The sequence below is a fragment of the Mastigoproctus giganteus genome, chromosome 13 (assembly GCF_048544385.1).
Source record: "Mastigoproctus giganteus isolate SK-2022 chromosome 13, ASM4854438v1, whole genome shotgun sequence".
Lineage (NCBI taxonomy): Eukaryota > Metazoa > Arthropoda > Arachnida > Uropygi > Thelyphonidae > Mastigoproctus > Mastigoproctus giganteus.
The window spans coordinates 66,122,122-66,698,837 of record NC_143587.1 but is presented as its reverse complement, the minus strand read 5'-3'; the positions used below and the strand labels follow the sequence as shown (position 1 = coordinate 66,698,837).

The window sequence follows — 576,716 nt, the reverse complement described above, 5'->3', positions numbered from 1 at the left end:
GGCAATCCGATCTTGTACAGCGCCTGACTCTTTCCATCTCTTATGCAGATTTTGTTTTTCTTGGAAGGTTTTGTTCAGTGCAGGTATCCACCAAGCTCTTGAACGGGAAGTGATGCAGACAGTCTTTGTCGCTCCGTAGTTGGCAATGGTCCGGATCCACCTGGTCATGAGGTCCACAGCAAGTGGAGATCGCAATTGTTGAGAGCTTCCCAAGGGATGGAGAATGTGGCTTCGAGATCTCGTGGTGGATCAATGAATTTGGGTGATGTTATTTCTTTTTTCTTTTTTGGGCCTTGAATATCGAAGTTAGGTGCGGTTAAGTGCAGGAGTATGGCGTGATCGGATTGAAAGAGATTGTGAGGGTTGTCTTCGAGGTCTCTTGGTGCCGAAGAGAATACCAAATCTAGGATATTGGATCCTCTCGTGGGGTGGCAGTTGAGAAGGCTGATACCCAGTGAATCCATACTGCTAACGAGTGTCCTACTAAGATGTACGAGAGTGGGTGGAAGATTGAAATCTCCACAAACAATGTGCTTAGCAGAGGCGTGGAGGTGATTCATTAGCCAATGGATTACATATTCAATGATATCACTGTTTGGGCCTGGTGGAATATATACTGTTGCTATGTCTATCAGGTCAGGTAGGTGTTAAGCTTGAGGGACACCATGGCAGCTTCAAATGCAAGGGATTGGGTTACCACAGAATGTACCAATGAAAAGAGGGTGGTATTGTAGTGTTGCGACTCCTCCTCCTCTACGATCCACTCTAGAGGAGCAGAGAATCTGGTAACCAGCCTGAGGTGCACAGGCAACGGAGTCCTGCTCATTCCCAAGCCACGTTTCAGCAATACAGAGGATATCTAGGGTTTTCGAGAGTAGAAGCTGTTCGACAGTGTCTAGCTTGTTACAGATACTTCTTGCATTTTGAAAGACAATTCGAATGGTGGTAGCCATAGCAATCGGAGTTCGTACGGGTGACAAGTCTCGTTTTGGGTCCTCATTGGTCTACTGTGCGTTGCGATATGTACAGGGATATTAGAGACAGGTTTGCAGCCTTGGGGATTTAACGGTTGGTAGTTGGATTGATTGATATATGGACATTTTTTTTCCTATAGTAGGTTTGTTCTCAGTAGATTCATTTGAATTCTTCTGCGTTTCTTTGACTTGGCAGCTTAGTAGTTTTAATTGCGATTGCATTTGTTGATAATTTTGGTGGTTTATCGCGGTTTTTGGCGTCTGGTCTAGGAAGGGTTTGACGAGAGTTCCAGGGGGCCATAGCCTTGGATCCAACGCGAAGCTCATCATCTCTGGGTGGCAGGTAAGGATGAATGGCAGGGATGTGCCTAAAACACAACAACAACCAACCAACTAGTCGTAATTAGCAAACAAGAATATTTAAAGATGGTCAAAATGGAACCCACTATATTACTACAAAGAGATGAATCTCTTATCCATTGAAAATGGTTTCTTAAAAGATGAAGTCAATCTTAACAGTTCTTCGGATGCACAGTCTGTCTTGCGTGGTATAATATACGGGCAGCCTATCACAGCGTGGGGTTTAGGAATGGCCTTCTTTAATAGTTCTCTATGCCTTGGTTTGAATGCATGTCTTCAATTAACCTACATCTAGGCACAACAAAAGACCTTGGCCCGAGTTGCAACCCGGAGGCATATTTTAAAAAAAATAAAAAGCATAGCCTAACTGAAAAGGTAGATAAATATTGTACTACTGCAATACATATATTGATACCATAATATTAAATATGCAGGTCCGCTAGAAGTCAGTATAGCTTCCAGCATCTCTAGTTCATTGAATAAAACAAAGAAAACCATAGCATTGAAGACAGATCCAAACCGTTGTCAATAGTGCTTCTCTGCATGAAAGCAAAGTTGTGCGGGGAAGCAACATTTCCAAGGGAGTGGGAGCAGTAATATTTGACCTCGCTTCGTCGTAACCTGCTGAGCATACATTTTTGCGCATACTCAGCATTTGGCAGATATCGATCTTCCAAGAAAAACAGATAGGAATTAAGGCGACCAAAAGATGAATAAAAAATAATGAAAGAAAAGAATTGGAAGCAATTATCTAAATGTTAAAAGCAAGCGAGCATCTCTGAAAATGGAGTATTCGATAATGTTTTTGCAATGTCCACAAAGCTAAACGTTTCTGATCCGGGAGCATCAATAAAGATATCAGCTGCCGGATATCAGGTACGCTTTGTTAACGTTTACAATATCACTAACTTGCAAAAATTTTATCGACTTCTGAGGTCATAAAGCTATGGAAGTCTTTCATGCGTTATTTAGGTGTTGATGTGTTACCAGCAGACAGGAAATCTTTAGGCAATCATTTAATTTAGGCTTCTTAAGAGCAAAAAGGGAAGATAATATCACGTCGATGTAAGATTCAATAAAGCCAGAAGAACCAACATTTTTGTGGGGGATGGATGAACGAAGAAGAAAAAATGGCAAAATATTGCGAACTTTCATTGAATAGGTCAGCGCATTACAGTAGGCAAGAGCTTCTGTATGCAGTTGAGGACTTGGGAAACCGTGTGATTGGAGATAGACCAACGTCTTGGCGCAGACACCTCTCTATCGACAGCGCCACCACCAGACACGGCCGTTATCGACCTAGTACAGCATTCTTTTCGTGGAATGCGCCGCGTTTCCTAGTTAATGATCAGCGAACTGCTGGAGAAGCTGGTTGGTAAGCAGAGTCTGGGATACGTCAATACGTATCGACAACTTTCCCGGACACTCTCGACCACACATCTGTCAAATCGATGGATAGCAGTTAATTGTGGGGGGGGGGAGAATAACGTAACGATGGGAGGGAGCAGGCTGTGTCTATGATGCTTACTTCATCCAAAGAGCGTAGCTCCTGGAGAACTTTAGCCTAGAAATAGCCATCAAAGCGAACTCCCCCCACCCCCTCCCAGCTTCCTTGCAATTCGTTTTCGACTCTTGGTGGCCTCCCTAGAAATAGAAGGGAAAAAAAAGATCGAAACAAAAGATTCTTTGTGATCTAATTAGTACTAGAAATCGAAGGAAAGTTGGCGAGTTTTCTCTAAGTGATACTGAGTATTGCGTGCACACACGAGATAGTAATTTCTGGGAAAATATAGGGAAGAAGACTAAGAGGGGCAGTTGCAATCTTGGAGCTTGATTTCCCGAGATGAAGAATCCATTATCTATTTATTGTTTTAGTAAAATTCTAAAAATATAAAACAGTGTACTCTTTTGAAGAATTAAATCTTACAAATTGCATCTGCTCTGACTTCTTGAAATACGTGCTACATTATAAAAAGTATTGGCAGACCATGGAATCGACTACATGAGATTGACTATAATAATGATGTTGAAATCATTAGTAGACATAAACTGGACTGCAGATTGCCTCTTATTTATGTTCACGCAAAATACTACGTTGGATGGAGTTAGTAACATTAGAAAGCTGGCAAGTATTTCGCTGCCACATTGTAGTGGTCAATGTTAGATGGATTTTGAAGACTATAAGTTCTCGCGGATTACACTGAATAGAACACCATACGAAAAGTAAAATGCACAAAGAAGGAAGGCAAAAAGAGATGAGAAAGTTGAATAAAGAAGCAACCAAGGGGATATTTTGAGAGAAAGAAGGGTGAAATATGGTGTCAAACAATCTCACAGCTGCAGCAAAAATCACTCAAGAGTCCCAAAGCAGAGGAGAGGCTGTTAGCGTGTTTGCCATTAGCAGAGCGTTAGAATAGAAGGATTTTCGTGGTTGCTGGGAGCACAAATCCATGATCACTAAACTCAATGCTCAGCGACAATTGCAATAGTGCGGTGATTGCAGAAACTGGATGTTGGAGGAGCAGTAATTCGTTTTCTGGAGTGATGAGCCACAGTATACGCTCTTTCGATTTTATAGAGGGTTCTGGATCATGAGTCACCTGGAGTGGAAAGGACCATGATTATAACCACTGCGCTACATGCGAAGACCTGTATTTTATCTGTAGACATTTTGTTCACTGGCCGATTTGCTTTACAGTTTGAAAAACCCAGACAAAACTCCCCAGGGAACCGTACTTCTTTTGCCTATTCTATTCAGTCGAGACTAATTGCAGCCTCAACTGAAGACGACTTTAAAAATTCCTCCAGTCGTTGAAAATAGAACCGAGTCCTCTCCAAACGAGGGACATTAACTTAATTTGAAGACCAGTAGTGTACTTGCTAGCTAGCTGCTTTAATACATCAGTAATACCTACAGGATAACCTTCCTCTATAATCTTTCACGTAGAATTAAAAGGGAAATTGTTGGGCCCAAGCCTTACATATTTTTGGTTACTGAGCAGTAAACATAAAAGAGTAGGTATCTTTAAACACTAGTACAATAAATGGCCATCCCCGCTACTCAGACAGAGTGTGGAATATATGATACCCTTATCTCATCTTCTTCAAGAATGTTGTCGAGAAGTTCTGATGACACTGAATAAGAGATAGAGGGTCGTCGTCATCAGCAATATTTCACACGACAATATCGCGTTCCTTCTGCGAGTAAAAGGCAAGCATTATGTGAACGTCATTTGAGCAAAATTCTATTACTCGAGATATTTGCCAACGTCCACAGGTAGTTCATTATTTTGAGACTAAATTCGGCTCACTGCTTATCTGATGAAACAGAAATAAAAGCCTTCTTTTTAATGCATTTCTTTTTTCTATTCCAGCAATACTACAGGGCTACAATACAAGGGGCGTCCAGAAGTACTTAAATTACCCAGTTAATGCAATGTCTTATCGCTCACAGCAGAACACACTTTTCTTTCACAACGAGTAGCGCCACGCTATCGCGCTATTTTCAAACAGCATCGCCAAAAAGTTATGCCAGTTATGTAAACGAACCGTCTACTATCTAAGAGGGACCAGTAAGCCCTAAAACAGACTGTCATTAGTAGAGATCTTTTAAGTGAATGACAGATTAAGCTTTTGGAGGTTCCATTTCTTTGGAAATGAGTACAATACTAGGGCAACGCGAAGAGATTCCTTGTAAGGGCTGCTTGTCAGTTCAAGAACGGACTGAATGCTCCTTTTGCTCTTTTGTTCATTGAAAAAACAGCAGCAGGTGTTGGAGAAATGTCTTCTTTAGGTGTACGCACATCAAATTTAGGTTTTTTGCTGGCACACGCAACATATATAGGCCTAGATATATCTTGTTGAGACTGCGGTGAGAAACTCATTCCACTCACAGAGGTTTGAGAACTTTGAGCATCAGTGTGAAGAAAGCTGCATTCTTGAATAAAAGATCCTTCTGTTAGATTTCCGGGTACAACAGATGGAAAGAAATTGTTATCTTGAATTAATTGACTGACAGCAGTTAGAGTATCTTTGAAAATACGTTTCCTTCATTGGACAACCAGTCCATTCTAGGAAACAGTATGTGGTCCATTCCAGACAACAAAACGCTATCTTGTATTCAGCATTCTGACGTAGAGTAGTCAAAAGATAACAAAGCATGAAATTCTGCAGTAATTCGAGGAAATTCTAATCTATTGGTATTAATCAATTATAAATATTCAGAGATCACCGAGAAAGTATCGCGAGAATTGAAAGCCTTGAAATAAGATAAAATAAAGTGTCTGTGCCGAGAACGCATAGCGGAAGTTAAGTGAAACTTCTTTAGGCGAACATTTATCACTTGGCCGAGGATCCCGAATTGGCTGTATGAATGCGTCAGGCGACCAATATGCATGAATAGGAGCCTCTGAGATATGACACGTTCCGTTACCAAATCTAGTTTCGGCAAGTGCTGTGGCATTGGATGATATTTAAAACCATTTGACTTCAATAGAGCCGGAATCACTTTGTTCTTGAGAGAGCCACGACAGCTGTTACAGGCTGACATTTGACTTGCATCTTCATTTGGAAATGCTGTTTGAAAAAGAGCGTGATCTCGAGCTGCTACCATCTTCACACTGTTCTTGAAGCAAACACACGGAACAGACTGAACAGAAATCATTATCCAGGAAAGTAAAGTACTTTACATTTAAACTGCCTGGAGCGCGCCTAAAGAAGTTTCTCTTCAAAATCATCAGAGTTAGTTCATATTTTATAGATCTCGCAACAGCATTAGAAAACTCGTTGTTGCATTTTTCAAATTACATCGAAGGTACTCATGGTACAACAATTTATAAACTACAAATTACGAATAGATAAGTTTTCTAGTAAATACAAATTTATTTATACACATTTTCTTTCCTTTCTAAGTTAATTTTTATAATTAAATTAGAGAAAAAAAGAAAACGTGTATGAATAAATTTGTATTTACTGCAAAGTTATCTAAAAAATCGAATTAGCTTTTATTATTTTTATTAAGAATAAAAACTTTATACATTAAAATTATATAAAATAAATGAGAGCATACCTTTAATTAAATTAACATTGCGCATTACGTGAACAGCAAGAATCAATTTTTAAGAGCCAATAAATATATTTCGTGACAAACCACATGAATTATTTCAGACACCAAAAATAAATTAATATTTTTATTAATTTAATATTATTTTTACAATTTATATTTTTAATATTTTTTATAATTTTAATTATTAATTAAAATTATTATTAATTTAAATTAATAATTGAAAGTAATTATTTTAATTATTGATTAAAATTATAAATTGTTAAGTATAATTTTATATATAAATTAATATTTTTAATTTAATATTAATATTAATTAATTGCTGAAAATAACAAAATAAAACAGCTCGGAAGTATCTGAAGTTATAATTTGAAATTAACCCACCTCGGGATAATAAAAAAATCCTTAAAAAAAAATCGTGGTCAGAGTAATCAGCCAGAAACAAGTACCAGATATATTGGTCCATTACAACATCCATTAAAAACAGTATCCAGAAATAACAGCAACTGGGATTTGTCAGATCAGGTTACTATAGGAGCTCCATTTCATGAAAAAGGTTAGTGTACCTAATAAAATGGCCACTCAGTATATATTTTATCTTTTTTGTCGTGAAAACAAAAATTACACTTTGATCGGTGTGGTGTACTTTGTTTCCACCATTATGACAATATTTTATTAATATAGCTTATGGGCCTAGTAATTTAACTCTTCTTTTCTCTACATTAGCGATAAATGGGGTGGAGTTATTTTCTTTGGGCATGTTCTTGTTTTAATAGAGTCTGGCCATTCTGCTCTAATCTCGGACAATAAACATTATCGCTCTAGCCTTACTATACGTCAATGCTTAACCCATTTCAGTGTAATAAAATATCATTTCGCAGCCACCAAAACTTTATGAAACTATTCATTAGCGTCTTATATCCACCGAATGTAAATTTAGATGCTCTTTAACTGCTTAATCAAAATTGCTGAGGAGGCGAAACCTTAGAAGAATTGTATCATGTACGACGTCCTAAATTTTGTATGAAACTTAATACTGACAGCACAAAAGCAGTTATTAATCCATCTTCATTGTTCTTTCAATATTTTTGCAAAACAGAGGGTGCTATGGTCATTCCAGTTTTATATTACACGTGTACAGATAAGGATGTTCTATTTAAAGCCATCCTCTGTATCTCAGTCTCTCTAGTTTTCTATCTAACAGTCTTCCTTTTCATTCTCCCTATAAGGAAATAAAACAGTAAGTTTGGTGCTATCTAATTTGCTTTCGCCTGCATCTTTTATCCAAAAAATTAGGTAATGAAAGAATGAAGATTCTTTTAATTAAAAGTATCGTTGGTGTTCCTGAAGAATGAGGGATTCTGGGAGTATATCTAGTCCTCTTCCAAGGATACGCTTATGGTAAAACCTTAGGTATTTTAAGCGAGCGTTAAAAAAACTTTAAACTTCGTATCCTTGCGGTTAGCACGGTGGTAACGATCACCATCATTCGAGATATAAAACGAAATCGTTTTTCCCAACCGAAAACTCGGATTTTTTATCCAACAAATAAGCAACCCGACCGACGAATACACACAATATAACGACGCCTCATGGCCTTAGTTTCTTTGCGTGTACACAGAAGCGCATGCACTAATCACGATCTATTTTCAAAGCGCATTTCTTTAACTTCTGAACAACGTACAATAGAATCCAATTCAACTATTAGCTGCATATAATTGAACAGCCACATAATTTCATGCTGAAAATACCCCAAGGACCCTAACGTTTATACCATTTCTAAGCTCCCATTATGAAGCATTAAATGATGACAAAGGATATGTCTCAGTGCTTGATGCCATCACTAAACGGCTTTGTGGAAGAGGTCTCAGAGAGATAATCCAAAATTTCCCATAAGATATTATGGGATGATGGTGGAAACAAATTGCCCGAAGTTTCTCACTTGAGACCTTTAGGATAGAAAATCGGAGTTAGTCTGTAAACACATTTCCACTTGGAACGTGATGGAAATAGTAACTGGAGAGAGGGGAAGAAGGAAATATAGGAAGGAAAGGGAGGCGAGAAAGAGAGGGAGAATAAGAAAGAGAAGAGACTGGATAACACGCATTGAATATTAGAATTATTACGTTTCTAAATAGCTAGCCATTTTTGGCAACTATAATTACATCTTGCTGCGCTAGATTTCTTTATTTACATCTTGATTCTGCTATCAACAGACATTAACAGATTGAAAGGAAAAAGGCATAGAGCAAGTCCTACAAGGAAAATATTGACTACAAAACAGTAACCAGTGTTTGTGATCGGATTGGACCATCAGCGTTTTTTTAACTCTTTGAATCAATAGTTAAAAAATTTATCTTTTCCAGGCTTTTCTTCTGATTCCAGAATACAATTAGAAACGCCTTTTCGATTTCTCTATATGGCCTTCGCCCTAGAGATAAGTCTTACTCGTGCGAGCGAGAGAGAGAGAGAGAGAAAACAGTGACGCTATCCATCGAACTGCCCGCGATGCATTTCGCCTCTGCGGTACCTGACAGATGAATCATGTTCTCATCTTAGATCAAGGATCAACCACCTGATTGGGATTCTCCATGGAAATCCAAAACGTGCATTTCCATGGAGGATCCATGGTGGGGGAAATCAAAACATACCTTAAGATATTAGCGAAACAACAACAACAAAAAAACATGGATAAAGGAATAAAGATTATTTTCAAGATTCAGCCAAGAAAGTGATTCTTGATGGATATTCATTTGGAGATCTGCTGAATATAAGAATTTCCTTATAATCCGAGATATACCAGGAATTATTATTATAAAACTGCTTTCCTATTTACCCATTTCTTGATATTTTTCCTGATCTGGTATTTCAAGGTGTGAGGTCTAGGTCAGCATACACTCTTAAGATGGCAAACGGTTTCCCAGCAATCCTATTTAGCCATCTCAGGAGCCAGTATTCCACGCTTACGAAAGCCTCGATGCTGCTCTCATGGGCCCATGACCAGATAGTTTAGGCATACCATGGAATTGCTGTAACACATTTAAGAATGTATTGGATCATTAGGTAAGGGCTTTTGTGGCTTGCGAAGTTTTTTATAGTGTTCCAGAGTGCTGCGTAAGTCATTGTTACATATCCAAAGTGAGGTACGAAGGTTAATTCTTTATCCCACTTAAGCCCGAGATCGACTTGTCAGGGGATTTTTGCACTCTGGTACTATTAACAAAAATTGTAATTTCGTTTTTCTTCTTTTTGTTGGTGAAGGCTATCTGCACAGTTTTCTTTTCATTTGGTTCCAAACCACTGTAAATATTCTGGTCCATTCCCAAAGCAGTGCTGATTGATGTTTAAGATTGCCCATTCCATTATCTTTTGCAGAGAGCATCCGTTGGCGATAGGCCTAAGATCTTTACTGGAGTTAAGGTTGTTTATTTTCAGAACTGGTTTCACACAATACATTTTCCGTGTTTTCGAAATAATCCCCTCTTATTTTTCGTTGGAAGGAGTGATGGAGTGGGTCAATTATGTATGCATTTATATTCTGGTCAGCAACTTGTCTTCGAAGAACTTCGATCGTAAGTGCACAGTGGTCAGAGGAAAATCCCATAGAACTGTCTCTTAAATCTCATGTGTTGTAATATATTAAATCCAGGCACTGCAGCCCTCTTGAAGTGGGTGTTGTTGATTGTTTCATTCCTATTGCTTCTACTGTAATATCCATCTCTGCTTTTGCGTCTTTATTCTTTGGGTTGGGCATATTCAGATCACCCATGATGGTTGTGTCTTAATTTATGTCTACATTCGAGAACAGGGAGGTTAGAAATTAATTTCTTGTTTCTCTTGTATGTTCACATGTAGATAAGTTATATTTGTGTCTTCGGTTTTCAACAAAGAATGTGGCAGTTTCAGCTTCAAAGTTTTCCAAATGAGAGTTTGGTTCTTTTAAAATCAAGGAGTCAGTTTATATGGAACGATTACTCCTTTTGATCTCACTCCCTCTTGCAATTGACACATAGTCCAAACTGTCTACCAGAGCATTTAGGTGTTTATGTTTTTAGAGCCAGATCTCCATCAGGCATATGAATGCATATTCTGAGTTTAATAGAAGGCTCTGTAAGGTTTTTTTCGAGTCTGGTGAGGTAGTCATTAATTTCTATTGCGTTGTTAAGGTGTTCACTGCTCTAGTGGAGGGATGTGTCAATTGGTCGCGGTATCGTTTAGCTAGGATGTCACTAGTCCTTATGCTTCTGTTCAGTAGTTTGGCTTCACAATTAATGGGCACAAGATAGCGCAGGAGGCGTATGCAGGATATCTTGTTCGTACATATCGCACCTCAACGTCGACACCAATTCCTTCAAGGCGCATTTCTCTGATGACTCTCGTAGTAATAAAATGGGGTTAATATGTGAGACAAATACTTTCCCTCTCGTTTGAACGGTGGTGATGTACCTTTCAGCACGACACGGAACGCCATTTGTCCGCTTGGCATCTCATTGCTGATTGGCACTATACTGAAGATTTTCTTTTTTAGGGAACCTTTGATAGGCAGCTTTCGTAGTTATTTAACTAGGGAAGCAGCTCCAGGAGAAGGTACCATAACAAGAAGAACTGACGAAGGTCGACCAAGGGACAGTCAACCAGAACAGACCGCTGTCTGCTTCTAACAGCAAGACGGAGCCCAACGATGTCCTGGCATCAACTGTCTCTTGCGGTTGGTGCGGCCACAGGTGAAAACATTTCCAACTGGACTGTGTTAAGAAGGCTCAAATCAAGTGGACTCTAAGCAATGAAGTGGTTTGAATTCCATTAACCACAAGCCCTCGCAGAGTTGGTCGAAACTGGAAATGAACATGTGACTTGGAGTCCTGACAAACGGGGTACAGTTCTGTTCTCTGATGAGTCCCTATTTAGCCCACAAACAGATTCTAGAAGTTATTTCATCGAGGAATGCGGTACCATTCCTGCAACGTCAGAGAAAGGGACTCTTACGATAGAGATGGTGTTCTCGTGTGGGGCGAAATAATGATCAACTTCCACACCCATCTTCATGTTTTTCATAGGGTACCATAACTGGACAGAGGTACCGAGAATAGATCCTTGAACCCTATGTACCGCACTTTAGGATTGCGGCTTACCCAGATTTACATTTCATGCACAACAACGCCACTGCACATAAAGCTCAAGTGGTGGAGGAATATCTTGAAACTGACGGTATCCAACGACTACCGTGGCCAGCACGATCCTCAGACTTAAATCCGTTTGAGCATGTGTAGGACACCCTTGGGCGTCGCATTGCACACCGACAGCCAACTCCTAGGTCACTTGGTGAGCTAAGATTTGCGTTGGTGGAAAAATGGGATTTGTTGCCACAGAATCTTATAGATACCCTTATATCGAGAGTGGTTCGCCGCTGTCAGGCCTTTTAGCCTTTGGAGGAGATCATACGATGTACTGATGTCATGTGACCATATTTTCGAGCATCTTTTATCGACTTCTGTAATGTGACCTTTCTAGTAATTTTTATACAATCCCTATAAATGTCCCTTATACCTGTCCGAACCTCCTCGCTGTCTTCTCATTTCGTCGTTATTCTATGGACACCATAGTTTTGTTCCGCTTCATCGCAAGCTGCAAGAGTTACATTACGTTTTCTACGTATTCTGTTAATTTTATCGCACAGTGTATATTCAGCTACATAGATATTATATAGGTGAATGCAGTTTCTGTTTATTTATACTCAGTAATCACTGAATTGATACAACCTACTAATACCGTTTGGGTCACCACTCGCATGGATAACAGTTGCTATTCACCTAGGCATTAACATCCCTTGAGTGTCTAAACACGTCCATAGGAATCTGCAGCTATGCTGCCTAGACAGCGTCCAAATAGATGACGGCTGCGTGTTCATACGCCTCACTTCCCATCCCAAAACATCCCGCATGTGTTCAATTGGATTGAAATCAGGCGAATTTGGAGGCCAATCACGATGAGGGACATCTTTACTGTATGTCTCGAACCACTCGTGCAGTGTGGGCTCGATGACATGGAGCATTATCGTTATGAGTTGTTGTTGTAGTAGGGTTTTAGGAGCATCATCGTCTAAGGCCATATTGCTCCGTTATGCTATCTGTAAATTGCGCGTGTTCTGTGGTCGATTTGCTGTTTGCTGGACGAAAAATCATGCTACTCTCGCTTGAGACCGACTAACTCAGCCACACTGTGAAAAATGCACACAAATTCCTCTCGTCGTCGACTGTATCGAACTCGGGTCTTTTCCACTCGGTGTGCGTCTATCGGCGTGTTGCATCAGGTATTTGGATTCATCCTACAGGCACACTCGTTTCGAGTCGTCCAGTGTCCAACCAGCGGGTTGTTGACGCCATAGCATTGTCTGTCGAAGATCGTAGGAATGCGTGTCAAGAGCGATGGAATAGCATTGGAGAATTTATGCAGAGGTGCGTAGAAATTGTTGCATCTCACCACTTCTCAGAAGATGACCACCTTCCCTCTCTTGGATGAGCTCGGTTCACTGTTTTCAATCTCATATGGTTGCCACTGCAGTTCTGCCTTGTGCAGTGCGAACATCACTACAATGGATGAGTTGGACATGGAAGAATTGTTTTGACGAAATTAGAAATTGACCATACTTGTGGGATTCATCGTCAGAGCATTATAAAGATCTCCAATTATCGTCCCTATAATTCCCTGACTGGAATTATAGGGGCGATAACCCCAAAGACAAAATCGATAATTAGCATTTTATAATGGAAATGGTTTATTTTCGTCTTATATCTGAGAACAAGTCATAATAATCATTATTCATTTTTAAAAGTTTTCTTTCTAATTTTAAGAATTGGCAGGAAGTGATTTATCGTGGATTCGATGTAAATCAATATTTAAAATAAATACGTATAAACCTATATTGATGGAATAAAAGAAAGATATTTAAAATGCCACAACCTTGCTTGTATTTTATGAGAATAATACATTGTAGTCATTTTAATGGAAAATTTATAGATACAGCTCATATCGAATGCAATTTAAATGATGAAATGGCAAGCTAAAAAAAAAAAAAAGCCATGTTTAACAGTCCTGCAGGTTATGAGGAAAAATTCATCATCGTGGCTTGACCCAAACAGTGATAAAATTTGAATTATAACCGAGCAAATTTTGAAAATATGGTTTAAGTTTTTAATCTGAATAATTTTACAATTTAAGGGTTAAGTTCATCTTGTTCATCTTCGAAAGAGATAACTTGAAGAATCCAATTGTTTTTTTTTTATATATATATAAACAAACGTGTGGTCCTTAAATAAATCCAAAACTAGAAGAAATTGGAGTAATTAAAGCATATTTATAAAAACACCTTCAATTATATTTTATAAAATCATTCCTTGTTTTAAATAAATATATATATGTACGTTATATCGTATAAGAATTTGTGTGGCTATGCACACTCAGACCTGTTTGCAGTTCTTAAGATGTGGGCTGACCATATTACCTTAGGGATTCTTTTTGTCTTCTGTCTTCCTTTTGGGCTCTTTAAAAGTTTGCTTTAAATAACTGTCTACCTTAAGCAGTTTCCATTTGTCGAATTTCAGTAATACAGACAAAGAGCTTTTCTTCAGCATTACGCTAGCTGATCAAGGTCAACTGTTAGCGTATTCCGGCCTACATGCACTGAGTTATGCTCTTAAACGTTTCAAGCCCTAGAGCTGTTTTTGTCAAGCTAAAGATCATGGCTAATTACTGACTGTGTCACTAGGAAGTGAATCGGAAGGGCTGCTTGGCATATTCAGTTTTTCTGTTCTCCTTTCCACATGACTATGGAAATTTTTGTGGGGGTGGACAAATGGAATCAGCAAAGCAGCCAACTGATTAAAGACCCGCACACTTCTTCAAGCAAGATTGATAGATCTGTTGAAAAAGTCAGTATCATTGATTCCGATGGGAAGCCTACCACCTATGACAAAACTAAAGCAGATCTTTTTGCGACCTTTTTCTCCTCGTTTTTTGAGAAAACTGCAGCTACGGTTGCTTCAACTTATCAATTTCAAGTTATTAAGGATGATACACTCAATAATCTCTCGGTGGACACAGCAAAGATTTTTCAACTGGCCCGGATGAGATACCACTTATCTTGTGGAAGAAATGCTTTCCACAACTTAAATATATAATATTGCATATATTCAATCTTTCCGTTAAGACTAGTATTCACCCCACGCACTTCAAAACAGTCAATGTTATTCCTATCCCAAAGAGCATCTGGACATTATCATTCACAACCGATTAATGGAATATTTTCAACACTTCATCAGCGATCAGCGACAGCCAACATGGCTTCACAAGGGGCCGCTCAGCTACCACTAACTTCACTATTTGGCATCAGGTTCTAGACACTGTCGATCGCGAACAGCTTGATGTGATTTCACAGACCTTTTGACAGTGTCCCGCGCAATCAACTGGCTAAAAAACTAAGCCACTATGGAATACTTGAATGTCTACTATCCTGGTTGATGAGTTATATTTCATATCTCAAGGGAATTTTTTCCGTCGAGAGGAGTACCACAGGGATCATCTCTTGGGCCTCTTTTATTCACCATCTTTGTCAATGATCTACCACAATTTGTTGAGAGAGGTGATATTAAGATCTTAATGGTCGCTGACGATGTGAAACTATATCCACGTATCAAGATGATGCATTTAACCTTCAGGCTGCTCTCAACTCTTTCACTAATTGGGTTGGAATGGTCTGGATGTTAATCCTAGGAAATGCAGCTCTATATCCTTTGCAGTTTCAAGGAAAACTATGATTTCAGTTAACCAATATTACATCAAGGAGATGCCAATTTCCAGAGTTGCCGAAGTTAACGATCTGGAAGTTACTTTTACTGCTGGATGTTGGTTTGATAAACATGTTAGAAATATATTAAACCAAGCGAAAAAAAATTGGCTTAATTAAACGGCGGACGTACAGATTTCAAGATCCTCAGTTCTCTGTGCTCCTGTTCAAAACAACTGTACTCCCTATACTGGAGTTTGCTTCTCCTATATGGAACCCACACTGTGAATACTTGATACAGCAAATAGAATCGCTGCAGATGAAATTCATCCACTATCTTTCCAGACGTAATCCCATGTTTTATCACCGAATATTCTATCCGAATCTCTTTTCCTACTTCAAGCTTCAATCTTTAGAAACTCGGCGAACTGTTCTCAATCTAAAACCGTTGTACCATATCTTCGCTGGCTCAACGTACCTGCCGGATATTCTATGCCATAATGATTTTCAGGCTCCAGCAGTGGCTACTGGACAGAAGACTACCTTCCACATCGATTAGAGATATCCAGGAACTCCTTCTTCAAAAGGACATTGGCACTCATGAAGAAGTTTGATCTGGATATGGCCGTGAACAGGAAAGAGTTTCACAGAACTATTTGGAAGTAGGTTGGCTGGTTGACAGATAAGTTGTGGGTTAAAGTTGTCCTCATTAATTCGTCTGTATGAGATGATGTCTTTTGCAGCAGCCCGCTCTCTGCGATTTTCTTCTTGTCACTGGACTTGATGTTATAAATACCTTTTTTATTTCCTTGAATTGGACTGTTCCCGTTTGAAGAACTCTCATTGTACAAAGTATGTTATTCTTTTATTTATTTTTATGTTTTGTACAATCTTTGTTCTGTTATCTCTTTTCTGCTCTGTTATACTCTTTAACTGGGCGCATGCCTGTTGTGTATATTATACGTTAAATAAATAAATAAAAATAAGAACAAGATCCTAAAGTACGATATTTATTCAGCCTAAGAACAGTAAAGGCCAAAATAATTGCGTTGGATTTGCTATGGAAAATGAAAAACGGTTGTTGCCACAAATAATGTCAATCGTTTATTCAATGGTACATCGGGTCGGAGTTGTTAGTACTGCAGCTTCAATACCACCACTCCCTTTAGCTACTGTGCATACAAAAGTTGCTTGTATACAATACTTTCCCTCACTACAGAAATGCATGAAGATATCGAATTCCTTTGTGTGCATTTCCTAGACTCTACACGTAAAGGATAAGTGCTCTTTTAAGACAGTATGTTTACGACAGAAAATGACAATAAGCCTCCACGAGACGTCTTTGAGACTACGGTTATCGTAGATTGGTCGATAAGGTTTCAGATACAGTGCTTCCAAGTAAACGATTTGTTTTCTCACAATAAAATCCCAGCTTATTTTCGCTTTGTTGAACGTTAAGATATGTTACTGCAGCAGAGGGAGACTGCAATTATCTTTCCTCTCAATGGTTGGCTTCTAGGAGGCTTTTGTGACGGCGCGAGGCAAGGAAGGGTGCTTTATGTCATCTGAAACTTCAAACTGGAGTTCTGTGTACTTCAGAAACAGCTGGGAGACAGTGGGCTAATGTGGTTTACTTCTAGGTGTCACTTATTATCATCTTGGCGCATAACCTCTCCAAAGCAGAGAAGAATTTCAGTGGTTAGTGATGGCAAGTGAGACCATTGTTCATTTCTGTTCCCTCTCCCATTTAACCTATTTCTTTAAGAAGCATTTTTCACATCTTAAAATCGCAACAAACATATTTTATTCTTAAATTCACTATTTTAATTTATGAACATAGAATAGAGGTCAACGACACATCGCCAAAGGATGCTAGTATCAGCGAAAACAACTATTAGTCACCCGCAGTGGAAAGGGTAACTCTAGATAATTGAAATTCGAGATTTAATGATATTTTGAAACCCAATAAACATCAAAGGAGATATATTGGAAGACACAGCGATGATGTTAATGATATTTACACCGGAGTGCTTTAAGGAACTTTAGAATTTCACTGTGTGGGGGATGCGCTACCTCTCAAGGGGATTTCTTTGAAGAGGGACGCAATGGAAAGTAAAATGTTTGAAGTCAAAGTAAAGTGAAGCCGGCAAATGAAGTCTTTTTGTTATTAGAGTACAAAACAACATTTGGCGCAATACCTAAAGGCTTCCTCAAATGTATTTCATCAATGGCTAATACTTTATTTATTTTAAAAACTGAGCTTTGCATTCTTTTATAAAACTCAATATTCTCAATTGAATATTGAAGTTCATAACCCAAATCCAAATCCGTTATTTGATAAGCGTAAACCATGGTGGGGACTTCCGGAGTTGGTGAGACTTCTTCCCAATAGAATATCCCCCCTGGAGCAAATAACATTAAAGGAATTTGACTACTCCTATAGCAGGTCTATTTTTGGAATGAGATTTTCCCCTTTGGAAAGTGAAGGCTTATAAATGGAAGTCCTGCGTTATTATTTCCGCTCTTTTGTTTGCTTTATAGAGTTTCCTTTGAACTATGAATAAGAATCTCCATCACTTTACTCATCCACCTTCTCGTCAGTCAACAATGAAACAGTAAATATGTACACATGTGATCAAAACAGATGCTAATAAGGTAGTCGCAGGAGACCCTTTGGCACGAACTGCAGATGGCATATGAAAATTCTCTAATATCTGACGTTATCAGTAACTTCTACTACACTTCAGGTTTGTTGTGATGGTAGAATAGAGTATTTAAAGTCATAATTATGAGCACATAACGTCATGGTTCAATTTTAATAAGAGCTATCACAGACATATCAAACGATGATTTGATCTAAACAAATTGGTATTCTTTAAGTGAATTCTTCTTAACCGTAAGCGATCTCACGTCCCCCACTCCTCCTCCTCCTCCCCGAGTGGGTCTCAAAAGTTCTGCCATTGCCTATTGTAATTCATATAATATTTTAAAAGCGAAAGAGGGTTTTATGGTTTAAATGTACATCCTGACTTCGTAATTAATGTGACTCATGGGTTTTACAGAAGAGGAAACTTAAGAAATACTCTAATAACCTAAAATCTTCAGTCACATGAGAGCCAGAAGCAATTTAAAAAATGTCTGAAGTTATTCTAAGTGAGCACATTAAGAGATTAAAAAAAAATCGCTTCTAATATGCTAGTTGATTACTGTACCGACGATATGCCTCAGCAAATACCTCAAAAAGGCCTAATGGTATCCCACTTGGAATGCCTTTTTTTCTCTTCTTATGTATGCTTTTTTTTACTTCTTCTTTTATGGAGAAATAATTGACTGTGGAAGAAATTGAGAGTTAAGAAAAGATTCCGAAAGAGAGACAGAGAGAGAGAGAGAGAGTATTTTTCTCCCTTTGGCCATTCCCGGCTTTTAGGACAGGTAAAGAGGATAATGAAGATAACAAAGAACCAAAATCTTAGAAAGAAATGCCGAAAATAATAGTCTTAATATTACAGTATGTTTCCTTCCACATGTTCGCTGTTCCTCCGATGTCATCCATCAAAGTAGAAATTACAAAGAATACGTAAATCTTTTTATCGATTTCTTTCCAAAAATATCTCCGCATCCCCTTATGGATAATTTATGTACAAACTTAAGTATATATTTCAGGTTGAGGCAGCCGATTCCGAAGGTATTGACTGACTCACAAGGCTAAAATTGTCTTTAGAAATGTGCAAGCGGTGCTACCGCATGAGACCTAGAGCTTGAATTAATGCTCAAATACGCCAAATGATACTCATGCACCCGTATTACAGAAGAATAAAACCGCCTCATTCTTAAATCAAATTAAAATCGACTAATGGCAAAGAACCTTGTCCTTTTGGGCAACCCTTTGTTCATATCGCAAAGGGTTAATTCTATTTCACCACTATCTAGAAACGGTCAAGATCTTTGAATTGAGTATTTAAATTCTCCACGAGGTATAGAACTTTAAATAATGTGTAATTTAACTTCCAGGATATGTAATCCCTTTAATAATTGTGCGTTCCTCACAAGGCTCTTTGAGACCTTTCTAGGATGGAGATTCAGTTGACATACTAAAGCCTCATGACCTCAGTTGTTCCACCAACGTTTCCAGCGTTGGTGGAATAGCTGAAATAGCCATGGAAAATAGTCTCCTCTAATCTTGAATCTTCATCAACTCAGTCATGTAGTCCAGCAACACTGTTGACAGAATATAAACTCTTGTAACTGCAGGTAGCAGCTTTCATATTTTCACATTAATGAAGGAAAATTACAGCCAGTGGTGTCTGCTCTTTTGCTTGAAAAAACCCAGTATATTTCTAAACCCCACGCTATTAGATTCCTCATAAAACAGTCTCTGTAGAATCTTCTACAGTCTAATACGTGGTTTGTCCTCGTGTTAGTTTTATTCTCGATATCGCGTGGTTCCCCTTTCCTAATTCGTATCATTAGAGTATCATTTTCCTCGTGAACCACGAATATGGCTTTAATGAATTCGTATGGCATAAAAATGCTATTCTTAACTTAACTTCCTTCCGCTTAAAGAAATAACATTTAGGCTGTAGCTATTGTGCAATTTTAGAATCCGTATTGCTTTTAATGGCACGATCTCATCTTACGCAAGTGAATTGAAGATGTTGGATATATTTTAAAGAACTGCTTTTGCAATGGTTTGTTTTAATGATCCCTTTTTTTCAATGAAAAGATTCTCGAAAACGTGGCTGTATTTTATTTCTCATTCAAACTTCTGTATAAATCAGCACAACTACATTTTTAGTTCTCTTCCTTTCTGTCTGTGTGCATATTTATCTGTCTTTCTATCTTTTCAGCAATTTTGCTTATACTTTCTTTTTCTTTCGGTCCTGGATTTTCCGATGTCTTTTTTTTTATATTGTGATGTAAGGACTACTGAAAATTCTATATCCCTTTTTCCCCTTTGATATCGGCAACCTCATAAAGAAGGATAGAATACATTCACAGAGCAATCGTACAAGGAGAAATCATTTGTCACTGACAAATACCGAAAAATATATACCTTGAAGCTTCTCCTTCAGAAGCATCCTTCTATTCTCCCATTACTTTTGAGATCTTCAAAACCTGTTTGACTGTACTGCAATACTTCTATTTATTAAGTAAAATTATAATTGCTCTCTCTATCAAGATAAATATTCGCTGGAATAAATTTATGTATAAGATGAAATATATACATATAAAAATGGCTTTTCTGAATGTTTTCTTTCGAATATTAAAAGCTCTTTTCATTCTAGAGAAAACTTAGTTCTGGAACTTAATCGACAAGCCTCATAGTAACAGGCTACTCCAATTAGATTCAAAAGAAGCGCTCGCAGATTCATATTTGAATACTGAAGATGGCCATTGAGCTATATCATAACTTGAAAGAATCAATAGGTGTTTATATCAACGTATAAGTATAAATTTTAAAAATAAATAACAAAATATCCACACTAGGAAATGGAAAGATGTTTTTATCCAACTCTAGAAATTTCCTGAATGTGTTAAACTGATTTTATAAGTAGCTACTTCCTAATACTGTCAAGATTTACAAAGTTTAATTCTGAAGTCGATTGCTAACTGAGAAGGAATGAGATTGAATTTGAACCCCAAGGCGAAAGGATATAACCACTGGAGGCTGAGATTCTGTATATTGCTTCGAACTGGACGGAAGCAAAAGATCTTCAAAAGGAAATAATTATATCGCTTCTCACATTGAGAAACTGGAGTTGCCAATGCAGTTAAAAAACTACACGACTAAAATTGTAGTTTGCATGGGAGCCGAGATCAATATCTCAGCCAACAAAATGTTTTAGGGGAAGAGAGAAAGAGAAATTCTAAGAAAAATCTAGCAAATTAAAAGTCAAGAAGCATAGCAATTCAAATATACACCGTCCTCCAACGTGTAATGCAACTCTAACTGAAAAACACCTTGTTAACAAAAAAACAAAAAGCTTTAAGACATCGGTAACCACTTCGGAACATTTTCAACAAGTTTTAGTATATGGAGACTGGAATCTTGTTTAATTTCCCTCACTCCAACTCGCAACTGTTGTTCTAAAACGTCCATTAACTAATGGCAAAGAATCTTGTCCTTTTGATTCAAATCAAATTCATTTCAGCTCAAAGTCCAGATTGAAATCTGGACACATGATTCCATGGAAAACAACCACTGAACCAAGTTCAATTCATGTTAAATGTCCCTATCAACACGCTACCACCGCCGAACTTCACTGTTGGTGTATGGTGTAAAAAACATGAGGAAATCCTTCTTTGGACATATACCACATCCAGGCGCGCGTTCAGCTGATGACTGGACTTTTCAGCTAATGTTTCTGTTCTACTGCATCAGAATAGGCTGCGATGTGTGTGTGAGCTAGGAGGCAGATCTGATCTACGAGCAGCTACTCCTCATGACGGATAAACATTTAAGTTAGGACATGTGAGAAAATGTAACTACAACTCTAAATCAAGGATCGCGCTTTGTCTCCTTGATTCTAGATAATACAAAGAAATGGAATGAGATACCATAAGAGTTCTATGAATGTTATCTGTTATTGTAAGAAGACTCACGAGGCCCACAACAACCCTCCTATGACGAGTCCATGAGATTAACAGTTGGTGACCATTGTATGAGATGGAATCGAAACCCTTTCTCTGTATTTGAACACGTGCAATACACCTTGTAAAACTAAAACCTTAAAAATCGTTTTAGATAGCATGTGAAGATTCTCTAAAAATCCTACCGCTACTTAATTATTTTCCTGTAACCCCTGGTCACACTAAAATCTGGTGCAAAACAGGGCAATCACAGGTATCGTACAGTTTTCTAAGCGCTGATTACTTTATTAAACACACAGTTGTCTATTAGGAGCTTTCAGATAATGGTGTTGTGTCAAGCCGCGTGAAGTAGTTGAGTCCCACTAACTGCTGTGAAATATGAAAACTTGGAGCGAACCTACCGATGCTTGACTACAACACGTCTGTGTGATAGAGGAATACATTGTCTCTTCATTTCACGACAGACCGTAGCACCAGAGCGAATTCTACAAGTTAAACAATTAACTCTCATCTAATGGATTTCGCGCAATGTGCAAATACCATCATAAGTTTGTAAACAACTTGGCATGCGTGAAATTTCTAATTCTCCTCTACACCGTACAGTTTAATGAATGGCCAGATTGGATTGGGTATTACTCAACATAACTAGTCGATAGCAGAATCCGGTCTCGCTCTCTCACACACGTTTTAATGATACGGGTACAATTCAATCTACGCGACTTTCAGATTGAGCCGGGATGAAAAGCACTAAGCCATTTTTCAAACGAAGAGAGGTAACGCTTATTTGCTCTTTGGACAATTTCCATTGAGGATAAGTGGAAAGAAGAGAATTAAATGCACACGAAATTCTAAGGACTGTCAAAGTTTTCCTATGGTCGTTTTGGATGTCGTAATTTAATGCTCGCATTTTGAATTATACTTGTTTTGTTAGAAACGACCAATACTGACAAAGAAACGAGACAGAATTCTCGGGGGTAGGGAAGGGGATAGACGCTCTCACGCAAATGACTATTACACTTGCTTTAACATCAAAATGAGTAAAGCCAATTAAGTAGACACAATTGTATGTCGTCACACTAAAATGTAATTTGGTTGATTTCGAATATGAAAATTATGGGACTAACATTCACAGGCGTTGTAATCAATATTTTAATTTCCTACAACAATAATGAGCGTAGCATCTGCTTGTAATTGAACTCTTCGAAATTAATTAAACCTCATCCGTACAAATAAAGGATGCAGGAAAGAGAGAGAGCGAGACATAGAGAGAGAAAGACGGAGAGTGGAAGACGATTCTTTCTGTTTGTGTTGTTCTATTTCGAGGAGATGTACTTAGTGCTTATATCAGCTGCAGCTGTCCCGATTCCAGAGTGTTATACGTCTAATTGTCAGTTTTCGAAAGAATAAAAAAAACAACCTTTCCTTCTATGTAATTAGAGCCATCTTTAAATTACTGAATACTGGATGTACGAGGTGCAAGGAACTTATCCTTTGTTTTCAATGGAAATTGTACCAATTTGAGAGTTTATCTTCTTTCATTGCAAGTATTTTCAGTTAGATAACTGTTCGTTTAGAGCGTAATTAGCCGGCCTGAAGAGTGGACAAAAAAATACATCAACCAACACTAAAAGAACATAGTTCTCTAATTATAGATTCTAATTATAGTTTCTGCTTTTCTTATCCTTTCAAAGAAATTGTTTTCAGTTTTATTTGATCAACTACCCAAGGTTTTTTTTTTTTAATTTGCGATTTAGTTTACCTTATTGGTTTTTTAAAAAATGTATTTTAGATTCCGCTGTTCCACTTTTAGCTAATTTTTGTTGACATTTCAAAAGCTCGTATTGGAATTCTATCCGAACACAGCTCATATTATTCATTAATCGCTCCTCCAAAATGTTTGTTAATTAAAATTGATAAACAAAGAGATTTGAGATTTTATTAAAGGTTTATTCATAATTTAATATTACCAGAAACCATAAATGAGGAAGATTAAAAAATAGTTCTTTAGAAGGTTTTATGGGCACCGCCTCAGATGTGGAAACAGTGTTCATGGTAAGGCAGATTTGGGATTTGTATAGAGTCAGTCAATGGCTGTTTAGAAGAAGAGTAATACGAAGATCAAAAAGCAAAATCCAGCTATCTTTTTATGCAGAGGAGGAAATTATTGGGATATGCTTATACCAAGAGAGATTAGACGTCGGGGTGATCTAAAGATATATGATCTTGTCTAGAATTCTTATTGTCAGCAAAAATAATCATGGATGCAATATGCTATCATCAGAAAGGCTGTGGATAGGATTTATAGTCAGTGGAAGAAGGTCATTAATACGCAAGAGTGGGAGAAAAAACTGATCCTTGAAGGACAACAACATTAGTGGAGAAGTTAGAAGACAGAGTGCCCTCTAGCATCAATCACAGTGAGCGATCACTTTGGAAAGAGTAATTACAATAGGACAATGATTTTAGGGAGGGATTTGTCTACCTTTTTAAAAACTGGCATGACGTCAGCAAACTTCCAAGCGGAAGAAAAAACACCAGTGAAATAAGACCCTGTAAAAAAGGCAGCGCAAAACAGCTGCAGGGATAGTGGAGAAACGCCATCAGCATTTCTCCACTTTGGAAAAATGTTGATGGCATTTCATGGAGCTTTCTCGGCATCAAGGCTGTTTAGAATTACTGTAACATCTGTCTGTGAGAAAACCACGTTGAATATCACAATTAACTATCTCTTAACAACAATTAAGTTAGCCTCAGAAAGCACTACATCCTGCCATGTTAGAAACCCAGTGAAGTAAAATTTAATTTGAAAAGATAGAGTGCAAAACGCCATCTGTCCGCTTAAAATAAACTTCCTTTGTTGTTAAACTCCCTCAGCTGCTTTTGTCACTAGCCAGCAGGAAGATCTGTTCTAAACCGGTCTCTCTATGACATCTCACATTATCGTTCATGAAGATGAATTGTAATCGCAGCAATTTAGGGTCCTACTAGTAGGTGGATCTCGTCACTGTTCCTCATAACACTGAGGGTTCCTCATTCCTAACAGCGAAATCCTCTCTGTGATTTGAAAGCGTCTTCACCACTTCGCTCTATGCGTGGTTTCATCAAGATCATCTTAGCGGGGAGGGTGTTTATTTCCCAAGGCATAGAGTCAGAAAACTATCTTTAATTGAGAATTTAATTCACGGTCGTCCTTGTTCTGCTGCTCTAGAGTGCACTGAAGTCACTGCCAAAGTCTGTACACAGTGTTCCTGTTCCTTTGACCTCTGGGTGATCTACGACCGACCAGCCACTAGAATTCTACAGTGTTTTGTATTTGAGATCAAGAGATGGATGTCACCTTTTAGGTCAATGCAATCTGAATTAAAAAGGTCATATGACTTTTTCATTCATTTGGAGACACCAACTTTAAATCTTCATATTAAAGTGAAATGTTCGAATTGATTCTGTTATTTTTAAATTTTCTTTTAAACTTCAAAAACAATTATAAATATGAGTTTTGCCTTTATAGAGAGGGCTTTCGGAGGTTGATCAGACCTTTTTTTTAGTTCATATATTTCAATTCAAGATGGCGTAGCCAGATTTTTTCTTTTTCTATTTCTCAGGAAGAAATAGAAATTTAAACGAAAATAAAAGAGAAAGATACAATTATTAATAATCTGTCACGTAGAAAACAAGAGATTTAATCATTAAATTTAAGTCTTCGCGTTAAAGTGGAATTTCCGAATTGCTTCTTTTATTTTGAAGTTTTCTTTTAAAATACATTCGATTGCAAAAGTTCGAGTAATGCGAAAATATTCTTATTTTTTTATATATCTTTCTTACTCTGCTCTACGGTAAATTTCTATTCCAGCATTTCATTTTCTTAACCTTTTTTTCCCTCTCTTAAATTCCCTTTCTGCAATTAAAGAAAAAAAAATAAAGAAAAAAAATGAAAACCTTATTGTAAATAGATGCATTTTTAATAGTGGAAAAATGTGTTTCTTTCCATGTAAAGAGATTTTGTTCTCTACTAGAAATTAACTGTCTCTAAAAAAATAAAAAGCATAATCTCGTGGAGATGAAATATTTCGGAATTAATGTTCTTATTCAGAACTGTTAAATTTTCATACACAAATGATTATAAAAACGTGTTTCCCTTGTTTCTTCTGGAGAACTTAAAGATCTTCTTTCATTTCCTTTCCCACTCAGCAGTTTTTTTTATTAGATATACAATTAATTAATTTCCAAGTGGTAAAAACTAAAATTAAATATTTTAGACACTAATTGAAAATTACAGACTCAAAAGATTACCACCGTTTTTAATGCAGATGTCATCCCTAATCTTTTTGCGTTGTCAAGAGATGAAGGAAAATTTCTTCTTCGCTACCCAATAAATGGAGAGGAAATATTTCTCTGGGGTACTTATATTTAATTAAGATTAAGTGCGTTTCCTTATTTAAGCAGCCACTCATTTCGGATCAAAGGCTGTTTTGTGTCCACCGATGTTTTTGTTGTATTAAGAAAGTGCAGATTTCTGATATTCTGATTCAAGGATCAAACTGATAGAGAAAAACACTATAATTGTATCCATTTCATCTTGTTCATCCCACATATACCTTTGTAAGTTCTTTCATTGCGTAAAATAGCTTCTTTCAACAGGTTTTTGTTTTGATTAGTATTATTCTTTGCAGTTTGAGTGTCATGAGGTTACACGAAGTGAAGAAGGTCTGGTTTAGAATCCAGTCCAGACAGGAAAAAAAATTTATGATCTTCTTCCACGTGGTGGCCAAAAGTTAACCAAGAACTACAATAACTAGCCCCTAAAGTTATACTCTTACTGTATTTATAGCGATCATTTAGTAAATAATCATTTCGAAAGTTTAAATGAATTTAAACTTTTACTTCTATTAACTTTAAAACAAATTTGAAATGTTTACGTACCTGCCTATCTCTATTTACAATTCCGCCTGCGCTGGAGACAAGTCATGTGGTCTAATGAGTCCCGGTTAACGCTTCTCACCAGCAATTACGCAAAAAATGGAGGAAACCACAAAACCAAAATGGGCTAATCTATTGTGTGTGGGTAGGATGGTTTTTAATCCACTCTATTAGAGGATACTTGCCCAATCCGCACATCTCAGTTCCATTGAGCATCTCTGGGATGAACTAGAAAAGAAAAAGCACATTCCTCTGCCCACGTAACTCTAGAAACTAAAGATATTACTTTTTTACATGAATGGTCCAGAATTCCTAGTGTCTCTTTTCATCATATGGCCAGGCAGAAACCATGAAAACGCCCTAATCGTAAGAACTGTGCAAGAAACTCTTTGATTGCCAAATCTGTGGATTATTTGAATAAAACTGAAAGTTTTATTCAAATAATCCACATTCCATACAATTTAAGTAATAATATTGTTAAAATTCAAGGTGCTAAGTTTCTGTAACTGATTTCAAAGAAAGCATTGATTAAAAAAAAGTCTGAGGTTACGAGAACTTTTTCTAGGGCACTATACAGGATCGCATCGTACGCACAGCGATCTGGTGTTACGACTTTTATCGGATTAGGTCAGGCACATGTTAAATATGCAGTACCTCCATAAAATTATTTGAACTACTTATGTGGCAAATAAATGAAAATGAAGACACGCTGAAAGACAATAAAACAGCACTTTTCAGTTCTAAGCATTAAACGATCTTGCAAGAAGAACGTTCTGCGGAAGGGCATATATAAAAACTACAGCCGAATTTTATGGAACCTTAATAAATATCCACATCTTAAATGATGTCTGGCTGTTATATTTTGGATTTACGCCAAAGCCTTGTCTAAATTCGCTGGAGAGCGAACAACAGCTGTGTAGGCCGTATATGTGATGATTGCCAATAGAAACGTGGCTCCATTTTCTACAGCCATAACAATAGAGAGTCCATAAAATGCGTCCATGGTTTGATATTCGCTCAATTGTTCATTGCTTCTCAAGTAACACGATAACCTGAAGCGTGTTGGAGAATATGGACAATCTGTCATCTTGATAGTGCCGAAAAACTGTCTATAGTCATTGACCACTTTATGAAAACCAAATCTCGAGAGCAACAGAGGCCCTTCCACTTGTCATACACGAAACAAGAGGCTTTAATCATTAATTTAAACCCTTCGGGCTGAGATGGAATGTCCGAGTCCCATAAATGTGCTCAGTTTTAATCTTTTAAAAACTGTTTTTAATAATCTCTCTCTCTCTTATAAAGAAAATCACATTACAGTAAAAGCGTTAATAGTGCTTTTGAAATGAGGTAATTATTTGAAATTAATTATTAAAAATTAAACTGTTAAAATATTTAATTCAATTAATATCTAATTTAATAAATATTCATTATTTCAAAATGTTAAGCAGAATCAACAGGAAAGCGTAGTATACATTTATTACTTCTCATTTGATTTTTTTTTAATCTTAGATTTTATGTTGTGATTATTATAAATTCATTTTTTTATAAATACTCGCACGTATGAAAATAAAAGCTGTTTAATTAGTAGTTCAATACCAAGGCAACTCGTGTTGAAGAATAACGCATTTCTCAGCAAACGTGCGTCTATTATCTTACCTATATAATGAATAATTGTCAAATAACAGAAAAAGATAACCTAAACTTTAAATCTACAAATACTTTTAAAATGTACGCTATGAGACGAATGAATTTTAAGGGATCAGAACCAGAACAAATCAGAAAAATGAGGGATCATGAGAGCTTCCAGATGGAGAAGTGTCCTGTTGCATTAGCTTTCTGCTTTTTAATATTTTAAAGTTCGAGCACTATTTATAAATTAATAAAAAATCTTGCATTTTTTAAGTTGTTTATAATAAATACGCCTATTTTCTTAAAAAGTAGTTTGTAATAAATTAAAATTGATTAGACACTTTTTTTTATAATACAGGATTTACATTTAAATAAAGGATGGTACTTTAAAATAAAAGTTAAATATTAATTAATATAAATAATTTTACATTGCTTTAATCCGAATAGTGAAGATAAAAATATTGTTTTAAAATAATAAAAAAGTATTTAGAATAACATAACTGTTTATTTTACTTTTTGTTAAGAAAGTTTTTTATTAGATATTTTCATTTTTCTTCTTAAACGTTTACTTCTTTGTAATATTGATATTTGTTCTTATTCTTCCGGATTTTGATTTAATATTGATTATTAAATCAAAATCCGGAATATTGATTATTGTTTTTGTGGAAGGCGCTGCTTCGATAGTAGCATTCTTGCAAAATTATAACGGATAACTATTCATATTTTGAAGCATTTTGAAGCTTTCTCTGAAGCTCAGAACGTAATTTTCAACAGTAATTTAAAAAGAAAGGCAATTTATATTTAAATGCAGTATAGAAGAACGACGGTGATGCCCTCTAGCGAGAAGTAAAAGGTATTGGGATGGAAAGTCTGAAATCGCTATGCAATTGTTATGAATGTTGCCAGAGACTGATTATATATTCAATGAGGAGGCCATTTCATCAGACAAAATGACAACTTGCGAAGTTCCATTTCAGAACTTTCACTCGTGAATCATTTTATTTTAGCAATTATTGGTCACAAAGGTTCGAAATTAGGAGAATTGTTAGGAGGAACAACGAATCCAATAGCCGAACAAATAGTCTCCAAACTTTGCATTTAACAAATAAACCAGGAGGATCCGAAGTCCATTTCAAGAAACAGATTAATGAACATTCGTCCACCGCTTCATACTTCCAACAGTTATAGAAACAAAATGCTCCGAGAAATGTCTGCTGAGTTGGTAAGGTGTGCAAATGGAGGAAGACGAAGAAACGGGTAAGTAATATATATGAAAGATGCAGGGATGCTAATTACTTCACATTCACAGCAGTAATAATTGCCGACGAATGAACATAATTAGCATCATGCCTTCCAAATGTGAACTAGAGCGAAGATTCCTTCACACACACACTATCATGAATTAAACATTTAATTCCATAAACTTATGAAAAATCTCTGCATGCGTAAAATCTCTTTTTCGATGCCGTCGGACTTTTTCTTTTTTATTATTCAAACCATTTCTAATTAAAGAAGATCCAAGAAAAGCTGGTGGCACAGCTCTTAACTCTAATAATCGCCTTTGTTATTAGCACTACAAAGAACTGATGAATTTTTACGACTTCTGGAAGGAAATTTCGCATTCAGTGGATGCACGGTTTGTTTTTTTTTTTATTTTAAATTATCATTAAAAAACGCTAATAAACTGAAGTAGAATTTGATCTCCTTATTATTTTCTCATTTATCTAATGTTATTTTCTTATTGCTGTATAGGAAGGTAATGTTTCGTTTTTTCCTCAGTGAGAAGTACATAAATTCCTTTTAGTCTGCTGAGGAAAAATATTGGTTCTTCCTTTTAGAAAGATACTTGGAAAAATCAGTAATGGTTCTTCTGTGCACATATTATGATGTCATTTGGTTTTTCATTCTGCATAAAGAATTCGGCTTGAAGACGGAGGGTCTGCTGTTTGCCAAATTCTTCGAAACTTTTCTAATTATGGACAATCCAAAGAAGGATTTTAGCATCTAGAATCTCTGTCATTAACTAAATATTGAAACTAGTATCAATATAACGTAGAAGGGAATCCACAAACTATTCGTAATGACGTATTGAGTTCCTCTTGGTGTGGTGAAGATTTCTCCTCGTTGTAAGGGAAGGACGTTTTGCTGGACGAAGAACCCGAGTTTGCAGGAGTGAGGGACTTAGCTTCCCTCAGTGGAGGTCGACTATCTCAACCACAGAGTGAAAAAAAACCCCATAAAAGTTCATGGGATTCCAACTCGCGCCTTTCCACCTGGTATGGAGAAGGTGGTGATTACAACCACTATGCTACCAGCGAAGACAACCAAATTATATTGTTCATTCCTTCCAATGAGGGGAAGCAGGGGTAATGTTTGAAGATCACTTTTTCATAGCCAGTCGATATTCGAGATGGGACAATCAAGGTGTGAATGTTAAATGTTTGGTTGTTCCAAGTCCAACAGAAATTGTTTATTTGTTTGATTTGATGATTTGTCGACTGATTTTTTTTGGTTTAAGTCCAATAGCGAACACTATTGATCTGTTTGATTTGATGATTTCTTGGATGGGCTAAGTCCAACGGAGATTGTTGATTGTTTGACTCGATGATTAATTGATCTTTCAAGTCCAACAAAGGTGATAACCGTCATGTACATTTCAGTATCAATGGTTATTTTCCCGATGGAAGGAAAACAAATGATGATCCAAGATCAGGTCGGCCATGAAACGTTCGAAATACTAGTATGGTCAAGAAATTCTGCAATCTGTTTTTCTCCTTCTTCTCAAACAATGAAAGTCCATTGCACAGACAGTAGCATCATCCAAACGGCCGTGATATAGCTGATGGGTATTTTATAAATTACTTTTCTGCTTTAATCCTTCAGCAAAAGCTATCAATGGAGTATTAATCTACAGGAAGGCTCCTTTGAAGGAAAAACTACGCCAATGATTCTTGAGTACCTTCTGTACTTTTGATAATCATTCCTGGAACTTTTGAGGCGTCAATTGTAAACGCAATCACTTGGAAGTCCCTATTCCTAACCAGATCCAGTTACCATACAAGCTTTATACATCAAATGGTGTATACCCCATCGTTGTATTTAAGGAGATTGTTTCTAAAGAGTAATTAGATGGATGGATAGCCAATTAAGAAACAGTTTCCCACTTGATAAGTAGTACATAACTCGCTAGAGAAAATTTAAATTAAATTCAAATATAATCCGCGTATTGATTTAAACACGTACTCTTTGAAGAAGTGATGAATCTGTCAGGCTTTCTTTATCTTAATCTTTTCTTTCGGTTTTCTTAAGAAAATGCTCTTTAATTGAAATTTTCTTTAGTAACATTTTCAGTAAACGCTTAGAAATAAACCAGAAAGCGTGTGACAATGTCCAAAAGCAAAGCCGCATAAACTCAAGTGAATCCTTGAGTTTTCTTTCAAAGACGGGGTAGGTTTTGTTCACCTGTTTACGGTACCGAGATGTCACCATTAAATTGGAAAGCCGTTATTTCATTTATAGCGATTATTCAGGATGAGAAGTTCCATATTGAAAAGGAGACGTGTAGTTGAAAATTTCAGTCGTGTACACGGCGCAAAGAGGCATTTTCAAAGAAAACGGCTTTGAATACGACTCAGAACACGTACTTAACAAACGTACAATACGAAATCTCCTTACGCCTCCAATTTAAGAAGACAACCCATTGAAATCCATCTAGCCGTACTTTCAGCGAGAAGACTGATACGACAGAAGCTACTATTCTCGCTTTATCTGTTCAAAAATTCATCTTCGTCAGTGTCACTTGTAAAGGATAGCTCTTGTCTCTGATGCTCAGCTCTTCTTTCAACAGAATTTTAAACAACTTCCCCCCAGTCGGCGGGAGAGCCCACCTTGTCACTCGACAACCGTTCGACTCTTGTCGTCGATTCCAAATAGAGAGGTATCCGTATACGCACGTGCGTATCGCGTACCTCCCCCTCCACCTCCCCCCGTCGAAAACAATGGCCGCGTGCCCCTAATGAGACTGACGAATATCTTTTCCTGTTTATTTAGATGTCTTGTGTTCGTCGCACGTAAGGGGATACGATTATCTCCCGCAATTTATCATTCACGCATACTTCATCATACCCTCTGACGTCTGTCTGTGCGGATGACAGTTCTTATCTGATGCCCGAGTACGGGTTGAAAAAAAGTATAAAACTTAGAGCGGTTTTTTTTTTTTTTTGTTGTTGTTGTTGTTAGTAGCGTTCTAAAAGGTTGTTTAAAACATCGCCGGCGAGAGCGTGGATTGTGGGCCATTGTTGTTATTTGGGACACAGATAACTGGCACCGCTTTTCGCTTCCGCCACCGTAAAAATTCGTACGTTCTTGCGCAGTTAATTTAGCGCGTGCAAGTGTAAAGCAAATGTGGCTCATTGTGGCACTTGTACCGAAATCTTTGTACTTCGGTGTGGTACTGAATAAGGATGTTCCGCTGCTGGGGTCAGCTCTACTTGGAGGTCGTTAATTAGGAAATGCGCAATGCTCTTGAAATCGTTATAGCTCGAAAAATAATTAATTGCGCAGCACTAAATTTAAGGTGGATATGGGTAATGGGAGATTGGTAGCAACATCGGCGGAACTTACAGTAATCCGGTGGCTGCGTCGGATTAGAGAAGTTTATGAGATAGAGTACGCAAGAACATTGCCTCGTTTAACGGTCACGTGGGCATGAACCATGTTCAACTGAAATTACGCTTTGATTTCTTTATGTACCTTTCCACAATTAATGAATGAGAAGTACTGCATGACTTCATGAACGCGTTTATCCATCGATTATTTCATGTCAGAACCTCGTTCGCTTCCTGTCTACCATTCCGTTCTTCTACGCATCCATTTTCTCTCTCTCTCCCTCCCTCGTGCGCTTTCTTATTAAGCTCTCTCTCTCTCTCTCTCTCTCTGTGTCTTTCGCTATGTCTAATTCTCCCTCTCTCTTTTTTCACATCTGATTCTCTTTCTCTTTGATCTCTTCCACTCACTAATTCTTTCTTTCTCTCTGTCTTTCTCTCTCGCTAACTCTCTCTCTCTCTGTCTTTTCTATATCTAATTTTCTCTTTCTCTCTCTCTCTTTCTCTCTGTCTGTCTTTCTCTATGTCTAATTTTCTCTCTCTTTCTTCATCTGATTCTCTTTCTAATTTTTGCTCTCTTCCCCTCACTCTAATTCTTTCTCTTTCTCTCTCTACTTCTTTCTCTCCTCCTCCTGCTCTCTTTCTCTCACTAATCCTTTTTCTCTTCTCCTCTTTAAGATCGATCTCTTTAAGTACTCTCTTCTCCTCACTCCAATTCTTTCTTTCTTTCTCTAATTCTCTCTCTCTCTCTAATTCTCCCTCTCTCCTCTTTCTTTCTGTCTATCTTCCTCTCTCTCGTTCTCCAAGTCTTTTTCTTTCTGTCTACTTTCCTCTCTCTCTCTCTCTATTTAATTCTCCCTCTCCTCTTTCTTTCTATCTATCTTCCTCTCTCTCGTTCTCCAAATTCTCTCTCTCTCTCTCTCTCTCTCTCTCTCTCTCTCTCTCTGTCTATCTAATTCTCTCTCGCTTTCTTTCTATCTATCTTCCTCTTTCTCGTTCTCCAAATTCTTTCTTTCTTTCTCACTCTCTCTCTAATTCTCGCTCGCTCTCTCTCGTTCTCCAAATTCCTTCTCTCTCTCTCTCTCTCTGTCTATCTAATTCTCCCGCTCTCTCTTTCTTTCTATCTATCTTCCTCTCCCTCGTTCTCCAAATTCTTTCTTTCTCTCTCTTTAATTCTCCCTCTCTCTCTCTTTAATTCTCCCTCTCTCTCCCTCTCTTTAATTCTCCCTCTCTCTCTCTCTCGTTCACTAAACTCCTTCTCTCTCTCTCTCTCTCTCGTTCTCCAAACTCCTTCTCTCTCTCTCGTTCTCCAAACTCCTTCTCTCTCTCTCGTTCTCCAAACTCCTTCTCTCTCTCTCTCTCTCGTCCCCATGTATCTTTTTCTCTCTCAGTTTCTTCCTCTCTATCTCTCTCTCTCTCTCTCTCTCTCTCTATATATATATATATATATATATATATATATATATATATATATACACACACACACAATTCTCTCTTTCTCTCTCTCTCTCTCTCTCTCTCCATGTATATCTGTCTCGCTTTAATTGTTTCTCTCTTTCTTTCCCCTTTATCTTATCCTCTTCCCCTCTCCCTTCCTCTCTCTCATTCTTGATTTCACTTTTCCTCAATCTCCTTTTCTAAATAACCGCAAATTCACACGACACCTAAAATTTTCTTAAGACCACCGTCTAAGACTGGATAAAGGTGCGCCATACTTATTTCTAGTCGAGATAAGTGAAGGAGAAAATAAATGAATACGCGTGCTCAGCGGCTCTGACAAATAAAGCCAAATGTCCATCGCCTTCCAGTTAGTTGAGAAAGAGCGCAGCAAACAGAGAATCCTAACCCCATACAGAAGCTTATGGGCTCTAGCATGTAGGGGAGACAAAAGCGAAGGGCCAAGAAACGTGACCGGCCATAAGTCATGAAGGTACGACAGAAAACAACTGGCACATTGACACGAGTATTGGCAAGTGTGTACAGATCTCGGGACCGTCATGCGTCGTCAAACAAAATATAGCGTCTTACTCCATTTCTTACAAACAGATGGGAGTTTTATTTATTTGGACCCGAGATTTCTTTTAAGGAATGTCACCTAAATTTATTGCTCACTCCATTCGCTCTCTCTATGAAAAGGTCGCGTACGTACCGACGAAAGCTTTTTTTTTCCAAAAATATAAAAAGGTCAAAGGACATAAAAATATTCCTGGTACGGTATTTATCCAAACATGGTTTATTGTTTGGTACACCAACTAATTTGCTCGTATTAGAAGGATCAATTCAGCATATCCACAGAGGTTTATTTCTTATTTATGACTTCGAGAGAAATCTAACTTCGTTACAGAAGTTGAAAGCTGTCTACTTGCTGTTGCATGTTTAGAATATTTCCTTTGTTTGCAAAAAAAAAGGGCCTCTGGAACCATTGGGGCATGTAACTCCTTTTTATGTTTGCATCTCATGGAAAGTTACTCTGTTCGTATCGCTCTACCATATTGATTTTAAGTTAAAGTCGTTCTTCTGTAAGCTTGCTTTCCTGCGGGTCCCAAGTCAGGTGCAAAATTCTTTTCTTCTGTCTTTTATTTTCCCGTTATGTTAAAAAAAAAAAAAAAAACAGTTAGAGACGTACAAAAGAAGTGTTGTAGTGGCTCGGTCGTGTTTTTATTCCCTTGCGATGTATTTCGCCAATTCGTGAATGTTACACATCCATTTTATCGATAGATGATCTGTGGAAGTCATAAAAATGGCTTTGGCAGATAATAATTCTATTTTATGGCTGTTTTGATAATACTAAGCCAATTTGAATCAGAAAGAAAGAATAAGGGCTCTAAGGCGTACTTGACATATCGAGTAATGTTAATAAAATAGTCAAGTGAAGCGTGTGACGTCATTTGGACGAATTCTACACGTCACTCATGTGTTAGGGGCAATGTCAAGATGTCCCAAGTCATGGGACAACTGGCATCGCTCAAAGATAGCAACTTTTTTTTAACCACTGAAGAACAAAATACTTCGTTGGATGTTTCTTACCATAATCTGCTCTAAATTCGCATTGTACGCTTGGTGCATTCAAACTAAAAGCACCTGTAAAGGTCGCCATTTTAATTTTTCATACTGCAGCGCCCTTGGTGGTAGGAGCAGCAAACAAAGCATGGCATAATTTTAAAATAATAATAATAATTAATTATTATTATTATTATTATATACAGCGTAATTGGAAATATGTAATAACATAAATCCTAAATTACTGAACAAATATGGTAAGAGAGAATTTTTTTTTATTATAAACAAAATGTTAAATTTGGGGTTTTAAAAGCAGAGCAAATTTAATTTTAATAATTAAAATAATTTCATTTTATGTACTAATATTGAAATTTTTTTTGAAGATAGATGACCTTAACAAGTTATAATGAAGTAAAACTTGTGGATGATTAATACATGCATTATTATTATTAGTAGTAGTAATAGTAGTATTGTTGTTGTTGTTAATTATATATTCAATATTATAACAAGTATTGTTTATTTTTAATATCAATTAAAGGTCTCATTTTAATTTTGTTTTGAACAGAAAAATAAAAATATATGTATATATATAGTATATTTTTTTTTTTGCATATTTTTCTTTTACTTCTGTTTACCCTGCCTCTATTTCCCCCTGTCTCATTGTTACTAACTTTATCCTCTGCAGTACTTCCCTTTTTCCTTCATATCAATTGAAATGTGGATTATTAAATACATTTTAAGGCACAACCGTTCCATAATTCTGAAAAGTAATTTTTTATGTACTTAAGAGAGTATTCTGTACAGCGTTTTGTGGTATGTACTATACATATATTGTTTGGATAAGAACGCTTAGTTTATCATTGCATGTCTCCTAGACAGCCTCTCAGAGGAGAGGATGGAAGTCAGCAATTGGAAGATTTGTTATTACGCTAATTGCTGGCAGCGTGCCAAATCAAGAAAATTCCAAGATATTTATCGAAGACTGTGGGAGCGAAGTGCACAATTAAATGCAAATTTAAGATACAGTGTTTTCTACATTTGGTAATTATAGACGCTTTAATGCTTATTGAATTATGATGTCAGCAGTTTGAACACCGACTTAGACTTATTTTAATGCCTACTTATTATATTAAGTGCCTTTCAAATAAAACATGTATTACCCTTTTCTCTTTACGGTGCTTTTATAGTCTAAAAAGCGTACATTTTTATTTTCGATGTTTGTCTTAATGGACTGCAGCGCCACCTTACGGACATAAATCAATTTTATTTGTAACAATAAATATAGTATATATATATGAGTACATATATTGCATTTATAGTTTTTACTATAAATATACGCATACAAGTAATATAGATATATTAAAGAATATTTAGAATCCCTTTAGAATCCTTGCGAATCCCTGATAAAAAGGGGGACTTTTTTTCAGGGATTCGCGATGGTTTTAATTCTCAAGATAGAACAAACTTGTTTTTCAATGAGTTGCCCTAGTATTGCACTACTTTGAAACAAATGTCCTTCAATGGGTAACTGGTCTTTTGTTTAAAAAATTATCCTGCTGTAACAGCCTGTTTTAGGACTAACTGGTCTCACATTTGATAGGAAGTGGTCTCTAGTGACAATATGCAGAATAAATGGTATGCTAAGCTGCTATGCGGTATACGAAAACACTTTTTTAAAGGTTGAAAGTAGTACAATACCAGGGAAACTCGTTACAAAGGAAAGGTTGTTCTGCTGTGGGAATTAAAACCATTCCGTTATCCATTCAGTTTAAATCCAGCTGGCCGCAAAAACAGATGAAAGGATAAGAATATCGTTATAAATATTTATAGATGTAAATAAGTTCTGTTATTTGTTCTTACTAAATATTAAAATACGCCTTTCTAAAGCTGCACAAACACTAGATATACCTGTCTAAAATCGGGAAATTTTTAAAATTGGGAACCTCTCAATTCTTAGTTTATCATTGCATGTCTCCTAGACAACCTCTCAGATTTTAAAGTTTAAAGTATATTGTGTGTGTATGTATTCTTCGGGTGGTTTATCCAATCATTTTTTAGGAACTGCAGAATTAATAGTGTCAACAGGACCACTTTATGAAGAGGGAGTGGCATTTGTTTCTTTCATTCAAGTGCTTAAACGTCTTTACACGGTTCTGACCTGAAATGGCTGTGCCCCTTCAGTGTAAATTCTAATCAGCGCAAGATGTTGCTGTTGTTTGATTTTGAGCCAAATCCACTGAGGCAAATCAACTGCAGTGTAATTTTACTACTAACACTACTGTACACAAGACATATAATTTTTTTTTTTTGTATTTATAGCGAAGGCATAATAATCTGAGATATAATCAATATAAACGAAACATTAATCCTTATTTAACAGATCAGAGTGAAAAAGCGAAAGAGAATATCAAGAAATCTACTTGTACATGCTATAGGAACTCGACCCAGTCTAGACGAAGTAGGAATTCGATAAAGAATGAACGAATTCAATTAGCATGAATGAAGCAAATAGAAATAATTACTGCAGGGCATTTTGATTATTATGAAATGGAATCATGAACCAGAGATGAGACACAAAGCATCGGTTATACCTCATATAGTTACCGGTTTGCAAGCACATGACTGTCTCACTTTCGTGTTTGCTTTCCAAACATTTACCATAAGGGGAAATGAGTTTGCAAAGTTCATTTATTTTTAGTACGTTAACTGCAAGAATCTAATTAAGCAGATGTTCGTAAAATTTATTTACAAGTACGATTTAATTGCATTCTTCTGTCTTTCGCAAAGGGCAAATTTTATTTCAATTCTAAAAACATTCCGACAATGACAGACGCCTCGTAATTACTTTACGAAGGGGGAAAATGAATGCTTTTTAAGTAACGTATTGTTCAATGGAAATATTCTTGCCTGGAGGGTTTGGAAAACATGCGCTTTCCTTCTCACTGTTTCGTACTTTTTAGGTGGCAATTAGGGTAGCAGACAACTCTTTATAAAAGCGACTTACTGATATTAACTGCTCTCTTTAACTAGGAAATATATTTAGAATATTTAAATGCATTTTAATAAAATGCAATTTAACCCAAAACACAGAAAGAATAATCGATTTTCCCCCTTTAATATATGTAGAATGTTGGCGCCTGTTCAACTGAGAAGTTCAGGATGTTTTGATTTGGTTGTTTTAAAATGGATCTCCTTTATCTATTCCTTTTTCAGTTTAATTACATCTGTCCTTTTATTTTCGTTTTATGTTAGCTGTGATATTTAACATAAAAAATATGGCGAATACGCTATTTTCATTTATCTATCTTCATCTTCGTATTTATCTTTAATAAATACGAAGATTCCTATTTCAAATGACGTCACCTAATTATGTGATCACTCAGTGGCATTTAACATTTATAAAAAATAAAGGTATTTGGTTAAAATTTCATTTAAACTAGTAAAATTAAGAAAAATAAAGTAAATTTTAAAAATAAAGATAAATTTATTTATTTAAGTCTTTTCATATAAAAATTCGTAATAATAAATGTGATAGAGTAGCATTTCGCATTAAATATTCGTTATATTGCGCAGACAAATAGAGGGCTCGAAAAATCTTTCACAGTGGCAGATTTGCATTGTAACCAATGGAAACCAATTTTTTGAAGCCATACCCATTTCCTGATTCAACTCTAGTCAATGCACTTACATTCTGGCACCGTTCTACATAAGATACAACACACTTTGTTCATCTAAAAGTAACATACTACAACAAAGTCACTATTCGAAATAATTCAATACACCACTTGTCAATGGAATATCTGCGGTGATCTTATGCTCGATTATTTTATGTAATATCATTTGTATTTTTACCTGCCTCTCCATGTGCTGTATTTTGCAATAAATGTTCCAAAATATTTATAAGGATGGTATTTTAATGGACATGCAAGGAGAGTTCACAAAATATTGTTGTCTTTGCCTGTAGAAGAGCCGTTCTATCGAAGACCACTTTACATCAGAGGGACCTCAATGAAGCACATATGGGTCAGGAACGAGGTATGCAGTTAGTTCCATTAGTGGATCCAAATATGATGAACTTGATAAAGAGTTTTGTGAAAGATGAATTGGAAAGGATTTCCTTATTTAAATGAGAAATTCCCAAAGATCAGTAAGGGTGGGAATCTTTGTGGTACCTCAAATCAAAAGAGCTTCTGGAAGATTGAAAGCATTGAAAATCACAGCCGGCTTCCGGTTGGCTTTGTGGAAACTGTTTTGGTAACCACAGGTCCCTAGAATACAAAAGGTGGAGTTCAGAAGCTTCTCGATACAGATAAAGAAATGAGATGTCTATGAAACTCCATTTCTTACATTCTCATTTATACTTCATTCTCGAAAACCCTGGCACAGTAAGTGGTGAGAAGGGAAAAGGATTCCATCAAGATATTAAGTCAATGGAAAATCACTACCAGTATTTCTGGAACGAAATATTGGATGTTGTACCACGACATTCGAGATAAATGGTACCAAAGAAAATCACAAGAACAACATTTTTAAATTGCATATATCTTTTCTTACATTAGTGTGCTATATTATTTTAACTGTGTGTTTTCTTCTTCTTTAAAACAAAGTTGGTTTATAAAGAAATGTTTTAATAGAAGTAATCCTAAAGCTACTAAGCTTTTATGCTAACAGAGATGTATTGTTCGTGATTCAGAGTAAGAGAATTTGAGATGAAATGAAGGCTCAGTGTTAAAGAATAAAAAAAAAAACGCATGGGCTGATTATTAATTTTCAAGAAATGCAAACTAATTTAGAAGTATAAATTATTCTGTAACCAAGTTCCATGAATGAGATTAGGAATTCTAAGTAAGTCAGCTTATGAGAACTCTTCGGTTAAGAATGCCAACAGAAAGAGCAAGAAACTCGTTTTGCTTATGTTGACACACTAGAAGGAAAGTGATCGATCATATTGGTCCTCTTGATATGAATGGGAAAGTATTGACGATAGCGTATAGGTTGCTGATAAACTGAATAATATTGTGCATCATGTGAAGAAGTTTATAGAGATATATCAGAAGTATTTTTTCATTATATTTAAAAGAGTTAGATTAAAAGACCATATCCTTCGATTTTGGAGATTTGAAAATGTCTCTCCTATTCATAAAGGTGTTTAAAAGTTAAATAAATAATACAGGATCATCTAGATCGGGATGGAGAGACATTCACAGCATGGATTTGTTAAGAGACGATCATATGAGCAGTCTGATTAACTGCTATGACCTTTACACAAAGAAAGTGGACGAAAATTTTGAAATTATATAAAATACTTAGATTTCAGTAAAGCTTTTGTTACTGTTCTCATGATCGACTACTGTACAAACTGGAGAAAGGAATGTGTCATTAGATTCTGGTTGCTACTATTGACATTACACAACAAAAGCGAAATATGGTCTAAGTCACTGATACGCCTAAGTTCACAACGTTTAATGTTTTCTTATTTTTCCATAACATCCTGGCAACATCAAAGATTCCAGGTAATCCGCTATAATGGAGTTTTACTATATCTATAAAAGTTAGAATAGTTTTGGAATGGTTTTTAAGAATACGCTGTCAGAAACTAAAGAAACTAAATTGCTATAAGAAATTGTATATCTTAGGATATTATATGAAATACTCAATTAAAAAAAGATTAAAAACAGTTTAAAAACCACTGCGGCTACTGCAGCCGAATGATCAAACACGAGGGTACAGTAGTACACTTGTTTCAGTTGATCATGGCTCAACCTCGGTGACTGACTGATAAATACGGCGATGATCTTTTCTCTATCTTGTGAATTCTTGTGGCTATTTTTGAGAATAAAATTATATATTTATTAAAAGAAATTAAAAATTCAATGTTATAATTATAATTTCAATGTAAAGAGAGAGATAGAGTTCGTATTTTCATTCGACACCTGTGCAGAGAAAGAAGACTTCCATTATTAGTTGAAATGGTTAATTGTTGGAGGAATAACTCGTTGCTTGGTAATTCATAAATATTGATTTACATTCTTACTGGTACTTTTTTGCTTTTCTAAGTCTAATAGGGACAATTGGATAGTCGAGTTATTATCCCACATAAATACAAAATAGCCATCAGTTAGGGGAAGCAATAAGCGCATGTCTGAAATGATCTATCAAAAAAATTATAAAAAAAAAAAAACTCATGATTTTAGAACTTTCTTTCTATCTGGTGTTAGAAACTCTTGAGCTTCTTCCCCATCCCAGCGGTAAACTGACAGATTGCTGTTTTCTTAACAATTTCACGGATCAAACAAAAATACAGATAGGGACGCTTCCTTGAGACCGTAAACTTGTTTTATGCAACTTTACTGTCTCGTGGCTGGCTTTATGGAACGCTGCTCACGACGATTGCACAAGACACGAGACCATTCGCAGAAAGGTAACAAAATCCCAAGTTTCTAATTAAAGATTATGCTTAACATGGCTGCATTTCTTGCTTGCTGGCGCGTGTTGTGCGTAAACACTCTTCTTAGCATTGTAATCTACTCGTAATCTCTCAATAGTAGTCGGGAGCCTCCAGTTTTCTTTGCCTTGCATTTTGCGTAACTTTCTTCTAAGAAAGGTAATTTAAACGTTTTTGTGCACTCTTTCTCTTATTCCATTCCTCACCCTCCCCCGGTATTTAGACTCTAGTAAGACTGAGTTAACCTAGTATATCATAGCATTAGTTACCTTGATAATAACTCAAAATATTAGTTAATATAATAATGGTTAAATGAGGCAAAGAAGCGGTTTTTTTTTTTTTGTATCTTCCAAAAAAAATCCTATCATTCAAACGTTCTCGTCGCCAAAGGCCTATTCAATTTGCTTTGAACTTTACCAAACTCTCCGCCTCAACAACGGTGGAAAGTAATTCATTACAATAATCTAAAACACGCTGCCCAAAAGTAAACTTCATGAGATCCAGCCTTCTGTTACTCCCTGAAATTTTGTATTTCTGTCCAATGGTTCTTCTGCTAGTGAATATACACCTGTATATATGCCACTTTTAGATCAACCCCCAAAAATGTCCAGTTGTCAAGCATTTCAGTCCACACTTTCTAAGCCGTTCTTCATTATGGACATCGATTAGCTCCCCTTACCCTCTCTAGAAGTTCTATGTCTTTCGTCAAGTGGGCCTATGGACCCTGTCTTTTTCGTCCTGAACCACCTTTTAACTCCCCCCCCCCAATCTTGTATATAACTCCTGGATTTCTGTTCTCCAGGTGCAGAACCTTACATTTATACACCATATACCGATGAGCCAAAACATTATGACCACCTACCTAATATGATGTTGGTCCTCCACGTGCAGCCAAAACAGCTTGCACCTGGCGAGGCATGGACGCTACATGATTTCTAAATGTGTCTTGTGGTATCTGGTACCAACACGTAACCAGTAGATCCTTTAACTCCTGTAAGGTCTGTGGTTGAGACGCCGCAGATCAGAGTTGCTGTTCCAACACGAACCACAGATGCTCGATGGGATTGATGTCTGGGGAATTTGGAGGCCAGGGCAATACCTGCAAGTCTTCCTCATGTTCCGTGAACCAGTCTCGAACAATCCGGGCGGTGTGCCATTGCGCATTATCCTGCTGAAAGACGACACCGCCAGAGGGGAAGACCGTTGCTATCAAATGGTGTACCTGGTCAGCAATGATGTTTAGGTATATTTGGGTCTAACGGCTCCTGGGATTTCTCCCATCTCCATGTATGTACACTGTATCGGACAAACCGAATTTAATTATTCGGGTGGCCTAAATATAATAGTTTTTTTTTTTTTTTTGGATATGCTCTGACCCTACAACTGGATTAGCCGACCGGGCTAGCCGAGTGGGTAAAGTACCTGCCCGGCAACCTAAAGGTCGCGGGTTCGATTCTCGCCTCGGGCTTGGATCAAAGTACTGCAAAAACCTTGGGAGGTGCAATATGGCCACACAAGCCGATGCGCCAACAACTACCAAATCAAAAAAAAAAAAAAAAAAACAACTGGATTAGTTAACAACACTGACGTGACGTTTGTGCTCGACATATGTCAAGGACAAAAACTATTGATTCTAGCAGGTCTATTTTTAAATTTCTTTTAAATAAATATTGTTAACGTTCCTTAAAGTCGTTGAATGGCGTGCGCTACTGAGGTCAAGAATGATCAGAATTTTCTTTAAAAATACACAAAATTCTATCGTGTTGCAATTAGCCTCGTTGACGTTATCTGAAGAAAAATTCTTAGACATCAGTCATCTTGGTGATCTGATTGAGGCGTATAAGGCTTTCTATGGTTTCAACAAGCTGAATGGGATTCTGACTCTTGCTCAGATTTTTATTGTTACAAATATGTTACAAATTTACAATTTGCAAATATATTCTAAATACACTTAGATATATCATCATTTCATTTTTTTTTTATTTCTGTATTTAAATTCTTAGTTTATTTTTATATTTTATTTAAATTCTATCTAAATTCAAAATAACGAAAGAAGCTACTTTCCTTCATCGTTTTGAAGAAGTGCTAAAGATTTAAAAATGGAAGCGTCATTTCCTAAGGGAATGAACGTTTAAAATAGCAAAAATTCTCTTTTCTTTTTATCTCAAATTGCATTTAAGCCAGCAAACATCGCCACTTATATCTGTTTAATTACTGTTACACATACTACTGTAAATCATTCGAGTGCTTTTGTATTCCAGCACACCCATTTGATTCACCAAAGAAGGCTCGTTTAGTAGAGCCACTGAACCAATCTTAAAACACATTCAGTTTTTTTTTTTTTTTTTTTTTTGTTTCTTTAGCGATTTTCATAGAAAGGATTAATTCTCCAAATAGTAATTGCCAAACAGAAATGAAAAACCGGATGTAGCTAATAAAAGCTTATTAAAAACGAGCTCGTGGAAAAGTTCTTCATAAAAATCTATTTATTAAACGTCAGCTCGTTTATTCGGAAATATAAAGTTAAGTATTATAGCGAATTTATAAAATAGGAAATAAACCGTGAGAAGGAATAACACTTTCTTCGTATTAATCTTCTTTCTCACACAGTTATTACTGGCAAACTTTTCTAATTATAGAATTTTCATTAATTCTTTTAGTTATATCAGCAGCATCATACAAAGAAAGAATTATTGGTTTCCTGAGAACCGATTCTCTTGATAGCCTCGAACCAGCCACATAGATGGCAATTGCTATTACTCTCTCTCTTTCATTACATTCTTGGCAGAAAAAAAGTGCTTTTCGTTTATTTTGATGTAGAAACACACACACAAAAAAACAGTAGAAGTTTAGTATTCTCTTCGAATATTATCTATCTATTATTCGTTTATTTTTATAATGGTGAATATTTATAAAATGCGCTTCACTTCTGCTACTTTTAACTATCTTTTTCATTTGAATTCGGTACAGCTATTTCTAAAAGCAGTGGGATATAATGAACACTATTTACTGTATACGTAAATTATTTACTATAAATTAAAGATAAAACTAAACACTTCTCGCCAGTAAATATTGAGCACAATTATTTGTTTACAACATAATTATAGAAGATATCGAATTAACAATCTTGCAATAATAAAGTTTCTAAGCCTATTTGGAAGTTCGAAACATCATAATTATGTAGTATTATTGAGTTAATTAAGGCGTATTTTGCAAATTATAACTTAGAAACAATAAACGAGTTATTTTGTTTAATATTTATGGTAAGAAGAGTTCAGTTTTAAATTTAAATTACACCACTTTCATTTCTCCAAACCAGACACAATAATTAATCTATGGCAAAATGTCAACGCGTGTAATATGTCCTTACAATTACGAAAGAAGTGTAGATTAGAGTTCTCTGCTTAAATGTTAAGCAACTGCAATTAAGACTTTTTCGTAAACTACAACTCTGCTGGAGTTTTCACATGCGATTGTGCCTCAAGGTGTATCGAGATTAGTAAGCTTATTTATCTTGGCATATGTTGTTCATCTCTAACTTTAATAAGCACGAGACAATTTTATATATGGTCTATACACCAAGTGTTCAATTAATTAGGTACACAGAATTCTTTTCATGAAATGAAGCGCTTTTTCAATAATAGTTTCACGTTTAAATATTATATAAATGCGATTCCATCATATACACTGAGTGATCACTGAATTATGACCGCCCCTATGAAATCTGAATGCGACCCGTTGACCACATGAGGTACGAGAGTGCGGTGTTAGTCGACTTACGTAGCATAGATAAGGTGCCAGTGGTTCAGTAGGTAGTAAAATTCCGAGCGTGATGGGTAAAAGGAAGGATTTATAGGACTTTGATAAAAGGCAGATTGTGGGTGCTCGACGAGCTGGTGCCTCGATTTTCCAAACTGGTGGGGTGTTCGAGAGCCGCCGTAGTTAAAGTGTACCAGGACTGGCGTCAAAATGGTCAAACAACTACCCGACGGCAAACCTGCAAAGGTCAGCGAAAGATTGATGTTGGAGGTGAGCGCCGGGTCCGACGACTCGAACAGGCGCAGCACTTTTAAAGAGTTGACCACCCAATACAACATGGGCCAACCCGGAACAATATCTGGCATGACCATGCGTCGCACGTTCGGGCTATATACCAGCAGACGACCCCTACAGCATCCTCTCCTAACCAAGGTTTATCGGTGTAAAAGACTCGCCTGGTGCAAAGAGCATGCAAGTTGGACGTTAGAAGATTGGACGAAGGTGTGCTGGTCGGATGAGTCACGTTATTTACTCCACACCGTCAATGGTCGTGTACGGATTTGGCGTCAACAACACGAGGCTCTTCATCCATCATGCATGGTATCAAAAGTGCAGGCCGGTGAAGGCGGTTGTATGGCGTTGGGCATGTTTCACTGGCAGCAACTTGGACCCCTGGTGCATGTGGACCAACGTATCATATCACTGGTCTCCGCTATCGTCAACTGCTTGCTGATTGTGTACACTCCGCTATGTTACATTTTTTTTTCCCTAATGGCGACGGTGTCTTCCAAGATGACAATGCGCCGAGCCATCGGGTACTTGTTGTGCAGGAAAGGTTCAAGGAACACAGTTCTGACTTCCAGAATATCGATTGGCCTCCGAATTCCACCGATATCAATCCCACAGAGCACTTGTAGGACACTATGGAAAGGCATATCAGGCGTCTGGATACACCAATCATCTCCATACCTGCATTGCTGATCGCATTACACACAGCTTGGTTGGCCATACCTCCCGAACGCTTCCGACATCTTGTCGAATGAATGCGACGTCGGATAGCTGCTGTACTGAGGGCAAAAGGAGGACCTACGAAGTATTAGGTAGGTGGTCATAATTCAGTGATCACTCAGTGTATAAAGCAGGTGGGTAGATATGCAGAAATAGACGAGCCGGTTTGAGTATCTCAGAAACTAAAACCTCCCAGGGTTTTCGCCGTCTCGTGTAGTACAGGAGATATAGGCACCTTTCTCCCCACACAGCGTAGAAAATGCAGAGTTCGAATCCCGTCGATGGCGCTTTCAATTTTTATGGGCTTTTTCACATAGTGGCTGAGTTATTCGGTCTCAGACGAAAGTTTCATGGTTCTTTTTCACACACACTGTGGTTTTCGCTAGGATAGCCCGCCAGGTGGCCGGTAGTACAAGTTGATGGTAAATTGTGCTCTCTAAAGTAACTTAAATTTAGTAAAAAATCTAGATTATTACCCAATATGATAGATATCATCTTATAGTGGACGCCAAATGCTTTCCAATCATATGGGTCATGGAGGCACTGGACTTATAGCAGATAAGTAACTTTTAATTTTAATTTGCGTTTGAACAATTTTGTTAAAGCCGAAGCAAACTACCATTGTCTTGACCGGCTGAAGGTCACTGGTGTGAAGGTAGCTTTTTGGTCGCTATATTGCCTTCGGCAGTAGTTGCCCGCCCGCGACCACCTGTAGTTAACCCAATTGACTTAAACGTTATTGTTTCTTCCTACAACTCTACTGCAGAACAGTAAACTGACTACCCTTCCCATATTAATGCTTGTTTTGTCATCTGCTGCTTATAGCTCTGCATAATGGCTGGAAAAGTAAAAGTAAATGCACATCGTAGAGCTTCACTGCGTTCCTGCAGGCAAACGCACCAGTGCTCGGGGGAAGAAAACTCGGAGGGGGTTCCCTCCTCGATCGCGATGACTAAAAACAAAATTCGGACCGCGAAACAACAGGCTGCCGCGGCAAATGAACACGGCGTACCTGCCGCGCACAACTCTCCCGGCGGCGACGATGCTGATTTTAATGGGGTGAACAGCGATTGCGATCCTGCAGCATCCACGAAGAGACTTCCTACCCTCAAGAAAAAGGTTCTCAAAAGACCAGACGCATCTGGTTCACTCCCACCTAAACAATGGGAGGATGAAGAGGAATGGGATGATATGCCGAATTTATTCAGCAAAGATTTTCCCAACCTGAAAATCATACACAAACTGAGGCGCAAAATGGAATACTGTCTCAGTAGCAAAAACAGCAACGTCACCAGGGCCGTATCATTACAAATTTCGCGCTGCTGGGGCTCTTTAGAGAAGAAGTTATATGAGGTCATTATAGAAAATGAACAGCTGAAGGCCACCAATGCCCAACTCCAACAAACTAATAAAATTCTATCTAAAGTAACAAAAAATCCAACTATAGCAGCTCTGAATACCGGGCTACCTTCCAACCAAGCTTCTGATGAAGATACTCGGCACCAGTTGTCCTATGCTGCCACGCTCAAACTACCTCAGATCCCCACCACACAGAAAAAGCATATGCTGATTATAAAAGCTAGAGAAGGGTGCGACATCCCAGATAGCGATGGAGTGAAGGACACCGTCCTAAAGAAGATAAAACCAAAATTAGACAATCTCCAAATCAAAAACATTCGCAAAATTCGCGACAAAGGGATAATATTGGAAGCAGCCACTAAGTCAGATCTAGAACAGATCAAGTCTTGCGGCACAGCTGAAGGTCTAACTCTTACCTTTGAAACCCCTAAACTCAGGGGACCAAGTTTAATTGTGTTTGATGTAGATGGCTCAATCCAGAAAGTTGACCTACTGGAGGAAGTATATAACAGAAATCTCTTTGAATCCATGAGCAAAGAAGAAGCCATTAAGGAGATGAAAATTCAATTTTCCACCAATACACGGACTCGCGGTCGACTTAATTGGGTTATAGAAGTGTCCCCCAGGATAAGGAGATTCCTACACAGCCAGGATAGAATTTTTCTGGGCTGGTCATCCCACAGATTCAGAGATTTTGTACCAGTCCAGAAATGCTACAAATGTCTTGGTTATGGGCACACCTCTGCTAAGTGTCTTAAAAAACAACCAATATGTGGGCATTGTGCTGAGGCAGGGCATCTCTACAAGAACTGTCCCAACAAAGCCTCACCTCCTAAATGCTCAAATTGCAAAGCAATTAACAAACCCTATGATCACTCTGTGCGGGATGGAGCGTGCCTTGTATATAGCAGAGCAGCAGATATAGTACGCAATAAGACCAACTATGGAAAATAGGATGCTCAACCCCCCCTCTCCCAGACTTCGTATAGCTCAAATCAATGGCCAAAAATCCATCTCAGTGGCAACACAGCTTCATCCCCTAATGGACGAGTTGAATCTAGACATTCTTCTCCTTCAGGAACCATACTGCGTCCGTGGAAGGGTCTCTGGTTACCCCCTGGCTTTCAGGAAAATCCAGACGACAAACCAATTGTGCCTCGCTGCTATCATCGTCCGCAATCCAGACTTAGTAGTAACACAGATAGAATCACTCTGCACTCCCCACCTAGCGGGGGCTACAATAGAAGGCAGCTTCGGCCGTATTGCGGTCCTAACAGCATACTTCCAATTTGGTACAGATATCCTCCCGCACATAGCTCGACTAGAACAAGCTCTTGACCTCCTAGAGAACACTGATGTCATCATAGCCGCAGATTCGAATGCCCGGTCAACACAATGGTTCAACACCTCTACCGATGCAAGAGGAGATATGTTAGATGAATTCATTGCCTCACGCAGCCTTGAAATCATCAACAGACCAGGACAACCAACCACCTACTCTTCGGGAACTGGAGAGTCTAACCTGGACATCACACTAACTACTTCTTCTCTTCGCAATAGACTCCTCCATTGGCAGGTGCATGACACAGCCACTACTAGCGACCATCGCCTCATCACTTACAGTGTCACCGATTCTGCCCTCCCTCGTCAAGTGCCTATCCAGGATATTGTAAGATTCTCTACTAAAACAGCGAACTGGGACCAGTTTGACAATGTAATTCAAGATGCTCTTCATGACCCAGCTAGCAACTTCTACCAATCAATGAACAGTGCGCAGAAAACAGACTTTGTGCAGAGTCTGCTCCTCAAAGCTTCAGAGGCTTCCATGAAAAAATGTTCCAGGAAACCAAGATCTGTTCCATGGTGGTCGCAGGAACTCACTAACCTGCGCATTTCTCTGAAGCGCGCTCGGAAAGAATACCAACGCAAGAGAAGGACTGAACCTGCTCACATTGCAGAACAGTATAGAGACCGATTCAAAGCAGCCCGCCGTGAATATACTAACAAAATTTACCATGCCAAGCAAAGCTCCTGGCGTTCCCTTGTCGAGACTGAGGGGAACCGGAATCCTTGGGGTTTAGTCCACAAACTCGTGAGGAATAAGCTGGGATCCACGGACGTCATACACTCTGTCCGCTCTGATGACTCGTCTGAGACTACACACTGGGAAGATACAATCAACCGGATTCTGGATGAACTAATATATCAGGACAACACCAACTCTGACACTGACATCCACAGGACGATAGCAGTACAAAATTCCAGCTTCCAGCCAGACAACATGGAGGAACCATTCACGGAGGAAGAAGTCGATGCAGCAATTAAAAAAATCAAAAAAGGTAAAGCTCCTGGTCTGGATTTTATTGAAGGCGAGACTGTGCAACGTCTCTGGGCCATAGCTCCAATGATACTTCTTCAGCTCTTCAACACCTGTCTGAATGAGGGTAACTTTCCATCACGTTGGAAGCATGCTAACCTGAGGCTCTTACCTAAGGATCCCACAGGTACCTCCAAGGCATATCGCCCGATTGCGCTGCTTCCCATTCTCGGCAAGGTTTTTGAGAGACTGCTGCTCTCCCGCTTCCAACCCCGATATGAAGCCAGTGGTTTGGCATCCTCGCTTCAATTTGGATTCAAACAAGGGTGCTCCACAATTGATGCTTTATCTAAAACCCTCAAAGTTGCAGAACAGTCAGATGCAACTTATGTACTGGCAATCTTCATTGACTTCAAAGGAGCTTTTGACACAGTGTGGTGGCCGGGCGTTCTTCAGAGGGCCAGAGTCTCTAACTGCACTTGGAATTTCTACCACTGCCTCAAAAGCTACTTCTCTAACCGCAAGGTCAGCATCAAAACAAAATATCACTGCATCACCCGACATCTAACCCGAGGCTGTCCCCAGGGCTCCATCCTGGGGCCAGCTGTCTGGAATATGATACTCGACGACTGGCTCCTGAGGGACTACCCACACACTACTCAGCTTTCTTATGCCGACGACATGGTTATTATCATTGAGGGCCCCACCCGCGCCACCATAGAAACCCAGGCTACGGTTGTTCTCGCTGCTCTGTCCGTATGGGCCACGGAAAATAAACTCTCAGTCTCCACTGAGAAGAGCAAAACCCTCCTATTAAAAGGCAAACTGGACTTCTCCAGACCTCCTACCATACGTTTTAATGGCCGCCCACTGAAAAACTACCGATTGGTGAAGTACCTAGGAGTAATTTTGGACGACAGGAGAACTTTCATTCCTCATATCCAAGCTATCAAAGAAAAGATAAAAAATTACATCAGTATGTTAGCACGCTTTACCCGCAAGGACTGGGGTCTTAAAGGACCAACTCTACGCCTTTTATACTCAGCAGTATTTATACCAATTGTCACATATGGAGCTGCAGTATGGTACCACCGAATGACTTTAGTGCATGCTCAACGTAAAATTCAGCAAATTCAACGACTTATGCTACTACAAATGACCCGCGCATGTAGAACGACATCAACTGCCGCCCTACAGATACTAACAGGCCGCCTCCCCTTGGACCTCCACGTCGCTTTTATCGGACTTTCTCATGCCATCAAGAAGAATAAGGAAGCTGAATTCCTCACTATTCAAACCCGTACCGATACCGACATCAAACAGGAACATAAACGTGTGTGGCTACAATTCATAAACTTATGGCAAACCCGCTGGAATAACTCCACAACTGGTGCAACCACTAAACTTTTCCTTCCTGTGGTAACCTACATCAACAAGCAACGTTCCACTTGGTTCTTCCCTAACGTCTATGCTTCCTTCCTATTAACTGGCCACGGGTCCTTCAAGAGACGCCTTCTAGAGTTCGGCCTAGTCGAGGATGCCCTCTGTACCTGCGGAGAACCTGAAGACTGGGATCACGTGATGCACTCATGCAACGTATACTTAGATCTAAGAAACCAACTACTCCTAGACCTCCACACTACATCACTTCGTCCAGAAACCAAGTTATTGGAATCTAATGATGCCTTCCGTGCACTGACCAGTTATGCCAACGAGGTCTTTCGTCGTCGCTGGCATCACCTGCAACTCCCGAACACTACTCCTGGATAACCTCCTCTAGACAGCAACTGATACCCAGCACCGGAAACTTCCAGACATGAAACTGCAAATGGCGGACAGCCCTGTCGACGCCGCTCCGTGATTCTCCATTGTGACGATCCTGGACTCTTTAATTTGAACTTTACCTGTTCTCTTTTTCCTACCCACAGTCTTTCTCCAGGACTCTCACAACTGCACCTAGCACTCTTCCTGCTCCGTTTCGCCTGGGAGGATGCCTACGCTCTGTCATCCTCGCTATCTTGTCTGTCTTCCACTTTCCTGTCTCTTCTCCGCTCTTTCCTTGGCCCTCCCCACTCTCGCTCCTGCAAGAGTGTGGACGGCCCGTCAGATGTCTTTTACTCCCTGGTCCGGCTCCTCGTGCCAGTGGACGGATGCTGGGAGGCTCCTTCCTGGTGATCGCGCCTCCCAGTAACGAAGAGGCCAGTCAAACAACACAAACAACACACTACTCACACATAACCCACACTGACTGGCTTTGCTATGTTAACAGAGTATTTAACGCGGATTTGTGGGAAACCACGGGAACCGCATAACAAAAAACACTATGTCCACTATGTCCACTATGTGGTTTTCGCTAAGACTGTCGGAGGCGTATCGAGGTTGGTCCAGTAATTAAATGACGTCCAGCCAACGGCGATACTGTGGTAGAAAACTAGCTCCTTGATGTGAGAGGCTAACAAGACTTGTGCAGAAAGTGTATAGTCAGTAGAACAGTGGAAACCCAAGAAGCACTCCCGAACTTCCAACTCGTCGTATCTTATCACGGTTGAATATCGCAGCGACAACTGAACTGGCTTTCATTCTTATCAGCCAAAAAAGAAGAAACCCTTTATTTATTTATTATTATTATTTTTTATACTGATCACATAAGTTATCCTTGTACAGCTACTGTAGCTGAAGCACTGTATAGTATGTTTGTTGTCATGCGCTGATTGGAGAATGGCAATATGTCGGATGCGCAGAAACGAAAAGTTCTTTTAACCACAGCGCATAAGAAATATGTCGGATGCGCAGAAACGAAAAGTTCTTTTAAGCACTGCGCATAGGAAAGCCATTGCTCTTTGAATAGCTCTTCTTTTGTTATCAATTTACAATAATATATAAATAATGAATTATTGCCTTTTCTTTATTATTTTATTAAATAACAGAAGATCCGTTAAACACATTACAATTTTTATATTAAAAAACCGATGAAATTAGCAGAGTATTACAAAACGTTTAGTGAATATTATTCTGAGTTATGAATTATATGTTAAAAAAATTAGTGCAGTGAAGCGAAACACAATTACGTTTATAAATTATAAATTAGTTTAAGTAAATAAACAAAATTATTTATTTACTTCGAAACGCAAACAGACTGTGAGATAGTTCTTAGAAAATCTGGAAGATAGTTTAATCATTAAATTATACCTGTTTAAACGGAAAATTGCTCTAATACAGATGTTTTATAAATTAAATTAAAATTAAAAATGAAACCTCTCAAGATAATTATTAAACGCTTTGAAAAATAATCTATTATCATTCGTATTATATTTTTTATAATACGTTTAGTTATAAATTACTAGTTATTATAAAAGACTTCTTTGAAAACAAAAAAAAAATATAGAGAATTAAAGTTTACGTGTTATATATTATCTTAAAGTTGCTTTGTTGAGTTGATCTAATTTTCGAATTTCGTTTATTAAAGTGTCGGGGGTCAGGGCTCACCGTTAACTATCAGGATTGCTGCCTAGTCAAACCGATTCGTACGATACCGAAGAGCCTTCGGCGTGGTCACTTTCTTCTGTACTGTTCTTGTGAACGGTATCTTGTTCAAGTTTTATCTGTGCAAGCTAAGGGAGACAGAAAAAAAAAAGCTAAGGACGGAAATAAAAGTGCTGGTCAATAGCGAATACTGTGCCAGAGGCGGGAGGAGCATACGGACATTGTCATGGATTCCAAAGCGAAAGAAGGGTGAGGTAGCGGGTGTCGGGTGGATTCTATTATGCCCGCACAAAGGTCCTACAGAGGGCACCAGAGTGAAATGCCTATCCAAGGAATTCTCTTGAAAAGCAAATCATCTCCGGCAAGCCGAGGCACTAACGGAAGATTATCCGACACACTGTACGGAAGATCAAAGCCAACCGTATCTGTTTTCTTAACGACTCCTGCCGGAGATCTCTCGCTCTCGTTTCTCTGTGCACGCTGGCTGCACCGACCCCGAATGGCTATCGACCGTCGGCACGGCTACTGGATTCGCTAGATGTCCGTTCTTCTCTGCCGCACCGTGACCCAGATGCGACGTAAAATATAAGAGACTGGTGACAGAGATGTCTCCGTCCCTCCCTCCCCCATGGGTTTTCTCTTTTTGCACCCTTCACGTCTGAACTCCTGGAGATAAAAGTGTTGGGACTACTGGACTTTAGTATGATGATGGAGTGACTTAGAAAATGGAACATGAAGTCCACTGGTGATGTATGAACACCTCGCTGCCCCTCTCTACGTGATCTTGAACGGCCGCGAGCTATTACAGAGTCCTACTATGGATGTGTGTGTCCTGTTTCTTCATTTTCATCTCATTCGTTTTGAAACTGGAAGTAGATGCGAACTAGGGAATGTCAGAAGCATTTATCTCTTCTTCTTATTCTCTTTCTCTAAGGACGTTTTAATGCTATTTAAGTAATAATAATGTCTTAAATCCTTAAACAGGTTAGAATGTAATTAATCAACACTTAAAACATTGTTCGTGTCTTAAATAGACTACCGCTGTTCCCTTAGCTCAAACTGTTTGAGTTAAGGGAACAGTAGTTTTTTCTTTGCTTCATTCATGAAATTATTTATGCTTGTTTATGCTTGTTATTTAACCAGCTGGATTTAACAGCTAGTTAAATCCAGCTTCCTTTATATTTTCACTTTTTAATGCACCCAGAACTCATATAATCTCTCTCTTAGTTTCCATTTAACTGGAAGAGTGTGAATCGCCTTTTGTTTTGTCTGTTTCTTCAAATTTGCCGGAGTATTACTCACAAGTAATGAAGATGGAAGAGAGATAGATAGATAGAGAGAGAAGAAACACAGATTCTTCTTGGAAGCCTGCTTTAATGAGTTTCATTAAAGCGGTGCGATCAACTATATTAATTACTATTGCTGTAGGTTATGGAGTGTAAAAATGGAAGGGGGGTCTCTCCGATTGATATAATATCTTACTCCGGTTTAATTTCCCTTTTCTTTATTAAATTATTTATTAACTCTGGGTAAACAGCAACATACTTTAGCGCACTAATGAATTTTGGAGTTTAAGTAGGGTTTTTTCCAGTCGTTACTTCTTTTAACGCTGATATTTGATTCTTATTTGAAACATTCTTCGTTATGTCTTGAACAAAACATAATCTATCTCTTAATTATTAATTATCTATTTTAAAACAGCAATCTTCATCTCTTAATTATGCCACTAAAACACATCTCAAATATTAATATATCTCTTAATTATATCTCTTTAATATTAATAAAGAAATGCGTCATTACATATCTTGGATATTAATTATATTTCTTAACTAGCTTTCCGATTGCTAAAGTATGTAATTTAGTAGAGAGGGCAGGTCAATAAATAAAATTAATTTTCTTTTTTTTTCACCTACTTAAGTACCTCTTGTTTACTTATTATTGCGTGTCTTATCTATTTTTTTTTTTTTTTTTTTTTGTTTTCGCGATATAAAGTTGGCAATATTGGCAGCGACAGAATTTTTTTTTTCAAAATAGCAGCAGATCTTTATAATTCAAATGCGACGCATTGTTCAACAGTTCACATTCATACGAAGTGTCTTTCAGGTTTTCTCAAAGGAAGAATGAAGAAGGATGTAAATTTTGAGGTATAAGGCGTGTAACCATGGTAACAGTTCTTTAACATCGACAAATATGTAATTCGTGCAGATTATCCTCCATTGATTGTTGGCTATCCTTGAAATGGGGCTTGCTATAGATTCAAATATCACACGCCTTCTCCGTTAAAGTTTCCTTTCTTACACAAACTGACTGAGCGCTCATGTTGACCTGAACGTTGACCATATTCATTCAATCCGAATGTTCGCAGATACGAATATTTCTCGGTCGTTTAATCGGAAGCCGTAACGCTATAATCTGTTAATGAGGTGAAAAAGACAATTAAGTTGCACGTGGTTAGTGATGTGGTGAATCGCATTAAGTGAAATAATTGGAAGAAGCTCTGTTCTTAAGAAGAGAAAAAATTTAAAATAAATAATTGATGGAAACGTAAGTAGGGATTATGGTGGCAACGAGGAGGATGGTTAGAAAGAAAGCAGTCCTTCAATGGCCGATGGTTTTTCAGGCACGAGTGAGTCGAAGATAAATAGTAAGCACATGTGTACAATACGGGGAAAAGAGAGAAGCCGAATAATAAAGAGAGAGGTGAGGAATGGTAGCTGTCTTTGTAGCCATCTGAAAGAAAGATTAATAGAGGATTGTGAACAGAAAGAGCGGAGAAATGAATGGAAAAGGATAAAATAAAAATGCTCGGCGATGTCCAGTGTTGCCAAAGAAATCAATAAGGAATGCAACAACCATTAGATGGAGAGTGCGCCGCTCTTTCTTTTCCTCAAAGAGACCTTTCACTCGATAATTTGATAGCATGAATACACGTGTAGGTGTTGTTTGCGACAGAAGTTAATCGGCCCTCTTCACACCGAACTTCGAAGACATTTCGGAGTTAATCAATAATTCCTACTTGACGAAGAAGTTCGCATTTCTTTGGCCTTTCATTCTCTCTCTCCTTCTGCCAATTTCTCATTATCCTCCAGTTCTGTTTGTTGGCTAACACTTCTTTTGGCTAACACCTTTTAGCTTTCATAAACACATCTTTTTTTAAGTTTTTTATTAATGCTCTCTCCCAGTTAATTTTCGTATTGATTTTCATTCACTTTTCTCTATTCTTCCATATTCTCTTTCTCTATTTTTTCTTATCTTTCTCTCTCACTCCCTTCCTCTCTTTCTTCTTTCTTTCTCTTTTTTCTTATCTTTCTCTCTCTCACACTCTCTTCTTTCTTCTTTCTTTTTCTTTTTTCTTATCTTTCTCTCTCTGTCACTCTCTTCTTCTTTCTATCTTTCTTTCTTTCTTTTTTCTTATCTTTCTCTCTCTCTCTCACTCTCTTCTTCTTTCTTTCTTTCTTATCCTTCTCTCTCACTCCCTTCCTCTGTTTTTATTCTTTCTCTCTTTCTCCTTTCTCTCTCACTCTCTTCTTCTTTCTATCTTCTTCCTCATTCTCACTTTTTTACTCTCTCTCTCTCTTTTCATTCTCTCTCTCTTGCTATCTTCCTCACTCTCTCCTTTTTATTCGCTCTCTCTTTTCCTTCTCTCTCTGTCTTCCTCATTCTCTCTTTCTCTCATTTTCTCTTCTGTCTCTCTCTTTTCTTCTTTCTCATTCTCTCATTTTTCTCTCTGTCTCTCCCTCCCTCTTTATCATTTTCCTTCTCTCTCTCTCTCTCTCTCTCTCTCTCTCTCTCTCTATGTTCCTTCTTTCTCTCTTTTTCTCATTCTCTCTCTCTCTCTCTCTCTCTCTATCTCTCATTCTCTCTCCTCTTTCTCTCATTTTCCGTCTCTCTTTTTCTTCTTTATCATACTGTCATGTTCCTTTCTCTCTTTCTCTCTCTCTCCTTTATTTCTCATTCTCTCATTTTCCTTCTTTTCCTCTCCTCTTTCTCTCATTTTCTTTCTCTCTTTCCTTCTTTATCATACTCTCATGTTCCTTCTTTCTCTCATTTTCTCTCTCCCCCTTTCCCTCTCTCTCTCTCTCTCATTTTCCTTCTCTATCTCTCTCGCCTTTCTTTCTCTCATTCTCCTTCTCTCTCTCTTTCTCATTCTCTCATTTTCCTTCTCTTTCTCTCCTCTTTCTCTCATTTCCTCTCTCTCTCTCTCTCTCTCTCTCTCTACTACTGTATCAACATTGCACACTCAACTCACGCCAACCGTGGGTGACTGACCAAAATCGTTTTTGTGCATTTCATTTGTTTTATCGGTTCTTGTTGGGTAAACACATTCGAAACGGGCAACAAACAGAAATGAAATAGTGCCGGGGTCACGTGATGAATGTACGGTTTGTCAGCGTTGTTTGTTCGGTGCCGTGGATACCCCCCGACAATATTTCAACGGATTTACAGCAAAGAGCCAAGAAGAGACGTGTTGTCATATTTGGTATCCGTCATCAATTTCAATCCATCACCCAACTCCATACAATTCTTTAAAGGTGTTCGCTGTTAAATAGAAATCCTGTCTGAACGGACCGGCTACAGCGTTTTCTGGTGGTTCTTGCATACACTTCCCGCATTTATAATAGTGAAAAGGATAAAAATATTCACACTACACTTATTTTCCTCTGACCACGCTTTTTTGCTCACGAGTTACAAACTTAGAGCAACACTCTTCGGGGTTGCCAACTGCGCCTGTGGAAAAAAGCTGTTTATCTTGGAGACGCCGGTGGTGAACATTGTGAACATCTTGCCGTAACTTCGCTTTGTATCAGCTTTCTACGTGTCCACTAATTGAAAGGCCAATTTGGATTTATGTTTGCTGAACAGACCTCTGGAAGTGCACCATCTCAAAATGTTTAACACTGGACAACAAAGTTTCAGCTTGTGATTTTTTCATCCTCCCGAATTCCATAGATTTTGATGAGCCTAATCTAAATTTAAATTAGATACTGCCCGTTACCATAGATTTAGAAAGGAATGCAGATAACCCTTATTGAAATTTTAACAAATAATTACAACGGATGGCGTAAAATCAATTATTTTCGCTTTCTTTTTCTTTTTCTTTTATAGGGATCTGATCAATGTCCAGCAATAGCCTGCCAGCATATTGGACTTCCACCTTCCTTGGTGGAAATCTCCCTGGTGGCAATACCTTGATATAAACGATCATCACTAACGTGTCCAAGGATGTCTGGGAAAAAGTCTAACTGGGATTGGGGGAAAAGTATTTTGGAGACAACCGAGAATGTTCACAAAGTTTCTTGAGCAATTTAAAAGCTTCCAGTTCTAAAAGGATTTAATATCCTTTTACAATTCACATCTTTCAGAAACTCTCTGATCCAAAGACCGACGAATACACCTTCTTTGATTTTGGCATCACTACTGTCTGGAAAGTTTCGTTTTAAATATTGAAAGCCGAGAAAATGAAGTAGGGAAAAGCAGTAGGCGGCTCAAAGTCGTTCATTTAGTTCTTCACTTCATACTAATGTGAGAAGAGGTCAGTGAGTGAGCCAAGCTGAGCCACTTGGCTTACAGATGACATTTTTCTCTCCAGATACAAGATTTGTGCTAAAGGGATCAAATCTTAGTTTCGTAATGAATGATTTCTGCTCGACTGTCCTACTCATACAAAGAGCAAAAACATTTCATATAGCCAGATTATAGTCCTGAAATGATCCCGATAACTTTGAAACTCCTACAGACGTACCATTTGTATTTATCATGCTGTACTTTTCTTAAAAGAAGTTCTTCTATGTTTTCATACCATTCTTTAATACCATTATAAAATACAATTCGGCCAATTAGTACAGATGGATCCATTGTGAAGTATCATAGACTTAATTTCGAAGATTCACTGTAAAGCCTTCATTATTTTGATGGTTTATGTTCTCTTTCAAGGGCATCAAGAAATCCATCAACATCATTACAGCAGCAAAGTGAATCTTTCATAGCAAAACATGAGAAAAAGCTTTATGTTGCTTACAAAATACAGACACAAGTGCATCGTTTTCAGTAAATTCCATTTCTTCATCCTTGATCCCAAAATCTCTTCCTGTGTGCTTTAGATAGATTTAAATCATTCATAAATTCACTTTGCGTTTCAATATGAGGCTTGTCTGTGTATAAACGTTCGTACTCTGATTCAGATTGTTTCCATTGGGTCATCTGGGTTTATCTCTTCTAATGACCAAATTTCTGGAAGAACAGGAACAGGCAATTTGTCGCTGTGAATAACCGGTCTAATGGCTGATGAAATATTTCGATATTCAATATTTTTCTGTCCATCTCTTGTTCTCTTTGCATATCATCATCATCAGCAATTCAGTCTTGTGACTGGCCAGTTCCTCTGATGAGCTGTCGCCATCTTCGTCTCTCCTGTGCCATTTGTTTTAGTTTCTCAAAATTTCGAAGTCCTGCGTCATCCAGCAACGTCCCGATGAAGGTCTCTTTGGGTCTACCCCTAAGGCGCATTCCCTCCATAGTCCCGTCTATTGCATCCAGAAGCAAACCACCATGTCTAATCAGGTGGCACATTTCAGTCTAGACGATCTTATTCTACCTAAAATTTTCCTTTGTTCTTGGACACGTTTTAATACTTCCACATTTGACACTTTTTTCAGTCCATATAATTTTTCCAACCTGAGCCACCATTACATCTCGAGGGCCTCAAGTTTCTTTTTGTCTCTCTTTGTTAGAATCCACCTTGTGACATCTTCAGTGTAATCAAGAGCAGTTTATTCTTGAAAGATTGTTTTGTCATTGAAATTCTGGATTAAATCTCAGTTTGACATGAAATGTCCTGTGCAGTTATCTGCCTCAGATACCTAAAGTGCTCAATATGACTCTTCATACGAAATTTGATAGCTTTCAGCAGAATCTTGGATGCATAGTTAATAAGACTTATAGTTCTGTAGTCTTAGTATACTGTCGATAATATCTTCTTGGGTATAGGGATTATGATTGATGAGCAGAAATCCTCCGGCCAACGCTCATCCCTGAATATCATCTTTATCAGTTCAAATAAAGCTTTCTTCAGATTTTCTCCACTGTATTTTAAAAGCTTTGCAGGTATGTTGTCAACTCATAGTGCTTTGTTATTGCTAAGGGACTTTAAGGCTGTGTTGAATTCATCCTCAGATATTTCCTCCTCCATGTCTTGTTCTTCTACTACCATATTCCTCCATGTGTGCGTGCTCGAATCGTCATAAAGTTCTTCAACAAATCTCCTCCATCTTTCCTTTTGTTCTTCGAAGTTCTTTTGCATATAGGTTGGTTAAATAAAAATTTAATGTTCTGAAACATAAATGTACTTTCATTTATAAATATCTGTAGGAAATATGACAAAGTCTCTCTCTCTCTCTCTCTCTCTCTCTCTCTCTCTCTCTCTACACACCCAAGATCTAAAGAAGACACTATCATTCGAAGCCTTCTGGTTAAATTTATAAATCTCATTACGTTTTCATCACTCCATCTGGAAGAATGATGAACTCCTGCATAACACCATTCACTTCTCCCTTTTCCATTTTATTTATATTTTTGATATTTTATTTGTGTTTTCCCTTGATTATATCTGCAACTTACCTTTCCACCCATGGAAAGCTGATATCAACTGCATCAATGATTTCTGCTAAGGCTAAAAAGTAATCCGCGAGTGTTTGATTCTCGTGGATATTGCCAGGGAAACATGATTACTTCTTTCTGTGCAAAATACCGATTTATGTGTCTGCTATCAGGATTTTCTTATCGGTCTCAAAGGCTTTTCTATCGATGTGTTGTGTACTTAAGAGAATGAAAGTCACTTACTAGCAAAATACCGAAAAGAAACTTGGGAAATAGCAGAGAGGGTTGTGTCGGCAGTAAATTTAAATAAGATAGAGAAAAAAACCAGAGATGCCTTCATTTATTGGTAAAAAGCAAAGCTGGAAAACAAATATAACAAAAATAGAAATGAAATAAAAAGCTGTTGGCTCATTCATAAAATCTGAATCTTTTTGGGGTTGAAGTTGTTCACATTTATTACTTGCATCCAATCCTAAATTACATTTTCAGTAATTTTTATAACAGAAGAAAAATCCCTATTGTAGATGGACTGCAATATCCTACCCGCATCTCTTTCATCCCCTGTTCTTGAACTAACCTATCACTAATCTTTTACAAAACAGCACCAATTCTACCCGACGGTCCATGTAATTTCACTCTTCTGATAAACTCTACCTAATAATATGGTTTTCCCACCTGTCCACAAGAATTGCAGACTATTTAAACAATCCCATATAGTACCATATATGTCCCGTGTCTAATCTAAACTTTACTACAGATCCAACAGGTTAAATAATAAATAAATTATAACTATTGTGTTTAGGTATCTTCTACAAAATTTCCACTCTTCTCCCACAGTTATTCTACGGAATACTTCCTCATAACAGGAAATATCCTCACAATTTTAACACGCATTCTTCAGGACAATTTAGAGCAACGAACAGAAACATGACTGCTATGCCAGGTTAATAAAGAGGTCCAAAAAGGTTAAGTCTTGTCCACCATACTTCTAGCAGTGGCAGCTGAGCCTCTCTTAGCACAAAACTGTAAACACTTATGCAGATGACATCAAGTTTTCTGTTACATCAAAAGACCAGAAATGGGATTCAGAACCTCTGATTCGTATTTCTGGTGTATTATTTCTCTCTACAATAAAGAATGTGTATTTAAAATCAGAGAGTGTGCAATAAAGAAAGAGATATCAAGATAAAAGAAGTTTTAAAATGCCTGGACTGTACTAGCTTGTACCTAAATGAAAATAAGACAGAACAAACGATATTTACTAACAAGGGAAGACAAAATCAAATAGCAATATGTGTGTAATGGCTGAACTCTAAAACTCCCTCATCCCATTGAGTCCCAGGAATGAAATGGACTCAGATGCACTCAAGGCCAAAACTTCTTTCTACCTGCAGAGTATACTAACAAATGCATCTTGTCCATCCGATATGGTGTCATGATAAATATCAAATTTGGTAATTGACCACTGAAAGCATCATCAACGTCTTTCTGAGCTTGGAATACCGATTCTTGGATTACTAAATACAAATAAGTATTTTACTATCTCAAGAGATATTCTATATATCTCTCAATCTACAGGTTATTGAAAACAAATGGTGATCACAAGAGATATCTCGCTCTTTTTCCACTGTTTTCCACTTATGAAATCACTCGGTGCTTTAAAAATTATCTTAAAATTAATATCATTGTGTTCTGTTTGTTTTGTAACTTTCAGAACTTTCATAATCATGTTGTTACTTTTAATTTAAATCCAATATCAAAGAAAAATACTTGAAACTCTTGCGAGCAGGACGAAACCATCTGGAGAACTATATTCATTTCTATTCTGCAACAGCCTATTATAGAACATATTGAACCAAACTATATTGCCCCTTGTGGGTAGCATTCTTGCATCACTTTGGTGTCAACCCAAATATGAATCGTTACAGGGGTTGTTGATCGTTTCTAATTGCTTTTGGCCTGTGTAATTGTTTAAATTGATGACAGTGGGTGTTGGAATCTGCAATACCTTTTCTAAATCTGAGAGCTTCCTTTCAACCAACACGTGTTTGATGAAACTTGTAAAATCCGTTCAGTTTCCGTATTACTTCTCAACGTCTTCAAAGTGTTGGTAGTTTCACAGGTGTCTAAATCGTAAATCTTCAATGCATGGTAATCCCCCAGTAGCAAATCACTTTAAATCTCTTCCATTAAATCAAATTACATCATCGCCAAGAGGCGACTATTCTTATTTCCAAGTGGTTGGCCAGATGTTTTATCAGAGAGTCTTCTTTTTCTTTTTTTTCTGGTTGAGAAGGAAGAATAAGAGAAGCGAAAGAGATACAGAGGGAGGAGAAGGAATGGGCTACGTGACAAACGCAATACATTTGTAAAAGCGGCATCTATTGTTTCTGCCATCACACAAATCAAAGCCATTAAATCACTATCCAGCGCATCCAATGTTCAGGTAATCACGTTCTTGCGCTTTATAAATCCACCCCTCTTAAACGAACAACCAGACAAACCACGTCTTGGAAATAAAAGGTTTTCCCATCTCTCTCTCTCTCTGTTGTTTTCCGTTAGCTAGATGGAATCTTCAATTTGTTAAGAAAACAAATGTGCGTCTTGGCTTTTTCAATATATTTATGGCATAATTCTGCTAAAATAAACGAAAAAAGAAATGATTTAAGTTTGAGTCAGCTGCATAATCCATAATTGGAGAATATACGATTATTTTGTAGTGCCACTTATAGCAGGATTTGTTTTCTCCAATTTTGTAGAATGGTTGGAGGAAAAATTCACTTAAGTGAAATAAATGCCCCAAATGCTACTTAATGATCATGCCGGCTTAAAACGATATCAGCATTAAGTGGAGACTTAAATTATTTATTTAGTGTACCTGTACTTGAAAAAAAGCGCTTCTTCTGTTAAAAAAATAACCTCGGTGATTCCTAACATTAATTTTTGGAGTTACTTCCTAAAACATTATGACAGGCGCATGAATTTGAAATTAATTTGTTGTTTTGTTTGTTTAGAATGTTAAATAGAAATACATAATTTAATTAAAACTATTACAGAATATGCTGGAAGCATTCAGTTTGCTTCTGTAAAAGCTCACTCTCTCTCTCTGCAACTCTGATGCTCATCAATTGCGCAAAAGCAGGTTTAGATGAAAGATGATGTTCAAAATTAAAAATAGCATTTATCAATGCGGTGCTCACCGCAATAATAAATGCTGCAATCTTCCTTAGATTCCACTGATGATGCAATCAAACTGTCTTCTTCCACCCCTCTAAAAACATCTTATTCCATATCCAACAACATCATATGCTCAGTTGCCATAGTTACTTTATCACAGCCATCGCTCAATGGGATGCTCAGTTTATACCGAATAAACTGAGCATCGTGGAAACATTCCGAATATTCTAGAAAATCCTGAAGATGGCTTGTATTGCGTGTTGCCACACCAAGACGATTTTTTTTTCTTTCCAGTTCTAATAACTCAAAAAAGCGCCATTCATGAAAACTTCAGAGTTTTTCCAGCTCTCTATTGACGTGGATAATTACCACTTTACCAAGGATAAAAAGATGCCGCATTCTATTATAATTTCTTCTAAGTGTGCCCAAGTTTTTTCACGAATACAATGGACGCAGTGAATAGAAAACATTTTACATATTTACCATAGAAGCGTCTGAATAGGGAATGTTAGTAGTTAGCCGAAAGTATTGGCTGGGATTCCAAGCGTATGTTTAAATATTTTGTAATAGCGTTTGTAGATTATAGGCGTTACAAATATTTGCCCAAAAAATCTCCACATTGAACAACAACAAAGGACCTATTGGCGTGTAATCGTAAATTTATTGCTATGGAGATGTAGCGTGCCATATTCAGAATCACAAAGTTGAACCTAGCAATTCTCCCTCTCTCGATCTACTGACTGTATGGGAGGGAAATGAGCAGATTCTATACGTATGTGAAGAAATTCAGTTTTTCTGCTTACAGAGCGCGCGAAATTCCTAAAATAACTTCCGCATCGTTTGTCACAGTCTCTAAAGCACGGCCGTTATTGGACTAACATTTCGGATGGGGAAGGGGGGGGAGCAGGACCGCTTCACAGGCCACGCTTGTATATGTGGTCACATCCAGACGAGATTTACGATTCTCACTACTGAGATTACATGGTTTAGAATAAATCACCCGTTCGCCTTGTATGCTACCATTTTGTCTGGTCACTTAGATTTATGTCTTTCCTTCGGAGGAGACTGAGTTATACCAAACGGGATGCTTTGTACCACGGACGTTAGAAGGATTCGAGTTGCTACTGGAATTCTTATCACGTTCGGCCATTTGCTGTCTGTATACGCCAGGCGAGAATTTGTATATTTCATTGGTGCGACTTTTTCCTTCTCATACACTCTCAAGCCAATGACGTCATAAATTCAAAACAATCCTTCCATTTCTCTCCCGAAATGCGCACCACACGAAGTCATATCTATAAAGTGAACGTTGACGTATGGAAATAGTCTGAAAACAGAAACCGCTATGCTCGTGACTCTTTCTCTATTTTCTGCTGGCTATCTAGGACAATTAATGGTGTCAGTGGAAAATTTTATTCTTTTCGCTGCGTCCGATTATATTTTATAATAATAAATTACTATCTCGGTTAATTATCCTTAATTACCGCTAGTTTCATTTACATAAACACGCAGGAAATAATCATTAAGGTCTGTATGGCGCTTTTATTCATTATTTAGATTTATTTTTATATTATGCAGTAAGTTTTCGTATTTAGAAAGAGATAAACATTTAAAGAAAGCAGGAAAAATCACCGTTTCTCAATAACAAAGGTTTATTTCTATTCTAGCAAATATGTTCTTTTTAACATAAATTATATTAATATATTTACTTTATAGACTGAAGCCCAGAGGAGAAGAATTAAGAAATAAAATTAAAGATTAACTTCGTTGAAGAATTCCGGCTGGGTATAGTGAAAGTTTCAACAAGAGACAGACTCAATAATAGAGCTGATGATATCACAAACAAAAAGAGATCCATGGAATTGTTATCTGGAAGAGAGGGACTTTTATCTGAAACGTTAATATAAAAAATTAACAGAAGCGAACCGAGCGATGAATCTTGAGGGACAAGATTCTTGACTTGAGGTTTATGGTTTCACCGTGTGAAACCATAAACTAAACTGGGCGGTTCAACAAGTAATGCACAAGGGCGGTTTAATAAGTAATGCACAGTTACACATTCGCGTGCATATGGAAGATGGAGAAATTTATGATGTACCTTTGTTGTACTACCAATTACCCATTAACGCACCTAATATCATTTTTCTGGTGTTTTTAGATCTAAAAATATGGACGGACAAAATGTCAGCCGTTTCCGGCAATGGTGTGTGATGGAGTTCCTTTTCAAATCGGTGATCAGTCAGCCACATCTATCCATCAAACTCCAGGTAGTAGTCTATGGGGAGCAGACAATTGATTGAAGTAATGTCCAAAAGTGGCTCCAATGATTTCGGGAAGGTGATTTTGACATCAAGGGACGGAAAACGATTGACCCACAAACCAAACGACAATCCATGAAATGGGCACACCTGACTTAACCTGTAGACAAAAAGCCAAACTTTCCAAATCATTGACAAAACTTATGGTCACCTTCTTCTAGGGTAAAAATGGCATCGTTTTTATCGATTTCTTGGAAAGTGGAAGAACCATCAACAAAGAAATATACTGTTTATCCCTGGAAAAGCTTAATCGTGCTTTGTAAACCAAAAGACCTGAACTGAATTGGCAGAACATCAAGTTTCACCAGGATAAAGCAAGGTCGCCACAGCACAGACGACACACTCAAAGACTGGGGTCCTCACCAGCCCTGACATCGCCCCATAAGATGTTTTATGTGGATTGAAGGCATACTTGCGTGGTGTTTGAGAGTGATATCGGACATCGTATTTTTGTGGATTAGTGCAGGCTTGAACTGGCGATCAAATGAACTCCTCTCCTACAGCGAGAAACACTAACTACATCATTACCGATGCACTTTTAAACTTGCCATTTCCTCCTTTAACTGCCATATTTTATTACTGATTTAAATTCCGAAACATTTCACAGTCAAAATAAGAGTAAGATCATTAGAAAGAAAGTTCCAGTTACAAAAACGATCTAAGAAGGCGAAGGCCTGAGGAAATACTTCGAGTCTATCGATCAAAACACCCATGAATAAAAACAAATAACAAATTCGTTAAATTATAATAAGTAGACAATGGCCCTTGAAATTTTAGGAGGCTCAAACATTTCCAATTTCTCATAATCGCTGCGCATGTAATGGGAATAACATTATTTCTCTTAAGTTTTTTTTTTTAAATATTTTAAAAGCAACTAATGGATATTTCCAGACAGATTTATTCAAAAACTGAGCTTGCGTGTGTGTTCCTAGTTATTTTAACAAGTTTGTATTTGTTTTGAAGTGTGGGGAATATTTATTTTTTCTCCAAACTTCTTTCTCTTATTTCTAAAAAAAAACTTCTGCGCTAAATTCGGTTAAAGACCTAAGAAGGATTTCTTGCGTACGCTTCACCAGCCCTTTTCCAACGCCTTGTGTTTCTGAGTTAAAAAGGATGTGAAATTCCCACGCTATTCTTCAAGAGAAGATGGAGAATACTTTTTAAAAGTACGAAAACAGAGTGTAAGAATACGGGAGATAGATTTTGAACAAATTAGAACATGGGAGTTTTAAAATGTTGCTCGATATGCATTCTAAAATACACAACCTCTCTCTGCCTACCTGAATTAATAAATTATTTTACGAATGTAAAGAAGCGTTCTATGGAAAAATAGGAAGGCAAAATTTTTCAACGTATTCACATGCGCAGAAAACATTAGCAATCTCGGTTGAAATTAGTATGAGTCACGGTAAGCCATTTCGGAGTCTCAAAGACATATGATTATCAGTTTCCAGTTGCCAGCAACTTTTCGGTGAGTGATACAAGAAAACCCGAACTTTCTGTAGTCAACATTGGATACTGTAACACGGAAGGCGAAGAGTTATACAACGGATAAAGCACGTTCCTGTAGACTAAGAAAAGGGGCGGACAAGAATCAGTGAAGCACGAAGAGGTTGGTTAAATTATCCCCGAAAACGCAAAGAGCTTTTATGGACTTCTATCACACCGTGGTAGTCGGTCTCGATCGAGGGTAGAAAGGCACGAGCTACTATCGAGTAACACCCAACCTATAATGGTTTAATCAGTGTCAGTCAATGGATAGAAACATCCTCTAATTGGTCTAAGTCACCATCATCCTATAATTAGTAGCTGATCTAGCAACCCATGGTTTCTTACTAGAGTTCAACTAGTAGTTTTCTAACATAATTTCAATTTACACTTCACTGAGCTGCCTTTGCATTAGGAACACCTAATAGGGGGCCACCTTTATTCCGTATTACAACCCGTGCACATCTTGGAATGTACTCCACAAGGTGTTGTAGGGTGTCCTGTGTAGTGCCACCCATGCGTTGCACAATGTGTTCAGTAATGTCCGCACACTGAATGTGGATAGCACCGAATGTCCTTAATCAATCGGTCCCAAAAATGCTCGATCGGGTTGAGATTGCTGAGTTGGGCAGCCATAGGGGGACAGATCATTGTCATGAAACCAGGTAGGGCCTTATAACATGGTGCATTGTCTTGTTGATCGACACCAGAGTTATTTGAATACACTATTATGATGACAGTGTATGAGCCTGATTTTTGGCACTCCTACCTGCGCCCTTCTTTTTCGGGCAAGAGTGCCTTCCTCTGTCGTCTTCAGGCGCTCACTCCTGTCTCTCTCTCTCCATCACCAGTTTACACCACAGAACGAGAGCACTTAACCATGTGGTTGTTATCGACTGCCACCTACTTCAGACCTGGCAGGACAGGTGGGCTGCTGCGGACAAGGGCCCTCATCACTAAGAAATTTATACTTGATGTGAATGTTGTATTTCCTAAGTCTCCAAATTGGTTCTCTCCTGGTCTTTATACCACCTACCTCATTACCGGGGACACGGATCAATAAACCACAAACTAACATCCATGGGAATCATAGACAATCCGTACTGTGCATGTAGTGAAATAGAAGACTGGAACCATCTGGTACATACCTGTCAACGTTATGAGGACCTCCGCAGCATCCTGTTTACATGTATACAAGACATTCCTCAAAGAAATGAACACTTATTCATCACGGAAGAAAACTACTACTACGAATTTTACCAAGTTTGCGCAAGCATTCTTCACAAGACGGAACACCCTATTGCCAACGCAGAATAGGAACTCTCCTAACATCTGATTTGAGACCTCATCTCTAATAAATTAACTGTCCTACCAGACCTGGGTATGATTAAGTGGCTCTCGGCCACCTGAATCGCCAATAGCGACTTACACGGAGCTCTTTTGCTGTATGTCTAATCTCTCCTCTTCTACAGGGTCCCCCTTTCACCTGATGGAGCTTATTGCTCCATTGATTACCTGGAGGATGCCTTTGCCTACATCCTCCAAATTTCTAGATACATACTCCCTTCTTGCGTACATTCTGTACTCCCCTGATTCTACCTTTTTTTTTGTCTCCGTCCAGGAAGTTCAGGCGACTCTGGCGGTCTCAAGCCAGAGAATAATGGGCAGCCTAGCTACCTTCTAGCGGTATGTGAGGACAACGTGAGGTCCCACCAGGGACCCTGCGGCCAAATTCCAGGAGACACAACAGTACTACACATTCAACACTCTACACTTTTCTGGCATTTACTGTAGTGCTGTATTTCTTCACAGCGTACATATGGCGCAGATGTGGGAAACCGCAGGCGGTGCCTGACCGTAACACTATGTGTTGGCACCTACACGTCTTTCTCCCACAATCTGTCAACGTTCGAAGCCTGAAAGATCTCGACACAGATCCATTCTGCCTCTTAGACACTCAAAACCTACTACAGGGTCTTCTACAAGCAGCTTTGTTGCCTTTTCAATTTAGAGTCGCTTGAACCTTGTAAAGGTTTTCTTGATCCCGACCTCCTTCAACATCTTCCTCTTCACTTTCCAGCTGCGGGCGCACGACAACAGCTTACGTTTCACATTCTCAGGTCTCAACTTGAAATACTTCAAAAGATCTTTCTTATCCACACAGCTTCCCTTGTCAATGAACCAAAGCTGGATTTGACTGTAAACTTCAAAGAATTCTTACAGCCAGCTCACAGACTTCTGCAGACCAAAACCTCCTCAGACAAACTCGAACCAGAAGCGTTCGTTCTCGATGCTCAGCAACTACCAGCCGTTCCCGACTTTGAGCCTTCACCCGCTTAACAGATTATTAATTCCTACACAAGAAGGTGTTGCTAGTACAAAGCCAACTCAATGTATATTGCTAAGGACATCAGTGGTAGGTTTCTCTTCCTTTAATGAATTCTTTAATCAAATATCTATTTTATGTTATATTCATATACAAATTTAAAAAAAAACTTTACGCCTATTGAGGGTAGTAAAATAACAATTATTCGTTTATGTATTACTTATAGAAATCCATTTTATATTAAAATGCGGTTATAAAATGTCTGATTTCCTTTCTAGACAAAATAAATTCTTCTGAATTTATATAAACGCTCCACACAATGGATGAATAAGCAGTCATCCATGTAGGAATAAAAAATGTACGAAAAAAAAAAGCAAAAAGGTTTGTTAGAAAATCTCACTGCTATTCCCAGAGCTACAGTAAGAGCTAAATCCTATTTTGTCAATAAACTCCAATAGGAAGCCTACCAAATTACACTACCTAAGTTAGCAAAAAAACATGGAAATAAGAAATAAAAAAAAGCACAAGTCAGTCTCTCTATTTGCCATAAAAGGGCGCATGTTTCGTTGTGAGAAAGAGTTATTTACTTTCGAAACAACTCAAGAGAAAGAATGAATGAAATAAGGAAAAAAACTATTGGAATAACAATTGAATTTGTTCCATCGACAAGAGAGCAATGGAAGCAGGAATGCTTTAGTAAATAACTGCAGCAAACGGCTTACACACTCCAGATATATTTGAGAATAGAAAACAAGGGAATTATAGCGTGTTGTGGGTGAAGAAAGAACGATGAGATAAAGCCCACGTGTAGTTTTTAACGTTACCAATACAAATAGGGAAGATGTAATTAAAGGCTCGACTTCTGCTGCGATGGTTTGCATATCTTAACATCCACCAGTTTGGCGATAACGTTACTGTCATGGGAGAACAGGGGAAGTGCACAATACATCAGTCGCCCGAACACAGAAATGAGATACTGCAGTTCACTTGCCATTAGAGATGACTGCAGCATTCATCACACCTATTATGCTGACTTGACAAGCACACTTTGCAACTGGACAATTCCTTCCTCTTCGGGTGCCACATTTCCGAAGGATTCTACGATTATTCCTACAATTTGCCTGTGGAAACTTCAAACAGACAAAGTCTCCTTTGGATATCAATATTCTCCCTGTCCTAAATTCAGTACACGACAGCTGAATTTGAAACTGAGCAGGTTTGTTATATTCGGGTGCATATTAAGGTGTGGAGATTTAGCAAATCTAATCCCCCTTCCAGCAATCGCAGTGGTATGCTAATTTTCGGTATTTAATATCACTAACAAATTACTGCAAAGCAGCGATTTATCGGATGAGTTCTAATTTGCATGTAAAGCTAGATTATGTCAGCTAGGCAGGATTCGGTCTGCAAGATATCGACTATAATCACTAAGCCTAAAGGCTAAACGTACAGATGAAAACACCTAAGCAACGTCTAAATATATGAAACAGTATCCCTTCTCTTCCTCTCAACATCCTTGTTTTATCCAGGAAAAAACTAATTAAAACAACAGAAGTGAAAAATAAGCTTGGAACTTCTGTAACTTAACAGAGAAAACTTTCATCGCTCTTAAACCGAAGATTAAGTTGCCTTTAAGAATCATCAAATATAGAATTACACGTGAGAATATGAAGGGATTATTTGTAGGATTTTGTTTTCAATTTGGCTCTGTTAACGTACATGAATTAACATAATTCTTTCCTAAAAATTCTTCAGAAAACCACGTTGTGTCTGTCACTTTTAAAAGCTAACTGCTTTTCTAAAATCCTTGCCCGACTTCAAAGATACCCAATTATAAGAAAATGGCTGCTTTGTTAACGTTATGAATTATTCAAAATTAAATACCAGTTCTTAAGAAGGCAGCGAATATTAATATTAAGAAACAAAACCGCTTTTTCCACGTGACCAGAGGGTACTCTGAACTCGAGTACAACATTCTCCTCAGCATCCCTGCGTAACATCAACCAGGAATTTAAAGCATCATCAGGAGTTTATCAAACCAAGTACGGAGCTTCAAAGCTTCCATTCTCATGGGAGGGCGGCGACGCATAAGCCAAACCTCAACAATCGCAATCAGCGCTTCACCTTGCATGATGAAATTTACACTATAGGTGGTACATAGAGCTATGGAATTTGGCTCCATGGAATGACGAATCTGATGGGCTGGTATGAGGGTGGAATGACTGGAGAACTGCTAACAATGAAATTTTAAAGAGGTGGTGTTAGGGTGTGACTGTTTCTCATGATATGGACTGGTCGCTGTTCTGCAGAAGGAATGAAGGACTATATCCACTGCAGTCTACCGTTCGTGAGCTGAAATCCTGCTCTGGAATGTCATAGCGGCCAAAGGGAGACCATTACGTTATTGAAATGAGTGGCAGTGACATCGGTGTGAAATCGAAGTGTGTCCGCATACTTTTTGGAGGGCAGTATACTATATATAATGTACAGTGTACAGAGCAAGTAAGGTAAATATGTTCGTGACCAGAAGAGATAAATTAATTACTGTTATCCAGCGAGAAAGTCATGCAATGAAAAATTATTCCTGTCAGCAAGATGAAAAGGCAAAGAGCAATGGAGGTTTATGTTTATTTTATGAAAATACACTTTCAGTCTGTAACAGAAAGTTTTGGAATCTAAGAGAGAGAGTGAGAGATGAACCGTAAACTCTTAAGCACTATCTCCATTTAGCAGAACGGCGAGTTGTTTGCAGGCAGGCAGGCAATTAAATTAATACAGGCACTGAAGATAAAAAGAAATGGCCAACTGACGTGCAGAGAGAGAGAGAGAAAGATGGTATATAATTTAGTGGCCATTGTTTTGCTGAGTGGGAAGATGTGCAATTATGATTACACTTCGCAGATTAAATAAACTTCCCGTTCCTAAAATGGCATGAATGCCATTTTAGGAACGAGAGAGATCATGAATGTGTTAATATAAGACGGGTGGTAAAATTATTAAGACATAAACAAGATGAGCAATTACAGGAAGCTGAAAAGGAGATGACACACTTTTGGAATAGAAACTGAAGGCTACGTGGATTATTTCAGGAATCCGGCGCAGTATGCGACATTTTAGACCCGATTCGATTCAAAATTCGTCCGTTTTGAAGGGAATACGTGGATAGCAGAGTCAATAGTAGCAAAGTTATCCGATGCTAAAGGTGCAGAGGATCCCAGCACTGATTAAAGATTGACCAGTTAAAGTAATATAAATAATATTCATACCATCCTTCGGGAAGATCGCACTCACCAGATTTATCCCCTCACTTTGTTCGAGTCCTAATTACCTTCATTTATCCAATGGATTCCTTCCTCAGCAAGTGCTACCATGAGTCCAAGCTCCTACACGCGAAATGAAAAGGATAGATATTTCTATTTTTTGTTCATATTTCATCTACTTCCATTAAAACTGTCATTATTAAGTACCTCAAGTCAGATGCAATTCAATATTCGACAGAAAATTGGAAACCGAATCAATTAAACGGAAACATTGGTTCCCATGACGAAGACCTGATTGGTTGTTAATAGCAAGAAGCCTTGTTTACATTCCAGTAAACTTCCCGCATCTCCCATTGACGGCTCTTTCTTGGATCCCCGGTGGTGCTCGAGTTTACTAAAACGCGAATATCTTCCTGCAGACTCTAATTGTCCCGAGACACTTCACACCCTTCCTTGTGCAGTCTCACGTGCCCCCAATCTACATTCGGAGGTCTCTCAAATAATTATTAAAGTTTACCCTCTTCCATCGCAACATCCCACTATAATTTCCATTGACGTGTGAGACTAGCGGGTACTTATTATTCATAAGACACGAGAAGACGTTGGGAGTTTCTTTTTAGAAATTCTCCTCCAGGCACACACTGAATTCAGCTGCGCCAAGATTAATCGGGTCTTCCCAACTCCCATTTCGTAGACTTCAGGGAAATTTTAAAGATTATTTATTCGCTTTTAATCTTTGCTTCAAACTTTTGGTGGGAGCTGCTTCTGGTTTCTTCTTTTAAAATGGTTTATTACATATCGGAGGAAACAAAATTTAAAAATTAATGCATAAAAACTAAGAAGAATAAAAGTTGGGATTTCTCTTACTAAATTAACTTTTGCACAGAGGATATCTGAGGCACAAGACAACCAGAAATCTCTAATTTATGAGTTCACGCCGAACAAATAAAAACTTCTTTTTTCTTTTCACCAACGAGAACTTATCTTTCTAAAGAGTACTTCTATTGTGTGCGCAACTCTTCTTTTTATTATTATCTATTAAAGTTATCTACCAAAATATTTGCTTACAGAATGAAAAATCGCTAGCAAAATCGGATTACGAATTGCTTAATAAAATAAATACACAAACGATCGTTATTGACTATCGTAAAGATCAGTAGAAAGATTAGACAGAAAAGTATAACAACACCAGACTCGGCAGCATATGCTAGGGGCTTACATCTGAATAGTTTATAAAAGGGAGGGGGAGTGTACGAGTACTTTGCTAGCCGATAACTTCAGGTTTACCTGGATCATAATTCCAAATCCCTTCCTTCCTCTACTGTTTTCAAATTTAACCCCATCCACCAAGCGTATAAGTCATTTTGGGATTGCTGTTCCCCAAGTGTAAGACCTTGAAATTTTGCTGCATTGATACATGGTTTCCGCTCATCTGATCTATCAAAGTTCTGAAGGAGTGATGGTTCACTCTAGTCCTTAATTACTCTCCTAATCTTCACATCTGAAAATTTTGACATCATACCCCTTCGTTAGTGTCATTTAAGAAAATCAAAAGCAGGAGTGGTCCTAGAACTGACCACTAAGGGACCTCCTCAAGGACTTTAGTTCATTCTGAAGATAGCCATTAATCATAGCCCTATTTCGCGTCCTGCATCCATCCAGTAAACCATTTAATGATTTTACATGTGATCTTAATGTGTTTCAGCTTATACAGCAATCAGACAGAAAAACAGAGTCGAATGCTTTGCTAAAATCCGAATAAACAATCTAAGTTAATTTCTGTGCCCAATTCACGAGGGCAACTATCATAATAACTTATCGGGATAATTAAACAAGATTTTTCCTTTACAAAATCGTGCTCTGTTCTTTTGAGGGCTTCATTTTTAACGGTCACTGTATCCAGACAGCAAATATACCAGAACCTCAAGCAAATATACCGGAACCTCAATACGAGACAATTGCTTAAAAGCAATTGTCTTGTATACCTCCATGATCCATCTTTACCAAGATATTAGTATTCTCAAGAGTTCTGTTGGTAACAGTCGTATCTTCAGATGCTCGTTTTGTTTAATAATTCACCTTTATTGTAATGTTTAGTTTGTTTTTTTTCCCAGAGATCGCCAATAGGCGAATTGCAGGGTCTCTTACGATAGCTAGAACGTTCTTCAGGCGTCTGAGTTATGATCTAGGGAAAGAAGAAAGATTAAGTGCCACAATCATTGATCTTTCCCCTATGAGCTATTATGGACATCGTATTGCTGTTAGATATAGCGAGTCTTTAAACTGTCGTGTTTGCCCCAATAGGTTACTTAGATCGCTTGCCAATGAGACCCTAGGAATGGGAACGACTCCAATAAAAAGATATAACGTCAAAAAAACAACCTTTAGTATGCTCTAGTGACCAATACTACAGTTGCTAAATAACATTTTCCACTTCCATTAGGTCTATACATTTGAATAGCACTTGCTGAGGAGGAAATGGATCATCTGAGATGAGCACGAATATTAAGATTGCTCCTGTAATCTTTCCCTATAACCATATTTGTCTAACTAAATACACATTTAGGGAGCTAAGGCGTAAACAATGTTATTCCAGTAGAATTTATATCGTAGAAGGCAGAGGAAGAGGTTATTAAGAAAGACGTAAATGCCCAGTGCACAAACACTGGGGGAAAAAAGTCGAATCATTTTTCCAGTGGACTTGACATTAGATATTTATAGAAAAAAGAAAAATCCTTCCACGCATACTCATAAATTGTCATGGTCAACCAACAGGTCTGCTAGACATTTATTTCAGGTATGGGATTTAAGAGTAATGGAGTCAGGATCGAATTTGAAACTACTCCGAGTTCGACACCAAACACAACCTCCGTGAATTGGATATTTTCGTTCAAGAAGAACAAAACGCATTATTCGGATTAACTCTTTAAACACTACCTCTCCTCTAATAGCACGTCTGACAACAACAGCTTTGACCATACATTATTAAGTAGCAAAATACAAATAACAATCTCTTTTGGGAGAAAAAAACTATTGCGTCACATTCGTGGGACTGCTCGCTCCTGACTCCAACCCTATCGTATCGTAAAATCTTTTCTAACCCCCCCCCCCTCTTTCTTGAGTTTTATTTTTGAGTAACCCCTTTATACATTTATAGGTTTACAAACCTTATTCTTCATTTCAAGCCTAATTCTCTCCGTTCTACAACCGATTTTGATTGGAACAAATAGAGTTCAAGAGTTCAATCTGGTGAAAAAAAAAGAAAAAGCTGTAGATGAAGACCATATCGCGAAAGTGGAAGCCAATTTGTTCATAAATATGTGTCAGTAAATCTTAAACTTTCTTCAGATACCACCAACAGTAAAATGGTATTGCGATTATTAGTGGGATCGCTTAAAACTTATGACCACTGGTCTCCAAGGAGAAGTTTGCTTCAAACGATTCCTCGAATGTTTATACGAAATGGGACTTTGTAATCACCAAAGAATCGTCAGACGTGAGCCAACTTGTTACACGAACAACGCCAAATGTCTGCAGATGTATCGATCCAAACGTCCACTCCTGATAATCAAGTCAATTTGACCGATGAAACAATCCTCAGAAATCGGTAAGACGTCATCTTCCAGTGACAGCAAATCTGAGATATTTCGCCTGTTAGGAACGTGTTGTGGTGACTAGCGATACCGAAACATCACACGCAGTGATAGAAGAAGACTCGGAGAAGCTAGAAAACTTATTAAATCGCCACTGTTATCTTTATGATCTATGCCGGTAATTTGTAGCAGCTGAGTAGATTGGGCGCTGCCAGTCCAGCCATAACATGGCTACCTACTGGTTCAGCAACGCCAGATACACAACGTCCGGTTACACTATCACGTGACGATTATCTGGGTGCAGATTTTGCCGATAACAAACGAAGCACGCGCTGATAACCAACACAGTAACTGCGCCAGACAGTAATAATGGGAAGGAAAAGTCTTATCAATAGTGTAGAGTTGGTACGAGAGGATTTTATGTAATTTCTAGTAATGGATCTAACGTAGAGAGAGAGAAAAAGACAGAATTTAAAGTGATAGTTGTTCATCTTCAACCCCCCTTTCCCCTTTCGTCTCAAAAAGTTTCCTAAATAGAATTAACAGTCCCTATAAAATTGAATTTTCGCTACTCCAACAAAATACCGCATTTTTCTCTCATCATATTTGTTAATTATGTGATATTAAATATGTTTATTTTATAATGTTTAGGAAAATTATTCATAAATAATTATAATGGCTAATAGTATATAAGGGTGGAAAAGAATTCGAGTCCTCGATGACGTTAAAAACTTTTATGGGCCTTTTTCGCAACATGGCCAAGTTATTCGGTCTCAAGCGAGTGTAGCATAGTTTTTTCTCCCGGAAACTGTGGTTTTTCGAAAACTTTTTGATTTATTTATCTGTTTGTTCCTTATCTTTTGGGCACCAGTGTGTTTGTTACTTCTACATCGCGCAACAATTAAAAATATTCATAATATAAGGATGGATTATTATCGTGGAACAGGTAACACATTAACCTACTGCACGATATCCATCCATACATTAATAATCCAAGATAATAATGCATCCCTATTCCAATAACATGACGGGAAGTGAACACCGGTTTATCTAAACGGAATTACGAGTTCTAATTCAAAGTCAAACAGAAGCTAAGGAGCTGCGAAGCAATGGCGTGCCTTGTGTGGTTACTCCGAGAGCCATTTGTACAGCGCAGGACCACCGCAACTATTGAAGAGGAGAGATGGGACATCTATCTGGAAAGACGTCAAGCGAAGAAGAGACAATATAACATTTGTCAAGTGGGTTTGTCCCCATTGATTTCACATGTTTCATTATGGAAAAGTTACCAGCGCGGGCACAAACGCTGCCAACCATGAGGGCATTTTCGATGCTGTCTCTGTCATGGGAAATTGTTGAAGACAAACAATTTTCAAAATTCACAGCCTCCAGCAAACACCAGGAAAGAAGTGACATCGTAGTGAAGTCAATCCTCTCTGGAATACAAAACTACAGCTTTTAAATATTAACGAAATATAAGTCAACTTTGTAGACTACTTAAAAGCATTTCTCTTAAGTACGCTATAAAACTGATAAACTACGAATTTCTGAGTTTAAAAGTATTTCGCAATAAATTTATTAATGAAATTACGAGTTGAGAAACTGTGTTAATAGATATGGAATATATTACATTATTTCAGAATGGAATGGAAAAACTAATAGATACAATAATAATATTCGAACTACTGAAATCCTTTTATCATAAGTTTCTTAAATATTACATAAATCAATACACTGTATATGACCAAAAGTATTCGGACACCTCTTCCACGAATATGGAGTACTGCGTCAGAAGTTCCTGCGTGCATGCGCGTTGACCCAAACCAATAATATAAATCTCTTGGGTCTGCCTATTCAAAAGAAGGCAATATGGCTTAAGAATTGTAACTAGATTGTTCCACACCAAAAAAGAGTCTTCTTTCAAAGTGACTCAGGCGGCTGCTTTGCAGGAGGACGGGAGATGAATTCCAGCTGGCACCTATCAGAAGTTGATGGACTATGCCCAGAAAATTGAGGCCACCATACAAGTCAAAGGTATCCCTACTAAATATTAGAATTAGAAGTCTTGTTTTAAACTAGCTATATACGTGTTCTACACTTTTGGTAATGAAGTGTATAACAAGAACGTAGGCTCATAAACATAAATAAACTCAGACTGATCTCTGACACCAATTTCATAGATGGTGTCCCTCTTGAAAGCACTTCGGGAATGCTTCTTTTGAAATACAGCAAGGTCCCCATTGAGTCCAGTGATATTCCCATGTTTTATGATGATGTTCCCAGAGACGCACTTGCAACCATTTTAATTACAAGGCACGATCTGATGCAATTGGTACTGCAGGGATTGACAAAGTTCCGCAGTTTATCATTAAATGTTTGAGCCCATACCTAATTGATCATCCTAATTGATTTTTAACACCATATTAAAAGGAGAATTTTTATCTTCAACATGGAATATGTATTCTGTTAGGCCACTCCCAAAAGTTTCCCAGCCAACTGAAACCAAGCACTTTAGACCCATCTCACACTTCCAGGTCGAGGAGCTTAAGCAAGGCTGAGGCCTTGCTTAAGCTCCTCGACCTGGAAGTGTTATTGTAACGGCTATATTATAATCGCCTCGACCGGCAATTATAATATAGCCGTTACAATAGCCTTTCACCATTGTTATTGGTGTACTTTGACGGCAAGACATTACACTAAAACCATTCTAAGACTTCTGCTCCTGCCTTTTCTACGCTCCATCTCATACGCTATTTTCCAGTAGGACAATGCCCGCCCACATACGGCTCTTATATCCCAAGAGTGGATGCATCATGTGGACTGCTGCTTTGGCCTGTACGCTCACCAGATCTGTTGCCCATCAAAGTTTGGGATATGATGGAATGTTCACTGACATGTTCTCTCTCAGCCCTCTTCCACTGGTTCCCAGCTCAGAGCACAAGTGCAAGAAGCATGGCTCATTGTTCACCAAGTTGACATCCACCACCTTTTGACATCCCACCCTACGTTTGGCGCTAGTATCGCTGTTCACCAATATTTCATACCGTAATGTTGTAAATAAACTGGAGAAAGGACAGATGATAAATCCTTTCGAATTCAACTGCCTTACGCCTGACAATCTTAATTAAAGCGCTATGTCTTCGACTTACTTAGTTTACTACTTTTAATAGATTTCTTTGGGGGGGGGGACCCAAGCGTATTTCAAACACACACATACAAATCAACAGGCCAGAACAGCATTTAGTGCTCTGATACATGTAGGACATGTAATTGGCACGAAATAGAGATTTTCACTTAATCTGCAGCACGTGCGAAAGCAAATTAAGCTTGGCAGATCTGTCCCTTGTCCATAACAATTGTTTGTTCATTATTTCGAGATAAGGAAAAGTGACAACGCAAAGACAATTGTCTTAATTATACCGCGTCATTGCAAGTCCAAAATAAAACCCGATTGAGACCTTCCAGCTTCCGTTTGAACCAAGAGCTCCTTCGGATTCCCAGTAGATACAATAACTGCCACCATTTTTAAAGCATCCAGTTGCGTCGATTCCATTTTCTCTGTCGGAATTTATTACCAAGTTAAGCCTTGTTAACAAAACAGAATTACGAACAGTTCAGAATGGGATCACGGTTCTAATCACTGTTGGATGTTTCATCAGGTACTGTTTATAATAAAAGCGGGTACATTCCGTCCTGATAAACAGTCTTAAAAAGCAAAATATTTCAAATGTACACTCTTTAATGTTCAATAAATATGGCTGAAAGAAAGATCAATGTATAAAGTTAAAAAAAAATTGTAAAATTTATTATTTATGTTCCTTAATGGTTTTTCTAAAATAATCAAAAGAGAATCGTTTCTAATGATCGCAAAATTATTTATTAAGACCACGAGGGATCACTATATCTTGTGTTTGAGTTGGGCTTGAGTGTTCTATAATCAGTTTGCCTATTTCTCTAGATAAAGACACTATTTTCTGTGGGTTAGATAGCAGAAAAACAAACTCTCAGCCAAACCATTACGGCCACCTGTCTCTACGAGTGGACTCATCCCAAGGCACCTAGTTTACAGAATGTTTCATGGACATCACTGGGTCCCCTCATTGAGCACATCGTCACCGCCAGATCCTACCTCGACATTGTTTCAGATCAAATTTTGCCCAACCGTGTATCCGGATGGCACTGGACTCTTCCAAAAGGACAACGCCCCGTGTCACAAGGCCGGCATCGGACAGAAATGGTTCAAGGATCATGTCCATGCTCCCCTAGCCGCCAAATTTCACCCCGTCATCAATCCCCTAGAAAAATTTGTGGGATGCGATGGAACTCACCATTCCCCAGTGCCTCCCTCCATTTCCAAACTTCGGGATGTCCTATAAAAGATGAGTTAACTACAAAGAAATTGAAAAGTAGAGAGAAAGATGCTAGCGAAGGAGAGCTGCCAGCCTCGCGCTATAAAACACCATGGCGTTTTATAACCTTTGATTATTTGATTAAACCTGTGGGGAAGGATGCATTTGGATGCGCCGCACCAGGGCCGTCGATCCTAGGGGCCCCAATCGAGGAAGCCATCAAAGTCTCAAAATAAAAAAGACGCCCCTTAACCCCTTTTGCATCCGGGTCTCCAAGTACCTTTGCACGGCTCTGATTATTACTGTGGTTTAAGGCTCATGAGGTAGCCACTTTAGAGCTTGCATTTTTCTTTTCCATCTGTTTGTTTTTCAGCATCGCTGCCTCCCACTTAAATACGAATCAGACAAAACTAAAGCAGCCGATCTATTTGTCCGACTGCCACCAAGTTGCCGCACGGGCGATGAACGCAAAACGATCCCTCGCATTTTTCACCCAATCAAATCGTTTTACGCACCGTACGACGCAGGCATTATCTTCTGTCATCTTCATGTTCGCTCGCAGCGCTGTGCCGTAGACGCGCGTGCAGGGGGCTGCCCGGGGTAATAAATTGCATTTTAAAATCGTAATGAAGAATAAGTGTTTCTATGACTGTCAGCCATCGGACTATGAGAGATAGCGGCTGTTCTAGTAATTTATTATATTTCTCTGTAGCAACCGCCAATCAATAAGGGGGGAGGGGAGGGATAAAAAAAAAAAAGAGTAACAGTGCGTTCATGTTATTTCTACCTTATAACTGTTCCCGGGCACAATTAATCAAGTTTATGCGTGTGTGCGTCCGTGTGTTCGTTGAGAAAGCGAAGGTTGAGAAAGTTCGTTGAGAAACCTCAGGCAAAATTGTTCTATCTGAATTGTAAACACAGTTCAATTAAAGAAAGTTACTCGCACGATGGACAATAAAAGGCACCACCGATCGTTTGAAATGATTGCAATCTAGTCAAAACTTCCGGGATAAATTCTATAATTTATTGGCAATGTTTCCTTCATTATTACAATATTTCTATTCCATACTTCAGCTTTTACTGGTTGACCAATGTAGCTCTTTCAACAAATGTACATCCTCCCCACGGTTTCATTGTTTATTTTTCTTTCTTTATTTTTAATATTTTAGTATTTCATTTTAATTTGGTTTAGAATTTAATTCGTTTGGCTAGCTTTTCTTTAAAAAAAGGGAAATCAACTTGCTTTCATTATTTATTTACTTATACTAGCAGCGACCCCTAAAGAGCGTCATTTCTAAATTATGGTGTTGACATGCGTGGAGGTTGGTCATCCCCATGAGAAGATATATATGGTGTGGGTGTGTATGCCCTTTGCGGAATCTTGTTAGTACAACCTCTTCGTGTCTGTTTTGTCTGAAACTAGAATTCCCCAATGTTGGTTCCTCTTTGATTTGGAGGTATTTGTTGTTCAGGTTTTGGACCACTGAAATGTAAAATATTTTTTATGCGCTTTAAATAAATATATGGTACTTGGTAATTCGCTGGTGTTGTACTGTTTGGTTGCTTGATCTTCATTCTCATTACCTGTCCTTTTTAAAGGTTGCCTACAAGGTCAACGGCCGCCACAAATAAAGATTAACCAAACAACAATAAAATTCTCCACCCAGATCGAATATCTAGGAGTGATACTGGACACCAAACTGACTTTCCAGGAGCACCTAAATATATATCCGAAAAAAGATAATTTATTCTTCGTTTATTCTACAAAGGTGTATACATCCCAATCATCACTTACGCTGCAGAAGTGTGGTTTTACAAGGCCACACTTGATGCTAACAAAAGAATCATAGACTCAACAGAAAGAGTCATTCTGCTATCCATCACACACGCCTGTAGCACAGTCAGTACCCACGCCCTGCAGGTACTTGCAAGCGTGCTCCGACTCGATTTGGAAATAATCCGACATGGACTTCTATATCACCTCAAAAAGAACACACCCAAAACCTGCCTGGGATTCACAACGGACCCAACCGTAAACCCAACAATGGAAAAGAACAGGCTCCACGTGCACCTGCTGCAGGCGTGACAGAATAGATGGTGAAATCTCCCCCACCGGTGATATTACAAGGAAGTTTATACCGGACGTAATCCATGTATATCCTAGGATGCCCGGTTAGTTCTCCCCTGGTTTACAACCAACGTATCTGTTCACAGGCCATGGGGCCATAAACGCAAAATTGTCGAAACCTTGAGATTCAGGAGGACCCTTCACGTACCTGCGGAGGGATTGAGAGTTGGCAGCATCTTATATATGACTGCCAGCTCTATGACAACCTATGCAGCATCCTGATCACCAAACTAACCTACTCACTTAGAGGACAAGAACAGCGCCTGCTGGACACCAGGGAGGATTACCTAGCCTTCGCAGAACTCGCACAAAAACTATTCGCAAGGAGGAGAACTTTCCACTAGATACAACCCAACTCGACTTCCAGATCAAATCCAGAAAATCCGGACAACGACAACCTCGAGGCGTAACAAAACATAGACAAAACAACTGATAATCATGAACATCAGAAACCACCTTGATGCATTAGCATTAGCATTAGTAGAGGCATTTGATGCAAGAAAGCAAGCTTATGCAGCATCAGCCAAAAAAAAAAAAAAAAACCCACTTCCACTTCACCCCTCTGTTCGTTCGAAATACCTGTCCAGTATTTAGGCTATCAACTTCCACGACAAGGGATGGAAGTCTGTTCCACCAACCAACCACCCGCTGGCTAAAGGCAAATTTCCGCACGTCTATCCTACATCTGTCTTTACTCAATTTGAATGTATGCCCTCTCAGGTGATTATTCTGAGCTAGAGGAAGAATCCCATCAGCATTGAGCATGCTCAAACCATTCAAGGCTTTATACACCTCTATCAGATCACCACGCTGGTGCCTAGTCTCCAGACACTGTAATTTGCAAAACTTAAGCCTTTCTTCGTAAGAGCACCCCTTTGTTCCATTCACTAATCTTGTTGCCCTTCTCTGTACTCGTTCCAGCAGCTCTACATCCTTCTTGAAATGAGGCCTCCAGACCTGTATACAGTACTCTAGGTGTGGCCTGACCATTGCCTTATACAAGGGAATAATCACCTCCTTATCCCTGCTGGAAAAATTCCTGTATATCATTGACAATACTCCATGAGCTACTCTTGCAGCCCGTCTGCACTGCTCAGAGAACTTCATATCTGCCTGCACAACCACCCCCAAGTCCCTTTCATTCTCTACCACTGTCAGTGTTGTACCATAGAGTTGATACGTTGCTCTGGGGTTGCTGTTTCCCATGTGTAGTACTTTACATTTGTCAATGTTAAACTTCATTTGCCACCTCTCAGCCCATCTGCTCAACCTTTCCAGATCCTGTTGCAGCAGCATAGTGTCAGTAGTGTCCTTGACAACTCTGCCAACCTTTGTATCGTCTGCAAACTTGGACATTAAGCTTGATATACCATCATCAATATCATTTATAAATACAGAAAACAATAATGGACCCAACACCGAGCCCTGAGGGACTCTACTAATAACATTAGTCCACGATGAGCAGTGTCCATTGATTACCACTCTCTGTCTTCTCCCCCCTCAACCACCCCTTTATCCATAGCAGCAATTTGCCTCCAATGTCACACTGCTCCAATTTGTGTAGCAGTCTTCCATGTGCAACAGTATCAAAAGCCTTTCTAAGATCCAAGTATATAATATCAAAGCTATTCCCTGCATCCAGTTCTTTTGTAACTGCATCATAGTATCCAATCAAATTGGTCAGGCAAGACTTCCCCTTAACAAAACCATGCTGTGTCCGAGCTATAACTGAAGTCTTGTCTAAATGATCCTGCAAACCGCAATGGAACACAAGGGCTCCCATACAGGACTTCATACCCAGGAGTTGATCCAACCACACCGGACTAGACCATCACAACCTGAACGTGACAACCTGAATATGACAACCACAAAGATGCCACAGGACTATGACACCGGACTAGACCACCACGACGTGAATGTGACAACCACAAGGACGTCAACATGGCAAACGCCATATGGCGACCTGAGCTGGGCACTCTTCTGCCTGACTCACTTTGCACTCGTTCCCTCTGGGAGGGGGGAGTCCTGGCCTCCCCTCCCTCATTTTTTCCTCTGGTGAGGCATGTGCCTGCCTCACTGAACTACTGGGGTCGCCTACTCTATCGTCCCCATACTTCTGCCTTATTCCCCCAGTCTTCAGACTTCCCCCTCTATCTTTATGCAAGCGTAAGCCCCACACACCCAAATTTAAACTTGTCTAAATTAACTTTCGCCCACACTCAACCTTTACAATTTGAGCGACACTCCCTCCCCTACGCAATTGAAATAATATATATATATATTTTTTAGGCCCTAGCCACTGAAATCTCAGGAAACTAGGTGGCAGGAGGACCTGCCAGAGTAAATAGAAAGTACTGGGTACCTGGTCTGCCTTCACGGGGCGAAAGTGGGGCAACGTTGGGTCTCAGCAGAGGCCCAGCGGCTAAATGGCTAGAGGAACAACGGTACATGACATTACACATCTACAATATCCGCACACTTTTAAATCTCTGGTCTTTCCAGTAAACTGGCACACCCACAACGTATGAAACGGGGAGATGGAAGAAACCCCTGGTGCCGCTTGACATCAATACACTTTACCTGTGATATCAGAAGGCCCTGGGATCCAGCAAAATTTCGCTGAATGATTTTTACTTCAGAGTCTGTTTTCGAACCATCTGTGTACATTAGCAGCTTTGAGAATTGTTGAGGGCAAGGCTTTTATTTAGTTGTTTCATTTTCCAGGGATTTATTTCTTCATTGCTGAAAATAGTATCACATTGAGAGGGATTTATAGGCCAGGACGGATCGGGTACATTGGTCCCTAGAAGTATATTGTAAAACTGGAAGTTCCAGGTGTGCAATAAATATTTTAGTCGAACACCAATGGGTCTATTTTCAGTCTGTTTGCTATTGTAGATTACTGTTATCCAGTATGGGACGTGGTTTTGGAGCATTATAGCCCTAGTTGCTGATGCGCCATTAAACCCAACCAACCTATTGTAGAACGCCGTGCATTCAAGGTTGAAAAGCAACGGTCGAATGGGATGAGATGGAAGACTTTGAATTTTTGGTGCATAATTGAGTAGCAGCATTTTTCTTTAAGATGAAGTGAAGGTTCAAGTGCCTCTACATAAACACTTTGACAGGGGATATTCTAAATGCTCCTAGAGCAGTGCGGTGGGCACTGTGTTGGATGGTATTCAATTTTCGTAAGACTCAGGTCAAGTTCAATTCTACGGCTGTCAGTATGTTGAGATCCAAGCTTTAGTGGTGGATATGCAACGCAATCTATTGTTGCTCCTTTTAGCCCTGGGAGGGACTTTCTTCTCCCAAGTTACCGGCCCCGCCACGTGGAGGCAGGAGCGGTGCCAACCAGTGACCAATCGATCAGGAGAGCAATACGTTGCTAGCGAAGGTAGCTGTAACGTTACTAGCGATCAGCAGTAATGTTGCGATAGGAGGAGGGCTTATGAAAGACGCCAATACGCGCCCTAAGATAAAAACACTTGGATAATCGCCTGGCACTCGGGGGTCTAAATTCTGATGATTATATCAAAGTTGTCGACTTTGAATTTTAAAAAATAGATGCGTTGTTTTTTTTTGTTTGATATTCTGCACAATCCCCAACGAACCTTCGCTAAAATAAACTGAAAATTTTACCAACCAAATGCAAGTTTTAAGATGCAGTACAAGACGAAGACAGTTGAATTTAACAATAGCCATCAGTCGGCGCCACCTAACGACATACTGTAGAAACGTGATTCCCATATTGTCCCGCGTGTCCCATGCTGTATTTACCGCGTGTGACGTGCGATTTCATTCTCTTGGATGACACTGCGATTCAGAATTCAACATGTGATTTTGAAATTTTTTCTTTAGAGATTGTTGGTATCCGGGCGAACTTTCACTAACTTTGTTATTAAGAAAGAAACATTTGTATTTGGATCGCACACTATGAGTCAAATGTTCAATAAGACCATTTGAAAAACATAATATGAAAATAGAATTTGGACAATCAAAAATTTGATGCAGCTTTTTGTAACGGATGTTTATATAGTTCTGATATACAGCCTCCTCAACCGGTAGCTTAGAAATCTTAAGAATAAAGTATATTTGAGACCTGTGGATGGATTCTCGAGATTCCAGTTCACCAGATAGTGAATTTGAACTATGGAGGGCTGTTTGAAAAGTAAGTTACAGATAGTGTTTGAGAAGACTTAAATGAAGATGAATTACATGCACTACATTTCGACATATTTATTCATTATGGACGAATTTCTCAGAAATTTCCAAGAAACAGGCTTGGAGTAAATTCTTTCTGCAGGACTGTCCTTTTGGAAGGAAGAAATCGGATAAATATATGCGCTTGTTCGTGTGTCCACGTTTCAACATGGACAAACGAACAATCTGGAAGCCATTTTGGTTTAAGCCCAAATGTCAGCAAAGGTATACAGCGATTTCTTGATTAGTGACGAGATGGGACCTCAGAAGACCGCATGAAAGGCAGTACTTTAAGTTAAGGTCAACTTGTTAATCATATTCTATATCAGGGTTGTTTGAATGAAGATTACCGGGATTGCGCTCATTGGGAACTCAAGTTGCATTATTTCTTGAAAAATACACTAAAACAGACTATTGATCAATTACAAAATAGTTGAAGCAATCTTAGAATACGCGAAGGGAAGGTTAGATCTTCGATTCTCAGTACTTTTCCCCAATAAAATTCGTCTGATGGTATTTTTACAGCTACATATTCCCCCTAATGACATTCAAATCCTTCATCCGTTGATTTCAATCATTTCTGAAAGAAATTCAATAATGTTTCTAAAAAGCACCGAGCTAAATTTGGAGCACTTCAAATCGCTGAGATCAGTTTTCATTTTTTTTTAACGTAATGGAGGAAAGATGACTTGTAAATAATAGATCGAGTACATCCTTATAGAAAAAAATATATATTCGGCCAAGAACTGCTTTTGCAATTACTGCACGCGTATATATTCCACTTAAATGAGCACTCAGATCCTAACGATGCTAATAATGGTGTTATTAAGCGCAGGATAAATAATGAATGAATAAATTCCTAAGTGCCTATAGATAATTTCGGCTAGTTTAAAACACGGTCTTCGAAGAATTAACTAAAAATGCGATGACTAAAAGAATACAAACGAAAATCCTTAATAGAATGAAAGTAGAATATTAATAAATGACAAAGACATTTGGATTCTTTCGATAAACCATAAAAATTAATAATAAAGCGAAACAAAAGGCTAATTTTAAGTGCTAGAATTGGAAAAAAAAAAAAAAGATCATTGCCGCTAGATGGAGCTGTCTACAGCGTGTATCAGGTAGGATTTCATGCAGGTGAATTTATACATTACATTGCATTTTGTTTTCGTGATTTTATAGCTGGGGATGACTTTAAAGAGATCAAATTTCTCTAGCAATACCAGTTTATCGCGGAATTTAAGACGAGGTGGGGGGGAGGGAAGGAGAATTTCTAAAGATTCATCGAGTTATCGCATCTGGTGAAAGATTTCATTCGTACGGGGCGCGATGTATTTACAGGCTCAGTATGAAAACCACGCCAGCTGCTGGAACCCCTTCCTTGAATGCAGTTTGGGCATTTATAAGCTGCCTTTTCGAAGCTACTGTTATTTGCTACCATTTATGGAATGTATGTAGACGCACGTCTGCTTGACTCCCGAATAAAAAAGAAGAATGATTTTCTTAGCCCTTTTAAAGGCAGGATGTCGAAGTTGTTTATGCACTGAAGCAAAAACCATTTTTCTTCTGGTAAATAGATCGCCTTGATTGCTGTGCCTTCTAGCGAAGTACGGGAGGGTTTAAGGAACGGTGTGTGTGTTCGAAGGAGAATGGGGAGGGACGGAAGACCGAAAGGAGAAGAGCACGAGATAATGTGCAAATGACGAAGCCGAGTTCCAGTCACGAATAGATTTTGATTTAAGTCGTCAGTTTAAGAACGAACGTGGAGCGGCACTAATGCGTAACAATGGGGGTACAGTTCACATTCGAAATGCGAGTCAAATGGGGAAATAAGAGACAGTGGAACCATTTCATTAAGTAGGAAGTTACAACCGACACTGATTTATCATTCAATTGGTTTACAAGTTGACTTAATTTTCAGTTCCTTTTCCAAATGTCCAACCAATCGATAAAGCAAACAAATACACCTGATTAGCTAACATTCGCCCGCCTTTGTCAGAAATTTCCCCATCTGTGGCACTTTTTATGTCTTGATTATCCTGCTAGTTTTATAAAGAACGTACAATGTAGGGAATAAACAGTTTTCCAGTTCTTACCTGACTCCTTTGGGCTGTTCGTTTTCTCTGAAAAATAGTCTTACTAAGAATTTCCAAACAGAATGAACTTTTTTATACTTCAAAGTTTCTTTAAATTTCTACAAAACTGTAATATAAATAATCTTTCAATAAATGCTGTTGCAAAGTATGAATAACTACCGGCCACACACGAATAGTTTTCTCCTCCGCTTTGGATTGTGACTCTTCAAAACCGCAAATAAAGCCATAGAGGTCACAGTTGTGGTTTTATCTGTTAACAGAACTGGCACAAAATGAACTGAAGATTAAAGTGTGTAACCAGAAAAACAGGTTTATCTGTAAAATGAAATGGTGACTCTGAGTGTTTGAAAGCAAACAGCCTGCAGTTGATTCATATTATGTACTGTCCTTTTAAATTAATTAATTATTACTGATATTACAATTTCTGAAGTGTATAATCAAAATGTGAGATGTTAAATTAAATGCTATAGAAGTAAAAATATAAAGAAAACCATGAATAATTAATTTAGTTCCGTTAAATTAATAGGTATGAAAATATTTTCATATCCGTTTGTTTTATTTAATTTATTTTACCAGCTTCGATAAACCTTCGTATTATCTCGTACGTTAGGAAATATTTTTTAAATAATATAATTGATAAAAAGGGAGACCGTTTCAAACGCAGGTAAATTGCAATATTTGAAAAAGTAAAATTGAAATATAACGCTTCTCTGAGTTAAGTTTTGCAGTCAACCGTCAGGGGGCGCTGTGGTCTCTCCAGTACCAGTGACAGAGCTCAAATAATCGAATGGGATAACCGATTAAATCAGTTATTCGATTAAAAGCGATATTTGTTACTCATTTGCCTGAGCTCTATCACCATTATTGGAGAGACCACAGCGCCCTCTGTCGGCTGAGTGCAAAAGTTAACGCGATATTTTTTAAACGTTTATTATATGAAATAATTATTTAAAAAAACCCCGTTCACTACATACCACATCCTTAACACGATAGTTATGTCCACCATTACTTGGCATATATATACTTTTTTGTGATTTTAAAGTAGCCTACGCAATTGTTTCTTAAACTTTAGACAAATTTCTATAGAAATTTTAGAGAAAATACATTTTATAATGTACAAAATTGTTTTATGAAGAGAGTAACTAAAAGTTCATACAATTTTAACATTTTTTTTTTTTTTTTGCAATTCCAAATTTATATTTTAACCAATATCGCTACACTTTGTGAGACTTAAAAACCATCGATATGCTGTATAGCTCTCGAGCTTTCTGAAGCAAAAGTGAACGTGTAAAATTTGGTTTCAGTCTCCTTTATGGGGTCCGAGTAGACAAAGAATACTCTTTATTCAACTCTAAATACGTATATAAAATTGAATTACTCTTTGAGAGTTATAAAATGGTGGCAGACTTTCGTTGGGTGCCGCTAGGGGCGCCATGTGCAAGTGAAATTGTCACGAAATATGCATTTATTAATTATTTGAATTATTAGTTATTAGCTGAATAAAGAATACTCTTTATTCAACTCTAAATACGTATATAAAATTGAATTACTCTTTGAGAGTTATAAAATGGTGGCATTTATTAATTATTTGAATTATAATTATTAGTTGAATAAAGAATACACTTTATTCAACTCTAAATACGTATATAAAATTGAATTAATCTTTGAGAGTTATAAAATGGTGGCAGACTTTCGTTGTTTGCCGCTAGGGGCGCCATGTGCAAGCTACTTCCTTGCGAGTGAAATTGTCACGAAATATGCATTTATTAATTATTTAATGAATTAATTAAAATTTTATTATATAAACTAATGGCGTTAAATGTAAAATTAAATTACTTTAAATTAAAATTTGCTCCAGCTTTCGCGGTCTAACTACCGTTTCCAATTCATTAAATAGCTTGCCAAGTGAAATTCAACTTTTCTGAGAACTTTTCTGGCTAATATAAACAATCGCATTCCATTAAAGATTTTTTTCCCTTCTATCGAAAAAAAAACAAAAAAAAAAAAACGATAGAAATACTGGTCGTAGTTTCTTACGGGAATATAGTGTTGGATCTCCATTTTTCTTCATCTTATGTCTTTTTATTCAAAGGTTTTAAGCTTGCTTATGTTTAGCATTTGTCATTTCTGAAAGCGCAGCAATGCCTTAACCCTGTACCTTTTCGGCTTAAACGAAGTAGACACAAAGCAATTGTTTTCAGTTGAAATAACGCTGCACAGAAAACGTTTAAAAGCTAAAAAGCTCAGTGTGGGTGCCTTCAAACAACCTGTGCTGCTTTCTTTATAAGAAAAATGGAACAGCCACAAGTGATAGTGTCATGAATGAATATACCAAGGCCGCAAGATGGCAGATACACGCAAGAGTGGCGCTGTTCGCAAATTGAAAGTGGTAACTAAATTACAAAAATCGATGAAACAGCCGATAGAAGGGTAAAAAAAAAAGAATTAAAAAATTACGTGTCCAAAGTGCGAAAAACAATTCTTCGAAACCATCAGTTTCACTGAAGATTTTCTTACAAGAATTATGCAAAGATTTCTTGAGTGCTTGTGAGGAAGAAACTGAAAGCTTTACTTAATGCCTGACAAGTCATTTTTACAAAATATAAACAGAATGTAAAACTTTTGAAAAGTTGCAATATCGGGAATCAATCAGCTTATAACTACACTGGTTGCTGATTGGTCAAGTTACAATATAACAGAGCCAAACAGTTAACTTAAACGTGTATGCACTCCTCTATAAAAGTTTAGAATAACGTTTCATTTATCTAAATTTTCAAAGTTTTTATTACAATAGGACAACTTGTTTACCAATTTTTAATAAAATATTTTCTATTATGTATAAATATATACAAAAAAAAACTGGAATAATATTTAAGAATTTTCTAGAATATACGAAGATATTTCAGAAAGGGCTAGAAGATTCCTGAATGTGATGGAACACTGCAAAAGATTCCTGATTCCTGAATATGGTAAAATGTTTCAGATGAATCTAGAGTGTTTTTGCAATAATATAAACTGAGGAGTAAGAGTTTTGTGTAAGGTTTTGTGTTTGGTGTAAGTTTTGTGTATTTCGTAATAAACATGGAAATAAATTAAAAACTGAGCGTTGACAAAAGAAGTGCTATTATAACTGTAAAGAAATTTATTTCATGGGAAGTATTAGCAAAAAAAAAAAAAAAAAAAAAAAGAAAGAAAGAAAGAAACTAGGTGTTTCTTTTAAAGGAGTGCAAACTACCATTCAATGATTCAAGGAGACTGGCGGTTTAAAGAAAAAACCGCAATCAGGACGATCGTAGGAAGCACAAGTAAGACCATAACACTGATTTCTAAACGCAGTCGAGGTGAAATCCGAGTTGAGTCCAATAGGAACATAGAAACCTCTATGTCTACATGCACTGTAAAACTCTTTGTCTTGAACAAGCAAGGCTTCATGATAGTGTAGTAGTCCAAAAGCCCTAATATAAAACGGAAAATCGAAAGAAATTATTAGTTTGAGCTAAGAGTCATCAACTTTGGACAACGGAAGAGTGGTAAAACGTACTGTGGACAGATGAATCGATATTTGAAATTTTTGGATCCAAGCGTACAGTTTATGTGAGACGATCAACTGAACTAAAAATGGTGTCCCATTGTTTAGTGCCAAACACGGTGGTGATTCGATCATGATTTGGTGTTGCTTCTGTTCTTCGGAAGTAGGTTGTATCGTTAGAATTTAAGGAATTTTAAGAAAAAAAAAAGCTATAAAAAACATTCTTGAACATAATGTAATATCCTCCGAACTTTGACTTTGGGGGAAAAAAATATATAACAACAAGACAATGATCCGAAGCACAGCTCTAAGCTGTGCCGAGACCTTCTAGCAACCAAACAATATGAGGGGGTATTACAAATTATGGCGCGGTCATTCCAATCGCCTAACTTAAACACAATAGAGCTTTTATGGGATCATCCAGACCGTCAAGTCCATGAAGTCCGTCCATCTTCATGAAAAATTTATACCAAACCTTGCAGATCGCTGGAATAATGTTAGTCAAGATGCAGTTATAAAATTAATAGTCAAAATGACACGTCTGAGTAAAGCAGTGAGAAAATCTCGTGCAGGATATTTTGATGAAAAATCAGTATACAGTACGTGTAAATTTTAACAATTTCACTATATTTTTGCTGTAAAACTTTCAATGCTTAATAAAATACTTTGTATTTTGTTGTTTTTATATTAAACTTTACATTGTCATAGCTAATATCAAGAAAACTAAAATGTTGTTGTAGGGCTTTAGGAGTAACGCCGTATTGCTCTGTATATATTGTCTGTTCTGGGGTCGATTTTCTGTTTGCTGGATAAACTATGTTACCCTCGCCTGAGACCTTCTAACTCAGTCCCGTTGTGAAAAAGGCCATAAAAATTCCTCCTGTCATCGACGGGATCCGAACTCAGGTCTTTTCCATCCGGTAGAGGGAAGACTGCAATCCTACCAACTGTGCTACCCACGCGGGCACGAAAACTGTTGTCATACGCTGTGATTTCAAACTTTTAGACGGGAGTGTATATTGTCTTTTCATAAATCTTTTTTTAAATAAACCTTTATTTATTCACGAATGTTTCTTTTAATGTTTTGAGTCTTATGGCGATTTTTTTCCTAACTTAGCAGTTAATGAACATACTGCAGCTGTTTTGAATGATATACAATCAGCCTAGTCCCGATAATAAATAAATAAAAAAGTCGCGTGTTTGTTTTGTAACCAACTGGAAATTATTTGCATTTTAAGTAGTATTAATTTTATCAGTACATTTCTCTCATTTGATTAACGGATATTTATGCAATTTTGTTTTATTTATTTTCTTAAATCTACTTATTATCATTTAATTTATTCAGTTAATCCATTGGGGTAATTTCTAATACATTTAATATATTCCATCAACGGTGAAAAATCGAGAAAAAAAAAGTTTTTTCCTAAATCTTTCTTTGAAAAATACTCACGGGTTGCCTTAACTGAAATTCGTTTTGAAATGTTATTTATAGTAAGAGTACTTCAGGTAAATTCTTCTTGGCAGACATAAATAAATCGAATTCTCGCCTGACATCCGTACAGAGTTGCCGTGTAACCAAACACCGCTCGATGCCGTCATATAATGCGGACAAATTATGCCGTAGAATTTCCTCCCCGTCGACCCCCCCGAAACATTAGTCTGTAAATGTCTATAAATATTAAATCGAACACCTAAATCGTATTCCAAATGTGTTTTGGCACTTCCATTTATAAGCAGGTTGTGAAGTGATTTACTTAATCTACGATCAAGTGAACAACAGTAAAACCTCACCTTTAATGTATTTAAATATATACACGGATATGCAAAAGTGAAGGAACGAAACATTTTCGGACAATGTTTAAAATTGGAATGTTCAGATGAAATGCAAAAGAACGACAGGAGATATACGTTTCTTTGAAATGCGACCATAAAACTTTCATAAAAATGCTGTAATATAAAGTAGATCGCTTCAACAACCTCTAATCCACTTCTCCTGTTTCCAAAAACTTGTCCACAACTCAAGAAATTGTTGTTGACGTTTCTAAAGCTTTCGATCGGATTTCGCAAAAATATCTTGCAAGCATGCATCTACCTTGTGGTCTGCATTAAGATTTTTTCAGTTGTGATTGTGAATTACATTGTCTTCTACTCAACTATTGTTGGAGTCCCCTCAAAGTTCCATTCTTTCTTCCACTATTTTCGTCCTGTGTATTAATGAACATCTTTCACTGAAAACTTTCCCATAGGCGTCTTGATGGTAATACACTGCATACCACTCTCGAGTTCGATAAACCCTGCTCAAGAAGCCAAACTTCTTGAATAACCACCACCGGTTTCTTAAATGCTGATCTCCTGGTAATTCTCCAGCTGTGAGGGAAAAAAATTTAATTAACTACAATCCTTCTAAACCCAGTCTTGTTCTTTTTTTCTCCCAAAAACAATCTGTCGCTCCCATTCGCAACTTCAACAAGTCTCAAATTTCTAGACATGAACGCTTCTTTACCGGGGATAACCTCTAACCTTTCTTGGCGTAAGCATATCACAAATATTGATTCTCTGTACCGTAAAAACCTAGGCTTTCCGCTTTCGCTCTCGACGTTACTTTTATTCTAAGTAGCTGCTGACTTTTTATCTGCACAAATCACAAATCAGTCCCACTACGGAACATTATTCAAAAATCTGGGATGATGCCCCAAGAACCTCTCTAAACTCTTCGATTCTGTCCAAAAGAGAGCAATTAAGTTAATTAATAATTCTTCTCTTACAAACTCATTCCATTTCCTATCACACGCTCGTAAGTTCAATTTTCTTCTGTATATCTTTTCTAGATAGTTTCGTGGGCAAATATCCTTCTCAATCTGGAATTCCATCTCTTTCTTCGAAACTACTCCTAACGCACGTGCCTCAACCAGTCAATATCCATTGGCTGTTCAACTCCAAACTCAATTAACTTTTCTTCTTCATTTCTTCCTCCCATTTTTCTTCTTTGGAACAAATTTCCTTCTTACGTATTTTTAAAAATTATAATCTGCAGAAATTGAAGTCCAGCGTAAAAAAGTGTCTTTTGTTTTCTCAACAGTCAACTCATAAAAGGTACACCAGTCCTACAGATTCCAATAAACGTAATAAAATGGCTATATCAGGTGACTCTTCCAGGAATACTGTTTTGTGGTTTATTGAGATTTAATTCCATAAAACAGATTAATAACATAAATTATGATAGTCAGATGCTTAATGTGGGATTTGTCCACTATATCATTAGGATTTGAAGATTATTCCAAAGTAAAAGAAATACCACCATAAGCACAGGAGAACGATTGATCTTTATTGAAAGGTCGATATTGAATTGTTTTGGTTAATATAACCAGTATTTCAGTATTATTTGAACTAGACCACTAAGATCGCTGGGAGGGCCACCTAAGGTGAGGGTCAAGAGTCACTGAACTCAGTTACAGTGACTCTTGATCTTCGTCTAGAGCACGCACATTTTGATTTTTTTTTTTAGTTTATTCTGACAACCGGAAGCTTTTAATTCAATCAGATAGAAAAGAATTTGTTCCAAAGATAAATCAGGAGACTAGAGATTATTTCCGAACTTGTGAAGTTTTTCCACTCAGCTGGTCTGAAATTAAATAAAGTGAGGTCAGTACAAATCACTTGAGCAAAAAGAAAAACACCGCGCAGTTAACATCCAAGTTCACATTGGAAAGACCTAATAAAGTAAAGAATTAGGGCTGGCATTGGACTACAAATTAACTTTCCGCGGTCATTTTAACGACATGAATCAAAGTACTCTAGTACTAGGAGAATTTGGAGCTTGTCGAATTCCGGAACCAACAGTTACTTGGGAAGTATGTTCTGAAATGCAAGAATCCCATAATCATAATTGCATTCGGTCCTCCTCACCACCATCACATCACTAATGGGTTTTTCAATTAAAGGTTGTTTGATGAGATTGTTGTTGAGTTCTGAATTAGATGATTTAACCATCTCTAAATCAATAATTTTTGTTATCCTTGAGACAAAAACCATAGAAATTAGTCATCTTTAGAAATATTAAAACTCTAAAACATCTAATCATAATGAATACTGATTCACCGGACCTCGGATCTATCATCTCTTTTCTTTTTTTGGTAGAAGAAACCAAAATGCATCTAGGGACAAGCTTCTCAACCTCAAATGCGCCAAAATTTTTCCTAAAAATATTATCAAATTTTGTAACAGCCTTGAAATCGATCCCACGCAGATTCTGCACGGACCTAAATATATACACTGGTGTTTACAGAAAGTGCATCATCCAGGAATTACACATTTCTAACCCGTTTTCGCGATGGTATGTTACATTAATAACTAGCATCACAAATAGAAATATAAACAAAAGATATTTATTAATAGTCAATGCAAAGCTAAGCAATATTTGACAGCTTCTCTCAAAATATTCCAAAATGAGCATTTGCAACCTTTATACAACAGTTTTGGTAAACACTATAATTATGGCTGAAATGTTATCAGAATTTGCTTCAGTTTATCATTTTAAATGGAAAACAAAATGAGAAGTTCACCAGGTGCAAACTGATATTTAGTTGAACCGCCTCTGACCCTGATGACAGCAGCACACCATCAAGGCATTGACAAGATCAATTTCTGAAGATAATCAACTGATAGTTCGTGGTTCCAAACACGAATTATGAAGTTCACGAAGGGTCTTTGGTTTCTTTCTGACAACTGCAGATTCCACAATGCCAACAGTTCTCTATAGGATTCAGGTCCGGGCTGTTTTCTGCCCGGAGCTGAGAGCTGTAATGGACCGTTATTCCAACCATTTTTTCACCTGTAGCAAATGTAAACACATTACTGTCGAACCTCTAATGCAGAAATTAAACCAAAGTAACTACAGAAGTGCCTACTTACACTTTTCTCCCGATGAACAGGAGCAGAGTCGTCCTGAAAGATGCAGTTACTTGGAAGGTTGAAATGGTCTCTAATGGTTGGCAGCAATTTTCCCTCCAATATAGCCAGGTATCCATTGGCATTTACAGAATCTTTTATAAACTGCAGGTAACCTACTCCGTGATACGAAATGCATACCCATATCATCATTTGGCTGGTAGGGATTTTTCACTGTAGACACCATACAGTCTGGATGGTATTCTTCACCACGTCTACGGCGAATCGTTTCTCTCCCAGAGCCGGGCAGGTTGAATTTCTTCTCATCCGAGAAAATAACTGACTTCCACTGCTCGGGGGTTCATTTGACATGCTCCTTACACCAAATTAATCGGGCCTTTTTCATTCTTTGTGTGAGGAGCTTCTTCTTAGGACGACGGGCTACAAGTCCATTTTTGAAGAGGCTTCTTCTGACTGTTACTTCACCTGCTATCACTCCTGTATGTTCTTCCCACTCTCTTTTCAGCTCAAACGAAGAAGCTTTACGGTTTCTAAGGCATAAACGCGGTCCTGTTTTGGCGTAGAGACTCGTTTGCATCGGGTTCCTTTTTTTCCTATCAGCAGAACCAGTATTCTTGAGTTTAGAAAGAAATCTACTCACTGTCGACTGATCACAAGACACTCTATAAGCAATATGACAGGAAGAACATCCTTCCTCACGTAAAGCAACAATAGCACTCTTTCTTCGTGGCGTCAACTGCACGTAACTCGCCATCCTGACACAAGCAAGGAATGACTGCGACTCTTGCAGAGCGTGTTTATATAGCTGAAAGTAACAGCTGATGCAATATTACGTCATTACCTACGCGTGTCAATCTTATCTTAAGCAATCTGTTAGAAATATTGCCATATACTTACGTTATTCGAACGACAATTGCAATTTTAAGGGGTGATGCACTTTCTTTGAACACCAGTGTAGCTCTTACACTTGAAGAAATCTTTACATACATATAATTGTAGGTAAATAATTGCAATCCCTTAAATTAATCCCTCTTTTGCACTACCTTGCATAAAAGCTTTTTATGGGGAACCGATGAAATCAGGTGTTACACTACCTTAGGCATGCATATACCTATCATCATCAGTTTGACAAATAACTATCTTAGGAGAAAAATCTCCAAAAGAAGAGTCAACATAAGATCTCAGAAAAACCTGTGTCAACCCTCTCAACACTGCTCTTCTCTTTGAGTTCTTTCTGACCACTGACAATTTTATTTGCAGACTGTATCGCCTGCACTGACTCTCTCCTCCTTTTGAACACAGAAATGGTAGATGATCTTGATTTACCGGTTCAAATTCAGTATTCGAATACTCACAGCTCACTGAGACCATGAGTATGGTGATCCTATGATGGACACTGAATTTTAATTTCATTCACCTTTTTCTTTTTGGGATATAAAATGATGTTCATTATATAGAAGTTAATAGTATTAAAATGTAAAAAGCTAATGTAAATAATATGTGAACCTTGTACTAAATTTATAAAATGTGACTAATGTATACCCTCCAGCCAGTGATGCTGTACATTTGTTAATGAAAACAAGCTGTAGTTGTTTGAGTTTTACTCGCCCATGAGAGCATAATGCAATTTTAGCGCTGGATTAAGAATACATTATATCCGGGGATCCCAACCCTTGAAATTAGATCCTTAACAATTCGAATGAGACATAACCATCATCGTATTCATCATATACTAATAAAACTTTTATTAGTATTTAAATACCGAGAGAGTAGTTTTCAACATGCATCAAAAATAAGCAGTTTTAACTGTATCAAAGATCCTTGTTTCTTTATTCGGGTGTTATCAGCCAACGTGTTTTAACTGTAGGATGTTTGGGAGAATAAGGAGTAACAGAGAGAGACACACACACATAGGACTGGAGGCATTTATTGGTAATTGTTTCTGCCAAGATACAGCAGATAATTGGGTTATAAACATACACACACACAACAGCATGGCTAGGCTGTTTCACAAGCATTCGCGCGCGCAAGCGCACATGACAGGCAGTGAAGGACGGTTTAAGTGGTAGGTATCCAAACCTGGAACCTTCGGCATACTTTGATGGATCATACAACAATATTCAACTTGTACATTAGCATGTAATTTCTGGAACATACCACGAGCAGAAGTATGAGGTCTGTAATCGGGCAACGATGGTCTTTGGTAAAGAGCATGACTAGAATTGACAATATTATAAGTAAAGGCAGCCAAATAAATCATGTATATACATTATTTACAACAGATGGTGGGGAGGGGAAGTCTTTTGTATGCCCAGATTCTGAAGGTTGACAACATGCTTATTTTTTGGTTTCTTTATCCATTGATCCCAATCAAAGTAGCTTACCATAGCAGGAATCTTGACGACAATACAATTCATTGATAGCAATGACATCTAGACTAAAATTACAAGGTTTCTGCCTTTGAAAAATAAACAAACATAGGATATATTAAATTCATTTTCTTCAGTTTATCTTAAGGTACTAAATATTGCGAACGAAAATATTTTAAGGACTAAAACGTAATAAGCAACACAAAAAATAATAACAGAAAAAAAATTGTGTTTTCAGCACAAAATACAAAATAAACATAGGTTTGTTCCTCGGGAAAAAAAAACTAAGGGTAAACACAACAAATGGTCCCTAACTATCAAGACGTAACTAAATCACTTCTTGACCCTTGTATTCATTTTTAAGTACTAATAAAAATAACTCAAACAGATGATTGGAGCTTTCATCTGGAATGTACAGAGTGCTCATGGAATAGATTGGCCTCACACAATACACAAAATGGATTTTATTTTCAGTTTTTGATTTTCGTTAGATTTGTGCATTGGAATAAAAATTCTATATTTTTTGATATGAAGATGTAAATGTAGATCAAAGATGTAGTCTGCAATAAGTATTCTTATTCGTGGTAACAATTTTGAAATAGGTAGGAATAGAGTGTTTATTCTTTGACCTGTTGCTACGATACTTCATCTAAATCTCGTTATGACCTCACTGTGGTTTACCCTTTGACCTGATTCGTTTTCCCCCAACTTTTAACTAGTCATATAAACAATGGTTGTTTTAAAAAAAAGTAAGCTCAAATTTACACTAGAGTTTTATCCTAAACATTGATAATTATAAGTTATCTTCGGATTCTATCCTTTAATACAGGAAACCGTATTTACAATTACTTTTATGATCTCGATGCTTCTATAAAAGCTTACTATCCATACATAGCAGAGGAGGATTTGATTGAAAACCCAAATCAAGTAACGAATAAAGATTTTGACCAATATACGTAATCCGCGCAAAGGTTAAAAGAATCGAGAGAAGACTTATCTGGATGGGCGACTTGAATACACACTTTTAATACCTTGTTGAGGTGTACTGGTGTTGTTCGTGAAAATCCGTCAAATCCTACTTGTACCCTTCTCTGAAATTCTGCTTTTCATACAGAAAAACCACCTTCTGAATGCCTATAGCATAAAGAAGTGGGGAGAAAAAGTTTAAGGTGGATATTACGAATAAATCCTGAAGATAAATGTAGAAGCACGTTTTATTTATTTATTTTTTTTTGCATCAAAATAAATGGAAAATGCTATAACAAAAATAAATAGATCTCTTTAAAGACTTGAAAGTAATCATCCCCCTTTAAAAATATCGTGAATACAGTTTAATAGAGTTATAGATATCCTCAGTTCTCCCGATAAACTTCGTCTAAAACGTTCATCGCAGTCGATTTAAGTCTGTAAGGCGTTAAAATCCCCATTTCTATCCCGTCAGAATAGCTTGCTTTCGTGTCCATAGTGTGGTTTCAAACCTAGACTCTGCTAAAGATAAAATAAAAATGAGCTTGTTCTCCTTATGCCTTCACGTGAAAGTTATACGAAAATAAATTTACAGTATCAAAAAAGGTATACGGGAACCAAATAAAGGTATTTCCCCACAGCATGGATTTACTTTATATGCTTTTCATTCATTCGGTTACTGTGAAAACATACAAGAAAGAACGATATAAAAATATTGAGTGGTTGCTACGGGACGTCTTATTCAAGAGCTATCTAATACACTAGAAAAACCAATGCATATGTTTCTAATTATATAGGCGCTCAGTGTTATTTCAGCGTTCGGATTGTATCTGCATATATAAGATCTAATTAGTTTAATAAAGTTTCGGATTTAATTTGATTAGGACGTTAAAAGTTTAATTCGGGTAACTTCGTAAACGATCATAAATTAACGATTTCTTTATGCGTAAAAAGAAACATCCGTTTTATACCTAGAAAAATGCGAATTTGGCTAGATATAATTAACATCAAAAATAACGTAATTTTATAGGCCATCGATAGGGACAGATCAAAAGGTTAAAAGCCATTGTGATTATTAATAACAAAAAGGACATCCTAATTAAAAAGAACGGCAACTGAGAACTACATAACCAAGTCCCTTGATGGGAATTTGTCAAAGTGAAACACCATTGGGTAGAGGAATGGAATACGTTCTTACCACGTCCTTGATTCCAGAAAAAAAGAGAAGATAATTGAATATTTACACCATACGCGGATGGATGGATGGTTGGAGTCAAAGTGCAGTACTTTCAATTCTCCAATGGTTTTCTTTGAAGTACCTCCTAATTGTTTTTAATCCTTTTAATTTAAATAATCATAAGTTTGCAAAAGTCTCTCAGCAATTAGTTACTTCTAATCAACCACGTATTTCCCACTGGAGTGAACTCGCATTTGTTACCATTATACCCTAACCTGGTGCGATTTTAGAATTTCCTACATCCCTTACAGACAGTGCAGACAATCACATCTTTGATACTACATTTCTATGTCCCTCCCACCCATGACAGAAAAGGAAAGGCGAAATTTTCAAAAACTAAAACTAAAATTACAGTTAGGACAATAGATCCATCTCTGTAAGTGTTTGTTTCCTTAGACCGTGTGTAACGCCACACTTTACCAACGGTACAGATCTTATTCTTACATTATTTTTGGGCCTGAAATACGAGTATTTGTTGAAAATTAATTATCCCTGCAAATATTCCTTTCTAACACAAATTACAACATTGTGCGCCTTCTAATTGCACGTGTATTCAATGTTACTGTCATTAGGAGTCTAAATCAGTTGAAGAGCGAGAACTATTTAAAACTATTAGCGAATGGGTGATTTCATCCTTTCATAATAAAGTCAATTTTAATGAGAAAAAAATACATTTTGAAAATTAAAAAAATTCAGAACGAAATTTTATTTTATTTTTTTAACAAGACAGCCGAACAGAGAGTGCAAACCTTTGCCTTATAATCTTAGTATTTTACTTAGCAACAAACAACTGATTAAGATCATTTAAAGTATTTTGAGCAATGGTTAAAGGAATTCACGCTGCATTAATCAGCAACCTTTCTTGTATTTTTATTTAAATACGCTGACGTTTCGATGGAATTCACATACCTCTTTCATCAGTGTGCTTGGCAGCAGTCACTCTAATAAAATAGAATTTTAATTCTTTTTTTTTTTTACGTATGGATGCAAAGGTTTGTCAGTCTCTCTCCAAAAGAGGAAAACTGTGGAAAATTACGCCTCATTAATTATTTTCTAATTAATATGCAGGACCAGGAACTGTGAAAGAAACTTGTTTTCTAAACAGTTTCTTTATCATTTTAATTTTTTCCACTTCACGATAATTGCCACTCATGCACACGCGCCCAAATACGAGGGATGGTTGGGAACAAATATTGAAACACGTTAACAGGAAGATGTCTGGAGCAGAGGGCTAGTATTAATAGCGATCGAACGATATGTGATTTTGAAGTGGGTGTCACCGAAAAGTGACGATGAGCTACTACCCTTTGAATTACGGTTCATATTGGGCATTTATACCCGATATCAGGTTCAGATATTCCTAAGTAGTGACAAACTCTTAAACGTTTTGTGACCTGTCATTACCTTATAAAAATACGTTTGAAAATAATTTAAAAAACGATTAACTTCAAGTTTCTAACTGGCTTGGAAAAATTCATTAGTTTTGTATTCGATTTTTCACCTCGCTGAAAACTGTAGAAGTTAAAAAAAACTATTAGCTAAATTAACTTTAGGCTTTACAATATTAATCAAACATGAAATGCTTTAAAAAAACAACAACACAAATTTCCTTTGATTCGTATACAATCGAAATTCCTCTGAAAATAATAATTAATAAATTATTGTGTATGTTTTGCGTGGTGGCGCTGCCTTCACTCTGCTTAACATACTATTGTTGCGAGATACCCATTATATGACTGAACTCAACAAGAAGGTATAGACAAAGGGAGCTGCAACTAATTATAAAAAAAAGAAGAGTTTGGAGAAAAAAACTCTTCCAAAACGTCTCCGTGGTTCATAATAAAAGCTTAATATGTATAAACCCTGTAGGGATAAACTGTTCTTATTACAATCCACTGACGTTCCGCGCGAATAAAATAATTGCCGATGAAGACATGCCAATTGTCCAGAAACACTTGAATAAGGCACTGTTGATCACCCAGCCAACCATACCCATGGAGGCCTCGGCATATAGCACCAGATATCCTTGCAAGTCTCTCAGATCTACTGGTAATGGAAACACCATCCATATTGTAATGAGTATGTATATATGCGTGTTGGTATGGTGTTTGGTTTTTTCTTGGTCCTGAGCTTCGTTGGTGATACAGACCAAAACAGATCCTTTCTCTTTACACCAGCAGTCCCGGATGCGAGCAATTTCACAAGATTCCGGAGGCACATGTGGCAGGAATTCAGTATGAAGAGAGGAAGCTTTAGTGACTGTCCGCCACTGCTCTTGGTTGAAGTTCCTTTTGAAGGCATCTTTAGAGATTGTAGTCCATATTAAGTACCTTAAATCCAGAAACTGGGTTGCTCGTGAGGTCAAACCAAGTGTCCTGCCATCTCATCTGGAACAACACCTTCTACCAGAAGGTGATTGGAAAGTCCTGTTACCGTTGGAGATCCCTGGGGATTAAATGTGCTTAATACGGGGGGATTGGTGGCTGAACGAAGGACGGTTGAAACAATAGGATAGGGAACATAGCGAGCATCTGGGGTGGGACTGTACTGGTCTACACCACTGGCAGCTGTTCTCCCTGGAGGTGGCGGTGGATGGTCACCCCGGATATATGAAATCTGTAAAAGAGAAAGTCGATATCAGTAATGACTCCATTTCAGTTAAACTATAAAGTATTAAAAAAAAGTATAAATTTTAAAATTGGTAAAGTATTTTTATAAATAAATTATTAATTATTGTTATTAACTATCATTGATAATTATTAATTTACTTACTTATCAATAATAAGTGAGTAAAAATAATTTAAGATGATTAACCAAACTTCCTCGACCACGTTTTATGATCTGTACATGAATGCAAATTAAGCAGCAAAAAATCTTAAATAGTTCCTTATAATGGCTCACAGATAACATTTTATAATGCTTCTCTGTACATGCGCAGTTTATACCCATACCAACCAGCTGTCGTTACATTTATTAACTTGCCATTTTGTGTTTACTAAAGTATTTTTCAAAAACCATTTATTTAATCACCCTCGGTTTGGCCGCATGAATTGCTATCTGAACGTAGCCAGCTGCAGTATTTATGCTATTATTAAAATCCTTTTCAACAGGTTCAGTTTGATTTCCTTGTAAATTATGCCTTAAGTAAAATTCGGCCTCTTCTAATGTTAAGATCAAGTCACTTAGATGAAGAAACGAATCAGTTTAAACACATTTTGCATTCGTGAAATTAATTTGAATGCACTTCATTTATACGTATTAAGCGAAAAGCTGCTTCCTCCTTGGGCAAGAACGCAACGCCTATCCTTTTATGTCCTTTCTATGTGCTTCCTGAATCCTGCGCGAGCAGCTACGTAATGAAGCGTGACGTATTGCAAACTGAGTGAGTGGAATTTAATCAAATATTTCTGCCTAAATTGTACAATTCGGAAGCAAATTGATGGAAGGATTTAGATTTACTACAATAACTTATCGAACTCGAGGGATAGATGATGGATCAATCACACCAGTAAATTGAGATCGCGTTTTAAACTGCTCCCTTTGTGCAGATAAATCTAATGAACATTTTGCGTAACGTAATCAATACCAAGACACGAATATTAGAATATTTAGTTAGTTTGAGAACAATCTAACTTTGAATACTTGAAATGGTGATTTACTTTTGATATGAAAATTAAACGAATTTTGTAACGTCCAGGAATCGCTTATTTATTTCAAGTACCACAAGTTCGTAAGCCAAAGCTTTAGAGTTTTAACTTTAACGGGTGACAGCGCTTGGGCTTAAGCCCTTTAGAATCGACTCCATTTGTCCACGTAGTCAGCCAAAAATAACTAAATATTGTTTTTAATGGGAGTCGTTATCCGATTAAAAATTATATGTTACTTTTAGTGACTACGCAGACGTTTCTAAAGAGTCTAATCCTAAGTGCTGTCACCATCACAGAGAGGGAACAGCGTCCCCAGGCGATGTAAATCGTAACGCACAGTATCGTTTTTAAACAACTATTTCAATTTATTAATAAACTAAAATAGTACACTGCTTCTTAAGTATATCTTAGTTTTCACTCCTTTTTTTTTTTAAACCCTGTTGTCGTCTGTTGGCCTCAGTGAATCTTGGTTTTTCTTTTTTCTGTTTCTTACCCGAAAATCTTTCTGTTCACCCAAAACTCCGTGCTTTCAAAGGTAATTTTTGAAATTTTATCAATAATAAAAAGAAAATTTTTAATGAATAAGAACATATTCACTCAAAGTGACAATTATCTTGTTTACGTTATCACGCGGTGGTGAAAAAGAGTTCTTAAATATGCAAAATTTTTGACGTCGACCTGTTAATCTAATACACAAGAAAATACAATAACAAAGATTTATTAGGGGTTATCAGAGGAAAAGGAAAATATTCAAATAAATAATTAATTTATGACCAAGGAAAATAAATTTAACTAGCATTGGCTAGATTGAGTTTTATGGTCCAACAAAGCTCGCTTTTATCTACACGTGCTGTTAATATGCACAACTGTGTTGTGTGGGCCTAAAAAACCCTCACTCAATAACAGAAAATCATTAACTTAGTAAAATGATAACAGCATGATGAGGTTTCACATCCACTTTCATAATTGGACTTTTTTGAAGAAGAAGAAATTGTTAATGGACACTTGGTGACTTTACCAGTGCGTGCACGGGCAGAAATACGTGGATGTCAGAAAGTGCAGGATTGTCATTAAAGACTTGAGACAGAAGGGGGTGTTGGACGAGGTGACTTTCAACAGAATGCAGCAAGAGAGTTACCGAAGAGTTACTGCATTATTAAAAGAATAATTGGTGGAAGAAACATCGACAGAACTTTGAAACAAAGTGGTCGTCGTGAAGTCCAGATTTGAACTGTGCTGAATACTGTGGGATCATATAAAAGGTCGTGTCTACAGACATGACCCAAAAATGTCGTGCAAATGGACATTTGGATCTTTGATTAATTATGGATCATCTCTGAATCATTATTTCGGACATAATGAGTGTGTTCCGAGATCAGCAAACCTACACTAATCATAATTTCATTACTTGAATCAATCAGAGCTGTTATTGATTCAGAGGAAAGCATTTGGGGTAATCTTTATATATCGTGTAATTTGAGACTCGCATAGCAAAACTTTATTATTATGTTTCCTTGTATGCAGATTAATATGTTTACGCTAAAACAGCGATTTATTTTTAGGTTAAGTTACTTTATGACTACCCTGTGTAAACTTGATAGATTTCTCCAAGGATTTATATACAAAAATATAAGAATATTTTTATTATAATTATTAGAATATTATAATAGTTATCATAAATGTTGATGATTAATAGATTTATTCTGCCATTGAATGAAGCGGACGTTTACGGTTCAATTACACTGGTACTTGCAAAACTGAAAAATATTGCTAAATTCCAAGCACTTATATAGGCGGTGGTGTAATTATTATGCCATCAGGTCCGTGGAGTTAGAGGACTACGGTTATTGTGATTCAGCTGTTAAAGAGCAGCACGTATTTTACAAAATCTCGCGGGGAGACAGAATTTGTAGATAGGCCTCTGTATACCGGTAGAATTGCAGATATTCTAATACTGAGCAGAAACTGATGAGTTAATGAAGAATGTCATCACTGGACACTGCGTTAGTTGTCTGACGGCACCAGGGGTTCTCCCATCTCCGCTACATCACCGGACATTGAACTAAGGAAGAAATGGTGACTTCCGGTCCTTTGATAATGTCACTCTTAATGCCAGCCGGAGTATTGTATACTGTCTGTTAAACGCATAGTCAAATTATCTGTAGATAAATCCCAATACTGTAAAGTAATCTCCGTTGGAGTCCCGAAAGGGGCAGTACTATCTGGCCTTCACTGCCCTTATTGTTTCTGGTAATCCAAAAGTTAAATATCCTGGTATATGCTGACGATCTAAAGGTACTCACGCCAATTAAGGCAAACCAAGACCCTCACCAAATCTCAGAAGAGCTAACCTCCACTCTCTCCTCAATATGTATCTACCTCAAACAATTTAGTCTGCGTATCAATCCCGAGAAGACAGAAATCATGGTCTTCTCGTTAAAGCAACAACCAACAAAAATCTATCCAACCCTCAATGGAGCCCCCATCCTGCTTGTCCAACATCACATCGACCTAGGAATCAGATTTGACCCAAAGCTTCTTTTCGGCCAGCAAGTACACATACTCCTCACAAAAGCCTCCAGACAGAGATGGATTTGCAAGCAGCATCTACACCATGTAACAGAAAATCCACCATGATCAGATACATTTCAACACTAGTGTATCCACCACTTCTCTATGCTGCAGAGATTTGGGCGTCTGCACTTCTCTCTACCACCAAACCAGTTTTCTCATCCGAGTATTGGCTTCTCAACTGGGCGTGCTACAAACTTAGCCTGCCTCCCCAGCTCCGGACCACCGCTATGACCAACGCACTTAACATCCCAAAGCTCATTGTCGCTAGCTCATTAATGAAAGGAGGCTCATCACAAGAGTCAAACTCATGACCGGTCTCATATCCTCCCCCTCCTTCTGAAACAACTGTGCATGGAGGATCCCAGTGGCTCGTCTACGAGTAACTCCCCTCTGCAAAGACTCCTTCATCTGTCGGACCAGTTCTTCCTCAGCAGATGCTGTCTCGAGTCCAGGACTTAGATGTCGACTTCAACGAGTTCTGTCGAGATCAATAATATAGGAAAAGAATACTCAGTGGGGTGGCTAAGGCTACTACTATTATAATCTGAGTCTTGAGCAATGTACATTCTTAACCCAACCAATCATGTACGTATTTATGCACTTAAATATATATCCTATAGTATGTATTTTGAAACAAATGATTGTACACTCACTTAATGTTCTATATATGTAGTATACTCAAGTCATTTTTCCATTTTCCTCTACTTCATTTCACTTATTTATTATTCTATTATTTTTTTGTGTATTTTTGGCTTTTTGAGGCAATTATGTCTCTGTAATACATTGTTAACCCCTGGCCATTGTGCCGTGACGGGGTGTTGCAACTACTATTATGGAAATTATCATTCTATGCGTTGCAATAAAGATTCTTCTTCTCCATTTTTCATTCTTTTTGAGAAGTGTGCGTCCGAGTGCCTCAGGGATTCAAGAAAAACCTAGTCGCACCACCAGATCTCAGGCGATTGGACTATGGTTAACCCAACACTCATGAATAATTCCAAGATTTTTCATGTAAATCGACCAGGAAACACAAAATGAAAGCTCTAATTGCTAATCATGATTTTTGGAATACTTAAAAAACAAAATTATGACAAAATGAACAAAAAATTATAAATTAATAAAAAAATAACCAATAATATTTTATTCTAATTCAAAAATTATTTATTATTAATGAATAGAAAGAGTTTAGTTTAATTTAGTGATGAAAATTCAAAATATCATTTTAATACAAATAAATTATTCAAGCTCTTCAAACCATTCAAACCAAAAATAAAGGCAAATAATAACAGGTTATCTCAATCAAACCCAATCGACTCTTTCTATCTCTCTTCACTTATTTATTCTTCCTCCCCACACACAAAAAGCCTATCTGAATATTTAACTAACAGCCAGAAATCTTCTTAATTAAAAGAGACAAAGATTTCGAAACTTTGACAGTTTTCCAAAATGTCATTACCTCCAATTAACAGTCTTTTCTTAGAATGGCGAGAATTATTCTAGATTTTTTAAGTGTATTAGCAGAATGAGGGGGGGGGGGGTAGCAACAACTAATTGAATGGCTAATTATTATTTTATCCGTGTCCCTGTAAATTAAGAGTTACCAAATGAAATATCGTCAGAGTAATTATGCAAAAAGGATGCCGTTAATAAGACATAAAATATCTAGAATAAATATTATTATTTAATAAAAATCTTGACGTTTCTAAGGTTCAAATATGTTTAATTAACAACTAAATATTTTTAATTTTGGTGGGAATAAATTCGTTTTTGCTTTTTTTATTCAGTTAATGAATAATAAACGATTTTTCTGCGATAAATATTTTAGAATTGAAATGACAATAATATCCGTTATTCAAAACGTAAAGGTATCATAATAATATCGGATATCTTAAACGGTTAGGCAAATATCCGTATTTTATAGATAAAACCAGTTATTATAATCTTCAGGGCAGTCTTATTGAGAATGTGCAATTTCCCCTTAAAACTCCATGGCTTCGTGATTCTACTGATGGAAGCAGGGGATAAAAAAAAAAAAAAAGAAGACAGGAAAAATAAATTTGGTATGCCTACTTCGAAGAACGGATGTGGCTGCCCAATGCGTAGCTGTTTAGCAAGTGATGTATGCTAGTTATTAGAGCCACGGTGTCATCCAGCCCACATAGGAAAACCCATAAAGTAAATATACACCGTGCACTAACGACAGCGCCAGCTGCCTCAGTACCTTTTCTCCCATCTTCTGATTATAGACGTTCCTTCTCAGAGCATCAGCGTAATAATCATCTTGGGAGGTGTAGATGGCCTTATTGGGCACCAAATGGTTCCGGTCTAGCGTAGAGTGACCTGACACTGCAAAAGAGAAGGAAGATACTTTAGAAAGACAGATTGTAACAACAGGTGATCGCTGAAACGCTACATGAAGACATTTAATACTTAATCCATACCGTAATTTAAACCTGAACCCTCAGAACTCTTACAATTCGTTATATTTATGACTCGAAATCAAATATTTCTGAACAAAATACGCTGGAAATTGTTTTAAAGGCGATTCCAGACAGTAAATACACATACATACACGCATGACGTCTTAGCGCACTAAAGAATCCAGTTAAAGGAGTTAATGTACGGTGTTCCCTCAATATTTCTTGTAAGTAATGGACAAGGACAGTGTCGTAAACCATTATGTCCATTCATTAACTGGTTGTTATAGTTCTGCTTCGGAGTTAATTGGCCCATCATCAGTGCCAACGTCTAACAATGGCATTTACTTTGGTTCCCTCAGTTGTTATGAGGGACACTGAAAACTTTATCGTTCTTACGAGTCTCAAAGGTCTTGAGAATCAAGAAAAGACACATACCATCCGAAAACCTCTAAAAACAGCTTCCTTGCTAGAGCCTTTTGTTTGCTCACATTTCGTTCGAATTACTGCATTTTTATAGACCACTAATGTACCTCCCAGTGTCGCATTCAACAATTTTATAATATGCTTATAATATTTAGATGGTATAAGACAACTTAAAACCCTTATTTTTCTTGTGGTTTTGATTCTTTTGATATAGTGGTATTTTCATAGGAATCATGCCCAATCTCCAATTCTTTGATTGTAATAATGTCCACGATTTGGGCCGAAATGTATCAGCAGGTATTGTAATAAAATCAATTCTACCAGATTTAAAAGTAACAAAAGGGAAACATAACAGAAGAATTTTTACAAAATCTTGTGGGCTGGTCGGGGAGTACTGCAGCTAAGGTATTCCAAGAGCGGGCAGATAACACAGACAGGTTGCAGTGGTAAGATCATCGACGAGTGCCCACGCCTCATCGATAGGTAGAAAACGGTGGAACTGCCATGGGCTTTAACCAAGGTACGATCAGCGATGTTTCTAAGACCACGATCCAAAGAACTCTTCTCGGTATAGGCCACCAGAGTAGAATAGCGATCAAGGTACTCATGCCTACGGCCACCTATCGCCAACGATGCCTAAAGTTTGCATGGCATCATGGAACCATTGACGACTGGAAAAAAGTTGCCCTGTCCGATGAATCATGTTTCCTGTTATGCCGTGCGGACGGTATATGGAGAGTACGGCAACAAACTACGGAGAGGAATCATTGATATCTTGGTCCAACAGAAACAGGCAGGTGGCTGCAGTTTGGCATGGCAGAGCTAGTCCTAAGAATTTCTTGGAGTCCTCATACTCCCATATACCACACTCTGAATGCTAAAAACTACCTATCCACCACGGAACATTGCATTAGGGACGCGATCCTGGCGACATGGTACAACGTACCTCCAGCAATTCAGAGAATTTAAGGAGTCCATGCCTCTCTATGTGACAGCAGTACTAGCGGCATGAGGACATATCCACTATTAGGCATGTGGTCATAATGTTTGGAATGGACAGTGTGTGTTCCTAGACAAGGTTCCTATACTGTGTATAAGTAGCAATGATGTAGAATAAATATAACTTTGTAAAAAAATACAACACCTACAAAATAATTTACAAAATATTGTAAAAATGCCAAATAATGCAGATAAATGCCAAAAAATGCCAAATAACCCATATTTGTCGGCTTATAAAACGCACTTTTTTTATATAAATACCTTAAAAAATCGACCTGAGTCTTAGAAGCCGAAAGTGGCACTACAACACATGCGCAAAACCGAGAGGCACTGAAGATCATTTATTGTATGAGAGTGACACAAGTGAAGAGGATAAAGACGATGTTGAGGATAATGATGATCAAGTCAGTAATGAATCTGAAGTTGAATAATACTAAAATAATAAGAGTAATAATCCTATACTTTTCTTTATTGGCTTTTGAGCTTTATTTTTTATTGAATTTTAAATTTCCATTGTATTAACAATCATTTTTTTTTTCCAAAAGTTATTTTTGTTAAATTTAATTTCCAAAATTAGGATGCGTCTTATAAGCCGGAAAATACGTTAATACTATAAATTATGACAAATCACAGATTTCATAAACGAATACCATCCAAATTAATAATTCATAAAAAACAAGGTCACATACAAAAACCAAAATTCTTTACATATAAAAAAATTTGATCTAAAAATAGATTAATATAATAATTAACAGAATCTATCATATATACTTTTAATTTATAGATAATTAAATCTACTTTATTAAACTTTAAAATATTAATAAGTAATATTTCAGAAAATGCAATTTTAAATTCTCTTGCATATCAGGCTTTACTATAATAATATTCTAGGTATTTCTGCATAAGTGTAAATGATCTCCGATGTGATGGCAAATGTAACTTACGATCCCTACCCTATTGGGAAATCATGAAGAATAACACCCTGATGATTTTGAAGGGGTCTTGGGTGCTACAAGGGAAAGTCACGTGATGTTTTATATTAGTTTTGCTTAGTTGACATAGGGAACCTGGAGATCCCTGAGATTCATTGAATATAACTTCGTGAAGTTATCTCCCAGTCCAAAAATGCATGATTTATGATTTTTTTAATTTATTACTTTGTAGATCATTTCATTTTTAAAATCAAAATTATTTCATAATTAGGTTGCATTTTATCTATAGTTTTTCGAGTATACGTTTTCATTTTCTTAAATCAACAAGATTATTTAAAATATACCAACTTTCTATAATTAATTTACAACAATAAATTCAATATCAAGGTTGTATTACGATTTTTGTACTATCATAATACCTATTTTAGGGCTATTGAGTTAAAATATAGAATCATTATGGATCGTAAAACAAAACAGAAGAGAACAGACAGAATGAAGAAATCTGAAGAACTGATATGTGCAAGTCGTCTATTTGCGAGTTTTCTGAAAGATTCTTTTTCTTCTTCTTGCACAAGACTAGAAATATCCAACTTTGTTGTGCATGGGCATATGACCTGCGGCTCTTTTGAACTATCTTTCTGTTGTGGCTGATGTAGCCCCTGAGTCCAATATTTCGAGTTCATTTGCAGTTACTCTTTCGGATTCAAACTTTCGGTAGCAGTCGTTGCATCGTTTTGTTCATCTGTTTCCATGCTCTTATGTCCTTTGGCTTTCTGCTCTGAATATCAACACGAACCGATTGCAATGTACAGTAACTAACTGACTAGGACTCGAAACTTATTTTTGTGTAATAATAAAACAGAAAAAAGTTTCTATGCATAAGTCAAAAATCTTAGACAACTGAGTACTAGATTATCCAGTCCTACAGCTCTCAGGATTAAACCTGAATGGAATTATATTATATTTTATTATTATTAAGTTGATTCGGTTAATGTGGCGATAAGAGATGTCCCTGTTCCTGTTTGTTAAACTACGTATTATTAATAAGAGCTGAAGAAATATTTCTAAATTTTGAAATACAAAAGAGGGTTCAGGTAAAACAGCAAACAGCATGATGAATAATTCTCAGAAAAGTATGTTGTTGTGTTAGTCTATAGAATCCCACTGCTGGGAAAATGTCTCCTCCGACTTTCTCCATTCTTCTCGGTTCAATGCCAGCTCTCCATTCTTCTCGGTTCAATGCCAGCTCTCCATTCTTCTCGGTTCAATGCAATGTAGGCCCATAAGGGATGTTAACTCATCTCTCCACCTGGTTTTCTGTCCTATATTTCTTTTTCCTTCTCTTGGTAACCAAACAGTTGTGAGCTTATCCCACGAGTCCTCTTGTTTCCTGTCGAGATGTCCTGCCCACTTCCATTTTAAGGACTTGGATGCCTTCATGGATGCCATCGTTGATTTTAATTTTTTGTCTGATAGAAGTAGATTTTATTCTGTCTGTCTTTTTTGGCAATACTTCTTTCTATTGCTCGTTGGCACGGTCTAAGTTTATTTACTTGTTTTGCTGTCAAAGACCATGCATAAGTTAGAGTGCAAAGACTGCATATGTTAGAGTGAGTAGTAATACTATCCTCCAGAAGGTATGCGGCCACACGTCGGTTTAATATTCATGTCACCACTCACTCTATTAGCGTGTCCGTTCCCCTTTGGCTGTTATGATACACCCAACCAACTACAGACTGCAGCGGGTGTAGTTCTCTGTTCCTGTATTCATGAACAGCGATCAGTTGCGATACCGATGTGGGACATGCAAATCTGGCTCTCACCCGACGTTCCAATTAATCTCATAGGTGGTTATAGGGTTCAGATCACTGGCCGTTCCAACTTTTGCACCTTCATGTCCATAAAAAATTCTCGAACAACATCGAAGGTATGGAATTGGGCATTATTGTGATGACAAAAAGACGGGTCTCTACCAAAGAACTGCCATATCGGAAGGATCATGGAACTTCCAATATTTTAAAGTAGATGTCAGCGTTCATGGTCTCTACACTACAACTAAAGATCCTAGGCCATACCATAAGAAGTAATGTAACACCATAACTCCACCCCATTCAAAAGTTCATTGTTGGCACAGTTAACTCCGACAGCAGAAGTTCTCTGGACATCCTCCAACACCCGCCCATCTGGTCAGAACTGAGTGTAGCAAGATTTGTCGCTCCAAGAAACAATTTTCACACCCTATGGACTAATTACGGTGTTGGTTGCTCCATGAAAACAGAAATCGCAGTTGGTGAACCCCTGGTGCCTTAGACTCCTACTTGTCGGACTAGATTTCCGTATAACCTTTCCAAGTATTCTCTGATCACGTGGGGCAAACTTCCGTAGTCTTCCTATGCGTTGCTGGACCGTAGCGGTTCCATCACGCTTTAATTTCATGATGATATCTCCAACAATCGACTGCAGCCCACAAATCCCCAACATTAAGGAACAAACTAATTTTATAATACTGCTCTAAATTTGTTACTGTTTACCTTACCTGTTTCAGGATACCTGTATGGAGAATACTGTGGTACCGACCCATCCGGAATATATGTTCCATCTCCCTGGTCAATAAGATAGGTACTGGAAGCTGGCTTCCCTTGATCTTCCTGAAAATAGATGCCAAATATCGTTTAAGATATAAGCTATTTCAATGTGATGCATTTTTAAACACAATTTTAGTATTTTGATTGCGTTCTTTCATTAAATTTATATCTGAAGAAGAAATCGTAATACTATTCTCAAAACGTTTATTTCCAACTTCACTTGTATTATTGACCCTTTAATTAAACAACAGCAATTAAAATTCATGGAACGTTGATATGTATTATCTACACTTACTGAATATTCTTCTGTACTCCGTCCTTCTGAATATGCTTCGCTTTTTTCGGAAGTTGAGCTTAACGTTTCTCCATTCACGGTTTCATTATAACTACTCGGCGCGTACATTTCGATGGTGGCAGCTTTACTACTGGATTGATCGCTTTCTACGGGAACAAAATATTGATTTTTACAATCTATTACTAGAAAATTTCAGTTTAATTTTGCCCATTTAAATTACTTAACTTGCTAACTTCAATGTACTTACTTTGGCATAACTTAGCCAGCCTGTTCAACACTGGCAGCATGCGAAAAATGAAAAAAAATACGACATAGTTGAAAGAAATTACTTGGCAGTTCTTATTAAATTATTTATAAATAATAAAAATAGGGCGTATTATATAAATTATAAATTCTTTTTTCATTTTATTTAATATTCATTTATCTTGGGATTATGAAAATGTTATTTATGACAGTCATTATATTTAATGCCAACAGTTATTAGTAGAAGAAAGCTAATTAAGAAGTATCTAAACTGAATAGATTTCTCTAATAATTGTGCCACATGGGGGCGCTGATTCGAAGAACGTCTCTTGAAAATTTGATGCAGACCTGGGTGCGTTTACCGCCCACGATCAGCGTTTGAAATCAGGGTGTTTCCGTGGTTTAAATTTTAGCGCGTAGTTTAGTGAGAAGAGTGATAATTCGTGCAATGGCTGAAGACGTAGGCATTTCTTATGGCACATTTCTAGACATTTAAGTGACAGTTTAGGAATGAGGCGCCAGGTTCGTTCTAAAACGGCAGTCTTTAGCTAAATCGTAAAGCTTATTCGTTATTTTCTTTCTATGTTCGGATCGTATAGGGGCATCCATTGGCATATGGCTCAATAGCGACCAATAGGATCGTTTTGGAGTTCGCAAGTCATATCCGTCCATAGTGTAACCTCCAAATTCCTTAATCCATCTACTTTTCTAAATTCAAGCCCATGAAGTGTATAACTTATTTTTGGGTTACCATTCCCCAAGTATAAGACTGTTTTTCTGGCCATCCTTGAAGCCTAAGTCGTCGCAAAGAGGTGCTGATCATTAACTACTCTTCCGATCTAGACATCACGCCTTGGATCCCTTCGTCGATGACATTTAAGATACTCTTGAACAACAGTGGTCCCAGTACTGATCTTTGAGGGACCTCACTTCTTACGTTAATTCAATCTGAAGAATAACTATTAATTATAACCTTCTGCTTATTGTCCTGCAGCCACCCTGTGATCCCAACATGTTCCAGCTCATACAGCAACGTCTAGTGTAGATCTGAGCCAATTGCTTTTTAAAATCCAAACAAACAATGTCGAAATAATTTTCTACATCCAGCTGATGAGTGACACTGTCAAAATAGCAAACTAGGTTGACTAACGTGATTTTCCCTTTACAAAACCCTGCTGGTCCCTTCAGAATTCCACCTCTATCTAAATAGCCCTGTATTGCACCTCTTGATCATTGCCTCCATGATTTTGCCTACCACTGAAGTCCGACAGACCGGTCGGTAGTTACCTACTTTATCTCTGAACGGCGTTTATGTATTTTCAATATGTTGTCACATCAATTGAAGTTCTTTGGTTGGTTATTGCAGAGTTTTAGGCGCATCAGCAACTTAGGCCATATTCAGCCGTGCATAATGTGTTAGTAAATGCATATGTTCTAGGGTCGATTTACTGTTTTCTGGACGAAAAACCCGAGTTTCCGGGAGAAAAACCATGTTACCCTCTTCTGAGACCGACTAACTGGGCCACGTTGTGAAGAAGCCCATAAAAAATCCTCTCGTCATTGACGGGATTCGCGCTCAGGTCTTTTCCAGATGGACCTAAATTCCTTAACATGGAAGCAAACTAACCTGGTGACTATTTAATTATGTCTTAAGTTGCACAACACAAAATTTAATAGCAACAAAATCTAACAACAAAACACTTCATTGGGATATTTACATTTAAGTCTTTGAATCATCTAGCTTTCCCCCTTCTATTCCATTATTTCTTTCCAGACTACTTTGTCCAATTAGGGTGTTTGTTTCGACACATTTATCGTCAAGAAACTGGAAGATTTTGTTTTTGTGGTGGTGGAAGAAATAATCAGAGTTTTAGGAAATAAAAAAAAAAAAAAAAGGAATCAACCACTTTAAACGGAAAGGCTTGAAAAGAGCCCAACCGACATCGCTGGTTGCTGCATTTTCAGTTAATTGTGATTTAAGAATCAATATGTGTTGCAGGCCGGCAAAGTGGAAAACTACCATTCAGTGGATTCATTAAATCTGTCTTTGCCACATACCTCACGCACACCGACCACACACTTGCGTCAATAAATAATTAGGAAGGATGTGAGGCGCTAGTAATTAAAACAACGGATAATACTATCTACTGCAGGTATCTAAGTGAGGGAGTTTTTTGTTGGTCATAGCATTAATCAGTCTTTCCCCTCGCCGCTAAAGGAACAAATGTATGTTTATCTTCGTTCTGTCAGGTCTTTTCGGTCCCCCCCAACCAAGTAACAGGCATTAATTTATGGCAGATAAGAAAGACAGACTTACCTTCTTCTATTCTCTTCTTCCTCCTTTTCCGCACGAAGCAGATAACAAGTATAATGTTAAGAATGAGCAGACAACTCCCTACAACAGACACCGTGATAATAATGAGTCGAGGGATGTCACCTTTTTCCGATAGGACTTCAGTTAACGCACGTTCTGTTTCCGTAGCGGGAGCCTCACCTGCAGAACAACAAACGAGCAATTTGTTTTCATATTTTATTTTATTTTTTTATTTTTTGGGCTCTTAAGTATTACATTCCTCTTTCTTTATAGTCCTAAACACTGCACTTTTCTTTTTTTATATATAATAATAAGTCATGTTAAGGAATGCGTATTGATTTTTATTTTATTTATTGCGTTCAAAGGCAGTAAAAATACGAACATAAAAGGGTACATCAATTTTGATAAGCGAAATATAACCAAGAAGTATCCTTATATTATTTCTTGAATTAATATGAACTGATGATATATATATACACTGACTTTACAAAAGTATAGGAACCTTCCCCTTGATCTCAAAGAGTTGATATATCTAGATAACTCAGTGGAATGTTGATGATTTCATCGGGATTTAGGAAATTAGGTTGAGAAATTTTACACTTATTATGGAACGTCTCAAGCGACCACTCTTTCTCTTGTACCCCAATAGCCATCTTCTACTGTTTAAAAAAACCTATGATTAGTTTTGCTGATACATTCCACTTTCTATATTAACAATTCCTGCACTGCACAAACGGACTTCATAAAGCACCAATTCTTAAAATACTTAACTTCAGCTCTATCTTCAACAACACCCAAACAGGAATAAACATCTTTACTCTATTCTTCCTCTATTCAAGCTTCGCTAACTACAGCCTTTCAGAATTTCTCCAGACCTCTTGAAACAGCTGCTAACTCTGTATAAATCCACCCTAATATGGAATATTGTTTCCACATCTGGGATGGTACTTAGTGGACTTTTCTTAAACTCCTAGACTCTCAAAAAGAGAGCAACAAAGACAATAAACGACCTCTCACTTTCTCTCTTTCCCACAGACTCACTCCACCCTCCATCGTCCATGAAATCACTTTTTATCACATGCCTTTTTCTGGATATTTTCATCCCAAACTGATACCCCAGCTGGTCAACAACCATTCACACTAACTTTTCTTCTTCCTCATTTATCCCTTTTACTTCTATTCTTTAGACCACCCTTGCTTCGTATTCATTAAAAGTACAATCTACATCAATAACTTCCAATACTTTTCGCGATTGGATTCACCATAAAAAGGGAAGAAAGAAAGAAATGTTTTACCCAATCTACAGTCCATGAAACAGCAAGATCAATAAAAGAACTGATGATCCTACAAAAATAGTTATGTTCCCTTTCGTGTGGGTCTTAAAATATGCCCAATGGTGAAAATGTATCCTTATCGTCCAGAGTAGAAAGAAAAAGCTAGAAAGAAAGATAGAAAAATCCTCTAGATAACTTAAACTCTAAATAGACATTTTTTTGGATAATCTCATCTTTTGCATCACAGCCTTAGTCACTATTGCACCAGTAAATTCCAAACTCCAACCTCATCTTTAATGGAAATTGAGAAAAGTACGGTATTTGATGAATGTTAAGAAGAAAAATCATTTTTCTTAAGGTGGATTTAACTGATTGAACTTTGGAATATTACTAAACGTTTAAAATTGACAGATATTAATTATTTAACCAACAAACTACTAATGGCAACTAGTTCTATAACCTTAACACTGGATAATATTAAATATATAAAAATAACTTCATTATTGAAATGAATAGGAGAATTTTTTCTTTGAAAAATAAATAACACAAAAGAGAGTTCTTGACAGAGAAAAGATTCAGAGCAAAATATACTTCTCAACTGAAAATAGTTCCCTCAGGAGGGAGGAATTTCATGCAGTTCAAACAAGAGAAAGAACTTGAAAGATCACAGTTCAAAACATAATAAAAAAATGTTAAAATAAAAACTCATACCAGGACATTTCGAAAATGTTCATTTTCAATGTTTATTGTACACTGCCCTACCATTAATATCCGGACATCCCTCCATAGATGGGGAAACAGGAAACAGGTTATCACAGAACCTGCTATAAATATGCACACTGGGCTTCGAACAGACAGTTGCAAAAGTGGACATGCAAGATGACACACGTTCAACAGAATTGATCACCTCAGCAAATGCTAGACGCCGATTAACAATGGTGTAAGGAGCCCGAATCCTGGACTGTAGAGCAGTGGAAAACAGTCCTATGGACAGACGAGTCGAGGTTCGCACTCTACCAGTCTGATGGTTTCCTGGGTGTGGCGAATTCCAAGGAAACAGTTCCTTCTTGATTGTATCGTCCCAACAATGAAGTTTGGTGGAGGCAGTGTCATGGTATGGAGCTCCTTTCATGGTTTGGCTTGTGCCCATTAGTCGTTATCGATAAAACCACAAATGCTGTCCAGGACCACCTGGACAATTATGCAGTTCCAACATTATGGCAATACTTCAGGGAAGGCCCATTACCTGTATCAGCAAGACAACGCGCCATGACATACTGCCCGGGTTGTAACAGAGTGGTTTGAGGACATGAGGGTGTAAAAGTTGGATTGGCCAGCCCACAGTCTTGATCTGAACCCTTTCGAGCATCTTTGGGATGTAATGGATCGTCGAGTACGTGCAGGTGTCCGGCAGTTGTAATTGTACTTATTACAACTGCGTTTTTGTCAAAAGGCAGTTGTTGTAATAAGTACAATTACGTTCCTATTAACAGTGAGGGAGATCAACAAATGAACTAAATATTTTTTGCTTTGAGTGCGTTGACCCTGAATAAAATTATCTACATAAGATTTTCAAGCGACTCTCAGGCAATATTACTTACGTAATGTGGTTGCTTTGATAATGTCCTTATTGTATGCGCTTTCGCCCAGGGAATTGAACGCCATTATACTGAAAATGTACTCAGTACCAAGTTCCAGACCGGTTACTGTGAAGGTAGTGGTGTTGACAGGATACGCATCAGCGTACAGGTAAGTCAGCGAATCCGTCTTCTTGTACCGAATACGGTAGGACTGTTCCATGCCTCCATCGAATCCTGGAACCCACCTCAGGATAACGGAATTGTGGGTAACGTTAACAACTTTTAACACAATTGGCGGATCAGGGTGAGCTGGAAAAGAAGAAAACGACAAGTTTATACAGTCGAAGGAACTGCCAAGAATCTTCAGCATCAATTTATGTACGCTAAATTTATCACACAATTTATGTACACTAAATGTAAACTACACACCATATTCCTCACAAAATATCTTTATTTTAATGTAACACGTGCACTAAATAAATATGCATCCTCGCAAAAACGTGTTTCTATAGCAACTTTTACTGGCTGTAGAACAGATATCATATTATATAACAATTCCAATTCATCTTGAGTGAAGTTTAAACTTTAAATAAATTCCAAAATCAATAAGGCACTTTCTTATATAATCTCCAACTTCGTAAAAATACTCCAGTACAGCCAATAAACAGATAAACTATTCCACCTGGTTTTTGAGTCGATGATTAACGATTTTTATTTTCCAAATTATTCAACAACATTTTTCTGTAGTATTTCATCATTTTTAGTAACAGATTTTCTAAACATTTTTACAACTTTTAGAATCTTGATGATTAATGTATTGATACTAGAATGCAACGTATCATTTTGAAATGGAGCATCAATTATTATCTCCATACCTGCATCATTCTCAATCTCTTCATCCCAACCATCGTCATCGATTGAGTATATGTTTACACTAGCTTCCTCCTCTTCTTCTGAATCAGCTTCTAAGTCTTTTCTATATAGAATCTGTACAATGGCCAGATGCATTCCATGAGCTAAGTACAACTGACGAATAACGTGCGAACGGTGGCCAAATTTCTGCATTACAGATGCATCATCTGTTGTATTGCCAACAAAGTCTTCATAAAGAAGTCCGAACGTGTCCAACTTAGCTTTAAGAATTTCTCGACATTTTCCGACTGACATCGTTCCATGAACTCTAGCAAGGCCAAGATTCCAAAAGCTTTTTGATGTCCACTCGTCTAAAGTTACGCTAGATCTGGCTGTGCTGCGCCTGAAAAGACAATATTTCTTCTGTAACTTTTTTACGAATTTTTTCTGCATAATTTATGACCATTTTTCTAACCTTATTTGGAGATGAATTTGAGATGTTTCAATAGCCTCTAGGTTTAAGTAAGCTGCGAAAATCATAAGTAATAGATTGCATGGTACCGTCGCTACCAACGAGAAATAACAGCTGGCAAAGATTCATTAATTTCTTTTTCTTTTTCAAAATATGCGGTTATTTTTCCATCAGCGTCAGTATCTGATTTTTTAACAAAATTTCTCTGTTTCAGAATTATCTTGGGCTCCTTTTAATAAATTTATTTTGTGTGTGGTTTTTAGATGTAAATGCAGCCCACTTGTACTGCCACCAGCTGCTTTGATCTACTTTCCACACTCCTTAATTTGATATATTCCAGCATCATTAACACGTTCAAAGTATTTTCAAGGATTCGTTCATTTCATTTTTCATTTTATTCATTCATTTGCTATGAATGAATATTTTTAAGCAAAAGGAACAAACGTGGAACGAACCTTCTTCAGTCTAGAACTCTAGAGCAAACCCAGACTGGGCGACACTACGTACTTTTCATACGACTAAAAACAATAGAGAAAGCGCCCCTTCTCCCACCAGGCATTTATAAGTTTCCAGGAATCCTCAAATGAACAAATTTTCCCATTGAATTTCCGAAAGTTGGCAGATGTTATCTTATAAAAGATTTAATGATCGTATTTGTGCGCGACTTAAGGCCCTGAAGATTAGTAAACTCGGCCAAGGTTAGAAATCCCATGGTGAGAGGGTATGTGACGAGAACAAGGCGATGGCAATAATTATTAAGAATTAATTAAATTAATCCCTAATTAAAACCATTCCACTGAAATTCTCTGCCTGCCGTAATCACTTTTACAATCTCTCTTATACGCGCCTGGACCTCATGAGTGATATTTGGAACACTGTAGTGGTATCTCTGGTTGGAAACACTTTTGGTCATTGGAAGGTCTCCTGTCAAAACACGCGGTCTTCGGCTTTGCGATTCAACTTTCGTATCTCCCCTTTTGTCTTCTGTTTCTGAATATCTCAACAGTGGTCCATGGGAACTTGAGGGTCTTTGGAATCCATCTAACACCAAGCAATAAAATATTGTACCTTCTCGGAGCCATATAGAGTTCAATGGACACCACATTCATGTAAGTGACAGTCAATATTTCACATACCGCGTAATTGGTGTTCCAGTACTTCTGATTAGTGTATCAAGAATCTGTTATTCCATCGTTCAAGGTCCTCTGTGAAAAATGTTGGATTTAATAAAGGTCTACTGTATCTAACTAAGGTGTAGAATCTCCAAAGTGTTTAAATCATTCTTAACTAAATACTCAAGTCATTTAGAAAGAACTCTTACTAATCCTTGTATAAGAAGTTCGTATTTTAGTTTTAACGGGAATTAAACTATTTGAATTTCGCGTAAGAATGTGGAGGAGTGTTTTGAAATTGTTATCCATCCGCTGATCACAAGAAAGGTAGCAACAAACTTAACACATTAATTAAATAAATGAATACAGAAGAAGTCCTGGAAGGGATGAAAATAAATCAACCATAACAGTTCCGAAAATATCCTTTAAAATCTGAAACTCAGTCCTATAATAAATACATCATTATAATGATAATAATAAATTCTCTCTTTAAACACCATACCACAATTTGAAAACCTTTATAAATAGCGATTCGTTCAGTAAATGATTGAGTTTCCTACTTACTTGTAATCTCCAGGGTAATTCTGGCGCTGTCGAAACCGAGTTCATTCCGGGCCACACATTCGTAAGCGCCATAGTCCTGAGACTTGACATCTTTAACGTGCAGCAGGCTTTTCCACTGGATCAAGTCCAATTTCGTCGTTTCAACTTGGTACTTCTCCGACTTGGCTTCAGAACTGAGAGTAACCCCTTCTCTCTGCCACGTGAATATGACGTCGGGTGCACCTTGAGCGATACAAGTGATCTTACCAGTATCTCCGTTGTCGCTAGCGGATTTAGCGTATTGTGGTGATCGGTCAATGATCGGTTTATCTACAGGAAGACACGTGATTGACACATCAGTTTAAGCTTAGTTTCCACACTGTGAAACAGCCTCTCTTTAGAAAGAAAAGCTGTTTTTTTTTTCCTCACAAAATTGAATTTATATAAAAAGTAGTTTTATTAAATAAAGATGTTAGACCTTAATTAATTTAAATGAGGTCTCCTTATCAACACAGTTTAAAATTAATATCACTAACTGATTAAGCATTACAATCTATATTACTAAAAACCTCTGTGTCCGGATGGACAGTTTCAATAATATTGTTAATACACGATAATTAGTAAACTGTGTTTAATGATTCTCTTTTTAAAATAACTTAAAATAAGTTATTTCATGACTATTAAAGAAAATGCAATATTAATTACGTTTTACAATGAGGTTGGTTACTCCAATATCCTTCTCTCCAATTCCGTTGTCAGCTACACATTCAAATTTTCCAGAATCTTCTTTGGACACGTTAAAGATGGTGAGAAAAGAACGTCCTTTCTCAACTGTATACCGAGTTCGCTCCATATCGAAATCTTCTCTTCGCCACGTGATGATGTCGTCTGTCATAGGATAACCATCAGCGGAACATTCAAAATAGGCATTGCTCTCTTCGTCTACCACAGCCAGTTCGGATGACTTCAGTATTTTGGCAGAATCTGCAAAGGGTAAATGATATAATCAGTTGATGTTGTAACGAGAGAAATTACACGATTAAGTACATATTGTACACACAAACATACAACAGCAAACAACAAATTGGCTGCCAGATAAATGAGGCTAGTGTAACGGGTTTAAGAAAATTTTTTGTTCATAATTGGGATAATACTGCAATTAGGCCTAACAAAGAAGCCAACCGTGACAGCGCAATTTCCAATTGAGTTGTATTTTGTCAGGTTTTACAACCACTTTAGCGTACCATTACTCACTCACCTTCCTTCACTGCCATAATATTCTATAAAGAGCCTCGGCACTATTTATCTATGATAATTAATTCATTTTCTGTTTAAAAACCTACTTGTCTTACAAGTATTCTCGGCTTCTCTGACTACTACTACTACCAAATCCACGAAAATTTCATTAAGATCAACTTTGGAAATTTTCATCATGCACGTGATAAAAACAAATCTGGCTAAAAGTGATTAAAACTTTACCAAAGATTAATGTGCCCTCTTTATTTGCACCCTATTCATAAAGAATATATGGAAATTAATCACTGCTAGTGACGCCAGGGAATTGAAAAACGATTGTGTTTCAGCAGCTACTTAGAGCGATCTATCTCCCTTGGAGTGGTGGGAAAAATTTTTTGACGTTAACTGGGAAATAATCGATTCCAAGACTGTCTTTACAGAAGGTGACGTTTTTTTATCGCCTTAGACAAGGAAAAAATCGTACATTATTGTCTTAAAGGAGTGGTGCCCATGCCTTCTGGCAGATTAAAAGCGAGCTTCCTTATTTTATTTTTTTCTTTTCCTCTTTCTCTCTCTCTCAATGTCGACGAATTGCAAAATATTGAAAAGACATGATGTATCACTAAAATGAGGGCAACATTTTTTTTTCATCATAATACAAAAGATGCTTCCAAGAAAACACCTAAGAATGTTGTTCTACTCTTATTTTTCGTTTTCAAGTCACGTTTGCTAACTCTTCTCTTTTTTCTAAGCAAATCATAAAAAGGCTGCAAAACGATGCACTGTCTGCTTTCAAATGAGCGACTTTCTTCATGCATGAGTTTATTATTCGGTGTAAATGGTTTTTAGAATTTCAAGAGCAACGTAACGCGTCTAAAGAAATAGATGAACAAACGTTTCAAGACTATTCTTCTTCAGGCAGTTATTAAAATGTACAAAAAGGCAGATTAATAAAAAAAATGAAAGGAGATTAAAGTCATTTATAAAATAACAAACCATAGAAAAAAGGTGTCTATATAAATTTCCATTTGATATGCACTGAGAAAGACACCTTTAGGAAGTCTTCAACTATTTTGATAAACTTAACGAATATAAACTTTTTTTATATTTAAATATCAATAATAATCTAATTTAAATCGAATCTTGCATACTGTCATGACAATTATTCCAATACCTAACTCGGTCTTGAACGAAGATAAAAAAAACAAACTCTGAAGTTTGTTTTATTTAACGCTAATTCAATCACTTACATTTAATACGAAGAGTGACCAGAAACTCTGTTGTTCCAAGTTCATTAGTGGCTTGGCATTTATACTGGCCGCTGTCCTCTTTGGTAGCGTTAGTAATGTTGAGTACAGGTCCGTTGGCAGTAATGCGAGGATTGTTTCCTCCAATAGTGGACGTCCAATCAGGAATCAGCACTCCTTCTTTACTCCATGTGTAGGTAATGAGATTGGGATTACCTCGAGCAGTTAGATTGATCACCGATGAATCTCCTTCTAATACGTCAAATGATTCAGAATTTTCTGGAAACTCGGGTTTATCTGAAATTGATAATAATGTCTATGGTTATCACGACTTTGGGAAAACTAGATAACTAGTATCGTTATTTAAATATGTTGGTGTGAATGTTTTAAGTCAAGAGATATAAACAGCAAAATTGTATTTAGCAAAACAAAGCAGTTTTAAAAATACAAAAATTAAATGAAGAGCAAAATGAACATATCACGGAAATAATGAAATATCTTAAATATAAATCGAGGATAAACATTACAAGATTGTTTAACTTGTTAAAAAGTGAGTGGTACAGAAAAGAAAATGCTTCTGAATTGTCCTGAATGTCGACTTCGATACAGTCTACTGGCAAATGTCTTCTTTCAGGTATTTAAGAGAGACATCAGAGATAAAGCAGTTTCAAACTCTTTCTGATACCAAATAAATTTTACTTTCCACAATTGATTCCGAAGAAGTAGTTTCCAGAAAGTAATCCTAGATAATCCGCAGTGCCAGTCAGTGGTTTCAAAATAATCTTCCCCAAAGCCGAAATGTCACAGATAGATGAAGATGTATCATCTCGTGAAACCCAGTTGCCATTCTACTATGATTCATTCCATATAGTTCATAATTGAACATTAGCACTAAAATGTCCCATAATTCCCTAGTTGTTATCAGTCGCACTTATACTTTCCCACCATATATCCACCCTTTAAGAACTGCAAAGTTGAACTGTATCAATTAGATGCATAGGGCCACTTACAGAATGGAAAATAACACACTTACACATAACTTTCAGGGTAATAGCATCATGGACACTCTGCTGAAGAATGTGATTGGTGGCTTGACAAAGATAGGTGGCGTCATCATCATCCACCGTGATATTTAGCTGTAAAAAATTCCTGCTCGACTTTCCCCCATAGGGGGCGTTGAAAGTACCATCTGGATTACCAGGTAGCATAAAACCATCTTTCCACCAGCTTATACTTGATTCAGGATTGCTACTTGCCGATTCACACATTAGCGTCACCTATCAGGAAAAAAGGGATATTGGCATTAATAAAATATATAACAATTTAATAATATAATATTAAAAAAATAATATAACCATTTTAGAGTAGTAGAAAGACTAGGTCATACCTTTTGACCCGCTCGTGGTCTCTTGGGCTTGATCTTTATCGTAACATTAGCTGGAGGATCTGTAACATATTAAATATATTTGTATATAAAAAAATATATATATATACATATTACTATAAAAATATAACTATTTATTCACTAATAACTGTATGGTATTATATATAGACACCATATTATAATTCTTTTGATATTTAATAACTTTAATTTTTTCCAAAAGTACTTTAGATTATTAGCCGAATATATCTCTTCATCCACAGGACTCCATATAATTGATATTGATCTCATTCCACTCTGGAATAATTCTGGTTGCCTGTTAGAGAGCTGATGACAATGAGTTTCAGTGAGTGACGTATTAAGCACAGTAGAATCACTGATTGCATCACGAGAAAAAATTTTTGAACTGGCAAATCTCAAATCTGCATCCACTGATTTATGCTTTCGTGTATCTAATAGCATGTTGGGCCACCTTTCACCATGATAACCACTTGTACCCAGCATGGCATCAACTCCATGAGTAATGCAGAAAGTGTTATATTTCGGTGATGGCTTTCCTAGGATAGCTTCCTCAGATAAAGTCACACTTCTATCTGCACTAATTTTTCTCTTCTTGTATGTTCTTTTATTCACAAGTGCATTGCTAGATTGCTGACTTTCAACCTGGTATGTGTTCAAATCTGGCTCCTGATTTTTTAATTCCCCATTATGTATTTCAGCTTCTTTCTGACTTTGTGCACTCTAGCCGAATAATTATATAATTTATTTATTCTACTTTCAAATTATTTTTAACGATAAAGATAAATGTCTGCATTCAAATTGCGTTATAAATAAAGGCGCCAGTATGATTCCAATGTTTTTTATGTTTGTTTTTTTTTTTTTTTGAGAATATCCCTTTTCTATCGATCTGTTATTGCTGTGTGTCTGCTCTCACAATCTTCATCCCTCTATCTCTTCTTAATCAGTTATATCTAGTACTGAGAGGTGAGGCTGCAGTGTTGCTGAAGGGATTTTATCTCGTAAAGTTTTTCTGATCCTACTTAATAACAAAACTGCTCGATTCATCTCACCTAGCTGCCTAAGTCCTCGCTACGTTTTCTTGTTTATCGACACTTGAAAATATCTGCCCTAACATTCATTTCAAGTAAGATATATCCTCGAAGATCCAGTCTCCACAGTGGCAAAAGAACTGCAATGACAGATGTAATAAAGAGAGACTTTCAGGGATAATTCAAAAATCGCATATTTAGAAGGATATTGAACGACAATTTATTTTAGGATTGCAGAGACAGGAAATGGACCAGCTGGGATTTGTTTGTTAAAACTAAAGTGGGGGATAAATCGCAGAGGTAGCATCAGCTCGCATTATGGCTATGTGACTGAAATGGTGAAACTACTGAAGTGTATTATCAAATAAGATGTTTATTGAAGCTGATTTTCGGAGAATAAAATCCTTCTACAATGACTGTATGAATGGATTCCGAAATCTTTGAAAACAGGACAAATCCTTTCATGTAATATTTAAAGGTATGATGTCGATTTTTTTATTCTTCCAAAAAAATAAACAACCAGCTATATGTATTATGTTTGTCATCTGCGTGTTTTCTGTGATCGGTTTACTTTTGTTCTTGGGAGGATGAAGAGCGAAATACAGAGGAAAATATGGAACATTCGCTCCACAATATAGTGTAAAAAACTTCATAAAAGTTCCTTCATCAAGAATTTGGAATCCTTCCACGTAGTCAGTGATGCAAAACTCGTCCAAAAACTCATCCAAAAATTAAATATTAATTCGGAACTGTTTTAAGGAAGCATTTAAATTAAATTGCAATTTGTTCATAGGGTACTATTATTTTGTTAATTTTACTTAAAAGTATTTAAGGGCAAAATCCTCCTGCTACGAGGTAGAATGACTAATATGTAGGTTAGTGCAAATGCATCATTTTAACATAGCTATCTACCAAAATAGTTAAATTAATTAATTAAATTGGCATCGTTTTGGTTATATCTCATATTGTGACTGCCTTCCCAACGAGTTGCCAGGGTATTGTACTACCTGGAATAAATAACACTTCACCAGTGGAGAAGACTATTGTTATTTATTCTCAGCGGATACCACCACCCAGACAGCACCGTTTCAAAGCTTGTTGGCTTCTCTTCGGTGGATGGGCTATTGCAACACCAGGGTACCTGCTTCCCTTCGGTGGATAGGCTCTTGCAACACCAGGGTACCTGCCCACCCACCGAAGAGAATCCAACAAGCTTTGAAACGGTGCCGTCTGGGTGGTGGTATCCGCTGAGAATAAATAACAATAGTCTTCTCCACTGGTGAAGTGTTATTTATTCGAGGTAGTACAATACCCTGGCAACTCGTTGTGAAGGCAGTCACAATATGAGATATAACCAAAACGATGCCAATTTAATTAATAAATTTAACTATTTTGGTAGATAGCTATGTTAAAATGATGCATTTGCACTAACCTACATATTTGTTAATTTTATTAAAACGTGTTTTATTATACAAAAATAGGATGAAGCAAACAAATGCAAATTATAATAAAAAATAATTTTTGATCGAAGAAACAAAAAGTGGACACGAAATTGAGCCGATTCTCCAGAGCTGTGACCGTTCACTAATACTCGTTAGGATGGTCAAGCACATTCCTTCCGAAAGAGACATAATCTAAAATTTTCAACGGCCAATATCGAATCATTCTGAACAATATACAGTATCTGCTAAGGAGGCAAAAATATTTGTTTAATTGTCCTTCTGATGACACAGTTATAAATATATGCAAGTCGTGAATCAAATTTCGTTATTTAAGTGTCAATTGCACGAGACATTAAGTGACCCCCATTGCTTATCGCTTCGACAGGTTGCTAAAATTGCAATTAAATGATTATAATCTGACTGCAGTTCAGTTGGTAGCAAAGCGACTTTCAGATAACTACTTGAAAAGGAGCCACTTTGCCGATATCTTATAATTGTTGTAAAGGCATATTTACATTAGGGAACAAGCCTCCACTAGTCATTAGGGTTAACTAGACCACGGCAGACACGTTCACCATCTTGTTAATAACAGGCGTCATGAATTTATTAATAAATTATAATTCGAGCAATATTCAAAATCATTAGTCAACTTAACTCCCATCTGCCTGACCACCTGTGTCTGATATATCATTCTTCGCAGAATAAAATTTATTGCTCATTAAAATATTCACGATAGTCGTTGCAAGGAATAAATATTTTGCCATTGAAACCTCAAACGAATTAATAACACATAGACACCAACCTCAAAATGATTTAATTTCAGTTATCAGTATGCAATTAAACGTTGGTGTACAGGTTTTTTTGAACATGTCTTATTTAAAACTTAGATTTGATAAAATATCTTGTATATAATCCATAATTGTATATAACCATAAATAAATTTATAAGGATATAGTTAAGTACAAACCTTCTTTGAATTAATCAAAAAGATTTCCTTATATGATCATCCCGAACCAAGAACAAGGTATAGTCGCCTTTCATAGTCACCTCACCTTCCCTTCTCCATTGAATATATATCCTGGTGAAACCTCTCCTCATGTGCTCCTTATTAATATCGCTAATATTTAGTCTGATCCATGTGAGAGTGAAAGTAATGGAAATTGAGTGGCATTCTGCATTCCATTTTCTCTAATTTTCAATCAACTTATCAACTAGTTCTTTATGATTTTCACTTTTATCAAGAAAGCCATTCTCTGCAAGGAGAAATGACTGCTGGAAATTTCACTCAGCATCTGTTTAACTTGTGGGACCAATAAATATGCCACCTTTCCTTTTCCATCAGGCAATTTTAGAAACATGGGCTGTAAATTGATTGAAGATGTCACTTTCAATGACTTCAACAAACTGTTTCACCAGTCCTAGCTGGAATGGTAGAAGAAAGAAAGACTTGTTTCTTAGAACTAAAGGATTGTTTACTACTTATATACACCACGCTGCAACTCAATTCTGGCAGACCATTCTCTTCTCCTATAGTGTGAATTCATTGACCTGCTGTCGCAAAAGCGGAAAAAGCGAGGGAACTTATTGAAATCACCTTGCAAACCCAGACTGAACTCTTTCTTTCCTTTTGCAGCATGAGATAATATTCGAGCTCCCCAGCCTACCTACTTGAAACAGCCCACCATTTCTTCGCTAAATAAAAATTAACAAAAAGCAGAAAATCATGAAGAAAGGCTTTTAAGATGGATTTTGACTGATTGCAATACGAGTACGGTAATTGGCTGGGTATAAAGATTTTTATATATCTTAAAAGTTCTTTCTTCTTAAAAATTCAAACTATTATTCTTTAATTTTTATTACATAATTTCAGAGCAGATATATAATTCTCCTTCTAGAATATAATGAATTAAATCTAAAAAGGGATGCTCAATAGAGCAGCCTAATTATCTATTACATACTTTCACATAACTAAAGAATAAAATCATATTCGAATTTTTTGGACCACCTACTTGAAACGTCAGTGATACACAAAAAGTGTCTGTCACCTCGCGCACCTCGAATGAATGTGTGAAAATCTACGTGAGGGCCTCAGGGCATGCCACACCACAAAAGGAATGGGAAACGACTTGCAGGTCTCATGAAGGTTTGTGTGTTAAATATTTAAAATAAATACACGTATCACGCTGTTGATGATCAACTGTACGATTTTTTTTTTCGTAAAAACGGAACTAATCTGTAGATATAAAATTATTTTATATCCAATATAAATTGGATATAAAATCACTTCTTTACAAACGCCTTTGACAGCGAGGCAATGTTTTTTTTACTTGCCATCGACGGATGCATCAATCAAGATAGAATTCATTAAACCAAGTGAAGGTATTCTCGTGACTCTCTGAGGATCACACACACACACACATACACGTGACTACTTAAATATGAATATTGGATGGCGCAGGAGAGAAGCATGAACACAGAGTAGGAGCCACAAGCCCTCTCTCCAAATCAATAATGCACGCTGGAAGCCCCTGCAATGTCACCGTTCCCAGGCGGACTGTAATAACGCTGCCTGTATAGGAAAGACACAAGCTGCTCTCTCAGAATGCGAGTTTCTTTTTCTTTTCTCTCTTTTTTTTTAAAGTTCCGTGTTGTTTCAGGTAGCAAACAAGTCTGGTGGTTATACTGTGTATACAGTTCAGGAAAGTGAGTTTCTCATTAAGATGTAAAAGGAGAAGGTGCTCTAAATGAGGCTCTGCAAGACAGATTATGATGTGTCTGGAGGTGAGAAAGAGCGGCGCCAACACCCCCTGTAATTAGTGCCAGAAGACGAGATTGCTAAACGCGCGGGATGACAGGAACAAGAAAAGCAACAGAACTTACAGTGTACGGTTAATCTTGTGACTGCAATCAGTGGCTTTGGCGTCGCAGAGTTGGTGGCTTCGCAGCGGTACTCAACCCCGTTGTCACTGTCCTCGGTCAGTACGGCCAACTCACTGGACACTACATTGCCGGTGGTGGTGGTCTGGATCGAACTGGTCACCTGCAAAGAAACGCACAGTTCTTAGTGGAATGTTTTTAAAGTAGTTTCGGAACACCTATTAGAAAACTGATTTTTCCCTGATGGAGGAGAAAAGTTTAAAGTTAGTAAGACAGTAAAAATTAAAAGAAATGGTGAAAATAAAAGAACAAAGATCGAAGTGGAAGATATAAATAAAATAAGTTAAGAAGGGAAAGAAGCAAAGAGGAAGGGTGGAGAGAAATTAACAAAATAAATAAAACGTGAGACGAAGAAAGAGAAATAAAAGTAGAGAGAGAGAGAAAATCAAAAATAAGAGATGGAAAGATAAACTATAAGAAATAGATAAAGGGAAAAAGGAACCGGTAAGAAAATTAAACAATGAGAAAATACAGAAATGAAGAATAATAAAAGAAAATAAAAATGATGGACGACATTTGCATCAATTTACAGAAATTAATTTATTTATATATTTGAATATATGTAAATAAATCTTTAAAATAATTGTAGTATATCTTTTTGTTATCATCTGTGTGATATTACAGGCTCGTTCACACCATGACAGAAAAATTATGAGCGTAACTGCCAGTTTTTTAAATGTTCCATAAATTCAGATGGGCGTATGCGTTTGAACACTTTAAAATCTCAAACTCAAGTGCTTCGTCTTGCCTTCCGATACCAAAGACTTCATAACCATTGGGTCACGATTATATACTCAACAGATTCTGACATTCTTCATCTTTGATTCCATTTATGGAAATGCTATTAAATGATGATGATATTCTTACTTCTTTAGATGGAGTCAAAGGTGAAGAATGTCAAAATCTGTTGCAAATGAAAAGAATCATTAATTTGAGGACTTAAGAAACTTTTCAAAAACGAAAAGTCTGTCGGTGAAGTGGGAAGCAAAACAAGAATAGAAAGTTAAATTACAAAAAGCCGAAGGGATTCCTTGATACTCTTATTAAATCTGCTAATTCTGACGAGGAATTCGAAAAATATCTTCACACTCTTCAAGAGAGACTTTCTGATAACAAGGAAGATATGATATTAGAGAGAGTGCGCATACATCCATTCTATTATATTATAACTATTAATAGAAGATAGCACTAGTTTTGCCTTTGCACATTTAAGTTGAAAGAAGGTGTCACATATGAACAAGAAAATCATAGGGTCAATGAATATTCAATGTACCTATCTGTAGCGTTATTTGCATTGATATTGATTAATCACTAAGAACCTCTCTATTAGCAATGAATATATCTCGTTCATACGCTGAATGCTTAATACACAATGATGGCATTTTCTTAATAGCTTGGATTAATATTGGATAGAAAGAAAGCAAAGCGTCCATGAGAATGAGTAATGAGATACAATTTCCCGTATCATCTTAATAATAAATAATGAATATCTTCAGTTTAATGGAAATTTCCGGGTGGTGTTAATTTTAAATTCATCCTAGCGATAAGAATGCTGCAGGCGATGCATATTATCTTAATTAATTAATTACCACAGAAAGGATAGTAAATGACTCGCGAGGAACATGCAGTCCGTAATGAACCTTTCGTATTTACAAAACTCAAAAATATTTTCGGTGTAGCACCTTGCTTAGCTGAATGATGTTACAAAAGGAGAATAAACGGGTCAATGCCCTTTTGAATAAATGCAGCATATAATCCCAATTACTACTGCATCATGCAACATATATTAACAGGTATCTTATTTCATAAGTTATTTATTTAAAAAATCATTTTATAAAAAAGGTTTTCGAGTTAATCTGCATTTAATATCTGAAAATCTTAAGAAAAATAATAACTTTTCATTATATTATATAATTAATTTAAATAATTCAATAACATTTATCGTATAAAAATTCCAGTTGTAAGTATCTGATGTATCAAGTGTTCTAGGATAAAAATAAAATTTCTCCTAAATTCATAAAATTCTTTAAAAAATCTTCATTATGGTATTTTGATTTTCATAAACATTTAATGACTGTTTTCACTAAAAAATTAATTTAAATTATTTTAAGTAATAAAAGAATTTATATTCTTAATTGTTCGGTTATGAAATACAAATTTATTAAAACACCCTTTCTTTTTTCTATAGTAGAGATCCTAAGAGAAACTACAATATATATTACTTTCAAGTGAATTGGGTTCTCAAAAACAATGGATCTCAGTTAGAAGAAACAACAAAGACAAAAAAATATTTTACGCTTTTTATCGTAACGTTTTGTAATGAGGATGATTTTTTTCACACTTGCAAAGCAAGTGAACTTGTTTCGAAGTGTACGCTATCCCACTACATTGAATTTTCGTTTGTAGAAATTGAAATGGATGAAAATACCTCTTTGTCTCCTTTGAACCACTTAAGAACTGGAAGAGGATTTCCTCCGTGAATCACACACGTCACGCGCTGCACAGTACCGGCTCTGATGGAAGCACCTTCGGTGTAGCCAAAGATATTTGGGGGATCAGGAGGATCTGAAGTAACAAAAAAGAGACATTAAGTGATGAGATTAGTAGAAAACATTAATCAGAAGCACATGATATAAAAAATGTGCTCACGTATAATTGCCATAAAATATATAAATAAATTTATTAATAATTAGCATATTAATTATTCTATAATTAACATTAATTTAGGTTGAAGTACTTCTTTGGGGATGCATAGTGGAAATGAACTAACCTATCGAGAGAAATTTATGGAAAGATCCCTAACTTTTCCTCTCGTCTATCCCTTCTATTTTTGTTTTCTTGGAACAACCTTCACAATTTTTCCCGAATATTACAGTCTGCAGAAATACAAGTCTAATGTCAACCAGTATTCTCTTTTCTAAACCTTCAACCCATGCACTTTACTAAGTTTTATAAGTCTCTAATTCCTTTCGTGTTTGGAGTTTTCATAAAAAAAGCAATAAATAAACAATAAATAAGCTCTGAAATTTTTAAAATAACCGCTGTTGTTCCAGTAGACTGGGGAAATTTTTGGCTATAGAATTCAAATTAAGCCTAAACAGAGTCAATCTGTTTAGGCTTAAGTCAATCTTGGGAACAACATGAAAACTAAATCTTTTTGGAACTTTTGTTTTCATTATTTTCATTTCCACATAGTCTGGATATAGTTTAAACTTCAATTAAGAATTTCCCGTCTACAGATCTCCAAAGTGAAGCGCTTTAATTATAACCACTCTGTACGTAGCGCAGAATTCAAAAAATATTGCATAATTTTCATATTCTACCAAAAATTAGATATTTTAAATTAAAGAATTGTTTATTTTTTTCAAAAAACCAATAACGCTATGACAAGCATTAATATTAATGAATTCATCACTATATCAAGTATTTTTAAGTTATTTGGATTTATGTTTGGAATCTGTCTGAAGTCTTCCTTTCACCAGAGAGAATTCTATAATGATGTATTGATCAATACTGTTTTCCTTTTTCTTCTTGGGCATATTCAGATGTCGTACTGCTCTGGATTTTCATGGAAAATATATTGTCTGTTACTAAGCCCACCGATCTAATTATTTTGTTTCATTACAAGTTCGGTATAACGCACTTTAGAGCGGGCATGATACTCTCGAAAAGACTATACTTATCTTCATCTCCCTCGTCTCTGTGGCCTTTGATAAATCCCACAATGTCTTGCATTCAATAAGCTTGGCTACGAATCTCATATCATTATATATGAATAAAAGAAAATTCTCAAGAAGTAAAGTTGTAGAGATACGGAATATTAAATTATTTTACCTCACTGAAAAAGGTTTCTCATCTGCAGATCTACTCTCAAATTCATTATTTTTCCCAGCTCGGTTTGTTTATATTTTTGCATTCCCAAAATTAGTCAGTGAAATTAAGTTTCCTCGTAATTTGATTTTGCAGTTATTCAACGGAAGAAATATAGTTCAGGTAATCAGAAATATCTTTGAAAGTTTTATAACAGAATGTACGCCTCTCTTCGATTAAATAAAAAATATGTTTTTCAGCAACCAAACATTCGTTGTCAGCGGAACAAATTTGTTCTCACTGTCTAGTGATATAAGTCCACGTCTAGACAGTCTTCTTACCTATTTCTTGCGGTCAAAATCCCAGAAGTTGGACACGGTACCTTAAGTCGATTTTGGAAGACTTAGTTCTGCGAACAACAGTCCTCAACAGAGAGTTTTAAAGTTAAAATTAATTATTTGACAACTGAATTTCTCTTCATAAAATCAACGATTCAGTTTGAATTTAAAAAGCCCTATGGGAATATATAACTATAATCCTTTTCTAGGGTGATTCTTTTCTAGAGAAAGCTATCTAAATATTTATTCCGAGGAAGAATTTGGTATTATACGTGGCATTTAGATTGGAAGATAACAATCGATATGCAGGGTAGCTGGGATTAGACCGGAGCATCTCCAAGCAGACAAAGAAGGAAAGAGAGAAAGAGAGAGATTCTAAACAACAGAAAACGGTAACAGAATCAGCTGCTAGTAATAGGATTTAAAATATATCCGAGGAGATTCGAAAGTGTAGAAAGAAAAAGAAGAAAAAAAGAGAACCGTTTTGTTTCTATGCCAACTGAAGAGGTGTCACTTTCACGAAGATTACAAAGCAAAAGTAATTTTTTTTCTCTCTCCTGGCTGTTTCCTATTCACTTAGCTCTGAATACGCTTCTTAAAATTGGAAGAAACACAACATGTAAAAATGCTACAGAGAAAGATTCCTCTCTGTTTAAGGATGGGTGTAGGACTGTTTGGGATTGTCGTTCGGGTAACACAGGCCGCGAGGCAGCAGTGCTTTTTTGTCTTTTAATTGCATTTTTGTTTTCTTTTATGCGGTCGGTTTGTTTGTATGATTTTTCTCGTTTAAGTAAATTCAGAGATAAGAGTTTTCTTAAATTATCCTAGAATTGAAAAAAACAAACTAGAAACGAAATTTAAAAAAAAAAAAATGAAACAAGAAAGAAGAGAGTAAAAAGAAAAATAGGGAATAATTAATAAAGTATGCTTTTCTGAGTCTTAAATTACATTAGAACGTCATGGGGAACAGCAGGTCCCAGATTTTTGAACATTCCGGTTATTTTTTGAAGGTTAATTGGATTGGTCCGGATTGGTCAGGTGGGTAACGTAGCTGCCTCCAATATGTGTGTTGCGAATGTCCAATCTTTTTCTAATATTAGGTATAAAGAGTATGATACTGTTTCAGCAATGAATCACCTATTATTCTGCTGCAATAAGATCTAGATAAATTAGGCAGATGGTCGGAGATGTGGCAATTGAAGTTTGATAACTGTATAGGTAGCAGTAATCCAAGATTAGCTTACCAACTGTGTGGTACCACACTGAGAGTAGTGGAGAATAATAAAGTTCCAGGAGTAATTGTGCAGTCAGATATGAAGTTCTCTGAGCACTGCACACGGATCTGGAAGTCTCATTGGAAGAAAAATGTGGATCTGTTGGAGCGGACGCAGAGAAGAACAACAAGATTAGTGAAGAGAACAAGATAATGCTCTTATCAGGAAAGGCTTCAGTTCTACAAATTGCAGTGTCTGGAAACTAGACATCTGCAAGGAGATCTGATTGAGGTTTTTAAGGCTCTGACTGGATTGAGCAAGCTGATGCTGATGGTATTTTTCTTCTTGCTCAGACAACACACGAGGGGACATAAATTCAAACTGAGGAAGGATGGTTGCAGGATAGCAGTGCGGCTATTTGCCTTCAGCCAGCTGGTGGTTGATTGTTTGAACAAACTTTCACCTAGTGTTGTTGAAGTGGGTAGTTTGAATAATTTCAAGGAAGAAGTAGACAAATTGTTAGAGGAGATGGGCAGGTGATATGGGAAGGATTGGCTTTTCTATTTTTTGGTCGATGCTGTGTAAGCTTGCTCTCTTGCATCACTTTCCACTACTAATACTTTAAAAACTAAATGCACACTACTGTATTATTAAGCACTTTTAAGTCCAGCCAGCCTAATTTCCCTGTGCCCTTCTACGATCGGTTACCCTCTGAGAAATATTCAAAAAGTTCTTCATTCAATCAAATGTATACAATTTTACAAAAAGCGAACTCTAAACTGCTTCTGAATATTGTCAGTCACGTTTCGAAATTCTTTGTGGAATTCTATTTTCGGGCTTAAGGGTGATCTCTAATCGAATTTGTGCTACAACATCGACATAGGTCTGTTGAGGGGCTAGTTAGTGTTATACATTACGATTTTAAAAACTAAAAGTCTTATATTTTAGTTTCGAACCGCGTAATATGTGATAGCTAAGTAACTCTTCACCGAACTTGTATCATGTTGTGACACAAATCAAGTTAGAGATCACCCTGAAGGCAATCTAGCAAAGAATTCCAAAACACAGCTAACGGACTTAATATTTGGAACTGGTTTATAGTTTGTTTTCTTGTGAAATTCTATACTTTTCACCAAGCAAGCTGTAATGTGCTCCAAGGAGTAAATATCTAATATCCCACGTTCTTTTTTAATTATATTAAAAGAAAGAAGAGTTAAAAGTACGAGAAACTTGGAGAATGCAGAGAGAGAGAGAGAGAGAGAGAGAGAGAGAGAGAGAGAGAGAGAGAGAGAGAGAGAGAGAGAGAGAGAGCGAGCAAAAATAGACAGATAAGCAGACAGTAAAGTAAAAAACAAGCAAATATCGATTAATATATTAATAAAAAAAAGCAAAATCATCAAAGGTATAGACGAATACAAAAACATTAATAAATGAATCAGCATATAGACAGTTATTAAATTGATTAGCACTAATATTGACAGAGCGAAATAAATAATTGAATAAACACAGAGATTCAGAGAATCAACAAAAAGAGATCGATATAGACACCAAACAAATTGCTCAACATTGGAATGAAACTGAAGTAGAAGTAGCTGGAGAAGTACATAGACTTAAAAAAATAAATTGATTGATTATCACTGGCATTGACAGAGCAAGCGAATAAATAAATTGAAGAAGAAATCGAAGACAGGAAACCAATAAAATAGATTAAAACAGGAATGACTGACAGATAGACGAAAGTATTATCGACAACATCAGCTCAGAACACAAAAACATCGAGACAAATAAATATAGGATTTATTTAAACAGTTATCTTGATCTATTTAAATATATCTTCATTAACCTTCTACTTTTGAATACACCCAGATTGTTCTGAACAATTTTCTGTTTATCTTTGGAGCAATAAAGATGGATTTGCAAGAAAATACATTTAATGCCCAGTTCTGGAAAATGGTAAATACAAAAAGCATTTTAGTATTTTTTTTAATGTTTATATGATTTCGAAAAGAACACTAGATACTGTTTTAAGGTGCAGATGGACTGGATCGATACTAGTTGATCTTTCTCATCCATAATGGAGTAAGACTCCCGATTTTATTCTTAGATCTTTAAGAAGTAAATTTTCGCCTCTGCGTACAAAGAATAGCGAATGTAGTATAAAGCTAGGGACCGGGAAAAAATCACATTGCTTCTGTTTGCAGTTATAAGATAAAAAATAATCAAGAAATGAGACAAAACACGTCTTCAAACGCATAAAATAACACTTCACAAAAGAGCTTGGCATGATCCTTTAAGTAAAAATAATGACAGATAAAGAGTGTTGTCCCTTGTTATCAGAAATATTCTACTTCAACTGACTTAAATTGCTTTGAGAGGTTCAAATGTAATTGTTTCAAAGCAAAAAGGATTTAATTAATATGCATGTTAATGTATGTTGCATAAAGTCTGGATAAATTTGTTGAAACAACGCCAATCGGAAAACACGAAGGAAACAGCGTGCATCTAGATACAAGCAATGTCACCTTAGGCCGTCATCTACTAATTCAATTATTATGGCAATAATTATGCGCATGGGCTTCTGTGCCAGTGTTTGAACCACATTTAAACTTTGTTAGATAGTACTGACTATCTAAGCACGCTTCTAAGCATCAATCTTTCTCTTTCTGAGAATTATAGAGGAATCTAGATCGTTATTGTAACACTATTCCATTTTGGGGTGTTAAAACAGACAGTCAGTCGTAACTTTTAGAAATGATTGCTATGGCAGCCACCAGAGCTCGGAGGGCTTTTTTTTTTTTGTTCAATTTGAAATCTTGATAATCTTCTAAAGTTGAGTGTTTCTGACTGCAGAGCTCGTAGTACACGTTCTCCAAAAGCTCTCTGGACCAATGATTCCTTATTAATGACGTACGTGACAGGCTGGGATATATTGACAATAGTTACGATGAGATACAGTGGAGTATTGGATTGTCAGAGCCAATATCTAGGAAGTCTGTAAATCCTGGTATTATTTCCAGCAATAACGGAACGCTAATGATAGCGTCAGCAGTTAAGTGGGACTTCGTTGTACCTACTGATGATGTGGAGTTCGATGTAATATTTTCTATCGATCTCACTACCTTGACCACTGCTTGCAGCGAAGTGTTCAAGATAAAAGATAAACGAACGCTTGATTGGTCATTATCTGCAGTTCCTCCTCCTCACCTCTTTCGACACACGTTAATGGGCTGTTTTACTTAAAGGATCGTGCCAAGTGAATATTCAATAAATTCGTGGAACTGTGTTCTTAATTATTCATTTGAAACAAAATGTATATATTGTCTATAATGGATGGTATGGTCATAAGACTGTGCATAGGTTTCACACAAACTACAATATGCATCTCAAATAACTTGCTTGTGGGTTTAGTTTTTAAAAATAGGTTATCTTTGTTCAACCTAACATTAATACTGATATAAACAAATATATATCATTCAAAAAGGCAGTACTTTGGAACGTAACTTGTTTATGTTTAGGTAAGAGTAACTAATATTTTAATATCTTAGTATATCGTAATGTTTAAACTAGTTTTTTATAACATTTTGATTTCATAATATTTATATAACAACTTTGAATATAAAAATAAGGGTCGCTTGAATATATATAGATTTTAATAGCTAAATAGAGAAAAACCAATAAAATTTTAAAAATTATAATTAAAATTTTATTTTTCAAATATTTTTATAAAAATTATATCATGATAACTCCAACAGAGATGTCTCTCTCTCTCATATATATATATATATATATATATTTGAAGCAAAATACAGTAGAATTTTAATACGAATAATAAATGCAGTTTTATTTATTTTTTTCTCCTTCTATTAGTATCCTTTATAGCAATATCCCAGTACAAATATTCCTAACATAAATCATCTTTGCTATTTTCACAAAGCTGTACATGTGATAATATATAAACCACGCTTTCAACTCACGTGTTGGAGAAGTCATAAGAGAATTTGATGATTGTAAAATCTGGAATTCGTAAACTGAATGTGGAATGAGGAGAATCTAACTGTGGATTTTCGAAAGAGAATTTTAATTGAAATGCGTTACTCGTAGTGGAAAGATATGGTAATGCTCAATAATGATAATAGTATATATTTTAATGACCATCGGGATCACCAGGTAATGGTTTTGGCGACCAAATGGAAAACAAAATGGATAATACGTTTCTGTTTTGAAGCATCATCAGAATAACAATTCACGTGGCCAAAAAAAAAAAAAAAAAAAAAATTAATTAAATGTAGCATATATTTGTTTACCGCTCAGATTGACTGATACATTTCTTTTTTTCAATTTCTGTTTAGGAAACAAATGAATTTTAAACATTGCAGTGTGCTTTATTTCATCAATAACACTGAATAATTATTTTTACAAATAAACTTCATCTGTTCCATTTACCTACATAATAAAAACCATCTCATTTTTTACAATTTTTTTGAAAAATCCTACTTTATAATACTGAAGTGTTCGTGTTTGTTCTGCGTTAGTAAACGAATACATTTTCTGTTTATTTAAGGAACACTTTCTGTTTGGAAACGTGTCAAGTGTTAGCTATTATTATAAAAAGCAAATTGTTAGAACAAAATATAATAAAAAATGAATTTATGTTAATTTTATTTTTTATTAGAATGCAGATACCCAACTTATTTTTCTAATGTGGCTATTACATTCCAAATTCAGAGTTCACAGATCCTGGAAGCAACTAGCAACGTATCGACGTTATTTGAAATTCTCTACCTTAAGAAGAAAATTTAAATTATTATTAAAACGAGATTATAAGTCCTACTTGAACTTTATTCAAAATACTGCCGTCACTAATAACAATCTGGCCCTTTCTGGCCTTACCTAAAATCTGTTAGAATTCCTTCTGCCAATACTCGCTTTGGTCCAAATCCTACAGTGTCAGAATTCGCTTCTTATATGAAACCCTATATAAGTCGATGCCAATCATGTATCCCTCAAACAACTCCAGTTATCTCTCTACTGAACTCCAGTGGTAGTTTGGTTGAATTTTAAATTTCTTATCATCTGATTCTTCTGGCTTTAAACAAGTTCAGTTCAAATTACTTACTATACTGGTCCTTATAAATTACCTATAGCTTTCTGGAAACGCACATATATTTCTCTTAGCCCTCAGTTACATCATCTTATTCAAGTTCAAATAGTAACTTATCAGTAATTTTCAAGAACTCATTATTATATTTTTACATATATTCTATTACTGACTGTTGAATTCTTGAAAATATCATGTAATGCTTATTCGAGTTTTTATTTTGTTATTTTTGACTCTTTTTTATATATTCTATAATTTAATTTATAATAAAAATTTTGTATTCTTTATATTAATTAAAATACATAATTTTTACTTAATTAAATTAAAATAATTTATTTAAAATTATTTCTCTAAAAGTTATTAATTTATTTATACACCCGTATATTTGTTATCTAGAAAAAATATATTAAAAAAATTTATACACTCATTTCACAAATTGCTGATTTCAACATGAATTGTGTTTACTAAATTTAAGATTTAGGCTTTTTACATAACAGAGGAGGATTCATTTAATAGTGAATTGAACTATCTCAATAAAATCTAGACTAATAACAGAATGGTAAAAAGCGATGTCAATAAGTTACCGTGATTAGTATGTTGGGTTTCTTTTGATTGACTCTATGAAGTTGAAGTAAAAGAACAGGAGTTTTCATGATCGTGCAATTTACCTGCGCAAACGGTAATGTTGATGTAATCAAGTCACTTTATAGCCTCTTTGCAGTGACACTGTCTTAATTAAGTTCGCATGTCGCACACAAAAAGCTAAGGTAGGAAGTACAATAAAGTCAACACTTACACAGGATACTTAGGACGACTGTCTCTACTATCGTATCACCAAGAGCTTGATTAACAGCGTAACAAGAGAACATCTTCATTTCCTATGGAGAGAATAAACTGTTAGTGAGTACATGATCGCAAAGAACACCACAACATAGGAGAAACTGGACGAATAACACAGAATGGTTACGGAAAAAAAAGTTAGAGTGATGTTGTGAATAGGTTAAGTTACACATACACAGATGTTTAATTACAAAGTTAAAAACTACAAAGTGAAGTGTCAAAAGTAAACTGACACCTCTCCTTTGAACTTTTCAAACGTATTAAAGTTAAGCTTGGCATTTTGGGTATAATTTTCTTTTTAAATTCGTAGCATTATCCTCCTGGAACACTTTTCGAGTATAAGTCCAATGCTCAGGCCAGCGAATGTGGGTCATATGTCCTGCCTTTAACCTTTGATCTTTGAATAACCGTAGCATCTGTACGTTGCCAAAGCACCGCTAATTATCCTCACACAAAAGAAGGCAATGATAAAATGATTACCAGATTGAGAACACTTGGTCAAAAAACTAAATCTACAGGGAAAAACAAATCAGTCCAATCATAACGGATTCTGATTGTCTTTTTTTTAATTAATTTCTCTTTTAGCCACATTTCGCTTAACTTAGAAACCTTGCAATGCTATTCATTAAGGGGTCAAACTGCACCTTAATTTCTTTTGAATGTTTTATCAGCGAGAATTAATTTAAATTGTGACAGAAATCTCATTTTGCATGAAGTCATTAGTTATGGGACAGTAATCTATCTTTTGACTCTTTCAATGTCCCCAGTCATCGATTACCATTCACAGTGCAAAGTTCGAATGCGTGACAGCCTCTAAAATGAAGTATTTTCCACAGGCGCACACAGTCTGGGGGACTCAAATATTCACGTCATTAACTAAACTAAAAGATGACAAGAGAAAATGGCGAACCGCCAGTAATCTCATCTGTATTTTGCTCTCTTCAATGATGGATGTGTTCCTTTAATTTGTCTAAAAGTGACGTTCAATTTAATTTATCCATTTCAAGTGAAGGGATCGTTTGAAACCCAGTGAGTCGAGCAACCACACAAATAAATTCGTTCTGTCAGATTTCTGGCTACAATCGATTTATTCGACATTCGTCTCACAATACGCACCGAACTTAGTTGCTTACACGATTAGATTTCTCAACTTTCATACATCTTTCCACTCCAAGTAATTTGCTCCATAACAGACTAGTGAGAGAAAGCAACTGTCCTTTACATTACATCGAGCACTTAGAGTGGCCTGTAGCTATCAGATTTGGGACATATTATTCCGAACTTAGATCGCTAATCAATAGCCACATTACAGATTAAAGGAGACCACACAGCGCGGTATCGAACCACTCGGTTGCCGTTACCTGCGAATATACTTTAACGTTTACAACAGCAGGAAAGACCTCAGAAGTATAATAAACTGAAGTTACAGAAGTATCATAAATACTGTTATAAAATAAAGTATATAAAGTACAAGATCTTCCAAAAGAAGTGTAGAAAATTTATATTGTTAATTTTCTATACTGTTTACTTTCTAAAGTAAGTACACTGGTGTTCAAAAGATAAATTATAAGCATAAAATTGCAGATGTCATATCAAAATATGCTCTAATTCTATAAAATCTTTTGTGAAATAATAGTCTCTTCCTGCGGCATTCCAGATATACTCAATCGTAGTCCCGTTTTTAAGTCTAGATGAAGTCTGGATTTAAGGAATTCGTCGGCCGACTGAACCCTACGTCGAAGAGCACAATTATTCTAGAAAATGAATTTGAGGTGTCTGTAAAACCTCAGAGATGACTCAAAGACTCACTTCTATATCTGTCAAGTTCTCATCTCCTTATGACACCTCGCTGTTAGGGTTAACAGTCATCCTGAAATTCTGTAACTCTTGGGAGACCTTGAACGTATCTTCGAAGTGCCGTTCTCTCCCTTGATGCCGTTGCCATACTCTGAAATCGCAATTCTTAGCTCACAATCGATTCAGTCTCTCTCGCCTTAGACTGATACTGTCCAGCGCCATTCGAACCACTTCAAATTATCCAAAAGTATATGTTTCATTCTAAAGAAAGAGAAACAGATGTGTTGTTCCATACTCTGTCGCATTAGAAACGTTTTATGCTGTTGAGGTCCTCATGTAAATAGCATTATGACCAGCTATTTGAGTTGCAATGGTGGAAAGCTTGTTCTTTAAAAAGTTTAACCATAAGAGAACTCTATTAGATTATCCGTTCATCATGAAATTGTGATTCTGAATCTTCACTCTGAAGAAAAAACTTTTTCTTTAATGAATACTTTAAAATGTACATTTTATGGTATATATATATATATATATATATATATGTATATTTTTTTCTCGGAATGACAGCCTAAAAGTCATCCTCCGTTCTGAAAACGAAAGATTTCGAACAAAGAAAGTTGGAATTATTACATTAACAATTAATGATTTTTAAAAATTACTTTTAATCCCTTAATGTGTTTACATATTGAGGCTTCATATTATATTTAGACAGACATGTTTGCTATTAATATTAAAAAGTACTGTTAATACAGATTTTTAACATTCTAATTTGAATCTCTTTCACAAACTATCATTAAGAATTTGAGAATGTCATTTACAAGTCTAAAAAGTTTTATTTCAAGAGTGTAAAATATAAAATAGGATATATAATCTTTTGGCAAGTTTAGAATTAGAGAAATATATTGAAGATAAATTGGAGTTTTCTTTTATTCTTCTGAAAAATATATACATATAAGCGGGATACACCTAGAAGCAAAAATATTTTTTTTTCATCAGTAGAATGAGTCAAGAAATAAACGGTTCCACAGCTCATTCAATTCGTCCGCGCAGGTAATTTATCTTTAAAGAGAATTTTATTGTTATTGATTTGTTATTCATTAATTGAATTAAGTTTCAGTTAAAATAAAGATTTGACAACTATAATTTAACTTTTCTCTTAAATTTACTTTATATTTTCTTTAATTTAAGAATCATGAAATAGAAATTTATTGTTAATGATTTGTTTTTCATTAATTTATTGTTAGCTATAAAGTATTTAAGGGCAAAGGCCTCATGCTACGAGGTACAATGACTAATGTGAGAATAAATAACATAACAATAGTCTTCTCCACTGGTGAAGTGTTATTTATTCGAGGTGGTACAATACCGTGGCAACTCGTTGTGAAGGCAGTCACAATATGAGATATAACCAAAACGATGCCAATTTAATTAATTAATTTAACTACTTTGGTAGATAGCTATGTTAAAATGATGCATTTGCACTAACCTACATATTTATTGTTAACGCGAAATGCGATAGATTATGAATATTGGTAAAAAAAAATTCTCGCGTATTTTCATTTCGGTTAGCTCGTAAAGTGCTGTATGCAAATAAATTACTGCAATGACAATCAGTACGTACTGGCCACAATACAGCTTTAATACAGAACTCAGTACTGCATATCCTTAAACCGAATGCTGACAATAATTTCCATTCTATTGTCAGAAGAATGAAAACTTGTATAAGTTACATTAAATTCGATGTTATTTAAATTAGGTCTACCGTGTCAAATGCGAAAGGCCTATCGGATTTTCGATATTCTTCAAATTCCAGAAAACTTTCAGTGAAATATGGGAGTCTCCTCCTAGCTATAATACAATAACTTACCAGTGCATGAGTAGCGGAGACGTTCAGAAGGAGGTAATAAAATTCGGAATCAGAGAGTTTGGAAGAGGCCGACATTTGAGACAGATCGCCTGTCTCCTTCTATGTGACCAGGCATTATTCAATAAAATAAATACATTCCACTGAGGTAGCTAGTGGAAAGTGGAAAGGCTGCAATAGCTTATGACAATAGAAAAGTGTAGTGAGGAGACCGGATGTGTTCCAACTATGAAGCTTGTATTTTCGTTTTATTTTCAGTAAGCTGTCATTCATGAACAAGGATGCATGTGCACTTTCAAATGAACGCTCAGATGTGCTTCGTCAGTGTTTTCGCAGTCGCTCAAAGACAAGTGTGCATCCTTGCTTGAAGATGAGAGCTCTCGTGGAAACGGCCCAACATCCAGACAGTTAGAAGGGGGAAAAAATCATTCGATGTTTCCTCCAAGAAGAGGCTTAATAATGTTTTATAGCTGAAATAGTAGTGAATCCATTGATTTTTTTTTCTTTTTCGTAGTTGGAATTGACGTTTTGACCACCAGTTAGATAAATTTGAAATCTTCCAGCTAAGTGGTGGCTTGCGTATTTCTACCACTGAACAAATACTAAGCTATGCAGAATAAAAGGCTCTGTAGAAAATAGTAATTTATTTTAAATTCCTAATTAACTAAAACTAGCTAAAAGCCATAAACTTTTCAAGAAGAAGTCGGCTTTCGATTTCATAGCAAAACCCCGTTTCAGCGAATACCGTTTTAACAAAACTTTCACAATAACCGAAATATTTCTAACACCTATGATTTCCCTTATTATTAATGCTTTTTCAGTCTCGTTTTACTGAAATAGTTTTGACGAGAAATTCACTACAACCAATTATTTTCATAGTCCACGATAAATTGAACTGGTTTACAACGAACGAAACGATTTATATCATAATTATGGATGGTATTGTGTTGTTGTAGCCTATATTGTAAAAATGGCTAGATTAGGATTCGCTTGGGGAAAAATATGTAAATTTTAAAAGATATAGCAAAAGAATTCAGTATCGCATCCTTTAGTATGTTTTCCACATTTTTGAATGATTAAGTTAAAATCCATTCGACCCTTCAAGTACATGAAGACAGGAAGCAGTGAGTTCCAGACACGTAGCCATTTTTGTTTAACTGTTTGGCATTGAAGTGGTTCAAGCCTTTAAATTGTATCATTTCAATAACAAATTACTCAGTCTACCACGTAATATAACATTGTAGTATCTATCAATTCATTGCCTAACAATTAACAATCACGTAGACCCTCTTCAAGTAATTAAAGCGGAAATTACTGTTTATATTTTAGAAGAGCGAAAGAATTTATTTGAACAAATAAAGACTGATTTAATATAATTTTAATTAAGCGATATTTATTAGAACGAAATTTCCATACAATAAGTAATTCATGAACTACCCCTAGAAGTTCGTTGTGTCAGTATTTTACTGTACACTGAACATTATAATCCTTACAAGATGGCTGCCATGGCATGATCTCTCTGGATGAGAGATCTTTTACTGAGAGGTCTTTATGTGATTGTTTGTCATCGACACATTGAAAACGGCTATTATATCTATTAAGAGGAAGATCTTTATTTAAAAAGATTTAAAAATTAAATTTCATTTTGTCTGCTTAATTTATGAGATAGTTTTCTAACCAAGAATTAATAAATGGAAATTTATTAAACACCTTTTTTTCTTTTTTAAGCATAAAATATATTTAATAAGAATGAAAAACGTCTGATTGAATTTTTAGAATCGCAATCTGCCATTATAGTCAGAATTGTTGCATATACAGTGAAACTTCCATTTAACGGACAGCCATGGGGAACGAAAATGTGTCCGTTAGAGAGAAGTGTCCGCTAACAAGAAGCCTGAGGGAGAAAAAAAAAAAGAAAGAAAGAAAAATCGTTAAACGTTTAATGTAAAATTAAATTAAATTATATACAGATTTTGCACAATATTTTTGTAAATAATATGCATACAATTGTGCTATGCATATTATGACTTTATCTTAAGAAAAATACATACAGTAATCACTTATTTTCTTCTGCACCTTCTTCCGGCTGATAATTTTGTTTTCAACATTTGTTTGGAGCGAAGAAACCTTCAGCGGCGGAAAACATTTTTAAACGATTGATTTGTATGAGCGCTTCTTCTATTTTCATCGGTGGTTCGTCGTTAATATGTTCTTCGACAGAATGACCTCCTTCCATTTCTTCATCCTCATGAGGAACTTCTTGAAAAATATGGATGATAATGTCGTTGATATCTATAGTACCATCTTCTGTAGTGAGGTTCGAGTCTATATCTTTGTAGCCAGGGTCACTTATAGTTGAAGTGTCGTACATTATCAATAGATGTTGAAGTTCTTGGTGCTCCACATTGCTGTTCACAACTTCAATTTTTGTGTTTGAGAAGCCAGACTTTACAAAACAGTTCACAACAGTTTGTTTTCTAATTGCGTTTACTGAAGAGGAAATCCATTGAATCGCATCTACAATGCTCAATCGCATCTAGGATGCTGAGTTTCTTTGCAAGGTCACTCGCACATGTTACATCGTTCATGTTTGCAATGAGATGTCTTAAAACACGTTTTCTGTAGTGAAATTAAAATTTTTTTTTTATTATCCCTTGATCCAAGGGCTGACACTCTGCAGATGTGTTTGGTGGCAGAAAAACGATTTGAATGTCGGACAATTCAATGTGCGGGTGAGATGCAGCATTATCCATGAAAAGAATAATTTTTCTGTTTTGACGAATCATGTTTTGGTTAAAGTGACTTATCCATTCGCTCATGATATCTTGTGTCATCCACACTTTTTTATTAGACTTCCAATCAACATTCAAAAGATTCAACTTTATGCCCTTGAAACAACGAGGATTTTGTGGTTTTCCTATAACAAGAGGTTGTTCAAAGTCTCCCAGCATATGTGTACACAATAGTACAGTCAAGCGTTCCTTAGAAATTTTTCCGCCCTGGCACTTTTCGTTTTTTAGACTCATTGTTTTTTCAGGAAGAGCTTTAAAAAACAACCCTGTTTCGTCACAGTTGTAAATATCCTTAGCTTCAAAATCACGACATAAATCTTCCAATTTGACGGTCCACTCTGTTACAACCCCAGTATCAACAGATCCACCTTCACCACTTACGGTTTTCCAAGAAATTTTATGCCGAGTTTTGAACTTGTCTAGCCATCCCACAGAAGCTTTAAACCCATTTACTCCCATAGATTTCACAACCTCCAAAGCCTTTTCCCTAATAATAGGCCCATTAATGGGAATTTTTTTAGCACGTTCGCGACAAAACCACTCATACGTAACATTGTCAATTTGAAGTCCAACAGTTTTCGGGAATGATTTTTGAACCTGATCATTTCCGTGTTGCCAAAATTGTTTGAGCAGTTCATTTTTTTTTCTTAAGGATGTCGCTTACCTGCGTCTTCCCGATTTTGAATTTTGCAGCGAGATTGCGAACACTATTTTTTTGCCGATCATACGCATTAATGAGTTCGACTTTATCTTTTAAAGTTAAATGTTTACGAGAAGACATTGTGCACTTCACACGACACTGAACAAAACTGAAAACTGAAAAGACGAAAGGCCGACAACCCCCCCCCCCATCTGCACACACTGAATTCATCAGAAGTTTTACACGTGCCTTAAAATTCTTGAAAAAGGGTTTAGAACCGCGACGTAAACCTTGATAAAATTCAGAGAATCGGAAATAGAAAATAAACACACGATTGAGGCAATACGTGGAAGAAAAGTTCCTAGAAAAAGGGCCGTGAGCTCTCCCGCAGTCCGTTATGGGGAGATCAAATTAAGTGCTAATTTAAACGAAACAGTGCAGATTGCCTGTCCGCGTCCGTTACAGAGAATGTCCGCTAGACAGAAGCTGCAAACACGTTAAAACCAATGGAGGTGAGTTGGGGAATTTGAAAATGTCCGTTGTAGAGAGATGTCCGTTAACGAGAGGTGTCCGTTAGGAGAAGTTAGTATTAGTAACGGCCGTATGGTGCAAGAAAGCCTATGGCTTATGCTGCACCAGCCAAAAAAAAAAAAAAAAAAAAATCCGAACAAAACAATGATAAAAACAAAAATTAAATAAATAAATAATAATAATTAATAAATAAATAAAAATAATAAAATGAAATTAAAAATTAAATAAAAAGGAAATTAATCCTATCATCCTATGCGCTTCCCTTACCCGAAAGTACTATCCAGATGACCTTTGAATTTCCCCAAACTGTCGGCCTCTACCACCCATGAAGGCAACTCATTCCAGTAATTTATAACTCGCTGGCTAAAATAAAACTTCCTGCAGTCCAATCTAAACATTTCCCCGCGTAACTTGAATTTATGTCCCCTAGTTCTAGCATCATTTATAATCTTGAAAATTTTGTCCTCAAGTTTCACTGTATTGGTATGGTTTTTTACTATTTTGTACTATTTTATTATTATACTAACTCTGCAGCAAAAAAAAAATAAAACAGATTTGAAAACAGAAACAAAGTTCAATGCAGGACCAAAGATTAAAACAGATTTCATATCTATACACGCTGAGAACGTTCTTTTAACAACTACAATCACGTGACATCGATGACCCACCTAAGCGAAATGTGTCCACATGACCTGCAAGTTAAATAACAATGACATGACGTCATAAGTTTCCGTAGCACCGTCTCTAACAAGCTATAATTACTTGGACCCACTCACCTGACCGGTGATATTTACAGTGACATCCGAAGTCGTTATCCATCCTCCTTTGGGATCAACAGTGACAGTATTAGAAGAGCGAACTGGTCTAGCATCCACGACCCATGAGACTTCAGCTGGTGGATTGCTTCTCTCGGTTGTACATACCATTGTCACGGTGTCACCAGCTTTGGCCTCTTTGGGACCAGAAATTCTCACCTTGGCCGGGGAAACTACACATAAAAATTACATGTGGTTAGTAACAGTAATCAGCTAATGCCAGCTTTTCTATCTTTGCTAAATATTTGAAAATAAATATCTAACAGGCCATCAAAAAGAACTCCCTAACTATAAAAGTAAATGTTCTGAATTTATAGTTTGCTTTGCGCCCTATATACTAAACGCCCTTTAAGAACGGATATGAAAACAATGCAACATACTTACACTGAACTGTGAGTTTTATGGCAACACTCGTTGGCTGGGGGCTGACAACACTGGATGCTTCACATTTGTACACGGCATTATTGTCAGTTGCCACTGCCACGAGAGTAAGGGTATTTGTTGATTCCCTTCCGGTTGTCGTATAGGAAAAGTCAACCTGTTCCCCATTCTTAAACCATACGAGTTGAGCTAGGGGATTACCTCCTCTTGACACACAAGACAGGATCACTGTGTCGCCTACTCGTATTGTCTCCCCTTCTCGATACCCCTCTATTAGAGGAGGGCCTGGAGGAACTAGAAAAAGAAAAAAAAAAAAAAAAAAAAGACAGAAAATGATGAGAGTCAGAATAGATATAGGAAGAAAATTACGCCTTAAATCACAAAGGTATCGCTGTTTGCGCATGACCAATCAGACTAATTGGATTCCTAAACGCAAATACCACAGTCACTCACACGTCATCCAAACCATCTTCAATAGGACGATAAATAGGAAAATAAATGAGAACAGAAAACGTACTGGGGTGCAGAAATCCAGCCAAAAAAAAAATTAACATAATAAAGAATTTTATTTAAATGACTAAAGCACTTTTATTATGCTAATGCGGTTCATTTTAATGCTATATTTTCTTATATTAATGCTGTAGAGCGCTTCAAAGAAAAGTAAATAAGCCTATTATAAATTTATAACCAATAAAATTGTAGCTTAAAATAAGAAAAACAATATTTTTAATACTTCCAGTAATATTTTTAAAGTTTTGATTCCAACTTTTTAATTTAAGTTTGCCAATTTCAACTTTTTAAGAAAGTTGAAAATTTTGGCTTTTTAAAGGCTAATTAAAACGAACCAAATTCTGTTAGAATCGTAACGTTCACTTCATGAATGGCACTTTTGAAACAACATTACAAAATCGCTACGTAATCGCATAAATCGATACAAAAACAATACAACATCACTACGATTTAAACAAAATGCAATTCGACTTCATTTTTTTCCCTCCATTTTTAATTCTGCGCTGTCGCTTTTAAGTGGTCGAGGTGTTACAAATGCCAAAAAGGAAGGCTAACACAATTTGAACAATACAGTTGATTTAAGCTCATTTTATACGTCGTCAAAAAATGCCTTTTGGTAGCACAGAAAGGCATAAAAAAAAAAAGAGGCAATCGATTCCTGTTAGAATAATTTGCGTGTTTTTGATGCAAAAAATTTGCGTCTCTTAAAGATTCTAGTCAGTATTAAGTCTCGAAGACCACGAGAAACCATTATACATCCCTGCAGCTCTTTCTCCATCTGTTTCAAATTACATTTCATTTTGCCTGCAGGTCGCGCTGTCATTTCCTCACTTAGACGTCAGCCAGCACCGAGAGAAATTTCCTACATTTCGTTACCTGAGTTTTAAAGCATTCCTTACAGCGCAGCAGGAGTGTCTTTATGTTGCATGCGCTCTTGTTTTACCTAACTCGCTGTCATCAACTTATGTTTTATATACTTCGAGGAAATAAACGACAGGCTGGGTTGGTGCCGGGTGTAAAACAATGGAAGGGAAGGGTGGAAGGAGAAGAGGGCGCGCGCGCTCTTGGAAAGAACTCTTTCCTCCCTCCCCATCTTCAAAGTGTTTTAATGAAGCATGATGAAGTCAGGCTTCATTTAGCATTTAAAGTGCATCATTGCCCCGCTTGCTACAATACTTTTATTTGGTTTATTAAATTTCTTAGCTGTACGTAGCAAATCACCGGACACTATTTCAAGGACCTCTGCCAAGAACGCTGGAAAAAAGGACCTCACATAAAAGAATCTAAATGATAGTTTATGTTGTACGTTAACTTAGACTGCAAAAGCTTATGACAACAGGAATGTCAGAAGTGCACGTTAAAAGTTCGGAGACTTAATTTGTGAAGCAGTTTACATTGGAAGAGCTGCAGAATTACTGGGAAATTTCTTACTTCAAGAGAGTGGATTACTCTACGTCGGGGGTTTTGGTTAATTATAATAATCCGCTGGCTAATATAGTAATCCACAGTCTATTAGACTGTGGATAATTAGGCTATGCGCTGTCGTAAATTTATCATATGAATACGCGAGCAGAAATAATCCACAGAATAACTATAAACAGTCCACGGGCTAATATAGTAATCGCAGTTTATTAAATTATGAAATATGGAGTTAACATTAAAACTAACTCCATATCTTAATAATTTTTTTGGTTAATGCACTGCATGGCTTCGGTCCCGGTATTTCAATCATAAAAAAATTATACTCGCACATGTACGGGAATGTACGTGTAGAGTAAGTTCAGTACTGGATTGCCCTGTTCTGAAACTGTTATAGTGGTAATAAGCCCTTGTGTTAGAGCTATTATATCCCCCCTTACAAGATTCTCAAAATTTAAAATTAGTAACGCTAATCAAGCTTTTGAAAAAATAAGTACCACCACTATTTCCAGTGAAGACATTTTAGCGTCCTTTGGCGTGGTGTCTTTATATACAAATGTACACTTACCATTCACTTTACAAGCCTTACGAGAATATCTAATGATAGATAATACTTTAATCAACCGCACCTCACTCTCCATCAACAATATCTTAGAACTTACTTCGTTTTTACTGGATGCTAGGCACTTCAGGTTCCATAACCAAATATTTCAACAAACATTCGGCCTACCCATGGGTCTAGGAATTTCGGCCCTAGTTCATGTCCAGAAAATACCCGTTTCAATTAATTCAACATTATTTCCATCGCCAAAAACAACTCCAATAATTCACCCAAACATAACACGAAAGGGAGCACGCGCATCATTCTCCCTTATCACAGTAGTTTCGCCGGACAATTCCATCGGATATTCGCGGGCACTGACATTACTCTGATATTTTCTTCATAAAACAAACTCGGGTCATTATTCAACACATATAAAGAAACATATAAATACCCGATAGGCGACACGAATAATAACATATATTTAATTAAATGCCAGCAAAACTACAATGCCTGCTACATCGGAAGCACCACTACCAAGTTTGGTTCCACAAAAACCTCTAACACAAGGGCTTATTACCACTATAACAGTTTCAGAACAGGGCAATTCAGTACTGAACTTACTCTACACGTATATTCCCACAACCACACCCCTCTACTTGATTCAGCTATTACCATTATAAAATTAAAAACTAGTTACAAAATTCTTCAATATGAAGCCCTCGTTATAGAATGGTTCCTCCGTCACTCTCAATTAAACATCATAAATGCGAAACTACCCTCCAACCTTTCCCCGGTCTGGAATCTCACACACCTAAGATTCCCACATATCGCAAAGAGCATCACGGGAACATAGAAATTCTTTTAAATACAATACGCGTTCTCTCTTCGCTTAATATTACCAACTGACGACGTTAAAAAACGAAAGTCAACCGTTATGACTTTTGGCCCACCGGTTTTCACATATTTTAGAGTTCTTAATTCAATTAATTCTTCAATGACAACCAAGGACGAAGTCGTGCACTTCCACTTCCTTGCGCATATTTTAAATTCCACTTTAATTTTTAATTAGTTAATCCCGTATCCTCCTAATTAACCCATGTAAACTCTAAATTATTTAAACCCCAAAATTATTCTTCCAACCCTCCTCAAGTAAACACTGCAGATCATCTAAGGTGAATACCATATAATTAAGCTTTGCTACTGAACTTAGTCCAATCATAGCGGTATTTAAGATATTCTATAACTTATCTAATGTCGAGGTATCTTATAATAGCATAAACATCCTATATGTCCTCCAAGCCTACCTTTGGATATCTAATAGGATTCTGCAGTTTATACCAGAATTTCCATCTAACAAAAACTGATTATAATACATAATAACCTGCATCAAGATCTGAATATCGCTAAGGATGTTCCACAGGGTGGAGCTACATTTGCTTTCCTCTTCGTGGTTGCCTTGGATCTATTTCTTTCCACGTCGACAGTTCCCATGCTACGCTCATGACATGGAGTTTCCCCTGGCAACAAAGAACCAGAAACAACTACAAGAGATGATCCTACAAGGTGCTAAGTAAAACCATCAGCTTAAAGCTCAACTTTCTGAAATCAGCCCAGTTGCCTTTTAAAAAAATGAAATCCATGAATGGAGTTCTGTTCATCGGGAGGTTCCAGAATAAAGTCCCTCAAACACTCCTCGATTTAAAGTTTATCTGGGATGAGGGGTCGTTCTTCCCCCAACACTTTACTCGCTGCAAAGCAAAGACGTATGCATCATTATGGGCCATTAGACAGGAGCTTGCGAGATGTTATGACCCAGATGTGATCGTGCGTAATGCTACATTCAAGCACATTTCATTCTAAAACCACTCTATGCATCAAGATATTTGGTTCTCTGTGCCTGGCGCCCACTTGAAGAGATATGGATCCATCGATAAATGAATTCAGTCTGAAGAAAGCCCTTCATCATCTCGCATGTTACTCTTCATACCAACTTGGGCACAGTCCCAAGGAAACATTGGGTCTTGATCAAGAACTTGCGTATCATTGCGTATTGTGACCTATAATGGGAGAAGGAAAAAAATTGAAGTGATCCCCATTGAGAAACAGCTTGAGCAGCCTAATGGGTTTAGACCGAATGTTTCCAAGGAATACGCTGATCTTTAACGCACACTGAAATAACAAAGACTGATGCACAGAGACTCCGTACGGACAAAACTCAATGCAGGCAAATCAAAGAGGAGATCTACTCCTCTTTAGAGCTTAAACTCTTGCTGGCAAGAGCTTGTGTTAACTTGCGCTCAATATCTTATTGAATGTCATTTGATTATATATTAAATTTAATACTGTTTTTCACAACTTCCTCCTGTGCTAGGAAAGCTAATTGTATTTACAGTGATGTAAACGAAAAACGAAAGGAAACATTATGTAAAATCACTGAAATCTTTAATGAACGTGAGGTACTTATATGAACCATCATTTCATCCCAGAAGCTTAAAGAAATTCGCCTACAGCGCTGAATTTCCGAGATTCTCGTGTCCAAGAAGAGCAGACATCTGTTTTTAGTGGTGTCGTGAACGGCGACAGTGGTGTCTTTGCAGTGTAAACGTGGTCTCACAAAACAACTGCCGATCTACATTAAGAAACTAAGAGCACCCGCTTACAGGAATGGACTAATATTTCCAGCGACAATTACACATCTTGTGGAATCAGTATCAAAGAGAATCGCTGCTAACTGCGAGTCAATTAGCTATTAATTAAATTCTTTAATTGGTAAGATGCTCTAGTTGAAAGTAAATAAATATCTGCTTACTGTAATCTGCTTAATATGCGAATAACCTGTCAAAAATATTCCATACTTTGATAAACAAATAGCTACCAATCGAAGTCTCTTGTTTTTCTGGCCAGGCGTGCATTCATCCTTTTCAGACATTGTGTATTCTTTAGTAAAAATAATCCTTTAACAATGCGCTTTGATCTGATTAAGGAATATGGATTTTCAAAAGCGATCTTCACAACCAGAACTCTTTTCTCGAAAGAAAAGGCAAAAGCGCCGTTTTAAAAGTATTCAGCAAATTGCATTTGGGAGCCGGAGAGTGGGGGAAGTGAAGCTGTAATGTTCACCAGCTGTGCTTGTGACCCCAGATCTTCCATGTAGGTCGTCCGACACAATCTCTCCGACACTTCTTGGCTATCTAGGTAAGGAAGAGTGATATTTCTTTTCCCTCCTCCTCCCCTGAGATGAGCGTTTTGTCACTGTCTTACGCCAAACGCTGTTATTGACACCAGCATCTTCCAGACACCTTTTTCTTCCGCCATGCAGTCTTCATTTTCGGACTTCTTTTGCTCTCCCTGCGAAGCCCAGCGAGACGTGTGGACACGGAAAAGAAAAGAGAAAAAATTGTTCGGAAGGTCGCTGCTCTTCGTCCTTTTTCACGAGAAGGGGGTGGCGAAAGAAACGAACGGATTATTAACGCCGCCAAGGCGTGGACAATTTCATCTTTTTTATTTTTATTTTTTTCCATTGGATTCTTCGGCTGACACAAATTGGCTTTTCTTGCGGTTTTCGCTGATGGAAGTGCACAGATCCGTTTTTGTACGGTTGTGTGAGGCGTGCCGCTGCCAGAAGGTCATCTTTTGCCAAACCCAAAATACATTTTAATTACTTATCCACAAGTGGATCTCTTCCTCTTCCACGAATAAAATCATTCATGAGAACAGCTTTGGGTTACTAAGCTGATTTTCCTTGTAAATGTGAACTATAACTGTAATTGGCTCTTCCTTGTTAAGCCTAAATTAATTCTTGCTATTTAAACTCCTCTACGAGAGGGCGCTATCTGAAAATGACGTAATTAAAACTGAATTCTAAAATCTCAAAATGGCAGCCACTTACCTCGGTTGTGAACCAGCTTAGAAACTGATAAAGGGATGGATTATTAAATAATATCTAAGAAAAAGGAATTAGGTGAGCGAATTATTGCTTCTTATCAGCTATTCTCCCTTAGACTAAAAGGAAACTGGTGAATGGTCCAGTAAGAAAATAAAGACAACGAACAAACGAAGCTATATACATGAAGAATTTCATAAGGCATTCATCGCAAGCAGTATTCCTGACACAAACAAGGTTCAATTAGCCTTTCCCCGTATAAAGCAATTAGTGCTTGGACCGCTAAGGAAAGAATCATGTTATCTTATTAAAGCCACGCATATTCGGAGAGAAAATTAATTTCTACATACTTACACAGTACGCTCAACACCACGCTACTTCTTAAGGGAGACAACAGGGCAGGATGGACAGCTTCACACGTATAGGTGGCGCCATTGTCGTCTGGATTAGTCGAAATGGTTATTACACTAATTGCATTTTTCCTACTGTTGTCCGCCTCTTCTTCACTGTATTCCACATTATCTACGTTAATGAAACAGGATGGACTTAGTAAACAAGTTGGTCGTATTAAAATAATTAATTAATTAAGAATCTGTTAAGCAGTTAAGTGGGCACTACTGGATGACTGTGGAGGCAGCCTTTTCCTCAAGTGCACTGATTCTCTCTTTCTCTCTCTCTGTGTCTGGCTGCTTTGGATCATAGCCAAGGGAAGTCAGGCTATTAGGCGTTCGTGTTTATAAATTACGAGTATTCTATAGCAGTGTCATTAAATTTTTAAAAATCTTATTTAATAATATGGCTTATTTAAAAATACTTGAGTTTCAATTTTAAAATAACATAATAAAAACAGGTATTTATTTTATTTAATTTTTATATTAACAAGTTAATAAAAATTTTCATTTAAAAAGTATATAAATTGTTTCGTTTAAAGTTGTTATGACGTATTGTAAAAAATTAATGTTAAAATGTTTTCTACCAATATAACGTTTGCTGAAAAATCTAGTTCAATTTTATGTGACTTTCATTATTAAAAAGAAAGCAAATAAACAAAACAAAAAAAATAATTCAATTATAAACCTAAGAAAGCAAATAAGCCTAAAATTAAAAATTATACTCAAATCAATGATACTAATCATTAGTTACTATGGGCATGAAATAAATTATCTACCTACCTAGGAAGGAAATGAGGTAGAGGTAATCCTTTTTGATTTTTTTTTTTTCAATGTAATTCCCCCTGTACTTCAATACATTTGTCCCATTTTGTTGGCAATGGAGATATACCGGACCAATAAAATTCTTTGTCTTGCCCATCAAAGAACGCAAAAACAGCAGACTTCAGTTCATTATCATCAGCGAAGCGACGTCCACGCACGATTTTCTTGAGGTGTGAAATAGGAAATGGTCGCTGGGGGAAAGATTCGGACTTTAAGGTGAATTGGTAAGTTATGTAAAGTCACAGTCTCTCAAAGCAACAGCATGTGACCTGTGCACTGTTGCGTTGTCGTGAACCAGCAGCACACCTCTGGAAAGTTTTCCACTGCCTTTTTTCTTTATGACATCCCTCAGGTTGTACAGTAGAGATGCATACGACTCCCCAGTGACTGTCTGCTTGTGTTTCAAGTAGCGAATGCACAAAATTCCCTCAGTATCCCCAAAACTGGTGGCCACGATCTTCTGGAAATGAAAGTTTCAGGATCCTTCCATAAAGCCCCTAAATTCTCCTCACAACACCGTACTCTTAATTGTTTTTGCACATGGGTCAGAAATCTGGGGATCCACCTTTCACTGACCTTAGTCATCCCCAAATATTCATGGAGGATGGTTATAACTGTTCACTCAGATATGTCACATTCCCTAGAGATTTGGGACACCTTAAACATCTGTCACAGCCTCTTGAGGCTTTCAAAACAAATCGATGCAGGCTGTTCACAAATTTAGCTAAAAATAGCTGATACATTCGCATCTCCTGTGGATGTTAGACGATGTCCAGCTTGTCTGAACCGGTTCCAGTGTCCTTAAAAAAAAAACATTTTAATATAGGCGTATTCGTAGTGCTTGGCACCGATATGTTAAAACAGTATCACACATGTGTACAGCGTAATGCGCTGGAGAAAGAAAGGAATGAACCAATGGTGATACAGAGATATATTATCGATATCGAGTTTTTTTATAGAATAAATGCTGTAAATAAACATATACAAAGTAGAATTCTAAATATGTTTCTAAAACTATACTTTTCATGATATTTTCGTAACTATTCTGATATAATAAATTCGTAAGAATATTAAAAACCTTAGGTAGTACTAGTTTCATGTATTAATTATATTAAAAATCATAAAAGATGCATCTAATGAGATAATAAATAAACGCTTTTCCTCAACTTCACAAATAAAGACCATGACTACCTTTATTACAAACTGTTTACGAATCACCATAACTGTTTCCATCTCCAGGTGTTAGTATTTGTTCATAACCAGTAGCCCGTAAACTCACAATACCGAAATGCAACGAGTGCTGTGGAATGCAGCATTCGGCCAAGTTATTGGCTGTCAGTGCAGTGCAATCGAGCAAATCACAGGTAAATGTGACACGAAGTCTTCGCACAAGAGGAAACCGATATTGAAGTTGAAGTTTGCAGCCTACTAATTTACCAGTTGAGCAGCATCGAGTAGGCAGAAGTGTTGCTGCCCTATATGTCGGTTTGTGATATTTACAGATAACTGGCTCGGCAGGTCTTCACTCTCGATGTTCTGTCCCTTAATAATTAAACGGCTCACTTGTCTCTCACCAAGACGTCTTATACAAGTAAACCCAGTGTTCAATTACGCCTCCAAGAAGCAATTAGGTAGCATACGTTCCACACGGTCCGTTCATTTGTGACGAAGTCGCTGGTGATTGGCACTTAACTCTACTAACCTTATAACAGGACGCACCACATGTTCCGAGGTAGAGGGGCTTCAACGAACTACTCATTGGTTCCTAATAAAAGACACAGATGGCGCTCTTAAAGTTGCGGACTGTTTGGATTAGTGCCATCTGTGTGGTCATCTTTATTAGATATCATATAATTGTATAATTAAAACAACTGGGGTCTTAAGATACTCACCTGGCCTTAACTCAATATTTTTCCGGTACCATTTCACCTGGGCCGCTGGCTTGCCTCCTCCTACGATACACTTCAGATTTAATGTTTCTTGTTGATGTATCTCTATCGTGCTAGCATTGGGATGCTCAACAATCAGGATTGTCTTCGGAGGTACTGCAACGATTTAAATAATGGTAAGTCCTCAATCCATCAGGATAACAACAAAAGAACTGAAAGGTCCACAGCTAACTAAAAGGTCAAATAATAATCAATCGCAAACAGTATAGTTCGATGTATTTTACTAACGTTCAATTTTCCTTAAAGAACGGAAACCACAATTTTCTAAGGGCAGTTCATTTAAACAGAGTTTTAACTTCCTTGATCAACCGAAAAATAAAGCAGCCGATCGAAATATGAAATATTTACACGCTTTAATAGAAGTTAGAAGGAGTTAAAACAAGATTTAATAAAATTTTTAATTAATTTACAGAGTGATTATCCTCTCGCTTTTCAATGCTTCACTTTCTCTGCGTCGGGTATCATGTGTCTTCTTTGTGGACCACGCCGAGCTAATCCCATCCCTGTAGAACTGCAAAGATACACAGACAATGAAATAGGGACGCGTAAGCCCCTGCCACAAGCACCGTAACCTAAGACCCAGCCATTCACTAAGATAATGTCTGTAAAGATCTTGCCAGAAACAGTGGAGTGACCGATCTATTAATGCTTGGAATCTAAGTAGGCTTTTGTTGTACATTTGGTGAGTTCGACGGACGCACTCTTTCTATCACAGGATCGCAAGCGGCTCGCTTGTAATGGAGGAAAAAGGAAATGAAACTTTGAACCAGGCAAGGCTATTAATTATCTGTTATAGTTTCGTCGTTCATGCCGACTGCTGCATTGTGAAGCTTACCTGAAACTATTCCACATTATGGCCATTGGATAAATGTGCGTCTGCCAGAGATTACAGTCAGAAAAATGGCCACATTACCAACAGAGCCTCGTCTAAGATGTTAATTCTTTAGTCATACATCAAGCTTTGCTCATTGTGCTTTACCTCTCATAAGTAAGTTCTTGGCAATTCACCGCGTTAAAGGACTTTGATTACTTCTTGGACTGAAAATGAACATTTGTGTCAAACCTGGAAACAAAATCCCTTGTGATTCTCAGCAGAGAAAAGATAGTAAACCGAACGTTTCATCATTTGTTAATCAATCCTCGAAACCCGTTTGGCTTTTGTAACAAGAGTTTTTACCTTTATTTTCCTTTAATAATAAGGAATGGCATTTAGAAAACTGTGAAAAACCAGAATGTTTTAGTAATATTTAGCAGAAAAAACAGCCCGAGAAGAGGATACATCAGTTTGGCTTAACTAATAATATAACTAAAGATACTCCGTTGATTTTAAAATAATTATTAAAAATTTAACCAGATTAAAATTCGCCTGGTTTACAGAATAATTTATTATGTTTTTTTTTTTTATTTATGCTTTATTTCAAATATTTAGCAATAGAACCAAATAATAATTATAATATTAAAAGCGGTAATATTGAAAGCATAAATCAACAAACACCACACATTGAAAGCAGTTACTATGGCAACCAGTTATGGTAGCGCCACCTATCGATGTCTTTTCTGTTTGTGTTCCACGATTTTAAAATGCAGGATTCATCAAGGCTTGTACTTGATGAAAATTCGCCTCCTTTAGGTACAGGTAATGCCCTCATTAGGAAATATATGAAAGCGTTATTGAAAAGTGATTATTGGTACTGTTGTTCGTTTTATGAACAATCTACAAACATTTACAAGAGAAACTTAATGGAACATTCATTATAGATGGTAATTAGAGTTAAAGCAATATATTTTGTGTCAGAAAAATAGCCTATTGCCAGCGTATTCTTAAGATTTAAATGAATATTAAACATCTTCCATCTCTCCGTGAGACCAGGATGATAAATTTAGTGTGGCGAACCAGAAGCATTCTTGTATTAACGAATGAACATCAATGTAATCTACCACCCACTGCGTTCCATTAACAAGATATCAGAAAATCCCTCACAGCTGACGGTCTTGCTATGTACATTAACAGCTGGCTAGACCTAAGATGAGAAGAGTAAGCTCTGCTTCGGTCGCATTTTGTGTATTACGTATCATCTAGAAATGAAAAGAAACATTATCAGACATCCCCCTCTCTCCTGAATCTTATTTTGAGGCGTTCATGAGAAGGTCGCTAGCTGTCGCTGATAGGTTACTCATATTTACCTCATGTGGCTTAAACAACCGCATACATTCTACAGTATTCTGGATCTTCCACGGGTTGGATCAACTTTTGAGCGAACAGGTTAATAGGAAGGTTCCTAATGGAAAATACCATTGTTCAATCTAAGAAACATTTTAATGGGCAACGTAGCGTCTTCCCACCTATAGACCGATCGAGGGAGAAGTTAGTTGTCGTTCATTTCCTATGTTTTTTTTTTTTTTTTTACAAAAAAAACCATGAATATCCGGTTCCAGAAAATCTTAAGACATCTTTCTTTATATTCTGAGAAAGCCATGCCTTAAGAAGGGAAGAACAAGCAGTTTCTATGGCAACAGCGTGCCAAGACTTAAGATGTTGAGTGTTCTGAAAATAGGATCAACTGTTCTGTTAAGCATTTCTAAAAAATAAAATAAGCTTTTAATGTAAACTTACATAATACCGTGAGATGGGCATCTGCCCATATGGGCAAATTGTCTGGAGCAGGACCAACCTAAAAAAAAAGAAAGAGCTACAGTTTTGTATATAATTCGTATAGTTTATATTTCTATATTTCAGTGATTATACTTTAGTTTTTTTTGCGCCAATACTCAGTACTATTAAAATGTGATACTTAACACTGAGTCAGGCATGGGATGGATACTCACTTGACATTGATAATCTGCATCATCTTCTATTTGAGCGGAATCTACCCGAAGGTTGTGAACACCATCCTCCTCATTACCTATCATCGAATACCGCGGATACCCTGGAACATCTCTATTAAATCCTATAATATTAAAGAAAAAAAAGATTTAATTATTGACATATAAATATTAAATCAATATTTATTTATTTATTTATTTGAAAATTATCATAATTACGATTGCTCCCATAATGATTAAGAATATTAACACATTAGACTTAATAATTAATAACAATAATAATTACGATGCTTGATATGTTTCTTTGTGAGCAGAACCAAAAACAGAACTGAGCCATACCGTTGAGGTCAGACTGCCCTGCGAGTATTTTTATTAACTTTTTAAAAAATTACTTTTGTGTTTGAATGACTGTTAAGGTTTCATGTTTTAGAGTTTCCAACTATGTCAAAGTTATTATTATTTCTGCTAGTGTACTGGTGTTGATTACTTGCACAATTAGCGTCAAGGCAGCTAAGGCCACGGGGCATCGGTGTATAATTTGCGTGTATCCTAATGTATGTTTTGAAAACACTTTTTTCACTAAGCTAAAATATTATAACTGTGACTGAATTATTAATATTATTAATAATTCAATCATAGGAGAGATTCTCGAGATTGCATCCTAGATGTCAGTTCAGTACAGCTATTACAGCATGTGTCTCTTATTTTGAGGCAAACCATTTTTTCTAATTATCAAAAGCACGAAAAAACATACAAAAATATTTTAAAGGAGGATTTTGTCACGAAAAATTACGTTTTGGAGTCCATCCGAAAGATATATTTCCGTGAGAGAAAATTATGACGAAATTAAGCATTTGGCCACAATCCTCGTTGTATCTGCTAATGTACTTTTCGTGTCCCTACTGGGGATTTCTAGATAATTATGTTGTGTTTTGTTTACCTAAGTTTAGTGAGAACACGTGATCTCTCGCTTTTATTTATAAAACTTCCATTACTAGCTCTTACACGGTACTTTCGAAAAAAGTGGATTCTTTGTATAAGCAGAGTACCAACATCTGTGAACGACTTCTGATTTGATCGCGCAATGAAGACATTAATAAACTCCAAACATATAATGAGATATACGACAAGGACCAACATGTTTGGCTTCAGTAACTTAGTATTCAAGGATTAACAGTAAAGTTTGATACAGTAAAGAAACGAACAAAAAGAGAAAAAAAGAATGATATAGGGAGAGAAAACAGAGACGATAGAAAGGGGAGACAAAGGTAAAAAGTAGAAAGGGACGGAACGACAGAGAGAAAGAATAAGAGAAGGTAGGAGCAGAAAGAAAGAAAGAAGGAAAGGAGAGAGGATAAACAAGAGCAGGAAAGAAAGGAAAACACAGAGAGGGGGATAGAAAGAAGAACAGAACGACGGAAAAAAAGAATAAAAGAAAGGAGAGGGAGAGAGAGAGAGAGAGAGAAGGACGCGATAAGGGGTAAAAAATAGATAAGAAAATGGGAAATAAAAGGTAAGAGAGAGAGAGAGAGAGAGAGAGAGAGAGAGGGGAAAGAAAGAAAGAGAGGGAGAAAATGACAAGAGGATAGAAAGAATGCGAAATAAACAAAAAGAGAGAGAGAGAACATAACAGAAACAATGAGAAAACAGTTTAAGAGATTAGTAGAGAACGAAGTAAGAATGAGAAAAAGAGGAGGACAGAAAAGAGGAAGAGAGAGAAGGAAAGAAGAGAGGAAGAGAGAGAAGGAAAGAAGAGAGGAATAAAAAGAACAGAACGACAGAAAGAAAAAAAGAATAAAATAAAGAAAAAAGACAGGAAGAGAGATAAGAAAGGAGAGAAAGGACAACAAGACAGAGAGAAAGAGACGCGAGAAGATGTAAAATTAGCGAAGAAAATGGGAAAGAAAAGGATAGAAGGACAGTAAACAGAGAGGGGGGGGGAATTACAAAAAGATAGAAAGAATGCGAATTAAACAACAAAAGAAAAAGAGAGAGAGAATAGAGACGAGGAGAAAATAGTTTAAGAGATTAGTAGAGAAAGAAGAAAGAATCAGAAAAATAAGAGGACAGAAAGAAAGAGAAAGACCATGAAAGATAAGAGGAGATAGAAAAGAGGAAGTGAAGAAAATAAAAAATGAATGCAACCAAATATCCATTGTTCAAGTACACAAAAAACACAGAATTAAAGCGCGCGTCTTCCTTTGCCTACCCACCTAACAAATCCGCATTGTTCCGTTTATCTATTCGTAAGCTTTGATTGGATTGGAGAAAAATTGCATCGAATCTTCTGATCAATATCTTAATTCGTTCGTGGGAGATTGGAGAAGAAGTAACAATCGTTTTGTCCCAATGTGTCGGTTCTGATTATTTTCGCTGCGAATAGAGTCTCGTGGGATTTTATCAGCGCAGTGAATCGCTTAAAACGGATTGTCTGGGCGATGAGAGTCTATCTGATTCTAACAATACCATGTGTCCTGCAAGTGGTCTCTTATTACATGACTAAGCGAACTCGAGCTAAGGGTCTGCCTCTAATTAATGCTTAGGACACGACACAACACCTAGAGACAATTAGGAGCCCTTTCTACTACCAATCACTGCTTTCCAGAGAGCTAAAGGCATTTTATTAATTAACAACAGAGTTTCGAACCATAATTCTGAGGATGAGTGAGATGACGTAATAATCGATGAGGATGATGAAATCATTTCAGAAGACGATGAATTTTATTCCATCGTTTTATATTGCTTTAAACTTTTCCAGAATTTGTTTTTGTTCTGATCGAGCAGCTGCATCTATTGATTCTTTGAGCAGCGCATTATGTGCGGCAAGTTTCAGAAGCTTTTAATTAGGTTCAATTTAAACACATTAAATGAAGGAGACTTTTTGATTAATGATTCAATCCAAAATTATGGTCAACAGTTAAGTAAGGAACTCGCAGACCCTAAAAAAATGATGGATATTTAAATAATGAGCGATATAATTAGCAGTTTGGCCATCAAATAGATGGAAGGAGATGGCTACAACAGAACGATGTTAATAAGATGTTGGAGCAATACGATGACATCCAAAGCACAGTCATCAGTTGCAGAGACTTTAGAGGATCGATAAATCATGCACAAGAATTCTTTAAAGAAAGGGTTATTTCCTTCCCTTGGCTTCTGGTGTGCCAAAACTCCCGAGAATAAAAAGGATAAAAAGAAAAAGCATTACAGAAATGGTTGACTCCGCAAGTACTAATTTGATAAATTAACACTTGACAGTTATTCGCAAACATCAATTTTCTCTTCTGTGAATAATTATTTGTTTAAATTGCTCGTAGTTTAGAATTTGGCATTAAACAAAGCCTTTTAAGCGATTTATAGAAAAGACAGATCGCTATTCTTTTACGTTTACTCTATAGCAGTAAAAACCACTTGATTCCCGGATTTCCTTTTTGTTTTGACACATTATTCCTGATTTAGTACTCCAGCCACCAGAGGGATCAAATAACCAAACAAAATCGACAACTCCAGCCACCAGGGGGATCAAATACTCCCACAAAATGGACACTCATAAACGAAAAAGACTTCTGCATTTTCATGCACTTCTTAATAAGCTTCTTTTAACGTACGCGGCCATGAGATTGGTATATCATGTCTGTAAAAGAACTGAAGTTTCAAGAGGAAAAAGAAAGCCGATATATTCTTCTAAGAGTAGCGATAAATGAATTATTTTTATTAGCAGAAATTCTATTTATGTTTTCCCTCTAAAGCAGAACTTCTGGATTGTGCTGTATTACTATTTATAACTTATAAATTCCTCATTTATCGCATACAATCATAAAATATATACTTTAGATAATTATAGTGTTACTAAGTATTCATTAGAAGGGAAATAAACAAGGCTACCACCCACATCTAAAAGGGTAAATGACGAAAGGACGTCTTTAGTAAATTATATATAGTTGGTCAGACTTTAATATCGATCCTATACGCATTCAACCTACCCATTAAATTGCCAATATAATCCAGGTAATCAAAGTAGCAGAAATAAATACTGTCCAAGCGCATCTAACGCCTCTTCACCTTATTATTATGAGCACCGCGTCAGAGGATATCATCTTGAATGCATTTCGCTTTTCGCAGGAGCACCTTCAGTTCTATAGCTTATGTTTAGAATAAGCAATGCTACAGCCAAGCTTAGAATGTGAAATTCTATAATCGTCTCTCTCGCTTACTAGGCTTAGCATTTCAATGTTGAACAGTGAACTAGAATATATGCTAAAGCCATGCTCCCAGAGGAGCCATTAACTTCGATTGTTGCCCCTGCGCGTGGAATGCCTTTAGATGACGAGCGCGAGAAACTGTGCAAGTCTAAACACGCACATTTTTCTTTTCAACGCAGATCACAGCTGACAGATGTCCTCAGCTTTTGAGATCGCATTGCTAAAAGCAGTTTCGGAGATTCGTGTTACAATCAGGCGCATAAATAAGTCGGCAGTTATTGCAATAGCGACGAAAGTGTTGAGAATAATGTTTACTTTACACGGGGATTCCAAGTGTCGGTGAATAGCAGAGTTCGCCTGTTTGAACACTGTTAATTCATCATTTATTGTTCGAGTGGCAAGTTTTAGCATGCTTAGTCGAACTCATTTGACGTGTCTTCAGGCGCATATACACCTCATAAAGTTCTTCCATTCAGAGTCTCGTCTGAAGTATTCAAAGAAAGCAGGAAAAAAACTTACCTTTTTTTTACAATGTGCGCCTTCAATAGAAACCTGTTTATTTTTTAGCATGTTTCTATACTTTAAAAAAAAAGCCCTTTGAAGAAACTATTTTGTTATTTCTTTCTGAGAATCGCTTTTCAGGTGAAATTTCTATTAATTTTTTTTAAATAAAGCAATGGATAAATTCGCCTGAAACAAGAGTAAGTAAATAGGCTCTCCCGTTCAGTAATGAATCAAATAATGGAGACTAATCGAAACAACAAAAAAGTGCAAAATATATCGCGTGTAGTGATTGACTGGAGTTCTCGCTGCATTCTGATTGGCTAGAGATTTTTAAAAAATAATAATAAGTATTATTATAACCAGTATTATTATTATATTTAAAAAAATAATCTTTTATACAAATAATGATTTATTTTAAATAAATGTAAATTTTTAAAGAAAATAAGGCATTTAAAGTTTTATTTTATAAAATATAAATTTAATTAAACACCACTTATATTTTCACTTCACTTTTATTATTAATTCTGCAAAAAAATAAAATCAGATTTTTTGTCTGATACAAAACTAGTTCATGATTACGTATTTAGGGAATGATTTATTATTTATTTATGATGAGTTATTTATTATTTCCAAAACAGATGAATAACGTCCTGGGAAACTTTGAGTGGATGATGGGAAAGATAAAAGTGGCAGGTTATTGAAGTTCCTCAGAGAAAAACAACATTACATAAAACGACACTGATTATAATCTAATCAAGAGACCTAACAGTTAAAACTAAAAGGGGTGCCGAACACTAATTATGGGCACCAATGTCAAAATACTCATAAAAGAAAAGAAAAACAGTAATCTTTGAAATAATTTTAATGATATTGATTATCTAAATTTTAAGCTGGAATTTCTAGCCAATAGCAAATAACGAATTATTAAAATTAAAAATTATAGATAAGTTCAGAGAGAACGGGAGATAGGCGAAAATATACTCAGGCCACGTTTTAAAGAAATTGTTCAACGATTGATCAGATCCTCACTCGATAGCAGCTGGCCCAATTACAGTTAAAACAATGTCGAGAAGCATTCAGAAAGCAAGAAGCAACTCGAGTCCAAAGTAATTTTTCAATATATTCAAATATTGCGCAACCGTGTCTCATGTATGAAGAATTCGGCTGGAAACGACAGCTGTACAGCCTAGAAAAAGGGAAAGAATGGCAGATCATTTTAGTTCTATACTGGCATAACCTAAACGATAATAGAACTCGTTCATTTAAAACGAGTTCTATTATCTGTATCCGACTATAAGAATCAATACGTTAAAACAAAATACTATAAAATAAGGAAGGAATGCTGTAGAATCAATCTTAAAAACAGAACTCGAGACAGGACAAACTCCTAGTGAACTGAGCCAATACACTGGAGATAAAATAATCGTGTTTTGACAACGTTCCAATAAAGTAGTTAAATCCGGAGAAAGACCACAGCTACCCCAGTGGCAGCGGAAAAAGTTTAGAACCTACCATACCGAACCTAGATGTAATAAAATCCATATCTTAACTCTTCGGTCTCGCCATACCCACGGGAGGTGAGGATCTTAGAGTTAAGGAGTCCCGAAGGTCTATACATTACGTATGACTGTGAAAGATCAAATGGGGATTAGGAGATCTCGGGAGAGACCAGAATTTGAAGTTACCTCTGGCGCAGAATATTGGCCTTAAAAAGAACATTGGTGGATTTCAGACAGGTATTTGACTCTGTGCACAAACAAATCACGATAAACATTAGATCTAAAAGCAATAGTTGTAAAAGACTAGATAGCTAAAAGCGAGTTTAAGATAGAGAGGGTGTGGCCCTCATGGGTTAGCATGGTGATTAGACATCGTGGTCTAGATTCTATTCCATTTGACGATCGAAGTTGAAAGATACTTCCAGTTGGAATACGAGGAAGTTCGTGTACTTTTATTCACATTATGATCCAACAGTCGGTTACCGGCGAGGGTTGGACGGTTTCTTCTATCGGAAACTTTTATCTAGTAATAGACTTGGGAAATATGCATACAAAACGGATTTTATGGACAATGGGCCAATCAGATAATGGTGTAGTTCCAGGTTTCCGACTCTAGCAAATTCCTTATCTTTCCTTCTCCCTTAGCTGTACTTAGTCCCAGAGTTGTGTGTGTTATATATAAATTAACAGTTTTAATTATTTATAATATTAATTAAATAATAAACTATTTATCAAAATATGTTATATTCAATTATGAAGACTTTTTTATGGCCAACAGTATTTAAATTGTTTAAATGTGAATTCTGATCGGCCAGAAATTTAAATGTTTTTAATGCTGATAGCGGCACAAACTTTTCCTTCACAACGAGTTGTCCTGGTATTGTACTACTTTCAAACAAACTGATGTAGTGTTAGAAACATGTTTTAAGTAGTTTGATACCGGGGCAACTCGTTGTGAACGCCAAGTTTGTTTTCTCTGAGCATTAAGACTAACTAAGCAACTGAAATCAGGCTGGCTGCAAAACCCAAATCTCTCTCTTTGACACACACAAAGAAAAATGAAGCTTTCGAAATCAGAAATTTGTTTTCTATGCAGTTGAGGCCATTTTTTTTTTGTGCCCTTTCATGTGTTATTTGCTTTGTTATCGATACTTTTTTCAGACGTACAGACATACATTAATCAGATAATCGTTCTTTGCAGCAGAAATATAATCCCGAGAGATGATTATTGTCATTTCTTATTGGGGACAAAGGACGAAGTATATTTTATTTATTATTATTATTTATTTATTTTTTTTTTTTGCAGTACCTTCCTTTATTCTGCGCAACAAATTTAATTTATCGGATTTGCTTACTATTTCACCGAGCTTCTGCGTAAGATTCTTTCATCTGTTTCCATTCCACCGAAAGAATTCTTAATGAAGGTCTGGACAACCAATCTCAGATTTTAATGACTTAACCTTGAAGTTCTGATTCGAAATTCAAATCAAGAATTTGCAAACAACAAATTCCTGTTTCGAATCAAGAAAAACACAAAAGACGCTACTGAACCGTTGAATATTCAAGAAAAAATCGAATGAAGCAAGGACCAGACACGAGTTCATAAATAATCAGCATACTGAATATTTTACGCGTATAACCAGTTACTACAATCCTCTACTTCTATAGATATGGTAAATATGTTGTGCAGGAAACGGCATATAATCAGCTGCTTGCAATTTATCTGCTCCACTAATTTCAGGAATGTTTGTTGTTGTTGTTTTTTTTTTTTTTGGTTTTTAGGAGCATTAGCAACTAAGGCCATATTGCTCCGATTTCAGGAATGACAGAAGGTTATGATTATTTAGGTGTGGTAAGAACACCTACCCAAATAGTGTTCTTATGTTGTCGGCTGATATTCCCACCATAGAATCGTGTTTTATATTTGAATGTTTAAAATATAAATCTGGCATTGTTTCATTTTTAAAGTTAATTATTAATAAATACTTCGTATTGATGTTCCCAGCTATTTTCCTTCATCAGAGTAGAGTTCACAGACTCGGAAGCTTACCCTGATGAAGAATTGAGCAGATTGCTCGAAACGTAGAAGGTGTGTAGCTTATTTATCGGCGTGTGTGTACACTGTATGTAAAAACAGTCCCGCCCGCTTTTCTTTTAGGAAATTTTAACTCTGTCTGCACTAGGTTGAATGACATGATTTTGTAAGTTTAATCTGTAATCAGTACAAGAGTAATAATAAACATACAAATGGTATTACTTTCAGAGAGAAAAAATTGAAATGCAAATCTGGTCTAAGAATGTTTCTCAACGATGTGTTAAAGGTAATTTCAATACACTTAAGAATTTTTCTCTCGCAGCTATTAAATTACACTTATCTCGGTGTTCTTTAAGAAATTTCAGTAAGTTTTCAAAAAAAAAATTGTCAATTCGATTTTCACTTGTGAGAAATGTAATTTTCAGTTGATTCTCTGTTAAGAATACTAATCAGGTGGAGTAGTTAAATATGGTTTGTTTGAAAAGTCAGTTACTTTTCAGTATTCCCAGTGGATCGACGCGATGACATGAAGTACTGCTAATGTTTCTGAATGTTGTAGGGTCGCTTCTAGGCATAAAATGAATTAATAGAATCAAACTTCGTAGCAGAGAGAATTAAAAGTGAGAACATCTGTGGATTTAAGTTTATTTTTTATTATCATTCTTAGCTGCCTTTTTTTTTTCTTAGATAAATCTTCCATTTTTTGGTATTTCGCTAATGGTTAACATAAGTTGATCTGCTATTATATTAACTAATTAATTCCTAGAAAATGCCATAAGTTAATCGAAGTCAATTTACCTCTAATTTTAAATTAACTATTTTAAATGGTTAATTAAAAGCCTTAGAAGTTTCTTAACGATGCAGTTAAATAGTCTGATTTATTACTACGTTAAATTTTTATTAACTATTTCATTTAATATATTTTAATTTCAGATGCTGAAGATTTAAATTAAAATTACATAAAAAATTATCTATCAAAGACTATAAGGAAATATAGTAAAGGATTTTCTTGGTTAATATTTTAATAAATTACGAAGCTTTGGGTCTCGTGCAGTGTGCTGAAAAATTAAGTTGAAAATATGTTTCAATCTCCGGTTCGTTTTAATTATTTTTATTTTTTTTTACAAAGAATGCCCTGCCACGACTAAAAATGCTAATAGACATGTTTGCTGGGTGTATCATGTCATCACAGACAATGGCTTGAAGCCTATTGTATGCAAATATCTATTGTTTCAAGGGGGCATAGCATCCTATTGTGTAGGCCACTCAACATTGATGGGTACTGTAGTGATAAAGCAACGATGTATGCTACCAGTGATGAATTCTTATTACGTAGAATAATGTTTAGCATATTTAAATATCTAATTTCCATCCTTGTCTTTAATTTATGCTCAACATCGTGTAAAAGCCAGTCAAATACAGGGATTACATCCCAAAAAAAAAGACTAAACACTAAAATTTCTAAGATGAGCTACTTATAATATTTACCTAACTGGATATACGTCACTTTTTGTATAGTTTTTGCGCATCATTTGCATACTTTAATTAATCCCATAAAAGCACAGAGGAAGTCAAATAATAAAAATCAACAACGTCTTAATTTTTCGGTTCACCTTGTACCCGAAGATGGAATAAGCAAGGACTGCTTCTAAGTGTAATTATGCGCAATTAGGTAATGTTAATCATCTTCTCAACGGTTCAAAAGAATACTAGAAAGTAAAAACTTAATCTTTCAACAGTGACAGCTACTTGAGAAATAACTGAGAGACGGTACAAACTTAAAAACCCCAAAGGAAACGATGTACTTAACTTCTTATTAACACATTTTTACTGCAAACAGATGAACGTTTTCTTATAAATGTTACGTGCATTTACTTAATTCAAAAAAAGCGAGTTTTTTTTCCCGAAATGAGTGCCATAAGTTAATGATATAAAATCTAACCAAACAGTCCCGAAAAGGAGAAGTCATTTTGAACTCATCTCAACTATTAACGTTTTTACTGTTTTTTTCTTTTCATGAATTCTTTACTTTTCATGATAAATCATAAAACAGTTTCCTGGGGTTATTATTAATAGTAACGCTTCGTTAAAGAGAGAGAGAGAGAGAGAGAGAGAGTTTTAATTTAGATATTTTTCCTTTTCATCAATTTTCCTTATTTTTTTATCGTAAAGATAAAACGAGTTTTAAGATTATCCAAACTAGTTTTAAAATTATTCAAGCGAGTTTTAAGATTATCCTGCGCAGCTCTTACAGACAACGTACAAACAAGTAAATAAAAATTTCCGATGGTAAATGCTAATGGTAAACAGTTGGCAACTTGGTTTAATCCTGATCTCCATACAACTTATCTTTAGACTGTACACGGTTCCTTTTCTGCAAAGTTAAGGGAAATTTGGAAGAATCACTGAGCGTACTCTATGTACTTGTGGACTCCCGGAAGATTGAAATCATCTTTTACATGAATGCGTTGAGTACTTGTGACGTGAGGGGATAATTAATCGAAGAGGCTCCTAATCTCCATTCCCTTACCCCTGAATGTGAATAACTGTTAGAAGGATCTTGTTGCAGTTGGAGCCAGATATTGGATGACAGTTAAAAAGAGCTTGAAAAGGGCATGATGTGCTTCATTAGAACGGAATATTATTAGGGCAGACAGTGTGGAGGCAGGTTGAGTGGTACCTTTCTGTTTATAGTTTGGAGTCTATACTGTGGACACAATGGTTTCTACAGAACCTCACGATACATCCTTCAGATGCATCTTCTACTAACAGGTGACTCACAGCAGTTGTTGAGGAGACCGCTGTCGCTTTCTCGGCAGGCTTGTTTCGGAGAAGTTGGGACTCCAGTGGAGGGTTAGACTACCACAACGAGCCTGTTGGATTCCATTGTGGTTGTTTCCTCGACGGATGACCTGTGATGTTATTGTGGTTTTAGGAACTGTACGTGGAGATTGATTGAGGTATTCCTCCTTGCTCTTAACTGCTGTACTTTGGGACTGTTCATGTTTCAGCTAATTCATGTTTTAGACTTCTACTTACTGGATTGGACTTCTACTCATTTTGAATCTTTATGGTGGAACTGCAAGTGTCAATTGGATCATTGGAGATCATTGCAACCTTATGTTGGGACTTTATAGTGTCAAATACGTTCATGGTATTTGCATTGTGACATGGACATTATATTGAGAACGAACTGACCTCCACGAGAGAAACTGAAATAGTTGTACATCAACATTGTTCAGTGATACAGCATTGCAAATAGATTGTAGGGTTGCCGGGAAAGCTGGTTGGGACCGCACAGTACAATAAATAGAAATAAATATACAAGTTTTGATATAATGAGCGTTTTTTTTAAAGGTTTTATAGTTAATTTTTAAGAAAGATTTTTCATTGTTCTCTTTTCATGTTGTTTATTAGAGTGAAAATGTTTTTTTGGTCTACTTCTAAATAAACAGTTGCAATATTTCAAAGCTTCGTCAGCCATTTTTTTTTTTTTTTTTTGAAACTTTGTGTTCAGAATGCATCGTTATAAGCACACATACCGGCTTTTTCTCTCTCTCCTCTCCACCTTTTTTTTCTTTTTAGCTCTTCCAGTCTACAGATATCAAGATCGCAACAGATAACCATGAGGGGGACATATAGGATAACGAAGGACAGCTGAGACATTAATAGCATTTCATACACACACGTACAAAGATGAGATAAAGTAACTTTGTTAGAAGATGCTTTCCTGGTATTGCAAACGTCACGAAGCTCAGACCGGAAATCAGCATGCTTCATGCTTATAACAAGAAAATCATTAATTGCACTCCCACTTTATTTATGAGATATAAGTGGGCGGAAGGAAGGAAGGAATAAAAACTAATGTACACGTATATAATAAAAATGTGCTTGGGGAGGAAAAATCAGATAAAATCGAACTCAAATACTTCATCAGTAAGTTACTATGAAAATACACATTAAATAAAACCTGCCAAAGGAAAACTTAAAATATTTTTAAATTAAAAATAATAAAACACTTAAAATAATTTTTTCATATGTTTTCCTGTGTGTTTATATTTACTTCGAACTATTTTTAATTTTTATATCTTCTGGTACTGCTATCTTTAAAAAATAAATGGTGTATAAATAAAATCCTGTTTGCTAATTAAAAAACAAAACAAAACAAAGTCAAAGTATATCAATTTTTTAATGAAATTTAAACGATATTTTTTTATAAAAAAATTTAATTGCTAAATATGAGGTAATACTTCCGGAAACTGTGGATTGTTATATTTTGATCTATTATACATTATCAAAACCATTTTTGGATTTTGATAATGTATAATAGATCAAAATTTTCACGATATTGACGCTGAGTTTTGTATCTACAAAGAAAAATCATATATATTATTCGAAAAAGTACCAACCAGGTTCGATTCAGGACTTTAACCAGAACATAATAAGTTAATTTTTAAATACAAATTTAAGTAATTAATGTATTTGCACAAATTCTGATTTAAAATGTTTCCCACATTGTAAATCAGAATGTTAAAAGCAAAACAATAACAATTGAATAAAACAGTTTTATGTATTCTTTTTATTACTCTTGACCATATTTAATCAAATCCGACTATTTTGAATAAGTCGTAGTAGTATACTAAATGTGTATTTAGCTTTAGCTCATTTCTAACAAGCATTCTCAAATATCTTTGAATACGGACGACTTTTCAAAAACATTTATTACTAAATTAAATCAAGACAATGATTTAAGTAAATTAAATCATTAAATCACTCATAAAGCTTCAGATCTTTAGGATATTAACCAGAATACAACACAAAGATATATTTGTGTTGAATACAACACAACACAGAATACAACACAAAGATATATTTATTAAAAATGAAACCCGGCAATCATAAAATAAAAACCAATGAAAGGTAAGTATAAAAACACTAATAAAAATATGTTTAAATTTCAGCCTAATAATATACCACAAGAGTGATAGGTTAATGATCGTGAGCAACGTAGAAGAGGGGAGGGGGGCGATCTCTGTAACCATTTACTAGACTGTCAACGGAGCATGTTTTTCAGAATGCACGTTCTCTCTGAGCCATAGAGAGGGGACTAAGCATTCGTAAGTTATTGTTTTACTTATTTATTTGGAGAAGGGTAGATTCAAGAGAGACGCCGCGTTGGTAATGATGTTGTCAACATCCATCCCCTCCACTAATCACAGCCAAATTGCGATAATAAGCCCCCCATCCCACTTCCCTCTATCCCACTCAGAAAATGTCTGGCAACGCTCATGTGGCCTGAGAGAATCAGGTGTTATGTTTAACTTAAATAGTTAAAGCTTTTTTTTTTAAACAAGAGCTGGGTTTCTATTACGGCAAGAAAGGAAAAAAAAATGTAAATTACGTAGAAGACGCACAGCTTTGTGTTGCTTTTATTTCTTGTGATAATCGTAAACCAAACTACAAGTACCATCAGAGGTTTTTTTTTAAAGCAAGTTACCACAAGAAGTTAAAGCATGTTTATCCCTTTTTTGTGCTCATTGAGTGTGAGGGAAAGCAAAGAAAGCCCATTCGGAGATATGGGTCGCGTTAAAGTGACGCTTAGTAGCAGGGGATATGTGAGGAGAAGAGTAAGGGATAATTACACAATCGGACTCCGTTCTAGACACACACACACACACACACATTAGTGATCCCTACTATCGTTAAACAAATGAATGCTCGTAAAAACTCCACAGTGGATCGTTTACAAGCCACCACCACTACACCAGGAAAGCGCATTGGGTGATAACAGCAATGTTTGCTACTGTGTAAAACTAAGACCAAAAAACTGTTTGGAAAAGTTCGTTCTATAGAAACTCTATTAGAAGTAAAAGCAGGAAAGGTGTTAGGAGGACCAGAGAAATGCGAAGAGAAAACCTTTATTTATTTTTTTAATCAGTTTGGTAGTCACCCCATAAAGGCTAGGAGGGTTCAAACTTTTGTTATATTACATTATCTGTTAATTAGGTTATAATATAATATAATTCTGCTTAAGAGATGAAGTGTCCTTATTGGTTAATACGAATAAACAACTCTCCACTAATCTCTGTCTGGTGAAAGTCACAATTATCATTGGATTGCAGGTGCCGTGTGACGCTAAGAATTACATCTAGTTCTTGAACCACTGACGGCTACACGCACGTAATAATTAATAAGGTCAGCGATGTCAATTTTGGCAATAATGGAATCAAGTTGGATGTCAATCGGAAAACGCCTAGAAGTTCCAGGGTCTGTCAAGCACATGAGTACGAGGATCGCCAAATAACAAACGTTCATATCCTTATCTACGTTAATTAGATATTGGAACATGGTATCTGCGTTTCTTAATGGAGAGAACAAAACTATGCAAGATAGTGACGATACCAAAAACGTTCGAAAGTCCCTTGGGCGGGTGAAAACTTCATTTAGAGATATGAAACAATAATTTCGTTGTTTAGTACTAAGCAGTTGGTTTTAGTAATTGTTTATTTCAAACGTTCCATTAAAATCCAAACCTTGGCCTTCCTTGATGCACGACCTCAAGTGGGATTTCACATCTCCATATACGAAAGTGTAGGCTGCGTTCACGGACGCAGGCTACACTTGAAAGATTTCAATACCCGTTATGCATAGCGCGAAGAAAGATCAAAGAAATTAGCTAAGTATACACCACCATAATTGTGTTAGTCACTCGAGTGTGTACGTAAGCAGCAGAAAGAGTCCTTTTATGGGTACATCAGCGTCGTGCACTTTTCTCCAAAAGTGCCCGTACTCCAGATGGATTTATGTAGTTGCCTTTGATGCCGAAATAAGAAAATACTAGCTTTGATATGCCGTATGACTAAATGAATGCCCTCTTCCTTACAAGCAGTCACTAGCCATTAGGCTTCGTAACAATCCTATGAGAGGTCTTTCAAAGTCCCTTTTCTCTCGCTAATATTTCCTGTTTTCTCGCTGAAAGATAAAGTGTCAGCATTTAGGACAGCGCGTCCTACAGGAACAGTTATTGTTCGATAGCAAATCCTAGCAGTTCCTCGTCTTCGTAGATGGCTCTGGCAGTCCCTGCATCACCATTAGCGATGGAAACAGCCTCTTTCTGCTTATTTAAATTTACTACGAGCTCTAGAAAGACGTATTATTAATAGGCAGCATCGCAACGCTAGTGAAATGTGCGCTGCAAATAATTGATGTAATAGAAAATATCAAATCCATGTCCAGGTTTGTCACACGAGATATTTTGGTCACATTCTAGAATCCTGCTTGTATATCTTCTTATCGCTATCTTGGTATATCGAAAGCAGCGAAAGTTGTTGAGTTTATACGCACGTGTTTTGAGATATTAAGCGTCCATAACCTTTGTCCTCACCATCGATGCATAGAAAGCATACCAAACCGATGATGTTTGCAAAAATCATTTTCTTTAGACAGTTCAGGAGTGAATGATGTCAATTTAAGTCATTAGCATTAATTATGTTTTAATTACCAAACGTTGGATGAGACCCAAACCAGCTTTCATCTTTGAAGGAATGGAGAACAGTTACCAATCCGTTGCGCATGAGGAGAAGAAAGAACCAGGAAATGGTGCAAATCCCCTTGGGGGATCGTTGTTGTTCGCCTGCGTGTTAGAAGAATGTGCATTATTCACCTAACATCCCTTGGTTGTAATGACAAGTAAAGAACATCTGCCTACGGGTATCTCCATTGTGTAGCTGCACAGAGTAACATAGCCTGACAGGAATAAACGAGACCCATCTCTGAACATATTTATCCTAATGTAGCAGAAAAAAGAAAAAAAAAAAAAAAAAACAATTTTCACCTATAGCGAAGGAGACTGCTGTTTCTTAAGAAATTGCAGAGAGCGCCACGTTGAACACCTTTCCTAAAATGCAAACGGGAAGTATGAAGAAGTCGGGAATTATAAAAATGTCAGTCGACTTTCATCGAGGAACTTTTGTTTTTCGTTCCATTTGAGAAGATCACACCTCTTGGCGTGAAGGAAAAATAATTTGTGTTCATTATAAAACTAAAATAACGATCGTTTATTTAAAAAAATTAAAAAATATGCTAAAATTATTTTAATTATAAATATTACGAATTAAATATTAATGCGATGTTCTGTTATAACGTACTACTGCCAAAAGTTTGGTGCAACCGTTCCTGAGATTAATCCTGAGATTATTACAAAGCACTGCATGTTTGGTAATAATCTCAGGAGTCATGGCACCTAATAGCTGTTACTCTTTCTCTCTCTCTCTTTCACGAGAGAGAGAGGGGAAGTAGCATTTTACTTTTCCACATTTGTCTTTTCTGCTTAATAATCTGATTCAATGAATTTCTATTCAGGAAGTTTTGTTTGGCTGCGGCGACTATTTCCTTCGCCCACTAAGTCAAGCAACCCAATATCTCAGTGTGTAAGGAGTGCAAGGGAAGCTCTGGCAATCAATAGTCTGATCGATACTTTCTTGGCATCTGCGTTTAGCTTGCAATTCAGTAACACAAAACAATATTACAAAAACAGAACAGCTAAACATCGAGAAGGGAATCATTTATCTTTAGATGTACGTTAGATTAGGGACCACCAAGTCGAAACCAGAAACAATATAACAAAAGAGATGGATAGCTAAATATGGAAACGAAAGAATAGACTGCATTTTGGTTACTTGGAGGGTCGTCAGATTTATATTTAAAATAGCAAACAATGCGACAGTAATCAAGAGATAGATTTTGGCCTCCTTTGAAAATCATCAAACTTAGTTTTAAACAATAATCTCAAACAGTAGGTCTCTAATTAGTAACCTGATACACATTTAGTCTTTAAATTATTGTGTGTCAATGCAGGCAGGCAGAGAGATCGTTCTACAGCAATTAAACCCCTAAATACCATGGATGGATTGAGGATTGGGAAGCCAGAATAGATTGAGGATTGTTGGTGCAGAGATCGGGCTTTAATAAATTAAATTTATTCATTAATAAGACTTTATTACTCTACTTCAGGTCTTTTCTATTATGAAAACTGTCAACAGAGCAAATTCGATTGTAAAGATCAATAGATACATGCAGTCGTTAAGAAAAAAAAACTACCTTTAGGACAATTTATCATAGTTTATCACTGTGGGAACATAAGTCCATTACTTTTACTCAAAGAAATCAGAAAGAAGGGTCTAAAAACTCGTATTATCGCTGCCTCTAAAGAAATTTAGCGTCAACAACTTTGCGTGCAAAATCATGATAACAGTTTACTTTTTTCTTCGGGTTTTTACAGCCATTCATTATTACTAACCTTTTAAATTTAGTGATAACAATTAATCGATAGTATCAGAATGGCTAAATGATGTAAGAAGTGTCCCTTTTCTACATCCGCCATAAAAGGGAGGAAAAAACCACAAATTTTTCCAATCACTTAAACTGTTTCCTAAAAACCGAACTGTTTATATCCAGCCTTCTGTTTAAAATTTGTTACTCCCTAAAGCTTCATATCTGTGACCTCTAATTCTTGTTTCTACTGGTGGTTAAATATACCTCCTTTTTTCATTTTATTGGTCTTCTTCAGTACCCTGTAACCTCGGTCACTTTCCCTTCTGAGATATCTTTAGGTGCCAGGCTTTTCAGTGGGCAAGTTCTAAGTCTTTCTTTATACGGACATCAATTAGAATACCTCACCGATTCTTGAACTCTTAGAAGCTCTGTCTTCCTTCAAGTGTGGTCTTAAGACTTGAACACAATATTCTAAATATCCTAAATGCAGCTCAACCATCTCAGGAATTTTAAAGCAATGGTTCGCGTCCTTAATAACCATTCCTACCTTTAGATCAACAGAAAACTTGGAAAACTTCCCCTGCATTCCGTCATTAAGGAAGAAATGAAACAGAAGTGGTCCCAACACTGATCCCTGAGGGACTCCACTTGCTACACTAGTCCACTCTGACGCACGACTATTTATAACTACTTTCTCTCCTACCTTTTAGCCGATCCTGGATCCAACGAAGTATCCAGGACTGGCTAAATTGTCATTAATCCCAATGTGCTCCAACAAAATAAACTTTAGCAAGTCCTGGATCCAACGAAGAATCTTGTCATTAATCCCAATTTGCTCCAACAAAATAAAATCATCAGCGCAATTCTCATATACTTCTACATTTATCAGGTCGCTACGTCTTCAACCACGATGGCACTGAAATAGCCTCATATTTAAAATGAAATCGGTGTTCTTACAGTAATGTGACAGTTAAAACAACCCACGGGTACAAAGAACTTCTTTGGACATTTATAAGACCAGGCATAAGCTACTCTCAATAAACAAAGAAATTTCTAGAATTGCCAGTGAAGTCACATCCAAGCAATTAGCATTTTCCTACCTTCTCTTCCACAATGAATTAGATAAGCAGCACAATGTGACACATTAACTTGACCTCTCTATCTTGCTCCAAAGCCTATCGATAGCTCCCGGAGACTAATAAAAATGTACTTCGAGCCAAGAAACAACGCTTGAAGAGAAAATGCAGACCGAAGATAATAAAATTTATTTGATTCCAACGACATAGCCGCAGGGTTATCCTTGTGGGATTTATTACAGCTTTCATCTTGCCAGGGAGTTTTTAAAACCCCAAGAGTGATGTGCATGCAGAGAAATTTGCTTGCATTGTGTTCCTGGGGAAATGGCTGCATGCATGCAATTTGTTCTCTCCACCAGAATTTCGTGTTTCCACCTCTCAGCTGACAGCAATAAGTGGGCCTGAAAACATCTGCGAAAAAAATAGAAAAGAATGGAGCACTCTGAGATAATTATGATTAAACATGCACTTATCTATTCTTTCTTCTTACAATTGTAATGCTAATGTGGGAGGGTTGCCTTAATTTCGCGTAAGGTGTGTTAAGAGAGTACCGACCTCTAATTTATTACATAAATGTGGATGGATACCAGAAATTCTGGAAATACTCCGTTCTGGTTTGGATAGGATACACTTATACAAAAAAAGTACACTAGCGGACAAAATAAAATGCATAGCAAGTTAATTCAACTTATTGGAGAACGAAATGAGAGGCACGATTGATTTTTGGATCCCAATCTAAATGATCTTTACCACTCTTTTTTTAACAAACTCTGACATCAACTTACTGTTGAATGCGTTAACTAATTAAAGGTTTGTTACCTTAATTATTAAGTAACCTAAGATAGCAGGGAGTTGTTGTGGTAGGGTTTTAGGAGCATTGGCAACTAAGGTCATATTGCTCCCTATATACTGTTTGTAAATTGCGTGGTTCTGAGGTCGATTTAGTGTTTGCTGGATGAAAAACCCGAATTTCAGGAGGAAAAAATCATGCTATCCTCTCCTTAGACCTACTAACTCAGCCACGTTGTGAAAAAGGCCCATCAAAATTCCTCACATCATCGACGGGACTCGAACTGAGGTCTTTTCCACCTGGTGTGGGGAGGACAGCGATTCTACCTACTGTGCTACCCACGATAAAAATCACAACTCAACTTGTACACAAAATATGAATGTTCGACATTATTTCGAGAGTCAATATTTACAAGATTATCCACTTATCGCGAAACATGTGTATTGAGCTAGCAGCAAAGCACACCATATTTTCTAATATGGAATGAATTGTCTTTGTACAGGTGGCAGAAGGCTATTTCATTATGAGAGAGATCGCATTTGGAGAGCTGTACAGCATTAATTAGTGCGGTGCGTAAAGTGGGTTTTTCCACAGAAGAACGGATGTTTATCTTGGAACTTTACTTTGCATCCAAATCATTTTTGCATATTCAATAAATATCGAAACAATTTGAAATAAATATCGAAGACGGGATTCGAACCCGGGCCTTTTCCACCCGGTGTGGGAAGTTGGTGACAATACCACTGTGCTACCCGCGCAGACTATTAGATTTCACAGAAGAATATTAACGATGCGTTTATCATTAAATAAAATAAATTTTTACAACGTACACCGAACTTTTTTATATGGCCTATTGATTTTAAATTTCTCTCGATGTTATTAACTCGAGCTAACGATTAAGCCTAACTTGCATATCAAAATTTTCATAATGAAATGGGTATTTCGAGACTGACAGCCAAACTATTAAAATTTTTCCAGTTTTTGATTTTCAAAAGTTGGTAGGTCTGCTTCGGACTTTGAACGTTTCCAATTAAACAATATTTCCACACCTAGAGCAGAGCTGCATTCATTATTCGATGAAAATTCAGACACCTTTTTCTGTTGTTCTCTAAATGTATAATGCTCTGGAAACAGAATGTTTGTGTGACAGACTGATTGGTAACTGACTGCTCGACAGTGCTCCAGATTAGTAATTAAAGTGATCACAAGTGCTAGTGACGTAATGGCAAGAAGATCGTGAACAGAGCATGGATAGGGTGTGCCATGTACCTGTTTTTTACAATCAACTTCTTCCATCGTATTTGACTGACTTGTCAAGAGTGAAGAAGAACTTTCTAATCGCTAATCTGTCACCATCAGTTGTGTCATTGATGCTAATAGTTTTTTTTACCTTTTTGCTGTCAGATCCTTCAATATCTTAATATAGTTGTTAACTCGATCACGTGGCTACGTAGCTGTAGAAAAAAGAAGCATCCCTTATGGCCTAGAGAGACTAAATGGCTTCAGCGTCTTTGTTCTTTTACTCGGGCAACTTATAAATTTCTAATTTGGGAATTTCGTGTCACCTGCCAGCCCCATTCTCTTGGTTACAAATTGACTTAGACTTCTGCAGCGGTGACAAAAAATCGAAAGTTTGATGGTTGTCCCAATTAATTTATCATCTTATGCGTTTAAAAATCCTTTAGTTAAGTTAGGCCTAGTTATCGGCCTTCTGTTGAACTTGTCATTTCTCCCAAACTGCAACCCCCCTCCTTCATCTCTAGTTCATTTACTGCCTATAAAAGATGTGACACTTGCCTGGGCTGTAGTCGCAAGGGGTTTGATGTGAAAGCAAGTTTGATTACTTTCTTAAGATCTCCCTGGTACTTGGGGAAGCAGCTGATAGCTGTTCTATTAGAAAACAGAAGAAATAGTGATCTGGCGCTGGAAGAAGGCGCAGGATGTTAGATTAGGACAGTAGGGGGGAATGGTGGGAGGAAGGCAAGTGTGTCGTTAAAGATAGGGAAGCTGTCCACGATCACACATTAATGCATGTTGACAACAGGTCACCGCGAACCTCATCATGGCTGATAATCCCCTACGATCATGAGTGGAACTTGCAGTCAATAATCGAAACTCCCACTGTACAAATAGTTATGGGGAACAAATCAATGTAGTAACATCCCAGCGGGGGGTGGCGACAAGCTATGTAAGAAACGAGCGATTGGATCGACCCGTTTGGCGTCCCCAATATCATTCCAAACACAGTACTTCTAATTTGGTGGACATGTTCCTTTACAAGCTCCAATCAATAAAATCAAATTGCAATCACACTTCGCTCATGGACAGTCAGTGATTTCATGGGTCCTTCAGTGTGTGTGTGTGTGTGTGTGTGTGTGTGGTAGATGCAAGTGTTGAGTCACACAGAACTGCAGGTATTGATCAGAGCCAAGTTTCATCTCAAAGTACCCTCGGGGAGTTCATAAAACAGACACAGTGAAGACAGAAACCGCCGAAGCATGCTACCATCGCACAAAGAATTGGCTCTAGCATGACGTTATTTTCACCCCTGGTCTGATCAATAACCTTCGACAGTTTCGCCTCCTGAACCTTTACTTTGAAATTAAACCTACGCCTGTAAATTGAGACCTCTTCACGGTGACACTCTTGTACTGAAATGTTTTGAAATGTATTTTCCACGCACGCCGTTCATGGGACAATGGTACGCCTTGCTAATTGGGGAGGTGTTGCGTGTCTAGTCCTTTATGGCGGTTACTAACTTGGTTAAAGGAAGAAAGAAAAATGAAGTCAATTCCAAGACTTGTTTTCAATGTCGAGAATGACATAGTATATTAGATATTCGTTTATATGTAGGATTTCATTTGTTTAGTGCGACTATTGTGATATAAGTTATTGCTATTCGTTATCAGATTGTAATGAAACAATTATTAATTATCCCAGTGTCCGTACATCCCCCTTCATCTCAGTTAGGAACTTGCGTAATCTTGGTATACAATTCCTACATCATATGTAAAATTTTGTTATACTTTCATCCTTTATCCAGTTACTGATGTCGAGAATGACATAGTGATTGTGCAGTAACGTCGGTTACGTGTAAATTGTTATGAAATATTAATAAATGAGTATATTTGAATGCTTTTTATTGCAATCATTATTCAAATAACTTTTCAAATCTGGTATTTGAATTGAAAGTTATCAAATCGTTTCTGTAATTAACGGTCGCTGTAGCCGAGTGGTCAGACACGCGGGTGCATAAGTACACGTGCCTTGAATGACCGGGGTTCAAGCCCGTGACTACTAAATACGGTGCTGTTTCTTATATTCTCTCTATCCTGTGAACTCCTTTGGTCGTCCAGAAGTATAAACAGAAAATTTATTTTATAATTGTCATCAAATCCGTTGTTGGTGGCACTGAAAGCATTGTTAACAAATCCACTGTTGGGATTTAAATAGTTACCAAATACAGTGTTGTAATTAAAGCAATTGTTACCAAATACCTTGTTGGGATTAAAACGATTGTTATCAAATCCATTGTTAGCACCCAGTGCATTTTTGCTAATCCCATTGTTGACATTCAACGGACTGTTATCAAATCCATTGTTGGTATTCGAACAGTTAATATTAAAATAATTGTTACCAAATCCAATTTTATTATCACGATGATTACGAAAACAAAATACAGTATTTGAATTGCAGACGATGGTAGTAACAATCATTGCGAGGAATTAGTTCTTCCGTCCCTTGTCCCAGTTTGAGGTTAAAATGTTAATAAATTAAGCAGAATTTACACGACATCAAACGAAACGTTAGGATTAACAGCCAGTTCAGTTTTAGTAACGCCAGTCGAAATAAAAAAAGAAATAAAAGTTGAGCAGTGAAGCTGCAACTGTGTTGTTCTTTTCCAGTCGTTACAGGATGAAATATATTCATCATTCCGTGGAATAAACCAGCAACTGAAACGGAGTAGAAACTTGGGACCTTTTTTTATGGCTTTGGAAATTTGCACTGACCGGTTGTATTAAGAATGGATCGGGTGAGGGTGAAGCGATTTCTTGCGTGTATATGCCCCACTCTGTTTGTCTCTCTCTCTCTCCTTCTCTCCACCCCCCACATACACACACATATAGACACGCACGCACGCGCACATACAGACGTGTGAGAGAGAGAGATTGGTCGATGTGCGATTTGTCCTGCTTCAGCAAGTTACCGACGGACCGTAAAGGTGCTACCCGGGGTTTCGTCTTCTTTGGAGAGTGTGTTAGGTGACACTACCATTCATCTTGCGAACAGACTGTACTGTTATCTCAGTGACGTGGCAACACACACCCAGTAGGCAGGTAGGCGCTGGAAAGGTGGAAAAAAAACAACATAAAGAGGGCAAAAGAATCTACCAATACCCTTTGCAGATGGGAAAAATAAAATAATCATAAAATCCAAGAAACAGAGCGCCGACCTGCAAGCCACACATCATTGCAGCGTCTTCCGCTTTATTGAGGTGAATCGATGATTTTCAGCTTGAGGAGCGAAAGAGAAGTACCTTGTCTCAAAAGGAGACAGGAGAGCGATGAAAGTTTTCAGTGGCATCCTTTTAGAAGTGGAAAAGAGGACCGCTGCTACCGATAAAGTAACAAGTTCGGATGGAAATAAATTGGTTCAAGAGAACATTTTGTTGGCAATGAGTACTGAAAGATTAAGTGGGAGAACGCACCCAAGTCAGCTCCGAATAAATATAACAGATGCAAAATATATCCAATCTCTTTTATTAATTTTGAAGAGAAAATTGTAAAGACAAAGACAATAGATTTAAGTTTACTTGGTTTAATTTATTCAATTTATTCCTGTATACATTTAAATATTTTATTATTTCCCCGCGTTAATAATATGCTTAATTCCTTGCTGTTTAGATGGTTTAACTTTTGATGGTAATTGTGTTGCGAATGTTAAATGCTAGGGGTCAATATTAAACAATCTACTTCAGGGTCCCTAGGAACAAACTGTTCATCGGCCCGGAATACTTTCAACCAGTTCCTTTTAGCAGGCAGAAGAAGTTCATGTCCATTTCTCCTTCAGTGCAATCGCCAATTCAACTTCAGAAGAGATGTCTTGGTCGCGCCCTGGTCTTGCATTCCAGTTCTCCCTAAAGGCGCCCAATTTATGTCTGGATTCTGAAATGGCTACGCCAATGATTGGACTTCGTTTTCTAAATCGTGGCTGCTGTACGCACTGAATTGCCAAACAAAAAAAATGGATAATCTTTTGTAAATGAAATTTATCAATTTTCACTGAAAAGTGGGCACATATTTCATGTGCCCACTTTTCTTTTTAACAATATACCCAAATTCATACTCCCATATTAAATCCTGCGCACAAAAGACAAACTATTCTTATAAAGACTGTGAAACCTTCTCTGCTTTCCTCTCCCATTAGTATTTTTTTGAGCTTCTGCAATGCGACTGTGCTCTTCGCTTCGCGTGTCTCTTCAAACGTCGCAAGAAATGTCTGCTTAGGAATATTCACGACAACACTCATTAAGGCTAAATTTTCCCACCTTTATTTCTTCCACTGAGTTCACCATATCGTGGAGGAACAATTTTCTCTATTCTCTTTCAGCCATGTTTTACAATCTCAAGCATAAATAAACATATTTATTTAAGGTATAAAAATTTTCCCAAATCGTACTAGTGCGATTTGCTCAATCCATCTGTGCTATTCGGTATATTGATTCTTCCAACACAAAAGCGTAAAATATATCGCTAAAGAGCAGAGCATAACGTAAATTGAATTCGTTAACTATTTGTAGTGATAACCACTTTTACGCTTCTTTAGAAAACATAATTATCATTACACAGCAAAGCAACTGATCCTTAAGGGAATTGCTTTAGAATAGCGTCAATGTGGCTGTTTTTCTTTTCAAGATGGTAATCGCTTCTCCCACGGACTACGTGGAAATACATCATTTATCATCTATTTCCATTACTGTAAATACAGAACAAAAATTAAAAAATAAATAAAATTTAAAATTGGCATTAACCGTCCTCAATCGTGCACACAGGGAAACCCTATATGATGGTAAACACACACTTTGCAATGTTCTAGCAGCTCTACATTGATGGATTTACCAAAAACAACAATACAGAAAAATAATACGACTATATGAATTGATATGGCAGTAAAAATTGAATTCAACCAATTATATGATTTTTTTCTTGAATTCAACGTTTTTTTTAATAAATCCAGTGATAAAATTCAAGCGGTCATTATTAAATCCATTGTTGGGATTTAAGCGATTATTATCAAATCCATTGTTGAGATTTAAGCAATTATTGTCAAATCCATTGTTGGAATTCAAATGATTGTTATCAAATCCACTGTTGGAATTCAAATGATTGTTATCAAATCCACTGTTGGAATTCAAATGATTGTTATCAAATCCACTGTTGGAATTCAAATGAATACAAAAATCCATCGTTGGAATTAAAATGATTATCAAATCCATTGCTGGAATTTAAACGATTGCTGACACAGTGATTACTGAAACAAATGTATTCTTGAGATCCAAATTTTATTTACATGATTTTACACAAGGTTTATTCTTTCGTCGTATAAACTGAAGAAAGAAAGAATATTTAATCCCTTTCTTTGAGGAATTAACTAACAAGTCAATACAGCTAATGCGACAACAGATGGTCGTAAAGATATACCAGCATCGTTATAAAGGTGGAAGGTTGTTTTGGTTTTCATCCGTGGCTAATGGTTGAGATACCCCGAATCATTTTTGTTCCCATCAGAATGTTTCTCTAAATATCGTTCGGTATATTTTTTTTTCCAGCAGCGCTCTCTCTATCCATTCATGCTATTCCACGCTAGGAAACATTCCAGATGGCATCAATCAATCTGTGTATAGACAGAAAGATTTATATATAGATAGATTAGAAAGGTGTATAGATAAATAGATATCAGTGTAATACATAACCGTGTATTGTCAATAGCTTCAGCCCAAAGAAAAGCAGAACATTCAGTTATTCTGAATGTTTTTCTTTACAATAGAACAAGCAAATGGAAGTGGTTTATCCAGTGGAAGAAAATAGCTTAGAAACTTCTTTAGATTACACAGAACGATTGGCTTATTTTGATTCTACTTTCTTTACTCAGAGTCGAGAAAGAGGGCATTTTGGGCACAGCTGAAGTCCACTTTTGAAGTCATTCGGATGAATCAAACTAAAATAATGTTCAATCTACCTAAAAATATCATTACATCATTTCAATGTCTTTAAGGTTTATCGTATCATTTTCCGTTGGGTTTTATCCAATGAAATTTATGATAAAAGGTGCTTTCCACTGAAATAAAAAAGAACATATCTCTGACTTTCATAAAATTGCTGTATTTGAGATCTTTTTATCTATCTGTCAGTCAATGTGAAATATTGATCTGTGTGCCTCTCTCTTATCTGCTTTGGAATATACAAATCCAACGTACCTAACTAATATACATCGATCGAATATTATAAGAAATGACAGCATTAACATAGAAAGCCATCCCGGAATCATTCTCAGTTCTCGTTGGATATATTCACCACCGAATGTTCTTTAAACATATAGGATAAATTCACTGCATCAAAAATGTTTCCATAGGATATAATGTAGAAATAAACTTGAGGAAATTTTGCTAAAACACATTATATACTACCAAACACTGATAATTCTCACCAAACATATGCCTATACAGACCAGAACTGGTCCATGCGAGCACCAATCATGTAAATATATACACTGCCCTACCATTTATATCTGAACACCTCTCCGTTGATCTACCAAACCTGCGAAGCTAACAGAACTTAACATGAGAGCTGCGCAAAGAAACTTCTCGAAAAGCAGGTCGACGTTGTCGCAGCACACATAGCCTTCATTGAGACGATCGGGGAACACAAAAGACATTTCAGCATCGATATGGTATCAGGACGCTACATGATATGGGTTAGTGTCTTGCAGAGATCCACAAACTATTACTCATACTATCTGGCATTAGAAATTCAGAGAGATTGGCTCTCTGAATTTCTAATGCCAGACAGCATCTAGCTTTGGATAAGCTCCGCCGTTATTGGACCATAGGAGAGGTGTGCTTTCTACTGAAGAATCATGGTACATGGTCCACCAGACTGATGGCCATGTCTGGATGTGGTGGTTGCCTGGAGAAAGTTACTTGCCAGATGATATCTTTCCTACAATGAATGTAGATGTCCGGGACAAGTTTGGCTAAGGTAACGTGATGGTCTAGGGCTGTTTATCATAGTTTGGCCTGGAACCATTTGTTGGTTTAAAGAAAACTATAAATTCTGAAGTCTATCTAGATGTCCGGAATAATAATTAGTTACCTACATTGTGACAGCACGTCGGGGAAGGCTCATGCCTATATCGGAAGGATAATGCTCCATGTCATATTGCTCGCGTTTAAGGGGTGGTTTAAGGATATCCGCGTCCAAAACATTGGATTGTCCAGACCAGAGCCCTGATCTCGATCCTACAGAGAACCTCCGGGATGAATTGAATCGTCGAGTGCGTGCGAGGAGAGACCGCCCAATAAAAGAGCTGAACTGGTCGCCGCTTTGAAAGCCCAGTGGGGGGAAATATCGCAGGACATTTACAAAAAATTGGTGAAGAGTGTTCCACTAAGAGTAAAGGCTGTCAAAGACTAAAGATTTCAGTACACTTTATAGTTTTCTTGTAAATAAAGGCTATTTTTAGATATTCAGGCGTCCTGATATTAAGAGATTTTAACGTGGTAGTCTAATGGTTATAGATCGTCAACATGTTTTAGAAAAGAGATTCAAGGGAAGAACCTTGTGAGACACTGCTGATGGGAGTGTAGGAAGTGGAGTTTCTCTGTTTAATCGTATCAATATTCGGTCTGAAATGATTTGGGTATGTTCGAATTAGCAATGAACGGTTAAATAGAAATAGAAGGTCAGTCAAACTGTACATGACTAATATTTTTTTTTTTTAATAAAATTAATAAGACGTACTGGACCGTTTAGTTGATCCTGTACGTCATTTATACGTATTTAAATTGGGTTGAGAGCTGATGGAACGCTTCAGTTGCTAAATACGGTAGACACAAAGAGATCGAAAAATTTATCAGCTACATTACACCGTCCTGTGATGTGGGTGCCTTAATCAGTTTCTAATAAGCGAATGATATAGATAGATTTGGTACAGATCGATCTATATCATTAGAAATTGGTTTTTCACAAACTCCAAAAGGTTTTTTTTTCTTTGATGATTGCATTCTTTCGAATGGAATTTATCAATTTCTTGTAAGCTACCTGGAGGAGATTGTTTGTACTTTTAACTATCTAATGACTGTGCTCTAATCTCATTTTGAGATTAAAGAACAGCTCTAATCCAATAGCTAATCTCATTTTGAGCTTTGTGGGTAAGATTTTCCAAGATTAAGTTCATTGCCTTCCAGCCGGTCTTTCTGAATTGCTCCTTAAATCGGTAGAATTTTATTGTGCCGTTGTTGCTTGTGGATACTGCTATCAACAGTGGGTGGGCCATACTGAAAGAGCGGAGTTTCTTGCCTGATAAAGATTTGTGAACGCAAAGAGAATATCAAGATAGTAATTGGCTCTGGATAGCAGATTAGACATTTGAGATAATCCGAGACTATTCAAAGTTAAACAGTTGTCTGGTGACACTGAAATTGGAGTTGAATCATATGGTTTCATTGTGCACATTGAAATCGCTTGTCTAGTGATTGTATTTCGGTTAACAGACTGTTAATGAAATCTTCGACACTGTGTACATTATGGTCTTTAAAAATAAGTTATAGTAATGGCAGTCCAATATATGTTACAATTTAGATTCTGTTATAATTAGATTGCAAATTTTCGTGGACGCATTTCCCAGATAGTTTAATATGCACCTGTGGGAAGCCTCTTCTTTACCACAGTACGAGTAAAAATTTTATTTGTTTGACTTGTTTGTTTATATCAAGTAGAAGTACATGCTTCTCCCTGAGATGGCAGGATGTACCAGTCAGTGAGCACCTCCGAAACATAAGTGCACTGAGAGGGCGAGCCCTCGATAACACTAAGGAATTCTTTTACAATACTGATAACATTTAGAAATTGCAACGTTGCAGTAATACTTAAACAATGATCACTTAATGAACAGAATTGAAAAACAAAAAGGTTATTTAAATATATGTGTATATGAGTGCACATCGGCAATGCCCAACAGGGTAGGACCTTGGAAATCACTTGTACAGAGTTATTGCACATCATTTGTACGTCGTCCGTGTTCTACGATGGGCGTCCGAATTCACATCATGCTGGCTGAACAGGAGGCGGTTTGGTGTAGAATTGATTTCCAATAGACAATCTTCACACATATCCATTCACAATTGATCCAGAATTAGTTGAAGGAGTACGTTGCATGGGAATAGCGCTGTAGGGAGTTCAACCGAATTCCATCTAGGAAAAATGCTTTTTAAGGATCTATGTGAAAGAGATTGGTAGGATTTCCACCATTGAGAGTACCTCCATCCTATGCGTGACGAGATTCGCTACAAAGAGAATACCGATCTTTATAATCTTTGTGGAGTACATCCCATGGGAGTTTTGAAATGGTGAAAGGCCTACCTAAAGAACGATTTAACCAACTGAGGATCCAGTATTCGACTCCTAAAAGACAGTTCAGCTGAGTCATGGGGAAAATCTCATACCAGAGAGCCACATACAGCTGCTGTGAACTCTCGTTTGTGGCACAGTTGATATAGGTCACCGTTTACCACACACCTAGTGGAAAAGACCCGAGTTCGACTCTCGTCAATGATGCGAGTAGGAATTTTTATGGTCCTTGTTCATATGTGGCTGAGTCAGCCGGTCTGATGTGAGGACAGCATGGCTTTTTCTCCTGGAAACTTGGGTTTTTCGTCCAGAAAACAGCAAATCGACTACAGAACCCACGCAACTTACAGGCTTTATAAATGCCCCAATATGGCCCAAGTCGCTGATACGCCTAAAAATTGTACAACGGCAAATTACTGCAGATGTCCAGTTTCTAAAATACGCAGCAACTTTTTTCCAGGTTTGGAACTTAACCTCACCACAGTTATATTTTAAATGTATTTTATTATAAAAAACTGTGTTTAAATAAATTTGAAAATACTAACAATTGAAGGAAGCTTAAGATAAATACAATAAATATAAATTAGTATATCATTCAAATTTTTTTTTATAAAAATGTACGTTTCTAATTTATTATTATGGTGCATTATTAGGGATTCAAGCAGTTACTGACAACTGATACATGTTTTTTTAACTATTGTTCTATAAAAAAAAAGTCAAGGGAATCCATTCGTTCAACAGGATAATCGCAACTGTTCTTCTCTAAAAGAAGTCCAGGGGAATCTATTCGTCCAACAGGATGGTGGCGAAATGGTCAGTGCTTCTGAATGAGTAGAGGTGGAAAGATTATCAGTCTCTTTAATTAATGGTGGTCTGTGTCCAAGGTCTTTAGCATTTGGGTGTCGCTGACAACTACCCTGTCACCGGCTACTCACTGCAGCTAATCGGCTGAAGCCAGCTCAGTCTGATATAACTGATCGTCATCAAAAGTACATACAGTAGTTGATACTAGGAAGATCAATACGTGATAACGTACACCTGATCGCAGACCTGGTCTCCCCTGCGAACAGCCAACATTAACTCCAACTTGAACTTCAGCTACGATCGAAGAATGGCATTTAGACAGCATGGAGTTCTGTACCTCTTTCAAGTCCTATAATATTTGGATAAATTTCCTGCCTCTTACAGTCCCCTTAAAAATTAATGGTCAACATGTTTATTTTATCATAACCGAGTTCTGTACCGAACTGGGACCGTTGACCATTCTTATCTCTACGTTATCTTTAAAGAAAAGTATAAAAAACAATTGGAGGGTGGGAGAAGCAATGCTAGAATATCAGTTGCTCATTGTTATAGTTAGCTGTTGTCAGTATATTGATCAAACATGACAAGTTTTCGATTTTTGAGAGATGAAGACCATCTTTAATTATTTTTATAACAAACGATCCATGGTCAATATCTGTCCGAATCCATGCTAACTTTGTAGACATCTTTTACTCTTTTATAAGATAAAACATTTTAATGGTTTACTGGAAGTTTTTTTCTGAAATCCGAGTTCGTAGTCGACGCAGAAGTTGTTTTGAAAAAGAGGTGCGAAATAAAAATGGTGGGTTTAGAAAATTACGCGCGAGATGGCGTTACTGTGGTGTTAGTAAATGCTGACACCTCTTTAGAGCACAGCTTGCGTAATAATTAGATGCAGTTACGTACACATAGCAGGAAGGATTGTCGTGTTTAAAGCTGAACACAATGAAATGAGACCTTCAGTAACACTCTAGGGAATCCATTCCATCAGGATGGTGAAGGAAAAGTCGGTGCTTAGGAATGAGAAGGAGTTGTTAATGCAAGTAGAAAGACTATCAGTCTCTTTGCTTAATGTTGGTCTGTGTCCAAGGTCTTTAGCATCTGGGGTGCATTAGCGACACGCGACTTCATGCTCCGCTAGTTTGACATTTCAGCAACGTTGATCTTAAGCCTAATGCAGGAAACCCCGAGATGATGTCAGTCTATATTTATTTCTTTGAACGTGCAGAAAATAGTACGTGCTATTACCTTTTCCTAGAGTGCCAGTCACGCCAATTAAACGTGGATATTTATTATTTAAAGGTCAGCTAATGCCATCTGATAGACATCGCTGCAAATCTATCTATCAGCCTTCATTAGACATATGGGTTATTAACCCTTCTAACTAGATTAAACTGAAGCAGTTTATAAACCCAGGTGTCGGAACACATCCTGTTGTCACTTCACTATAGTGAGATGGAAAGGAGATTTGAATCTTCACTACATTTAATCGTGCGTCCGTATAAATCGTCAGGCGTTCGCTAGATGGCGCTACGATGTCGCGAAAGCTGTATAAAAGCATGTACGAAAGCATGCAAGCAGATTGCTTAATCAGTATTGAGAGCTTTAGAAATAACTGGTGGAACAGTGGCATAAAGATATTTATGCGTAATTCCATTCAAATTTCCCGCGCGCTGTCTGAGTGCCTTCTGATCAGCAAAAAAACAAGCAACTTTTAACAAAAATTAATATAGGATGACAGCAAAGGATTTCTTTCCCTTTTGCTGTCATCTTGTATTAAAGAGGGATAATTGGACTCGCTTTTTCTGAGTAAATGGAAAGCCAAAAATTCGTTCGGTTAATAATAATTATATTTCCTAATAATTACTATTCATAATAATGATTAAATGAATGATTAAAGAATCTTACCGATTATATATGGAAATGTTTATTTATTTATTTACTTTTGACTTAAGTTTATTTTGATATAAATAAGAAATAATGTTGCGTGTTATGCAGTCTGGACGCCATCTATCGGAGAAAATAATTTCATGTAATCTCGATTCAGGATAATTAGGATAAGGGACTCCTGACAATACTTGGTACACCTAAAATGCGCAAAAAGTTACAATAAATGAATAAAAAAATGAATAAATGTGTTGCTTGCTTACTATATTAACTACAATTAATAGGGGAACTTAAATTTAAGCATTCATAATAAACAAAAAATATTGACTTCAGCTGTTCACTTGTTTCAATGCTGTGCATCAGATTTTAAATGTGGTGTTTCTCTTATTTAAGCTCAAAAAAATTTACATAAAATTTTGAAATCATTTGACAGGTAAACTGATTCTTTCGAACATTAATTGTAATATATGAAAGAAAGTACAATTAATAATAAAAATGTAGATGTCGCCGATATTCACCTAATTAATTATTCCTAATTAATAAGTTAAATCGAAGTTCCTTAATTACTTACTTGCTCATCACTCTAATCCACGACTCTGTCAATACACGCCAGATTGTTTCTAGGGTTGACTTTGAAATATTACCATGTCCTTCATCAGACTTGTCCTCTTTTCAAAACTGAATCTTTCTTGCCAAGGAAGTTATTTCACTAATGAGGCAGCCATGTCTACTGCAAAACGGTTCTCGATTCAATAGCAAGGTATTCTCCTAGTAGAATACCTTCGATTATAGGTGATTCAGCAGGGGGAGGAAGATTTTTTGCGTAATGCACAAAAATAAACATTTCTGAAGACATCTTCAGGGTTATGTACCCACTCTCTCTAGAGTTCGTTGATCAGCATGCCTTAATTTTCTTCAGATCTTTTTAAAACTGTTGTTTCCTCCCCCATATTCTATCTTTTCGCAAAATCGGCCACTATGGCAATTTATTCCTACAAATCACTGACATACTAACTGATAATCCATAAGCCCATTACCATGAACTCATCTAGCTTAATTTACCATGGCATTCCATCTCAGTTGCAGCGGTACATGTGCTGAAACATTCAGCTTATAGCCGTGATCACCATACGACTACCACATATTCAAACGCCTGAAGAAGATACTCAGAGGCATTTCTGTTCATTCCATTCAGGGCATTTCTGATTGGACGATAATTATCAATTTTTGACAAAGTACGATGAAACACAAGATGCATTCTGTATTTATTCCCATGAGGGGGAAAGTAAATGTAAGTATCTAGATAAAATATAAATTAATTATTTCCTGAAGGTAGTTGTCATGTGAATTTTTGTTACTAAAATAAAAAAAAAAAAAAATGTAAGTTTTGTAACATCTACAAAAATAGTCCCTTTAGCCTCAAGTATGTTATAGCTATTTGAGCTTTGTAAAAACTTTCGTAACCTAGAAGTCCCCCTTATAAAGAGTGTGTCTGGATTTGAACTCCAGAAGTAGTCACTTAAAGCAGAATCTTTAATTAGTAATAATAATTAGCTAATAACTATCGTTGATTTTAAAATATATACGTATAATAATCGCTAGACCCTAAAAATGTGTTCAGTGGAAAGAGACAGACAGAAAGACAGACAGAGAGAGAGAGAGATAATCATAAGTATGTCAAAACGCATCTAAATAATTGTTATTTTCTCTTTAATGCTTATTTCCTGTCTATTGTAAGATGAATTCGTTACTCATCTGTCTACCAGTTCTACAAGGCGACAGAAAGATAGAATAAAACTATTGAACTAACTGATGTCCACGTTTCGAAGCCCGTTAGTGTCAACAGGTTAAAACACCGCCAATAACATAGCGTGTTCTTGACTATAAGGTGTGCTTTTTCCTTTCAAGTATAAGGCTTGCCGAGAATCCCTTAGGCCACGGGCCATCGGCCTTCTAGCACGACACAAGTCACCCTGTCAGGTAAAAAGCCTAAGGCTTTCCAATGTGTTTGTATGTACAGACACATTGGAAGGCCTTACCTCTACCTTACGTCTTTAACAGAAGATAAAAATCAGGTGCTTCTGAAAAAATGCCCTTTGTAAATCACTTGATGCACGGGCCTCGGAGACATGTCATTTTAGCAGGTCGGCTTTCACTTTTTCCCAGGCGCTGAATGCCAATGATATCGTGGGAGCTTCCTCCACATTTTACAACCTTCCTTCAATACGGCCGACTAAACTAGTAATTAAATGGAGTCTCAGATCTAAGGCGAACTCTGAATGGAGGTCCTTTGTGACCTATATGACCTTTTCGTAGTAGAGAATCTTCATCTCAATGGTCGTTAGATGGAAATCCATTGGTGGAAATCCAATTGCTCCGCTGTCATTTAAATAGAAAATTATAATAATAGTAAAAAAATGAAAAAAAGATTTTAAATCGTTCAAAGAGAAGTACAAATAAATGGACCAGTAGATAATAACAGTCATAATGATAATTCTGAATGTATTAACTTCTTTTCAAGGCTAAAATATAGGTTCTTTTATAATTCTGAACTTAGCGAATATAAATTTGTTTGAGTTCTCTAAACAGGTTTGCTAACTGGCTGCGCGCCACCTAGTGTTAATCTGAGTCATCTTTAAATGAATTTCACACTCTTTAAGTAATATTTTTCGTTGTTTGATCACATATTTACGATGATATGAAGGAATAACATGGCATATTACTCCTAGAGTCTGTTATCTTAAGCATTGTAAAATGAAGGTTTATAGATTAAACTGGTATTTCTTTTTTGCTTTTACAAGTTGGGTGAATGACTGATTTGGAATTTTGATTTAAACCCTTCCGAAATTAAATGAAGGAAATTTTTTTTTTTTTGCCAAGATTGCGTGGTAGATAAAGTATTTCTTGTGGAAAGTTCAGTTCAAAGAAAGTTCTTGATTACGAAAATAAATAAATAAATAATAATAAATTAACTGGTTTTTTTGAGAAAAATAATTTCTTGTAGATTTATTTCATGGATAGAGTGAGATAGCTGTGTTCAGGATTTGTAAGTTCTTTATAATAAATCGCCCTCGAGCTATTTTCGTATCTTATTCGTTATCATCAGTCGTTTCCGTCAAGTTTAGATGGTTTCTTGGAGGTTGAATTTTCATCGGGTGTGTAATAATCATTTATCGTAGGTTCAACTAAGTGTTATTAACGAGGTGATCAAACTGCAGAATTTTTTTTCCATCCAAATACCATTTGTCTATAGTATATAACTCTATATTCTTCATTCGTGTCTATTTAGTACAAAGTTTAACTACTTTAGTGTTTTAGACTAATGATACTACTGTAGAACCTCCATTTGTTCCACATCATTTGACAGGAAATTACGCAAATATGATGTCTTTCGACTAACGATTTCCTTCTTTATGGTAATAAATTTTGTTCCATAAATCAAAAAAAAAAAAAGTTCAGATATTGAGGAAAAAAATTATCACTAACAAAGAAATTGCAAATAAAGTCCCAGCAAAAACAAATTTCTTTAAATTAAAATGCCAGACATCGATATACAGCTACGTCAACAATACGTATTTCCTTATACGTATGCGACAGGAAGTACGTACTACCTTAGCAACAACTGCGTATTTCCTTAACAACCAATTCTATCTTTCGAGAGGAGACATCAGGCTTGAAGCATCATTTTATCTACTATGTAATTATTTTTAAAAAATTAGAATAATTGCGTGTATTCTTTGTTAAACAGCATTTCGGTTTTTCTCAAGTATTCTTGCTATTATGTGATCAAAACTCTGCTCTCTCTCTCTTTCCTCTCCTTTTTTTCTTTCTTTTTTTGGCGACGAATGCTGAATATTCCATTTCTTCTCGGCATAGCATTGCACAAGAGAACTTATGAACCGAAGCAAGCCAAGCCGTAATCGATCTGGACGTTATAGTTACGGAAGCTCGCTAGCGTCTATTGGTGTTATCGCTTCCTTTTCCGAGGCTACTGATTTAGTCATACGGGTTGATTAGGAGGTTACGAATAAACATCGACCCCTCGTTTATATTTTTCTCTCTATAGACAATACTACCGCACTTAACCACACTAACTTAAAAGTTCTTGTACCTTGTACTAAAATTTTCTTAAAGCCAATAAAATTGTTAATGTTGGCAAAAGAGTGCGAACTGACAAAAGAAGCTTATTCTTGATAATCATAATAATAATAAGCGAAAACCTGCAAAATAAGTTCGTTCGAAAACTTTGGTAAACAAATTTAGCATAAATATATGGATGCTTGTGCAGTGTTTTACCATATTTCGATTTTTCTGTGTTTATTACCACGCGTATTGCGTTTGCATCATTATCGATGGCTTATTTGAAGAAGAAATAGAATTTTAGTTGTTATGTTTGGATTATTGTGATCCTCCCTACCAACATCTTATACAATTATTATAATTTTAACTTTTTGGGACAGTTTTAATGCCTAGATATTGATTTATTTGTTTGCTTTTAGAATTTAAGATTCGTATCATACCATAACTTCCCAATATGGAAATTTTCGAGAAGCAGCGCATATTAAAAACTTTCCGAAGTCTAGTTTAAACTAAATACAAAGATACCAATCATTCCAAAAGATTTTAAAGAAAATGTGGGAATTTGCCTTTCGAAAAATTTTAGAAGTTCATTACTAGAATAACAATTAAAAGCAAATAAATGAACATAATTTGCATATTCGTTTCTTAATAACTGCAATCAATCGAAAGTTTTTCTCTCTAATGTAATTGCAAAGAAGTAACTAATAATTAAAAGCGTTGTTTTTACGATAAAATTTTCATCGATGGCAGTATAAAGCAATGAATGAAATAAAAGAATGGAAGATCTCTGGTATTGCCCGAAGACAAAACAACTGTTTTCTGCAATTGAAAGGCGAAAAGATTGCCTACTAAACATACGAAACCATAATAATTGCTTCAATTACGATCTTGTAAGTGACGAACATTTAAAACGAAGAAGCCCATTTAAATTAATGAATTTCATCACACATTTATACCCTGCGGACATAAGAAAACTTTAGCTACTTCACAAGAAAATACCGTCAAACAGATGCAAATTTTAACAAAAGCTACAAACGAAATTAAATGGAAACATGAGATCAGAAATTCATCTTAACCTGAAACCGTGTCTTTTACGACTACCCATTACGTAGAAATATATAGCCAACGATATGAATTTTATTTTGTGCCACTATGTTCGTCAATTGCTCAGACCACCGGGAATCAGTTAAGCTAGTGAGTTAGCCTTTGGAAAATAGAATTACCCAGCGTCAGAACCAACTTTATTTATCCTCCATGCTCAAGTTGATTTCGTGCAGTTAATAGACAGAAATGATGAAGCTGTGTAACCTCGACGTCATCTAACTAACAATAATAAATAACACTGCAGAATACGGCCTTTAGGTCCAGCGAATGTTCTAAGTTTGCTGTTTCCGCCACAACTTTATGTATGACCCTACTAAAAGCTGCACTAAAGGCCTTGTTTGGCACGGTCGAAGCAGCAATAAATCCTGACTGTTCATATCTGGAGGAAGAAAAGGAAGAAGGGAAAGAAAAAAAGATAATACTCTCACAACACCCTTAGTACTTTGCCCAGAAATAAAGATCTTGAAAGAGATTTCATCCTCCATCGTGTTTATTAAAAATAATAACAATATGTTTACATATATTTAGAATAACAGCAACGCTTATTGGTTATGTAATAATTTTTACTGCTTCTATGCCTAATTAATCCTAATTTCAACTCACATACGATACCGATTTATGACTCATGGACTCACACCTCACCTTAGAATTAAATGTGAATTTATTGTATAACCTCGTAGTACTGTACTAGGTCCTTGGCCTAAATTCAGTTACATTAAAATTTTAATTAATTAATATTCTAAGAAGTTAAAGAAAGGCACCCTGTCTATCCAACACAACTACAATTATAACCAAGCAGTCAGCTGTATAGCATTGATTTAGCTGTTTCTTACTAGTCCATCCAATTGGAACAACTTGATGGATCTCTACTGTCCACTCTTGGTGGTCTTTGATCAATGGGTTTTGGCTGCCATGGTAACCTAAGCTGTGTATTACCGTATACTGCAGATAGGCGACTGGATGCAAGTCAAGCTGATCGCGCTCCACATATACTTAATATTGCGCCATTTCAGTTCAACTGATTATTTGCATATTTCAACAACTACTCGACCTTAGTAAATTAAAGTCTGTGAATTTTATTTAAACTTAAATGTTCCAAACTATTTTATATATAAATTTTAGATAATAAAACGTGAAAGTGCACAAGACAAAGATTTTTATTTAAACATTGATTTTTGTCTTTTTATACGTATTTTCTAATTTTTTTTGTAAAATAAGTGTACCCGATATATAACTAATAAAAATCTCGAATTAGTAATTAACAAACATAACTGCAAACATCTTTTTGTAGTACGAAGTGATGAAAAACTGGTTATAGACAGATCGGAAAGCAACGTTCTTTTCTATCGATCCAGACAATATCGGGCAGTGTTCCATATTGCAGAAATATTAAAGGGAGTTCACGCAAGGATCTTAGATTTCAAATAATTCCTGCCTTCCATAATAACAGCAATTACATTAATATTATTGAATTTCCGTTATTCGTTGGGAAAATTCACTTCATTGGAAGAGGGGGGACAAAAAGCCAACGCGTGATGCCAAATTTGGACTAAAAGAAAGTCAGCTGCCATTCTACGCAAAGGGAATGGGGGACTGAGAGAGAGAGAGAGAGAGAGAGAGAGAGAGAGAGAGAGAGAGAGAGAGAGAGAGAGAGAGAGTAGTTTCGAGCGAAATGATAATGGCTTGCGAAAAGACTTGTGAGAAGGTATTACTGTAATGGACGTGTATGGGGAAGTCTCTTCTTTTAGTGTCCTTTTATTTATTTTGTTGTTGTTGTTCTTTTAACGAACACTAGCCGTTCTTCCTAGTAGCACGAGCCATTGAAACTGTAGATGTCATATTACTTTCCTTAGTTTCTCTCTCTATCTCTTGACAGCATCGTTTTAAATTTCCACGGCCTTCATCACATTTGAGAAACATTGAAAAAATACCAAGATGGAAAAAATTTTAACACTTAAGATAATGTTTCCTGCTGTTTGCAATGAAAAAAAAAATTACGCCTCCTTTTAAATGTAATCGTACTAATAGATTCTTTTAGCTCCTTGCGCTTATTAATTAAGAAAATACAAAATAGTATTCGGAGAATTAAATTGGTGTCGCCATAGAATGAATGCATTTTTTTTTAACTTTTAGTATAGTTTAAGTTTTGTTTTTGATAGTTTTTTTTGGGTGCTGCTACTACAAGAAGAGAATAATTATGATCCAAGCTCTCTTTCATCATCACAATATGAAATGCTTATAATCGGGAAGAAAAACTAACACTTCACTTACTTTTCAGAAAAGTAAGACGCTATAAATTCTTAGAAACAAGAAAACGTAGAAGATAATATTTATTTCTGTTAATATACATGGCGTGACTTAAATACAGTTGACTCTGTAAAATGTGGTACTCGAAAATCCGGGGCAAAAATATTAAGGTAGCAATCTGGAATTCGTATCAGCGACTTCAATTCCATCTAAGAATCCATAGAAAAAAGAATGACTTTTCTTTCTTTTATTTTTGCGGCCAGCAGGATTTAAACTTCGTGGATAATGAAATGGTCTTAATTCTCACAATCGAACAAAATTTGCCTTTGCAACGAGTTGCTCTGGTATTGCACTGCTTTCAAACAGATGGTCTATAAATAATTGGCTATGGCATTTGTTTAATAGACTAGACTGCTATGACAGCCTGTTTCAAGCCTAACTGGTCCCTCATCTGATAGCGGAAGTGGTATCTAATAACATCACACAGACAAAATAGGTGTAAAGAATTGTTACATGTTTCGCATTTTTACGAAATTAGTTTTCGCAGTTGAAATACTTAAAATCTACTTTCATAGATAGCTTTGGCTATCTATAAAAGTAGTGCAATATCAGGGCAACTCGTTACAAAGACAAATTTGTTTTGTTGCGAGAATTCAGACTATTAGTTCACCAATAGTCTGAATTCACCAATATATCGACGCAGACAGTGTCCATGGTATTTAAACAGTAGCTACTCTCGGACAAAACAAGTCCTGTCAGAATAAGAACTCCACAATTGGAATCGTAGATGTTTGGCCCGAATTATATACAAAAATCTGAGGATAACGACTACCAGGACCTTAAAACCGGCCAGAAACCATATTTTCACTACACCGCATCAGAAAACAGAAACCGAGAATAATAAACGGTTTACGCAGCTTCATGTCAACTCGCAAAACTCTTGTTTCTGAGTGTGTCCTCTTGAAGTCCAAAGTAGACGAGTGGTCAAACACAAGAGTGCTGTAATGCACGTATGTTTGAGTGGAACGTGAAGTCAGTATGACTGCTAAATACGATTAACGATTCTATCCATTGTCAAAATGATTAGTATAACTCCTCTGACATAGTGATCGTGCTCGAGTATAAACAAGAACATTTTTTATCTAAACATTTTTCCAAGTTCAACCCATAATTATCCAAAATGGCAATGGATTATTTAAATAAATGAATGTGAGATAACGCAGTTTAATTATTTAAAAATTTTACAGACTGCGTTTTTTTTTTTTTTGTTTTCTATATATACATGGTTGTCTCCTCGAGCAAAAGAGCACAGCAATTATTGCTATATTTACGTTTCGTGTTTCGCTTTATGAAATGCGATCTAAGAGTATAGTAAACATTTCGTGTTTCTATCTTGTTCGTATATTTATTTATTCCCTTTTTTTTGTACTGTCAACCTTATCATCTGGTTTACGAGGGGATATCAAAAAGTTCGTACCCTTACCTAGAAATAATAGCCCTACAAAGGTGAAACTTCACAGGAACTTTAACCCTTTTCTATGTACTTTCCACGTATAGTAACACATTTCTTCCCTCTATGGATCAGTTGTTTAATGCCTTGATCATAGAAGTTCGCACTTTTTCCCTGAAACCACAATTCCACTTCATTGATGACTTCCTGATACGAATCAAAGGGGCGTCCACGCATGCTTTGACATGTCTTTAGTCTCCGGATCATACTGGTACACCCAGCATTCGTCATTTGTCACCAACCGATCAAAAAAGTTCTCAACATCCGCATTACACAAATCCATCAATTGGCGAGAACATTGCTGCGTTCAACATTGGTTCTCTAAAGGCATCTGCAATCTTGGAACCCATCGTGCGGAGACCTTAGACATGTGCAGATGGTTGTGTAAAATGCTGTGGGCAGACCCATAAACTAATTCCCACTGTATTTGCGATGAAATGAATTGTCACACGTCTGTCATTCAGCACCAGCTGCTCAACCTTTGCAACCATCTCACTGTCTGTGGATGTTGATGGCCTTTCTTTCTTCTTTTGACTCGTCAAAGACACTTGTACGACCGCACTGGAACTCCAGTTTCCACTTTTTTGCAGTGTCATAGGATGGATAATTCTGACCATACACAGCTTTCATTTCTTCGTCAATTTGAACTTTCTTGTCCTGCATTTGCAGGACAAGAAAGCTCAAACTTGATCGCTGCTCGATACTCCACTTTGTCAACCACGGCGTCCTTCCTCAAATTCCGGGCTCCACCTTTGGTGTACGATCTCCTAAGGTAATGAAATTTCAGATGTTAGTTATTGAATATGTAGACAACTTATATTAAAAACGGCATCTTCCTACTGATGTTTTTTCTAGGTCAGGGTAAGATCCTTTCGATACCCCCTCGTATGTTATTTAAATTGAAAATGAAGTTTACTGTCTCTTTTTACTGGGTTCCTCCCCCTCAAACCCCTATTTTCTATGGGACTTTAGTCTTGACAAACGCTATACTTTTCAAGAACGTATCCTCCATGGCTGGTGAATCATTACTGTAATGCAATAACATCACCAGGGACACCTATATACACACCCAGAAGAATTCAAGCCAAGTGGGATTTCCATTAAAAGTTTATATACGTGCTACGCTCCCAGATATTTTGTTAGGGTACTGTATAAAAAAGTTGTTTCTACCGGGCTGATACTGCGTGGTAAACATACAGGCTGCCAAAACGGGGAGGGGGGCAGCTACAGCTTTATTTTTGAACTGTTCTCCCCATCCCCCAAAAAAGGATTAAAAGTCCTGAAAGTGGAAATATATTTTATAAAAATTGTAATTAAATAAAAAATAACTGAAGTTGCCTACTGAGTACAATTTAAGTGGCAGTGAGTTGTATATATTTATCATACGGGCCCCCGGTCCCAGGAATCTTGTAATGCTATTAGGGAGAGTCTTATCTTTATGGATAAGACTCTCCCGAATAGGTTTTACGTTACAGATTTAAAGCTTAAACTCTTTATGCTTCCGTTACGAGAACAAGGCTGGATATACTTATCTCACTCGCCTAGAGCCGGCCCTGAAAACAAACGTAGAGATGGAAGAAGGAGGAAATAGCAGGACACATTCGTTACTTTGTTAACTTATGAAATGTGAAACAGGAAATGAATAAATAAGAAATGCAAATAAAATGAAAGAGACACTTCTAAATGTGTGACAAACAAACAAAGAACTCCATACAGTGTGGAAGAACCAAAGATTAAATATTAGAAAAGATGAAATAGGAGAGGCCATGAAGAGAATGTAAAATGAGAAGAGCGGTCAGGAGTGGTGATGGGAATGAAAGAAAGCTCTCGCTAAGGAGAGGATAAAGTGAGTCTGAAAACGGGTTCAGCGAAATATAAGAAGATACGGTATCAGAGTATTGGAAGAAATGTATTCTAATACCATTCTACATGCAGAATAAAGATAGAAAGGTCTCATTTTGGAGGTTCAGAAATGATAGAGATATCAAACTAACAGAGCGCTTATTGGAGGAATACGAGACAGGATATTGAGACAGGCAGACCAACAGTACTCATTTACAATATTCAGTCCGCTTTTGATGCAACGAAAGGGAACTGTAGATGCCATATATTACGAGATGCTGTAGGTTCAAAATAAAAATACAAGGCCTCGCGATCGAGAATTTGAATTTGATGAAAAGCTATTGGAAATTATATTGTTATATTTTCCGACAGAATGAAATAAAAATTAATTTATTCAAAACAAAAAAAGAGTAAAAAAGGAACGACTTTTATGAGATAACCGAGAAAATTCTGTTTCAATACATCTGCCGCATTGACAATTCATTCCTCCAACCAGAGCATGACAATTTAATCACTCGTAGCCGCAATTTCAGCTACGAGTGATTAATAAATAAATAATAATTGCTGGATTTCTAATGGTCCGATATAATGAAATTTGGAGAAGATTGATTAATTGTTCTAAAAGATCGGAATATAAAATTTCATGAGAATTTGTCCACCGGGAGTCGAGTTGTTACATGCGGACGGACAGACATATTAACGACAATAGACGCTTTATGTATATATGCTAACGTGCCTAATAATATGAAATAATAAATATAAAAAATATTATTTTATACAATAAATATATAAATATAATTACTGATTAATAAATAATTAAATTAAATAATAAATATAAGATTTGTATCTATATAATCTTATAAATACCAATTCTTACAATAATAATGCATAAAATGTAATATCATCGATTACAAAATCTTCAGAAAAGTGGGAATCTCATAGAGATCCTACTAATATTAAAAATTCCTTGTAAAAATATAATAAGACGACCGCTATACATCCCTCAAGTGTTCAATTAGATTGAGGTCATACAGTATACATATCAAGATGGGTGATACTTTCACTGTTTTCCTCGAACCACTTGCTCACAGTTGCGACCCGATGGCAATGCGCATTATTGTCTTGGAAGACCCCGTTTCTGTCCGGCAAAAAAAAAAAAAAATTACAAGGTGCACATGAGCTCCTAAGAGCTCCCAATAGACCTCACCAGTTCCACACACACTGATACAATATCGGGCTCGTTTTACAGAGATTCTGTATTCCATCACAGAGGCATTAGGTGGAGATAGGCATACTCCTAGGAGCCACCATAGACAGGAAATACATACATATACCAATGAGCCAAAACATTATGACCACCTACTTTATATGATGTTGGTTCTCCACGTGCAGCCAAAACAGCTGGTACCCGGCGAGGCATGGACGCTACAAGATTTCTAAATGTGTCTTGTTGTATCTAGTATCAACACTTAACCAGCAGATCCTTTAACTCCTGTAAGGTCCATGGTTGAAACGCCGCTGATCGGAGTTGCTGTTCCAACATAAATCACAGATGCTCGATGGAATTGATGTCTGGGGAATTTGGAGGCCAGGGCAATACCTGGAAGTCTTCCTCACGTTCCGCGGACCAGTCTCGAACAATCCGGGCGATGTGCCATTGCGCATTATCCTGATGAAAGACGGCACCACCAGAGGGGAAGACCATTGCCATGGAAGGGTGTACCTCGTCAGCAATAATGTTTAGGTAGGTGGTAGACGTCAGAGTGCCCAGCATATGGATGACTGGACCAAGGATATCCCAGCAGAACATCGCCCAAAGCATGACACCGCAACCACCTGCTTGTGTTCGTCTCACGGTGCATCCAGGTGCTATCACTTCCCCAGGTAAACGACGCACACGTTCCTGGTCATCCACATGGTGCAACAGGAAACGTGATTCATTGGACAAGACGACGTTCTTCCAATCACTAACCATGGCTGACCGTGAGCATCCCACCAGCCGTGCCGTTTCGGATATTCTCTGACCAAGTCGTCTGGCCATTACAATTTGGCCTTTGTTAAACTCGCTTAAGTCCACTGTCTTTCCCACCTGGAGAACAAGAGTAACACTGATTAACGGAGCTCAGTATCAGGTGTTTTTTATGCGATGTCCCAACCCGCGCACGAGCCGTAGTTCACCTGCAATTTGCTTCGATTTGCATAACGACTAACTGGTCATAATGTTTTGGTTCAGCGGTGTACATACACACCTCACCAGAGAAACGTTGGTTCATACGCACTAGAGGTCCTAGTTCTTTCCAGAAAAACATGCCCCACATTAAGCAGCCATATTAAGATGCCAATAAACATAAATAAATATGTACGAAACGAAAAATTTAGTTCAAAATAAGTTTTAAAAAAATGTAATCCGTGTTCAGTTTAAAATAGAAATGTAACAAGGCCCCTAGCGTCGAAATCATGCGTTTTGAAATCGGTTTCAATTCTCTCCATATTGTTTTGATTTTAGGGTTGTGTTCCTTGTCATTACCGTGTTATTTAAGACTCAGAATCCCAACTGGTGTCAAGCTCTTATATTGATTACTAATAAACGTATTTCTTTCTCGGTAGGTTGCACGTACTGTACACGCGCGAATCTCTGTAGACGCCTTAAGAAAGTTACTATAAGTGTTTTCCTTCCCTCTCTTTCAAGGGAGGGGTGGATGAATCACAAAGTCGTGTTTTATGAAATCATAATAAATCGTATTAATTCTCAGGGCACTTAATGTTTGCGAATACGACTCTTTTTTTTTTTGGGCCCAGTACTCCCACTCACGTGCACTCAAATTGGCTTCTTAACCTCCCTGTGGAATTGAAACACTTAGGATGTTTTTAACTTATTTTCGATTTCTACACTGGTTTCTTCCTTTTCCTGCGTCCCGTACGCCAAAGGGGAAATTACGGGTAGCCGACCTGCTTTCAAAACAGGAGTAGTTTCCACAGAGACGATACCCTTTGCGCTTTAATACGAAAAGCAATTCATTTTACTGTTGAAATGATATGGCTAATTCCTATGGCTACACAGGACGCAAGAAAATGCGAGTTTGTATTAAGTTTGGTTTTTTTTTTCCTTGGCTGGGGCGACGACAACATTACAGCAGCACGTTCCGTAACAAATACGTTGTTTCTAAGTGATTTCCGCTTTGCCGATTAGCTCGCCTTCCAGCTGGAGACTCTCTTTTACCAAATTTCCTCTTTTCTGTGATATAGACCATTAAACCAGAAAGAAGCAGCGCCTTCCCTCCGATTTTGTTACTTTCTTTATAGGAGTAGACAGTTTGAATGAGTGAAGATTTATGGCAGTTGCAAGACAGAGAAGGGGAGAAGTGATTTTATCTTTTTACACCGTGACATAGATGCAAAAGGAGTCTGTGTTAAGTACAGGCCGAAAAGTGTGCTACAATATAAAAACGGTCATCCATTTTCGTGTTGTTCCATTAGTTCCAAATATATCCGCTCGAGGACGCTAATGTAGTCGTTTTTTAAATAGGAAATCTATAATATATCAACAACCGTAAAAATGCTTCAACAATACTCACGCTTATTTAATAATTAATTTATTCGTAGTGTCAGAAATCTATATTATTCAGAACTGAAAATTTCTAATTTTGCATTTCCATATAAAGATTACTTTAACGATGGAAATGCAACTTGTGACAACTCAGCGTTGTTATGGGCCTATATGAGAGTTTAAAGAACAGGGTGGATGCCCTCGAAAGATCATTTGTTAAGGGAAAGTCTTGTCTGACAAATTTGATTGGATATTATGATATGGTTACAAAGGAACTGGATGCAAAAAACAATTTTGATATCATATATTTGGATTTCAGGAAAGCTTTTGACACTGTTGCGCATGGAAGACTATTGTACAAATTGGAGCAGAATGGTATTAAGGGTAAGTTGCTACAATGGATAAAAGGATGGTTAAGTGGGAGAAGACAGAGGGTGGTAATCAATGGGTGCTGCTCTTCGTGGACTAATGTTATTAGTGGAGTCGGCGTTGGGTCCACTGTTGTTTTGTATATTTATCAATGATATTGATGAAGGTATATCAGGCTTAATGTCGAAGTTTGCAGATGATACAAAGGTTGGCAGGGTTGTTAATGACAGTAATGGCAGTGTGCTACTGCAACAGGATCTAGATAATTTGGGCAAATGGGCTAAGAAGTGGCAACTGAAGTTTAACCTTGACAAATGCAAAGTACTGCATATGGGTAGAAGTAACCCCAGAGAAACGTACCAACTGTGTGGTACTACACTTAAGGTGGTAGAAAATGAAAAAGACCTGGGAGTAATTGTGCAGGCAGATATGAAGTTTTCTGAGCAATGCAGACAGGCTGCCAGGGCAGGTCATGGGGTTTTGTTAATGATATATAGGAATTTTGCTAGCAGGGAAAAGGAGGTGATTGTCCCTCTGTATAAGGCAATGGTCAGGCCACGCCTTGAGTACTGCGTACAGGTCTGGAGGCCTCATTTTAGGAAGGATGTAGATTTCTTTGAGCGTGTACAGAGAAGGGCAACAAGATTGGTGAGGGGAATGAAGGGATCCTCTTATCAAGAGAGGCTTAAGTGCTGCAAATTGCAGTGGCTGGAGACTAGGCACCTGCGCGGGGATCTGATTGAGGTGTATAAAGCCTTGAATGGATTGAGCACGCTGAATTCTGATGGGATCCTTCCACTTGTTCAGATTACGAACCTAAGGGGGCATAAATTCAAATTAAGAAAAGACAGATGTAGAATAGATGTGCGGACATTTGCCTTTAGCCAGCGGATGGTTAATTGCTGGAACAAACTTCCATCTGTCGTTGTGCAAGTTGATAGCTCAAATAAATTCAAGGAGGAACTGGACAGGTATTTGGAGGGAATGGTGTGATGATTTTTTTTGGCTGATGCTGCATAAGCTCATACACTTGCTTTCTTGCATCACATGCCACTACTACTACTACTACTTACCAAGAACAAAACCATCTTTACTCCATTGGACCTGACCTGCCTGGTTTCCCACTTGACATTCCAGTACTGCACTTTGACCTTCCACCACTTCCGCAGGTTTTGGACGGACCCGGAAATACTGCTGATGGCCAATGGCTACAATAAAAATAAATAAATAAATAAATAAATAAATAAATGTAGTTTTTTTTTATGTATTAAAATAACAGTAACAAAACCACGATTCTAAATGGCTATAACAAGAGCAGACATCAGTTTAAATATAGTGAACTACATGTGCGCCATCTCGTGATAATTAAAATTTAAACGCGGTGATTTATTATCATGAATTAAGTTTTTTTTTTAAATTGTTTTAAACTAAACCTAATCGTTGATGGCTCACTTTCACTAACCAGTACTAGGGGGGGGAGAAGGATTATTATTTATACCGAAATGTTATAATACTCGTACGTACAATATATATAAGCAAGATTTATACGAGCTTAAGAGCTATTCTGGAAGCGTGTTATTATTTGTTCTCCAGAGAGATTTAATTTGCTCTTTACATCTGTTTGTGGAAATTACTGGAGTGCATTATCTCATATTTTTTACCCTCTGGATTTCTTTCCCCCCCTTACAGTTTCGTACCCGTAATTATTATTCATTGCAAGCTAATTAAACTTCCATCTCTTATAATAAAATGCCCTTCTGCCCATTCTACCTGACAGTGGGAAGAAGTGATTACTTTTCTGCTAGAGACGCACCTTCTGAATTTCTTTTTATTTCCTCTCCTTTTTTTTTTAATCTGCATAACATTTGCTTGTTTTAGGGAGCGAAAGGAACAAATTGCATAAAAATGCAAAGGCAAAACTTTGCTTCGCAACATGCTACAATCCCTTGAGCTGGAAAAAAAAAAAACATGACATAAAAGAAAGCTGAAACATCAAAATATTGCACCGATAGAAGCCCCTAGGATCATTCCTCCTTACTATTACCATCTCTTTCTCTTTTCGTTTTCTCCTTTTTCTTCACTGGTTTATGTAAGTAGTTTTCATGAACTCTTCTCCCCCCCCCCCTTTTCGTCCCTGAAAGTATTTGGTTCGGAAATGCAGTCTATTTTTGTGAACACACACACTACTATAAAAGCATATTTGGTAAACGCATCAAGGTAGAAGCAAGTTATGATATTTTTTATTGGATAGCAGATTACTATAAACATAAAAAATAAACTTTGATCTCAGTTATTCAGCAAAATCTCTGTCGTCTTTTTATTTTCAGAAAATGCAAGTAAATAAACTCTGTGAGTTCAATCAAGCCCAGATTTACTGCATAGGCAAACGTACCAAGTTCTGGTGATGCCAAATAAATTGTTTGCATGATTTTATCTCTATAAACCAATAGAGAGGTGGTACAGAGCAGCATCATGTTAGAAAGAAGTTGCATATATGTTATAAATTGGGACTGTGTCATTCTTAAATGCTCACAATAAACATGTTTTTGCTAACACATAAAATTTTATTTTTCCTTAATCTTCTTGAACGTTTCAGTTAAAATTGCTATCTTTATCATATTGTCATTAAATATGAAAATTTATATGGAGAAATAAAAGCTGCTGTTCTTTTAACGTAAAAATAACGAGAGATTGCAAAAAAGTTTTAATTTTGAAAACTTATATTATTATTGAAATAGTTTAAAGTAAATTTAATAAATAATAATTAAAATTATTTATTAGAAAGTATATTATAATAATATGTTAGAAAATATTAATCTTCTTAATTGAGCAACAATACGCATGCGTTAAACGATATTGACAATTGGATGGAATTATTTCTTTATTATTCTGAACCCTGCATTAGCTTATTAAAGCAACAGTAATGAAATTTATAATTTCTTTAATAAATGTTTAATAAAAGTAAACAAGAATTACAATTAAAATAGCTCGATTAAATATATTTAGTTTAATTTTTAAATGTTGTACCAAATATGTATCAGAGAAGATTGTTTTAACGTGAAGGAATTAAAACCAAACTCATCAGTCAGACGTTTCGATAATCCAAAAATTCCAAAAAGAAAACAACTTTAAACTTTGTTAATAACAATGAAGTTTGTGGTTGCTTCAACCCTGACTTCTGACCTAAATTTTTAGGAGATAGTCAGCGTCGATTGGGGTCTTTTTTTTTTTACTTGACGATGACCTTTTGGCCTACTCCTATCCCTTAAATACGATCTTTTGTGTGTAGTATCTAAATATTGCCATGCACATGGCGTTAATTTAGACGAACAGCTGTAGCTTGCATGTAATTTATCCTTCTGTACACCAAAAACTGATAGAGCATCGGATTATTCAGTCTTTGACCTCTGTATCGCAATACCGTAAAGGCGTTGATACATACGCACTTTTAGAGGTCAACATATATACAATAAGTGAACTGTTTCGAAGGCTTGGTACTTGCCTTCATAAGTATCAAATTTCTTCCTTCTTGGGTCTAATTAGCGTTATGTGAACGGTTTGATAGTGCCAAGAAGCAAAAAGAAGTCTGATGTAGCTGACAAATAACATCTTTAAGTTTGTTGGTGATGAGAAAGATAGCAATACCCTTCATGCCTTATCATGTGGAAACATTTCGAAAAAAGTAATGAGTTTAGAATTATAATTGCAAGTTGATATACAGTTTGATGGCATAAACGCTAGTCATTATAGATATGTAATTGAAACTGACTGGCCATATGTAACATAGTAGACACGAATTCTACTCCGATTTACATCAGTAATGTATTTATAGTTTCAAAACAATTAATGACTTTGGTAATTAAATAAACAAACCGGGATATTCAGGTAAATTCGATCTCGATATGTAAACATTCAGCATAAAATACAGAATATGCTGTGATACACTGGTGTTCGGATATGTCCTTTCAAGCTTAGTTTGGTAGGTTTTTGATGTAGCTATGTTTTTTCTTTTTTTTTTTTTTTGGCCTTAAACCTATATTAGATGAGTCAAACTTATCAAAGTAAGATGTAATAACCTGTTACAACCACTGCTTATAAGTGGATTTGAATTTTAAGAGATTAATACCCCTTAATAACTCAATATATTTTGACTTACTTCAGAGAAGAAAGGCTTTGTTATTTTAAGAAGTGATATTCATTTAAATAATGCTAAAGCTTTAACATTCTCTTCAATTTATTAATTTCTCAATCATGTAAAATATTTATTTGGAGAAATAAACACTATATCGTATGATGTTGTTGTAGTAGGATTTTAGGATAATCAGCGACCTGGCCATATTGTCGATATAGTAAATCGCGTGTGTACTGTGGTCGATTTTCTGTTTGCTGGATGAAAAACCAGAGTTTCCGGGAGAAAACACCACGCTACCCTCGTCTGAGACAGACTAACTCAGCCACGTTGCGAAAAAAGGCCCATAAAAATTCCTCTCTTCATCGATGGGACTCGAACTTTGGTCTTTTCCATCCACTGTAAGCAGGACGGCCATCCTATCAACTGTGCTACCACGAGGGCTAAACTATAAGTATTGTGATGAGAATACCATGATTAGCACAACACGTATTGAATTCACTGGACCATCTAGTGATCTTTTAGAGCAAATCTGTTGAGTGAATAGATCCCTGTGCCTCTGAATTTGGAGACAGCATTCGAAACTTTGCTGCTAACCCTCAAGCTTTGGAGGTATCTTTAGAAGAAACCTCCAGACTGAACTTTTTTTAATTAATGTATTTATAGTTTCAGCAGTGAAAAAACTGCCATAATGCCAAGTCCATCACCGCGTGGGATCTCCTAGAGAGTCAAAGGGGGAACTCGACAGCTAGAGGATGCTCATAATTTGTAGTTTCCCTACTGAGTTTCAAAATAAAGCAGGGGAAATTTCAAATAACTTTCACTTGGATTTGTAAGCATTTAAAATCAAACAGAGAATGCAAAAATTCTAGTTTATAGTCTTATAGATGCACTGGTGTCCGATAGTTCTCCCCAACAGAGTTTTTGAAATAACTGTGTTTTTTAGTCATAACACTTATATTAGATAAGAAGCCAAAAGTTATTTAGGTAAACGGCTCTTTTCGAGTAGCTTTTCAGAGATCTGTTTTCAACTAAAATATCCTAATTGGATATTTTTTTTTTTCTAATAGGAACCTTCTTTCAGAAATTCGACAACTTTTTTTTTTAATCTTGAGAAAAATCAAGGTTTTTATTGCCCCATACTTTTACTTTGCCTCGATCTATGAAACTATATTGTGTCTTTGAAATAACGACCTTTTCTGGTGGAGAAACAGCAGGGAAGAGGAAAAATAAATTGAACCGAGCGAACGTAACCGCTTTTTCTCTGATTGACGCAACTCGTACGGTTTGCAGCAGATGGGTCGTTTTGAACATCGTCTTTGGCAGACATGATTTTTGATCCTGTTTTCTCAGCTTCGGACCATTTCTCGGGGGTTCTAATAAAGACAAGAAATGGCAAAGCAAAATAAATAAAAGAAAAAAAAAAAGAAACCTAACTAATAGGAAGGTTGGGAGATAAAAAAAAATAATAAAAAAAGAAATGAAATGTTGTGATAAATTACGGATTTCATCAATCAGGAGAAAGCACCACAAAATGGGATTGTGGCTGCAGTTGTACGCGTAACAGCTCAATAAATACAACACAACCATTCCTGTATCTGTCGCACAGACCAGCAATGTTTTGTTTGATAGCCCCGAAAAGAATTAGTAATATTTCTCGTTCAAGACACTAAAAGTAATAACTTTCATCGTTTATCCGTCGCTATTAAACACTTTGATTCCTCGGTTGGTGAAAACATTCAAGGCGCATTTTTGTAGGTCATAAAACCGTCAAAGTTTTTACTATAAAATAAAAGAAATTCCACTCTGTTTTCTACCTATTTTAAGATGCGTACCTGAATTTTCGCAGTTTTATGTTTGTTTTCAATGTTCCAGAAACGACCACCAGAGGGAGGTCGAATCTTTAGCTTTAAAATAAGATAAATTAATTAAATTTAAAATTAATATTAGCTAAATAATAATTTGTGATGTATTATTAAACAAATGAATTAAATTTTTAAAATTAAGTTATTTATTAAATTACTTTATATATATAATAATTTATAAGGCACCTTGAAAAATTTTGTAGAATCGATTCATGAGGTTAATTTGTTACAATAACTTGTTCATTGTTCTTGTATTTGATTGTGCTTGGTATTTTAAATATTTGATTGTGCTTGGTATTTTGAATATTTGATTGTGCTTGGTATTTTGAATATTTGAGTTTTTGGTATTTTCGAAAGGGGTAGTTAATTTAGATGGGGAAGCGCCGATTTAGAAATATTTGGGGAAGAATCTTTTTGTGTCCCCAGTTGAAAAGATTTGTCGGCAAGATTGATTTACCTGTAATGTTTGGAAATGAGTAAAGAGTACTCAATTCCCAACATCCCAGAATTTAAACCGAGCGAATATATTCTCTAATTTTAATAAGTGGATAGAAAAGGAGCGGTTACTATAATCCATTGAAGATGAATGAAGCCAAGCTGTCTAGGAACAGAGGGATGCTGTCACTTGGGGATCACCTTCTTGTTGGCATTTACGTGCGAGAAAGATGGGGAAGACAATTAAACAGAATTGCTTCTGCAATCCAGGAGCAGAAGAAGATGACTGAAAATAATGTCGCATCATCTACATATATTCATTAGTCAAGGGATCGCTTTGAGAAAACTTAGAGGGATGGAAACAGGCATATTCCTATACTGTAACGATGATGGCAGGGTTTATAATGTAGATTACCTGTGGTCCCCCAGACCATTGAATGCGGATTACGACAGAGTAGTCCGGATTCTCCTTTCTCGATTAACTGTGGCAACGATATGCTAACTCAACTGCATTAGGTTTGCATACTCCAAGAAAGTGATTTTATTATTCGTTGTCTTGACGATCATGTCGATGAACGTTAAGGGAAAGCATGAAAATAACTAAATATTTCTTCTAAATTATTAATAACAGATTGTTTTTATCTCTGAGCACAGATTTTTTTATATTATAACAGATATTTTAGTAGAAAAGTAATTTTTTAAAATAAATGATAAATTTTCTCAAAGTTCCGAAATAAATTATTAGTAAACTGTCAATAATAAATTTAAATGCACTGCTCGACAAAGTTAACAGAAAAAGTAGAAACATGGTCTAACTCACGCAGCTTGCGATGAAGAGGGACAAAATTTGATATGGCGTGTACCATAGAGTAACGGTGGAATGAGGAGGCAGCGAGAAACTTCGGACAGGGAGAGACATTTATAGGAATTGTATAAGAATTACCAAAAAGATCATATTACAGAAATCGATACAAGATGCTCGAAAATAAGGTCACATAACATCAGTACTGCGTATAATTCCTTCAACGGTTAAACAGGCCTGCCAGCGGGAAACCATACTCGATATAAGGGTATCTATAGAATTCTGTGGTAACAAATCCTATTCTTCCACCAGTGTAGACCTTAGCTCACCAAGTGACCGAGGAGTTGGCTGTCGGCGAATAATGCGACGCCAAAAAGGCTTCCCACACATGTTCGATCGGATTTAAGTCTGATAACCGTGCGGGCCACGGCAGTCGTTGGATATCTTCAGTTTCAAGATGTTCTTCCACCATTTCAGCTCTATGTGCAGTGGCGTTGTCGTGCATGAAAAGAAAATCTTGGCCAATCGCACCCCTAAAAGGTCGCACCGCATGACACTTAAGCCAATACCGCCTCTGCTTCCACCATTAGTGTCCTCTTTCTGATGTTGGAGGGATGGTACCGGATTCCTCGATGTCTCCACATTAAATAACGTCTAGAATCTGTTTGTAGGCTAAAAGTCGTCGCACATAAGGTTCGAGGATCTGTTCTCGGTATCTCTGCGGTATTATAGTACTTCTATCAAAAACATGAAGAGGGGTGTGGCCGTTGATGATTATTCCGCCTTACACGACAACACCACCTCCACCGTAAGTGTCCCTTTCTCCGATGTTGAAGGGATGGTATCGCATTCCTCGTTGCCTCCAGATGAAATAACATCTAGAATCTGTTTGTAGGCTAAAACGGGACTCATCAGAGAACAGAACTGTACCCCATTTGTCAGGGCTCCAAGTTCATAGCACCAATTTCGACGAGCTCTACGGTAATTTGGGGTTAAGGTGACAGAAATCACTGACTTCCTTGCGTAGAGTCCACTTGAATTGAGCTTTCTTAGCACAGTCCTGTTGGAAATGTTTTTACTGTGGCTGCAGCAACCTCAAGAGACAGTTGGTGACAAGACATCGTGGAGTTCTGTCTTGCTGTTAGAGCCATAGTGATGTGTTCTGGTGATCTTGACTAATTCTTCCTATAATGGTTCCTGTTTTCTGAAACTGCTTCCACAGTGCCGAGACAACACTGCACAACACATTAAACCAATGTGCCACCTCCACTTACAACTGCCCAGCTTCAAGTCGTCCAACGCCCACCATCTCAAAGAATCATCTAAAAGATGATGACTTGTCATTCTGAGTACTGTAGATGTGGATATCTCACTGAGCAAGCCACAAAATGGAAATGAAGTGATGTGGTCGCAACTCGTATGTTTATAGGCTTTGTTTGTTTGTTATTTGGTTTTTAGGAGCATTAGCAACTAAGGCCATATTGCTCCGGGGATATGCAGTGGTCATTCGCCGACCTTTCCGCATCCTCCGTATTTGGTGGTTACGGGCTCGAACCCCGTCTAATCAAGAAGCGTGTGCATGCACTGCTGCTCCTGCCCATCTGGCCACGGAGGCGCCATGTTTATAGGCATGAATAATTTGCGTAATGTGCGGCTCTGTAAGGTGGTAGATCGATTTCTATTAGATACTCGGAATTTGCATGCTAGGATGCCTATTATATCAAATAATCGCCTTCGTCAACACTGTGCACAATAAAATATTCATGAAAAACATTTTGTTCTTTTAATTTTGTCTGGCAGTACATACCCAAAATTATATTATAAACCCATATTATTATTATTATTATTTCTCCCTGATGGGAGTTTCACCCCATGTCGAGTACTGGTACCAAGTACACAGGGTGGTTATTATCTCTGGCTTTTGGTCGAGAAGCTCTCTGACTATCCTACAGGATTGCAACTTTCTGACATTCCTTGTATGAGTTCTCTGGAAGACTCTATTATGAGTCTTTGGCACTATACCGGTGGTTGATCAGGACAGTCGTTACTTGTTGCATACGCCACATCTCTTTGATCTTCTGTCTTAAGTCTGTGTATTTCCTGATCTTTTCCGCGTGGGTTTTCTTGTGGTTGCCAGTGTTGGGTACCACTATGGCAATGAGATAGATAGCCTTTTCCATCTTTTCGACAAGATTCTTCTCTGGTCCTAAATTCGCTGTCCTGAATATCCGGGATTCATTCCAACCACTTGGTATGTTGTCTCGACCTGTACATTGTCGTATCGGCCTGTAGCTTGGGTATATCACAGTATGTTCGTGTGATAAACGTATCGATTTCGATGCTCCACTTCATGTGTTGGCATTTTTTCCTTTACTGGATGGTCACTAACGCAGGAAGTTCTTGCTCTTCTCTTGTGGTAGCCATACGGGGGACCCCGCCACTTTCCCCGCTATCTTCTTCGGAAGACTGTCTCCGACTTTTCGAGCAGACCCCTCTGCCTAAAGCCTGAATGTGAGTGACTTTACCCTGTGCCACACTCGATGCAGTATGATATCATCGTCATCATCTATGAATGTGGACCTATTTAGCTTCAGCTTACCTCCAGTGATAGTGTTAGTTCTTGGGACACCAGATGACGCCATCTGCTTCAGCCGTCACTTCGATTTTGGGGGAAGGTAGGTCTGCTGAAGCGACTTTTGCGATGTTTTTTTTTTTATTTATTTATTCTTATTGTTGTAATTTTTTATTATTATTATTATTATACCGATCTCCCGGCGTGATGGAGATACGTTTGAATCCCAAAACGGTACTCGAATCCTAGTACATCAGGCTCGTTGTGCAGTGTCCTAACCACTGGGCCATCGCACTTATTATTATTATTGTTATTTTATAGATCTAATTATAAAAAAGTAAAATATGTATAAAACAAATTTTATATAATTTGTTTTGTATATAATTTATTTTATTTTTTTACGCAGTAAGTTTCCCAAGTTCGGTGAACTCTTTTTCTGACTGAACTTCAGTTGTTACCAGTTATTATTATTTATTTTTTTTTCAAGGTTTATACTGTAGCTTTTAAGCTTCAATACCCTTCTTTACAAATAACTCCGAAATGGAAAAGCCGAAGCTAGTAAGTGAACACAGACACAAGAACCTCTTGAAAGATTCTAAGGAAAGGATTCTCAGTACGAACATTGCAATAAAAATAATTAAAAAAACTAACAAAGGAACACTCTCGCCATTCTAACCACGTATTTTTTTTCCCTTAGCTACCTTGTTGAATACACAGCTCCTGTAGTTATTTTTTCATTTGATTTTTTTCCCTCCAGTCTCTCATTGTCATTTTCTGTCCTTGTTTGCCTTTTAGAATTTTTTTTCCTCGTGTGACTGCATGGACAATGCTCGGCATATACAGAACTTCAACAACACCGCTCATTTCTTCGAGTCATCGAGAATTAAAAAGAATTTCTCGTTGGTTATAAAGAGCTAAAATATCATACTAGAAAAAGAATATCTAAGGAAGGTTTCTTAAGACATCTATTCTTTCTTAGAAAGCAGGCTCTAGACCCATTCGCGTTATTATTCTCGCAACAGACATTAAAACCAGCATTACGTATCCTTTCTAACCTTCCTCAAAACAATCTTTGCTGCTTCAATGTAAACAATGAATTGTGATTACGGTTGAAAAGGAAAATCCAAGGAAGCAGCTTAGTGATAGGGACCAAAGAGAGAGAGAGTTTAATAGCGGATGTTGTAATATTGTTAGAAATGTCTCTTTTGTTACTGTAGCTCAACCGAAATTAGGTTATTCCTTCCGAATCAAAATAAAAGGCTCACGCACTTCATCTTCTTAATAAATTCTATAAAGCAAGAAGCACTTGGAATATTTGTTTTCATTTCTTTGCAATAAGCAACTGAGGAGTTTTAAACAAATTACTTTTTCTTCGTGAATGTACAGTAGTTGCCAAGATAAAGAATAATGAAAGTGAGCTAAACATTTATAGTGGTCGTTGAAAACTAGAAATAAAAAAAAAAAATAAAAAAAAAAAACAGTGTATGATTGAGTAAAAGTTCATCCATCTCGAACTTAATTTATTATTTCGTGTTTTTATAATAATATTTGTCATTCCTAGCATTATATTAACATAATACTCACCACTGCTTATAACATTCTATTCCTGTGCAAAATGAACAAGATTCAACAAGTTTAAACAAGTTACTTCGTGTTTTGAGACGTGTTAACATTCACCGACAGTTATTTATTCCATTTATCCCACCTCGTTTCAAAAGAAAAAAATACGAACATTTGCAGATAAAGATTAATCTCACTTTCTCATATAAAATGGTAACACGTGACAATTTTCATAACAGACTTTATATAATAAAGCTAATATAGAAATTTAAACCAAATGGTGGTGCCATATTCAAGGCTGGAAGACCAGTCTCGTAAAGAACAATTCAACAACCAAATAAATTGAGTACACTCACGCGAAAACAAACTCGCCAAACACCTGTGCATGGGTTTTTTTTTTTTTTTTTTTGTTTTGTTTTGTTTTTGGTCCCCCGAATGGAAGTGGTTGTGTGCAACGATGAAAGGAGATGAAACTACCCTAACGAGTCTGGCTCAGCAGTGAATTATTGACGCTTACTCAGAATAAAAACACAAAACACTACAGGTTGGCATGGGCAAGACGCTCGTGGGAGCCTACGCCTGAGATACGAGTGCGAAGCTACAACCATAGCCTTCCTTCTTTCATAATTAATTGCTGCTTTATATTTAATTCTCTCTCTCTCTCTCTCTCTCTCTCTCTCTCTCTCTCTCTCATATATCTATTTCTACTGAATTTTCGTGTTCGCAAGCTCTATCAGTTCATCCTACTACAGCACTGATGGATTTCTTTTGCAACATTCTTCGGGATGTAATGATAATGGTAGTAATCCATTATCCAGAAGATCTTTTTTCTTTACTCATTCGGTAACTCTGATAAACGAAAATGAATACTTCGTTCAGATTCTAATTCGATTTGAAAAATAGCGTAGTGATTCAGAATTGCAAGGTGATGGCAAGAAAAATAGAGAAGCTGATAAAATAAATAGATAAAAGGATTTTTTTTCTTTTTCTAAATGGAAAAAGAAAGTTATATTTTCGAAACTTTAGCTGCATTTGATTTTGAGAGAACTCTCATTTTTTTTTATTTCTTTTTATCGGCTTTAAAAATTTAATTCAATTTTTATAAGACTTTTTAGATCTTTTTAACCTAAAAAAATCAAAATTTAATTGGATGAAAACTGTGGTCAAAATTTCTATTTTCTCTTTTTTAGCAATAAAAAATTGTATTTTAAAAATTGCTTTCTAAATCAAAAAATCTGCTTCAAAATCAAAAAAAAAAAAAAAAAAAACAATACAAAAAAGAAAAGTTCGCTTTGTTCTAAATAAAAAAAAAATTGCTTCAAAATCAAAATCGATTTTTTAATAAAAAAAAATTGGAAATAGTTTTTGATTCAATTATTTTTATTTTAATTTTCAAAAGTCAGATTATTCTGGGAGGAAATGCCAAAAATTTTGTAAGATTAAATAAAAGTTGTATAATTAGACAGCGAGATGCGTTCCCGAAGGTTGGAATTAAACGTCTAGACAAATACAGATCAGCCAGCATAATAAAGGATTGATTATCGATACACATTTCCTTAAATACAATGAGAAAATCATCCTCGTGTTGATCTGTGAACTGTTCATTTTAACAGAGCATTTCCCGCTGTCAACCATTCTTAGAAAGATTGAAACCTCTTCGAGCGGGGGGAAAAAATCCATTTCTTCCTCATCTTTCCCATTTTTTAAAATCTGAAATAGAGAAGCGTATCCCCTCTTCATCCCCTTTTTCGTTCCTTGGCAACGATTCTTTTTACACTTATGCGCCAGCCAGTGTCAAAGAGCAGATCAATAGAAGCAAAACGGGTTAGAGCAAGGCAGGATGGCACAAGTTAAGTTCAAAGGCAGAAGGAAGCCTGCTTGATCAAACAACAGAGATTACTCTGGCGGCGAGCTTGTCTGCTCGTTAATGATCGCGAAATATTCACTTTTTCAGGTAAAATCCTCTAAAGGCAGGGCCCATAGTCGCTTCATCAGAATGCATTAGAGGATGTGTAGTAAAAGTTATTTGCTTTCCAAGAAAACTGACTCCACAATGCACTACCGTAGATTAAAGACATTGAAGAATATTCCGACACCGGAACTAAATCCCCTAATCTCGACCCAGTTTTCTCCCCTAACGGAAAAAACGACAATGAATGGAAATGCTAACGCTGTTGAAGATTTTCAAAAATATCTTAATAGTGACGCATTATTTGCATTTCCTTCTAATGATTAAATATGTCTAATTGCCCAACATTAAGTTCTAAAGCGATAGATATTCTTGATGAACATCCTTTAATCAAATACTCGAAATTCGAATAAATTTCAAATCTCGAGTGTAATCAGAGAAAGCATCCACGAGTGGCTCGTATGGGTGTAAGTGGCTATCTCTGTAACATCTCCATCATACTAAATGTAAATTCTAACACCATTTTGTTTTTTGCTTTGAAGTTTTACAAGCCCTTCAGATTATCTGCGTGCTAATTTTATTATTGCCTCCAGCTACAGCAGCATATCGAAGAGAAGGATGCGGTAAGAAAATTAAGTAGGCAATTAAATTATTAGGTTTACCTAGAATTAGGTACTTGATCTAAATTGAGTTTAATCTGAAAAAAGCGTCACGATTGCTAATTAAAAATTAATTTTAGCCTCCAAAATGTACATTTTAAAATTTTTGAATATAAAACAATATTTCTTCTATTATATTTAAAACTCTAAGTTAGAAGCGATGCCCATATTTTCTTTCTTAGTAAAGATTAGCACCATCAGATCTGTCTTATAATGGTTCGCGATGTTCTGAAATATGTTAATGTTTTCTTGCAAATGCTATTTAAAAATTTATTTAAGTCTCCAAAAGGTATATTTTTAATTTTTTGAATATAAAACGTTATTTCTATTATTATATTTAATATTTAAAGCCCTAACACAAAAGAGATACCCCACATTTTCCTATTTTCTTTTTAAGTAAAAACTAACACTATTAGATCTGTCTTATGATGGTAGCAAGGTTCTGAAAATTTTAATGTTTTTTTTTTTTTTTTTTGAAAATGATTTTAATGATTGCTAATCAAAAACTAATTTTAGTCTCCAAATGGTAGATTTTAAAATTTTTGAATATAAAACAATATTTATACTATTATATTTAATATTTAAAACCTTTACGCAAAAGAGATGCTCCATATTTTCTTATTAAGTAACTGTTAAAACCATTACATCCGTCTTATGATGGCAAGGTTCTGATATATTTTAATGTTTTTTTTTTTTTTTTTTTTTTTTGAGAATGGTTTTAACGATTGCTAATCAAAAACTAATTTTAGTCTCCAAAAGGAAGATTTTTAAATTTTTGAATATAAAACTATATTTCTCCTATTATATTTAAAACTCTAAAGCAAAAGCGATACACATATTTTCTTATTTTCTTTCTAAGTAAAGATTAGCACCATCACATCTCTCTTATGCTGGTTCTCAAGGTTCTGAAATATGTTAATATGTTTTTTGCGAATGGTTTTAAGTGTTGTGTATTGAGAATGACTTTAAGTGTTAAAAATTGCCTTACATTAAGATCGCAAACACATTTTCAAGTTATGTATGGCAACACTTTTTTAAGCTGTAAGTATTTGAAGAAATAAAGGCATTAGCAAGTTCGTTTGGATGAAACAAAGAAAAAAGTTTCAAGTGCAAAAACTAAAAATTAAGAGGCATTAAGATGGCAGCTTACACACCACTGGAGAAAGCCATTACAGTAACATATAAACAGGACATTAAGATGCCATACTTTGCATTCTTGGTACTGTAATGACAATATTACTACACGATTCTTTTGTAATAAAGAAAAACCTACTCGTAACGTTCATGTAAAACGTCAAAATCTACAATGTACATCAGTGAACAATTCCGACTAAAAATTCCAACTTAATAACCGTTACAGTGACATCTAGCGGTGGAAGTAATAAACAGGGCTATTTTTAAAACGTCAACAAATCCTAGTGAATTTTCAAAATTCTGTCAAGACAGTTAAGACATGATAAAGAGAAAATTTACAAAAGATACTATTTTCCCGAGATCAGTACGTTATAATTAAGAAACTTATAATTAAGCCAATATTAAAGACTGTATCTTGGACTCCGAATTATTAATAAGGCAGAATTTCGAATTATCGTAACTAATAGGCTTTGCACTGGAGTTAATTTACATCTGATTGCCCACTATAACAGTCCAATTAGGACAAACTCTAAATTATGACAATCTAAAATGAAATTAGCGTTATAGCAAATGGTTTCCTGAATCAATATTCATTAATAACAATCGTACACTACAGATTGAGATGGGTTTGGTCGTCTGTTTGATAAGACGTTGATATCCTAATGATGGGGTATTTAAGTAGTTACCATAAGGGATGATAGTGGGCAAATGAAGTTAAATGTGGTTGATGTGTTACTACAAACGAATTATATTTCACCGTTCGTCTTTTGTGCTTTGAGTTTAAGGACCCAATGAAGATAATTTATTTTTGTTTTAATTTATTTCTTGGTAAAAGTTATCTTCCTTTTACCGTTTAATATTTTGATCGTTGCAAAGTGACTTGCATCTAAATTTATTTCTGATCACTAATTGTGCAGTCGTCAGGCTCTCTTATTGACTTTTAGTGTATTTGTTGAGCTTTTCTTACGACAAGTAATGAACCACTGTACGTCTTGTAACCTAAACACTTAAATAAGATAGATCACCTGATGATGACACCTGTAGTAAGTAATAGCAGGCAATTCTAAAAGGGCCGCAACAGGGAGGAGATGAAGTATACAGCACGGAGTAAATAGCGTATGCTTTGTGTTAGAGTGGGTGGAGTGAAACCACATAACTATAGGGTGTAGGCAAACAGCGGCCAGAAAGGTATTCAAACCACAATTCTTTGTTTCGTAAGGGTGGCGTGGAACGCATTGCCCTAGTTACTTGACCTTGGGAGGAGTGATACATCACAAATGGTTGGATTCAAATGTCTTTCCCCATTTTTTTGTATCAGTATGTGTACAATGGCGAAAAAAGGTGCTTTTTTTATGTATCCTTTGCTTCTTCACCCCATTAGTCTTCCAAAAATAAACAGAAAAGTTAAATTCGCTGAATTCTCGACTAAATCGCTTTACCAAAGAATCCTCGACAGAGTCTAAATTTGAGCCAACAAATTCCCATTGCTCGCGTTTAATACAACACCCTGCATTACTAGTAATGATATTAAGTTTACGACAAAAGAGTGAGCGCAAATATTTACATAGCCAGCTGTGGACATCCTTCGAAGTAATTGTAACAACGAAGTCTTGTTGAAGTACACTGTCACTCTGCCTCCAGTGAATTTTATGAAGCATTTTCCAATCATCTCGAGACTTTTGTAACAAACTAAACGTTATTTGCATGACCGCCAGCGCACCAGAAAAGATATCGCGAAGGTGTTCCTATTTTCACATTTAAAAAAATAATAATAAAATGAAATGAAAAAAAAAAAAAAAAAAAGTACGAACACATTAAGGTCTTTAAAGTTACCAAATGGTGTTTATTCAGAAAATAACAAAAGAGCGATGCAGGAAAAAAATCTAATTTGCTTCGAGTACAATTGGAGATTTGTGCACCCATTAAACCCAACCTTTTGAATATAGCCCTTGATCCCACCTTTTCTTTTCACCTTTGGTAATTCGTATTTTAAAGAGTTAGGCATCTGTTGGTCGGGAAGTATAATCCGGACAACTAAACACTGCAGAGAAGCGCTTTTCCAAATTGCCTGCTAATATATACATCGCAAACAGCGATCCCTCTCCTACCAGGACCTGTAGAAATTGTTAAGTTTTCTTTACAACCATAATTCCTTTGTTTAAAGATACATCAACTGACGCTCAGGTGTTGAGGTCAGTTGAACTCCTTTTCCAATAGGAAGTATTATGCAAATAAGTATAATTAGTTGCATAACAAGCAACGTCATTTAGAATAATTAGATGGTTTCTCATTAGTAAACGTGTTCCGTTAAAAGTGGGTCGCATGTCTAACCTGTCAATACTTGTATATACACGCTTGGAGAAGGAAAATACTGTCTTGTACTCCTCCTTATCTACTACTTCAAGATGGCGTTAAAGTTAATTTTTCTTTTGTGGATCCACGTCTATCATTGTAATTGATAGACAACAGGAAGTGCAATTTTGGCTTTTCTATGGACGAGCCAAATTGAACTTGAACAATGTGTTAGCGAGACACCATCACAGAGATGCGTGTTCTATGGACCGTGGTGTCAGAAAATTTTTCCGGTTTACAATGCAAATGAATTCCCAATTTCGCTTCCAAACAGGGTAACGTATTTGCCAGGATGCCACAGGGCCCGGTGATGATTGTAAATGAACGGCTAGCTTAATGAAAAAGTAGTTGGCTGGGGAAGAGTTTGGACAAGTTTCCTTGTACTTATGTTGCTTTTAATTGGTTCCTTCCATCCATTGCGAATATACGGGCATTTTGCTCGATGGAAAAATAAAAACCATGCAATCGCCGGGGACTAACTTATCTACTGTATGAAAAGGGAACCGTAAAAGTTGCTGGAGTTTGGAAAGCGTATGAATACGCATATAAGTTTCTCCTGTCCCCGATTTTTCGGTCCCTGCCATCCTGTGATCCATCTAAGGATTTTTCCTGTGCTTCCAACATATTTCAGCTTATATAGTAACCTCTTAAGTGGAATACAAGTAAACAATGTTGAAAAGCTAGTCGATGGAGGACGATTTTGATCTTATAGGATTGTTATGAAAGGACAGAATTGGTTGCGGTTTTGCAACTCTGGTCAAAAAAAAAAAAAAAAAAAAAGCAGAATTATAATGGCGAGAATACCCCACGCTTGAAAATGTACTGAAATTGTTGAGCTTAAAGCCATCCGCAGACGTCGAATCTCAAATGAATAATGAATCCTTTAGGATTTAGTGAGGGATTTTGCCCATTACTGACGTCAAACAATTTCCGGTGAACCCTTTAAAACTCTTCATTGAGTTGCTAAGTCCGGACAGAAGAGAAAGATGTGGGCTTCTAGGTGTAGCCGCCCACAAAACGGGTGTAGCTACTGGTTGAACAAGATAGGAACTGGTTGCTGTCTCAGCTACAGAACAAATGCTGTCTATCTAGTTAGCATTTTGAGCACGCCATTGCAACCGGGAACATAATGTGCCCTGTAGCACAATGCTTAGTGTGTAAGGGTGGGGAAAACCCCAGCGCTCGTGCCGTCTAACATGTCCCACTCCTAGCATGGCGGAATCTGTATAAATGATGCCCGCAGTGAGATGGACAAAACAACGGTGCCACCGGAAGAAGGAGGATCCCTACTTTGTTGAAATCAATACGAACGTCAAAGTACAGGTGGGAAACTCCTAGCCACGTGCTGGGTGTCAAAGTACGCGAACAGAATTTGTGGGTGAGCCACCCGAATAAGCGATTACTAGGAGAGGAGTCGCAATGACCACCCATACTACTGAATAGTGCCATTCCATCTCCCTCCCCTTTAACCCCCGCCGGTAAGAAACACCTGTCTTGTTCTATATTCATCTCAAAAGTTGAGAGTCAACGCAGCGGATTCCATTCTCTGTACGTGGACAGACTAGACACGTCGAGAACCTTTTCAAATTACAAAGGAAACTTTCTTTTATCGTGTCATTTTAAAGATTTTAATTAAGATATTTTTCCTGATTGAAGACTGCTGAGAAATATCTGATAAAAATATCTTTAAAAAAATCATGAACGATTGATTGTGGTGTGGATTTGAACACCTCATGACATAATCAAATTGTCTGTACATGCTGATCTCGTTTTGTGATGAGATATTAATTAAAATAAGCTTATTTTGTTTGAAAACACTCTTTCGTGTGAGTTAAGAATCCCTGTCTTATGTTTATGATGTTTTATATTTATGTGGCCACTACATCCGTACATATAATTCCAATTTAATGATCGAGAGTTCCCTGTAGAGCGGAAAATAAAAATGTTTGGCCATTTTTATTATAATGGTTGTTATGGATTGGAGTATTATTACCCTGACATTATTATGATCATTATGTTTTATAATAAAAAAAATAGATTCTTTCATTCTTTTAATGTAATGATAATAAAGATCGCATCCAAAATATTAATAAAAAAGTATAAAAATTAATTTTAAAGATAATTAGTACTAGCAAAGCTTCCATAGCATCTTTAGGTGGAAAAAAAACCTTCTGGTCTTCATTTCTTTTGCATATGGCGCCTAAGTATTTATCCAAACCTCTTTATAAATTTACATAAGCTTTCTAGCTCGAAAAAGATTAGGTGGGAGTTTCTTCCAGTAGCTAATTAGTCTGTATAAAAGCAAAATTTCTTACGTCGAGTCTGTAATTATCCTTTCTTAGTTTTAATCTGTGTCCCCTTGTTTATGTCCGCTTGATAAAGACAAATGACATCCCCCTGTACTGAGTTTACTAAATCTTATTAAAGTCTTAAATACCTGCCATCGTGTAGGATACTCGGGTTGTCAAGTTCCTCAATTGACAACCCAAGTAGATACATGGTGACCTGGCTAATTTCAGTTAAGTTCACAAGTCTTGAAACGCAGTTTCCAAAAATAGAATGCCCTGGGCGATCACAGATGTTTATAATCTCGCGTGGTTTAGATAGTGAGGCGTTGCTAGGTTAGGTGTGTGCTTAGCCAAAGCAACTAAGGCCACTAGGCGTCAGTACATAGTATCTGTAATTACGTGCGCTGGAAGATCAAGATAAGAGAACGAAATAATGGAAAGAAAGCGGTAAGAATGAAAATATCGAAAGGAAATGAGAGAGAGAAATATAGAGACAAGATAATTGGACTGATGTTCTTTGTAGCGACTAGCAAACAGAGCTAAGGCACGAGATGTTGGGACAATTAATGGTGGCTTGGCCTTACGGGAGAACTGCTCCCCAGCATCCTCTCCTGCACTTCGTTGTCACAGTACGGAAGATGCAGCAGCGGTAATCTGTAACTCAGGCACTTCTTTCTTTCTTCCGTGTCATCACTCGAGATGAATCAATCAGCGAGCCGCCGACACTTTGCCATTGGATGTTCGTGTGTCAGCCCACAAGATGAGCCAGCACAGAACGCTAGTTGGCCTATTTCATATCAGTTTTAATTAACCTGTTTGTTTTCACTCGCGGTCTAATAAAAATCTAAATGTTCCTGTAAAAGTGCTTCTCTGTATACCACGCATCGTTAATTTTAGTATGCATATTAGTGGGAAATAGTTCTTAAGGTGAAAACTGCATGCACTAGACACGAATTAACCTTTAGTAAATGGGTTAAAAGGAGTGTAATTTTCGCTCTATCAACTAAGTATTCCTTACACTATCTGCGCTCTATAGGGAATGAATTATGTCCAATTTTACTTGTATTTACTCTGAATAGTTTCATTTAAACAGGTTGATTATTTAATTCGCGGAATGGACCTATCTTGATCTTAATCTTCGTCCCTGAGGTCTGCAGGTGCCACTTGTAGAAGCAGTCTTGGAAATCATTTCTTTGTAAGAACTGAAACCGGTCGTGGTGGGTTTCTGAGCTGCCTTATCTGAGACAAGCTGGCCCTTCTGAGCAATCTTAAACTTATAAAATAAAAAGAAATCAGACGGAGCAAGATCAAGCCTGTATGGAGGTTTGGCAGTATTTTTGCACCCGTTGACTGGAGAGCATTTTAAATAACAACAGCGTTGCAGTCTGGCATTGTTGTGATGAAAGAACCAGTGTTGATCAGGAAACTAAGGACGCTTGTCACAAATCGCACGGTGTAGATTTTTCCACAAGGTTTCAGCATAAACTTCTTTATTAATGGTTATATCGCGTGGCACAAAGTGTGTAATGAGAAACTCTCCAATCTAGAACGACTACCTCCGTTTGTTTCGCATCAGAAAGCCGACCTTCAGCGATTACCCAGTGTTCAATCAGAACGTCCTGGCCCATGGCAATTTTCCCTGTAGTGGTGGAAGTCCTCAGGTATCCAGGAAATCATCAGCGACAGGGTTTCGACCTTCTTTAATGCGCCTGCGCCACCTGAAAATCTCAGTTTTCTTCAAACACTCGTCTCCGTCCACTTTGCAACTGCCATACTCCATTAGAGAACTTTCAATTGTGTTAGCGTATCTTTGGGCATATCCTCTTCTTCCATCTACCGGCAATTAGCTGAAACTTCAGTGGTTGCACGGTGGCGCTACCATTCGGAAAATTAAATGGTAAGCCTACGTAGTTCTTTATGGATTTCCTATCACTATTTTAAACGAGCCCAGCAAAGGAAGATAATTATTTGCAAACATCAATATTGAAAACGCTATTCGCTAATTATGCGTTGAAAGATTATTGAGATAACCATATAAACACTCTCCAGATAGAAATTTAGTTCACTGTTGGCACGACTGCAATTAGAATGTGTAGATGGGTAAATGTAGGTAATTGTCCTTCCTCTGGGTAGCTTGTAGTTAATTAGTTACCAGCAGATCCATTCGGTAAGAGACGTCAAACATGCAAGTTAATGAAGATAAAGCGTTTATGATAATGTGCTTGCTCATTCCCACTGCTTTTGAGGGTTCGCTTGATCACTACGCAACCACGGAAAATATTAGGATCACTGGTGCCCTTGGATTGGAAGTCAAACTTTTCAATTCTCTTATTATGGATTTAAGATTAGAAAATAAGGTCTCTTACCAGCGCAGAGATAAAATACTCGGCATTAGAAAGAAAATACTTAAATTCTTTAATTATAAGTGCACTTTAGGCTTAACAAAATAATTATTCGACATGTAAAAATGACACCATTTTGGCTTTGCGCTTCAACTAATCATCCCTAAGCGCTGCACATCAACCTGACACGTGTATGAGTAGGGTGGGAGTGTACACATGTCGATCGTGGCTTTTATCAGGTAAAAACAAAAAGGCAATTAGAAATGAGTGGAGACAGAACTGCTAACTTCAGGCGATAATTAATAAACATACGTCCATTTGTATCACGGATGAAGCCCGTCTCAGCTGAACCCTCCTCCTCTCCCCCCCGCATATTTTTGTCCTTAGTGATAAGTGTAAATCATTCGGAGTTTAATTATGTGTATTGAACGATGCTTGTAATTACCAGCAAAAATATCTAAGGCTGCATCTGCTGATAGAAAGAATAAAACATAAAATGCGCTTTGAACAAATTACACTTTGTTTTTGTCTTACTGATTCTGGGTCCATCTGTACGTACACGTGCCGGTGAAATTGTTTGTAGTTATTTAATGAATGCAAGTATTTGCGCAAACTAATTAGAGAAATTAATCTTTGAAAAGAGCCTTCAAAGAATGAGTCCCCTCCATTGAAATATGAAAAACATCTTCCGTTGAAATTGCCCATAACCGGAAGTGAAGTCACGGCCTGTGAGTTGGAACTTTCGAAAGTTAATACTTTTTTTTACGAATAATCATTATATTTATATGACTTCCGAATAAATCCGGAAATAGCCGAATTTTTGTAGTTGGTAATACCAATAAAGCAAAAGTGAATTCTGTTCTAAACACAATGATCGCAGTTATGAGTCTCCATTTCGAATCTACAATGTAAGAGGAGTAATGATGCTAACAGAGGTACATTTGGCACAACAGTAAAGATGGATTCAGTTTAATGAGGGAAAGAGTCGAACAATTCCAACTTCCTGGTTTCTGTCATTGGAGACAAATAAGAATGGCGATAAAAGAGAGAATGAATGAGATCCCGGTGAATATTCTGTGAAGAATAGGTACTGGGGAATTAGCCGATGTCAAAAGATGCAGGGTTAAAAGAGGAAAAGATAAAAACAAATCCATTTTGAGTAGGAAACAGATCAAGATGGAAAGCAGATAGGTTGTTGCCCGTCTTACGGATCAATAGCTCGTGAAATAATGCTAAGTGAACGCTGTCTAAAAGCCGGTGCGCTGGGTAATGAAGCAGGGATGGCCAACAGCACAACGTCTCCATCGCTGGCCGACTTTCAGTGCATTTAGCCACGTTCGAACTGTGCCGGTCTTGCACTCCAACGTGCGAACAATAAGCCAGCTGCTTTTTATTGCGTTCCGTTTTCCACGAATAACACCTTCTGCAAAGTGGAAATGAGAAGGAATCTAAAATTAGGCTTCGGAAAGACGTGATGTGCATCCTTTAAAACTTGCTAGGGGATTAGAAGAAACGGGTAAAGGAAAAAAAAGACAGGGATCACTTAAGGAATATGCAGATGTGTGGGTAGTCGGCTCATTTCTCTCTGGTCACGATGCAGCGCAATGGGGGAACAAATGCCACATGTCAAAGTACACTATTTAATGTTCCGAAGAGGAAATTTTGTGAACAACTAGTGCATCGAAAAGCGAAATACGCGCACAGAATTTTTCCAAATGTAAATGTATAAACAGAAACATTTTAAGACTTGCGTACCAGTTTGAAAGTAAAGGAGATTTATATCGAGTTATGGTATATCAATCATTGAAGTGTGGTCTTTACTTTTATAGTTTAGTTTCATTTTGCCTGTAAAATAGAAAATAAAGTTAGTTTTTAACAAATAGATATTTATTTAAAGTATACCCAGTATAAAATAAAATAAAATAAAATATTTCAGTAGCTTATCGCTACTGAAATATTTTATTTTATTTTATTTTATACTGGGTATACTTTAAATAAATATCTATTTGTTAAACTATGGACCCCACTCCAGGCCCATTTGTCACTAAAGTTAGTTTTTCCTTTTTCCAATTCTTCTAGATGTGTACTTGTAATTAAACTTAAAGTAAGTACCTGTGTCCTGATGGCGACTTTTAGCGAAATGTTTAATATGTCCATGCCCAATTTATTCTCTAGGATGTTACTAATAATTTCCTGTTTTTTTGTGAATTTTAAAATAACTTTTTTTTTTTAAACTTTAGCTAATAATATTGCGAGAATCTATTGTTTTTTTTAACTTTTACAACATTTTTTTTTAATAATCTATTATTGATTTATTATTACGCAGTTTGTTAGCAACATAATTGTGAATTAGCTCATTTTTAAAGCCTTCTTTCATTTGGTACGTATTAGACTGCAGCGCCACCAGTGATAAACTCGACTTGTAGCTACATTAATCAATACACACCGCAATCGAATACAGAAGAGTTAAACAAACAGAACCGAGAGAAATGGTTCATAGTGACATTTATCATATTTCCAGGGTGACACACTCCGGGTTCTTAGCGCATTTCGCGAAAGCGCAAATTTTTACTGCACTACCGGTGGCGTTAATACGTGGGTGTAAAATGTGGAAGGGGTGGGCGGTAAAATAAAACGTTAACTTCGAGCAGCCGAAAAGAATGAAAATGTATTGAGATACACCAAATTGTACGTTTAAGTGTCTCCAAAATGTGCTTTCCTACCACTGCATCGTGTATAGCAGCGCCTTGTTTTGCGACGATTCGTTTTCCCCTCACTGATATTCAGCAGTTGTTTAGCAATAAAAAGCTGCTGGAAGTATTGAAAACCTAAGAGAGAGGGAAAATTTTTTTTCTTTGTTAGAGCATTGGCTTCTGTGGCCATAATGCACCTCCCAAGGTTTTTTTGCACTACTCTGAACTAAGACCGAGGCGGTATTCGAACCCGCGACCTTTGGGTTGCCAGGCAGGTACTTTACCCACCCGGCTAGCTCGGTCGGCAGAGAGGGAAAGAGAATGACACAAATCCAGATAGACTGAAATTCTATCGAGGAGAGAGAGAGAGGGGGGATGGGATCTGGATGGATTGAAAATTTACGGGGGGAAGAGAGAGAGGGGGAGGGGATCTGGATGGATTGAAAATTTACGGGGGGAAGAGAGAGAGAGAGGGGGGATCTGGATGGATTGAAAATTTACGGGGGGGGAGAGAGAGAGAGAGAGAACGTTAAATAAATAGACTAATCTAGATGGACTGAAAATCTATGGAGGGCGAAGAAAGAGAAAAGGACAAAGACAGAAGATACAGAGAGAGAGAGAGAGAGAGAGAGAGAGGTACAGAGACAAAAGATACAGAGAGAAAAAGAGAAAGGACGATAGACAGACAGCGACTTTTCATACAGAGAGAAAGAGAGAAGAACAGACAAAAAATGCAGAGAGAGAAAAGTACAGAAGAGACAAAAGATACAGAGAGAGAGAGAGGGGGGGGATCTGGATGGATTGAAAATTTACGGGGGTAAGAGAGAGAGAGAGAGAACGTTAAATAAATCGACTAATCTAGATGGACTGAAAATCTACAGAGGGCGAAGAAAGAGAAAAGGACAAAGACAGAAAAGAGAGAGAGAGGTACAGAGACAAAAGATACAGAGAGAGAGAGAGAGAGGTACAGAGACAAAAGATACTGAGAGAGAGAGAGAGAGAGAGAGAGAGAGAGAGAGGGGTACAGAGAGAAAAGATACAGAGAGAGAAAGAGAAAGGACGATAGACAGACAGACTTTTCATACAGAGAGAAAGAGAGAAGGACAGACAAAAAATGCAGAGAAAGAAAAGTACAGAAGAGATAAAAGATACAGAGAGAGAGAGAGAGAGAGAGAGAGAGAGAGAGAAAGAGAAAAGACGATAGACAGACAGAGAAAGAGAAGAGGACAGACAGATAGAAAGAAAGAGAGAGAGAGAGAAAGAGAAAAGACGATAGACAGACAGAGAAAGAGAAGAGGACAGACAGATAGAAAGAAAGAGAGAGAGAAAAAACAGACAGACCGATTTAAAATCTATGATGAGAGAACGAGGGAGAGGACAGATATTCAAAGAGAGAGAGAGAGAGGACAGATATTCAGAGAGAGAGAAATACAATACTTAATTAGGAGAGTATTAAGATATAAAGTGCGTGACTTATTGAGGTCAATTATTGGAAAGGCGAGTTTTACAAAATACGAAAAAAAAAAGTGAAGGCTACACGAAACGGTGTTGCTAACAGAGCCGGGTGAAAAACGGGTCGAAATTATTTTATTTAAGTCCAGCTTTGCACTAATCATTGGTAAATGGACGCGGAGAACTTCAATTACACAGCCTTCGATGGAGTTCGGCATTAAATGCACGATTACCGCTTTTAATGAGTCCTTTCTTTTGTTTCAAATTCCTTTTTTTTTTTCAGCTGTTCTTTTCGCTTCTGTCCGCTCGACTTAACTCCGTAGCCGGCGATCGCTGATGACCGATTGTCGTGACCAGGTTTCAAGAAACCAGTTTAACTCGGTCTAAGAATGAATGAATGCTTTAATACAACCGCATTGGCCTCCTCGTCTTTATTTGCGCGTTGCGTGAGTCTGCCATCTTGCCATTCGGCCGCGTGTCACGTGATCGGCCCATGAATGGAGACGTGCGTATTCAAATACGAATTCATTTCTCAGTAGATTATCCCCATTTACGGATACAACTATCGAGTTCGTTTGACCTCCATCGAATTCCACACAACCCCTCGGCTCAAGTTTCCAATGTCTCAATGATATTTCTCTCGACTGCCATTTGATCGCTCCTTAAGAGAGAGAGAGAGAGAGAGAGGCAGTACTTTATTTGGTGAATACGGTAATTGCCTCATCGTCCCATCACACTAAATATAATTTGTGTAGAGCGAACAGCAACAGGCCATTATAAGCACAACGGAAGTCTGCCTAATTGTATGCATTGTGGTGTACAATTTGTTGCAACCGGAGAAATCAGCATCCACGCTTAAATCTATTTGTGAATAATTACATTTAGACTATCTCGTTTGAAGCGCTTGAAACGTAGCTAAGTACCTCATCTCCAGCAAGCGAGACTTAACATAAAAACACATTACCGGGCATTATTAATTGTAGTATATCTTTTAAGGAACTAATAGAGAGCCGGTGTAGTTTTGTTACTCTCAGTCTCTCTCCTCTTATAGACTGGAAGAGCGAGATTTTTCAGCCATCATCATCCCTTTGCCAGAGTAGCAGTTTGGAAAACCACTTTTTTTTTTTTTTTTCTCGTGCAACGTTTGTATGTGCGTGTGTGACAGCGGCGTATAATTGGAGCTGGTTCATTAACCGTTGCAAGACGCAGTCAAGACTTTCCAGAAAATAAAATCAAGTGGCAGGCCTCGGGCAAAGAAGAAGGCTGACGAAGTAAGAGAGGGGGGGGGGCGATTATGAAAAGAAAGAACGCAAATGTTCGCTCATCCATTTATAACACGCCTTCCGAAGTAACATTTTAAGGCATTTCATCATAATAAAAACTCACTTCAAATAAGCACTTTCTTAATAAATGCTTGGGTGTTTCGTATTCTTATATACAAGCCACGCTACCATCTACCGAATATCATTACATCTCAATAAAGGGGGAAAAAAAGATCTTCCATAAAAATGTACTTTCTTTTTACTAGTGACATTTTGTTTTGTTACTAGCTTTTCAACAACCTAGACTCATTTTGTCACCTACTAGTGATAAGACTAGGACTGCTAATTAGTGCCTTCCATTACCTACTATTTAACCAGTAGAGACCAGAGAGTAGACGAGCAACAAGTGAATTTTGTTGCATGAAATGCTACATTTATAACTAATAATATGAGGTTATTATTCGTTAATGTCATATCAATGCCCTTCTTGCTGTTGACCACCAAAGAGATCGTCAAATATTCTTAAAGTCAGCATATCGAAAATATCTATATAAAGTTCCTTAAACCAGGACAACTGATTTTTTGAATGGTTATGTTAATGAATTGAGTGCAAATGAGACCCTGGATAGAAAGGGGTCCAGATGGAGGCTTTAAATATTAAGAAAGAACTGTGAGTTTCTAAGCAGCATTATTTGCACTCTAATCGGTATAAGTTTTATATAACAGAAGGAAGTTATGATTACTTACTATTCCTTTCTTTTTTTCAGGAAATTATCAACCCCAATCTATTCAGCATGAATTATTTCTATCTATGAAAGCATGTTCAACGATCAATCACTTCCTCCAAACAATATTTAGATTTAATTTCTGGTTTTATTATTGATTTATTTTATTTAAGCTATCTCAATTATTTATTGGTGTTTGAAAATTTTTTAAAAATTCTGATTTGACTTTTAAAGAAAAATGATTTTTAAAGTTTGTAATTACACTGTAGGGTTAGTATTTTATTTTAAACCAAATTATTATAATAATCGATATAATAATTTCAATATAAATAACCATCAATAATAATAATCGATATAAAAACATTATTTTTATTCTTTAGTGTTTAATTATGGTTGAGTGCTCAGTTTGCTCTGCTAATGAAAACTAAATTCTGAAATACTAGAAAAATAAGAAAAAATGTTTACAAATATGTTCCAGGTATCTCTAAAATGTTTGCATATGAACATTCACTACTGTTATGGCAGCCACACACGGCGCTCAATTAACAATAAATCACTTTTTTTTTTGTTTTTGGTAATATAGCGCGAATTCAAACATGTCACTGTTCAGCTTCGAACAAGCACGCTACCTCATGGAAGCAATTACAACGTAGAACACATTAAAAATACGGATTTATTCCAATTTCTGCTTAAATACGCTACCATATAATACATATTTATGCGCATGTTTCTACATGCGTGCACACGTGTTCAGGCAGCCATCCAAACGAAAACTGTTGAAAGAAGCATTCAAAAGTTCAGTGACAACGATTCTACTTCAAAGACCTTGTAAAATAATGCGGCGCTGAGTCAAATATATTTCTTTAAAAGCCTCACTGGAAGATTTACGGAAAATTCAAAGCTTACATCTAATAAACGGCTTTCCACGAGTTTTATCCTTTATATCAAACGTCTTCATCTCCCAAGACGGTAAATTCAGCTACATGGTTGCGACCATCTTCTTCGTTTGTCTTTGAGCTTCTCCAAATAGCCCCGTTCCGCTTCACCAAGTGCAGGCAAATAGTGTGCAGATTTTGCTCTTCTCCTTTGGAAGTTGTTCACATCTCTGTGAACATCAGTGACTTAAACATGAAGGGAATGACAGAGGATGTTTTCGTAACAATAAGTTGAAAGCGAAGAAAAGGAACGAACATTTATGGATAAAATAGTTGTATTGTGATGTGTTTCAATTTGCGAATATACAAAATAAATTTTTGATTTTTTCAAAATATTTTTCTCGGCATCACTTATCAAGCGATTCCTTTAAGTACTACGCTATGACATTTACAGATCCCGCACTGTTTTATATATAGAAATTAAGGAAAAGGTTTCGAGATTGATTTATATTTTTTAATGCGAAATTAAGTATCTAGCTAGTAATTAAAATAAAACAATTTAAATTTCATTTTCCAAATGTTTTATTAAAATAATTGTATAAACCCTTTTGTATTGTACAGAATTGTATACAGAGGGGAGGATGAATCGTGCTGTGATAATTATCCATGACGTCATTATCACGTGATTATCAATGGCCTGTCACATTTACTCCATTTCCGGACCATTTTATATGTTGAAACAAGAAAAGGTGTTTTAATAAATTTTTATATTAGAACTGAAAAAAAAAAAAATTAAACGACTATTAATTATAAAAAGCAGACTTAAATTAGATTTTACATGTTCTTTTATTAATATATTTGCATAAATTCTTCCTTCTTTTACAAATTTTAATAGATATGTGAAAAATCAGGTTGAATTTATCATTTACAGTAATTAAAAGAAAACAATTTTAATTTAATTTTCCGAATTCTTTTATTAAAATAATTGCTTAAATTCTTTTTTATTGTAGAGAATTGTATGGACAGGGAAGAATAAATCAAGGTATGATAATTATCCATGACGTCACTACACGTGATTACTAATGGCCTATTACATTAATTCGTTATTTCAGGCCCTTTTATATGCTGAACATGGAAAGGTGTTTTAATAAATTTTAATATTAGAACTAAAAAATTAATTAAATAAAGATTAATTAAAAAACAGACTTCAATTTTATTTCTCAAGTTATTTTATTAAGATATTTTTATAAATCCTTTATACTTTTGCACATTTGTATAAGTATGAGAAGATGAATCAGGCTGGATTTGCCAATTACAGAAACCAAAACCCAACATAATGCAGTATGTCATATACATAATGTACAGTATATGACAAATCCAGCCTGAACCAACATAATTAATTTAAAAAATTAAGAACAATTAAGAGAAAAAAAATGTTTAATTTCATTTTCCAAATTCTTTTATAAAAATATTTGTATGAATCCTTTTTATTGTACAGGATTGTATAGACAGGGAAGGATGAATCGCGGTGTGATAATTATCCATGACGTTTTATCACGTGATTGCTAATGGCCTATCACATTAATGCTCTATTCCAGACCATTTTATATGTTGAAACAAGAAAAGGTGTTTTAATGAATTTCAATATTACAATTTTAAAAACATTATTGAAAACTATTTATTATAAAAGAGTAGATTTAAATTTCATTTTAAAAGTTCTTTTATTTAGATGTTTGTATAAATCCTTTCTTCTTTTACACATTTGTATAGATATGAGAAGATGAATCAGGCTGGATTTGTCATATACATATACGATCATAGAACTCTATTATGTTGGTTCAGTCTGGATTTGTCATATACTGTACATTATGTATATGACATACTGCATTATGTTGGTTTCTATAATCGTGAAATCGATTTTCTGTTCATCGAGGAAAAGCTAATTCTAAACTCAATCACAATTCACTTGATACACTGAAGGATGATGGCAAAAACTTCCCAAAGGAAGGCTCACTTTGTATCAGTCAATTCTCCAAACAACAAACAGATTTGATACTTCAAAATTACATTCTCTCAGATATATAATACATGGCTTCTCTTAATAGCATAGTCACATCATTCAACAACACAACAACAACAATTACATGCCACGCATGTATCCATTACTTGCACTACTATTAGTGTTTCTGACGACCATTAATATTTACGTAAAGCGCCGCCTACCGGAAACATATTCTTTTCAAGTCTTCGTTTGCTCTTTAAAAAGAAGAAAAATGAAAAAAAAAAAAAAAAAAAAACTATTAGCCCAGAGCAAAACCAAAAGGTTTTTTTTTTTTTAAAAGAGGTATCGTTGAACCCTTACCCTCGTTGATTGCAGATTGATATGCAGTTCCCTAAAGGCACATTCTCTTCTTGATGAGGCGCCCTATCCAATGGCCTTCGCATGTTTCTAAAAGTGAAGGTCATAGGAAGAATATAAAAGTTGCATATACGGGAACAGAGCAGTATACAGCGCAAGATGATAATGAATAAATCAATAGTGAAAGAAACTATTTTAATGGCTAAACGACTTTTGCAAATAATTTCCTATACGCTATCACAACAAGAGATAATGTTTAACCTAATCTTATTAACTGAAGATGATTAACAAAAACTGCGAAAATCACGTGTGCAAAAAATATTTAGTGCTAAGCTGTAAACAAAAATCTACCTATTAATTTATACTAACTCAGCAAAAGGCGCCCTCTATCGATAAAAATGAAAATTATACATATAATTTCCAAAATCAGGCCGTGTTTAGAAATTATTCAACAGTGTTGACTGTAATACTGTTGTTTTTTTTTTTTTTTAGTTCTTTTGTCAATTGTGTAGTTAATTCTTAGAATAGTTACCGTTAAACCAAATAGTGATTTTTTTTGTGTGTTACTAGTTTAATTTAACGTTCGTATAGCAATAATACTATCCAGCATCTCAACTCTTCTCTTTTGCTGTTAGAAAATCAACTAGAAGTGGTTAAGTGGATAACTGTGGCTTGGCCTGTTCAAGCTACTCAGAAATAAATGGCTCATCTGAGAAAAATGTGCATTAATGATTAGACAGGAGGACAACGTAATTGCTCGAGAGACCCTTAATGTCATATAAAAATGCCAGATTCGAGAAGATTAAACATTACGTTTTTTTATTGCTCGGTTAAATTTCCTCCGAAAACCTGTTTTTAATAAAAAGTCTGCGTACGTTGGAAAGAACACACAGATCATTTCGTGGTGAGTCATGCATAGAGCACAAGTAGAAAGGGGAGGTTAAAATAGTCAAATAAAAATAGGACACATGTGTTAAGAAGGTCGTGCTCTTATTATGTTTTTGCTACTGTTTTGTTAGGCTCAAAACTCACTTTGCATACCATTCAGTGTTTTACTAAGCAAATACCTCGCAAACATTTGTGGTGATTTTTTCACAATAACTTTAATGAAGTGGACGTCTGAAACAAAAAAGATTCAATGTTTATGTATAAAATTCAGCGCTTCTATTATGTGGGTGGATGGCTAGCTGAAGAAAGAGAAAAACAAAAGCTTTCTTTTGAAAAATTTGACATTAGTTTTAATACAACTGTACCTGAAGAAATTCCATATTTTTACTCGAAATCTCCAGTAAGATGTTAACTTAATTTGCCAAGAAGTTATTAATACGATTTTTAAATCTGAAAACGGTAAAAAATGACATTTAGACAATTTAGACATTTTAAGATAATTATATTTTTTTATAACTGACTGTATACAGTACTTATATCGATGTTTGAAGTTCTTCTACAGTCTTTTTCCTCTCGCTTCGTCTAATCGATATTTATCTGAATAAAAATTGATATCGAACGAAGATATATGTTTTTCCACAAACAGAATGATAAGTATAGAGGCCTTCCCTGAGAGATAAGCTAAAGCTGCTATTCCTAAGACAGTTGTTACAATAAGTCATTTATTTCGGCAAAGCTTATTTCTTTCTAATGCAGTTATGATGTGTCACTTTCATTTCTTTGAATACACCGACGCGCGAGCGCCGAACAATTCCCTCAACCCTCCCCCAACCCACCCCCTACAAAGAGCCGATATTGGATGCCACAGTTGAGCGAAATCCATCCTTATCATTTATCTCCTGGTTTTGAAACAGCAGATGTGATCAAGTGACAGATAGGCAACCCGGCTCTTCAGTCATATTTCGAAGTCTGGTGTGGTGGTGGTGGTGGTGGTGGTAGACTCACACTGAGATCAGGGCCGACAGTTGCATTAAAATGAAATATAAACAAACTGAGAGCACTCTTCCCTCCCTCCCCTACTGTCAGCCGGGTTTAGACATCTACAGATGGACAGCGGCGCTCGAGAGAATAAGATAGGCAGCAGCACTGAAGAAATGAAGATCCTTCTAATTCTTCCCAAAGTCGAAACACAGCGTTGTTGTGGAGGAAGAGGAAAGAGAGCAGCGATGTGTAACCCACTAGCGCCAGTCAGTTGTGAAGAAGATGCAACAGAGAGCTACGATAAAAAAGATACAGCTCCTCAGAGAGAGAGAGAGAGAGAGAAGAAAAAGGAAAGAGAAGGGAAAACAGTGAAGGGAGAAGGGGAAGGAAAGAAAAAAGAATGAAGGAGAGGAGAGTAAGAGAGAACAGAGAGGAAGAAAAGAAAGAAGAGGGGGAGAAGAAAATAAAGTGAACGGATTATGAGAGAACAGTGAGGAATAGAAGAAAGAGAAGGGAAAAACAGAACAGGAGGGAAGAGAGAGAGAGAGAGAGAGAGAGAGAGAGAGAGAGAGAGAGAGAGAGAGAGAGAGAGAGAGAGAGAGGAAGGAAGGAAGGAAAGAAAGAGAAGGGAAAACAGAAGAGAAAAGAAAGAGAAAGGAGTATGAGAGAACGGTGAGGGATAGAAAGAAAGAGAAGGGAAAACAGAAGAAAGAAAGAGAGAGAGAGAGCGAGAGAAGAAGGAAAGGAAGAAAGAAAGAAAGAAAGTGCAAGAAGGGAAAACAGAAGAGATAGAGAGAGGAAGAAACGAAAGAAAGAGAAGACGAAACGAAAGAGCGAGAGAAAGGCAGGAAAGAAAAGAAAGGAAAGGAAGGAAGTGAGGGGGGGGAGAAAGACAGAAAGAAAGAAAGAAAGAAGGGAAATAATGAATAAATGATAAGAGAGAAAAATAATAAAAAAGAAAGAAAGAAAATATACGAGCAAAAGCATGAAAAAGAGAAAGGAAAAAGCATGCGACAAACAGAGTGAAAAGAAAAATAGAATTAACGAAAGACTGAAAGGGAAGAGACGAAGATAAAAATTCAGATAGAGGAAGACAATGTAAAGAGAGAGAGAGAGAGATTAAAAATGAGAGAGAACTAAAGAAAGATGGAAAGAAAAGAAGAAGAGAAAATAAGAAACGGAAGACAATGTAAAGAATTAGAGTGAGAGACAGTAACTGAAAGCATACTTAATAAACAGGAATAAAGCGCATGGCTCGATGAGTTTGCAGATTAAGCGCTGCTGTCGTTCTCCTTCACGATTCGGACCGCCAATCGCAATTTTCTTGCGGTCAGTGCGCGCGTAACCCTCTCCTAATGACCCACCCATTCATCGGGACTTCTGAATTAGAATGACGTCAAAGCAGTCGGTCGCCCACTTTCCAATGAGATTTTGCCAATATGAAACATTTAATAAATGGAGTGTGTTTTTTAATCTTCCTGCAAAGCGTTTCGAAAATACGTTTAAAAGGTTCGTAATTAAATCTCGTAGTAACGTTTACGCGAAATCAAATATTGCGGCTCGAGAGCGGCATTAACGATCAAAGTCGACTGATAGAAGCGCCATAATTACTCGACGTTGCCTCCCTGCCCGCGCGGCATTATGGGTAAGCAAGTGGCCACGAGAGAAATAGCGTCGCTATTGACAAGAAGAGGAAGAAGAGCGTGTCCTTTGGCAGCCTCCGTAGCTAAAAGCATCAGATTTCAATAAGCAGTAACAGCGAAGTGCACACAAATCTGCGCAGGGTAGCTTCTATAATTACGACCCCCAGTAATCCTCTGGCTTCATTAAGAAAGTTTGCTTTCTTAGGCACAGACATCCCATTAGGGATGAACATTACACGAAGATCCGATTGGTGCAGAATAGCGGCAGACCATGGCCAGCACGTAGAGTGCACTTGCAAGAGCAAAATGTACGAAAATCAATTTAGCCAACAGCAGAAGGAATGTTGCACAAAACTTTCTTCTGTTCTCTTATCGCTGTCTTTAACAACCTCTGACAAGCAGATTTGCGCCCCTTTCCACAATTCCATCGTGCATTGGTCTTCCTCCACCTCAGAGAATCCCAAGCGGTCTATAACCATTATTAAACAAACTAGAAAGATTTCTTTGAAAGCAAAAAGGCAATGACTCACGCGCGAACCGAGAACATTTCGTTGCTGCGCATCCGCCATATTGCCCATTCATTCCTCCAACCAGCGTACTGCAACAAACAATATTCAGTGCTTCAGCTCAATACGCGGTACATGGATAGCCTATATGTGCAAAAAAATGCACAAAAAATAATAATTAACGGATTTCAATTGGTTTGATCTCAATAAACTTTGGTGAGGCTACATATATCGTTATAACACAGCGAAATATAAAATTTCATGAAAATCCATCCACTGGGAGTCGAGTTATTACGTGCGGACGGACAGACGCGTTGATGACAATAGGCGCATTACGCATATATGTTAATACGCAAACCGTACAGTACTCATTGCTGGTTCAAAGTGTGTTCCCGCATAAAGCCTAAAGGAAAACAAATTTTTCTTTTTTTTTTTTGAATTGACAGTAATCTTATGGCAGGAAAGAATATAAAGTTCAATCAATCGAATATGCTGCTGGAGTTCGTACAAAATAAAGACAGCATTCCCAAACAGAAAAACAAGAAAGAAAGAAAAAAATCTATAAAATTGGATTTCTAGAAGAAATGTATGAGAAAATTCTCGAGCTTTTCACAAAATAACAAAGATACCTATTGGTTATAGATCATGGGATCTGTCTTTTATCTGACATTCAGTCCATACAGCCAGTGAGGATATTTACCCTCTTCTATCGATAGCCTTTACGTCTTTGCAAAGATTATTCTTCAAAAATGCTGACACATCCTCGATTTTCCAGCTGGTGTCAATTGGTTACCACTATATTTACGTTATTTCACTAAAGTAAACAGAAGTACCACGATTTCAATAACTGGACGCATGCGCCTTAAGAAGAAAACTGTTTAATTTCACTAAATACTCTGGCATTTTTATATACTTCAAAACTGGGTGTGGAAAAAATATATATTGATACTGTTTAACATCCGGGAAATTAAAATTATGCGATTTGGCACTGTTCCAGCTTACAAACGCCTCGAGTGCCAGAAACCAACTACAATGGGTGTATTCTGTTTCATTATTTCACTGGGGATATCTCGTACCCTGCCGCGTTTTGTTTAGTCTTAAAACATCGAGGTACACCAGCACCAGGCTGGCTTCAGTGCAGCGTTTTGACAGCGATTGATTCAATTCCAAACTTTATCAAATTACCACGAGTGGTGCGATCCGAGCATTAGACCTTCCCCTTCCGTAGTGCGTGCTTTATTTCTTGAGTTAGCGTCTGCCAAAATCCTTCCGGGTTTCAATCGTTTTTCACCTCTTAACTTTTAAACTGCGTCGATAGATGGCGCTAAGAGTTTCACTGAACGCTATGTGTAAGCCAATAAAGCTATTTAATCGTTTATTTATTTATGTGTTTTTTTTTAAAAGGCTTAACAATGTAGCCAATAGAATTGCTGTGTTACTACGCGTAGTAATATAGTCCGATGAGAAAACGGATGTAAAAATGCGTATACTTAAATATTTCTATAGATTTATAAAAGAATAAGATATCTAAGTATTTAAATCACAGAAAATTACCCCTCCCCCCATATACACCGTCGAATTTTTTTTTTTTTTTTTTTAAACTGATATCCCACAGATGTTGAACCCTTCGATATTTGAACAAAGCAAACGTTTTGGCCCAACAACCTATTCATTTATGCGAATTTATCTTAACACTTATGTATGATGGCGTTCTCTACAAGGATCCCCATCCATCATAAGTTTATCGCTCCCGTCATACAAATAATTACTCCTTTTTTATTTTCTCGCCTTGTGTTCACCTGCTGCAGTGTGATGAGATTATCTTTTCTTTCACTGCAGAAAGACAACCTTAAGAAGGGAGGTTAATGAGGCTCAACAAGTTAGATAAAACTATGACCAACCTAACTGACCTTTGGAAGGAGTTCGTCGTGTGTGTTGACTGAATTATCCTTTTACTGAAGGAGGATCGTAAATAAAATTGTTCATCGAAGTATAGTTTATATTTCTCTATGTGATCTGTTAGACATCCGGGAGATTTCCAAATTTTGCTTTTGTAATTCTTTTAGTGTTTTTTTAACCTCTACCTTTCCTCCCAATCATCCTTAGTCTTTGATAAACATTAAAATCAAATCAAGATTTACAATAACGCTCACTTTTGCTTGAAAACTTTGAAAATGCACAAGTTGGATTAATATATCTGTCTGTCCGTCCGCAAGTAACAAGTCGACTTCCAGTGGACGGATTTTCACAAAGCTTTATATTTGGGCCTTTCAAGATTTGTTGAGCCAATCCAAATTTCTTTAAAATCAGACCAGCAGAAATCTGACAATTATTATTATTTTTGATTCCCCATCCTCATATAATAACTCGACTCCCATTGGATGGATTTTTATTAAATTTTATGTTTTGATTCTTTTAGAAAAAAATTGTTGTGCCTTCCCAAATTTCACTGAATTCAAACCAATCCGACAATCTATTCTTTCTTTGTCCGTCCATCCGCACGTAATAACTCGACTTCTAATAACTGGATTTTTATGAAATTTTATATTTCGCCCTTTTAGAGCTATATGAAGAGCTTTTAAAAATTTTATTAAAATTGGATCAATAGAAATCTGGTAATTATTATTTCTTTTTCCGTCCGTCGGTCCGTCGCATGTAATAAACAGACTATCAGTGGATGGCGTTTCTTGAAATAAAAAATAGTTTTTAAATTCTAAAAGTAAATCGTTTTTAGAATTTAAAAAATTATAAAAATGATTTATTTACTAATTAAAATAAACTGGAAGTTTATTATTCAGCATATACAAAATGCAGTACTAAATAATAAACTTCCAGTATATTTTATGGTAGCGACATCTAGCGACAAAAAGAAAATTTCACTTATGTCACAATTTATCCGAATTATTTTTAACTCCGATTTCTTTTTTCTTTAAAGAAATACGTTAAATAAAAAAATTAGTTACTTTTTTCTTCGTTTGCACCTGTAAAAATACAACGGTTACACATGAGTGTGCAGTCAGTCTGGGAATATTTGGGAAAAAAAAATAATAATAAATAAATTGGTAAAACAATCTTTTTTTAAAAAAAATTCCTCCAAATTAGGAGGACATTGCTCAATTTTGCTACAGCCTACGACGATAGACACGCTTCCAAACAAATTTGGCAATTATATCGAATATTTCATTTCATATCCTAAAAGGAAACAATCTATTTCTTCCCAGATGGAGAAACCCAGAAGAATTATAATACGATCAGGATAAACACAATTGTTAAATGTAATTAATGAGAGATACAATAACAAATGACAGATTATTTTTGTCATTTTTAAAAATCTAATGATTTATCAACCCAACTGTACTCTCAAAGGAGCTCCAACTGAATTGAATTTTCCACAATCGAGGTCATTTGTGATATCTCCAGGCTGACGAATTATAAACTACTGTTAATGGACTTTATTTGCATGAGTAGGTTTACAAGCTATTCAAACACATCACCGAAAGCCACACAAGTGGAGAAAATTCAGTAGCCGGGATGGAAGAATAAATAGATTTAATGTATTCGACATACATAAAAGATATTCGGATCTAATAGGCAACCTGAAGAGAGGTTGGTTCGTAAAAGGCGGCCATCATGAAGAGCAAACGAGATGTTTAACTGGACTGGAATAACAGGAGGACAGCTCATTAGTGTTTTACGGCGGCTGAGGCACAGGCGAGAGTTACCCACACGTACACATCCGCTTCTCCACACAGCACGAAGTTTGCCGTCGCTCTGACAGATGCATACACACACACCCCAGGTCTTCCTTTTGCAGGAACGGATGGAGAGAGCTATGACCTCGCCTCATTTACTAACCTGGTCCTGTAGGAATTCTTATCACTTCTATGCTATGAATGGAACTTCCGTCAAAGACGTGAGGGCTTCCTCTTTTTTTTTTACCCCCTACCCTTCCCCAGGTATCGAAGAAGGAAACCAAGTTCGTTGAATAAAAACTGTTTGGGAAGAAACAAAAGATAAGAAGACAAAAGATTACACGAGGAACATTTTTTGTTTTTTTATCCAGGAGACAAAAATACCTCTTGGGACCAGAGTTGGTATTTTCTTGATGATGTCTTGTTTGACGAACAGTACACATTCGTTGTCGAGGAATATTCGTTAAGAGGATTCATTAGCAGGTGGTATAGCAAGTGTGGAAATTGGGTGAGTATTGGGGATTTTCTTTTGCGATTGCCAAAAATAGTGTAGTCATGGAGAGGCCCTTAAAGACTGATTTCCCGATGAATCTTTGAATACGCCTTAATGGCCGTCAAGATTTCCTTTAGATAAACAAATAAATAAACAAGTAATTCATCCTGAGGTCGTTTTCTTGTTTTCGGGATGAAAAACCCCATCTTTTGGTAGGATTTCCTGTTTTAGGGATGAAAAACCCACATTTCCGACAGAAATCGTCATCCAAATTGTTAAACACTGCATTCAATTAAAATCCGATGTTTGAAAAAACACCGAAAACATAAAAATTCGAAAAACGTGTGACTAAGGAAGAAACACAAATTAATAACCAAAGTACATCTAGGCCTCCTTTGGCTCCAAAGTGGAATTTGAATTTATAAACAATATCTTTCAATATAGCTTACAATACGGTTGTTAAAATCTTGGTAAAGACGTTACACCTCCAATGCTTGTTTGAAAAAAGATCTCAACAAGTTCCACCGAAGAAAGGGAGCTTGCAAGATAATATAAAATTTTTCGAATGCCTTTTCTGGCGTTCCATACAGCACGAAAATATCTTTCCTGAGAGAGAGAGGCAGTTGATGACCCCCCCCCCCTTCTCGTAGTAGGCCTCAGCGATACCAGTTTCATTCCATTACGTTCGTTTCTTGTAGTCACATCCTTTCAAACTTGAACGAACATTTCCCAGTTTCTGAATACGAAGGAATATGTTGTTGATCAATTTTAAAGCCGTTAGGGAGTTTCTTCAAAGAGCGTCGTACCTGTTGTAGATATGCGCGTGGATGTTCTTAAGGTAAATTCTGTGTGGTATAACTGACGTCACGTCCGTTCTGCACCTTCGTAAGTTTCTTGGTTTTATGAAGGCTCCATTTCATCATTTGCATAATCGAATTCTGGGACACCAAAGATCCTCAAGGGCTGATCAGTACTTTGAAAGCTTTTCCCAGATTGGGTTTTCGTTTCGAGGCCCACCTGCTAAGGGGAAGGGTGTTCTGTTGACAGACTTCTGTGGGTCTTTCCTTCCACCACAGATTGTGCGATAGGCGGAGACTGAGTTATGTCTATCTATCTAGAATAAGGATTCTCTCTCTCGCCAATCTGCCTTTTATTTTCTTTGTACATTTTCTGTGTTTAAAGGGACGGACACCAAGAGAAATGGCAATTTTTTTTCATTGTCGGGCCACTCACGTATAATATGTATTATCAAATGCGAGTCTTGACAGAGTGCTTATTTTCGTTGGTGTGAATTAAGGTGGGTGCCTGAAGGACCTTCTATTCAGAAGAGCTCATAACGATAAGGAGGAGTGTTCGATAATTATAGGTTGTTCAAGTGAAGGGATGCCACCAGTGTGCGTGGACAACCAGTGAAAAAGGGTGTAAAGGTGACAGTTGTGCGGCTTTAACGTTTGCCCGCCTAGTTGGCGAAGATCTGTGTAATGATTGTGTCCCAACTATCCTCAAAATACTGCCCTTAATGGAGCAGTTTCTCCACGTGCATTTTGTTTCTAACTACTCATCTTTGTATATGTTATTATTTCGCACCAGGTTGAAAAAGAAAATAACGTTGTTTTTTATGTCTTGTAAAAACGTGTTCAATGGTGTTAGAAGTGCTCAAAGAAAAGTTGAGGGATCCGTCTTCGTATTATTTCCTGTTTCTCTTGTTGAAGTCAGAAGAAATAAATGAAAGTAGAAGTTTGTGGTAAATGTAGCTTGTAGATGAAATTCAAAAAAGGGTGCAAGATCTGGAAAAGTCAATGGCAGTTCAACGTTCCAGTGTGGGAGCTTCCATCTGTCCAGTTTACCTCGTTTTGATCGATTAATTAATCGATCTTGTTGTTGTAGTAGGGTTTAGGAGCATCAGTGACTAAGGCCATATTCAGACTCTGTAAATTGCGTATGTTCTGAGGTAGATTTTCTGTTAAACCGAGTTTCCGGAGTAAAAACCATGCTATCCTCGCCTGAGACCGACTAATTTGAGCCACGAAAAAGACCCAGAAAAATTCCTCACATCATCGACGAGACTCGAACTCAGTTCTTTTCCACCCGGTGTTAATCGATCTTGAAAATATCCACGCATACACCTCAAAGAAACTAATTGTATTAGGTTTTTTTTTTTTTGGTTGAAGTCATTAAAAGAATTGACATCACCCAATCTGTTGGCTATGAAGCATGACAGGCATATCATCTTTGGTCAATGGAACACCAAAGGAGTAGGAGTTTTAATTCTGATTCTAGGGAGATTAATACCGAACTCATCGTATACTTTGCAGGTCTAGGGGAGGGTCGATGGATCCTAGAAAGGATTGCTTAGAGGTTCTCATTGGACAACTCAATTAGCCGTCTCGACTGCGTAGAGGGAATTTTTACGTGTTCGAATCTTGAGGTTGGGATACATGGGTTCGCATGGCAATTTTAACTCAAAGTTTCCCTAATTAAAGAACTCCTTAATTTTGGCTACGCAGGGTGGTCTCCAAAATGGGGACCACCCTGAGTAACAGTTTATTTTCCATCGTGGTTTTGCCTGTCATTTCTATCTGTAGGGTTTTTCCGGAGTCATTTTACAAATGGAAGAAACAATCAGTCCGCTTGTTTAGTGCCAAAATGCTTTCTCGCAACTCCTTGCTCCTTAAGAAAGAAGAAAAGAAAAATAAATAAATAAGCTTGTTGCGTGCAGATTCTAAAGGAATGGGGGGGTCGGTGGAGGGTCGTTTCCGCTCGGAAAATCGCCCTGTACTTTGCGAATAGTAGCGCGCGGCCTTAAGAGAAATTTGTTCAGTTATTAGCGATTGTTAATATGTGTTGGGAGCGCTGTTTAATACCCCGGTGACCTTCGTCCCCGAGTGTCTTTCCTAATGACGATTCCTGATGAAAAGGGTTTCTTTCCATCGTCATTACGCCAGGGTTTACCTCCCCGCTGCCACTGGCTCGGTCCGCAAAAAAAGAAATAAAAAAAGTGGGCACGGAGTTCGTCATTGTGTCATTTCGGTCTGAGGGAGGCACATCCTGTTTATGAATGGGCCATCGAGGGAGGGGAGACGCTGAGGGGTGTTTTCTGAAGAAAGTCGGAGCGTACCTGAGAAGGATGCCATCTCACGCATGTCGAGCGAGCTCCACGAGGTGCGTGATGGCCACTTCCTGTTACTCTGGCTCCCAGACTAATTATCATAGAGGCGATTGGCGAATGCGTGTGTGTGCTCGCCGAGCGTAAAATGGGTGGAAAGGGGCAAAACATTTGGCGCTTTTTTCACCTTCTGTCAGGTGGCTAAGGTGAATTTTATCCACGTGATTTACAGAGTGTGACAGCACGAGCCCGGCCACGGTATTAGCGTGACAACTAAACGGATGGCGAGTTCAAGAAACACCAAAAAACACAATTGAATACATAAAGAGCACGGAGGAAATCTCGGAGACAACGAAGGGAAAAAAAAAACACTTAATGGCTCTGACGTCGCAAATAAAATATTTGTCCCGCTTACTCCCCTCTCTCTCTATTTTCTTTTTCTGTCTCGTTCGTTCTATCTTTCTTTCTTCCACCCTATTCTTCATTACCTTTCTTTCTTTCTTGCGTTCTTTTTCGCTTGATCTTTCTCCACTCTCTTTATCTCTTGCTTGTTCTCTCTCTCTCTTAATTCTTGCTTGTTCTCTCTCTCTCTCTCTTAATTCTTGCTTGTTCTCTCTCTCTCTCTCTCTCTCTTTCTCTCTCTCTCTCTGTTATCATGACAGAAGGGATTAGTTACCTTCATCTTCTGCCTTTCTTTCTCTCTGATATTTGTTCGCTGCTTTTCTCTATCACTTGATCTCTCTCTCTCTTGCTTGTCTCCTGTCTTTCTCTCTCTCTCTCCCTTGCTTGTCCTCTCTCTTTCTCTCTCTCTGTCCTTCATTTTTCTTTCTCTGATGCTTCTTCGCTCTTCCCTCTGTCGTTTTCGGTCCCTTGTTCTTTCATACTTTTTCGTTCTTCTCTCGTTTCTTTTTTGCCCCCTTTTTCTCTCGTCCGTCTCTTTTCTCTCTATCTCGCCCCTCTCTCTCTCACTCTTTCTCTCTCTCTATCATCGTTCTTTCTTATCGTGACAGAAGGGATAAGTCTATTTTTTTCTCCCCCTTCTCTGTCTCTTTCATTCTTTCTTAATGTTCTTTCTCTGTCGCTCTTTTGCTCTTCTCTTTGTTGCTTGTTCTATCCTCTCATTCATGCTCATTCTTTCTCATTTTTCTTTTTCTCTGTCACTTTTTCCTCTACTGTCTCTTCTTCTCTCTTCTCGTTCATTCTGTCTCTTCTTATCTTTGTCTCTATTAGAGTTTCACTGCTTTCTCAATCTCTTGCCTCTCTCTCTCTCTCTCTCTCTCTCTCTCTCTCTCGATATACAAATACAGAAAGACAAAAAACTGCTGATTGTTCATAAAATGTACAGCAGCGAAAGAAAAAAAAAATCCCTGAAATCCCCATTTGCCTGTCCCCTCCCCTAAACGCCCTCCTGCACTACTTTCATGTTCCCAGTGTTGCTGTCGAAGATAATTATCCTCTTTGTGTGTTCTCTGGCGAGTTCGGCTAATTTCGTGCGGGTCATCGGTTGTCATTTCGGTCCACAAGACAAGAACAACTCGAAGATCCCAGAAAGAGAAGTTGGGAGATGAGTTTCTGGGAAAAAGAGCTCGTTTTAATTGCGCTATTACCTCGGACTAAAAATGACGTTGCGCGCATTAGCCAGGAAAGATTCACGTAGTGTTAATGACAATTAGATTACCCACAGTGGGATATGATGGACAGAAGGGGTTAGTCTCTTTAATGAATCCTATTGTCCGCAACAAATATAACTCGCAACACTGTTAAGAGATGGCAGCACACATTCGTTTGTGTATTATATAAACCAAGGAAGGCGGAATACATTAAAAATGATGCTGGAGGCATTCCAATTTGGGCAAAGAGAAAAGTGGAATGAATGGAGGGATACGCTAATGCACGCAGCTCCGTGGCCTTTGCAAAGTACCTTCATTAACGAAATTTCCGGGTAGTTGAGTGGTTGTTTCCCCACTTCGAAGCTATCTTCTTGACGACGAACGAAGAATAAAGGGTAAGGGGGCGTTAGGGGGGATGAAAGAACTCTCTCCTTCGGCGTGTTTCTCACTACTTACGTACGCTTTATTTCCAAAGCGAGAAGAATGGACCACTTCTCGGCACATAAAGGCGTACTCAGCCGCTCGTGCTTTTAGAAAACGGAAGCTTGTCCCAAAACTACACATTCGATCGTGTTTGCCGACATCGACAAATGTACCAACCTGGCCGTAAACATAACAGCGAACAAAACGCTCTCTCTTTGCCGCTTCGACCGAAGTAAACACACAAGAAAATGCCGCTTTTATAAAAGTCTTTGCCGAGTGTACGCGTGTTTCTTAGAAGGCGTGCACGCTGGAAGACTCCTACGTGCCATCTGAGTCTTCTCCGTTCTGGGTTTTTTCCCCGACTTCACGTTTCTATTGATGGGCATTGTATCTGCGCACGTGAATGGCCGGATATTAACTAAAACAGCAAATGCGACATGAATGGGAGTAACACGAATGGACGTTATCCAATAGGGTTGTTTATTTATGCAAAAAGGATTCCCGTGTTGTTGTTATCTCTTTTAAATTCACTTTACGTCTCCCCGAACAAAAAAGTGAACTTATTCATCGAAAGATCAAAGCGACATCTAGTGATTATATACTGTCACCAAACTCGAAAGTCAGTAGTAGTCGTAAGCACGAATTGGTTGATGGAAAGAGAATACTGTAGAAGAAGGACCGCCCTAACCATACTGCTAGTATCGTAAAGGAGGGGGGGCGTAGACTTCCCATTCGCTACAACCCCTACTCGCCGCCAAGTAGTGGCTCGCAAACCATGGTGTTCCTTTTTTCACAATACCATAAGACTGGTCCACTCACACTACTTTTAAATTCATGAGTACGCTCTGTCTTTCCATCTCAAAATGATCAAAGCCCGAAGTAAAAAGAAGAGTCGACAACAGCATTTTTCCCTGAATTCTTAAAACCAAATACGACTCCAAACACATTGAAAGAAATAACATGGAGTCTCCTAATCAAGCTCTCAAAGGAAGAAAAAACATTCGCAACACCTTACCTTCCTCAGAGCATCAAAATACACCCACATCTATGAAAGATCCAAGGGACAAGTCCCTCTCCAAGATCTAAAAGTCAGAGTGACAAAAACGCCTTTGATGCTTGGACTGAGTTATCTTTAACGAAGATCTGTTCAGCGAACGTGTATCCGGAGAACTTCAGGAAATGCACAAAATATGGTTTAAACCCTTTAGGTCACTAGGGAGATCCATATTAAAATGATTAAAAAATTATAAACAAACAAGGCGTCTATTGGTCTCGATAGATTTGTTTTGCTTAGGCTTCGTCTCCGATACATTCATTACCTTCTTCTCCACACATTTAACAAAATTATCTGGACAGCCACCCGGTAAATCTGGAAGCACCATGAAGTTAAATCCATTCAGAAAAAATATCACTCACAGTCGATCAAACACTACAGGCCAATCTCAAAATCTCCAAAAAAAATATTTTTCAAATATCTAAAACTGTAGATCAGCTTGGATATAAACCCCAAGAGTCAAATGTCAACTGGAAATGTTCTTCAGGACTGAAAGAACCTTTAGCAACAACAAAGCGCAACTTTATGTCTTCTTTCAAGATATAAAATTAGCTTTTGACCTTCTCAAAAAGGAGACAGAAGAACGAGATCGATCTACTGATAGCCCTCAAAGTTTATAAGGCAAAGTTCGGGCGCTGTTTGGCAGAAAACCTAACTTGAGCAGCAGCACTTCAAAGGAGACAACATCTAAAAGCCAAGCAGCACTCTGGGCAATTCGACAGGAATTAAAACCTATATCCAAAGCTGATTAAGTTGTTTCCCAGTCGCTCTCTATGCTCCAGAAATCTGGTTATCTGAGCCCCCAACCTCCAGCATTTCCTTGGAACTGAATAATGAATTTTGAAATAAATCAATAAATGTGTAAGGAATCCACCTAATATCTTCAGAACTATCCTGCACTCCACGCTAGAAACAACCATGACAACGAAAGATGCAGTCATGCGTACCAAACTTATTATGCGAACGGAACTTGGGGAAACCTAGCATTAGTCGATAAGATAGAAAATAGAGAGCCATCTACCATCAGAAGCAATGAGCGGTCAGACAGAGAACTGGCAGTCCAATTGCAAAAATCAGAAAGCAGGCCATAAGATGAAAACGTGCTCAGAAGTAATTTTTCCAAAGAAGTAACATGTAGAAATATCAACAAATGATTGAGTCTTGCCAAACTTTTCCATCCAAATTTGTTCAAAGATGAATAAAACAGGCAAGATATCGCCAGTGGATCAACACCGATGGAATCCATTTTGGCAAACTATTAGATGCATGGTTTCCAGTTAGCGGAAGAGTCCAAGCTGGATTTAGTCATAGGCCATGGCTTGGGGCCCTCGCTACTCGAGGGCAGGCTTCCCTGTTTCTTTATGTGAAGCGAAGAATGTATGATTGCATATTTTTGGGTCTCTTTAATTCTTTGGTTAGGGCCTCATCATGTCTCTATCCGGCCCTGGTAAAAGTTGGAGTTTGATGGAATTCTCCATTACTTTGGAAAGAGGCTGGATATGAACAAATTCTGAAGCAGACGGAAAGACATCGTAGTCTGCAGCATCTGAGACGCAAGACATTAACACTAGCAATCGAATACGCATGCGCAAATGTTCTATAAATATATGCGCTTATTTTTATGGCACTGCCGATAAAAGAAAAAACGACAATTAACCCATGCACATCAAAAATTGTCGTTTAAACAAGTTGAACTTTGGTCCTTTGCTTACCACAAGTATGTAAATAATGAAAAATAAAAATAGTTAGCTTTTTTTTGTATATCATTTAATTAATTGGTAATAGGCAAGAAATTAAGCGTGAACGAGAGATAGCCAAGATACTGATGCAAATAAACCTTTTTGGTGTTAATTAACTTTGTTTTTGTTCCCAAATAAGTACTTTAATGAGTTTGAACGTTTCTTAGCGCTCTTTTAAATGGTATTCTTATCATCAGAACATGAGTGGCCCTGAATAACCATTAACCTAAAAGTCAACAAGGTCCTTATGTTTATTTCGCCATGTAAATTTAAGCAAAATTTATTCATCCCATCTTGGCACACAACTCGCCCTAAAAACTTAAAACACGCAGTTTCCTTCATAAGAGTGTTTAGAGAAAGAACGAATTGTTATTATAGCTGTTGAAAGGAGAGGGTGGCGGGAAAGGGGGATGCACACGAGCCTCACTTGACAACATGGCTGTCTTCTCGTTGTGTAGAAGATTCAAAGCACTTAGATAATGTGGTTTGCGGTGTTCCTGTATTTTTGCTGGTAGATAAAACTCAAAACTTCCTATCTTCTCTATGATAATCGCACACTTTGATGCTATAAATCATTCTATTTATTATCTAAAACTGCATGAATTATACATATTTTTAATATCACCATCAAAGTGTAATCAAAAAGTTAAACTTTGGACTTTTTTTTTTTTTTTTTCCGTCTGATGATCATCCATCAAATTAATCGACGAGACATTTCACAGGACAGAAAGAAAAAAAAAAAAAAAAAACGCTTAAAATAAACTATTTTAGATGCGAAGTTACGAAATCTGAAAATCTAAATTTACAGCGTGTAGATCTCGAGCAGCCGGTAGATCGCGAAGCTTTCATTTCAAGTCCCTGCTTAGTTGTACTTCAGAAATTAATTCTTAAGGTAATTTGTACTAACCTATATTAATCTACTGTGCTGTTTGTGTACATAATGGATGCCATCTTTGTATACATAATCTTGTAATGTAATGGACGCCATCTTGTAATAATTAAATTGATCACAAACCCAGCTGGTTTCGTGCCAGCTAAACGTCACAAAAAAGCATACATAACTCAGAGTTGTTACGCTGTGTAGAGTGTGTGTGTGTCACGTGTTTATTTGTAGAGCGTTTAACTTTGAAGGGTTCGTGCAGCAGAACAACGCCACACTTCTAGAAATATTAAACAGTATGGTGACACGCACTTTATGAGATCTCCAGCAATGAAAAGAATCAAGTTACAGACACCAGCCTGATACAATGTTTGCAAAAAATGCAACAGTTGCGCAGGGGTGGAGCAGCGATGCGCAATTAAATTTTTGGTGAAAGAAAACCAGCTTACAGTGCATTTGGGAAAGTTGCACTATCGAAAACACATGATTACGTAGTATTACCTCTGGACCTGGAGGTGGCGAGATGTGGGTTGATGTACTACCTGGCAAAGGGAACACCGACCACGTTTGACACTTTTACACTGGACCCTACAAACAACCACCGAATGGAAAAACAGAAAATCATGGAACACCTGAAAGAAACTTGGCAGAGGAGATGGCAAGAGACGACCAAGGGTGAAGTCACACGGAAATTTATACCCTACGTAGACAAGACCTATCCAAAAGCCCCCAAATGGTTCTACCCAGGACTGAACACCACCTTCCTCCTGACGGGCCATGGGAACTTTAACGCAAACTGAATTCATTCGGACTGACCGAGGACCCAACTTGCACCTGTGGCAATATGGAGACGTGGCAACATATCATGCACAAATGTGAATGCTATGAGGAACAAAGATCAGTACTCATCACCAGTATAAAATTTGTACCAAAAGACAATGAGCATCACCTCCTGGATTCGGAAGACGAGTACACCGCGTTCAGCCGCTACGCCCAGGACATCTTTAACAGAAGGAGAACAGAAATCGCTATCCGCAACAATATGGAAACATCTGAATAGAAGAACTCCATTGAAACTAACCAAGGAGGAGACATTCAAGACTACAGCATGAACATACCGCATGACTACAACCGATCAGAAGAAATTACCAACAAAGATAACTCTCCATTCATGACCTGGTGCAAATGGCCAGGACTGATGCTCTCAACGAATATGACTACCTGAATTGACATCAAAGCAGTACTACAAACTGACCAGAGTCATCACTCCTCTTCCTGATCCCATAAGATGAACACGAGACAAGTGAGACTGAACCAAGACTGTGACCCACCTGAAGCAACACTGAACTGAACATCCAAAAACCATGACTGTGACTGCAGCTACGCTGTTGCCTCGCCTTTTGGCGATCTGGGTTGGACACCTAGTCTGGCCCACTTTCTCTCCATATCCTGGCGGTGGGAGGGGCCGGGACCGTCCCCTCCCCCGTCTCCCCCGTTTACTTCTCCTGGTGCGGCATGGGCATGCCACACTGATATCTGGGGTCGTCTACCCTATTGGCCTCATACTTCTGTCTTTCCCCTCCAGTCTTCAGTCTTTCCCCCACTCTCTCTCTCTATACATCACAGTGTACGCCCCACACGACAAAAACTTAAACTTCCAAATTATAACAGCCAAATCGTGCATCAATTCCGAAACTTAACCTCATTAGCGAACCACCCCCTAAAATCGCGTTATTATTATTATTTTTATTTATTATTACTATTTTTTTTTTTTTTTTTTTTTTAGGCCCTAGCCACTGAAATCTCAGGAAATTAGGTGGCAGGGCCTGCCAGAGTAAATAATTATGCTGGGTGTACCTGGTCTGCCTCCACGGGGCTGAGTGTGGGCAACGTTGGGCCCCAGCAGGGGTCTAGCGGCTAAATGGCCAGAGGAACAACGATACACAACACAATACTTCCAAATCCCATACACTTTTAAATCTCTGGCCTTAACAGTGATCTGTTACACCCACAAAGAAAACCACGCGGAGATGGGGGAAACCCCTGGTGCCGTTTGACACGAACACACTTTACACTTTACACTTTTACAGTATACTATATTCATGGAATCATGTGGCCGTTCTTTTACATTTGAATACACTACCCTCCAAAAAACATCCAGACACATATCAATTTCACATTGACATCACTACCACTAACTTCAATAGCCTGTCGGTTCTTTTTGGACACTGTGACACACTCCATATTCCTGGACAGGCTTTCTCCAGCTGGTATACTCCTCCATCCTCCTGTAGAATAGTGCCCCGCCGAGCTACCGATGTGGGGCATGTTTCTGTGGCCCTCGCCCAACGTTCCAGTTCATCCCATACTGGTTCCATAGAACCAAAGTTGGCACTCTGCGCCGGGCTAGTCCAATTTTTTATATTCATGTTCATGAACCATTCTGAAACAGCACTTATGAAAACTGAAACTGTGTAGCTCCGTACGTAGTGTCTTCGCACAAACGACCTCAGTCCCTGTTGATTGATAGTTTCAGGGATGTCTGAAGACATTGTCATATTGCCTTTCGAGTACCCTCAAGTCAAGTGGGTGAGCTCCCGTGATCTTCCTGTATGTTGTTAAACGGTGGTGGTACCGTCACGCCTTCATTTCCAGTATATCTATATATAGCGCGTAGAGCTGACTGATTAGACATCTAAGAGGTGTCTAATTAGTCAGCTCAGCTCTACGCGCCATGACCAGAACGACTAACTTGTGTGGCCCATGCGTCTTCCTTAAGTATCGGTCTTCTGAGTTACTTATTTATCAAGGAAGGTCCAATTTTCTATGAAAGGCTGTTGGATACCTTTTGGAGGATAGTACACACATGCTATACCAATACAACTATGCAGCCAAGAGGTTATACAAAATGCCAATTATGGCTTTCTATTAGTCATACAAATGAAAAGAAATTAAATATAAAATACTTTATTAAAATAAAGAATTCAGGAATTGTTTATTACATATGAAAATAATGACATCCACATCTCAAATACAAACAAAAGATACAAGCTAGGCAAACTAGGGCAATTTCGTAAGTTCATAACTGTTCACTTATTGCCGAGTCAATTCCGAAAAGATCCTTGGCATTGACACCAATAAACAGAGATATCCCCCAAAATAGGGAAGTGCTTTGATCTGCTCAACGACTAGCTAATCTCCTGAGACCAAGCCTAGTGGAACGATCATCGATTAGTTCCTTCGCTGGCAGATTTAACTTGGGTTTGAACCACAACGAGTAGATTGGTTTAAAGTCAACGCGAATTTGTATCTAGGCAAAGTGCTGTCTGAAAAATTTGAGCAGACTGGAATCTATTTACAATACGAAAGCGATTCAGGTGTAACGCAAGGGATGGTGTAGTCCTGAGGGTATGCAGGGGGGGGGTCCTCTTGTAGTGAAAATCTCATGTGTGGGGAACTGATGTGAACTGTAATCGTTTAAACTGTGGAGCACAGTTTTCTTACACAGATTGCAAGGCCAGGTTATGCGCCATCTCTGTGGTTCTGATTTGATTGGTAACCTGTGCTGGACTCCACGTGAAAATATGCTCCGTTCATTTTACTGATTCCTTCCAATGTCTTGAGATGTTCAAGGCATTAGAAGGAATCCTCCCTAAGATATCTAGCTACCAAGCTTTGTAGTCCGCACATTCTAAGCGTTCTTCAAACGGACATCGATTAGCATCCCCTTACCAGTCTGGTTGCCCTTTATTTAACCATTTCTAGAAATTCTGTCTTTCTTCAAATATATCCTCCAAACCTGAACACAATATTCTAAATGCAGTCTCACCATCGTCTTAAACAGAGGGACAATGGCATCCTGTTTCTTACTTGCACAGACAAACACAATGCGCCTACCTAACCACCTGTTCCCCATTTCCTATATACTCGTCACCAAGTTTGATATATCACTTAATTCAAGCAGTCAAACTCCTTCACTGATCTCTCGAGGTTAGAATGGTCTTTCTGCATGGAAAATTTCATGTGTGACTGAATCATGACGATCCAAACCATTTTGAAGCAAAATTGCCTTGTTCTGGTCATTGACCACCCATCCTTTAAATCTACCTTTAAATCATCAGTAAACCTTTACAACTTCCTCTGCACTCCATCGTCAGTATTATTAAGTAAGATAAGAAACAGAAGTGGTCCCAACACTGATCCCTGAGATCTCCACTAGCTACATCGGTCCATCCTGAGGAATGTACCTTTATGAATATCCTGTGTCTCCTATCTTTTAGCCGCTCTTGATTCAGCGAAGAATCTTACTAATAATCCCAATCTGCTCCAATTTACATAACTTTTATGGGAACTTTATCAAAATCTTTAATGAAGTCAAGGTAAAAAATGTAAATTTTCTTATTTCAAGCGATTTTACAACTTCGTTCATAATAATTAAATAGATTGGTCAGCAAGGCTTTCCCTCGTGAATCCATGCTGTAATCCATTAAGGATACCATCTCTATCTAGATGGTCTCGTATTGCATATCCTGTTCCTTAACCACAGATTCCATGAGGTCTAAGGTTAAGGATACAATGACAATTTATTGCCTTTCTTTGTTCCGTGGAGAGAGATTAGATAGTCTTCAGTCCAGGAGGATCTTCCAGGAGTCTAATGATAACCTTTTAACATCCCAAACGAGATGATGCACCCATACGCAGCCCTTTTTTAATATACCAGGATATCATTGATTCCTTCTAGTTCGAATGGTGTTTCAACTACAAGGTGTGGCAAATATGAAACACCATTTTAACTAGAAGGAATATCGCTGAACCTACTTAGCAATGTTTGTTATTGGTAAAGTTAATTTGATGTTGGAATTGCAAAGAAATAAAGCACTATTCGTGAATTCAAAGTTCGCTGTAAAAATTAATGTTGCATTGACGATTAGTAATGCCACCTATCGGAACTTAATTGAAAAGCACGTATACTAACGAATATTGTTATTTTGAAGCTTTTAGCTTCTAAAAGTTACTAAACTTTTTGACATCATTAAAAGATTTTCTCACAAGCAAGGAGACAGTGGAAATACTGGCAACAGCTGACGATATGGCTAATTTATAAAGGAGACGCCACATTACCTAAGTGTCTTAAGTGGTAAATAAGTAAGGACTTCATCAGTGTAGTAAGGCTAGTAATGAGACAGGGTAAGTGAGATGTTATGGCCAACATCTTAAGAAGATTAAGTTGATAAACACATCATTAACTAGCAAGTGAGCAGCAGAAGAGACAAGGCATTAAGCAACAATGCATCTGCGTAGAGAATAAAATGAGATTTCTCAATAATTGTTTCAATAAAAGCTTGTGCAGATGTATACAAACGATTGTTGAAAAAGTGTATCTGAGAAAAGGACTGCAAAACATACTCGAAACGTATACATTATAACTTTTTTTTAAAAAAATCTCAAATATATCGCTTTTTATTATTTATTTTTTTATCTATTGCGCCATCTTTTTAAGTAATAATTATAAAATATAACGGAATAAATCTAATTTTAAAGAGAAAAACAAATGGATGGTATTGGAGACTGCAAGAACTGTACAGTTAGATACAGATTAGTCATCTGTGAGCGGTGAGAAGTGCTACTGTATCTATGGCAGGGACCTATTACTTGCTCTTCTTATTTGGACACTTAAGCAAGCGGCAAATCGACCCGTCCTGTACCAAATGCAATTCGTTTCTTGAGGTACATGACAGCAGTTTAGTGTGATAAAAGGAAATCAATTCTTGGACTTGGAAGAGACACAGCCGGTGATGTCATACTAGTAATGGCTGCTGTCAGAGCGGCCAAAATCTCCACTGTTTTTATCTCCCCCCCCCTTTTCTTTCTTTCTGAAAAATAGATGAATGGAACCAAGTACTTCAAGATTATTGCATATCCAAAAGAAGGATGAATCTGATTCTCTTTCATGTATAACGAATGGAGAAAGCAAGTAGTGTTTCCTACCAGACTATTTACTCTCGGAAGAAATATTCGACGAAAAATAATATGCGGATGAAATCAGATACGCTTCAACAAAATGGGATATTTCGTGGCGTGTATTTTCTTTTCATATTTTTTGCCTTTTGTTTTGTAGCTTCAGTCACGTAATGGAATTGAAGCAGTCTTTCCAAATTATTTGTTCTTATAGTTCGATATTAGGATGGGTCCTGAGGAAAAATTAAATTGCATGCCCTTTTGAAGTCATTCGAGATTAATGTGGAACATCTGAAGAGGTTCTGATGCCTTTTAGTATCAAAAATAGTGAGATTTTGTAGTTTTTAATATTAGAATTTGATATTTGTTTATTTTCGTCCGGGGCTGTTTTTATTACGTTGTTTTAAATAAATAGCCTAACTCCTCTTTCTGTATGCAGGGTTATTTTGATGGTATTCCTTCTTTTCTTGTAACCTATCATAACTAGGTTACCGCTAAGATGCATCTCGATAAAAAACATTTCTTTGAATAAAAGCTATTTCCTGAATCGTAAGCAAAATCAACATTCGGCAGATTTTAAATTCTCTCTCTCTTGTCTGTGTGTCTTTTCTTTTTCTATGCAAGGCTAATAGACCCTGGCAATCCCAGAGGCCACTTGAGATGAATCCCGTAACTCTCTTTTCTTCTAATTGAATCTATTTCCACACTTCCACTTAGCCAATCGCTCTGTACATCCGGATGTTCATTTAGGGTCCTCTTTATTTGAAATATCTCTGGAGGCCTGTGGCTTCTTTAATTCATTCTTTCTCTATATTTTTTCCCTTCCAAAATTCTACCTCGTTATTAACAGTAATTACTTGGGCACACGTGTTTGAATAGTTTTGTTATCTAGGGCAGTGCCTGGTGTTGTACAAACAAAACCCTTCCAACGTTCATAACCAGAACAAAACACATCTGTGTTTTCTTCTGGTGTATGTTTAATATTTACAGCAGAAGGAGACTAAGTATGTTGCTGAAAAGTTGCAAGGTTCTTCTTAATGATAAATAAGACTGCGAAGAGCTCCTTCAAGTTGTTGATGATCCCTCTTTGCTCGATTCGATCGTAATAGGTGACGAGTCGTGATCGTCCGAATGCCATCCACAAAGGGACAAAGCGTGGGATGACGATCAACATGCTCTCCAAGACATAAAGATTTCCTTTTCAGAAATCAAAGTGAAGTTGATCACTTTCTTTGATAGTAAAGAAAGCAATCTGTGAATAATTCCACGAATTCCTGGGTTCCACCAGGTAAGATAGGGAATGAGGAGTATTATGCAAAAGTTTTGGATCGTTTCGTTAAAAGAATTCACCGATGACAACTGATTGTTTTGATTAAAGCAAAGTGTAGACAAATAAAAGTTCGTTCAACAGAAGATGGATGAAAATCAAATCGTGTGATGAACTATTTTGTAATTGGAATCAAATTCAGTAGTCTAATTCAAGGTAGAAGGAAATGGGATGTCAATATGCAAAGTTTTAGATTTAAAAAAAAAATAATAATATAATTAATTAAGAAGAAAAATTGGAAAAAATTTAAATAAGTTAACGTAGAGAGACGAAATAAATAAATAATAAATTCTGAAAAAAATATAACTAAAATATTTAAAAGAAAATGAAGGATTTTTTTATTGAGATAAAAGGAGACGAAAATTAAATAAGAAAATTCTGGAGGGTTAAAAATATTAAGAGAGATTTCTTTTAACTGAATACCCTTAATTTAATTCACCCCTCGATGAATTCGATAGCAGATGAATACCCTCGTTATTAGTAAGCAGTTAATGTGATGAGTCAGAACTTCCAGACCCGCTAAAATTCTATCAAAAGGGGATAATATTAACTTGGACTAATCAGTTGGGGCTTTGATCGCGAACTATTTCCATTAAGGAACTTATGAACGTGTTAATTTTAAGCGCAATTAAAATGAAAGCTTATTAATACGAGGGAATCCCCATTACTGACTCTTTTCTCGAAATTCTGCATTGATCCCTTCCTATTTACTTTAATGTGTCAATAAACTTAGCGGCGGAGCCTTTTGAGGATTTAAACACACACACGCGCGCGCGCGCACTGTTTGTATGTGTGTGTATCCGTACACTGTAATCGTCATCTTTGGCATTGCTTCCGTAGCTGGAGCTTATTTAAGTTTCAAATGACTGGGCAACGCCATTACCTCTAATTACGACTTGTAGCGATAATGTAACACGTGCATCTGACAGAGTTTAAGGGTGCTGCCGCACAGACCTGTTGAATAGTTTTGCGCAGATGTGCGGCGGCTCCACTAATTATTATTTAAAAATGACATCACTGTCTTCGCGCGACCGTGCTGCCTTTCGAGCAATAATCAAATTAAAGGAAAACACAGACGAATGCTGGCGCAGCATCCGCCTACGCTCACAGTCATAAGGATCCGGATGTGATGAGAACTGCAATGGAATATGGGCGCTATTAGCGGCGCTCATCTTTTCTTCCCTGCTCTGTATATCTCATTTCAGGTATCGTTTGATTCGTCATCTCTCTCTCTCTCTCTCTAAAAATATTCCTTCATATCTTCCTTCTATCTTTCCTTTTTGTCTGTTTTCTCATTTCTCTATTCGTCTTTTTACTTATTTCTTGTCATGTCTTTCGTTTAACTCTTTTCTTTTTCATACCCCTTCTCTCTCTCTCTCTCTCTCTCTCTCTCTCTCTCTCTCTCTCTCTCTCTCTCTCTCTCTCTCTCTCTCCTTTTTTTCCCTCTTACTTCCTTTATTTTCCGTCTTATCTCCAGGTGATGGTAGATGGCGCCCTGTCTTCTAACTTCTCCACAAATTCTGGTGTCCCCCAAGGTTCAGTTCTTTCCCCCACTCATTTTGTCTTGTATATTAAAATGACCTTCTTCTATTGTTTGGAAATCCATAGTTTTGCCGATGATAGCACATTGTATTCCACCTTCCAGTTTGAGAAACCTTGCCCTGCTCAATCAGCTTCGACTTCTCGAATATCCGCTACCAATTCCTTAAATGCCGATCTTCAGGTAATTCTCCAATGGGGAAAAGAAAACTTAGTTGATTTCAACCCTTCTAAAACTCAGTCTTCTTATATCTCGGAAAAAGGATTCTTCTGCTCGTATGTTTATCTTTAGTGACACTCCGATTTCTAGGCAAACTGATATATCTCTTTTGGGGATTACCCTCACTTCTAATCTCTCTCTCTTGGCATAAGCACATCACAAATATTGCTTTCTCTGCATCTAAAAAAACTTGGTTTTCTCTTTCGCTCTCGGCGTTACTTTTCTTCCAAACAGCTGTCCACTCTGTACAAATCGCAAATCCGCCCTACCATGGAATATTGTTCCCACATCTGGGGTGGTGCCCCCAAAACCTCTCTTAGGCTTCTAGATTCCATTCAGAAGAGGGCAGTTAGGTTAATTAATGACTCCTCTCTAACAGAGTCTCTCCATTCTCTGTCTCATAGACGTTCTGTTTTTGCTGCATGCCTTTTGTTTAGATACACTGGTCTGCAAAACTTAAGGACCAGTCAGGTTTTCACCTGTTGCTTCTCATAGGAGTGGCCTGGATATGGAAAAAACATACAAAAGGAACCTCGTGAGGTACAGAAATGATGAAGGAAACACCGACACAACAACGGAAACAAAACGGTACAGAGGGACTTTATTCAAAAATGGCAACATAGCACTGGCTGCCATGATACGGATGCATCACTGCCAAAGATGGAACAAAGGGAAGAGGTGGTCCTCAGTAGGAGATATGGCCATCCCTAATGTCAATGCAGGCTTTGCACTGCCTGTCCATACTTAGAGCAACGTTGTTGGTAAGTTCTTGCGGTAACATCGTCCATTCCTCTGTCAGCGCCATCTTCAGCTGGTGAACATTTTCTGGTGGGTGTGGACGTGCCGCTAGGCGTGTCCCCAGAGCGTCACTTTCCAAAAGCATAGCAACAGCTGCAGTGCGATGGGTTGTGGGGTTATAAACCAATGGCACCTCAGAACAGACGCAATGGGGAAGGATTACCTCAGTACAGTAGCGTGCACCGGTTACAGTACCACCTTCCAGTATCTGGAGTTGTGTACATCCATCAAAGATAACGCTTCCCCAGATGAGAACACCTCGACCGCCACATCGATCCCTTTCAGTGATGTTTGCGATGTGATACTGTGTGCCAACCTCTCGTCAGATTAGCTGACGTCCAGAATCGCTGCTGAGACTGAATCCACTCTGATCAGTAAAGAGCACCTTAAGTAAAGATTTTGTGGTTGTAACCTTTAGAAATAGTGTTAGTCCCTAAATTTTGCACACCAGTGTATTTCCATGGGCACTGTTCTTCTGAATTGGCTTCTATAATTCCCGCTCTCTCTTTCAAAATAGCCCGAACACGTGCCACTAACATCCATTTACCGTCCAACTTCAAACTCACAGAACCAACTTTTCATCTTCCTCGTTTATTCATTCAACTGCCGTTTTCTGTAACAACCTTCCTTCGTACCTATTTCTTGAAAATTATAATCTACAGAAATTCAAGTCAGATGTCAATGCTATAGGTTCTAATACCTCTCGTGCTTTGGGGCGGGGGATTCATGAAAAAAATATATCTTCCTTCTTTCTTTCCTTTGTCTGTTTTTATCCCTATCTTTCGTTTTACTAGTTTTCATCCATCTTTCCTTTTTGTCTTTTCAATATTGCATTCTCTCTCTCTCTGTCTCTCTCTAGCTTTCCATTTTCCCTCTTTTTATTCCCTATTCATTCTTTACATTGCTTGGACATTTTATTTCTTAAAAAAACTCAGCTATTTTCATTTTGTAAATTCTTTCTGTATTTGTCTCCTCTCATCACACATTATTCACCCCTTGTTTCCACACCTTTCCTTATCGGTCCACCTCATCTCTAGTTTTATAATCTTCTTCCATCCATCTTACTCTTATAAAACACCCCTTCCACCCCTCATACCTCGCCCGTAGTCCGCTCGATCGTCGACCTTTGAACAATTCCACATCACATCCATTTCACATATTTCGCTTATTCTCTGAAGTCCCATCACCTCCCTCCCAACATCTCTCTCTTTACTCCACTCCTACGAACATCTCTTCGTTGGCTCGTTCTCATAATTGTCCTTAATTCCCCAAGAAACGAACAGTACCAATATTTTTAATTATCATCAGGAAATAATCGAACTTCCTCTTAAGTAAGTTCCATTAACCACTAAATGAAGAATGAAAATAGAGAGATCCGAAGATGAAATCGAATAAACGGATGGAAAAAACGCAATAATTCCATATGAAAGAAATAGAATGGTGGTGGTGCGGCAGACAATAGACACCTTCGGAAATCAATATCAGGAAAAGGGATAAACTAGAGAAAAAAAATCCTTCTTATTCCATCAGAATCATTTTTTTTTTTTTCCCCCTGGTAGAATCCGCCTTTGCTGTTTTAAATTGATCCGTTGTAGAAAAAGCGGCATCTACGAGGAAGAAATATGGCAAGCAGACAGGAGAAAGTAGCTCAAACTGTTCCGACAAAACAATCGGCCTTTGCAATCTTCCTCCGAAAAGAAGACATCCCCTGTAGGGAGCCTCCCCCCCAAATATATTGGATGCGAACTATATATCGATAAACGCAAGCATCCCTCTCCATTCCCATTTCGAAGAATATTAAGTTGTGTATGAATTAGATTACGTTCGAAAGAAATATTTTTCCTGGGGAGGAGGGGGGGACAGTCACTTATTGTGTGTTCTAAGATCGGTTTGTTCGTTAGGGAAAAAAATACTAAGGAAAAACTCTTTACATCGAGGTCACATAACTCAAAAGTTAAAACAAAACGAAAACTCAATCACAATGAGATTCTTCTGAGCGCCCTCTAGCAGAAAAATCAAAACTCAATCACGCCGAAAACATGTGCGCCCTCTAGCGGACAAATTAAAAACCAACAGAAAATTCGGTGTGCACCCTCTAGCGGACAAATAAAAAACCAACATAAAAATCGGTGTGCACCCTCTACCGGACGGCTAAGAAACCAACAGAAAAATCAAAACTCAATCACAATGAGAATCTTCCGTGCGCCCTCTAGCGGACAATTAAAAAACTAACAAAAAATCGGATAAATTCTTTTTTTAAAAAAAAAAAAAAGTCTAAAATAACAAACTTGCATGCACATTACAGAAAGAAAGAAAAAAAAAAGCGATGTCTTTCTGTCGACGGGGTTGATTACATAATGATGAACTAAAGTCTGATGTTCCGGGTCACTGCTTGCTGTTCGGAAAATGGGAAAAACTCGGAGGAGGAGGAAACTTTACTTAGCAGAGGAAGTTAAAAGAGTCACTCGGATGAGAGTACTTAAATCTGCATCATCCGCGCGTGCTCACTTTCTTATAGGTTATCGTAGGTGCGGATTATCGCTGATCAGTGTGCATGCCATTACGCAGCACCAAAGCCACAATTGTTAAGTCCAATAGGATCCATTAAAAGATAAAAAAATAAATAAAATAAAAATAGGAGCCATTAGCCAACTGTGTGGTAACAAGACCGTCTTTATATCCTAATTCGAAAACTCCCTGATAATCAACTGAACGGCTCTAACACCTCTTGTTCGTTGACAAGAAGTGAAAACACACGTCGGTTGCGTCAACGACGCAATAACTAGAATAATAAGCGACACCGCGGGCCGCAACTTTTCAACAATCAATAAAACCGTCTCTAATCTGGGTGATGCCTTCTTCCATTTCCAACAACTCATTAGATGGAAACAAGCATTTCCAACTGTACAATAATGGCGAAGATAAGTTTAAAACACTAACAGGAGGTGTATATCCGGCTTTTGGATCTTACGGGGAGGGAAAAGAAACAGGAATAGGGATTGAGGGTGGGAAGAGAAATGGAGAAAATGGCATTAGAAGGAAGATCTAGTTTTCTTTGTCGCTCTCCGGGATCACTTCTTTGTGGAATGTGTTAATTAATGTGGTAGACGCTGAGCACCGTGAATATAATTAATCATCGGATGGAGCCTTCGAAGAGTGAATGCATGTGTGGGTCTTAATATTCACTTTTCACTGCGGCCTATCTCGTAACTGCGCATGACTGAAGCGATTCAATTAAATGTCTGTTTTAATGACACCTTAGATTTCCGGAATTTGTAACATCGACCCTTGCTTCACTGCTGTTAAGACAAGAACGGTGAGGATTGGGGGGGGGGGGGCATTTAAAGTGGAAAACGCGCGTTGCCATAGCAACTGCCGTACCATTGTTGCAACGAGAAGTGACAACAATGAAGAGGCGCCTCGATGTGGCAACGCGGATCATTGCTGTAACGTCAAAGTGCCCTAACAATGTTCGCGAGCGCGCATTACCATAACGGCGTTCCAGATTATTGTTGTAACGCGACGCGCTAACAATGATGCGTTGCCTTAGCAACGAGGTTCCCGTTGCTTTCAGTGGTTGGGTTTAGGAGTATTGGCAACTAAGGCCATGTTACTCCGTGTATACTATACAGTCTGTGAATTGTGTGCTCTAAGGTCGATTTTCTGTTAGGTTTCCGGGAGGAAAAACCATGCTGCCCTCTCCTGAGACCGACTAACTCAGCCACGTTGTGGAAAAAACCTATAAAAATTCCTCTCTTCATCGACGGGATTCGAACTCAGGTCCTACCTACGGCGATCCCACCAACTGTGCCACCCACGAGGGCGTTTCTTTAAGTGTATGGCCTAATAGCAGAATGTACAGGATCATACTAGTTAAGACTGGGGTGACCAGATAATAATCGGTATCAATATACACTCACGCCTAAAAGATTGGAATCACGTTTCATTTTTATTAATTTTCAAAGTTTATATTAAAATAGGACCGATTTTCTTACCAAATTTTATTAAATATATTTTCTGTTATGTATAGAAATCAAAAGACTTAAATAATATTTAAGAAATATCTAGAATATTCTAGAATATTCCAGAAAGGTGTAGTAGGTGGTAGATGACTTTATCATCAACCGGTGAAATACCACCACTTTGCTTATTGGAGGCTTGAAGTGGTGAAACCCATGTTTAGTCTCTAGAGCAAAGTTTCCGGCATCCCCCTTTCCCCATACTTCTCCTTCAACCCATGCACGGTACTAAGTACTATAAGGTTTTTGAGACCTTTCATGTTTGGGATTTTCATAAAAAAAAAAAGAAGATCGCTGAATGTGGTAGAACGTTGTATAATAGATGAGTCTAGATTATTCTAGAAAGTGGGAGTATTGTTTCAATATTATAGAAAATTGTAGATGATCCTAGAATGTTTTGCAATAATATACATTGAGTAAGAGCTGTAACTTATAAAATCGAACACCAGTCATTCAGAAAGAGCTTTTGGTGTGAGTTATTCGGGATAAACATGGCAAGAAATAAGGAACTGAGTGTTGAAAAAAGAAGTGCTATTATATCTCTGTATAAACAAAGTTATTCCATGAGAAGTATTAGCAGAATAAACTTAGTGTTTCATTTAATGGAGTGCAAACTACCATTAGACGATTCCAGGAGACTGGCAGTTCAAAGGACGATCTGGACGTCCGCGTATGAAAACGGAGCACTATAAAACTGATTTTTAAACGGATTCGATGACTTACAGCACTTGAAAACCGAGCTGAGTTCAATAGGAACAAAGAAACTTCCGTGTCTACATCTATTTTAAAACTTCGTCTTAAACAAGGAGGACTGAACGTGTAGCACTCCAAAAACCATTATAAAAATCAGAAAATCTAAAGAAAGGGTTGGCTTGGACTGAGCCATCGACATTGGACAACTGAGGAGTGGCAAAAACGTACAGTGGATGGATGAATCCAAATTTTATATTTTTTGGATCAAAGCGTACAGTTTATTTGCAACTTTCAACTGAAATAAAAATGGTACCACATTGTTCAGTGCGTACAATGATGGTTCCATTATGATATGGAGTTGCTTCTATTTTTCTGGAGTGGGTGGCATCGTCAGAATTGAAGGAATTGTAAGAAGAAAAAAAAAAAGGTTATGAAAACATTCCTGGACATAATGCAATATCCTATGGACTTCGACTTTGTGGAAGAAATTTTATTCTACAACATGACAATGATCCGAAGCAGAGCACTAAGCTGTGCAGGGACTTTCTAGCAACTAAACAACAGGGGGCGAGGGATATTGCAGATTATGGTAAGGCTATCCAAATCGCCTGACTTATACTAAATAGAACTTTTATAGGATTATGTAGACTGTAAAGTGTGCCCATCTTCACAAAATTTATGGGAAGCCTTGCAGATCGCTTCGAATAATGTCAGTCAAGACTCCATTAAAAAAATTAATTTCCAGTATAAACGAAAAACTACGTTTTAATACAATTCCAATAATGGCAGTACAAACAAATAATAAAATACAAACAAATATTCCTGAACAAATTATAGCTACTTTAAATTCATTTCGAATGACAACGCATTATAATAATCTAACTAGTATCCATATGACAAGGTAGCATTCTAAACACATACTTTAATTAATGTGGTATTAATATATATATATATCAAAAAAATAAATTTTTCAAGAAAATATAAATAGTTTTTAGTGTGATTTATAGCAAATTATAAATTACAAAATCTTTTATACAAAATTTTTATAGATTTTTCTCAAATATAATTTGAGAACTCGATATAATAGAGTGGCCAGTTATAATAATTTAGAATAATAATTTATGAATAATCTGACAATATTCTTTCTGAATTTAATTATATCAAAAAGCTGGATATTTTTTCCCCATTTCCGAGGTCTACTCTTGAAATACAAACTTTGAATCCACATAATTGCCCTCTTTCAAGTCTTCTGAAATGAAAATTTTTTAGCAAAGAAAACTGACTAAAAAATAAGTTTTCCTTTAATTTATTTTTAAATTGCTTATCAGTAATATTTTTACACATATTTGGTACTTCCTCGCAAACTAGATTACATCTTCTAGAGAACAAAATTCTCAAAATCGCGATGTTCGAAGAACTAGCAATAAAAATTACATCGAGTTAGATCAATGGAGATTGCAAGTCAGATTATCTGTCCACTGTCCTCGTGGAATTCTCTCTTTTAGCCCACAGGAGGGTGCACTCAAAACCTAAGCCACGACAAACCGCTTATAGACAGAAGAGAAGGATGGGAAATGTATGTCCAGCGGTCATCCTTGTTTTCTTAGAATCAGCTGCCTTTTATAAAAGTCATTTATGGTAGATGTAGTTTGAGATTGAAAATGAATTCCTGCGAATAGAGTTGATAAAACTTCTGACCATTACGTTCAAATTTTCTAAAAACTGGGACATTTATGCATCCCCAATAAAGACCGAATGTCTACAAAATTTTATATTTTTGCACCTTATCAAGTGAATATGAATTATTTCGTAAATCAGAAATTTAATAGGAAAAAAGAAATGGAGGATATTTAAGACCAGATGGCTGACCTTTTTATATACTGAGTGAGTATAGGATTTTTCTACGATCTATTGGTATGGTGATAAGTTCCACTTTCGCTTGAGTTCAGATAGAGTCCGGCTTTTACCTGAAACGAATTTCAGATTATCTTTTTCCTGCCCCCTAAACATTTCTCAAGAGTGAGATCAGTTACAGGAATAGTAAATTTTATCCGCGCCTGTTCTCTACTGCGTTCAGACTCTTATCCAATAGATATAAAGCAATAAAACACGTGACTTGCATGAAATGGACGAAATAAAGATTTCTGTTGAATCCCAAAGTTCTGTTTTTCTACGATAAAGGACGTTCTATTGAATTGCAAATGTTGACGTAAAGGAAGATCCGGTGAAGGAAAGCCGAGCCTCCGGAAAGAAGGTTAAAAAAAAAAAAGAAAGAAAAAAGGAAAAGAATTCGGACGAAGATTTGCAATCACAAAACGGGAATGATATCCACAGAGAGAGAGAGAGAGAGAGAGAGAGAGAGAGAGAGAGAGAGAGAGCAAAGAGAGAAAGTATAGATCAACAGTAGATGTATGGCATCAATACTCGTATGCATCTCTAAGATCTACAAGTTCTGCTGTAATTAGTGGCGCCATCACACTGAGACGGATGACGTCGTGACAGACAAAAAATAACTTTACGTTTATTTGAAAATACCAAGAAATTTCTCTAAAATTCGTGTTGGAAGGCCCATAATAAGAAGAAAATAGACCAATTTATTAAGTTAATATAGAAATTGGGCATGAATAACTTCATATTTCAAAAGAGGAAAAATCCACGGACCATAACTGAATGTCCTTCACACATTTCATTAGATATACACCAGAAAAATAACCAAAAATTCAAATCCGCTTCAGCTAACCATTTAAACAGCGCATCTTAAAGATCTCAAAAACAATAGTAGTTGGCCTTTCTCGCAAGGCCTTCATAATCATAAGTAGTTGGATCTTCCGTGGGTATTCAAGACATAATGGGCAGCACCAACCCATTAGCTGATAGCAACCTTAAAAAAAAAAAATCCCACTAGTTTTATTGTTTTTTAGATTATTCCGCAACCCAATTTAGTAGGCTTAACATTAATAACATCGCACGCATGCTCAGTTGTAACCATAGCTGAAGCATTCTGGCAGGTTGAATAAGAATTTCTTAGAGAGGAAAAAACACAGGACTGACGTTCCCAGGAAAATGGAGACGTCTGGTTTCCGGTTGAATAAGAAGAGTAAGTAAGTGGAGAGGCCTCAAGTCGCTCGTGGCAGGTGCGAAATGTCCGCAAGCAAGGAACGCTATGCTGACGGTAATAAATCCTGTTAGGTATCCTGGCCAATAGCGTACACTGGAAGAGTGGGCGGATGGGGAAAGACATGCGTGTTGATTTTGTCGGCAACAAATTATGAAAATTCTACTCGCATAATAATATAGTCTTGAGTAGCCGCTAAGAAGCTGTTTTTTATCACCCTCCCATTACTAACATCCTTGAAATTGAATGAACTTCTGTAATGGCTTCGTAGGCAGCTGCTGTTTGCTTGAAGAGGTAGGCAGAGTAGGGATCTGCAGTGTATTACGATGAACGTTCACTTTCTCTTAAAATAGAGAGCGAAAGATAAATATTCTCCACGTTTTGTTAATCTGCAACGCTAACATAAATGTCAAATAGGCCGAGCCAACTATCATATCCTTTTTAAAACTAATAGGTCTAGTCTATGGGGGAAAAAATGGATTGTTATAATTCTTAACTTTGCAGCAATTAACTGTCATTTTTGAAACTGGCTGTATGATATATCATTCGTTTTTTTTTTTTTATGTGCGGCTCAAACAGATATCAAAATAATTATCTTGTGAAATATCTTCTCCCTCTTAAAGCGGGAGAGAGAGAGAGAAGCTCCCACAATGGACCCGATGCCGATGATTGATCGAAGAAAACGGTTTTTGCTGATAAGGCAATAATCTTTACACTCAAAAGTGTGAGCGCATATTTCACCCAATTAATTGCTGTGTGTTAAAATGGCTCTGTTCCCATCCGAGTTTGCCAAAATGCAACATCCACAGCGGTTGTAAATGTAAGATGGATGTCGGTGAAAACAGCCATCCATGAAACAACCAAGTCTGATGTAATTTACTGTTCAAACATCAGTTATCTGATTTTTTTCCCCTTCGGTTCTTTAGTCCTATTTTTTTTTTTTTTTTTTTTCCCCTTTCTTTTCTACGTTCTGGCGGACGTTGCTATCAACTATAGATGGTCGATAACGACAAGCAGCGACTGCCTTGTCCAACTTGCTGCAGTTCCTTACTGCCTCCGTGATGAGCAGGACAGAAAAGAAGACGGTACGTATGTGTTTTGTGTGTGTGTGTGTGTGTGTGTGTGTGTGTGTGTGTGTGTGTGTGTGTGTGTGTGTGTGTGTGTGTGTGTGTGCGCGAGAGAGAGAGAGAGCTGATCCTAGGTCAATTGTAGGAGGAGTGTTACTTCCCTTTGGTGTCAAAAGGTTAGCGTTCCCTTGGGACTAATCCATTTTCCTCACTGCAAGTGTCAGTGTAATTATGATAGTAAGTAATCAGTCCGCTTGTCCCACTGATTAGGCCTAACAGAAACAGAATTCCTCTAGATATCGCGCTAATGGAATATTTCCGAAAAGTGCACACTCTAACGAATTCCACATTTTGTTTACATCTGCCCAATCATTTCACAAATTGGGAACCACTTAAGTGGTCGTCCATTTTCAAAAAAGAAAAAAAAATATATATATATCTGTCTTTTGGCGTATGACGTTTCAGTCGCATTTCACAAGTCCTTCTTCAGTAGGAAGAAATATTAATATTCAGAAATTACATTAAACGGCGACAGTTATTAATGAGAGACTTCGGTTTGTAAAACATAGCAAATTGTACCAAAAATGTAATTAAAACGAAAATATTTTTTTCTAAAAAAAGTATTTTCTCCATTCACACAATGATTATTCTTATGCGTACTTTCCCAAAATGCATACAATTTAACATCATTCAAGTGTGCTGGAACCAGCTATGATGCTTATGTAAAGTAAACCAATCAGTTTTTTTTTTTTTTTTTAACTGAACGAAATCAGGGGACCTCACACATATGTGCTCCTTCCGTGATATTTTTAACAACAAAACAAATAATTTCTACGTCTTCGTCACACTTAGGTGAATGAGACTTTTAACATCAGCAAAAACAAAAAGAGCAAACGTGACGCATGCGCTGTATATAGTTGCAGAGCAACCTCAAACAGTTCATGAACTCTTTCTTGCTAGAGCGATCGAGAGCTGTCCAAAAAACGCGACACAGTATTCGAACAGCATTTATAGCGTTGCGTGATACATCAGTTTGCACGTTCTTGATTTTCTTGTTCGTTACACAGCAATTAACGAACAAGTTACAAAACTAAAAACTTCAATAAATTTCAGTTTTAATTTGATAGTCGAAATAAAAATAAAGGTTTGAAGGGATTCGTCCATTTCGGAATTCATTAACTGCTCTCTAACTTTAAATAGAAGTACACGTGACGTAATCTGATTGTTAGAATATGCTAGACAGCGAATAGTTACTTCAAAAATTATGTGATTGTTTCGGCAACAATCAGCACGTGCTAATTCTTGCTCAAAACAGTGGAAAGTTACTTCAAAAGTTACGTGATTGTTTCGCAACAATCAACACGTGCTAATTGTTGCTCAAAACAGTGAAAAGTTACTTCAAAAATTAAAAATGCGATTTTTGGGCAAAACAATTAGCGGATAACTCACTAACTATTACATTTTTAAGTATAAAAATGCATTCATAATAGCCAGTAGGTACCAAAAATAGCGCATACACTAAAAAAGCTATTAGGAGCAATACTCATGGTTGTTAATGGCCATTTCAAAGCAATCAATAAAGAAAAATGCTTTTACATCTTAACTCTTCCAATAAATGAAAAATTGAATTTGCGAGAATTCATCTAAGTCGATGAAAAACAGAGATATTACAGCATGTCTTGCATAATATGTAAGAGATTGTCAGTAGTATACTTTGCTATCTGCATATGATGGATCGTTATTGCTATACCAGGAGAGTTCTCTGTCATTGTGCGACTTCTTATAGCGCCTAAGATATTTGAAGCTTGACTATAGTCAGTGGATAGGATTATTCGCGAAGCATCACTGCAGGCAGGTGTAAGCGAAGGAATGAATTTTCCCTAAACAAGGGGCCCTTGTTAAATTAACATCAGTCTGAAAAATGACCGACAGGACACTGATTGATAGCTCTTGGCAAAACATCCAGTCCTGGGTATCTAAGAAAACGAAGGCTATCGGGGTAGAATTTTTTTTATTTAATTTTCTTCGTTATTTTGAGAAGAAAAGAGTGTCGCGCTTAATCCGGACATCAGAAAGTGGTTATTTTCTTAGAACTTAATGGGGTTTTTGATTTACTTATTTCGAAAATGAAAATAACCTACTCTTCGGTTACCAAAGACAAGGAAAGAAAAAAAAATTAAAAAACAAACTTTTTAAGACACAGCTCGAGTTTTTCGTCCGTATGCTGTCAGGGATATAGAATGCAAATAACTGCAAATGAGTCTCCAATATCTTAAGGATCGAGAGTGTAGTGACTTGAAGTTATGCAGACATATTGATTAGTTTTTTCCTTTTTTTTTATTATCTTTCGTATGCACTTAAATGTTGGAAGGAAAATGATGCTCAAAAAAAAAAAAAAAGAAAAGAAAGAAAAAGCTTGATAAAGTACTGGTAAAAAATGCGCACTTATTTTAACAAGAGGTGCCAATAAAGATTATTATCAACAGGGCCAATAGAACACTAAACGAAATAGTAAGAGAAGGCTGTCATCATGGTTATGTGTTTTTATTAATGAAAAAAAAAACGATAAAGGAACATTTTTGAAATAACTATTTTTTCTAATGCGCTAGTTCATGTGCGTATGCGTGTGAGCAGTCATTAAAATGGGCTTTACTTTTATTTAATACTATTAGGTGTTTTTACATAAATAAAATGCATAGTATATAGTATAAACTTAAGTTAAATTTTACGTTAACTATAACGGTTAACGTAAGCCCTCAACTGTGTTTGTCTTTATCCTCCATGTTTTTTTTTTATCTCTCTTTCCTTCCCCCTCCTCCTCCTTCACTGCACGCATCCCGATGCCATCATCTATCCATTTCTCCTTTGGTCCTCCTCTCTTTCCTTTTCCCATTAATTTCCATTTCTTCAATTTGGTTTCCCATGTAATCTATATCTCTCTTTTTTTGTGTGCCCATACCATCTTAATCTATTTCCCTTTAATTTATCCTGAATGGTTGCTATTCTCAAGCTTTGCTCTCACGCATCCATTCCTGATCCTGTCTTTTGTGGCCACCCACACATCCATCTCAGCATTCTCATTTCTGTAGTATTCATTTTCTGTAAACGGTTCTTTAAGAATGGCCAGCCCTCACTCATTTGTTTTCAATCTCACTGGCATCTTCTTATTACATAACACTCCCCTCGATCACCCTACAACCATTCTGTCCCTAACTTCGTTCCCTCTCCTTCTTTACTCTCTATCACTGATGCTAAATATTTAAACTCTTTCAGTCTTTTGGTTTTTACCTCCGCCTACCTGGATTGATTCATTTTGTTCCTATTCCACTCTCCCAACCCAACCCCACTCTGAAACATTCAGTGTACTCTGCCTTGGCCACTTTTCACTAACTACCCTTTCTTTTCCATGTTCTTCCATTTGCTTACTGTTCGTCCCACTTCCTCTTTGTTCCTGTCCATCAAGACTTATGACATCTGCATCATGGTTCACAATGTTCTTCCTACACTTCTACTGTTCCTTCATCTAACACCAAAAGGAACACGTAAAGAGGTTAGCAATGATCCTTGGTGTAGTCCCTCTCTGATATCAAAGTAGCTGGATTCTCCTACGGATGTTCTGACCCTCGTCTGGCTACCTTTATTTAGAGTATGTTAGGGTGGTAATGAACACCCTAACATACTCTTCTCTGGTATTCCATTCTTCCTCTCTACGATACACCATGGGGTCAAGAAATGCCATGAGATTAAATTAATATAAAATAAATACTATAAGATATTTCACGCATTTATATAAGTTTAATATTATTATATAAAAATAAACTGATTATTTTATTTGATTGAACTAAACCTGTTATGTAACTTACTTAAAATAGATGTTTCATAAGTAAAGGTTTGTTTCCATTAAACTTTATTTATTTAGGCGAGCCCAGATTGCAAGGAGGGAGGGGAGGGAAACAATGAAAGGAGCGCACACATCGTACATATATCATCGTCACTTAGACTTCAACACCCTTACAACCTTCTAGCAGGTAATCTAAATTTAATACAAGCCTGGGAGGAAATTTACACAAGCGACACATACGTACTTGCGCAAGTGCACGTGTACATCTTTAAGAGACACCTGACGAGAAGAAAAACCAGTTTATAGGAGAGCAGAAGGAGAGAAGAATAACGAGCTGTACAACAAAGTTCATCACTCCTGGGAATTCGACAAAAATTGACCACACTTTGATATCTCAACAATATTTTTTTTTCCACCGGAAATTGTCTGCTGGAATATCATCAGATCGATAAAACATCATTAAATTCTATTAAAAGGAGAAATTTCATGAAATAATTGGGAAATTAAACCGATGAATTTAATGACGTTTCCACTAGATGGTTCTCTTACTATCTGATCTACTATGGCGTAAAACTGATTATTTTCCATCTTTTTTTTTAATTATCTTCATTTCCGATAGATATCTCGCTCTTAACAGTTGATCTACTATCGTTGTTCAGAACAGTATGTTTACTGAAGTTACAAACTACAAATGACACAGCAGAACGCACATTGCCAACGACCAAAGTTTCAGATAATCATCTACAACATCTGTTGGCCAAGCTCATTACTGTTTCCAATGTGGACGTTTCGATCTATTACCCCGTTCTTATAGTGGCGCTGTCATTTAATTCCAATTAGTGTTATTTAGCGAAATGTTATCACAACTACAGTACTTAATATGCGATTAGTTTAAAGGTTTACCGTATTAATTAGTGTTAATGAAGAGGTGTACGAAAGCCACACAACAAGTTCGGGAAATAGTCGATGTTTATTCCTAGAATCAGTGGGCGTACAGTTATGCTGTGAATGTGCCTTTACAGGGGGGTTGGGGAAAGCTTTTATTTTCGATCACCAGTGCGGTTGCTCTAGCTATAAGTGCGTACGTACATCGGCACTGTACGTCCACGCACTGAGTCAGCGTTTGCAGCTGTCACAGTCAACTGATGAAGGTCACCTGCCCGCAGGCCCGATGCCTGCAGCTGGACCAGCAGTACCTGGACCGACCACATTAAAAAAAACACTCCTCTTATTCGCGGAGCAGGTGAAACCAGCACAGGGAGGGATCGACGATTGAAAGAGGGGGAGAGAGAGAGAGAGAAGACTCTAGTCCCGGGGTTGGAGACAAAAGGTGAATGGACGCTAGCCAAGTAAGGGTAAACCGAGTCGCCACCTCGTGGGAGACGCCTTAATAACGCCACTTTCCGCTGGCTACCAAACCCGCTGCAGAGAATCGTAATGAGAAGTGAACTCGGTCCCCGGGAACGACCAGAATGATTCCAATCACACTGACACGATTTAGTGTCGACGCTCCGTACATGCTTTATCGAACCTTACAGTTTCTCACGACTCTCCCTCTTGTTCGGGGCCATCAGTTAGCTCGAGGTTAATTCGTACATTTATCGGATTACCCGTGGACGTGGACAAGTTCGAAACATCGCATCACCATCAAGTTTAACCTGACAGACAATCGTTGCAGGTATTTAGACATGGATAATCTTTCCGTGGTGCGCACTTTTAGTCCATTTTCGTGTTTCTTTCTTGCTCCCAGAAACTGAACACTGATTAAGGTTAAAAGTGCTCAGTTTGGAAATAGGACAATCCGTTAGAAACGGTGGTGTTCTTGAACCCTTCTTGAAACCTGAGAGAAATAGTTAGGAAGGACGTACAAACATAGCCTCCACAATAAATATCATAATTCGCATTAGTTGCTGGGTAGCACCAACAACATATATGAAAATTGCGGTTGACAATTATTGAATCTGTATTTAAACTAAACTTAGATATACTTTTATTATTTTACTATTATCAACGTTACAATTAAAAACAGAAAAATATTTTCCGAAATAAAAATTAAAATTATAGTTTAATTTCTTTTTTATATAAAAATATATCAGAAGAAAAGTTTTTATGCTTTAACGAAATGTGAGATACAGTTGCTTGTGCATTAGCAAATTCCCTTGATTTTTTTTTTTTTTTTTGGTTATTGCTAAAGATAAAGTCAACAATCACATTTTTTTCCTTCTTTATCTTCTAATAAATGACATACTTCTACAATTCTGTGCATTGTTTAAACATCAAAACAATCTATCAGAACAAAAATAATTTGATTTGATATTTTTTTTACATTTTTACATGTTTTAATGAGGTACATGTTTTCCATTATTACCACCAGAGGGATAAATGTGCCGAGATAATTGAACGACTTGTACTTGGTCCTTAGGGTTTTGCTGTAAAGCTCACAAGTTGATATTTGACAATAGGCCTTTGGAGAAAGCGAAAGCAAGAAATCACTCGCTATCTTAGTGCTGGCAAGGTGTATTGTAAAGGAATGCATTACTCCCCAGAGATTCCGTCTTATGTTTCGGCGATTCTTTCTTGTTCTCGCACTAACTTTTCTTTTAAAATAATAGGATTTCCGGTGGCTGTAATTAACGTTCGGAGGAAATAGGACATAAATCAGTGTCTGTGACATTTCCTACCACTTGTGAACATATCTGAGAAGCAGCTACGAAAAGAAGAATGACGGAACGCTAAACGGGGTAGCTCTCGGAACTAAGGTGTCCCAAACATGATTGATTGCGGGTCTTTCTCTGGGGCTTCATCGATACCTCGGTCAATAAAACATTTATTTGGGGAGTATCCGGCAAAAGAGTTGCTTTAACTCCGCCCCGCTGTCGTACCCACCGAAGCAATCTGTTCTCCGATTTCATTATTCCGAGAGAGGTAACAAGACGATGGGTTAAACTTAGATTAAAGATGGTGGATTAAAGGAAAGGTCCTTTTTTTGACTTCTGGAGTTCGTTGCACATCGAGTACAATGGCGACCTCTTACGGATGAAGTAGTCACTGATATTCCACTAAAGGGACCCGAGTATCGAACATTTGTGTCTATTTAGGAGCGGATAAAGACCCGATGTCTCTTGGATCGATAGTCCCGCATGCTCCTGCTTGAAAATTCTTTGCTTAGGTTAATAAAATGCCGCTAGTGAAGCAATTGCATCTCTGATTTTATTAAAAAATTAATACTTCCGTTAATTTTAAATAAATAACTTTAATAATATTTCTATTAAAATTATTAGTTATTGGGCTAATTTCAATTAATTGTTCGCTTTTTGTTTTGTTGTTGTGCTAATGAATGTATTTTTATGAATTTTTTTTATGCCCGGGGGAATTTGAACTGCCTAAGTTTAAGCTGGCAAACTAAATATAAAAGTTTCAATGCTCACTGCAGAATTAACTTTGCCTTTACCACGAGTTGCCTTTATATTGCACTTCTTTAATGTGATATTCAAGCGTTTTACGTATAAGCACCCTTTGGGTGCTTACACGTAAAACGCTGGTAACCGCTTACCTGAAACCAGCAGCAACATGCAGATGAAGCTTCTCACTAGCTATGAACAAAACAGAAAGCAGATGACCAGTGCAGAACTTTACTCCCTCGCATACCGAGAAGTTGCACTGGTCAACTGCTTTCTATGTGTTCATGGCACATTAAAATGGTAAGAATTTCTTGATTTTTTTTTTTTTTTTTTTTTTGGTACTCCAGTATCAAGACAACTCGTAGTAAAGTAAAGTTTACTCTATAACAAAATCATCAGTTATATAAAAAAATTCTGCCCCTCCATATGGCTGGAGAGTTTAGGAAGCAGTTGAGCATTTAAATTTGAAGGCAAGCACTTAGGAGGCATGCCTTCAGATCCGCTTACTAAAGACACGCTATTTTTAATAATCTCAAAAGCCGCAGAAAGTTCAAATCGGAAGAACAAGGAAGCCAACAGTTGAGAAAATTTTGACACAGCCACAGGCAATCTGCCTTAAACAAGTTTCTGATGGGTGTGGCGTATTGAGATGGGCCGCTGAGAAGAAAGTGTACTCCGAGCATTGGTATTATGTAATAAAGGAATCCCCACATCGAACTATTACTTTGAGTGCAGAAAAGTTTCTGAATTGCGATTAGATATGTTTTGGCACATATTTTGAACTTCTCAAAAGTCATCTCGTCATAGAAGTGAAAATACAGTACATTTATCAGACCATAAAATGTTCTTTGGGCATTCAATATTGACCTCAAGACTTGCCAGTCAAAAAAAAAAAAAAAAGAAAAAAAAAGCGCTCTTCCGGATCTGTTCGAAACAGCTGTTGAAAGCGATGAATTTTGTATGACTATTACTCAAAATTTCCCTGTTGAATTGTAACGTTCGTGCGTCCACCTATCGTGCAGCTGCCATCCATTTTTTTTTTCTTTTTTACCTTTTTATTCTCTTAATGCAGCATTGGAGACTTCTTTTGAATACTTCCAAATCTAACTTACAGTAACCCCATCTCTTCAAATTTACGATCGTATTCCACAGTCTATGAAAAACAAGGGCCCACGCTGAAGCAACACCAATCGTATTCTTTGTGCTGACAACCCACTTCTTCCATTAGGAACATTTCAAACATCACAGGCATTCTTGCATAACCACAGAGTAGGTTAGAATATATACAATGCTAACTAATCGCGCTTCACAAGTATATATTTTTTCTTTATTTGTTCAATTACGATCTGATTGAGAAACATTCCTCAAAGAGATATTTCTTTGGCTTTCTTTCCAGTAAAATCCTCCTTGTATCTTTAGCGGTTTAAGAAATTGAGTTGACAAGTCACAAATACACCAACAGGAATAAGTCAGTCAGTTTAATTTTTATCTAATATAATCTGATCATTCTGCGAGAATTCAAACTTAAGTTTCGAATCAGTAGGTGTTATTACTTTTTATTAAAAATTAAAAATAAAAGCCAGAATTATTTAATTTTTATTTAATTATAAATTTATTATATTACATTAATTTATTTTTATATAAATATATATTTTATTCTTTGCATAATGAAAAGAGAAAATATTATATAACAGCTAATTAAAATTGTATTAGCTATTAGTATTAGCAATGGCCACATGGTGCAAGGAAGCCTATGGCTTATGCTGCACCAGCCAAAAAAAATAATAAATAATAATAATAAATAATAATAAAAATAAAATAATATAAAAATAAAATAATATAAATTGTCTTCATTAATATTGAATAAAATCATAAATTGAATAAAACTGTCTTCATTAATATATTAGATTTAACTATAATGAAATTAATTAAAATTATAATAACGTATAATAAACTAAAATCAAACTGTACAGTAAAATTTTTATAATATAATAATTTTATTATATAGGTTGATTTCAATTTAAATTATTGATATTTAATTTATATTATTGATAAAAATAAAATTATTATATTTTTATTATACCAACATAATAAATTACAAATAAAATATATATTAAATAAAGGCTAAAGTTTATTGTCTATACTAATGATAATAAAATTAATAATAAATGATAATAAAATTAATAATAAATGATAATAAAATTAATAATAAATGATAATAAGTTATAATAAAACTTCAAAAGAAGATGGCTAAAGATTTAAATTAGTTATGAACTAATTTCTGTTAATATGTTCCCTTAATATTTGATTAATTTTCTGTCACATTAACCTACAGCAAATGAGGTTTGAGATTTTTAGGTGCATAATTCTGCAATAAGAAAGTTGCAGAGCCGAAGTGTTGCCTTTTATAAAGGGCGTTAGCACATGTTTATGTTGCTAGCTTATTTATAGGCAGTCATAAAGCTGGATGAAGCATTGTACGCCCAGAAGCCATTATGAAGATCTACAGACTTGGCCAATTTATTACAAACATCTGCGATACTAAAGTCAGAAACAGTACAACGAATCACAGCCATTGCAACACACGTCTTCCCTTGTTTTAACACAAGACAGTCAAAGAATTAATCCGTTCATCTTAAATATAACGTCCAGAACCGGGTAATCATAATAATAAAAGCTAAAATTATATATTTTCTTCTAATTCACTTTTCCGACAACTTTATGTAAAAATTATGTTTCTATTTATTTTATTTTTTTTTCTCCCTTTCTTGTTTGTCACCTTGACCTTTGTCATCTGTCGCTCACGGTCGTAAAATTTCAGAGCGCAGACATCGTTTTAGTCTCTAACTTAAACCACTCCCCTTTTTGAATGATTTTATTTAAATTAAAACTGCGGGTTTCTCGTTTGGAACCTTGGCAACAATACAAAACGTCACATGACGTAACAATGATCACCCCGAACAAAATTGTTAAAATCACGAACAGTAATAAACTTGATGAAATAATGAGTCCATTGTTGACGACATCGCTATTGTTGAGAGAAAAAACAACAATTGATTATTAAACAATCATGCTTTCGTACTGGACTATATTATCATTATTGTACTACGACTACTGTTTGAGGTCATCGAAGAGTATGTCTACTAGGCATGCGCAGTACATCGTTACTAATTATGAACTGAACTACAGGATACAAGCGAGTATTTATAGCGCATGCGTGATGCTTACTTTTGAATGAGGTGGGGGGGGGGGTAAAAAAACAGGCTGATTAATCGCTATTTCAAAAGAACACATAAAAATGGGACAAAATTCGAATGTGCTGTCTCAGCACTTCGGCCCGAACTTTTAGACTGAGTTTTTGAGAGAATTTCCTCCTCGGGCCACATTTCCTAGATAAGACTGTAAACATGATGGATATTCAGATGTCACCCCGAGAAGGTTTTTAAGTATAATGTTATGACAAACGGTTGAGCTGGAGCTCGTGCATACATTTCGAAGGCATTAAATGTTCACAACGTAGGAAGTTGGGTCCGTTGCACGAAATAGCGAACGCGGCTTCCAATCGCATCCGAAGTTTCGTGTTATCATTTTCTCATTATTCAAGCGGAGCATTTAATAAGATACTCCGGGGCTTCTTTACACCCTCTTTTATTAGCTGGGTTACACTCGAACTTCTGATATTACTGGAATAAATTAAGCCTATTGGCTCCTCTATTTTATCTAAATTGCGGGGGTTGTGCATCTTTATGTCCTTAAAAGAATTACCTTCGAATTCACCGGTGAATAAACAAGCAGTTGAAGGCATTTCCCCCCTTTCCGCTTATTTACTGCACTTAAGAAACTCACGTGGGACGCTAAGCTATTCATCCTTTAGCAGACATCTCCGTCAATGCTCTACGAAAGTGTATTACTTCTCATCAGCCTTTTCTTCTGCTTTTAAAAGCATATAAAATGGCCTTCGAAAGTGAAAAGGACTGGAGAATATGGCTGGTTTGAAGATTCTCTCACCAGTGGATGTTAGATCAATATGGATGGATCTAAGAGAGACGGAGGGCGGTACTTTATGGAGCAAAGACATGGACAATGGAAGATATTAGAAAACTGGAGGTTTTGAGATTTGGGTATGGAGGAGGATGAGGAGGATGGAAAAGGATAAGATGGGTTTATTAGATGAGAAATTGGACATCTTCACTTAACAGTGAGCTAGACCAAAGTTTTTCAAACTGTAATCTGAGGATCCTTGGAAATCCAGGGATTCACCAGGAAATCCGCAATTATGTCCGAAATTTTTTATTCTTTACAAAGCTAAAATTTTTAAGAAAAATAGAAAATAGTTGGAATAGTTAATAGTTAAAAAAAAGTTGTTGTAGTTAATAGTTGGAATAGTTAATAATTAGAAAATACTTGTGATAGTTAATAGCTGAAATAGGTGCATAAGTTAATAGTTAGAAAATAGTTGTGATAGTTAATAGTTAGAAAATAGTTGTGATAGTTAATAGTTAGAAAATAGTTAGTAGTTGGAATAGATGGATAAGTTAATAGTTAGGGAATAGGTGGATAAATTAATAGTTAGGGAATAGTTGTGGTAGTTATTAGTAACAAAATAATTGGAATAGTTAGAAAAGCTAGAAAATTTTTAAGAAACTATAAGCGAGCACAGAAACAGTTTTAGTAAGTTTGAATGTTCGTGGAAACTTTTTTTAAAACTGAAGGGGGGGGGCTTATTTGACTAGGGTTCGAGAACTGTTGTGCTGGACGATATGACCTGCAAAGGACACTGGGAATTCTAACAAAGAAGTAGGTTGAAATGGATTTACTGTGAAAAACCAGAGACTGCTGTCTTCCAGCGATTGGTAAGCATCTTCGCTTCTATTTTTCTGGCTTTCCGGCATCCACAAGGGTTGCGAAGCGAGGGCGCATGGCAGGTTCCCTGTGTTTTCACATACAGCAACATTTCCCTGCGTATAACCGGTGCTCTTCTTTTCAAAAGTCGTAAATAATTCCACAACGTTCTGGATGGAAATGGCATGCAGTTTACAGAGAACTTAATCTTGACGTTGGTTAAAAGTGGCAGTTTTATAGTGCGCGAGAATGGCAATAAATGTAGCAGGAGTGAAGTGGTTGGCGACGACTCACCTAGAATCTGAAATAAATCTTGACAAACAACGAAATTCTCATTACCAGCAGGCAACTGTAGGCAGTGGGGTGATTAGTGGGGGATACAAACGGGGGGAAGGGGGGCAACGATGATATCGCGGGAGGCGCGTTATTAATAAAGCCTCGTGTATCCGCCATGGTTTTACGGCCTACTATGCCACTCTATATTTTGCTTATATGCCACCCAAGTGAGCTTCAATAAAAATGTAGCGAATGTAAAAGCTGGTCATGCGTCCTTTGATGCCGTGCTCGAGATCTATGTAAATGAGCCGAGGTGAATGGCAGAAGAAAGTAATGGGCTGATACAAAGACCTCTGTGAGTGGCTGCTCCAACTGGCGGCGAAACACAATTGCCTTCGCCACCATAAATTTCCACTAAATTGCCAAAATTTCGTCTTCTTTGTGCCGCTTGATGGAATAACCGTTTTGACAAAAGACCTCGCGCAGTCGCACCTTGTGGGTTTAATGGGGTGCGAAGTTAGACAACAGGGATTCGAGAGAACTATTTCCCGTTTTGTAGCTATTGCGAAAGCTGTGGAAGAACCTCACAGAGTAAGTGGTGAGGTCTGTTTTTCTTTTCTTTTTTTGCCCTTCTCAAGTTTGTACAACATTAGTGGCTCCCTACAATGCAGTTACAACGGGGGGGAATAGAAATTCCTCTTCCGTCAAAGACGCTCGTGTACTGTGATACTACGTAACCTTTGATCCCATGTCAGTCCATCCTTTCCGTCTTATCTATCACCCCGCTGTACGTCTATCTTCTATAACAGGGGGTTGCACCATCACTTTGGGTGGCGGCGGGCTGGGTGATTTCATCGGTTCTGTTCTGCTTGTAGAATAAACTGGGGATGACGAGGGACACTGGCAGGCCACAGAGATTCAATAGTGGACACACACACACACACGCACGCTCTCTCTCTCTCTCTGAGCTATTGGATGACTAGCTTTAATAGAGGCGATATGTCTTTTGACTGTGTTTACTAAATATACTGTATGTTCCTAGGCTGATTTAAATGTTGTGCAGGTGGAAAACGAAATAAAATCGCTCCTCCCCTGAGATCGGCTAACTAGAGCCCCGATTAAAGAGACTTTAAAGAATTTTTCCAATCGCAGTTGGAATCGAACCCGGTCATCTCCAGATGACTGTAGTAGACGATATATCCTTCCCAATAAATGCGTATTCTGAATTCCAAGGATAACACCAGTCAAAGTCCATTCTGTCCTGATTGGTAATTTTTAGATCCTTTGAGAAACTAAAATCAATAGGCAAGAAACAGAAAAGATTAGGAAGCATTTTCAAATGTGGAACAGTCAGTTGCAGTCGTTTCAAAAGTTGCGCCGGCTCTCTGAATTCTGGGTGCAAAATTATTTAGGAACCTGGTATGTGGTGTGAAAAATCATTATTTTGCCACTGGCAGACGTCATTAAACAAATTCACAAATAAGGGATGATCTAGTGAAGGCTGGTTGTTCGGTGGGGAGGGGACTTGGTGCATGCCTACTTTGGTCAAAATAAGCTCACATTTAGTACCACAGAAAGTGGTGCTAAATGTGATTTATCGTAGATTATCTATTGTGATCTCTATTGTTAACCAAATTTTCGGCTCACTGACCGATCTGCACTTTGTACGGGCTGGAAAACCATGATAACCCAAGGGAGAAACCCTTGGTTATCATGGTTTTTGTTCTCTGAGAACATTTTTCACAACTGTACATTCAGATTGCTTTTCATTAGGAACATCCCGAACCGTGACTCATGAGCAAAGTCTTCCACTACCGCTGCCAGGTGGCGCACTCTCTCTATAAAAGGGCAGAGTCTGGCACTACAGAATTCCACGCAAAGAATGAGCCGGGTACTTGACCAAACGGGCGAGAGTAGGATGGAAAGTGCTGTCCAGCAGAACAGGCGTATCCCAGTGAAGCAATTGACAACGTAATACAACCCGGTGATGCCACGGTTGGCTTATGTCAGCCGACAGCAGGTCACAAGCAATTACGCTTGCAGTAAGCACAGTAACAGAATCATTGGACAACGAATGACTATAAATGGGTAGCCTGGTCCAAAGAATTGAGTTCACAACTGCACCATAAAGACCACAGGTGTGGTATACTCAACATGAAACTCTAGAAGGGGAGTTGTGCAGGCTGGCAGGAAAATGTTTGGATGACAAACCCTGCGCTCTTTGTTACCTATTGATCAGCGCCTCACTGAAAACTCGCATAGATTCGTCACTTATGACCTTGCATCTGTTTATGGTAGCCATCTTCCTAGCCCACCAACGCATCTTTCAACCAGACACCACTGTGTCACAAATCTGCAGTGGTGTTGGTCTGATTCGACCGAAACCGATCTCACACCAAGTGACCTTTAATAATACGTCGTGAAACGAGCTGTTCAGAGTCTGGATCCAGTTCCATCGAATACTCGGAAACTGTGGACCGACTTAGGTTACCATACACGGATATTGACTCCGTGAGGTGTTGAATATCCTCCAACGCCTCGTGGATCAATACTACGAAGTATCCAGGCCATGCTGCAAGCAAAACGTAACTTAATCAAGCACTAAGTGCTCCTAATGCAATGGTATCTTAGTATATATACTTCTAGTTTTCACTCTCTTTCGATTGTAATTTGTTCTGTCTCTCACATTTGTCTGTATTTATTTAATTTTGTCTCTATCTTTTGTTTTCTTTCTGTCTTTCTATTTATTGTAGTTTGATTTTCTACATTATTTCTTTATAATTGTCTCTCTCTCTCTCTCTCTCTCTCTCTCTCTCTCTCTCTCTCTCTCCATCTCTCTCTCTCTCTCTCTCTCTCTCTCTCTCTCTCTCTCTCTCTCTCCCTCGCTAGCTAATCTTCTTTCTACACGTTACCAACTTCATGTATATATATAACTCATTACCTGAAGGCAAAGAGATCTCTTTGAACTTTCTTATTGTTCTCAAAAGCTTGCAGTACCTTTCCTTGCTAATGACAACGAGATGATTGCCTTCACTACATCCAAAACTGCAGACCACTAATTGTGCTCTTAACAGAGATAACTCTAAGAGGTCCAGTATAGCGGGCACTAAGACCAATTTCGCCAATAATAAATTGAAAAGGATTCACAACATACTCTAACAACGCCATCGGTGAAGTCCATAGCTGGATGAACGCATTTGTATAGCGCTAATACTTTCTGTCTATTCACGTAACAAGCGTGTTGAGAACAATCGCTTATTCACTCATCGTGCTGATGAGAAGGCGAATGACAATCTCCTTCGTCTGATGCAGATTAGATGGATTAAGTCAGCTTCGGCCGAGATGCAGGGATGTCCCTTAAAATGGGCGGGGATTCTGTTGCAAGGGGCAATGACTCCGTGCTATTACAAGAACCTGTTTCCCTTCCTTCGCATGGCACTTGTATCGGCAGGAAATACAAGGTAGAGAACTCGAGAAGAAGACGAAACGAAGGATAACATGTTGATCGTCTGCACGGATGTTTTTATATTTATCAAACCTCATTCGGTTACATGCAACTCTTCACCGTGCTCTTTTCCATTTAAAAAAAGCTCCCGGCACTCTCCTGTCAGATAACAACAAACAATCTCGAATGCCAAAAATGCCAGTAACCGCTTTCGCTCTGATGGAACATGCGGATGAAACGTTGTACGATAGAGCTAATCAAGGACCTGGTATCGATTGGAACTTTCTCATCAGGAGACCTCCGCCATTATTAGCGAATCTCGGGGGATCAAAATATAAGCTCTTGAACTTAGCAGCTTCAAGATTTGTTCGTGTGCGGCTAAAGAAATTGCAAACATAGTTTCGAATTCAATTTATAAGCACTTTTAGGTCAATAAACTTCAATCTGAATATACAAGTAGTAATATGGCTAATGCCATCTGTTGTTGATTTAAAAAAGGGACTGTTTTCTTATTAAAGAACTATTGTTAGAATGGGTCACGTAACATAAAGAGTACCCACTGATTTATTTATTTTTTTTTTTTGGCTTACACTAAAGCCTTCTCTCTTGACCAGCGATGCAGTCAATTATGTTATCCTTATAAAGGCTGTACATGCTACTTTCACCTATACTGAGTGGCCACTTTATTAGGTACACATACCTAATAGTGAATACTCAATTACTTTCCAGTTTTGCAAATTGGATGTGGTTGAGGGATGTCTACTGTGAAGTGCTCCTTCGACTTCATCCCACAGGTGCTCAACGCCTGCTTTATATCACATTACACAAAACAAGAGATGGTGTTAGCGAGGAAGCGCTCCATTTCATGAAAAGGACCTCGGGGGGTGTGTACAATGAGAGACAATGAAGAAGAAACAAGATAAAAAGATTTTTAGAGAGAGCCAAAGAGAGTTGGATAAGTGTACAGACAGACAGATTGAGAGAAACATGCCTGCAGTTTACAAACTATTTGATGGAGGCAGTGATGAGTATTTAGCGATCGAAATAATCTCGCTAATGACAGGATTCGCTATTGCGCGCCTTGCCAAACAGAAATAGAAAGCTAATTCAGTTAGCCGGCTAAATGACATCATTAAACAGTTAACGTGACCTTTCCATTACCCTAGCAACTCTTCAGGAAGTTCTATGTAACCACAAAACGAGCTGCTTCAACCCCAAAACACATGCTGATAGTTACAGGAGGTTGACCATGCATCGACACAACTCTACACACACACACACGACTCAAGGGAAGTTATTTATTCGCACTCCGATATCCTCTCCTAGCAACAGACGCAAATCGTAATTAAAACAGAGTAACATTACCGCAATGTCCCAGTTAATCGTTTAAAACACGAAGAAAAATCATAATATACTAATACTGTATAAGAAAAACCAGGTAGTGCTAACTTAACCCTTAAACATTCTATTTTGAATAACAGTTTAAACAACAATAACAGTTTAAACCACATTATATATCTATGTATCTATAATAATCAATAATATAATCATTGCAGACATTTTTTATTCAATTTCTTTTAATTTTTGAGTCAATTTTACTTTTTCATATTAATTTTGTTTATTATCCGGGGGAAAAAATAAATAGATAGATAAAATAATTCAACGATGGTTTCAATAATTTTAATTACCTATATAACTTTGATACTAACAAAATTAAAAAAAAAATAGAATTTAAAATTAAAAGTATATTTAGTGAAATAAATGGAAAAATAATGAATATAAATAAAGTTAGATGATTTGGGGATATCGTATATATTCCGATATATATATATATATATATAAGAATAAAAATAAATATTTTCAATACGTTAAAAAAAAATATGGAGAATCTATTTTATAAACTCTTGGTGACAAATGAAATTTTATGCTTTTTTTTTCTTTTTTTAGTGAGCTAATATAAAAATTTCATAACTAAAAAAAATCGTTTAACTGTTTCACATTTTGACAAAATCTTTTGGACATCTCAACTAGACAATATTTTAATTGCATAAACCCGTACGAACCTTCAATGATTTGGTATATTTAAATGTTTACTGTCTGTAGCATGAGAACGATTTCCTAGAGGGTTGTTTCCTGGGCGAAAACTGTAATTTATATTGATGTTGAATCCCGGAGTGCCTGGGCATTTAAAGTGGAGCCCCATGACCACCATTACATGCTCGTGTTCCTTAAGGAACCTTCACTGATCCCACTCAAATGCAGGCATCCTCCCATCAGAACACACAACCAAGCAAACCATCAACAGAAGTGTTCCTCCCACTAAGTCATCGACCACGCGAAAGCCAACGCAGCATGCTTACAAATTTCTGATATTAACACTTAAACGCAATCCGGGTGCTGCTACAGCCTCCATTTATCGTGAACATAATGGGCCTTGCTGGGATTTTCTTGTACACTCCTACAACAGAGACAATGCCGACCATGGCATAGATAAGAGATGAAGCAATACCGGAAGTACATTAAAAAAAAGATAAATAGCAAATGGTGGTGCGCCACACATAAAGGAAACCACTGTGAGGAGAGCACCACAACAAACGGAAGCAGAGGCACTCCGCATCTAAATTTTAATAGCCTCTTGCATCTTCATTTACCTCACTCCTTAATCCTCCTGCATCGTGATATCATCAGCAAAACAAAGTTTCGCTCGTTGCATTTTCCAATTTATAATTTTCTATAAAAATTATTAATGGTGTCTTTTTGACTATCCTAGTTCTACAAATAATCTTAAAATTTTACTAAAATAATTACATTATTCATACTATTTTATTATTCCTTTAATTAACTAATATATTTATAAATAAAATATAAATTAATCATATCACTCAGCAATTATATCTTAATAATTTATATTACAAAGGCATAGGTTTTAATTTCAGAAAAGGAAATTACGATGCCTTAAGGTACTACATGGCCTCTATTAACTGGGTAGATATCGCGCAGAGAATGAATCCATTTGAACTGTGGTATGCTTTCAAAACATTAATCACAGATGCCATGAATGCGTATATACCATTAAAAAAATACTCCACGAGAAGGGTTCCAAGTTGGATGAATAGTGAAGTTGCCACATTATTTGAGCAGAAAAAGGTGGCATGGAAAGGTTACAGAGCAATAAAAAGTACTGAATCCTATAACAGCTACAAGGTGATGTGTAATAGAGCCACAGAAAAGGTTCGACAGGCAAAGGCAGTTTATGAGAAATCACTAGCAAACAGAGCAAAGAGGGGGGATAAGGAATTCTTCACATATATGAATGCCAAGAAGAGCAGGATAAACCAGATCGGACCTTTACGTAAGGAAAAGGGGATAGTATTAAATACACCAGCTGGCGTTGCTGAGGAACTCGACAGTTATTTTGCATCGATATTTAAAAATGAAAAACCTTTTGTGGCAATGGGAAATTGTGGGAGCGAAGTTGAAAAATATGTAATTAATGATAATGAAATTTGTTCAATTGTCTAATGAAAAAAACTTTCGAGCCTACAGACCAGTAAGGCTCCTGGAGTTGATGGAATATACCCTATAATCTTAAGAGAGGCGGAAAGTGATCATTGAAACACTGAGGCTAATTATGCGAGCATCACTAGACTCTGGGGAGATTCCGTTGGATTGGAAAAGTGCCAATGCATCTCCCATGCATAAAGGTGGCTCTAAGAGTGAAGTGGGAAATTATCGACCTGACAGTCTGACTTCAGTAGTAGGGAAAATCATGGAGGCAATGATCAGGGTGGAATTCAGGATCATTTGGATAGAGTTGGGATTCTCTAGGACACTCAGCATGGTTTTGTAAAGGGAGAATCATGTTTAACAAATCTGGTTCGCTATTTTGAAAGGGTCACTCACGAGCTGGATTTAGGGAATTATTTCGACATTGTTTATTTAGATTTCAGCAAAGCTTATGACTCAGTCCCACATGAGCAGTTGCTTTATAAGCTGGAACAGGTTGGAATCATTGGGAAAACCCTCAGATGGAAAGTAGGATGGCTTCAGGGCAGGTGGCACAGGGTTGTAATAAATGACTATTCCTCAGATTGGGTTGATGTAAGAAGTGGGGTTCCCCAATAATCAGTATTAGGACCAGTGTTGTTTTTAATTTTCATAAACGACATCGATGAAGGGATAGAGGGCGTGATGTCTAAATTTGCAGATGATGTTAAAATTGATAGAGTAGTTAATAATCACTGTCAAGCCGAGCTTCTTCAGAGAGACATAGATAGACTTCAGGAATGGTCAAAAAAATAGCAGCTAAGCTTTAATCCAGCAAAGTGTAAGGTATTACACCAGGGAAACAGTAATCCCAAAAAAACTTATTCACTTGATGGAGTTCAACTAAACCCACTATTGGAGGAAAGCGACTTGGGTATTACGGTCAGACATGAAATTCTCTGAGCATTGTAAACAGGCTGCAAGGAAGGCCCATGGTGTCCTATCGAACGTTTGCAAGTAGAGATAGGGACGTGATAATCCCATTATATAAGGCTTATGTTAGACCACACTTGGAATACTGTGTTCAAGTATGAAGACCGCACCTAAAGAAAAACATCGAGCTTCTTGAATGGGTGCAAAGACGGGTAACTCGCCTGGTAAGATCGGCAAAAGGGCGTCCTTATGAAGAAAGCCTTCGAATATGTGGGTTGCAGAGTTTGGAAACTAGACACCTTAGAGGAGATTTGATTGAGGTGTTTAAGGCTCTGAAAGGCATCAGTAAAATGAATGAGGACAAAATTTTCAAGATTATAAATGAAGCTAGAACTAGTGGACATAAGTTCAAGTTATGGGGGGAAATGTTTAGATTGGACTGCAGGAAGTTTTATTTTAGCCAGCGAGTTATAAATTACTGGAATAAGTTGCCTACATGGGTGGTAGAGGCTGACAGTTTGGGGAAATTCAAAGGTTATCTGGATAGTACCTTCGGGTGAGGGAAGCGCATAGGATAATAGGTTTAATTTCCTTTTTTTTTATTAGTTTTTTTTATCATTGTTTTATTCGGTTTTTTTTTTTTTTTTTGGTTGGTGCAGCATAGGCCATAGGCTTTCTTGTACCATGCGGCCATTACTAATATTAATACTAATTGATGTAGAATCATCAATAATTTATATTGATGTCGTATGAAAAGCAAATTATTACCGATGTACCTACAAACTGTTGATAACCGAATCCAAATTGATAACTAAACTACAAACAATTATACCTTAATTAAATTTTATTGAAATGTCTTGTAGATTCTTTGTTTTTAATAAATTCAATATTTTAATGACTTCAACAAATTATTTACTTTAAACAATATATTATTAAAAGAGGTTCGCTACGGAAACTATTTCTCAAGGGGTTCACGAAGACAAAAAGATTGGGAATCATTGTCCTAAGGGATTGTATGAAATGCAGATTTTAACGAGACAAACATATTAAGACAAATGATAGCGAATTATTTAAGTTGTAGCATTAATTGAAGATGTATCTTAAAATGCAACTGGTGTGACTCGTGCTGGCTTTAGTTACATAATTCATGTCGTGTTTATAGATTAATTAAACAGCCCAAGTTGCTCTCTCACATCCACTCCACTAACATATCTTTCTCATTATCATAAAGTATAATTCGGATAATTTATGTAAAGTCGCACCAGGAAGGCACTGCGAAAAGTAACAGAACCACCTTAGTAACAATATGAATTACGTGCGTTTAATCAGCTTCTTAATTTCATGTCGACACTTGTTAAAACTCCACTTAGGAAAGATAATTCACTGGAGTATAATCATAGCAAATGTACAAATCAAGAAATTTTGAATCTATTCTGCAGTCAGGATTGATATTTTGTATTTAATTTCGATAAAGTTCCTTAGTTTCTGCCGCTAATTACTGCGTCTATGGAAACATAATCTCTGAATACCGTGGAGAAAGCCATGTTATAATAAATTAAACTTAAATTAATTTTACTGTATTTAAGTATTTCAAAATCAAGGTGTGTTAATCAAACTGTAATTTTCATGGTTGTGTCAAAAATATAGACATTTTTAAGCAGTCACTGCAGGACGCAATGCCAATATAAAGAATGATTGGTTAATGAAGATTTGATTTAATGAATACAGATTGGTTTGAGCATGCGCTCTCGGTCAGTTTGTGGAAGTAGAGAAAGATATAGGATATGTATATTCTTCGTGCTTGGCATTAGAAAGTTATTGCTTAATAGATATTCCCCCGGAACTTAATTGAATGACCCAGTCCATTTTGAACCAAAGAGATTATTTAACAGCACTCCCGATTGCCATCACGTATCCGTATTACACTTTCAAATAAACTTTCGTACGGCACAGAATGGTGCTGTTTATTTGAATATTAAAATAAACAGCACCACACTTCGGCATCATTCAAACAACGTTTCTCTGTTGAGACAGAGAAGTGCTGTTTGAAGTATCGCAAGACAAAGATAACTCGTTGGTAAGGTGGAACTGCAGAATTTAGGTGGTCTGAAGAGCCCTAAAAAGAAGTTCGTGGTGGGGGGTGGGGGTACCGCATCAGCAATAGTTGCGTTGTTCAGGGACCCAGCGAATTTGGAGCCCCGAAGCAACTGCGCCTCAGTAAATCCGGCCTTGTGTGGACCATGAGCCATATAAGAGATATGCATGTGCCATTTACAAAAAAATATCCAGTATTCCGTTCGTGTTTGAATACTCCGAGTCTAAACTGGAAAAGAACATGCTCATATATAAACTATCATTTATATTTATATTTTAATAATAATAAAGCTTTTAAGCACTTTTATTAAAAATGTATGCTGCCTACCTTCTCCGTATTGGAAAAGAAATGTTAAGTGTGGCTAGAGTTCCAGGAATTATTTTATATGTTAGTTAAACTGACCTAAGCAATTATTTCAGGCGCCTAAATTATGTCTTCAGCGAAGTTTTGATACTTCGGAAACACCTGGCTTCTATTTCCAAGTATCAGTATTTCGCTGAAATGGGCATATTTGGGCTTTTGGAGGAAATCCAGAAAGCTCTGGGAAGGGAACTGATTCTATATCAATAAATGAATTCCAGAATTGCTATGATAGGTGAAGACGAAGACTCCTTAAGAAGTAGCTTAACGTAAATATCATAACATCTTGAAGATCACGAATTCCTTGGGAAATATATACCTTAGAATACCTTGAAATATCTTAGGCTATACTTTTTTTTTTTTTTTTAAAGAGTGATTCCCGAATATGGGAAACCAGCATCCTGAAATGCCGCAAATGTTCCAAAATGGGATTGATTGAGAAAGAACCTTCTCAAAAGATTCTAAAATAGTCTCCAAGCAATGTGACAATGGTTGGGGCTGGCGAAGGTTAGAGGGATTTTAACTAAAATTGATTTCTTGTTTATATACGATGACAGTCATATACAGCAGGAGGAACTATAATAACAATTATTTACATCAGTCAGATATACCACTTACTTTTTGACAATGGACCACATATTTTCTGCTGTCGTGTAGATTCAAGCATATACTGTGTACAGCTCTGTATATTGAAAGAAGGTCGTTCGACTAAGTCTGTCAGTAATATGATTACTATACCAGTTGTGTATTTTTTATACAATCAGCGTAGTTACTTGCCACTTCTTGTACTATTTCCCCTAACATGAGCCCAAATAATATTGCAATAAAGTAAGGAAAGCGTAAACGTTAGCGTACCACGTACTACGATATGACAGGTTATGAAAAGAAAGACAGACAAACTCATGTTGGCTGCAGAGCTTTTCTGAGATATCTTTGAGGATGGATTCAAGAAGCTTGATGACTGTTTCTTTTATTTTGCAAGGGAAAATAAAGAAACTTTGCCCTTTTACGAGGAACGGCATCTAGTCAACACCGAAGTGATCAAATTCTTCTAGATCCTGCTTTTTTTTTTTTCCTTTTAAATTTCTGTTCATGGTCAAACTCAAGCTACGGCCATTTCGGAAGGAGGCAGGAGAGGATGCTGAAGGGGAAGTTAGCTGTTGATGTCGATTCTTGTAAACATTCATTGCCTTTGTTTCTTCGAGAAACGGGTTAAGACTGATGTGTTTTCTAGCTACAAGTGCAGTCATAGGAAATCGAAAGCCGCCAAAAGAAAATCGCTGTTGTCGTTAAAGCAGTGTGCCGTGCAGCGATGGAACATTAATCATCGCATGCACGTGATGACAAATCGTACTTTATTACGAAACGAGCTGTTAAATTCGGGTTGTAAAAGGATTCTCGAAGTAAAGCATTCGTTCGTCTACTCAAGAGACGTTCTGCAGACCCGGCTGGAATTCAGTTACGTCGCCACCGATTTGCGCTTTATTTTAACATCTTGAGACCCACATGTATGTTCAGAGGTGTAACTGGAACTATCCATATCCTTCTCATGATCTTGAACATCTACGGGAATTAATTCTATCAGTAACCGCCAGATGGCGCATCGTGGATTTTGTTTTAACCAGCTACCGCCAGATGACGCGTCATACACTGTTTGCTATGCCCACTGATATAACTCTAAACAAGTATGCACTTTATTAAAGCAAGCAAACAAAAAATAATCGATTCATCAAATTCCAGTCTGCACCACGACGTGTTGACAGCTTTAGCTGAGATCTGTCTTTCTCATATAATGGTCGGTATATGTTTCGAAAGATTTGGTAGAATGCATATTTCAGGGAATGGAATTACACTTTGATAGTCTCGATTAATTAATCTTCTAATGATAAATAAGAATCGACCAGTATATTTTGACTTATTTCGGTAAACAAGTAGATGTCCTTCTATCTCTCACCGTTAATAAAACAAATGGGTTCTCCTGTGTCATAATTCGGTCACCTATTTTTTTTCCTGATAATGGAGAATTTCGTCCACAGCGTGAAATGAGTACGGCAGGAAGCGCGCATGCGTAAATTCCACCAGACAATGTGTGCATTTTACAGATAACGGAGAAAAGATTTAGAAATGACAAAAAAATACAATTTTAACGATGGTTAAAAACCGTAGCACCAAGCCATCACACTAAAATCTAATTTTGTATTTAAAAAGAGATAGGATTACCAAAATGGAATCTTTGTTTTGCATTAATTCAAACCGCAGCTGAATCCAAACTCCTTGAAATAAAACTTTCTTATCAATAACATCTAATGTACGATTCAAATTAATATAAATCAACCCAGTTTCAGTGAATGTCATAAAATATACGTTATTAGAATATAACGTATTTTTAATTTTTAAAAGAGCGACACGTAGTGACTATTTCCGTAAGTTATTTTCCAATAATTTTCTCATATTTAATACATTTTCATTCTTCACAGGGCGACCTCAAGTGGCTATTTCCATAAGTTAGTTTCCAATAATTTTCTCATATTTAATACATTTTCATTCTTCACAGGGCGACCTCAAGTGGCTATTTGCGTAAGTTAGTTTCCAATAATTTTCTTCGACTTGTTTTTGCCAGAGAAATAGTTTTAAATGTAGTGGTTTATGAATATTTCTTATCCATGCTTTAGACTGTTATTTAGTTTTGGAGCTGGACTAATGAAAAACTTTATCGTATCTACTTCATATTCGAAAAAAAAAAAGAAAGATTAAATAAATAAAATAAAGTAATACAATTCAATACAGGTTGAACATATTTATCATGGCTTAGGAGATTAACATATTGATACTACATCAAAGGTTTACAATATCACAGAGCCAAAAAGAAACTTGTAAATATCTTCTTATTAATAAAGCAATCTTTCTTGTGCTAGCTGCTTTCGGTTCATTTGATCCCCGATAGCTTCATCAACACAGTAGGGGGAGAATAACCATAGAAATAATTCTTTACTTTTTTATGCAGTTCTTTTAACAGATAAAAGCCCGCTACTCAGAGAATGAAACAAAAGAAAACACACACAAAATTCGGAAGGGTAGGGTAAGAAGGAATATTGGGTCGATTTTTCCTTCCTAGATATCGGCTTCGTTTGATCAACTACCAGAAATATCTTTTGGGTTTTGTACCTCCACCAAAGGTGTAGCCTGCTACTTTTTTTACACTTGCCACTGTTTGATCTTTTTAGTAATCGATACTGCGGTAAGGTTGCATTAAGAAACCAATAGAAGATGTTGTCAGCGAGTCAGGTAAGAAATGAAAACACACACACTCAAAGATCAAATATAGGAAACTGTAGCGAGAGAGACATTCAATTGACTGAAAATTAGAAGAGATAGTCAAATACTGTCTTCATTACTGAAGCCGGAATCGGAAGAGGTTTTTTTTTTTGAAAGATTCCATTTCCATTCAGGGCGAATTAGATTTAAAATCGTGACAGCGAGGCATATGATGGAATATTATCATTTGAAGTCACCAAACTGTACGTGATCCGTTAAGAAATTAGCAAGGCAAATTAGAACAGCGGGGAAGAGTTTTGTTTGTTTACTATTTTATTCTGATTTATTATGCTCGAATAATTAAATTTTATAATTATGGAAAGGAAGTTTGTTAATTAAAAAATAATTAAAATTGTCATTAAAATTTAGGATAATTCAATTCCACCATAACCGTTTTAAAGTCGATTCAAAAGGGGTAGGGTTGGAATTCGGTGGACTGCCTGCCTGCTATAAAACCTTGTTTATGAACCACGTGGTTCATATAAATAATAAGCTATAGGTTGAGATGCTGATATGCAAAAAGAAAGAAGGTAAAAGCTTACATCCAGAAAACAAGGTGGAACTTCCAAGGATTATTAAATGAAGAGTATCTAAGGTATGTCGTTAAGAGCGTCGCAATATAGATTTGAACCAAAAAGATGAACCAAAATAGTTTGTCTATTTTGTCTTTTCTAGTTTGTCTTTTCTCTGACTTGAAAACAAATTCGTTTATCTTTATTTTAAGCCAGCTTAACTTTATTTTCATTTATCGCACACTTGCAGCTCTCTTATGGCCAAACTTACAAAGAATCAGTTCAAAAACTTCGATAATGAGATCATTCGCTAGAAGTTGGAAAATCGCAGGTTGGTAAACCTAAGTATTTGTGACTCAGTAAATAAGCTAGTTATACATTATATTGTTAAAGCAACCTAATTTGGGAGACGTAAACCAAATCTACCAGCCACGAGTCAGGAATAAGACCGGGTAGACCGCAAAAAATGGAAGGAGAGGAGACAGGAGGGTGCCCAGAAGGGTCACGTCAGCGATCCACAATGCACCATGTCATACTGCACTGCGTGTAGTGACTAGATTTGAAGATGTGTGAGTTCTAAAGGTTCACTAGCCTGCACAGAGCCACGACGTTAACTACACAAGCACCTTTTGGATGAAACTGGAACTTCGGGTACGGCCAGGCTTGCAATCAGTGGCTGAACTGACTGCTGTGTTGAAAGAAGAATGGACCAAAATACAGCATTCCTGTTATAAAAAATGGTTCGGAGTGTATCGACAACAATATAGTGTGTACTGAAGTGTCCGATTACTTTTGGCAATATGGTGTATATCTTCCTAAAGAAAAAAAAAATGAAACAATCGTAATATAGAGAAATTTTCCGTTAGGTTTTTAGTTGAGAAGTAAAAGTTTAATATTTTAAATTCAGAAAATACATATTTCTCTCCACGAGACATTTACGTGACTCATCGGGACAATCCCACCTCCATTTCTAATTCAAACATAAATTAAAATCCTTATTTCTTATACGCCATTTCTCCAGTTGTTGACGGACAGTATGGATCGTCATACACCACTGCGTTCTTGTCTTTTGCCAACACTGGAAAGTTCGTATAACACATTTGGGTGTAATAAATACAATTTTCACCAAGCACTACACTTAAAGGGCCGACAACACAATGGGTTCTACTGAATGTGTCAAATGCGCATTTTCTTTTGACAACTTCTTTCGAGCGACTTCAGCGTATGGAAGGCAAAAAGGCTCACTTGAAGAGACGAAGGCTGGAAAACCGACAAGAATGTGCTACCGTTGATGTAAATATCCTACATGTCTCTGTTTTAGTAGCTCCGAACAACGACATAGCCGGTTTGGCATGGGGCCAAAAGTAACACTCTTGAGGCTACTGGAGAAATACTCACCATCCAAGCACTCTCGCCTTTGTGTTCCGGCTACAATCAGACTTTTCCCTGACGTTATGAAAATAACCTCAGTAGCTCATGACAACGGCCTTTTGTGTCAGGAGTGTAATATTTGGCAAAATCCAAAAGTTTCCATCGGAAAGAAAAAATCCCAAACAATATCTGCCATGAACATGAAAATTTAACAGCAAAGATTTTTGCAACTTAACCCTTCCACTCGTTTCTTATATGTAAGTATATTGCCGATATTTCAGAACGAAATACCGCGTACCAGTTTACACCTGAGCTTTACAGTTTATTGTTCCTATTTTTATTTTATTTTTTATTGAACTAGTTAACATTACTGTCCTGCCATCTTCATCACCGACCGTCATAAATCACGTAGGCGCATATCGTACAGCAAATAGAAACGTTATATACGAGCTACGAGGGAGATATTAATTAATGGTAGCAAATTTATGGTATAATTACCCCCCAACCTACTAGTTCCATCCATCACTAAATGCAGCATGTTTCTTAGCGCCATCTGGAGTTCAAAGGAGTGTATGAAAATTGGCTTTTCTCTGATGATACGTTTTCCTCCAACGGATTAAAAAATACAGACTGAGAGCATCACCAGTAGTGATCACTTCTTACCAAAATCGCTTTAATTCACACAACTACTAATTGTTAGAAGTATTCTATTATAAAAAATCAAAGGTTTTTTAAAAAAAGTTTAATTTAAATAAGTTTATCAGAATAAAAATCTAAAATTTTCCCGATTTTTTTATAGTTAATTTAAATACCCAACTTATTTTCAGGAAATTATTTATAAAAATTGAATTCAAGAATATCATATAACGATGTTTAAAATATTATCACATTATGGTATGATTATTTATAAAAAAACGTCATTTATAATAAATCATTTGTATTAATTTTTTAATATTTTTATATATTATTTATAATAAATTGTATTTATAATAACTCGTTCATAATATTGGCATCATGGTCTACAAGAATCCATTTTAATGTGAATTACAAGAATCCAAAGAACAGCAATATTTTTCATATATTATATATAAATATAATGAAGATATTTTTTAAAAAATTTTGTTTTAAATTTAAAAAAAAAAATGGTTTATTCATTTCTTAAATGTGCATATCAGATCATAGAACATATACCAGCAACAAGGATCTTTTATTTTCCTTTAACCATTTCTTTCGATATTTTAAACTTCCAAAGTCGATATTTGAATATTGACCTTCAAAGCTAATGTGTTGTCATCGCCAAGAGTCCATATTAAGGGGAGAATGAGTGGGAGAGGCTCACATCGGGGGTGAGACGTCGGAGACAGGCACAAGACTATCGTTGGAGTTAAGAAAAGCTTCTACTTTTACACTCATAAGAAACACTATTCCCCCACCTCTAGAAGGGAGAAGAGGGACTATCTTTAGCTTCCAGGACAGATGGCCCCCACATGGTACTGGTTGGCCGAAAAAGCGACTCGTCTCTCGTTCCTTTTCTACGTTGCGTATGCATGGTCTGCAGTTCCCACACTACTTCAGCAAAAAATGTAGTGAGAAAAGAATTTTTAATGATGGAATTGGCATATCAAAACCATCTCCAGCAATTCTCTATCAGCATGTCTTTAAAAACGTAAAAGGGTTTTGAGTCAGGGGAAAACATGCAGAAAGTTTGAATACAGGGCCAGTGTTGACAATACTTCGGTAGACATTAATTGGTCCATCTCAACAATTGGCAATAAGGACTAGAATCATTTTAGAATAGGTATTTTGTGCTCATGTGCACACCAAGCATTTTCAGACTTGTTCTGTGGGAAAAAAATAGGCTTTCGGAATTGATAGAAATAATAAACACTGCCTGATTTAAAATTTATTTTCAAAACAAGGTTAGTTTGATTTACATCATTAAAAATAAACAAAGTTGTACGGCTAATTCGATAATCACATACAGAGAATAAAACTGATTATGATTGAATGAGCTGTAAAAATAAAGTATTTATATACCTCACGTAATGTAATAATATTAAACTTTAGGTACCCATTACATTGCATTTCGGGAACAATCGAATATAAAATAACGTACCTCAGGGGTTAAAGACTTTTACATTGGCACTCATCCAATTCAACTGAATCTCTCCTGAGTAAAGAGATGCTCTCATAAAGTCTTAATGGTTCAATACACTCTCTTTCTCGATCTCTCGATCTTACTGGGTATATGCCGTCAACTCCAGAAGCCTTATTCGCCTTGAAACTCGAAAGGATTTCTAATAAATAATATCCTTAAATTTCAGCATTGCTAATGTCACTTTTCCCATCTCCAATCGTACAGTTTCTCCACACCATGAAGGATCTTTTGTCTGCAAATATCGATGCAACGTCAGTTATCTAAGATTTACCCACACCTATTACACATGAGTCCGATCTGACTTATTATTTTCTTCTTGGTATTCACATACATCAAAAATTCGATGTGCTCGTGCTCTGCTGTCTTAGCCAGCAATTAGCATGAGCAAACTTGATCTGGCTTTTCCTTAAGTAATTTGAGATATGCTTCCATTTATGTGTATAACTCGAGATGTTATTGAGATGGGGGGAACCATATCTCTTTGTATACGATTTTAATGAAATGTGGATGGCTTCACAAATCTTTAGACATGATCCCAATATAAAATTTCATGAAAATCCATCTAATGAGAGTCCAGTGAGGGATATGAGGATGGACGGAGATGGTCCGGTTGGGAAGACAATGTGCATTTAATTGAATGTGCCTAAAAATGTCTCATATATCTTAATTTAGATTAAAAACTCCAAGCCCTCGTCGGGAGGGGGGATAGAGAAATATTGCAATAAATCTGAAACGGCAACTCAGACCCTTTTCAAAATGTCATGACTTATTCTTAATATTCTTCTGGACCCTTGTATCAGATTAAAAGATTAACTAATTTACCCTGCTCTGTGCACCTGTTTTCCTCCCCTTCCTGACTATACAAATTCCAATTTGCAGCTTTACATCACCTGACCACACGTAGAGAAGTTGTGGTAAGCTTCTAGTATAATAAGATGTTTTTGATAATCGAAGCTCTTCTGAAAATCTAACGTAACGCACACAGTATTTGCCATGTTTGCTCCTCTAGACAGCTGCTAATGTAAAGAACGATTGTAACTGGCAATTACAAATAAAATTAACTGAAGCAAATGCAAAACGTATGTAGATTTTGATTGTAAAAAAAATGTCATGCTATTCCAATATACATAAAACTTGCAAGCTCCTCTTAAATTGCCAATATTTCTTTTAAGGACTTAAGATAAATTCTAGATAAAGAAAAAAACATCGTTTATTTCTGGAGTAAATGTATTGAGCCCTGTTTAATTTTACATTTGCTTGTTTGCTATAAGTTGAAAATTTAACTCGGATACAGTTCCAGTTGCAAAAAAGCAGTCAATTCGATTTTGAACAGTCACCCTTGGCGAATTCCACTCCCTTTGATCAAAAGGATCTAAATCCGTTTAATAAAAGTGCTATCTTTAATACAGCATTTACAATTGCGCGTTGAAAAGTCTTTATTTTGGGTACACAATTTCTATTTAAAAAAAAAAATGGAGATTCAATTTTCTCTTTGGCCTGTATGTGACGCTACCTTCAATGTATTCTCCAACAACGACAACTGGAATTATTCCTTACCACTTCTTAAGTCTTTTCAGCATCCGTGGCTATCAGCTAAAAGCGGTTTTTTTTTTTTTATTTCTTTTCTGTTTGTTTTTTTGTTTGAAACTCTTTTTGTAATACGAATAAAAGTGTTTCTTTCGCGACAAGCATCGTAGTAAAGCAACCATTTGGTTGGCTTGTTGAAAGATATCTCGTATTCTTTGCACTCATTTTTATATGTAAGAAATTCACGCGCTGGCATCTTAAAATATTTAAGACACACTTATATTGTATCTTAGTTTTCTCAGTCTTGTTTTTCTTCCATTTCTCATTTCCCCCTTCTTTTTGTTAGAAGTCATGGATTTTGTGTTTTTGGCATTGTTATTCTTCAATACTTTATTCAACACGTAAATTATTCTGGTTTTACTCTTATTTTTATCCCCACGAAAAGTCACACGGTAAAAAATGTAAAGTTTATTTCTACAGACTTGAATCTCTCAAAACCCAATGGATTTTCATAAAAATATCCATCGCTTATGGGCACAAAACAGTATGATTTCTCATACGGTGAATCACATTCGCAAACCCATTGATAACCGACAACGTACGTCTCACTCTGAAAATCAAATAAAAACGGGGAATAAGAAAATAAAAATAACAAAAAAGAATCTATAGATTTCGAGATTGGAATGTCTGTTACACATCTTTTGTATTCGCACAACTGTTTTTATCTTTATGATTGATATGTGTGCATGGAAAGAATAAATCCATCGAAGGCTATTTGAGAAGTAACCAAACTCTATTGAAAATGATCTGAAGATGTTCTAGATGAATTAAAGTGCCTTCTGTCTGTCGTACTTTCAAAAGATCACTCCTCTCCCCCTCCCCTCCGCCTGTTCAACTGAAGGAGTTCTCAACGCCACGGAATATGTAATAAGAGAAGCTCCACGTTCTTTTGTCTCTTAAGCACAAACAAAAAATCAGAACTTTTATACATTCTGGGATGTGAAGAAGATGAGAGTTTTAATGACCCTATTTAGTAAGAAAACAAGAGGAGGAGGAGAGAAGAGGATGGGCAAAATATGGATGTGCCATCGTAATCTCTTACTGTCTTTCTGTACATCACTAGAAGAATGGATTTTTTTTTTGGAAGAGCATGACTGTTCCATCTAAATATCCTCAGGTAGGATTACACGGCTGCATAATCCACCTTGTACACGCTTGCGCCATCAGGTGAACGTGTTAACAAGATTATCCATATGTAAACAAACACCTGGTAATAGAAACCAATCGCATGTTCGAAAATTTTTACTGTTTGAACGTACCAACATGGATATAAACTTAGCTTACAAACTGGTGTACAGAGGAGGAACAAACATTGGCAATACAGATTACTTAAGATTATTTAGTTTCTTAATAAAGATTAAGAAGTTAAAATAAACTCGATTCTCAATAAAAGACAGAAAAGGGTTGAATATCATGTACAGGTTTCAGGTAATATTTCTGCGAGTATATGAAGATAAAATCAGCTGTAATTTTTCCAAGTGCTGAGATGAATGATGGCAAAATGTAACCTATCGATCGGATAAACCAGTGAAACAAAAAGATACAATAATTGCCCATTAACTAGGCGCTTTCTACGTCTTGCATTAGAACGCGATAGAAGGCTATCATTTTCCAGTACTGTGCATAAAGGTGATAGAAGGCCATCATTATCCAGTACATAGTCCACTGTAAACATTCTGAGGATTACAGTGATAGTTCGTTAAGAAATACGTAATATTTTTCCTTGAGCAATTTTAAGCTATTTGTTTTATAAGGTATTAGTTGTTTACACTGTATTGCAAATGAAATCCTACGTAATAACATCAGAATACCTACAGTATAAAATAATTCGTAACTGTGTCACTTTATAATTAAATACCTCACAAAACTACATCTCCTGATGTACGTAATATACTTAAACATATTACTTGCATTTATTGTGTGTAATTAAATGGATATATTGTATCAGACACGTCTTCGGGACAAGAGGGGGATGTCTTAGAGGTCGGACGCCGACTTCTCTCCCACACAAAAGCTGTAGGTGTGATGGTTGTCTGTTTATGGATGAATTGGTCGGGCCAGTCATTGGCTTCTATAACTGCTGTTTCATCTCACTCTTTTATCAAAGCTCGTATCTGACCCCCTCTTCAACGAAAGGGTAAGTTAGACGCTGATTACCATACTGGTTATTGAAAGATGTTTGCGTAGCTGTGTCTGGATAAACAGGCAATAGTGTGTTGGTACACACCCGTACTTAAGAAGAAATAATAGAATAAAATTGTCAGATTTGGAATTAGCATTCTCTACAGCTTTTTTTTCCGATAATGGAAAGAGGGTTTGTGAGATCACTATGTGTGTGTATGCGCCTGTATGTCTATCTGTCATTACCTCCATTAATAAATTTTATTTTTACAGTTCATTCGCTCAAATATCAAATTTTTAGTACACTTATGGAGATCCGCCATCTTGTTTCAAAATGGCGGATCACTTTACATGGATTCATCCGACAATAGATGTGTCAGCACACAGAAAATTACTTGAGAGTGAATTGAAAGGTTTCACATATGCTCAGTCGATAGTTAGATGTATATATTTATTGATTTACAGTTTTTTTGATTATTTTTTCGGTGATTATGTGTTTTTTTTCGCGGTGTCATTGGTACATTTGAGTAGATGAATAAAAACAGCGCATATTAGTGTACATTTTTCTTGTATAACAATAAAAAAAAAGCAAAACACAATAGGAACAAATAAAAACTTTCCCCATGGGTCTCGTTTGTGATAAAAAGTTTTCAAGAAATCGCTACACTGTTCCTCCCATGTGATGCTGCCTTAATGAAAGTCATGATGGGGAGACCTGGACTTCCCACCTTTGTTTCAAGACATCTCAAAGAAACTGATTACACACACCTTCCTCGTTTCGTGGCTTTCTTTTTTCTTTTCTGTTTTTTTTTTTATCTTCACCATTGTCTGAAACTGGGTGGGGGTTGGGGGGAGGGTCAACACCGGAAATTGTCATAATCACTTTTGCACTCATTCTTTAGCGAGAAGATAAAAAAACGCTTACCACAGTTGACCTCGAGACAGACAGACAGACAGACAAACACACACACGCTTCTTTTTCTATGATGAAAACTCAGTGATTTCTTTCTCAAGACACCACAAAGGAAGATTTTATCAAAGGTTCGGATAAATTAACAGAAACAAATGAGGAACGAAAAGAAAAAGAACATTTTCAAGTAGACGAATTCTCGGAGGGACCAAACATCATCAAGAAAAGAAATAAGATTGTAATCTAAGAAGAGGGAACGTTCTAAAAATCCGTTGTTGTCTGACTCCAATCCGCTCAGATAACGCTTACCTCAGTCGCTGCAGCATCACTAATCAAACTGCTAAAACAATTTGCTGGAAGATTTTATTATCGAGAGAACTGCTAATGATTTTTTGCTGGTTTTTCTGTATTTTTACTTGTTTTTCACCTTTGTCTTTCCCCTTTGCGGATGTTTAATAATCTAATGAAGAGAAAAACTCTTCCTTTGATTTTTTTTCTCCTCTTGTTTTTTCCCCACCATCATTCTGTTTTCTTTTAACATCCTGAGAGGCCAATTAATTACCTCATGCTCAGTAAATGGCGACATCGTGACCCGTTGGTCGGGTCGTCAGCTAGTGAACTCCCTAACGGAAGCGTCTGTATGTTTTAAACCAAGAGGTTAGCTGAAGTTGCACTTTTTTTTTCCCCAACCCCACCTCCCTTTCCGTTCCTACCTTGTTGGCCTTGATCGGCGATTGTGGTTTCCGAAACCTAACTTAACATTTTGCGTTAATGATTGAAAGATACAGAAATAATTTTCATTTGATAGAGAGAGACACAGAAAGGCAGATCAGATACGTAACTATTAAAACCAAACTTTAAACTAGATTATATAAGTAGTCATCCTTGAGTATTTTTCTCCGTAATGTAAATATACTGAATCCTCTCCACCATCTACGAAGATTTGTGGTTGGTAAAGAAACCTCAACTTTTGTTCCACTCTTCGATGAATTAGGCAGGGTTTTCTGGCACTCTGTAGTGGTAAACTCGAACAAGATTCGTCTTGCGCAAGTTGTACGCGTGGCCCTGTTCTGAGCTGGTGATGGATCGCTCATCTTTCCTGTTTCTGTGTGTCGGTAGCAGTTGTAATTGATGGCCTTGGCAGTGATCTGTCGTCTGTATGTAGGAAGCACCAGCAATCTCCTATGTGTGCGTGTGAGAGAGCGAAGACCGTGTGGTGCATATATTTGATCTTTTTCCTCTTCGCAGGAAATTCACAGATATATTCTAGAGATCCCTGACTGTAGAGTGAGCCAAATATCTTGTTACTTTGCTCATGGTTCTAATATTTTTCGGGGGAGGAATGCAAATGTCTCGGTTTTCTGAAGTTTTAAACATAACGGTTTGCTCAACAGTTTTTATCAACTCTGCTTACATATAGATGTACCAAATACGACTACATAAAAGGCATTGCAGACTTATAACAGTTAAACATGCTCTTATATCTTTTCTGTTGAGCTACAGAAACAAGTTTATGCGATTGGAGCAAATTTTTGAAACGTGGGAGTGCATTACTAAACATTGGTCACTGACCTTTCTGTTTCTACTTTTTGGGGGGTTAGTAGCCAGGTTAGTTGGACATTCTGCTGAAGAGTGAATTGTGTGCTTGGAAAGGCTCGATACTTAATAAAATTCTGTCGAAGTTGTTTTCTGTGACAAAATGTAGAAGATACATTTTTAAATAAAGCTTATTGGGATGAAAAAGAAACGTAAAATGGGAACAATGTCTAAAACAATTTAAGTTCTAATCTTAATGCTTTCTTTTTGGCAGTGCTTCTTAGTTGAATCTGTCTTGGAAATATGTTTGTGCATTTTTCGTTGTCATATACATATGTGCTCATTTATGGGTCCAGGCGCCCATTGCTACTTATTCAGTGGGCGCCTGGAGCAGATAAATCAGTGGTTGATACCTGTTGATACAGTATGTATCAACAGGTGTCAGCCACTGAGATCGGCTAATTATAACTTCTATTGACGAATCTTCGAAATTCCTAAAGTCATGGAGGAGAATCGAACCCCAGGCCTCTCCAAACGAGTGACAGAATGACAAATGGAAACATGGGTAGCAAATTATCTAAATGTCCACAGTCGTGCTGGTAGGTTAGAGATATGCATAAGTTTAAATGCTTCAAAGACCTGTTTAAGACCGTCCTGGAGTCCCCTTCGCCACAGGTTGAATGATTTCATCACTACAATATGCCACTGGGACTGTACTGTACATAAACTAGAAGTTACTGCTGCCGAAGGAAAGAAAGATTGTTTCGAAACAAGCTGGAATCAAGAATAGGAGGAGGAGGGAAAGTCTTTATGCGAGTCTTCAAAAATTAAATAGAAGTGTAAGGAGATTCCCCTAGAAGTAGAGTAGCAATGTCCGACTACAGGTGGAACCACACTCTCTTTGAAAGTGAATCATATTCAGGTTCTAGAGGGAGTTGTTCCAAAGGACAACTAAACAGACCGTGGCAAATTAAAAGAAAAACAATCCATCACTGTCGGATTTTTCAGAAGCAGTAATTTAACTGGTCGTAGGTACTGAGATGAGATGTGACTCGCCAGTGATGGATTTTTTTTGCCACGGTTTATTCAACTGTTTATCGTCATTTCTTTTTGGGCATTACAGTCTGGACCAGCAGTTTCTGTTGGTCCACACTTTAATGCCCAGAAGAAATTACGTTATCCCCATTCTTTTGCAGGGAAAACGCTCTTCTCAATGGCATGTATGAGCAATGTAAACTGCAAGCAAAGACCACGGTCGATAATTTAAATCAAAAAGACTTTGACACGATTTGCGAAGTTTTCAAAACTAGACATTATCTCTCAAAGCACGTATACGAAATTTAAACCCACCACAGAAGGAAACGTTACTGTTTCTACTTCAGAATTTCTGCTCGGTGAATTTTACTACTACATCATTGACCGATATCACATCTCTCTAAGAATTTATTGAAATATCAGTCAGTTGAATTCCTCTGACCACCTTGTAATTGGTTTTACAAATTTGTTCTTCTTCTTACTGATCATTTGGGCAAGAGTGCAGTTCGTGATTAGACACATATTCATCAATGAACTGTATAATGAAGAAAAAGCCATGGATAGAGCAATATCTGGAGAAAGATATTGCTCTATCCATGAAATACTTTTAAGCTTGAAAATCAATAAAATGGTGTATTGTAATTTCTCCTTAAATGAGAGCGAACCCATATAAATGGAGTGACATTAAGAAGTGCTGGTTTATTACCCATAACGCCAAGATGAGATTGCTTTCAAGAGGACACATCAAAAATGAATAATCAGCCTCCACATAAATGTCCATAGTTCCGTACAATCACATTCCCTTTTAATGGCTATTGAACATATCTCTCTATTATTCGAAGCATCTGACAATAGGTGACTTTAAACTGTAATCCCATTATACGACTACCAGATTTACTGTTTATTTTCCATACAGATCCTTCCAAATGAGCTTAGATGTCATCAGAGTCTAATTCACCACATCTGGTATGCAGCCGTAAGAGGCCACGCGCATGGCGACATCACTAATGTCTACAGACCACTATGCAACCGACGGGTGGTCCTTCTTGTTACTTCCCCCCCCCCCTTTTCTCCCCACTTAGCCCCACTCTCCCCCGAAGTCAGCAGATGTTTGAAACCCGAATACCAGCATCGCACGCCCCCATATCGTACCGAAATTCGAGTTTCATGGCCTTGGGCTATTTCTGGACTCTCTTTGTATGTCTACAAACAAAATACTCCAAGATGTAATAACAAACATGGAAAATATTACGATTTCTGTATCTTCAATGGCCGAAAATCTAAAAATCAACGCTGGAATTGTTTCAACCAAGTTTCCCAGGTCTGTAAGAACCCAGACATCAATCCAAACACATTACGAAAATTAATATAAGCCTCAAAGAGGATGCTGAGAAGAAATACATAATTTCGGTAACAACTTAAATGTCATAGACACTTTCTATCTACATGGATATCTGCCAAATAAATAAAACACGACAGGGTTAGGGCAGTTTGAAAAAGAAGGCTGCTTCTTGAATACGTTGCCAACAAATAAAATTTGGGATAAAGAGCAAATGTGTCCTGTCACTTGTGTATTTTTGCAGCCAAGCATTTTGTTTTTTTTTATTTAGATTTTCGCCTTCGTATATACACAATACAAATTATGCATGTGTGTTCTCCAGTGCTTTTTGAAATATTCCATAAACTATAACAATACTACATCGTTCCTAAATCAATATTCTTGTCTAGTCTAGTTTTTGTGTTTTTAAATCCTGAATTCATCGGTACATTATTTAAAAAGTACTGGAAATGCAATACGTAATATTGACTGACGCAGTAAGTTTTTCAGTTGGTTCAAACCGGACCAATTGTTGCTTGCATAGTCTAGATTTTATTTTTACTAGAATATTTTCAATGTAGAACAAGGATTTAGTTTTCGTCTTCATTTCTTTCATTATGACTAATCTCTCAAAGAGAGCTTTTAGTTTTGAAAACTTTTTCTCGAAGATTAATAAGCATGAGAAAAATCTAGCGTACAATAGATCATGAGATTACTGTTTATTAACAACAGAACCCTTTTAACATTACGCATTAAAATGATGTCATGTTCACAAACCGGAAATATATCATTAAGGCCATCTGCGAACTTGTTTTAAAACACATTTTACTTGCCGAACATGTCTATCAATTTTCCAACTCACTCTAGTGTAAAAATATCCCGATAGAGGGCTCATTTCACCAACCGCTCGTTTGACTCAAGGGAGGAGATGGGAGAACGGGCTATGAAAAGAAGTCTACGCAGGGCAAACATGTCTCTTTAATAAGGCAAAAGCTTTTCCCCCTCCACACGGGTTCAGAACCAGTGACCCATCGAGAGTGGGTCACGCTTGAAAGCCTCAGTCACCTGAGTCAAATGTTTGCAGATACCATCCGCACGCGATACTTTGCTTAACAGGTGTGGTTTTGAGAATGGGTGAGAGTTGGCCAAACGTATGTAAGCTGTGAACGCATGGTTACTCACCCACGGTCCAGACTGATAATGATCCTGGAAAAGAAGTCGGACAATTAGCGCAAGAATTAATTACCCCTTTAAGGAACAAGTAGCTGTAACCAATAGCTTGTTGGTATCCGTGAAGATTGGTCACATCCGCAAATTCCTATTGAGAAGATGACTCATACTTCTGCACTCTTTCAACCGTACGCATGTAGTCCCTGTTATCTCTAAGCCGTTACCAATCCTGCCAACCGTGTCTTGAGAGACTTCAATAGTTTAGCCTTGAACTGGGTTTCTCTTACATGACCGCACTGGAGGTGTGGCAATGAAATTCCAACAGAAAGAAGGTGACTAAAACAAGAAAAATGGCACGCAATTAACATTTCTCGAGTGTAAAACCTTCTTGTGGCTGTAAAGTTTGTTCAATATGTCTTGTGCGTCTTCAAAATAATTGGTAAAGTAAATTCCTCATTTGGATTGGTTTTGGTCCTTCTCTGATATTTATCTAAATTTCTCTAAAGGCTACAAAAATCAATTTGTGCGTATTAAGTGCCAAGGCAGCTAAGGTGTCTAAAGTTGCGTATATTCTGTTATCGATTTGCTTATTCGTTGGATGGAAAACCGAATACAATATTCCCAATGCAGTCTCACCATCATCTTATACGGTGGGACAATGAAATCCTTTTCTATACTAGAAGCCGAGTAAAAACAGGACACCACGTGCCTTTCTACTCTCCTGTTTGCACTGTATGGTAAATTTCATAACCCATGTTTGCTGCACCTGACTTAACCGAGTGGTCAAGGCCAGAGTCAAGTAGTACACGAGTTTGGGTTGACCGTGGTTCGATTCCACGTGATCGCTAAATAAGCTTATCTATAATGTTCTTGTCAAAATTTCGTTTTTGGAACTCAGAGTGTTGAATTTTTTTGTATCCTTTACAAATATAAATGAGACTCGACTTCTATATCTAACGTGAATGAGCACATTTGAGATGTGGCATTACTTTCTTTCCAACACATTGCAGTCATTATCTTTCGCTGAACAATAATTTTCCTCTTTTAACTCTCTCTATTTATCTCTTTCTCACCTACAAATAGGAACGCAACTACGATTCTGGGTACTTCAGGAATCGTAAAAGAAAATAATAAAAAAAAAAAAACTCCACGAAAAAACTTCAGGCTTAGAATCCGAACTAAGTAGTGGAAATTCTCGCTTTTTTTCCCCCTTATCCCGAAGTTTCTTTAGCAGAAGAAAGAAAAGCAAGAAATCTACTTTGTACCGTTCATCTGGAGAGATTGCCAGTCCGGTAAAACGGAAGACGACAGATAAGACGAAGGAACAATGTCTAAAATCGAAGCTCTGTGGTTAGGCTCACTACTCACCAAATACGCAATTCGATTTCCAGGAATTGGAACTTCGCAGGTGCAGTCTTTGCCGTTTTGTTCGTAAGGGAGCGTTAAGAGGAAAAGGGGGGAAGTAGAAAATGGGGGTTAAGATTTAACTTCCGTGGACAGAGTACAGCAAGTGGCCATCACTACAATATGTCAGAAAGAAAACACTTGAGACAAAAGACGGAAAAGCAGGTGAAGGTCTTATGGCCTCAGGGAATAAAGGAAGGTTTGGCCGATGTTCTATTTCTGACCAGCCGCTGCTACTGCACATATTGATTGCGAGATGCGAAGACTAACGAATAAATTATTTCTCTCACTCTCTCCCCGTTGTTCTGTGTTTTGTCTCCTGTATTGTTATCTATATTCTTTTCTTTGGGTGTTTACAAGGCCCATCTCAAAATAATGAGATTAACTTTATAATAAAAACGCCTTTATTGGTATACCTCAGTGGAACGTCATCTCCTTCAAAGCATCCCCCTTCTGAAGATGTAAACTTTATCCAATACTACTATCACTCCCCCTAGATTTCCCCCCCCACATCCCAGTTAATATTTGTTATCAGCTCTCAAAAACATTTTTTCTTTCTTTTAAGTTTTCTCTAAAAGAAAGAGAAAGAAGTTAAGGAAAAACCAAATCGGGTGAATTGAGCGCTCACGTTAAGGTACTCATATTTTTCACAAACTGTTGTGCAAAAAAGTACTGTGTGAGTTGGTGCATTGTCATGATGAAGGATAGACTCATTTAGCCTACTTTCGAAGACAGTGGTGGTTTTTAATAATGGTTTTCTTCATCTGTTTATATTGCAAATTCATTTCTTGCTATAATACAATGTATTATTAAATACTGGATATTCACAATTATCTGTATCATAAAAATTTCAAACTACATTTATTTGTACTTTTAAAGCTACTAACGCTATCTTATTTTCTGCAGTCTTTGCTAGAGAAATTCCGTTTTAAAAATAAAGAAAAAAATATTTGCATTATGTTACACAACCCTTTTTTTTTTTAAATAAAAAAAAACTCCTTTCTTATTATTCGAGTTTCTGCTCTCTTCTTCAATACTGCTCTGTGACTCTACGACCATTTAGCCTCGAGCTAACATACCTCTCCACATCCAAGAACACTTATTACACTCCCTATCTGAAAGCATTTTTTAAACGCTATTTGTTACTAGGTTGCTTCATGCGATGCAGACTTTTAAAAGAGAGAGAGAGAGAGAGAGAGAGAGAGAGAGTGGTAGTTTGTTAGAAATAGAAATTGAGCAAAGCTTCCAAATACAAGAACTAGTCAGCTAATGTGTGTTAATTCAGTCAGAGAGTTATATTGAAATAATTATCGCATCAACAGTGATGCATTAAATATTTTTACGACTTATCTAGCAGGTAACATCAGAAGATTCATTCTGTACTCTCCTCATGCAGAGTGGTTTAAAAAAAATGGATTTTCATACGGTTTTAATCTAATGCAACCAATAACAACATTAAAATATAGAGATATGCAGATTCATAATCGAAAAGGCTTCCTGGAAACTTGCCAAAGAACCAATTCTTTTTATTTTTCCATTAATGTTTAATTATTAAACATTTGTTAGAATAAAATCCGTTTGAAACTATCCATGGACATCGTTATTACCAACCATGCAGTAAACTTTCAATTCTGATTACTGAACGGACGTAAATCTTCAATCATGATTTTGTTTTTCTGCTGACAGTTTTCAAATGGTTAACAAAACCGAGGAGAAGCATCCATGACCTTTGTACATACGTTACACTTGGATGAATCGGGTATAAAGATCCCTTCTTGGGAACTAACGAGAGAAACGGATGGAGTCTTGTGACAAGAGGGTATTGTTTCCACCAAATTGCTGAACGCTGGCTTAATGACAGATTATCCACCTGCCATGATTAGTTGGTTGGAAGCTTCCCATATTCTGCAAGCACATTATTAACTATCCTACTCTCCTAATGAAGTTTCGTGTATACCTCACTTCTAACACGCAAAGTGCTCAAGGATATTAACGACTTATTTAATAATCTGTAAGAAGTAAAAGTAATCCTCTGGTAAGAGTCTTAAATTTCCCTTTCTTCGAAAATCAAGAAAAATCACCCCTCTAGATTCAACCTATTACGTCAGAGCACGTGATCTAATCAGACGAATATTATAATAATATTCGATTATCTATTATTGTAACTGGTGTTTTGGTTATTCTATAATTTCAAGAAAATTATTAAATATAAAATCTGTTTTCTTAGTTTTTAATAAAGTTATATATTTTAGTTGATATTTTATAAAATTAACTTTTATTAAAAGCCTATTCTAAATAGCTGCTCACCCTGTACAAATTGCAAATCCCTCCTTCCCTACCATGGAATATTGTTTCCACATCTGGGGGCTACCTCCAAAACCTCTCATTCAAAGAATTTGAAACGTTAGGATAACACAATTGTTGTTGTAGAGTTTTAGGGACATCAGCGACTAAAGCCGTATTGCTCCGTGTATATTGTCTGTAAATTGCGTGTGTTTTGAGATCGATTGTCTATTTCCTGGATGAAAAGCCCGAGTTTCCAGGGGGAAAAACCATGCTCCTCTCGTCTGAGACCGACTAGGTTCGGTCCGATGAACTATCTAGCGACCGGCTTGCAAACACCGTTTTAATGCAGGCATAGATAAAATAATGAGTTACTAAAATATGGAAGGGAAAAGCTAACTACAGAATTAATAGATTACTGAAACAGATTGTTAAAGAAAAGGACATATCAAGTGACTGGCGAAAAAAAAATATATATAACAATACCAATATATATATAAAAGAAGACAAGCAACTGCGAGAAAACTATGTGGGGGGGTTATTTATTAAACACTTCAATAAAACTGTACACAAACAACATTAGTGGCATAGTGCTTGGGTGGGGGGCGCCCTAGTGGGTTCCCACATCTGCGTCGTTTACTCTGTGTGGTGATACAGTACTTTGTAAAAGCCACACAACTCACACCTCTGGCTTTTACAGTACTCTTTAAAAGCTAGAGATGTAAGTTGCGTGTTGTTTTGTGAAGTGTTGTGTTGCACTTTGGCCTTTCAACGCGGGGTCCCCTGTTGAGTCCCCACATTGCCTGCAACTAACCTCTGGGCTAGGCAGTCCCAAAATATCTGGCAGGTCCTGCTGCCTAATTGCCTGAAGTGGGAAAGATCTAAAAGAAAAAAAAAAAGTCAGAGTATGGGGGTATGGGGTATAGTAGTAAGAAGAAGGGGAGAACGGGTAGAAGTAAGTGGGTAAGAGAGAGAGAAGGCATTCCCCAGGATACAATGGAGACGGTGCTCCATCAGACGAAAAAAATGGGGGGGGAGGGGTTTGATCTCTAGGGTGGTACGTGAATTTGATGATCATATTGGAACGAAGATTTTCATAATGTGGGCAAATTCATACATAAGATGGCGTCATGATTCGATGTGTCCACAGGAGCATGCTGGATCCTCAATTATCCCCAAGGCATTTAGTTTGGTCTTTACAAGGTCATGCCCAGGGAGTAGGAATGCTGCACAGACCCCTGGTGAAAACCATGGTGGAAGAATAGGATGCATCTTGTTAATAGAGGGTGAAAGTTTTCGGGTGACAACGCCTTTACTAGAAATTCGCCATCTATGCTGACACTCCTGCTGCAGGTTAGTAAAGAGTCGCTACTTTTACGCTCTACGTTCATTCGCTGGATCAGTTGCAAATTCCAAGATGGTTTTAAGTGATCCTTCGGCCAGGTGGTACAGTAGGCGGCATTTCACAATTTCATCTCCAGGTCGAGAGGGAGGGCGCTAGCCAAGACTTGCAAAGAATGAGTACTCACGGCGCAGCAGGCACGGGTCTAGATAAGCAGGATTAATCGCTGGATTGTGTCCAAGATCTTCCTGTTTGTGATGGTGATGGCTTTGGGAAACTAAATTCCCGAAGCATGGGTGATGGGGTCGAAGACGGCTTTGTAATAGATGGATAGCGTTCTTTGGTTCAAACCTCAATTGCGACGAGAGACCCTGATAACCATAGGCGTAGTTCCTGATCTTAGTTTTTAGGCATTGCAGTTGTGGTTTAAAGGAGAGATCAGCATCCAGGATGACGCCAAAGTACTTAAGCTCTGTGGAAAATTTTACCGTAGTACCTTTTGTATTTTGATCTGGGGCGGTAGTATAATGTAAAATTTTCCTTTCAGAAGTAGTGAGTTTGTTTTGGTCTTGGAGATTTGCAAGCTGTGTTTGGTTGCCCAGGATTGTATGATGGAAAGTGCATGGTTAGCCAGGGACTTCAGCCGGGCACGGGTATCAGCAGCCACGGTAATAATTTAAATCATCCGCATATGCCTGAGAATTAGCCTCCTACAGTTCCATGGAGAGAAACCCATTCATAACGACGTTCCACAATAATGGGACAGAACCGAAACTGGCAGCCACGGAAGACATTTCTGGTCACTCGTTGGTATGGTGAGCTCACTACAACTCTTCAGTTTGAAAGATAAGCTTTTTTGTAGAGATTTCTGGAAACCAGGACTTTACGGTGTCTGTTCAGGACGCTTGACCACTAGCGTGAGTTGAACGCCCAGACAAAGTCAAAGGCAAATTACAAGGAAGGATTTCTTGTCTGTGTCCAGCACAATAAAGAGTAGTTTCTGTAGGGCATCCACCTTGGAGCAGCCAGGTCTAAAGCGGAATTCAGTTGGTGAGGGGAGGCCAGCATTCTCTTAGTGCTGGGTTATTCTCTTATGCTGCAGCATTTCGAAGAGTTTACTTAGAACAGGCAACAGGGCGATAGCCCAGTAAGACTCTGGGAGATCAGATGGTTCTCCTGATTAATGAGGTTCCTGGGTATAACCTTTAAATTTGCGGCTTTCCAGTCATCCGAGAGAATGGCTCCAGGCAGGCATTAAATAACTTTAGAATGATGTTTGGTGTGTACTCCACTGTTTTCTTAATCACCTCCGGATAGAATTAATGATTTAAGAAAAATAGCAGTAGCACTTGCTGACGCAATATTTATGATTAAAACCAATTTTCATGGTCAAAGCAACAAAATCAACACTCGCCCAACAGCAACAGCTAACATAAGAGAGAAGAGTTACAGCGATAAACTCAACGATACCCAAGCATAACAGCTTCAACTGTCTTTAAGAGTCCCTACTATTACTACAAGTGGTGTTTTTTGATTATCCTTAATTTTTAATTTAAATTTAAATTTATTTTATTTTCCAAGTGATTTTTTTATAATTTAATTTATTTGCTTAATTTCATTTCATGAATTTATTTCTATTAAATTGGAGGAAATTACAAATGCGGTTCGTTTTAAGTGGGTCTAGTTTATTATTTGCGTTGCCGTTTCCTGCAATTACAATAAATGGAAAACAGATTACTCTTAAGCCAGTGAACAAATTTAATCAACTCTCTCTCTCTCTTTCCGAAATTCAGTTTGTATATCTATTGATAAATATATTCGATAAGCAAATATGTTCAGCTTTTGATGAGCTAAATCAGCGGACGTTTGTTTCTCTTCCACGAATATTTTTAGACGTACTGGAATTTTTCTTTCCCACACCAAGCGAGAAATTCGATGGAAATTACTCACTCTTTTGCTAGAATAATCAGATCAAAGGAAGGGAAAATTCAAGAGAATTAGTGGAGTGAAGCAAGACTTGAATGAACGCATAATTACAGCCGACTGCCGTAGCCACTGGGGCTTGATTGCCCATCGCCAGCCCGAGCAACGATACTTTACCGTTTGTTAATTGGAGGACCAAATTCTATCTTCTGTCGCCGATGTTAATTACGGAAATTATGAGAAAACATACACCTTGCATCTATCACTTCGCGCTCGTTCTGTCACGGAATAACCCCCTTCCCCCAATCCCCCTCTACGACCATCGTTAATGTCTTGTACCAGGGTTACACCTACAGGTACACACCAGATAAAAATGTGTTCCCAGGCACGCATATCATTTGATATTTATGAACAAATAAACGTGTTTGCCTCCTCCACGATCACTGTTTTAATGTTGGTAAGAGATGTCTAGTCAATTCTTGGCCATAACGAGGTTAAAAGGAATCCAGTAGCCGTGCGAACAAGAGGGAAAAGATTATTTGAGCCTATTGCAGTTCACAGGATTTTCTGGGTATTTCACGCTTCTCAATAAACGTAAGATGCGAGCAATTTAGAAATAGATGCACCAATTATCTTCCTAAAGTGAACACACATGCAGAGACCTTTCGTTGCTTCCTTTTCTTACACATATTGCTTTCTTTTAGGTAATATATCTTATCCTGGAGTACTATACACTGATTTGTTATAAAGGTAATGAGCTTTTCGTTTATTTCGTTAATTAAAACTCCATAAAGTTCTAAACAGATGGAGCTTCCTTAAAATGTATTTTATTTTCGCGTGGACTTCGTGGTTCTAAAAATAAAAAAATAAAAACGAGTAGGGATTCGTTTCTATGGCAACTATTAGATGAGAAAGGGAGGCGTCGTGGATATAATGAAGACATTGTGATTAAGAAGGGTTGGAAGAAGGGAGTTTTACGTCATTTGGCATCATTGGAGTTAAAATAGATCATAAAAGGCTGAAAACGGGGTTAGGTTTTAGATTATGGAGATGTTGAAGTAAACAGAACTGAGAAATAGAGAAATTTAGGAAGGAGGGGGGGATGGCTAGACCAGAAGCATTAAATGAGAAGTAATAGCATAGCTGAAAAAGAGTAATAGATAAAAGGGCAGAATAAAACCACAGAACCCATTTTGAATATCATTTCTCTAGAGTGAACAAACAGAGGTTTAGAAGATAGACAATACAAGAACATTATCGTATTTAGCGACCACGTGGGCTACAACTCGTCAACTCGAACGCGTGTAATCTCGCGTTGATTAGTCGGCTGCTTCAGGCTTTAAGGAAGATACAGAGGAACAGAGACAAGGGATGAGAGAAAGATTGGAGAGGACGGAAGAAGGTACAGAGATCATCAAGAACCATCTTCTGTCCATTCACATCCTTCGCTTAACCTTGCGAATATCTCAAAACGCCAATAATAATCAAAATGTACCGCCGGAAGAAAACGTATGCTATTCGGAAGCAACGCACGCGCATCGAAAATTCGACAAGAAAAAGAAATTAATATGTTAACTTAGAGTATTCGCATCTCTCACACTCGTTAAGGCAGCGAAGTTCAGTTTCCCATTTGTTCTTTTCTTTCTTTCTTTTTCCCCAACTGTTAAATGCAGACCACTTCTGGGCGCTTCGAACTCCATCTTTGATCTCATTTAGGTCTAAATTATACAAGAGCAAAACAGCACCGTGTTATTGAAGACGCAAGGTGGAATACAATAGCAGTACACGCACCGCGAGATAAGAAACGAAAATATTAACAGAAAGCCTCCCCTTTGTGTATGTGCTGATATTATTGATTTCCACCAGAATAGAAGGTTTTGTGACCTGACCCAGATATTTTCTTCGGCACCACACTATCAGTAGCTACATTCACTTTATTAGATGGCACCTGTTAGTTCTTTATTGGCCCATGACCAGTTCCACTTCTTATCTGATGGGCAGGGATCATGAAACCATGCGGTACTGCCTCTGGCTCCTTAACAGATCATGACAAAAACTGATTTTTTTTTTTCTTTTTAAATTAATAGTGCGTCTATTCTCAGCTATCCTTGATATTTACAACTCTCTTAAGACCACAGTGGTTCCGATTTCTATTCCAGTATTTATATTTTTGTTCTTTAGGCTGCTGAGACTTGATCTCATTAGAGATATTCATTCGCAGAATATTAATTAATCTTCAACAGATTAACCTTAAAAAAGCAGAGATTATATTCATTACTAAATTATCCCCTTCACTGTCTTTCAACGTGGAAATCCGCCAACGGATGGAACTGTTGGACAACACTAGCAAGCTGTTTGATCCAACCAAAAGGTGATGTTAATTAGCTCGTTCTCTTTTGGAATTCATTAAAACATCTGAAATGAACACACCAGAATCTTTGCATTACCATTTTCTCTTGTAATTTTTTTTTCGGGGTGGAGAGAAGATAATCTTTTTCTACCAAAGGTTGTTTGACTATTAAAGGATCAAAGTTTTTAGTGTAATTAATAAAAAAGCTTCGCGGACGTAAAAAAAAATATTTTAGGAATTTATCAAGCGGACTTTCATTTCTGGTAGCATACCCACCCGTGTACATGATGGCGCCACAACATTGTCTGCACTATTCATTACGATCGATAAGATTTTCTCAGCTTAACGGTCATTTTCTTCTTGGGACGAGAAGAAAATTGGCAACACACACACATATACATTTTTTTTCCTTGAAATTCGAGGAAATCGAATGTAAGACAGTATCCTCATCCAGCCCACTTTCTCTGATACTTTTTCCCTCATTGTTTACTCAGCTATCTAAAAGACACACAAATGGGGATATACTTAGAGTTCTGGAAAGAGAAACCTCAGAAATTCTCTTTCCGGAAGTACAGTTATTTATTGAATAACCAATATCCGATCGGATTACATAAATGTTTCTATGCCGGCCTAGATGGCTCTTATTTCTTGATCTACAATTGATTTCTCGAGACCTGGACATCCCAAGAAACTTTTAAGAAAGGAATTTTTGTTTGGAAAGTTTTTTTTTTTTTTTTTGTCTTTTTAATCCCACGTTTCCATTCGATTCTTTTATCTAGGACATCCTTTCATCATACCTTGGTGATTTATACTTGAAGGATATAATTCGTCAGGAACGTCTCTAGTTTTTAAACGCTTCTTTAGAAATTAATTCGTAGAGGAGAGCTATAAAATTGAAATTTTATAGCTCTCAGCTAAAAGCAAACAAGTTTTGTTCAACATCAAAATAAAAGCAAATAAGCTTGCTTCAAAATCAATCTAATATTGTGAAGCAAGTAACCACGAGTTGCCTCAACCTTGCACATCAAATGAACAGCTTCATGATATGAGATTGACGCATTTTGTATTGATCTGTTTGCTTTTATTTACATAAATATTTCATGAACTCCTGAACATTAAGATTTCATGGGTCTCGTACACCTAAAGCCTTTCCTCGTTCTCCCTGACGATATGGCGAGGTCGCTACTTGTCCCTCGTTTGGATTAGTCAGGATTCGAGTCCTCGTGGGTACCACAGTTGGTATAATCGCCGTCCTATCCACACGGGGTGGAAAAGACCTGACTGCAAATGCGGTCATTGACTCGAGAAATTTTTATGGGTCTTTTTCACAATGTGGCTGAGTTAGTCAGTCACAAGTGAGGGTACCATGGTTTTCTCCCATACAGAAAACATGGAATTGATCATAGAACACACATGAGATTTAGAGAGATATTACATTAGGCGCAATATGTCCTTAAACGTACAATAACCATCTAAGCGACAGAATTCGAATCCTTTCGGAAGTTGAAGGAATTCTTAAAGGTCTCTTCAATCGGGCTATGGTTAGCCGAACTCAGAAAGGGAGACAGGTTTTTCCCATGCAATGCGCCTTAAGACAAACACCAACTAAAGAAACCTTTGCTTTAAATTTACATGCATTCCTAGAGGAGAACAGCATCCTGAATTTCCAGAAGAAAATCGTGGAAGATTTTATACTTTCAGTAGTTTTTAGGGACATTTAAGAATATTCAAAGGTCCCGTACGTATTCATCAATTTAAAAATAAACTTTTTTAGGAAAGTTCAGGATTACTCAAGTGATCCTTTGGAACTTCTGCTATCAGAATAAAATTAGAATATCCTAAAAATTCCAAGCTTTCAGGAATTTCCGGATGATATTTTAGGATTATTAAAGGGATCCTTTGAGTTTTGAGGGATAAAACTCAAAAGGATCCCCTTAGAACTCTGAAGGAGCTCTCGCGATCCTTCAGAATTTCATGCTATTAGAAGACTGAGGATTATTTAAGTAATTCCTAAAATTTTGGAATCTCGTATCTATATGGTTCTTTTAAGGAAATTTAGGGATACTAGGAAGATCCATCAGATGTTTAACTCATTAATTTTGGAATAAATCCTATAATATTCTTTGCTTTTTAAGAAACGCTCACTGGTCAAAAGAGCCAATGGAATTGAATGCTCTTATGATAATTTAGCATTATTCCGTAATCCTTAAGGTTTCATAATTTTAGGAGAGATTTGTTTCCTAATTTTTATGGAAAAAAATCTTTTAATTTATGTTGTACTTGTGCGGATTTTACTTGTTTTTACTTCGACAAATTCTAGTTTTTAGCTCCTTACTAAGCAGGACCCGTGTCACATGGACAAATGCTTCACCAATCTATATTGACAATCAAACTCCACTTGTGCATCATTATTTTCTAACAGCAATCAGAACGGGACGCTGTTCTCCAAAGAATATTAAAAATTTCTGACGGAATGTTAACCACCTCTTTGCAGACTGAATGTGTTAAATGGCGATTGATAATTCACTCTTCCATAAAGGTTTGTCGCTGTTTGACATTATTGTCAACATGGGGCATTACATCACTCTGAATAAAACTTATGATTCCATGTAAAACACGTTTATTAACCTCTGGGATAATTTTGGGCTACAATAGGCTTCGATGTGTGTCTTTTAATTGTATATGTTTCAAAACAACCTGGATTGCTAATGTTCTCCAAGAAAAATGGACAATAGCGTGTGCCGTAAATTCACACTATCTGTTAATGGATGAAAGATTCCTCAACGCATAGATCCATCATGGCGAAATTGCGCTACATCTGTCTATAGGTTGTTTAATAACCATTCTGGAGCCTGTGCAACGTTATCAATCAACCAGCGGGCAAAATCACGCTGGCTTTGAAACTGGAGGTTCTAATCAATGAAGATGTAATAGGTGGAGGCTTACCTTTAAGGGTTGAGGAACTGTGCTCAAGGGAATACCAGCCACACAAGTATGGAAGCACTGGATAATCTAAACAAATTTGATCGGGTGTATTGTCGTTACACTTCATCAATTCTTAGGATCACTTCTTGTGATCGTGAAGGGCGGGCTTTACTAGACGCAGGAGTTGAAGCTTTCTTTTAAACGTCGTACAATATTTAATTCGGTTCTTTTCAAGCAGAGGCCTTGAGACATTTTATTGTCTCTAATACGTTCTAGGAGCTACAACAACATTTTCGGCATTAGAAAGATTGTGTTAGAAAAATTGTAGGTCTTCAACATTTGATAGAACAAAAGAAAAGGAAAAAATGAAATAAGTTAAATTAAGAAACAACGGAAATAATAGCAATGGAAACAGCGTTTGACTATAAAAGAATCAAGACTAACAGCTCTTTCTCAACACTTCATTCTACAAAGATGAAACGTCAAGACGGATTATTATTGCAGATATCGGTCTTGTCATTTAATCTGCTTCAAATCCTTCGCCATAACAGTACAGATGCAATAATCCACTGAACTTTCAGTGGTATGCCAACTTGGAAACTTTGAGAAATCCGTTGGGGGATTTTGTGTAAAAGAGATAAGTACACGTTTTTAATAATATTTGCAATGGCCAATCTTTTGTGATGCAAGTTCCTTAAGAACCTGCACCACGAAATTGTAATCATTCGAAAAATGAAAGTCCGGAATTTGCGCACCATAAGCGTATTTTATTGGAAAGGAATTCCTTGTCTTCCTTTCCTTGATCATACCAAATCGTTTCGAGGGTCATCGACGTTGAATAAATGCGTGATTCATGACGACGGTTGTCCGCGTCTTTTCCCAATGACATGGACAAACACGCTTTTATTAGGAGCAACGCCCAGCCGTTAATATCGCTCAATATTCCTCCCTCCCTTGCTGTCCAGTACCGTCTCCATATATTGAGCATTTCGTTCTCCTACAGATAACTAATAAAAGGACTACCCAAAGTACTGGAGATTTGTCTGAGTACCTGCTATTCGATGATAGACACAGAAGTTGCATTTTTTTCCCCTCTTTTAACATCACGGTTGTCTCCCGCACAATAACCTTTCCAGACGCGTCTAATTCGCAGTACGCAGTCTTGACTTTCATCTTCAATGCATCGAAACAACTTGGAAAGAATGTTCGCACTCCCGCCAGTTCCTTGCCGATCAATATTGGCTCCTCTTAGAGCTTCCATTTTTATGCAATATTATATTTGAACTGTGGTGGGAACTAGTTACTGACAGTACTTGCTGCAGGCATCAAAGGGACGGATTTTTGGAGGAATTCCCCTAAATGCAGGAAGTCTCATTGACACGTAGAAACTGATAGTCGATCTATAGTTTGACACAAAAGTTTGGTGACAGGCGAGAGCCAAAAAAAAAAAAAAAGTAAACTGACACCGTATTAAGGCTTCGACAGTAACTTTTCAACCACATTTTTACTTATATATATTCGAGTGTACATGATATGTGTGTATTCATCTGTAAAGCAATGTCTGGCTATTTCTAAAATGGCAATGATATATCGATATTGTCATTAAGTAATCGATTGTTTATATCAATATTCTTGTGATATATCGAGTGTAATATCGATATTTGACATCCGATATATGGTCTGGATTTCTAAAAACATACAACGAAATTTAATCGATTTTTACATACCAGATTTAGGATTTATAGTGCTCACAATCAATTTTTATATCTGGTCAAATAAGCATTTAAGAATGCTGTAACCATGTCCTTTCCAAGACAAACAGCATACACCAGACAAATTCCAAATTAGAATATACTATAGACAAATTTTTTGACAAAGATTTAGTCTGCGAAAATTTTTATATTAAAAATATTGAATGTACTTTGTTAGATAAAATTAAGAGCTATAGTAATTTGGTTTGAATAAAGTCTGAGCTAATGACAAACTCGAAAAACATCAAGAAGAAGAACCAGAATATTTGAGGTCAGACAGAATTCCACATTGATTCAAAAGTTTTTAGAATTCTTCACGCGGGATAATTCTAAAAACCTTTGAATAAAGATAAAAAGACTCTCCAATGGGGCGAAGAAGGGGGTTTGTTGATGTTGTAAGGTTTAGGAGCATCCAGCGGCTAAGACCATATTGCTCTGATATACTGTCTGTAAATTGGGTGTATTTTGTGGTCGATTTTATGGTTGTTGGATGAAAAACCCGAGTTTCAGGGAGAAAAAACCATGCTACCCTCGCCTGAGGCCGACTAACTCAGCCACACTGTGAAAAAGCCCATAAAAATTCCTCACGGCATCGATGGGATACGAACTTGGAACTTTTCCACTCGGTGTGGGGAGGACGGCGATTCTACCAACTGTACTATCTATGAGGGCCAATGGAGGGCCACACAGATTGGCCCAGTACTCGTAAGTGAAATAGATACTTTTTTTCTGGGCCACTCTGTAAATGTGAATATCATCTGCGCCGGTTTATGAAATTTTATGAACCGGAGGTACCTTGCGCCATGAGAGGTGCACTAACTTCTACTTTTATATTTAAGAAAATAAACAAATACTGATTAGATTAGTGCGTTTAATATTAGGTTGTATTGCCTACGAATCTGGTCATAATGGAATCTTTTTCCATTTTTCCAGTTTCATGCATTTAATACTGCTGAAGTAAATGATACCAAATGCAAACAAAAATTATAATTAAAGAAACCTTCCCAGGGACGTTAGAATCGCAGCGTCTCCTTGTGTCAGCTGTTTTCGAGATTTTTGACGACCTACTGTATTTGCGAGATTTGGACTTCAAATGTAAATCCACTCATTGTGCAAAATAGCTGATAAGCAGTCTGATGAACCAGTTTTAGCTTTAAGAACCTATCGTTAGCATTCAGTTCATTCTAGAAGAATAAAATGCGAAAAACCGAGATCATCTAAATCAGCCTTGATATTAAGAAAAAAAAATATGCTATAAAAATTCCTCGCATCATTGATTCTGAATAATTTCTTATAAAAGAATAAAACGAGAATTACAAAAATAAGGAGATTGAAAATGGGATCAATTTTGGCGTGTAGGATGAGCGATTTTATGCAGTAGCAAGCCAGACAAAAGTAAGTTATCGAAACTCTATTTACCTTACCGATGTATACCTCCGATTGCAAAACGAACAAACATCCAAGTGTCAAAAACAAAGGCGTTTAAGAAAATGAGATGCGATGCAGGCCCTGCTCTGAAAACTTGGTTCGATCGATCAACAGATTCACCGCGAAACCTCATTCAACTATTACTGGCGGCCATTTAAGAAAAACAGATGACGCACAGAGGCATTAAAAGGATGGGATTATTCAGCCCATCCCCACCATTACTATCATTTTGTATGCATCTGCAGGAATATACTTTCTAGCAACATTAGAGAGAGAGAGAGGATTAAAAAAAAAAAAAAGGACTGAAAAAATTGCCACAGTCATAGCTTAAATCTTCCTTTACGACCTAAATATCCATCGGATATCATACAGATAGAATAACAATGTATAGTTTGGGCATAAAGCTAGTGGTGTATAGATTTTTACATTTCGCCAAGTTTCCTAGGTGGCGCTTCTAGCAAACTGAAAATGGTGTCTGTGTATAAGGTACCACTACAGCAAATATTTAATATGCTCATTATGAAAACTTTATTTTGACAGTTTCCGGAGTTTGTTTACATATCGGCATGTGACTAACAAAAGGGGATGTTTCGTTAGGGTACAGTCCCTGGGTAGGAGATGACTTTTATTTTTGTACCTCTTGAGAAGGGAAAGCAAAATAACTCTTGTTCTTTTTTATTTAAAAAAAAAATAACTTTGCATACCCATAACGATAGTTCTTTGACAACGCAATGGCTTTTCTAAAAATAGAAACCATGGTAATGGAACGTTGCCGTCTCTCTCTCTCTCTCTTCCCAAGCTTCTGAGAAACTGGCGAAATTCTACAAATATTTAACTGCATCAATACTTTCAAATACTACTTTCAAATACTGAATAGAAGTAGGTTTGGAGAAGTTATTAGAAATAAAATGAACAATACACTTTTCTTTCGATTTTTTTTTTATTATAATTCTTTGTGATGCTTATTTGTCCGGTTTTATTATTAAAAGGGTTTGGTAAAAGACGAACCTGTCTTATTTGAACTTTGAAGAAGTAATAGACAAAAGTCAGTATATTAAATTAAAGCAGTTTATTTTTAAATGTAAACTAATCTTAAAATTAATCAATATAAATTACAATTAACAAACGTTGAGGAGAAAACCTTTCGGTAAAAATAATTTATGTAAATATTTCATTTGTATAAAATAAATAATTTAGCTTTAAATTCAACTTCTCTTTTAATGTAACCTGAATAATTGAAGATATTAAGTATATAATCTGTATGCAATATTAATAACAAACTAAAAAATTAATTAAAATTAATAAATTATTGTATTATTGTAAATTATTTTCGCATTGCACGGAATTTTTTCCAGATCTGTTAACCATTAATGTAAATAAAATTTCAAATGCTTGATAATAATGTATAAAACAAAATGGCGTACTTGTTTTACTGATTTCACTTCTGAAACCGAATATCTAAATTGGTTCATCTAACCGGACAGTATATTACCAGCTTTTGGCAGATTAATAAATTAGAGAACGTACTGTTTATCGCGAATAGAATTCTAAATATCGGATTCTCGTAATACGTGTTCTTTGACCCAATTAACAGGTACCTGGTTCGTTAGTAGTTAATGTAATCAATACAACACAAGTTCGAGTAAAATCGCACTATTCTACTACAGACTGGAGCTATGGCAGTTCTATAGTTATTTAATTCTTTCCGAAAATAATGCTAAATAAATGGTCTCCATTTGAGTATCATTAATGAGCCATGATGGCGATAAATTGATTGAAAATCATCTACTGAAAAATTCAAGGCAGACATTAAAGATCAGTTATTTCACTGAGCAGAATAGACATCAGGAAAAAGAAACATCGACTGTTGATCAGCATGTAACGATGAAAAATACTGTGACGCCTGTTGCCTAGGTTACATGAAATCATGTGACCAAACAGTGTTCTATTTGAGGAACTGAGTAGCATAAAACACAATACAGGGCATTAGCAGCAAAGCAAATTGATATATTTAGAGAAAGCGTGCCATACTTTGCTATGTATTATTCTTGGCTTCACCCTTTCGGTCTCCGTTGTAAACGTGACCCTTCCAATCGTACGTACGCCGTCAACAAACGCAGCATGTCCGTTTCTGGTTTAATGGAGTACATCCACCAGATTTCAGCAGATGCTCTTCTGACACAGATACTCACTTCTACGCATCTGTTTCTACAAGGGTTTGGCACTGTTCCCAAAGGGGCGGGTAATTATCTATGGAAGGCCAGGTGGAGATAACACATGTATGGGACAATAGCTCCTTCCGCAATGGGGATAAAAAATTATTTTTCCTCTAAGTAAAATAACTGTCCTGAGACAAAGAACCTTTCATAGTAGGACCTTTGAAAACTCTGCATCCTCTTTGGAATTCCATTAACTAAATACCGGGACTTCTGTACTTGTATTTATAATGCTAGTCTCTTGAACTATTTTTACTATTAATGATATTAACTCATCCGTCTTAATTAGATTAAGTTGCTGACTTTAATCTGTTAAAGGTCAAGTTCTGAATTACAACTCAAATATCAGGAATGTTTAATTTTTTTATAGAAAGCTGATATTCCCATAACTCAGTAAAATACAAAATGATTTTAATAGTATGTATCTTTGATAAAATAATTAATCTCTAAGATAAACTAATAGAGCATACCTTTATACTTGATTAGCTAGATTTCTGGATTACTAACTACTGCTCGATTAAGAATGACATCTATGCAAACAATGTTTTATGAAAGAAAAAAAATTACAGGTCTGAAAGACTGAGCTAAAGATAGAAAAGAGAATGAAGAAGAGAGAAAGCATGAAAAGGTGCAAAACACAGAGAACGAAAAGAAGGGAAAAACTGAGCGAAAGAAACAAACTGACAGGAGCGGCCCTAGGGTTATTGGCGCCCCTGGACAGAAATGTATTTGTCGCCCTTGAGAAAAAACAGACATTGTAAGAAAAATGAAGAAAACTGTTTAAACAAGAGACAGATATTTAGAAAAGAAAGAAAGAGAGAGAGGCAAAAGTGAGAAAAAAATAGGAGACAAATAAGAGAGAGAGAGACTTACAAAAAATATATTACACTATACACATTGCACATGTATATTAAAGGTCTGACGTAGCTGAAAGCTGTCTAGAATAGAGTTATTTTATTATCATTATTCATTATTCTTTTTTTTATATACAATTAATGATTCGAACTGATGAGAAAAGAGTGTCACGCTATTTGCCCTCATGGGTTTTCCACTTGCCTTCAAATAAAAAACACGAAGCTGCGTATCCCGTAGAAGGGGAGTGAAAAAAAGCTGCCAAAAAACAGGTCGAATCAAGTAGCCACTAATTTAGCAACGGAATATGTAAGTCTTTCCACCAGGGGGCACGGAATAGCAATGCGAGCCTCCTTAGAGACTGGTCTTTACAGCCGGGGGCTCATCTACTGGCCAGGAAGGCACTTCTGGGGAATTCGCTGAAACCTGCTTCTGTCTGTCCATGTATATGTGTAATTTACAAATCAGAATTAATACATTTGTTAGTAGTAACAAATAAGATGACCCAGCATCCGGTGAAGGTTGCGTGATGTCTTACACAGCAGTAGGGAAGGATGGAAAGAATTACAACAATCTTAATATATGTAGAAACTGAGGCTACCCATTAATAACATTTTTGAAGATATAAAATAAAATAAAAAGCGCTAAAATTTATGATGATAATCTAAACAAATGGATTACATTCTTCCTGAAGAATAAAACACCTGAAATTTTCTGAAATATCCTTATTGAGTCATTCATCAAAGAATTGACACACAAAAAAATGTATAGTACTGGTCAAAAATTGTGCACCATCTGTAAGTTGTCTTCACTACGCTCTTTAAAAGGCAGAGAAGTGGACGAAACCCAGAAAAGCTACAATTAAGAACCCGATTAGGTGTAATTATAAATAACTCATCACGGTGGATTAATGCGCTTCCCAAAGGAATGATGGGATAGCCGGATATTTCACACAGCGCCCAGCTTTAGTTGTTTACAAAAGCAGAAGGTAATTAACTGCATGTGAACGTCGTCTGTGCACCACCCTAGTGTGAGAAGTTGAGGGAAAACGCTAGCCACTAGGACAGGCACATGGCGAGCAAGGCAACGAACATCCGATACTCCCATTGTGTTGACACAGCTATACAAGAAGAAAGTAAACGCTGATGCCCGCATTCTCTCTCTCTCTCTCTCTCTCTCTCCGGTTGCAGAAATCTTTAGTCGGTTGTAGCCTTCCAACAGGAGTTTAGTGAGGAAATAACCATGACAGTTACGAATATAAATAAAATGGATCGTTACAGATTCTTGAAGTAATTTTCTTCCCAGTTTAGAGACACATTGACTTAGCTATATCCAAGATTTCTGCTTAGAAACTTCAGCAATATCAAAGTGGTTCTCGCTAGTACACTGTGATGGAGTTTGCCAAACGAGGGATGGCAGGTTGTGGGGGATGGTATTCTCCATTAAGACCCTCCCCCTTTCATCGTGAGAATCTCGTGATGGCGAACTGTCCAGAAACACGGCACATTAATTAATAAAAGATAATCTGCTAATAGATATTTTAACATAAATATATAGAACCGTTTCAATATAGTAAAAGAATTTTTTTGGTAAACATTTGCCTCTATAAGCTATAAACAAAAAAATAGGCACATCCGGTAAGGTTTATTACTCAATTTAGCTTAGCGATATTGAAACCAATAAAAAAGTGGGGGTCGTGATGATGGGAAGGGGAAGAGGAGGCATTGATGAAAGGGAGAAAGAATAAATGTGCAAGGGTATATCATTAATTCCAACGGAAACTAAGCAGGGTTGCCACGCATTATACAAAGACAGCGTCAACACCCAACGCTGATGGCTTGATTCGCTTCAACCCGCATACAATTTAAACTGGTAAGCAGGCAATGACGCTTTGGAGGGCAATAGTATAAGATCATCTTTGCGCAATTATGGGACATGCCGCTACAGAAAGAGCGAAGGGATGGTGTGAGAGAGAGAGACGCGCTTGGTCGTAAACAGATTTTCAGTTCGACAAACAGCCATGACTAATAAACAGCGCGTAACATTTTGTAGGACATAAAACAGTACCAACCTGATCGGCAAAGAGCAGTGAGCAGTCCAATGAGAGTCCAGAGGACGGTGGAAGTCATTTTGGCCTCAAGTCCATCAAAGCACTGGCAAAGCGAGATGTACAATGTACGCGCACTTCGCACCATACACACTCTAGCGCGCGCGGGCTAAGTATCCCACTTCTCTGACAACGGCGAGCACTTCCGGAGAGGGGTGTAGTAGTAGTGGAACAGCAAACAATATTTACTCCCGAAGTCGGCCCCGACTATGTCCACTGAGAAGGTGCACTCAGAGAGCTCGCGACACTGTGACAGAGAAAAAACGTTCCTTGATTTTCTTGCAAAGTAGAAGTGGTCTTCCGTCGAAACCAACCGGCAGGCGAGGCGCTAGCCTTCGCTGTGCCGTAGGAGGCCAGTTCATCTGGTGCGTGCCGGTACAGGAAAGCAGAGCCCTCTTGTAGTGTAGATGGGAAACGTTTGCCAACCCTGCTTGCTGGCAGCTGTGTCAGCTACAACGCTGACAGCTGTAGTGTGAAACCTGGTCCGGCTAGCTCACTCGCTTGCTTTTTTCTTCCCCCTTCTTCTCTCTCTCTCTCTCTCTCTCTTTCCATGTCTAAAGGAGTTGTCTTCATAATTTAGGTCCACTCCATGTTCGCATATGTCTAAGACATTTAACAAGAGCAGAGGCCTTCCAGTAAATGAACGGGATGACGTTGAGTCATGTCCATGACAGTTGTTACAGAGTATTGATGAGCTGGGTTGGGGGGGGGGGGGTTATAGGCGAATGATTCTTTAAATGCTTTCAACACAAAGCTCACACTCCAAAGATTTGTACTAGATCGTTTCTTTGGATTATAAACGGTGTTCATATATGGAGAATCAACAGAATTAGACACTGAAATAAGTGAAAGAGGAAGACAATATGCCAAGACATCACCAAGAGATAAATTAATTTTGAAATTTTGATTGACAGGCCTATCTATTGGAGTATGATATGCTCCATTACCATTACAACATTAATTTGCGTGCATAGTTCTTTCGTTCAGCTTGACTGATACTATAAAGAGTCAAAGGAATTGACGAAAGTACGCGCATTTATAAAAAATAAATAAAAAGGCCGAAGTCCAACGTTGTATTTCAATCACGTTTGTTGTGACTAAGATGACATTACAATCGAGACACAGTTCATTTTTTTCTCAGCAAATACGACGATGAATTTTATTTTGTTTCTTCTAAAAACAAAACTTTTAGATTGCTCTCTGTCAAAACATTATACGAAGATATCTTTTTCTATATACAACTGTTTTCTTTTTAATGCATTCCCTTTGGATTTATTTAAAATTTTCTCTCTCTCTCCACATTTCTTCACAAACCAACCATCTTACGAGCAACGTTAAAACTATCCAATGTCCTCTACAAACCCAAATAACTCCACTCGGATTACCCCTAAGGAAGGAGAGGAAGTAAGGGACATCTGTTTTTCAGTTACATCCCATGCTGGATATTTCCCCTACACACATGATGGGTTTGTTCCCATAACCACCACTCCGTCAATAGATGTTTGGAATTGATGGCGGTGATCGTAAAGCTATAAAATCCCTATAAAAGTGTCTACCGGCTGTGTGGAATCGCATCTGGTGATCTTCCATTCGAGGGAGAAGATCAGCGAGGGGCCCAAGTGAGATGACTTTGACACAACATCACCTAAAGCCATAAATAAACGTATACAAATAATTACGCCTTTAATTATGCAATGCAATTGACAGCACTGGGAATCCAGGAGAACAGAGGTCCCCAAACAGTCCACCTTGATTAGAATTCAATAATTAGGAAACAGACGGTTCGTATTCCATCATTTTCCCCCTATACTCTAACATCAACTGGTTTTTGCCATTTTCCTGCCCTCGGGCAACCTCTCCCCCTCCCACTTATCTGTTATCAGGAAGTGGTAGCTTCACTAACTAGCCAGCTTCGAGTGAAAGTGATCTGATGAAAAATTAGCGAGGTATTGTATCGTTTTTATTTCCCCAGCGTAGCTATTGAAGCTACCTTTAACTGAAACTATTGTGATGAAGTTAACTGACTGTCTATAAAAACCAAGGTTTCCGTATACTGACTAGCCAATGGACATGACGTCATCACTCAGGGCAGTGTACATGGTGTCGTTGAAGATCGACCGAACTGATATGACAGCTTGTTTTCCCGTTGTCTATTGAAGACTTTGCTTCTCGTGGCTTTTCCCACGACTCCCGGGATATTGTAACCTGGCACTTATTAATAGAAGAAGTTTTTACCGTCTAATGAGTCCTACCTGAGTGGAGCTTTTGTGGAAAATAACACACGCACGCTCACACATACATCGAGTCTATCTTTTGATCCTACTAGTAAAATGATGGTGGCACAATTAGCAACACACCTGCAGAGGCACAGATAGGAAATGAGTTCGTTAGTGCAGTTCAAGGGCAATGGGCCCGGTTCATTCTCGATTGTCGAGTCTGGATTCAGTACATCGTAACATATAGGTTTCCTGATTCGTAATGATGACAGGCGCTCGGACTTTTGATTGTTTTGTCTGTTTCGAAAACTGTGAAGATAATAATAAGAGTAGTAGGCTTCGCAGTAGGATTACTACTAAAACAGGCTCTTAATGAGGCAAAATACGAGGGTTGGTTGCTGGGTTGTTTCTGAATTACCACGAGACGCCCGGGACAAAAATCGTGCAAACAATTCGCCCCAACCGACTAACTGGGACATGCTTTAAAGAAAACATAAAATAAAATTTCCTTCTGTTGAGACAGGATTCGAACCTAGACCCTTTCTAGTCTATGCGTTCGTTACAAAATGCGCCTCATATTATGAAAGCATTTCACCACGAGTTACCTTGTTATTGCACTATGCAATTTAAATGAAAAGCTCTGAAGAGAAAAGTGTATACATGTGGGGGACTTGAATTCAATTACAATATGAACTCTAGTTAACCCCATCCGGGTTTTTCTCTCTTCTGTATCGAGTTAGCTACTATCAGATTGTGGACATGAAGTTTCCCCCTTCGAGTATTTCGGTTTTTCACTTGTGCGATGTAGAGTGACTTTGACGCAGAAGCCTGGGACCGGCGCTCATCAGTGGGTGAAGCTTTGCTTCAAACTAGACAAAGGTTTATTGTTTACATCAGGATTCATTAATGGACGATGTGGTCTTGGATGTCTTCTGATGCGTGTCCTTGCAGACTATTGTAATGAATGACTACGTTGAGTAGCAGTAAGAAATAATTTGTTTGCGAAGATTATAACTGCATAATTCTTCTGTTTCTCTAAACCTTAATGCAAACAAATGATATTTTTGAACAGCCTTAAGCGTTATCCAAAAGTAGCATTTGTTTGCAAAGAAAACCAAAACTACATCAAAGGTAGAAGCACCGTATGTCGCATACTACTACTACTGCCACTCGCAAGACAAGCTGTATAATCGGCTTAGAACAATTCTGCATTCGAACAACGACCTACCTTTAAGGATCCTCTGACCCACTCATCGCTTAGATGACTCTTGCGTGTTGGCTATTGTCCAAATGGTTTGCGATGATAAGCTAGATTACATATCGGAGAGTTCCACCGAGATAATTCGGCGGAATCCGACTAGGTCGGGACCGGGTCAATTGTGGAACCACAGCACATAGATCCCAGTGACATCTAGTGAAGGAAAATTACAGGACGATGAATCAACTTCCGATAATGGTTGTTTTGACGGACGCGTGGAGAGAGAGATTCAGGTTCACGGAAGGCCAAATAAGCAGTCTGGAAGCTTTGTGTGCCTGAGTAGAAACTAATGCATGTTAACTAGGAGGAAGGGGGTGTGGAAGAGAAGAAAGTAGTAGAGACGTCAGTCTATGATGAAATGTCTCATTCAGGGTTCAGGTAGAACGAGCGACGCCTCGCTTGCAGCAGTGGTTATAATCACCATTCTCCCACATCGGGAAGAAAATGCCCGAATTCGAACCCGTCAATCAGACTAGGAACTTTTATGGATTTTACCGAAATTTGGCTGAGTTAGTTGGGCTCGGGTGAATGTTGCAGGGTTTTTTGTCTTCTGGAAACTCGAGTTATTTTTCAGCAAACCACCGACGAATACACGCAGTTACAGATATAGCATACTCACTGTAGAACGAGTGACTTCACTAGGTGGAGATGGTAATAAGATTAGCGCAAGCTCAATTGCAAAAGCATCGTCAACGTTCGATGTGATTTCAAGTGATCTGTTTCTTGCAAAATTCATTTGGGCAGTTTTTGACCAGTGCTAAGACAATTGGAGACATGAAGCGTCAGTAGATCGTTTGTATAAAATAAAATGAATGAATGAATACATAACAATTTATTTATTTATTTTATTTTTTGACTCGTACGCTCTATGCTCGGGTAGCCCTTCTTATTATAGGGATGTAATGGTAGGGTATCTAGATGGAATTTCAAATCTCATCAGTTTGATAACTCCATATATATGAGTACCAATTGTAATCGATTTTAAAATAATTGTAGTCAATTAATCTATTAGATTTCAAACAATTAGGTTTTACAACGATTAACATAAAACCGATTACGTTTTACAACGATTAACACGTATAATAATAACGATATTATTATTATACGTGTGTTATTATTTCTCCCTCATCGGGGTTTCCACCCCATGACGGTTACTGGTACCAAGTGCGCAGGGGGGTTGTTATGTCTGGTGTTACTGTTGGTCGAGAAACCTTCTACAGGTGTTCAGGATTGCGACGTTTTGGAGTTCCTTGCAGGTATTCTCTGTGAGATCTTTGGCACTATATCCGTGGTTGACACAGTAATCGGGATTGGCCTTACTTGTTCCATATGCCACATCTCTTTGATCTCCTGTCTTAGATCTGTGTACTTCCTGATCTTTTCCTTGTAAGTTTTCCGGAGGCTGTCAGTGTTGAGACCGCTATGTCGATCAAGTAGGTAGCCCCTTTTTTCCCCTTCTGGTCGACGAGGGTCATGTGCGGTCTGTTGTGGTAGATTTTCTTGTCTTCTACAGTTTGTGGGTTGGGATCACAAGCACGGTCCAGGAATCATACTTGTAATACGATACACTTTCTTCGAACAACTGGTATTTCCTCGCTAGCTTCTGATTTTTATTTCTGGCGACCTGGTCGTTTCTACGAGTGTAGTTCGTCTGGGTGATCACCTTGCATCCTGCGGTGATGTGTTGGATCGTTTCCGAGGCCAGGTGGCATCGTCGACATGAGTCATCTATTATTATTATTATAAAAACAAAACTACACAATTCATATCAGAGAACATCTAGAGGAACCTCACAAACTATTTACATTTCTCAATTTGAATTAGTATCGACATCAGCGTACAAATAATCGAATCCTCTTAAATTCCATTTAGGTGTTTGGGAAATTCATAACATCAGAAGGATACGTTTACAGTCTACAAGCTATACAGGTTAACCTCCGCGGTAGCAATCTTCGTCTCTGCATTCTGCAGAGAAATCAAATATTGTGTTCCTGTACTTGTTGTGGGATGTCCAAAGATCATGGTCCGAAGGACTGAATCAGAAATGTCTTTTAACTGAACAATTCTCTGGTAGTTTGAGTATAACACAGAGATGGTTAGTACGTCCCTTGCATGTATTTGCCAGACAATGGCATTCACAACATGTTTAGGTAGTCTTGTTGTACCGAACACAAGTTTAGAAAGGCTTTCATTTTAAGCACTAAAAAATATTGAAACCCTTGTAGTGCAGAATGTGCTCTTCAGCAGGCTGAAGTCAGGGATCATTCCCAGGAATTTGAACGATTTGGGGGAAAGAAGACCAGGAAATTATCAGCCAGACAGGATTTTAAGGGCCTTAACCAGTCCCCGAGCGATAGTAGACTAAAGATAGTGGTATACGTCCAGAACCAGTCATGATAAAACTTTAAAGTGTCAATATTTCTAGTCCTAATGTCTTACGTACTATATTACAAGAAAAGCGTTATTTTTTTATGTCAAAATATTTTTTTGTATTATAGTATTATTATATATGTCAGTTTCTTACGTTGAAGTCAATCTGAGCAGTGCTTCGACTACAAATGAGAGTGTACCTGCCGCGTGACGTCACATGACGACAGCCTATCACAGAGCGATGATCAGGAATGGCCAGCCTTATATAATTCAATGTACTTTGACTCGAAAACCCCTAGCAAAAATTGTTCATCGATTTTTTTTTAAATAAAATCCATAGACAAATATTTCTTTCATCAAAATAAATTAAAATACACTTTTCATTTTATTTGGGAAAGGAAAGTAATTAATACAGGTGTTTACTAAATTTATTTGAAATTAAAAATTATAAAAGAAAACAAAAAATATTAATAATATAGCTAACTATTTTTTTTAAAGTTCCACATTTCTTTTTAAAAATTATTAAGAATTTCTTTTTTTTTCGTTTGTTGTTTAAAAATGTTTATTTCGCAGTGGAATCCTTTGTACAGGATTAAAGCAGAAATCAACCACGTGATACCTTCGTTTATTAGCGATTTCAAAGTTCTTTTATTCTGTTCTGATTGCAACTTTTATCTTTCTAATTTTAATTAAAAGTTAACAATTTGTACAAACAATATTTATTGAAACACAAACCGAATAATAAACTAAAATACACGTGATAATTTGCTAAAATTAAGAAACACTTCTCCCAATAGTTAAAAATCCATTCATTGTAATTAATTTTGATTAAGATAAAAATCTTTTCACTGCTGAGAAAATATCTCGATTAGAATGTTCCAATACATTTGCTGTATAGAATAACAGAGAACGAGTAAGACTGACATTGAAGCAGGAACAAGATCACATTTAATAACACAGAAGACAACAGTAAAGAATATACCCATATGAATGAATGTACTACTTCATTTAAATAATTAATTAGCACAACGGTTGATTTTTCAAAGTAATAATTAATTGCTAGAAATTGTCAACGAACATTTAATCAGCATACGGTGGCAGATAGAAACATCAGGAAACATTAGATTCGCATAAAAAAAACAAAATGGGACATCAAGCTCCTCGTGCCAAAATATACAATGTTATCTTCGAAAAGGCTGTACTTTCTTTCTCCTTTAAAAAAAAAAACAGGGCTTGAAAAGGGGAGGAGTTTAATAAACATTTCGCACTCCTAATGAGTTCCATTGGGGACTACTAAAAATTGTTATTCCACTTGATGAGAAAAGTTGTTTTGTGTGTTACTTTACTTTCCACTGTTCGGCATCTATGTGACTTGATAAAGAAAACAGCGGGGCGATATTTTAATTAAATGCTCACCGCTTTGTTTCGTGATTATTTAAAAGTCAGTTTTTCACTATTCGAATGACAGTTGTAAACGAGAATTTATTTACACAACTGTGAATAGCAATTTAATGGTGATTGAAAAATGCGCCCTGGTACAATGCCCTGAAGTGCTCGCATTAAAATCAAAAAGCTTTGCAACCTTTCTCATTGCTTAGAATATAAAAAAAAAAATAAATAAAGAAAGAAAAAATAAAAAGAGAAACAGTGTGATACTTGCACCAAAATAATTAGAAGAAATCCTGGCGAAAGGAAAAGAAATGTCATAATATGCATCACACTGGAATATTTATTGTTCTTAAGATTCATTTTATCATCGTGAACTTTTATAATAATAATTTGAACATGTATTATTATGTTTTTTGAGTGCATATGACTTGTATCTCTTCTTAATTGTCTGTTATAATAATGCTATGTAACAATTTTTCAAATAAGTACCGTTCATCTGCATTTTTTTGGTGTTTCTTTATGAATTTAAGCATTCTGATTCTGAATACGACCTTAGTATTTGCATAGCGACATAGATTTCTCTAAATTGAGAGAAAGGTAAATAAACAATAATAATACTATTGTAAGATTTATTAACAACATTTGACTTCTGTTCAGAATATACTCATTATCTTTGCGACAGGTACACAATAAGCTAAAAAAATCACAAAGTGAAACCCTACAGTTCAAGTAATGGAGCATGACTGACATTCTGCATTCCATTTTCCCGTAATTTTCAATCAACTCGTCAACTATGTCTTTGAAATTTTCACTTCTAATGTTACCAAGAAAGCCATTCACTACAAGGAAATGACCGCCAAGAATTTCGCTCAGAAATAGTCATTCTGTCTTCCATTTCTTACGAAGCTAATAAATATGCTACTTTTTTTGCATTAAACGATTTTGGAAATATAGGTTGTATATGCTTGACAGCTACCCTTGAGAATTCATTGCTTTAACAAATGTTTAACTAGTCCAATTTTGATATGGAATGGTGGGATGAAGACTCCGTTTCGTGAATCAAGAGATGTTTACCAATAGAATATTAACTAAATCTACTTCCCTACTACCCCAGAACTACAGAATGCAAGGCAACCTGGTGAATCTACTTTGAAAACCCAGAAGGAACTCCATATCTTGAAGCCACAATGGATAGCTGATAAGGAGGATGGTAAGTTGGAATAAACTACATATTTTCGATACGCTTTAAAATTTGCTGTATACCACACCACACAAAAGTAACGCAGGTTATGATGGTTTGTTGTCCTTCTCTCTCTCTCTCTCTCTCTCTCTCTCTCTCTCTCCATATTCGTGGTTTATCGAAAGACACGACTATCATGAAACCATCCCTTTAATCAACTACCATAACAGAAATGAGGTACCTACACCTTGTCTGTGTGTAAACCTAGGCATTAGAAAATAGGCTTCATATGTACTGCAAAACTTGGTGCCACTAAAGTTGTTATGCTTCGTCTCCCTCGGACATATATGACATCCACAAACATATCAGAACGAGTCTGGAGAAACTTATATCTTCGTTTGATAGCCATAGCAAACTACAGGGAAAAAAACCCCTTATTATATGGATACCACAGACTCTTATATATCGCAATATTAGTAAGCACTTATGTAATACATAAAAAATGTTTCGATAACATGAAACCTTCCTTTGCCATCAAAATATTAACGGCCACAAATAAACAGTTAATTGAATTTCCAAATGAACAAGGTCTATAAATGAACTGGTTTCATCTTTCACTACCAGAAATCATTGAAACCTTTTATCCTGTTTCTTACTGTTTACTCTTTTTAAGTGTCCAACTTGTTTGTGCTTCAAATTCGCTAAATATCCTTGAAATTGAAGATGCCTATGTCTCCAACATCGAATGAGGTTCACTGTGTTTGCATCATTCAACTGAATCTGGTCGCCAGTAGTCAATATTTAATTTCTGTAGCATTGGTTGGAGAAAGGTTAGAGGCCTATCTTATCTCCAACATCTCTTTAACTTCCTCAGTAGCGAGTCCAGATGCTTTATTATCTTGGCGACCGTGTTAAGTGTCGGGTGAGAAAGAAGTGGGGGTCAATGGTCGATGTAGCCTGAGTTTACTTTTTATTCAATTAACCTCCATACGATTCCACAATTATTTTGTTAAATTATACCTGTAATGCAGCGGTCACAAGTCTTTTATATCGCATCAAACCTTCTTCTCTTCTTCCAGTTATCGAAGAGCTTATTAACCAGAATATTTTTATAATACTAAATGTATATCAGGAAATGACAACCAGAAAATCGTATAAAATTTCGAAAAGCAAGATATAATGTGTATTTTTTAAGTCTACTCACAGTTGTGTTAATTTTCCTGCACTGAATAAAATTCTGAATTTTTTAACAAAAAATTATAGTTAGGAAGAAAAGATCTAGAAATTACCTTTTTTATTTTGCTTTCCTTTATTTTATTTGATTTTCGTCATTTATAAGCATACAAATCGATATTTCAATATCGAGGATTTCTTTGCTTCCATATTTGGTATGCGTAACTCTATTATTACTATTTTAATATTTTTATAATATAAGAAAAATAATGGAAAAATTATTATGTATGAAAAATAGTTATATATCATTACTTTATTTTCAGAATATCAGTGTAATTATAAAGAATGTCAAAACATTTAATAGATAAGACTTTTTATAGAAGACTTGTTCGAAATGGATGAAATATATTGTAATCGAGCTGCGATATGCAAATAAGCTAATTAAATATGCACGTGTGATGCTGTTTATTGCGCTTAAATTACGTACACTAAATAAAAATCACGTACGTTGTTGTTTCTAGATTTTTTATTTATATATCAGGAAACAGAAACGTGAATATCTCTTAGATTTAGCATTTCAGTTTACTTTAACTTTCATCCTTTTAATCATCGCGAAAGTTTTCGCCAATTCAAAGCACACCATCTCGCTTCATTTACAGCCCGTAGCTATATTTAATATTTAAACATCCGGGCATGTTAACTCCTTGTGATACATCTTGCATGTCTTCATACCTTCTTAGATATTTATCGAAAATGCGATAATTTATGAAGAAAGCTTGTAAATAATCGACTAAACGGCAACTCCTAAATGTTTGAATTACAAATAAGAGGTCTTTTATAGCTTACGGTTAAGTTAACAGCGTTGAAGACGAGTAATCTGATGAGATTTCTTAGAGGGGAGTTTTCACTCGATACCCCGATGAAATTTTCTCCATCCTTTCTGGAAAAATAGAAGGACCCGATGTCAGTGGATGATCCCTCATTTCTACACACACATTATGAACTATAACGGAATTATTAATTAAGTCAGGGTTGTGACCAGCAAGGACTGATATCAACGCCTTAAACTCATCACTGATGCATATGCAGCTGCAGAACTAGTTTGCGTTCAGTGCGGAATTCTAGAGCATTTAATGGCTTAACCACACGAAACATTTTACATTCTGTCCTTGCACATAATGAGTATATGAAGATGAGAATAACTCTTCTATTAGACACACAAACGACCCTTTTTTTTTCCCCCTTTCTTTCTTTCTTAGAAAGTGTCGTTGTCTGCAATATCATGACCATCTTGATGCTCTATCTCGAGCATATTCTCGATTCTTTGATATGTATACGCTGGTTTTCGTGAGGGGGCTCATATAACAAAGCCTCTTAGCTACGCTCCCAGGCTAGCGAGGTGTTTAATTAGCGACGCTAAGTAACTCGAGTGGAACATACTTCCAGATGTTACTAAATTATCGTTTCGCGAGCTTTTGTGTGCTTCCTACCTACTAGACCGTACTACTATCCCTGGACTGCTTCGCCGCCTTGAAAACTTCTTGTGTTCTTCATACAAACAAACCTAATTTCAAATTATCTTATTCTTGCTTATCTTTCACCCACAATTGCCCCGAGGGATGCTGGGTAAATCTCACAGTGGGTGAGGCGTTTTTTACGCGTTTTTTTTCTCTTCTAAATAAGCGTGTGTGTAGTAGTAGTTAGGCAAGTATAAACAACAGCAGTCTCGCCTTCTTCCCCCCCCCCCGTCTCTGTTAAAGAAGAAAGTTACTTCAGAACTTGTTTGGTAAAAAAAAAAATCTGTAACGTCAGGCATAACAAAAATAATGTTGAACGACAGCTTTTTAACTATTACAGCCATTCTGTACTGTCTAGCCTTGGATCCGTGTTGTTTTAATAATTCATCACCATTAGGCTTTAAGAATCATAGGTTTAATTGGCCTTGTTAATATAGAATAGAAAGTTTATTTAGGTCAAGATGCTGTTGTGTTTATAGAAGGTGCTTTTGATAAGCTTGGAGATTAATGCATCTTATACGTAACAGCATAGATTGTATGATAGGTTTGCAGGATGAAAAAAATGAGTTGTCAGGAGGAAAATCATTAGGACTTTTTTTGACTGAACTAACTTGACGAAATCTTGGAAATTCTCACCACCACCGGCAAGAGTACACTCCAATTTTAGATAATTGCAAGCAGATCTTTCTACCGGAGATCAAGGAAGAAAAATTGTTGTTGTAGTAGGGTTTCAGGACCATAAGACCATATTGCTCGTGTAATATTGTCTAAAGATTGTTCTGTGGTCGATTGTCTGTTTGCTGGACAGAAAATCCGAATCCCGGGAGAAAAAACCATGCAACCCTCATCTGAAACTGACTAACTCAGCCACGTTGAATCAGCGGAGTAGCCACTATACTACCACAGAGGACAAAAAAGTTAAAGTCCATCATTGCAAAAGTTCAATGTTTGCATTTGCAATTCAGTTTGATATTACCTACAAATATATTGGAGTGGCTGGGGAAATAAGGTCACAAGTTCCTTTCAAAACAACTAATGTACACAGGCATTACTTTAATATCTCGTGGAGCAGCTCCCTTTATTGCAGAAAAAGAAAGCCTCTCCAATGGCGTTTTTAATGCGCCTAATTAGATAATGATTGGCACCACAGAAAAGGATTAACGATCTTCTCTGGTAAAGGGTTAGGATTCTCCTACTGATCCGATAACCTGATGGTTACAAATCTGATTGAGCTAAGCTTGAAGATCTCTTGGTTAATAATGAATTTTATTTAAACAGTGTACAAACAAAACCCTACATTTTGACAATTCGTAGCAATAAACTGCGAATTTCTGTTGAATGCATTGCCCCTGGCGATAGATCTAATGACACTTAGACGGGTAATAACAATTTTACGATTTTTTTTTTCTTTCTTCCTTTTTCTTTTCTTTTTTACATTTCTCAAGTAATTGCCTCACATAATAAGACACCTAATGAATACAAATTATTTACCCTTGGGTTTTTTGGAGGGGGAAGGGGGGAAATAGGTGGCAGAACCCGTAGAAATAATCTAGTAATGAAAGACTGCGTAGATAGACTATTTGCAGTGTCAATAGTTAATAATTGTAATTGTAAATAATTGTTTCTGGTGCATCAACAACCCCCCACCCTTCAGAGCAGAATTTCTTTTATTCCACTAACTACTCCCCACTTTAGTGTGTAGCTCGTAGAGTCATCAGACGAGCACGAGCTTTTAAACTTTTTTTTTTTTTTTTTTCCTCGGGTTACTTTTGTTCCCATGCAAAACTATCCAAAAAGAAAGAAAGGAAAAAAAACAGAAAGCCGCGCACCAAAGTAACTCAAAGTTTGGCTTGCTAGTGAACTTGTGTGCTCTTTCGCTCACCCCAGCTGTTTTCGGCGCGTTCCGTCACTGGTAGCGACAATAAAATTTCCATCAGTCATTCTCCGTAGCATGACGTAGTCAGCATTGGCGGTCGCCTAGGGTAGGCGCTGCACACAGTTGCTTCGTCACCAATGTAGTGACAGAATGTCAGGCTCAGTATCGAGACTAAATGTCCAGGTGGACATTTGTGCTTGCAATCTCTCTCCCTCCCATCTCTTGGGTATTTAAAAGGGTGACAGAACATTCTGTTTCCTTTCTTTCACCGAACTTGCGTTGGAGCTGAACTGGAAGTCACTCTAAATGATGGTGACATCGGCATTTGAATGCAAAGGAGGAGTTCTGAAATTATAAAACCCGTTTTGTCACGCCATCGGGCTTCATTGTGATCTAGTAGATAGAAATATGCCAAAACCGATTTTAGCCTAATGCAAATCAAGAACCAACCTAGCCCATGGCAGCACACCCCTGACTTAATCGTACGTTTATTCTGGGACATTTTATCGGGCATCCCGAAATGTCTACTGTCTATTAAATATTTTAAAACGATATTTGGAATGAAATGGATAAAGTCGTTTCCCATAAATGTACTTTGTAATTCTGTAATGTAATTCTGTTATTACAATAGTCTCAAGAGAATCTCGTTTTCACATTCTATTGCTTTCAACGAAATTTCTAAACACAAGAATGCATATTTATAACTTACTTTATTTGTTGCCTTTTCTTTTGAAAAAGCACAATGGTTTTAATATTAACACTGGATACTATTTATTTAATAAATCTTTTGTTATAGCTCACATAACTAATATATATTTACTTCCTTCTCTCTGTTTTTTCCTTCTTTTTTTTTTCGCACATTAAATAGACCGTTGCTTTTAGACGAAACAGAGCTCAAAATACCTGAAGATGCTGAGCATATATCTATGAGGCAAAAATCTTTCTTCGATAAATTTTTTAGGTCACTCGAACGTTTCTAAACTTTCTTTCTATTCATATGTAAACGCATTGTCGATTTAGAATATGTTTACAGTGTGCTGTATCGTCTACGTATCCTATAATGGAACGAACAGTGATTTTGGGAAATGGCATGCTAAAACACATTGAGAATATCCTTTTTTTTTACCTTTCTTTTTAGTGTTTATATACATTGACATAACCACTTGTCTGCCTACCAAACATAGAATGACAGGCGTTTAATCTTTGTGCCTTGAATGGAACAATTTATTCATGGATGTTGCTGTTCACATTTATAGCATTAATAGTTCGACATATATAAATATACAGAGAGAGAGGATACAAAATGTCATAAACTTACTTGACATCATTTTGGGAATTCTTTCCTTTGGGGAGAGTCCTAAAAAATACATTTTCTCTTGACAAGCATAACATGCATGAAATAAAGAAGAAATATACCCAATAATCTGCTAACATAGTAAAGTGTGTTTGCGCTCTTTGGAGTGCGGTGAAGTGAAATTAAACAAACAAGCAGATTTTTAGTGTCATTCAGCGAGCGACATCTGTCGAGAAACAATGATCAATAACATATAGTAGAGTGCATCATAAAATGACTGACAACATACTGAGAAAATGGAAGGATCGGTTGAATTTTTATCGTTATTTTCATATACCTAAAAGTCTTGAAAACCTTCTACCCGAATTTTTAACCTAATCTTATCTTCTATTTCTCACCTTTTTTAGTGGATTCCCAGGATAAGATAACTTATAAATGAAAATCCGTTCCATTCATATTCAGATAGAATATTCTAGAAATATTTCAAAAGGTTTATAAAAAAAAAGTTCGAAGAAATTTATCTTTAAAAAGATTTAGAAAATATTTTTAATTTCTAAAAATATTCTTAATGTTTTCTACGTTTTTAATTAATTATACTATTTGAATTATAAATTTTCCACAAATATACTTTTTATCTCTTTTTAATCACAGCGCCCTCTTACGAGAACATATAGGTAATCACATTAATGTTTTATTAATCTAATTTTGAACGGCTTCAACAAAGATACGTAGAACTGTTAATACTCAACCTACTTTAGGCTTTTGGAATGAAATATTTCTAGTTGTGTGGGGTGGAGGGGACAGATTGTATTCTCAGTCCCATATATAGGGAATTAACTTTTTGTAAAAAGTGAAAAGAACATTATAAAATGAAAATAGGTTTGCTGAATCTTTTTGATCAATCCCTGAGTCCTTGGAGCAGTAGAGATCGTATTGTTAATATGGTCTCCCGGATGTAAGTTGAAACTAGCGTGAATGCATAGTTCGTTAATGATCTTGACATACTTTAGAATTTCGTTGTTTTTTAGAGGGAAATTTGTAGGAGAATACAATCATCAAAAGTAATGATGGATTTCAAATTTCGTATAATCGGAAAAAGAGAAAATACAATTGAAAGATCATTAATGTATAATAAATAAAAGAGATCTGGAATGTTGATTTTTAAATTTTATGTTATGCCATAAAATTTAAAAAAGCTCTAAATATAATGGATATTCTGTTACCTTCTTTTATAACACTATCATTTAGGCACTGCTCTTTCGTTTTATCGGCCATGTTTAAGAATAAAATAAACCAAAAATGCTTAAAAAATCATCCAAAATACACTCTACAATGTACTCCGATGCTAAACTGGAGTGTTTCTGAAGCAGATTGTCTACTTTCCGTACGTTTCTTTGTACAGAGAACCGGAAGAGGAATTGGGTCAGAAGCATGCTGTGAGGGTCGGACTACCGGATGTGCATTTTCAAAAATACGTTTGTGTTAACAACACCAGTTTGATTTTATCTGTGTGAAAATTTTATAACTATTTTGCCCTTATTGGCTCAGTATTTGTACAGAAATATAACAACTGAATCACAATAATCGATTTAAGAAGAACAGAATTCTGTTGCCCGAATTTCTAAGAGTTTAGAATTGAATAAACGATGCATTTTTTTTTGTGAAAACTAAATAACAAATATCTTACTCTTCTGTTTATGTGGCGTACGTAAAATTAATTTTTATGGATTCTGGAGGTTATGTGCAACTGGAAAAAATTTATCAGACTTCTAATCATTCTATTTTCTGCGGTAACTTAATAAGCAACATTTTCTCGCTGTATAGCCTCACCTGCTTGAAGAATATATTTTATTACTAGAAAACTGCTTATAAGCAGTCCGATGGCATGCAGTAATCTGAAAAGATTTTAATCTCGTAGCTTCAAAACGAAAGGAAATTCCAGTTGAGACTTTTTCCCTTCCAGTATGACTGATGAACCTCAATTTTCTGGTAATTGAAGGCAGATACCTAATATAAGTGTATCTAATGAATCTGGTTGGCATGGCAATGACAAATATTTCAGCATTATCTGACATATGACCAATAATTTGACTTAACTGCGTAGGCTACATCCATTAATTATAAATCTTTGCAATGTTCCCCTCTTTTCGAAAATATGCGGGGATTAAAATCACTACATATTTCTGATATGCCTCACTTTCCAAGGCTAAAGAAAATGGATGAATGTGGTAAGGAACATCCGTTATTGGCATTTGATATTTCTGCATTTTTAATCAAAAATCAATTTCACATCTTTCATATTTAGAGGAGGTTTTCTACTCAGTGCTTCTAGTCTCTGCTTCAGGCATTAACAGTAACTCTTCCAGTGTTTCTCTTTTCGTCGAATTTCTTTAAAGACCGATCCTATTCTCGATATTTAGATTTATTAATGTCTTTTTTCATGATATGGGTGTATAGGTTTCGTATGAATATTAATAGCTTTAAATAATATGGATTATTTATCTTCTGCTATTCCGATAAGCATTTCAAATTATTTTAAAAGAAAAATTGGAGTACACAGACTAAAACTTCACCACTCCATCTGAAACTGACAAGGAAGCAGGAAAAATTGCAATCAAGTCTCTCACGTTTCTCGTTACCATGGAAATAATCACTGTGAAAAACGTGGATAGTCTGCATCAGTCTAAAAATTTCGGAAAAGCCATATTGGAAAGCCACAACCTCCAGGTGTCAGGTCTTGACCTGCTGCAAAAGTTAGAGTTACCAAACACCCCAGATTTGACTGCCTGTTTCTGGAATTTATTTGTACTCGGAATGTCTCCAATTTTTAGAATGCGACCACAGAAAAGTGACTCGTAAGAACTGCAAATCATCACGTATTTAAATAAAGACTGCACTTTTCCAGGTAAACATTCTGCACATCACATATTCACCTCGATTGCATTATTTGTGAACGTTAGTGGCGTATAGTGTATAGCAAACTTGATCTCGAACCGTACAACAAACTTTACCTTAACAACGAGTTGCTCTGATAGTGCACTAGTTTCAAACATTTTCTTTTAAACCAGTGGCAAAATTAGCCATTTAAAGATGGCATAACATAGGCAAAGATAATCAAATATTCAGCCGTTGTCTCGTCTTCTAAATAAATAGCAGATTGACTTCCAAAAAGATTATTTTTTGGAAGTAGTACAATACCAGTGCAACTCGCTACGAAGGAAAAGTTTGTTCTGTGCTATCATATATATATTTTCTCAATACACGGGATTGGTAGTATATATATATATATATATATATATATATATATCTGATAATTAAAATAAATATGATATATATATATATACACACTACCAATCCCATGTATTGAGAAAAGCAAGCCTCTTTTAATTTGTCTGGGTAAATTCCCAAACTCAAAAAGAGAAATAATCTGCTTTTGTAATGTAATGAGATGTGAACGTCCACAAAGCTTATCGTTTGTTTTTTTTTTTCTTTTTTAAATTATCAGAAAAAAAAACCTGTACAGTTTGTGACTGCCTACAGCGAAAACAACTCTTCCTGTCTATCGAAAATAAATATGCGAATTTCGTCTCTGCAAATCTATTTCCAGAAATTAAGCAGGCTATTCATGTGTCTACAAGAATACAACGGTCATAGGATAAGCAGACATATATGCAAACAAACGCAGTGAAGTTTCCCCCATCCCTTTTAATAAGGACAAACGTAGGATTCATCGGTAAAAGCAAACGTCTTGAACGTCGTTTTCAATAATTAAACGATTCTATTATCAAATAAAAGAACGCTAAGAGATTACCTTTAAAATGACTCGGCATTTCTCGCAACTGCTTCAAGTCATTCTAAATCGTTCCAAATTGAAATCGTTCGCCTCAAATTGGTGTATTTGACAGCACGCTATTTAAGGTAACAACAACAAAAACTGTTTTAACTGCTTGGCAAACTTTCTTTAGAAAAGTCTCGATCAGCTGAAATTATCTGAAGAAATTGGAGAAGTTAAATATTAGTTTTGGAAGGAAAAATTTTATTAATGACTTAATCAAAGTGGGAGGCAGGTGGGAAGTTGGGCAGACTTTCTTTTCACTAGAGAACCGGAAATGATTCCACCTTCCGTCCCTCCCTTTTTTATGTTCACAAACCGGCTGCTTTATTATAATTTTTCGCCTGACTCAGCTGGTCTTTGAGGCTAGTGATGAGATTTCTCTGCAGTGTCGTACGCACAAGCATACAAATCAGCCCCCCCCCATCATCTGCACGTGCATATTACACGCTCTCTTTATCACCCCACTCACCTGCTCACGTGTCGTCTTCTTCCCAATGCTCGAAACATGCACGCACACTCGCGCGCGAGCTCGTTGGTGTTCGTTAGGGAGAAAGAGAGAAGAAGAAATTTTCAGGTTGGCTGCAAATGTTTTTTTTTTTTTTTAAGTATCTTGATTAGGCTAAAGAAAGGGGAGTAGGAGGGGAGTAGGTGGGGAGATAGTTAATCAAGTATTTTTAGTGAGTCCAGATGTATACTGCATATAGGGATGGCCTAAAGAAACAGATGTTGCTGGAGTGTGTCTCTGTATACGAATGGGTTTCATCTGTCCCCTTCCCCCCACTTAAAAATCGCTCATAGCAGAAAGCGGTCAACCATTATCGAGATTTTGAACCTTATCCCCCACCCCTTGTTCTCTCCTTCCTGGTAACATCCCCCCTTCCCTGCGCACGATAATAATGGATGGTCCCAAATTGCAACACCTGATCCCTAGCACCGATTGTTGCACGCAATTATTCACGTTATCCTCAATAAGGGTTTCTGTCCAACAATCCGATACCACGCGAACTTTACTGCTCCCCGTATTTAAGTAATGACATTTTTTTTTTTTTTTAATTTATTTCCTGAAAAGCATCGATAAAGACACTGGCTGCAAATTCTAGGATAATATTACATACCCACTTTAAAGAGATAATATCGGCAAAAGTATTTTTTAAAAAGTTGCGGTTCACGAAGAAGACGCAGCCCAGGGACTTAATTAATGTAACTAGACACACGAGATTGTTATTTAGAAATTAAATCCGTCCTCATATTTAAATGCGGTCTCAGTGGAAAACGGAACTCGCTGTATTGTATTGTATTAAGAGATGCAGATAGCTGTATATCGAGCCAAATGCCTTTCCATTCTTTTGCGTGAAGGAATACGCCCCTGCATCTTTCGTTTAATTATTTGCCAATTATTTAAATAATTTCCTGTTGGGAATGTAGAAATAAAAAGGGCAGTTAAAAATAAAAATGAGGACGAAAAGTTTAGATCATTTAAATTCCTTATTATTCCTACAACAAATAGCATAATAAAAGTGGGGTGGAGACATAAACTGGGATCATTATATCTGCGCCCCCCCCCCCCTTACGAGATCCAACACAGTTGAAGCATCAAAATCATTAATTCACCGAGATCTGCTGCAGCCAATAATGGAGACTTCAAATAACTCTTCAGCCTTCTTTTGATACTGCAAAAAAATAACCGAAATAAATCCAGCGGAAAGGTCTTTGATGTCATATTACGGCATGACGTAAGTGCGGCACATCCTAAATTATTTAACGACATTAAAACTGAGAGAAAAGAATAAGTCGAGCGAGCATTATTTGCTGAAAGTACAATATACGTTTTATCCGAGTTGTCAGTGAGTAATAAGAGCTAGTGGTGAGCCAGATTGCTAACTCCCCCCCACCACCTAGCCTCTGACTATCTCTCTTTCTCGTAAAATACCCTGGACGTGTGCTGCTTCGTAAAACCGGCTGCTGCTACAAGGCTCGTCTAGTACGTTGGCTGCTACACTTACGTGAACGACACCGCACTGTCGGAACTGATACGGGTAACCAAGTTTCTGCGAATAACTTATGGACGACACACACAAGTGCCGCGACTAGCCAGATCGGATTCTCCGTGCATGTAGGTCATTCACTCTCGAAATCCCGAGTCGAGAAGTGATCTCCTTCAACAACACCTCCTTCTGCGTACGTCGGAAACTTTGTTTAATTCGATAATTCCCAACTTCTTTTCTTTACTTTTTATCTTTTCTCTTTTCTTCTCTTTTTTTTTCTCGGTTTTGATTTTTCCAGCTGCTGTGTCACAATTCGGTTACTCAGTACGTCGAATGTTTCTAATTTTCGCAAGGTTCTTATTTAATCATGGTCGCATTAAACGTATCTATTGGAGTGACGGTATCGTATTTATTAAGCGAGGTTGTAGTAACGAGATCATATTTATTAACTGAGGTTGCAGTGATCAGAATTAATTCTAGGTTCGCGTAATCCATGCTCGCGTTAATGGTTTGTTTTTATTAGTAATGATGTTCGCAATGATCTTCCAGCGTTCTGCTTATTCCGGAGATTGACCTTAACAGTAACCCATTGGTGCAAAGTTGTTTGATATCAATGTTTCGGGCACTGGAAAGGCAAGGCATATTTTTGAAGAAAATATATGAAAACGCTACACCAATAAAGGACATCCTTATCAAAACTAAAGAACTGAAATGGACTTGGGCAGAACACATGGACTAAGAAAATAACAGAATAGTACCCAAGAGGGTCTAAAAGAAAACCTGGAAAACAACAACGGAGATGGACTGATGAAATTCATGAGTTCGTGGGTAGTAAATGGATGGCCATTGCCCCAAAACAGAAGAAACGGGAAAGTTGCTGGAGAGGCCGTCATCCTGAAGTGGACTGAAAACGGCTGATGCTTATTTTATTTGCCCACCATTGTTTATTGGGATGGTCATAACTTTCTAATGAACACTACATTCAAATACAAATAAATTCTGAGCAAATGTCTTTAAAATGTGTAAAGTAATTGCTCGAGTTTCTTTCTTTTCATGAGATTAGTCCAGTGATGGCCGACAAAAGAGATATCCGATAGGGATTAACACAGACAGAATCCGTATTGACGATTATTAATCAGATGGAAGATTATGGAAACAGCTGTGGTTAAAAATCATTAGCATCACAAAGATAATACCTAAGAGATTTCACAATTACTGAATTCCATGGAACACTTATGGATATCGCTAATAAACCAATCAAATTAAAGATTAACATTTATCTTATAAAAATAAAAAGGTGTTGTTAAATAAATTTTGATTATTATCTAAATAAAGGTCAAAATTTAAGTTTTCTTTAAAAATACAATTAAACTGAAGAATTTAAGTATTCTTTTGTATAAAAATCTTTATTAAGGATGACGAAAGTAATAATTACTTCCACCATAAATAAATTCTGGTACCGCTGAATGAACTCTAGGGTAAAATCATAAAAAAAAATACTCCAAACACAAATGCTCTATACCTAAAATCATTACAATGTTTTATTTTAATTTATTTGAGAAAAATATGTATAACAGGGAACTCGTTCATTGTGTACAGTTAACGAAAATAACATTCAATTAACAGAGATGCAAGAATTAAAATATATTAAAAAAATGCAGTTAAAAATATAATAATTGTGAACGGAACAATTACAATATCTACAAAAAAATATTTAAACTATTTACAATGAAATATATACACACAAAAGATATTTGCAATGAAATATTTAAGCTGTTTACGATGAACTATTTGCATTTTTTAAAATGAAATCATGATAAACAAAAACAATTTTCACAGAAAAATGTTTCTCTCAGGAAGAACCACGATGACTTAAACAATTGAGTTCAATCACGTGGTTTAAGTCAGCAGCGCGATGGTCTGACCTGGTAAAGTTTGAGTGAATCCATTGAGGTTTTTCATACACATCCAACTTGAATTCATTAGCGAGGGATGCTGACTGGAGCAGAAAACTGTTCTGATGGACATCGATAGGATCTACCCGGCGATTTGATGGATCACTTTTAAATCATGCAATGACCTGCGAATTTCAAGAGGATCATGTCTGAAGTCAGAATATATGGAGTTGTTGCCTTGGAATATTAAGGTGTTTTGTTCCTCCAGAAGATAGGTGGATTCTGATTGGGTCCAGCAGCGAAATCGTTTATGAGCTTCGATAGTGCAAATGCTATGTATTCTGGTGATTGCAGGTGATGTTAGTCTGCCTGAAAAAGAAGTCAACAGAAAGTTCTGCCTTTTATAAAGGGGTGAAATTTGTGTGATCCTCAGCATCTTAGAGTGGCCCATCTTCAGCTTTTGCTCTTGTATTTCTTTTCACAAAGTTCCAAAAGAGTTTCAAGTCACTTTGGGTTCAAGGCTGTGTCGTACTGATTTCAGAATAGCGGTAATTAATCATCAATTTGATTTCAGCTCTGAGCTTTCCATGAATCGAGCGTGGTAGTGATCTTCCCCTGTTGATCCTCACGATTTTCTACATATGACCTTTTGACAGATAGGTTTTACTTGCCAGCATATAAATCTGAAACAATAATTAAAAGATAAGATCAAAATATTAGAAAAAAATTAAAAATAACAAAAAATGGTAATGGCAACGTTTGATCAGCTGCCGTGTGAAATGTGAAGTTGTAACTTTCAAATGATTAAATTATTAATTTCATTTTTGCATTCGGGAAAAAAATTACACTTAGTCTTATTTTTTAAATAAATGGCAGATCAAACCTGCTGGTTGATGTTGTTGTTATAGGGTTTTAGGAGCATAAGCAACTAAGGCCATATTGCTTTGTGTATACTGTCTGTACATTGCGTGTGTTCTGAGGTCGATTTTCTGTTTGCTGAACGAAAAACCCGAGTTCCGGGAGAAAAAAACCATGCAATCCTCTCCTAAGACCGACTAAATCAGCCACGTTGTGAAAAAGGACCATAAAAATTCCTCGTCATCGACGGGACTCGAACTTGGGTCTTTTCCACGCGGTGTGGGGGAGGACGGTGAGTCTACCAACTGTCGTACCCACGAGGGCCCTTCTGGTGGTAATATTTGTATAAAATTAGTGCAAAACCAAGTCACTTCATAGTAATGGCGAAATTCGATTTGCTATCGGCTAAGAAACAGACCAGAAAAGGAAAGCCCCTCCCCACTTTGTTATAACGTTGAAAAGGCCAAAATAGTATTTCGAAATTAAATCTTATAATTTCTGGGCTCCAAGCTGTATTGTTAGCTAAAGTTAAGTTATAAGCGTAACAATTTATCCATCTAAGTTCACACCATACGGTCCATACCCTACCTAAAATACACACGCATTATTTTAAAATAATATTTATAGTAATTTTTAAATTACTATAAATATTATTTTTAAAAATAACGCCAATTTTTTTAAAATTAAAATTTTCATTTTAATAAATTTCTTATATGATACGAAGAGTAGGACTGACGTGTAACTGATTGAATATTATCTCGTATTTGGTGAAAGGCCGTTTTGATTTTGTTTATTTATTTATTATTATTATTATATTTATTTTTTTTCATTACTGAACTTCTCTTGGCATCGCAAAACTGACTTTGATGTAAAGGAATATTCCAAAATAAACGGACTTTTAATTTTGGAAAAATTCCATGTTATGCACCGCATTAATAAATGCTGTACTACTCCTGAAATGCCACTGTTATCGTAATGAAGCTACCTTCTGCCACCTATTTAATATTATCTGATGACCTCATCCACTCTGTTGCTATGGTTATCTCAGTACACACTGTAGTTACCATGGTGACCATGGATTTTTTTTCTTAAATTGATACCTGGAAAAAACAAGTATTGTTATGGAGATCGGATGATACCACAATGGTTAAAAATCGGAATTATACGTTGCTTATAGAGCAGAAGGATTGTAACTTTAACACTTTTAAAATATGAGGAAGAACGCTTAACTAAGTATTGCTATTTGATTTTCACTTGATATTGCTAAACGAAAGTAGTTCTCTCATTTCCTGCCGATTAAAAAATTTCTAAAATTAAATTAATAAACTAAAATGTTAGATAATATTTAAAAATGAAAAATAAAGTAAATATACGATAACTAATTAAAAATAATAAGACATCCCTGAACGTTCGTTTATTTCATTATGGACACGTAAATATGCTTCGGAGAAGATTTCTCATCAGTGGAGAAAATTTAATTTCTTCCGAAGATGTGAGATAAATAAAACAAACGAAAAAATGACAAACTACATATGTATAGCTCCAATGCCCTAATGTATCCTGCAGACCGTATGAGCAAAATGCCACTTATTTAATCAGAGCCAAAGTTCTCCCGCATAAAACAAATGCTCAATTACAGTCTCCCAGCGGAAAACACAGAAATTCAATATCGAGTGCGCAGATTAAATATTCGTTAACGACAGTCTAATCTTGTCATGTACATCGCAGTTTACTGAACGCCCGTGACGTATTCTGTTACCGAACGCAGACGACGACAACAACAACAACAATAAAAAAAAGAAAGAAACGAAACACGTCAACAATACAACTAAGCAAAGAGTTACCATCGAATAATCCGTTCTATCGTCTGCTTGTTTCTATTCTGTGTGCAGAAAGGGTGGAGGGTTGTCTGTCTATAGCATCGAGTAAATTATCGTCATAATTGCTCAGGCACTCGAAAATTTCATCAACGACTCGACCTAAGTGTCCTCGTAATTACCGACACTAGATAATGATTAACAGGCGCGCAAGTTTTAGGAATTTAAATCAGAAATAAGACGTTAAATAGCTTTGATGGTGTTACTCATAACGCACTCATTGCGCAATTATCTGATTGCAGGGCGGTGAATAAATGGCTTCTTTTAATCCCTCACACTGCAACATCAGTACGAAATTAAAGTGAACGGGATAGCAGAATGATCGAGCACTCACTCCATTTAGCTCTATTTAACATCCGTTAATGCCTCCAAATGTGTCAACAAGCACTTTGCTTTCGACGCCAACTCCATCTCTCCACTCACGATCACATCTTCTGCAGCGATTCTAATTGGTTGCAGTGTTCTAAGGGAATGGCAAAACGATGTGGTATTTTTTATTGTTCTAGCACATCCTATATGAATATAATAGTAGTATAGTACAGTATCTAAACACAGAACGTGTAAACTAAATCTGTTTAAGAAAAATATATACATACAATGATAACCCAGTTTAATATAATATAATAAAATATATAATAAGTGGCAGTAGCTTTCAAGACTAACGAGTCTCTTTTTCAACTGATTTAAATACAACGGATAAGTGCAATGAGCTGAGAGTGAGGCACGTTATTCATTTTCTATTGTTGTTGCACGGACGTGCGCTGTTTTACTCCAGTGTTTATCTAGCATTAAAATGGTTGTCTCTAGGATGGGGTGTAGACGTATGCCTTTGTGGCGGTTTATCGCCTTTGGATTGTTTAATATGTTAAGTGACTTTAGCCATAGGCGGTGGCGAAAGTGTCGTGAGTGGTCTACTATTTCAAAGTCACGTTTGGGATCGAGATCGTGGTTGGTGGCCCAAAAATGTTCCGCGACTGCGGACTGGTCAGTTTCGGCAAGCCGGATTGCTCTGTCATGTTCCGTACGGCGATCTTGGAGACATCTTGATGTTTCTCCTATGTAGCAGCTGTCACAGTGTCAAAAATACCAAAAGACTTGGCTGGGTTGATGCAGAGTCCAAATCCAGAAAGGTATCTTGTTTTGAATCCTGATATTGAAGTACTCCGCAGTATCTTAGCACCTGATTCCGATGAAAAGATTAAGCCATCAGCATTCGCAATGATGTTACAGAATCCATTACAAAGGAGAAAAGAACGGCAGAAAAGAGGACCCCAGACAGGATCCCGCCCTACAGGATCCGGCCCTACAGTACGTTTATCGTTTTGGTGAAGAGCACGTCCTATAACCATCGTTCTTTTTTCCAATAAACCTCAACAAGTCTCCACTAATGTGAAAGTATTCAGTGCAGCAAGCTGATGAACACAAGGATGGAAATAGCGTCAAAGGCGGCCTCGGTGTCTATGTAAGTGCGATTTCTAATCTCTTCTGAAAGGGCTGAAGATTTTTGGCAATAGAGGACACCAGGTTCGTAATAGTAGATCTACCTAACACGGTGTTGTGGGAACAGTGGTTATAATCAGCCTCCTCTTCACACCAGGTTGAAAAGGAAACATGGGTGGATGAGGTAGTTCATGGGCAACCCTAATATGACTTTTTTTTCGAACTTCGGTCAGACTGATCCACCTTTTTTTTTTTTTTTTTTTTTCACCTTTTCAGTTTTCGATGCCTGATGATACTAGACGGCATTCGTGTGATACATTTTTCCTTCTGCGCACTCTCGAGACTGCATCATCTACATAAATCTGCTTAAACCTGTCGAAAATGTCGGTGTAAAACATCAGGATAAAGTTGCGAAACACGTCCACTTTTAGTATAGTTCGATTTATTTTTAATTTTACTTTTTATTTCTATTAATAATAAGCCCTGAGCCCACTAAGGTTCTGTCTAGCACTCAATCCACCCTCCACTATGCTCAATAACAGCAAGTATGGATATATCCTTAAAGAAAACAGGAAGAATCTCTTTAGCCAGATGTACATCAATGGCATCAAACTCTATGCGGTAACCGAGAAACATCTCCAACGTCCACTCCAGAATATACTTTGGCCTAGAGAAATATAAGACCCATGGATCGCATTAGACAAATTCAGTATTCCAAAACAACAGCTGAAATCTAGCGAAGAGTTTGAAGCCATGACAGAGGGAGGGATCTACAAATATCTAGGTATGACACGTGCTCAACAGTTAAAACACAAGGAGATCAATGCCGGCCTGACAGAGAAATATCTTCAGAGACTGGAGAGCCTGTTAAAAATAAATCTGAATGGAGAGAATATGATCACAGCCATAAATATCTACGCAGTCCCAGTACTGACGTATACCTTCGGGATCAAAGATTGGACCAACACCGAGCTGGAGAAAATTACAAAATCGATCAAAGAATTATCACCAAGAGCCGCCAACATCACCCGAAGTCGGCCATCGAGAGATAAACCATAGCCATAGAGAGCTTCAAATTCATTGCTCACAAGGGGGAAGCTCTGTCCTGGGACCGAAGATTTCATACTCGCTACCCAAGGCCAGGTAATTAACACCAGCAATTGCCAAAAAGCATACGAGGATAAGAACAGGAAGTACTCAGACCTAAGACAGGAAATCAAAGAAATGTGGCATATGGAACAAGTAATCACCATCCTGATCACCGTGTCCACCATCGGCATGGTGCTAAAGAGCCTTCATAAGAACCTAGCAGCAATAGCCCCCCTCCAAAGAACACTTACATGGAACTCCAGAAAGCAACGTTTCTAAACACCTGTAGGGTAGTAAGAAAGTTCCTCGAACAACAGTAATAATGATAATAGTAACCGGACACAACCGAACATCCCATGCACTTGGTACCTTCATAGGGTGGAAAAAGTCCCATAAACAAAAAAAAGTCATAATAATAATGTCTATTTGTATAATTGGCTGTCTGTGCATGATGTGTTGGAATGAAATTAAACTGTTCAAAAAAGTGTAAAGTGGCATCCATTTCAACCTAAATTTCAAAAGTACCATTTAACGTTTACCACGATGTTGCGAGCTCTTTCAGGAATTAACAATCTGATACACATCCACTCATTTCTCCTTCCAAAGCTAATCGACGAGCCCGAATTTAGCAATGGAGGGTCAAAAATGCCATCAGGAAATTCTAAAGCCCGCAGCTACCATGGAGTGAAACGCGAAGACCCGTTTACACAAAAACGCTCATGGCTACTGGCTACCAGCGACGTCCATGAACTCTGATTGTGGAAATGACCTTGAAAATCTGATTTAATACGGGAAATTTCCCACAGTCACCCCGAGGCCCCGGTAGGTAGACTGTGAGAAAGGGTTAACTTTCGCACATTCTAATCAATCGATTTTATTCAATGGATCACTCTCTGGCTCTCCGATTTATTGCTTCATCGATGTGTTGCTATGTTATCTTGCAAGCATCCATTGAAAGAAGAATTAAAAAAAAAAAGACAGGTTTTAACCTTGTAATCAGCATATTCCTGAAAGGAATTAGTTCAGTTTTAAATATTTCTTTATAATTTGTTTTTTCTAATGATAGCTTTATTGCAATGGCATCTTTGTGGGAAATGAAAAGTTGACAACTATTTGTCACGTCTTCAAATAAATTCTGAACCTCTTTAAATGCCCGGAAGTAAAACCGGTAGAGAGAGAGAGAGAGAGAGTTCTTGATCTATAATTTTCGGTTTTTTATCCTTTCTTGAATTTCTTTCAAGGTTCGTTTTGAGATTTGTTGGGAGTAAAATAGATGGATTTGGCTTAATCTGTAAGAAAATCTTCAAAGAAAATGAACTGCAGTATCTCTACACGTAATTCAGAGTTCTTATGCAATTCCAATCCTCTCTTTTCGATTACGTCCACGTTCTGCAAAGATAAGAATATAAATGAATAAAACATACAACAAAAGTATCGCGACATATCTCCTATTTATTCTAACAAAAAGATTACAAAAATATTTATACTTTCTGTACGCTAAAATTTTGATTTTTTTCGAATGTATTTCTAGTAATACCAAACGGATTTACACCTTGATTTGTATGAACGAGTTTTTCGTTTATTCAGAGATGAAAATAGGGATCGAAATGGGAAATTTCACGAAAAAATTCTCTTCCGAATAAAAATATGTTATTATTTTTAATAATCAAGTATGTGCATGAATTACTGATGAGTACGATGAACCGGAGCGGTTTTCTAGTGAGCTTTGGTCCATTCGTAGTCCTGGATGAAACATTTTTTTCATTAAAACCCTTTATCGCCTCTAGACTGCACTCTTAGGGTTTCCGGGAGAATAGTATTCCAAACTGGTGTGCTATGGGCCACCGATAACATGGATTTCTCACTTCAGTGTGCTTCTTCTGTAAGTTACTGAATGTTAAATGAAGCAAATGCACATTACATATTACAGGATAATCCAAAAGTCAGGAAAAGTTTGTAAAATAAAGAAAAAAGTAAATAAACTTTTGTTAAAATGGGAAATTTAGTTTAAAACTTGCCTAACAGATGGCGCAGTAAGTCCAATTGATTGAATATCAATAACAAACAGTAATCGAAGATGACAATGGCTTGCAGCAGTGTTGTTTTCTCGTTGAAGTTTACTTTCCGACCAGATCTGATACAAAGTGAAGAATGCCCAGAAAGTCGGCCATTTAAAAAATTGTGGAACCATGCTCTGAAACAGAAACTGAATGTGTAAAATGGAAATCCAACCTCGAAATGGAAATTCAACTATCTGAAATTATGTAATTTATATAATAACTGTTGTCAATTTATAAATTGTATTCTTCCACATGCAGATATTCGTGAAATTTTCCAGAATGTTTGATAAAATTAAAATTTAAACATCCAATATAACAATCTTATGTATGTCAGCCAGCTGGACCTTACGGAGAGGGAATTATGCCAGTGGTTCGCTCTGGCAATGAAAAATACCTGATAAATGTTAACATCTGTCAGTATGCAAAATCCTATTGGTTGCCATGAATCTTCTTAATACAATTAACGCTCTGCAGTGTGAAATAGAGCGACGGAAATCGTTCAATTAGTCAACTACATCTAATGGTTGTGTCCTGTGACCAATTAAAGGCACCGAAATTTCATTAAAGTAAAGGGGTCTTAAGTGTCACCAATACATTTATGGAGAGGGGATTGCCTGTAGCGAATTTCTTACATAATTGTCCCATGGGAACCTATTTTCTCCCTACTCTCTTATTAACATCACCAACTGTCTGAATATAATTAGACAGAGTCTAAGGAATGTTGCGCCGAAGACCCCTAAAATACTGGTGTGATGGAAACCTATCTTTAATGCGACATTAGAGTCCGTATTATCTCATGTCGAGGATATAACCAGTGATTAAGGTGTTAAGTAAATGGATGTTGCTATTTATACGACCCAATTTTGAGTTGGGAATAAGTCTGAAGCGACTTTGTTTGAGAAATGCGAAATTAAAAGACATTCTTAAGATAAATGTGGAATAAAAAGTATACAGAATATCAGCTACTTGTTATGAAAATTGTCATCGAAAAGCGAGATGAAAAATAACGAATTACGTCGAAAAGAATGCATTTTTCCAAATAAAATGAAACTCTAGCCAGTTATCTATCTTTTTTTTTTAAAATTGTTAAGAATTAATAAAGCGTAAACAGTAATGAATTAAAATGTCTGTTTCATCTAAATGTAAATCTAAATTTGAATGTAAACAATGCTTTAGAGTCAATTTCTCCTCTGAATTGTTGAAAAAAAGAAAACGGCAACAATGACTCACGCGCGCAACTGTTCATTTCTTTCTTGAATTGTTTATAAAAAGAAAACGGCAACAATGACTCGCGCGCAACTGTTCATTTCATTATTTGAATTGTTTCTAAAAAGAAAACGGCAACAATAACTCACGCGCGCAACTGTTCATTTCTTTTTTTTTTTAATTGTTTAGCAAATATACGCATAAAATATAATTTTATTTTCACTGGGATTGCTAGTTAAGAAAGAATTTGAAAAATCGTATAAATTTTAAGTGACAAATTATTAAGAAGCAGAAGTGAAAAGACGAGAAATGCGTTTGGTATAATAAAAAAAGAGAGTTTTAACTAGTACAATGCGCAAATTTATTCGATAAAAACATCTGTCAAAACATGTTCGCTTTCTTTCTTTCTCTAGAAAAAAGTCTTCGTGTTACTTGAACCCCTCCCCCCACCCCTCACAGTTCCCGGATGTAATGAACTATGTCATTGTGGTAGCCTCAGTATATGTGTGTGAATAATCGTTAATTGCTGGGTATCGCTACTCAGCAATGTTCGCCACCAGCTATCGATAAAACAGGCACGTCAGCATTGTTGTCTAAACCTCCTAGTCAAGTTTTTCATTTCCTGTTACAGATTTAAAATGTCTGTGCGCGCGCGCGTGTGTGGGATGCAGCAGCAGGTATACGAACTTGAAAACAATCAGTGGATGTGGCGAGTGAGCAGATGCATCAATCACACTGATGACTGTGCATTACATTATTAAGGAAGTCCCGAAGCATTCTCTTAATTGGCTAAATCAGTGCGAACCAATTGAAACGATATTATCGTACGAGCTAATTTGACATTTACAAAAATAAATAAATAAAATTAAAATTAAAAATCGCATATTTTTAAATACATTAAGAATAATAACGATAATGATAATAGACAAAAAAATTCCTACGGAAGAATGAATCTCATTATGATTACCCTTTACCACGAGTTGCCTCGGTATTGCACTACGCACTTTAAACAACAGGAACCGCTCCGATAGGAAGGCTGACCTTACCCGGTCCTTTCTAAGCGTTTACACGTAGCGAAACAAAAATATTAGGGTGGTTTCAAATGCCGGTGCATGCACGGTCTGTTTGTGCATTCCGAAAATCGCTCAACACATGTATTCGTCGTCGAGATTCTTTTCAAGATGGTGGCAGCGAATAAGAATGAAGTCCCGGATGGAAAAAAAAAAGTGTTTGCTCGCCATAGAGTTCTTTTGAGACACGTCCCAAATAATATTCCCGCAAACATCCCCCGCCGCTGTGTTCCAGACGTGGGAAGAAGAAGCGACCCCGAAAAGGCAAGTTTCAGTTATGTATGATGCTGGCGTCAGCCCGCGTGACAATTTCTATGAAACGATTTATCTCCGCCACTTGAACGCTAGCGATAAATGTCTCGCGGGCGTACACAGAAATTTAAATGATAATGTGCTTCGGAAATGTCGAAGAATTTTAACTTACACGCGCTTCGAGAGCAAAGGACGCCGTTCAGATACGTCGTATAATCAGTCTGTAATTTCGGAAATGCGATGCACGGGATATGATGATGCGGAATTCGATCTGGGGACAGGACATTGTGACTGAGTCGCGTAAGCTGCTCTGCCATCGCCGCCGACAGTACACACTGCGAACTGAACTCCTGCAGCAACGGCTATGGAGAGCCTTTCTCAGTCGACGGAATCATCCTGCTTTCGTCAGCTCGGTCTCCATCCTACCCTGCTGCTGCTTCTGCATTTTCACGCTCATTTCTCATGTCGGCTTCCTTCTTCTTCTTTGCGTTTTTTGCGCCATAAAAAAACCAAAAACTTGCTTTTCCCTGCTTCCTTCTTTTTCCTACCCTGCTTTCCTTCTCGTTCAAGGAAGAAAGGACAGAGAAAGAGAGAGGAGTTTGGAGAGATCCTCCTTCTATCTTTCTCTCTGTCCTTTCTTCCTTTCCTTTTCCATCTTTCTTTCCATCTCTTTCTCTCCTTTCTTTTTGCTTCTCCCTCTTTTACTCTCTACTTTCTTTTTCCTTCTTTCCTTCCATCTCTCTCCTTTATTTCTTTTTTCCTTCCATTTCTTTCTCCCCATCTTTCTTTCTTTCTACCTCCCACCTTCCTACTCTGCTTTTCTTCTTTCCTGCTATTTCTCTCTCCCCTTCTCTCTCTATCCTTATTTTTTCTTTTCTCTTTCGTATTCCATCTTTCTTTTCTTTCCTTAGTTTATTTCTTCCAACTTGCTTTCCATCTCTTTCTCCTTTCTTTCTCTTCGATTCTCTCTTTCTCTTTATTATTTATCTCTCTCTCTCTCTCTCTCTCTCTCTCTCTCTCTCTCTCTCTCTCTATCTGTCTTTCTCTGTCTGCCTGTCTGTCTCTCTCTCTCTCTCTTTGTCTGTATCTCTTCCTCTCTTTCTCCGCTATCGTTCTTTATTAGTCGTGCGTCTTTCCTCTTATGTTATTCGGGATTCATCCACCGTATCCAAAGAAACTTATCACACTTATACACCTTACTCTCAAAAGTATTAGAACGTCCTATGCAACACCAGTAAAGTAAGATTAAACCTACTGAGTGACTATTAACTGTCCTGGTTCATTAGAAATGCAATTGCAGAATTAGCCCCGCCAGCGCAGAATCGCGACGGGCAGAATATTTTTCGATGAGATTCAAATCAGGTTTTGAACTACCCCTATTCACCTGAGCAGCTGAGAACTGTTTTGAGAGAACAAAAAAGTAATCCATTAGCTGCCAATTTGTGAAGTGTTCCAAGATGGACCACAGCTGCCATTAAGCCTAAAGGTGGACCCAATCTTTAGCCACGACACCAAACTAGCACAGTAAGAGCTAACTGTCATTTATTTGTTTTTAGATCCTACATCACAGGGTTTCCTTTAACAATGTAGGGTAATTTTGCTTCTTCTACAATCGACGCTAGTTTCCGTATTAACTGTGCTTGAAAAGAAGTCCACTTTTGTTCTCTCTCTCTCTCTCTCTCTCTCTCTCTCTCTCTCTCTCTCTCTCTCTCTCTGTGAAATGTCCACTTTTGTCTTCTCTCTGCAGTAATTGCTTTCCTGGTAGGGGCTGTTGAAATTTGGAAGGAGAGTTATTCCAATAACTCTGAGACAAATGTTTCTCCACGGATTAAGATAAGTCTGCCATGTTCCTCTTGCTTTCTTGAGCGCTGGATTTGAAAGGATGAGGACTAGCAGAGAATGAGACGCCATCAAAGGCATGTGACGAATCAGTGAAGATTACGTTGACCAAGTGTTTTGAAAAACACCTTTTATTCTTTTAAGATAATCTTATTGCCCCTCATGAATTGTTCGTAACGTTATTGGCAAAAATATTGAAAAAATTGGATTAAAATTAATGAGTTAATCGACAATTAACAACCAATTATCAACGTGTTAATCCGTTAATATAAAACTGATTGACTGATAAATAGGAGCAACTGTGTCGTCATCAAAGGAAAGGGATCAAGACTTTTTCTTCTAAGAGAAGAATATCACAAGGAAGAACCTTGTGGGATCCTGCTCTAAGAAGAAAAGAGTCTTGACACCCTTCCCTCTTCATTTCTGCAAAAAATTCACAACGAACGATCTTGCTAAATTGACAAGAGTGAAGTTAAAATTTTGATATACGTAGACGGCATTTTCACGACTGCAAATAATGCTTGTGATGCTAGTTGCCTCCAGAAAGCAATAAATTCGTTTGCTTGATGGGCCACCGGCAACGGGCTCACAGTAAAAGCTAATAAATGCTGTATCCTCCCTTTCGCCGGCCCTAATAAGAAAAATCTATTCTCCTTAAAGTATATGATTGACGGCTCAGACATTACTGTGATGTCAGAGATCTGAGGATTTTGTTTTCAAATAACTGTAAGTTTGATCGTTACATCAGCAACATAATTCGCCGAACAAGAAACAAGTTGAGTTTATTAAGGAGCAGAGACGCCACACACAAGCACGGGAATCAGCGTTTACAATAATTTTCCTTTCAACAGCTTGTTATTTATTTATTTTTTTTCTTGCATTACTACTGAATGTTTAAACGGATATGGAGCGAAATACTTTTAGACAGGTGGAAGAAGACAGTTTCATTGTGATAGCAATGGTATTTGAATAGCAAGCAGTAAGCATTTATTATCGCGGTGCATTTTAAATGGGTTTTTCTTGAGAGGAATGTCTATTTTTGCAATGCCAAGAGACATTCATTAATGTACTCGTAATATCCAAACAAAATTAAAGATCGAAATCTTATGCTGTATGGCAGAAAAGATGGTGCACTTCTCAACAAGAAAATTTACAGAATACATAATTTACAGACAGAAAACTGACAACATATAGTCTTATATATTTTGTCGGAAAAATAATAAAACAATAAAGATTTTGTTGTAATAATTCACTGGTAGGCAAAAAAAAAAAATATATATTTTTTTTCTCTTCCTGTTGAAATTCAAGCTGATTCTTGCAGATTTTGAATTCAAATTCAAAATGTACTTAATGAAATTTTGAATATGGCAGCTATATTAATATAACACACCAATTTTAAGGTAGAAGGCAGTAAAATCAAAAATGAAGTTTTTTTTTTTAATTTATTTTTTTAACACGTATTTTCTTTTGCAATGAGCTTCCTCAGCCTCCAAATTATTTTTTGGTGGCAATTTTTACCCCCAGAAAGTTCAATTCAAGATGTCTTTGTCAGTTAGACCTCGATTTGTCATGCACCCCCCTCTTATGTCTTCTCCTTCTTCCTGGAGGTATCCATTCCAGGATTACCTTTGGAAATCTGGTTTCTTGCAACCGCTTTACGTGTCCATACCATTTTAAACGCACGCTTCCCTTCGATAGTAGCAATTATATCCTGTTTCAAGTCCGTTGTCTCTCTCTCTCTCTCATGTCCTCATTTCTTTTTCTGTCTCTCCTAGAAGTTCTTGCTGAGCATCTCCAAAAATCCATTTCTGTGGAGAGCAATTTATTTCTCTCATTGATCTCTGCTTGGGTTGATCCATTCATCGATTTGTAAGATTCATCCCAAGTGTTTGAATTTTTCGACTTGTTTTTGGATGTTTACAATATGTCCTGATCCTGAAGCAAACATTTCAGTCTTGCTAAAATTGATCGTTACACCCCCACCGTTTATATTCTTCTAGTAGTTTACGACATGCATAGTCTGCATCTTCTATTTCTTGTACAATCACCACTTGATCAGCTGCAAAAAGTAATTGGGGAACAGAGATGTTCTTATTTATCAGCAATGCCATTTTCGCAGGCAATGTAAATTTTGAAAAGTGTCAGTGACATGCAGCACACCTTTGTAATAAGCCTTTTGCAGTTTGGAATTCAGGTGACAAAGCCGCTCCCACTTTAATTCTACACCTATTATTCCCGTGAATTGTCTTTAATGTTAATCAATTCTTCACTAAGGCCTGCACTTTCAGTCCTTCCCATAACTTTCTTGGAACGCGGTCATATGCCTTTTCAAGGTCAATGAAAATATAAACATTTCTTACTCTCTGTATCTCTTTCTCTACCGGTTTACGTTATCTTTTAATATTTACACCTCTTTATTGATATATCTTTCTCTCTCGCTTCCAAGTTATTTTTATTTTCTCCCTTCTGTTCTACGTTTGTTTCTTTATTTTTGTTCATTACTCGAGCGTCTTTCCTCATATTTTCTTCGGAATTCATCCACCGTATCCGTGTGATAATCACACGGATATACCACACTCTCAAAAGTATTAGGACGTCCTATTTAACGCCCGTTGACACGCCACTGTGTTTGCTATCAGTTGGGAAAAGTGGTCAAAGGGATTTTTTTCAAACAAATATCACTTAATCGATCACAGGAACAACTGCAGGTTTTCTGCAGTATTTTCTTTAATTTTCCATCTGCACAACGCGCAAAACAACGAATGAATCCCTCACTCGAAATGGCACTAATTCGCTAAAAACTCAAAAGTCCCGGTATCGGGAGTTTCCTGAAGATTTTAATGATGCAATCATTAAGCAACCTGTAAATAAAGATTTGCAGCCAATGATACTTTTGCATTTCACTTTATGAATACAAATTTGTAATCAGTTATTGAAAAAGATTAATTTTATCTTTTTATTTATAAAATTATGTTTTCTTTAATTCTTTTTTTGAGATTATAAGTAAATGAGCAATTGTTTCAATTTTTTTATAAAACATTCAAGTATTTTATAAAACATCTTATTTTTTTAAATATAATTTTATTATAAATAAAAGTATTTTTTTTTTTTTGCTTTGTTTAAGCAAAACTAGTTTCCCTTGCTCTTTTGAACAATTGGGAGTAAGTTAATCCTTGTCTAAGAAGGAAGAAGAGTGTTGATCCTCTTCATTTCTGAAAAATGTGCATCGACGGTCTTATTGGTCTGCTTATTTGTCTAATAAATGTCTATTTATTTTGGAGTGTTGCTCTGCATGCAAATTATTTTTGCAATGTCATTAATACTCATATTATAAAAAAAAATAACAATAAAAGATGAAACATTATTCTGTATGACAGAGAAAGTGGTGCACTTCTCAACAAAAAAACAGCTTACACAATTTACAGACACAACACTGACACAGTATAATCTTATATATTTTGTCGGAAAAATAATAAAACAATAAAAATTCACTTGTAATAATTCGCTGGTCAGAAAAAAAATATTTTTTTTCTGTTTTAATTCAGGGTGATTCTTGTAGAGTTGATGTTGCTGAATTCAAATATGACAACCATATTGCTGTAACACCCACCAATGGGTTTCCTCCGCCTACGAGTTATTTTTTGGTGCTAATTTTCCCCCCAGAAAGTGCAGTTCAAGATCTCTTGGTCGGTTAGACCGCGAGCTGTTATGCAATCCCTCCTAAGTCTTCCTCTTCTCATTCTTCCTGGAGGTATCCATTCCAGGATTGCTTTTGGAAATCTGGTTTACTGCATCCCTTTTACGTGTCGATACCATTTTAAAAGCCTCTCTTTGATAGTAGCAATTATATCCTGTTTCACTTCCATTCTCTCTCTCCCTTTCGTATGTCTTCAATCCTTTTTCTGTCTCTCCTAGAAGTTCTTGCTGAGCCTCTCCAAAAATCCATTTCTGTGGAGAGCAATTTGCTTTCCCCTCGCCTGTTTAAAGTCCATGTCTCAGATCCATATAATAAAAGACTTTGTACTATAGTTTGAAATATGTGTCTTTGTTTTATTTAGAATGGACCTGACGTAGCCGAGTGGTCAGGAACCCGAGTGCGGTAGCACGTGCTCTTTGAGTGGACCGGTGTTCAAACCCGTGTCTACTAAATACGATTAGCATTTGTATCGATGATTTATTGTAAACCCCACTGACCTGGTTGTCGTGCCAGAGTATAAACAAGAATATTTCTGATCCATTGAACGGAATTTAACGTGCCAATATCCTTTCTGCAGTCTGAAATTCTCTTGTTCATCTCTGCTTGGAATGATCTGTCGCTTTGTAAGATTGATCCCAAGTATTTGAATATATTGACGTGTTTAATTTAGGAATATTCGATGTTTAAAATGTATCCTGAAGATAACATTTCAGTCTCGCTAAAATTAATTTTTATACCCCACCTTTATATTCCTCTAACAGTTTACGACATGAATAATCTGCATCGGCTATATCTTGTACAATCACCACCTAATCATCTACAAAAAGAAAGTGGTTCACAGAGATGTTCTTATTTATCGAAAATCTCATTTTATTGCATTTTTTGACCGGATTCTCATGCAGATGTCAAAATGTTGGTGACATGCAAGACACCCTTATAATAAACATTTTGAGGTTTGGAATTCAGATAACAAAGCCGCTCCCACTTTAATCCTACATCTATTATTCCTGTTAATTGTCTTAATAACGTTAATCAATTCTTCACTAATGCCTGCACTTTCAGTGCTTCCCGTAAGTTTTCTTGAAATGTTATCATATACCTTACGTTATCTGTTTACGTTATCTTTCAATATCTAAGCCTCTTTATTGATATGTCTCTCTCTCTCTCTCTTCCAAGTTATTTTCATTTTCTTCTTTCTGCCCTACGTTTGTGTCTTTATTTTTTTTGTTCATTAGTCGTGCGTCTTTCGCTAATAATTACTCCTATTGAGTAATTATTTAATTACTCAATGGGAGAGCTAATAATTACTCCCATTGAGTAATTATTAGCTGTCCTGGTTTAAGAGAAATGCGATCAGAATTGGCCCGCCAGCGCAGAATCCCGACCCGAAGAATATCTTTCGACAAGTTTCACATCGGGTTTTGCATTTCCCCTACTGGCTTGGGCAATTGACAACTGCTTTGAGAGAATAGAAGAGTAAACCATCAGCTGCCTATTTGTGAAGTGTTCCCAGAAGGATCAGAGCTTCCATTAAGGACTCATACCTTAACCACGACACAAGGCTGGCACAGTAATAGCTAACTGTCATTTATTTGTTTATTTATTTAGATCCTACATCACAGGGGTTCCTCTTGACAATGTAGGGTAATTCATCTTCTACAATCGATGGCAGTTACATCCTTATTAATTGTTTATGAAAGAAGCCCACTTTTGTCTTCTCTCTTAGAAATATTTGCTTTTCTGGTAGGGGCCGTTGAAATTTGGAAGGAGAGTTATTCCAATAACTGTGAGACGAAGATTTCTCCTCGGATGATCTTTTAGACTAAGACAAGTCTGGCATGTTCCTCTTATTTTGTTGAGGGCTGGATTTGAAATTATGAGGACTGGCAGAGAATGAGACGCCTTCAAATGCATGTGAGGAATCAGTGAATATTACGTTGACAAGCCACTGTGAACATTTCTGCAAAATGTTCATTTTGCCGAAAGGAACTAATTAAAAAAATTGGTCTTATTTACTAAATTGACAAAAGTGAAGTTAAAATCTTGATATACATAAAACAACCTCAAAATTTTCACGACTGCAAATAATGCTTCTGATGGTAGTTGCCTTCAAAAAGCAATAAATTCATTTGCTTGATGGATCACCTGCAATGGGCTCACAGTAAAAACTAATAGATGCTACATCCTCCTATTCGCTGATCCTAATAAGAAAAATCTATTCTCCTTAAAGTATTGATGGCTCAGACATTACTGTGATGTCAGAGATCTAAGGGTTTTGTTTTGACATAACTGTAAGTTTGATCATTACATCAGCAACATAATTCGCCAAACAAGAAACAAGTAGAGTTTATTAAGCGGGCAGAGACAACACACACAAGCACGGGAATCTGCGTTTACAATCATTTTCAGCGAGTGCGGTAGAACGCGCTCTTTGAGTGGACTAGGGTTCAAGCCCGTGACTGCTAAATATGATTAACATTTGTATTGATGAGTTATTGTACACCTTTTCACTGACTTGGTGGTCGTGCTGAAGTATAAACAAGAATATTTCTGCTCCACAGGACGGGATTTAACGTGCCGATAACCTTTCTGCCGTCTGAAATTCTCTCAGTGATCTCTGCTTGGGATGATCCTTCCGTCGTTTTGTAGGATTGATCCCAAGTATTTGAATTTATTGAATTGCTTAATTTAGGAATCTTCGATGTTTAGAATGTGTCCTGATCCTGAAGAAAACATTTCAGTCTTGCTAAAATTGACTTTTAGATCCCACCGTTTATATTCCTCTAAGAGTTTAAGACATGCATAGTCTGCATCATCTATATCATCTGCAAAAAGAAAGTAGTAAATAGAAATGTTTTTATTTATCAATCAAAAATTTCATTTAATTGGCCCACGTTACATAAGTTTTAAAAAGTGTTGGTGGCACGCAACAAACCTTTATAATGAGCTCAGTGAACGTTTGGAATTTAGGTGACAAAGCCGCTGCCACTTTAATTCAACAATTAGTAACGAATGGGCCTGGTGTACTAGGGTCCATGGTTGAGAAAAAATAGATACCTACAATAATAACCCAGTTTAATGTAATATAATAAAACATATATTATTTTACATATTATTATATATTATAAATTATAATAATTATTTATTATTTTAATAATATATATATATTACTGCCTCCAATAACTGTGAGACGAAGATTTCTCCACGGATTATCTTGTAGGCTAAGACAACTCTGGCATGTTCATCTTACTTATTAAAGCTACTCCCTTTAACCACTTCAGAATTGATCCTCTTCAAAATGTTCATCAACGTTCTTACTAACGCAGTTGACCAGAGTTGAAATTAAAATCTCGATATACGTAGACGACCTCAACATTTTCACGACTGCAAATAACAGTTCTGATGGTAGTTGCCTTCAAAAAGCAATAAATTCATTTGCTTGATGGACCACCGGCAATGGGCTCACAGTAAATGCTGCATCCTCCCATTCGCCGGTCCTAAGAAGAAAAATCTATTCTCCTTAACGTCATTGATGGCTCAGACATTACTGTGATGTCAGAAATTTCGGGGTTTTGTTTTCAAATAACTGTAAGTTTGATCTTCACATCGGCAACATAATTCGCTGAACAAGGAAACATTTAGGGTTTATTAAGAAGCAGAGAGACACATACAAGCACAAGAATCCGCATTTACAAGCATATTCCTTTCGATGCATTTTTATTCTTGCATTACTATTGAGTATTTGGATATGGGGCGAAATTTTTTTAGACAGGTGGCAGAAGACAGTTTCATTGTGATAGCAGTGGTGTTTGAAGAGCAAACAGTAAACATTTATTAGTGCGGTGCATTAAATGGGTTTTTTTTTGCGAGGAACTGTTTATTGTGGAACATTACTCTGCGTGCAAATGATTTTCACAATGTCGAGAGGCATTCATTAATATTAGTAATATCCAACCAGAATTTTTGCTGAATCTCTAAGAGACAATTAGGATCAATTGTGCTGTTACGTGATCAAGGCACTGTAATTTTCGTCCCGCATTTGAACACTGCCAGAAAACAGAAGTCAAATAGGACGTGGTAGTTAGTGGATGCGTGTGTCATATGTCATGAGCTGATTCAATATTCATTGCGGTTTCATACTCTTTCTTACAATAAATGGCATGCATTAGGTTGTATGATAGGGTGATTAAAGCCCTTTTTCACTTATAAAAAAATAATAATTGGAAAACTATACACCATTTTTTTAATAATCAAATCTCCATGTTTCCAACATTATTTCTAATAAACAATCGCGAGATCTTTCAGGCCAAGGATGTGGAAAATGGCGACTGATAATTATGTTCCGTGAAGTTTTCTGGTAAGCACTCTTTGCTATTGTCAATTTGGGGCGAAGCACCATCCTGCATGAAATAATACTTCCACTATCCAATATTCATTAATCTTTGGGATAATTTTGGTCCACAATAGGCTAAGATACTGCGTGCCTTTAATTTGCGCATTTCTCGAAATGCTCTCGATTTTTAATGATTTCAAAGAAGAAAAAAAAATGGAGAATAATAGCTTTTTAGCTTTAACTTTACAATTTTAATCCTACACTATAACCTTAATTGGTGGATGATTTCTCAAAATGTGCACATGTGTGTTTTTTCCAGCGGAATTCGAAAATTTATACCTAGCACAGATCCATAAAGTAAAAATCCGTTTCATCCATCCACAAAATGTTAAATAACAAATTCGGATCCTGCGCATTCTTGACAACAATCCACTAGACGAAATCTTCTCGTGGTTCCAAGTGTTTATAAGGAAGCATGGCAGAGGCACACCTTTAAGGCTTTATCCACCGTGCTCCACGGAACACCAGTTACATGAAATGATGGCGAGCACTGGATCATCTTAACGAATTTGATCGTACTTCTTGTTGTTGCATCTCATCAATTCTTGTGATCCTGACGGACGAAAATATCAATGCTTAAGATTTGGGTAGCCTTCTTTGAAAGGACTTTTAATATTCTATTATAATTGACCACCGAATTTAATATTATAATTTGCTGGTCAGAAAAAAAAAAAAAAATTTTGTTTCTCTGTTTTAATTCAGGGTGATTCTTGCAGAGTTGATGTTGCTGAATTGAAATATGACAACCATATGCTATTGTGGGGGGGGGTTTGTTGGGAGGATGATTATTCTGGGGGATAATACTTTTTCTTTTATTTATTTATTATTTATTTATTTATTTCTTTTATAATAAATCTCGTTATCCTTCCAGACCCACCTCTTTTAATTTTGTATTTCTCAATTAAATTTCCCCCTTAATTTACCTCCCCTCCACGTTAACACCTGACTTGTATACTGCACAGAAGATCACAGATTCTGGGGGAATAATAGTTCGTGTATGTCTCCTCTGGACTGGCTGAGTGTTCAGAATGACTCAATACTACACATGATAAACATATACAAATTTGTTTATTTCACAGTATATACATAAAAGAATGGTATCATACAACATCAATTGGTATAATGTTAATTACTGGCATTATATGTGTGTTAAGATGTAAAATTAATAGCAAATGATATAATATGTCTCTTCGTGTCTTTCTGCTTTTTCTCCTTCTGGTTTAGGTTACATCTCATAACATTATTTTTTTTTTTTAACAGTTAAACTTCCCAACTGGAATTACCTCAGTGGGCTTAACACCTCTATGGATAGTGTCCTAGATTTATAAATCCCCGCTGTAATCTTTCATTAATTTATCCCTTCCAAAATAATTCAATCTTAATATCTTGTAACGTTTCTAGTACATAGAACACCTTTACATCTTAACTTAGAACATACCAGTCTCAAGTACATGTATCTAAATCTTCCTTGCTTTAACTTATCCTTGAGATGAAGTACATACATCTATGAACCCTTTTCTTCCCTTTATACTAATTAATACCAAATCTACTATCAACTAAATAAACATTTTTCTAAAGTCCTTCTCTTCAAATCTACTATCAACTAAATAAACATTTTTCTAAAGTCCTTCTCTTCAAATCTAGCTTAAAATTATTATCTCGTACTTACATATTAACTTAGGGAATCACTCCTTACACTACCTTTTCTCAGTTCAGGGGCGACTCATCATCAACAGCATAGGGCATCATCAGGCTCCAACTGGAATTATTCATCTGCAAAGTACTGCTGTTCATCTACAGGGATTCTCCTACGTTCAGGAACTCGCTCTTCTTTACATACGGCTATTAAATAAGTTGCTCCGGCCTGCTTTTTGGGCGTCTGATCAGTTCGACGAAACTGGGAAGCATAATAGAATTATCGGGACTCTTCTTACTGCTTTATTAAGAAGCCTGGCTATGTAGCTCTTCCTTATCTTTCATTACCGAGGCTTTTCGATCCTTTTCTTTTTTCAGCTCCAGCATAGGTGTTTCCATCTTTCAACGGTTATCTCCTTCCTATTCCAAAAACTCTTAAACAGCATCTCCCACAACTCATTACTCTGTCCGCTACTTTCTGGCGATTCTCCCGGCACTTCTCGGGATTTCTTTCCAGCCGCACATCACTCAGGCATCTCCACGGGAACTCTCCAAACTTCCACACTGCCAAAACTCACAACTCTCCCACAAACTCCTAACTCTCCCAATAAAACTCCTCACTTCCCTCTTGCATCTGCCTTTTGTTTCAGCCGCTCATTCTATTTTAATCCAATCGTCGTTCGTTCTCCATCATCTCATTATTCTCATTCGCTCTCTCCCACTTCTTCCGTTTTTTCTTGGCCCTCCCTCTCCTGGGGTAACTTCCTGTTTACGAAATTTTCATCAACTTCGATGAACTACAGGGCGTCTAGAAATTTCTAGATATTTCCTTGTGATCATTCCCGATTCACTTACCGCCATTAGTCCACTCTGTTTCTTCTCTACCGCTCCTTGAAATTAGTAAGTGCTCAAGGAGTCGGTCTGTTTCAAATAGCGGCAGCCATTTCTACATAGTGTATATCGCATCCAGGGTTTTCTTCACCCTCCTAGTTCTTAAAATCTTCCTCTCCACAAGGGGGAGTCGGTTCCCTTGTTCTTTCCTTCCAAAGAGCTGCTCACTTTCTGTTTATGCGACCATGAACTGGCCTTGCGGTGCCCCCTTTGTACTAGTGTTCCAGTGCTCCCATTGTCTTGTGTACCGTCCTGCTACCTCCCGTTGTTACGTTAATCCTCCCCTACTTGACTGTATGGTACGGAGCGATCGCAATCTAAGCTTAAAATCATCCTATGTAAATAATATTATTTACTATATACATCTTTTTTTTCTTGTTATGTTATAATATTTATAACATAACATTCGCTAGGATAAGTGTAAGAATTTTGTTCTTACACTATAACACCAACCAATGGGTTTCCTCCTCCTACGAGTTATTTTTTTGGTGCTAATTTTCCCCCCAGAAAGTGCAGTTCAAGATTGCTTGGTCATTTAAACCGCGAGCTGTTATGCAATCCCTCTTAAGTCTTTCTCTTCTCATTCTTCCTGGAGGTATCCATTCCAGGATTGCTTTTGGAAATCTGGTTTATTGCATCCCTTTTACGTCAATACCATTTTAAAAGCCTCTCTTTGAGAGTAGCAATTATATTCTGTTTCACTTCCATTCTCTCTCTCCCTTTCTTATATCTTCAATCCTTTTTCTGTCTCTCCTAGAAGTTCTTGCTGAGCCTCTCCAAAAATCCATTTCTGTGGAGAGCAATTTGTTTTCCCCTCGCCTGTTTAAAGTCCATGTCTCAGATCCATATAATAAAAGACTTTGTACTATAGTTTGAAACATGTTTCTTTGTTTTATTTAGAATGGACCTGACGTAGCCGAGTGGTCAGAAACGCGAGTGCGGTAGCACGCGCTCTTTGAGTGGACCGGTGTTCAAACCCGTGTCTAATAAATAAGATTAACATTTGTATCGATGATTTATTGTAAACCCCACTGACCTGGTTGTCGTGCAAAAGTATAAACAAGAATATTTCTGATCCATTGAACGGAATTTAACGTGCCAATATCCTTTCTGCAGTCTGAAATTCTCTTGTTCATCTCTGCTTGGAATGATCTGTCGCTTTGTAAGATTGATCCCAAGTATTTGAATATATTGACTTGTTTAATTTAGGAATATTCGATGTTTAAAATGTATCCTGAAGATAACATTTCAGTCTCGCTAAAATTAATTTTTAGACCCCACCTTTATATTCCTCTAACAGTTTACGACATGAATAATCTGCATCGGCTATATCTTGTACAATCACCACCTAATCATCTACAAAAAGAAAGTGGTTCACAGAGATGTTCTTATTTATCGAAAATCCCATTTTATTGCATTTTTTGACCGGATTCTCATGCAGATGTCAAAATGTTGGTGACATGCAAGACACCCTTATAATAAACATTTTGAGGTTTGGAATTCAGATAACAAAGCCGCTCCCACTTTAATCCTACATCTATTATTCCTGTTAATTTTCTTAATAACATTAATCAATTCTTCACTAATGTCTGCACTTTCAGTGCTTCCCGTAAGTTTTCTTCAAATGTTATCATATACCTTACGTTATCTGTTTACGTTATCTTTCAATATCTAAGCCTCTTTATTGATATGTCTCTCTCTCTTCCAAGTTATTTTCATTTTCTTCTTTCTGCCCTACGTTTGTGTCTTTATATTTTTTTGTTTATTAGTCGTGCGTCTTTCGCTAATAATTACTCCTATTGAGTAATTATTTAATTACTCAATGGGACAGCTAATAATTACTCCCATTGAGTAATTATTAGCTGTCCTGGTTTAAGAGAAATGCGATCAGAATTGGCCCGCCAGCGCAGAATCCCGACCCGAAGAATATCTTTCGACGAGTTTCACATCTGGTTTTGCATTTCCCCTACTGGCTTGGGCAATTGACAACTGCTTTGAGAGAACAGAAGAGTAAACCATCATCTGCCTATTACTGAAGTGTTCCCAGAAGGATCAGAGCTTCCATTAAGGACTCATACCTTAACCACGACACAAGGCTGGCACAGTAATAGCTAACTGTCATTTATTTGTTTATTTATTTAGATCCTACATCACAAGGGTTCCTCTTGACAATGTATGGTAATTCATCTTCTACAATCGATGGCAGTTACATCCTTATTAATTGTTTATGAATGAAGCCCACTTTTGTCTTCTCTCTTAGAAATATTTGCTTTTCTGGTAGGGGCCGTTTAAATTTGGAAGGAGAGTTATTCCAATAACTGTGAGACGAAGATTTCTCCTCGGATGATCTTTTAGACTAAGACAAGTCTGGCATGTCCCTCTTATTTTGTTGAGGGCTGGATTTGAAATTATGAGGACTGGCTGAGAATGAGACGCCTTCAAATGCATGTGGGGAATCAGTGAATATTACGTTGACACGCCACTGTGAACATTTCTGCAAAATGAACATTTTGCAGAAAGGAACTAATGAAAAAATTGGTCTTATTTACTAAACTGACAAAAGTGAAGTTAAAATCTTGATATACGTAGACGACCTCAAAATTTTCACGACTGCAAATAATGCTTCTGATGGTAGTTGCCTTCAAAAAGCAATAAATTCATTTGCTTAATGGGTCACCTGCAATGGGCTCACAGTAAAAACTAATAGATGCTACATCCTCCTATTCGCTGATGCTAAGAAGAAAAATCTATTCTCCTTAAGTATATGATTGATGGCTCAGACATTACTGTGATGTCAGAGATCTGAGGGTTTTGTTTTGACATAACGGGAATCTGCGTTTACAATCATTTTCAGCGAGTGCGGTAGAATGCGCTCTTTGAGTGGACTAGGGTTCAAGTCCGTGACTGCTAAATATGATTAACATTTGTATTGATGAGTTATTGTACACTTTTTCACTGACTTGGTGGTCGTGCTGGAGTATAAACAAGAATATTTCTGTTCCACAGGACGGGATTTAACGTGCCGATAGCCTTTCTGCCGTCTGAAATTCTCTCAGTGATCTCTGCTTGGGGATCCTTCCGTCGTTTTGTAGGATTCATCCCAAGTATTTGAATTTATTGAATTGCTCATTTTAGGAATCTTCGATGTTTAGAATGTGTCCTGATCCTGAAGAAAACATTTCAGTCTTGCTAAAATTGACTTTTAGACCCCACCGTTTATATTCTCTAAGAGTTTACCATATGCATAGTCTGCATCTGATCATCTACAAAAAAAGAAAGGAGCCAATAGAGATGTTCTTATTTATCAAAAATCTCATTTAATTGTTTGGAATTCAGGTGGCAAAGCCGCTGCCACTTTAATTCAACAATTAGTAACGAATGGGCCTGGTGTACTGGGGTCCATGGTTGAGAAAAAATCGATACATATAATGATAACCCAGTTTAATGTAATATAATAAAATATATATTATTTTATATATTATTATATATTATAAATTATAATAATTATTTATTATTTTAATAATATATATATATATATATATTACTGCCTGCTACTTATTATTATATATTTTATTATATTACATTAAACTGGGTTATCATTGTACGTATCTATTTTTTCTCAATTCTACAATTATTATTTCTGTAAGTTGTCTTAATAATGCTGATCAATTTTTCATTAATGCCTGAACTTTCAGTGCTTCCCATAAACGTTTTCTTGGAAAGCTTAGCGCACTATGGCCATAGACGCCGATGTGCCTAAAAAATTCCCAAACAAACAAACTTGGAAAGCTGTCTATGCCTTTTCTAAGTCAATGAAAACCATAAACATTTCTTTTCCTTTCGAGTAACATTTTTTAAGGATCTGTCGTACTGTTGAGATTACATGATCTCCCGTCTGAATAACCATTTTGTCCTTCCCAAACCTCGATTCGAGCTTCTAAATGGTTCCTAATCGATTTTCCAAGATTCTTTTAAAGTGAACACAAAGCTGGTACAGTAATAGCTAACTGTCATTTATTTGTTTGTTTATTTAGATCCTACATCACAGGGTTTCCTCTTGGCAATGTAGGGTAATTCAGCTTCTTCTACAATCGAGGGTAGTTACATCATTATTAATTGTTCTTGAAAAGAAGTCCACTTTGTCTTCTCTCTGTGAAATGTTTGCTTTCCTGCTAGGTGCCGTTGAAATCTGGAAGGAGAGTTATTCCAATAACTGTGAGACGAAGATTTCTCCTTTGATTATCTTGTAGGCTAAGACAAGTCTAGCATGTTCATCTTACTTATTAAGGTTACTCCCTTTAACCACTTCAGAATTGATCCTCTTCAAAATGTTCATCAACGTTCTTACTAACGCAGTTGACCAGAGTTGAAGTTAAAATCTTGATATACGCATAAGAAAAATCTATTCTCCTTAAAGTCATTGACGGCTCAGACATTACTGTGATGTCAGAAATTTCGGGATTTTGTTTTCAAATAACTGTAAGTTTGATCTTCACATCAGCAACATAATTCGCCGAACAAGGAAACATTTAGGGTTTATTAAGAAGCAGAGAGACACATACAAGAACAAGAATCCGTATTTACAAGCATATTCCTTTCAATGCATTTTTATTCTTGCATTACTAATGAGTATTTGGATATGGGGCGAAATTTTTTTAGACAGGTGGCAGAAGACAGTTTCATTGTGATAGCAGTGGTGTTTGAAGAGCAAACAGTAAGCATTTATTAGTGCGGTGCATTAAATGGGTTTTTCCTGCGAGGAACTGTTTATTGTGGAACATTACTCTGCGAGCAAATGATTTTCACAATGTCGAGAGGCATTCATTAATATTAGTAATATCCAACCAGAATTTTTGCTGAATCTCTAAGAGACAGTTGTGCTGTTACGTGATCAAGGCACTGTCTATCGAGCGGGAATTGTATGGTGAACACCACGCAGGGAGTACAAAACAAGAGAGGGGCGATAGGAGTGGTCTGCTTCATTCTTTCTCTCTCCATTTTTTTTTTTTTTTTTTTTTTAGGATTAACATTTGTAAGAACGGCCAGATATATATTTTTAAAGTTTTAATTCCAATGTAACATTATTTTCTTCCCGCATTTGAACGCTGCCAAAAACCAGAAGTCAAATAGGACGTGGTAGTTAGTGGATGCGTGAGTCATATGCCACGAGTTGATTCAATATTCATTGCGGTTTCATACTCTTTCTTACGATAAATGGCATGCATTAGGTTGTATGATAGGGTGATTAAAGCCCTTTTTCACTTATAAAAAAATAATAACTGGAAAACTATACACCATTTTTTTTAATAATCAAATCTCCATATTTCCAACATTATTTCTAATAAACAATCGTGAGATCTTTCGTGAAGATTCCAACCTGTTCCAGCTTATAAAGCAACCGCTCATGCGGGACTGAGTCAAAAGCTTTGCTGAAGTCTAAATGAACAATGTCGAAATTATTCCCTAAATCCAGCTCGTGAGTGACCATTTCGAAATAGCGAACCAGATTTGTTAAACATGACTTTCCCTTTACAAAACCATGCTGAGTATCCTTGAGAATTTCAATTCGATCCAAATGATCCTGAATTCCATCCACCATTGATCACTGCCTCCATGATTTTCCCTACTACTGAAGTCAGACTGACAGGTCGATAATTTCAAACTTCACTTTTAGAGCCACCCTTTATGTATGGGAGATACATTGGCACTTTTCCACTCCAAGGGAATCTCCACAGAGTCTAGTGATGCTCGCATAATTAGCCTCAATGGTTCAATGCACTCGCTTGCCGCCTCTCTTAAGATTATAGGGTATATTCCATCAACTCCAGGAGCCTTACTGGTCTGTAGGCTCGAAAGTTTTTTCATTAAATAATCTTGCGAAATTTCAATATCATTAATTACATATTTTTTAACTTCGCTCCCACAATTTCCCATTGCCACAAAAGGTTTTTCTTTTGTAAATATCGATGCAAAATAACTGTTGAGTTCATCTGCAACGGCAGCTGGTTTATTTAGTACTATCCCCTTTCCCTTACGTAAAGGTCCGATCTGGTTTGTCCTGCTCTTCTTAGCATTTATATATGTCAAGCATTCCTTATCTCCCCTCTTTGCTCTCTTTGCCAGCGATTTCTCATAACCTGCCTTTGCCTGTCGAACCTTTTCTGTGGCTCTATTACAGATCATCTTGTAGCTGTTATAGGCTTCAGTACTTTTTATTGCTCTGTAACTTTTCCATGCCACCTTTTTCTGCTCAAGTAATGTGGCAACTTCACTATTCATCTAACTTGGAACCCTCCTCGTGGAGTATTTTTTTTATATATAGTTTTTTTATATACGCATTCAAGGCATCTGTGATTAATGTTTTAAAAGCGTACCACAGTTCAGTTGTATTAATTCTCTGCGCGATATCTACACAGTTAATAGAGGCCGTGTAGTACCTTAAGGCATCGTAATTTCCTTTTCTGAAATTAAAACCCATCCCTTTGCCTTTTACTTCTGCTACCTCTCTCGTCATCATCCAGCGTAGAACTGCGTGATCACTTCCTGCTACTGGTTCCTCTACTGTCAGCCCTGTTATGTCATCTGATTCATGTGTTATGATAAGGTCTAGGATATTCTTTTCTCTAGTACTTTCCCTGACATGTTGATACCAATAACAGTCATCTAGTTGATTTAAAAATTTGTTCCCCATGTCGAGTTTCCTTCCCATTTTCTGCAGTCAATTAGAGGCAAATTGAAATCACCCATAATAAGGCATTGACGCTTACTTGCCCATTCCATTTGCATGTAGAGGCTTTTGTCATAATCTTCACAATCACCTGGTCTGTAGATTACTCCTACTCGCATTATACCTTTGTTTCCAACTATCTCACACCATACAGACTCTATACTAGCATGTGAAATGTCTGAATCCGGGAAAGCTATCGTCGCACTCAGGCTGCTTCTGATAAGAAGCATTACCCCACCACCCCTTCTATCTACCCTATCCTTCCTAAATACATTATACAAGCCGTGCTGAAACTCATCATCCCCAATTTCCGGGTGGCACCACGTCTCTGTAAGCCCTATTATGTCCGCGTTACTTGTTTTAACCAGCAGTTCGAATTCGCTCATTTTATTGACGACACTTCTAACATTACTGTATAAACAATTAAGATTTACTGTTCTTGTATATTTAACAACCCTAACACAACCCTTGAAGTTTTTTAGGCTCTCTTCCCTGATATTAGCTGCCCGCTCACTTGAAACGTTTTTGCCCCCAGAACATCTAGATAATACGTTTAGTTGGGGTAACAGATAAGAACTCTTAAGGTATGTGCAAGAGTTACTTTGACCAATATTATCAGATAAACGCGTGTCAGTATTACCCACATCCCCCCATAACCAGCAGTTTCCCTGAACCTTTAAGGTATCCTCAATAATACTGGCAAAAACCTTTGCACCACCTTTGTTTAAGTGTATCCCGTCTCTACAAAACAAATTCCTTCTACCTACAAGTGTGGGCCATGCTGATAGAAATGTTCCTCCTAAAGCCTTGCAGATTCCTTCAAGTCTTGAGTTAATCCACAAGGCTCTTAACATATAATCCCTCCTATCGTGTCTGGGCAGAATTGCAGACACATACACATTATGGCCTAGCTCGCGACATTTCCTCAGCATGGTCCTGTATTCTTCCAACAAATCGTCAGATCGTGTACGTTTAATATCATTAGTCCCCACATGAATAATAATATTCTCTTTACCCCCTTTAAAATCTGACAATCTGTTGGTGACATCATCAATAGTTGCTCCCGGCAGACATACCCTGGTTCTACTCCACCTATCCTTATTACAAAAAATATTCCCTGTTTCCCTGACAATGGAGTCTCCTAATAAAACAATGTCCTTTTTAACCAGAGTAGTTTGCACTTGGTTTTTCTGTTTTGAGGCTCGAATCGGGTGTGCATCACTTGGTAGATTGCTGGAGTCTTGAATCCCTGACGAGCTCCCAGATGCATTATTCTCGAGGGCAAGCACCCGTTTTTTCAGGGACTCAAATTGTTCCATCAGTGCACTAAATTGTAATTTAAGATCGGTGCGCTATCTCTAAGCCCCATTTTAAAATGAACTTCACTGGAATTGGTTACTTAAGTTAGGACTACAACTTCAAGCTTTTTATGCTGACGACGAGGAATAAGACCGCGACGAGCAATTATAAATTCTCCGACTCCAGAATCGTCCCCTTTTAAAACGAATATATAAAGCTAATTTGTTTAGAATGGATAAATCGCTTAGCTCCCTGGAGGTCAAGTTTCCAACTAAATTTTTGTTCTTTAAAAACCTCACATATGCTGATTACAATGCAGAAAATCGAGTTACTGATTTTTAAAAGTAGGAAAGGACTTTTAATAAACCACCCAGTACTCAGTATATCATTTTAAATAAGCGGCAATAGGTACAAATCAAATCGAAACATGTCACAACGTGTATACCACTTCGAGATAAGCTTATGAAACGAGACGAGACATGTTTCACGATTCAGAAAAATTCAGTATTAGTATTCGAACGGCTGAACGATGCAAGGAAGCAGACTTTTCAGGCGTCTCAAAATAATAAAGGAAAAAGAATCACCAGTCAGTTATACTTTCCACATTACCTTCAACTTTACTAGACTCTCCACCTAGACCACCATGACACGAAATTTATTCAAGCAATCTCTGACACATTAGATCTCAAGTTCAACTTCATGCAACGTGTATTGATCACTGGAGAAAGCTGGCAATTGAAGGAAAATAATCTTACAAAGTTCAAGGCGAAATCGGATACTCTTTAGCAATGGGCAGATTGTGATTGACTTTGTTTTTTTTTTCCTTTCATTTTTTGGCTGATACAGAATAAGTTCGTTTCCTTTTATCATTTGGCCTGATGAATACTAATTCTATTCATTTGAAATTAGCAGAACTTAATTAACAGAACTGGTTGTTTTGTATTGCACATATTCAGGAAGGATGGAAGGTTTTTTCATCCTCTCTCTCTCTCTCTCTCTCTGGCCTACTTGTAGATAAATTTATTGATGATTTTTCCTGTTTATAGGGCATTTTTACTGCAAGTATATCACTAACACGTCTTTTCGAAGTCATGAAGCGCATCGTAAATTGATTTGTGAACAGACCATGTGATACCGAAGTGTTACAATAATACCTTAGATCAGCACCGGTCTGTAATAAAACGAAGCCCTAAAAATAGAAGTCATTCAACGGATCTGTAGAAATCATTTCCAATTTCCAATTCATTCCGAAGATGGGTTTCTAAAGGCAGTCCAAATATCAATGCGGAAATGTCATCTCTTACTTAAAGCACGAGCCAATTTCTCTCCATCCCCCCCCCACCCTTCCTCGTAAAGGCACCTACAATGGCCAATTCTAAATAGAAAATTCGTTTTTCACATATTCCATTACTCTGACCAATATTTCGTGTCCTTTCAAATGCTCACAAATCTACTGAGTGCATTTTAATTCAATCGCTTTTCAAAGGCATGCTCGCCTCCCTCTCTAGTGAGCCATGCTTGCGCACATTTCTGAGATACGGCGTTTTATATTAAGTGGTACGTGCCACCTAAGAAATAGGCCCCCCGAGTATCTCGATGACTTATAGATGGTGTATATAAATAAAACATGAACCCGCTTCGGAAGACACCTCCGGGAGGGTCTACAGCCGAGAGAGAATGTAATGAATGAAGATCAGGGAACTAGCAATGTTATTACTAGTTCTACTGCAGGTTGAGGCCGATTTTCTTTCTTTTTTGACCAAAAAGAACTTAATTATTTCAGTATTTTAATCCTAAACGGCTAATTTTTCATCTTTGGCAATATCCTTCCTCACTATATTCCATACTGAAAGGGCGATGTAAATTAGCTTATGAGATCGAGAAATCATGCAACGTTCATTCAAATTGCGTTGCAATCATTGGTCGTATTGACTATCCATTTCTCAGCATAACATACATCATGCTCTATGCGCAGTTCATGTTTTGAGTTGTGGCTTACCACTCTTAACTTTTCCTGTCATGACTACATCATTAATAACCCAGCAAACGTAAATCAGCACACTTGTAGGACTCAATTCAGTAAACAGCTGCCATAACTGAAAAATATGATTATTTTTCGGAATGTATTGACAACAACAAGTTAAGTTACGTTTACGTGCTTGGAATGCTTTTTTTTCTCATGCAAATCTTTAAAATTGTATTTAAAGTTACTTTCGCTTGAGCAGTTTTTTTGGATCTAGCAATTATTAAAATTTCTTTTTAGTATCAAATCTTCGCTGATGATATTATTATTAAATCATGGGATCAGAATGTAATAATAAGATTAGTAGACATTTTATTACATTTGCATTATTTTTATATATATTTATATTAGTTTTTATCATTAGATTAATTTTATATCTTATAATATTGTTTATATGTGCGTGAGAGTAATATAAAAAGCATGCACTGCCATCTAGATTTTCGTGATTTTCTGTTTTACAACGCTAGCAGAACAATTCAATCGAACTTACTTATGTGATCAGAATGCAATAACGAGATAAATATAAATTCTATTCCCTTTGCATTACTTTTTTTATCAGTTTTTAATCTTCAGATTAATTTTATATCTTATAATAATCTTTAAATGAGCATGAGAGTTGAAATATAAGCCGCATGCGCACTACGATCTGGATTTTCGCGATTTGCTGTTTTATAATTCTAGCAGAACAACTCAATTGTGGATTTCCAAAAAACGATCGAATCACATCCAGGTATCATCAATATATATCCATTTTATTAAAATAGATAAAAAATAAACTAAAAAACAAAAAAAAATAAACTATTTCAATGCACTTAAGTGCATTGAAATAGTTTATTTTTTTGCTTATTCCTCTGAAATTAATGTGTTTAACTGGTTTATTCCTCTTTATATCATTATTCGTATTATTTATACCAGTGGCACATGCGCAGAAGAAACTTCTCGTTCCTGTTCACTTTCTTGTGCCAAACATTTCATTAATTTTGTGTCTGTGCGTGTGAAACTTGATATATAAGAAAAAATAAATATATATATATCTCAAAGCTTGAGAGAATCGAAGTGTCGAAATAGATAACAGCCCGGAAGGAACACATTCGTCGGTTGGCTCACAGACGATGCGTTCTTAGTAACCCGCCTAACCTGCGGGGGTAGCACGGTTACGAACGTGTAGTTCGCAATGGGTTACGTTTTCTGATTTATAATGAGAAAGTGCCTCTGAAAGTTATATCCGCATTGATCCACTGGAAATTCGCAGCTTTTAGGAAAATGAAAACACCACTTTTCTGTGTAGAGGGCGCTTCGTTTCGATTACCTTAATGAAACGTGGAAAAGTGTAATTTTAGAAAGAAAGGGGTGTTCACACGTTGAAGGATGTTATTATTCCTTGTTTTTTTTTTAGGGCTCGTCATCTCAGTGGACGGCTGGCTACCCAAGAAGCTGGTTGCAATCAACAAGAGAGAGAGTTATGCATTCTTTTACTGCCTTTCTCTAAAATAAAGATTTTTTTTTTTTTTCACCTTCGTGTGAACTTAAAAACCATCTGAGCTTAGGATACTTTCTGCACGAGATTGGTAAAATAATGTAGGTTCGTAAACTTCCATTTCTTCTCTGATTTCCCTGTACAAACTTACATCTGAAAAGAGTATGGAATGGTATGAAATGCCCAACTCATTTCTCCTCTAAATCATCAAAGAATATTATGACAGACTACATCTGCTGGCTTCGTACCTACGAGCAGCAGTATCGTGTGGTCATAAGCGAGTATGAAGTTCCCGACATTGTCATACGAAGTAAGAGTTATCCTTCTAGATACAAATGGACACGCAAAGGTCCCAAATCATCGTTGTCTGAGAAAGACCGTAATCACGCGAACCAACAGTTAGCGTTCAAAGCAAGTTCACCTTCATGGTGTGCACCCTCTCTTCCCCCCCCCCCTCGACACAAATGCAATGCCATCATACGAACAGGAGATATCTAACAAATACGTGTGCGCGCACTTAATTCTTTATGTATAATTGCATATACGGTTCATCCGTATTCATACACTGCGCAAGGGCATTCGTGTGCACGAGCTGGCGGCAACTTAATCGAATTTAGATGTTATTAGGTTAACTGGGTATGTAGTAAAATGATTCTAGGAAAGTGGAGGGGAGTTAGTTGCTTAGCAACAGTTTATTTTTAATTTTCATTCTGCTGGTGCGTTGTAAAGATAAAAACCAAAAATATATATATATATATTAGATACGTATGAGTTCATCCAGAATTAAACACACACCTAATGTTTGCACAAATATAAAATTTACTGAAGTACAAAAGTGATTTCTATCTTTAGCTATTATGAACAACACTTCAGACTTTGTTCACTTCACACATCTATTTTTTTAGATTACTCGCTCTGCGAGAAAGTACTGAGTTTTTTTTTTTTTTTTTTCTCCATTTTTTTCTATGTCGTGCTTCTATTATGAAAAATGACCTCGGTGGGCCTTCCTGAACATTACACGGAAAGAAAAGAAAGAGATGCTACCACTGCCATTAGCCTAAATGATAGTAAAATAAGATTTTGGATCGTGAGATCCAAAAATTTCTTAGACATCACATGGCAGTCATAAATCTTGCCTTCATTCAAAAAATGAAAGCAAAACGTCCCCGAATACACTTACCTACAATAGCAAGACTGAACAAAAAAAACAAAAGTACAGAAAAGGGTTGTTTTTATTTTATGAAACAATTTGTTTCTAAGGTAGACAAAAAACCTGCAATCAGCCTGATCAAGGATAGCACTAATTTCAGAGAAAATATCACAGTGAAGTGTTATTAAAAAAGAAAATTTTGACGTGGAGATCTAAGTTGTCTGGAGAAATTGATTTCTTGTAAGATTATCAATATATGACACACAACACCCGTTTGTAAAAAGCTGTCAAAGACCTCTTCTACTTAAGGGACCGGTTCAATAAAAGAAAGGTAGAAAAAGGAGCTATAATAAGTGTAGCATTCTATGCCTCCATTAAAGCAAAAGCTAATATTTAAGACGTCAGTTTCGATGTAATCACACCTCATCAGGTGCTTATATATCTGAATGACACGTCATTACTGGAACTAAGAGAAAGACATTAGCGAGCAAGTTATTTTAATACTTCAGAATAGAACAAAACGCGTTCAGCTATGCTACACTCCATAGACTGGGTTTCTGTAGGAGTTTTTCACAGCGAGATGACTAATAACCCTTTTTTTTTTAGCAGACAGGTTCATTAGAATGGACTGTAAGGCATTTGATCTTTCTTGACTCATAAAGACAGTTTTTGTTTTCGTGTTAATATTTTTTACGTCACTGGTAGTCATTAAATAACTGGAGCGTATTGCAGAAAAACGTTTTTTTGGATGGTGGGACATCCTCCGGGCGAAATGGTAAAACAAATATTAATTCGAAGAAAGAAAATACCCCCTAGATCATGAAACATTGGGAACAATAAAAAAAAATAGCCATCAATATTAAAATAACGTACTAGTAGTACATTTTCGTGAACTCCTCTTATAAGATATTCTGCAAACTGACCTTCTGGATGAAAAACCGAGTTTCCGGGATAAAAAACCATGCTACCCTCGCCTGAGACCGATTAACTCAGCCACGTTGTGAAAAAGGCCCATAAAAATTCCTCACCTAATCGATAGGACTCGAACTCGGGTCTTTTCCACACGGTCGGTGTGGGGGAGGACGGCGATTCTACCATCTGTGCTTCACTCACGAGGGCAGTGCTCTTTTAAATATTTATTTCTCAAATAAAGCTTTGTATTTTCAGCTAATGGTAGAGCACCTTCAAGGTCATAAAGGGAAAAGGAAGCGAGCTTTTATTAATATTAGTAAATTAAATTAGTAAAATATAACTACTTCTTAAGTGTGGTTCCCTTATTGTCTATTCAGACTGACATATCTCATTCTCAAGTACGTGTAGGATAAACCACAAACTACAATATCCAATTTAGATCAACAAATAAAGTAACTTTCATCAGGTGAGTCGCCAGTCTTTGAATCTTTTTAAGAAGCTTAATGTCTTTCCTAAGATGCGGCTTTCAAACCTAAGCACGATACACTATTCCAAATACGATCTGGCTGTAATCCTAATGGAATTGTAACTTCTCAGTAGATGTAAAAGTACGTTAAATGATTGATAAGAAACTGTGAGCCTGCTTATACCGAAATTGCAACTTTCAAGAGTATATCATGTACGAGTGGAGGTTGAAGAGTTTATTGACCGCATTCGTCGCAGGATTGTTACTGTCAAGTTCTGTCCTTTCAAGTCCTTTTTCTGATTTGGAAATAGATAATAGTCCGATGGAGACAAATCCGGTGAGTAGGGAGGATGCTGTAATAGCTCAAACATACAATCACGCAGTGTTGCCTGAGTAACAAACACTGCGTGCGCTGGTGCATTGTCTTGATGCAAGATGATTCCTTTGGCCAATTTCCTGTGCCTCTCCAGCTTTAAATCCTCGCGGAAACGTCTCGGTAGATTAGAATAATATTCGACATTGATAGTGGCACTTAGCTCGAGGAAATCAACGGTGATCGCTTCTGCATCCCAGAAGGTGGATGCCATGGCTTTACTAGCCGACTTGTGTACTCGAAAATGTTTAGGAAAGAGAATATCAGTGGGATGCTCCCACTGTTTGGATTGTTCTTTTGTTTCAGGGCTAAAGTGGTGCACCCATATTTCTTCCATATCGCCCTCGAAACTGAGCTTCATTAGCTTCAAAATATTGCTCAGTCTCATGACAATACCTCACTCTTTCCCGCTTTTGACAAGCAATGAGTGCTTTAGGGACTCACCGCGAAGAAACCTTCTTCGTTTGTAAAATATTCACCACAATATCGTGCGTTCGCTCATGGGAAATGTCTTGCATGATCAGATATGCAAGACCGCATAACTATATATCGGGATAAAAACTTTTCAACCCCCTTTCCTCGTATAATCAGACATGAGGGTTTCCCAAGTCGCTCTTTTCGTTTACAAGTCGTTTTCCTCGTAATCCTTAGTGTATAAGCTGTCTCGGGAAGGCCCTTTTGGCACCATTAAAATCTAACCGCTATTTCTCCCACGATCCACGATGTCTGTCCAAATCAATCTGAAGAAACTAAGGGACAATTTTCATTGTTAACCACCCTTCCGAACTTTATATCATCTGGAAATTTCAACATCATACACTTTATTCCCTCGTCTATATCATTTGAGAAGATCCGAAACAAGGATGGTCCTTGCATCGAACCTAGAAGAATCCTCTTATCAAAGTCCATCTGAAAATGACTACTGTATTTATGACAACTCCCTGCCACTGTCTTTTGGTTATCGCTCAATCCACCGCAGGATCTTGCTTGTAATCCCAGTTCACTCCCGCTTCTACAGACTCTTCCCAGGGTACAGTGTCAAATGCTTTGCGAAAGTCCAAGTATGTAATATAAATTTTTTCCCTGGTATCCAATCCTATCGGACCACATCACAGTAGTCTATCAGGTTGGCCAAACAGAAATTTCCCCTTTACAAAGCCGGGGTTGTGATCCGTATAGGACATTACGTTCTTCCCCCTATTAAGCGGTTCTCTCTAATATCACTTATCCTACAGTGTTCAAGTAAACTAGCAAAATCCCCCAGCCCAAAAGGGACTATCTGCTGTGAAGATCGACAAAAATTATGTGTTCATTTCATCAGTTACATCGGCTGGATTAATTATGAATAAACCATTTCTATTGAGCAAAGGTCCCATCTGGTTTACTCTTTGCTCTTAGCATTTAAGTACGAATAAAATTCCTCGTTCGGCTCTCTTTGACCAATGCTTTTTGTACTCAGACGGGACAACCCCCTCCGTGGTCTTGTTACGAATTAACTTATATTCATTATAGGAATATGAGCTGCACGTCGCTTTCATATTTGTCCCACGCTGCCCTCTGTTCTATCACGCTCACTATATCTTTTTCCATCCATCTTGGCCTCCTCCTTCCTTTGTATGGTACCTCCTTAATGGAATGAATACACTAGTGGCTTCGATGATAAACAACTCGTAATTCGTCATAATTCAACTGGGCATTCCTGTATATTTCTTCCAGTTGGTAAAGGGTTCAACGAAGAACTCTTTTAACTTGTTATTATTGTTAGTGTTTATCCAAAATTAGTCGATTTATTTTCAAAATAAAATAAATAACTTTCAGAAAGAAAATTAATAAGAATTTTTATCACCACTGTCTCATGATCAGCGACAATGGAGACAGGATGGATTGTCACCCTCCTGTCTCCATTGTCGCTGATCATGAGACAATGGAGGCAGGAGGGTGACAGTCTGCAATTCTGCCCAGACACGATAGGAGGGAGTATATGATGAGAGCCTTGTCGATCAATTCGGCCCTGGAGGGATTGTGCAAGGCTCAAGGGGTAGAATTTTTTTCAGCCTGGACTGTACTTGTTAACAGGAGAGATTGCTTCTACAGGGATGGGATACACTTAAATAGAAAGGGTGCAAGAATTTTTGCTGATGCTGTCGAGGCAGTGTTAGGTGGGTCGGAAAACTGCTAGTTGGGGGGGATACAAGGACTAATAGATTAACAGTAGCCACTGGCAGAGGTGGAAGTGATTCTTGCACTGCTTCTATTGAAATGAGCAGAAGTCTGAAAAACAAGATGCAGGATATTTCAGAGACTGCTGGTAGTCATTGCGGTACAAGTAAACACATGGGTTGTGTTAGGGTAGCTAAGAATAGAAACAGGTGCATGTATACCTGCGTGTACACCAATGCTAGGAGTTTGGTAAATAAATTTGATGAATTTGAGGTATTGCTCAAAACATCAAAGGCAGATATTGTTGGGATATCAGAGACGTGGTGTCACACAGATATAAGTAATGCGGAACTGGAATTTGGGGAATACAATGTGTATAGAAAGGATAGACAGGACAGGAGGGGAGGAGGGGTTATGCTATTAATTAAGAAACACATAAAGTCCAAGGAAGTGAAGCCAGTCGACATCGATGGACAAGGCAGTGTCGAGTCAGTTTGGTGCGACATAAGCATAGGGAAATCAAAATTGAGAGTAGGAGTGTGCTATAGGCCTAATGACTCTGATGAGTATAATAAGATATTGTACAGGGAAATAGAGTGGGCCAGTAAATCTGAGAGTCTTATAATGGGGGACTTTAATTTCCCAGATATTGACTGGAATTTGTGGGTTGGTCACTCACACACTAGCAAGGCTTTTGTGGATTTATTGGATGATTGTTTTCTACATCAGCATGTTCGTGAGGCAACAAGAGGGAGCAATACTCTTGATCTGATTATCAGTAGTGATTCTTCATGCATTAAGAACCTGCAGATAAATGAACCACTAGGTGGCAGTGATCACAGTGTGTTGAAGTGGGATTTACTCAAGGAGGTAACTACCATCAGAGGTAAAGGGAAGGGTTTTTGTTTTCGTAAAGGCGACTATGATGGTCTGAGACAGTATTTAAATTCTATACAGTGGGACCAACTGATGATGTTACCAACAGCAAACTCAAAATGGGAAGCATTCAATGAACTAATCTTGGAGGCTACCAGGCTTTACATACCAACTAAGAAATATTGTTCAAGGTTTAGGCCTAAATGGTTGTCAGATGAGCTAATGAGACATGTGGCAGAGAAGAAAAATGCATGGGATACATACAAATTAATGGGTGACATGGAAGCCTATGATAGATATAAGTTGGTCTGTAACCAAGTCACAAAGGAGATTAGGCAGGCAAAGGCAGACTATGAAAAATCCTTGGCAAAGGATGCAAAGAAAAACAGAAAAGAGTTTTTTACATACTTGAACTCGAAAAGGAAAGGGATGAATCAGATTGGTCCACTGGATATTGATGGTTCAACAGTTGAGGATCCTGCTCAGGTGGCTAACAATCTAAACGAGTATTTTGCATCTACATTCACGCATGAGGAGTTATTCAGGAAGGAGAATGATGTAGGTAAAGTAAACATTGGCAGTGAGCTGGATGATTTTGTAATAACTGAGAGGAAAGTGGAGGAGAGATTGTTGAGGATAAACATAAAAAAGGCACCTGGGGTGGATGGGATCTATCCAGTTATATTAAAGGAGGCAGCAAAGGAAGTATGCAAACCCCTAGCCATAATTATGAGAGCTTCTTTGGACTCAGGGGAGGTGCCCATAGACTGGAGATGTGCAAATGTAACCCCAATTCACAAAGGAGGATCAAAGGCTGACACAAGTAATTATAGACCTGTTAGTTTAACTTCTGTTCCAGGTAAATTAATGGAGGCACTGGTTAAAGAAGCACTGCAGGATCATCTAGACAAGAATTCAGTTATAGCTCAGACGCAGCATGGTTTTGTTAAGGGCAGGTCTTGCCTGACCAATTTGATTGGATACTATGATGTAGTCACAAAAGAACTGGATGCAGGGAATAACTTTGATATTATATATTTGGATCTTAGAAAGGCTTTTGATACTGTTGCACATGGAAGACTGCTGCACAAATTGGAGCAGTGTGGCATTGGAGGCAAATTGCTGCTATGGATAAGGGGATGGTTGAGTGGCAGAAGACAGAGAGTGGTAATCAATGGACACTGCTCAACGTGGACTAATGTTATTAGTGGAGTTCCTCAAGGTTCAGTGTTGGGTCCGTTGTTGTTTTCGGTGTTTATGAATGATATTGATGATGGGATATCAAGTTTAATGTCCAAGTTTGCAGATGATACAAAGGTTGGCAGGGTCGTTAAGGACAATACTGACGCTATGCTGCTGCAACAGGATCTGGAAAGGTTGAACAGATGGGCTGAGAGGTGGAAAATGAGGTTTAACATCGACAAATGTAAAGTGCTGCATATGGGAAACAGTAACCCCAGAGCAACGTATCAACTCTGCGGTACTACACTGACAGTGGTGGAGAATGAAAAGGACCTGGGGGTAATTGTGCAGGCAGATATGAAGTTCTCTGAGCAGTGCAGACGAGCTGCAAGAGTAGCGCATGGTGTCTTGTCAATGATATACAGGAATTTTTCTAGCAGGGATAAGGAGGTGATTATTCCCTTGTATAAGGCAATGGTAAGGCCACATCTTGAGTACTGTATACAGGTCTGGAGGCCTCATTTCAAGAAGGATGTAGAGCTGCTGGAACGGGTACAGAGAAGGGCAACAAGATTAGTAAATGGAACAAAGGGTTGCTCTTACGAAGAAAGGCTTAAGTTTTGCAAATTACAGAGTCTGGAGACTAGGCACCGGCGAGGTGATCTGATAGAGGTGTATAAGGCTTTGAATGGTTTGAGCATGCTCAATGCCAATGGGATTCTACATCTTTCTCAGAATAATCACCTCAGAGGGCATAAATTCAAATTGAGGAAGGACGGATGTCGGATAGATGTGCGGAAATTTGCCTTTGGCCAGCGGGTGGTTGGTTGGTGGAACCGACTTCCATCACTTGTTGTTGAAGTTGATAGCCTAAACAAATTTAAAGCTCAACTGGACAGGTATTTCGAACGAACGGAGGGGTGAAATGGGAGTGGGTGTTTTTTTTTTTTTTTTTTTTTGGCTGATGCTGAATAAGCTTGCTTTCTTGCATCATATGCCTCTGCTAATGCTAATGCTAATGCTAATGCTAATGCTAATCCATCGTGGCCAGTCTCTTGGCTAATCCAGTAAGAGTCCATCCTTCTCGAAGATTCAGATGTTTACTGGGAAGGGGCATAACATTCGCTGTAAGATGTCGAATAAGTGCCCTCTGGTGGATCAAGATGTATTTCGGTGCTTAATTTATTAAATAAATTCGTTTTTTTTTTTTTATTCTTTTCGCCACCTAATTCAAAGAACAAATCCTGTGACTGAAGCCCATCGAACAAGCGCCCTCTATCGGCCGAAAGTTGTATTTCGGCGCTTAATTTATTCGTTAATGCAAAAATCGAGTCCAACGACTAACACATGCAATCGCAGTTACGAAGTGCGTCCACCTTAACGTGTTTTGGCGATTGCCGAGATTGTATTTAATCTACCTTCTGTCCTGTGGGTCACGAAGGTCATTCGAATCCCTGTTGACCTACAGTGGACGGCGACGTGCACGGCCGGGTGATTCGTGTAATGCCATTACGTACACGATTCACTCGCTGCTCGTATCGACACGGCAAAGCTCCAAACGGGAGACTTTTCGCCCACATCACACACACACACTGCGACTCTCTATCAAACATAATTAAATTCATATTAACAATACAGCAAGCGTGACCGATTAGCTCAATGGATTACAGTTTCATGGCTTCCAAGTCAGTGAGTAGCTTTTTGAAATCACCTCGCGTGAACGCATTACGCACGTTGCAATGTCAGATCTCGGCAACGGACGACCATCTCGCACGCTAGCAGTCGTCTGTTCGCCCAACAATGTCGGGGCAAGGTGGGCATCTATTGTTGCTAACAATTACCATTATCACTCACGTGCCCGGAGCGCGCGGCTGTCATTTCAAAAACAAGTTTAGGGTGGGTGGGTGGATGGGGGACTTTACTGAGACACAAAGATTTAGCGATGTTTAGACCGTTTTATTTGTTCTCATCTGGGAAATGTTGTGTAAGCACACGCCCCTATCCCCTTGTCGTGGGACCGCTTTAAAATCAAATGTTTAAAATTTTAACAGATTGAACACCTAATAAATTTCTTATAAAAAAAAATCGCGCGTTGTTTTGTTTGATAATTTTAACAGATGAATATATTACAATCTGTGGTGTCCCATAAGTCTATTTAGCTAAATAAGATGAATTTCATAAAAATGTTCAAATGACACGATAATACGCATATTTTTCTAAAAAATATAGGTATTTATATTGTTCTATAACTTTTCATAATTTATTAATTATTATTTTTTCTTTCCAGACCCAAATATCCGTATAATATTGCAATTAAAACTTTTTTTTTTTTTTTTAAATTCGTCTTATTTAAGCCAAATAACTTTTGGAACACCCTGTGTAATAATTTTACGTAATAATTTTATATAAGAAAAATAAAAAAATTGCATATTTTGAATTAATTTATAATATTAAACTTATATTTATTATTTTCAAAATATTAATTATTAAATATAAATTTATTGGAACACCTTTCTTTTCTTTAATATTCCCATCCTATCAACGAGGAAGTAACATTTTCTAATTTTATAAGGGAGTTACAGCAAAATGTCCACTTCCTCACATCATTAACTATTATATACTAGTAACTACTAGTAACTATTATGACATAACATAATATGTTTGTCGGGGGTGCCAGTGGTCCCCCCCCCCCACACACAACACCGCTCTTGATAACTACCAATCTTGACAACTACCAATCTTCTTGATACCCTCTTCAGAATTCAGCACACCCTTAACAACAAATCACAGATTGATATCATATTCCTCGACATAAAATCGGCTTATGACAGAATACACCTCCCAGCTCTTTTTACCATTCTGAAACACTACTTCGGCCTGGCGGAAACCTTACTTCAAATTTTGAAGTCTATTTTACTTCCTAGACATCTGTCTGTGACCCACAATGACTTTCAAGAAACTATTGACGTCTCAAGAGGCATCCCACAGGGAAGTGTACTGTCAGCTATACTGTTTGCAGCAGTTTTGGAGCCTTTCCTTGCTCAGAATCCGAACTTTGTTTCCTATGCCGACGATCTGAAGTTCTACGTGAGCTCAGATCATAATCATCAGATTCATGATATCAACCAGCAAGCTTCTAGTCTGATATTGAGCTTGGAAAGTTATCTTGCCACAATAGGGCTGCATCTGAGTCCTTCCAAATCAGCACAACTGACAATAACCAAGAAGAGAGCCAAAAATGATATCCAAATCTTTGTGAGTGGGGAGCCGGTGCAAAAGGTGACCTCTCATACTGATCTTGGCCTCACCTGGGACGTTGGGCTCACATTTCAGCTTCACTTTGCCAGGATGAGGCAGAAGACGTACGCTGCTCTTTGGGCAGTGCGTCAAGAGCTCGTTGGTGTGCATCAGCCAGCGCTGCTTGTTCGGCACATCCTGAGGTGTATTACGCCGATTCCTCTCTATGCTTCGGAAATTTGGTCATCTGCCCCTGCCTCATACCTTCAGAAGTATCTTAGTTTAGAGTACTGGTTGCTTAGATGGATGAACAGGGTAGTAGGCCACCCCCTAACTATCTCCAGACCTATCCTACAAGCAAATCTAGGCACCACTCCTTGGAGACATATCATCATGACAAAAAATGTTCTCACGCTTGCACGGCTTATAACGAGGCGAATTGATGCTCCATCAGTATCCGCATTAATCTCTGGCCCGAGGAGGGCAAGAGGGAAGCACCCCGACTCCTGTCTCCCTCTACGTCTTACTCTGTCAAACATTGATTCCCTGAGGAACATGTTTCCAGCCAATTGTCTTCGGATCTTCAATAAATTTAGGATCCACCCTGATAGGTTCTGTGAAGACAAGCCCTACAGGAAGGAAATCCTCAAGAACTGTTACCAGATTATGAACTTATAATACTCCCCTTCTCCTGGACAGACTTTTTTTTTTTTTTTTTTTAACTTGCCTATTTGTATATGGCAAAGACTTTCTGTTTTCATGTAATCATGTATATTACTGTATATTTTGTACATTATTGTTTATTTAACCCTGTAAAAGTCTCGGGTCGAGCACGAATGTACCCTTGTTTATTGTACATTGCGTTCCTCGCACCTTAGTCTGTATTCACACCCTTCTGGCACAGAGCCGTCCCGGGGTGACCCAAGGTTTCTTGGGAAATAAACTGATTTTAATAATAATAATAATAATAATAAAATAACGCCGTGTGTCTAGTTACTGGGAGGCGCGATCACTTAAGGAAGGCACCTCCCGGCATCCATCCACGGCACGAAGAGCCGAACCAGGACAGTAGGAGGGATATCTGACGGAGCTTCCCCTCCAGCAAAGCAAGGAAGCGTAGAGCTCAGGAAAATAAATAGGGAAGGAAGAGCGTTGGATGTCAAGGGGAAGGAAAGGAGAAGACATACAGGTGATGTCCTCAGGAGAGCAGGAATACAAAATCACAAGTGGATAGAGATTCACTTGTGATTATTTATTTATAACTATAAATAAATATAATAAATAAATAAAATAACATATATTTGGCTGTTGACTCTTCCTTGATCTTGGTGATTTGGAGGATGACATCAATAGTGGATTTCCTCGCAGTGAAGCCGTATTAGTTTTGTGTCTTCAGTTCTTTGGTTCTGTAGTAAGTTAGCAGCCGAAGCAGGAGGAGTTTCTCCAAGACTTTTCCCCTAGGATAGGGAGGAGCGCAATTGGATGGTATGTTGGAGCCGAACCTGGGATAGCAGAGGGATTAACCTCACGTTAGCGTGTGTCTCCAACTGGCCAGGAAGGAACCTTCAAGAAGGCAGGAGTTGAAGAGGTCGCAGAAAACGTCGGGAGCAATGTTCCAAGCTCATTTCACTACCTCCATATCGATGAGATCGAGGCAGGGCACCTTGCCAGGTTTGATTTTATGAATGGTATAACCCCACCTCCTGGGCAGAGAAAACATTCTCCTGACCATTTGGAGCATGAAGCTGATTTTCTGCTATTATTGTGTTCTGTTGTGGGGAATTCTGATGTGGGTCATTTGAATTGTAAGTTGGTAAGGGTCGTTGCATAAAAAATTATCCTTCGATAACTTTTTTGGAATAGATCTTCACTGAAGAAGCACGTGACTTGGAATCTTTCCACCATTACAAACGTTAACTAATAAACACAAAATTACCTACTGTCTTCACCATATACATCTACTTATAAGTAGGCTCCTAATGGATGGTTTCCTATAATATTTTATAATTGGTGTTTATAAAAACTTATCGAACAATCGGATATTTTTATCATTAAAATTGGATTAATAGAAAGCTGAAAATTATTATTTCTTTATCCGTCGGCATATAATTCAAATCCCAATGCATGGATTTTGGTGAAATTTAACACTTAGTTTTCTTAGACAGACCTGTCCAGCCACTCCAAATTAGAGTTTATTAACATCGGACTAATAGAAACCTGATTATAATTACAGTATTAATTTTTTCCATACGTATCATGTGGGCTATTCACATAATTCATATACCGTATTTGTTTGTTTCCGTGAGCTGATTGAAGGAGTGAATGAGCAATAAGACGGATGCGCAGAAACGAAATTCTCCCGGTTCAAACAATAAAAATCATTATTATTTTTTTTTATATATAAATCGTGCATTATTAGACGTGTTAGCATATATGCATCATGCACCTATTGTCTTAGCCTTGTCTGTCCGTCCGTCCGCAAGTAATAACTCAGCTCCTAGTGGATGAATTTTTATGAAATTTTGTATTTGGACCTTTTAAAAAGATTTGAAAAACTATTTAAAATTTCATTAAAATTGTACAAATAAAAATCGGGTGATTATTATTTCTTTTTCCATTCGTCCGCACTATTGCGCAGACTGAAGACAGAACAGAGATTTATCATAAGTGGTCAGACGTCAGGGTGGGCCAAAGTAATAAGTGACAGGAGTGCGGGGTCCATTCCTATTTCTAATTTGCGTAAATGATATTTACAAGGGTAGCCAAGGAAAGTGGTCAAAGTTTGCGGATCATTTCAAGGTGGAAAGGGTGGTTAACAATTCGAGTCAGTCCATGATGCTTTTTTCTGTAATAAATGGCATGGGCAGCGCAATCTGTCATGTAACAGGCTCGGAATTCACTCTCCACCTTCACAACGAGCTGCCTAGGTATTGCACTATTTCAAGAGAAGAGCCCAAGCGTTTTATTAAAAAATATCTTTTCTGTAAAAGTATGGATTTATGGACTTCTTGACAGGTGCATTCTCCAGTTTCACGATACCTTTCCTTATTTTTGCAGAACTTCAAACAACGGTTCTGTATCTCAACAAGTGCAGGCAGAGGTGAAAGTTTTTTTCTTGCGCTGCTTCTATTGGAATGAGCAGCAGCCTGGAAAGCAAGTTGCTGGGGATTTCAAGAACTGCTGGGAGGCATCATGGAACAAGTAAATACGTGGGCTGTGCTAGGGTAACTAAGAGTAAGAACAGGTGCATTATACTTGCATGTACACCAATGCTAGGAGTTTGGTAAATAAATTTGATGAATTTGAGGTATTGCTCAAAACATCAAAGGCAAGTATTGTTAAGATATCAGAGACGGGCGTTACACATATAAGAAATGCAGCATTGAAAGTTGGGAGTACAATGTGTACAGAAAGGATAGACAGGATAGGGAGGGAGAAGGGATTATGCTGTTAGTTAAGAAACACAAAATCTAAGGCGATGCATCCACTTGACATGGGTGGAGAGTGCAACGTTGCTAGTTTCGTGTGACATAAACACTGGGGAAGGGAAAATGAAGGTAGGAGTGTGTTATAGGCCTAATGGCTCCGATGAGTACAACCAACAACTGTACAAAGAAATAGAGTAGGCCAGTAAATGAGAATGTCTTATAATGGGGGATTTTAATTTCCCAGATACTGACTGGAATTTGTGGATTGGTCACTTGCACACTAGCAAGGCTTTTGTCGATTTATTGGATGACTGTTTTCTACAGCAGCATGTTTGAGAGACAACCAGAGGGAGTAATACCCTTGATCTGATTATCAGTAGGGAGTAATTGTGCAGACAGGCTGTCAGAGCAGCTCAGGGGGCCTTTTCAATGATATTCAAGAATTTCTAGCAGGGATAAGGAGGTGATTGTCCGGCCACACCTGTAGTGTATACAGGTCTGGATTACTCATTTTAGGAAGGATGTAGAATTGCTTGAGCGAGTACACAGAAGGGCAACAAGATTGGTGAGGGGGAGCGAAGGGGTCCTCTTACCAAGAATGGCTTAAGTTCTGCATATTGCAGCGTCTGGAGACTAGGCATCTGCGAGGTGATCTGATTGAGGCGTATAAGGCCTTGAATGATTTGAGCTAGCTCAATGCTAATGGGATTCTTCCTCTAGCTCAGATTACGCCCTTGAGGGGGACATAAATTCAAACTGAGGAAAGATAGTTGCAGAACAGATGTGCGGAAATTTGTCTTTAGCCTGCGGGTGGTTGATTTCTGGAACAGACTTCCATCTGTTGTTGTGGAAGTTGATAGCTTAAATAAAATCAAGGAAGACTGGACAAATTTTTGGAGTGAATGAACGGGTGAAATTAAAAGTTTTTTTTCGTTTTTTTTTTTTGACTGATGCTGTATAAGCTTACTTTCTTGCATCATATGCCTCTACTTTAGTCTTGGTCGATTCAGGTCGTTTTCCATTGAACAATTAACGAGCAACCAATTTTCCAGTGCTAAACTATGAATATGTCTATATACTAACAGAGCAGTTCTTATTTAGCGTTGTCAGTTGGAGTTAATGAATAGAAAAGAAATAAAGAAAAACAGATCCCACCCCTTTGAAACAGTATGCAGGATACATAACAAAAACATTTCTTGAACGCTTTACTTAAATTTACTTAATGATTATTACCTGCTTAAGTAAACAGTTTATAACAACCAGAAATGTATTTTAGGCCTATATAGTTTAGCAAGGTTGCATTTCTGTATCTCTGATTTCTTTTCAATGAAACGTATATCATTATATTTGATAAAAAAATTATTATTATTATTATTATTTAATTAATTCATAAATTATGAAAATTTTAAAAAATTTCCTAAGTAATCCAATTTTACATTAATGCATCATTTTTTATTTTTAATATAATTATTCAAGATCACCCTAGACAAAAGAATTTCATATTCTTTTTGAATCGATCGGTTATAGGTTACGTGTGAAAATGTAACCTTGATTTTGCTTCGGCTATTTGTGTTCTTGACGCATGACATCATTTGTTTAGAGGATTGTTTCTGATGAACTATCGCATATACCGAAAAAATATTTCATCCGCATCTAACTCCAAAACAAGTGATTACCTGAACAAACGAGCACTCCTCAGGCTGAAATTTATTTCGAGGAAACAGCGTGATCGTATTTCTATAACGCTCACACTATCCAAAAACTCTAGACACTTTTTTGTATTTCTTAAACAAATGTAACATGCAGTGCACGTAATTTCTGTAAATAAAAAATGCCTCTTATTTTCTGTCTAAATTGTTAATTAGGGAGTCCAAAGACCCCCCACCAACGCTTAGCATAAAAAGATACTGACACGTTCATACTCTCTCTCTCTTTGTATGTGCAACATGGAAATGAACTACGCGACAGATAAAAGCTCTCCACAGCCATACACACACACACAAACAAAGATTTAAACATAGATACAAGTGGTCACGAAAACAGCGAGCCCGCTTAATTAAAGATGCCTTTTATCTTCAAGCAGGAAAAACAAATATTCGGTCCACTGCTTTAACAAATGTTTAATGAAAAATCAAGGCGCCTGTGTGTATTTGACACGCTTCCAAAATGCCTCATTAAAATCCTCACAAAAAAGAGAAATAAAATTGGAATAACTAAAGTTAGGAAAGGAAAAGGGAATATCCATGGGGGGTCTTACTATCTATATATCTATCTATCCTTCTGTGTAATTATCATGTTGTTCGTCCGTGTTTTTCTTTTCTTTTTTGTTTACTGTTGCCTTCAGGCAGATGTATTTGGGCTAGAACCACCCATTCTTTCAGTAAGCTGCGTACAGTGCTGCTCATAATAAGTTAGATCTCAGGTGAAAACAAAGATTGTTTCAAAACTAAGAACAGACAAAATTTTTTTTAAAATACACGAAATTTATTTATAGATATAATAGATAGAAACATGGCTGAAGTGTTCTTTCACATACTCTGAAGGGTCTGACTAAAAAAATCACTAATTATATCATCTGAAACACTACCCACGCCACAAGAGGGGGGCTGGGAATGAAGGCAAACAGTCCTTATCAACTCGATTTTTCTCCTTTGTCTTCTTTGACTGGTTAGCTGGATATCACACACATCAGAGGTCTCTTCTGTGCTTAGAGTGGTAGCAGAACCAGTATTTCACAGAGTTCTAGCTGCTAATCGAATTCCAAGAATATGCTACTTCTTGTTTTTCTTTCATAATTTCTGTTTATCTCCAGAACTTTAAGGACTTGTCAGATCTCCATTATAACAGTTATATTCTAAGTTTGGATGGAAGGAGGTCAGGTCACCGAACACCTGAATGGAATAATCCCTCATCTACTTCATTTTATCCTTTCGGCAATCCCAAACACGAACAACTGTTGAAATTTAGGATAAACTTTTTACTTTAATTTGATGTTATTCGATATAAACTTTCAAGTAGAACATGAATTATGAATTGAGGCAGTTTTAAATGCCATACGCATAATAGGGATATTCTGAAATTTTCCAATGATGCGTAGCCTCGGCATATTCCACATATCACCACTCTGCTTCTAAGAGCAATCAGGCAGCGTAGCGGAAGTGAGATCTATTCATTAGAGAACCCGGAAGTAAAGCATCATCATTAGATTCGATCCGGTCAATTGTCTAGCTGCCAGTCTGAAGATCCGTTGAAAGTAGACCTAGCCAGCATTAGAGTCTAAACAGAAGGCGTGCTCTTTCAATGAAGAGATATGTGCTCACTTTAGGGGTGGTGAGTAACTTGTATGGAATTCTAACATTAACTACTGCTATTGGGCTAAAGCAGAGTGATTTTCTCTAGAAACTCTGATGTTTAGCTATTTCACCAGGAGATAATGTGCAGCACAAAAGGAACATAAAATTACGGCTTAGAATCCCGTACAGTTTACAAAAAAATAAAAAAAAACAACAATTTAAAATCCAGAAATATTAAAAAAGTAATCAGGCACTTTTATCAATGCTCGCATGTCTTTAAGAACTTGCCTTTGTAACGAATTGCCATGGTATTGCACTACTTCCAAATATATGTTTTAAAGATGGGACGGCTGTAGCAGCCTGTTTCAGTGCTAACTGGTCCCTCATTAGAAAGCATGGTCTCTAATGAAAACACGAAGACAAAAACATTTGTAAGAATTCGTTGGATTTGACGTTTTGGTTGTAATATAGCTAATGTTGAAAGTAGTGCAATACCAGGGCAACTTTACAATGGGGAGTTTGTTCTACTGTGAGAATTAAGACCATTGCGTTATCCGTGCATTTTAAATCCTGCTGCTCGCAAAAACAGATGAAAGAACAAGACAGTTATTATAAATGTTTTGTTGTTGTTGATGTTTATTCACGTACGTACGTACGCTTCTCTAAAACTGCACATCCACTAAGTATATGTCACTAAAATATAGCGCCTCCGTAGCCAGGTGGGAAGGAGCAGCAGTGCGTAGCACACGCTTCTTGATTAGACCGGGGTTCAAGCCCGTCACCACCAAATACGGAGGATGCGGAAAGGTCAGGGAATGACCACCGCATATCATGGAGCAATATGGCCTTAGTTGCTAATGCTCCTAAAATCCAAATAACAACTAAAATATATTTTAAAATTCAGCACCTCTCAAACTCCGACGGTGCCACATTTTAAAGTTTACTGTCTAAAAATTCATTTGGGAATTTTTATATAAATGACTGTTCTGAAATCCTATGGGGTTAGAGAGATTATATCAGCTAGATATAGGAGTATAGGAGTTTTTGGGTTTGATTCCGGTCACACCGCGGGGAATTTCTAAGGTCCTTTTTACTCGTGCATGAGTTAGTTGGTCCCAAAGAGAAATGTGGGATTTTCCTTTGGAAACAGCTTTTTATCCTACACGCAAATCAGCCTCCCATCAGAACATAGATCAGAACCCATTTTAGGAAACTCACGCACACTATGAGAATCGATCTCTAAACTGTGATGGTAGCCATGTTGTTATAATTTATAAAAGCCTTGTGGATTAACTCAAGACTTGAAGGACTCTTCAAGGCCTTTGGGGGGAAATTTCTATCAGCTTGGCCCACACTTGTAGGTAGAAGGAATTTGTTTTGTAAAGACGGGATACACTTAAACAAAGGTGGTGCAAAAGTTTTTGCCAGTATTATTGAGGATACCTTAAAGGTTCAGGGAAACTGCTAATTAGGGAGGGTGTGGGTAATACGAACACGCGTTTATCTGATAATATTGGTCAAACTAACTCTTGCACATACCTTAAGAGTTCTTATCTGTTACCCCCAACTGGACGTATTATCTAGATGTTCTGGGGTCAGAAACGTTTCAAGTGAGCGGGTAGGTAATTCCAGGGAAACGAGCCTAAAAAACTTCAAGGGTTGTTAAATATACAAGAACAGTAAGTCTTAATTGTTTATACAGTAACGTTAGAAGTGTCGTCAATAAAATGAGCGAATTCGAACTGCTGGTTAAAACAAGTAACGCGGACATAATAGGGCTTACAGAGACGTGGTGCCACCCGGAAATTGGGAATGATGAGTTTCAGTATGGCTTGTATAATGTATTTAGGAAGGATAGGGTAGATAGAAGGCGTGGTGGGGTAATGCTTCTTATCAGAAGCAGCCTGAGTGCGACGATAGCTTTCCCGGATTCAGAGGCGCCTCTGTAGCCAGGTGGGAAGGAGCAGCAGTGCATAGCACACGCTTCTTGATTAGACCGGGGTTCGAGCCTGTCACCACCAAATATGGAGGATGCGGAAAGGTCAGGGAATGACCACCGCATTTCCCGGAGCAATATGGCCTTAGTTGCTAATGCTCCTAAAAAAACACCAAATAACCAAACCAAATAACCAAATAACCCGGATTCAGACATTTCACATGCTAGTATAGAGTCTGTATGGTGTGAGATAGTTGGAAACAAAGGTATAATGCTAGTAGGAGTAATCTACAGACCAGGTGATTGTGAAGATTATGACAAAAGCCTCTACATGCAAATGGAATGGGCAAGTAAGCGTCAATGCCTTATTATGGATGATTTCAATTTGCCTCTAATTGATTGGAGTAAATGGGAAGGAAACTCGACATGGGGAACAAAATTTTTAAATCAACTAGATGACTGTTATTTGTATCAACATGCCAGGGAAAGTACTAGAGAAAAGAATATCCTAGACGTCATCATCACACATGAATCAGATGACATAACAGGGCTGACAGTAGAGGAACCAATCGCGGAGTTCTACGGTGGATGATGATGAGAGAGGTAGCAGCAGTAAAAGGCAAAGGAATGGGTTTTAATTTGAGAAAAGAAAATTACGATGTCTTAAGGTACTACATGGGCTCTGTTAACTGGGTAGATATCGCGCAGAGAATGAATACAATTGAACTGTGGTACGCTTTTAAAACATTAATCACAGATGCCTTGAATGCGTATATACCATTAAAAAAATACTCCACGAGAAGGGTTCCAAGTTGGATGAATAGTGAAGTTGCCGCATTACTTGAGCAGAAAAAGGTGGCATGGAAAAGTTACAGAGCAATAAAAAGTACTGAAGCCTATAACAGCTACAAGGTGATGTGTAATAGAGCCACAGAAAAGGTTCGACAGGCAAAGGCAGTTTATGAGAAATCACTAGCAAACAGAGCAAAGAGGGGGGATAAAGAATTCTTCACATATATAAATGCCAAGAAGAGCAGGACAAACCAGATCGGACCTTTATGTAAGGGAAAGGGGATAGTAATAAATACACCAGCTGCCGTTGCAGATGAACTCAACAATTATTTTGCATCGATATTTACAAATGGAAAACCTTTTGTGGCAATGGGAAATTGTGGGAGCGAAGTTAAAAAATATGTAATTAATGATATTGAAATTTCGCAAGATTATTTAATGAAAAAACTTTCAAGCCTACATCAACTCCAGTAAGGCTCCTGGAATTGATGGAATATACCCTATAATCTTAAGAGAGGCGGCAAGCGAGTGCATTGAACCATTGAAGCTAATTATGCGAGCATCACTAGACTCTGGGGAGATTCCCTTGGATTGGAAAAGTGCCAATGTATTTCCAATACATAAGGGTGGCTCTAAGAGTGAAGTGGGAAATTATCGACCTGTCAGTCTGACTTCAGTGGTAGGGAAAATCATGGAGGCAATGTTCAAGGGCGGAATTCAGAATCATTTGGATAGAATTGAAATCTCAAGATACTCAGCATGGTTTTGTAAAGGGAAAGTCATGTTTAACAAATCTGGTTCGCTAAGGGTCACTCACGAGCTGGATTTAGGGAATAATTTCGACATTGTTTATTTAGATTTCAGCAAAGCTTTTGACTCAGTCCCACATGAGCGATAGCTTTATAAGCTGGAACAGGTTGGAATCACTGGGAAAATCCTTAGATGGATAGAAGGATGGCTTCAGGGCAGGAGGCAGAGGGTTGTGATAAATGGCTATTCCTCAGATTGGGTTGATGTAAGAAGTGGGGTTCCCCAAGGATCAGTATTAGGACCACTGTTGTTTTTAATTTTCATAAACGACATTGATGAAGGGATAGAGGGCGTGATGTCTAAATTTGCAGATGATGTTAAAATTGGTAGAGTAGTTAATGATCACTGTCAAGCCAAGCTTCTTCAGAGAGACCTAGATAGAGGAATGATCAGAAAAATGGCAGCTATGCTTTAATCCAACAAAGTGTAAGGTATTACACCTGGGAAACAGTAATACCAAAAAAACTTATTCACTTGGTGGAGTTCAACTAAACCCAGTACTGGAGGAAAGGGACTTGGGTGTTACGATACGGTCAGACATGAAATTCTCTGAGCATTGTAAACAGGTTGCAAGGAAGGCCCATGGTGTCCTATCGATGATTTATCGAACTTTTGCAAGTTGTGGGGGGTGGAATAAATTGATGATTGTTTATATATTTAGTTATTGTTTTATTGTTCTTATTTTTATTTCGTTTTGTTCCCTATTATGTGTTTGTCCACTTTATTCTTATTTCCCCCACTTACGCATCTGACTTTGCTTCACAGGAGAATTCCAGATTCAAGGGAACTTCTCAATTAATTATAATTCCCTTCGGAAAGGCTGAGTGTTCAGGAATAACAAACTCAGATTAATAAACAACAAAGTTTATTTACATATATATATATATATATATATATATATATATATACAACATAATATACAATTGAATAAAAAACATGTAATATGCATACAAAGTTAAATCAGAATCAATATGCTACTTTCATCATTATACTCTGTGTTCTCACCATTCTGTTACAATACACCGAAGACCGATCATAACTTTCCTAAAGTCTCTATTTGTTATTAGTCTTTCAGATGAACCAACAATTTTTCATTAATACAAACACTATATTCAATTATCTATCCTTAGAACATTTCAAGATTCTCACTATATTCAATTATCTATCCTTAAAACATAGTCAAAACTTCTCATAAGATTCAATTATCTGTCCTTAAAACATTCACATATAATTCTTACTACCCTACTAACATATTTTAATCCTTTGAACAACAATTTAATCTATTACTATCTTTCGTTTCTCTTGCATTTTACAATAACCTTTTTTGAATTAATTAAACTCTGTTAGTATATATATATATTTTACTAAAGAGATAATTTATCAATCAATTTACTCCTAGTGCTATCCTTTTTTCTTTAATTAGTCACTATACTGTTTCACTAACAGTCTTTGTTAACTTACAGTACTTACTATTATCTTTTTTCTTTCTTTTGCTTTCCGGGGCGGTTTCAAACTTCCATTTTTGGCTCACTGAGGATCTCCTTCATCTGCTTTCACCTGAATTTGCTACTGATAATTTTTTTAGGAACTCTTGGTTGCACGGGACTGGCGTTCTTTCTCCACCTTATTCGGGCTACCATCCATTCGCTGCTTCCTTCCTTCTGATCGAGCTACTATTTTCGCATTTTCGCTCCTTTCTCTCGAGCTACTGATTCTGCGGATTTCGCTCCCTTTCTCTCCCCCTTATTAAAACCTATCACAAGGAAAACTCATATGGCATCTCACACTAACTCCTTCTCCACTCCACTTTATTAAAACCTTTCACAAGGAAAAACTCATAGGGTGCTACCCTCGTTTTTCTGCTCCACCTATTAAGAACTTTTTTAAGAAGAAAACCTCCCAGGGCGCTACCTTTCTCTTTTCCCACCACGACCAAACACTCAACTGTTAACTGACACATATTTCCTACCACAACAGAACCCTCAACTGTCCATGTTACTAACTCATTTTACTTATCTCGACTGCTGTGTCTGCTGACTATTTCATTTTCCCTAGCACCAACAAAAACTCAACTTAGAATCCCACTAACCCATTTTCCTAAACACCCACAAGATCTCAACTTTGGTTCTGTCTATCTCATTTTTCCAAGCACCGACAAGAATCTCAACTTCGTCTCCCTCCTAACTCATTTCCATAAACACCCACATAACTCAACTCGGGGATCTGTCTCTCCCTGTTCACTCACTTTTTGTTCATCTCAATTTCTGTACCGCCTACATATGTCAAACGTACCCTAGTTTTTTGTTTAACCAATCTTACTAATTTTATCAACTTTCTCTCTGTTCTTATTTGCCCGTTTTATTTTCTCAAGCTGATTCCTTATTGCTCGATCTAACTTCTTATTTTAAGAAGTTTGTAAAATTTCTCAGGCTGTCTGTACCTTTGAAGTGAGCCGCTTATAGTTATACTTTAGCAGACTAATTTCCCACGATCTATAAAACTTGCCATCACTGCCAGCCAGACAGACTTAAATCTGATTCCCAGCATTTGTTCCGTTTTCACCACTTTGTCTCCTCTTCAGGTGTCACCGATTAAAGAAATGTCCCGACAGCACATGGTCCACCGCGCCATTGTTTACCAGAGTTGACACCTTCTACTAATAGCCGTTGCTACTGGTTTCTATTGTTCTGGTTTGCCTGTGTGAGCTGAGAGTCGGAGTGTACCAAGCTTGCTAATAGCTCTTCAGTTACCGCTCCCCTTGTATAGACGTTGTCTAATTTAATCCCTTGGCTTGTAAGGTTCGCTCCCCCATATTGCTTTATTATAAGTTTTACTTTAAACTAATATCACTTTTCTATAAAATAACATATTTGTAAGATTTTAAATCTTACAAAGTAGAGATAGGGACGTGATAATCCCATTATATAAGGCTTTTGTTAGACCACACTTGGAATACTGTGTTCAAGTATGGAGACCGCACCTAAAGAAAGACATCGAGCTTCTTGAAAGGGTGCAAAGAAGGGTAACTCGCCTGGTGAGATCGGCAAAAGGGCGTCCTTATAAGAAAGACTTCGAATATGTGGGTTGCAGAGTTTGGAAACTAGACACCTTAGAGGAGATTTGATTGAGGTGTTTAAGGCTCTGAGAGGCATCAGTAAATTGAATGAGGACAAAATTTTCAAGATTATAAATGATGCTAGAACTAGGGGACATAAATTCAAGTTACGGGGGGGGAAATGTTTAGATTGGACTGCAGGAAAATTTATTTTAGCCAGCGAGTTATAAATTACTGGAATAAGTTGCCCACATGGGTGTTAGAGGCTGACAGTTTGGGGAAATTCAAAGGTCAGCTGGATAGTACCTTCGGGTGAGGGAAACGCATAGTATGATAGGTTTAATTTCCTTTTCTTTTATTAATTATTAGTTTTTTTTATCATTGTTTTATTCAGGTTTTTTTTTTTTTTTTTTTGGCTGGTGCAGCATAAGGCATAGGCTTTCTTGCACCATGTGGCCATTACTAATACTAATTCAAGGACCTTTCTGCTGTATACACTGACTCGATTTCGACCTGTAGTGTATTACGTGATAGAAAATTAAAATTGTAACTATAATGGAAGGATTTTTGGGAAGGAATAATTACACTTACTCGTGATTATTGTAATAAACGGTTTACGAACGTGCCAAAATATAATACAGGAGAAATACATTTTGGTGTAGGCTTTTCCATTTAGGGAAGTTTAACTTCTCATCAATGCTAAATGAAATAAATTTGTATAGAAACTACATGTCTGGAATAAAACTTTCTTCCAAAGATAGTTTAATTTAAAACTATCCCTTTTTGCCATCGTTTTTAAGAGCAAAAAAGAAAAAAAAAAAAAAACCTTTGCTCAGTCTACGAGACAAATTGCGTTAATGTATGTAGCTATTATTAAAACATTGGTAATTTCTTCAATATTAAAATTCATTATTTCAATTTTTGCATCTTTATTTTTTCTGTTTGCCATCTTTCTATATTTTTAATTTATCACCTCTATCCACCCTCTCTGTCTATTGATTTCTATCTCTATTTGGCTATCGATTTATCTCTCATATTTTTTTATTAATATTTGCCTTTGTCTCTCTATTTATCTTTTAATCTATTGTACATCTTCTATCAATCAGGTTTTTTGTTAAACTGTTTATTATCAATCTCTCTCTCTCTCTCTCTCTCTCTCTCTCTCTCTCTCTCTCTCTCTCTCTCTCTCTCAGGCGCGCACGTTTTCTGGCTGTCTGTCTCGTTTTCCTATCTATCTCTCATCTTAGATAAAAGAGACACCTCTCTCTTTTATCTCAAGCCTGTCTTCTTAGTCACTTTATGCTTTCGCTCTATCTGTCTACTATTTCTGTCAGAGTTAATAGTTCCCGCACGAGGAGTTCCTAATGGAATTTCAGCCACAGATCATGATTGATCAAAGACGCCTTAACACCTCACTTATTAAGCTTGGCATACAAAACAAAAGCCGCGATCTCCCATTCATCTCCGAAATCAGTCAGTAAGTTCTCCTACGAATATTATCGAAATACTACACAGTTTCCAAAATTTGCATACTGAAAACTGCTCGAATTCCCACGTCTCTAAAGTTTCCAAAGGTAGGGTGGGCTCAACGTCCAACAACAGACCAAAGAATTATTAACGCACAAGAAGAGACGGGTTACATCCTCTGTAGTAAGTGGTGATGCTCAGTGTTCCTCTTGCTATGAACGGTTCATCAAGAAAGGGATTTACCATCTCAGACAGAATACCAACTCAGCTAATCCCTAAGTTTTATGAGTGTCCTCGATGAAATACAATAGTTTCGCTACTTGTCGCTCGTTTGAAGAAGTCTGGGTTCGAATCCCGTCGGCTACATATACAATAACAGCTATGTCAATAAACCTTCTGTTCCGGGGGAAATAATGGAGTTACTGCTTAAAGAAGCATTGCAGGATCATCTAGACAAGACAGCAGTAATAGTTCAGTCACAGCATGGGTTTGTTAAGGGAAAGTCTTTTTTGACAAATTTGATTGGATACTATGACGTGGTTTCAAAGGAATTGGATGCAAAAAGTAATTTTGATATCATATACTTGGATTTCACAAAAGCTTTTGATACTGTTGCGCATGGAAAACTACTGTACAAATTGGAGCAGTAGGGTATTAAGGGAAAGTTGCTACAATGGATGAACGAGTGGTTGGATGGGAGAAGACAGAGAGTGGCAGTCAATGGAAGTTGCTTTTTGTGGAGTAATGTTATTAGTGGAGTCCCACAGGGTTCGGTGTTGGGCCCACTGTTGTTTTGTATATTTATCAATGATATTGATGAAGGTATGTCAAGCTTAATGTCGAAGTTTGCAGATGATACAAAGGTTGGCAGGGTTGTTAACGACAGTAATTGAATTGTACTACCACAACAGGATCTAGAAAAGTTGGGCAGATGGGCTTAGAAGTGGCAACTGAAGTTTAACATTGACAGAAACAAAGTACTGCATATGGATAGAAGTAACCCCAGAGAAACGTACCAACTGGGTGGTACATTTCTTTCAAGGTAGTGGAAAATGAAAAAGACCTGGAGATAATCGTGCAGTCAGATATGATGTTTTTTGTCAAGTGCAGACAGGCTGGCAGAGCCAGTCATGGGATCTTGTTAAGGATTTACAGGAATTTTGCTAGTAGGGAAAAGAAGACGACTATCCCTTTATATAAGGCAATGGCCAGGCCACTATTGAGTACTGCTCACAGGTCTGGTATGCTCATTTTAGGAAGGATGTAGAGTTGCTAGAACGGGTAAAGAGAAGGGCAACGCTATTGGTGAGTGGAACGAAGGGGTCCTCTTACCAAGAAAGGCTTAAGTTTTGCAAATTGCGGAGTCTGGAGACCAGGCACCTGATTGGGGTGTATAAGGCCTTGAATCGGTTGAGCAGGCTCAACGCTGATGAGATTCTTCCTCTTGTTCAGATTACGAACCTGAGGGGCTTAAATTAAAATTGAGGAAAGACGGTTGTAGAATAGATATGCGGAAATTTGCCTTTAGCTAAGGAGTAGTTGATTGCTGGAAGAAACTTCCATCTATCGTTGTGAAAGTTGATAGCTGAAATAAATTCAAGGAAGAACTGAACGAACTTTTACAGCGAATGGATGTGTGAAATGGGATATTTTTTTTTTTTTTATTTGGCTGATGCTATATAAGCTTGCTTTCTTGCATCACATGCCTCTACTAATGCTAATGGTGAATATCGAACCAGGATGATCTCAGAAAACATCAATATCCGAAATATTAACCCAAAGGTTTTGCATAGTTCAGTAGTAAAAAGTAACATTCGCTAAAGCAATTTCTCATTAAAACTGAGTGTAAAACTAACTTGTTCAAATTAAATCAAAGTAATTCAACAAAACATGAGAGATCGAAATTATTGGAAATAATCTAATAAAATTGAAAAGTGAGAAATGCGATTCACGTAGAGCGAAAATAAATTCTCTCACAGAATTACGTGGATTAAGTGTTACTATTGTTTTGTACTGACGAAGATCTATGAACCTGCTTCAATTTTCCTGGATGGGAAGATAATAATCTTTGAACTTTCTCACATTGAATATTATTCTTAGGAACACAGATAAAACCATACAGATGCTGGTATGAAATCTATATAATCTTTCGAACAAATTTAATTAACAAAACTATTTTAAAAAGTAAATCGTGTAGAAAAAATATATTTATTATTTATCGATATAAAAAAATAAATTAGAATTGTTTTATTTTATGAAACAATAGCTTTAAGAATTAATTTTTTTTATATAAAATTTTTTTGTTAAGATTTAACGAAGAAACTATCCACTAATTTTTGTACGTATGAATAATTATTTTCCTAAAAAAAAAGAAAAAATTCATCTTTGTCATCTCAAAGCCACCCATTTATTTTCCTAATCAGCTTACGAAAAAGGTTAATACAGTTTCAAACCACCTTTGGTCCATGAAAGCCAACTATTCGTTCGTTACGTCACCCAATGATATAACTTATGTGAGACAACCAAGAAGGTACCCTAATTGAAAAGGGGGGTCCACATAGGGAAGTTTAGAGCACCAATTAACAGACTAACAGTGTCAGGCTCTTTCCTGCTCTCACTACCTACTTAGTGTTTAAGGACAGCAGACGGCTGCAGTTGATGAATAATTTAAAGCCAACCTAATTGACTTTAGTTATTAGGCGTTTAATATTTAATGGTAGCCAATCTGGCCTACTACTGAAAAGGGGTGGAGGAGTCGCAGGTGCAGCGACAGTCGATTATATGCCGTACACAAATACTTACAGAGCTTGGCGACGCCGATGTTGGCTGGTCGATGGTTAATGAGTTGAGATAAAGCCAGACGAACTCTACAGATTTTTGCTGTGACCACCCCCCAACTATAATAATACGTCGACCATGACAACTGTGTTAATAGTGTGAATGTCACGGTAGAGATACTGATTTTAAAAAGCTGATTCATTAAAACCCTACTGTTGGAGAATATTTTCCCCAATAGAAGGACTCAAGTAGGATATTCATGAGTCGTCCATGAAAATTACATAAAATCCAATAATAAATTTATTCTGTCCTTCAAATACATCTAGCTGTACGACCACTTATTGTGAACTGGATACTTAGAAAACATATGGTTGCTAGCTCCGACTAAGAACTTCTTTTATGTACTGCTCGTCGTTAAAACTGTCTCGTCTTAAAGGAATGTTTGCTTTGAGTTCAAAATAAGTGGAGTGACAGATCGATGTACACAAAGATTGACGAAAACTGTCAATAGCAAAAGGGATTTGAAAAGCATTAGAGAATATCGTAATAAACACTGAACTATGCTTCTTGCATTTGGACTGTGAGTTGGGCAACAGTCATAAAGGACTGAGAAGAGGTCAATGTACTTCCATCATATCCCAAAATGTGTTCGGCGGGCAACAGATCTGGTGAACATGTCGGCCAAAGAAGCATGTTCACATCATATAGGCACTGTTGGGACATGAGAGCTATATATGGGCAGGCATTCTGCTGCTGGAAAATAACGTTTAGGATGGAGTCGTAGATAGGGCAGGAGGGCATCAATAAGGGCAGAAGGTTCACCCACCACAGGTGAACGGTTATTGTGGCTCCACATAACATGATTCCGAGTTTTGACCCGTTATGTTATACACTGATGCAGATGTATTACCTCTGTCCCTGGAGTGTCTTCAGACTTCCATATGGTCGTCGTTGGATCCCAAACAGAAAATGTGATTCATCATTAAAGATGACACGATATCATTCTTGTCTCCAAGCAACTCTCTCTCTCTGAAATACTGCAAATGCTGACCACAATCAAATGGTGTCAGAAGCAGATGAGGCAGCGGACGATGAGAATACGGCCCGACTTCTCGCACTCGTCTGCTAATCGTGTTCTGAGACTCAAGTGCAGAGAAGAACACGATGCTGAAGGTCTGGCGAATTGGAACAGATCTGTTTTTTATCGCTTGTCAGTGGATCTGTCGATGATTCTGTTCTGACGTTATTCTGATACCACAAGGGTCCTGACAACATGTACAAGTACATTTCTGTAATGGCACGTCATTGCCAACAGCGTGCGACCGTTTGGGCAACACGAGCCACATAAATGGCGATCTGTTTCGTTGATCTCACCAAGCTTCTGACAACCCAATGATCCGAATCCTTTCAAAGTTCGTCAGCTTTACATAACGTCGCCTTATGCGTGTTAAAAACATTGCACACTCTTAGGCAGTCACGACCTTACTGTTTTATTTCTCTGCCAACTTTTAAGCACTTTTTATAGTGCCTTCAGTAGGGTGAAGTGAAAAAATTTTTTTCTGAATTTAATTTCCGATAGTGTGGAAATTTTCAATTTTCCAAGTTAATATATACATGCATTTTTTTTCTTCCAGCTGATTTTAAACATGTGAAGAAAAATAATGATTTCGTTCTGTCCAACTGCTATTTGCAGAGCTTTGGAAACTGATGAACAGAAATCTTCAAAATCAAAGAGGAAAAACAGAAAAATAAATATACCTCAAATGAGATTACCATTAAATGGTGTTTGCAGGAGCTTGTGACAGGACAGGATTGTCCGATAGATCAGCTGTCCAGCCATTGAAAGCTGCAATGCTCAGTGGATTTGTTAAAAAAGATCTTTGGTGAATTAGCCCATGCACAATGGACAAAAACTGTAAACACACTTCATCTGTACGTTGCAACGGAAGAATCTTCGCTCTTCCTCCACTCTCAATACGTAATAAAGTGTATGCTTCAAAAGGATTGCTACCAAAGCAATCCATCATGCATAGATGGTGCTAAACCATGAAGACTGGTGTCCACTTTGCTATCAGATATACAACAGATATGAAAACATTCTTTTAGCCATGATTACAGGTAACCTACAACATATCAAGGAGCTAGGGCTAAGAAGAAGAATCAAACTACATGAAAACAAGACAAAAACAGAATCATGAAACTACATGAAAACAGAATCATGAAAACAAGAAAACTAAAGCTATTTAAAATACCGCCACCTGGACTCAATGCAGAAGATTGTTCAGAATTAGTTGATTGGCAGTACTACAATCTGGCAAAGCCACGTTTGTCAATGAAACGGCCAGACAATGAAGTTGAACTTAAGGTGAAGTCAAAGGACGTGGCTGAGGTTAAAATTGCACAGGTTCCATGCCACACCCAAACTGCCAAAAAATATTAAACTTGTGAGTGAAGAATCAAGTACTGTTTGTGGACAAGACTCGAGCAACCCGTTGATACGCACAAGGCTGCAATGCCGGCAATTGATGCCCTTTGACTCTAAAGGCCGACATTGAAAATAACAGTCAAGTAGCTCGCAAGAGTGGGCAAAATTGGATAAGAATACAATAAGTAGCTCGCAAGAGTGGGCAAAATTGGATAAGAAGACACCATTCGGTTTTGAGTTGTTTTATGGATTGTTAAAATAAGCAGGAACCATGAAAAGATGTCCTCTTTAGTTATAATCACAGTCCTACCTACCACACAGTGTGTAAAAGACCTGGGTTAGAATCCCGTCAATGGTGCGATAAACTTCCGACTTTTTCACGCAATGGTGGAGTTATCGGTCTTGAGCGAAGGTTGCATGGTTTTTACAAAAGACCTCAATAAGATGTACAATGTTTATTGTATATTCCGAGCTTCTTGGAGCACCACGTTACCAGTAATGCTTTTTACCACTGGATTTTATTTTCAAAATCTGTTTTCTTCAATTATTAAAATTAAAAACTAGCCGATTTTAAATCTTTTAGGATTATAAACTATTCAAACTGCTTTCCTTTTTTTCTGCTAAAGAAGATTTTGTCGTATTTCAGCCCAACTGAGTCCAAATACTAAATAACAAACGATGTGTTCTTAAATAAATAAAATTTTAAAATTTGTCATCACAAAGTCAAACGCAATAATATTAATGCATTTCTTTAGGTTTGCGATAAAGTTTAATATTTTATGTTGCGTCCGTGTTTTATTAGCTTAGGCCTACATTAAACACAATGTGTCTTAAGGGGAAAGCGAACGTTTGCTTTAATACGGTGGTACGAAGATCTTTTGATTGTCAGATGCGTCTCTTAGACCAACACCACGTGCCAACGACTGCAGCGACAGCCAGACCCCCGGGCTAATGCATCTGACAGTCTGTTATCAAGCGCACTTTTTGTACGACTCATTTGTTGCAATCGGTGGCACTGGTTATTCGTGATAACAAGAGCAATGATTCAGTGGAGTGTAAGCAAGCAGCAGCGATGCTCCAATGCCTCCAGCGACCAGTCTGTTCAAAGTGGAATCTGTTGATACATTTTAAGGACGAACATCTCGTCCATCTACTTTCTCCAGTAAATTTATCCGGATTTATCGACTAATTAAAACGCAAAAGGGAAACGATTGCCGAAAGTCTTCGTTTCAGGAGGACAAATAAGAAAAAAATGAATTATGGACCGTTTTATCGGCTCACATAAAAGCGCCCTCTACTTATGACGTCAATTATTATCAGAATACGTATAATAACGAGATTATGGACTTTTGATGAGTGACGTCATCAATAAAAAGAGGACTTTGCTTTATCCTCGACCTGATGGCTTTCGTGCTTTGCATACGTTGGGGTATGTGTGAGAAAGTACCAACAGGGTTCGTTCGGAAAGAAAAGTAATAAATATGATCCACAACGGAATATGATCTCTCCTACTTCTTTTTTTTTTTTTTTTCTCTTTCTCTCAATTCTACGGGAGGGAAAGAAGAGAAGGATATTAAATCGAGATTTCTGATATACTTTATTGAAATCGAAGGCTTCGGGCTTTTTGGGGTTGAAGAATTCACAAAGCGATTTCCAGTTGCAGATACTTTTATTACACTCAGTGAGTGACAGACACGCATTCCTCTTTCCTAACAAAATAAACTTCGCACTTCTTGCTGTTAAGCGTGCCCCAATAAAACTCTTCATTCATTCCTTCTGGACTGCAGGATGTTCCTGCAGTCGAATATGCTTATTTAGGAACATTAAGGAAGTCTATTTTGCTGCAAGACGTTTCATTTTTTAACTTTTTACGGAACCGTCAGATAATAGGGTTTCCCTGAGATTTTACAAAGGTTAGAGACACGCTACTAGAGTTATAAGATAGTGATTTTGATCTAGAAAACGGGATCAAAATACCATTGCAGTTATGAGGAACATAACTGTAGTGCTATTTTACTAATATTTGTAAAAATCTTCGGAAATTCTGTTGTCTAAATGTGTCCAGCGGTTTGATTTTCCATGTGTTTCCATTAACTACAAAAAGAGAAAAATCCAGAGAGAAATACAGACAGAGGCAGAGAGAAAAATGCAGAGACAGAGAGAGAAAAGAAGAGTCATATGAAAAGAGAGAAAAAGATTGAAAGAAGTTAACGGAATTTTTCTTTTTTAATTCAAAAGTTTAATTAAAGACGTGAGTGTACACATAAACTGCGAGTGTCCTGAAGGTTTGTTTATCTTTTTGTGTACCAAAGATGTCATTCGTGGCAAACTTTTAATCCTTATTAATTGGCGTATTTTAGTTTCTCAAAGGGCAAGTCGGTAATGTGGAAGAAAAAAGGTCGTGCTCCCCGCCATAGGCGTTTTCACTCGGAAGGTGCGAGCAAATGTCGAGCACCAAAAGGTATGTTTGCGGAAAAGGCGACAATATTTCAATTTTTGTCCGCTGGAGGTTCGAGTAGTGCTGTCAGGTATTTCGTGGGCTGTTGACAGCTATTCGGGGAGAGGGGAGGGGGGGGAGACGGGCAGATCTCTCCGGCGAATGTAAAGCCGCTCAGGTGTCGAAGTAAACCGACAACACGTGAACCTCGTAAAAATGGAGCGAAGAGCAAACAGCGCAATGGACTTGAGAAACGCGAAGAATGAGAATCAGTCTGCAAAACACCGAAATCTGCAAACAGTCGTCGCCGAAGAAAGTGCGCTGTTTCGCCACAAACAGCATCGTCGGGGAGTCCCAGTCCCGGCCCCAGCGAAGTAGCAGCGTTGCTAATGTCGGGGGATGCCGACGTTGTTAAAGGATAACGCAATAACAGTGGCGCGGGTAATGACGTCTCGTGGAACTGTCGGGAGAACCAAAGTGTGAAATGCGATATCGGCCCACTGTGTGTGTGTGTGTGTGGGGGTCACATCGGCGTGTGTTCGATTCGAGGGGCGGGCGAAGAATTGGCGAGACTGTGCTGCCGATGCTGTGCCACAGTCTCGCCAATTCATCGTCATTTCAGGTGGTTTTGTGCGCATCTTACGTAAGGTTGTGGAAGCCGCGTGAATCGTCTTAATATCAGCTTTTACTCGTCTATTCATTTTTATTGAAGTTTAGAGCAGTGAGTGATTATTGGTGCACCAGGGCAAGACTTATCACTCTTCATACTGCCGTTTCGGTGCTTTTTGTCATCTCCTCATGATTAGGTTTATTTCGTTTCGTTCGAGATAACTTTGATTTGTTCTATTTTTATTTGATATCGTTAAGATTGATTCGTTTTACCACATGGCGTTTGTGGTTTTTATTTCAGCAAAGATGGTTCTTTTTGTCTTTCTTTATTATGAGGTTGTTTTTTTTTTTATGTATCCGACTGAGTTCCCTCTCCATTTTTCAACGTTAGTCAGGATTCCCGTCCTACTCAAAATCAAGGCCTTTCTATAAATTATTATGGCCTCTCATAATTATACCCATATCATTCGACTATTTCGATTATGCTCATTATCATTGAATGATTCTTTCGATTATACTCATACACTGGTGTACAAAACTTAAGACCTCTGAAACACATCACGCCATATGAACTGGCGCATTATGACCCGCGTAGTCCATGCGCCACTAAACTTCGATATAAACAAACAAGCAAAACTTAAGGACCAACACTATTTCTTAAGGTTACAACCACAAAATCTTTACTTAAGGTACTCTTTACTGATGAGAGTGGATTCAGTCTCAGCAGCGATTCTGGACGTCAGCTAATCTGGCGAGAGGTTGGCACACGGCATCACCCCGCAAACATCACTGAAACTGATCGATATGGCGGTCGAGGTGTACTCGTCTGGGGAGGCGTTATCTTGGATGGACGTACACAATTCCAGATACTGGAAGGTAGTATTGTAACCGGTGCACCCTACTGAGGTAATCCTTCCCCATGTGCGTCTGTTCTGAGGTGCCATTGGCCCCGAGTTCGTGTTTATGGATGATAACGCCACACTCCATCGCATTGCAGCTGTTTATATGCTTTTGGAAAGTGAGGACATTGAGCGTATGGATTGGCCTGCCCGTTGCCCCGCCGATCTAAATCTCATCGAACACATGTGGGACGCTCTGGAGAGACGCCTAGCGGCACGTCCACACCCACTAGAAAATGTTCATCACCCGAAGATGGCGCTGACAGAGGAATGGATGACGTTGCAGCAAGAACTGATCAACAACATTGTTCTAAGTATGGACAGGCGGTGCAAAGCCTGCATCGACATTAGGGGTGGTCCTATCTCCTACTGAGGACCACCTCTTCCCTTTGTTCCATCTTTGGCAGTGATGCATCTGTACATGGCAGCCAGTGCTATGTTGCCATTTTTGAATAAAGTCCCTCTGTACCGTTTTGTTTCCTTTGTTGTGTCGGTATTGCTTCCTTCATCATTTCTGTATCTCACGAGGTTCCTTTAGTATGCTTTTCTCATATCCAGTCCACTCCTATGAGCAGCTACAGGTGGAAACCTGACTGGTCCTTAAATTGTGCACACCAGTGTAGTTAGTTAATAACTGCTAATTATTCCATTATTCATATCACTCTGTATTACTAATCATTCGATTATGCCCATCACTAGTTACGCCAGCAATTCATCGATGAGGTGACAAAAAGCGCAGAAACTGCTGTATGAAGGGTGACGTTTGTTTTCATATGGTGGCCAATAGTCATCTTGTGATATCCTTGGTTTAATCGGTGTTCCTGTACCGATTAACCCTTGTACTTAGTATTTCAACAGTCTGTCTGTCCGTCTGCCTGTGCAAGTATCGAGACAATAGCACTTGTGTGCATTTCTTTTCCAGCTACTTTAATGAAACAAGAATAGTCTGGTTTGGAAAATATTTCAAAATTCAGTTTCTGTCTCTCGTTCCTTGCTTACTATAATTTATAACAGATGCAATTTAAGAGCGAAACTATTAACAGTTACTAGATATTAATTATGAATTTTTAAAGTGAAAATAATTATTAATTAAAACCCAAATAATTCATAACATTAATTATTATCTGGATATCGATTATTAATAATTACACCTAGAGAAGAAACTAATTTAACGAGAATTAAAACCGATGACAGTTAAATTAAAAGCAGCCACAGAATCAAGAGCGTTAATTGTAATCCACAGCAGCTCATCCTCGAATTTTAAAATGATATTGAAGCGAACTCAATCGCAACAAAATTTCTCCTTTAGGGTTAGATAAGCCTAATGAGTTTTAGGGTTAGTTAAGCCTAACTAAGTATAAACATTCCTTCAGTAGCAGAAGTTCAATAATGATTGACAACTGCAGTTTCCGCCAGGGAAAAATCGATGTCAAAACTTTGAACTTTAACCTGATATAAAACTTGTCCAGCTCACGAATAAACGCATGCCAGTGCATGGAAGGTTAATGCATTTTGATTATTTTCGCTGACAATGTTATTCTTCGACACGCACAGTTTCGGTGTCTACACGTATGACGTGCGCTGCTACAAAAACCAAACACTTTTAAGAAGAAAATTAGAAACTAAAAATAGACGTGACCTTTTTCTTGAGCTGATGGAACGTTTTTTTTCTTGTTGTCGCTTGAGGACTTGTCGGTTCGCAGTGTCTTTGAAATTATGTTTCGTACGAGGACCGTCACATACGTTCGGCTAGTTCCGTATCCCACTACTGCGCGACAGTACCAATCAAGAGGTTGTTATTCCGAGGTAAAAACTCAATAAATATGTAAGCAGTTCGCCAATGGGATCGCCAAACAAGATGGCTACGAACCAAACCGAACAAAACACGTGTTTTAAGTCCTTGTCGAGCGTTCTGAAGACAAAATTTGAACTTAAGAGAAAAAAATAAATTAAAAAATAATATACTCAAGAGTAGGGACATTTTAAGAGACTACATTGGGGTGATAAGCATGTCGCCCCAGTGCAGCATCTTACAATATCACAGGGATATTCAGTCATGTAAAGATCGCTATTAACAGGGCTCGACAATTCTGGCGCCTGGTCGCCATTGGCGACTAAGAAATTTGCTCTGGAGATTAGTATTTTAGAAGTCAGTCTGCTGTCTAGCCGAGTTTATCCGTGGGTTATTTGTTTTACAACCACTGTGGACTGCTTGTCAGGGCTTTTGGCAAAGGTATAGTACGATGCACTCCTAGAATTGATAGTAAACTATCGACAGCATTTATCCATTTGCCTTTGATCAGAAGAATAAATATTTTTAGATTGTTCATTCGTCGAAACTTTATACGGGTACCTTATGGGATTTTGTTCGCGCGCACGATGGTAAGGGGGTGTTTATAACTCTGGAAGTGATCCGGTTTTTTATCGTCTCTCGTGGTTCTTCGATATACTGTTAATAATTAATTTTACATGTAGATCAAGTTATTCATTTAAAGAAATTTAAAAGCTTTAAATTTGGGTCGCATCCTAAAATTGGTTACAGAGAGAACAGAGAAGCGTGTATTGAAATCTTGTTTCGCAATCGCAGTTGGTTCTTCGTTGGTTCTATCTCTCTGCGTACTATTTCCACAGGGAGCTAATTACAGCCTTCTCAATCATACATTGTTTGTCAGCTGGTCTCTCTCCTGAGATGCACATACCATTAAGTTTTAAAAAAAAATTACCAGAATGATTGCTGTAACACAACGCAAGCTGCATACTCATAGTTAAGAAACTTAATACCCTGCACAATAAGCATTAAGAAACAGGGGCGGTTCCGGCAGACAAGTATGACGTCATAGCACGCCCGCTTTAAGAACTTACCAATTTATTACTTCGATATGAATTTCACTTTTTTTTTTTTCAACCCTTAATCCGTCTTAATATCTTATTTCAAAGCGGATTCACTAAGGGACCTGTATTCCAGTCCCCCCACTTCAAGAACAGCTCATTAGTTTGGCAAACAGCGCAAACACACACCTCCTTTTGTTAAGTAGATGGTCAAGTCTCGTGATGTTACACCAGGAACTGTTTTCGACTAATATATGGCACGCGAGCTTAACAGACGCTCATAGTCACATGGATTAAACAAAATCTGATACTACAGCTAATGATGCAGTGTCGAATAACAAGAAAGAAGTATTGGACTGTCTCGAAGAAGTGTTTTATTGTAAGTCGCAAGAGACAGAAAGAAAAAAAAAGAAGTCTTAAAGTTGTGACTTACATTTTAGATCATTGGCGTCATTTTTTTTTTTTTTTTAAACTCCACTTATGTTGGGCCATTTTAAAGAAAAAATCATTTAGGTCATTAACAAGAGCACTTGGCAAACAATAATACCATCTCATTTATTCAATCAACTATACATATTTAAGAATAGCATTTTTATGTAACGTTAGTCGAAAGGAATTTCCAATGTCAACATGGACTCCAATCATGCGATTATATTATTTACACAAGGGTCAGACCAGCTTTGGAAGTTTTATATACAAATGGATCAAATTCCATCCTTTGTTGTGACCACCAAGGCGCCATGATAATAAACTCCGCTTATTATTAAAAAAAAAAAAAAAAAAAAAAGGTGAAAAAATCATCGCTGATAAGTATAAATTGCAACAATTGATATATAAATTGTAACAATTGATAAGTATAAATTGCAACAATGTTTGCCTCTACAGTAGTCAACAGTTGAAACAGATTGCGTGACGCGTGCTTCATTGTTGACGTCATCTGAGTTGATTTACATTAATCTTTCAGTCAGTTTCACTACGTCATGTCTGTTTATTTCGTTTGGTGATCGGATACATTAATTTTAGCTTTCTTTTCATTTAAAGAATGCACGCTGTTGAAAACCAATTTTTTAATGTGTTTAGACTGTTCGGTTAATGCCTAATTAAAGTAGCGTTTCCTCTATTTATTACAACCCATCGGAATGGTAAAAATAGTAAAAAGGCTTCTCTGTTTTTGTCGTATCTGGAAACTCCATAGTTGACAGGGCAGAGATAAGCAATATTTATGGGAGCATTGGCCATACCAAGTGCTGGGGAGATCGAGTGTTATCAGTGGGGTCTCGTGACTTATGAACTTTTCCAGTAAAGTAATACACGGACAGCTCCACCAGCAAACCCCAGATGCATACATTTTGATATTGATTGTTCTTCACCTGTTCTTTACCCCCCTCCCTTCCACCTACCCTTTCTCTCTCTTACTTTAAACTTGCGAAAAGAAAGGTAAAAAATAAATAAACAAGCAGATAGACTTTTGTGTTTAGAAGTAATAAATCTTCTTTTCGATTTCTGTGAAAACGTATGCTCGCTCTCAAAGTGGGCGAAGCTTAAAACAAACAACATAGTGGAATAACACAGCAAAAGCTGCTACCATTTGCATACTATGTCTTCTTGTGGTCGACTTATCAGATCAGCGAAGATGAATTTAGTAGCATTCGCCTTTTGAAACGAGCTTCGGATCATTTATCATTAAAAAAAAAAAGTCAATCGATCCTGTCAGGGTTGAATTGTAACTACTTAAATTCACAAACAAACTATTTTTTTGGAGATTCAATGGAAGAGAAATATCTACATTGATCGAATATGTTGCTTTGCTTCTTTTTCTGGCCCTCAGAAATAATTTTGGGTGGTGGATAGATTAAACAAACAGACAAGACAGCGAAGCTCATCTTCGCATCCATTATTTAGAATGTGGGGAAACCTTAGAGTGCATGCACCATAGCAGCACGGGCGATTAAGAATTAAATCATAGACGATTTAATTCTTAATGTTCTTGACTTCTGTTGCTTGTCTTTTGTTCCGTTGAGAAATAAACTGCCGAATACGAAGAGATGATTTAGTCAACAAATGACGAAGTCATATTTCATCGGGTGGGACAATAGCATGTTTAATTATAGTACAGGGGTTTCTGCAGGTGGAATGTACCTTCTTAGGAAGATATTTGAAACATAAATTATCCCCCTAAAACAAATCTTTCTCTTGCCATTAACCCCCTTTTGATCATTGATAAACAAGAAGACACTCTCTGTGTGTGTAGATGATACGTGTTTCCTAATTATCCTATAAATTCTATTAAGGGGTGTAACTAAACGTTCTTTCAGACAATTGTGTGAAAAAATTGTTTCCAACAACACCACAAAGCTGTCAGGATAAGAACGTAAAATAAATTATTATTATTTTTTTTTCTAACGCCACTCACTATACCTGTGAATGGGGTACAATAAGTAACTTCCATAATGGTGAAATAAAAGCAGACTGTTTTAAATCTATGAAGGAAGCTAACTGGGCAATAAAATGGAAATATATCTTGCTTTGTTTGTTTATAATCATGAAAGATATTCCTCGTAGAACGAAGGGATTGAAATGCAAGATTAATGATAATCAAGTTGCAGGACAGAGCCCAATGAATCAAAGCACGTGGTAACTGCTTCCATCATGGTTATTTGCGTATCGTACGTCGTTTTCACCCAGTCGTGCTAGAGCTGTGTTGTTCAAAGCATTGTTATTGTATTTCGTGATGGAACAAAGAGGAAAATTTATTTATTTTAGGTTACGTAAACGAATCCGTACAGTATTAGGTGCCGATGCAACACAATCAATTGATTGCATCATCTTATTCAGTTTGGTTGATGGGTCCCAAGGGAAATATTAAAGACGTTTATTCAAGTAAAGGGAGGCCATGGTTGTCACTAAATAAAATTACGCTATAAATTATTATTATTTTTTTACCTTAGTTTGATGGTGAGAGGAAAGTTCACCAAGGCAGATGAGAACTCGCAAGAAGAGTGGCTGAACACTCACTATTAAACGTAACCAGGATATCTTGTACTTGATTTCTCGTTTTCTGAAAATATCTCCCAGATTCTCTGCGTTGTAAGATTGGTTTGATTCCAACTGAGCATGTCTGGGACATGATTGGACGATAAAAACCATTTCAATCACTCGAAAACATGTGGTTTTAGGTAGCAGTTAACTCAAGCACAGAGGAATATTCCTCAAGAGGAAATGCCAAGATGCCGCTTGTATAACTGGTCGGATGTGGTTGTGAGGGGGGGGGATGGGTATAGAGGAATATTTCATACCGAAATCTTTGGTTCTGATCATGATTCTGATTTCTATTCTTATTTGCTCTTCTCATGCCAAAGAGAAGAGATTTTTTTTTCTTTTTTCTGGCACTCAATGTATTTTGAACATACAGTAGATATCCAGTCTGTTTGTTTGTCTTTCTCTTTCTCTCTCTCTCTCTATATATATACAGAGAGAGATGTAATATATAATCCGCTAATGTCAACCCATTCCTCGTACTGCTTCCGATGGTAGGATGTGGCGTCTGAAGTCCATCCATTACATTCCCATCATGCATTGCGATTGCGTTTGTTTGGTGCTGCATCCGGTGTTTACCCAATAAACGATTGCGGTCCAGTTTGCACTGTTTATCCTGTATGTTTATGCAATAATGGACTGTTCATTTGTGTAAATAACGCAATGCACGATGGCAATAATGCTTACAAATGCAGTAATAGTTGTTTCCAATGAGCCCTGAAGCTGGTATAATTATAATATATTCGAACAGAAGTGCGGTGTGTCCATTTAAATCGTATCTGATGCTACACATTTTGAAATTAATTTGATGACGACAGTTTCCAAATTATAAAATACATAAATTCATATTTTGAATAATAAAATTCCTAATTCAACGATTTTGGCACAAATAACAATGGAAAATATTTAGATATTTATTTATAATAAATTAAAAAAAGCCTTAAAAGTTTCCTGACTTAGACATTATGTTTATATTCTTCTAACCAGCTTCCTCTTTGGATTCCAAACGCTTTTACCACTTAACCCAAACTTCTAATTCTGAAATGATTCTAATTATTTTCAAACGAAATAAAATTCGTAACTGGTGAGCTATCTCCTTATTAGTGGTTGCTGTACTCATATGGAAAATCGCGAGTTTTACCTCTACCCCCATCCTTACTCCCAAAGGATAGCGAGTTAGAATTTAAAAGGGACTTCGTGCAAATGAGGACCCATTAAGATGTAAAAGAGTATTTAAATGGTTTTCGCCTATTCCAGACAAGCTAAATGGTAATCATTGTTTAGATTGAAGAGGGTAAATATACAAGAGGGTAACGACTGTAAGAATTTATTAGCTCGCTATTATTTGAATTGTCGAAGTCTCGAAAAGGACATAACCGTGATTAGACAATCTCTTGCTGCGGGTAGTCCTCCAATATTTACCATCTTAGCGACTTAGCTGTAGCGTGCAATTTAGGCCGCAGAATTTGTAGCTTCTGCTCTCCTTCGCTGAGGAGGATTTCAGTGCGGGGGAATGCAGTAATGTTGTACATTAAGAGAGTTGTCAAATATTCGAAAATCATAGTTTACGAGAGCACACCCCACTATTGAAATAAATAAATTTTACAGACACTCCAAATAGTATATTTCTGTTCTTAAAGGTGGCATAATCTAAGGGAGGAGGGGAAGGCAGAGGGAAGCTTACTGGAATCAAAAGGCAGGGCTTTATTAAACAGGTACTTGGCCTATTACCCAATGCGGATATGGATAAACTGCGTGAAGAGGTAATGTGATTAATGCTGCTATTAAAGTTACTGTTCCATCAACGATTAAAGTCATAGCACTTATTGGTGGTTTGACAACTCCATTCTCTCTGTTTAATTAAAGAAAACAAAAAAATCTTCATCGTAAACAATAGAAAGTTTAGGGATTCCTTTGAGTCTCACAACTCATTCTGTAAACTTTCAAGATAAAAACCGCTCCGTGAACTTTGGAACAATTGCTTAAATTCTGTACAAAGCTAGGTGTACAAGGATAATGCAAAAGGAATTTTGTGAAAAGCAACAGGAAGGAATTCCTCCTCATTATTCTGAACTGATCATTTTGATAAACTTGTAACTGATCTGAAGAAACAAGCAGATTTATTTCATGACTCTGATAAAGCTGTCTGCAGATTCCTTTAATGAGTGATGGTCCAATTACCTCTCTATTTGAGGAGGACATACTGCAGGCGTTAAAATGCTGCCGATATATTTTCTGCTGGCCTGGATGAAACAATTCATCAAGTTCGAACTGGAAATTAAAGGAACTCTGTATAAACAAAAGCATGTACATGTATTTTTATTTGATTCTGATCAGATCCTTCTTGGAAAGGTCCAAAGAGGATCTGATTTTCCTAAAGGAGGAGTTAAATTTGAAATGAGTTCCGTTCTTTGAGAAGTCGGATCTGGAATTGGTTTAAGAGACAGAGTATTAACATTTTTAAGGGGACGAATCTCATATTAATGAGGGAAAATGGGTTGGATTTTCTGTTCTGGATATTTTTCTTGCACAGGATTTTCTTCTCCGACAATCTCAGGACCATGCGAACCATCTTGTGCATATAAGTATATAAAATATGAAGAGAAACACTGGCAACAATAAAAACAAAATTATTTTAAACACCTTTAGCAAATCCTTCAGGATTCACTAATCGCTTCATGTACATATTCACCATTTTTGTCCGGAAAAAAATTAGTAAACGAGGTGTGGGAATAAAGTTTCCCGGATTGGTGCAATAAAACGAACACAAAGTGAGGGCGTTCAAAAATGGTTTTCTTTTAATTCAACGTAATCACTACCTGATTGAATTCACTTGTTACACAGTTCTAATGGTTTGTGAAAAGAGTCATCCAAAGGGATGATGTTTAGTTCGATGGTTACGTTTTTCTTTTGTCCTCGACATCCTGATATCTGTTGCCTTTGAGGGCAGTTTTCACCTTGAGAAAGACTCCGGGAGTGCTAGATCGAGGGGAGAAGAATGGATGGTTGATCTGTACAGTGCCATGGTTCGTCAGAAACGTCTTTTCAACAAGTACAGAATTGGCGAGGACATTGTCGTGCAACAAGAGCCAATTGCTTTTGTCTCGAAACTGGGGCCTCTGACGCCTCGTCTCTGGCTCGTACTGAAATACTGAACATTCGTCCCCAATGACAAATACAGTCGAGAAAATTAGAATTGTCTGGATGAAGTCTTCGTTGCTTTGCTGAGCCCTCGTGGGTAGCACAGTTCGTAGAATCGCTGTCCTCCCCACACAGGGTGGAAAAGACATGATTCTGGGTCCCGTTGATGATGTGAGAAATTTTTATGGGCGTTTCTCACATCTCATAGAACAACACCAACAACAGCAGTCCGGGAATTTATTGCCACACCTCGTATGCAAGTTCCGGTATTCACTAATTTTCGGAGGAGGGGAGAAATCTGTGGTTTGTTGAAAGTTTTGACGTCTATGGCTCATCCTTGAGGACATAAGAGATTTCAACTGGATTTTTCCGGTCTTCACTGTACATTATGGGTAAATTATGATCCCTTATTACTTATCGTAAAATTTACTTTCGTTTTCTCCTAAAGTCTTAAGAAAACAAATACGTATAATGCCACTGTGATTCGTGCTAATACTAACCAGGCTTCAACTAAACAGAGCTGCAAAATATCTTCACAAAACTTTCATAACAATTAATTGTAAAGAAATGGTTTTTTTTTTAAATAAAATGGGTACCTAAAATATTCATAATTAAATTATAATTCGCTGTTTCTTTATTGAAGGTATGAAATATAAATTTAGTGTACTTTAAAAAAAAAGATTATTAACCATTCCATTTAAGTGTTTAATTATTAAAAACAAAGTCATTAAAGGCACATTTTTTTTTAAAGATAATATGTTCAGAAAATATCGTAAGTGCTTCAAATAGAACTTTTCTGGAAAGAATTATTCATCCACGTAAATTTCAAGGACTACAGCTTTATTTGGAGACCAAAATTCAACTCCAAATTCGGTTGCTTTGACCTATATAATATGCCAGGTCATGACTGCCATCATAAACTCATTATATGTGCTGAATGGCAACTGTATTAGGTGCTTCCACCCTTACGGAGCATTCTTTCCATCACTCGTTCCTATCATGAGATATAAAACGGGCATCCAAACCAGATTCTATCCTATCAGCAAAACACAAGAAGGTATGGTTATAGTTGGCTCAGGAACACCAACGCTGGAGGGAGTTGCCGTCAGTCAGTAGATCTCAATCCAACTGAGTGCCTTTGGGATGAGGTGAAACGCCCTTTTTGGTGAAGAGATCGGCTACCATCTAGTTTGGAACAAATGGGGGAAAAAACTGAGTCAACATAGACCAGCATCCCTGTTGCATGTTTTAACACATCGTTGAATCTATTCCATGACGAATTCAGGCTGCATTGAGGGCTAAAGGGAAGCTACTCGCTATTAAGTACATGTGTCCAATAAAGTGGCCACTCGGTTTATACGATTTAGAAAATATCCGTATGACTGATACCATCTTTTAATCCCCCACTAAGGAAAAAGCTGATATGTAATGTCTTAACCTAAATTTCCTGGTTGTAACTCATACCACATATAAATATGAATTACCACCATAAAATGCAAGAAACTGAATCTCCTCAATAAAAACGAACTTCACACACTAACATTACACTTCATCATTCAACATTAACTTCATCCTCCAAGGAATCGCCCACCATACATTGATTCTTTCATCATCAAAACCAAAGTACTGCGGTGGCTAAGTCGCCCCTGATACTGAACTGGTGAATATTAGAGCCTACTGGAATATTCTTGCTGACCACACTCATCCTTTCATGGTCATCACAGTTTATTCCACTGTTCTGGACTGGCCATAGAGAACTAGCCGAAGAATTGAACTTTGTATTCAAAAACAAAATCTGTCAATTTTTAAAGTCAGAAGTACTTAGTTTCTCTAAGAAAAGTTTAAGGCTGAAAGTTGAACTTTAATCTGCTGTACAGTCAAAGAACATTGACCTTTTAAAAAGATTCATAACTGACAATAACAACTGTAAGTATGTCATTAAGGGGATGGATAACGGAGTCGATAATGAGCTTTAATTTTAGTTTCGGATTACAGCAAACAACCCTTCTTAGGTGTCTTTTGCGGTGTCACAGAAATGTCGCTGCCCACTCGTATTATTTTGCTAATTACTTCCACGGAGGTGTTGATATTCAGAACAATGCCAAGAAGTATGGAAAAGCGCAGAAAATCAGTGGCCCTTGAGGTATTGTGCAGCCATTCTAAATTTATCCCCTCTTGCCTTGCGTCTTCCAAATGAATGCGTCCCCGAAGGAAGCACTTTCGTAATCTTGTATACACAAAGGACGAATCTCTTGCTTCGTGTTTGTCAGGCTTTGTTATTAACGATAGCTGGATAATTAGTGCAGCACCATCAAAGACAATGTGGGACTTGCGCTCAGTTGAGAGAAGTTGGGAATAATTTTTCTTTCTGATGAACCAAGTTTGCTTGGAATCACTTATCGTAATGTTTATTAATTTGGCCGTTGCGAGGATACTTTGACGTTCCAAGAGTGCGATGTCGTCTTGTGTATACAAGACCTGCTGGGATGGATCACAACGGAAAGGTCATCAGTGAATCGGCACTCGCGAATGAACCTTCAAGAAACTGGCTACTGCTAACTGATCCGATCTTTAGATTACCATTTTGTTTCAGGTGCTATAATTGAAATTGAGGGGTTTTATTTTATCAATCTCAGCTTCTTGTGGAGCTGAAATTGATAAAATAAATCAGTGGTCTTTGATAGACGTAGAAAGTCTATGCCAAACACGATCAAAAGCTTTAGGAAAGCAACAAAATCAGTTTCCCCAAACATTTTCATGAAATTTGTCTAGTAGTGATTGATATAAGCCAAGTAGTATTAGGCCCTTGCGTGTAGCGGAGTGGTTATAATTACTGTCCTTCCACAGTGGGTAATACAAGGTCTTGATCCTGAAGAGCACCTATGGATTGATGCTGATGGAATCCATATTGACGATAGTTAGTCAGATGGGAGGTTTGAGAAAACGTAAGAGACAGCAGTTAAGGGAGTTCTCCATTGCTTGGGAAAGGGAAGACTGGAACTATAACTCGATTAGCTCGATATGGTCAAATTTCCATGCTAAATGAAAATCACTGGTGGAATTTGAGAGTGTAAAAAGGAGGCACAAAGTACCAGGAAATTCTAAAACATAAGCTTTAAGAACATTTGGGGAAATACTATCGGAAACTGGGGACCTCTTTCCATTGATGTATTTTATGATTCTTCTGATTCGCTTTTTGTTGGGATACAATTAAATTAAGCGAGGTGTGGTATCTTAGGGAAAAGTATGTGACGATCATCAGTGTAGGAGTTGAGGGAAAAATAGATCTCAAATAACATGACTATAGATGAAGATGAAATTTAATCATGTAGAAATGGCCGAAAAGAAAGCATGGTTTCCTTCCATAAAGAGTAGATAACTTTCCAAGAGGCAATTTATCTAATATTTGACTTTTTAAATTGAACTTTGGATTTGTTTGTTTACAATGATTACAAGCTTTACACGAAGCACTCTTGATAAGATTTTTTCTTTTTTCATCTTGAACGGCCTGAACACATCCCTTTAAGAAAACCAAACCAAGGCTTAGGTACATCGAGAGGCTATTGCAACAAGATGATTAAGTGACATGATTATATAATCTTGCAACGTACTTATTACTGCTTGAAGTTTAGGGCTCACATTAATCATGCTAATGAGAATATTGCAAGAAATATAATATCTTTCTACAATACACGGTATATTGATAGCCCATGTGATATGCATTAAAATATAACTTATAATTTCCGGAGTTCTATTGGTCCGATTTTAATGAAATTTGAGATGGTTCACCAAATCGTTCTAGAAGAACCAAATATAAAAGTTCATGAAAATCCACCTACTGAGAGTCGAGTTATTACGTGCAGACGGACAGACATGGTGAAAGACAATAGGAGCCTTCCGCATATATGATAATGCGCTTGGTAATGATAATGAGAATGATAATACATTTAAAACAACAATATAATATAATTAAATAGGATTGAGAGGGATAATTCATCGCAAAAGTCAAAATCAAATAGATTTAGAGCACATTACTACATTACATATACGTTCATGGGAAGGTATATGAACAAAGAATTGAGCTGAGCAGGAGGATGTTCATCCTCCTGCTCAGCTCAATTCTTCTTCTTCCTCTTCTTCTGACGTTATAACTCAGGGTAGGTCTTAGCCTTCTCGACGATGCTCCACCAATAAGCCCTCCCAGAAGTCAAACTTCTCCAACTTCTTATTCGCATGGCCTTTGAGTCCTCTTCTACGTCATCCATCCATCTTTTCCGCGGTCTTCCTCTCCCCTGCTCCCGATAGGTTTCCATTTCATTATACTCTTAGTTGTTCTGCTGTCGTCCCTTCTCATAACTGGTCCCAACTAGGCAATTCTCTAGCTCTTCACAAATCTGACGATGTCCGCACACTGAATAAGATGGTCAAGTTCATGGTTCATTCTGATCCTCCATTTGTATTAGAAACTTATCGGATGTGACCAAGCTGGCAGAATATATAATTTTTTTTTTTTCCTGCAGGTTTTGAAGTCGCTCGTAACAAAATTATTCAAAGTACTGTACATTGTTTGAAAAATAAACAATAATAACTCGACTCCCATTGGACGAATTTTCAAGGAATTTTTATATTTAGCCTTTTGTAAAGATTTGTAGAACCATCCCAAATTTCATTAAAATCGAGAAACTACAACTCCATCAATTATTTCTTTTTTTCCATACATATCATATGCGCTATCCATATACCATATAGCTGAAGCACTGGATTGTTGCAGTGCCCTGATTGGAGGAAAGAATGGACAATATGGAGGATGCGCAGAAACGAAATATTCTCAGTTTGCTCATACGAAGTTTTGATGAGCTCATTTTTTTGTTATCAGTTTACTAAATATATAAATCGTGAATTGTTACGTTTTTTAGTATATTAATCGTATAAGAAACTCGAAATACGTGTTATATTTCATTTTTTATTAAAAATCCAAGCACAAACAAGTAAAGTACATTACAAAAATGTTGACTGCACACTACAATCTGAGATACGCACGCATTGCTCTTAATTTATTTTATTAAACCACAGAAGAGCCGCGAAATACATTTTAACTTTTATTTAAAAAAATACAGGTGGAAATCCCAAAAAAATCACAAAACATTAAGCGAGTATTACATTGTGGAGAAAGTATTCGGTGATAGTTGAGGCACACACAAAAAATAATAATAAATAAAATTGAAAAAGTTTCAGTTCCTGAAAGAATATTGACTTTTAAAAAAGTGCGTGCGTAGGGGAGGGGGGGGGGGGAACTAGTCCGCTATTACCAATAAGCTTTATTATTCTTATTTTCGTGTATCTCCCACGACCGCATCGATGTGAATGCGCACATGCGTCCACATTTGGTTGAGCATGAGTCGTAGTCACACACATGGGAATTATGAGGCGTAACTTATCTGCGAAGTTGACATTGACCTCATCGCAGTAATATCTCTTCCCTTCCCACACCGCTCTGGTTTAGCGGCACATCACGAGCGGCGCGAGCTGACTAAGTTGTCCGTTGACGCCCATGTTGATGCGAAGCTTATGGCCTGACGGTCACTGTACGTACCCCACGTCAGCTTATAAACCTTTTATGATTATCGATTCCGTGGCTGACTTACGTAGGGAGGTCGTATAGCATGCTTCCTGTAGCGTATACTCGTTCTGGAAGTTTCTATAGTTCGATCTTCGGCAAGGAGAACAACAGAGTTCTTTTTCTGTTTTTTTTTTTACATTCGAAAGTTTCTTATTGTTCGAAATGAGTGTTAATGGCAGATCAACTCATAAAATATTCCATTGTGGATGGAGTTGCTGATAAAAGACATCATCGTAATACCTGTTATAATGTGACTGGTTTTTACCACAGATCAAGTCACGCCAAAATTGCTAGTTGCGCGTCCACGTTTAGCATATAACGCGGGTGTTAAATAGCTCCTGAAGGCTTTTATAACAAGTTTTCATCCTACTGTAATAGGGGTTAAATGCGGCGAAATCATGAATACAAACTGTGGTATTCTTAAGAATAATCCAATCCAATTAAAACTGGATTATTCTTAAGAGTTACCTTAATTCTTATCTAGAATAAACTCCCCTGGAAAAATCCAAAGCTCGCATTTGTATCTCTTGACACAGTGGACATAGTGTTGAGGGTCAAGCGGCACTGGTGGTTTCCCACAACTCTGCAAGTGATCTAGTAGCTAAACTTGGATGGTTGGTGGATTTTAGGGGTTTAGGAACATCAGCAACTCAGTCCATGTGGAGCCTTAATATTGTCTGTTAATTGCATGTGTTCTGTGGTCGATCTGCTGTTTGTAGGAAGAAAAATCTTTTCCAGAAAGAAAATTTTTTCAGTTAAGCACCTAACAACTAAGCGATTGCGTATTTCCAGAATATGACAGATTCAAAAGGGTGTGAATGTTCAAACTCTGAATAATTTAAAAACATTAAGTTGCAGAAAATAAGAGTTTATAACACTGATACTGATTAATAAAGTTGTTTCTGTTTTATATTAGATACTGGCAGGCATTATAAATAGCGATGCAGTTCTCCTTAGAGAGCAGTGCTGGCTGTTTACAGTATATAACCGAATGTAGCTCTATATGCATAGTAACCAGAACGTTAGAAACCTTGCCTCAGTAAGAGATTGGTAGACCTCAGCGGATGGATGATGACATTGTCCTTTGATAAATGTCTATCCCCACGAGTGATACAGTGATTCTAACTGCTGGAAAAGGTTTGGGTTCGAATCCTGTCAATACGGAAGGAACTTTCATGGGCTCTTTTCACACCGTGGCCAAGTTAGCCGGTTTCGGGCGAGGGCTGTAGTGTTTTTTCAGCACGAAATTTACAGACACAATATCGATGCGAAAAGGCAGTTACTTTGGCGCATAAAAATATCCATTTCCAGTTCTTTTGCACAAAGGACATTGTAGACTCTTAGATATGAATGTTTCTTGAATCTAAGAGTATTCCGTGCTGAACTTTCTCCTTGAAAAATTGTACTTATCTCCCAATACTTTTTTGATCAGCCCAGAATTCCAGAGACCACTCCAACACCCAATTTCAACTAACTTCAATAGTGGGTATTGACCATATCGTATAACATCGTTTGATATTTTATTAATTTTATTTTAATAGCCTTTAAAAGTGTCCCCCTCAACCTCCTCCACCCACTGCAACAGCTGAAGTTACTCTGGCATTTATCAAATGATTTCAGGGCCTATAATGATCGATCAATATCTTTCAGAAGCTGGAGACCGACAGTAGCGCCCTCTATCAGTATACGTCGTGGCTTGAGTTGTAAATAAGCAAAAAAGGATTATCGTTTGGCATTTGATTTGAATGGACAGTAACTGGCTAAAGAGCTGGGTTGTTAGTAATTATATCCCAAAGGGGAAGATGCGATAAATCAATAAAACTGATAGCTCTCTGACGTGATAATCTTGCAAAATTCTTTTACCTTGTTCCATTAAACTTTCCCGAAATGTAAAACGACGTTGCTGAACACGAATGATCCAACGTGCATCTCTAATAACACTTATTCAAAAAAAAAAAAAAAAAAAACGTGAGTAGCAGTTCAATATCCCAAAAATGGATTTCGAAAATTTCCAAGTTCCAGTCTAATCTGCTACCATCGATGACATACCTCAGGAAACACAGGAAGGAGAAAATAAAATCCCGAACATCATTGGAAAGGAGAAAAGGGGTGGGAGGAGGGATTCCTCTTTGGTAAGCTCACTCAGGTATACGAAGAACACATCTGTACGCTAACCAGGGCATGCTATCCACGTAAACAAACTAACAGGAACCCAGCTGTGACCCTTGGGTGTCTATCTCTTTTCAAACTTCGTAGTCACGTGTCAATCCACAAGCGTTCGCATATGGTAATACGATGGGACGCGTGCGGCGTTTATGCGATATGTCACGCGTACATCCGATTATAAAATAATAACCACGGATAGCCAGAGGGAGTTGTGTACATACACGCGTTCAGCTGTGATGTCACACGAATAAAGAATTGCCCAATCATACGCAAAATTTTATTGGTCCGTTTATCAACAGGACCCTTTGCGCGGTCCCCGTTATTACAATTAATACGATTTCGTATAATTAATTGAAGGTACCCTTGGGTCTCGATTGCGATGGAATTATAAAAAAGTACTCGTGGATTTGGGAGGTATAACAAATAAAAAAAAAAACTAACTGCAATTCGTGGATAATTAAAAAAAATATATAGGAGTCAAGTTAGAGCGCCTACATTGCGTCCATGCATACAGAATAAGGAGTAGTGTCTTAAGAAGTGAGCTTCAATTGTTAATGAATAGTGTTAATATGTCCCTAAAGTGCTATGGTGAATGCAACTACCACGCCTCAAGGGTATTGTTTGAAAGCTCGTGTAATCTCGCCGGTAGCGTCTGTCTGCTCCGAGTGTATTGCATTCGGAGGATAGATTAGTTTGCCTTTAGAGGCTGCTCCTACTTACATACACATAGGAGACCAGTTAATTCACGCAGTTTAGTTCCATGAGGAGGGAAAAAATAGTGCGGTTGACACAGAAGGAATTAAAACAATCATGGGAGTGATGATTAGCTGGTAATTATGAGCTCATTAGCAAATAAATAATAGTATAGATAAAGCGCATTTTAAGCAAGGAGTCATTTGGCAAAAGCGTTAATAGTTTAACGAATGTATTGGCTCATTAAGATGGACTGCGAAGAAAGAGTTTTGATTTAAATAAGTTATGTACGAAGTTTATTCAAATCCCAAGTTATTTGTATCGATACACGCTTGATTTGATATGCAAATATCTCATTTCCGTTTCATTCATCGGTGAAATAAAAGTGGGGATAAATAAATTAAATCAAAGGGAAAGAAATTCAAGCGTTGATCTCTATATATCTGAAATATGTCTGATAAGCATCTGCAGTTCAGCGTTAGAAGGAAAAAAACAGTTCTTTGTTTCAATATATTCCATTCGTTTTATTCTTTCTTTTATCTTCTAAATTGATTTGAAAAATAGACTAATAAAATCGTACATCCAAGCGATTAATCGAGTGAAGCATCAGGTCGAAGTGATCAGTGTGCCACCAACGGAAAAGCAGTTTGCCGACACAGCTAGGTTTTAGCTGGTACAACACCAAGGCAACTCGTGATAAAGGGGAAATGTTTTCCGCTATAAGCATTAATTCCATTGCAATTACTAAGTAGTTTAAATTTTGCCAGCCACAAAAATACAAAGGAGGACAAGAAAGTCATATTTTTCATGCTGTCAAAAAAAGAGCTTCGGATAAAGTGAAAATCTGTTGAAGGAGAATCGAATTATGGGGATCATACGTTAAATAACAGACACCGATACATAAATAAACAACAGGATAAAAAGACTCTGCAGAAAACAATCGCAGTCTAGGGTTGAAGTCGAGGAAAAACGTTAAAAGTGGTAAAGAACATTTATAACTGTCTGACCCTAACTCGTTATAGCGTAATACATATATAACGTATGATTTCTTCGACACCCACCAGCTCTTTTAAACTGGAAGAACGTTTCGCAATTCGAGTGGGAGAATAAACGGCCCACCTCGAGCGTACAGATGATTCAGTGCCTTCTTGTGTATCTTTACGTAATCAATTCAGTGCCCTCTAACTATCAAGGGGTGTTTCGCGTAGTAAAAAGAGTTTAAAAAAAATCAATTCGTGTAATTATCATAGTCGCAATGCAAGAAATGATTAGTGGTTCAGGTGTGGACTGGGAAAAATGGGTGTTAATTTGACAGAGGCCCAAGGGAGTAGGATAAGAAGGGGAGTGCTAAGGAATTAAGAGTGTGGCAGAGATTTTTGATTAGCAGTTCGTGTGGGGGAGGAAGAGGTAGGAGAGCTGTGGACTTTTTTACGCTTAGGCGTTTAGTGATAGTGCAGAATGGGCAACGAAAATGGGGAACAACCCATGTATGGGGATCCGCGGTATATGCATCGTTGATCAGTCTTAGGTGTAGGTCTTAGGCGCAGGTCTGGAGGAGGATGCGAAGGTTGATCACCGCTCTGTGTTTTTCTTTTGTACGAGGCTGACCATTCTTAGTGGGCATTACTCCAACTATCTTATTTGTTTTTTTTTTTTCGAGTCAGCTGGCAAAGAAGGGTTAAAATTTTCGGAACTACCGAATTAATTGGGAAAAAAAAGTATGCGACCTTTGGATTAATCTTTGAAAAAATAAAGAACTTAAGATTGCTTCTTCTTCATAGAGTGTCCAACGCATCCAAGTGCTCATCTCTCTCTCTCAAGATCAACCTTTCAAGGTCATATTGAAGAATCGGTTAATCTTGACCCAATTAATGAAAAACGCGTTAATCAATTTCAACGAGGTCTAACCCAGGATTTTTCATATTTTTATTAGTCGGGGAACCTTTTTGAAAATCTAAGTCTTCCACGAAATCCTGATATCTTTAACATTAATAATTAAAGACAGTAATACATGTGAAAAAATTAAATAAAAATCAGAATATTTGCAGAACCTCTGAGATCCCTTTGAGTAGTTTCTACAAAATATAGTTCAAAGCCACTACTTTCGACAGTTCTGAATGCTGGATATTTCTTAATTAAGAAACATTAAAATATTATTACTAAAACATTATTAATATATCTCAAAATCGCCATCACAGAATTTTACCTACATTAGCTGCTTCTCTTTCATTAAAAACAAAATGAAATGTAACAAAATAATCATCTTTCTCTCTATCATTAAAAATCTCACGAAACCGGGGAAATTCTTAATGAAAGAAAGAACACATTAGAGATTTCATGACACTCCGTGCGAGTACGGAAAGGATTGGTTTAACGTGGTAATTTAAAAAGTTTTCTTCTGTAAGAGTTCATGAAGACACGTGATGTCTCTTTGAAAAATAACTTAATTAATCTGCAGCATTTAAGCTTAATAAGAAATATTTTTAAAAATTTATATTTCATTCTGAATAAGAAAAACTTTTACTTTTTGAACTGTAATATTGTGATATTACAAGGTAATTAATTAGTTGGAAATAAAGGTCTTCTAAATAGGCTTCAGTTTTTTTTTTAATTGGTTATCCAGTTTTCTCTCTGACTGCTCACTGCGGGTGATGGTAGATGGCTCTCTGTCTTCTAACTTCTCCATTAATGCTGGTTTTCCCAAGGTTCAGTTCCTTCTCTCAGTCTTTTCCTCTTGTATATTAATGACCTTCTTCCATTGAGTGGAAATCCTATCCATAGTTTTGCTGATGATGAACCTTGCCCTTCACAAACAGCCTAAACTTTTCGAATATTGACTACCAATTCCTTAAAAGCCTTCTAATCTCTCTTGGCATAAGCAAATCACAAATACTGCTTCCTCTGCATCTAAAAAACGGTTTTCTTTTTCATTCTCGGGATTACTTTTCTTCCAAACAGCCGCTCACTCTGTACAAATCGCAAATCCGCCCTACCATGGAATATTGTTCCCACATCTGGGGCGGTGCCCCCAAAACCTCTCTCAGGCTTCTACACATTCCATTCAAAAGAGGAGAGTTAGATTAATTAATGACTCGTCTCTAACAGAGTCTCTCCACTCGCTGTCTCATAACAAAGAAGTAACTTTGAAATATTTGGCACCTTCTTCTTTAGACATTCCACTTACCAAACTGCATGAATTCAGCCTAACTAAATATCAGCTCTTATACTTGTTTGCTGACTGAGATATTTTTCTTCAAAACTGACTCAAAATTCGAAAGTCAAATTTGACCTATCTTAAGGGGCAAATACCTTAATGTGGGACACCTTCAATTCTCTCGTTTTTGTCACCACCGGAAAGAGCAGAATTTCAGCTACAAGGATCATGGTTTATCTGTTTTGCGTCTTTGCATTTAAGGCCTTAAAATTAAGCGTAAACATCAAGTAGTTTTATGTGCCGTATTGTTATTTTGTGAGATCTTTTTTGTTGCAGAACACGTTCTTAATCCTGCCTAATGTTTAGAATAATCTAGAATATTATACAATTCTAGAAGATTCTAGAATTCCAAAAAAACTGATGAACATTCTAGAACATTCTAGAACTCTGGAATATTCTAGAATCATACAAAAAAAGTATAAATAGCCGATATTTGAACCATGCTATTATTAATGTGTTTTATCTTCATGATGAACAGTTTGTTTATTTTGTTCTTCTATTTTTTGTTGTTTGACTGTAATAAAATTAATTAATTTTTCATTGCTTGCAGAAACGTCCACTTATTAGTCAGCATGAAAGCCGTGGAATCAGGAAATTTTGCTGGAGATAAGCTGGACTCATGCACCATCAGTCATATGGATAATTCTAAATGTCATGTGCTATCCTATACACGCAAAACTGGGTTAAAATTATTTAAAGAATTTGAATTTGAAGAACAACAGCTGATAGGTCGACGTTGTGGATTAAAACTGGGTGAAGAAGACACAATTTGTGTACTTCATGAAGCTCTGCTTTTGAAAAAATTTGAATGTTTGCAGCGTTCATGGCGCAATCCTTTCCAGAAGAAAAATCATATGGTGAAAAAAAAGTTTACAACCAATTGATCTGTCAATGGCAGACTACCTGAAAGACCTAACAAAAGTAGACATAAAACCAGGCCAAAAGCTGTGCCCATCATGCCGAAAAGAGTCTAACAGCCGAAAAGCAGCAACAGGAACATCAACTTCATCTGGATCAGACCATGATGACAAAATGCATGTGACTGAAAGCTTGAACACAGGTTTGTTGGCTATTGGTATTTCTCCTCTGAAATTTCAGCGAATGGCTAAGAGAGACTCACAAGGCTACACCAAAAGGAAGGCAAGTCAAGTACAAGATGTAACTGCCAGTAAAATTGCATCTATTGGTGGCTTGGATCTAAATGACATCATGGAGCCAAGTGCAAGTCATCAGTGTGGAAATTGCTTAGATTACAATGAGCTGCTGAAAGAATTGAAAGAAAAGTTGATGGTATCAAGTCATTCAGAAATACTTCAAATATTAACACTAGCTCCAGTTAGTTGGTCCATAAAGAAAACAATGGAAGAGTTTAGTGTCTCAGAAAGAATGGTCAAAGAAAGCTAGAAAACTTAAAGCAGAAGAAGGAATCATGGCCATACCTGGAAAAAAGCAAGGAAAAAAGCTTTCTGGGCAAGTAAAGCAAAAGATGATGGAATTTTTTGAAGATGATGAATTTAGTTGGATATGCCCTGGAAAGAAAGATTACATTTCCATTAGAAATGCAGATGGAATAAAAATGCAAATACAAAAGCGACTACTACTCAGCAAGTTGAAGGAAATGTTCATAACTTATCGAGATTGAAATGGATCTGACATTGGATTTTCTAAATTTTGTGAACTTCGACCCAAGTGGTGTGTCACAGTTGATGCACCAGGAACACATTCTGTATGTGTATGCACAATCCATCAAAATATCAAGTTAATGCTAGCAGCAAGTCCTGTTGAATGTGATTACAAGGTTCTCATTGGTAAAACAGTTTGTGATTTGGAGTCAAAAGATTGTATGCTTCATCGGTGTGGAAAGTATCCAGGAATAGATGAATTAAAAAAGTTTCTAGAGAATATCTTTGAAAACAATAAACCAGAAGATATTATTGAACTCAAGCAATAGATACACACTGGCAGAGATACACTGGACCCAAAGCAATTAACAACAGAAGATTTTATTGAAGAGTTGAGTACAAAGATATTTAACCTTTCGTGTCATCATTACATTGCTAAACATCAAAGCTACCATTTCAAGTCAACAAAGGAAGCCTAATGACAAATTATTCATTTGTTTTGCAAGATGCTGTTCAAGGTTTCCACTGGGAAAATAGCCAGACTATTGCATCCATTTGTCATTTATCATGTTCAAGGATGTTGAACTTCAGAATATACGTTTCTGCACAATCAGTGACTGCCTTCGACAAGACAATTGCAGTGCATGTTTTCTAACTAACTTAATTGAATATTTTAAAAGTTTCATGATATAAATCAGACACATTTACTACTTCAGTGATGGCTCTGCAGCTCAATACAAAAATTCCAAACATTTTATTAACTTGTGTCATCATCAGAAGGATTTTGATATCAGTGCTGAATGGAATTTATTTGGCACTAGCCATGGCAAGTCACCATGTGATGGAACTGGTGGAACAATACAACGATTGGCAGCGCGTGCAAGTCTCCAACGCACAATTGAAAACCAAATCCGGACACCAAGAAACATGTTTGAATTTTGTGACAAGCATGTGACTGGAATAAAATTCTGTTTTGTTTCTAAAGAAGAAATTGAGCAAGTAAGGCCATTTCAAGAAAAAAGATTCATAGACGGTCATACTATTGCTGGAACAAGAGAAATCATCACTTCATTCCTATTGATGCAAGACAGATTCGTCTTTGTAGAATATTAAATGACACACCATCTTCTTTTGTAGCTCAGGTAGTGAGAGAGACTGGCAAGACCAGTATTCAATGTGTGCCGATTGTTAATTTACAACCTGGCCAATAACATTGCCTGTTATTTATTACAATAATTGGTGGATTGAAAATATTTGTGAAATTTCATTTGAAGAACACGATGTATTGGTGATATAAGCTCGCTTCCTTCCATCATTTTGTCACTACTAATATCATATTCCTCTATATAATTATAGTTCTAATTTCTGGACTTTTCCCATTGGTGCAGATGATTCTCCTGTGGATCAAAGCAGCTTGGCAAACCAGTAGAGTGAAAATGAACTTAACCAAATAATTTTCACTCTACTGGTTTACTACGCTATTGGCAAATATTCTATTTTAGCTTATTATAAGCAACATGTAGTGGATTGTGCTTTGCTGCTGCCACTGATGTTAGCTTTTCTACTATTTTTTCTTATTTATTTTTATTATACTTTTTATCAAGAGATTTGATTTTTGGATTAATTGGATTATATATTTTATCACAGGGTTAAATAACTCAAAAGACAAGTGGCTATATCTGATTTTACACTATTTTTTCTCTTTATTTATATATTTTTTATTTTATAAAATCGAATTAAGGATAAATATTGATTTCGGAAAACCAATTTACAATTATCAATTTTCAGTACATTTCCAATATTTAGTCAGATATCTTTGCTTTCGTTTAGATAACCCGCAATGACTACGATAAGAAAGATATCGAAATAAAATGGGTTAAAAAAATAGAGATCTCTCTCCTTCATCCCCAGCGCTCTTTATCAGCCATATTTTTCCTTACCTTCGATCAGCACCTTTAAAACCATAAAGAAAGTGGGACCGCTGATAGCGCTCAATGGATCAGCACCTCCTCCTGCTAGCTGTGTAAACAAACCAACATAGATTTGGGCTGACAGGCTTCTGATGGACCTGGGAGGATCCGTGTAATCCTCCGGGCTCTTTTAAGATGGAATGCTGATGGGTCTGCGCTAGTGTAAACTACAGACTGAAACCCAGTAAATAGTTCTTATACGTAGCGTACAACTGTATATATATTCGACATTCTAGAAATTCGGGCAACAGCTACCACAAGAAATCATTATGTGGCCTCAAATACTAAAAATAGTTTCGTAAAATGGTCTGCAAGCTCTTTCGCTAAGAAAACAGTCTTAAATGGTAAGCTGACATCTCTCTCTCTCTCTCTCACAGTTTGTGTGTTGACTTGCTGTATGAACGGATTTGATATTTATCGATTTAATGTATGAAGGAGGAATAAATTTCAGAAGAGGACGTTCGTTACCAAATTTATATATGTTTTTATCAAAAAACATATACAGTATATATGTAGTAATGCGCGTATTTTGACTATTGAACTCGATGAGTGAGGTTGCAATAAATTTGGAATGGCACAACTGCTCACGACATAACCACTTATAAATCCATATTAAAATATGGATTTATAAGTGGTGTTCAAATATGGTGTTCAGTTGTGTCCGATTATTATTATTATTATTAAAATCAGTTTATTTCCCAAGAAACCTTGGGTCACCCCGGGACGGCTCTGTGCCAGAAGGGTGTGAATATTTACAGACTAAGGTGCGAGGAACACATGTACAATAGACAAGAGTACATGCGTGCTCGACCCGAGACATTTACAGAATTAAATATACAAAATATATAATTGCACGAAGACAAAAAGTCTTTGTCAAATACAAATAGGCAAGTTAAAAAAAAAAAAAGAAATAAAGTCAGTCGTGTCCAGGAGCAGGTGAGTATCATAGATTCATTATCTGGTAGCAGTTCTTGAGGATTTCCTTCCTGTAGGGCTTGTCTTCACAGAACCTATCAGGGTGGATCCTAAATTTATTGAAGATCCGAAGACAATTGGCTGGAAACATGTTCCTCAGGGAATCAATGCCAGAGATTAATGTGGATACAGTTGGAGCATCAATTCGCCCAGTTAGAAGCCGTGCAAGCGTGAGGACATTTTTTGTCATGATGATGTCTCCAAAGAGTTGTGCCCAGATTTGCTTGTAGGATCGATCTGGAGATAGTTAGGGGGTGGCCTACCACCCTGTTCATCCATCTAAGCAACCAGTACTCTAAACTGAGATACTTGTGAATGTATGAGGCAGGGGCAGATGACCAAATTTCTGATGCATAGAGAGGGATCGGCATAATACACCTCAGGACATGGCGAACAAGCAGCGCTGACTGTTGAACACCAACGAGCTCCTGACGCACGGCCCAAAGAGCCGCGTACGTCTTCTGCCTCATCCTGACAAAGTGAGGCTGAAAGGTGAGCCCCAACATCCCAGATGAGGCCAAGGTCAGTATGAGAGGTCACTTTTTGCACCGACTCCCCACTAACAAAGATTTGGATATCATTTTTGACTCTCTTCTTGGTTATCGTCAGTTGCGCTGATTTGGAAGGGCTCAGATGCAGCCCAACTGTGGCAAGATAACTTTTCAAGCTAAATATCTGCCTAGAAGCTTGTTGGTTGATATCATGAATCTGATGATTATGATCTGAGCTCACGTAGAACTTCAGATCGTCGGCGTAAGAGACAAAGTTAGGATTCTTAGCTAGAAAAGGCTCCAAAACTGCTGCAAACATGAGAGCTGACAGTACCCTTCCTTGCGGGATGCCTCTTCAGACGCCAATAGTTACCCGAAAGTCATTGTGGGTCACAAACAGGTGTCTAGGAAATAAAATAGACTTCAAAATTTGAAGTAAGGTTTCTGCCAGGCCGAAGTAGTGTTTCAGAATGGGAGGTTTATTCTGTCATAAGTCGATTTAATGTCGAGGAATATGATATCAATCTGTGATTTGGTGTTAAGGGTGCGCTGAATTTTGAAGAGGGTATCAAGAAGATTGGTAGTTATCGATCTCCTGTGCAGAACGGTATGCAGGTACTCGGGCCTGTGTGCAAAGCAATGCTGGGCAATTGTTGGCTGGATTACTTTTTCAAAAATTTTGAGTAAAGAACAACTGATGGAGATTGGTCGTAGGTCTTTAGGAGATTTGGGTTTCTTGATCTTTGGAATGAGCTTAACATGGTAAGTTCTCCAAATTGAAGGAACTATTCCAGATTGCAGGATTTGTCTGAAAAGGTGAAGAAGAAGGTCGACTATATATGGGCTGCAAATTTTGATAATAAAGAGTGGGAAACCATGTGGACCCACAGTAGCTTTGTTGGGTAGTTTATTAATGACATCAATTGGGGTCTCTCTAGTTATTTCTATTTCAGTCAAGTGTGCCCTAGGTAACCAGTCCTCGTGCGAGAGAGCGGAATCAGAGTCAGGAAAATCTGCTTGCTGTAAGCTGAACTGTGCCCATTCCTGGACAAGCTTTTGGTCAATGGCTAGATGATGATGATGCGAAAGGATCCTTTTACCACTCTTCAACCTATCGAGAACAGCTTGGTTAAGGACCTGCCTTTTCTTTTTCAAGAAGGATGCTCTTTCTTTCTTAAAGATGGAAAGGTCTGAGGGAAGTTGGGTTTTCTGTCATTTCCGGTAGGCCTTCTGCTTCTTGATGAAAGCCGTCTTAGTTTCCTTGTTAAAACCCCGATTCGACCTGTTACCAATCCTAGTGATTCTGGCTGCACCACGCAGTGCAATTAACTTCAGTTGTTCGGACAAGAGCATAATGACATCCTCCAATGGCTCAGAATATAGACTCCCCCAGTCAAACCCAATCGAGCATTGAAGAATGATCTCTGGCTTCAGATATTTAGTAGAGAAGGCCATCCTAGGCAATTCAGCGGAGTACTCGTCAGGGAACCCAAGGGAATTGCTCTGTAAGGATAGTTTACATGCAATTGGCGAGTGATCAGATTGGAATCGAAAGTTGCTAGATGGGAGTTTGATGTCTTGCAAGTTGTGGAAGATTAGGTCCAGAGCTTGACACGCTCTAGTTGGTTGCGTCGCTAACCGTGTAAGGTTACGGGCCCAAAGAGTGGCCTCAAGGGCATCCCCATGCCTGGGCAGTGGCAAGTTAAAATCACCTGCTACAACAATTGGAATTTTAGGCACTAAGTTGGTTGCTAATCACGTGAACAGCTCAGCTCTAGAGTCTTCATTGTGGTCTGGAGGAAAATAAACCAGGCAGCATTGGATTTGGTAAAGAGGACTCCTCAACGTCGTGCAGACTGCCTCAAAATTATTCGACTGGCTCACTCATGCCCTTATTGACTGGAATCGATCGTTGAACAGGATTTCAACACCTCTGCCCCGTCCGCTAATCCTGTGATTCCCTATGTGTTTGTAAGGGGTGTTAAAAGGGGTAAGATCAAGCTGTCTATCCGCCATTAACCATGTTTCTGTAAGGCAGATTACATCAAACTCATTAAGCAATACGAGAGTCTGGAGATAATGAAGCATGTTTATTAGGCTGCGAAAATTCTGCATAAATCAAAGAATCTCTCCTTCTTGTGAACTTGGTAGCAAGTCATCCTTTTGTAGTTATGGCTGTTTATCTCGACTGGATCCGCTGTAGGCGATCGATCTGCTCCTCTCTTGGAACGGCTTTATGAGGGTGCCTACCGGCCAGCAGCTAGAATCCAAGACGATATGCTTTGCATTCGCAGGGCAGGAGATGATAAAGGAAGAATAGGTCGGATGTCTAGTTTTGATAGCCTTTGCGTCTAAGTTGATCCCATGCTCTTGGGCAAAGAGTGCCCTGATACTTTCCGCTTTTGTTGCTGGTCCCAGTCTGGAAACAAAAATTCTCTCTCGGGTCTGGACAGTTGAAATATTCTATATCTCCTCAAGTCTCCTCGACAGAGGGACCGAGGTAGGTTCAGTGGGAACCGACCTATTAGGCTCCTGGGATGGAATTCTGTTACCCTGTGTTTTCCCAGTCAAAACACTTTGGATGCCAGCCATTTGTGGGTTATGCCTGGGAAATTGTGCATGAGAAGTAAATTGATCAGAGAGACAGAAGGCATCCGCTTGAGCGAAGATCCGCTCCTCCCTGTTTTGACGTGGGGTTTCTTTCATCTCCATCATGTTGTAACAGTGATGAGTCTGGCTCAGAACCTGGCCACCAGGCTTCTCCTGACGTCTTGTGCAAGGTTGGTACAGATTAGATTCACCAGGAATCATACACTTGTCCTGCATAAAAGGGCTGTCAGCCTCGAAAGTCGGACCGCGCTGATGGAGACCGGTGTGAGGGGGATGAGTACCCAAAGGGTTCAACATCACGGCCGGAGCTACGATCTGTTGAGTTGTTCTGTCTGCAATAAGAGGCGAACTGTGCAGATTTTTGAGATCTGATGTTCCTCGCTGGACACGCCCAATTTTGGAAGTGTCTTGGGAGGGTCTTGGAAGTGCATCATCTGCTTCCTGTAAGTGTTCCCGAGGCTCCTGATGGTCCATCACTGACGTCTGACTAGAGAGAAAACAGTATTCACTTATAAAGATTTTGAGATCCCTGAGTTGTTCATTCAGTATGAGCACTTGGTCGAGAATTTCCGTATTTTGGGCTCTAAGTTTTCTGTTTTCATCATTGAGGCAGGAAAGAGAGTCAATTATTGGGGACAGAACCTCCCCGAAAGTGATCTTGAAACTTTCAGGGAGGGCATTGAGTATAGACGTGTTGTCACTTAAAGCGCTTTTAATTGACAAACTATCAAAGGGGTTATTAACCTGAAAGCCCTATTATTGTTATTATTGTTACTGTTGGTCGAGGAACTGTCTTACTATTCTACAGGTGTTCAGGATCGTGGTTTTCTGGAGTTCCATGTAAGCGTTCTCTGGGAGGCCTATTGTTGCCAGATTCTTAGGAGGCTCTTCGCCACTATGTGCCACATATCTTTCACTTCCTGTCTTAGGTCTCAGTATTTCCTGATCTTTTCCTCCTGGGGTTTTTGGAGGTTGCTAGTGTTAGGCACCGCTATGTCGATCAGGTAGGCAGCTATTTCCTTCTTGTCTATGAGAGTTATGTCTGGTCTGTTGTGTGGGATCGTCTAATTCGTTATGATGGCACGGTCCCTGTCTAGTCTGTAGTCTGTGAGTATAGTATACTGTATAGTCTGTGCCTACTTGTAAAACGGTAAAAACTTTCTTTGAAACGATCACACTGCATCCTGCAGTGATGTGCTTCAACTTCTCCAATATCCACCACACGTTCCTTAATTTCAGGGTAAATTTCCAATGGGGAGAATAAAATTTAGTTAACTTCAATCCCTCTAGCACTCAGTCCTGTCTTAATTCTCGCAAAAAAATATCTATTGCTTATCTTTGATGACATTCAGATTTCTTGACAAGATCTCTCTTTCGCTTTCGGCTTTACTTTTCTTCTAAATAACTGCTCACTCTATGAAAATCTCAAATCCGCTTTAGCGTGGAATATTGTTCCCACTTCTAGGGTGGTGCACCTAAAATCTCTCTCTCTCTCTCTCTCTCTCTCTCTCTCTCTCTCTCTCTCTCAGGCGTTTAGATTCCACTTAAAATAGGGCAGTCGGCTTAATTAATGACCACTTTATTACGAGCTATCTCCACTCTCTGTCTCATAGACGTGCGGTTTCTTCTGTATGCCATTTCTATAGATACTTTCATGGGCACTGTTCTTCTGAGTTGGCATCAGTAATCCCTCCCACTCTCTTCCAAGCTATTCCGAACACGTGCTGCAACCAGTCACCATCAATTTGCGCTGTACCTTCAAATTAAAAAAAGACAACAACAACTTTTCTTCTTATTATTCATTTATCCTTTTAACTTCTGTTTTCTGTACCAGCCTTCCCTCACGCATTTCTTGCATATTACAATACAGAAATTGAAGAATCCAATAACAATAAGTATCTTCTATCTTCTCGGCCTTCAACCCAAGCACAATATTAAATATTCCAGGTTCTAGTCCCTTTCGTATTTGAGGTTTTCTCAAATAAAAATAAAGCTTGACTTTCATTCAAGCTAGGGCAGGCGCTATGTTGAATGGAAACCCTGACAAGACGCTATCCTAAAATCTATTTAAAAATAATAAACAAACACTGGGTGCTCACATTTTTGTTCATTTTTTTTCCTGTCCGCAAGGATACTTTTAGAGAAAATAAATCATGTGGGTTGAGGCTGGTGATCGTTGCAATGTCTAAGTGAAGCCTGAATGCAAAATAAGTTTCGGAAACACTGCTCTAGTACTAATGCAGCCGAAGTTATCAGGAGCTAAAGTGAACAACAGCGGCATGAGAAATTGTGTGAGACACTCATTCTCGTATTCTCATTAATGATTAAATCTCTTAAATAGTCTTTTTTGGCATTTTTCAAAAGCCATGTTCGTTTGTGGTGTAGAGGTCGCAATGGATTATAACCTAATCTCGAATATTTTTCCGCTTTCGAAATTCTTTAATACATTTATCTTAATTACCGCCCACATCGTATTAAATTACATTTATCTAATGGGATATTTAAAACTTTTGATTTATTATTTTATCTCCGTTATGGCTTTTAATCCGCTTCAGTTTCGAATGCTGAACATTTAAAAAATGCCGAATACAGGTGTCGTTATTTATTACATAAATAACTGAGATTAACTGAACGATCTATTGCAAACTTAAATCTGATAATTTTTCTACCATACTTGTATAAGCCTTTGAATTTGATACATTTGAATTTTCTAATTATTCTTTAGATTGGTTAATTATACTTTTATAATTATTGAAATATCTCTATCTGTATAAATTACATTTTTTTTTACATTTTACGTTTTTCTATCACTACTATGAAGCAAAACGAATTACTGTATCCAACAAAATGTACAAAATCCAACAAACTGTACGCTATCCAATAAAATAAGACAAGATGGCGTTGTGCCAGTTCTGAAGTCTAATACATTTTTATGTATTAAGAATAGATACTCTGGCCTCCGACCTCTGTTCAAAACCAAAAAATAAATATAGTATAAAAATTAAATAAATAAATAATATCTTTTACAGACGTCTGATCCGCCCCAAATACGTTGGCATAGTTACGTTTTTGTTTACAGTAACCTTTGTGAAGTATCCTGTAGTTGATTTTTACAATTAAGGTACCTCAGTAAACCGGTATTAATAACTACATTCAGCAAAGATTTTTTCTTCATCATAAAAAATATGTCGAATGTGTAATCAGCTAAAACAATTCTCATTACAAATAATATGATGCTGCATTTCCCTAACAAGCAGAAACTTTTTTATTTCTTGGGCTATTAATTATATTACTAACAGTACGCCATTCGAGATTACAAACAAGATTTTTAAAAGATATCTATAGAACAGTGATGAACTTTTAAGATAATGATTTATGTGTTTCGGTATAAATTATACTGAACGTATTCGCTGCTTTCTTACATTTATTTTTTTTTTCCTTATAATTATAAAAAAGAAAATGGGAAACCTATTATAATTAATTGTCTGCGAAAACCATTTCCATCATCCAAAGTTTGGCTAACGTATTCGAACAGTTAACAATAAAATCATAAAAAAATTGTTATAAAATTATCGCATTTATCATATAAATTTAATAAATAAGTAATTATTAAGATTCTTTTTTAAATAAGATAATATTAAAATAAAAATTAATTCATTTTATTTCTTTTTTTAAATGATATCGAAGTTTATTGTAATAATTTAAATAATTGCTCAAGTGTTTATCAGTCATATATTAAATAAGTAGTAATGCACACGCTGTATCAGATGAATACCAACAGTTTTTATGTATTACGCATGCGTACAACTAAGTGCCTGTGAAAATGCGTACAATATGTACAATTTCATATTATCCAACACTTTGTCTACAGTATTCGGACAAAGACAATGAAAAATGTTTGTTATAAAATTATAGTATTTCTCATATAAATTTAATAAGTGTCTAACTAAGACTTAAAGATTCTTTTTTAAATAAGAAAATATTAAAATAGAAAGTAATTTATTTAATTTCGTTTTTTTAAATTACATCGAAGTTTATAGTAATAATTTAATAATATGAAAAAATATTTGAATATTCACGTTATATATTAAATGAGTAGTGATGCACACGCCGTATAAGATGAAAATCAATATTGTATTACGCATGCGTAAAACTACAACAGTGAAAATTTCATTTTCAAGTTAACAAAAGTTGAAATACAATGAATTTCCAACACTTTAAAGTAATGTTTATTTATTTAGCGCGTATAAAATATTACTTTACCCATCTAGAAGATATTTGGCCCAACTTTTTTTATATAATTAGTATACAAGGTAAAGAGATGAAAGCTTTAGTTCTGACAAAGTATACTTAACTGTATTGTAATTATTAAGGTTTCATCCCAGGATATGTACTTCAAACTATCTTCGTCCACCTACTTTATAAGAAAACTGTATTCTAATCAGATTTTAAGAGTCCATTATCACTCACACACACCATTAGCTAGTCACTCTCAATGATCATCTAAAAAAAAATTATCTATTGAACTAGAAAGATTCTTTTTTAATTGGAGGCAAAGGGGAAGAAGCCTCGGTACCCTCACATATTTATCTACCAACACGTTTTCGCGTTGTGCCATTCATGATTGCAGCTGAAAATTAAATTCTTGCGTCTTTCACAGAACAGAATGAGTCAGCAGTTTTTGACACAAGGGAGGCTTAGCAATTGATCGAATGAAACGAAGCACAATGCTTCTACGAGGGCAAGCAATTAATTGTTTCAAGAGAGCATACCGCATACTAAACAATGAACTAATAGTATTATTTGTTCGAAGACAAGGAAAAATTAATCTTGGTTGATTTTAAATCAGGTCAGGCCTTTTTCGTTCTGACATCCGGGTAAGTGGATTACAGCTATGGTAAATAGACGGCCCGCATGCCAAAATTGGAACGTTACGAAATACATTATCCCTAATCAAACATCCTGCTGATTCTAGATTCTGTTTCATGTATTTATTTACTCTTAAATATTCTATTTACAGTCTTAGGCGTGATTAAGTGTCTTCAATCGTCATGAGCAGTCCACGAAAATTTTCGATTCCATCAGTTCACTTTAAACAACTTGATTGCTTCAACACACTCCTCCCACAGCGGGCTCACCGAAGGAATAAATATTTCATTTACCAGTTCTTCACGTCTCGCCGAGCAATGAAATCTGCCAAAATCTTAGCACCGGATTAAAACTGATAACCGTGCTACTTTTGTTGGACAGCGTCAAATGACTTTCTCCTGCTGTCCTCTATAATACCCGTGTAATTCTCCGCTGTCTTTATGGGCTTATGAGAGGGCGCTGATTGAAGACTGGATGGAGACATTTTAGGTACCTTGACAACAGCGTCCGATGAACAAATAAAATGCATATATAATCCACGTGCCTTCAGAATGGTGGAGTTTTGCCCTGTTTGGTCCGTAAATTGTGAGAGGTGATTATGTGGTATGACACGCAACACTGCTGCTTTTCCATTTCACTGCGCAGGGAGCCTTCGCTGCACGCGATCAGAGAATGACTGAGGGCTGCTGATTTTCATTTGGCTACTGGGAAACCGCTCTGTTTTAGAAATGACAGGATTATCACAACACAGGCTGTCTGGTTGCCTTTTAAAAGCATGTATACAAAGAGGTGTGTATACACTGGCGGGCGAATGTCAGTTTTAAATTAACCTTTAGAGAAAAATAAAAACACTTTAGAGATAAAAAAAATTGTCTTCGTGTTTTGATTTGATCTAATTACGCATACAACCTGTCACTAACCAACGATAAGGATTTGTATAGTACAGAAGAGGTTACTGTTCATTGAGGGGAGTCCACAGGGACAGGCGAGAAAAAGCAGTTGCTCTTACCTGGAATTTCAGAAAATAAGGTGTGGAAATTTTTTACAATATTGCCTTCGTGGGTATCATAGTTGGTAGGATCGCTGTCCTCCCCACACCGGCTAGAAAAGACCTGAGTTCGAGTCCTGTCGGTGATATGAGGAATTATTATGGGCCTTTTTCACCACGTGGCTGAGTTAGTAGGTCTTAGGCGAGAGTAGCATGATTTTTTCTACCGGAAACTCCTGTTTTTCATCCAGCAAACAGAAAATCGACTACAGAACACACACACAATATACACCGAGCAATATGGCCTTAGTCGCTGATATTCCTAAAACCCAACAACAACAATGTAAAATCGAAATTTCAGAGCTTGATTTAAAGCTAAATTTTAATCAAATTACCAATTAAACTTGGTAATTTGCAAACCTCAAGTTTGTGTATGTCTTGAGTCCTGTCTGTCTGGACAGGACTCAATTTTTTGTGTCGAGATATTTTATTAATGATTCAGCTTCAAAAGCGTCAGCCTATTTCTTTCACATCGCCACTCATTCTTCACTAAACTTTAAAGATTCGCTCAGTCAGAGCATTTGAATGTGTAATTGATTGAATGAATCGGTTAATTTGAATGAATATATCAATCAATAAAAGTTTAAAGCGGGAATTTCGCTGTCACGCTTAACAAAGTAGTACGCATGATCTGCATTTGTAAATCGGGACGCTTGGTAACCCTTGGTTGTTTAAAAAATGTTAAGGATAAGAGAGAGAGTAGACAAAGGGACAGTCCCCCATCTGTCTATGCATCTATAACCTGTCAGAAATCATCATTAATTTATAAGTCTCGTTAACGATAAATCAGGTAATAAGAATACCAATTTATTTTCAAGTCAAACGAGTAGGGGATCTAAAATAAATCAAATTGAAAAAGGGCAACAACTGAAAACTTTAAACTTAACATATCGCCAAGGGCAGAACATCATAAGTACAACATGAACACAACAACAACACTAAAAAAGAAATTTGTAGAGAGAGTATGCGTATGCATGAAATCTGCTCTTTCTTTCTTTCTTATTCCGAATGTTTTTTTCCATTTCTTTTACTTTCCCTTCTGTTAAATATTTATATAAAGAAAGACAAAGGGGAAAGATCCAGAGATGGATAGCAATGATGCAGAGGCTATCGAATAGCTACATTAGTCTGATCTTTTGGGAAAAATACGAAGCATTTCCCAATGAAGTATAACTACGAATTGTTGCAATCCATCTGGTATAGTTCGTGGAACTTGAATACAAAATTCATGAGAGAAAAAACACATTTTTTTTTTTTTTTTTTTTCACAGAGAGAGAGAGAGAAAGAAAGAGAAAGATAGATTGAGTTATTCATAACCAACTGTTTTCTGTCGGTGCCCGTTACAGCATAAAATGTTTCGCTAAAAACGGGATTTATTTTCGGATTCCGATCTCGTTCTCTAGTCTAAAAGCGATCGCCACTACAACCATTCTAAACGTGTTTACTACTGTTTTACATTAAGTGCTGATAGAAGCTGTGCCAGGAATTCGCTGAGGAATGCAGGAGATCTATTAGTTTCAGGCGCTTCCTGTATTCTCTCTAAGACGATCGTTCATTCGTATCCCTAGAGATTTAATTTCATGAAATGATTTTCGATAAAGAATCCGTTATTTACGGTGCTTTGATTTCGAAAGATAATTTGTGCCTTCCTTCTTGAAAAAGAAAGAAAAAAAAGAGAGAAAAACATCACTCATACGCCTTTGAAGTGTTTAAATAAAATAATATACCGTGGCATATAAATAGATCGCATTTTGCAGTTGATGTTTTGAGACACACAGATGTGCGAACCCTGGTGGTCAATAATTGCAAACCTCACAATTCCAAAAAATTATTTCATTTTTAAAATCTCCGAAGGAATTATAATTTGATCAAAGTAAATATGTAAATATTAATGTATACCGAATGTTTTTATAATATTAAATGTTAAAAATTTTGTTATTGTGTATTTACCGTTTTAAATATGTTAGAAGTAAATAAATTTATTAGAAGCTAATTTATTTACTTATAAAAATAAATACCACAGTACAGCACATATAAACAGACAATTAAATAAAACATTATTTAAGGGAACAAATAAAAAACTTTCCTTGAAAGAGAAAAAAAGTAAATAAATAAACGTTGAAAACAAAATCTTCAAGTCCAGTCTGTGTTAGTTGCTGACCATCATACTTTAGAAGTTCGTATCTGTTTACCTCATTGCTTCAACCACTTTTCTGAACCATATCCCTTTGGTCTATTTATACAATGCACACTCCTTTCATCCGTACCTCTATTCGCCAACAACTTTCCATCATCGCGGTTTGATTAGCTCTAGTTTTTTTTCCCTTTTATCTTTTTTGCGAGCCACCACTCGACCTGATGTATTTCTTTCGGAAAAATATCGCAAGTGTTTACTTTGTATAGGGAAGGAACAAAAATCCTCTGCAGATCAATTCCCCTTTTATAAAGAACATCAACGGTATTAAATCGGCTCTAACGTTCAAGAAAAGCAACGCCATGTTGCATTATCAGAGCTTGTTTCAGAAGGGGGACTCGTTTTAGTTCACGGAATGTCATGCCCCAGTTCGGAGTTTTCTAGACAAAATCACCTTGATCTTCCACAGCAAAATAGACAACAGAATATAAATTTGTGGTCAAGAAAAGGGACTTCAAAGTATCATCCACAAATAATAGACAGAAAAGGAGAAAATAAAAATATTCTTAGAAATGAATTCTTGGAGTTAGTTATAGTACTGGATTTAGTCTACACATTTTCTCCAATCAGAACTCACAAAATTGAGCCCCAAAGTGCATCTTTTAGTGATCCAAACATGTGAAAATCAGTAAGCGCAAAGAACATGCACTCTAGCAGTAAATGCCATCCGCTACCTTTGAGACTACTACTGAGCACACACATTTTTCGATTATAAGAAACCGTCGACAAGTTTCACTTCATGCAACTCCTTCAATCATTAAAATGCGAATGACGCTGCCATGTTCAACAGTGGCAGAACTGAAAACGTGACGTCCATTTTGAAAAATGATCCAATGCCAATACTGCCAACTTTATATCGCATTTGGGTTAGGGTTAGATTTATTTTAAACGGTGAAGAAAATAAGGAGATGAGAAGTCAGTATATTGTGTCAGTAACTACATGTATTCTTCGGGCGATCTGCTGTTTGCTGGATGAAAAGCCCGAGTATTGAAATTAATACGAATAAAATGGAATATTGAAATTGATAAGATGGATGTTGAGATTAATACAGATAAGATAAGATATGGATACGCTTAGCCGACTTATTTATGAAGAATTATTGCGAATAGTAAATATTATCCAAGTGATTTGAAAAACTTGGAGTTCAATACCCCGGGGAACAATAATGGAGTCGGGATGGGAGTTATCCAGAAAAATGGAAAGGAGGGGGAGGAGGAAAGCGCCATTGATAGTTTCATTGCATAATAGCTAACTTGCTTTTCGTCGGCCAGATTAGTTGTGGCGAAGCATTTTCTCAAAATAGAAACAAGCCGCTATCTACACACTGATCGTCTGGCTCCTATTATTCTAAGCACTACCTTTCCATGTCATTCGATAATGGCCTGTACCATTTTCATAATTTAATTAGCGAGAACTGCTCTACATCTTGGTGAAGCTAAACAGCCCACCTGCATTACCTGTGTGGCCATTGCGTATATAAATTCCCTCTCATTTTACGCATCGGAGGAACAAAACGCAAACTGTAGAATGCATATTGTGTATGCATAATGAATACTCCAGCTATAAATATTCACAACATCCATTAAAAGTAGCATTCCAAAAGGACATTATTCCATCGATGTATAATTCTCATTAGATGGAAATTCTTTGTTGCTTTTCATCGACAATGCTTTTACGAAACTCTGCGAAGAGAGAACATTGCCAGGAAAATCGCCGCCCTTTGCACGCGCCATCAGAAAGGCCTACATATAGCTCAACGTGACATCGGGGATATCAGAATTACCAGCTGCAGACATGGCTGCCTTGGGGGCCTCTTTTCTGCAACATATTAGAGCAATCTGTACATGACAAATGGCATGGAATTACTGCCTCTAAGCATCTTTCTCCCCCCCCTCCATCCTCTCAGACTTCCAATAATCCGAGTGTATTAGTTCCTCCTGGAAGACAATCGTGTTTTGAATATAGAAAGGCAAATGTTTATTAGTAAGCTGAGCATATGCACTGTTTTGCCAGTTAAATTTTTTACCTACTGTTCTGTTCGATTTTTTTTTTATCCACGCGCATGCGTACAGTTATCGATACATCCGTGTTTTTTTTTTTTTTTCCATTGATTTTTTTTTACCAGTGTTTCATGGATATAAGAGAAATGCGTTTTATATTACTGACAACGTCGTTGGAAGAACAGAATGCTCACCACCTGGCATAGACTCAACTTTCTTAGAAAGAGCAGGTGGTGAGCGTAAAGTTTTCTCGAAATATACTTCCGCCAACGATTTGTACGTGTGTCCGACAACTGTTTAAAAATAGTCACGTATTAGTATTCTTAACACAAGTGAGATGAAGAGCTTTAAAATTTAAATTTAATTATTTTTTTTTTTATTTAAAAATGCTTCATGTAAAAATGACCATCCGACAAAGCCAAAATAACGATTAACTATTATTATAAGAATTAAGGGAATTAAGGAAATATTTTTTACTTAATTATTAAAACAAATTAAAAAAAAAACTGAAATTTTTCAGCTTTCGAGCGCACTTATTAATAAAAATTTTTTAGATAAGAAATAATCGGATATTATTGCAACAGAATGCACCACTCTTTCAGCCCTTAGCTATTGCATAAATAATTACAAATTTCTTCCAAGATGGGCTTTATTCTCAGAGGGTATGATTGCATAAAGACGAAGTGGATTACGGAGGCCAGAAAAAAGTTGAAAATTCACTTTTTTTACGCCCTTATCTTCTCAGATAGACACAAATCTTATACATGTTGAAAGGAGGTGTTTGATAATATCTGGACCCCAAAGTCAGCATAATACCTCAGAGTATCTGTAATTTAGGGTGCTTACAACTGCGATAAGCATCAGTTTTTCTTCGAACAGTGGAATAATTAACCATATTTTATACTAGATGACAGCGCTAAAGAGTCTAAAATTGTTTTCTCATGAATAGTCATCCGTTTGAATGACGAATTGTACTGTCATTCTTTGGAGATAAAAGACTGAGGGTAAAAGATTTTCGAAATAGCTAAATAATTAACAATTATTAGGCGGTTAAGTCTTTAAGGTATCCTCGTTGCCCACTTTTACAATAAGAGATTCAACTGACAATGAAATTCTACCTGTACCTGTTGATCATTGAATGATTAGTGAAATACATGAGTCACCTGAGTATACAAAATACAAGTCTATTATCCTAAAACCACATGCAGGTGGAACCCTTTTTTTACAGACAAGTGAAGGAAACTATTGAAGAAATATTTACCATACGAGGGGGGGATTCAAACAACTGGTTGGAATCACAGGGAAATTCCTTAGACGGATAGCAGGATGGCTTCAGGACAGGAGGCAGAGGGTTGATAAATGGTTATTCCTCAGATTGAGTTAATGTAAGAAGTGGGGTTCCACAGGGATCAGTATTGGCACCACTATTATTTTCATTTTCTTAAATGACATCGATGAAGGGGTAGAGGGCGTGATGTTTAAATTTGCAGATGATGTAAAGATTGGTAGAGTAGTTAATGATCACCGCCAAGGAGAGCTTCTTCAGAGTGACCTAAATAGATTTCAGGGATGGTCAGAAGAGTGGCAGCTTTGCTTTAATCCAGCAAAGTGCAAGATCTTACACCCCAAAATAACTTATATATTTGGTAGAGTTGAGTTAATAGTGGAAGAAAGTGACTTGGGAGTTACGATACGGTCAGACATGAAGTACTCCCAGCATTGTAGGCAGGTTTCAAGGAAGACCCATGGTGTCCTATCAATGATTCATCGAACATTTGCTGGTACAGAGATCACAGACCACACTTGGAATACTGTGTTCAAGTATGGAGACCGCACCTAAAGTAAGTCATTGTGCTTCTTGAAAGGGTACAAATTCGGTAACCCGCCTGGTGAGATCGGCAAAAGGGCTTCTATATGAGGTAAGACTTAGAATGTGTGGGTTGCAGAGCTTGGAAACTAGGCACCTTAGAGGAGACTTGACTGAGGTGTTTAACGCTCTGAGAGGCAAACGTAAAATGAATGAGGACGAAATTTTCACGGTTATAAATGATTCTAAATATGAATAATTCTAAAAAATGATTCTAAATTCTAAATTGTTCTAAAATTTAGAACAATGTAATACCAAGGAAATTAGTAGTGCGCCTTTCATTTAGAGTCAACATGATCTCCACTAAAGCAGTGCGCCTTTCATTTAGAGTCTAAATGAAAGGCGCACTGCTTTAGTGGAGATCATGTTGCTTTTTATTTAAAGTGTATAGTTCAAATGTAGAATAATCCTATGTAAGAGGCTAAGTCCAAAATGTGCCATAAATCTGTGTTGCTTTTGTAGCTTAAAACTTGATCTTAGACTTAAAAATGTCTACTTCACTTATTACACTATCTCACATCTCGTATATTACGGATATATCTTTGCACTGGATTGTTCAGTACTTCACTATGCATTACTGCAAAGGCCACTTAATGGTAAACTTCATTGAGGGTTGTCATTTTAAGTTGTTATATTTTTTAATATTTTTAATATAAAAATAAAAAAATTCTATATTAAAAAAAAAAAACGTATTAAGTGGGAAAACGTCATTATAATAATACACCGTGTGTGTGTTCTTTATCATTTACTTTTAATGCGAGAAAGCTTTTTATCCGGGAAACTTCTAATGCTGGAAAATAATACATTAAAATATATACAGCTGAAATTGGGAATTAAGAAACGAAACCTAGTACAGGGGAAAACTTCTTATGCGGGAATTTCTTATCCGGGTTCTACTGTATTAAACTGATGCGAGTTTGCCTATGTATTGAAATATACTGTACCCGATATGTACAATAACTGTGTATGTACACTGTACCCGATATGTACAATAACTGTGTATGTACACTGTACCCGATATGTACAATAACTGTGTATGTACGAGGGGTGACCATTTAATTCGCGACCTGGTGCAAGATCTTATCAAAATTGTCATCGTCTGCCGTCTGGATCTTCTGCAGAATTCTCCTTCTCGAAATACTCTCCCTTGAACTTTACATACTTTCGCCACAATCGTACCCACGCATTAAATGCTTCTTGCAAGCCTTTTTTCGAAAGACTTCGAAGCGTTTCCGTTGTGGCTCTGCGAGCATCGTTGTGTCGGACGCGAAAAGCTTGCCTTTCAGAGCTTTCTTTAAACGTGGAAAGAGGAAGAAATCACACGGGCCAAGTCCGATGAATAAGGGGGATGTACCAGAACCTCGGTAGTGATTATTGCTTGCACGATGTTAGCCGTATGGGGACTGGCATTGTCTCGATCGAGAAATCACTTCACACCGGAATATGGCCGCCCTACCAAGCACTCATTACGCTTCATTCATCTCTTTTAACTGTTTCCAATGCATTTAAGCCCCGTCTGACACAATAGCGAATCACATATCGCTGTTCAATCTGTATGTACAACATGGTGCTTGCTTCAAAACGATCAACTCTATTCTAGTTGCAGTTATGGAAAATTTGCCAGGTAAACATAAAATCTTGCACCAGTTCGCGAATTAAACGATCACCCCTTGTACCTTGAGGCTATTGACTTAGACTTAGCTAGATTTATTATATTTTATACAACAATTGAGATTAAAATCGAAATTAGAGGAGGGACATTGCGGGGTCAGACAAGGCTGCTTCCTATAACCAGCCTTATTTAATTGCTTCTTAGAATATGTTGGACTGTGATTTGAGTATGAGAAGGATTAACAATTTCAGATTTGAATAATATCGACCTATTTGACGCAGTTGAAAAATGGGTCTCAGGATTAATTTAATATTCCAACTTAAGCATCAGATAATCATTAAAAGAATGTCCCTACTCGTTATAAAAATAAAACTTATGGTATCCCCAAATACTTTGTGATGGGTAGTGTATATACAGTTGATATATCGCTAAAATCATTATATACCTTTAACATTTGGTAAGTAGTGTATATATTAGTTAAATTCATTCACTTGTTCTATTCCGGAATTTCCATTAAATCTATCGAATGCGTGATCTTTTCATGCATTTTAAACGATGCGAATATTCGGAGTTCACTTTAAAATTAATGAAAGTAATCCTAGAAGTTTCAATTACTTTATTCATAAAATAATAAAGGGTCACAATGCTTGTCTCTCCACTGGGTACCCACCTACCCACAGCGCATTGACTGAGCGTGTCTGCTTATATATAAAAGGAACACGCTTTTTGGGAGGCTGCCAATGGCTCTCTTCCTTTCACCATCCTCCAAATGTTACTTATGAAAATGAAATATTACTACATTTGTGGATATGTCTTGGGTCACGCTCGTGCTATGATACATCCCCTTGATGGCATTCACTAATAGGGGTTCTTTCATAGGTTGACCTACATATAAAGAGGGTGGCTGATTATTTAGTTAGTGAAAACGCCACGCAATATTTCCACTTAGCATAGAAAATACTTGCTTCACTCGCTCTTTAAGCCTTGCCTTTATTCGATAAAAATTTTATAATCTTCAATTTATCTGAAAGCTGGTTTTGTTTGTTCATTCCCTCTTTAAATGGGTTTCATATTTCAATACTCTTTTGTAGCATTTTTCCAATTTCACGGTCAAACAATACAAGCCTTTATAGAAAGCGGATTTTAAAGTGAAAAAAGCAAAAATTCAGAACAATATGCGCATATGGACATTGTTCTGAAGAGCAAACTTTTCACGGTTCAGTGGTACGAAGACACCGTATGAATGACTGATTGTGGTGGAGAGTTCTGCAGGATGGGAGAAGGGCAATCACAAGTGAAGGCAGCAAGAATGTGTTCACCAAAATGCGATATCCCTACAGTGAAGACAGTTCAGGACATCAAAGAAATATATCCTGAAAAACTGTACAAGATCAATAATCACAACACAGGTGACCTATATCTATCTGTAACTGTCAGTTGACAAAAGACAATGACAGTCCAGCAACCCCCTAACATGATCCCAATCCAAAATCTGCATTGATAAAGAAAAGCTGAACGTACAGTTCAGAGCACAGCAAACAAATTCCTCAATCCAATCGCAAAAATTGACAGAGTACTTCACCCTCTTTCAAGAAGCATCGGCTGCCTGGGTTACAAGCTTCCCGTCCTCCAAAACTTCTTGCTTCTTGAAGAATATGTTTATTTATTTTACTGAAACGTAGCTGACTGCAGAGAAAACTAAATCACAGTACCAGGAAATTAGATAATACAATATCATCTCAAATGAAAGAATACCTAAGCGTGTGTTTTAATCCTCTCAAAAGTGCCAACAGGTATAGTGTATAGTGTGTTCGTGTCTAACGGCACCAGGAGCACCAGGGACTCCCATCTCCGCGTTGCTTTCATTGTAGGTGTGCTAGTTCACTGGGAAGGCCAGAAATTTAAAAGTGTATGGATTTTGTAAGTGTAGTGTTGTGCAGCAGAGCCGCAATGAGGTGAAGTCCATGGTAGGTCTTCTGTTTAAGTTTTACTTCTTCTAAAGAGATAGCAACTTCTAGGGTTGTAGGTCATTCCTGGGACAAGTCCAGTACTTGCAGTTCAGGTTGTTGAGGTTGCGCTTGTAGTCTGTCATCAAGTTTTTCGGTTGTAATTTTCTTCCGTTTAAAGAGGAGAAATGCTGGTTGGTGATATGTTTTGTCTTTGCGTTGTCACGGTTGACTGGCATTTCCTCTTTTCCTCAGTGTATGACAATTTGCATCCTTCTTCTCGCGAAGAGGTCCTTGGCGAATCGTGACAATGCTTTATAATCTTCTTCCGTTTCAAGGAGGAGAAATTCTTGTCCTCTTGGAAGATATCTCACTTTTGTAATTAGAATACATCTTAGGTCTTCGTAGATGGGACAGTCAAACCTAAGATGGTTCCAGTCTTCTATATCTCCACAAGAGCAATGTGGGTTGTCTGTGAGTCTGAAGCCAGCGAGTTTTGCATTGAAAGGGCCATGCCCTGTTATTAAGTACGTTGTATGAAGTTCTGGGAAGAACCATTATGGTGATTTCGGGTATACTCTATTTGTCTGTGGAAAAAACTTGCGGGTGATCTCTCCTTTGGTGGTACCGGTCCACTGTTTTGCCACTCCTGTAGCAGGTGGTTCTGTAGGCGTACTTTTTCTCCCTTCCTATTATTAGTGGGATCAGTTATAAAATTCAGGAAGGTAACTGGGACTCCTTTGGAAAGGTAATAGAGCATTCCAGTTCTAACGATTTCTAGGTCTAGTGGGAGCGTTCCTGCTATTACTTGTAAGGCTGGAGTACTCACTGTACTGCAGGCGCGGAGGATGGATCGCTCGGTAGAATCCAGCGTTCTTCTATTTACTATTAGCGTGGTCTTATCGTACCATATGGCCGAAGCATATGAGATTGCTGGGATGAAAACTGTCTTATAATAGAGTGCCAGCGTTCTCTTGTTGAGGCCCCAGTTTGCTGTCTAGGAGAATACCTAAATATTTGAGCTGAGGCTCCAATTTTATCGTGCTCTCATCAATTTTAATTCGGGGGTGGTCTACGCAGGGCGAGAGAGCCTTTAAGGAGAATGGATGAGGTTTTTGCAGGTGATATCGTGCCAACAGGTATTGCGAAATCGCTCAACTTCGAAGCCATTTGCATAATTTTTACCGAAAAAAACATTAGGATACAAGTAAGCCTAGTTTATCTCTCGCTAGAGGACGATAAAGAATCAACGACAGAGCTGTCCACATGGTTCCTATTAAACCGGAAACTATCGTTCCCCGGCATCCTCTCAGGAGTCTTTGAAAGCTTCAACTAGATATCTTTATTCGCATCCCAAGAAATTTTCCCAATTCAAATACGCCATTCCCTTCTCCAAAGAGAGGGGAAGGGAACAGAACTTAATTCTAAATTATCACAACATCGAAAACGCCTCGGTGCCATAAAATATTTGTCACTTTGTCTGAGATCATTTATCACAAATCATAAAAATGCCTATTCAAAAACTAAAAAATAGATCAGACAAGAAAAACACATACTCCTTTCAAGCGTGTTCTTCTCAACGAAATTCATTAAAGAAGAGGCGATTCTGAAAAAACATTAATCAATTTTTGCCTTCATATCACTAGACGCTGTCAGTTGTATCAAGCAACATCTTAGCTCTGTTAAGTAGTCCTATCGTGGTTCTCCAAAGAAATAAAACTCTATTTATTACCAGCAGAAGCCCCTGAGGGAATGGCAAAGGGCCTCCTCTAAGGAACCCTTCGTGAAGTACATGAAACAAAGGCTAATCTTTACCAGAATCAGGAGACAAGCTCACTATAGAACAATGCATGCAAAACTAGCCAACTTTTAAGATGTCCAAGAAAACAACTTCATTGATAGTCATCGCTAGGCAAGAGCTCACTACATTTATCAACCACCTACCAAGCAAGTGTACGAAGATAAAAATCTGTGACCCCGGCATCTCAGATCTCTTCATCTTGGAGATACTTATTCCCCTCCAGCATGAAGCAATAATTTTGTCCAACGCGGAAAATATTGAAATGTATATCACTTCTAAAGACAGAGACAACACTTGACAGATCTCAGCAAGCACCACCCACCTGCTAACTGACCAGATAGAATATCTCATTAGGTTTAGAACTAAGCTCAAAAAACGCAGATTTCGTTATTCAAAAAGCGTGAAAAATACACCATCAGATGTACCTTAACGGCCTGCCCATCAAATAAGGTGAAACACCACAAGGACCCAGGACGATCAACTTTCCTTCATTCAACTGTTTATAGTTGCAAACAAAAAACCCTAGCAGTACTCCATCGTACTACAGGAGATTACTGGTGTCGGTGACCTGAAACCCTTGAAGGAATATGTTCAAAGGAGTGTAGCAACAGTGGCACTACGTGCTTCTGTCAGTTCTGCACCGGTATCGTATGTTGGAAGTTTCCTGAACATCGAATGGATGTTAAAGAAACTTCTTGGGTAGTTTAACAAAGCCTTAGGGAAACCCTTTCGTATACTCATCTGAAAACAGAGAGAGAGAGATAAATACCTTAACTTTTTTAGCAGTATATTAATTTTTGTGGTGAAGATTCCTAACGATGTATCTTATCCATTTACGTTATTATTTATTCTTGGATAAACGAATCCTGCGAGCTGAGTGAAAGAAACTTCCAATCTCAACGTCTGTCAGTTTTAATCCCGATGTCTTTAACTCTTCCTTCCTCTGTCCAGGAATTAATCAATATCATTTTCCCTTTACCCAATTCGCAGTAATCAGATCTGTTTCTCTTTTCCGCCCAATGCTATTAAATTCTGACTGCAAGTAGCGCAGTGACATTTCCCGTAACGCAAGAGGGGTGTCTGATTTGTCAAATGAATGACGCATGTCACATCAGAGCCTTGAGCACATTGCTCAGAAAGTCCACAAGCCGCATAAGTCTAGCTAAGAATATTCCCTAAAGTCATAGCCCTTTATTTTATTACGCTGTACTTCCATCTCTCGTTCTATAACTCGCAAATGCAGCTTCAGTTATTTTGAGAGAGTTCCTATCAGTTAAAATCCCAAGTGGATGCCGCCATCTTTATAATTTTTCATTTACCTCAATAAAGCAGACGACAGTGATATTAAGCCTAAAAAAATGAAAATGCTAAAACAAGATTTTCTGATTTCACATTTTTCGTTTTATATCTAAATAACATATTTCTTGTTTGTCTATTATTGTCATTTATATGAACAAAAGCTAAACAAAGTTTATTTTCTAAATATTAACAATTTTTTCAGGTATATACTACGCAAAATATTGGAACTATTCACTATTGCGCATGCGCACGAATAATAGCCTTTTTTTTCGCATTTTATCTTTTAATTCACACTTCTTGTTCAGCATTATAAACATATTTTCTTTAAATTTAAATACAGTAAAATTTAATTATAAGCAGCCTATATAATGCGGATGTAATTAAACTATGCACTTCCTGTGGAATATTTGAAATATTCCGTCAGAGTTCCCAACGTTTTTTTTCTGATAAACTTGTCCTTGAAGATAACTCCACAAGCAGACGTCGCACGGATTAAGAACAGGTGAGGGGGGAAGGCCAAGATATTGGGAAATAGCCGGAAATTATACGGTAATTGTGAAATACGAGGGTTGTTCAATGAAAACAAGGGCAGCTTGAGATTTTTTTGGAGTGTGTGGGAAATATTTATACGAGCACAAGTTCTCTGCTCTTTGTTGCGGTTGTGTGTATTATTGTTGCAGAAGATTGAATTTTTTGTCATATTTTTTAGGGAATAATAAATAACTGTTGTTCTGCATTTACAAAAGTCCACTTATTCTTGTTTTTTTTCAACTGGAAACGAAGTTTGATGCCTCTCGGGAGAAATATTAAAGATGTGGAAGTTTACAGGCATCTTCAAAATACTTTATACGTACTACAAGTTGGAATTAGACGTGTGGGGTCAAGTAATTTATAATTTCTTTGAAACGATGGCGCCATCCGTTGGAAAGTATACTCAGACATCCACTTCGCGTTGAATGGAGTGAGTGATAGTGAGCGTATTCCAGTGCTTGACCTCAATGACTGGAAACACAAAGATTTATAACAAATGTTGTAGAGTATCCTTGACACAAAAGTAATTTAGAAAAAGAGGTAGAGGTTAAATGTAAGGAGCTCGCAAAAATATTACAACAGGATGCATTTTGAATCTTTCACGCAGCCATTGGTAAAAATTAGATTTACGATTTGGGGTTTTTCCAATTCAGCAGCAAATGAATTTTAAACATCACATCATTCAGTTAACTTTGCTGCAATTGAGTCCATAACGTTGGTAGCCAAACTGCGAATACTCAAACACAAAGCTTATCTAAATGTGCTTTCTCTGCAGAACTGCAGCGCCCGTATTTGCCTCTCGTACCCTTCCATCATCTACTTATCAGTTACCGGTAGATGGCAGCACCTCCACACGATGTCACTATGAAATAAAACGCAACTTGTAAAGTTTTATTGAGAATTGCAACATTGAATAATCTCTCTCTCTCTGTATTTTTCTTTTCTTCTTTTCTTTCAACTTTCTTTCTTTCCTCCAGCGTGTGTTGTCAGCGTTTTCTCCTTCGGGAACAGCAGCTACTTCCTTTAAGATTACAAACGCAGATGATGAGGGTCATTGCAGTCCCACCTGTCTAAACCCGAGGTAATAGAGTGTTGTGTTCTGCAGACGCAAGCGGATAATTAAGAATGCTGCCAGCTCCCAAGACTGACATATTTACTCCTTGATTAAAATGGGTTTCCGTCGCCTAGGGACAGACATTCGCTTATCAAAAACTTCAACAACCCTCCCATCCTTTTGCTCGAAGCCCAGGAACTGGAACACTTAGACGATCGGTTTTCACCAGGGAAATTTATCTGAAACTGTACTTAAATATTAATTATGTAAAACTAATTTTTCATTGTTGTGGTGATAAAATAGAGGGAAAAGAATTTATCATCGGATTGCGCTCAATAAAATGGAAGAAAGAATAAAAGAAAGTTAAAAAAAAAAAGAAGACACGTAATTTAAATGCACCAATAACTATGATTCATTCTTCTTCGAGTCTACAAATCAAAACGGACAGCTCACGGCTCTATTTAATGATGTAAGAAAGTAACCCTAAGGGAATCGGGGGGGTGTCTTTCCTTTCGGGTAACTTATTTTATGCAAATTAATCAAATCACCATACAAGGAAATAAATAAAGGAGTGATTAATTATAACTATTTACTATTAGATACAAATTAAAATTCGTAAAGATAAATTTATTAATATTTTTATAAATTACACTGCCCTGCCAAAATGTTAGCGTACGTGTGCACAAACTTCCACAATATGTGGCCACGATTATAATGCCTGCCCCCACAAAGATAGGGAACCCACCTGCGTCAACTGCAAGACTATGGAGTTAGACCACAAACACTCAATTAGGAACCCGAAATTCCCCACATACCAACGAGCCAAAAGTTTGTACCAAAGCAGGATTAATTATGGGAACGAGATTAAAAGCTATAACACAACCATGCTAAAGATAATCCAAATAAACGCGCAGCGGGCCAGAGCAGTGGCCGACCAGATCCGGGTCAAAGCCGAAGACGAAAATGTGGATGTTGTTATAATACAGGAACCGTACGCACACACAAGAAGCGGGTCGCAGGGTACCCACTCAATTACAAGGTGATCCACACGGATGAAGACACCCCGTGGGCTGCCGTCCTGGTAAGGAACAGCAACATCACCGCAACAAAAATCATGCAGTTATGTACTCCATAGACTGTCTGTGCCAAAATTAGCAGCCTTAGGATCCCTACAAGTAGTGGCACTCTACTGTAGACCGGGACAAGATATAGACTTTGCAATTGACTACCTCCCATACCTGCAAGACACCCTACCTAACCAAAGAATCATCATAGGAGCCGACGTTAACTGTCGCTCCCTGGCATGGCATAGCGCCGCCCCAGACAGGTGAGGAACCCGAAATGGACAACTCCTTGAGGACTACCTCGCAGGAATCCAGATAACTGTACTAAATCGACCGCACCATTTGCAACACCCTCTGGGAGGCCACAATCGATCTTTCCCTGGCCACTAGGAACATGGCCGATTTTGTGACTGACTGGAGGGTGGAGGAGGCGTGGACTACTTCAGACCACCGGGCAATAACCTTTAAATTACAAGAAAACTTACAAGGACAACAGTAATAAACCAACTACAAAATATATATGCAGTCGCTAAAGCAGACTGGACATTGTACAGAGACCTACTGACCATGGCTATTGGAACCTATCCGGAAAGCATAAACCCCCGGAGTGACCCGGATGGTCTACAGAGGGGAACCACAGAACTAATACTGAGCATCTGCGATCGGGCGATTAAAAGAAAAAATCCAAAACTCAGAGCAGTACCACGGTGGACCCCAGAAATAGCTGTACTTCGACGACAGATGTACTAAACAAGAAAAGACTTCCAGAGAGCCCGCAGGACATGGCCTGCAAATGAGGTAGAGGTTCTGAGACAACGCTACAGAGAAGCTAGGAACCGCTACACGGACATCATACAAAAAAGTAAGAAGCGATCCTGGGGGTTCCTGGTATCCAATACAGGTAATACCGACCCCTAATTGTAGTTGTTTACAAAGTTACAACTAACAAACTGCCCAGGGGGAAGTCATCACCACTACTAGGACACCGCAAGGAAACATAACAACCACCTGGGAGCAGTCGATGGACAACATACTAGACAAAATATTCAAGGAACCGGCGATACTGACTATGCAAGAGTAACACAAAATCTGCGAATGCAACGTAAACTATAGCACTCCTGAGCTTGAGCCACCTTCACCCTAGAGGAGCTCGGCGAGACTGCCACCAAGATTAGAAATCACAAATGTCCAGGACTGGATTCAATCATGTCCTCTGGAATCAATCTGGATTCAAAACAGTGAAAATTGCCCCACAATTGTTAGCCACTCCTTACAACAGATGTCTGGAAACAGGAAAATTTCCCACGGCATAGAAAACCGCAAACACCAAGTTAATACTTAAAAATCCTACTAAAAAACCGGAATGTCCAGAATCATATAGACCCATCGCGCTGCTCTCAGTGATCAGCAAACTATACGAGAGACTGCTGCACAAGCGAATCCAAAACCACTACGAGAGGTCACACCTGGCGGCTAGGAACCAGTTTGGTTTCAAGCCGGGATCCCTCACGGTGGATGCACTTGGAAAAATACCTACTAGTCATTTCAATTGATTTTGCCGGACGTTCGACTCACTTTGGTAGCCGAGTGTCCTGGGCTGATTGAGGGAGGCTGCCGTCCCAACAATCTACACAAGGTCATGGACGACTACCTATCTTGCAGGAAAGTAGAAATAAATGCCAACTACCAAAAATCACAAGAACCGTACACAGGGGCTGTCCGCAGGGGTCGGTCTTGGGGCCACTCCTGTGGAATATGGTCTTCGACAAGTTCCTGAAGCTGGACCTGGGGCTGATCGAGGCCCAGGCCTTTGCGGACGACCTAACCCTTACCACTGAGGCAGACAGACTCTAGAGCCCAACTGGAAAATAACGCCAACCAAGCATTACAGAAACTGTAACACTGGGCTACAAGAAACCAGCTAAAAATCTCACCGACCAAAACCACATCTATCCTACTTAAAGGAACCCTGCAATACAGCGTCTGCCACAAATCAAAATAAAAGGCGTGACCATTAAATCCGCCAACCAAATGCAATATCTAGGAGTTATCCTACATAAAAATTTATCCTTCCAACACCACCTAAAATATATAAGGACAAAAATAAGACGCTACTCAGCACTGGTGGCCAGGGTCACAAGAAAAGACTGGGGATTAAAAAAACGACCACTAATGTTATATCACAAGTCAACCTTCATCGCAGCAATAACTTACGCAGCTGCAGTATGGTAGAGCAAAACGACATTAGCAGTCAACAAGAGAATTCTGGATATGATACAAAGCCCCATCCTATTAACAACCACACGAGCATGCAGTACAGTAAGCATACCAGCGCTGCAGGTGCTTGCTGGCGCACTCCTCCTCGATCTGGAAGCTGTGAAAGCTGGCTTGCTCTTCCTGCATACCAAGGGGGGTAGCAGCCACCTACCAGGAATTCATAATCAGCCCAGCGAGTAGTTTAAAAACAGAAAAAGTCCGATTACAGGCCTACTTACTCCGGGAGTGGCAACAACGATGGACAGACATGACAAAAGGCGAGATCACTCGCAAATTCTTCCGAGACCTCAACAAAATATACCCTAACCAACCAGCCTGGTACTTTCTGGGGCCGCATATGACTTCGCTGCTAACAGGTCACGGACGACGAGAAACTTCTCGGTTTCGGCCTTACTGAGAACCCCAACTGCACGTGTGGGGAGGTCGAAAACTGAACCACCTGATCTATGAGTGCCCACAATACGAGAACCTCAGCGGCATCCTGATCACAAAGATACATTACCTTCCGAAAGGACTGGAATCCAACTTCATTGATACAGAAGAGGAATACAGAGCTCTTTCTCAGTATGTGCAGGACTTCTTTTCCAGGAGAAAATTGCTAATTGCCATAAATCGCATTTGACGAAAGACCACCACAAGTTACCCCTTGAGCGTCCTGAAAATTAGTTGAAGAAAAAGAGACCAAGTACAGCAAAGCTGCCTAATGCCATTTGGCGATCTGAAGAGGGCGCCCTAGCTCCTTTCATCTTTAAACCCGCTACCCCCGGTGAGGGAGGGAGGAGCGGTTCCTCTCTCTCTCTCTCTCTCTCTCTCTCTCTCTCTCTCTCTCTCTCTCTCTCCTCTCCTCCTCGCCACCCCCACTTTCCCTTCTGGTGGGGCATAGGCATGCCCCACTGAGACTTGGGGTCGCCTTCTCTTTCGACCCCATACTTCTGCCTTTGTCTCCCTAGCCTTCAGTCTTCCCCCGCCTCCACTCTACCTGCACGGAAGCGAATGCCCTATACGTCGAAATTTAATCATCTCCAAATTACACCATTCGCCCACATTTTCGGCCTTTCAAAATTCCAGCATTATCCCCCACGCAATCTATCAAACTTTATTTTATTTTATTATTTTTACTTATTTATTTAGTTTTTTTTTTTTTTTTTTTTAGGTCCCAGCCACTGAAATCTCAGGAAACTAGGTGGCAGGACCTGCCAGAATAAATCTAAAACTACTGGGTTCCTGGTCTGCCGCTACTGTGCGAAGTGCGGACAATGTTGGGCCTCAGCAGGGGTCCAGCGGTTAAATGGCCAGAAGAACGACGGTACACGGTACTACACAATACAAAAATCGATTCACTTTTAAATCTCGGGCCTTCCTAGCGAACTGGTATACCCACAATGGGGGAAATGGGGGAAACCCCTGGTGCCGTTTGACCCTAAACACACTTTACACTTTGGAACAATGAATACCATGCAGTATTCTCCAAAATGCCAATGCATTTTGAAGAATTCCGCTCTTCCTACACCGTAGCAGTAATATACAGAGGGCCCTTTACTCTTTCAGCATGACAATGCACCATGTCATACTGCACAGGCTACATTGACTTGGTTTCAAGACATGCGTGGACAAAACCTTAATTGGCCTGCTCTGAGCTCAATCTTCACCCGATTGAACAATGCCAATACTACCGCAATCAGTTAGCTGAATTCACCGATTTATCGAAAGAGCAGTGGATTTTTCTGTAATCAAGAATGGATTACTAAAAAATCCATTCCAGTTACTTTCGGCAATAGTGGAGAGAGAGTATGTTATAATACATTGGCCCATATCAAGGATGGAGTAGGGCAGCAAATGATTGGTTGGTTCCAACCTTTTGAGCTAAAACAAGCAGTTAGGGGTATAGTGAACCGAAGGACTCTGACACTGGATGTGTGAGGATTGGAAGACGGTGGCCTTATCTTAAGAGTTCCGACTTCACTTGTTCCATACTGACGGCAGGATCAGGTTACGGCGACTGCAACGTGAATAAATGAACCCATCGTGGCAAGTGTCAACAGTGAAGGTGGTAGAAGTGTGATGTCTGAATGCCAGAGCCTACTTGGACATGCTACTTGGTTTGCATTAATACACTGCTCGACAAAATTAACAGAACACCTAGAAAACGTGGTGTAACTAGTGCAGTTTGTGAAGTGGCACAAAAGTTTGTATGGAGGTGCGCTATAGAATAACGATGAAATGAGGAGGCAGCGAGAAACATCGGAGAGGTATAAAGGACATTTATGGGTGTTTTACAAGACTTACCAAAAAAGTCGCATTACAGAAATCGATACAAGAAGCTCGAAAACATGGCCACATGACATCAGCACGGCGTATGATCCCTCTAACGGCTAGACATGCCTGACAGCGATGAACCGTGCCCGATATAAGGGTGTCTATAAAATTCTGTGGCAAAAAATCCCATTCTTCCACCAGCGCAATTAATGGTAATCAAGTGACCAAGGAGTTGACTGTTGGCGTTCTCAATGCGACGCCCAAGGCCATCCCACACATGTTCGATCGGATTTAAGTCTGGTGATCGTGCTGACCACGGCAGGCGTTGGATATCTTCAGTTTCAAGATATTCCTCCACCACTTGAGTTCCATGTGCAGTGGGGTTGTCGGGCATGGAAAGAAAATCTGGGTCAACTGTACCCCTAAAAAGGCTCATATAGGATTCTAGGATCTGTTCTCGGTACCTCTCCACAGTTATGGTACCCCTATCTAAAACTTGAAAAGGGATACGGCCGTTGATCATTATTCCGTACCCTACAAGATAACACCGCCTCCCCTGTAAGTGTTCCTTTCTCCGATGTTGAAAGGATGGTACTGCATTCTTCATTGAAATAGTGTCCAGCATCTGTTTGTACGCTAAAACGGGACTCGACTCATTGAAACAGAACTGTACCCCATTTGTCAAGGCTCCAAGTCATATGTTCGTAGCACCAGTTTCGACAACCTCTGCGGAAGTTTGGGGTTAATGGGACAGAAACCACTGGCTTCCTTGCGTAGAGTCCCCTTAAATTGAGCCTTCTTAACACAGTCCGGTTGGAAATGTTTTCACCTGTGGCCGCAACAACCTCAAGAGACAGTTGATGACAGGACATCATAGGGTTCCGTCTTGCTGTCAGAGCCAGATAGCGGCCTATTCTGATTGACGTAGCCCTCGGGCGACCTTGGCCAGCTCATCTTGTAATACTTCCTGTCTCCTGAAACTGCTTCCATAGTGCCGAGAAGATACTACGTGACACATTAAGCCAACGTACCACCTCCACCTGCGACTGCCCTACTCCAAGTCATCCAACGGCCCTACCATCTCAAAGAATCATCTAAACAACGATGACTTGCCATCCTAAGTACTGGAGTTGTGGCTGCTCCATTGAGCAAGCCAAAATTAATAACTCTTTTATGTTGCTCTCGGAATAGCATTTACATTATAAAGTCTCGTAGAATAATAATTGATTGATGCAGTGATAGTGAGAACGAATAGCTGCAATCGGATAATATCCAAGAAATCTATTTCAGTAAAAATATCTTTATCTGTTTAGTTTTTAATTAAATTTATAAAATTTCTTATTCCATTTTAAATTGTTAATATATTTAATTAATTAATGGTAATTAAATTACGCTTTCCTGGAGATCGTGTGATCTTTTGTCTGGTTTTATGTTAACTTAGTGATTCAAGAACAACCCATGTCAAGTTTATCGCTTTTTCGAAATATCCCAATATTTATTATTGTTTTATTTATTTCATAAATTTCTTATACTATCCTATTGATAACAACAGGTATAAATACTGTATACACTTTAATAATTTATGAATCTCACCTCGTAATGGTCACCCTCATATCAGCTAACAATACTCGCAATCATATCCAACCACTTTACCCAAATGAGCTCGCTTTCGCGCAGTCGATAATAAACGATTGGTATAATCAAATTTCAGTTTTTTATCAACATTTGGGAATGAAATTCGTTTTGTTTGATTATTCATTGAATTCAGTACCCAGCTCTAATATCCAATAAAGAATTCCGAATTATTTTCCCTGTTCTCATTGGAAAACGTTACATCTTTCAAATGCACCTGTCGACGTTCGTGGTAAAATAATAATCCGGAGATGAAATACTGAGATAAAAAAATACCAGCCATACAAAAAAATGAATGCATTCCTCGTTAAAGATGTTAATTAGGAGAAACCTATTGGGGGATTTCGATCAACAGCCAATTATGAAATTTAAAAGCCGTTTTTTTCCCCTCTCAAATAAGTGTTTGCATTGAGAACTCAGCTTTCGTAATGAGAAAGTTATCTATAACATCCCATCGCTTCCGTTTTGTGCTCCCTTGAAAACGTGTTTAAAAAAATCTATAACTTTAGATACACAAAAAAAAAAAAAAAAAAAAATCCTTGGGAGTCTAAATCGAGAATCAAATTTTCGGTTTTACCATCAACGTCAAGTGTAGATTATACTGCCGATAGAGGAGGAAAATGAGCCTTCATAATTGTAAATTTAGTCAAAATACCAGCCTTTTTCTATTAAGTCCTTATGTATTTTAAAAGGTTGAATCCATTTTAAATACTTGAACACGTACAAATTATCTGAACAGACTACTGCGTCACTCTAATACGACAGGTAATAATTTAATTCGCAGACTGGTGCAAGACTTTCCATAACTGCCGATAAAGGCGCTCTCGGTGGTCAATACTGAGCAGACTCTGTGTGTGCATGCCAGTACTTGTCGAGATAGTGTTGCGTGAAGAGAATTTTTTTAGCCGCGTGTTACTGACGATCGAATGAAGAGATCAATGAAGCGTAATGAGCGCTTGGTAGGACGGCCATATTACGTTGTGAAGTGATTTCTCCATCAAGACAATGCCAGCCCCCATACGGCTAATATTGTGCAGGCAGTGATCATCGTTATAGGTGTTGTGGTGCTGCACACATCCCCCTATTACCGGACTTATCCCAGTGTGATTTCTTCCTGTTTCCACGTCTGAAGAAAGCTCTGAAAGGCAAGCGTTTCGCGTCCAACATTAAGATCTTGCACCAGTCTGCGAATTAAATGATCAGCCCTCGTTTGTTAATAAAAACAATGAAAAATATAACAGTGAATTTTGTTAGCGTTAATATTATATTTTAAAACACCCTCAAGTTTTTCATTAGATATAATAACTTATTTCATAAATACAAGTTTAAATCCTGGACACCATTTCATTGTACCGATGTTAGGTTGGTACGATGCCTGCTGATTCATGATTTAATTTTTGAATGATTGCTTCAAAAACATTAAAACTGGTACATTTTGCAGTTAAGGCGCTTAGTTAATTAAAAAGTATGACTCCAATAAGTATTTCGAAAATTAGACGTTAAAATATAATGCTGTTCTTTCAAGAAATCACGTCGGAACACTATCTCCTTTGTGAAACAAACTTTCTAAAATCTTCAGCCCTTTGATTACATAAATGTTAAGTTGTTTACTAACCGATCCACACAGCTTATATTTATGCTATTTAGCATCAATAGCTATAAATATTCCTAACATCACCCATGCGTTCTCATTAAGTGAAAGAATCCGTTCTTAGTACATCATCCGGTGGAGAAATGTGACTAATTAATTCCTTTGAATATTTTTCATCTTGATTTATTTTCGCTTCCGCTCAAACACCTCTTTTATTAGCCTCTCATTTCCACCCTTAAATTATCTCGAAGATATTTTCCATCTGTATGGCTACTATCCCAAATCGCACCACACCATTCTTTCGCAGAATATTTATCCCAATTAACATATCGCTGTCATCCAAAACTTCCTTGACAATGCGCTCAATAATTCCCTTTGCTGCTTATTCACTCTTGCCAACTCCAAATAATTCTCCCCAGTTTCATTGTGTACGAATAAAAGATTTAAAAACAAGGATTTGTGGGGTTGTTAAGCTTTCAGGAGCAGTTTATGACAGTGAATCTTGTTAGCGTTTTCAATGGGTAGTAATGAATAAGTCAGAATAGTTACAAATCAATATAACTACTTCCGTAGAAATACTGATCTAATGAGAATGTCTCGTGATATTGCAGAGAAGACTTTAATATTTAATTTGTTTGTTTGTTACGTTATATATATCGATTAATGCTAGAAAACTCTGTTTGTTAGCATGTTAAATGAAGTATATTTACTAAGACTACTATTATATATGTACACACCCACACTCACTGGCCAAAAAATTAGTAACCTTTATTCATTATTTAGTAGGACTAGCGTCTGCTCAGTAGTATGGATTCCATCTGAAGGAGTCTAGATCCAGATTTGACCATTCTTCCATCAGGATATTTGTCAACTGCTGTACTATAGTCGGTAGAGAACTGCGAAGCCGAACTGCCCTTCTCGATCTATCTGAGACATTCTCAACTGGATTCAGAACTGGAGAATAAAGCGGCCAGGGAAGATGCTGTAAATCTTGGAAATGTTCTTTGAATCATTCAGATACAGTTTTTGGTGCGGTGGATAAGACAAAAAGATATTTATTGGAGTTGTTAACAAGGCCCTCTAACAGTATGAGCGAACCCAGAGAACATACCCCCATACCGAGTAGGTCCACCGTTAGTTCTCAGAACAGCCTGCAGTCGTCATGGAAAGGACCCGAAGAGTTGTTGAAAGCGTGGCAAGGACACTAGTCCATGTTGAATCATTTGCTGCAAATTGGATGATTGAGGATCTGAGCGCCGAAGATCTCGTTTAATCTCACTCCACAGGTGCTCAGTTAAGTAGGGTGAAATCATTTATGCTTCTAGATCGTTCTATACAATTCTGGCCTTTTTACACGGTGCTTTTTTCTGTTGGAAGAACATACTTGTATTTGCCAATGAATACTCCTGGTCGGAAAACATTTCCAGATAACCTGTGGCATTCAAATGTTGCTCCACTGGTATCAATGTGCCCAGTGCGCACAAAAACACTCCCCTCGTCATTACAATGCCACCATCTGCCTACATTATTGACATCTGGATGGGTCCATGGACACTCCCTGTTTTTGCCACATTCTGGTCTTACCATCAACTTCAAACAGCAGGAATGGGATTTATTGTAACAACGTTTTTCCAATCTTCCACTGTTCAGTGTTGGTGTTCCTGTGCCTACTTTTACCGCACCTTCTTTTTTGTCCTTTTGCTGACGGGAGTAGAACCCAGTTCGGTCTTCGGCTGCGATACCACATTCATGACAAAGTACGACGATCTGTGCGTTTTTTAATATCTCCTTGATTGCCACTATTTTACTCGGTTATTATACGAATGACTCTAGCCTTTCTTTTTCCCCTGCGCAAATCTTGTCAGCCTCCGTCGGCTACTCTCATCAACGAGTTGTTTCCAACCACAGGGTCTCTGCTGGTCCACACATAACAAGAAAAAGTGAATCGTCAGAAAAGGCAATCTTTTCAGTCATCAGTGGTCCAGTCACGGACTCAGACCTTTTCCACCCAAGGCTGGCGAGGGCAGCGATTATAATCATCGTGCTACCCTTGCGGACAAAGTCCACGGTCAGCCGTTCCACCGTTTTCCATCTATCGCTCGCACAAGGCAGGATAGCCTACGTTCACCACGATTATCGATGAGGCGGGCCCCCCTCCCCCGTTGTCCTGGCAACTGCGCTCTGTTCACTGTCCGTGAAACACCTTAACTACAACACTCGGCATGCAACCCATAAGGTTCCAGTTTCCGTAAACTGCCACACTTTAAATGGTACCCGACAATCATCCCTTTTTCGAAGTCCGTCATATCACGTCCACTGCCCGTGTTCATCAAGTACTTCTTATGAACCGCATGCCACGAACCTGTAGCATCATAAGAACAGCCAATTGCTAAAACCATGGGGTTATCATAATGTTTTGACTGGAAATGGATCAATTTATAACACAGTAACTGATCAAGCTTTCGATCTTATGATTCCTAATTTAAAAGTGTAACTGACCATGAATCACATGTCAATGAAAATATTCCCAGCTTCTATATCCGTTGCGAGTATAATCTTGCTATTTTGTGATCAGCAAAGTAAATAAATGGGGTAAAATACAGTTCGAAGTGGTTTATGCAGAATTGTTTATCTACAAGTATTTTTAAGCTTTTTAAGGCGTAGTATGCATAAGAAAAAAGTAAATTATTTTATATTATCTAAAAAAACTAAAATTTGTAGAAAACACAATCATTTTTATTAGAACTAACCACAAAAGTTTTAATTTTTTAACAATTTTGGTTGAATATTTGCATAATCATAAAGAACCATTTTAAAAATTAAATAAATACATTAGATTAAAAAATTAAAGGGTGTTAAAATCATACTTCCATCCAACTCATTGTTCCAGATCTTCGTTTAATAAATGAATATTTCTATCCGCAAGAAGGACTGGCAAAGCAATTGTAATGTGCACTGAAAGGACAGAATTCGTGGGGATTCCTGGCAACGGCACGCTGTCACTCCTCTCACTAGTGGACAAACCCACCGCTTGACAGGTATATAGGTACACTGCATTCACGTAGACGGTAATTCGATGTGAGGATGGATAAACGTCGTGAGTTAACCGACTTTGAAAGAGGGATGATAGTGGGTACCCGATGCATGGGTCACTCTATCGCGGAGGTGGTACAGAAATTGCACTATCCCCGTTCGACAGTATCAACAGTGTATCGGGAATACGCCATTTCTGGAATAACATCTCATCGTGGACGGCGCTGCGGTGGAGAAAGGTGGTGGATGAACGTGGCCGTCGACGTCTGTCTCGGATTGTTTCAGCCAACCGGAGAGCGACAGTGGCACAAATCACCGCCGACTTCAACCAGGGAAATGCGAGAAACGTCTCCACCAAGACCATCAGGCGATCATTAGCCGCAATAGGTTATGAGAGCCGCCGACCCACCTGAGTCCCCTTGCTAACAACAGGACACAGGACTCTACGCCTCAACTAGGCGAAAGAACATTGGTACTGGACCTTGAATGATTGGAGACGGTCTCCTGGTCCGATGAGTCCCATTTCCAGTTATTTCGAGCGGACGGGAGGATGTGTACATGGCGGTAACCGCACGAAGCTATACACCCGTCATGTCAACAAGGAACTGTTCAGGCAGATGGACGGTCGGTAATGGTCTGGGGGCGTGTTCAACTGGCACACATTGGGACCTCTGGTACGTCTAGACGCATCGCTGAACGGCCCAGATTACATCTCCATCCTTGCAAACTATTTGCGTCCCTTCATGTCATTCTGCACCCACAGGACAATGCACCTCCCCACAGAGCCGTGGTGACTAGAACATGGTTCGAAGAACATTCCGCAGATTTTATCACCACGGAATGGCCTCCCCGTTCATTGGACATGAACTCTGTGGAACATCTTTGGGATGCTGTGGAAAGGTCCGTTCGAGTTTTGGATCCTCCACCCAGGAATGCGACAGAATTATGGACAACGATGCAGCGAGCATGGATGGAAATACCTGTGGAATGCTTTCGTGAACTAGTGGACTCAATGCCTCGCCGTGTGACTGCCCTTATCCGGGCGAAAGGTGTCCCATGATTTCTGTCCACTCAGTGTAATCTTTAGCGGTTCGAGCCCTTCTAGTTCAACCCAAGTGCTTCATTTGGTAGCTGGCGTTAAGAACCTTTGCTCACCTACCATTGCATTGCCCTGTTAATTTACGTGGACTGACATATGGACTTCTGAACCGTGAAAAACGACCTGGAATCTAACTGAACCAAAACCATTTCTGGATGATATCTATATTAGTTTTTATAATGGGCAGTGTGTATACAGTAATCACTTTGTTTTTTCCTGTAATCGCTCGTAATGTCTGTGTTACGCAATCGATCTGTAAACTGCTGTGTATCCTGTATATTGTTCACTTTTATATTATACGCCTTCTAGTTGATCAGTCGTAAAAGAAGACTATCTTTGGTTCAATTTTGATTAAATTAAAAATAATAACGTGGTTTGATGGAAACGGGATAATAAAACTTGCTTAGCTAGCGCAGAATCCACACCTAAATCCGATCTAGCACATCTAGGATTAAGTAGAACGCCGAATCAGTGCTCATCCAATACAACTACACCTAAATTGGCGACGACTCTGAAGGAGAAATGGACACACGAATTCCTGCCACCCTCTTCCAGTAATTCGTCCAAGATGCTCCACGACCGATCGATGCTGTCGCTGGGGCCAGATTTGTCCCATATTTTATTAATTTTTCATTGAATCGAACGTGATGCTCTTCGAATCCTTTTTTGGTAGAGCAGTGTACACGCCCTTTGTGTTATTTATTGAATATCTTTATTTCGCAGATAACACAGTATTGGGAAGGTTATTTCCAACAAGGCAGCGCAATATGCTATAATTCCGGTGTTGGGGTGGTTGAGATTACTTCGGTATTTGGAGATTGTGTTATCTCGAAGGGCTTGTGGCTTCCGAGATCTCCTGATCTCAGTTCGCCAGATTAATTCCTGTGGGGTTATCTCAAGGAACGTGCATTTGAAAACAATCCCCATTCAAAGAGAACATCACCAGGCTCTAGTGAAAGCATTTCTGGAGACTTTTAGCGTGTTTCTCATTTTCAGCACAAATTTGCATTTACACAGTCCTTTTAAAATTTATTAGAAAGATCACGCTATTAGAAAAAGATGAAAGAATTGTAATGGCGAAAGTTTCTATAAATTTGGTAGAAATTTGAATAAAATCCTTCCCAAAAATTTGGAAAGCATTGTTCTAAACATTAACGAACGTACCGGGAGAGTTGACCACTGTGATTTGCTATGATTAATAAAGAGAACAGGAGCCCTTTAGAAAATCTCACCGGGGGAAGGCAGAATTTTTAGTTATAACTATGCTCTGAGGTTTCCTGACTTAACCCCTGTAGAATTTTTATGGGTTACTTGAAAGAAAAGACGTACAGCGATCTTTAGACATTCTGAGAGAGAGATTACTCATTAACTTACTTATTTGTTGGACGGAATCCAGCCGGTAAACAATTCAAGGGATTTTTTACTAAAGATTGTTTACCAGACTGCAACTCCTGTCCTATAATCCCAAAAGCAAGTGGACCTAGAAACCTCGAAGGAATTCCAACATCTCGAAGCTCCGCAGCGATCTTATTTATGTAGATCATACGTGATCTTCAACACGTTTCATATTTCTATAATCCAACAGGAATCGATGGGTGCATTCCCATTGTAAAGCAACAGAACTTTCAAACTTTGCTTGAACTGTCTATGAAAATACGCCCTCATCTGGACTTTGACTAATGCCGATTTCTTTATAGAGACCATTGAAATCGAAACAGGAATTCTGCAATAGAGTAAAAACGTGCATAAGGGCCACATGGAAGTCTTATAGCTGCGATCCAGTAGGCCCATTCTTTTAAACGAAATGTCAAGGAAATCGACACTGGAACTAGTTAGACTCAAATCCCTCGCTGAGTTATCCGTTTGTTGCTGATTAGCGAAATGTCCTTACGATATCCAATGTCCTGAGTTATCCATTTCTTGCTGATTAGGGAAATGTTCTTACAATACCATCATCCTCGCATTACAATGTGATATGAGGCTGACGGTATCATAAGTACAGCATTACAGGAATTCACTGAAGAAGTGGTACAGGAAGTACCACGAAACGTCTGAGAATAATCTGTAATTCTTTAAAACATTAAAGGCGACTTTAAGTGCTCATTATTTCACCAGTTTCCAGTTCTTGATATACCTGCGCACCATGCCTCTAAATCGTGTGAATATCACAGGCTCCAACTGGGAACAAAAGAACTCTAAAAAGGCACATTCTATATCTGCGATTGAAGAATTATAGAGACTCAGAGCAGACCACCAAAATGGTTGCAAATTACAGCAGATATTACAACAGACAATAATCTCTAGATTATTATCGATATTTCTAAGCTCGCTTAACATAAAAGTACCCCCGATTCCCACTACATCTTGCCGAACACGTGTTTGCCCATGGAGATATCCAGTGTCGAGTTACTTAAGGATTCAAAAAGGTTCGCCTCTTCATCATTCCCAATACCTGCACGTGCAGGAAGTACAACCTGTCAGCGTGGTTTTCTTGTGGTAAATTGTCCGATCGTAGAAAACAGTGGAGTTCATTTTCGTGACATTGATGCCGACAGAAAAGGTTACACATAGCCAGGAGCGGCACATAGAGTGCCAGCGCCCCCTTGTAAGAGACAAAAAAAAAAACCTCTCAGAAGTTAAGCGGCCAAATAAAAATACGAATTTTCTCTGGATTATAAAATTTTCATGGAGATCTTTAAAGCGAAGTGATTTTTCAAAAACATCACGTTTCTCGATCCATCATGCATAAACATAAGAACAGCACGCGTTCAGATTAACCAGTGTGGCTCGTGAAAAACTGTCGATAAACACGATATTTGTAGAACGCTAATGAACTAGCTTTGTTAATCTGCTTCCTGCGCTCACGTGCAATTATTCTCAGCCATCGAATCAATATATTTGACTCCTAATTATCTCGCCTACTAACAACAGGATTAAGGAGTCTTCCCCCCTTCCTTTCTTTTCTTTTCGTTTCATTATTTTCGTTCTTTCCCCCTCCCCCGAAGCCTTCCCTTTTCAAACGAGTTCAGAAACCTCTTAAGGAAACCACTCTATGTCGTAAACTGTCACTTCTAAACCATCTAAGCGAGGCTCTGCATCTCTTGGAGACGAACAAGTTGGTCTCTTTGCACTGATGAGCCACTGGTGTGGTTACTATTGTAAAACAAGGCCCTTTTGTTGTTTTTTTAAGCACTTAAACCTCGCGAGGAAATGACAAAGAGGCATGTTATTGTAAGAGTTCTTCTTAGAGCGCTAGATGTTCATTATTTTCTTTAGAAAAACAAAAAAAAAAGCCACTGAGGTAAGAGCGACTTAAAAGACATGATGACACGCATTAGAAGCCAATGATTATAATAAGTGGCCCAGTTATTAAATAAAATTGGACTGTCTAAGGTTCTCTTTAGTTCGCTGCATATGACACAAGGTATGTACAGTGTGGTTATAATTAAAGTTCGCCGACAGATCTGCTTGGGAATCGTTTGAAAATTATTCCTGCGCTGGTATCAAAAATAAGTAATTCGTGTTCTGTAACTCGAATTATTTCGAGTTACAGAACACGAATTATTTCGAGTTACAGAAAACGAACTCACAATCAAAATCTTAACCCCATTGAACACTTGGAGTGAACTGGGATGTCTGTTAGGGATCAAGCTAACAGGCCCGCAATAATAATGGCGGTGTTGAAAGAGGAATGGGCCAAAACATCGCTTTTATGCTATCAAAAATTGGATCGGGGTCTACTGTGATGCAGTGGACCACACATTATTAAATATTCTACCAATGGCTCTGAAATTTTGGTGTCCCGTTACTTTTGACAATACAGTGTATATTATCTCACTGAATTACAGTACCGAGGTGTTCATCGTTTCGTATCGTTGATATATTATGCTTACAGGAGCGAAATTGCTTTTCTATTTCGTCAAGTTGAAAGAACCGTGTTCTTTTTCAAGAACAAAAGTTGTAAACTGATGCCAGTTGGAAGAGGAATATTACGAGGGATGATTGCTGAAGACTTTCAAAAGTTATCTCCTACCACACGGACATTTCCAAGTGAGCCAGCAACGTGCACTCTCATCGAATGTAAATGTTAAAAACGCCCACTTTTTCTGATCTGCATGGGCCGGACTCGCGAGTTCTACCGAAGAGAGGAAAAACCAATAGAAGTTCAAGTAGCGAAGAATAAGTCGGCTTAAAAGAGAAGAATTCGAGTCACGTGTCGCTGTGTGGTACTAAAATAGGTGGGTGTACTGGTACGTACTTCCCGCTCGTGCAGTTACCCCCAGAGTGGATTACAGTGGACCGCATTTCCGCGCTCTAAATATTGCACGAGGCTCCCCGTGGATAATCTATTGATCACTCCCTGACCGTTAGACCGGCCTTAATGGTAATTTATAGAAGTACGGCCGAGGGAGAATCGTGAGACTTTCATAACGCCCTCCCCCAGCCTCTGTCCTCCCACAATCCGACGACAATAGCGATGGGGACAGAAGGGGGGAGAAGCGCGTGTGTGCTCTTAATGACGTATATTTGTAATGATCACACCTAGAAGCGGTACATCATGATACGCGTTATCACGCGGCTGAATTTTGCCGGGAGCTACTTAATGAGGCGTACCGCGCACAAATGTGACGGAGATTAGAACACAGGTGGACTGGGCGAACGCCGTTTACGAGATTAAATACGAAGCAGATTGCGAATTCTCCGCTTTCACCAACTGCGAGAAGTCCTAACAATTCGTGATGACAGCAGAAGTCGCCAGGTAGCGCTAGTGGCGGGCTACTTTTTTTTTTTTTTTTTTTTTTTTTTTGCGATGCGTAAGAAAAATGTCGAGATTCTTTCCCCTAATCCCCTCACCGTCCCCCTTATCTCAGTTAAATAATAAAAAAAAAAAAAAATGGAGTATTACAGGGAGGGGTAGTATGCGACTTTAAGGGAAGAAGACACTCCAAGTCGGATGCCTAGGTGGCACCATTGTGGCGAAACGCGAATCAGTGTTTGAACTGCGCACAATGAAGAAAGGCAAACTTTGCAGGGGCGAATCCCAGACCGGCGTCGTTCTGAACGAACATGTGGTGTTGGGACAGCGCAGAATGACCACACAACACAAACAGTGTCATTGCCACACACGACACCGAAGTGCGATTGTAAGACGATACACAAAGGGGGTTATTGTGCGCGCAGTAGCAATAATATGCGAAACACAAGGGCACAAGTGAGGGGGGGCACAAAGTGGCGTGTACATCAGCGATCTGTTGTGTCGAACAAGGCCGGATCTGCTGCGTATCCGCTTTATGTGTCAAACAACGGTGTTACAGCGGTCGCATCGAAGGCCAACAGAATGTAATAAGCGCAACGTGTTGCGCTCTGTTTACGTATTTTTATGACATTACAATTGAGGACCACAGTCGGACCTTTCTCTCACTCTGTACAGTCTTTTATTTGTGAACATTCAGCGCTTCTTTATACTTCTCTGAACACTGGGTATAGAGTATTTTATTACACTTTGCGCGCACTTAAGGGATCTCAGTCTCCCCTTCAGTTTAATTGATCGATCTTTAAAATAGAATTCAGTGTCAGCATTGATCATTTAGTGTCATTGGACCTTGTTGGTAATTTGGTTTCGTTATTTTTATAACCAATACTTTTGTCAATGAATAATTATCACGCAATGATTGGCAGCTGTTTCAAGCAGCTCCCTACATTTGCGAGTCGCATTTTACGTTGACATATGCTTGGATTTTAGGCATATCTGCGATTGAGGCCATATTGCATCATTGCGTGATCGATTCAGCCGCGATTGAAGAGGACTTTAGAAATTCCTCCCGACGGGACTTGAACTCAAACATCTCCAAATAAGATTATGGGCACACGTTACAGAGCGTTTAATGCAGGTCTTTGGCTGCTAACAAACAGTCCGAGACAAGCAGATATTAGAATAGGTTATATTCTGATATTTGAATTCAGTGACCTAATATATAAATATATATATAACTATACTTTTCATTATACTGAAACATACACTGTGTGCACACAAATTGTTTGTCTCACAACATTGCAAGTCCAGTTGTTGATATAAATGCAGCAGAACAACCGTTCTAGTATCAGTTAAGCGTACAACCCGTAGCAAGAATGGGGAAAAGGAGTGATCTAACGGACTTCGAACGTGGCATGGTAGTAGGTGCAAAACGTGCTGGTCAAGTATCTCTGAAACGGCAGTCCTCCTGAACTTTTCACGCACCACAGTTTCAAGGGTGTATCGAGAATGGTGCAACGAACAGAAAACATCCTCTCAACGGCACTCCTGTGGAAGAAAATCGCTTGTTGATGAGAGAGGTCAGAGGAGGATGGCTAGAATTGTGCAAGCAAACAGACGGGACAGTATGTCGCACATCACGTCAAAATACAACCTTCGTACGCAGAAAAAAAGATCGCAACGGACCACTAGTCGCACTTTGTCGCGAATGGCTACAACAGCCGACGGCCACATCGCGTACCTTTGTTATCAATGAAGAACAAGAGAGCACGCCTCCTGTGGGCACAGCAACACCAGCACTGAACTATCGAGGATTGGAAAACAGTTTCTTGGTCTGACGAGTTGAATTTCCTGGTGCATCATGTTGATGGAAGGCTCAGAATTTGGCGAAAACAACATAAACCCATGGACCCGTCATTTGACGACTACTGTGCAAGGTGGTGGGGCACTGTTATGGTGTGGGAACGTTTTCTTGGCACACGTGGGGTCCATTGATACCCATAGATTCACGTCTGAATGCCACATCGTACCTAAACATCGTTGCTGACCAAGTGCATCCGTTCATGTCGACAGTTTATCCTCAGTCAGATGGTTACTTCCAGCAGGATAATGTGCCGGTTCACAAAGCCCGAATCACTGTGGAATGGTTCCAGGAACGTGACAATGACTTTTGTTTGCTGCAGTGGTCCGCTCAGTCCACAGATCTCAATCCTATTGAACATATTTGGGATGAGCTGGAAAGGGCTGTTCGCTGCAGGCCAACACCTCCGTCGAATCTCAAGGAACTGCGTGACACACTCACGTCTGCATGGTACTCCATTCCTGCACAACGTTTTCAGCATCTTGTTCAATCCATGCCTAGACGAATTCAGGCTGTTTTGAAGGCTCAACACGCTACTAGGTAGGTGTACCTAATAAAGTGGTATCACAGTGTTTATACTATACTGAAATATATATATTATTATACTTTTTGCTATACTGAAACACTATTTAAGCTTGTCAGATACCATACTACAAATTTTGAAGTCAATCTTAGTTTGAAGACATCTGTTTGTTTCCCACTACTTTCAAGTACCCTCGACGTCACAATAGGCATCCCACAGGGAGAGTATGTTTTCAGCTGTCCTTTTTGAAACAATTTTGGAGCCTTTCTTAGAATATAATTCAAATTTTGTTTCCTATGCCTACGACCTGAAGTTCTATGTGAGTTCAAATAATCCTCATCAGAAACATAATATAAACCTCCACGCTTCTAGGCAGATTAGACTACATTTGAACCCTTCAAAATCAGCTCAAATGCCGATTACCAAAAAAAAAAAAAAAAAAAAAAAGAGGGTTAAACACGATCTCCAAATCTTTGTAGGAGATGAACGGGTGCAAAGGGTGACGTCGCACACAGACCTAGACCTCACCTGAAACGAAGGACGCACTTTCCAACCTCACTTTGACAGGAGGAGGAAGAAAACCTATGCTACACTGTGGGCCGTACAACAGGAGCTAATGGGTGTGCATGATCCAGCGTTGCTTTGTCAGTACATCCTGAAGTGTATTACACCTATACCACTCTGCACTTCTGAAATGTGGTCCTCCGCTCCTACATCCAACCTAAACAAGTACCTCAGATTGGAATATTGTTTGCTAAGATGAATAAACTGAGTGGTGGGTAACCCTCGTACTATTTCCAGCTCCATCCCCCAAACAAATCTGAGCACCATTCCCTGGAGACATCTGATGACGGCAAGAAATGCTCTCGCGTTAGCGTGGCTTATAACGGGGCGAATAGATGCCCCAACTGTGTCACCATTAATCTCCTTGACTCTTGCTTCCCTCTGCGGCTAACTCTGACAAATATTAATTTTCTAAGCTGGTTCTTGCCTATAGCGTTCAGATCTTCAACAAATTAAGCATCCGTCCAGATAAGTTTTGCGAAGATAAGCTTTACAGAAAGAAAACCCTAGAGAACTGTTATCAGCTGATGAATCTGTGATGGACACTTGCATCTGACCAATAATGCCTTACTACAAATAATTTTGTTTAACTTCAGACTGTGTATTTTTTAAACTTTGTGTATTATTTCAACTTTTTATATATGAATAAAATTACTTGTAACTTACTTGTAAATTACTCTACTTGTAATCCATTGTAAAACGGGTACCTCGTACCTCAGTCTGTAAATAGCACACCCTCCTGGAACATAGCCGTTCCGGGTGGCCCGCACTTTTGTGGATAAATAAACTAATAATAATAATACACCGTGCTCAACAACAGCAAGTATGGATATAACCTCAAAAAAGGAAGGAAAAACCTATACACCCATCACCCATCTGATGTACATGGATGACATCAAGCACTACGCGGCAGCTGAGAAGCAACTCCGGCAAATACTCCAGATCACCAAAGAATTCAGCGATGATATCAGGATGGAAATTGTTCTAGACAATTATACGACCCACAAATTGCATCAAGATAAATTAGTTGCCCGAAACTACCAGCTACAGACTGATAAAGAGATCGAAGCCATGACAAGGGGAAGGACCTACAAACACCTGGGGATGATGCAGGCTCAGCAGTTAGAGCACAAGGAGATCAAGGCCTGTCTGACCGAAAAATGCCATCAGACACTCAGACGCCTGCTCAAAACAAAACTGAACGGAGAGAACACCGTTAAAGCCATAAATACCTATGCAGTCAGAGTGCTAACACTCTCTTTCGGGATCATAGATTGGACTAACACCGAACTGAAGGATATCATGAGAAACACAAGGACAATGATGACCAAGAGCCGCCAACTCCACCCGAAATCAGCCGTGGAGAGAATAGCAATACCTCGGAAAACGGGAGGAAGGGGCCTGATAGACCTCATTGGTAGACACTACAATGACCTCCAACAAGATCACATAAACAAAATAGCTTCCAATGCATGACTTACGAGCATGACGCTCTTGCCTGAGATTAACGGATTCATGGTCGCCATCCAAGAACAGGTAATCAACACCAAAAACTATAAAAAATACATCGCTAAGGAGCCCGGAGTGTCTGATGACATATATTGACGATGCCACCTGGCCTCAGAAACGATCCAACACATCACCGCGGGATGCAAGGTGATGTGTTACCCAGACTGAGTACACTCATAGACACGACCAGGCAGCCAGGATAACACATCAGAAGCTAGCAATGAAATACCAGTTGATCGAAGAAAGTGTACTGTACTACAAGTACGACCCCCAGACAGTACTAGAGACTCCAACCCACAAGCTCTACTGGGACCGCGCCATAATAACGGATAAGACAATCCCGCACAACAGACCGGACATAACCCTTGTGGACAAGAAGGAAAATTTATTGATTATATGATTGACATAGCTGCCCAACACTAGCAATGTCCAGAAAACCAATGAGGAAAAAATTAGGAAGTACACGAACCTGAGACATGAGGTCACAGAGATGTGGCATATGCAACAAGTGACGACCATCCCAATCACCGTGTCACCCACAGGTGTTGTGCAAAAGACTGACCTTAAGAGCCTAGCAGCAATAGGTCTCCCAGCGAACACCTACAAGAAACTCCAGAAAGTCGCATTCCTGAACACCTGTAGGACAGTCGAAGAGTTCCTCGACGAACAGTAACACCAGGCACTTTTTTTTTTTTTTTTTTTTTATGAAAACTCCAAACACGAGAGGTATTAGAACCTATAGTACTTAGTACCGTGCTTGGGTTGAAGGTTGAGAAGACGAAAGAAGATATTTGTTGACATTTTACTTGAACTTCTGTAGATTGTAATTTTCAGGAAATACGTATGAAGGAAGGTTGTTCCAGAAAACGGCAGTTGAATGAATAAAGGAGGAAAATGAAAAGTTGGTTCTGTGAGTTTTTTGAAGTTGGACAGTAAATGGACGTTGGCTGGTGGCGGCACGTGTTCGGACTGTTTTGAAAGAGAGAGCGGGAATTATAGAAGCCAATTCAGAAGAACAGTGCCCATGGAAGTATCTGTAGAAGAGGCATGCAGCAGAAACAGTACGCCTATGAGACAGCGAGTGGAGAGACTCTGTTAGAGATGAATCATTAATTAACCTAACTGCCCTCTTCTGAATGGAATCAAGAAGCCTGAGAGAGGTTTTGGGGGCACCACCCCAGATGTGGGAACAATATTCCATGGCAGGGCGGATTTGCGATTTATACAGAGTGAGCAGCTGTTTGGAAGAAAAGTAACGCCGAGAGCGAAAGAGAAAACCAAGATTTTTTAGATGCAGAGGAAGCAATATTTGTAATGTGCTTGTGCCAAGAGAGATTAGAAGTCAGGGAAATCCCCAAAAGAGATAATCATTTTGCCTAGAAATCAGAGTGTCACCAAAGATAAGCATAGGAGCAGAAGAATCCTTTTTGCGAGATATAAGACAAGACTGAGTTTTAGAAGGGTTGAAATCAACTAAGTTGTCTTTGCCCCACTGGAGAATTATCTGGAGATCGACATTTAAGGAATTGGTAGCGGATATTCGAGAAGTCGAAGCTGATTGAGCAGGGCAAGGTTTCTCAAAATGGAAAGTGGAATGCAATGTGCTATCATCGGCAAAACTATGGATAGGATTTCCAGTCAATGGAAGAAGGTCATTAATATACAAAAGGAAAAGAGTGGGGGAAAGAACTGAACCTTGGGGGACACCGGCATTAGTGGAGAAGTTAGAAAACAGAGAGCCATCTACCATCACCCTCAGTGAGCGATCTGAGAGAAAACTGGATAACCAATTACAAAAAACAGTTGGCAAACCATAAGATGGAAGCTTGTTTAGAAATCCTTTATGCCAAACACAATCGAAAGCCTTTGAGATTTCAAGAGCAACTGCTTGTGATTCACCAACTTTTCCATTGAATTTTTCCATAAATAGGTAACATAAGCCAGAATATCACCAGTGGATCGACATTGACGGAATCCATACTGGCGGTCGTTTATCAGACGGAAAGACGGAAGGTTTCTAGGTAGTTTAAGAGTTGGCGGTTAATTGATTTCTCCATTACTTTAGAAAGAGTAGAAGTAATTGCAATGAGACGATAATTGGATGGGGGGGGGGGATTTGTGACCCGTTTTAGGAACTGGCTGTATATGGGCAAATTTCCAAGCAGAAGGAAAAACACTTTTGGAACAAGAAAGTGAAAAAAGGCGGCAAAGAACAGAAGTAAGTTCAGAAGCACAGGTTTTGAGAACAAGTGGAGAAATATCATCAGGACCTGGAGCTTTCTTACTATCGAGATTCGTCAAAATCTTTCTGACCTCCTTTTGACGGAAGACCACAGGAGGCATTGAACGGAGCGTGCTGGGAATGGTGGGAGGTGTTTTACCAAGATCATTAATACATGAGTTGGAAGAGAAATGGGAACCTAGTAGGTCGGCTTTATCCTTGGTTGAAGTGACAACAGAACCATTTGGATTTGACAGAGGTGGGAGCAGAGATGATTGGAAACAAGCCAATTACGACATGCAACATTCTTTTCTTGAACAGCCTTAGCACATTTATTGGAAAACCAAGGTTTAGAGAAATGACGAGATTTTAGAGTGGAGTGTGGAATAAAGGATTCCATTCCTACAAGAATAATTTCACTGACACGATCTGAACAAACGATGACATCAGAAGTTTTGAAACAGTAGTCCGACCAAGGAAAATAAGAAAAGAAATCTCGCAGGTCATCCCATTTTGCATTCTTGTAATGCCAAACAATATGAGGTTGGGAATAGCCATGAGATAAAGGCTCCAGTGGAGAAGAGACAATCACCAAGTTGTAATCTGAGGTACCTAAAGAACCATTCACTTCGACCGCGTACTTAGAAGGATTGTTTGTGAGAAAAAGATAAAGCGTGTTGGCTGTATGGTTAGGATTGTCCGGTATTCTTGTAGGTAAATGAACAATCTGTGCAAAGTCATTAGTAATTGCAAAAGCCTCAGCATCTCGACCTGCTGGGTCGGTGTGACTAGAAAACGGAAGCCAGCTGCAGTTGTGAACATTAAAATCACCAAGGAAAATTACCCCACTGGTAGGAAAGTTGGACTGGAGAAAGTCAAGTTGCAAAGAGAGAAAGTCGAAGAGCTCCAAGTGATTAGTGGAGTTGGGAGAACGGTTGAGACAACAGATGAATTTGACACAATGAGGTAGAGAGATTTTAAGCCAGAGAAGATCGAAAAGAGGAGATTCCAAATTACCAAGTCTGTGACAGACAATATCGGCACGGACATATGCACAAGTACCACCTTTGAGGCGAAAGGAATCATACAGCGAATAATTTGGGCATCTGAGATGAGCAGTAGAAGAATCAACCGATAACTGAGATTCTGTCAGAAAAAGTACATGGGGTTTGGCAGACTGAAAGTGGAAATGGACATCGTTGAGATTGGAATTGAGACCACGTATATTTGTGAAATGAATTAGGAAGTGTTTGGGAGGTTTAGATCTTTTCGCAGATAAGCTTGCTCTATTAGTTTGACAATTCATGGTGTATTCAATAGTAAGAAAAAGTTGGGGGGACATGCTGTATGAAGTAATGAAATTTTTGGATATGGCGTACACATGGTAAGAATATATCCAGATCCTTGACATAACGTGGCCTCGATAATATTCACCCTCATACACACTACTCGGACTCCCTCCAGTCACTATCTGGCAGAGTAGAGGTAGCAAGGTTATACACTAGCTGATCCGGAAGCCTCCTAGAGAGTTACCAAAAGGTTCGGTCCGGTGTACTAACTAGCGGCCGGCCTGCGAACACAGTTTTAGAGCTGTACCCTCGAAATGTAAGGAATATTGGATCTCGCCACGATGTTCATCATAACCTCAAAAGTCTTCGGTCATACTGCATGATGGAAGAGATGGAGAAGGGTTGACCGGAACTTGGCTCTGGAGACTAAATATGGGTTCCACCACTTCAAGCCTCCAATAAGCAACGTGGTGGTATTTCACCGGTTGATGAGAGTCATCTACCACCTAGACATAACAACCACTCTGAGCATCCCAGTACCCGTCACGGGATAGAACCCCAATCAGGGAGAAATAATATAAGAGCAATAATAATAATAATAATAATAATAATAATATAGTAAGAAACAGACTGTACTGATGATTATCTCGTTTCCATAGTTTAAAAACTTTTAAACTAAGTTTTTATTATTTTTTTTTTATCGCAAGATTAGAATATCTGATTTTATGTTTATGATTTTATTAGCCGCATTTGTAAATAACTCGGCCATTTGACATTCATAATTTTTTTGCAATGAGTAGCAATAACTGAACACATTTTAATATAATCACAGAAACTGGCCGAATCAATTATACTGCAGGTCCTTGCATCGTAAGAAATATAATTTCTTACTGCTATTAATTTAAAAACTTCTAATCTGTAAGCTGTATTTTAATTATGGATAACGGAAGTGATATGTAAAGAAAGATTATGAGAACACAAGTCAAAAGCCGCTGCACAGTAGTACACACGTTTGAGTTGTAAAGCCCGCGTAGCTGCTAAATACAGTAATGTCCTCGTATTCTCTCTATACTGTGAACTCCTCTGACCCCATGTGGCTGCCTGTTGAAAATAAAGACTTCCTGTTAAGGTACTTGTAGTGCTGCCTGAGTAAAACTTATCGCAGCCATCTTGGCAGTGAATGAGTTCCACAGGGAAAGACTCGTTGAAAGACTGTCAATGCCGTTTAGTGTTGTGCGCTACACTTTTTATTTTGTTGTACGTACGAACGAGATGGTTATTATCGTCATAAAAGACACATCTATGATTCATTCGAAACGTTGATGATGGTATCCTCTCTGAAAGTTCGACTGTGGAAACGGAATATATTGGGTGGTGTGTATGATTGCCTACTTTATCAATGGTGCTCTTAATATGTTATATGGGATATAGCCTCTGTTGAGGACCGTCTGTTTTATGTATTCTAATTCATAATATGAATCATAAAAAAATAAATTATAAAAATCTGCCTGGCGTGTGTGAGCGTTCTTTGTATAAATATTGGAATATAAAGAGCCATTCAGTGTATTTTAATATTATCATTATTGAGTGTACCTAATGATGAATGCACTCCCCTTTTAAAGAATTTTTATAGCGTGACACAATTAAATTTCAGACAGTTTTAAGGCACATACACCATATTGCTTTTGATTGTTTTCTGGTCAAATACAAATCGATAAAATCCATATTAATGTCATTAACAAACACGATGATCTAAAAGATACATGCATTGGGTTCGCTTCTTGGATCGACGCCAGACGCCAATAGAGGCAGACAAAACTTGTAGCGGGTAACAGAAGGGCTACAGTCAGTCAATTGGACTGAGTCCACTCCTGACAGCAAAAACCAGAAAAGTAGTTGCAGTGGACTCAAGACGTTGCCTGGTTTGACGAATCCTGGTTCCTGCTCTTTCACGCTGATGGAAGGACGAGAACATGGCGAATACCATCATGGAATCCGATAAAATATTTTATATTAAAGGAGAATGGGTTCATTTGCTTGACATAAAGTCATCTGCGAGATGGGTTGAAATTTCTAGCTTCACTGGCAATCTTTTTATATTCATACCTCATATGTTTTTTATCATTTTCTAGTTAATTAACACCAGTGTAAGATTCACGAATTAATAAAGGTTTGATTGTCCAATTTTTAGCTCACGGGTGATTAATATGTTTAATTAATCAAGGTAGCGTATTAATACATCTATAATTATAAATATTTTTCCAAAACAGCATATTTTTTAATTATAATTGTAGCCATAATTTATTTGTGATATCACAATATCTCTATTGCCGTGTTAGAATTCAAATTCTTCTATTCTAATAACGTTTATAACAACATTAAACAATCAATTTCGTTGCTAATTTATCGATAATTATTTTTCTGTAATAATGCGTTTTCGAGTGATCCAACAAGGAATGTGTATGTCCGCTTTAATCACAAAATCGAACTGCTTGGCATACGCTATCCTCCAGTATATATAGGGCCTTATCCCTAGGAAGTTATGATTAATTCCAGAAGTCTGATGACAAGCAGATGCCAGTACCATTTAAAAGTAGAATATAAAAGAGGCATAATCAATGATGAATCAGCCTTAAGGGAAGAGTGGATGATCAAGATTCCTGTTATAGAAAATGTTCCCTACAGGTTATCGATTGCATTAAAGTCCATGAAGATTTTTTCTAACCAAATGCTTTTTCGTTTAGTTTCTCAATGCATCTTGTAGGATGGTGCGCTTCAGATTCGTTCAATATATTTTCTTCATTAACTTTATTTATGGAAAGTGGGTTTCTGTATGGGAACAAAGGGATCGACAAAGGATTTTCTTTACATAATGGTCTTTTTATTCCAGTCATACTTAATGACTTATTTCAGTGGTAAGGCCATCACATGTATAGGCTGATTCAGGGTGCCACGCTTGAGTCCCTTCGTTGTCTGGAATTTCTGCCTTTGGAGCTGTTCTTCCATTGGCCAGAATAAATGAAAATAATTGGAAACCTCGAAGTCTAGACTGAAAGGAAGATGACTCAGCGTTTCTCAGCCCAATACTTTCAGTGTCATTGTCGTCAAAACTGCGATGAGCCTTTCTCATGAAGGACGATGATCTGCTTTGACAATTTCCAGGATATTTTCATGTGCCTTAATTGTCAACCTCATGGTAGAAAATCAGAAGGTACTCTTGAATTCCTAAAGCCATTGGCCATGACCTTGCTAGCTGATGGCTATCTCTGAAACTTTTATAGGAGTGCTTTTGGTTCCACTACGTGATGAACCACTTTGACTCAAGAGTGAAGTGATGTGCCCATGTCTTTTCAAAATTTGGTCGAATGGTAACATCTTTGACATCCGTCTTGTGAGGAATGAACTTTTTTGAACGGCAAGTAACCATGAATCAAGCTTCAGCCACGCTCTTATTAATTAAAGCCATAATTATATTCTGTTTGATTCGCATAAATTACTCTTAATGAACAATGAACTTTATATGTATTATATAGTCGATGTAATCTCAATGCCGTTATACAAAGCCTGTTCCCAATATTTCAACGTATCACGTCTGCCTACTCTCTCCTAACAGTCCAGGCTTCAGTAACTCTGTAGCTGCTTCCGTATTTCGTTCAGCCACATTGCTTTTCAAAGGCAAATATTGTTTACTTTTGTAAGATAACAGAAAACGTCTATCAATGAAAGACTTTATTGCATCCAAACAACGCACAACAGTGATCCACGGAGAATTTAATCTACTCCGTCTTGTAGTGTTGCAGGGTTTCATATTCCCTTACAGAAAAACCCCTTCTATGCTCTGATTTATACATTATGTACACTGGTCCACAGCAGCTAAAAAAAAAACAAAAAGAAAGAAAAAGAAAGAAATGATTAGAATTTCAGCAACGTCAATGAGTGATCGGTGCACATATTTAGGTGATCGAGCGGCACGTGGCTTCAAGTAGGCCGATATGAAATCTTCGATGGCCAAAAAAAAAAAAAAAAAAGCTGGGTATGCAACAGTACCTTATAATCTCTCCTTGGCTGTCTGCGATACTTTCCTAGACACATTCCATTCCCCTCCCCCTTTTGTTTCCCTTGTGACATTCAGTTTTGATGGATGACTTCAAAGACATCTTGCAATCGAAGAAGACGCAAGTTCTGCTCCGCAGACATGGAGCTAAGCCTACGGCCCGAAGAAATCCTTCCACGGTTTCTTGACATTGATTGCCTCTTAAGATGGAGGTAATTTCATAACGTAAAAACAGGGGCCTAATTTCGAACCCAATTTTTATTTCTTAGAATAAATTTCTCCTTCAGGATCGGCTCTTAAAAGCTGCCGATTCTATTAGTTTCGAACACCAAGCAAACTGGTACTTAACGGATTTTCAATTGAGTTTCTTTTAGCTGTAGAAGGAGATCTTCTGGTCGAAGTTTGTCTACATTCAGTCGCTTAAAAAACTAGATTTAATTTTTTAGACCTAACTACATTCGACTTGCACTTAAGCCTAATAGGCCGAAATGTTAATTCTACTTAGGCCTAATAGGTCAAACAGCGCAATTAAAACCAGGTCTAATAGGCCAAACTGGGTAATTATAATTCAGTCCAATTTTTCAAGAATTGTAGTATACAGAATACTACAATTATAATTTGTTCTAACTAACTTTAACCAGCTTTAACTGTTCAAAGAACATGAACATGGTTAGGCCTAGCGACGCTAAGAAAATGTCAATACAAAAGACTCTATACACAGCCATTTTCTGTTGTTCTTCTATTTTCATGGTAAATACTACATTGAAAAGGGTTGTTTTCTTCTTCCCGCATCCCTTCTGCTTAATAATATAAGTATAGAAATGCAAAGTTCATTTACTTCAGTTTTTGAGCTGCGAAAATTTTTTTAGAGTTTTGCTTTTTGTTTGTGTTTTGACTAAAAAATAATTTCGATGTATGTATTGGATTCTATTTGATTATCTCCAAGCGAAAAACTCATAAATAACTAATGTTTTACTAGCGAACTCGTAATCATATTACACCAATATGTAAATTGGTATAAGACGGAATAAATTCAGTAACGCTGCACAAAAGAGACTCCAAAGTTTACAAAATGACATTATACACCATATGAAAACAAACAATTACCTGCTTCTAGATTATCCAATTTCAACAAAGAGAGTCGTAGTTTTGTAGTTAATTTTCGTAATTACCTCATTTTTCAATAGTAGGAAATAGCGAGGGGGATCTGGCTTAAAATGGATGAAAGGAAATTGAACTCCGCTCTGCAAACCAATTCCGTATTCCATTTTAATCACAAAAAGTTGCGCCTTCGCTACGCTATCTCTGTCGTACATACAGTCGTAAATTTATTATTAAGATACTTCATTCCAGATGCATTCTCTGGACCGAAAACGTATCCGTTTAATGACTATCAATATGCGTGTTATTTGAATTTTTTTCCATTATATATTTTAACTTTCGGTACTTATAAATTTAATGGATGTCTTTCTACACAACTTATATTACTGAGTTAAATTGATTGTTTCTAAAAGCAAAAGATTGTCTGTTTGTTTCTTTTCTTGGAAGTTGTAGAGCTCATCATCCTCGGCGGGTATAGTGGGTTGTGTTAGTCATCCCTTCGACTAGCATACTGATTTCCGGCAGGTGTCGCTGTTCTCACCTCGAGTATTAATTAAATTTGTTATAAATTTAGCCAATCATAAATGCATTTCATTTTAATAATAGCCTTTATTTTTGGTAAATTACCGTATTTACTCGCCGATAATTCTTATAACTAGTCTTATAAAAAAAAAAAAAAAAAGTCACGGGCTTGAACCCGGGTCACTCAAAGCACATGTACTTATCTACCCTCGTCGTCAAGCCCTCCTTTTTCAGAAAGGCAGTATAATAGCATTATTTAGAAATTTAAAAGGACAGAGGATATTTGGGGTGTATGTCACTCTTTCTGTTTAAATGTTTTACGTAACTTTTTTGACAACCTGTATAATAGTCATTCTAACCATTTGTCAATCACTCTCCTCCCCTCCACATATGGAATTTCAGCACAGTGTCTGAGGATGATCCCTAATGTTTGTATTTTGAGTGTAACACTACAGCTGTCAAAGGGAATTTTTTGACTGGAATTTCCTCTTCGGAGAATCATCACAATTTGATCCGTGCCAATCAGCCCCCCCCCCCCCCCCATTGGAATCCTACCGGGGGTAAAAATGTCTGCGCAAAGAGTGCGAACAAGAAAACTTCGCTCCAGAAACCCAAGTAGGCTGCTAACGAGGTTTCCAAGATAATTGGCTAGTTATCCGATGCCTTCCAATCACTGACTCCTGCGCATATCCCTACCAGTGACAGCCACATCCGGAGCTAGCTGATGTGATACTCTATCCCCGAAGAGCGTCAATTCGCCGATGTGTCTCATCACGCTTTCTCCTCTCGGTTCCCCCTCTTGCCATAACCGAACCACTGGAAGAACACCTTGCTGTCGGTTGTCGTGACAAGATTAGCGGGCCCGAGACACACTACACTTCCCTCTATTGTGACTCACTCACACAATACGTGAATCATTTCCGGTCCTCGGGCCAAGAGGTGTGGAGGCCCAATAACCCCAGGAGAACAGGAGCTACTAGCTGTTTATTTAGTAGACAATAACAATTGTAACCCCAGGCAGCCAATCAACAATCAAATCTCACACTACTTAATGTTAATAACCACTTTCTCCTTCCCTCATACTATCCCCCCTCCTCCCGTTCCACTGTACACATTCATTCAGATAACAACACAACGGAAATGGAATTCACCGAAGCTAAGAAAACACTACGGAGCTTATCCCTCATTGAAGGGATGTTCGTAGTATCACCAATTAACACAACGGGATAGTGGACAAGATAACGGTATGAGCACTTCTCGACGGATTCTTATCTTTTCTTAGAGTCCAACTTAATTTCTTATTGTCTGCTTAATATTTCTTGCATCTTCGATTATACGAGATGTGGAGATAAAGTTCCCTGACTGCTGCTATAAAAAGAACACAAAGTGAAGGTCAAAAATTATTTTATTTTTATTCAAAGTAATCAATACCTGATTTAATTCACTTGTTACACCATTCTAAAAGTTTCCGAAGAGTCATCGAAGGCGTCCAAAGAGATAATGTTAATTTCGGCGGTTACATTTTTCTTTATGTCCTCAACCACCTGAAATATTTTTCCTCTGAAGGCCATTTTCACCTTGGGAAAGAGGAAGAAGTCAGCCGGTGCTAGATCGGTAGAGTAAGGTGGATGATTAATCTGTAGAGTGCATGTTTCATCAGATATGTCTTCACACCAAGGAATGGGCGGGGGCATTGTCGTGAAACAAGAACCAGCTACGTTTCTCTCGAAATTGTGGCCCGGAAATGCTCTTCAACAGTCTTTGAAGCGCCTGTATATAGAACGCAGCATGACACTCTTCTCTTCACGTACAAATTCCTTGTGATCACACCCTGTTTGTAGAAAACATGATCAGTATCATCTTGATCCTGAACTTATGTAAACGAAACATTTTTGGACCTTTGTGATGATTTTGAAGGCTACTGTATGCTCTGACGCTACGTGTCTGGATAGTACTGGAACACCCAACGCTCATCTCCAGTGGCAATATATTCAAGGAAATTAGGATTGTCTTGAGAAATGTGGATGGAATCTTCATATTATGACGCTCTTCGTTGCTTCTGCTCATCTGTGAGGATGTGGGGCACAAATTTTGCACATACCTTCCTCTTTAAATCTTCATGCAGAATTTGAGGAATCAACTTATTCTTGTTCAGCTCATCAACCGTCATTCTGAGGGTCAAATGACGATCTCTTGCCATAATTTCCCGTCCTCTCTCCTCATTTAGAGAGATTGATGGACACCCACTTCTTGGGTCATTGCGAACATCCTCACGTCTGTCTCTGAACCGCTTATACCATTCAAACACACTGGTATTTTTATTTGCTTATTTGTTACTTAGCTATAATGGCAGCCATCTTTAAACAAGATGGCTGCCATTCATATTATACACTGTTTGGAGTGCAGCAAAATCGAAATTTACAATATATTTATATATTGTAAATTTATATTTTTTAAAATTTATTATTATAAATAATAAAAAATAATAATATATAAATTTATATTATTTATATATTGTAAAATAAATAAATTTTCTATTCACACTATCGGGCGATCATCTGAGGTTGTTTTTATTTGTATTCGCTATCTCAAAACAAAATGGCTGCCATTTAAATTGCATCGCTACTCTTGATGCTTTATTTCAATTACCCCTTGAAGAAAAATAAGAGGATTAGAGTCACAAACGTCTTAAGTAAAATACTGTATGCACAATTTTATATTTAAATAAACATTACAGTGTTTACAATACTCGTTCAATTTAGAAGACTTAAAAACAAAAGTTTTTACAAAGATGCCTTAGCTAATAGCCATTGAAAATATTTGATCTGAAAACCATTTCCAAAAGCTTGTATTTGTTATTTGAGCAAAAATCAAAGCAAGCTATCACATACGACCAGGAAAACACATTACATTTTAGAAAATAAACTGCATGAAATACCGAAATATACTTTCTGTTTCACGAGGGCCACATTTGTGTAGTGAAACTATTTTTCCTAACAACATCCGTCATTCTCAGACTACACTTCGTCAAGCTGCCTTTCCTGAAATGCCCTTTTCGTAATAACGGATAAAGGCATGTCTTGAGAGGGTTTGGAAATAGTCAAGCTAAACTATTTGTCCCCTGTTGGAGTACAAGATAAATGTTGATGACGCGTGGTGAGTCTCTCCGAAGACAAACACTGATGCTCTTTTGGCTTATTCGCCCTGTGAGCTTTGGGCAAATATTTAAGACTTTTCCTGAATTCGGAATCAATCATAGAGAAGAGGGCCCAAATATTTGACAGAAAACAATTGGTGATGGATGCAGAAGAAATGTGTATTATGGAAATACACCGGAGGTCTGCTCTCTATATTTAGATCCCGCGGACCATATTTACAGCTATCTTTCTGTGACATCTCTCCTCTTTTTTTTTGTCCCTCCTCCCCTTTTCTCAGCACGTTCTCCAAACGTCGCCTGCAGCGTCCGGCACAGAGACGACACTCTGGTGCAGTCACTACGGAGGGTGTCACAAAAGCGTTGCCAGCTACGTGTCGATTGGAGATGCGTTAAGAAGGCGTCGTTCTAGGCCTCCGTTTAGTGCTGAAAGAGTACGGAGCAGCGAATGAAACGACCCCCCCCTTCCCAGAAATTCATCGAAAGCTTATAAGTCGTACGTATATCTCGCTATTAACACACTCAGCTGTTTACTTCCCAGTTGGTTATACGCCGAGTACTGTATTCTCTTTCCCGAGAACTGACCTGTCTCACGTTGACCAAGTAAGGATAGTGCTGCCCTCTGTTGAGATTCTTGCACTTTGCTGTTGTTTATCGTGATTGTCATTTGGAGAAATGAATATAGAACAGTTCATTGGACACATGGAATGCTATGACGTTTTATGACGTCATCAAATAGCGAGTATATTTCTGTTGTTTTTTTTATTGTTCATTATGTTCTCTTTCATTTAAGGCCATTTTAATTTTTTTTAATTTTCATTTCCATTTTTTAATTGATAAGTCGTTTTAGGAAATTCTACAGCTCATTATATGAGTAATAATGTATATTATTTGAATACAGAATAATACTAGTATCCTATTAAATGCTGTATTCAACACGTGACGTACCTTTATTGTGACGTCATTGTCCTCAGACCGCACAAACTCAGAAAAAAAGCATAATACCAAACCAAAAATACTAAAATTTCCATAAAAATATTTTGATAAAAGAGATCTAAATTTGTTTTATTAAAATATTTTATAAAAGTTCGTTTTTATTAATTAATAAACATAAATTTCTGAAAACACCTTTTCGTTGTTCCTAAAAGCAACGTGATCTGTAAACTATTATAGTTTACGTGAATCCATAAAGTATCCACGTGATAGTGACGTCATATACGCATCGATAATTTATTTTTCTTCTGTTATAAGGAGTTAAGGAGTCAGGGATGTTGATTATTCGCTACTAAGGAGCTAGTAACTCGCAGCAGGTGTGACTGAACCCCCATATTGTTGACGGGGATCTAATTTCATCGTGTACACATAATAGAGTGGCCACCATGCCTGTCGTGGACCTCTCAAGTTCGGTCCCTTTCCACACGGAGTACCTTCCAGACTCGCGTGACCTAACCTTGTACCTGCAAGACGCCTAAAAAAGCTGTCTGTAATCTTTTTTTGTTACTTCGCTATCTCCGTTTCCGGACGGCAGACTCCGGTGGTCATTATAGATACGGAGCACTGTTATTGGAAGCTGTGTGACGACTTTTTTTCTACCGGTTTCACCGGAAGGGAAATTTATTAGGAGGCGCTCTGCCGCAGTTTCCTCCTTTTCGAGGAGAGATTGACTAAACACTAAGCCCATCCTCCCTTTATAGATTGTAAGTAGCGATATATTTGGTAGTTAGTGGTGCTGCTAATGGCCTATCTGATTACTGCTCTAGCATCCGACACACACACTTGCCCTCTTCTCTAAAAACGTGTCTGTAAGAGGGGTAAGACCTTTGTGGGGGGGAGAAGACATCATTCTCTGGTTCTTCCCTCCCCTTTCTCCGTCTCTTCTTGGCAGCTAAGTAAAAACAAAAGTATTTTTCACTCAGAGTGGATGAAGGAAGCGATGTTTGAGATATGTGCTCTGCTTGAAGGATCATAAACGGATGTTGGGAAGAGGAGCTGAGTAGTCACGATGAATTATGAATATGAATCCAAGACGATAATAGAAAGGAAGTGAGAAAATCCCGGATAAACAATAAAAGAATGTTTGTAATAAAGAAAAACAAATAAGAAATTGACAACAGATATTAGTGTGAAAGGGGGAAACAGATATGTGAATAGAAAACAATCGGAAGAAAAACAACACACGAAGACAATCGGAATAAAAGCAACACATGAAAACAATCGGAAGAAAAACAACACATGAAAACAATAGTAATGTGAAATAGGATGAAAAGTTTGACAACTACAAGAGACCAGACTTGGAATACCACGTCCAGGCATCGGAGATCACTCCTAAAAATAGACTGAGCTTTTTTAAAAGGGTCCAAAGAGGGGGCAACGACTCTCGTGAGAACGACAAAATGGTGTCCACACGAGAAAAGACTTTGAATATGTGGGTTGCACAGCTTGGATACTTTTGAGGAGATTTGATTGAGCTTGTATAAGGCTCTGAGAGCTGAAAGTAAAATGAATGTGGGTGAAATTTTCACTGTTATAAATTATTTGAGAACTAGGGGTCATAAATTCAACTTATGGGGAAGAAGTTTCGAAAGGATTGCAGGAAGTTTTCTTTTAGCCAGCGAGTTGGTAATTATTGGAATAAGTTCCCTCCATGGGTGGATGAGGCTGACAGCCTGGGGAAATAAAGCTCAGCTAGGCTGGAAGAGATAGTCAAATAAGTTTATTATCGTATTATTTATTTTATTTTATGTTTAAACTGAAATTTATTCACCAGTTGACCTCGTCCACACCCTTCGTGTAGAACTAAATGTTTGCCAACAGTAGTATAAGCAGAAAAATTAAGAATCATCTGGATGCGCGGCATAAAATCTCCTTTCGTATTCTACTCTTTCAGCCGACGCTTGTGCAGCCGAACCCGCAAACCTTTCATACTCTGCTCGATCGATGACGCCAAAAGTTTGCCATACAGGAAAGCATCGCTCGTTACGCAAGAAGATGAAGTCTTTTTTTGGTATGTAGGCCTACGCCAATGATTTTTAGTTTGTTAACAACACGTGCAATAATAGATAAAAGGGAAGCAACGTAAATTTAGAATTAGTTGTGTGGACTGAAGCTGGAATTTCTTCCTGTTTTTTTTTTTTTTTTTCCCCCTGATCGCAGCTTGTAGTGAAACTTAATCCGAAAGAAGAGGATTTCTCAACTGTTTTTAAAATTGTATAAAAAAATCGGAATGCACTTTAAGACCGACACGGTGATGTTAGCCGATAGCGACAGGGCTCGGCCTGGTCACACACATAACCACAGGTTTTCCATCAGCTGCCCGCAGGGCAGGAGAACTGGCTGACAGGATGACGGTGGGAAAATGCAACTTGCAACAGGTTTTCCTTCCTGGCACTTAACAAGAGAAATTAATGATTGGATGTGCGCAAAAACAGGGGGCCTTTCTAGTCCAGCTATTGCTTATTGGACGATTCGAGAGCAGAGAGAGCAGAGAGAGAGAGAGAGAGAGAGAGAGGTCCATTTCGTTATTGTGCTAAAATTATCCGAAGGCATCTCAAATAGTAGTTATGAAATCTCCGATGGGAAGAACACTAACGCCATCTATGGGCAAATGTTATTAATACATTCAGCACGGATTGGATGAAGAGGTAGATATTGCTTTTAAGTATTTCTCAGATACAGAATAATATTCATATTTTGACAGAATATGCGCTTTTCATCAATCGACTACATTTTCGATTAGTTTAGGAATCTCTAACAAATTGCGCATCACCTTCAAAAGACATTCTGACAGCAATGCATAGCGCCATCTATGGGCACATCCAAGAGTTATATGACTTCACCTTATTTCCTGATGCAAATCTCAGGACGATTTTCTTAGCGTGCCACCGCCCACTCCTACCTACCCCCTAACCCCTAGCACTCGGGCTTCCTTTCCAAACCAGTTCTTTTGATTTTTTCCTCTTCATCCATTACCAAAGTCTGAACGCAACCCTTGACTGGCGGCATCGGAGATGAAGTTGCACGTGCTAGCCACCCGTTCCATCGGATGTAAAAAGCCCAGAGAGGCTCACAACAGCTGTGGCTCGTAGAAACTGATGTCTGCTGCATGTTTACATCTGTTTTTAGTCGGCAAAAGGGCTCCTGCTGACCCGTTCGTAATGGCGTTTGCAGCAGTGGAGGTAATTACAGAAAACCTCTCCAAGGGGGGTAAGGGATAAATGTCAACTTGCATTCTCCAGCAGAGGGATTTACTAATCCCTCTGCGGGTCTCCATGATTTTACATTCAACGGTACATAGAGGACCCCTTGTTTAATGCCACCTAGTGACTTTTAATGGCATCGTACATTACTCTTATCTGTCTAAATCAGATACCCCGGAAAAGTAGACTTCCTTTTTTTTCTTTTGTTTGTCTGCGAGGTTCCTATTATTTTCCATAAGAATATAGTTGCGAACTCGTGCCCCTCTCTGGCTACATACAGTTTAATTTAAACGTAATGTTGCTTAGATGGCTACGTTATTTATTCATGTTTAGCGCCACCTAGCGATAGATGTTTAGCGCCACCTAGTGGAAGATGTTCAGCAGCATCTAGTGGTTGATCTTAACGACAAGTACATTGCTCTCGTCTATCTTAATTCGGGAAAACGCAATCTGTTTTGCGTATTTTCTGAGAGGCTGCTATTATTGTGTGCAGGAATATAGTTACCGAGTAGTAACATCCGCTCTGGCTGCACGCAGTTTAATTTCGAAGTAACGTAGCTTAGATGGCTCGATTTATAAATATGTCATTATGTTAGAAGGATCTTTGTAAAGAGGAAATGAGAGCTGGCAATTGTCCAGTGTCCGTGAATAGTTAGAACGCATTGACGGGCGCTACGCAAACCTATTACCCAGCCGTTACTGCATCCCCTAGCGAAAAAGAAGTAATGGAAAGTCAATATATTTTTAATTCGTTTCTGCGTACCCCATCTACGATTTTAGTTGAAAAATTGTTTTCCTTTTCATCGTGATAAGCTCCAATCCTCTCAACAATTTTTTTTTTTAATTTTTAATTCTAATTATCGATTGTAACTTGTCCAAATTGTCTCTGGAGTTTTAAAATAATTTATTCAAAAAAGAATACAGAAATGTTTTGCGAAAACAGTGTTAAACTGAGCTCGTCGACTTTCTTCTATTCTGTTGTCATAGTAACCATGATGACTAAGGTGTTCTTTGTATCGTTGCCAATTTAAAGGGAAAATATATTTCCGCGTGAGATTCTCTGTCCTTTTTCCACCAAAGAACATCCTTCGAAGGCAATCCACGTGGACCACGAGGTGACTGGCTTTCTTCGACTAAAAATAACCGAAGCAGGAGGTTAATATGTATTTCGCATTAGTGGAATGGAAAGTGTGAGTCCAGAGGTTAAAAAACTTATTCGGAGGTTTGTTTTGGTTGTCATTGAGGGTAATTCAAGAGGAACATAACGCATTTACTGAGTTATTTGGAGGCGAAGTGCCACCGTAATCTACTATTTATGAAGCTTAACGTTGGGTTTTGTGATCACTATTGACAGGCTTAAAACAGGGGCCTTCTGTTTAAAGGAAAAGTGAGGAGAAACTCACGTGATGCGTCTAGACGTTGTAACATGCAGTTACTGTCTGCCTCGTGGAGGAACGGCTTCAAAGATGAAGTAAGCAGTTAAGACAGTAAACTATAAACTCGAATTCCACTAAATTGTTTGTGGACTGCCCCTCCTCCTCTCAATTTATTCTTCTGAGTCACCAGATGCACGCTCACAGCTGGTTGGTCCATATAGATTACCAATACTGCTTTATGTTGGCGAAGCACGAGTCCAATGGGGCGCACACAACTGCTTCCCATATGGTTTGCTTCAGAGATACCTTCCCATAGATTATTGTGTTTTAAGTTCGACTTCATTGTAGTTACTGCCTCTCGGGATTACTGCTATGCGTTTACTTTTTATCAAACATGAACATCGAAGGTCTTGCTCTCTCTCTTTCCCTTCTCTTCTCTTTCTTCCTTTCTCTGTTATTTCCATTTTTCTATTTTTTTTCCTTTTCTCAGCAGGTTTTTCTTTGTTTCGTTTTAACTTCCCTCTCTTTTTCCATATCTGTTTTTATCTGCTTCTCGCTTTTTTTTTTTTAATATTTTTCTCTAGAACAAATTAGGACAACAAACTAGGTTTACCACGAATGCACCAACCTCATATTATGGAAACACTTCACCACAAGTTGCCTCGGTATTGCATTGCACACACTAGCAGCGAAGGCGTGGGCCTGGTGGGCGAGCAACAGCCCAGAGTCTCGCACCTGTAAGGGCCTCGTGGTTGACATCCTTAACGTCAGTTAATTATATAAATATCTATAAATTCATTTAATCTAGATATATATATATTGCCACTGTAAATACGCTAATAGGACGTATTTCAGCTCCCCTCTGTGGGATACTGTTCACTGGAGGATCCAACTCTGTACTTTGGCGACTCCTTCCTTAACCACCAATAGAAATAGATTGCACACGGTTGATAGATTTCTTCCTAGGCAATGCTAAAATTTGCACAGTCACTAGATGCGGACCTTTTCAAATTCGCTAACAACAGGAAGTATCGCTATTTATTTGTAAAGCTGGTAGAAAGTAAATCCAATGCATTTGCTTCCAGTCGGACTATCTGTGTTTTTTATCAGTAAGTTGCTAAATTTAAAATATCGCTGACTAGCAACTTATCGTCTGACTTAGCAACAACGGGTAAGACACAATTAGAAACGGATAGCTTCGCAATTATGGTTTAGATATGGTGGTAGCTCCTGATAACGAAATTTATAATTGGCAGTATATATGATGTACATATTTGTACATAAAATCTGTATTAATTTTAATAATTTTCTCTTCAAAGCAGATGCGCTTGCTTGTGACTCAAGGTGCGTATAATATACTCTCTGGACAAAAAATTATAAACCTTTTTCAATAGGTGTTAAGAGATAATTAAATGTACGGCATGCAAATTTAAATTGTGGAGGTGGTACCATGGTATGGGGTATGTTCCCTTGCTCAGCTCCTACCGTTAGAAGGCCGTGATAAATATCTCTCTCCAATGAATATCTTCATCCTACAATGTTTCAATCGTACTCTCATTGCAATGGATTCCTTCGAGATAACAAAACACTATCTACCATGCAATGGTTCGAGGAACATTGCCAAGATTTCCAACATCTACCCTGCAGTAGATGTTCTCCAGATCTGAATACAATTGAGAATGTCTAGGATATGTTGAAATGGGCAGTTCAGCTTCGAAGTTTTCTACCGATTACAATAAGCAGCTGACAAATATCCCGATGGAAGAATTGTCAAATCTGCAGTTAGACTTGCTCAGACCTGATTACATCCATGGAACTGCGTGTACTGTCTGCAGTTCTGGCAAAAGATCACCCTACTAGATAATCGATAAAGGTTTCTAATTTTTGGCCAGTGAGTGTCTAAAATATAATGTACAATATAAGCGTCTGCGTATTGGACTTTTATTTTGTGTGTTCTTCGGTTGGGTTGCTCATTTGCTAGGCCAGAAACTCGAGTTTCGGGAGACTGGGGTTTTTTGCCTAAATCGGATCATCGAATTCCACCAAGGTATTTAAAAAAAGCCCCATAAAAATTCGAAGGAAATTGAAATCAGGTTGGAGAATCAGAATCAAGAATTAAGAAGACACTGGGGAAAAATGATACTGAATGAAGATGCAAGTTTTGCTAATAAATATTTTAATGAGAACGGAGAGCTGGTAGAGATTCCCTATAAATCTTCTTACTGCGTGATCAAATACGACCTCAAGATGCTCAAAATTCTTAGGTGAATTAATAAAGCCTTCATCACTAAAAGAAGGGATACTGTATTTCAGCGGTGACTGAGGAAGAAACCAAAAACGTTCAGTTCCAGGGAAAGCAGAGGAAAATGCTTTTAGAGTAAGAAAATAATTTTAAAACTTCTTAAATGTAGTTCTTTTTCTCCAGAGAGGAGAGAGGGCAGTCTCTCTGATGGTTCTCTCTTTAAATAAATAAAAACTTAGAGATGGAAAAGTTGGAGAAATTGCCCTAACTTGTATAATAATCTTCTGAATGCTTGAAAGATCATTTTTAGGGGGAAATTACAAATAATATCGTGTTATTTGCTCTCCAGAAGACGTTGTACGGTTTTCTCACTGAAAAAGTCTCTGATTTGACATTACACAAAGCAAACAAATCGACCCTTAGACTCTTTCTCTCTCTCTCTAATTCCATTTATATGCTGCACGTGCATTTTCCTTGTACGTGTGTGATTCCACTCAAGTATTTTCACACTTTGCCTCGAACGCCATAAGTTTTAATGGGAACTGTTACCACTAACAACATCGGCGAGGAGACCTCTAGAAAAATAAGTACCTCCAGAAGACGAAAGAAGTGAACCAGTGGTCCTCGAGGTCATAAATAATAGAGAAATTGGAAAACGCAAACGAAATGTGTCTGGGGAGCTGCTAAAATAGTGTGACTGCATTTGAAAAATTGCCATTTGTAAGATAACGTCTGGATGCGTACTCTTGTCATACCACCACTAGAGAAAGCCTCCACTCTGCATGAAGCGATTTACACACCGATTAACCTAGGAGCGTGTCGTGCGGTGGATTGTTTATGCAGGGGAACAGACAAGGGTTTTGTTTTGTTTTTTTTTGAGCCAGAGAACGAAATAATTAAACACTAAAATCGATATGCAAAAGACAAGTGGAAAACACGAATAAGAAAAACTCGAATGATGGGAAATAAATCAAGAGAATTGGTCAATGACCGATTGGAGCTGCGCAAACCAGCGTACAAAAAGAGCAACTGAACATTAAACAGTTATATATTATCGAAATGGAATAGGATGACACCAGTGAAGAGATACTGGAGCTTCAGGTTGAGTGCAATAATTCAGAATCTCACCAGAGTAGAAGAGAAACGTAAAAAAAATTGTTGTTGGACGTTTACAGTCGCCTATAGGAAGCACACATCTGTTTCAATTAAATTAACAACGCGATAATCACCACAGAGGAAAAATAAAATGACAGGATTATGTAGTTCTTCAGTAACATTCCGATGAATGTTAAATAGAGGCACTACCCCTCTCTCCGCCCCTTGTATCTATCTCTTCATTTTAACGCCTTCAGAGAGAAGAACTGGAATTTATGGAAAAAGGCAACACTTCGACCTCAAGAATTCGAACTGACAAAAATTGGAAAAAGAGTGTAATTGTCATTCTCTGTACTAAGCGCAGCTTTGCACAGACAACCTCCACTAATCTCCAAAAGAAAAAGTCAATAATTTGGCAATGCTACACAATCTTTCATAATCGGAAGAATTTAAAGAATTCTAATTATCATTAATCGGATTTTGGGAAGCCTTGGTGCATATGGGGCGCTTTATTTTTTACACCATTCAGACATGAATATTCAATGAAGATAATGGTTATTTTTAATTTGAAAATGCATTTACTACTTGAGGCAACAACGATTCTCACGAGAAGTAGAAAATTTTGGACTTCCATTATTAAAAGAAGAAAATTTTAAGCGTAAGATGGATAAATCAGAAGGGCCCAAGATAGATTCTAAACTGTAACTGATTGCCATGTACTTTAAGGTATTATTTTTTTAGGCCCAAGTCTTCGTTAGATGTTTAAATCTTCGTTTATTCCAAAATCCAATTTGAAGTCCTAAAAGGGTTCATTATAGAGGGCGCTGTATCTTTCGTGTTTCCGTCATCTCATATTTCAATTAATCTCTCGAAAGCCTTTAAAGCAGAGCCAATTATACCTTTTCAAATCCTCTGGCGTTTCTTTTGTATTCGGACGTTTTGTGCATCTATAGAGAACATTTCCCCATCAACGTTTCCTCCCTCCCACTCCCCCAAGGACCACCGAACCGCACGTGGATGTCTTTTCTACACGGGTACCATCTAAAAGCGTACGGAGAGTGACTGAACGTTGAAAAGATCTCACATGGGGAGAGGAAAGTCTGTGTTTATTCTTATCTCAGCACGGGGTCAAAATATTTGGGTAATGTCATTCAGTGCTATTGACCTTTGTACGACTGAACTTTGCACACGAACCCACCCCGTTTCCGAAGCGAGGAGGAAATCACGGTGATTGGTATTTCACCCAGTCTGCTCAATATGTGCGAAATGAACCGCCCAGGTTCTTTGAAAGACGGACCATGTAAGAGAATCACACAGGGGGGTGAGAAAAAAAAATTTAGACCTTCGGCGAGGTTGCTAGGAGGGAAGCTCTTTCATAAACAGACGTCTGGGCTTCTTTCCTTCTCCCCCATAGTGACAGAGAAGGCTCATACCCCCATGGCAACGCCTTGCTAGGGTATTGAGGATGCCTAGAGGGTGCTGTAGCAATAATTTATGGGAGCAGATGCATCTAAGAGAGAGGAGGGAGGAAGATTTTCCGAATTCTAGACACAAGTGCGAGTACTGAGGGATTTCCATGAGCTAGGAGAGAGTATGCAGTACAAATCATATACAAAAGTTTTTTTTTTTTTTGTTTTTTTTTAATTCTCATAAGCTAAATTAAGATTGAAAGCATCTGTTTTATATTAAAAAAAAACATCTCTTTTATAACTTAGTCCTACGTATCATTATTCTAATAAAGTCACGCTGGATTATTTTTACAAGAAGAAGTAATTTTAGATCAAAATAAGCTTTTTTTTTTTTCTGCTGTTCCTCTACGTCCCTAATAAATATTGAATAGGCTTCTTTTCGTATGAATTACTGACGGCGGTAGTTGTTATCTAGAAAGACATGCATATTTATTGTGCATTGGGACGTCTTTATTTATTTATTTCTTCTTATATTTATTTTTTGGCTATTATCTGAGGATCGTAAATGGCATTGGCAGAGGTTTATAGCAAATACACTACGAGTAATAAGTAAAGCGCAACTCGTTAATCGCGCAGTTAAAATCACTCTTCTATCTTGGGATTTTTGTGCGAAATACATCGGCCACGAGTGCGTTAAAACAAAGAATAAAAAATTCATATTCGTCGCATCGTTGCTAAAATCCTTACGAGCAAGCTGGTTTCAAGCGTTGTCAGCATTAAAGAGAAATATTACGCCCAGAGAGAAAAGATAAAAATCCAGCTGAGAAAACGTGGTTCTTTTCTCGCTAATCACCGCTGTTTCCCCCTTCCCCCACCCCTGCCCCTTCATTAGTAATTTATGCTTGCAACTCAGTGTCGCAATGTGTCAGTTGGTGCCATTCGATTATTTAGGCTGTCAACACACAAGCTGTAGTTTTCATCACTGTTTTCCTCTTTCTCTCTCCGATGTGACTAAAGGAGCAACGAGTTTCCCAATTAGCACTGAATTTGCTACGCGCTCGTTATCTAATCTTTGATCGTTTATATCTGTCACTGTTCCTGCTTTATTTAAGACAGCAAAAATTAGTTCAGTAAAACTTTTTTTTAATCTTATTTGTTTTTTATCAATTTCGCTTCATGTGTCATCCTATCCTCCTATTAAACAATGTTTAAAGCGAAACAATCTGTGCTTCTATTTTCAAAGTGCACAATATTGCCGCATGGTGGCGTACCCATCCAAATTGAAAATTGAAAGTTAACTTCTATTCGAAAAACAAAATATTCATAACTTCAATTAACTGAACACTAGGACTTCGCAATATATTTTCAATTAATTATAGACATTAATATATAGTGTATTTCTAGAAATGTATTTTAAAAGCAAATATTAAAGGATATATAAAATTTTTTCCTATATCTGTTATTTAATTAAATATGTCATAATGTTTCATTAGAGAAGTTAAGATTTTTTTTATAGAAAGATTTTATTTAAAATTTCTACATTTGTCATCTTAAAGTAGATTAATTATTGGAATCAAATAGGGGAGTCAAATTATTGGAGTCAAACTAACTAACTTATAATGAACAATCTAAAATTACAAGAATATTTATAAATGTACAGTTTTCAATTTATAATTAGTTAAAAATAAAATATTTTACACATTATACGCGTTTATATTAACATATTAAAACGAAAAACTATATAATAATGATTATTACTACTATTATAAACAAATTTGAAAATAAATTACGTTTTACTGATTGTTGGGCATGATATTTCAAATTTATTAATAAGTTTATAAAGAAAATGGATAATCGTCATAAAATGTTTGTAACTTTTGGTCAATAAAGAATACCAGCAAAAGTTTGTTTCTTTTTAATGTATTAAGCTTTAATAATTTTAAAAAATGTTAATTACATTTTTAATTAGGGTTTTCGGATGTACTTTTTAAAGAGTACATGCACTATTAACCACTTTTGTACTCTTCGCTTTTTTGGATTGTGTTAATGTTGTACTCTTTTCCATCTTAAAATTAAATTAACTCCACTTTGAGGTGGAGTGCGAAATAATATAAAACTGATGTGGCATGAAGCTGTTTAAATTAAATTTTTAGATTTATATTAATACAAATATCTTTACATTTATTTTTATGAATTATACAACTGTATATTAATTAATTATGCATTTAATATAATTGTAGTTAATATAATTAAATAATGTTTTACATTCCTGTGTATTGCTAGTGAATATTAATATGAAATTATTCCCTTAATGATACTGCATTTCATTTTCTGCACCTATGGAATTATAAGGAAACTTAAGAATACTTTTTTTTTTTCTTTCTATTCCTGGATTCAAATAAAAAATAGTTCTGAAGAGTTTAGAAAACTTTCCAACGCCTTACAATTTAAACATTAAATTACCTTAGACTGAAAATTCTATGTTTGGTGAATTCAGATTTTGATATGTATGGCACCACATAAAAACATCTTTTCTTGTCAGCACCTTGAAAAATAAAAATCGCCTTCAACTTAAGTGAAAGTATAAACAACCTTTATTTGAAAATCAGCACTTCGCATGGATGCATGCGTAAACACGATTTTTTTTTATTATTTGCTTTTTTTTTGTCTATTTTTGCGTGTACTCAGGGGTTATGGGATCTGGAGTATCGCTGCCGTATCTTGGTATAATTTCGTATAATAATTCCGCCTCTACTTTTTTTTATTATTTAATTTCGAGGACATTTTCAGACCAGGGAGAAAATAAGAGGCAAATTTCCAACAAAGTTCACTTTTCAGGAGTCCCGGAATGTTTTTATCATCTCTCAGTTCGTGCCTAGAAAACTTAAAATTCTTCTCGTATGAGCCAGACTATTTTTATGACGTGTTTTACCGTTTCTTTTCTTTACAGCAGATCCTGATTGGTTTGGTGAAAGAACAGTAAATGGATAGAAAAGGAGAAGTGTGCATTCTTGAGGGTTTTAGATTCGCATCCTCAGGAAGAGAGAATCGTAATTCATTGTACTGGGGCCAGTGTTGATGAAGTTGTGGACTTTGCTGAAAATCGTATATCTGGCATTGTTTATTACTCTGGCAACTCAATGCCACGTGGAAGAAACTTAATTCTGCTTATAAAGATGAATTCTACTCTCTTCGGAGAAGCTTTCTAACGGGGATTGTAAACAGACAATATTGTTTTTTTCCAGAGTCAGGCGTTTTAATGTACTAAAGTTTTTTAAGTGGATTTTCTATCAAGAAAGAAAGCATGTTACTTAAGAAAGGGAACTAAAATAGAAGTGGGTGTCTATTTTTCATTTCCAACCTATCCTCGTCATTAAGTTCAGAGAAAGACAAATATAAAGAAGTGAAGTGAGTCACCTGAACATCTGCATTTATTTTTTTATTTTTTTTTCAAATGTCTGATGTCAAGTGGCAACAAAAAAGCACAATATATACTTGTTATTCTGTTGTTTGCTTTCTTCTTTACTTTATTTTTTGAACACTTTCCTCCCCTCTTGTTACTTCCAAAATCCATTCTAGCTACTCAACATGGCTACACTATATTTCTCCCACGCGCTCTTAAAGCAACAGGATGCCTGTTTACTCGGTAACTTGTTACACCATCTCACCTCTCAACTCCACCTGCAGCTGGCATAGCGTACCGCGTTTTGATGATGAGGTACTAGCGCTTCATTAGTGTACCGGGCTAGGCGCGCGCTAATGGAAAATGCTCGATGCCACGGTTAGGTCAGGAGATCAATTTGATATGTCTGGAGACAGCGAAGCTTTCCCAGACATCTAATCGCTTGTGTGGCACAAGAACTCTGCTACTGTGATTCGTTTGAAGAGAGATATAGTGTGGCTTGAATCAACTTCCCTCACCACTACCTTTTTTGGAGCTCTTCGGACTGTTACAATACAGTTTGGAATTATAATTAATAGTTTAAGTCAATAGTAAGAGTGACAAGCAGACTTTCTAATAGTACTCATCAATTTAAATCAGTTTCGAAAACAATGTTAAAAAATAATTTCTTCTAATCCACACAGCTTTTCAATGGATAGCTGTTAATATCGATGTATTTTTTCGACCTCTGTCACAGACAACAATATTAAGAAAATGCACATCATTATTCACCTCAAGTATTCCTATAAACACAATTGAGACTCATTATGATCATGATTTGCTAAGTTCGGTCGTTATTTTGCTCTAATACCTGTATTTACATATTACCTTCGCCCTTAATAGAAGGAACTGCTATTTATTGTAATGAGGAATCTACATCACGTGCCTATACAGAGCGAAAGATAATGATTCAAAAGCAAACCCCTAATGAATAGCTAATTTAATTATAATGGATTGGAAAGAAACCATTATGTAATCACGCGCCATCTGGCTACCCGATTATAGAAAGACAGTGGAGAGAACGTATTATACTTTTCCGTTCTATTGAGAGAAAAATAAGTATGGATCTCTGATGGAGTTTTGTTTTTAATTTATCGAAGTTTCTTTAATGAATAATCTCTCTCTCTCTCTCTCTCTCTCTCTCTCTCTCATACACACATAGGTACAAAGTAATTTTGAATAAAAGAAACTCAAAACTCATTTTCACGTATAAAAAACCTTACATATTTTTTTAGCTTTTACAAAATAAACATTTCTAATGAAGAGCGCCATTGTTGTAACACGTGACTTATGCAACATCACACTTACGTCATACCTTAGTAACCACTGTTGCCAAGTGAACTATAAGGTATCACTAATAACGAATATTTTAATTTTAATCTTATATTTTAATATAAGATTTTTAAAGACTTGTGCACATTTATAAAATATTTAAAATAGCACCTCAAATCGAAGTTAACGTTTATATCTATGAGTAATGACTTTTTTTTTTAATATTTAAAAAATTATTCGCTTCAGTAACTTTTACAATGAGCAAATTGCAGTTTGGAGTTGAATGGTTGACATGTTATATGACCCAGTAAAAAAGTGTCAAGATAAACTGGAAAGAAAATGTAAACAAAAAAAGGTAAATAAATAACATAAAAGAGTTCGACCTACTATCATTTATCCAGCAGTGCTCATAACTGAATTATTTAAATAGGAAACAGGTATTTGTTTTTAAAATTATTGTTCGGGACATTTTACGCTTCAGCCCTCTAGCGGAGATTTTGGTAATTAGTATTTTTTCTTAAGGTAACGCTTTTAATAACATAGACAGTGCTTTTAATTTGAATTGTAACACATAAAACGTTTTAGAATTAAAAAAGATCTTTTACTGAGTTGTGAAATAAGAGACAAAATGAACGTCTGCGTACGAACTCACAAAGCAGATAGTAATTCATAATTAATGGTGTAAGAACACAGACACGAAATCTTTTCCTACTTTCTTCACTGGTAGAATATCATTTGATATATTACCCTAATTAGGTTTTACTAATTAACGTATTTCTAATTAGGAGATGCAGTACGAGATTTTCTGTCATCACCCATGTTATTTACCCAAACAAGGAAAGCTAAATGAAGACAATGTAGGGGTTTTGTGCTATGCAAAGATCCAATTACCCATGAGTTATGAGTCCCGGGCGAGAAGCTCACAGTGAATGCTTTTGTGTTGATGATTACAAAACACTTAATGTCCTTTATTTTTAGGGGATGTCACTTATTTGCCATTACCAGACACCCACAAGGGACTACCTTACGAGTTAATAAGTTCTAATTTGATATTTTTATTCTTAGCGTTATATTTCGTCTTATAAGACGAAAACGAAGGAAGACAACATAACATATGCGATAAAATAGAAAACTACGCTTTAATTAAAGAAAATTATTAAACGGTGCCTAGCATGACAGCGAAAACTTGTTCAGAGGAACAAATGCAGTGGATATCGCAATTGTAGTAAAGTATTTTCCATCTTTGATGGCACATGTTAACATTAGGTTTAATTAATTAAAACTGATGATGGTGGGTAATGCCAAAAGTAATATCTAACTTTTGCCCTTAATTTTACATCAAGTTGTGCTTAACTTCAATAAATTATTAACTTTAAAAATTTCAGTAATCATCCATAATCAGCAAAAGGTTTCTTGGCATGGACCACATTTTTGGTTGGGGGATAGTAGACGTTGAATGCTGTATTGTTCTCAACAATACATATGAAGCTATGCTTACTCTTCTAGAGGAATGTTAAGTACTACGTTAAGATGTTATTTAAGAATACACGCCTACTTAGACCTAATGCAAATATTTTCAGGCCAAGAGTATTTCCTATCTCATCCCACTTCCGGCTAAAATGAATATTTCTCCTCTTCTACAGGGAATCATAGCAAATCATCGTTGTAAGGGTGGATAAGGGGAAACATCTGGTATAAATGACTGCAGTTTCTCAAGTGGTGCTCGACACACCCTCAAAACAAACTGAAGGGTGCGGTGGGAAGAAAGAAAGGGGAAAGAGGCGTGATGGATCACCTCACGTTTTATGCATTACGAATACGTCTACTAAAAATGGAAGCGCAGGAAACCGCAGTATTTACTTCTACTACCGCCAGAGGGATGTTGCAACATGTCTAAGAACAGTGTAACATTGTTTTGTGACTCGGGTTTGATTATGGCAGTGGAGGTGCATCATTCAAGAATAAAGAAACAGAACGCGCGGTTTTCTGCATCATCTCTCATTAGTCAAGGGCTGCTGAACACAAACAAGTGGGCCCAGTCGGTGAGTCACGTGATGTACTCTAGGGAAGACTGTTGACCCGAAGTTCTCAAGGGCACCCGTTGAGTGGTCGTATTTATACAGGTAGACAGGTCACATGGCATGGACAGCAATAAATCCTCTCTTTACCCCTGGTTATCTTCTGATCTTTGCACGCAGACTAGAAGCTTCTCCCTCCCCTCCCTAAACAGTTGCATGTTGAGATTGTGAAAACTACAATTGTAAGATACGCCATTTTGTTACCAACGCCAACAATTTTGCTCAATAAATAAATAATTATTAAAATAACGACCAATAAAGTTTACGATTGTTATTTTTACACCATACTATTTCATACATCTGGAACATTATCAGTTTAGAGTAATTGTGTTTAACAATTGTATTCTTTATATGAGGTTTTGTCAGTACTGTACTGCAATGTTCCAAAAAAACAGAAGAAATAATAGAATTTTTTTTATCACTTACGCCTGATTTATTATTAAAGTTCATTCGATCAGGCCACGTAAATTGCTTCAGTTCTAAAAATATAGCGTTAGTATGGGCAAGTGACAGTGGAAATCCTGACTAAAGCTTATTCTGAGCCTGAAGAACCCGCGACTACCCTCGCTGAAGGCCCTGGTGATTCCTACCGATGCCTAATACGCTAGGTAGGTTGGTGGAAGGTAATGGTGCAGAAAATCCTGGCTTTACGCTTATTGTGAAACATTTCTCGCTAAATACCAATGAACTGAGGCATTTACATCACCTGGATTAAAAGCCTGGTTCAGGGGACTGTCTATTTTCGAAGTCCGTTAATTAATTGATATCCAATAAAACGACAATTTATTGCTTAAACAAGAGACGACTAGAAAATAAACGATCTTTTTGATACTGGTAATGAAAATGTATGGTATACAATCGCGTCACGGCCGTGGCCAGGGATTAATCTAAAATAAATCAATAATAGAGATTATCTATTTATTATACTCTATTTCAGAAGTTACAGACCAGCATTGTTTTCGGTACACATGCTGATTGGTGCCTTTCCCTTCTTTGGGACGATCGGACTTTTCTTGAAAAGACACCTGCGAACCAAACGCCAAAATCCTGCTGAGAGGAGAGTCTGAGTGCAACGTTTCTTGAAGGTCAATAAGACTATAGGGCTGTACTACTAACGTTACATCAGGAGAGGGGATTCTCCTTAAAAGTCGTCTAGATTCTAGAGGTTAAGTTAATTGCAATTTGATTACTATAGTGAGTCAAGTTATATAACTGTGAAAAGTCACCATATTTAGAGCCAAGATGAGACCTTCGTTCAGCCATACCTTCTACTGTATACAGCGTCAGTTTCCTTTACAATATTAATACAATAAATAGTTTCAAGATTGCGTCCATTGCACGCATAGTCGGTCTCAGGCGGGGGTTGCGTGATTTTCTCCTGGATACCTGGATTTTTCGCCCAGCAAACAGGTAAATCCACCACAGAATACGCGCAATTGACAGACACAATACACTAAATTCATTGATCATTGCCTCGGTTGTCTTGGTCCTTAACCAACATTGGCCCTCTTTTCCGTAGCCTTTCTAACACGTCCACACATACGGTATGCAATTCAAGGTGTAATATTCAAGGTGTAAACTCTGTTTCCTCATGATATCGCTTAGGCAGGGCGGCCGCAAGTGGGTAGGCGAGGTAAGCGTTGCTTACGGGTTCAGGAGGGCGCCGAATTTTATTTTGACATATACAAGCCTTCTTTATAGCGAAATTTTCTATTTGACGATATTTTTCGAATTGCCCTTTGGTAATTACATTTTAAATAGTTTCCGTAGAACGAAGAAAATTTCCATATAACGAACGAATTAAGAGAGACTTAACTGGGAAGTTGGGAACGCGTTGTTCGAACTTCTGGCCTTGAGGCAATTAGTTTGGCTCTTAATTCGTGCTACTAATCAAGAAGTAGAAGAAATGACGAAAAAGAAAAGGAAAAAAGGCATTTTTTTTTTTTTTAAACAGCTGACAAAAATTAACACCACATACAGCCACTGATTCTTCTCGCCCGTGTGCATTAACAACGAGAATTGCTCATGCACGTCAACAGAAATCTTCTTTTCTTTCATTTTGCGGGGAGGGGATTGAGTTCTCTTTTTATTAGCAGGCTGTTCCCACATCCTGCTAATATAAAGAGAACCTGATACTAACAACTCATACGATTACTGCAAAAAAACTTCAAATCACAACTTGAAAACAAACAAACAAAAAAAAAAAACCTCACCTCATCAAACATCCACTACTGAAAACACTTCTATTCCGAAGCTATCAGATTTAGTGTTTAACTGTGTTACTCACATGCCATTCAATTACCCTCTTACATCCATCTTTTTGCAAACGGAATAACACGCAATAACCGAGGTAGCGGAGCATCACGACGACGACTATCGTTATCTGGTTTTTTTTTTAGGAGCATTAGCAACTAAGGCCATATTGCTCTAGGAATATGCGGTGGTCATTCCCTGACCTTTCCGCATCCTCCGTATTTGGTGGTGACGGGCTCGAACCCCGGTCTAATCAAGAAGCGTGTGTTACGCACTACTGCTCCTTCCCACCTGGCTACGGAGGCGCACGACGACGACTAAACAACAGCACGATAATTTCACATTTTACACTAAAATCAGAAGCGAATTTGAATCCAATCGAGCAATCAAAACGCAAAATGAGGTAAATTATGCATTCCCGGTAATCAGCCAATTACTGAACTTGACCGGACAACGACAACGTTCTAATATGGTTAGGGAAGGACGTTACGTGGTTTCTATCCATTTAAATTATAATATATCTAAATTACCACTCTTATACCACGTGGAGTTTTAATATACAGGGTTGTTAAAATTAAAGTATCCCTATGTAGAGGGCTCTGGAGCGAGTTCTAAGGCTCGTACTGAAGAGAAATTTGGACAACAGGTACAATAAAGAATGCGCTCGCCATTTATTGGAAAAAAAAAAAATGTTACAAAATTTGTCATTGTATAGCGCGTAACAATCTAAGTTAAGCAAATAACTTACGTTATTTGCATAATCGTGAGTTATTGCCACAGAGCCACTACTCAGCTCTACTGTACTGTATAAAAGCAAAGCAGTCTCTTCAAAACCATACAGTAGATGTTTGCCTGCACTACAGCAGCGATGCCAACAACGTTGCAGGAAAAGGCGCTATTAGTGAAGCGCCTTTTCCTGCAACGGCGTCAGAAGCGCATAAGGACCCACGTGGACCTATGTCTGGACCTTTGTGCTCTCTGCAAAATGATTTGAAGCGACAGGACATCTTGGTGTTCAACGACGTAGAGGCGAAGACGAGTGCACTCCTCTCGTGTTGAAGATGTGGCTATGGCTGTTGTGGATTTATCGAGTCAATCTCCATGTGGTAGCGCAAGTGTGCCATCTGTTTCTCGTGAAGTGGACATCCACTTTCCCGTATTCCACTGTAAGGCTAGTAATGCGTCAGGTGTTGCGGTACTATCCTTAGAAGATGCACATGCTACAGCAGCTAAAGCATGGTGATGCAGATATTCGTTTCACATACGCACTTCAGTTTCTGGCGCGAATGACAGTGGATATCACTTGGCCATGGAACATCCTTTGGAGTGATGAAGCCCAGTTCTGCTTAAATGGACAAGTGAATACGCACAACTGTCGCATTTGGGCAACAGAAAACCCTCGAGTTATCCAAGAGGGTCCCGTTGCATTCTCCAAAAGTGAATGTGGTGTGAATTTACCGCCCCAATCATGATTGCGCCATATTTTTTTGAACACGTAACACCGACTGAATCCCGCACCAGTTCCGTCACTCGACAGCGATATTATGAAACGTTGGCAAATTTCGCAATTCCAGAGCTGCAACAACGTGGGTGCCTTCAGGATACCATATTCATGCAAGATGGTGCGCCACCCCACATCCACTGTTGTGTCTAAAGATTGCTAAGGCAACACTTTACAGACGAACGGGTCATCAGCCGTTGTTTCCAGACATCTTGGCCACCCCGATCACCGGACCGGACCTCACCCCATGCGACTTCTGGTTGTGGGGTTTTTTGGAGAACCAGGTGTATCGAGAAGGAGGTCAAACTGTGGCAGGTCTGAAGGACAGCATTAGACGTCATGTGCTGGCTATTCCAAAATGCTGTTCTTCGAATGGAAACTGTTGTTGACCAAAATGGAGGACACATTGGACAAAAGTAGTGCTGTTCAAGTGATTTGTATTGCCACAGCGTCATATAGTGACAAATATTGTAACTATATTTTTTTTTCCCAATAAATGGCGAGCGCATTCTTTATTGTACTTATTGTCCAAATTTCTCTTCAGTACGAGCCTTAGAACTCGCTCTAGAACCCTCTACATAGGCATACTTTAATTTTAACAACCCTGTATTTTATATAGGGGCTACCTAAACTAATATACATTGAGTAACGTTTCAGGTACCTTGCCGATACCCATCATCAGACCTTGCTGCTGACCGAATCCTCCTGCCGGACGCTCAGTCTGAAAGGAGGATTATAAAATAATATATTTTATTTAGGTGGTTTATCTGAAAAACTTAGAGTACTTCAAATTTATATTAAAAACAATATTACCCCATTTGAAGTTTTACAATATATTTTTAAAAACGATTTTATAGATACTTTTCGAAATGTAGCAGATGCATTAAGAAATTTTCTAACTTCACCAGTTTCAGTTGCCTCGGGTGAACGGAGTTTTTCAAAATTAAAATTAAATCAAAAATTATTTAAAATCGACGATGTCTCAACAACGAATCTCTAATTTGGGCAATAATTTCAATAGAAAATGATCTTTTGGAACAAATAAACATAAATGAATTAATTAATAAAATCTCGCATCTTAAAGCAAGGAAACAAATTTGTATAATTTTTTAGCATTATAATTTTCCTTTTATTTTAGTATTGTGGGTAAGGTTAACTATGTTTTGTTTGTTGTTTCATTATATTACATGTGAGATATGTTGTAATTTTTTTTCTTTTTCAATAAATTAATAATAATTATTTATGCCTTTTTTATTTTTTAATTCAAATATTTTGGGGCGACAAATTTGATTTCGCTTACTGGTGGCACAAAGGGTCATGTGCTTAGGAACTATGGTTTTTCGGGGAACCTCTGTAGCTCATGTGGTAACTCTTCTGCAGGAGGAACGGAAGACTACAGGCCCTGCAGTCTATCGTTCTTTGGTGGAAAGCTCACTCAGGGGGGGGGGGCGGGGATGGAGTGTGTCACAGGCCAAAGGGAGACCAACATGCTATTGAAGCGAGTGGCAATGACGTTATTGTGAGACTAATGAGTTCAGCTATATTTTAGGAGGTAGTGTACGCTCCCTTGGATTATCGACCAGGTATTTTTGTTCGCTTATGAACTGATTGGCATAACTCAGTAATTTCTAATGGAAATTTGTTTGGTCTTTGAATATTATTAAATCACACTAAATAAGCAACCGGACCAAACTCGGGCCTTTTTTCATAGATAGAACAACTGAACCAGGAAAAATTTCCTGTATTCTACGTTTTTTGTTGACATTATTCATCCGTCTTGCCGGGGTGCAATTATTATTATTTATTTATTTTTTTTATCAATGGAGAGAGAGAGACGCTATTCTATGAGGTTGTTTTCTAAGTTTTTCTTTATGATAGTATCGAAATGCTTCCCCTATTTGTCAACGATGGCTCTCCTAAGAGAAGAGCGCTGCCGTTGAAGTTGGATCGCTGAAGTTTCTTCCACATCAACGGCTCTGTCAACTCCATTTCCACTTCGTTCTCGAAGTGCTTCTCACTATTTTCATGTCCGTCGTTCGATTAGTAGTCCGCTCTCAATATTTCTTAACTGAAGTAGACTGGTATGGTTGAGACATTTCCGATGAGTTGGCCGTTAGTCAGCGGGTCGAATCTACGTCAAAGTTCATTTCTCGCGTGCTAGGTTGACGACCTATCCAGTCGTGAAATAGGGAACAAGTTTATGTCTGAGAATCTAAGAACATTACCATGATCTAAATAAGGTATTTTCCCTTTTAACTTCCTGTAGGCCTAATTAATAGTTCTCATCCTAAATACATTCTTAAAACGATTAACTAAAGAGAAATTACAGACCTCATAAATCTGGCATCCTCGGGACATGGCATCATTTGATGCAGTCACATGACCAAAGACAAATGTTTGATTTTACCGATGCGAATTCGGGTACAGCTTTCGATTGCATAATAAAGTAAGTATGCCTAACTAAATAACCTAATAATATCACTGAAAATAACAATTTGGATATTTTATTAGATAATACATTAGCTCTGATCCCTATAAACTCTACAAATCACAATTGTACTACCGGGTGCTATAATATGAACTACTATCGAATATCTTGCAAATGATTTTTATAAATAGCAAGTACAATTCAGGAAATAGGCTAAATGGAAAGAAATTGGTATTTGAAAATTATTAATGAAGTATAATGCATAAATCCCTCAATTTGCGGTGCTTTTGCTCGACGAAAACCCGTGTTTCCGGGGGGGAAAAGCATGTTATCCTCACCTGAGACCATCTAACTCAGCCATGTTGTGAAAAAGCCCCATAAAAAATCTTCGCGTAGTTGACGGAATTCGAACTCAGGTCGTTTCCACTCAATGTGGGGAGCGCGGCGGAGATTCTACCAACTGTGGATCATCATCACATTAAAATCTTAACGTGTTCCCTGAGTTAGTGGCTCAACAATGCAATAAACCTTAATTCTAAAATTGACTACCGACGGGATTCGAACCCGGGCCTTTTCCACCCGGTGTGGGGAGGACGGTGACGATACCACTGTGCTACTCGCGAAGAAGAAATCAGAACCCCATGCATCAGAAATCAGAACTATCATCACCAAATTCTCAGCTCTAGAAAGCTCCCCCCCTCTCTGCCTCCCTCTTCGCGGCATCTTTAAAACCCTTCCACGCAAATCATGCTAACGTACACCGATGATTTAAAGTTCTTCATTGTTACAAAATGCCCCAGTCTCTCCAGTCTTCAATCATGAACTCAAACCGACAGCTACATGAACTGAAAAATTAGCTTCATGCAATTGGGCTCTCCATTAACAAAGAGAAAACAGCAAAACGCTCCATCACCAAGAAGAGAAATATCAACGATGTGAACATCATCAATGGGAACTCCCCAGTTAAAAAAAGTAACCCAACATAAGGATTTGGGCGTCACTTGGCACAAAGACCTTACGCTCTTTCCTCTCATTTTAATATCACTCAAATGAAAACACGTGTGGCTTTATGGGGAGTGCCACGAGACAGTAAGATCTGGGGTCTTGCACATCCTTGTCTTTATTCTTCAAGAGGATCTTAATAAGGGATTGCCTCTAACAAGATGAATAACAGCCTTCTCTTAGAGAAGCATTATACAATGGCAGCAATATTTCAGGCCGTCCTTCTGCAAATGCCTTCACAACGTCCTGGTGAATATTCCTAAATTCTTCCTAAATTCTTCACCAGGGGCTTTTTTTATTCTTGGTCTTCTTTAATGCCTCCTGCAATTCTTCCACCGATAAATCTTTCTCTATCGTATTTTATCAAACAGCATGTTCTCTCTTCTAATCTCTTTCTGTTTCTGTCTCTCCATTTTCGTAATCATCATCATCAGAAATAACTTTTTGAGGATCGCAGAGTCCTCCCAATTCAAAGTTTCCAAAGGACCAGAAGCGAATGGTGTATTGTACCTTTTCTAGTTTTAACTTTTCTATGATTATTTTGTAAAGCTGTCCCCAGGAATCTTTATTACCTTCTTCTTGCACGAAGTATCTCCAGGACTCCTCTTCCTAATCTTTCACACAACTTCTCTTAATTTCCACATAATTTCCCTTATAGGTTTATGCCTCTTCCACATTCTGCCATCTGACCCTCTAGAATCTTCTACGAGCCCTGTTCAGCTGTCTTTTTAGCCTCATCAGTTTTCTCCATGCCACCAAAGCACCATTTTAGCCTTTATCTTCCTCGCTCGCCTCGTTGATCACACGAAACCTCATATAACATGCGATTTAAAAAAACTTTGCCCTATTGGCGGCCAAGCTGTTGTCCCATTTTTGTTCATTCTCAGATTTATTGTAATAATTTCCTTAATATTATCCTCTTTAGCGGTATTCACCAAAAAATTATCTTCATCATCGCTTCTATTCCTTCTTTCAAATTCCTCTGTTTCATATTTCAGATTACTCTACCTAGGAGCCCGTGGAGGACCACCGACGCCTAGTTACCGTACTGGGAGAGGGATCTGACCAGGGGGTAGGGCTATGATGCTCTGGCAGCGCCAACCCAGGAGTTTCATGAGCTTTCGGGGAGGGGGGGGCCTAAAAAAAATAGACGAGCGAGGTGGAAGAAAAATACAGCAATAACAGAAAGTGGATGACAGAGGAGATGGAGAATCTATGGGGTTTCGCACTTAAAAAGTACTAGCATTCAGTACTGGGTCAGATCTATTAATGTCAACATAAGAGTGAGGGTAGCATAGGCTCCGTTAATCCTAGTCGGAAAGGGCTAGCACGTGAACCCGGAGGTAATGATATTGGAACAGAGTGATGGTCCTATCCCATCCAGCATAAAGATCCCACGCTAGGCCGAACAACAGAGTTAGCAAGTGCAGTTTATAATATCCGGCCCAGTAGGAGTTACCATGTCAAGACTCGTAGGTGGCCTAGTTGATATAATCACCTAATCACCGTCCTCTCCACACTGGGTGGAAAAGGACTGAGTTCGAATTCCATCAATGACGTGGGAAATTTGTATGGGTCTTTTTCACAACGTGGCTGAGTTAGTCGGTCTCAGACAAGGGTAGCATGGTTTTATCTCCGAAAATTCGAGTTTTTCGTTCTGCAAGCAGCAAATCGACTACAGAACAACTGCAATTTACAGATATACGGTACAGTATGGCTTAAGTTGCTGATGCGCCTAAAACCCTACAACATCGACAAAAACAACAACTTGGAGTAAAAGGTCTGCATATCCTAGTAAATAGATGTCACGCTGCGCAGGTCAGCAGGGTTGATGTTGGAAGGGTGACTCCCACGGTGGAAGATTGTTTAAGGCGTTGGACCTATCTGTGGGTTGTTTCTTAGGGAGGCGCACTGGCGTTGTAAGAGTACACGAGTAAAGACAGAAAAAAGTTGGTAGTAATCCATGTCTGTAATGAATGGGTGTCGTAACTGTTCCATTCGCAATCTTCTGCGACACCACCTGAGCAAAGAGAGTCATCCACGAGGCCGAAGTCGGTTAGCTTGGCCTTGAAGGATTCATTGCCGGTGATGAAGGATGTGATGAACAAGCCGTCAGCATTCCAGGACCATATCCGCCCTCAGTCTTAATAGATTTTCCGAAAGAGGGAGATGCTTTTCAGAGATTGTTATAATCCTTATTTTATAGCAATCTGACTCTTCGCTATTTCCTTCTAGTTAAACGTGTTTTCAGTAGCCAAGATCGTTGCATAGCATCTATTCAACTCGCCTGGAACTTCGTCTTGGTTGTCTATGAATCCACTACTTCCACCATATAAGCAGCTTATTGATTTACTCTCTTTGTTCTTGTATTCACTTAAGAGTGGCATTTCTTTTTCTCGTTCTTAAACCCTGTTTGCTACCTTTGCCTGTCTTTGTCCAATCAGCGATTTTGTTACAAATATAGAATTGGCATATGGATCGGTGTCACGTGGTAACCGTAACTGTCCCATTCTTTTCCTTTTCCTTAATTAAATATTTCAGCTCTCCTGTCATCTTTATTTTACGGTGCTTCTTCGCTGAAATGACAGTGTTAGTAACTTCCAGTACAAATTCTTTAAATACCATTTGCACCACTGCACAGAACAAACATCTTTTCCTTTGACTACAGAAATTTCTTTGGACACTACTTATCTTATGACATTGTGATCATTGCCCGTAATTCATTCCTACGCTTTTATCTCCTTGCTAAGAATCAAATCAAGGGCATTAATAGCCCCTCTCTTACATGTTGGAATAAATAACTGCCATCCAATTGGTCCAAAAATGTTGTCCTAGTTCGTGAGCATCCAGTCCACAATTTCCATTCTGTAAAATGTTATTTAAAGTCAATCATAAAGAAACAATCACACTTGCTTGCCCATTCAAGTTACCGAAATAGTTATTTATCATATTTTCTTAGAGCCGTTTGGCTCTTCCCCACTATCATCTTTCATTTACACTTCTAAGTATACGGTCGAAGTGAGAGGTCCTTTAGGCACTTCAGATCACAACTTGGTGATTGTCTCTTCTCCAATGGAGCCTTTATCTCATGGCTATTCACAACCTCGTGTTGTTTGGCATTACAAGAATGCAAAATGGGATGACCTGCGAGACTTCTTTTCTTCTTTTCCTTGGTCGGATTACTGTTTCAAAACTTCTGATGTCAACGTTTGCTCAGATCGTGTCAGTGAAATTATTCTTGCAGGAATGGAATTCTTTATCCCACACTCCACTTTAAAATCTCGCCCTTTATCTAAACCTTGGTTTTCCAATAAATGTGCTAAGGCTGTTCAAGAGAAGAATATTGCATGTCGTAATTGGCTTGTTTCTAATTCTTCAGTTTCATTTTCTGCCTACACCAAAGCTCGCAACAATTGTAAAGCAGTTATTCATCAGTCCAAACTACAGTTTGAACAGTCTAAGAGTAGAAAACTTGCTTCTTGCCCTAATGGTAGCCGAGCATTCTGGTCTCTTGCCAAAGCTATTGGCCGCAACTTTTGCCCATCTCTACTCCAACCTCTATCCAAACCAGATGGTTCTGTTGTCACTTCAGCCAAGGATAAAGCTGACCTGCTAGCATCCCATTTTTCTTCCAGCTCATGTATTAATGATCTTGGTAAAACACCTCCCACCATTCCCAACACGCTCCATTCAATGCGTCCTGTGGTCTTCCGTCAAAAGGATATCAGAAGGATTTTGACGAATCTTGATGCCAAGAAAGCTCCAGGCCCTGATGGTATTTCTCCACTTGTTCTCAAAACCTGTGCTCCTGAACTTACTCCTATTCTTTGCCGCCTTTTTTCACTTTCTTATTCCAAAGGTGTTTTTCCTTCTGCTTAGAAATTTGCTCATATCCAGCCAGTTCCTAAAAAGGGTGACAAATCCCTCCCATCCAATTATCGTCCTATTGTAATTACTTCTACTCTTTCTAAAGTAATGGAGAAATCTATTAACCGCCAACTCTTAAACTACCTAGAAACTTTCCGTTCTGATCAACGATCGCCAATATGGATTCAGTCAGTGTCGATCCACTGGTGATATTCTGGCTTATGTTACCCATTTATGGACTAATTCAATGGAAAGGTTCGGTGAAACACAAGTAGTTGCTCTTGACATCTCAAAGGCTTTTGATCGTGTTTGGCATAAAGGTCTTCTAAACAAGCTTCCATCTTATGGTTTGCCAACTGTTTTTAGTAATTGGTTATCCAGTTTTCTCTCTGATCGCTCACTGAGGGTGATGGTAGATGGCTCTCTGTTTTCTAACTTCTCCACTAATGCCGGTGTCCCCCAAGGTTCAGTTCTTTCCCCCACTCTTTTCCTCTTGTATATTAATGACCTTCTTCCATTGGCTGGAAATCCTATCCATAGTTTTGCCGATGATAGCACATTGCATTCAACTTTCCATTTTGAGAAACCTTGTCCTGCTCAATCAGCTTCAACCTCTCGAAAATCTGCTACCAATTCCTTAAATGCCGATCTTCAGGTAATTTTCCAGTGGGGCAAAGACAACTTAGTTGATTTCAATCTTTCTAAAACTCAGTCTTGTCTTATATCTCGCAAAAAGGATTCTTCTGCTCCTATGCTTATCTTTGGTGACACTCCGATTTCTAGGCAAAATTATATATCTCTTTTGGGGATTATCCTGACTTCTAATCTCTCTTGGCACAAACACATTACAAATATTGCTTCCTCTGCATATAAAAAACTTGGTTTTCTCTTTCGCTCTCGGCGTTACTTTTCTTCCAAACAGCTGCTCACTCTGTATAAATCGCAAATCCGCCCTGTCATGGAATATTGTTCCCACATCTGGGGTGGTGCCCCCAAAACCTCTCTCATGCTTCTTGGTTCCATTCAGAAGAGGGCAGTTAGGTTAATTAATGATTCATCTCTAACAGAGTCTCTCCACTCACTGTCTCATAGACGCACTGTTTCTGCTGCATGCCTCTTCTACAGATACTTCCATGGGCAATGTTCTTCTGAATTGGCTTCTATAATTCCCGCTCTCTCTTTCAAAACAGTCCGAAGACGTGCCACCACTAGCGAACATCCATTTACTGTCCAACTTCAAACCCACAGAACCAACTTTTCATCTTCCTCATTTATTCATTCAACTGCCGTTTTCTGGAACAACCTTCCTTCATACGTATTTCCTGAAAATTACAGTCTACAGAAGTTCAAGTGTAATGTCAACACATGTCTTCTTTCATCTGCTCAACCTCCAACTCAAGCACGGTACTAAGTACTATAGGTTCTAATAACTCTCGTGTTTGGGGTTCACATAAAAAAAAAAAAAAAAAAACACTAAAGATAACGCACCACATAACTTTAACCTCTACCTGAGCTTCACCAGATTTAGGAAATGATCTAGTCGCCTTCATGCAGCTTTTGAGAAGCAGGACATTCCTCTTCGACTCTCCATCTCTCCTGAACACGTGTTACTTTCCACAATGAAGCACAGGTTGCACAGTATAGAATGCAACGGTAGGTAGGGGCTGTTATTACTGCGTCCAGCACGTGGATTAGAGATAAGTCCTCGAAGACTGGGGGCGTCAATCACACCGGTAAGCATCTGAGAAAGAAGAAGAATATTCCTGGATGCAATGTGAACTCTCCAGGGAGTGATATTTAAGTTGGTATACAAAACAGCACTGGTATGGTGAATGCGTTGCCCGTGACCCTGTTCATCCATCGCATTACCCAGTACTCGACTGCGAGGAATCTATTTATGTACGACGTCGGGGTAGAAGACCAGATTTGTGATGCATACAGTGCGATAGGCTGTAGGCACCGCTGGACGTATCCTCCGACTACATCGACGTGCAGTAACCCCGTCAGCCCTTGTCGAATTGCCCACATCGCCGAGAAATTCTTAGTTTTCATGGTCGAGAAATGGTTCTGAAAAGTGAGGCCCTCGTCCCAAGTCAAGCCGAGGTCGGTGTGAGACTTCACTTTCCTTATCTGCACTCCGTTGTGACAGGCTGTGATGTCATTTTTTATTCTATTTTTTGTCAATGTCAATGTGATTGGGCTGATTTAGATATGTTTAGCTCCATACCTATCTGCAGTAGATAGGTTACAAGGCTGTTGATCAGGACGGCGGCTCGCTGATTTATCAGCAGGGTCTGTTCAGGGTCTTTTGATTTTATATATAATTTGAGGTCATCTGCATATGATGAGAAATCAGTGTACCTTGCGAGGAAGGGTTCAAGGGCAGCGGCGAACAGTAGACCGGACAGGACACCTCCCTGCGGTACTCCTCTCGTTATAATGCACTCCTGTTGGAAGGATTTATAGCTGATGATGAGTTGTCTTGGTGTAAAGATGAGGTTGATGGTTTTTAGCAGGTTTCCTGTAATGCCAAAGCACTTTTCTAGAATGTAGATGAGAGCGGGAATTGAGAGCTTATCATAAGCAGATGAAATATCAAGGAAGATGACGTCCAGCTGAGGTTTACTGTTGAGAGCAGTTTGAATTTTAAATAGGGTTTGTATATGTAGATCTTTTGGGGATCACAGTATGCAGATGTTTGAGTCTATGAGAGAAGCATTGGTCGATCAGTGCTGATAAGATAGCTACTTTTAATAGAGAGCAGCTCACTGAGATCAGTCTCAAGTCCATAGGTTCCTTTGGGTTTCTTCTTTTGGGTATGGGTTGTACCCTGTAGTGATTCCACATTGTCGGGATTGATCCGGAATGCAATATGCGAGTAAAGATTATAAGAAGGGGCTCCACAATGAAGGCACTACACACTTTAACCATGAATAGAGGGAAGCCGTCAGGACCAATTGTAGATTTATTAGGAAGTCTATTGATGGTACAGTATTTATAAGGTGTTGTTTTGTTAGCGTTACAGTTGAAAGGGGCTGTCTGGAGTGCATGACGAAATCACTTAGGTTTGGGGTTTTTGGGTCTAATTGCATCTCGTTGAAAGTCAAAGATACCCATTCCTGAAATACCTTCTCATCGATATGGAAATCTTTGTTGCATTTGGATGTAATACGTTTGGAGCGGTTTATTCTGTTGAGTACCAGCTGCCGCATTGCATTTCGTTTATATTTGAGGAAGTTTGCCCGCACTTTCTTGTACATCTGGTAGTCAGCTGAGTTATGGTACTTTTTCCATATTCTGAATGCTTTTTGTTTCCTCTTGAATGCTTCTCGGACTTCGGCATTGAACCATGTATTGGATCTATCAGAGAGTTTTAATTGTTTGGAAGCTCCTTGGGAGGCAATTTCAAGTAGCTGGTTAGCCAGGTTAGATAAATTGGGTTCCGGATCACTTCTCCAAAGAGTTCCTTCCACTCATCCCACGGGTGTTCAATTGGATTGAAAACGAGTGACTGAGAAGGACACCGTAGTAGGCTGAATTCACTATTATGGAATTAGTTCTCTATAATTCTGGTTTTGTAACATGGCATATTATTCTGTTCGAAGAACCCATTCGCAGATTCTCATACCCCAGACACGAAGAGTGTGGCTGGTAGAAAACAATTTGCAGACAATTTATGGCAGCCCAATGATGCTCCACTGGTATTAAGGGCCCAATGTGTTTCACTAAACCATCCCCACACCACCACCACCAGCCTGTATTGTTGACACTTGGCGATTGGGTCCATGGATGGCAGGATCGTTTTCGCCATATCCTGGTCTTCCTATCAGCGTGAGAAAGCAGAAGCCGGGATTCATCAGGCCAGTCAGTTTTTTTCCAATTCTCCATAATCCTTTTTCCAATAATTAACATTTCTTAACATTAACATTTCAAACGTATCATAACATTTCATATGACCACCCTTCTCTGCTTGCATTCCATTTTTTGTGAACGGTTCCTTATACGCGTTTTTTATACAGTACTACTTCGTCTTCCGATACTAATTTTTAGACACGGTTCGGTTTAAAATTATTAATAATAATAATAATTATTATAATATACATGTATAGTGATTGAAAATTTCTACTGAATAAAGTTCCTTATAGTTATTTAATCCTTGATATATGTTCTACTGAACAGTGTTTCTCGACACTGTGAGAGAATTTAAAATGGATCCGGAAAACTTATGGTTATTTAAATTTTTATAAATTTCTAATAATTAAGATCTACGTTAAATCTTAATCTTATTTCTTCCGGTCCTTTTATAAATGCACCGAAAGAAGCAATTCTCTGGAACCTATATATTTTTTTAAATAAAAATAATGCTTTTAATATTTATTTTAACGACATTTTTAGAGTTGGAAGATTTATAACTTAAAATATAAAGTAATGAAATAAATTCGCTTTTAAAAAAAATGCACGACTACTTTCTTAGTTAAAAAAAAATAAAAATTAATTTATTTTTTAAAATTGTATAAAATGTAAATTTCTTCAGACACCGTTTTAGTTTTTCGAAGTTGACTCTTCAAATTTAATTAAACAAATCATAGAAGCAATACATTTTAAGAGTTCTAACTATTTATCTAGTTATTTAATCTTCATCTATATTTACTATTTATATAATACTTTTTTGTGGGAAACGAAAGATTTGGGTTATTGAATTATTGGGAGTATAATCAATGGGGAAGCTAAGCTGATATCCTCCATTTGATATACTTTTGTTTATCTCTGCTCTAGTCAAAAAGCCTGAAACAAGATGACGAAATAATATTCTTAACAGCTTCATCCCGAACACTATTCCAAATTTATACTATAACCTGATCTATTTCTTGTAATCCAGAATCCTTCGTTCTTCCATCCTTTGGCCAGTTTTAGTTACTTGTAGCACTTAAGTTGAACTCTCTTTCTACTAATTCTTTTCCATGTTTGCCGTTGCAGTGATCCGCTTTACGTGTAGAGATTAATCATGGGATGCTGGTAGTACTACGATGAGATTTTTCAATTTCTGAAGCTTCAGCGGTTCGCTGAGTGCGGGTTGTTGTTGTCTAGGTGGACCAAAGACTGCTGCATCTACAGATCCAATTAGAGTAAAAAGTGGAGTTGATTGACAGCATTGTTTCACCGTTGATTAACGAGACCCTCTCATTAAGTCTTCTGAAGTCTTTTTGTGAAATTAATTCCGTCTCTCCTTCTTTAAGCATGAAACCAAGTAAAATTAGGACCGCTCACCGGAAGTTTTTGCACCACTTTCTTGTAATTGCTTTTTTTTTTTTAAAGTTCAGTATTGCATCTAATTGAACTCGACATAAACACCACAACAATACAATTTCTTCAAAAAAAAAAGGGGGAGGGGAGTGAAGAACCGCATTCATTATGTAGACGACACTATAACCTTCCTATAATCAGCAATTATTCAGAAATATATCCGTTCTCATTATGTAAACGATGCCATACGTGCTCCAAGAAGTTAATCTTTCTCACTGTATAAACGACGTCACACCAGCTTATGCGAAATTGCGGGTGGGGAGCGAGGAACTCAACCACAGATGAAACTTGGAAGACTGCCATGGCATGGCGTTCTTGCACCAAATAAAATGATAATCGTGCTTAAGAATTATAGCACCATTCGTGGGCAGCAGTATAAAAAGAAATCTTCCACAAAAGTATAGAAAAAAAAAAAAAATGCTAACGATCACAAGTCTGCGGCACACCAGTGTACATTACCACGCATCTGTCTGCAGGAAGGAAGTCGCTATTTTTGCGGGCCCTAAAGCCTGAAAGAGAGGGAGAGAGAAAAAAAAGAAGCAAAGGTTTGTAGCGGCCAATCATAGTCCACTTCTGTACAGAAAAACAGAAATTTAAGATACACTTCATCGAGTGGTTATGGAAGAAATTGAATACCATGAGCTGTGGTCGATGTTTTGGTACTTCAGTTGTATAATCAACAGCATCAATAGATCAACTTGTAATAAAAATACAGCGCAATGAAACAGCTTGGATCTCTATATCTTATTTGCATAAACCTCACATGTTTTTATGTTAGCACACGCGCGTTACAACCATATTAAACGCGTAAAACTAAAATCAAATTAACATTAACAATTATTTAACACCCAAGAGCTTCTTTATCATAAAAAGTAGCAGATGGAAGAATTTTAAAACTCATGAGATGTAGGTTTGTTTAAAAGTTGCTTAAATATTTGATTCAATTATTTATTATTAATTTTAAGTGACAAAAAAAGGCGTTCTGTAATTAAATTAAGGAATTATAATTTTTAAAAAAATTAAGAATAAAAACTAAAATAGAAATTTTATTAAAATTATATATACTAAAACACTGTTATTTAAAATTTTAAATTTAATTGATTTTAAATCGGTTTCCATCTATCAAGCCGCAGTACGTCAGCAAATGAGGAAACAGAGGACTATTTTTATAATCCTGATAATTTATGTTAGCAGTGCTTATATAAAAAAAGCACCAAAACAGGAGGAATTTATAATGAAATATTTCAGCAGTAAAACGACTTTTCAAAGTTCTTAAACTCTTTTCCCTCTAAATTTGTAGAGATAACTTCTAGATGGAAAAAATAATAGTAAAGGGACTGCAAGTTTAATATAAAAGCAAAATTATGTTTTACTTTAGATTATTTATATAACCATCTATCATTTATGTTGCTGTTAATACCATTAATCAAATGCCAAACTTTCATCATTAATTTCATTTTCTTTGCCTATTTCGAAATAAATGTGACCCACATTGTTAATAGATTCGTGACTTAGAACGCCCTCTATCAATCAAGACTATGCAGGTAGATTCTTACCTAAAGTTAAGTTTTGAAACTTTTAATAGACCTGACCGCCTTATCCCCCCCCCCTCTCTCTCATTTTGTTTACATAAGACCTCTTCATATTGCAAACAGTAAATACCAGGCACCGTTCAAGTCTTTTTTTCCTTTTCCTTATGTTCTTTTCTAGACTTCTTGACTACATTAATAAATTGTGCACTTCTATTGACATACAAATTTGTACAAGTGAGGTATTTTTAATTTACCAGACTTATTATAAAGTTCTAAATTTAGGTCGATTGGGAGACAAAGTGTTGATATTGACACATCACGTTTCGATAAGAATAATGAGATTTACAAATTTTGGAAAGAAGGGGCCATTAAGGCTAAATTATAAAATTAAATTACGATGGGGGATCATTGAATTCTTGTACTGGTGCAAGATTTTATGTTTACCACGCAAACTTTCCATAATTGCAGCTAGAGGCGCTTTCTCTGATTGCTACTGAGCAGACTCTGTATGCTCATGCCCGTACTTGTCGAGCTAGTGTTGCGTGAAGAGAGTTTTTTTAGCCGCGTGTTCCGATCGTTTTGAAGCAAGCATCATGTCGGACATACAGATTGAACAGCGATATGTGATTCGTTATTGTGTCAGGCAGGGCTTAAATGCATTGGAACAGTTAAAGAGATGAATGAAGCATATGGTAATGAGTTCCTTGGTAGGTCAGCCATATGCCGGTGTGAAGTGGTTTTTCCATCAAGACAATGCCAAGCACCATGCGGTTACTATTGTGCAGGCAGTGATTACTGCTATAGGTGCCGAGGTTCTGCCACATACCCCTTATTCACCAGACTTATCCCTGTGCGATTTCTTCCTGTTTCCACGTCTGAAGAAGCACTGAGAGGCAAGCGTTTAGCTTTTCTCACAACGATGCTAGCCGAGCTACAACAGAAGTACTTCGCAGTCTTTCGAAATATGGCTTGCAAGAAGCATTTAATGCGTGGGTACGATGGTGGCGAAAGTGTATAGAGTTCAAGGGAGAGTATTTCGAGAAGGAGAAATCCACAGAAGATTCAGATGATGACAATTAAGATAAGCACTTGCACCAGTCCGCGGATTAAATGATCATACCTCATAAAAAGATTATCATAAATTATTATTATTATTTAAAAAATAATAAATAAAATAACAAGTACAGCCTCGAATGTCGCAGAACATAGCTACAGAATTAACGATGCCAAAATACATCATAAATTGCTAAAAAAAAATGTAAAGGAGGCGTGATTAATTTGATACCTACGCCTGACACTCATCACTACAGTAAAATTGCATCTGTATTACGTGTCTGTAATTCGTTGCTAATAATAATTAATGAAGTCCGCAGATTGGGGAATCTAGATATTCAAATATGCATTAAGATAATTATAGCTAATTATCTCATGGTAATTTTAAAAGTAAGTCTGAATGATCATTATTTTTAAAAAGAATAATATCGAGGGCATATCTGAGTGACTATAGAGCTTGTAGTCCAAACAGAAACCCTCTATCAAGCGGCACAATACAATGCATCCTCCCCTTCCCCATTTCACCTCGTGCACAGGATTCTCCAGAGACACATATTTGCGCGAATATATCCACCACGATGCGAACAGTTCATTTCTGGCCTGTTCCACCGTCATATTAGGCCAACGTGTTGCATAGCAAAGTGAAGCGAAATTGAGATTTAATACAAGTGGGACTGCCAAGATGCGTGCGTTCTATGTAATTGCGTGTTAATTTGGCGTCAGAAATGTGAGAATGAACGTCACATAAATTTACCTCAATATATGGCAGCTAATGTTGGTTTGGGGGGAAGAGAAGAAGAAGAAGGGGAGGCAGAATGCTGAATCATAGTTTAGCTACAGAAGACCCAATTATATCTGCAAATGGCTAAATATCGGTCACGTACAACTTCTTAGTCTTTTTACGTGTTCGAAGGCTTGACCTTGGCCTCAGGGGACCGAGTTGAATGAACAGAAGCCTGCACACACGTACTTGTCGGCAAACAGTTCTTCGTTAGCCACCTTTTCAGACTGCCAGTCAGTAATAATTACCGCAATGTCCAATCAGAACCATTTATGTTCGAGTAGTCATGCCAGGAAGTACACTTTTCTTTTGTAACATCCCTCCTAACTTTTTTTTTTTTTCTGTTAGTAACTTCAATAGATAACTGAGAATTATCTCAAGCTGTACATGTGGCGCCATCTGTTACCTGTTTATCAGGTGTTAAAAATAAGAGTTTTTTTTTATGCATATGAAAAATATCGCGCTACTATGTCAGTTATTAGAATTCGAATGCAATATTCAAACAGACACAATAGAAAGAGCTAAAAAACTATTGAGAAATACTGACACTCTCTAAAAACAGGTCTGGATTTCTTAAGAGATCAACCAATGTCCTTCTACGCATGCGTTAAAATGATACCATTCACAAAAAAATTGAATTGGGTGCTGCAGCTGCTTGGAAATGACTCGAAGTGACCCTGCAAATAGAATTACAGGGCGGAACCGTCTGTATGAACAATCCAAACACGACACTTCGTCTTCTTTTTGTAGTTTGGATAGATTATACTTGCAAATCACTCTTTAACTAGAGTCTGGAACTAAGTAATGGATTTATCGTTAAGTTCTGATTCATAACAATACATTGAGTAACAAAGAGTTGTAGCCAAACACTCAAAATGGGGTGTATTGTGAATTCTATTGCATAAATCTTAACGAAGAGAAACAGTAGTTATTTTCGCAGGTTGATTATTAAACGCACTAGTTAGTAATCGAGATCGTTACATAAGATTCGCGAGATCTAACACAACCCTTTTAAAACCGCCAAAGTTTCCTTTGTCTTTGTAATGAAAAATCGTGTACTGTGTAACAGCGCCATCTGCCGAAAGATGAGAAAGTATTTACCACTGGGGCAGGTGCTTACAAGCGTATTAAAAAATATTAAAAAAAAAGGCGCATGCAGGTGTTCGCTGTTAACTATCTCCCTAGACCCAGTTCGTCTTTTGAGTCCCTCCGGTTCTGACCTCTGACCCCAAATAAACGGAGCTGGCAAACTAAGTAATCACGCTTTACAGACTGCCTCCAATCTTGACCTTCTCACTCTTCCAGTTCGGTAGCCCGTCAGCCGTTAGACAAGACCCTCGCACGCGCTGCTTGAAACTTGCTCAAACGCCACCTGTATGTAAATACGAGCACTTCCTTGAGCGAAGGAGAAGGAGGACAGGAACATCTGCTCCAGGCAGGTGTGAATAGAAGATAGGCTCCGTATTTTCGTGGCGGCCACTTGGGGGGAACAGGGGGCAGTCTTCGGGTTTGGGGTGGAAGAGGGAAGTGCAGTCATAACAACCGGTGAGTCATGGCGAATCGTTAATAAGGTAAAGACGCACGTAAACAACCCTTCGCGCAGACTAGTTCTTCTGTCCCAGAGTAAAATAAGTAAACTTTCTAGCATTTATCGCTTATAGTATGAACCTTGTGACGTCACAGAGCATTATGCGTTTGGATTCTTTGTCTGCCTTCCCTATTATTAGCTCACCACTGTGCCCCACCCCTCCCAAAATGTGAATGCCCTCCTCTAACATCGGCATGGATCCAGTAGGATGCTAGGAGAATGTTTTCAGTCATTTGTTTCGGGGTTTCCGAAGTTGGGAGAAACCATTAAAGTTCTATGTATGGCCACCAGGTGGCTCGCTCTTAGAAAAAAATCTAAACAATTTCAGTGGATGGTAACGATGGGACACGCATACACAAACAAAAAATATAACCCCGGGGGCTCACATCTGGTGAGTATGGGCTTGGCACACCCAGGGTCCTGAGCTGGATATCATCATTCTTCTTTTTCTTGGTGATTCCCTTTTGTCTCTCTCTCTCTCTCTCTCTCTCTCTCTCTCTCTCTCTCTTTTGGGGTAATTCGGTAATTTTTTTTTGGCTGGTGCTGCATAAGCCTCAGGCTTCCTTGCACCATATAGCTAATAATAATAATAATAATAATAATATGAAATATTGGAAGAAGGAATTACTAACCACAATAGAAATATTGGTTTCCGATGAGAAAACCAATATTTCCGGATGTACTTGAAGAGACAATGGTTTGGGTTTTGGTTAACTCGTAAAAAAAATAAATAAATCAAATATTTGGCTTAATAAAAACGTCGAAAATAGGAAATAATTTGAACGGTATGTAGACCGATAATAAAAGACTGTTGAAAAGACTGCTGTTGTTTATAAAACATACTTTGTATGTAACGCAGTTTAAGAAAAATAAGTAGCGATCTACAAGTACTACAAACAACATCTGCGATATTCACAGAAATAAGTTTCTGCTTTAAGAGAATTTCTTGCTTGACTCTTTTTAGTGCTCTCCCATCAGAATACGCCATTACGATTCACAGTTGTTTTCTTTGTCAAAAGAACAGCTTTTCTATTAAGAAATTTATTTGGTCCACTAACAATGTTTCAAAATATTCTAAGTCAAGAAAATTATGTGTCTTGACCTCCCTTCTGTTAAGAAAATAGGGCTTTTAGAACCAAGAGGTTTAATTATTTTTCAGGAAGTTTTGATCCTGTTTTTTCCGTGAAGATCTTTCTACATTAAAGGATTCACTCAGTGAAGCAGGCACAAGGTTTGGCAATTAAGTTCTAGGAATCTTCCAGATCCTCATGACCATCCTGAAATCTTGCTTTTTAAGATTTCGGGATGGTCATGAGGATCTGGAAGACGGAGAGAATTGTGCACGTTGAACACAGCTTCCAATCCGAGAAACGATTAAAAAAAATTCACACAATGATTGCAACTGATCGTTGACTCTTCGAATGATGGAAGGACTTTACATTAGCAGAGAAATAATTCGCGCAATTCTGAAGAGAAGATTTGGGCCAACGGAAGATTTGCGCTAGGTTGATACCACACTGTTTGATTGATGAACGAAAGCTGCTCAGGAAGAGTGAGGAGTGCGGATTCAAGCTGTCCATGAAGCTCCCTCCTTGCTCGATTCGATCGTAGCAGATGATGAGTAATGGTGTTTCGAATCCGATTCACAAAATATCGGAATAATACGGAATGACCATCGAAATGCTACCCCGAAACAAAAGAATTTCATTTTCAAAAATCAAAGGGATGTTGATCACTTTCTTCGATAGCACATTCACACTGAATTTGCTCAACCAGGTAAGACAGTGAATAACAAATACTATGCGCACGTTTTGAATTAATCTGTTTAAAAGAATTCACCGAGGAAGGCCTCACGTGTCCTGTTAAACGACAACGCTAATCCGCATTCTACGCTGATTATCAAGAAGTTCTTCTCAAAGCGGGATTGTGGAGCTAAACCAATCCCCCCCCCCTTGTTTCTCTAATTTATCTCCCCTGGACTACTTCTTGTTCCCCCTAAATCAAATCACTGTTGGAAAGACAACGACGTGACTGTGTAGAGCAGTATTTCCCAACCTTTTATTTTTTTTCGATACGGACCACTTTTATACAGAGGTCATGGCTTGCTTTTATATAGCGGTACAGACCACTGATCATATCAAAATATCAAACTATATATGCAAATACAGTAAACTGTAATAGCCGGCACTTTACGATCTGTAATTCTTTAAAATCTGGCATATTCTTCCGTATACTAGTGATGAACACAACGATGGAAACAGTTGGGTATCAGGGCCCTACAATTAGAAAACAGGCCTTGTGCGTCGGTTTGCATTATATCATCCAAGTTCCTTGCGACGACCGACTAAATGGTTGAAATAAATTTATTAAAATAAAAATGATATATATACATAAGATAAAATAGAAATAAAATAAGATAAAAGCGTTCAAATACAATAAGATAAACGTTTTAAAATATAATATAATAAAAGCGTTAAAATACATAGATAGTAGCTTTCGAAGCGAAGTACCTCTTCATCAACTAGTCTGTGAATGGTGTACTTCAGTATATATTGATGGTTACAAAAGCACAAGTCAGCTGGGCATGACCATGTATCACGAGTCTGGTGTCGGTCAAACAGAATTACGTACACGTGATAATCGCCAGCTCTCATCGCACTGCAATACAGTACATTCTATAATAGAATGTAAGTGTACTCCCCTCGTGCGATTCATAGTACCATTATTGGTGGCTATGTGCAGCGCTTCAAGATTCTGGGGGGAGGGGGGGGTTATGTAGATGAGTCTGGTAGAAGATTGAAAGATCGGGTTTCTGAGCATGAGGTGGCTCTGTGAACCGCTAATTTTGAATGCTCCGCAGTTGCCGAGCATTATTGGGTTAAGCAGCACAATCTTGATCCCCAACGGGATATTGAAATCGTAGACTATTCACGTGATTACCGCCAGCGCTCATGGCTTGAAACACTGCACATAGCCACCAATAATATTACTATGAATTTCACGAGTGGGAGTACACTTACACCCTATTATAGAATGTACTGTATTCAACCTTCATGAAGTGGAACCCAACCTTCACGAAGTGGAAACTTTCCTTGAGAACGAATGGTGTAAGATCCCTATAGAGCGCCTTTATTTAGGGAGCACAGTGAATATATAATCACCGTCCTCACCAAACCGAGTAGAAAATGGCCGGGTTCGAACCCTGTTAATGACTCGAGGAATTTTTAATGGATTTTTCATGATGTAGCTAAATTATTTGCTCTCAGGAGAGAGAAGTTTATGGTTGTATCTTTCAAAAACTCAGGTTTTTTGAGCAGCAAACAGGCAAATCGACCTCAGAATACTGACACCTCATAGCCTTAGTTACTTTGGCGCTTACTCACTCGCCGCTATAGAGCAGTTACAAAGTCTTGAAGATTCCGAGCCGCTCTGGCAGCATACTGACTGACTTTTGACAGGTGTCTCTATTATTCTGTCCACTACCTATATGTACTCTCGCTGGTTGCGCAATAGAGGGTATAGCTTCTTTCTGACACCTTGTGGGGGGGAGAGAAAGAAATATTGTATTCGAGGGATATTCATCTGGAAAAAGACTGCAGAATAAGTATCATTTATAAACACGCTCTATTGATACTTCATGGCCTTAATTTCCTTGGCGCACATTCTAAAAGAACCAAGAACTTTCGACGCATGCGTGTAGCGGATTGTTTTGAGATATGACCAGTCATATAGGCAGGGCGCACGGTTCGCCTTCATTAGATACAACAAACGTTGCTGGATTCAGGAATAAATAAATAAATAGAAAGTTAAATGAGCATGCAAATAAGTTTGTACATTGTTTTCTTGACGAAGTACGTCATTAAAAAATAACTGATTTCAAAAACAGTTCTCGCATAAGTAAAAAAAAAACAAAAAAAAACGTCCGTATAAAGATAAGAGATATATCCGTTTATGGTCTTGTTGTGGTTGGCACTGTTGTTTTTGGGGAATATTTTACTGCTGGTCCTGTATGGCCCTAACTTAATGGCCATAATCAATAACATCTTGGCCTTCGCGGTGCTCTTATTATGTAACAAGACGCTGAAGGTTAGAGCCATTTATATTCATTTTTACAACATTTATTTGTACGGCTTTGCTACACCTGAAACAGAGAATGTCCGGACAATATATATGACTGAAGATAAGTGCTTTTTCATGGACGGTATCGCAGCTCCCCAAGGCGTACTTTCTCGCTGAACCGACCCACAACATTAGTGCCCTACAGCGGGAGAACAGATCTGACTTTTTATTGCTTTGATTCTCCCAACGATTGTTAGTTCGGATGTATGCGTGCACGCGCAGGATGACAACGTCGCAACGAGCGGAAGGTTTTTTTTGGTTTTTTTTTTTTTTTTCGCATAGAATCATGGGTAGATGGACTTGATGCGAGGATGCCATTAGGGCAGTCTCCAGATAAGAAAATCACTGGTATTCCTGGGGTTTTTTTGGCGTTTTTATATCAATATTGTGATAAAGACAGAACCTTGGTTGATGCAATTAAAGATGAAGCAAAAATCCACGTGAGGTATATCTTCCTGATATTCGCCTCTCATAGGGCTGAAGGCGTTAAAATTGGTAATGGTTCTGTTTGTTAACGCGATATCCAAAAAGTATAAAGGTCACGTATAATGTATAACATTATAAAACTTTCCGCATACCCATAATACATCTTTCTTCTCATAAATAGGAAAAAGTTGAGCGCAGTTTGTATACTCCACTTAATTATCCAACACCATAAAGATAAATTTTCTTCAGATTAAAAATCTGCGGTTTCATAGTTAATTCTTAATTAGAATTTTTAGGGCTTTAATTAATTACAAGAACCGGGTCTTCTAATATTTTGAATACGTAGTGTAGTTTTTGTAAGTAGTTTTTCTAGTTCTTCTGAATTCAACATTAACAATATCTAATGCGTAAAAGTATTCACACGCAGTTGCTAAAAGAGCTTTCACTAGAGTCTTACATCTTTGGATATCATTTCAGAGTTGCTCATGCATCTTGAGAGACTTCTGGATCAGTACACAATATTCCTGGAGGAGTGCCCGAATACTTTTTGTCATATAGTGCATAAAATAACCATCTGTTTTACGTTTGATATTTCCCTTCGAATTTAAAATAATATTTCTATTTTTAAGTTAGAAAGTTAAAGCGAAATGGTTGCCTTTATTAATCGGTAGGTTCCATTGTTAATATTTTTACCAATAAGTGTACATATATATGTATAAATACAGTACGTAAGAGTTGCAGTGGCAAACAGCTTCTCACTTTGAAATTTATGCTGGTTTCACAAATGTGTGGTAATCGTGCGGCTAAAGTTCTGCACATCGCGTGTTCGAAACTGCGCGAAGTCACAAAATATACAGTCATTTGTTAGTAATGAGTAGCCATGTCTGGCAACTGGAAATGACTAATTGGAAGACCTTCTGGTTCTATATGTCCTTTCGGATTATAATTTCATTTTTTGTATATATGTTAATTTAATTATTAAGAACCACATCTGAGAAAATATCCATAATCTTCCTCTATACGTATCCGCACTGCATCGGATGATTTATCTACTTAAGAACGCGAAATCCAATTGAAGAATCTAACTCTACAGTTGGGTTCCTTGTGGTCCCAATGAGAATTTGTCACCCCTCAAATGAAAAATTTCCGATTCCATCTCTCTTTTCTTTTTTTTAATTTTCCAACTAACCGTAAAAAGAAAACATCTAAATCTCTGTGTAATAAATTAAGGCGAAGAGGACAAGCATCATTCATAAAGAAACGCCATTTGTAATCCATTTACCGAATTTGTGCTTTTATTTTCATTCATTTTGGTGTTATTCGTAATTTATGTTCTGAAGACAACCCACGAAGGCCAAAGCCAAGCTATTCAATAGTACCCGGCCCTTCGTATAACATCGACTTTTCTCGTGCGTAGCCAGGAAACTGCATTTCCCTTTACCAGTTTTAGTTTCTTCTACATCTGAACACCAGTAGGATGTTTAAAGCGAAATCCGGCGTATCTTTATTTTATTTTCGGGAAGAGCATTACTGCGGAGAGCAATCAATAACAGACCATTAACCAAATAGGAGTCTGCAGCAATAGGCCCTGGCGCGCGCTGTGAGAAAGCACTGCAAGTAGCAACCAAGAGGTGATTCCTTGTAGGGATGATGAATGATTTGCTAACCGAACGAATAAAAAACATCAAAAGAAAGACTTTTTATTTTGCTCATCGTGAAATGAAGGCTGCGATATTTACAACTTAATAAAGATTGAATTAATTCCAGGCCATAACTTTCACCAATTAGATTCGAAGATCCACGTACGCGTAGCTATGTATCGGATAATACTGACTACGATGGGGGGTGGGGGAGAAAAAACTGGCAATCAAATCGAAGGTCTGAAAGTATGTCTAGCACTACTGGGAGGAGTTAAGTCAATGAACTGCTTCGATTTACTTCAAGAAGTCTCCAATTTTGTTTTTTCTCCTTTTTTTTCTAGAAAGTTTGTGGTTAAAGATATATACTGGTGCGCAAAAGTAAGAGGTGGCACTCATGCAAACCCAAATTGCTTTTCCTTTTCTTTATTGGGAGAATATAAGTTAAAATTGTTTATAATACGGATTATCATTACCTAAAGGAATAAAATTTAAGCCAAAAATAAGTTATGACCATCAGTCACCCTTGGAACCAAATATACATGTTCGGACTTGATTTAGAAAAATCTAGCAGTGTTTTTAATCCCCCTTGCTCCTCTGGCAGGGCTTGGAGTTTAAATTCTGTTGAGGACTGGAGGAATTTTTTAAGAAATAAAAAGAAAAAAAAATCCGGTGGTGCTACCTTAATTTTACTCACAAGTGTCTATAGTGCTTCTTAGATAAATTAGAGATCGACGTAGTGCATACTCAGATTGTATTTATCCGCAAGAAAAAAAATAATTAGTTTCCTCCTTAAAGCTTTCATTTTATATAAAACAGAGATAATTTTGTTTAATTAATTATTACACTTATTAATATAACTAAAATAGAATGTTTTTATGGTTATTGTTTAATTTATGAGGCACTTCCACATTTCTGGAAACATAGCCTCATTTATGAACAGGCGCCTCCGTAGCCAGGTGGGAAGGAGCAGCAGTGCGCAGCACACGCTTCTTGATTAAACCGGGGTTCGAGCCCGTCACCACCAAATAGGGGGGGATGCGGGAAGGTCAGGGAATGACCACCGCATATCCCGGAGCAATATGGCCTTAGTTGCTAATGCTCCTAAAATCCAAATAACAACATAACAACAACAACATCATTTATGAACTCCCTACTCAACAAACGGACGCTCCTTCTAAACTGAAGAAACCAGGCCTTCACCCGCCAGGTGTCCCACAAGGTGGTGTGTTTTCAGGCCTATTATTTACTGCTATACCTCTGGTACATGGAGGACAAGATATAATTTATTTTGCAGATGACGCAAGCTAATTACACATATTAGCTCGACCGATGATATAAATGTTATCACTTCCACTCTGTCTGACAAATTAATTGATTTTGCAGCATATTCACGCCAATTTGGGCTGTCTCAACCCAGCCAAATCAGCTCAAATGACCTTCTCCCTTAAGCCAGCAACATCCGTGATTCCATTGCTACACAATTCCACTCAGATCTGTAACTCACACTGACCTTGGAGTCGTTTTTGACCCCAAGTTGACGTTTCATAATCACCTAGATTCTCTTCACCTGAAAATGGCTAAACTTAGATTGCAAGCTACGCAACATCTCCTCTATATCAAGGATGATATAGAGGAGACGTGATATACTTCCTCATCACGAGAAAGTATATCACAACATTTGTCCACCTAGCAGTTCTTTATGGGGCAGAAACATGGGCTTCGGCGGCCCCCACTGCACTGAAACCAGTGTACACTTCTGAATACTGGCTGCTCAGGGGGACAGCCCATAAACATGGTGTTCTCCCCATCAACACCCTGGCGCAATCTCTAAAAATACCAATGCTCCACAGCTCAATCTTTGAAAGACTCGCTGCCACTGTAAATAAGCTAATAGGACGCATTTCAGTTCCTGATTTGTGGGCTGCTGTTCACTGGAGGATCCCACTCTGTACTTTTCGGGGGACTCCTTCCCTGACCACCAACAGAAACAGGTTGCACGTGGCTGATAAATTCCCTGGGCGAATGCTGAAAATTGCACAGTTACTAGATGCAGACCTTTGTTAATTCGCCACCAACAGGAAGTACCGAAAAAAATTTTTTTGACTAATTTAATTATTTTAATTAATTATAAAATAATTATTAAATTATATAGAGTTAGGAAGACTATTCTGTCTCCTTAGCACAATTTGTCATTTATTATTATTATTTTGTTTTTACTTCTCTTTGAAACAAATATCTGAAAGTAGTGCAATACCAGGAAACTCTTTGTGTTGCAACGTTTGTTCTAACTAACCAGTTTAATTCTAGCTGGCTGTAATGCTATTTTTTTATAATTATTATCCAAGAACCAGTAACTTTTATAAAAACTATAGACTGCTGGTTAATAATTTAATTACAAACACATAAATTGTAATTATTAACTTTTATAAAATATAATTAAAACAGGCCGATGTGATGCGATAAACTGACAGAACATTGCATATTTCATCATCGAATTTTGCGGAAGGATACATTCGACTTGCTTTAATGAGCTTTGCCCGGTCATGACATCATACATGACGTCAACTCAGTCAGCTATGGATCTGAACTCTACGCTGGCATTGTGATTGATTGGGATAAGTCCAATAATGGAAGTATCACTTTATTATTGTTTCGGCAAAAAATAGTGAAAAATGTACATGACGTAAAAAGTGGATGTTGTTTTTTTCTCGTTTATAACACTAATTTTTATTATGTCACTTTTTCCAGAATCCTAAAGATAAATAGTCCAAGAGAAACAATTGATTTTGGTTTGTATTTAACTGAAGCTGACAAAATGCTTTATTTTTATTATATTTTATTTTATTAAGTTAATTGGATTTATACGAAGTGTTTGATAACTTCAGAGTCTAGCCACATCTGTAATAGAGTAGTAGGGTGGAAGCTTGTGACGTGGTAGGCACACCGAGTTGTCGTTGTTGTGCGCCAAAGCAAATAAGGCTATGAGGCGTAAGTATATATATATATTTTAACTGCTTGTTCTTTATAATGGTTGGCACTGTGATCACGACCGCCATTCCTCCACAGTGTGCAGAAAAAAACTGGGTTCGAACCAGGCTAGACGCAGAAATTTTAAAATAAATAAATACATTTTCTGTTTATGCACTGGGACAACCACATAAGGTCAGAGGATAAAATAAATTTTCATGTTTTTTTTTTTTTTTTCTTCTTTTCAAGTCGACGTCGAGTTAATCAGTCTCGGGTTAGGATCGTGTTTTTGTCCCGAACGCAGTAACTGTGGTTTTTCATCCAGCAAAAACAGGAAACTGACCGAAGAATATAGCAAATAAGAACAAGACATACCGACACCTCATGACTTTAGTTTCCTTGGTGCAAAATCAACTAAACGAATCAAAATCTTTTACTCTAATACACGTTCCTAAAGCTAAACGTAAACTTTGATGAAAAATATTGATACTGGTCACTTTGTTGCTCATAAACTGATTAGAAAGTTTATTGTCATTAACGTTTCAAGAATCATATGTCACATTCTTCATCAGAGGCAATCTAACGATGGGAATATGTAATGAAGTGTCACGTTTCCGTCCCATAAAGCTCTCCGATTATTGATGATTATTGATTTTGCGATTATTTTTTATGGTAAGCATGCGCACAACAGATAAAAACGATTCAAACGATTTCACTGACTGGTGAGTTTTTAAATGTGGTATAAATTCGAGTAAACAGACCAAAGGAACGAAGAGATCGTGGGCTGATGGACGTGTCTAGCCCATTATTTAATCTTCAACCGCAAGAATATAAATTATCATCGGCGATCAATCTAAATTGCAAACGCTCGCCCCAGTGGATGGATCGGAAGCTTCACAATATTTCGACCAATGGCGATAAAAAGAAGTCATTACCAGCACATCAAGCCTCAGATACGAAGTACGCATGGCACAACTGTCACCTCCAGCGAAAACTGTTTCCAACTAATTAAAAGACGCAAATGCGTTTTTCTTTGGTCACGTAGAATCGTAAGTTACTCTCATCAGCATCTTTAATGTTCCGTGGCGATTTCGTTTACGACAGCAAAGAAAGAAAACACGGAGAATGGAATACGGAGAGTTAGAAACCTAATGACAGAGAGTTCGTTTTTGTTCGTTAAGTGGACATCTCGGTAACGAACAAGCAGTTTTTATGTCATTCTTAATTACCCCCAAAATTACTATTTTGCGGTAATTAAAAGCGTATTAAGAAGATCACATGCTATCTGAACAAAACTTTTGTTACGTTGCTACCGGCGAAACTGTTATCCAAATTACCTATTGATGGATGTGGGAAGGTTTGGGCGCACCAAGTGGGAATTTCTTATAAATGAACTTTAAGTTTCTTTTTTTTTTCGTTCCTTATTCTTTAACCTTCACTTCGAAATCATAATAAATATTTTCTTAATTACCTCTCATTAGTGACAATGGATATTTGTGTTTCCCTATTAGAGGTAACGGACAGCAATAAACAAGTAATGTTTTCTAATTAATCAAGAGTTTGGCATTAATTTGCGGCTATCATTTCTCGTGACGCATTTGGCGCCTGAGTACAACAATTAAGATTTCAAATGTTTCTTAAAAAAAAAAAAAAAAAAAAAGGCCGGTCCTTTAATTTACTAGAACTTTATCGAGACCGCAGAAAAATACAGACATTCTTCAAATAATAAACGGAGAAAAGAGGATACTATCTAGCAAAAGTTTAAGAACACTTTACGTGATGGTTGGTCGGTCGAATTGTGCGCCAAGGCAACTATGGCCACGAGGCGTCGCTGCCAGTCATAACGTGGAGCTGAGGTTGCTGTTTTTTTATCAACGATTTCTTTACGCAAATACCGAGATCTATTCAAAATTGTCAGAATAAGTCTGAGTAATCGGCTGTATAGTTTTCTCTGAACAAAAATTAAAACTTTCTGTTGATACACGTCTGTTGGCATGTCAATATAGCAGAGTCCCTATCTGATGCATACACTTTTATTAGTTATTTGTATGTAATATATAAACCCAGAATTTATTCTCTCTTTCTGCTTTTTTTTTTTTCTATTTTTGACGCATTTCTTTTTTCTTTCTTTTTTTTCATTAGGTGTTGAAACTTGGAGACGAGAAAATCAAAAACCGCAAAAGAAAAGCGACCATAAAGGGAGTAAATTATTGCGCCTGATCTTTTACTTTAGAGTTCAAAGATTTTCGATACCGTATTTACTAGCACAATTGTTAACAAATTGAAATTGCACACACCTATCTGTTAAATTCCGAATGTTAAAATATTATTATATTCGTGATTCTCTCATCCCATTTTAGGTGTCTAGAGTACATAGTGTTAGAGGGAAAGGCGCCTCTGGTGGTTTCCCACATCTGTGCCAACATAATCACTGAGGAGATAAACAGTATCACTGTGAAAGCCAGAAAGTGTTGTGTTTTGTATATAACATATTGTGTTTGGGTTCTGTTGTGTGTTTTGTCTTTTGGCCGCAGGGCCCTTGGTGGGACCCCAAGTTGCCCGCACACACCGCTAGGAGGTAGCCAGGCTGCCCATAATTATTCTCTGGCTGGTCTATGGCAGGGTCGCCTAAACTTCCTGGAAAGAGACCAAGTATATAAAAAAAAAACGATACAGTACAGGGAGTACAGGATGTACTGAAGAGAGAGAGAAGGAAAGGACATAGATAGAGCGACGGAGGATATAAGGGAAGGCATCCTCCGCAGGTTGGATGGGATTTCTCCCACCTAGGCGGAAAGTGGAAAAAGAGGGTCCTCGAATCGTAAGTTACTCTCATCAGCATCTTTAATGTTCCGTGGCGATTTCGTTTACGACAGCAAAGAAAGAAAACACGGAGAATGAAACGTGTCTCTCTTGATACAGTGACGTATCAAGGGAGACACGTGAGAAACAATTCAAGCGACCTGAGTGTCAAGTCCAGTAGGTAGAGGTGGTCACAATCTAGGTGAAGTTGGTTACAGCCGGGTTAAGACAGTCGAATCTTGTGGAGATGTTCGATATCTGAGAAGGCGTGTTGATCAGTGTGCATTGGTTCAGGACGCTGTGCCAGTGATCTTCTTCTAGTACATTAATTTCCTCGAAGTAAGGCATGTATTTTTGTTATGAGCAATGTTCGCAGTTCCTCGCAGAGCGGGCAAACATAGAATAGGTGATCCCAGTCTTCGTTTTCACTGCAAAAGCAGCAAGGGTCATCCATGATATTCATAGAGACAAGTTTGTGATTCATTGATCCATGGCCTGTTATCAGGAATGTGGTGTATAAACCTGGGCTGTATCATGCTGGAGTTTTAGGGTATATCTGGGCCATTTCAAGTAAGAATTTTTTAGTGATGGAGTCTTAGTTGTGATGGTGTTATTCTGTCTGCTTTGCCAGACTTTAAGAAGATGGACTGCAAGGCATTTTTTTTTTTCTTCTTTGATGGTGTTTGCTGGGTTAGTAGCGAAATCCAGGATGGTGATAGGGAGCCCCCTGGCGAGCTGGTAGTGCATGCCTTTGCGAATTACCTCCTGGTCCAGAATGTCTGCATTGATGCATAAACTTTATCTCTTTCTTTGCCTTTAACTTTTGACTTTTGCTATTTCTGAGAAACACGATCCAGTATTCTGTCTTACACTGACTTGTTAAGTTTAATATGCAATGGTAACATGCCGTATTATTTATACAATTATTTACTTTGGCATCGGATTTGACGATGTCAAAGATTAATTATAATCTTTGACATCGGACTATCTAGTTAGAGCCACACGAGCCAACACTAGACTGAACATGGATCTTCCATTTTAGTTTGTATTATTTACAACCATATGTAAGCAACATTACCAATTTAAAGAGCTACATAAAGAGATAATCTTCAAAGCTATTATTGAACAAAGTTTGTGACAAAAAAGATTCTTTGTGAGTAAGCGCTAGATGTTGTTTCCATTGAAATAAGTTTAAGTAATTATGAAATAGTTTTATAACGTGTTTAAATAATTCTCAAATAGTTCCCTAACACGCTGTAGGGGGCGCTGTAGGTTACTAGAGGATGCTTATGTTATAATTTTAACTGTACACAACAATGGTGTTTATAATAGCGTTCGCTAGCACGTTGACCTTTGTTATCGGTATTTAGCACCTCTTCAGCAACTCCAGTGAAGCCTATTGATGAATGTAAACGCACGTCCAGCAATATTTGACTGATGAAATCTAGTGTCAGAGATTGGGTAAACGTATTCTAGAGTGGCAAACATTTCAGTGAAGGTGAGAAGTATTTACTTTGTAGCTGACATGTTTGTTACTCCGAGATGGAGTCTTAACAAAGCCTTCTTAGAGCGTCCTCTGTTTTCTTTTCATGGGCCAAAGTGTGTTGGTCAATCGCCTTCTATTTACCACTGGAAAGATTTTTCTGCACGGGGTCACCCACTCTCCTTTTAACACCTTCTTATTTCATCCTCGCTGAGTTATCTGACATTTCAGAGTTAAAAAAGTCAAGGAACTGAGGAGGGGAAAAGGAGACATTCTGTGAACATTACAGTTGAATTTCTGGGTTGATCAGTTCTCAATACTGTAAATATTTGTTATTCGTAAAAAAACCTCAACGTGATTCTAATTGATAACTGTGAGGGGAGATTTGTGTAGCAGTTCTTTTTAATGGGGGAGAGGAGGCTTGGGTTGTCGAATCGGAATCGGAATCTATCCTAAAACCTTCAGAGGGACAGGCAGAACACACGGTGAAATTTTTAAAAATTGTCAGAGTTGTATTGATCCGATTTTAATGAAATTTGGGATGGCACCAAAGATCTTTCTAAAATTTCGAGAGAATCCGACTACCAGGATGTTGTTACATGCGGACGGATGGACATAACATACAGTAGATGCTTTACGAATTTGAAAAACTGCAACAAAAAATATTTTTAAATAATCTCATCGAGTATTTAAACCCTATTTATCAGAGACCTTGCAATTAGAGAGGTCTCTGGGAAATAAAGTTGTAAATACCAGCTGAAGAAATACAGATGAAATAAAATTAATGGCGTTTTTACACCCATGGCAGAGTTAATCGGTCTCAGGAAAGGTCTGCACCACAGGAATGTCTCAGGAAGGTTGCCCCACCGGTGACTTGAGTTTTTCATCCTGTAACGCAAACAAACTATTCATGCAATACATTAAGTTTACAAACACGATATTCTCCTCATGGCCTTAACTGCCTTAGGTACGTTTGAGTGCAGGGGGAAGTGAGGCGTCCCATTTCGGAATACTAAGTCTGAAGTCTTTAAAGTTTGGTATCTCGATCGGCTAGGAATGAAGCATGCATTCTGTTGTAAGCATTTTTTTTTTTTTTTTTTTTTTTAAATACGTTAAAATGTTCCTTCGGATTCGAAAAAAAAAAAATAATAATAAGGTTGAGCAGTCTTTGCGGATGTGACACTTTGCATCCATCATGAATTTCACAAGACAAATTAGTCAAATTGTTTAAACAACTCTAACAAATATGATTTTTAATAGACACGCGCAAAAACAGCAAATAACAAAAAAAAAAAAAAATCTAATTTTTGAACTAATTGAACCTGCAAGCAGGTACCTGGAACTCTTGAAGCAATTACCAAAGGGCACAGCACCCGTTAGTACAATATATTCATATCTGTACATTAAAATGAGCAGATCTAAACTTCATAAATTAATCGCGCATGCGCAAATCTGTCATTGATTACGTATATCCATATTTTTGTCTCCGCATGCGCAAATCTGCCATTGACTATTTGTCTCCGCATGCGCAGACATGAAGGCCAGAAATACTTTCATATGAGAAACTCTATGGCATGGTATAATGAGTATTTGATCCTCACACCCCACCAAGGTTGGATTTGTAATTTTTATAAGTACAATTAAAATTACAAAATTTGAAGTTCCAGTTTATTTCAACAGGCTTGGTTGCTTGTCATAATAAGAAGATACCAATCAAAAAAACTTAACGAGTCAGCTGCCCTGACTCGTGGTGTTTAGCAATGTGGAGCAATCGTATGCATGGGATCCCACCTACAAATCAAGCTAAGTGAAAGTGCAAAACCCACATATTAATTATTCCAATTTTTTTCCCCATTTCCTTTCCTTTTAGCTAATTTGAAAGCGGCCTTACTTTCTGCTTTTTTTTTCTTCTGTGGTTTGTTAATTCTTTGCCTCGGGCTAGCAAACTACGAGAAGCTCCATCCCACGTACTTCCAACAGAATCTTTGTCAACCAATTATCTTGGTTCCTTAATTACTGCGCAACACAGCGACACTAGGACGCGAGTCTGAGATGTAAATTTTCATTAACTAATGCTGTAATCAGCTCTACCGGTAGTGCTACCTGAACACAGTTTTTGCAAGGGTCCCCGGGTCTGTTTTCTTTTGCCTTTCCTGCAAATCCTCTCTTGTCAATTAGGTGCATAACTTTCGGTGATTTTCTTAAATAGCACGTGGATGATCTTTCGCTCCTCAAGGAATTTCGTTTTACTTTTTTTTTTTTGTTTGTTTTTCTGAATTTTCCATTCCACGGATCCGAAAATAGTTTAAATTGCGGTAAATCTTCGGTTGCCTTGCATACTTGATTAGGTTACTCTGCCGCCAGGCTTAACGTCCCGTTTATCTGTCTCTCTGCATAATTAAGTGCACTTATTTAACAGCTCCAATTACTTTTCTCTCTTTCTGTCTTTCTTCGCTTTTTTTTTTCACCCTCTAGCTGAAATATAGTCTTATTTTTTTTTTACTTTTTCCTTTCGGATTTCTTCTTCATTCCCTCTTTTATCTTTCATTCTGTTTATCTCGTTGGTGTTTATCTATTTTCCCCCTTTTTTCTCATTATTCTTTCTTTCGTATTTCATTTTATTGTATTGATCATTCAAAGCGTAGCGAAGATACATGATGTGTTGTAGATGACTCAAAGAACCTTTGCATATAGGGAAAAGGAGGTTATAATACGGTTATACACTGCCTGGTCACTTTATTAGGACCAGGGACTATACGCTACAATCTGTGCAAAACTGTGTAAACCGAAAGTGTTACATAGTGCACGACGTGTGTCGAAGAGTACAATGAAGTTCTGTTAAAGAGTTGAGCAACAATAGGAAGAATTCGAGAACCTGCCTTGGCCGGACCACCCTCCAACTCTCAATCCTATTGAGCAACTGCAGAACGAAATTGAAAGGCGTCAATCCTTCGCCCAGTCACTCCAGGAATTGAGGTCACTTTTGCTACTGCAAAAGTCCAGTATCCCTCGTGCAATTTTTAAATACTTTGTTGGCCCGAATTACTGCTCGGACCCGAGCAGTAATTCGGGCCCGAATTACTGCTCATTCGAGCAGTAATTCGGGCCAACAGCTGTTTAACTTGCTATTAGTCCATGGTCCAAAAACGAAGGAGGGTATTTCGTTCTTCCTGTGGTGAGAAACACAAGGGTCAGGGATCGCATATAAACTGATGGGTGTCAATAGACTGAATCCAATGAAGTTTGTCTGTGGCCGCGATTTATCACTGAAAGAAATTCCTGCCCTGGACCAAAGAGATTGAGAGCTCAGAAGAAATAATGGATCTTTTATTCTAATAGAGTAGGTGGTTAAGATTCCAACGCCACTGGCCATAATTGTGGAAATTACAAGGAAAAGTGAAACTTTTGAAAGAGGGGCCTCTTTGGCAGTTTTTTTATGTGATCGTCAATGTGATCATACCATGTGACTGATCATAGCTTGACTCTATGGACAAATACTAGATACTACGAAATATTCAGCCAACTCCGCAAAGAAGTGAAAACCCTCATATTAAAATCTTACAACATGTATACAGAATCAATTCAGGATAGTCTACTTACTCACTGAGATATTAAACCATTCTAGAATTTCATGAAGCAGAAGAATATAACCAGCAGAAAGTTACCACTCCATAATGCAGATGGAAGTCTCTTATCGGACGAATTCAGTATTGCTCAAGGGTCTGCCAAACATTTTTCCAGAATCCAAACAAACGATATATTGAGACCTGTCTCATTTCCTGACTTCCCACAAGTTAAAGATGATATTCTCATCAACATCTTTATCACAGATGAAGATTTAAAGTCAGCATTAAAAAGCACGAGAAATGACTATACTATAGGTCCAGATAATATTCCTGTCTTATTTTGGAAAATGACTGTCGCTATCTTAAAACCCCTCATACTGCGGATCTTCAACTTGTCGCTCAGGCAGAGGAAGTATCCTAAGCGCTTTAAGCAGGTCAATATAGTTCCAGTTTTCAAGAAAGCCGATAAAAATGATGTAACTGATTACAGACCCATATTGTTGAAAACAGCCTGACTAAACTCTTCGACACAGCAGTACACAAACATCTCTTCGAATTCCTCAGGCCTTTCATTGATCAGAACCAACATGGTTTCTGCAGTGGCAAGTCAGTAGTCACAAATTTGCTTCCTTTCTGGCAATACACATCTGAAGTCCTTGATAACCACCTTCAAGTTGATGCAGTCTATGGCGTTTGATAAAGTCCCGCACGAATAACTTATGGAAAAACTTAAGCTATATGGTATCCGTGAACCTTTGCTCTCATGGCTATGCAGCTATATTACGCATCGTTCCTTGAGCGTTATCATCAATCAAGTGAACTCAGACTGTTTTATACCACTAAGTGGAGTACCACAAAGCTCCTTCTTTGGTCCTCTTCTCTTCACTGTAAATGTAAATGATCTTCTTATGGTCCTAATGTAAATGGTCCTCTTCTCTTCATTGTTTTCGTAAATGATCTTCCTTCTTTCATCTACACCCCCAATGTTCAAGTTGCTCTCTACGCAGATGATCTTAAGATCTACTCAGCAGTGAATGAGACAACGGATTCTCAACAGCTTCAATGCGTCCTCAATAAATTCTCTCTGTGGCTATCTCTGAATGGCTTGTCTGCTAACCCCTCGAAGTGCAAAATAATCTCTTTCTCATCCTGCAACTCTCCACAACTAATAAATACGGAGTACACTAACTCTGTGATCATCGAAAGGTGTGACCAAGTTAACGACTTGGGGACTCTCTTCTCCAGCAGTGCTAAATTTGGTGCCCATGTCCTTAAAATCACCAGCAAAGCATTCAAAACACTGGGATTTATCAAACGGAACACTTACAAGTTCAAAAACTACAGATATGCTGTCATCCTTTATAAAACTATAGTTCACTGGAACCAAAGTAATCACTGGAACTTATGAAGCATCTGATATCCTTACTAAAATAAACTTCAATGCTCCTTGTAGACAAGTTAGGAACCTTACACCCTTTCGCCTTGACTCTGCCACTACGGACTTTATGAAGTTCAGTCCACTGAACAGAATCAGAAAATCAGCCTCTCATTGACTTCTTTGACAACTCCCAATCACTGATGAACTCCATCCACAAGTTTGCCTCTTCTCTTGAAATGCAAAATTTCTGGCTCTCATATTTTAATTTTTAAATCTATATCAATGTTTATCTTCCTGTTGGATTTCATATTATTGTTATCAATTGCTCTCAGATACACTGTTAATAGTTACCTGTTGTGTATCTTGTTGTTAATAAAATAAAATAAAATAAAGAGCGTGTCTCCCTCAGACACCTAGTGGAATTCGTGCCACGTCGTCTAAGGGACATAATTCGGCAAAAGGCGACCTTACTAGATGTTAAATAAAGGTTTCTAAATTTTTTGGCCAGCGAATGTGTGATCTCAATATTTTTTAAGATATACGAGGATGATACCGAGAAACAAATGCAAAATTCAAAGTGGGAACAGTATACCCTTTATATTTCTTATGAAATATTAAACGTTAAATTCCTCGAAGAGTCTATCGAGAAAACTTAGTTTCTTAGTCCTCGATGTCCTTCCGCACTGTGCAAAAATGGCCTGGGTTCGAATCCCTGCTCGAGGAGAGGAACTTTTATGGGCTTTTCACACCGTAGCCGAGTGGTCAGTCTTGATGGAGGGTTGAAAAGTTTGTTAGGCAAGAAAGTGCTGGATTTTCATCCAGCAAAATTTGACGTTTCTTAGGCGGATTTAACAACAAAAAAGAATCAAACAAAACAAAACAGATCTTTGTCCATTTGCCCTAAATTTTGCCACTTAGGACATCGGACTATTCAACTAGTCATACGGACAAGGACTAAACTGGAAGTTGTTTTTGTGCTACTTCTGGTGTACAACAACTTCTCGTAAGATCGTGTTACGTCAGAACTCCATATTTGTAATTAATGCAATGCCACGATAGGGTTATACATTGTTGACGAATCACAATCCATGCGAAGAAAGTCTGTCGAAGGAAAGTTGACTAAAGATTGAAATAAAATTCAATGAAAACATAATCTCTCAAAGGCTGACACTTTATTGGCTCCATATTAATATTCTTCGTTCAGCCTCTAGAGAGAAAGAACTTTCATCATTACAAAGGCTAGTAGGACCTCACTTCGTCCCGTTTTATACGTTAACAAAATCCAGTGTCACGAACAACTGTCTCAAGTCCATGAGAAGAAACATCTGCACCTAATCACCTTTTTGTTAAGTTGGCCACATACTCAGAGATCGCAAATCATTTAACTTCAAACGCTCTCTTATTATAGTTACTATGGCAACTTCGTAATTCTCTCTCTCTCTCTGTCTCTCTCACTATCAACCCAACAACCCAGCCGTCCTTTTGTTTCGTTAACGATACCGCTAATATAAAGTCGAAGCCGAGACAAACTAAAATAATCACATTTTTAAATGAAAAGGAGCAGAAAAATAAATATATATTTTTTAATTGCGTACAAATTTTGTAAATTTATATATACTACAGATGACCTCCCTCTTCGCTGCGGAAGATTAGTTGCATTTTCAGGGGCGTTAGCATATACTGTACATAACGAGCTATTGTCTTCATCATATCTGTCCGCATGTAACAAATCGACTCCAATGAACTGATTTTCATTAAATTTTATATTTAATATTTTCCTTTTTAAAAAGATTTCACAATCTTTTCAAATTTCATCAAAATCGAACCAATAGAAATCCGGAAATTATTATTCCTTATTTTGTGTCCTCATGTGATAACTCTACTTCCAGTGAATGAATTTTCATGAAATTTATATTTTGACCTTATAGGAAGATTTGTGCAGCCCTCCCCAATTTCATTAAAATCAGACCGATATAAATCTCAATTATTTTTTCTTTGTCCGTCCGTCCATCCTCAAGTAATAACTCGACTTCCTCCACACACCAGATGGGAAAAAAAACCTGAGTTAGAGTCCCGTCGATGACGGAGAAATTTTTATGGGCCTTTTTCATACCATGGCTGAGTTAGTCGGTCTCAGGGGATGGTAGCATGGTTTTTTCTCCCGGAAACTGGAGTTTTTCCTTCTGGAAACGTCCAAAAAAATCGACCTCAGAACGCACGCAATTTACAGACAGCGTACATGGAGCAATACGGCCTTAGTCTCTGATGCTCCTAAAACCCTACAACAACAACCCAATGGATGGATTCTCATGAAATTTTATATTTCGTTCTGTATAACGATTTGTCAACCCCTCCCAAATTTAATTAAAATTTGACCAATAGGAATCCAGCAATTTTTATTTATTTTTTTCATACATATCACATATTTATCCATATACCATATATTGTAGATAAAACACTGGACATTAGATTTTTGCCATGCGCTAGTTGGGCTATGTGGCGGATGCGCAAAAACGAAATATTTCCAGAAATATAACGCACTGTGTACATTAACTACCTTGTTGCAATGTACTAATTGCTAATTAAACCTATACAGTTATAAACGACTCAGCACCAACCTTCCACGATATAAAATGAGCATAATTTTTAAAACCACATGCATAGATGCTCACATTTAGATGCGCATGGACTAATTTGCATATTTCAGAAATTTTGTACTTTGTCTAATACGTTCAGTGTACTTTTGTACCAAAATATAACATAATATACTTCCATATCAAAGTTCATCGACTTTTATCAATTATTTCGTAAACTATTGAAATTTTGCTATTCATACCCTACCTTTTATCCTCCAGTGAACGTATAAAATTAGATTTAAAAGTCCTACACGAAAAATATTAACTGTATAAAAAAATATTAAACTTTAGCTAAATTTGACCATTATTACTACAGAATGCTAATTTAAAACGATACCAGCCAAATTAAAAACATGTTCGCTAATCCTCCCGTCAGTGCTGTGTGAAAGAGTAGTGTCGATCGGTCATGTTTTATAGCCGTCATGGTCATGTTTTATTCCCCATATCTCCCTGTTAAAATGAACACATACCTGTTATAAGTACTAAATATAACATAAAAAATGTTTATAACGTGAAAACTTAGGGGATTTTCCATCCCTTTATTAAATGCATTTCACCCTACTGAGTTCCCAACATACAGATTTTTTTTTACTTTTTCTTTCTATCTTCTTGCATATTTATACTGTATATTAATTATGCGCATTATTACTGCATTTGATATAAAAATGTTACAACAAATTTTTGCATCCACAGTATCTCTATTTTATTCTCAAATTTTCTTACGTAAATATGATTCTGTTTTCGTCCATGATATGGCCCTCTCTGAATTTTGTAGACAGAGATCATTTAGTAAAAATAATTCTTTTCTGGTCCAAGATCTTCGGGATTAAACACAGTATTAATAACTGCGCCGGCCCAACTTGATCCCGCCTCAGAAATTCGACAGCCAAAAAATAAATAATTAAAATACAAATACATAAATGAATCACTGATTCCCGGTTTTTATCCAGGAACTCTTTATGTGTGGGTGTGAAGGTGGTTCCAGATCAGACTGTGGCAACCCCGCTGTGTGTATGTAAGGATACTGTACCCAGCGAAGCCAATCAATGCAGAGTATACTACCAATTGGTTTCCGCCCTTGCCTCGTGGAGGCGGACCGGACGGAAACTAATGGGTGGATAGACGCATTCCAAATGTATCATCATCAGCCATTTTCAGTCCATTGCAGGATGAAGGCCTCTCCAGCAACTTTCCAGTTCCTTCTGTTTTGTGCAATGGCCATTCGTTTAATACCCACAAACTGATGAATTTCATCTATCCATCTCGGCCGTTGTCTTCCAGGTTTTCTTCTAGCTCCTATTGAGTACCATTCTGTTATTTTCTTAGTCCATCGAAATGTATCACGTGCTGTTAAATCCTATCCTGTTATT

At 37.4% G+C, this 576,716-nt stretch overlaps 1 protein-coding gene across 3 annotated transcripts; it reads right to left on the bottom strand.

The window, feature by feature from the left end:
* Positions 1-104,730: 104,730 nt before the first annotated feature.
* LOC150076133 (nephrin-like) lies at positions 104,731-367,835 on the bottom strand. Of its 3 annotated transcripts, none has more exons than XM_090387971.1 (23): positions 367,770-367,835; positions 216,329-216,463; positions 167,862-167,983; positions 167,650-167,707; positions 164,979-165,131; positions 162,227-162,394; positions 155,520-155,810; positions 155,097-155,308; positions 146,653-146,734; positions 137,825-137,961; positions 135,340-135,499; positions 129,975-130,033; positions 129,621-129,864; positions 128,591-128,884; positions 126,810-127,088; positions 126,126-126,434; positions 123,147-123,434; positions 120,275-120,451; positions 117,962-117,991; positions 117,715-117,860; positions 117,371-117,482; positions 112,282-112,406; positions 104,731-106,455 (listed from the first exon to the last, which is right to left on the bottom strand). In XM_090387971.1, exons 1-23 carry the CDS (start codon positions 367,789-367,791, stop codon positions 106,201-106,203), a joined length of 3,858 nt encoding a protein of 1,285 aa, XP_090244097.1. In that variant the 5' UTR covers positions 367,792-367,835; the 3' UTR covers positions 104,731-106,200. The 3 variants fall into 3 exon arrangements, with proteins under 3 accessions (XP_090244097.1, XP_090244094.1, XP_090244096.1); XM_090387968.1 differs by lacking the exon at positions 367,770-367,835 and adding an exon at positions 342,677-343,036; XM_090387970.1 differs by lacking the exons at positions 117,962-117,991; positions 367,770-367,835 and adding an exon at positions 342,677-343,036.
* Positions 367,836-576,716: the final 208,881 nt, after the last annotated feature.

Coding starts and splice junctions, on each gene's coding strand:
- LOC150076133 (XM_090387968.1), bottom strand. CDS start 342,800: ATGGTGCGAAGTGCGCGTACATTGTACATCTCGCTTTGCCAGTGCTTT. Junction 165,132..167,649: donor TGCCCATCTCACGGTATTAT/GTAAGTTTACAT, acceptor AAATCGTTGCAG/TACCTCCGAAGACAATCCTG. Junction 155,309..155,519: donor CATAAAACTCACAGTTCAGT/GTAAGTATGTTG, acceptor TTTTATGTGTAG/TTTCCCCGGCCAAGGTGAGA.